General features: G+C 43.1%; 4 protein-coding genes, 1 long non-coding RNA gene and 1 pseudogene across 10 annotated transcripts; 5 read left to right on the top strand and 1 right to left on the bottom strand.

The window, feature by feature from the left end:
- Positions 1-413: 413 nt before the first annotated feature.
- Positions 414-27,077, top strand: ppp1r2 (protein phosphatase 1, regulatory (inhibitor) subunit 2). Its single transcript, XM_041181055.1, has 6 exons — positions 414-636; positions 5,631-5,738; positions 8,416-8,502; positions 11,144-11,235; positions 20,809-20,958; positions 25,691-27,077. The coding sequence occupies exons 1-6, from the start codon at positions 533-535 to the stop codon at positions 25,732-25,734; spliced, it is 585 nt and encodes a 194-aa protein (XP_041036989.1). The 5' UTR covers positions 414-532; the 3' UTR covers positions 25,735-27,077.
- On the top strand, positions 11,398-13,581 carry LOC121273938. Its single transcript, XR_005942131.1, has 2 exons — positions 11,398-11,505; positions 13,412-13,581. It is a non-coding gene; the product is annotated as an uncharacterized LOC121273938 (long non-coding RNA).
- A 23,607-nt stretch (positions 27,078-50,684) lies between the features above and the next one.
- Positions 50,685-280,592, top strand: LOC121271722 (arf-GAP with coiled-coil, ANK repeat and PH domain-containing protein 2-like). 4 transcript variants are annotated; one of them, XM_041177912.1, is made up of 23 exons: positions 50,685-50,851; positions 95,412-95,469; positions 105,516-105,635; positions 108,920-108,973; positions 131,861-131,919; positions 139,408-139,591; positions 166,835-166,879; positions 174,474-174,569; positions 191,091-191,165; positions 211,568-211,680; positions 246,956-247,007; positions 247,356-247,456; positions 248,632-248,743; positions 252,486-252,694; positions 253,001-253,070; positions 253,531-253,625; positions 254,530-254,711; positions 259,615-259,710; positions 260,033-260,244; positions 261,195-261,304; positions 266,490-266,600; positions 272,978-273,036; positions 279,158-280,592. In XM_041177912.1, exons 1-23 carry the CDS (start codon positions 50,799-50,801, stop codon positions 279,256-279,258), a joined length of 2,367 nt encoding a protein of 788 aa, XP_041033846.1. In that variant the 5' UTR covers positions 50,685-50,798; the 3' UTR covers positions 279,259-280,592. The 4 variants fall into 4 exon arrangements, with proteins under 4 accessions (XP_041033846.1, XP_041033856.1, XP_041033874.1 ...); XM_041177940.1 differs by lacking the exon at positions 50,685-50,851 and adding an exon at positions 83,012-83,063; XM_041177931.1 differs by lacking the exon at positions 50,685-50,851 and adding an exon at positions 91,766-91,772.
- Positions 52,671-52,771, bottom strand: LOC121275517 (annotated as a pseudogene).
- Positions 74,906-75,250, top strand: LOC121269209 (60S ribosomal protein L37a-like). Its single transcript, XM_041173750.1, has one exon. The coding sequence runs from the start codon at positions 74,906-74,908 to the stop codon at positions 75,248-75,250; it is 345 nt and encodes a 114-aa protein (XP_041029684.1).
- Positions 280,593-300,249: 19,657 nt separating the features above from the next.
- On the top strand, positions 300,250-453,940 carry xxylt1 (xyloside xylosyltransferase 1). 3 transcript variants are annotated; one of them, XM_041205315.1, is made up of 4 exons: positions 300,250-300,837; positions 331,143-331,290; positions 391,007-391,139; positions 452,896-453,940. In XM_041205315.1, the coding sequence occupies exons 1-4, from the start codon at positions 300,331-300,333 to the stop codon at positions 453,290-453,292; spliced, it is 1,185 nt and encodes a 394-aa protein (XP_041061249.1). In that variant the 5' UTR covers positions 300,250-300,330; the 3' UTR covers positions 453,293-453,940. The 3 variants fall into 3 exon arrangements, with proteins under 3 accessions (XP_041061249.1, XP_041061258.1, XP_041061266.1); XM_041205324.1 differs by having other exon boundaries at positions 300,250-300,498; XM_041205332.1 differs by lacking the exon at positions 300,250-300,837 and adding an exon at positions 320,573-320,641.
- Positions 453,941-576,716: the final 122,776 nt, after the last annotated feature.

Consider the following 576,716-nt stretch of genomic DNA (forward strand, 5'->3'; position numbering starts at 1 on the left):
TGCTCCTTCCAGTTTCTAACACATGCCCCAGTTCCTCCGAACCATATCCCCAGCACCTTCAGGCCGTCAGCCCTGACGGTGAAGGGGACACAGGATCGGTCAGCCCAGTTCCCAAAGAACATAGCCTCGCTCTTCCCACGATTTACCTTGGCTCCCAAGGCCAGTTCAAACTGGTCACAGATGTGGATCAGTCTGCGCACCAACAGGGGATCCGAGCAGAAGATGGAATGAACCTTGGGAAATAGAGAACTCAGTTGTTCAGCGGGAAATAGAATGCCGGCCCTGTACCTTGATCAGCTTCCAGCTACCACCTCGCTCTGACCACGTGCTTGATCTCAGGTCCGGTGACTCACAATGCACGTGATCACCTTCCCGTGAGAACCTGCTCTGTCACTGGGCGGGGCCAGCTCTCCCCAGCGCTCTCGCGAGACTTGGTGCCGCCGGAGGATGAGCTCCACTTGAGCAACCTCCCTGAGCCGAGTCCGCACCCAAACAGTCAGAGGCCGTGTCCCTACATCAACACAGCTCCGCCATGGCAGCCCCCGCACCTATCAAAGGGATTTTAAAAAACAGAAACACGGCGCCGTCTCAGCAAAACTCGGCGCTAGATCTTTGTACCGAGGAGGAGGAGTACAAGTGAGCTACTGCGTGATCGCGGTGGGGGCAGGGGAGAGTGATCTGGCGGCTGGGGGTTGGGGGAGTCATTCGGGGGCTGGGGGTTGGGGGAGTGATCCGGGGGCTGGGAGTTGGGAGAGTGAGCCGGGGGCTGGGGGAGTGATCCGTGGGCTGGGGGTTGGGAGAGTGATCCGGGGGCTGGGGGTTGGGAGAGTGATCCGGGGGCTGGGGGTTGGGAGAGTGATTCGGGGGCCGGGGGTTGGGGGAGTGATCCGGGGGCTGGGGGTTGGGAGAGTGATCCGGGGGCCGGGGGTTGGGGAGTGATCCGGGGGCCGGGGGCTGGGGGAGTGATCCGGGGGCTGGGGGTTGGGAGAGTGATCCGGGGGCCGGGGGTTGGGGGAGTGATCCGGGGGCTGGGGGTTGGGGGAGTGATCCGGGGGCTGGGGGTTGGGAGAGTGAGCTGGGGGCTGGGGGTTGGGAGAGTGAGCTGGGGGCTGGGGGTTGGGAGAGTGATCCGGGGGCTGGGGGTTGGGAGAGTGATTCAGGGGCTGGGGGTTGGGAGAGTGAGCCGGTGGCTGGGGATTGGGGGAGTGATCCAGGGGCTAGGGGTTGGGAGAGTGATCCGGGGGCTGGGGGTTGGGGGTGTGAGCTGGGGGTTGGGGGAGTGATCCGGGGGTTGGGGGAGTAATTCGGGGGCTGGGGGAGTGGTCTGGGGGTTGGGGGAGTGATTCGGGGACTGGGGGTTGGGGGAGTGATTCGGGGGCTGGAGGTTGGGGGAGTGATTCGGGGGCTGGGGGTTGGGGGAGTGATTTGGGGGCTGGGGGTTGGGGGAGTGATTCCGGGGTTGGGGGAGTGATTCGGGGTTTGGGGGAGTGATTCGGGGGCTGGGGGTTGGGGGTGTGATTCGGGGGCTGGGGGTTGGGGAAGTGATTCGGGGGCTGGGGGTTAGGGGAGTGATTCGGGGGCTGGGGGTTGAGGGAGTGATTCTGGAGCTGGGGGTTGGGGGAGTGATTCGGGGGTTGGGGGAGTGACTGGGGGTTGGGGGTTGGGGGAGTGAATCGGGGGCTGGGGTTGGGGGAGTGACTGGGGGGCTGGGGTTGGGGGAGTGAATCAGGGGCTGGGGGTTGGGGGAGTGATTCGGGGGCTGGGGGTTGAGGGAGTGATTCTGGAGCTGGGGGTTGGGGGAGTGATTCGGGGGTTGGGGGAGTGACTGGGGCCTGGGGGTTGGGGGAGTGAATCGGGGGCTGGGGGTTGGGGGAGTGACTGGGGCCTGGGGGTGGGGGAGTGATTCGGGGGCTGGGGGTTGAGGGAGTGATTCTGGAGCTGGGGGTTGGGGGAGTGATTCGGGGGTTGGGGGAGTGACTGGGGGTTGGGGGAGTGATTCGGGGGCTGGGGGTTGGGGGAGTGATCTGGGGGTTGGGGAAGTGATTCGGGGGCTGGGGGTTAGGGGAGTGATTCGGGGGCTGGGGGTTGAGGGAGTGATTCTGGAGCTGGGGGTTGGGGGAGTGATTCGGGGGTTGGGGGAGTGACTGGGGCCTGGGGATTGGGGGAGTGAGTCGGGGGTTGGGGGAGTGACTGGGGGGCTGGGGTTGGGGGAGTGAATCAGGGGCTGGGGGTTGGGGGAGTGATTCGGGGGCTGGGGGTTGGGGGAGTGATCTGGGTGTTGGGGGAGTGATTCGGGGGCTGGGGGTTAGGGGAGTGATTCGGGGGCTGGGGGTTGAGGGATTGATTCTGGAGCTGAGGGTTGAGGGAGTGATTCGGGGGTTGGTGGAGTGACTTGGGGGCTGGGGGTTGGGGGAGTGATTTGGGGATTGGGGGAGTGATTCGGGGGTTTGGGGAGTGATCCGAGGGCTGGGGTTGGGGGAGGCATCCGGGGGCTGGGGGTTGGGAGAGTGATCCGGGGGCTGGGGGTTGGGGGAGTGATCCGGGGGCTGGGGGTTGGGGGAGTGATCTGGGGGTTGGGGGAGTGATCCGGGGGCTGGGGGTTGGGGGAGTGATTTGGGAGTTGGGGGAGTGATTTGGGGGTTTGGGGAGTGATCCGGGGGCTGGGGATTGGGGGAGTGATTCGGGGGTTGGGGGAGTGACTGGGGCCTGGGGGTTGGGGGAGTGAATCGGGGGCTGGGGGTTGGGGGAGTGACTGGGGGGCTGGGGTTGGGGGAGTGAATCAGGGGCTGGGGGTTTGGGGAGTGATTCGGGGGCTGGGGTTGGGGAAGTGATTCGAGGGCTGGGGCAGTGATTCGGGGGCTGGGGGAGTGATTCGGGTGCTGGGGGTTGGGGAAGTGATTCGGGAGCTGGGGACTGAGGGAGTGATTCGGGTGCTGGGGGTTGGGGCAGTGATTCGGGGGTTGGGGGAGGATTCAGGGGTTGGAGGAGTGATCTGTGGGTTGGGGGAGTGATTCGGGGGCTGGGGGAGTGATTCAGGAGCTGGGGGTTGGGAGAGTGATTCGGGGTTTGGGGGAGTGATCTGGGGGTTGGAGGAGTGATTTGGGGGCTGGGGGACTCATTCGGGGGCTGGCGGAGTGATCTGGGGGCTGGGGGAGTGATTTCGTGGGTTGGGGTTTGGGGGAGTGATTCAGGGTTTGAGAGGGGTATTATTTGGTTGGTGTTTTAGGAGTGGGGGGTGGGGGGCAGTGTTCCCAGGGGGCTGTTCAGGCAATGGGGGTTTGGGTGAGTAATTTGGGGGTGGTGCTGGGGGAATCATTCGGGTTGGGGGGCATTTCAGGCAATGGGGGCTGGGGACTGATAGGGGTTGCCACGGGAGTGAAAGCAGTTGCCAGAGGAATGATTGAGTGGGGTGTCTCAGGGACGGATGCTGGGGATGTAGTGTTTCTGCGATGGGGGCTGGGGGGGAGTAATTCGGCAGAGTGGGTATGGTAGGAGTGATTGGGGGCGGGCGTCGATTTGGGGTTGGATCCTGGAGGAGTGATTTGACTGGTCGATGCCAATCAATGCCACCAGCCTGGAGATGGAGTTACTGAAGAGAGCTGATTCAGTGGTAACTGTATCCCCGGGCTGTTTCACTCGGAAGCTAGGGGCTTCTGATAAACAACCTGTCACATCAGCCCTTATCTGAACTCTGGGCTTACTTCCTGACCTTGCACACGGTTTCTGTGATTTTCTATCACCTTCTGAGCAGTGCAGTGGTGCATGTCCCTTACTGACTTGTTGCTTTCTTCTCTTCCCAGCACTCTGTTATTGCTCCACAGGCAACTGGTGCTGGTCATTTTCAGTGTTGGCCACATGGTCCTGTAGCACAGAATGTTACCTAGAAGCATCTGCAAAAGTTGAAACTGTTCCAAATCCTCTTCGTATCATTGCAATTCACTTTTGGTATAGTTTAGTCATGCATCTATATTGGTTTCTGGCAGCTAACTGCAATTTCCTTTTGACTGGTTTGTATGATAATATCACAGCAAATCTTTGTGTGGCCTTCAGTTGCAGTGTCAATTTAGGCTCCTTGGTTGCATGCTCACCTCTGAATCACAAGGTCATGGGTCCAAGCCCCACTCCAGAGTCTTGAGAATAGGTTGGCATTTCATATAAAGTGATGTTAGATTGCTGCTTTGCATGTCTGTGTACAGGGAGGTGGTGGTGTAGTGGTATTGTCACTGGAATGGTAATCCCGTTACCCAGGTTAATGGCCTGGCGATCTGGGTTTTAGTCCCACCACGGCAGATGGTGGAATTTGAATTCAATAAAATTCTGGAATTAGAAGTTTAATAATGACCATGAAATCATTGTTGATTATTGTAAAAACCCGTCTGACGTCCTTACCTGGTCTGGTCTTCATGTGACATCAGACCCACAGCAATGTGGTTGACTCTTAAATGCCCTCTAAGCAAGGGCAATTAGGGATGGGCAATAAATGCTGGCCTAGCCCCACATCTTTAACGGCCACACCCATGAATGAATAAAAAATTTACTTTCTTATGGCTTGAAATGAAATGAAGTTTAGCACTGTAATAGCAACATCTGTTGCAGAGACCTGTTTGTTTTCAGATTGAACAGCTATCTCTGCTGCCATTTGATGCTTTAACTTGTCATTGCTCCCAGGCCTCTTGTGTGACTTGTGTAGTAGACTTTTTTCCAATTTCTTTGTTTCGCTTTGCATGTGTACAATCCAGCACAGTCATGTTCTGTTCACCAGACCGATTCTTGAGATGTTTGGATTGCCGTATGAGGAGAGATTGGATCGACTGGGCCTGTATTCACTGGAGTTTAGAAGAATGAGGGGATCTAATTGAAATATATAAAATTCTGACTGGGTGGAAAGACTGGATGTAAGGATGATATTTCCTCTGGCTGGGGGGTCTAGAACAAGGGGTCACAGTCTCAGGATATGGGGTGGGCCATTTAGGACTGAGCTGAGGAGAAACTTCTTCACAGAGGGTGGTGAACCTGTGGAATTCTATCCCGCAGAAGGCTGTGGAGGCCTCGTCACTGAATATGTTTAAGAAGACAGTCGATAGATTTCTAGACTCTTAAGATATATGGGGAAGTGTGAGAGTGTGGCATTGAGATAGAGAACCACCCATGACCAAATTGAACGGCGGAGCAGGCTTGAAGGGTCGAATAACCTCCTCCTATTTTCTATGTTTTTGTTGTTAGTATGGACTTTATTCTGTATTAGATGCACTGAAATGCTGGGATCAGTTTGTTGATTCGGAACAAATGCATTGGCATTGTGTGAAGAAGTCCTAGTAGATTTTTTCCAATTTCTTTATGACCCCTTAATGCCTAAATGACATCGCATAACATCAGCTGATCTTAACTGCAAAGTGCTTATTCAAAATCCATATTACATTTGAAAATAGTGTTTTTTGAAGGTGGATAGGCTTTTGGAAAAGACACACTTCCTCCAATAGCAAAATAGGAGTATTTAAAAAGTGGTTGAATAACTGAATGGAACATGGAAAGGAGCCTTTGCCTGTGACTATTTTCTTGACTTAAGATTTGAGGTGTATAGCAGTGATCCTGGTGGATTTTAATTACAATTCAACATGCATGCTTTGCAGTAAAAAGTCGCAGAAATGGGATGAAATGAACATTCTTGCCACTTATCATCCAGAAGGGAAGGACTATGGACTAATGAAAATCGATGAGCCCAGTACACCATACAACAGGTAAGCACGTTATTTATCTTAAGTGTCCCATGAAGTTACAAAATATCTCCAAGCTCACCCAAGTGATTCAGAAGTTAGAAAACTTGCCTTTTTACATTCTTGTCCTATGAAGTGCTGGATTACTGGAAGAATGCTGTAAACCTAAAAGCACTCTTTTGTCCAGTATTAAATTGCAGTGATTAAAATTAGTGAGAAAAATCTGAGTATTTTTGCTCGCGTTTTCTTTTAATTTTTCCATTAGAGCCATGGGTCAGTGCTGGGGCCGCAATTATTTACAATATATATATTAATGACTTGGATGAGGGTAATGAATGTACTATTGCCAAGTTTGTGGATGACACAAAAATAGGTGGGAAGGCAAGTGGTGAGGATGACACACAGAGTCTACAAAGGGATATAGACGGGTTGAGTGGGCAAAAATTTGGCAGTGGAATATAATGTGGCAAAATGTGAGGTTATGCACTTTGGCAGGAAGAATAGAGGAGCTGAATATTACTTAAATGGAAAAAGATTGCAGAAAGCTGCAGCACAGAGGGATTTGGGAATCCTCATGCATGAATCACAAAAAGCTAGCATACAAGTTCAGGTAATAGGGAAGGCAAATGGAATGTTGGCCTTTATTTCAAAGGGAATAGAGTATGAAAATAGGGAAGTCTTGCCAAAACTATACAAGGCACTAGTTAGAACAGTTTTGGTCCCCTCATCTAAGGAAATATGTACTAGCATTAGAGGCAGTTCAGAGAAGGTTCACTCATTTGAGCCTGCGTATTGAGGGATTTTCCCATGAGGAGAGGTTGAATAGGTTTGGCCTGTACTCATTGGAGTTTAGAAGAATGAGAGGTGACCTATTGAAACACATAAGATTCTTAGGCGGCTTGTCAGGGTATTTGCTGAGAGGCTGTTTCCCATTGTGGAAGAGTCTAGGACTAGAGAGCATAATCTCAGAGTAAGGGGTTGTCTGTTTAAGATGGAGATAAAGAGGAATTTCTTCTCTCAGAGGGTAGTAAATCTGTGGAATTTTTTACCACAGAGGGCTGTAGAGGCTGAGCTGTTAAGTATATTCAATACTAAGAGAGAGATTTTTAATTAGTAAGGGACTCGAGGGTTATGGGGAAAAGGCAGGAAAGTGGAGTTAAGGATTATCAGATCAGCCATGATCTCATTGAATAGTGGAGCAGACTGGATGGGCTGAATGGCCTACTTCTGCTCCTAAGTCTTATGGTCTTTCTGTTGGAACCTCTTTGTAACTTTGATTTTTAAATATAAAGCATTATGCTTCAACTCCTGAATAAAAGTAGCCGATTCATATTGTGCTGGTGAAAGATCAAATAAGTACACTGTGCCTTAAACAATTTAGTGCTGTGCATGTGCGAGATGAGCCAAACCCTTGAGTATACATAAAATCTTTGATCTTACTGGGATAGCTCTTAATGCTATTTCTTGTGGTGACAACAGATCTCTGCCTTCCACAGCAGAGAAAAAAAATCATGTCCAAGTGATACCTGTGGAAGTACATGAAGTAATCACACAGCACACATACTCTAATAGCGGGAATTGGTGGTGGTGTAATGGTATTGTCACTGTACTAGTAATCCAGAGACCTAGGGTATTACTCTGGGGATAAAAACAAAATACTGTGAATGCTGGAAGTCTGAAATAAAAACAGAGAATGATTGAAAAACTCAGCAGGTCTGACAGCATCTGTGGAGAGACAAACAGAATTAATGTTTCAAGTCTCTATGACGCTTCTTCAGCTCTGAAGAAGTTACATGGACTTGAAATGTTAACTTTGTTTCTCTGCCCACAGATGCTGCCAGACCTGCTGAGCTTTTCCAGCATTTTCTGTTTTTATTTTAATATTTTGGGGTCCCGGGTTTGAATCCCACCGCAGATGGTGAAGTTTGAATCCAATAAAAAGAATCTTAAATTAAATGTCTACTGATGAACATTTTTGTAAAAATCCATCTGGTTCTCTAATGTCCTTTAGGGAAAGAAATCTGGCCTCTATGTAACTCTGGACCCACAGCAATGTGGTTGACTCTTAAAATGCTCTCTGAGATAGCCTAGCAAGCCACTCAGTTATTTCAAACTGCTACAAAGTCGCCCTCCCTACCACTGCAGCGGTTCAAGAAGGAAGCTCACCACCACCTTCTCAAGGGCAATTAGGGATGGGCTGGTGTAGCCAGTGATGCCAACATCCCATGAATGAATAAATCTAATAGTTTATTTGATACCAAAACACTCCTGCTTTTGGGTTCCGTGTTAAATTGAATTTGTGTACCACATTCATTAAATTAGATATCTGCTGTGTAAACGGCATACTTCAATTCTTACTCCTAAATTGTACGATGGTCTAAGATCTGTCAAACCAGGTGACGTGCCATTTGATTTATTTTACAGGTGGTGGGCTGGTGCACACGCTAACCATTAATGGATTTTGGTTCTTTATTTATCTCCATTAGCACAGAATCAGAGGATATAAGGGAACTAATGTATTGTACTTTAAATTTGAATGGGCTGCAGAAAAGATGTGCATGTAACAGAATGAAATGGAGTGTTTTAATATTATAAGTTTTAAGTATAATCTAACTTGCCTAATTGTTAATCTAGTAGTTATGCTCAGTCATCTGTGGGAACAAAATCTAATGTTTAGTTTTCATTGTTTCCCTTTGCACAGGATGATAGAAGGAGATGATGATGATGAAGCTGCAATGAGTGACTCCGAATCAAATGTAAATATTACTGCAGAAATACTAGCAAAAAAGTAAGTACATATCTGCTCAAACTCTGAACTTCCTTGCCATTAAATTGGTGACAGCAATGTTTTCTACGATTTTGAAAATTGCACTCTTTGATTTCAGTAAAGTTTGTAGGCCTCCTGTAGGTTTTTTTATTTCAGATTTGAGATGTGCCAAACGTTGGAGAAGATAGGTTGAAATGTTTGAGATGAATTTTCAGATGAAAGATTCATGAGAAAGATATTACATAGGAATTCCTCTGACCTTGTGGAGTTTGATACCATGTTGACTAATGGGATGGAATTTATGTAAACTCAATTTGCATTTTTCACATTTTCTTGTAATTATTTTATGGCAATTTTATACTGTACAGAACTAGATCAGGTCAAAGTGATAGTATGTGCCTGCTTTTGGTGCTCTAGAATTTACCTTGTTTACATTCCACGCCGTATTCCAGAGCACTGAAGGCGACACAAAAAATTGCAGCTTTTAAAAGATGTAATGGGAGCTTTTAATTTTTAGTTTTTGGACTTTCCCCCGACTTTGGGAAATTTGAACAAAAGGAACAAGAGGCTGATGGCAGGGTTGGAAGAGGAAGCCTATGAAAACTTAGAAAAAGAACATCCGATCAAAAAAACTACAATAAATTCAAAAATGCTTGAAAAGGTAGATTAATGTTGTAGGATGTAGATTCATTGTCAGATGTTGTTTATTTCAGATTTCCAGTGTTTACAGATTTTTTTGAAGGTGTAAAGCAAATTCTGCAATGCTGGCCTGTTTCAAGTGGGTTGGACATTTAGCTATGATATCCTGTTTTCAGCACAAGTAGCGCTGTGCAGAGAGATAAAAATGTCTCAGCCTCTAATATAAATGAGCAATGTTGTTGGACTAGCACGTGGACTGTTAAATAAATGTAACGTTGCTCTCGTCCATACTAACTGCTCTAGCCCAGTATTTAGCCAGGATATTAAATCTATTAGTCGTCCTGAATATTTATTGATTTCACTACATGTTGCTTTCTCATGTAAGCAGCATCTAATGCAAACTTGTTCCTCCTTTCAATGCTTTCAAGATCATTACTGATCTTGGGGTGTACATGACTGACACTGCAAAATAGTTTATAACTTGATTGCTGCTACTCTTTTCTTTGCATTTGGCAGTATTGGGGGGAAAAAACAAAGAGCCAGCATGGGTCATCACTACTACCCCTGATAATCTAGTCCCTCCTTCAGACTTAATTTACTTTCCTTAAGATGGGTTGTCTGGGCAATGGTCAGGATATGGGTCTTCATTGAAAGGCACTGTTGTGTGAACTTTTGCAAATCTAGGTGTTGAATTGTTGAATTATATATCCTACACCCACAATACTATTAATTTCTTTTTGAAGGCCTGGTTGTTGAAGGGTACTATTTACTATGCAAACACATAATGCCAGTGATAATGGACAGGCTTCTGGCTTCCAAAAAATTATCTACCTTCAGGCATATAATTTAAAATGGATTAAATTTTTAGAAAGTGGAGTGTTGTTTCTCTCTGCTATTGTCTACAATTTATTCTGTAGTATATAAGAGCTCTAGCTAAAACGCAGCTCTGTACTTTTCCATGTGTACTTTTCTGATCATTTACATCAGCTTTGTGAGAATACCTTCTCATCTCAAGGTTTATGAAAGTGAATGGAAACTGAATAGACCAGATATACCAGCTTTTGTGCCAAAATTATCTTTGTGACCTAAACATTGGTGTTTGTTTCTTCTGAATTTTGTCAAATTTGTGACTTGAAATTTTGGTTGTGGAAGAATGTGCAGTAGGAAGGCTTTGATTTCCACTCTTGGGGTTACGAGATCTAGGCACTGATCCGGGATTAGCCTTGCAAATATGGCATGCTGATGTGGTATTTTGAACACATCTGCCAAGTTTGTGCTCCATTTCCACCTGGCGGTTATATCTTCTTTTATCAGCCTCTTTAAATGTGAGCAAATGCCCATAAGGCTTGTGTATTAAATTTTAGTGTCAAATACCTGTCAGGCCTTTGCAGTCATGAGATTCCATTAATGAACTTACCTCATTCTTGTTGCTTCACTGCAAGAAATCCTTTTGCTGTGCACTGCTCTTGATGGTTATACAATAAACAGGTGTCTATTGGTAGCATCTACAAAAGCAATTAGAGTAATTCAGACAATGCTGTTTGGATTTTGCAGCTGTAATCTATCTTTCTGTGCAGGAGCATCCCTCCTTATTCCAACATGCTAATTGAGCAGGCCTTGTGGGGATTTCATTTAATAATATCCCTTTGTACTTCAGTTAAAATGAATTGACATTATGGGCAGAGCCTGTCTTTTTACACTGCAGAAGTAGGTTGATCTCACACAGATGCATCAGACTATTGCAGTTTCAACCTGTTTCACGTTGGATTCAATTTGGATCTTGGCAGAAAGTTTATGCTCCAAGTTTAACATAAGGCTTTAGATTCCACTTCAGAATAACATTACACTTCAGTTGCAGACTCGTCAACAGAAGGGAAAAGAGACCCTTGCAAAATTGCTTATAAGTTCACCTAAACATCAGTGTACGTTTTGGTAATCATAAAGCATATGTACAGGTCTTCCTTCAGAGTAATAGACATTGAATTACATGATACTTGAAAACTTGTTTTTTTCACTATATCAGACTTACAGCAGCTGAAGGAATTAATCCTAAAATCTTTGAGCCAAAGGAAGAAAGTAGTGAAGAAGAGGAAGAATTAACTCCAGAAGAACAAGGCAAGCCAATTATATTTACTGTATTTAGACCATATAATTGTGATTTATTGTTTTAAAATTTCTAATGTCTGTTCATTATTGGATTTCTAAGTCTACTTCCATTCGACTTTTGCAGTTACATAATTGAAGCCCATTTGCCTTACTAAAACTTTGCGTGTTTTTCATACTTGCAGTATAGTAAATCAAAACGTGGGGATTGAAAATCCCCAGTCTCGACATCCCAGCATCAATCCCTATGACCTCCAGAGCTGACTCCATCAAAGTGTGCGGGTAAGGGGAGGTTACTATTTAAATATATTCAGCAGGCACTTGTGCCACCAGGGACACATCTCAAGTGCCTGCCAGAAAGGGGCGCCATTTAACCCAGAGAGCTCTGGAGACGGTCTGGTGTTCTGGACAACTCCATCTCTGGGGGGGGCGGGGGGAAAAATCCCACTGCATTTTTAGTATCTTTGAGGGTTTGGGTCGCAAGTCAGGTCATCATTGACTGGTTCCAATTGTACTAGCTGGCAGACTGATACAACTACTTTTGATGGATGTACTGACCTATCAATTCCCAAATTGGGAGTGGGAAAACTCCTGGCCTACGAACTCCCACCACCCCAGCCTCCCAGATCTCCTATCCCTACTACTCTATGTGGGAGACCATGCTTGAGGTTATGCACCATGTAAGTGAAAGGGCAGGCTGCCAACTGTTGCCAGATGCTACTTTAGGGCTAGCCCCTCCATTCACACAAGGGGCTGATTCCCTGCTGCTTCCAGTTTCCTTCTTATGGAGTCATAATGGCATAGGAGGCAGCCTTTTGGTCCATCAAGTCCATCATGGCTCTGCAGAACAATCCAATCAGTCCCATGTGCCCACTCTATCCCTGTAGCCCTGCAAGTTTATTTCCCTTAAATGTCCAATTTGTTCTTGAGATCATTGATTGTCTTTGGTTCCATCGCCCTTGAAGACAGTGTGTTCCAGTTCATTACCACTTGCTGTGTGTAAAAAAAAAAAATTCTTCCTTGCTCCCCCACCCCCCCCCGCCGCCGTGTCATTTGCCCAAGACCTTAAATCTGTGTTCCCTAGTCCTTGTACCATCAGCTAATGAGACAGCTTTCTTGCATCATCTTTTAAGGTGATAGATAAAATTGGAATGAGGAATTGGGGTGTGAAAAAATACATTTTTCCAACTAATGAATATATCAGATATAAATAATGAAATGTTAAGTTTGGAGTGGAATAAACACCTTTCTTTGGTGATTGTTGACTGACCCAATTTTGACTTAAGCCTGCATTCGAACAAGCTGATGGATATGGTTGTAAAGGTTTCCCAGTATTCTCTTAGAGTTGTTTCTTTAAAGGTTCATTGAAAATGAAGGTTATTTTCGGTGGGCTTGTAGTGAATATTTGTGGACAGTCTATCACCAGAAATTGATACAGAGAGGTCAAGGAAGGGAAGGGAAGTGTCAGAGATGGATCATGTGAAGGTGAAGGAGTGGAAATTGGAAGCAAAATTGATCAATTTTTCCAAGTGCAGACGAGAGCATGAAGCAGCACCGAAACAGTCATCAGTGTACCAAAAAAAGAGTTGTGGGAGAGGGCCTGAGTAGGACTGGAACGAGGAATGTTCTACATACCCCATAAAGAGACCAGCATAACTGGGGCCCATGCGGGTTACCATAGCCACATCTTTCATTTGGAGGAAGTGAGACAAATTAAAGGAGAAATTATTCAGTGAGAGAACTAGTTCAGCCAGGCAGAGGAGAGTGGTGGTGGATGGGGATTGTTCGGGCTTCTGTTCTAGGAAGAAGTGGAGAGCCTTCAGACCATCCTGGTGGAGGCATAGAGGGATTGGACATCCATGGTGAAGAGATGGCAGTTAGAGCCAGGAAATTGTTGATATGGCTTAGGGCATCAGAGGAATTGCAGATGTAGGTGGGAAGAGACTGGACCAGGGGAGAGAAAACGGAGTCAAGATAGGAAGAAATTAGCTCCATGGGGCAGGAACAGGCTGGCACGATCAGTCTACTGGGACAGTCCTGTTTATGGATATTGGGCAGGAGGTAGAAGCGGGCTGCCTGGGGCTAGGAGGCTGAGGTTGGAAGCTATGATGGGAAGATCTCCAGAGGAGCTCTGAAGAAGAGCCATAAGGACTCGAAACGTTAACTCTTGTTTTTTTTCTCTCCACAGATGCTGTTAGATCTGCTGAGTTTTTCCAGCATTTTCTGTTTTTGTTTCAAAATAGCCAAGGCTGCTTTCAATGGGACAAAACAATGGCTTACAATTTTTGGATAGTAAATGAACTTCACTTGCACTGTTATGCATTCCATTGGAGGAAAGTAAAACCTTGTTTGTGGTGATTAGGCTTTGTGCCTTTGTTAACCGTATGCTAAATCATTTTGGCTCTCATATCTTCAATCACTCGGATGAGTCTCAGTGCTGAATTTTCGTATTGGGCTCAGGAAATGAGAGTTGGGCCATTTCTGACATCAGAAGCCTGAGCCTGTTACCTCTGCCATACCTGCCATTTTGCCTGCTGGAAATGTGGGTGAGCATGGTTTGGGCTTCCCTCATTCCCCATGCCCCCTCATATCCCCCATGGCCCTTCTGAGCCCCCTTTGCGACCCCATTTAATGCTTGAAAATTGGTGTGACCCGGAGTGAGGAGGTGGGAGCAAGAGTTGAGTGGGGAAAATGTTTTTGTCCTCAATATTTTTGAAGACTCCGATGGGGCCTCAGAGCTTGTATGTAACGGAACCTTGGTAACAATCTCGAGACTGTCCTGTTATTCACCACAGCATGCATTTAAAGTACCATTACGCACATGTTTAAGGAATTCCAGATTAGCCAATTGGAGACCTGAACTGAATGGCCAACCGGGACCGTGGAAATCTGTCCCATTGACGAACTGTTTGGGGGAAAATCTCACGTCCTGGTTCCCCTCAACAGTCACCAGCTGTCTCTCAGACTAGTCAAGCAACAGCCTGACATAGTCATCCTTACGGGATCATACCTTACAGATAATGTCCCGGACACCACCACCACCATCCCTGGGTGTGTCCTGTTTCACCGGCAGGACAGACCCAGCAGAGGTCGCGGCGCAGTCGTATACAGTTGGCAGGGAGTTGCCCTGGGAGTCCTCAACATCACTATGGAACACTTGAAGTCTCATGGCATCAGTCAAACATGGGCAAGGAAACCTCCTGCTGATTACCACGTACCGCCCTCCCTCTGCTGACGAATCAGTGCTCTTCCATATTGAACACCACCTCGAGGAAGCACTGAGGGTGGCAAGGGCACAGAATGTAACCTGGGTGAGGAACTTCAATGTTGACTACTAAGAGTGGCTTGGTAGCACCAATATTGACCGAGCTGGTAGAGTCCGAAAGTACATAGCTGCTAGACTGGGTCTGTGGCAGGTGGTGAGGGAACCAACAAGAGGGAAAAACACACTTGACCTCATCCTCACCAACCTACCTCCCGCAGATGCATCTGCCAATGACTGTGCGGTGGTCAATCCCACTGATACCGGCATTGGGGAGATGAAGTCTCAGCTTCACGTTGAGGATACCCTCCATCGTGTCGTGTGGCACTACCACTGTGCCAAGTGAGATAGATTTTGAACAGATCTAGCAACTCAAGACTGGGCATCCATGAGACGCTTGGGCCATAAGCAGCAGCACAATTGTACTCGAACCCAATTTGTACCCTCATTGCCTGGCATATCCTCCACTCTATCATTACCATCAAGCCAGGGGATCGACTCTGGTTCAATAAAAAGTGCAGGAGGGCATGCTAGGTGCAGCACCAGGCACACCTAAAAATTAAATGTCAACCTGGTGAAGGTGTAACACAGAACTACTTGCATGCCAAACAGCATTAGCAGCAAGTGATAGGCAGGGCTAAGAGATCCCACAATCAACGGATCAGATATAAGCTGTGCAGTCCTGCCACATCCAGTCATGAATGGTGGTGTATAATTAAACAACTCACTGGAGGAGGAGACTCCACAGATATTTCCACTCTCAATGATGGAGGAGCCCAGCACATCAGTGCAAAAGATAAGGCTGAAGTATTTGCTACAATCTTCAACCAGAAGTGCCGAGTGGATGATCCATCTCTGCCTTCTCCAGAGGTCCCAGCATCACAGGTGCCAGTCTTCAGCCAATTCGATTCACTCCACGTGATGTCAAGAAACGGTTGAAGGCACTGGATACTCCAAAGGCTGTGGTCCCTGACAATAATCTAGCAATAGTACTGAAGACTTGTGCTCAAGAACTTGCCACGACCCTAGCCAAGCTATTCTAGCTATAACACTGACATCTACCCGGCTATGTGGAAAATTGCCCAGTTATGTCCTGTACACAAAAAACAGAACAAATGCAATCCGGCCAATTACTGCCCCGTTCAGGCTACTCTCCATCATCAGTAAAGTAGTGGAAGGGGTCATCCACAGTGCTATCAAGCAGCACTTGCTTAGCAATAACCTGCTCACTGATGCCCAGTTTGGGTTCCACCAGGGCCACTCAGCTCCTGACCTCATTACAGCCTTGGTTCTAACATGGACAAAAGAGCTGAACCCCTGAGGTGAGAGTGACTGCCCTTGACATCAAGGCCACATTTGACGGAGTGTGGCATCCAGTGAGTCCTAGCAAAACTGGAGTCAATGGGAATTGGGGAAACCTCTCCGCTGGTTGGAGTCATTCCTATGACAAAGGAAGATGGTTGTGGTTGTTGGAGGTCGGTCATCTCAACTCTGGAATATCACTGCACTAGTTCCTCGGAGTAGTGCCCTCTACCCAACCATCTTCAACTGCTTCATCAATGACCTTCCTTCCGTCTTAAGGTCAGAAGTAGGGATGTTCGCTGACGATTGCACAATATTCAGCACCATTCGCAACTCCTCAGATACTGAAGCAATCCATGTTCAAATGCAGCAAGACCTGGACAATATCCAGGCTTGGGCTGACAAGTGGCAAGTTAACAATTGCACCACACAAGTGCCAGGCAATGGCCATCTCCAGTAAGAGAGAATCCAACCATCACCCCTTGATGTTCAATGGCATTACCATCACTGAATCCTCCACTATCAACATCCTGGGGGTTGCCATTGACCAGAAACTGAACTGGACTAGCCATCTAAATACTGCGGCTACAAAAGGAGGTCAGAGGCTAGGAATAGTGCAATGTGTAACCCACCTCCTGACTCCCCAAAGCCTGTCCTGTGCCATCTACAAGGCACAATACAGGACTGTGATGTAATACTCCCCACTTGCCTGGATGAATGCAGCTCCCACAACACTCAAGAAGCTTGACACCATCCAGGACAAAGAAGTCCGCTTGATTGGCACTACATCCACAAACGTTCACTCCCTCCACCACCGATGCACAGTAGCAGCAGTGTGTGCCATCTACAAGATGTACTTCACGAATTCACCAAAGCTCCTTCTTCCAAACCCACGACCACTACTATCTGGAAAGACAAGGGCAGCAGACACATGGGAATACCACCACCTAGAAGTTCTCCAAGTCATTCACTATCCTGACTTGGAAATATATTGCCATTGTTTCACTATTGCTGGGTCAAAATCCTGGAACTCCCTAACAACACTGTGGGTGTACCCACACCACACGGACTGCATAGGTTCAAGCAGCTCACCATCACCTTCTCGAGGGCAACTAGGGATGGGCAATAAATGCTGGCCCAGCCAGCGAAGCCCACATCCCATCAATGAATAAAAAAAAAAATTGCAGCCTTGGAACTCATGACCCAAATAATTGGCCTGTGACCCCAACAGTGATTCGCAACCCAATGTTTGGGGACCCTGCATTTGAGTTCCAAAGCAATGTTTTCTTCAGTTTTGAATGCATAATAGCACTTTTCCCAATAGCAAAAGTACTCATGCATCTCAACACTTACACGATGCTGATCAGTGTAAGGGTCAACTTAGCTTTGCTAAGGACAGAGGCTATCACTGTAGTAAAAACACATCTAACTTATGCACCACCTAACAATGATAATTGAAGTTTTCAAAAATCCAGCACTTAGCAGGCTTCCACCAAGGTTCTCAAGCTCTCAAACAAGGTGGGTTTTCAGAAGCCTTCCAAACCTCTCTGACCCGGCTAAAATGCTAGGCGACATGAAAACCAAATTTCTTGTTGGGCTGTCATTAGGGGCCCAGACCTCAGAAGATGGCTTGCAGGGTCGCAACCCAATCCTAACCCAAACCTCTTCCTGACTGTGGAAAAATTGCATGGGCCCAAATTTAGGTGCAAAATTTTAATTTACCACAGAAAGTAAGTTTTGGTGATTCTCAACCCCTGGAGGACATGAAAATCCAGCCCTCAATCTACCATATCTTCCAGTATCTGCCTTTGCCATGAGAAGTAATATGTTCAATAGGGGCAGAGGATTATAGACCCGATTTAAAATTAGAAAGTTGTATTATGCAAATAAATAAAATCTAGCTGTGATGTGTATAGTAATATATTTACAGTGGAATGTATTTTATCTAACTCATTGACAAAATAAAAATATTGTTACTTTTAAGCCCTAAACTAATCCTTTGCTTGACTTTTGATGTACACATTCCTGCTGTCGTTTATCACTTTCAAACTGTTAGTTCTCTCAAACTCTGTGGTTGCTTTTCCATTGCCTCCTATCCTCGAGTTGTTCCATTCTTATGTCACAGAAAAGGGTGACCAGGACTTTATGGTTTTTGAGTAGCTGGTATAAATATATTCCATATGTGAATTTATATTCCATATGTTAATTTATATCCCAAGAGGATTTGAGTACAGGAGTGGTGAAGTCTTGCTTCAATTATATAGAACCTTGGTTAGACCACACCTGGAGTACTGTGTGCAGTTTTGGTCCCCTTACCTTAGGGAGGATATTATTGCCATAGAGGTAGTGCAATGAAGACTTGTTCCCAGGATGGCAGGACTGTCCTGTGAAGAGTGATTGGGGAAACTGGGCCTGTGTTCTCTAGAGTTTTGAAGAATGAGAGGTGATCTCATCGAAACCTGCAAAATACTTAAAGGGATGTAAGTTGTTTCCCTTGATTCAGGAGTCCAGAACCAGGGGGCTCATTTTCAAATTAAAGGGGAAGCCACTTAGGACCAAGACAATAAGCTTTTTGACTGTGAGGTTTGTGAATCTTTGGAATTCTCTACCCCAGAGGGCTGTGGAAGCTCAATCATTGAATATGTTTAAAGTAGAGATTGGTCTTTTGAAATCTGTCAATGTCATAAAGGGATATAGGGATAGAGTCGGAAAAAGGCATTGTAGTGAGTGATCGGTCATGATTGTATTGAATGGCAGATTAAGCTTGATGGGCTGAATGGTTTAATCTTGTTCCTATGTTCATACATTCCAGATATGTTTACCACTGCATGAAATAGTTTTGTAGTAACTTCATTGTCAACTGTCTGTGACCTTGTAAATGTCATGATTGTATTATTTATAACTGATTTGCTGGCCAAGGCAGATTATTTTCCTTTATTCTTGCTGTTCTCAAAAACTTCAAACAATTTTTAATTATGTGTCTTTTTGTGGAACTTGCTTTGTTGCATTCTGATGGCTCCTTTTGGTTCATTTGACAGGAAATTCACTATTAGGAATAAATCTTGCAAAATGCTATAGGAGCCTGTAAACAAATTTCAGGGCTCCATATTTATTACAATTTGACTCAAACTGTGATTCTGAAATGTAGGTATTTTTCTTAAAATTATAAGAAACATAAGAAATACAAACAGGACTAGACCATTCAGCTACTTGAGCCTGCTCCATCATTCAATAAGATCATGGCTAATCTGCTTGTGTTTCGAATTCCACTTTCCCATCTACCGACCTACCCCACCCCCCCCCACAACCTTTGATTCTATTACCTAACATGAATCTATCTACCTCTGCCTTAAAAATATTCAATGACCCCCGCCTCTACTGTCTTCTGAGGCAGAGTTCCAAAGCCGCACAACGCTCAGAAAGTGAAGGAATTTCTCCTCGTTTCTGTCCTAAAAGGGCAACCCCTAATTTTAAAACAATGCCCCCTTAGCCCTGCACTCACCCATAAGAGGAAACATCCTTTCAACGTCCACCTTGTCAAGGTTCTTCAGGATCTCGTACACTTCGATCAAATCACCCCTCACTCTTCTAAATTCCAGTTGAAATTAGCCCAGTATGTCCAACCTTTCCTCATAAGCTTTCGTCATAAGACAACCCACTCATTCTTGGTATCAATCTCGTAAACCACCTCTGAACTGCCTCCAACGCATTTACATCCTTCCTTAAATAAGGGTCAAAAACTGCATGCATGCCCTGTATAACCGAAGCATAACACACTTAATTTTATAAAGGCAAAATACTATAGATGCTGGAAATCTGAAACAAAATCAAAAAATTCTGGAAAAACTCAACAGGTCTGACAGCATCTGTGGAGAGAAAGAGTTAAAGTTTTGAGTCTGTATGACTCTTCAGATCTGAAGAAGTCATACGGACTTGAAACGTTAACACATACTTTTATGTTCAAAATCTCTCGTAATAAAGGATAGCATTCCATTAGTTTTAATTACTTGCTGTACCTGCATACTAACTTTTTCTGACTCGTACTAGAACACCTCAGAATTATGCAGCCGTTCTCCATTTAAGTAATACTCTGCTTTTTTGTTCTTCCTTCCAAAGTGAAAACTTCACATTTCCCACATTAAACTCCAATTGCCAGACCTATGCCTACTCAGTCTATATTCATCTGCCAGCTCCTCATGCTCTCTTCACAACATACTTTCTTACCTATCTTTGTGTCATCTGCAAATTTAGCTACCGTGCCTTCACTCCCCTCATCCAAGTCATTGATGTAAATTGTAAAAAGTTGAGGCTCCAGTACATACCCCTGTGGGACTCCACTCGTCACATCCTGCCAATTATCTTAAGAGTTTACTTACAAAGTGTTCTAATAAAGGATATGTATGATTTAACCTGTCACTCCTCTTTACAGATGCTAACCTGTGTATTTAGCAACATCTTAATATTTTAAGATTTCAGTCATTCAGCTTTTCTATTTTATTATAGTGTTGTAAGTTGTGATAAAGTGAAATGTGACAAATGGCAATCAGTTTATGTCTAGGACAAATGCAGAATCAGTGAATAAGTGCAGGTTTGACATGTGTATCCTTGGTTTATAGAGAAGCTGCTGTGAAGTTGTTCTTATATTGAAAGATTGAAACTTCCTGGTAACTGCAGTGTTTATCCAAATGTTTGCAAAATTTATGCTGTATTCAGCTTGAGAAATTTATTGTATTTGTTATAAAATCTTTAAGGCCAGTAATAGAGCTAATAAGATTGCTTTTCTGTAGGCATGAGCTTCATTTGATAAAAGTCCTTTAATGTTTGAACTCCTATTCTTGGTTCCATGATGCACCATTCAATGGCTATGGGGTCAGAAAATGTCTCTTTAGTTTCCGATTTTTTTTAAGCTAATTTTTCTACAACAGGTCTGATGGACTCCCTTTCTCTGGGAAAGGGCAGTAATCCTTGCTTAAAAAAGCAGAACTTCACATTATGATTTTTCTAATTTTTTTTATTTGAAGAAAACAAAAAGCAGTTTGAGATGAAGAGAAAAATGCATTACAATGAAGGCATGAATATCAAATTAGCAAGACAGTTAATTGCCAAGGAACTCGAAGATGATGAAGATGACATGAAAGGAGCTCGAGATCTAGAAGAGGACTTTGAAGATGGTAAACAATAAAACACTGCATTTTTATATGAAATATGTGGTTTGTAATGGATTTGGAACTCAAGTAATTTGGGGCAAATCTGATTATACCTTAGTTTTAAAATTCACAATAATTTCACATCAGAAACTGAAAATTTACTCTCAACTATTCAAATATTGAAACCTATGCTAAGTGTAGGTTGTTGAAATTGTAAACCGATGTAAAGTCATTACGTTTTGACATTTAAGAAACACCTAATATTTAACACATCTAAGGACTTGTTCAGCAATACTTCTGCATTCACCTGTACAAAAAAACACTGAGCATGTAAAGCATCCTGGTCTTCCTCTCTGATATTCTGTCCTGGTTCCCATACCCCTGCCAACAGCGCTAGCAAAATGCCCCGCAAGGAACTCAAGTCAGATGCAACCCATCGGCTTGTACTGGTACCATCTTCTCCAGAGCGAGTTACTCACTGGCACATTGGCACTGGGAGTAATCCAGAGATGATTACATTTGAGGTCCTGCTTGCTAATTTTCTACCAGCTTCCTAAATTCTGATTGCAGGACCACATCCCACTTCCTACCTAAGTCATTGGTACCAATTTGGACCATGACCTCTGGCTGTTCACCATCCCCCAGAAGAATGTCCTGCAGGTGCTCTGTGACATCCTTGACCCTGGCATCAGGGAGGCAACATACCATCCTGGAGTCACATCTACGGCCACAGAAATGCCTGTCTGTTCCCCTAACCAATGATTCCCCTATCACTATAGCTCTACTATAGCTCTTTCTTCTTCCTTCCCTCCTGTACAGCTGAGCCGCTTGTGGTGCCTCAAACTTGGCTCGGACCGCACTTCTCTGAAAAACCAGCGCCCTCACCAGCCTCTAAAATGGAAAACCGATTGGTGAGCGGGACCCTAGGGGACTCCAGCACTATCTGCCCACTTCTCTTTGTCTGCCTGGTGATCACCCATTCCTTCTCTGTCTCTAGGCCCTTAAGCTGCAGTGTAACCATCTCTCTGCGCATGCCATCCAGGTAGCTCTCAGTTTTGTGGACACTCCACAGTGATTCCAGCCACTGCTTGAGCTCAAACCCAGAGCTCAAGTTTCTGCAGCTGGCAGCACTTCCTGCACATGTGGTAGTCTAGGACACCAGTAGCGTCTATGACTTTGCACATATTACAGGACATGAATTCCACTCGACTGAGCTGCCCTGCCATGTCTTCATTCTACTTCCTTTACATTAACTTTATTCTACTTTGGATGATTTATATTACTTTATTATATTTTCCCTAAATTTACCTTATTCCTGGGACTTCTCAGTTAAATCCAAGTATAGCTACTTGTTTAAAAATATTACACTTTCTAATTACTTACCAAGGCTGCTGCTCCTCTTTCTGAGGAAAGTGAAAAAGGAAAAGAGCACCTCCTCACCAAACTCCCTCAGTCACCGAATTACCTGGAAAAACTCAGCAGGTCTGGCAGCATCGGCGGACAAGAGCAAAGTTGACATTTCGAGTCCTCATGACCCTTCAACAGAACTGAGTAAAATTAGGAGAGGGGTGAAATATAATCTGGTTTAAGGTGGGAAGTGGGGGGATGGGGGAGAAAAGTGGGGCGGGTGGGGGTGGTTGTAGGGATAAGCAAGCAGTGATAGGAGCAGATAATCAAAAGATGTCACAGACAAAAGAACAAAGAGGTGTTGAAGGTGGTGATATTATCTAAGAGAATGTGCTAATGGATGGAGTGTTAAAATGGCATGATGCCACCACCAAACACATCTTCCCTTCAGCCCCCCTGGCAGCATTCCATAGGGATCATTCCCTCCGGGACACCCTGGTCCACTCCTCCATCACCCCGTACTCCTCAACCCCCACCTACGGCACCTCCCCATGCCCATGCAAAAGATGCAACACCTGCCCCTTCACTTCCTCTCTCCTCACCGTCCAAGGGCCCAAACACTCCTTTCAAGTGAAGCAGCATTTCACTTGCATTTACCCCAACTTAGTCTACTGCATTCGTTGTTCCCAATGCGGTCTCCTCTACATTGGAGAGACCAAACGCAAACTGGGCGACCGCTTTGCAGAACACCTGCGGTCTGTCCGCAAGAATGACCCAAACCTCCCTGTCACTTGCCATTTTAACACTGCACCTGCTGTCTTGCCCACATGTCTGTCCTTGGCTTGCTGCATTGTTCCAGTGAAGCCCAATGCAAACTGGAGGAACAGCATCTCATCTTCCGACTAGGCACTTTACAGCCTTCCGGACTGAATATTGAATTCAACAACTTTAGATTTTGAACTCCCTCCTCCATCCCCACCCCCTTCTGTTTCTTCCCCCTCCCTTTTGTTTTTTCCAATAATTGTTGTAGATTTTTCTTTTCCCACCTATTTCCGTTATTTTTAAATTTATACCTCTTATGCCCTGTTAATCTCATTTCACCCCACCCCCACTAGAGCTGTACCTTGTGTGTCCTGCCATCCATTCTTAATTAGCACATTCTCTTAGATATCACCACCTTCAACACCTCATTGTTCTTTTGTCTGTGACATCTTTTGATTATCTGCTCTTTTCACTGCTTGCTTATCCTTACAACCACCTCCCCCCTTCTTTCTCTCTCTCTCTCCCCACCCCCACCCCCCCAACCTTAAACGAGCTTATATTTCACCCCTCTCCTAATTTTACTCAGTTCTGTTGAAGGGTCATGAGGACCCAAAACATCAACTTTGCTCTTCTCCGCCAATGCTGCCAGACCTGCTGAGTTTTTCCAGGTAATTCTGTTTTTGTTTTGGATTTCCAGCATCCGCAGTTTTTTGTTTTTATCCCTCAGTCACCTCTGCTCTTGAACTCATGCCACTTGTCGTGCTGTTTTTATAGCTCCTCTGCTCTCCTCTCGGTGCTACTGACTGCCTGGCACGGAGTGGGGTGGGAGTCCTCTCACATTCTCCTCTAGGTGCAGCTGGCTGCCTGACTCAGGGTCCTCTTCTCACACTCTCCATTCTTTGAAACTTTTGATTTCTTGTTTGATCCTGGATCATAACCCCATATTCAATCCATCAACAAGACCACATCTATCACTCTCTCAAAATTCATTACTTTTTTTTCTTTTAACTCAGCGGCTGTGTTTTAATCCCAATCACCTTTCTTAGCTCCAGGCTCACCTTCTCCATTGCTGTCCCCAGTTGGGGTTTGCTTATAGTCCAGCTTGTCTGAATTGCTGTTGCCTGCATCCTGTCATTTAAGTTCTGCTGCACTTTTGGCACCAACCTTAATTGGTTCTCTGTTAAGTTTACATGTCTTATCCTTATTTACAGTCTTACTCCCGCGTACTTCTGCAACAGACTCGATCAGGTGTATTCCCTCCAAACTGTTGACTGCCTTCCTGTGCATATTCCTTTCCTTATACTCCTTCAGCCGTCTTGGGCCTACCCTGCAACTTCATTTCTAAATCACTGTCTTGCATCTTTGCTCTCTGCTGCTGCTTACTGTCTCTTTTGCTTTTGTTGGGCATCTTGGAATATATGATGTTGATAATGATCTGGCGCAAGATGTAGGTTGTTGCAAAGCCTTGAATAAAAATAGTATGTTCTCAATGGGACCATAAAGGAGTTAGGACCAGGTTAATGAAATGATACACCTTTGCACTTTCTGATCAGGTCTTTTGTCTTTGCATCATTGATACCAACTATGTAATTACAAATCGTAAACTAAATGACATACAGCATCCAAGCCAGTTAAAATGAGCATTAGCGGATGATTACTTTTAACTGACGTACCAACTCATGAAACGCTAGCACAAGCTGTTATTTGTCTACAGTCCATTTGTTACCTTTATCCACCTGTTTAAAACCAACAAACACTAACAGCCTATATATCCTGGCGGGTATTGCTCCTCCTGATATAAGAACGGTAGCCAGCAAGAAAAAGCGACTCCGTCAAACATCAGCTGAGAGGCACCCTCTACGTGGTCATACACCTATACCCAGCCACCCAACGTCAAGGAAGAGCTTCATGAACAGTGTTGTTCCATTACAATCAACCCCATCTGAAGCCCACGTCACCTTGTGGAAAGACCGGCTTGCCAGTCTCGAACAACCTCCAGCAATGGAAATTCTACTGGATGAAAGCCTTCCCCCAGGAGTTAATTGCAACGGGGCAACCTGGAAGTGCCTTAATAGACTTAGGACAGGTGTAGGTCATTCAAAGGTGTCACTAAGCGAATGGGGATGTACAACCAGCCTGACAACTTGTGAATGTGGAACTGAGCCACAGACTATGCAACATCTCCTGCAATGCCTATCGCTAGAGGAACCCTGCACTGTTGCAGATCTTGCCGAATTCAACAACAAGGTGCAAAAATGTGTCCAGTTCTGGCTGGGCCATGTATAGACTGTCCGTGGACACGATAAGAAGAAGATCCACCTGTCAGTCTCTTAGTCCAAACTGTGAAATCTAACTTTAAAAATGTAAAACTGGCTGATGTTAGCTGAAGCCCATAATGGATAGTTCTTAAACGAACAGCCCCACATAGCAATTACCAACAATAAATAAGAAGTGATAAATGTGGATAAACAAACAACATGTAGTTACCTAATAACGAGGACCAAGCAAGGTTTCTAGAATAAATTGCCTAACTTAATCTATTAATGGCTTCATCATGGGTTAGGAGTAATCACTAAAATAGAAATATGCTCAATGCTATTTTTCAAAAATATTCATTTTCTGACTTTTGTGTTTTCTTTCCCACCAGATACGGATGAGGACCTTTCTGAAAATGAGGACCTTGATTCATAGAACAGAGCAATTTTTTAATTCTGGCACAAAAATATCCCAGCTAACAGCATTTGCCATCAATAGGTTTTAACTTATTGAAGCACTGAGGTGCTTCAATGACAATCCAACTTGCATTCAGATAAGTGTAGTTCCATCTGTGCACTCAGAATTTTGCAGTCGGTGTATTTCTACAGTAATGTAAATAAAATCCTCGAGAGGTGGGCAGGAGGTGCCTGTCTGCCTGTTTTTTTTTGTGCTTACACTGGGGTTGAATCACAAAGCACTTGTTTCCTGGAAACCGCAGTAGCAAAGAATTAATTGACTAGAACATAGCACAGAACACCGCAGCCTCTCTTGTCTATTAAACGACTTGTGGTACTTCAGTATCTGTGTGATGCTGTGTGCACAGTGCTTAGTTCACATTGATACACTTATCCAGTTTATTTTTTTGCTGAATACTTTTTCATATGATATTTGCAACAGGTAACCAGTTTTAGTTAATATTTTTGTATTTGAGGAGTTTTTGATTTCTGCAGCACTTACATTTGGAAAGTGCTCAAAATGAAAGTCCTGATAAGTGCTTCGCTAGCACTTAATGCAATCTTTTGTCTTTGAAATAATTTCAGTGCTGCTGATGGTATAAGTTAACACAATTTATACTTGTGTTGATGTTAACAAGTGTCACTTAAGGATACTGCAGCCCTGTTTTTAAGGAATGCTAAAAATCTAATCAAATACATGTGAAAAGATATTTACTAAGTGCCACCATTGTCAAGAACTTACCTATAGTTTACTTTAGGTAAGGGGATAAAATCCCAATTAATTGCATGAATTGGTATTTGGTGTAATATACAGCTTTACATAGGGCAATGAAAGGGATAATGTCTTCTCATATTTTTATTTACACGTAATTTTGTTCTCTGAAAATGTGTCTCCTCACAAATTTGGATTTAAGAAATTCATTGTAACTAATGGATTTGAAAAGCACATCATTATAAAGCCCATCACAACCGGGATGAGAGGCAAGCCATTTTTATAATTCAAACAAGATTGTATAATTCCACTCTCCAAAGCCTATTTTCTCTGGAATATTTTGTCTATGGTTCTAGATGGAACATATCATTGAAGTGAATTTATTTTACAGATATGCACATCCTTGATCATTAGTAAATGTCTCAATGTTTAACAGATCACAATTGTCTTGCAATGTTTCATCTAATTATCATATCTGTATTCACTATATCTAATTCCAGCCATGGCAGAATTGGCTCCTTTTGGCCTTCACACAATATTGTGTTAACTTCAATTTAAGAAAACTATACCCATTGTGTGAATGGAGAGATAAAATAAAAGGTATGCAGCCACTTTGTATAGATTCACTGAAAGTTTTATTGTCTGGTTTACTTGAGAATGAAGGGGCTATTATCCCTTTCACATTGCACTCCATATAGTTTAGTTTATATGATTATAAAAATATTTTTTAATATGAAGTAGTAAAGTACTTTTGAATATGTTTATAATCGGATAAAACAAATTTTATGTAAAGCTTAATTCTGAATTTATTATTGGGTCAACAGTAATAAATAACTTGTTAATTAAATGGTAGGGTTACTAAGTTGAGAAGTGCATCTAACTTTAATATAAATCCTCAAATCAAACTGGTGTGCAAAAATGTCAACAATGCTTAGGAAACTAGTTTGAGGGTATGATTTGTTCAGATAGTTTGCAAAAGGCCCCAAATTTTATCCCTCATACTGATTTTTTTCTCCCCTATTTAGGAATAGCTCTATGGCTTATATGGTTTAATTGTAAAACTATTTATGTAAATGACTTGGATGAAAGGCACAAAGGAATAGTTGCTAAATTTGTTGACCGCACAGGTAGGAAATTACATTATGAAGAGGATGTAAGGAGGCTACAAAGTGGCATAGGTTAAGTGAGTGGGCAAAGATCTGGCAAATGGACTATAATGTGGGCAAATGTGAAATTGTTCATTTTGGCAGGAAGAACAAAAAAGATTATTATCTAAATGGTGAGAGATTGCAGAGCTCTAAGATTGAGGGATCTATGTGTCCCAGTGCATGAATCACAAAAGTTCGTATGCAGGCACAGCAGGTAATTAGGAAAGCTAATAGAATGTTGTCATTTATTGTGAGGGGAATTGATTACAAAAGTAGGGAGGTTATGCTTCAGTTGTACAGGGTATTGGTGAGACCACATCTGGATTATTCCGTACAGTACTGGTCTCCTTACTTAACGAAAGATGTAAATGTGTTAGAGTTGTAGTTCAGAGAAGGTTTACTAGACTAATACCAGGAATAGGCAAGTTGTCTTAAGAGGAAAGGCTGGACAGGTTAGGCTTGTATCCACTGGAATTCAGAAGAGTAAGCGGTGTCTTAATTGAAACTTTTAAGATCCTGAGGGGTCTTGACAGGGTGGACGTGGAGAGGATGTTTCCTTTTGTAGGAAAATCTAGATCTAGGGGTTTAAAAATAAGGGCTCGCTCATTTAAGACAGAGATGAGGAAAAAAAAATTTCTCTCTGAAGGTTGAGTGTTTTTGGAACTCTATTCTTCAAAAGGCAGTGGAAGCAGAGTCTTTGAATGTTTTTAAGGCAGAGTTAGATTCTTAATTAGCAAGGAGGTGAAAGGTTATTGAGAGTGGGCAGGAATGTGGGGTTTAGGTTACATTTAGATCAGCCATGATCTTATTGAATGACAGAGCAGGCTTGAGGGGCCGAGTGGCCGATGACTCCTAATTCTTATGTTTGTATGTAAAAGGTGACAATATCATCAGCTGTAACACTTTGTACATAGTTTTTTAACTGTATTTAGTTTTCACAAATTATTTTTATAGGAGACCTTAAGTTCAAGATCCTTCAGATTTGATTTTGATAAGGCAGTAAACAAGAAAAAAGTGCGATTGACAGTGAACATAAATTATAGATTTATTTTGGTCTTAGATATTTTAATGCATTATTTACACTTTTTATATATAATTGTTCCATTCAAAGAAATAATCATAGAAATATCTATTTAACACATTGGGGTAGATTTTAACTTTGTGTGATAGTTTAAAATGAGTGATAATGACAACCCATTAGTAAATGGAAATAAAAAAAGAGGTTGCCAATTTGCTATTACCTGCATTATGCTATCACCTGGTCAAAATCTAGCCTCACTTGTCTGAAAATGGATATATATTGACATTTACGATTGAAAAACTGTATATAAAGTGTCTTGTTAAACTTTTGCTTGTTTAATAGAAGCATATATATGATTTACGTTTCAAAAATTCTTGATACTTCCTTCCCTTTAGCCTCTTCCTTTCTTTCTGCTTCTAAAGTACACTGATTCCTACTCTATCCATTACTCCATTTGTATTAAAATCTGTTCAAGACCATGGATCTTTCTTTATATTGTCGGCAAAGTGGAATTCAATACATCCAAACTCCTGGTATGAAATGGCCTTATGAAAACAAATCACTGTAAAATGGAACTAGAGTAAAAATAGCTGAAGAAATGATTTAAATGTTGGACAAAGAAAGCAAACTCGATATTAAGTCATAAATGAAATACATTGTCCAAAATTGATTTGGATTTTGTACAGCAACCAAATAATGCAAATGGATTTCAGGCTTGATGTTCTTGGGATCTATTGTTTTTAAGAGGTAACTGATAGTTATTGCATAGGGACATCATTGATGATAGCTTCTTAGTGTTACTTAATGAAATTTAATCATACATTTGCAACAAAAGAGGCAATATTGCTGTGTAATCCTCCACAAGTACAACCTTTACAAATGTATTTGTGTTTGAATTGAATGTATTGAAATAAAGTCGCTGCTAATTCTATTAAACTCTTACCTTTCACTACTCAAACATGGTTGAGCATGCAACAATGAGCAATAAACTATTTTCTTCACGAAAGAGTTTAAAATGAGATCAAATCCACATTTACATCAGACAGATTTATTTTCCTGGGCTTTGGTCAAAGCTATACTTATTACCTGTTCCTATTTGCCCTGATGGTATCAAAAGTGTGTAGCGTATCCAAAGATCGATGTGATGTGTGCCGTGTTTGGGTGAAGAGAGTTAGCATGCTTTGTGCTTTTGCTTGCTAGTTTGCTTCTTATTTTCAGCTTACACTGCTGGCTAGCAACAATGTTGAAAAAAGAGTCAAATGTCTAATTCTCTCCCTGTCAGTACTCTCCATCAGCAAGTTCTCAACTGTGCCTCCTTGTGGTGACGCAAGAAAACTGGGTTCCTCACAGTCCTAGGCTAAAGCTTTGAGGAACCTGAGGAGGTTTGGCCCCCAGACATGCAGTGCCTGCCAGCACGTACACATGCCTTGGCACTCACAAACCAAACTCCCAGCTATGGGCGAAGAGCTCACAGTCTCGTAGATACCTCGGCAGAGTTAAAGGCTAAGGGAGTAAGCCCTTAGCATGGAGAATGAGTGCTACAGTAAGGAGGTTACAGCTGAAGCATAATCTCCCTACTTTTGTAATCAGTTCCCCCTCAGGATAAATGATAACATTCTATTAGCTTTGCTAATTACATGTTGTACCTGCATACTAACCTTTTGTGAGGTTAGTATGCAGATACAGCAGGAATTGATTACAAAAGGAGGGAGGTTATGCTTCAGTTGTAAAGGGCATTGGTGAGACTGCATCTGCAGTAATGTGTACAGTACTGGCCTCCTTATTTAAAGAAAGATGTAAATGTGTTAGACGCTGTTCAGAGAAGGTTCACTAGACTAATACCAGGAATGGACGGGTTTTCTTTGAGGAAAGGTTGCACAGATTAAGCTTGTATCCGCTGGAGTTTAGAAGAGTAAGAGGTGACTTAATTGAAACCTTTAAGATTCTGAAATGGTGGATGTGGAAAGTATGTTTCCTCTTATGGGAGAATCTAGAACTAGGGGTCACTCATTTAAGACGGAGATGAGGAGAAATTTTTTTCTCAGGGCTTTGAGTCTTTGGAACTCTCTCTCAAAAGGCAGTGGAAGCTGGGTCTTTGAATATTTTTAAGGCTCGATAGATTCTTGATTAACAAGGTGGTGAAAGGTTATTGGGGGTAAGCTGGAATGAGAAGTTTAGGTTACATTCAGATCAGCCATGATCTTATTGAATGGTGGAGCAGGCTCAACAGGTCAAGTGGCCTACTCCTAATTTGTATGTTCATATGTATCCGACGGTGGAAGGGACCATTGTGACCTACTGGTCAGTCACCACAGCTGGGAAGCCTCTGGCCACCAAAGGGAGGCAGTTGCCACATAAGTGCCAGGCAATGATCATGCCCAACAAGAGAGAAGCTAACATCTTGCCTTGACATTCAGTGGCATTACCATCACTGAATTCCCCACTATCGACATCCTGGGGGTTACCATTGACCAGAAACTGAACTGGACCAGCCATATAAATACTGTGGCAACGAGCAGTTCAGAGACTGGGAATTCTGTAGTGAGTAACTTATCTCCTGACTCTCCAAAGCCTGTCCACCATCTAAAGGGCACAAATCAGAAGTGTGGTGGAATATTCTCCACTTGCCTGGATGAGAGTGCAGCTCCAACAATACTCAAGAAGCTTGATTGACACCCCATCCACCACCTTAAACATTTGTTCCCTCCACCACCGATGCATAGTGGCAGCAGTGTGTACTGTCTAGAAGATGCACTGCAGCAACTCACCACGGCTCCTTTGACCACACGTTCCAAACTCATGACATCTACCACCTCAAAGGACAAGGGAACACCACCAGCTGCAAGTGCCCCTCCAAGTCACACAGCACCAGGCAAACAGCAGAAAGAAAGAAGATGCCAACTCGTCAATTGCCAAGCTGGAACGTCAGGACCATATGCCTGGGATTAACAGACGACTTGGAGCTGGTTGATAACACACACAAGACAGCTGTGGAACTTCATAGGCTGGTGGTGTGTAGCATTTCAGGAAAAAATCTACAATATTCACTGAGGGACTATTATGGGCAATAAATACAGCCTTGCCACTGGTGCAGATATCCTGAGAAGAAATGCCTTTTAAAAGGATATTCAAATATGCTTCTGCTGGCTGTTTGCTCTCTCCAAGTTGAATTGGTCCCTGTTTCAATACTTCTGTGGCAATACATTCCATGAAAAATATTCAAAGACCCAGCTTCCACTGCCTTTTGAGAGAGAGTTCCAAAGACTTAGAACTATATTGCTGTTCTTTCACTGTTGGGTCAAACTCTTGGAACTCCCTCCGTTGTGGGTCCACCTACACTCCTTTTCCTGCAGAGGTTCAAGGCAGCGGGTCACCACCAGCCTCTAAAGGGCTGTTAAGGATGCGCAACAAATGCTGGCCTGGCCAGCGATGCCCACACCCTGTGAAAAAAAATACATTTTTGAAAAGGTGCTGACCCGCAATGATCCATTTGCTTCACTGGATGTTTGGAGCTTAAGAGTCTCCACTCAACAAACAGACGTAAGCCATTGCACCAGGCAAACAGCAGAAAGAAAGAAGATGCCAACTCGTCAATTGCCAAGCTGGAACGTCAGGACCATATGCCTGGGATTAACAGACGACTTGGAGCTGGTTGATAACACACACAAGACAGCTGTGGAACTTCATAGGCTGGTGGTGTGTAGCATTTCAGGAAAAAATCTACAATATTCACTGAGGGACTATTATGGGCAATAAATACAGCCTTGCCACTGGTGCGGATATCCTGAGAAGAAATGCCTTTTAAAAGGATATTCAAATATGCTTCTGCTGGCTGTTTGCTCTCTCCAAGTTGAATTGGTCCCTGTTTCAATACTTCTGTGGCAATACATTCCATACTCTTTGCATAAAGAATTTTTCCTAACCTCAGCTTGGTAATTTTAAATTGACTACCCCTCAACTAAAACTCTATTTTCCAATTCACCCAATCCTTCATAATTTTAAACACCTCTTAAATTTGCTGAATCTACAAGATCTCTGGATTTAATGTTTTGTTTAATGTGGCACTTGAAAGTATACATGGTATTTCCAACTGTGACCTAACTATTTTTGGGTACAAATTTATCATATTTTTCCTTTCTACTCTTTTTCCCCTATTTATAGAACCTAGAATGCACATGAACATTTTATGGCTTTATCTACCTGCAATTGCATTTTCAAGCAGTTTATTTGCATCCTAGGTCTCTTTGTGCTTACACATTCTTCAGTATCTTTTCTTTGAGTATGTACTTTCATTCTTGAATTTCCTCCATAAATGCATCAGCTTACATTTCGTATTAAATTAAATTGTCAACTGCCTTCCCAATCTGCAAATATGTCTGTCCCCTTTTACAGCTCACTTTCCCCTCACTGTTTTTTAAACCCCTTGTACAATGAAAAATTACTGGTAATACTAAAGAAAATAAGGAAAGGAAAAGCAAAGTTCAGGAGGGATATGTAATTAAAGGATGATGTTTACTTTTAACAGTTTCCATGATAACTGTCAGGAATTTTAATAGAAATTCATGACTTTAAAATGGGGATTGAATTGTGTATCCCTGATGGTCTAATCGACATTTAGTCTCATTCTGTTTTATCTGATGAGGACATCTGTTTTGACTCCTTCTGTGCTACATCATGGGAGGTCAGTTAGTAATAAAGAATATTTTGTGTGGTGCACAATTCCTGTCCACAAACTGTATTCCTTCTTATCACAATTTTGTAAACATTGTATCAGGAAAAGGGTGGCACGGTGGTGCAGTGGTTCGCGCTGCTGCCTCACAGCTCCAGGGACCCAGGTTTGATCCTGACTTTGGGTGTCTGTGTGGAGTTTGCATGTTCTCCCCGTGTTTGCGTGGGTTTCCACCAGGTGCTCCCATTTCCGCCCACCATCTAAAGACGTACTGGTTAGGTGCGTTGTCTATCGTAAATTGTCCCCCAGATTTTCTTTTCTCATTCATGGGATGTGGGCTTCACTGGCTGGGCCAGCATTTATTGCCCGTCCCTAGTTGCCCTTGAGAAGGTGGTAGTGAGCTGCCTTCTTGAACTGCTGTAGTCCATGTGGTGTGGGTACCACCAAAGGGTTGTTAGGGAGGGAGTTCCAGGGTTTTGACCCAGCGACGTTGAAGGAATGGCGATATATTTCCAAGTCTGGATGGTGAGTGACTTGGAGGGGAACTTACAGGTGGTGGTATTCCCATCCATCTGCTGCCCTTGGTCTTCTAGATGGTAGTGGTCGTGAGTTTGGAAGGCGTTGCCAAAGGATCCTTAGTGAATTCCTGAAGTGCATCTTGTAGATGGTACACACTGCTGCTACTGTGCGTTGGTGGTGGAGGGAGTGAATGTTTGTGGATATGGTGCCAATCAAGTGGGCTGCTTTGTCCTGGATGGTGATCAGCTACTTGAGTATTGTGGAAGCTACACTCATCTAGGCAAGTGGGGAGTATTTCACCATATTCCTGACATGAGCCTTGTAGATGGTGGACAGGCTTTGGGGAGTCAGGAGGTGGCTTACTTGTTGCACCATTCTTGCCGCATTTGGACATTGATTGCTTCATTATCTGAGGAGTCACAAATGGTGCTGAACATTATGCAATCATCAGTGAACATCCCCACTTCTGACCTTATGATGGAAGGAAGGTCAGTGATGAAGCACTGAAGATGGTTGGGCCGAGGACACTACCCTGAGGAACTCCTGCAGTGATGTCCTGAAGCTGAGCTGAGATGACTGACCTCCAACAACCACAAACATCTTCCTTTGTGCTAGGTATGACTCCAACCAGCAGAGAGCTTTCCCCTGATTCCCATTGACTCCAGTTTTGCTAGGGTTCATGGATGCCACACTCCGTCAAATGCTGCCTTGATGTCAAGGGCAGTCACTTTTGCCTCACCTCACCAGTGTGTGTGTCTGGGTGAGAGTGTGTGCCCTGTGATGGACTGGCGTCACGTCCTGGGTGTACTCCTTCTAGCACCCTTTGACTGTCGGGATAGGCTCCGACAACCCGTGACTCTGAATTGGATGAAGCAGTTCTGGAAAAGTGAGTGAGTGTATTAGGAAAATTCTATTTAAAGATTTAAATGTTTCCAAACTATCATCAGATATATACAACTTGGTGGCACTAGAGTTAATTTCAGGAACATCTTTCAAATTCACCTGCCTTGCACCCAGGTAGGTTTTAGGGTTGGATTTTCCTCAGACAAATTCAGTAATACCAATCCTCTGTCTCAAATCAAGAGACAAAAAAGATTTGGTATATAAAACATAAGTTGCAACAATTTTAATCAAACGTAAAACATTGGGGGAAAACTGAAAAAAACACAAAATTATCAAAATGGCAAACATCTCTTTGTAATGTCCTATCAAATATTAACGGCATAGGAACTAATTTACCCTCTTGAGGGGAAAAAGTGCCATAGTAATATGTTAATCTGGGCAATACTTAACCAAATTAAAATGTTCTACAAGGAAATATTAACAAATCCCTGGCTTCAGTGTTCTAGTGGAGATTACACTGAACTGGGAGAAAAAAACAAGTCAACGTTGCTGGAAAGCTTGTTGAATGCAAAATGGTTATTTGCAGAAATTGCTTGTGCGGCCTGGTTCTGAGTCAAATACAATATAACGTGTTTGCACTTTACTAAATAATCTTGGAAATATTCAAAATAGGGCCCTTAGCAATCTTTCACTAACCTTTCACTTTAAAATATAAACAATTCAGAGAAAATGAATAAAAACTGCATGAAGATTAACAATATTTAAAATCCATGCAGATCTGATCACTCAGTGTGGTAAAGTAGCACCATCCACAAGTTGCTGGAAACAGCATAATCTAAGTGACCAGTCTCTGTTTGTCTTTGTGCCATGACTGAGTCAGAGCAGGGTGCCAATCTTGTATCCTGCGAGGAAGTCTCCTTTGAAGGGGAAATTCGGCCCACTGTAATCCCTGACATAGAGCTTACCAGTAAGCTGCTATCAGGAACAACCACTACAAGTTGCCTGCCCCACAACTGTTGGAGCTTCTGTTTCAGTAAACTTTGGGAAAATCCTTAGGCTAGGATTTTTAGGATGGCAGGGTTTCTCTTGCTGTCATCTGAAGAGTCAGCACAAAATACACCCCCCACCTTGCAGCAATTTCGCACTCTAATGAGCGTTATTTGACTTGACTTTGACTCCATCTCTCACTCGGGAGCAAGCCCTGCCTTAGAGAGCTGCCAGTCAATCTGATTGGCCAGCAGCTCTCTATCCATGCAACGCCAGAAGCTGCAGTGTCCAGGACTGGGACTGCAAGCAGTCCCCAGATCCCAAGTCTTGGGAGTCCAGGGGATCTCAGGGCGGGGGAGGGTGTCGGTGGAGAGATGTGCTGCGGTTAGCAGACCTTAAGTAGGGGGTGGAGGGTGCCTGAGGTTAAAAGGGGACTGTTGATGGAGGTGCCCCACTCCCCCACCCCAACTGAGGCCTGAGCGCGATTTATTTTTGAGTTTTCCCCCATACCTTGGAACTCTTCCCATCAGCCTGAAAATTGAGGCTGGGTGGGAGATGGCCTTTAAGTGGTCAATAATTTGGACACTTAAGGCCTCAGTTCAGGTAAAATTGCGGAGAGGTCAGAGCGGGCGGGAACTTATTGGGAAGGCCCTCCAACAAACCTTACGCTCATCTTCCCCCACCCACAAACTCACTGGTGAAGGAATGTAAAATGCTGCCGTTGGTCTCTTTCACCAGGCACTTGGGTGTTTAAAAAAAATTGGAAGATTTGTAGGTTCTATCATAAGAATCATGCGCGAGGCTCAGAAATCATATAGTTCCAAATGAATTTGTGAAAGTTGGTAGGCGGGTGGGTTGGAGAACTGGTGGAAAAACAATGTTGCTTCAGTGATGGAGACCTGACTGAGTTAAGTGTCTGTCAGGCACTCAACTTGCCAGTGTCAGGCCTTCCCCAGGATTCAGCATCCTGGGGGCAGAAATCCTGCCTGCCAAAAGCTGTTGGCCAATCAGAGGTTGGCAGCTCTTTATTGCTGGGAGTGCCACCGGGAGCAGTGGCTGCTACAACACTGGCATCTAACTGACAATGTGGAAAAGTTCTCAAGTATGTCCTGTCTATAACAAGCAGGACAAATCCAATCTGACCAGTTACTGCTCCACCAGTCTACTCTCGATTATCAGCAATGGGATGGAAAATACCGTTGACAGTCCCACCAAGTGGCACTTAGAAAGCAATAACCTATTCCCTGTTGCTGAGTTTGGGTTCCACCAGGAGCACTTAGCTCCAGACCTCATTAATAGCCTTGGTCCAAACATGAATAAAAGAGCTGAATTCCAGAAGTGAGGTGAGAGTGACTGCCCTTGACATCAAGGCAGCTTTTGACCGAGTGTGGAATCGAATAGCCCTAGAAAAAAATAGGTCAATGGGAATCAAGGGAAAACACTGCATTGTTTGGTATCATACTTAGAACAATCTTCAATTGCTTCTACAAAACCTATCCGCCCCCACCCCCCACTGCCAACATAAAATCAAATGTGGAGATGTTTGCTGATGATTGCATAGCGTTCAATACCATTTGCAACACCTCAGATACTGAAGCAGTCCACTTCCATATACAGCAAGAGCTGAAACCGATGGGGGCCTTGCCCAGCAGCTGGAAAGCTGGTAGGAGCCCTGCGTTGCCTCTTTTAGGGTGGGCCAACTGTATTGAGTACCACGCAGGCACTTAACTGGACATTGGTAGGTCTTTGACAGAATTAAGGACCATGGGGACAGAAATCCCACCTACCAAGAATTGCTGGCCAATCAGAGGCCAGCAGCTCCATTGAATGGCAGCACAACAGGGACTCTTTCAAGTCCAAACCAAATAAACTAAATCAACAAATCAGGGGACAAATTAAAAGGCAGCCCCTTAAAGGGAAGCTGTAAAAACAAAAGACAACGTTTAAAGGAAACTTACCAGCATTATATCAAAATGCGATTAAGGGAGGTCAATTAAACACCCCAGTCTCTGCGGTGCCCACCACAGTGCCACTGGAGAGGCAGTGGCTTCTGCCATAACTACACACCTAGCATTGTCACTGGGCCTCAGGCCACAGGTGACCAATAACTGCAAGGGGGCCACAGGGTGTGGGTTTGAAGCAAGGAGTGTGGCTCTGAGCAGGCCTCCCCTTCCTGATGCTGCTTCCCTTGATCAGGTACTGAGTTTCTTACTACAAAGAAACCGCCCCCAGCCCCCCCATCTCCTGGGAGCCCACAAGCAACGCCCGCCCCCCACAATGGCCCCCATGTCTTTGCTTGTCATGCTCACCACATGGTGAGCCACCCACCCAGTGGCAGTAGGATGAGGTCTTTAGGTGGGCATTAATTGCCCATTTAAGATCTTCAATTTGCAGTGGGGCAGGAAAGCTGTCCATGAGCTTCCTGCCATGGATTTAATTTGGGTCCCCATCCACCCTCCTCCCACCTGATTAAATGCCCCCCACCACCAAACACACCAAATGAAGGGCATTAAATTCCACCTTTTTTCTCATTTATTTTAATTTCTCAATCACTTGGAAGACAGTTTGTTGGCCTTTGTCAAAAGGTACACTCTCTGAAGCTTACTTTCAAATTTATTGTGCTCCCCAGAAAAGCCAAACATTTAATTTCAAATATAGCAACTTAGGAAGCTTTTTGTTTTCAATATACACTGATCATTAGAAATTCAAAAAGATATCTTGGGAAAATTAGTCAATTTTTAATGAAAAGAACCTTAATCAAATGAACTGTGGGGAAGAAATGAATGCATCAGGAGAGGAACACAGTAAACAATGTAACACCAGAACACATTTGTTTCTACCAAAACTTTAACCAATTATTTCTAACAACGTGTTAGGTTCTTTCCATTTGAAAGTAAATTCCTGTTTTTCTTCCTGATACATCAAATAATGAAACAGCGGTAATACATAGAATATTTTTGCTTTGGACCTTTGTACAGTTTAATTTTAATCACTGTAATGTTTCTTTAACATCCATTATACAGAGTGATATCTGAGCATTTTCCAACAAATGGAGTATAATGTGGGAAAATCTGAAATTGTCCATTTTGGCAGGAAGAGTAAAAGATAAGCATATTATCTAAATGATGAGAGATTGCAGAGCTCTGAGATGTGGAGGGATCTGGGGATCTTACTGCATGATTTGCAAAAGGCTAGTATGCAGGTACAGCAAGTAATTAGGGAAGCTAATAGAATGTTATAGTTTATTGTGAGTGGAATTGAATACAAAAGGAAGGAGGTTATGCTTCTGTTGTACAGGGCATTGAAAGACTACATTTGGAGTACTATTGGTCACCTTATTTAAGGAAGGATGTAAATGCATTGGAAGCACTTTGAGAAGGTTTACCAGACTAATACCTGGAATGGGTGGGTTGTCTTATGAGGAAAGGTTGGACAGATTAGGCTTGTATCCACTGGAGTTTAGAAGATTAAGAGGTGACTTGATTGAAACACATAAGAAATGAGGGGCCTTGACAGGGTGCATGTGGAGAGGTTGTTTCCTCTTGTAGGAAAATCTAGAACTCGGGGTCACTGTTTAAAAATGAGGCGCATTTTTTTCTCTCAGAACGTCGTGAGTCTCTGGAACTCTCAGATAGGTGGTGAAAGCAGAATCTTTGAAAATTTTTAAGGCAGAGGTGGATAGGTTCTTGGTAAGCAAGGGGGTGATAAGTTATCGGGGGGTAGGCGGGGTGCAGATTTGAGGTTACTATCAGATCACTCATGATCTTATTAAATGGCGGAGTAGGTTCAAGAGGCCGAATGGCCTACTCCTGCACCTTGTTCATATGTTCATACAACAGGAGGTAAAAAGGGGAAATTAGAAAGCTCAAGTAGATAAAGGCAGGATCAGAGGTGGGGGAGGGTGAAAGCAGATGGCAAGACAGTAGGATATTGGGTGGACATTGGAGTGGGCTGAAGTTCCAGATGTCAGAACATGGATGCTAAAAGAAAAAGCAATGCTGTGGCAAGGAGTAGATTTCAAGAAATGTGTGCGCGCACACAGGAATGTAAATCTAGAAATCATTGAAACAAGCCCTGCAGGGAGTTGAAAGTAAAATTAAGGAGCTTGAAGTCCACTTAAAGGGGCAAAGAGAGTCAGTAGAATCTGGTAAAGATAGTGATTACAAGAGTTTGGAACTTTGCACAAGTAAAGACTTGCACAATTGTGTTCTTAGTTGAAAGCAAAATACTGCAGATGCTGGAAATCTGAAACAAAAACAGAAATAGCTGGAAAAGCTCAGCAGGTCTGACAGCATTTGAGGAGAGAAAAAAACAAAGTTAACATTTCAAGTCCGTATGAAGAAGGGAATACAGACTTGGAACGTTAACTTTGTTTTTCTCTCTCCACAAATGCTGTCAGACCTGCTGAGCTTTTCCAGCATTTTCTGTTTTTGTGTTCTTAGTTGGTTGTATTTGTGAAGGGTGGAGGCAGGAAGACTTATTAGGAGAGTATTAATGAAATTAACCCTTAGTTAATCAAAACATATCTGAGAATTTAATCGGCATGGGAGAAAGTTAGGGACAGGAGAAAATGATGCTATGGACATGGAGTAAAAACATACTTAATAATGGAATGAATATGGAGAAGAAAGCTCCACTCACTGTTGAGCAGTAAGCCAAAATTCTGCACTGCAGGCCTAGATTAGGGCATCAGTTGGGAAGACTGGTGGATTTGATGCTAAACCCATGTGGATTTGATGCTAAACACATGTAGATTCTGGCAGAAGCTGAACAGGACAGCTTAAATTTTGGAAACATAAAACTTATTCACTATGATATGACTTAATGTGAGAAAATTTAATCAAAGATTATAAAATCTGCTTCTTGTTAGAAAACACAGATAGTAGTCTGGTGTGATAGAAATAGTTAGAATTATAAAATGATGGTTCAGGGTATATGAAGGCAGACAGTTTCCAGGGTTTAAGGGGTCAGGAACAAGAAATCAGATTAAACGTATGAGATTCAGTACCATTTTCAGGTAAAACATCTTTGTAAAGAGAATATAAAACTATGGAATTCACTTCCTGGGATTGAGGCACAAATTATGTCATCATCCATAATTAGATTGGATAGGTGAGTGAAGAAAAAGAGGTTGACATAAACAGGATGGATAAATGTGATTAAAACTATTTGATTGCGTGGAGATTAAATGTTGTGCCAAATGGTCTGTTTGTCTTTCTCCTGGCCAGCCTCCCATCTTCCACTCTTTGTGAATCTGAGCTCATCCAAGACAATGCTGCCACATCCTAACTGACACCAAGTCCCGTTCACTCATCACCCTTGTGCCCACTGACCCACATTGATCCAGCAAAACTTCACCTTTTAAAAAATTGTCACACTTCTGTTCAAATCCTTCCATGGTGCCTCACTATTTCTGCAACCACCTCCAGCCTCTAAGATGTCTGTGGTCCTCCAATTTTAGCCTCTTATCCCCAATTTCATTTTCTCCTCCATTGACAGCTACATTTTCAGCTCCATGGCCTTTAGCTCTAAATTTCCCTCCTTGAACCTCTCTGCCTTCTGCAAAATAATTATCTCTTTGGCCAAACTTTTGGTTACCTGGCCTAATCTCATGTGGCCCTTTTCAATTTTATCTGGTAATGCACCTGTGAAGCAGTGCCTTGGAACATTTTACTGCTGTTATGATCTCTGTAGAGACTGCTAACTTTTTGAAAAGAAAGGAATTGACACAATGCCAACAGAAGGAAAACTGCTGAACAAGATTTCACCTTTTAGAACTTTTAATGTTACAAACCAACTAAAGTCAACATTAACTAAAATTGACATAATTCAAGCATTAATTAGCAAGCGAAGGATATTTCAAACAATGAAGTAAATTTCACTTTAAACAGTCAATACAACAAAGATATGCCTCATATAGTTACAGGTACTCGCATTACTTCCCGCACAAACGTGGTGCCACTTGTAATCTTGCAGTCTTTCCAACTTAGCCTCTGCAATGTAGGATCTCTCACTTCTCACTCAATCATTTCGGCCCTTGAGTCGCATTCACCTGTAGCCGAATTCCATCTGAGGTTTCTGGACATGGTTACCACCAACAAGGGTCACAATAGTTCTCATGGCACAGAATCCCCAAAGGCTCCCTTCTCCAAACTCTTTAAATGGCCTCTTTTCTATTTTTACTTAGTTCTGTTGAAGGGTCATTCGGACACGAAACTTTAACTGTGCTCCTCTCCGCATAGTCTGCCAGACCTGCTGAGTTTTTCCAGGTATTTTTGTTTTTGTTTTAGATTTCCAGCATCCGCAGTTTTTTGCTTTTATCTTTAATGGGCTCTGGCAACACTGAAACAGCAGCAATGCGTTTTGTCCAATCCACAATCCTTTGCCTTTCCATACAGCTCCTTGTCACTTTCAACTATATACTATGCACGGTAAGTGTCTGCTTTGTTCTGCTTTAACACCAGGATCTGTTCAAAAAACTGCCAAATGGAAAAACAGGCTGAAACTCAACCTTACTGCAATTAACTTTCCATTTACCCTTTTTTCTTAGCTTGTCATTCCCATCCCAACCCCAGGTACATGGCATTTCTTGGAATCTAATGATATCATAATCAGGAAACTAATGAACATTTTCAGAATGCTCCCCATTTCATTGCACAAAAGAAATACATCTTTTCCCAGCAGAAATGGGTTATCACAATATGTTAAATAATGCTTAATGCAAGTTTTGTTTGTAACTACTATGTATTTCTATGTATGTTTATAACATAGCTAAGAGGATGGAAAACCTAAATCTAGAATAATACTTTAACTAGTAAAAGGTAAATTTAACTGAGGGCAGGAAATCCTTCTTTACACCAAAAGTGATCTTGATGGGCACTTCGAGAAACTCAAGGTAATCAGGAAGAGTCAGCATGGTTTTGTGAAAGGGAAATCATGTTTAACCAAGTTATTGGAATTCTTTGAAGGAGTAACACGCACTGCGGATAAAGGGGAGCCTGGAGACGTGCTGTACTTGGATTTCCAGAAGGCATTTGATAAGGTGCCACATCAAAGGTTATTGCAGAAAATAAAAGCTCATGGTGTAGGAGGTAACATGGATGCAAGACTGGCTGGCTGGCTGGCATAAAACACAGAGTATGCTTAAATGGATCTTTTTCTGATTGGCAGGATATGAAGAGTGGAGTCCCGCAGGGATCTGAGCTTGGGCCTCAACTTTTTACAATTTACATCAATGACTTAGATGAGGGGAGTGAGGCACGGTAGCTAAATTTGCAGATGACACAAAGTTAGGAAGGGAAGTATGTTGTGAAGAGGACATAAGGAATTCATATCCAAATGCAGCAAGACCTGGACAATACCCAAGCTTGGGCTGACAAGTGGCAAGTAACATTCATGCCACACAAGAGCCAGACAATGACCATCTCCAACAAGACAGAATTTAACCATCACCCCTTGATATTTAATGGCATTACCATGGCTGAATCCCCCACTCTCAACATCCTAAGGGTTACCATTGACCAGAAACTGAACTGGACTAGCCCTATAAATACTGTGGCTACAAGAGCAGATCAGAGGCTAGGAATCCTGCAGTGAGTAACTCACCTCCTGACTCCCCAAAGCCTGTCCATCATAAGGCACAAGTCAGGGGTGTGATGGAATATTCTCGACTTGCTTGGATGAGTGCAGCTCCAACAACACTCAAGAAGTTTGACACCATCCAGGACAAAGCAGCCCATTTGATTAGCACCCCGTCCACAAACATTCACTCCCTCCACCACCAATGCACAGTGTGTACCATCTACAAGATGCATTGCGGAAACTCACCAAGGCTCCTTAGGCAGCATCTTCCAAATCCACAACTACTACCGTCAAGAAGGACAAGGGCAGCAGATACATGGGAACACCACCACCTGGAAGTTCCCCTCCAAGCCACTCGCCACTCTCACTTGGAAATATATCGCTGTTCCTTCGCTGTTGCTGGGTCAAAATTCTGGAACTCCCTTTCTAACAGCACTGTGGGTATACCTGCACCACAGAGACTGCAGCATTTCAAGAAGGCAACTCACCACCACCTTCTCAGGGGCAATTAGAAATAGGCAATAAATGCTGGCCTAGCCAGTGAAGCCCACATTCTGCAAATGAATAAAGAAAAAGTTGCAGATGGGTATAGATAGGTTGAGTCGGCAAAAAACTGGAAGACAGAGTATAGCGTAAGAAAATGTGAAGCTGTTCATTTTGGTAGGATGAATAAAGAAAGAGTATTACTTAAACAGAGAATGGCTACAGAGTTCTGAGGGGCAGGTGTTCTAGTGCATGAGTCACAAAAAAGTTAGTATGCAGGTAAAGCAAGTAATTAAGACTAAGAATTGAATGCTAATTTTATTACGTGAGGAATTGAACATAGAAGTAAGGATATTATACTTCAGTTATATGCAGTATTGATGAGACCACATCTTGACTATTGTGTGCAGTTTTGGTCTCCATATTTAAGGAAGGATGTAAATGTGTAGGAGGCAGTTCAGAGGAGGTTTGCTAAATTGATATCTCGAATGAGTGGGTTGTCCTATGAGGAAACGTTAAAAAGACTGGCTTTCCACTGGAGTTTAGAAGAGTGAGGGGTGAGTTCACAGAATCACAGAATTGTTATGGTACAGAAGGAGACCATTCGGCCCATTATGTCTGAACTGGCTCTCTGAGCATTTTAACTTAGTGCAAATCTCCTTCCTTTTCCCTATAACCTTGCACATTGTTTCTATTTAAATAATCATCCAATGCCTCCTTGAATGCCTCACTTGAACCTGCCTCCATCACACTTTCAGACAGTGTGTTCTAAATCCTAACTACTGGCTATGTGAAAAAGTGTTTTCTCACTTCGCATTTGCTTCTTTTGCAAAACACATTAAAACTGAGCCCTTTGGTTCTTGATCAGTTTATGAGTGGGAACAGTTTCTCCCTATTTACTCTGATTTTGAAAATGATTTTGAAAACTTCTATCAAGGCTCCTCTTAGCCTTCTCCTCTCCAAGGAAAACAGTCCCAACTTCTCCAATCTTTCCTTATAACTGAAGTGTCTCATCCCTGGAACCATTCTCGTAAACCTCTTCTGCACTCTCTCCAATGTGTTCACATCCTTCCTATGCGTGGTGCCCAAAACTGAGGTGTAACCAGTTTCTTATATAAGTTCATCAAAACCTCCCTGCTGTTGTACTCTAGGCCCCTATTAATGAAGCCTAGAAAACTGTATGCTTTAGAAGCAGTTCTCTCTACTTGTCCTGTCACTTTTAATGACTTATGTACATATACACCCCAGTCTCTCTGCTCCTGTACACCCTTTAGAATAGTATCCTTTATTTTATACTGTCTCTCCATGTTCTTTGTACCAAAGTGTATCACCTCACATTTCTCCGCATTGAACTTCATCTGCCACTTATCTGCCCACTCCACCAATGTGTCAATGTCCTTTTGAAGTTCTACACTGTCCTCCCCACAGTTTACAATTCTCCCAAGTTTTGAGACATCCGCAAACTTTGAAATTGTCCCCTGTACAGCAAGATCTAGATCATTTATATATACCAGGAAAAGGAAGGGTCCCAATACCGATCCCTGGGGAACTGCACTACAAGCCTTCTTCCAGCCCAAAAAAATTACCCATAACCATTACTCTCTGTTTCCTATCCCTCCTGTCCCTTTTATTCCACAACCTATCACTTTCCTCACAGGTCTGTTGTGTGGCACTGTATCGAATGTCCTTTGGAAGTCCATATACACCACATCAATAGCCTTGCCCTCATCAACCATGTCTGTTACCGCTTCAAAAAACTCCAGCAAGTTAGTTAGACACGATTTCCCTTTAACAAACCCATGCTGACTCGAATGAAGTATATAAGACCCTGAACAGTATTGACAAGGTGGACGTGGAAAGGATATTTCCTCTTGTGTGTGAGTCCAGACTAGGGGGCACTGTTTTATAATTAGGGCCTGTCCTTTTAGGACAGAGATGAGGAGAAATTTTATCTCACAGAGGGTCGTGGGTGCTCCTTTGGAACTCTTTGCCTCCGAAGGCGGAGGAGGCGGGGTCATTGAATATTTTTAAGGCAGAGGTAGATAGGTTCTCAGTAAAAATAGAAAAGAGGTGAAATATAAACTGGTTTGGGGGGGTGCTGGGACAAGTAGAGCTGTCCCACCGCACCCCACCCCCCCAAACCAGCTTATATTTCATCTCTTTTCTATTTTTACTTAGTTCTGTTGAAGAGTCATACGGACTTGAAACGTTAACTATGTTAAAAACAAAAAAACTGCGGATGCTGGAAATCCAAAACAAAAACAGAATTACCTGGAAAAACTCAGCAGGTCTGGCAGCATCGGCGGAGAAGAGCAAAGTTGATGTTTCGAGTCCTCATGACCCTTCAACAGAACTTCAGTTCATGGATGTCCAATCCCTCTACACCTCCATCCCCCACCAGGATGGTCTGAGGGCCCTTAGCTTCTTCCTCGAACAGAGGCCCAAACAATCCCCATTCACCACTACTCTCCTCCGTCTGACTGAACTTGTTTTCACACTGAACAATTTCTCCTTCAACTCCTCTCACTTCCTCCAAATAAAAGGTGTGGCTATGGGTACCCGCATGGGCCCCAGCTATGCCTGTCTCTTTATGGGGTATGTGGAACATTCCTTGTTCCAGTTCTACTCCGGCCTCCTTCCACAACTCTTTCTCCGGTACATCGATGATTACTTCAGTGCTGCTTCATGCTCTCATTGGGACTTGGAAAAATGTATTAATTTTGCTTCCAATTTCCACCCCTCCATCATTTTCACATGGTCCATCTCTGACACTTTCCTTCCCCTCCTTGACTTCTCTGTCTCAATCTCTGGTGATAGACTGTCCACCAATATCCATTACAAGCCTACCTACTATCACAGCTACCTCGACTACAGCTCCTCACACCCCGCTTCCTGTAAGGACTCCATTCCATTCTCTCAGTTCCTTCGCCTCCGTCGCATCTGTTTTGATGATGCTACCTTCAAAAACAGTTCTTCTGACATGTCCTCCTTCTTCCTTAACCGAGGTTTTCCACCCACGGTCGTTGAAAGGGCCCTCAACCATGTCCTGCCCATCTCCCGCGCATCCACCCTCACGCCTTCTCCTCCCTCCCAGAAACATGATAGGGTCCCCCTTGTCCTCACTTATCACCCCACCAGCCTCCGCATTCAAAGGATCATCCTCCGCCATTTCCGCCAACTCCAGCATGATGCCACCACCAAACACATCTTCCCTTCACCCCCCCGGCGGCATTCCATCGGGATCATTCCCTCCGGGACACCCTGGTCCACTCCTCCATCACCCCTACTCCTCATCCCCCACCTATGGCACCTCCCCATGCCCACGCAAAAGATGCAACACCTGCCCCTTCACTTCCTCTATCCTCACCGTCCAAGGACCCAAACACTCCTTTCAAGTGAAGCAGCGTTTCACTTGCATTTCCCCCAAATTAGTCTACTGCATTCGTTGCTCCCAATGCGGTCTCCTCTAAATTGGAGAGACCAAACGTAAACTGGGCGACCGCTTTGCAGAACACCTGCAGTCTGTCCGCAAGAATGACCCAAACCTCCCTGTCACTTGCCATTTTAACACTCCACCCTGCTCTCTTGCCCACATGTTTGTCCTTGGCTTGCTGCATTGTTCCAGTGAAGCCCAACGTAAACTGGAGGAACAGCACCTCATCTTCTGACTAGGCACTTTACAGCATTCCGGTCTGAATATTGAATTCAACAACTTTAGATTTTGAACTCCCTCCTCCATCCCCACCCCCTTTCTGTTTCTTCCCCCTTCCTTTTGTTTTTTCCAATAATTTATATAGATTTTTCTTTCCCCACCTATTTCCATTATTTTTAAATCTTTTATGCCCTGCCCACCACCACTAGAGCTGTACCTTGAGTGCCCTATCATCCATTCTTAATTAGCACATTCGTTTAGATATCACCACCTTCAACGCCTCTGTGTTCTTTTGTCTGTGACATCTTTTGATTATCTGCTCCTATCACTGCTTGCTTGTCCCTACAACCACACCAACCACCCCGCGCCCCCCAACTTCTCCCCTCCCCCCTTAAACCAGCTTATATTTCACCCCTTTCCTAAGATTCACTCAGTTCTGTTGAAGGGTCATGAGGACTCGAAACGTCAACTCTTTTCTTCTCCGCCGATGCTGCCAGACCTGCTGAGTTTTTCCAGGTAATTCTGTTTTTGCAAAGCGAAGAAGACTTCGGTGCCCTCGTTATGCATCAAACAAGAAAAAGCAATAGAATCGCTTGTTAATAAAGATGGAAATGAAAAATAAATAGAGACACAACTGATACTTATAGCTATAAAAACAAAAAAACTGCGGATGCTGGAAATCCAAAACAAAAACAAAAACAGAATTACCTGGAAAAACTCAGCAGGTCTGGCAGCATCGGCGGAGAAGAAAAGAGTTGATGTTTCGAGTCCTCATGACCCTTCGACAGAACTTGAGTTCGAGTCCAAGAAAGAGTTGAAATATAAGCTGGTTTAAGGTGTGTGTGTGGGGGGTGGAGAGAGAGAGAGAGGTGGGGGGGGGGTGTGGTTGTAGGGACAAACAAGCAGTGATAGAAGCAGATCATCAAAAGATGTCAACAACAATAATGCAAAAGAACACATAGGTGTTAAAGTTAAAGTTGGTGATATTATCTAAACGAATGTGCTAATTAAGAATGGATGTTAGGGCACTCAAGGTATAGCTCTAGTGGGGGTGGGGAGAGCATAAAAGATGTTAAAAAAAATAAATATATATTTTTTTCTTCTTATAATGGAAATAGGTGGGAAAAGGAAAATCTAAATAATTTATTGGAAAAAAAGAAAAGGAAGGGGGAAACAGAAAGGGGGTGGGGATGGGGGAGGGAGCTCACGACCTAAAGTTGTTGAATTCAATATTCAGTCCGGATGGCTGTAAAGTGCCTAGACGGAAGATGAGGTGTTGTTCCTCCAGTTTGCGCTGGGCTTCACTGGAACAATGCAGCAAGCCAAGGACAAACATGTGGGCAAGAGAGCAGGGTGGAGTGTTAAAATGGCAAGTGACAGGGAGGTTTGGGTCATTCTTGCGGACAGACTGCAGGTGTTCTGCAAAGCGGTCGCCCAGTTTACGTTTGGTCTCTCCAATGTAGAGGAGACCGCATTGGGAGCAACGAATGCAGTAGACTAATTTGGGGGAAATGCAAGTGAAATGCTGCTTCACTTGAAAGGAGTGTTTGGGTCCTTGGACGGTGAGGAGAGAGGAAGTGAAGGGGCAGGTATTGCATCTTTTGCATGGGCATGGGGTTGTGCCATAGGAGGGGGTTGAGGAGTAGGGGGTGATGGAGGCATGGACCAGGGTGTCCCGGAGGGAGTGATCCCTACGGAATGCCGATAGGGGGGGTGAAGGGAAGATGTGTTTGGTGGTGGCATCATGCTGGAGTTGGCGGAAATGGCGGAGGACGATCCTTTGAATGCGGAGGCTGGTGGGGTGATAAGTGAGGACAAGGGGGACCCTATCATGTTTCTGGGAGGGAGGAGAAGGCGTGAGGGCGGATGCGCGGGAGATGGGCTGGACACGGTTGAGGGCCCTTTCAACGACCGTGGGTGGAAAACCTCGGTTAAGGAAGAAGGAGGACATGTCAGAGGAACTGTTTTTGAAGGTAGCATCATCGGAACAGATGCGACGGAGGCGAAGGAACTGAGAGAATGGGATGGAGTCCTTACAGGAATAGCTACCTTCCAGCAGATGGCAACCTGATCGCCTTTTATATAATGTTGCTGATGTCATGATTCTTGCATTGACTTTTCTGTAAATATCTTGCTACTTTTACCCTTCTCGCTACGCTGTTTTTGAGAAGAGATGAGGTGGTTCTTGACGTATAAATCAAAGTCGTTTGTATCTGAAACTTTAGTCCTTCATAAAAATAATTCAGAATAAGACCCCGGGGCTCAATCCCGAACTGGACCCGGACCCCGGGGCTCAATCCCGAACTGGACCCGGACCCCGGGGCTCAATCCCGAACTGGACCCGGACCCCGGGCTCAATCCCGGACCTGGACCTGGGCTCAATCCCGAATTGGGGTCAGAATCAATAACTGGACTCGGACCCCGGCCTCAAATCCGAATTGGGATCTGAATCACTAATTGGACCCGGACCCGAGGCTCAATCCCGAAGTGGACCCGGGCTCAAACCCGAACTGGAAACGGGCCCCGGGCTCAATCCCGAACTGGACCCGGGCTCAATTCCGAACTGGAAAAGGGCCCCGGGCTCAATCTCGGACTGGACCAGGACCCCGGGCTCAAACCCAAAATGGATTCGGACTTGGACCCCGGGCTCAATCCCGAACTAGACCGGGACTTGGACCCCGGGCTCAATCCCGAACTAGACCGGGACTTGGACCCCGGGCTCAATCCCGAACTAGACCGGGACTTGGACCCCGGGCTCAATCCCGAACTAGACCAGGACTTGGACCCCGGGCTCAATCCCGAACTAGACCGGGACTTGGACCCCGGGCTCAATCCCGAACTAGACCGGGACTTGGACCCCGGGCTCAATCCCGAACTAGACCGGGACTCGGACCCCGGGCTCAATCCCGAACTAGACCGGGACTTGGACACGAACTAGACCGGGACTTGGACCCCGGGCTCAATCCCGAACTAGACCGGGACTTGAACCCCGGGCTCAATCCCGAACTAGACCGGGACTTGGACCCCGGGCTCAATCCCGAACTAGACCGGGACTCGGACCCCGGGCTCAATCCCGAACTAGACAGGGACTCGGACCCCGGGCTCAATCCCGAACTAGACAGGGACTTGGACCCCGGGCTCAATCCCGAACTGGACCCAGACCCCAGGCTCCAGCTGGCCGGCCGCCCTGGCCAACCGAGCTTCACATCGTTACGAGACCCGCCTCCCTCCAGCCCATTGGTCCCCATGGCTTGAGGAGCGGCGCTGAATGGTTAGGCATTTGTCAATCACAGCGCTGTGTTAGGGTGCAGGGAGGCGCGAGGCACGGGCGGCGCCTCCGAGCGACGAGAGAGCGCGAGGGAACCGCACCTTAAACATACGACAGTCACTGAGGGACGGGCAACAGCGGAGAGCCGGGAGAGAGGCGCCATGAAGTTGGCTGTGGATTTTGAGGAGTGTTTGAAGGACTCCCCGCGCTTCAGGTAGGCCGTTGTCGCGGGAATGATCTCCGGTCTCTGCGGGCTGGAGCTTCCAATCACTTGACTGCTCCTTCCTCTTGCCCTCTCTAACCGCTCACCCCCCCCCCCCCCTAACCACTCTCCTGCTGCCCTCTCTAACTGCTCAACCCCCCTAACCACTCTCCTGCTGCCCTCTCTAACTGCTCAACCCCCCTAACCACTCTCCTGCTGCCCTCTCTAACTGCTCAACCCCCCTAACCACTCTCCTGCTGCCCTCTCTAACTGCTCAACCCCCCTAACCACTCTCCTGCTGCCCTCTCTAACTGCTCAACCCCCCTAACCACTCTCCTGCTGCCCTCTCTAACTGCTCAACCCCCCTAACCACTCTCCTGCTGCCCTCTCTAACTGCTCACCCCCCCTAACCACTCTCCTGCTGCCCTCTCCAACCGCTCACCCCCCCAACCACTCTCCTGCTGCCCTCCCTCACCACTCACCCACTGCCACCACTCACCCACTGCCACCCCCCACCCACCCACCCACTCACTCACCCACTGCCCTCCTACCACCCACCCACTCACCCACTGCCCTCCTACCACCCACCCACTCACCCACTGCCCTCCTCCCACCCACCCACTCACCCACTGCCCTCCTCCCACCCACAGCCTTCCTCCCACCCACCCACACCTACTACCCTCCTCCCACTCACCCACTGCCCTCTTCCCACCCACAGCCCTCCTCCCACCCACTCACCCACTACCCTCCTCCCATCCACCCACTCACTCACCCACTCCCCTCCTCCCATCCACCCACTCACTCACCCCCTGCCCTCCTCCCACCCACCCACTCTGCTGCTGCCCTCCTCCCACCCACTCTCCTGCTGCCCCCCCCCCCCCCCCCCCCCGTTCACCTCCCTCTTTTCAGATACTTTTTATGCAGCTGGAATGGAGGAAGAATGCTTTATTTTGACTTTATTTTCATCTTGCTTATCATTTATTTATTAGCTTCAATTATCTGCTTTTTATATTGTAACCTAATATTTTATTGTAAACTTTTATTGTAAACAATTTTTTTTATTGTAAACTAATTTTTAAAAAAGTTAGCACTCATTTTTGGTCATGTTTGGGCCAAGTGTTTGTAGTGTACAGTAAATGCCACTTGTTCCATTCATCTGCCTTTTTAAAGGGGGGATTGACCTCATGCTGCCAACCTTATCCTTGATTTTAATTTTTATGCTAAACAGCTCTAATCTGGGATGAGTATCAGCCTGTACACGTGTCTATAATACATTAATCGTGAGGAACCGCACGTGGTAGAAATTATAAATTAAAATGATTGAAGTTTTGAAAGCTCTGAGCAGTACTTTTGGTGTCATTGGCATTCGTATTAAATTCCATTTAAGATTTTCCTTGGGAGTAATATTGTTTGAGTTTTACTGCAATCTAAAACAAATTAGAGTGTTTTATATATGTTAAATGAATGTAAAACTTTATTTAATTCTCTGAAAAATTTGAAATCTCTTAATATTCAGTATGAAGGTCATATTTGTCATGTGATGTCCCTGTTCAGGTATGCATTTTGCCTGCTTTTTCACATCTGTGTACATGATGCTTGACTCTGACTTAAATAAAAAGAACCAATGGGAGTTTACAGTAGCGAATCTGACTCCTCATGAAAGTGAAGAAAGAAAGGCTTGCATTAAATAAATTATTATTTCAATATGTAAACATGCATTCAGCTTAACCAATCTGTCATTGTTTTCCCCTCTTACCCTTAAGCAAATGGTCTAATTACACCTACCCATCCTCTTGCTATATCCCTTAAACTATTTTTCTTTCATTCATATAAAGATATGGAACGCTTCACGAATTTGCATGTCATCCTTGTGCAGGGGCCATGCTAATCTTCTCTGTATCCTTCCAATTTAGTATATGTGCTGCCGAAAACTAATTTTAACTTGTTGACGTGAGCAGCAGTTATGTAGGCAATTTGGCAAGCATTATGTGCACAGCAAGATCTCATTAAAATAACATGATGGATGAGCACTGAATCTTTTTTGGCAGTGTGGATAATTATTGGCTAGAACATTGATAATAACACACAATTGTTAGCCTATATTTTGTATACAACTTCTGAAGTGAAATTTGAGCCTGTAATCTTCTGATTCTGAATGCCAGCCTTGCTCAGTTGATGGTCCACCTTTTGTCAATCAGTGTCGACATTGGGTTCCTGCAGCCCAGATGTACATTGTTTAGGTACCTTAACCCTAGCCTTTGAAAAACCTTGCAATTCTCCTAGTGGCAGTATACATGTTGCATGTCTGACATCAGTCATCCTTTATCACAAGATGGTCAGTTTGACATACAAAGCTAAGTGCAGTAGGAGCTGAAAAAGTGTAAATGTTCTCAGTTTATGTTGGATTTACACTCTGGTCCTGGAGACGAAAGGGCACTTAATTTTTGAGCCATTGAGTGTGCACCCCTTGACCCAGAACTCTGCAATTAAGTCTTAGACTGTTTTCATATTTGAAACAACAGTTTGGAAATGTTTTTTTTTACAGGGGAATAGGTCATCAAAGATTTCAGATGACATTGCTCGTTGTCATTTGAACCCCATGAAAGATTGCTGCTTTTTAATGGTCTGTCCGCCTGCTAGATTTTGTTTTGTTGGATGCTGGCTGCTTTGGCAATTGTCAGCTTGTTGCATTGGAGAAAAGTTAAGAATATGGAAATATTTTTTGTCTCAGGCACTGGTTATAATGAAGTATGATTGGGCAAAAGAAGTAGCCACGGAGTATCACTTCTGTTCTGCATTACTTTCAAAGCTAATGGAGAAGATAAATTCCTTATTTTGACAGTTTGAGTTAACATATTTTATGACTGAAGAACTAAAGTATATCCTGTTTGGTAGTGAAATGAGTGTAAAATTATTTATCTTCAAGTGAGTGTGACCTGTTAAATTGCAAACAACTACATTGAACAAGTTATGGAGAATGTCACTTTTTGAGATTTCAGGTTTAATTGCTAGTTGTAATACATTTCTAATTGTCTTAACCCAGCATCATCAGAGAAAATTACTATGTGGTTCGAGGGTAATAGAATTAAGGCATCTTTTAAACTGGTTACTTTATCTAAATGCTCTGTTGCTACTTACTGACCATGAATTACTTGAGGCAATAAGACTATGTCATTATCTCCAAAAGAAGAGGCACCAAATAACGTGAGGAAATTTTTCTGTGTCATGGTGGGCAATAATCTGTTCCATTTTTAAACTTTTGGAATAGTTTTCAATTGGAGAAGACAAATCAAGGAATGCCTTTGTAGTTTTGTTTTTGCACTGGCACTTCTTTGTAATGTATCATTGGATGTTCTTTTATTTATGTCTAATGATCTGAAATAAGAAAATTCAGAATTTCAGGCTCTTCCCACGGAACACCACACATTAACAATGAAGTGAAATCATTTTGTCTAGTTGTAATGTTGTTGTTTCCACCTTTTTATGATGGTCTCAAAAATGTAGCAAGGAAAATATAAACCAAGGATTATGACAACATTTTGCTAAATCTGTCAGAGCTCCATTTAAATAAATACCTTAAAGTCTTGAGACAGGGTACATTATAAGATGCACTGTCACATAATCTGTGATAAATTCCAGATGTTTTTGAAGAAAAGTACTTACTGAAATCCTTGCATAAACATTTTTTATGAATCTTACAATTCTCTCAATTTCTTTGTTTTGTTGCATGTGCTAATATGCCTGTAAATTATCATGGGTGTGATCTTACTATATTGCAATAGATGTTATTAATTACCTAGTTGTGACACAGTTACTTGATTGGAAGATATGTGCATTTACATACTAAGCTTTCTTACCAAAAAAAAATCTTGGTCTGTTTCTCTGAAATTCCCAAGTTTAACTTTTTTGCAAAAAAGCCCAAATTATTTGATTTAAGTAACCTTTGGAGCAATTCAAACATTGCGTATCTGTTTGTGATATGCTAGCTGTCGGAAGCGTTACATAATATGAATCCTAATTTGGTGTTAAAACTAGATGCAAATATTAAATTTATTCAAAGGCCACTACAATTGTAAGAAAAATACATGTTTCAATTAGCTATTTGACTTGTTACACTTTTTTGTGAAAAGCTTTTTCACTGTCCTGAACAAATATACTTAAAGGTGTTTTGCAGGGTGAAATGGTATTTGTTATAACTTGCAAGCTTAGTTAGATTTGTTAAAATCAAAATTAGAAGCACAGGAACAAACTAGGGTATTAATATTTTGTTTAAACTGTGACTCCAGAATTTGGCTGAAAATTACTATTAAATGTCAGATATAGTCAAACTTGGACTTTTAATTAGACTTTTAATATTTAGACTATTAGACTTTTAATATTTTACTCATGGCTGAAGATCAAAAATATTTAGCTTATTTTTAAGATTGCTTGTTTTCTCAGACATTTGATATCACCTACATAAATCATAGAGAAAAAAGAGCTGGAACTTATTGCACCTGTTCTTATGGAGCATGATTTTTCTTTTATTCAGAGTTTAGAGTTCTGATGAAAGGTCATCGATCTGAAGCGCTAACTTCTGTTCCTTCTCTGCAGATGCTATCTGACCTGCTGAGTAATTTCAGCAAATTCTGTTTTTATTTTTAAATTGGATTAGTTTGGATTTTCTCTGGGCACTACAGTACTATAATGTTATGGTTGACTGAAGTATGAGAAGTACCACTAAAATATAACTTTTGAAATTCATCTCGAATGTTTTATGTTTAGTAAGTTTGGAATGTATTTCTCTTTTTAGTGCTATTGGTTCTTCAGACCACAATCATTGTGGGACTATGTGGCTTCAAAGCTCCAGATTTAAAAATTAGATTGCATATCATGATGATATTTATTGTTGAGCGATTAATGGCTCATTGATGGACATTAACGGAGAAATGAAAACAATATTTTCTTCCTACTGTGCATCTTTCCCCTATTTGCTGGTGTAACTTGACTTGGTTGCTGGGATATGTAAAGGATCATACCTATTTTTTCTTCCTGCTGAGTAAAAGTTCATGACCTCCCGTGATAGGATGGGATGCCCAAGATCAGCAACACTGTGAGAAGTTGCAATTGTGCCTTGCTTCTTTGGTCAATTACTTTGGAGCACAGTTTGACAAATAACAGTTCTGTTTTGCAGAAAAAAAGCAGCTTTTATAATTTTATCTCCAGTGGTGTAAATAGTTTTCTAAAAGTATTTAATAAAAACATATTGAAAATTAAGAGGCCTTCATTCCTCACAAATTTTGGTTGATCCCCTCCCACAAGTGATTATTATTTTTATAACTGTTAAACATTGAATCTTATTCTCAAATAATCAAGATTTATGTGGGGTAATGAATATTGAATAGAATAGTTGCTTGGTAGCACAGAATGAGAGTATTGTTGAAAAATGCTGCTGAAGTTTTTCATCTTGCACTCATCAGGACAAACGAAAAAATACCAATTTCAAAGGAAGCAACAATTTATACTACATGAGAAAAGGGCGCTGATTGGTTGGCCCTGTTGCCATGGAGAATGTATCAAGAAGCTATTGTTCCCCATGCTTTTGTTTAATTAAAAGGACGCAATGCCTGGACATGCTCTTTCTGCTCACAGTGGACAAGTCCCTGCATATAAATATATGTAGCTTCTAGTAAGCATAAGTGAGCTACATTGGAAGCCGACTCGCTTTTCAGCAATTTAATAGAGTCTTCATATTGCGTTGTTAACTAAATCAGTAGATGCAGCATTATAATGGCTTTGTTCAGTTCTGAACTTAACTTTATAGCTTCTTGGCAGAATCAGATGGAAATTTAAGTAAGTTATCTGAACATTTAATAGTTTGGAAAAGAGTTCTGAACATCTGAAAGTAGTTTTACATCTTTATAGTGCTGGCTGTAGTCACCGGATATCTGTAATGGAATTGCATAGTTCTCTGCAGTCGATTGCTATTTGATCAATTTAGACCTGCCAGATGTTCACCATTTTTGCCTTGCATATTGACAGTTGTATTTCCACTTGCGGGATTAATTGCTACATTTCCAGACCACTTTTTGCCCCCAACAAAATCTTTAAATCCCTGGTATAGCCTCTATCTTCACTACTTGAGTGCAGGTGGTGAATGTATCTGAAGTACAACTGGTTTAGACATCCAGCATCAGGTTTACTGGATGAAATTGAGCACAATTGCAACCTGATCTCCTTGCCAAAACTGCACCATACTCATTCTGGAGCGGAAAGATAATTTCCAGCTTTTTAACCGCAATCAATCTTCTTAGACTGTTTTGCCCTGCTTGCTCCGTCTATACCTCAAACAACATGTGCAAGAAGTTCAGGGACTTCTATATCACCAAGTTTGTGACCATTTATTCAGCTGCTTCTGCTGTTCCCTTCCTTCCCCTTGCCCGAAAAAGTTAAATTCTCTAGGCTCCCTCCTACCCTTGGACCCAGAGCTTTCTCTAATTTCTTGTTCAACTCTCCTTATCCTCTGAGTTCATCTTATTTGAGACCCATCTCCCCCCTTGACTTAATTTATGCACAGCTGTCCACCATCTATCTTTCCTTCATGTCCCTGTGCTAGCTGACATGGTAAATCCATTATTACCACCCCATGTCAATAAAACTGCCCTTGACTTCACCATTTCCAATCTTCTATTTTTGAAGTCTTTGACTATGTTGTCACTTCCCAAATCTGTGGCTATCTTTGTTGTAACTCCTTATTGAATCTCTTCAATTGGATTCCTCTACCTGCCACAGCACTGAAGCAGGCTTAGCAGTTATTACAAATGACACCATTTATGTCAATAGTGCATTATCTTGACTTTGCAACCTTTGTAGTGGTTGTTCCCATCATCCTTCTCCAAAGCCCAATTTCTATTATCAAGTTTTTAGCGGGATTGCCCTCACTTTGTTTTATGCTTGCCCTACCTGTTTACAACTTCAACATGTCTACCACTGATATCTCTTTTTCTGCACTGTTGTCTTTGGAATACCAAAGGATTTGTCCTTGGCCATCTCCTTTTCCTCACGTAGATGCTGTCCTTAACCAAAATCATCCCAACGCAAGGGCAGCTTACACATAGGCACTGACACTGCACTCCATTCTATCCTCCATTGGGCTGGACTTTATGGGGGTGGTGGTTTTCCCCCGCCCTCAACTAAAAAGTCAGTAGGGAGCCTGCCAACGGGAAGAATGCTTGCCCTGCTGTCATTCAGTAGGCTGGAGGTGGTATTTCCATCCCTTAGGGACAGGAAATCCTGTCTCTGAGAGCTACCAGTTGACCAGATGGCTGGCAGCTCTGTGGTCCCAGAAGCACTAGCTGGAGACAGTGGCCATTCCTGGAACTACATGCAGTCCTCAGTGGAGGTTCTTGCTGGTGCCAGGCACCAAGGTAAGTGTGGGGGTGGGGGGAGGGATTGTGAGGAGGAAGGAATTTGGTTGGGGTCAGCCTGATGGACTTGGCAGGGTGGGTGAGAGATGAGAGTAAACGGGGAAGTGTGAACTTGGAGGGGGTGAGAGGTGTCCCAAGGCCCAGTGAACCCCCTAAGAATGTTTTGCCCCTCCCAAATTCCCAACAGCAGCTAAAGCTGCCAGGCTACCTACTTAGTGTGGGCCTCTCTCCTGCCATGGGTAAAATAGCGGTGGGGTCCCTAAGTGGCCATTAATTGGCCCTTAAGGACCTCAATAGACCCACAGGTGGATGGGCCACTTGAACCTTCCACTGCACCCCGCCTGTAAAATTTCATACAGGTTGGGGGCAGGTGGGTAGACAGCAGGAAGGCCACATGCTAGATTTTACACCCTACACCCCCTCCCTGGCCTTTTTGGTGGGGCATCACAAAATCCAGCCCATTGTCTCTGACCACTCTGCTACCTCTGTGTTGTTAGTCCGGCACCCACTTTTGGATGAACTGCAATTTGCTTTAGTTGAACGTTGGGAAGACCAAGAAACTCCTCCCAGAAACTCCAGCAACTTACCACTGTCCCTCTCACTGGTCATTGCATCAGGTTGAATCACATTGTTTGCAACCTCGGTGTCCTATTTGAATCCAAGCTGTACATCAGAACCCTTGTCCGCACGAGTGTCTATATCCATTTTTTTACTGGAGTTTCATCTGTTGCTAAGTCTTGGTCATAAGTAGGAGGAGGGGTAGGCCATTTGGCCCATTGAGCCTGCTCTACCATTCAATAATGTCATGGCCGATCTGATTGTGGCCTCAACTCCACACACTAGCCTGTGCCCCCACTGTAATCCTTGACTCCCTTGTAGATCAAAAACCTGTCTAACTCCACCTTTACTTATCTCTGTGGAAGAGAATTCCAAAGAACAAAGTCCAAAAGTTCCTTTCAGAGAAGAAATTCCTCCTCACCTCCATCTTAAATGCGAGACCCTTTATTTTGAAACAATGTGCCCTAGATCCAGGTTCTCATATGAGGGATATCCCCCTCTCAGCATCTACCCTGTCAACTTCCCTTAGTATCTTATGTTTCAATAAGATCATCTCTCATTGTTCTAAAATCCAGTCAGTATTGCTCAATCTTCTCTCTTAAGTCAACCACTTCATCCCAGGAATGAGTCTAGTGAACGTTCTCTGAACTGCTTTCAATGCAGGTATACCCCTCAAGTAAAGAAGGTTGAGAGGAGATTTGATAGAGGTACTCAAAATTATGAGCAATCTGGACAGAGTAGATAGGGAGAAACTGTTCCCACTTGTGAAGGATTGAGAATGAGAGGGCACAGACTTAAAAGTAATTAGTAAAGGAAGCATAAGTGGTGTGAGGAGAAACCTTTTTACGCAGCAAGTGGTTAAGGTCTGGAATTCACTGCCTGAGTGTGTGATGGAAGCAGGTTCAATTGAAGCATTTAAAAGGTTATCTGAAAAGGAAGAATATGAAGCGTTATGGGGAGAAGACGGGGCAAATGGTACTAGGTGAGTTGCTCATTTGGAGAGCTGGCGCAGACACACTGGACTAAATGGCCTCCTCCTGCACTGTAACAATTTTGTGATTCTGAGACCAAAACTATACACAGTACTCTAGGTGCAGTCTTACCAATGCCCTGTACAGTTGTAGCAAGACTTCCCTGCTTTTATTGCTTCATCTAAAATTTTCCTATCCACCTTGCAATAAAGGCTCACATTCCGTTTGCCACCTTAATTACTAGCTGAACCCGCATGCTAACTTTTTGTGATTCATATACAAAAGCACCCACATTCCTTGGTATGGCAGCATTCTGCAGCCTCTCTTAAATTAAATAATATTCTGTTTTTCCCAACAAAATGGACGATCTCATATTTTCCCACATTATACTCCATTTGCTAATTTTTGGCCATTCACTTAGCCTGCTTATATCGCTTCGCAAGCTTTTTGTATCCTCCTCACAACTTGCATTCCTACCAATCTTTGTATCATCATCAAATTTGCCTACAATACTGTCAGTCCCTTCATCCAAGCCATTATATAGATCATAAATAGTTGAGGCCTGAGCACTGACCCTTTTGGTACTCCACTAGAGTTTGGCAACCTCGAAATGACCCATTTATCCTGGTTCACTGTTTCCTGTTAGTTAGCCAATCTTCTATCCATGCTAATATATCATTCCCAATGCCATGAGCTCTTACCTTGTGTCATAACCTTTTATGTGACACCCTATTGAATGCCTTTTGGAAATCCAAATGCACTACATCTACTTGTACCCCTTTATCCACCCTGCTGTTATGAAATATTACATTTCAGAGATCTTTAATAAATCTTGCAATATAATTTCCCCTTCACAAAACCACGTTGACCCTCCCTGACAGTATTTTGCTTTTCTAAATGCCCTGCTCTTACATCCTTAACCATGTATTCCAGCAAGTTCCCAAATGACAGACGTTGGCCTAACTGGCCTATATTTCCTGCTTTCTGTCTCCTGTTTTCTGTTCTCCTCCTGCGCCCGCCCCCCGCCCTTTCTTGAACAGGGGAATTATGTTTGCGGTTTTCCAATACACTAGGACCTTTCCAGAATCATAGAGAATTTTGGAAGATTACAGCCAATACATCCACTTTCTCAGCAGCCACTTCTTTTTAGACCCTAGGATGCAGGCCATCAGTTTGTTTTGTATGTCTTTTCTTTCAATTTGATACCTTCCTTGACTTCTTTAGTTAGCCACGGATTGTGCATTCTTCTCGTAGAATCTTGTTTTCTCAGTATCTTTGTTGAACATTGGTTTACAAATACAGCCTCAGTTTCTCAGTACAATGTTATATTCTTGTCTTTAGAAGTTAAAATTGACAGTGAGCTGTCAACTGTCTGTCCACAGCAAACTCATGCAGGCAAGAATCAATGTTAAATATTGCGATTCCCATGGAAACCGATAACTTCTAAAAAGAGATTTGAATTCCCAATGACTAACTGACTCAAAGGGTCATGACGGAAGTGCATATTTTAATACTTTTACTATAACAAAATAAAATTAAATAGACTAATTATTCGGGCAACTAAACTACAGAAATGATACCCCCCTTAACCTCCTAACACGAGCAAAAGCTGCACCCTCAACAGAATTGTGGTCTTTACAGGAACCAGTTCAAAGTTAACCCGTTTCCAGTAGGCTCATTTCTGCCCGTTTTGTTGATTCGTAACATCCACTGTTTGTCAAAAGTTGTTTCCTTCAGTCTTTTGAGAAGCCCCCCAAACTACTTGCAGCAGCAAGGTGACTCCTCCTCCCTGCCATACCAGGGTGAATCTTTCAGTGCCCTTAAACCTCCATTGATCCTGTCACCTCAACTAGAGAATGAGCCACCTCCAGCATGCTGCCTGGTGGCTAACAGAAAACAGCCTTCTTGGTCATGCTCTTGCTCTTGCTGTCCAGGGTCTCTGAGTCAGTATGCCTGGCAGCACGAAGGCCTTTTGCTTTGTCTCCAGGTGTTTAAAAATTAGCACATTTTTTTTTATCCTGATCTGGGCCCCTTGTCCCCATGGCAACTAGGTCACATGGGCCAATCACCAGGCGGAAATAGTAGGAGTTCGCATGCCTGTCCCCAATACTCCATTTTAACATGAATTAAAGAAGGTAGTTTAAAACACAACCACCTTATGTTAGAAATGCAAAGTTTTATAAGTCTAAAACAAAAGTTTATTAATAATCCCACATCCTAAGATTATTTTTTCAATTGTTGGAGCAAGAATCAATTATTTTGAACTAATTTAAGTGTTGCTAAAATTCAGTAGATAGATATGATGATCCATCAAATAGGAGTTCTGCAATTTCAGCTAGGGTGTGATTTAGAAAAAAAAATGGGATTCATGTATGGATATAATTAAAGGGGTAGATTAAGGGACAAATAAGAACCTCAAAGCAGGGTACCTCTGAGGTAATATGGCCCATGAGGAGCAGCTGAGTTGTATGCCACCACAATTTGTAACCTTATGGCCTTAAATGTTCTGGAGGTGCGTACACAAGTCAGTAAAGGAGAACCAACCCTTCCTCTCAGAACAGGGTGACATATGTATGGATTTTTAAACCTGTTTGCCATCACAGTGCTCAATTTTGACAATTCAAAAATTTGGAGTTGTTTAGAATGGCTCAACATTCAAATTTGGCACCTCGAGTTATAAAGACTTCAATTTGTTCTCAAAATAAACAAGGAATTGTGTGAGGGAGGGAGGAAATGGGAATAGCGTTGCCTAATTTGTCCCATTATAAACAACTTACAATAGAAAATCATAGCACAGTATTAGAAAGTCATTGACAAGGCCAGGGAGCTTCCACGTGGATAGGTTCAACTATTCTTACCAACTTCTGGCAGGCAAGCTGCTTTTACTCAGCTGAATTCCAGAGGTGACTGTCCTTAACGTTAAGGCAGCATATGACCAAGTGTGGCATCAAGAAACCCTAGCAAAACTGAAGTCAATGGGATTCAGGGGCCAAACTCTGATGGTTCAAGTCATACCTGGCACAAAGGATGATTGTTGGAGGCCAATCATTTCTGCCCCAGGGCATCACTCTGGGTAGTATCCTAGACCTAACCATCTTCAGCTGCTTTACCAATGACCTTCCAACATTATAAGGTCAGAAGTGGGGATGTTTGCTGATGAATGCAGAGTGTTCAGCTCTATTTGCGACTCAGATGTGAAAAAAGTCGTTTTTGCATGCAGTAGTACCTGGACAATATTCAGGCTTGGGCTACAAAGTAGCAAGTAACATTCACACCACACAACTGCCAGGCAATGACCATCTGCAATAAGAGAGAATTTAACCCATCTCCCCATGACGTTCAACAGCATTACCATCAGTGAAGCCCCCACTGTCAGCATTCTGAAGGTAAAACTAAAGTCAATGGAAATCAAGAGGGGTGACTCTCCAGTGGCTAGAGTCATACCTGGCACAACTAAATATGTTCATGAAATAAAAACAAAGTGCTGGAAAAGCTCCAGACTGGCAGCATCTGTAGAGAGAGAAACAGAGTTAACATTAACTCTGTTTCTCGCTCCACAGATTCTGTCAGATCTTGCTTTTCTTTCAGATCCCCACCACCTGCAGTGTTTTGCTTTTATTAAATATGTTTATGGTTGCTGGAGGTCAATCATTTCAGTGTCAGGACTTCACTGTAGGAGTGCCTCAAGGCAGGGTCAGGTCAACTACTTTCAGTTGTTTCATCACTGACCTTCCCTCCATCATATGGTCAGAAATGAAACTCTTTATTGGTTATTGGATGGTATTCCACTTCATTGTCAATTTCCTCAGATAATAAAGCAACCCCTCCCACATTTAGCAATACCCCTAGATAGTCAAGCAGGTTTAGACTATTAAATGGCTACACATAAAATTCATGCCTTAGAAGGACCAGGCATTGACCATATGCAACAAGAGTGAGTCTAAACCTCTCCCCATCTCATTCAATGTAATTACAATTGTCAAATCATTTACTATTAACCTTCTGGGAGTTACTATTACACCATCAACAACAACAAAAACTTATATAGACCTTTAACATAATGAAACATCCCAAGGCACCTCTCAGAAGCACTATAAAATATGACACTAAGCCACATAAGGAGACATTAAGTCAGATGACCAGAAGCTTGGTCAAAGATGTAGGGTTCAAGTAGTGTCTCAAAGGTGGAAAATTAGTTAGAGAGATGTAGGGATGGTATTCCACTGCTTTGAACATAGGCAACTGAAGGCTTTGCGACCAGTGGTGATGCTCATGAGTTTCAAGTTGGAGTGTGATATCTTGGAGGGTTGTGGAGCTGGAGGAGATTACAGAGATAGGGAGGGGTGAGGCCATGGAGAGATTGAAACCGAGGATGAAAATACTTGAAATCAAAGTGTTGCTTGACCAGGAGCTAATGGATGCCAGCAAACTTGGGTGATAAGGGAATGGGACTTGGTGAGATTTAAGATGAAGGCAACAGTTTTGGATGACCTCAGATTTACAGAGGGTAGAATGTGCTGAGACTAGCCAGGCATGTGTTGGAAAAGTCGAGACGAGAGGTAGCAAAGGCAGCAATGAGGGCTTCGGCAGCAGATGAGCTGAGATCGGCAAAGTTGGGCGATGTTAGAGGCTAAAATGAGCGGTATTTGTGCTGGCATGAAAGTGAGGTTGGAAGCTCATTTCGGGGTTAAATGTGACACCAAGGTTGCAAATACACTGGCTTAATCTCAGACAGTTGCCAGGGCGAGGGATGGAGTCAGCAGCCAGGGAACGGAGTTTGGAATGGGAACTGCAAGCAATGGCTTCAGTCTTCCCAATATTTAGTTGGCGGAAATTTTTACTCATCCTTTACTGGATGCCTGATAAGCAACAGTGGAGGAGCCAACACAGGTGGTGGCGAGATAGAGCTGGGTGTCATAAGTGTAAACTAATGCTGTGCTGTTGGATGATGTTGCCGAGGAGCAGCAAGTAGATGAGAAATAGGTGGGGACCAATGTTAAGTCCTGGGGCGGGGTTGGGGGATGGCACCAGAGATAGCAGTGCGGGCACGGGAAAAGAAGCCATTGTATGTAATTTTCTGACTAGATACACAAACTCAGCCCTGTCGACCTGCTGCGTCCCCCTTACCAACATCTGGGGGCCTGTGCCAAAATTGGGAGAGCTGTCTCACAGACTAGTCAAGCAACAGCCTGAAATTGTCATACCTATGGAATCATATCTTACAGATAATGTCCCAGACAACGCCATCATCATCCCTGGGTATATACTGTTCCACTGGCAGGACAAACCCAGCAGTGGTGTTGGCACAGTGGTATACAGTCAGTGGGAAATTGCCATGGAAATCCTCAATATCGACTCAGACCCCACAAAGTCTCATGGCATCATGTCTGTTATGAACAAGGAAACCTACTGCTGATTACCATGTACCATGCCCTGAATCAGTACTCCTCTATGTTTAACACCACTTGAAGGAAGCACTGATGGTGGCAAGGATGAAGAATGAAGTCCCCCACAGAGTACAATATCCATCACCCAGAGTGGCTCGGTAGCACGAACGCAGACCGAGCTGCTGAGTCCTAAAGGACATACCTGCTAGACTGGCTCTGTGATAGGACATGAGAATGACTGCCTTTGACTTGAAGGCAGCATTTGACCTGGTATGGCATCATGAACCCCTAGAAAAACTGCAGTCAGTGGCAATTGGGGAAAACTCGCCACTGGTTGGAGTCATACCTAGCACAAAGGAAAGTGCTAGGTTGTGGTTGTTGGAGGTTAATCATCTCAGTTCCAGGACATCACTGCAGTTGCTCCTCAGGGTAGTGTCTAGGCCCAACCATTTTCAGCTACTTCAATGACCTTCCTTCCAAGTCAGAAGTGGGGATGTTCACTGATGATCGTATAATGTTCACCATTTGCAACTCCTCAGATACTGAAGCTGTCTATGTCCAAATGCAGCAAGACAATATCCAGGCTTGGGCTGACAAGCGTCAAGTAACATTCATACCACACAAGTGCTAGGCAATGACCATCTCCAACAAGAGAGAATCTAACTATCGCTTCTTGACATTCAGTGGTATTACCATCGATGAATTCCCTGCTACCAACACCCTGGGGGATACCATTGACCGGAAACTGAACTGGACTAGCCATAGAAATACTCTGTCTGCAAGAGCAGGTCAGAGGTTAAGAATCCTGCAATGAGTAACTCACCTCCCGACTTCCCAAAACCTGTCCACTATCTACAAGTCAGGAGCGTGATGGAATACTCTCCGCTTGCCTGGATGTGTGCAGCACCAACAACACTGAAAAAGCTTGACACCGTCCAGGGTAAAGCAGCCCGCTTGATTGGCACCCCATGCACAAACATTCACTCCCTCCACCACCAATGCACAGTGGCAGCAGTGTGCACCATCTACAAGGTGCACTGCAGGAACTCACCAAGGCTCCTTAAGCAGCACCTTCCAAACCCAGAACCACTACTACCTAGAAGGACAAGAGCAGTGGACACATGAGAACACCACCACCTGGCAGTTCCCCTCCAAGCCACTTATCATCCAGACTTGGAAATATATCACCGTTCCTTCACTTTCACTGGGTCAAAATCCTGGAACTCCCCCTAACACTCCTGTGGGTGTACCTACACTACATGGACTGCAGCAGTTCAAGAAGGCAGCTCACCACCATCTTCTCAAGGGCAAATAGGGATTGACAATAATGCCCACATCCCATAAATGAATAATAGAGAAAAAAAAATCCCACTTTCCATCATGGCCCAAAGTCTTGTAGGTTATGTCACTTCAGGCACATATTTAAGTACTTTCTAAATGTGACTTAAATGAAGGCTTTTGTCTCCAGTACCATTTAGATAGTGAGTTCCAGATTCCATCATAGTCTGGGTGAAAAATAATTCTCCTGAACTCCACTCTAAGCCTTCTGTCATTACTTTAAATCTGTGAACCCTAGCTGTTGATCTCTTTGCTAAGGGAAATAAGTCCCTCCTAACCAGCTGCCTAGGCCATTCCATTGTATACGCTTCAATTAAATCTACTAACAGCCTCTTCTGTTCCAAAATATGGAACCCCAGCCTATCCAATTTCTTTCATAGCTAAAGTTCTCTATTCTTGGCAACATCCTCGTAAATCTCCTGTGTACCTTCTCTAGTTTGATTGAATTTTTTGAGGAGGTGACTAGATATGTAGATGAAGGTAGTGTAGTTTATATGGATTTCAGTGAAGCCTTTGACAAGGTCCCACATGGGAGTCTTATAAAGAAGGCAAAGGCACATGGGATGCAGGGTAATTTGATAGGGTGGATTCAAAATTGGCTTAGTCCTAGGAGGCAGAGGGTGATGACAGAAGGTTGCTTTAGTGACTGGAAGCCAGTGTCCAGTGACATACCACAGGGATCTGTGTTTGGTCCCCTATTATTTGTCATTTATATAAACGATATAGATGACTATGTGGGGGGTAGGATTAATAAGTTTGCAGATGACACAAAGATTGGCTGGGTGGTTAACAGTGAGGTTGAGTGTCTTGGACTACAGGAAGATATAGACGGGATGGTCAAATGGGCAAATAAGTGGCAGATGGAATTTAATCCTGAAAAGTGTGAGGTGATACACTTTGGAAGGAGTAATTTGACAAGGAAGTATTCAATGAATGGCAAGGCACTAGGAAGTTCGGAGGAACAGAGGGACCTTGGCGTGTGTGTCCATAGATCTCTGAAGGCGGAGGGGCATGTTAGTGGGGTGGTGAAAAATGTATATGGGACACTTGCCTTTATCAATCGAGGCATAGATTACAAAAGTAGGGAGGTCATGTTGGAGTTGTATAGAACCTTGGTGAGGCCACAGCTGGAGTGCTGTGTGCAGTTCTGGTCGCCATATTATAGGAAGGATGTGGTTGCACTGGAGGGGATGCAGAGGAGATTCACCAGGATGTTGCCTGGGATGAAACGTTTAAGTTATGAAGAGAGGTTGGATAGACTTGGGTTGTTTCCGTTGGAGCAGAAAAGACTGAGGGGTGACCTGATCGAGGTGTACAAGATTATGAGGGGCATGGACAAGATGGATAGGGAGCAGCTGTTCCCCTTAGTTGAAGGGTCAGTCACAAGGGGCATAAGTTCAAAGTGAGGGGCAGGAGGTTTAGCGGGGATGTGAGGAAAAACCTCTTTACCCAGAGGGTGGTGATGGTCTGGAATGCACTGCCTGGGAGGCGGGTTGCTTCACATCCTTTAAAAAGTACCTGGATGAGCATTTGGCACATTCAATGCTATGGGCCAAGTGCTGGTAAATGGGTTAAAAGCAAAAGCAGTCAATTAAATACGAAGCTAAAAGCAAAAAACTGCGGATGCTGGAAATCCAAAACAAAAATAAAAATACCTGGAAAAACTCAGCGGGCCTGGCAGCATCTGTGGAGAGGAACACAGTTAACGTTTCGAATGACTCTTCAACAGAACGAAGTTAAACTAGAAAAGAGGTGAAATATAGGCTGGTTTAGGGAGGGGGTGGTGGGACAGATAGAGCTGGATAGAGGGCCAGTGATAGATGTAGATAGCCAAAAGATGTCATAGACAAAAGGACAAAGAGATGTTGAAGATGGTGATATTATCTAAGGAATGTGCTAATTAAGGGTAGAAAGGACAAGCAAGGTACAGATAGCCCTAGTGGGGGTGGGGTGTAGGGAAGGGATCGAAATAGGCTAAAAGGTAGAGATAAAATAATGGATGGAAATGCGTTTAAAAATAATGGAAATAGGCGGGAAAAGAAAAATCTATATAAATTATTGGGGAAAAAAGGGGGATCGGAAAGGGGGTGGGGATGGAGGAGAGAGTTCATGATTTAAAGTAGTTGAACTCAATATTCATTCCGGAAGGCTGTAAAGTGCCTAATCGGAAGATGAGGTGCTGTTCCTCCAACTTGCGTTGAGTTTCACAGCAGCAGGCCAAGGACGGACATGTGGGCATGAGAGCAGGCTGGTGTGTTGAAATGGCAAGCGACAGGGAGGTTTGGGTCATGCTTGCGGACAGACCGAAGGTGTTCTGCAAAGCGGTCACCCAGTCTGCGTTTGGTGTCTCCAATCTAGAGGAAGCCGCATTGGGAGCAACGAATGCAGTAGACCAAAGTGAGGGAAGTGCAAGTGAAATGCTGCTTCACTTGAAAGGAGTGTTTGGGCCCTTGAACGGTGAGGAGAGGGGAAGTAAAGGGGCAGATGTTGCACCTTCGGTTGGATGGGAAGGTGCCCTGGGAGGGGCTTGAGGTGTAGGAGATGATGGAAGAGTGGACCAGGGTGTCCCCGAGGGAACGATCCCTGCGGAATGCCACTGGGGGGTGAAGGGAACATGTGTTTAGTGGTGGCATCATGCTGGAGTTGGCGGGAATGACAGAAGATGATCCTTTGAATGCAGAGGCTGGTGGGGTGATAAGTGAGGACAAAGGGTACCCTATCATGGTTCTGGGATGGAGAGGAAGGTGTGAGGGCGGATGCGCGGGAGATGGGCCAGACGCGGTTGAGGGCCCTGTCAACCACCGTGGGTGGAAAACCTCGGTTAAGGAAGAAGGAAGACATGTCAGAGGAACTGTTTTGGAAAGTGGCATCATCAGACCGGAGGCGAAGGAACTGAGCATGTGATGGAGTCCTTACAGGAAGTGGGGTGCGAGGAGCTGTAGTTGAGGTAGCTGTGGGAGTCGGTAGGCTTGTAATGAATATTGCTGGACAGTCTATCACCAGAAATTGTGAGAGAGAGGTCAAGGAAGGGAAGTGTTAGAGATGGAGCATGTGGAAATTGGAAGCAAAATTAATAAATTTTTCCAGATCCAGACGAGAGCATGAAGCAGCACTGAAGCAATCGTCGATGTACCGGAGAAAGAGTTGTGGGAGGGGTCCAGAGTAGGACTAGAACAAGGAATGTTCTACATACCCCATAAAGAGACAGGCATAACTGGGGCCCGTGCGGGTACCCATAGCCACACCTTTTATTAGGAGGAAGTGAGAGGAGTTTAAGGAGATGTTGTTCAGTGTGAGAACAAGTTCAGCCAGACGGAGGAGAGTAGTGGTGGATGGGGATTGTTCGGGTCTCTGTTCGAGGAAGAAGCGGAGAGCCATCAGACCATCCCAGTGAGGGATGGAGGTGTAGAGGGATTGGGCGTCCATGGTAAAGAGGAGGCAGTTGGGGCCAGGGAACTGGAAATTGTTGATATGATGTAGGGTGTCAGAGGAATTGCGGATGTAGGTGGGAAGGGACTGGACAAGGGCAGAGAGAATGGAGTCAAGATAGCAAGAAATGAGTTCCGTGGGGCAGGAACAAGCTGCCATGATCAGTCTGCCGGGACAGTCCTGTTTGTGGATTTTGGGTAGGAGGTAGAAGCGGGCTGTCCGAGGTAGGGAGACTGAGGTTGGAAGCTGTGGAAGGAAGATCTCCAGAGGAGATAAGGTCAGTAACAGTCCTGGAAACAATGGCTTGACGTTCAGTGGTGGGGTCATGGTCCAGGGAGAGGTAGGAGGAAGTGTCTGCGAGTTGACACTCGGCCTCTGTGAGGTAGAGGTCAGTGCGCCAGACAGCAACAACACTACCGTTGTCAGCAGGTTTGATGACAATGTCAGGGTTGGACCTGAGAGAACGGAGTGCAGCAAGTTCAGAGAGAGACAGGTTAGAGTGGGTGAGAGGAGCAAAGAAATTGAGACGACTAATGTCATACCGACAGTTTTCAATGAAAAGATCAAGAGAAGGTAAGAATCCAGAAGGAGGGGTTAGGTAGGTAGGTCAGGTGTTTCTCACGTGTCGGTGCAGACTGGATGGGCCAAAGCGCCTCTTCTGCACTGTGATTCTAGTACGATTGTATCCTTTCTGTAATGCAGTGATCAGATGTAGTCTTAGCTGCAGCCTAACTAGTGCTTTCTCCAGCTCCCCTGCTGTTCTGTTCTATGCCTCTCCATAATGGGAAGTATCCTGTATGCTGTCTTAACCACCTTATCTACCTGTCCTTCTACCTTTTAGGGATCAGTGAACATGTACTCCAAGGCCACTCTGTTCTATGCTTCTCAATGACCTGTCATTTAATGTGTATTCCTTTGTCTTGTTTGTCATCCTCATGTGTTACTTCACACTTCTCCAGATTATGGAACCACAATAGCTACAGTACAGAAGGAGGTCATTTGGCCTGACGTGTCTGTGTTGGCTCTCTGAAGGAGCAGTTCACCTAGTGCCACTCCTGCTTCCCCTTCTACCTGTAGCCCTGTACATTCTACCTTTTCAGATAATAACCCAATTCCCTCTTGAATGCCATGATTGAACCTCAGGCAAAGCATTCCAGGTCCTAACCACTTACTGTGTGAAAAGATTTTTTTCCTTGTGTCACCATTGCTTCTATGTCAATTGCCTTAAATCTGTGCTCTCTTGTTCTCAATCCTTCTATGAATAGAAACAGTTTTCCCAATCTACTCATGATTTTGAATACCTGTACTTCAATCAAATCTCTTCTCGACCTTCTCTTCTACAAGGAAATAGCCCCAAATTCTCCAAACCAACTCTGTAACTGAAGTTCCTCAACCCTGGAACCAATTTCATGAATCTTTTCTGCACCTTCCCTAATGCCTTCACATCCTTTCTAAAATGTGGCACCCAGAAATGGATGCCATACTCCAACTGAGGCCAAACCAGTGTTCTATACAAGTATAACATAACGTCCTCGTTTTTATACTAACAAATAAAGCCTGGAATGTTGTATGCTTTATTAACTACTGCCTCAACCTGTTTTTCTACCTTTTGCACATATATGCTTGACTCCCTCTACTCCTGTGCCTCCCTTAGAATTGTACCCTTTATTTTATATTGTCTCCCCAGATTCTTCTGACCAGAATGAATCACTTCACAATTCTTGTGAAATTTCATCTGCCACTTGTCTGCCCATTCCATCAACCCATCTATGCCCTTTTGAAGTTCTACATTATCTTCCTCACAGTTTACAAAACTTCCAAGTTTTGCATCATCTTCAAATTTTGAAATTGTGCCTTGTACCCCAGGGAGTGGGTTATTTGTAAATATATCAAGAAGAGCAGAAGCCCCAACACTGACGCTGGGGAACTCCACGACACACTTAGATAAAAGCTAAATACTGCGGATGCTGGAAATCTAGAACAAAAACAAAAATACCTGGAAAAACTCAGGTCTGACAGCATCTGTGGAGAGGGATACAGTTAACATTTCGAGTCCATATGACCCTTCATCAGAACTAAGACATATAGAAATGAGATAAAATATAAGCTGGTAGAAGGGGGTGGGACAGGAGAGCTCAATAGGAGTGGGGGGGGTGGGGGGGGCAGTGATAGATGGAGGCCAAGAAGAGACTGCCAAAGATATCATAGACAAAAAGATAAAGGGGTGTTGACGGTGATGATATTATTTAAAGGATGTGCTAATGGGGACATTAAGGGAAGCAAGCAGGACAAGCTAGTGGCGGATGGCCCTAGTATGGAGGGGTGGGGAGAAGGGATTCAAATGGGCTAAAAGTTGGAGATGAAACAATAGATTGAAATAAATTTAAAAGGGAAAAGAAAAAAATATAGTTGTAAAATAAATTATACATTATTGGAAAAAGGGGGATCGGAAAGGGCGTGGGGATGGAGGAGAGAATTCATGATCTGACATTGTTGAACTCAGTATTAAGTCCGGAAGACTGTAAAGTGCCTAGTCGGAAGATGATGTGCTGTTCCTCCAGTTTGCGTTGAGCTTCACTGGAACATTGCAGCAGGCCAAGGACGGACATGTGGGCATGAGAGCAGGGTGGTGTGTTGAAATGGCAAGTGACAGGGAGATCTGGGTCGTGCTTGCGGACAGACCGAAGGTGTTCTGCAAAGCGGTCACCCAGTCTGCGTTTGGTCTCTCCAATGTAGAGGAGACCGCATTGGGAGCAGCGAATGCAGTAGCCTGTTCCTGCTCCACGGAACTCGTTTCTTGCTATCTTGACTCCGTTCTTTCTCCCCTTGTCTAGTCTCTTCCCACCTACATCCGCAATTCCTCTCACGCCCTACATCATATCAACAATTTCCAGTTCCCTGGCCCCAAACGCTTCCTCTTCACCATGGACGTCCAATTCCTCTACACCTCCATCCCGTACTGGGATGGTCTGAGGGCTCTCCGCTTCTTCCTCAGAGGCCCGAACAATCCCCATCCACCATTACCCTCCGTCTGGCTGAACTTGTTCTTACACCGAACAATTTCTCCTTAAGCTCCTCTCACTTCCTCCAAATAAAAGGTGTGACTATGGGTACCCGCATGGGGCCCCAGTTGTGCCTGTCCCTTTATGGGGTATGTGGAATATTCCTTGTTCTAGTCCTACTTGTGCCCCCTCCCACAACTCTTTCTCCGGTACGTCGATGACTGCTTCGGTGCCGCTTCATGCTCTCGTCTGGATCTGGAAAAATTTATTAATTTTGCTTCCAATTTCCACCCCTCCATCATTTTCACGTGGTCCATCACTGACATTTCCCTTCCCTTCCTTGACCCCTCAGTCTCAATTTCTGTTGATAGACTGTCCACCAATATCCATTACAAGCCTACCGACTCCCATAGCTACCTCGACTACAGCTCCTCATGCCCCGCCTCCTGCAAGGACTCCATCTCATTCTCTCAATTCCTTCACCTCCATTGCATCTGTTCTGATGATGCCACTTTCCAAAACAGTTCCTCTGACATGTCTTCCTTCTTCCTTAACCGAAGTTTTCCACCCACGGTCGTTGACAGGGCCCTTGACTGCGTCCGGCCCATTTCCCGAGCATCCGCCCTCACATCTTCTTCTCCCTCCCAGAACCATGATAGGATCCCCCTTGTCCTCACTTATCACCCCACCAGCCTCTGCGTTCAAAGGACTGTTCTCCGCCATTTCCACCAACTCCAGCATGATGCCACTACCAAACACATCTTCCCTTCATTTCCTCCCCCCCCCCCCCCCAACCCCGGCGGCTTTCCACAGGGATTGTTCCCTCCGTGACACCTTGGTCCACTTCTCCATCAGCCCCTGCACCCTCCCACAGCCCCTTCCCATGCAACCGCAGAAGGTGCAACATCTGCCCCTTTACTTCCCCCCTCCTCACCGTCCAAGGACCCAAACACTCCTTGCAAGTGAAGCAGCATTTCACTTGCACTTCCCTCAATTTAGTCTACTGCATTCACTGCTCCCAGTGTGGTTTCCTCTACATTGGAGAGACCAAACGCAGACTGGGTGACCGCTTCATGGAACACCTTCGGTCTGTCCACCAGCACACCCAGACCTCCCTGTCGCTTGCCATTTTAACACACCACCCTGCTGTCATGCCCACATCTCTGTACTTGGCCTGCTGTAATGTTCCCATGAAGCTCAACGCAAACTGGAGGAACAGCACCTCGTCTTCCGACTAGGCACTTTATAGTCTTCCAGACTTAATATTGAGTTCAACAATTTCAGATTGTGAACTCTCTCCTCCATCCCCACCCCCTTTCTGATTTCCCCCCCCCCCGCCTTTCCAATAATTTATAATTTTTTTTACAACTATATTTTTTTCTTTTCCCTCCTATTTTAAAATTTATTTTGATCTATTGTTTCATCTCCACCTTTTAGCCCATTTCGATCCCTTCCCCCCCCCCACCCCACCCGCACTAGGGCTATCTGCCACTAGCTTGTCCTGCTTGCTTCCCTTAATGTCCCTATTAGCACATCCTTTAAATAATATCATCACCGTCAACACCCCTTTGTCCTTTGGTGTGTGACATCTTTGGCAGTTTCTTCTGGGCCTTCACCTATCGCTGGCCCTTATCGAGCTCTCCGGTCCCACCCCCTTCTAACAGCTTATATTTCATCTCATTTCTATATGTCTTAGTTCTGATGAAACGTCAACTGTGTACCCCTCCACAGATGCCGTTAGAGCTGCTGAGTTTTTCCAGGTATTTTTGTTTTTGTTCCACAATACACCTGTGTGAAAAACATCCATTAACCACTAAAATAAAAACAAAATACTGTGGATGCTGGAAATCTGAAATAAAAACAAAGTGCTGGAAACACTCCGCAGGCCTGACAGCATCTGTGGAGACAGAAATAGTTCATGTTTAGAGTCCAACGTTAATCATCTTCGGTAGCCATCTCTGCTTCAACCAGGAAGATGGCGAAGCGCACCAAGAAGGTGGGGATTATGGGGACATATGGAACCCATTATGGAGCCTCACTCTTTAAGATGTTGAAAAAGATTGAGATCAGCCAACACGCCAAATACACCTGCACCTTCTGTGGGAAAACAAAGATGAAGCGGAGGGCAGTCGATATCTGGCATTGTGGATCTCGCATGAAAACAGTGTCTGGAGGAGCTTGGGCCTACACCACCACTTCTGCCATTACAATAAAGTCTGCAATTCGCTATCTGCAGGAGCTGAAGGATCAGCTTGCTCTGGCTGTGGAGACTGACCTCTTCCAGAAGTTTGTGTTCTCAAACTTGTTAATAAAACGTTAAATGAAAAAAAAGACTCCTCTTCAGAACTCCGTTAACCATTACTCTGTTTCCTGTCACTCAGCCAATTTTGTATCCATGTTTCTATTGTTTTTAGTCTATGAGCTCTAACTTTGCTCACAAATCTGTTGCGTGGCGCTTTATCAAATGCCTTTAGGAAAACCACGTACACCACATCAACAGCATTACCATCATCAAACTTCTCTGTTACTTCATCAAAAAAGCTCCCAAGTTAGTTAAACACTATTTGCCCTTAACAAATCTGTGACGGTTTTCCTTAATTTTGTCCAGAATTATCATTCCCCACTACCAAATGGTGATTACAGATTGAATTCCATTTGATACTTTTCTGCCCAAACCAGTCATGCAGCCTAAAGGTTTGTTCCTCACTATTAATGGTATGACCAATTTTTGTATCATACTATATAATTCTTTGGTATGTTTCAATGATTGTTATTTGTGTTATAGTATATTTACAAAAAGATGGTAATGAGAATAAGTACCAAGAGAAACCACAAAGGCTGAGGCAAGCAGTTGCAAAAAATGGGAGAATCATCAGAAAAGAGAGATGAAAATTGAGCTAAAGCTTTTGCTTGTGGAGCATTTTGCCTCTCTTATCCTGAAGGTAGTTTTATTTTATATTGATCAATTTCAAATCCATTTTCTTTTGCAAATGTTTGTATATCTAAACTTGAGGAGCCATTGAATAGCTGTCTGATATTAGTCCACAGATGCAAAGTCCATTTGAACTCTGCCGACCAGGGGCCAACCTGGGAGTTCTGGTGCATATGTTCTGTCTTAGGCAGTGCACTTAATTACTGAAACATTGGGAGAGCCATTTGAGTATTCCAGTTTTTAACAAAATGAGCTATGTTGTTTGAAGAGCAGTTGTATGAAACTTATTGTTTGTAAAATTGCATACCTTAGAACTTATTTCCTCTTTCTAATTGGTCTCTACTGGTGCCTTGTCAACTTTAAGTACTGACCTGCTGACGTGTTCTTGTCCATGCCTTGTAGGGCTTCTTTGACCTTTTTATCAATGGGGTCTTCCAAAGAGTCGTACCATGTTGTTCCCGTGTATGGAGCAAACTTCTGCAGGTTTGCTTTATTATTGGGTATGGAGAGTTTCCATTTAAAACTCTCCTGCAGTTCAGCTTTGCTGAGTGGGCATAACTGGGTGGACGGTGCACCCATGAGTGGTCGCGCAACTTTCCTCCTGTCTGTTTTGTATGCTAGTTGCGTGGTTTTGAATTGAGCCTTTTTTGCTGCCCATTTTTTCATGGCTTTCCTGTTCTTACTGCCATCTTTTGGGCGAGCTACTGGGTTCCTGGACCCAGTTAACTGGTTAACTTGTTAACTGGTTAACTTGTTAACTGGTTAACTTGTTAACTGGTTAACTTGTTAACTGGTTAACTTGTTCTCACGCTGAACAATTTCTCCTTCAACTCCTCTCACTTCCTCCAAATAAAAGGTGTGGCTATGGATACCCGCATGGGCCCCAGCTATGCTTGTCTCTTTATGGGGTATGTGGAACATTTCTTGTTCCAGTCGTACTCCGGCCCCCTTCCACAACTCTTTCTCCGGTACGTCGATGATTACTTCGGTGCTGCTTCATGCTCTCGTCGGGACTTAGAAAAATTTATTAATTTTGCTTCCAATCTCCACCCCTCCATCATTTTCACGTGGTCCATCTCTGACACTTCCCTTCCCTTCCTTGACCTCTCTGTCTCAATCTCTGGTGATAGACTGTCCACCAATATCCATTACAAACCCACCGACTCCCACAGCTACCTCGACTACAGCTCCTCACACCCCGCTTCCCTGTAAGGACTCCATCCCATTTTCTCAGTTCCTTCGCCTCCGTCACATCTGTTCCGATGATGCTACCTTCAAAAACAGTTCCTCTGATATGTCCTCCTTCTTCCTTAACCGAGGTTTTCCACCCACGGTCGTTGACAGGGCCCTCAACCGTGTCTGGCCCATCTCCCGCGCATCCGCCCTCACGCCTTCTCCTCCCTCCCAGAAACATGATAGGGTCCCCCTTGTCCTCACTTATCACCCCACCAGCCTCCGCATTCAAAGGATCATCCTCCGCCATTTCCGCCAACTCCAGCATGATGCCACCACCAAACACATCTTCCCTTCACCCCCCCTATCGGCATTCCGTAGGGATCGCTCCCTCCGGGACACCCTGGTCCACTCCTCCATCACCCCCTACTCCTCAACCCCCTCCTGTGGCACCTCCCCATGCCCACGCAAAAGATGCAACACCTGCCCCTTCACTTCCTCTCTCCTCACCGTCCAAGGGCCCAAACACTCCTTTCAAGTGAAGCAGCATTTCACTTGCATTTCCCCCAACTTAGTCTACTGCATTCGTTGCTCCCAATGTGGTCTCCTCTACATTGGAGAGACCAAACGTAAACTGGGCGACCGCTTTGCAGAACACCTACGGTCTGTCCGCAAGAATGACCCAAACCTCCCTGTCGCTTGCCATTTTAACACTCCACCCTGCTCTCTTGCCCACATGTCTGTCCTTGGCTTGCTGCATTGTTCCAGTGAAGCCCAACGCAAACTGGAGGAACAACACCTCATCTTCCGACTAGGCACTTTACAACCTTCCGGACTGAATATTGAATTCAACAACTTTAGGTCTTGAGCTCCCTCCTCCATCCCCACCCCCTTTCTGTTTCCCCCTTCCTTTTTTTTCCAATAAATTATATAGATTTTTCTTTTCCCACCTATTTCCATTATTTTTAAATATTTTAAAATCTTTTATGCTCCCTCCACCCCCACTAGAGCTATACCTTGAGTGCCCTACCATCCATTCTTAATTAGCACATTCGTTTAGATAATATCACCAACTTTAACACCTATGTGTTCTTTTGTTCTATTGTTGTTGACATCTTTTGATGATCTGCTTCTATCACTGCTTGTTTGTCCCTACAACCACAAACCCCCCTCCACTTCTCTCTCTCTCTCTCTCTCTCTCTCTCTCTCTTCCCCCCCCCCCACACACACACACACACACACACACACACACACACACCCCCTAAACCAGCTTATATTTCAACTCTTTCTTGGACTCGAACTCAAGTTCTGTCGAAGGGTCATGAGGACTCGAAACGTCAACTCTTCTCCGCCGATGCTGCCAGACCTGCTGAGTTTTTCCAGGTAATTCTGTTTTTGTTAAGTACTGACAGTCTATTCAACTCTTCCTCCTTAACAATTTTGAACCCTTCTAGAGACAAAGTTTCCTCGTCTGTTACCATCTACCTCCTTGGTAAAAACGGATGCAAAATATTCTTTTATTACCTCAGCCATGGCCCTTTGTCCATGTGTAAACTCCCTTTTTGGTTCCTAATCTGCCCTACTCCTTTAATACCCTTTTACTATTTATATGCCCTATAGAAGACTTTGGGATTCCCCTTTATGTTGGCTGGCAGTCTTTTCTCATAATCCCTCTTCACCTCTCCTTTGGCTTTTTCACCTCCCCTCTGAACCTCCTGTATTCCTCTTGGTTCTCAATTGTATTTTCTACCTGACACTTGCAATAAGTGCACTTTTTTCTTTTTTATCTTAATTTCTAGCCCCTTTTTCATCCAGGGAGCTCTGAATTTGTTTGCCCAACCTTTCTCTTTCGATGGAATATACCTTGACTGTGCCTGAACCAATTCTTTTTTGAAGGTAGCCAATTGTTCAGTAACAGTTTTTCTCACCAATCTTTCATACCAGTCTATCTGACCCAGCTGTGTTCTTGCCTCATCAAAGTTGGCTCTCATCCAGTTAATTATTCCTACTCTGGATTGCCTATTGCCCTTTTCTATCATCATCCTAAAATGTGCAATACAACGATCACTGTCTCCTAAATAAAAACAGAATTACCTGGAAAAACTCAGCAGGTCTGGCAGTATTGGCGGAGAAGAAAAGAGTTGACGTTTCGAGTCCTCATGACCCTTCAACAGCTTTTTGGGATATTTTTAAGTGCTGGCCATTTTCAGGGCTCACTCGAAAACGGCAAGGACAATATAGTCTCAAATGTCTTGTCTCTAGAACATAGGGGAGCTGTCGATACTGATTATGCACAAAGAATGCTAAGGACTCTAAGAACTCTATCTCCATTATATGTTGCTGGTTTTGACCATGGGAGGTGCACTATAGAATGCAGGCAGTACATAATTGCAGAAACCTGGCTACTAACATCTAACCTTTTTTTTTACCAAGCCACAAGGCATAAAGTTTAAAGCCTCCTCGAAACCTGTTGTTTGAAATATTCTAAATTCACCTGAAAAAGCAAACCGGCTTTCTGACTGCAAGTATTATCAAGGCTTCTTTTCTCAACTTGCTGCACATCTCTTATTCTGAAGAAACCTCCATAAGATCCTCCCTTCAGCTACCGGGACTCATTTGGATTAACTCCTGAGTAGAAGAACCCCTCTCACTGGACTCTGTTATTCACATGAATTGTTAGCTACTCTATTTGGTTTTAATATTCATAGAAGTGAAACTACTTTTTGTAGCTGCATTCTTTCTTGTGTGTATGGTATATGTATGTAGTAGCGACAAACCTTTTCTGGGATAGTGTGCATAAATAAATAATGCCCCTGGTTTAAAAATCCAAGGAAGTCTGATGCTGGTGACTTTCTAAAACAACTGATTCCACTTAAATGGGTTTTGGGAAACACATCCCAGCCGTACCAAAATCAAACCACTGATTATGGACAGAAGGTTAGAAGAATCTCTGTCTGTAACATAATACAATTGCAGTATTATTGTGAAGTAGTTCCTCTTTGTACCAAACCTAAGAAAATGTAAACATTCAAGCCCCTGATCTGAATGCCCAGTGAAGTTGATTGAGATGCTGTCCTCTACATTGCTCAGTCCTGAGTGGATATTTGACAATCTTACTGACTGTGATGAGAAACTGTTTTCACTGACATTGGTTGTGTAAATGCAGATGGCAAGAAACCAAACAAGTGAACTTCGTTTTATTCATTCTTGGGATGTTGGCATTGCTAGCAAGGCTGGAATTTATCACCCATCCATAATTAATAAGATGGTGTGAGCCCCTGCCTTAAATCATTATAGTCTGTGTAGTGAAGGAAAGGTGCTCCCACAATCTTGGGAAGGGGTTCCAGGATTTTAACTCTGCAGCGATGAGAGGACGATGACACATTCCTAAGTTGGGATGATGTGTGACTTGGATGTGAATTTGGAAGTGATGGTGTGCCCATGAACTGCTGTTTTTTTTGTGCTTCTAGGTGGAAGTTGCTGTATGGGAGGTGTTGTTGAAGAAGCCTTAGCGAATTACTACAATGCATCTGTTAAATAGCATACGCTGCAGCCATAGTATGCCACTGGTGGGGGGAGTAGATGCTTACGCTATCGTTATACTTTGTTCTAGATGGGGCCAATGTTGTTACAGGTGCACCCATCCAGGTAAGTGAAGAGGAGTCCATCACACAGCTGATTTGTGCCTTTTGAAGGTGATTTTAAAGGTTTTGGGGAGTTGATGCTTTATCTGAGGAATTGAGTGAAGTTGAACACTGTAGTCATTAATGAATAACCTCACTTTAGGCTGTATGATGGGGGATGGTCATTTCAGAATTGGCTGAAGATATTTGGGCAAGGATACTGCCTAAGGAATTCCTGTGGTGCTGTTCTGGGACTGAGATGACTGACATCCAGCAACTGCAACAGCCTTTCCTTGGGAAGTATGATTCAGCTGCTGGAATGTTTTTCTCCCCCTGCTACACCAAACACAATCCCTATTAACCAGTTTTCCTCAGAACTGCACTTGGTTGAACCTTCATGTTAAAAGTACTCATTCTTGCCTTGGGTCAGCTCTGGAATTTGGTTCCAGATGACTAATGCAGACTGAAAACAGTGGGCACGTTTTCGGTGAGTAAGTGTTGCTTGTTGGAACTGTTGCTGATGACTGAGAGTAAACTGATGGGGCAGCAGTTGGACATGTCCTCTCAGTTATACTTTATTAATAAAATTTGCATTATGTGAAGTGTAATATAGTTCAATTTCTTTCAGTACAGTATGTGGTCCTCCAACGTGTTTGACTACACTTACAATTACTGGTTGTAGTAAAAATATACATTTACGTTTCATGTCAAGCATTCTCTGATGCATGCAGCCTGAGGAGTTTTCTGTGGGTTCCAGCCCCTTTGTGCACTATGGTCGGAGGGCCTAATTGGGCCCTTTCCCCTTGAACCTTTGAGAGAACTCACCCAACTTTTACTGTGTCCCTCAGCATGTGGTCCTGACCTTGGCATGTGCTGGCCTACAACACCCGGTTGTGGACAATTCTTGGCATTGGAAGACCAGCAAGTTTCGGCGCAGCAAAGAGCGACTTTCACCAAGTTGGCCCTCCAACAGCAGTTAATCTTTATCTCGGTGTCTGTCCCTGGCAACAGCCCATGGAGGTTCTTGTCCTCTGTTGCAGAGCTGCTTGGAATGAACCTTGACAAAAGCTATTGCATCTCTTTCTAGATCTGCTTTGCAAAGGCATATTCCTGAAGGAGTTGGGCAAGGTTCTCTTCTAAAGAACATGGCCTCACTGCTCTCATTTACTTTGGCTCCCAAGACCATTTCGATTTGGTTGCAGATGCTCACTAGCATGTGAATCAAAAGCAGATCCCAGCAGATAACAATGCTGTTCATGTACAGGGAGGCTTTGGCCTGAGTGCTTCTGCTGCCCTGGGGTGGTCACCCCTCTTAGGCTTGCATCCTTCCTGATGGATTTGGCAAAAAGTTTGGTAGGTGAATAAGACAGTGGAGAGAAGACAGCCTTGCCTGACTCCAGATTTGATCAGAAAGCTTTCCCATCCCCACCCATTGATTGAAACTGCACTACCAATGTTTGTGTGGAGTAGTTAGACCCAATTGTGGATTTTCTCCCCGGATCCCATTTTGGAGAGCATGCCCATCATGTTGGTCTGAGATACTCTGTCACAAAACCCTTTATGGCCATGCTGATGAGGCAGGTTTCTACTTCCCCGTCCTGTAGGGTGTCCCTGTGTAGCACAAGGCTATGAGAGAACTTCTTGCCAGTACAGTGCAGGCCTGATCAGGGTGGATCACCATCTCCAGGGTAAGCTTGACCCAATTGGTACTGACCTTGGACAGAATTTTTGTAGTTTACCTTAAGCAATGAAATAGGCCATCAATTTCTGAATTCTTCCCTTTTGGTTGTAGATGAGGGTGATGATTTTCAGAAGCTGAGAGTTCACTTCCTGCCTGTTCCTAAATCTAATTTGTATTTTTGTGGTGACATGAGATCTCCCCTGCTCCCTATTGTCCTTGCCAACTGATAGCATAGAACAACAAATATTCTGCCGTTTTATCTGAGGGTGGAGTTGCAGCTTGCTTTCAAGTTTAAATGCCACTGTGTATCAAACTACAAAGAGTTGTATTTCAGTAACCCAGGCCAACTCATATCCTCATGTGATTTGACAAAATCGGAAACAATTGGTGATTTATAGTACATTTCTATTTGTAATTCCCCTTTTTAATTTAACCTAATTAATAGCTTTAGAATTTAATACTATTTCCTCTGAAGAAAAATATTATATCCCGGGAGCAGCTCACTTATTTCTGAGTCAAATTAACTGTAATGCAAATCAATCCTAAGGTTTTGCATTTTAAAATGTTAAACCAGCAAGTGCATAAAAAGTTGAAATGCTGCTTTTCTTTCATAGATAGCTCTGTGGCCAGGAACATCCGATTGTCGGCGTATAGAATGTTGCATGAGTTCAGGCCGGCAAAGAGATTGAACTAAATCAGTGCATCGGTGATAGCCATGTGCAAAGTGAGCTTCTATTTCAAGAATCAGTCTAATGCTGAGATTTAGTGCAGGAGAAGCATGATTTTTGACAATTTGAGAAGTGACAATTATAAGTATTGTGAACATGCCAATTGTGCTGAGTGCTACAAATTTACATTTATAATGTTATATTTACCTGTTTATATCCTCACTCTTGGTCTGCTGGAAAGTATATTTGTATGCTTCCAAAGACTAGGTCACCATATGATATATTAATGTCACCCTGAATACATAGGTCACCTATTCAGCCCCCAGCTCTTGTCTTACTCAATTCACCTAGATAATGGACGGATATTTTGGGCTCTAGGGATATGCATATTAGCTTTCTACCCTTAATTAGCACATTCCTCAGATAATATCACCATCTTCAACACCTCTTTGCTCTTTTGTCTGTGACATCTTTTGGTTATCTCCACCTATCACTGGCCCTCTATCCAGCTGTACCCCCCCCAACCAGCTTATATTTCACCTCTTTTCTATCTTTACTTAGTTCTGTTGAAGGGTCATTCGGACTCGAAATGTTAACTGTGCTCCTCTCCGCAGATGCTGCCAGACCAGCTGAGTTTTTCCAGGTATTTTTGTTTTTGTTTTGGATTTCCAGCATCCGCAGTTTTTTGCTTTTATTTTGCATATTAACTTTGATCACTGACATGGAACTCAATTAATACAGCTAGATATGAAAACCCAAACAATTACCTGGCTCTTTGTCGGCAGTCTTTTTAATATTTCTCATGATGCATCTCTCATGATATGGGAAGACTTAGCTGAAATTTTTAAAATCAAACTGTTTCTGGAATTTCATGTGGAGTTGCTCATTGTCCATTGGGCTGACTCAAATTCTAATAATATACCTGTCTCCCACCAAGTCTATTTGTGAATTTGAAAATCTATTCTAATATATTTTTGAGTTTGCAGTGTTATAGAGGAGTCATTCCATCTAGCAATAGTCTTGGGACCAGCATTGAATTGTGTATCTCAATAGGAAATCCCAAACAAATAGTTCAGTTAATTTTTTTCTGAAACACCTTGGCATTGATGCTTGATAATATGCTAATGCTATTTGCCCTGTGTCTCACTTGACCAAAATGGCCCACTTATATAAGGTGTTGTGTGCACGTATCCTGGCTTCATAAAGATAGTGTGAATACTGTATTTGGTATTCTGAAATGAAGTTGCGTTCTAAATTTTAATACTGTTTGCATTTTATAGTGTCATATCACGTGGAAACAACTCAAAGCTCTTTGCATAATTAATTACTTTGAAGTGCATTGACTGCAAAATGTTGCAACCTTTTGCTTTACCAAAAATCCACAAAATGGCAACATGATTACAATTAATGGGCTGTTGGTTGTAGAAGGAGCATTAGCAAAGGTGAGATGGGAGCAAACTAATCTTTATTGCCCAGATGAACATTATAGAACTAACCTTGGCTCATATATCATCTGAAGGATGGCACCTTTGAAGGTAGTGTTTCCTTTTAAAAATTCTTCTTTGCTTTGGGCTTTTGTGTTTTAGCTCAGTTTTTTGTTTAATTTTCAAAATGATTTCATCCTCGTGCATAGTGATGCAATAGGAAAACTAAATTTTATACTGTCAAATGATCACTATTCATTTTTGTAAATGTGCTGGTAGCAAAAGGGATGTACAAAAATATTGCCAACTAGAAAGTTTTTCACATGTGAACTTTTGTTCTGAATTATGTTTAAGAGAATGATTTTCTTTTATAGCCATGATAATTATACATATGATAATGATGGGGCTAATGAGCGAATACATTGTTGAGTTTTCAAATACTTAGTTACATTTTATTGCTTGATATTTCTGCCATTGCTGAATATTTGCTTTGCTTTATATGTCAGACTTGTTTGGTTGTATGATCTTGAAAGCAGGGTGATAATGTTTTACTTATTTAGGAGGAAAAAGATTGGGACTTATGTTTGTCTTTTGAATTGTGCAACCCTCTACATCAGTGATATGGCCTCAGTTAGGGTTGTGAAATGTATTTTGGATCTAATAACGCTTGCATTGATGAAATAGGACCCAAGAGCTATAACAATGATAATTGAATAACCTCAACTAAAATGGATAAGATCTCGAAGATTTGTTGCAAAATACAAAAACAATGTATTGTGGATGCTGGTAATTTGAAATAAAAATGGAAAATACTGGAAATACTCAGATTTAGCTTACCCATGGAGAGAGAAACAGATGGTTTTGGCTTGATGACCTTTCATCACAGCTTTAATATTTGGCATGTATAACCGACTGTGGTAAATATCCAAAGTTCCGAATATGAGAGCAGACCATTTTTTTTTATTAAGGAAAGCTTTGTGTTGGCATTAGCCAGCTGTAGTAAGGGCTCTGGGGTTCTTTTGATTTTTATTTTAGTGGTAAGTGTATTTATTACCCAAGGAGTAGATATATATTTAATTTGTTATACATAATGTTCTATCCAGTGCATGGCATTTTTGTTGGTTGCTATTTATGACTTTCTATTTAGAAGCTCATCAATACTGCTATTTTATCCCAGCTCTGACAAATGTAGTATTTGTTTTTGGAAGACATTAAGTCATCAGCCAATGGCTGACGTTACCATCAGTTAGTACTAGTCACGGTCATCCCATTATAGGAAAGTTCTCTGTGGTTTGGTATTTGCTTTAATTAGTATTCCAGTTACAATTGAGAAAGAAAAAATAAATACCATCTGTCTCATGAAAGAGATTTATAGGAGCCAAAATAGCATTTCAGCATTTTCTAACTGTCCCTATAGCAACATAAATATTCCTAACCAGGGATTTTTAACTGCTTGATGACCTCTGCCTTGTGTTGATTTAACAGTAGTACATAACGGAACAAGATTTTGTTAAGGTTGGAGATAAGATTTTTGTAAAAGTTCCTTGTGTTACTGTGTTTCGATAGCTATGTAAACATTCTTTAAATTTTACTTGATACAGTTAAATGTATATTAACTTCTTTCCAACTGATATACAAGGTCTATTCACATGTTTAGTATGACAAATATCAAACTACATGCTAAATATTGGAAACAGCATAATATAAAGACAACTTAAGTGATCTCACAAGCAGCACATCAGATCAAAGTTCTACAGTCCTGCCACATCCAGTAATGAAAGTTGGAAACCAAAACAGAATTACCTGGAAAAACTCAGCAGGTCTGGCAGCATCGGCGGAGAAGAAAAGAGTTGACGTTTCGAGTCCTCATGACCCTTCGACAGAACTTGAGTTCGAGTCCAGGAAAGAGCTGAAATATAAGCTGGTTTAAGGTGTGTGTGTGGGGGGCGGAGAGATAGAGAGACAGAGAGGTGGAGGGGGTTGGTGTGGTTGTAGCGACAAACAAGCAGTGATAGAAGCAGATCATCAAAAGATGTCAACAACAATAGTACAATAGAACACATAGGTGTTAAAGTTAAAGTTGGTGATATTATCTAAACGAATGTGCTAATTAAGAATGGATGGTAGGGCACTCAAGGTATAGCTCTAGTGGGTTTTTTTTTATTTTATATAATGGAAATAGGTGGGAAAAGGAAAATCTTTATAATTTATTGGGGAAAAAAAAAAGAAGGGGGAAACAGAAAGGGGGTGGGGATGGGGGAGGGGACTCACGACCTAAAGTTGTTGAATTCAATATTCAGTCCGGAAGGCTGTAAAGTCCCTAGTCGGAAGATGAGGTGTTGTTCCTCCAGTTTGCGTTGGGCTTCACTGGAACAATGCAGCAAGCCAAGGACAGACATGTGGGCAAGAGAGCAGGGTGGAGTGTTAAAATGGCAAGCGACAGGGAGGTTTGGGTCATTCTTGCGGACAGACCGCAGGTGTTCTGCAAAGCGGTCGCCCAGTTTACGTTTGGTCTCTCCAATGTAGAGGAGACCACATTGGGAGCAACGAATGCAGTAGACTAAGTTGGGGGAAATGCAAGTGAAATGCTGCTTCACTTGAAAGGAGTGTTTGGGTCCTTGGACGGTGAGGAGAGAGGAAGTGAAGGGGCAGGTGTTGCATCTTTTGCGTGGGCAAGGGGTTGTGCCATAGGAGGGGGTTGAGGAGTAGGGGGTGATGGAGGAGTGGACCAGGGTGTCCCGGAGGGAGCGATCCCTACGGAATGCCGATAAGGGGGGTGAAGGGAAGATGTGTTTGGTAGTGGCATCATGCTGGAGTTGGCGGAAATGGCGGAGGATGATCCTTTGAATGCGGAGGCTGGTGGGGTGATAAGTGAGGACAAGGGGGACCCTATCATGTTTCTGGGAGGGAGGAGAAGGAGTGAGGGCGGATGCGCGGGAGATGGGCCGGACACGGTTGAGGGCCCTGTCAACGACCGTGGGTGGAAAACCTCGGTTAAGGAAGAAGGAGGACATGTCAGAGGAACTGTTTTTGAATGTAGCATCATCGGAACAGATGCGACGGAGGCGAAGGAACTGAGAGAATGGGATGGAGTCCTTACAGGAAGTGGGGTGTGAGGAGCTGTAGTCGAGATAGCTGTGGGTGTCGGTGGGTTTGTAATGGATATTGGTGGACAGTCTATCACCAGAGATTGAGACAGAGAGGTCAAGGAAGGGAAGGGAAGTGTCAGAGATGGACCACGTGAAAATGATGGAGGGGTGGAGATTGGAAGCAAAATTAATAAATTTTTCCAAGTCCTGACGAGAGCATGAAGCAGCACCGAAATAATCATCGATGTACCGGAGAAAGAGTTGTGGAAGGGGGCCGGAGTACGACTGGAACAAGGAATGTTCCACATACCCCATAAAGAGACAGGCATAGCTGGGGCCCATGCGGGTACCCATAGCCACACCTTTTATTTGGAGGAAGTGAGAGGAGTTGAAGGAGAAATTGTTCAGCGTGAGAACAAGTTCAGCCAGACGGAGGAGAGTAGTGGTGGATGGGGATTGTTCGGGCCTCTGTTCGAGGAAGAAGCTAAGGGCCCTCAGACCATCCTGGTGGGGGATGGAGGTGTAGAGGGATTGGACGTCCATGGTGAAGAGGAAGCGGTAGGGGCCAGGGAACTGGAAATTGTTGATGTGACGTAAGGTGTCAGAGGAATCACGGATGTAGGTGGGAAGGGACTGGACAAGGGGAGAGAGAAGGGAGTCAAGATAACGAGAAATGAGTTCTGTGGGGCAGGAGCAAGCTGAGACGATCGGTCTACCGGGGCAGTTCTGTTTGTGGATTTTGGGTAGGAGATAGAAGCGGGCCGTCCGAGGTTGGGCAACTATCAGGTTGGAAGCTGTGGGAAGCTGCTTGTTTGTCGCTACAACCACACCAACCCCCTCCACCTCTCTGTCTCTCTATCTCTCCGCCCCCCACACACACACCTTAAACCAGCTTATATTTCAGCTCTTTCCTGGACTCGAACTCAAGTTCTGTCGAAGGGTCATGAGGACTCGAAACGTCAACTCTTTTCTTCTCCGCCGATGCTGCCAGACCTGCTGAGTTTTTCCAGGTAATTCTGTTTTTGTTTTGGATTTCCAGCATCCGCAGTTTTTTTGTTTTTATTAATGAAAGTTGGAATACAGTTAAAGCAACTGACTGAGGAGAAGGCTTCATAAACATTTTCAATGATTGAGGAGCTTAGAATCTTAAGTGTAAAATATCAGGTTGAAGAATTAACAGTCATCTTCAGCTAGGAGTGCCAGGTACTGATTCTTCTTGATCTCCTCTTGAAGTCCCCAACGCAACGATTGATGAAGACAAATGTGGGTCCCTTACAGTCAGAAAAAGGGGAATTTATAATGGGGAACAAAGAAATGGCTGACCAACTAAATACATACTTTGGTTTTGTCTTCACAGAGGAGGACACAAATAACATACCTGAAATGTTGGGGAACTCAGGGTTTAATGAGAGGGAGAAACTGAAAGAAATCAGTATTAGTAGGGGAAATGATGTTGGGGAAAGTGATGGGATTGAAGGCCAATAAATCCTCAGGGCCTGATGATTTTCATCCCAGAGTACTTAAGGAAGTGGCCCTAGAAATAGTGGATATCTTGGTGGTCATCTTCTGAGATTCTATATACTCTGGAACAGTTCCTGCAGATTGGAGGGTAGCTAATGTAACTCCATTATCTAAAGAGGGAGGTAGAGAGAAAACAGGGAAATATAGACCAGACAGCCTGGTATCGATAGTAGGGAAAATTCTAGAGTCCATTATAAAAGACTTAATAGCTGAGCACTTGGAAAACAGTGGCAGAATTGGACAGAATCAGCATGGATTTACAAAAGGGAAATCATGCTTGATAAATCTACTGGAATTTTTCGAGGATGTAACTAGTAGAGTTGATGAGGGGGCACCAGTGGATGTGGTTTATTTGGACTTACAGAAGGCTTTCGACAAAGTCCCACATAAGAGATTAGCGTGTAAAATTAAAGCGCATGGGATTGGGAGTAGTGTATTGAGATGGATAGAAAATTGGTTGGCAGACAGGAAACAAAGAGTGGGAATAAATGGGTCTTTTTCCGAACAGCAGGCAGTGACTAGTGGGGTACCGCAGGGATCGGTGCTGGGACTCCAGCTATTTACAATATATATTAATGATTTAGATGAGGGAACTAAATGTAATATCTCCAAATTTGCAGATGACACAAAGCTGGGTGGGAGGGTGAGCTATGAGGAGGATGCAGAGATGCTTCAGTGTGATTTGGACAAGCTGAGTGAGTGGGCAGATGCAGTATAGTGTGGATAGATGTGAGGTTATCCACTTTGGTAGCAAAAACAGGAAGGCAGATTATTATTTGAATGGCTGTAAATTGAAAGAGGGGAATGTGGAACGAGACCTGGATGTCTTCGTACACCAGTCTCTGAAGGTAAGCATACAGGTGCAACAGGCGGTAAAGAAGGCAAATGGTATGTTGGCTTTCATAGCCAGAGGATTTGCGTACAGGAGCAGAGATGTCTTGCTGCAATTATAGAGGGCCTTGATGAGACCACACCTGGAATATTGTGTACAGTTTTGGTCTCCTTGTCTGAGGAAGGATGTTCTTGCTATTGAGGGAATGTTATGACAGTTTACCAGACTGATTCCTGGGCTGCTGGGACTGACATGTGAGGAGAGATTGAGTCGGTTAGGATTATATTCGCTAGAGTTCAGAAGAATGAGTGGAAATCTCATAAAAACCTACAAAATTCTAACAGGACTAGATAGGGTAGATGCAGGAAGGATGTTCCCGATGGTGGGGGGCGTCCAGAACCAGGGGTCACAGTCTGAGGATACAGGGTAGACCATTTAGAACTGAGATGAAGAGAAATTTCTTCACCCAGAGCGTGGTGAGGCTGTAGAATTCGCTCCCACAGAAAGTAGTTGAGGCCAAAACATTGTATGTTTTCAAGAAGGAGTTAGATATAACTCTTGTGGCGAAAGGGATGAAAGGATATGGGGAGAAAGTGGGAGGCCATTGAGTTGGCTGATCAGCCAAGATCATAATGAATGGAAGAGCAAGCTCGAAGTGCCGAGTGGTCTACTCCTATTTTTTATGTTTCTGTGCCACAGATGTTGATCTCCAGCTAATTTGATTCTCTTTACATGATAATCAAAAGTGGCAGATTGCACTGGAACAGCAAAGGCTACAGGACCAGACAACATCTTGACATTAGTGCAGAATACCTGGCCTCCAGAACTGGACTTGCCTGTAGCCAAGTGTTCTAGCACTGGCATCTACCCAGCAATGTCGAAAATTGCCCCAGTATGTATTGTCTGCAACAATCAGGACAAAACCAATTACTGTCCTATTAGCCTACTGTCAATCATTAGCAAAGTGATGAAAGGAGTTGACAACCATGCTATCAAGTGGAATTTACTCACCAATAACCTGCTTATCAATGCTTTGTTTAAGTTTCACCAGGACCACTCAGCTCAAACCTCATTGTGGTCATAGTCCAAAGGTGGACAAAAATGCTGAATTCCATAGTTGAGGCGATTGCTCTTGACATTAAAGCCACATTTGATCAAGGAGCCCCTGTAAAAATGAAATCACTGAGGACCAGTTTTGACGACATATTTAATACAAAATCAGCTGGTTAATGGTCAGGAGATCCTTAGTACAGTATACTTAGCCTGACTGTCTTCAGCTGCTTTGTCAATAACCTTTCCTTCATAAGGTCAGAAGTAGGACTGGGTACTGCTTTTTCATTCAGCTCCAGTTGGAATTCCTCAGATAATAAAGCTGCCCTTGCGTGAATGCAAAATATCCAGGCCTTGGCTTATAAGTTATGTAACATTTGTACTACTCTTAAGTGCCAGGCAATTAACAGCTCCAACAAGAGAGTCTGACCACTTCCCCATGATATTTAATACATTACCATTGCCAAATCCCCCACCATCAACACCCTAGGAGCTGCCATTAATCAGAAATTCAACTAGGCCACAGTAAATACTGTGGTAACTAGAGCAGATCAGAAACTGGGTATTCTTCAGTGAGTGATCCACCTCTTCTTGTCTTCCTAAAGGCTCTCCATCTACAAGGCACAAGACAAGAATAGGATGAAATTCTCTCTACTTGCTTGAATGGGAGCAGCTGTAAGAAACTTAATTCCATCCAGGGCATCTTGATAGGCAGCCCGGAAGCTTCCTTAAACATCCAATTCCTTCACCTCCAGTGCACAAGTGATGGAAATGTGATGGATGCCTTGTAACAATCCACAAAGGTTTCTTCAACAACACTTCCCAAACCCGTGACAACCACCACCTAGGGTAAGGGCAGCAGGTGCAATGGAACATCATCACTTTCAAGTCACATTCTGACTTGGAAATATATCGCCACTCATTCACCATTGTTGGGTCAAGATCCTGGAATTCCTTACCTAACAGCACTGTTGGAATAACTTCAGCTCATGGACTGCATTGGTTCCAGAAGTCATCTCAGCGCCACCTAAGAGCAACTAGGGATGGATAATAAATGCTGGCCTGCCTAGCGATGACCATATCCTGGGAATGAATTTTTTAAAAATACTACTTAAGTAACAATAGAATCCAAGGATGGCTGGAATATAATCCAGTTCTCAATGAGCTTCTACAAAGAAAGTCAGCAAGCATAGCAAAAAAACACAATATTACAATGGAGGGGATGTAGAAGCAAGAAATTCTGGAAATATTTTTGCAGCAATTGTGGAGATAATGTCAATGACATTTCAGAACCAGAAAAGTGAGAGATGCAACAGGTTTTAAACACGAGACATGGAAAGGGATGGGGAGAGAAGGTCTGGGTAAAAGAGGCCAGCTGAAATCCCAAAACAAAAGAACAGAACTTCAAGGTGGATATTCCTGGAAGAGAAGTGGCAATGAATTAAACACAAAAGTAAAATAACTGCATCTGCTGAATTCTGTTTCCACCACCCTTCCCCTTTTCCTGTCTCTACCTGCTTAAAACCTGTTAGATCTCGTAACTTCTGCCAGTTCTGACAAAAGATTATCAACCTGCAACATTAGCGCTCTGTGTCGCTCTCTACAAATGCTGGCTGACCTGAGTATTTCCAGTGTTTTCTGTTTATATTTAGGTATACAGTACAATCTGAGAAACTAAAATATTGTTCAAATACGTCTGTCTGCACAAATGCATATTGGTAGCAAGATGCCATTATGTAAGCTGAATTTTTACTGAATATTTGCAGTCTTTACCTGGTTTCTGCCTGGTAAGACATTTCCATTACTTTTTTTGTGGGTTTATGAATTCTTCAATTGCTGCAGCTGGAGGTGTAATATACATATATAAAGGAAGAAACAAAGTAGCACTTTTAAGCAAAAAGACTCCACACCCTTGTTTGTACATAAAACATGTGTGCATGACTTATATATTTTACACACCTATTTAGCCTCTGGCTGCCTTTGACTTTGTATTTGCTTCATGTAGCTTTAGTTCATGACATTCTTAACAAAATAGTAGCCTTAATATTAACAAAGGGGGCTCTCTTTTATATTTCTTGTTGTAAAAAGCACAATCATAATCAAGATACTCCAAATTATGTTCTGTGTAATCCATTTGTTCATTTATCATGATTATTGTAATGAGATCAAGGAAGGAAGAGGTGGAAAAAACTTTATGCGTTTTGAGGTTCCATATAGCGCGTTACAACAATGTGGCATCGATTTAATGAGATGCTTTGTGTGTGTTACAGGATGCATTTAGTTTTTGGACCTTTTAAGTTAGGTTCTTTGGAATGTTACCTCAACTGTGCATAGATTTATTGAGCACAGAGTACTTGCAACAGTACTTAAACATACAGGCCTGGCATCACTGCTTGATTGTGCTGATTCTTTAGGTGCAATTCACCTGATATTGGCACAACCAGCCCAAAAGATTGTGGCATTTTAAGAGCAAATTACTTTCAATGCAACTTCCGTGATCTTTTACACTAGTTTTAAAAACATCGCACTAGAAGCAAGCCCAACCCAAAAAACTTCCTACACCCCTAGGATGAATTACACTAATTGCGGTATTGTACTCATATGCAGGCCCTGGAGGAGGCTCAAAGTTAAGCTGCATCTTTTTGGGCACAAGAAGACTAAAACGCACGTTTTGAAAGCTTTTTGAATTTTTTTTTTAAACTAAGGAACTGACTATTGTACACTAATATAATTATAAGATAGTCTTCTATATATTTTTATTGTCATCAGTTGCTTAAGATAAGGTTACTCAAATGGTGAATTGGTGCTGATTTAAAATGCTTCTTTTTTTTGTGATATAGTCATTTTCAGCTATATTAGCAAACTTTACCGCATTATCATTAACCAAGGAATATTTTTAAAACTGTTATGATCCCTGTAGAGACCAATAACTCAGGGAGAAAAAAACATTTGAATTTCCAGTGACCAACTTAAAGGAATTGCACAGCAAGATATCAAGTTTTAGGACTTTTACTGTACCAAAGAAACTAAAAGCAATATTGGCTAAAAGTTACATAGTAAGCAACTAATACCCTAAACTGCAGAAAAGATAACTCTTATTAATGTCTTAACTCAACCGTTAACCCCACGCTGCACATATATACACTTTAGAGCATGCTCTCCCAAGGAGTGCAGTCTGTATAGAAAACAGTCCATAGTCACTCCCAACTTCCAATGGGTTCATGTCTCCCGTTTTCGCTGATTCGTCCTGTGACTGTTGAAGGTTCTCTCCCTCAGACTCCTGAAAATTCCTGAACCGACTTTCAGCAGTAAGGCCCACCTTGGGGAGTCCTTCTCCCAGCCTCATCAAGGCAAATCTTCCAGAGTCTTCAGATTGTCATGGGATGCATCTCCTTTGACCTGAGACACTCCCATATCCCATGGCCTGCCTTGTAGCTTGGGGAGGGCCAGCAGCTTTCTCTTTGCTGACTGCACCATCTACAGCCTTTGTCTCTGAGAGACGGCTCTCCTGATCCAAAAACTCAGTGACTGAAAGTTTGTCCACAGTCATCCCAGCTGCTCTGCCTATGTTTTCAGGCGTGAACGTTTTGCACTTTGCTCTCAGCAAAGCTCTACCTGCAGCACACCCCCCAAACCTGGTGCCACAGACTTGTTGTCGGGCAAAACTCATAGATCACATGACTCTCCATTATTCCGTTTTACCATAAGGTTTAAAACATAATCTTAAAACCTCTCATTCATAACAAAACATATTTGAAAAAAATCAGTTTCAAAACAATACCCGATTCTGCTGGTTCGTTGCAGATTCGGCTTCTGATAATATGCAAATGAGGTTGAGCGAAAATTTAGGGGAGGTGCTTCTCAAAGTGGATGTAATTTCAGATACAATTTTTTTTAGAGGCTCCAATTGTGCTCAGAGCAAAAATCTCAACCCTATCATTACCAATGACATGAACATATAGTGCTGTACTATGTATTCAGGTTGACCCAAATTCTCATTCCACTTGTTCTCTTACTCCTGCTATGTGAGAACTCCACATTAACAATGGTCAATAAGCTGAGTCCCACAAGCTGATTTCTAATAAGCTAACAAAATCAGATTACCTCCTTATTTTTACTATCATATATATTTTCATTTTTATGTTTATTTGCTGTTCAACCTTGTGAATCTGTGCACTGTAATCTTGTCTTTGATTCTGCATTCCTCAGCACTGGTCAGTATCATCTATTGAAGTATTTGAGAGTAGACAAAAAATATGCACTATCAGGTAGATGTTCTTATATCACCTATCGGATAGAACTTGAGGCCATATTTACAGATGCCTGTCACTTATTGGCTGATAGTGTTGTGCAATTTATGACGGGTGTGAGGAAGTTCATGCTCGAGATATCCAACTACTGCTTGGGAATATGGTAATGGATTGTGATAGCAAACAAAGAACAGCAGTGTAAAAATTCAACAATTTAATTATGTTGTTTTCTTAACAGAGCTGCAGTGGAAGAAGCTGAAGGAGATTTTGCTGAATTGGAGTTGAAACTTGAAAAGGTGTGTACCATCACATTTAAACAACAGCATTTCATGTTTTTATTTGAGTGATCTGTCACCTCCTTGGTACTTGGTCTTTGATTTATGATGCAAATGTTACAATGTAGAAGTACATGATTGAGGAGATATCAATGTCTCAGCAAAAACTGATGTTGCAGTTGCATGCAAATTCCCTCGCAGAATGGTGCTAGGACTTCTGCAACGGCTATGCCAAAAAGTTCCAGGAAATAATGTGCCAGGAACCCCTCGCTGTCTTAATTAAATATTTGTTAGTAAAAATATAACATGTTAAAATGTCAAGAGTCACAAAAATATTTTCTTGAAGACGTTAAAAAGTACAAATGCCAAATGTAAATAGGCCAGAAAATTTTGTAAGATGAAATACTCTATAATGATTATTAATTAAATAAATTAGCCCTATTAGTTGCCTCACGTTGACTACATACTTGCAGTAGTTGCTAATTAGACCCAGCCCTTTTCCTTTACTATTTTTGCCAACACAGCTTTCCTGGTAAGTCACTGACATCAAGGCAGCATTTGACCTAGTGTGGCATCAAGGAGCCCTAGGAAAACTGGAGTCAATGGGAATCAGGGGGGAAAACTCTCCACCTGTTGGAATCACACCTAGCACAAAGGAAGGTGGTTGTGGTTGTTGGAGGTCAATCATCGCCGTTCCAGGACATCACTGCAGGAGTTCCTCAGTCCCAGGCCCAACCATCTTCAGCTGCTTCATCAGTGACCTTCCTTCCATCATAAGGTCAGAAGCGGGGATGTTCTCTGAAGATTGCACAGCACAATGTTCACCATTCGTAACTTCTCAGATATTGAAGCAATCCATGTCCATATGCAGCAAGACCTGGACAATATCCAGGCTTGGGCTGACAAGTAGGAAGTAACATTTGTGCCACACAAGTGCCAGGCAATCTTCAACAAGAGAGAATCTAACCATCGCCATTGATGTTCAGCGGCATGACCATCGCTGACCACCCCCCCCCCCAAGGGATGTCGATAGTGGGGGGTTTAACCATTGACCATCAGGAACTGAACTGGACTAGCTATATAAATACTGTAGCAACAGGAGTAGGTCAGAGGCTAGGAATCCTGCAGTGAGTAGCGCACCTGACTCCCTAAAGCATGCCCACCATCTACAAGACACAAGTCAGGAGTGTGATGGAATACTCTCCTCTTGCCTGGATGAGTACAGCTCCAACAGCATTCAAAAAGCTTGACACTATCCAGGACAAAGCAGCCCACTTGATTGGCATCCCTTCCACAAACATTCACTCCCTCCACCACCGACAAACGGTGGCAGCAGTGTGTACCATTGACAAAATGCATCGCAGAAACTCTCCAAGATTTCTTAGGCATTGCCTTCCAAACCCCATGACCGATACTATCTAGAAGGACAAGGGCAGCAGATAGATGGGAACACCAGCACTTGGAAGTTCCCCTCCAAGCAACTCTCCATCCTGAGTTGGAAATATATCCCATTTCTTCACTGTTGCTGGGTCAAAATTCTGGAACTCTCTCCCTAACTGCTGCACTGTGGGTGTTCAAGAAGTCGGGTCACCACCACCTTTTTGAGGGGAATTAAGGATGGGCAATAAATGTTGGCCTAGCCAGTGAAGCCCACATCCCATAAATAAATTTAAAAAATTAATTGTACATAACCAAGCCAATGTAACTTAAGTTTTCCCCATATCCTTTTACTTGCACACTTTGTCTACTCCCTGAACCCGTCCATCATGTTTATTTCCATTTTAATATTTTTCTCCCTCTCTTTACTACTTTTCTCTCTACCTCTGCTAGACCCTACTCTCCTGTCATGTCTCCTTTCCTTTCTCCTCTCTCGAGCACTCTGCCTTATTAAATCCCTATCCCGACCCTTCAGTACTCCTTGACTTTCCTACTCCTGCTGTCTTGCCAGGCTTGACTCCCTCTTAAATAAGCCTACAGTTTCCTTCTGTACCTCTCTTGGCATTCTCCCATTGAGGCACTCTTTGCTATCTCCTCATGAGCAGCGACCATGCTACCCATCCTAATTCAAAAGCAAAAGCAAAATACTGCAGATGCTGGAAATCTGAAATAAAATAGTAAGTGCTGTAAATGCTTAGCAGTTCAGGCAACATTACGGGTTGGACTGCATCTTTGAAGAAAAACAGAGTTAACAGTCATCAGAACTGAAAGATAGAAATGTAAAAGTTTTTAAGCCAGTAGAAGTGGGGAGGGGGTAGAAAGAACAAAAGCAAAGGTATGTGATAGGGTGGAGGGCAGGAGAGATTAACTAAAAAAAAAATGTATGATGCAAAAGCCAAAGAGAATGGTTATGGGTATAGTTTTTTTTTAAAAAAGTTTGTATCCAGTTGAGGCTTGAATAGCTATATTAGCAGCCATCTGAATGCAACATGAAGGGATAAAGAAACAAGCCAACAAAAAAAATCATGTAGAACAAGGTGGAGGCAGAGGTTGTGATCTAATGTTGTTGAACTCAACATTAAGTCCCGAAAGCTATAGAATGCTGAGTCAAAAAAATTAGGTGCTGTTCCTTGAGTTTGTGTTGAGCTTTGTTGGAACACTGCAGCAGGCCATGGACTGAAAGGTCAGAGAAGGAGCAAGGTGGAGAATTAAAATAACAAGCGACAGGAAGCCCAGGGTCACACTTGCGGACTGAACAGAAGTGTTCTGCAAATCAGTCACCCAGTGTATGTTTGGCCTCCCCAATGCATACAATATCCTAAATTGAAAGAAGTACATGCAATTTACCAAAGTGGCCAACCTCACATTTTTCTCACATTATATTCCATCTGTCAAATTTTTTTTCTCACTCACTAAACTTAATTAGTTTATTATTTGTTCATGAGATGTGGGTATCGCTGGCTAAGCCAGCATTTATTGCCCATCCCTAATTGCCCTTGTTCAGAGGGCATTTAAGAGTCAACCACAAATAACTGTGTCCTCTTCAAAACTTTCTTTTCTACCTATTTTTGTATCATCACATTTGGCCACAATACACTCTGTTCTTTCATTCAAGTCATTAGTATAGATTGTAAATACTTGAGGCTCCAGCACTGATCCGTGGCACCCCACCGATTATAGTTTGCCAACCTGAACATGATCCATTCACCCCTACTCTATTTCCTGTTGTTTAGTCAATCCTCTATCTATGCTAATATATTACCCCCAACACCATGAGCTGTTATCTTGAGTACTAATCTTTTATGTGGTACCTTTTGCAAGTGCCCTTTGGAAATCCAAATACACTATATCTACTGGTTCCTCTTTATTCACCCTGCATGTTACACCCTCAAAAGAGTTCTAATAAATTTATCAAACACAATTTCCCTTTCATAAAACCATGCTGACTCTGCTTTATTGTATTATGTTTTCTAACTGTCCTGCTGCGACTTGCTTAATTATAGATTCCAGCACTTCCCAATGATAGGAGCTAGGCTAACTAGCCTATAGTTTTCTGCTTTCTGTCTCCTTCCTTTCTTCAGTAGAGGGTGTTACACCTGTAGTTTTCCAATCCACTGGGACTTTTCCAGAATCCAGGAAACTTTGGAAGATTACAACCAATGCATTCCCTATCTCTACAGCTACTTCTAAGTCCCAGGGGTGCAGAACATTAGGTCCAAGGAGCTTGATAGTTTTTAATCCCATTAGTTTTCATAGTACTTTTTTTGTCCAGTGATTGTTTTAAGTTCCTCCCTCTCTTTTGCCCCTTGATTTTCTTCCATTATTATTGGGGTGCTTTTTGTCTCTTCTGCTGTGAAGACATATAAAATACTTGTTCAAAGCCTCTGTTATTTCCTTGTTTCCCATTACTAATTTCCCAGTTTCATTCTCTAAGGGACCAGTGCTCACTTTAGTTGCTCTCTTCCTTTTTAATATACTTGTAGAAGCTCCTGTTTGTTTTTTATATTTCATGCTAGCTTACTTCTCCATCTTTATTAATTTTAGTCAGACTTTGCTGGTTTCTAACACTTTACCTGTCTTCTGGCCTACCATTAATCCTTGCAGCACTACACTTTTTATTTCAATATGATACCATCCTTAACTTAGTTAGCCACAGGTGGTGCAGCCTTTTTGTAGAGTTGTTCTTTCACAAGGGAATATATCTGAGTGTTATGAATACCATCTTGAATGCAGCCACTGCTTCTCTATCAAGTTTTAACCTATTTTTCCTGTCCACTGAAACAAACTCTGTCTTCATGCCTTTATATAATTACCTTTATCTTTGTTTAAGACCCTAGTTTCAAACCCAAGTTTCTCACCCTCAAACTGAGTATGAAAGTCTAGTCTATCATGCTATAATCACTCTTGCCCAGAGGATCCTTTCCCATGAGATCATGTATTATTGTGCATTACCTGGTCTAAAATAGCCTGTTCCTGTGTTGGTTCCAGAATGTATTGTTCTAAGAAACTGTCCTGAGTAGCCTGTGAAGCATCTTGGGACATTTCTGTTACATTAAAGGCACTATAGAAATGCAATTTATTTTTATTGTGTATTAAAGTCAACTGCATTATCCTTGTCTACCCCTTCTGTTACTTCAAAAGGATTCGTTAAGGTTGGTCAAGCATGACCTTCCCTTTTGGATCCATACTGACTTTCTAGATCTTGTTCTCTATTTAAGATCCCATTTTCTTTCCTATCACCAGTGACAAGCTAATTGATCTACAGTTGCTGGAAATTGCATGCATTTAAAATATCAACATAATGTTTTGCATCAGCAAGCTGATCACATATTCCATTCAGAACAAAAAAAGCTGCTGAGACCAATGGCTAGAGAATGATAAGTAAAATTAATAATTGACTTGATGGTAAATATGGAACACAAGATAGAAACAGGTAGAGAAAAATATGTATGCAAGGCTCAACATATCAAGGACTTGTTCAAGTTCAAAGGTCTCAGATGGCACAATCAGCTTGGAATAAGAGCTGTTTGCCTTGTAGCTCCCAATTGCTGAGTTGGGAACAGCATTTGCCAGAAGTGCAGAAATACTAACTGTGATTGAGATGTAGATGATTTTTTTTCATTTCTGCAAGCATTGATCTTTGGTTCTTGAAATGAAATGGATAGATGCTCCTTTTTGTGAAAATCATTCAGTGGTTCATCTTGTGTTGATTGTGGTATGTTACTTTTTATCATTCTGGAGACAGTAGAACTAATGAGATGTGAAAATATGACCTACTGGAATGCATGTTGATCAGGATTTATAAACATTACTTGCTGCTAATGCTGACAGTTAATTTGTAAATGGCAGGAAAGGGGTTTTAAGTTGCCATTATTCCTTTTGGAAACATAAGCTGCTTCATTTAGTGAAGAGTGCCTCCTTATGATGCATGATTATTAGACAAATCAACATGACTTCTGTTGCCTGCATTGGAGATTTTGAAATACACTCGTTGAGTCCATCTAAATGCTTTGGCTTCATCTGATGTTTCATTGGAATATGTCCAGAAACAATCAAGTGTCTTTCTCTAATAACTACCAAAGATGAGGTAAAGCCCATTTTATAGCTTCATAACAGTTACATGCCAAATTGTCCAAATTTGGAATTTGATGTGTGGAGATTAAAACTGACTCTGAATATAAGGGAGGTTGGGGTACAGGTTTGATAGAACCCATGCTTTCCATGCATGAGCTCCTGAATTTGATCCCTAGCATCTCCAAAATGACAAGGCACTAAGGTTTGAAGATTTTGAAAGTGTGGAGAACTTTGATGATCAGTAGAGGGCTGGACCTATTTCCACTCAGTGGATAGTCAGTGATTATAAGACATTCATTCAAAATTGCCACTGAGAGGAGTCATAAGGAGAAACCTGCTCTCTCAGCTTGTTGTCGGAACATTGAATGCTTTATCATAGGATGTGGTTGTGTTGAAGACTATTGTGCAAGGATAAATCTTCGATGCAAAAGAAGATGCGGCTCTTTGGGGGAAAGATTGGGGTAGTGGGATTAGTTTGGATTGCTTTAGCAAAGAGACAGTATAAGCCTGGTTGGTGATTGCCGCTTTCGTATTCTGTAAACTTATGGTTCTGTATCTTTTTTAATTTTCCAGTGAGTGGGAAAAATTGGTTTGGCCATGGTGCATATACCTAATATTTCATAAACTCCAAAAGTTGCATTGACAGCATATTTTGATATCTTTACAGTTCCACAATTCCTGACATTCCTAACCTTTCCAGATGCTAATAAATTTGAAATGAAGATTTGCATTTATATTTTGCATTATATGACCATTGGATGTTCCAAAGCATTTCACAGCCAATGAAGTGCTTTTGAAGTGTAGTAACTGTTGTCTTGTAGGAAACCTGGCAGCTAATTTGTGCACAGCAAGCACCCATAAACAACAATTTGTTAATGACCAGATAACCTGTTTTGCTTTTGTGATGCTGATTGTGGGATTGTGGTGCTCTTCTGCAAGATAGCGGCACAGGATATTTTGTATCCACCTGAGAGGCCAGGTGAGACCTGTTTATTGTCTCATCTGAAAGATAATACTTCTGACAGTACTGCACTGGTGTCAGCCTAGATTGATGTGCTCAGGTCCTGGACTGGGGCGTGAAGCCAGAACTGTCTGACTCAAAGGTGAGTGCTGACAATTTGAGCCATGACATGCTTTTGGAAGAGCAATTCACCATGTTCTTGTTCCCTTGCTTCAGGTCACTTACCACCTGCTTTGTGTTTAAGTAAATAGTTCATGAAATTTCTGAATGTTCATTTCTGTGAGAAATTGGTTCTGCAAGAGATTTCTGCCAGTCAATTTTGCCACTAACTTGAGAAACAATAAACTGCTCCAAATGGACAGAAACAGTATAATCGTGACATTACTTATGTGGAAGGTAACCTGTACGTTTTTTAACACTTGGAAAATGTGACACTCTTGATTCCTTACATGAATAGTAGACCATTCAGTCCCTGAGCCTGTACAATTTAGTAATGTCTGGCCCGTTCCTTAACTCTTATCTACCTCTCTTGGTGTTGTACTCTTTAATACTGTCTCTTATCATCTCAATTCTGAAATTTTCAATTGGCCTAGCCTAGCCTTAGCAGCTTTTGAGCAAGAGTTTTCCAGATTTCCACTATCCTTTGTGTGATGAAATATGTCCTGATATCACGTCTAAGTTGCCCAGCTCCAATTTTAAGGTTGTGCTCCCCTTTTGTTATAGATTGTTCCACCAGAGGGAATAGTTTCTATCTACACCAGCAAATTCTAACTCATCATAAACATTCCTTAACCTTCCATACATGAGGGAGTATAAACCTAGTCTGTTCAACCTGTCCTCATAAATTAATCCTGATATCATTCTAGTAATCTCTGATCGCTAACTGGTATACCCACAATAAAAAACATGTCCTGAAGCAAGCTGAATATTTCAAGGAACTAGTGTACACAGCTGAAACGTTAACCTGTCTTTCCTCTTTACAGCTGTTAATAGATCTGCAGTTTTGGTCTCCTTATTTACGATGGGATATACTTGCATTGGAGGCAGTTCAGTGATGGCTCACTAGGCTGATTCCTGGAATGAAGGGCTTGAGGAAATTTTGAGCAGGTTGGGCCTATGCTTATTGGTTTTTAGTAGAATGAGAGGTGATCTTATTGATACATAAAATTGAGGGGGCTTGACGGAGTAGATTCTGAGAGATGTCCCCCCTTGTGGGGGAATCTAGAACCAGGGGCAAAGTTTTAAAATTTAAAACTGAGATGAGGAGGAATTTCATCTCTGAAGGTCATAAATCTTTGGAATTCACTACTCCAGAGAACTGTGGAAGCTGAGTTATTGAATCCATTCAAGGTTGAGATACTTTTCTTTTACTCTTATGTAGAATATAGGTATCACTGGCAAGGTAAGCATTTTTTGCCCATTCCTAATTGCCCTTGAGAAGGTGTGGTGAGCAGCCTTTTGAACTGTCACAGTCCATTTGGTATGGGTACACCTAGAGTGCTGCTTGGCAGAGAATTCCAGGATTTTGATCCAGTGACAGTGAAGGAACCGCGATAAAGTTCCAGGTCAGGGTGGTGTGTGGCTTGGAGGGGAACTTCCCCATGGTGGTGTTCCCAAGCACCTGCTGTCTTTGTCCTTCAAGGTGGTTGAAGTTGGGTGTGATTTGGAAGATGGCTTTCAAAGGAAAGTTGAAGGGCTTGGCCTGTTGCTTGAACTGTAGGGAAGTCAAAGATTATGGGAAACAGGCAAGAAAGTGGAGCTAAGGCTGATGTCAGATCAGCCATGATCTTATTGAATGGTGAAGCAGGCTTGCGGGGTCGTATGGCCTACTTCTATTTCATACGTTCCTATGTATTTGTAGCATTTCTTGTTTTTAATTGAATTGTTTGTAATTGGGTTCGGCATGTCCTGTTGTCACTGCAAAACATTATTTCAATTTTCTGTTCAGTTTTTTTTGTGTCAGTTACCTCTGGTGTGCCCCAAGGAGCTATCCTTGGCCCTGTCCTATTTTTCATCCACATACTGCCTCTTGTGTGATATCACCTGAATGTTAGTTTTCACTTGCACGCTGACGACACCTGGGTTTGCCTCACCGCCACTTCTCTCGACTTCTCCACTGTTGCCAAATTATCATATTGCTTATCTGACATTCAGTACTGGATGAGCAGAACTTTCCTCCCATTAAATATTGGCAAGATTTGAAGCCATTGTTTTCCATCCTTGCTCCAAATTCTGTTCCTTGGCTAAGATTAAGCCAGTCTGTTCACATCCTTGGTATCACATTTGACCCCAAGGTGAGCTTCTGACCTCACTTGTGCTATCGCTAAGAGCACTTATTTCCACCTCTGTGAGATTGCCTGACTGCACCCATCTCAGCTCATCTGCTGTTGCAACCATGCCTTTGTCACCTCTAGGCTTGAGTATTCCTTGCACTCCTGGCTGGTCTCCTACATTCTGCCCTCCATAAACTTGAGGACATCTAAAACTCTGTCTGCATCTTAGATCAGCAAGACTTGGTCAGTTTTATCACCCCTGTGCTTGTTGACATATGTCAGCACCTGGTCAAGCAGCGCCTTGATTTTAAAACACTCATCTTTTTCACATCTTTCCATGGATATGCACCCCCCCCACATCTCTTGATCTCTTCCACCCACAACCGTCCAAGATATCTGCACTCATCTGATTCTGGCCTCTTGAGCATTGAGCACCCTAGATTTTAATTGCTCTTCCATCGGTGGCCATGCCTTCAGTTCCCTATACCCTAAATTCTGAAATATCGTTCCCACACCCCTCTGTGTCTCTACCTTGCTTTCCTCCTGTAAGACACTCCTTAAAGTCTGAGGTAGTCCAATCTTTTGCTCATCTGACCAAATATCTCCTATCTCACTTGGTCTCATGTTTTGTTTTATGACGCTCTTGTGAAACACCTTGGGGCATTTTGTTACACTTAAGGCACTATAAAATTATAAGTTGTTTTCAGTGCTCAATATAATTAATGTATGAATGATCTTTATTGGAGACTTACAACATAACATTTTTATCATAAAGATTATCTAAACACTTGCAAATTTAGCACCTTCAGTCTGTTCGCAAGCATGACCCAGACCTTCCTGTCACTTGCCATTTCAACACACCACCCTGCTTTCATGCCCAAATGTCCGTCCTTGGCCTCCTGCAATGTACCAGTAAAGCTTAATGCAAACTGGAGGAACAGTACCTCATCTTCCAATTAGGCACTTTACAGCCTTTTGGACTCAACATTGAGTTCAACTTCAGATTATGAACTCTCTCCTCCATCCTCACCCCTTTTTGACCCCCTTTTTTCAAATATTTTTTAATTTTTATATATAATTTTCCCCCACCTATTTCTATTATTTAAAAAATTTATTTCCATTCATTGTTTTATCCCCACCTTTCGGTCTATTTTGATCTTTTCTCCCACACCATCCCCCCCCCCCCCCAAACACACACACAATATATATTGCACCACATTTTTACTTCTCTTTAGTTCTGAAGAAGAGTCATACGGACTCGAAACATTAACTCTGCATCTGCAGTATTTTGCTTTTAACTTTGCAAATTTTTCCTGTTTTAGGTTGTGAAACTATGTGCTGGAATGATAGATGCTGGGAAGAACTTCTGTAACGCTAACAAACAGTTTGTAAATGGAATTCGTGAGCTTGCCCAGCAGTCCACCAAGGATGAAGTTATTGAGGTAAGAACCCTGCTTTGGATAAATTATAATATTTTCAGAACAGTAGATGAATTTCTTTTGTAAAGTGGTTATAGGCTGATGGTGTTTCGATACCTAATTGAATTATAGTTTAGAAGTGCTGTTATATAGGAAATAATCACACAATAACTCCTCCGTTGCTCTGTTGTATTGGTTTTGCTTGGTTTCCCTTTTTACTTATCCAAGTGTAGCCAGAGTATTTCTAGCAATGACTTCTCTCCAGTCTGCACTGTCATCTCTGGAGTTCTCCCAAGGGTCGATCCTTGGCTCCTTTTCTGTTTCTCATCTGTTCCTTGACAGTATCTGCAGATAGTTCTATTGCTCTACCACCTCATTCGCCCCTTCCTTGTCAGTCTGCTGTCGGATTGCTTGCATACGTTTTGAGTCTTGGACAAGGTGAAATTTTCCTCTGCAAACATTGGTTAGATTTAAGCCATCATCTTTGTCCTCTGTGATGTTTCTCTATCTAATTGAATTGTAGCTGAGAAGCGTTGTAACGGTAGAGTCTACCATTCTGAGTGCGTGATTTTAAAATCCAAAACCACCCTGTTCTCTCTCTCTCTCTCTCTCTCTCTCTCTCTGCCATATAGTTATGGTCACATTAACTTTAGTGGATCACAAGCTGAATAATTTGACCTACAGTAAACATTTAGAATTTCCCTGGGTTATCGTAAGAGTTTGATTCACCAGAAATGAAAATTTCTGATAAAAGTATAACGAATATTGAATTTTATTTGAACCCCATTATAATCTTAGTACCCTTGTCATTGACTCTATCTCCAACCCCCTCCCTGACTAGTGTTGGAGGGAGATTTGGACCAACTTCAACATCTTACTCAACCCTAAGGCCAGAATTTTCTGGCCCCATTGGCATCGGGCGTCATGGTGTGTGTGGTGTGTGTGTTGCTGTACTGGGGAAGGGTGTATCCCAGGGTGTGTGTGGGGACATATGTTGATCTGTGGAAGTGGCCTTGAGGATGAGGGCTGAGTCTCCGGAGGGGATAAGGCCAGATGGAGATGTGAGGGTGTGAGAGAGAGGGAATGGTGATATCCTTTGAGCTGGCAGTGAGTGAGATGCCAGTGAATGTTGATGGCCTTGAGCGCGTGAATTTAGAGTGAGGAGATGGCCGCCTTACTCTGGCGGCACGAATGAGATCATTCATCTGTTTTCTGCACTGGATGGCTGGCCTCTTGTTTGCAGCATTGGCATTGACCACCTTTGCTACCGCCTTCCAAGCTGGAGTGGTGAGACTGAAGGTCCTCCTGCGGCCAGAGTGGAGTTAGAGGACATCATGGTGACTTCATGGCGTCCAGAAGGTGTCCCAGGGATGTGTCACTGCATCAGGGGCTGCACTCTTCTTGGCTTTTAGGGCCTTGTCTTCACCGGAGCAGTCTTGGGCTGCAAGCATTGAGAGGTGTGCGCACAGCTGCAGTTTAAATATGGTGCACTTCATGAGGAAGCATCACGGTAACGGCATGGTAGGCAGACTAGAGGCTGCCTGCCAGCGAGATGGCATGTTTCCTGTGGCTACATAATTAATGAGGTGGGAATGGGACCATACCGTGTGAAAACCCACTTGCGGCCAGCGGGTAAAACGACTTTCTTCGCGCCTGCTATCACACTTTGTGCAAATCTGGGATGATTGCCCCCTGAGTCTTTGTCACTTGCAGATTAGACAATTCTAAAACAAAAACAGAATTACCTGGAAAAACTCAGCAGGTCTGGCAGCATCGGCAGAGAAGAAAAAGAATAGAAAAAGTGTTCTTATCCATGCCCTGTAGCGCTTGTTTAACCTCATTTTAATTTATGGGCTCTTCCAAAGAGTCCTACTATCTTGCTCCCTTGTATGGTGCAAACTTCTTCTCCGCCGATGCTGCCAGACCTGCTGAGTTTTTCCAGGTAATTCTGCTTTTGTTTTGGATTTCCAGCATCCGCAGTTTTTTGTTTTTATCTCTGTAGACAATTCTAATGTTGTCCTGGCCAGCCTATCTTCCACTTCTGTAAAATATAGCTCACCCAAAATCTGTTGACCCTATCCTATCTCACACCAAATTTCCACTCTGTCCTTATTGAACTACATTGACACCTGACCACCCAATTATTTTCCTCATATTTAAACCCTCCTTGTCTCTGTACATATATAACAGCTTGCAGTGCGCTTTCTCCCATACACTCTGAACTCTCCATGTTGTGCCTCCTGCCTTAAGTTCCCTCTATAAACCCCTGTGCCTCTCCTTAAAACTCTCAACTTTGACCAGCTTTTTGGTTACCCCCTCCCCAACCAATCCTTTGGCTCAGTTTTAATTTTTGTTTCCTCTTGGGCTGACAAGTGGCAAGTAGTGTTCACGCCACGCAAGTGCCAGGCAATGATCATCTCCATTGAGAGAAAATTTAACCACACCCGCCACCACCCGCCATAAAATTCAGTGGCATTATCATTGCTGAATCCCCCAATATCAACATCCTGAGGGTTACCATTGACCAGAAACTGAACTGGACTAGCCATGTAAATACTGTGTCTACAAGAACAGGTCAGAGGCGAGGCATCCTGCAGTGAGTAACTCAGTCCTGACTCCCCAAAGCCTGCCCACCATCTATAATGTACAAATAATGAGCATGATGGAATACTGTCCACTTGCCTGGATGAGTGCAACCCCAACAGCACTCAAGAAGCTTGACACCATCCAGGACAAAGCAGCCCACTTGATTGACACCCCTTCCACAAACATTTGCTCCCTCTGCCACCGACAAACAGTAGCAGCAATGTGCACCATCTACAAGGTGCACTGCAGAAACTCACCAAGGCTTCTTAGACACCACTTTCCAAATCCATGACCGCTACGATTTAAAAGGACAAGGGCAGCAGATAGATGGGAAGACTACCACCTGGAAGTTCCCCTCCAAGCCACTTACCATCCTGACATGGAAATATATCACTGTTGCTGGGTCAATATTCTGGAACTCCCTCTCTAACAACAGTGTGTGTGTATCTACACCTCAGGGACTGCAGCGGTCATGAAGGCAGGTCACCACTACCTTCTCAAGGGCAATTAGGGATGGGCAATAAATGCTGGCCTAGCCAGCGACGCCCACATCCTGTAATTTAATTTTAAAAAACCTCTCTGTGAGCATTTTGGGATGTGTTTCAAAGTTAAAGGCACTATTTAAATACAACTAGTTACATTTTTACATACAGAATTATGAGTTGCTTATATGATGACTATTCAAAATTCATCCTTTTTGGTTTTATGTTTGCTTCCAATAGAACAGCCTGATGAGGTTTTCAGAGAGCCTTCAGGAGATGGTTAACTTTCACACGGTAAGTCATAAATTTTGGCATTGATGTCGTGTAAATGTATTCCAATTGACATGCATTTGTGTCAACCACATTTAAGAAACATATTGTCATTAGTTAGACTTTTGTTAGCATCCCCTTCAAACTTTACTGTTTTCTAATCAAGTAAAATAGTGTAATGCTTGCTTCATATTAGGGTGGGGGTAGGGGCAATATTTGTCACCTTGAATTGTCCAACAGCACATTTGCAAAACTATGTCACCTAGTTGCCAAAGTCGTGAACTGCTGGGTCTAATACAAATAGTTGAGATTAATTTTCTTACCCTTTTGTGTTTTGAATACTCAGTTACATGATAATGACATAACTGGAACACCATGCTTGGTCACAAGCATTCTGACTGATACCTAGCCCATTGTTTTTGATTTTTGCATCAAGGCCATTGATCTTAACTGGAGTGTAATCTGCTGTCATTTGCCAATGCTTTTCTGCAGTTAACCTTTGTAGAGTGTTCAAGAGCAACCCATGTGACCTGCCTTATGTTCTTATCTGTATGAGGAAGCCTCAACTAGTTGTTTCTGCATTTTTCTTAATATAGACCAGCAATTTATTGTGATGGGAATGGTATAATTACCTACCACTTTAAGAAACCTCTGCAACAGACCAAGCTTGCAGATTTTAAGTTTATTTTTCCTTTGTGGGGGTTGGGATAGCACACAGGCCAGGATTTTTACATTTGCAGTAACTAAAAGCAAGTCATATGACTGGCCAATGGTTGTAAGTTACCTCTATGATTTTTTTTGTTTCCTCTTAACTGTGTTCGCTTTTGTGATTGTTTCACTATTGTAAGGATAGTAGAAGTTAGCCTTTTGTCATAATTGAAAAAAGATCTGTCAACAGTGTATCTGTGATATGATTTCATCTATGTACTTATTGTAGGAGGCTTTTTTAAAAAAAGAGTAAAGTGAATACAAAGTTGCCACGGTTAGTTTGGTATATACTAGAATATTTTTATATTCTTGCCTTTGAAAGGGGAATTAAATTTTCAGTTGATCATTGAAAACGAGCAATGATAGTTTATCACCCAATTGTGTGTAAACCCTATCTGATAAACTTGCACTGCTAGAGATATCTCTGTATAATTAGCTATTTGAAATTTTTTTCTACTTTTAGTTTGTTTTTAACAGTCGGTTTATGTTTAGAATAGTTAAGGTTTAGCACATATATTTGCAAAATTGTGCACATTTTAAACATACAAAAATATGAATTGTGATGCGTTTTATTCATACCATTCAACATATATTGGTCATGTGCACCCGCCTTTGCTGCATAAAGTAATTACATATCAAATGTATCACCTTTTCCAAATATTTTTTGAGTTTTATGAAAAAGAAACATAGAGACAATTGCAGTTGAGCCAAATGTAATCAAACACAACATCTGACATCTAGCAGTGGAAAAATAAACTAGCAGTGGAAAAATACACCATACAGTAATAACATTTCTCCCTATAATTTTCATTGTTTCCTACATTTTTAGTTTTGCAATTCAAATTGGATCTTGTAGCAGAGTATTTTATATTGGCCAGCCCAGTACTTGACATGCCTGGGAATCTGTAACAACTTAAGTGTCTGAAAGTCAAGGTACTAAGAAACTAAACTGCAGCTTGCCTCATGTGAAGAGTGTCTAAGAAACAGATGTCACCTACTTCTGAACTTCCCTCGGCATATCGTCTTGGAGCAACTTAGCCCCAAAGAAACCCAATATCAGGATCCTTGTAGCTTTGTGAACAGCATTATAAAAGGTGAGAGTATGTTACCAGCATTTTGATTAATGCATGGGCACCTACCGTAAACTAAATAGTGGTTTCATGAAGATCTGAAACTTCAGTAGTTGCTTGCCTCTTTGCTACCTAACTTGTTGACATTAAGTATGGAGGCAGGTTCTCATATTCAGCATTCAGATAATGGCAACAGCAGTCATTCCAGATATGAGTTTATTCATTTACTCATATCTGCCTTCAATATGGACCTTGTGCTATGCCAATTGATGTTCCAGGCTTCCCAAGTTTGAGTGCACCTGCTATGTATAACTCATGCAAATCGTTTAATCCAAGCCTTCATATGAGGACTTATCGGAAAGGATTTCCCTCCATGAGGCTGGTTCCTTGTAGGGTGTGCAGTGGCAGTTGTTGAGGCTGGAATACTCCCTACACTGCTGTACGACCTGTTAGCCATTTCAAAGATGTGATTGCAAGATTACAAAGGGTGCTATCTAAATGTTCAAGGGTATTTGACACTTTGGAAGAACAGGAAGCTAGGAAAAGGTGGTGGGGTAGCTCTGTTAATTAAAGATGACATAAGTACAGTAGTGAGAGGTGACCTTAGTTCAGAAGTTAAAGATGTAGAATCAGTTTGATTAGAGATGAGAAATAGCAAAGGTTGCAAAGCACTTGTAGGAGTAGTTTATAGGCCCCCTAACAGTAGCTACACTCTAGGACAAAGTATACATAAAGATATAATAGGCGCTTGTGAGAAAGATATTGTAATAAACATGGATGATTTTAATCTTCACATAGATTGGACAATCAGATTGGCAAAGATGATGAGTTCATAGTGTATTTAGGACAATTACTTAGAGCATATGTTCTAGTGCTAACCAGGATGCAAGCCATTTTAGACCTGGTAATGTGCAGTGAAACAGGATTAATTAATATCCTAGTAAAGGATCCTCCAGGCAACGGTGATCATAACATGAAAGAAGTTCACATTCAGTTCAAGGGTGAGAAGTGTGGTCTAAGATTAGTGTCTTAAATAAAAGCAATTACAAGGGCATGAAAAATGTTGGTTAGAGCGAACTGGGAAAATAGGTTAAAAGGTTGGACAGTAGAGGATCAGTGGCAGACATTTAAGGAGATATTTCATAACTCTGAGATGTATTCCATTAAGAAAGAAAGACTTTGAGAAGGAAACGTCACCCATGGCTAAGTAAGTTAAAGACAGCATCACATAGAAAGAAAAAGTGTAGAGTACAGTGAAGGTTAGTGGTAGGTGAGAAGATTGGACAGATTTTAGAAACCAACAAAATGACTAAAAAAGAATGAGGGAGAACTAGAGTTTGAGGGAAAGCTAGCTAGAAATATAAAAACAGATAGTAAGAGTTTCTACAAGTACATAAAAGGAAAAGAGTAACTAGAGTGTTGGCCCTTTAGAGGGTGAGACTGGAATGGGAAGCAAGGAGATGGCAGAAGCATTGAGCAGGTATTTTGTGTCTCTTCACTGTAGAAGACAAAATCTCAAGACCATTTGAAATTCAAGAGATAAAAGGGAGAGAGGAACTTAAAACAATTGCTAGGGAAAAGGTACTGGGAAAACTATTAGAACTAAAGGCTGACAAGTCCCCAGACCCTTTATTCCTCAGGTAGTATCCTCAGGCCTTAGAAGGAGTGGCTGTAGAGAAAGTAGATGCATTGGTTGTAATCTTCTAAAATTCCCTAGATTCCGAAAATGCCCCAGCAGATTAGAAAATCGGAAATGTGGCACCTCTATTCAAGAAAGGAGGGAGACAGAAAGCAGGAAACTATAGACCAGTTAGCCTAATACCTGTTATAGGAATATGCTAGAATCCATTATTCAGGAGTTAATAGCAGGGCACTTAGAAAATTATAATATAATCAGGCAGAGTAAACATGGTTTTATGAAATTATGCTTGGCTAATTTTTTTGTGTTTTTTGAAGAAACGACAAGCAAGGTGGATAAATGGGAACCTGTAGATGTGGTGTACTTGGATTTCCAAAAGGCATCAGTAAGGTGCCACACCAAATGTTACTTCACAAAGTAAGAACTTATGGTACAGGGGATAACACATTGTCATGGATAGAGGATGAGTTCGCTGTAGGAAGCAGAGGGACGAGCGGGTAGACCGAGAGGACACGAGGCGATGGCTGACGGTTAAGTGGGTAAAGACTCCGGCAAGGTGAAGACAGAAGCCGGGCTGCAACTTCCAGTTGGTCGGATCCATTGGCATCTGAAGTCCAGGACCACCAGCCACGGCCAGGTGGGTGCCACAGAGGCAGTTTACAGCATGGCCATTCTGGAGTATCTGACTGCCGAGGTACTGGAGCTTGTAGGAAATGTATCCATGGGCTTGAAGGTGAAACTCATTGCCCCTCGCCACTTGCAGCTTGCCATTCAAGGAGGTGAAGCGTTGGACTCCTTAATCAAAGCTATCAGTGATGGTGGTGTTCCTCACATTCATAAACCCCTGATTGGCAAAAAGGGACAACAGAAGGCTGTTTGAGGATGGAAGCTCCTTTCTTTCTTTTAGGTTTGTTGTCTCAGGACTCCCATCTGCAATTAATCAGCTGTAGAATGTTTGGAGGATGTGGCTGGAAGACACTGGACTTTTGAAAATGTGATTGCATAGAAAAATGTTTTTTTATCTAAACAGTATTGAGGGGAAGTGGGGGTCTTTTAAAAGTAAATTCAATAATCACACTTCCATGTGCACTGGCCCGGGAGTGCCAAATCTGGGACCATATCTTCTATGGTTGAATTGTATCTTAGTGGCCTGGAGACATTTTCCTGGTTACTGCCTTTTTAATGGAGCCCTATTGCAATGTTTTAAATGCAGGAAGAACTCATTGCTTGTATAACTTTATTTTTGGAGTGGATTTAAATCTAGATGGTTTGTTCTGACAGTCTGCTGGTGGATGAAAGTTTCAATAAAATGTGTATTAAAATTTTTTTAAAAAGGATAAATATGTCATTTTCAGATTGGCAAACTGTAACTAGTGGAGTGCCACAGGGATCAGTGCTGGGGCCTCAACTACTTACAATCTATATCAGTAGCTTGCATGAAGGAGCTGAATGTATGGAAGCTAAATTTGCTGATGACACAAAGATAAGTAGGAATGTCAGTTGTCAAGAGGACATACAGTCTACGAAGGGATTAAATGAGTGGGCAAAAAATGGGCAGATGGAGTATAGTTTTCTTTATTCATTCATGAGATGTGAGTGTTGCTGGCTAGGCCTGCATTTATTGCCATTCCCCAATTGCCCTTGTTCAGAGAGCATTTAAGAGTCATCCACATTGCTGTGGGTCTGGAGTCACATGTAGGCCAGCCCAGGAAAGGACAGCAGATTTCCTTCTCTAAAGGACATTAGTGAACCAGATGGATTTTTACAACAATTGACTATGGTTTCATGGTCATCATCAGACTTTTAATTCCAGATTTTTACTGAATTCAAATTTCACAATCTGCCATGATGGGATTCAAACCTGGGTCCCTCGGGCATTAGCTTGGGTCTCTGGAGTACAAGTCCAGTGGCAACACCACTATGCCATCGCCTCCCTCTACTGTGGGAAAATGCAAACTTGTCCATTTTAGTGGAAAGAATAGAAAAGCAGCATTATTTAAATAGAGGGATACAGTGCAGAGGGATCTGGGTGTCCTGGTACATGAATCTCTCACACAGTTGGTATGCAGGTACAGCAAGTGATTAGGAGGGAAAATGGAATGCTCGTGTTTATTGCAAGGGGAATCGAGCATTTAAGTAGGGAAATGTTGCTGCAGCTGTACAGGTCCTTCGTTAGACTGCACCTGGAGCACTGTGTGCAGTTTTGGTGGTCGGTCTTAAAGAAGGATATAATCACATTAGAAGCCGTTCAGAGAAGAAGGTTCACTCACCTGATTCCTCAGATGAAGGGATTAACTTGAGAAATCGTTGAGCAGGTTGGGCCTGTACTCATTGGAGTTTAGAAGAAAAAATCATATTGAAACTTATTAGATCCTGAGGGGACTTGACAGGGTGGATGCTGAGAGGATGTTTCCCCTTGTGGGAGAGTCTAGAACTGAGGAACATCATCTAAAACTTAGGGATCTTCCATTAATACTGAGATTGGGAGTTTTTTTCTTCTCAGAGTCATTGGTCTGTGGAATTCTCTTCCCCAGAGAGCAGTGGAGGCTGGATCATTGATTAAATTCAAGGCTGAGTTAGATAAATATTTTATCGACAAGGGAGTCTAGAGTTATGGGGACAGATGGGAAGGTGGAGCTGAGGCCACAATCAGATCAGCCATGATCTTATAGACTGGCAGAACAGGCTCAAGGGGCCAAATGTTGTTGTCATCTCGTCATCCCCCTCCCCCTCTCGCTCGCCCTCCCTGCCGCTCGCCCTCCCTGCCGCTCGCCCTCCCTGCCGCTCGCCCTCCCTGCCGCTCGCCCTCCCTGCCGCTCGCCCTCCCTGCCGCTCGCCCTCCCTGCCGCTCGCCCTCCCTGCCGCTCGCCCTCCCTGCCGCTCGCCCTCCCTGCCGCTCGCCCTCCCTGCCGCTCGCCCTCCCTGCCGCTCGCCCTCCCTGCCGCTCGCCCTCCCTGCCGCTCGCCCTCCCTGCCGCTCGCCCTCCCTGCCGCTCGCCCTCCCTGCCGCTCGCCCTCCCTGCCGCTCGCCCTCCCTGCCGCTCGCCCTCCCTGCCGCTCGCCCTCCCTGCCGCTCGCCCTCCCTGCCGCTCGCCCTCCCTGCCGCTCGCCCTCCCTGCCGCTCGCCCTCCCTGCCGCTCGCCCTCCCTGCCGCTCGCCCTCCCTGCCGCTCGCCCTCCCTGCCGCTCGCCCTCCCTGCCGCTCGCCCTCCCTGCCGCTCGCCCTCCCTGCCGCTCGCCCTCCCTGCCGCTCGCCCTCCCTGCCGCTCGCCCTCCCTGCCGCTCGCCCTCCCTGCCGCTCGCCCTCCCTGCCGCTCGCCCTCCCTGCCGCTCGCCCTCCCTGCCGCTCGCCCTCCCTGCCGCTCGCCCTCCCTGCCGCTCGCCCTCCCTGCCGCTCGCCCTCCCTGCCGCTCGCCCTCCCTGCCGCTCGCCCTCCCTGCCGCTCGCCCTCCCTGCCGCTCGCCCTCCCTGCCGCTCGCCCTCCCTGCCGCTCGCCCTCCCTGCCGCTCGCCCTCCCTGCCGCTCGCCCTCCCTGCCGCTCGCCCTCCCTGCCGCTCGCCCTCCCTGCCGCTCGCCCTCCCTGCCGCTCGCCCTCCCTGCCGCTCGCCCTCCCTGCCGCTCGCCCTCCCTGCCGCTCGCCCTCCCTGCCGCTCGCCCTCCCTGCCGCTCGCCCTCCCTGCCGCTCGCCCTCCCTGCCGCTCGCCCTCCCTGCCGCTCGCCCTCCCTGCCGCTCGCCCTCCCTGCCGCTCGCCCTCCCTGCCGCTCGCCCTCCCTGCCGCTCGCCCTCCCTGCCGCTCGCCCTCCCTGCCGCTCGCCCTCCCTGCCGCTCGCCCTCCCTGCCGCTCGCCCTCCCTGCCGCTCGCCCTCCCTGCCGCTCGCCCTCCCTGCCGCTCGCCCTCCCTGCCGCTCGCCCTCCCTGCCGCTCGCCCTCCCTGCCGCTCGCCCTCCCTGCCGCTCGCCCTCCCTGCCGCTCGCCCTCCCTGCCGCTCGCCCTCCCTGCCGCTCGCCCTCCCTGCCGCTCGCCCTCCCTGCCGCTCGCCCTCCCTGCCGCTCGCCCTCCCTGCCGCTCGCCCTCCCTGCCGCTCGCCCTCCCTGCCGCTCGCCCTCCCTGCCGCTCGCCCTCCCTGCCGCTCGCCCTCCCTGCCGCTCGCCCTCCCTGCCGCTCGCCCTCCCTGCCGCTCGCCCTCCCTGCCGCTCGCCCTCCCTGCCGCTCGCCCTCCCTGCCGCTCGCCCTCCCTGCCGCTCGCCCTCCCTGCCGCTCGCCCTCCCTGCCGCTCGCCCTCCCTGCCGCTCGCCCTCCCTGCCGCTCGCCCTCCCTGCCGCTCGCCCTCCCTGCCGCTCGCCCTCCCTGCCGCTCGCCCTCCCTGCCGCTCGCCCTCCCTGCCGCTCGCCCTCCCTGCCGCTCGCCCTCCCTGCCGCTCGCCCTCCCTGCCGCTCGCCCTCCCTGCCGCTCGCCCTCCCTGCCGCTCGCCCTCCCTGCCGCTCGCCCTCCCTGCCGCTCGCCCTCCCTGCCGCTCGCCCTCCCTGCCGCTCGCCCTCCCTGCCGCTCGCCCTCCCTGCCGCTCGCCCTCCCTGCCGCTCGCCCTCCCTGCCGCTCGCCCTCCCTGCCGCTCGCCCTCCCTGCCGCTCGCCCTCCCTGCCGCTCGCCCTCCCTGCCGCTCGCCCTCCCTGCCGCTCGCCCTCCCTGCCGCTCGCCCTCCCTGCCGCTCGCCCTCCCTGCCGCTCGCCCTCCCTGCCGCTCGCCCTCCCTGCCGCTCGCCCTCCCTGCCGCTCGCCCTCCCTGCCGCTCGCCCTCCCTGCCGCTCGCCCTCCCTGCCGCTCGCCCTCCCTGCCGCTCGCCCTCCCTGCCGCTCGCCCTCCCTGCCGCTCGCCCTCCCTGCCGCTCGCCCTCCCTGCCGCTCGCCCTCCCTGCCGCTCGCCCTCCCTGCCGCTCGCCCTCCCTGCCGCTCGCCCTCCCTGCCGCTCGCCCTCCCTGCCGCTCGCCCTCCCTGCCGCTCGCCCTCCCTGCCGCTCGCCCTCCCTGCCGCTCGCCCTCCCTGCCGCTCGCCCTCCCTGCCGCTCGCCCTCCCTGCCGCTCGCCCTCCCTGCCGCTCGCCCTCCCTGCCGCTCGCCCTCCCTGCCGCTCGCCCTCCCTGCCGCTCGCCCTCCCTGCCGCTCGCCCTCCCTGCCGCTCGCCCTCCCTGCCGCTCGCCCTCCCTGCCGCTCGCCCTCCCTGCCGCTCGCCCTCCCTGCCGCTCGCCCTCCCTGCCGCTCGCCCTCCCTGCCGCTCGCCCTCCCTGCCGCTCGCCCTCCCTGCCGCTCGCCCTCCCTGCCGCTCGCCCTCCCTGCCGCTCGCCCTCCCTGCCGCTCGCCCTCCCTGCCGCTCGCCCTCCCTGCCGCTCGCCCTCCCTGCCGCTCGCCCTCCCTGCCGCTCGCCCTCCCTGCCGCTCGCCCTCCCTGCCGCTCGCCCTCCCTGCCGCTCGCCCTCCCTGCCGCTCGCCCTCCCTGCCGCTCGCCCTCCCTGCCGCTCGCCCTCCCTGCCGCTCGCCCTCCCTGCCGCTCGCCCTCCCTGCCGCTCGCCCTCCCTGCCGCTCGCCCTCCCTGCCGCTCGCCCTCCCTGCCGCTCGCCCTCCCTGCCGCTCGCCCTCCCTGCCGCTCGCCCTCCCTGCCGCTCGCCCTCCCTGCCGCTCGCCCTCCCTGCCGCTCGCCCTCCCTGCCGCTCGCCCTCCCTGCCGCTCGCCCTCCCTGCCGCTCGCCCTCCCTGCCGCTCGCCCTCCCTGCCGCTCGCCCTCCCTGCCGCTCGCCCTCCCTGCCGCTCGCCCTCCCTGCCGCTCGCCCTCCCTGCCGCTCGCCCTCCCTGCCGCTCGCCCTCCCTGCCGCTCGCCCTCCCTGCCGCTCGCCCTCCCTGCCGCTCGCCCTCCCTGCCGCTCGCCCTCCCTGCCGCTCGCCCTCCCTGCCGCTCGCCCTCCCTGCCGCTCGCCCTCCCTGCCGCTCGCCCTCCCTGCCGCTCGCCCTCCCTGCCGCTCGCCCTCCCTGCCGCTCGCCCTCCCTGCCGCTCGCCCTCCCTGCCGCTCGCCCTCCCTGCCGCTCGCCCTCCCTGCCGCTCGCCCTCCCTGCCGCTCGCCCTCCCTGCCGCTCGCCCTCCCCGCCGCTCGCCCTCCCGCCGCTCGCCCTCCCCGCCGCTCGCCCTCCCCGCCGCTCGCCCTCCCCGCCCTCGCCCTCCCCGCCCCTCGCCCTCCCCGCCCCTCGCCCTCCCCGCCCCTCGCCCTCCCCGCCCCTCGCCCTCCCCGCCCCTCGCCCTCCCGCCCCTCGCCCTCCCCGCCCCTCGCCCTCCCCGCCCCTCGCCCTCCCCGCCCCTCGCCCTCCCCGCCCCTCGCCCTCCCCGCCCCTCGCCCTCCCCGCCCCTCGCCCTCCCCGCCCCTCGCCCTCCCCGCCCCTCGCCCTCCCCGCCCCTCGCCCTCCCCGCCCCTCGCCCTCCCCGCCCCTCGCCCTCCCCGCCCCTCGCCCTCCCCGCCCCTCGCCCTCCCCGCCCCTCGCCCTCCCCGCCCCTCGCCCTCCCCGCCCCTCGCCCTCCCCGCCCCTCGCCCTCCCCGCCCCTCGCCCTCCCCGCCCCTCGCCCTCCCCGCCCCTCGCCCGCCCCGCCCCTCGCCCGCCCCGCCCCTCGCCCGCCCCGCCCCTCGCCCGCCCCGCCCCTCGCCCGCCCCGCCCCTCGCTCCTCCTCGCCGCTCGCTCCTCCTCGCCGCTCGCCCTCCCTCCCTCCCTCCTCCTCGCCGCTCTCGTATTTTCTCTTCAGACATTCATCTCACTTTTTTAGTCTTAGTTCTTACACATGGCTGCGTGATGCCCTTTGGTACATGGCTGGGAGTTCTAAAACATGTATTGGGATTTTTGTAATGGCAATAGTGCTTAAGGTTTAACATCTGCCAGCTTGATAGGAGAAGACCTAATTTTGTTTTTCAGTTCATTAGACACTTGCCATTCTGGTTCACCAATTGCATTGAGGTGCTAATCAGTAAGTTACAAGTGTAACAGATATGGCTCTTGCTCATAATCAGATTGATAGCAGTTGTTCCTGCTGCTATGTATTGATGTCTGTTCAGCCTATTGTGCTTTTCCCCCCTTCAGAATGGCAATTGACAATCCCAGGATTATATGTGGATCTGTTTCATGATACGGCTGCACGTAATATCAGTAAAGCAACCTCCCATTATGAATGGAATTGTGTAATGAGATTTTTTTCCTCCGAGGTTGCAACTTAATGGATTGGATTTTAAGGTCCGCGGCGAAGCAAGGTTGCTCATGGCTGATCGTGAGTAAGTCATGCTGAGGGATCTAGCGATCTCTGGTGAGATTTCAGCTGTATCAATATGCAGTGATACTGCCACTTATTGCAACGTTCTTCATTGGGCATTCACAGTGTCAAACAACAGTGATGCCATCATGTCCATAGACACTCAAAAAGTAAACTAAAAGAACTAAAATAAAAATCACTTTTAACCTGTCTTATGTGGAATAAATTAAAGATTGAGACATTGGTGAAGATAGAAACTAAAATATTCTAAACAACTTTAAGCTAATTTTGTTTAATTTTTAAAAGAAGTTTACTGGTTAATTTAATAACACTCCACAATTATAAATTTACTTTTCAAGACAAGTTCAGTTCATTAAATTTTATTAACCACATCACTGTTAAAAACTTAGCTATGCTTGAGGTGTAACTTTTTATGGGATTACAAGGTGTAACTTTTTATGGAGTTTCTAACAGCGATGCAGGAGCAGCAAAGTTGAAATTCTCATTAATTTCAGTGATCGCCGTTTCAGGGAGGAGCCACAGCATGGTCCCTGTCGGAACCCTGAGTGACAGCAACTTCAGGATTGGCTCCCTAATGTGTTCATGCCTGATGTTCCGAAGCTGCGATCAGTTTCAAAGGAGTAATGACAACAAATACGAACGGTCGGCTGTCAGCCACCACACCTTGCCCCCGGTGCCCCAAGAACAGACAGTTCTTCCTCCATCTACCTCCTACCAGTATTTCTGTCTATAGTTGTATATTAGCTGCATGATGGACTATATGACCGCTTCCTGTGCTGTCATTTTAAGATTCGTTAACTGGTCAGATTATTAAAATTTTAAATCTAAGACATGGTAAGTGAGATCAAAAATGCTGCAAGTGAGATCTGTTGGGTCCATATCACTGTTGTTGTGCACTGTACAGTACTATTTTAAAATAGGCATTCTTCATTCAACATGAAAATAAATCCTGTCGTCTAGGCATCCACCTGAGTGCAGTAATGAGTGGTGTGGGCTTGTTTTATTTAATATGAGGAATATGCAGAAAGGTGACCTATCTATTTATATTAATGATATATGTATGATATTCTTTACAAGCATCATGTAAGTGTTATTACATTATGTCCATGTCACAGTTATTCATTACACCATACTGAACTGCTTTGTTACCATAGAAGCCTGTTTTATTTATTCCAAGGCTCATCAAGGAAATCTTGTATAATGAGAATTGAGTCATGGTCAGCTAAGTAGCTTACTTTATGAAAAACAAATCAAATATAATATGAAAGGATTATAAAAATGATGTAACTTCCTGCAGTCCTATTGACCAGATCAATAAAAGGTCTTAATAGTTTGCGATGTTACTTTAGATGTGACTTGTTTAGCAGAATGGATTATCATATATTCATAGGAATAAAACAGGGATTACTTGCAGGAAACAAAATTGTGTTTTTAGCACCCTGATTTAGATATTTGGGTTTCCAGTCTTGAAGTCCTTTTAAAAAAAAACACTGCTTTAAATATGCACTATTCCAGTCTTTCTACTTCTGAATATCATTGAGCCTATTGTATCTTGTAGAGAAATTATGATTTTGCTACCTTCTACATTTACAATTGTAAACCCTGATATGTTGAAAGACTGTCAAATTTCTTTTTCTTTCATGGGATGTAGGCATCGCTGGCTAGACCAGCATTTATTGCCCATGCCTAATTGCTCTTGAGAAGGTGATGATGGGTGAGCCGCCGCCTTGAACCACTCCGTGTGGTGTAGGTACACCCACAGTGCTGTTAAGGAGGGAGTTTCAGAATTTTGATCCAGCGACCGTGAAGGAACAGTGACATAGTTCCAAGTCATGATGGCGTGTGGCTTGGAAGGGAACTTGAAGTGGTGGTGTACCCATACATCTGCTGCCCTTGTCCTTCTAGGTGGTAGAGGTTGCGGGTTTGGAATGTGCTGTAGAAGGAGTCTTAGCGAGGTGCTGCAGTGCATCTTGTAGATGGTATACACTGCTGCCACTGTACATTGGTGGTGGAAGGACAGGACTGGTTGTTGGAAGATGATGAATGTGGTGCCAAGCAAGCAGACTGCTTTGTCCTGGATTATGTCAAGCTTCTTGAGCATTGTTGGCGCTGCACTCATTCATCACTCTCCTGACTTGTGCCTTGTAGATAGTCAACAGGCTTTGGGGAGTCAGAAGGTGGGTTATTCCCCCCCAGAATTCTGAGCCCTTTCCCTGCTCCTGTTGCCACAGTATTTATATAACTGGTTCCTGGTCAATGGTAATGCCCACCAAGATGTTGATAGTGGGGGATGCAGTGATGGTAATGTCATTGAATGTCAAGGGGAGATGGTTGAATTTTCTCTTGTTGGAGATGGTCACTTCCTGGCACTTATTTAGCATAAATGTTTATTTCCACTTATCAGCCCAAGCATGAATGTTGTCCAAGTCTTGCTGGACACAGACTGCTTCAATATCTGAGGAGTCGCAAATGGTGCTGAACATTGTGCAATCATCAGCAAACATTCCCACTCCTTTATGATGGAAGGAAGATCGTTGATAAAGCAGCTGAAGATGTTTGGGCCTAAGACACTACCCTGAGGAACGCCTGCAATGATGTCCTGGGACTGAGATGATTGACCTTCAACAGCTATAACCACCTTCCTTTGTGATCGGTATGATTCCAACCAGTGGAGAGTTTTACCCGATTCTCATTTTGCTAGGGCCAATTGATGCTACACTTGGTCAAATGCTACCTTGATGTCAAAGGCAGTCACTCTCACCTCACCTCTTGAAATCAGCTCTTTTGTCTATGTTTGGTCTAAGGCTGTAATGGGGTCAGAAGCTGAGTGGTCCTGGTAGAACCCAAACTGAGCATCAGTGCGCACTTGATAGCACTGTTGATGACCCCTTCCATCACTTTACTGATGATCAAGATGTGGCGGCAATTGGCTGGGTTGGATTTGTCCTGTTTTTTTGTGTACAGGACATACCTGGGCAGGTTTCCACATTGTCAAGTAGATGCCTGTGTTGTAGCTAGAACAGCTTGTTGAAAGGCGCAGCTAGTTCTGGAGCACAGGTCTGCTCCAATAGTACTGAAAGGTGTTAGGTGCTAATTCAATTCCCCTCCACCTGTCAGCCATGTAAAGTTAGGTAGTGCAGCCTGGCCCAAGCGTTTGGCCAATTTTCAGCATGTTGTAATAGCTTCATGAAAACAACACCTTGCCCTTAACTGCTCCATGATTTTTTTTGAAAGATTGCTGCATTTGCACATTAATTAACCATTCAACTTACCCTAGAAAGTTAGTCTAGGAATTAATACTGTAATTAACCTGTTAATGTCTTAAAAACTTTTAACTGTAATTTTTAATGACTGCCTTTCAACCCCTATTGCCCATAAAAGTGTGGAGACTCACCCCTTCTGGTAGTGACTTAGTGCAAAGTTAAGATGTCAAATTTTAAGATTTTATTTTGCCTTCTCTTTTTCTTTCTCTGTATTGAATCTTACCTCTCTTTCTGTACCTGGTTTGACATTCTGTTCATCTGCTCTAATTCTCCCTCATTCTCAGTGCTTCCTTTATTTCTCAATGCTCAAATATAATTGGTTAAGGAGCCGGATGCCTTGTTGTCCTCACCATGCCGCTATCATTTTGCAATTCCAGAAACTTTGAGATGAGGGTACTCTCTGTGGCTCAATGTCAAAATTTTGTTTGATAATATTGCTATCAAGCACCTTGGGATGTTTGACATTAAAGGTGCTAGATAATTGTAGGTTGTTCTTGCAAGTTCTTGCATGTTCTTATCATGTTGTGATATGCCCTGCTTCAGCAATTTTTGATTCACTAAACAGATAAACATCACTGAATGTATAGTAGCACAAGTTATTTATTTTGATAGTTCATGTCAGCTTTTATCTTGCTTTGTGAATTTGTGATAAACTGAATATAGTGCATAGTATTATTCTGCACAGCAATGTCTAAATTTATTACATGTCACATATCCAATCATTATCAGAAACTGTTGAAACTTGCAGCAATTTAAAACTCTCTTGCCTATAACGTCTTTCAGTTTAAACTTAATAGTTACCCAGCAATGCCATGATTACTACTACCAAATACATAGTGAATACGGGATGTTAAAAATGTAGCTTATCTATCTAACATAAATGCTATACCAAAAGAAAGGGATAATAAAGGACATCAGTATTGAATTTGATGAATGAAATGCGGAATACAAGCGAATAAGGTTGTAATGAAAACAGAAAATGCTGGAAAAGCTCAGCAGATCTGACATCATCTGTGGAGAGCGAAACAGAGTTAACGCTTTGAGCCTGTATGACCCTTCTTCAGAGCTTAGGACAGTCTATCGCTAGAAATAGCGACAGAGGTCAAGGAAGGGAAGGGTAGTGTTGGAGATGGACCATGTGAAGGTGATAGAGAGGTGGAAATTGGAAGCAAAATTGATAAATTTTCCCAGTCCCAGATAAGAGCATGAAGCGGCAGCGAAACAGTCGTTAATGTACTGAATAAAGAGATGTGGGAGGGAGCCTGAGTAGCACTGGAACTGGGAATTTTCCCCACACCCCATTAAGAGACCGGCATAACTGGGATCCAAGTGGGTACCCATAGCCACACCTTTTGGAGGAAGTGAGACAAGTTTAAGGAGAAATTGTTCAGTGAGAGAACAAGTTCAGCCAAACGGAGGAGATTGGTGGTGGATACAGATTGTTCGGGGCTCTGTTCAAGGAAGAAGTGACGCCTTCAGATCATCCTGGTGGGGGATGGAGGTGTAGAGGGATTGGACATCCCTGGTAAAGAGGGGACAATTAGGCCCAGGAAACTGGAAATCGTTGATATCATATAGGGCATCAGAGGAATCGCAGATGTAGTTGAGAAGAGACTGGATAAGGAGAGAGAACGAAGTCAAGATAGGAAGAAATGAGTTCCGTGGAGCAGGAACAGGCTGACACGATGGGCCTACTGGGACAGTCCTGTTTGTGGATTTTGGGGAGGAGGTAGAAGCGGGCTGTGTGGGGTTAGGAGACTGAGGTTGGAAGCGTTGGAGGGAAGATCTTCAGAGGAGATGAGGTCAGTGACAGTCTTGGAAACAATGGCTTGATGTTCAGCATGGGGGTCATTGTCCAGAGGAAGTAGGAAGAAGTGTCTGAGAGTTGTCGCTCAGCCTCTGCGAGGTGGAGGTTAGTACACCAGACAACAACATCACCACCCTTGTCAGCATATTTGATAACAAAGTCAGGATTGGACCTAAGAATGGAATGCAGCAAATTCAGAAGGAGACAGGTTAGAGTGGCTGAGAGGAGCAGAGAAATTGAGACGACTGATGTCACGCCAATAATTCTTGGTGAAAAGATCAAGAGCAGGTAAGAGGCCAGAGGGAGAATACAGGAGGCAGGTGAAAGGATCCTTTGAACTGGAGGAGACCTCCTGCCCAAAGAAGTGAGCGTGGAGGCGAAGGTGTCGGAAGAAGAGTTCAGCATTGTGCTGAGCCTGAAATTCATTGAGGTGAGGGTGTAAGGGTTTGAAACTGAGTCTTTTGCTGAGTACAGAACATTCAGCATCAGCAAGGGGAAATTCAGAGGGTATGGTGAATACACGGCAAGAGCTGGGGTTAGAAGAAGGGATGGTGTCGGAGGGATGGGAATGTGTGGAAGGTCCTGGATGGGCGTTGCTATTAATAAGTTGTTGGAGCTTGCATTCCTTAATACTTGAAAGGAAGAGAAATTTCTTGTTAAGATGTCGGATGAGGCGAAGAATAAAATGAAACTGGGGACAAGGACAGCTTTGAGATAGGATGAGTCATTGCTGCTGGAGGAAGAGGTATTATGTGTTCATATGGCGGCGTATGGCACTGAGAGTGAATCTCAGGATGTGGCGAGGGCAGCAGTCCGAGGAATGTTGTATGTCCCGGAGATACCTGTAATCCTGGGTGGATTCAAAACATGAGGGATAGAATTTCAGTTGGAATCCACTTGGGGTAAATCAGAGACAGAGCCAGTCGCTGAGGAAGGAAATGTGGCTGTGAAAGCGAGTTTTGGTAAACACCTTGTCAAACACCAGGAGGGAAATGGAAAGCAATGAACATGAACAGAGCGAAAAAGACAAACGGAAATCCTGTCAGAGAGAAAAGCAGTACTTCTTCAAGATAGGCATTTCTGGAAGAGAAGTGGCAGTGAATTGAACACTAAGATAAAAGCAAAATACTGCAGATGCTGGAAATCTGAAATGAAAACACAGAGTGCTGAAAAAACTCAGCAGGTCTGACAGTATCTGTGGAGAGAGAAACAGTGTTAATGTTTTGAGTCTGTATGACCCTTCTTCAGAGCAAGTTGTAATGGGTGTAATCAGTGTAGAGGTTGAAACCAGTGTAGGTCTTGTAACAGAGTAAGAACTATGTCAGATTTAATTAATTTCAGCTAATTGTTAGGTGTGGTTGATTACAAATCTGAAGCTTCAACTGAGGTTGCATAGTGCAAATAACCCTGGAAAAATTGAGTATGATGCAAAATTTTTCTGTGCTCATTTATAGTCTTAGAAATTTGATATATTTGTCATTGTTTTTCAAACACAAATCAAATTATTGATCGTAAGGTGAAATATCCAGAACGTCATCCAGTAGTCTTAACAGAACAAGCATTATAACCAAGATCCAATGAATCGGGTGTGGTAGCTGGGTGAATGTGTTTTATACTCCTAGCGTTTGAGCATTTGTGTTTATATTTGCTTAGAACAGTTGTATTGAACTTACTTTAGGAGACTGAATATGATGCCAAAATCAGATTTGTTTGCATGGAGACCTCTGAATGAAATATGTACATTTTTTCCCCCCAAAAACCGTTAATTCAACTATTCCAAAAAAAGAATGTTACTCCATACCTTTCCTTGTTTTCAAATCCATCCAGGGCCTAAGTCCCTCTATTTCCAACCTCCTGCAGTCTCAGATATCTTTGGTAGTCTAATTCTGGCCTCTTGAGCATCCTCAATTTTACTTGCTGCACCATTGGTGGCTGTGCTTTCAGGTGCCAAAACCCTAATTTCTGGAATTCCCTCCCTAAGTCTCTGGCTCTCTTTCCTCCTCTAAGATGATTATTAAGACCTTGGCCAAGCTTTTGGTCATCTGCCTTAATACCTTCTTTTTCTTTCACAGAATCTAGGCTTTGCTAGCTTGGCCAGCAGTTTAATTGCCCATTCTTAATTGCTCTTGAGAAGGTGGTGGTGAGCTATCTTCTTGAACTGCTGCAGTCCATGTGCTGTAGGTACACCCACAGTGCTGTTAGGGAGGGAGTTCCAGGATTTTCACCCAGCGACAGTGAAGGAATGGTGATGTAGTTCTAAGTCAGAAAGGTGTGTGGCTTGGAGGGGAGCTTCCAGGTGGTGATGTTCCCGTGCAACTACTGCCCTTGTCCTTCTAGGTGGGTGAGATCGTGGGTTTGCAAGGTGCTGTCAAAGGAGCTTTGGTGAGTTGCTGCAGTGCATCTTGTTGGTGGTACACACTGTCACTGTGGATTGGTTGTGGAGGGAATGAATGTTGAAGATGGTGGATGGTTTGCCAATCAAGCAGGCTGCTTTGTCCTAGATTGTGTTAAGCTTCTCATGTGGTGTTGGAGCTGTACTCAGCCAGGCAAGTGACCATCAGACTCCTGACTTGTGTTTGGTGGATAGTGGATAGGCTTTGAGGAGTGAGGAGGTGAGTTACCCTCTGCAGAATTCATAGTCTCTGACCTGTTGTAGCCACAGTATTTATATAGCTGGTCCAGTTCAGTTTGTGTCTCAGTATCAAATTTTGCTTTGTAACACACCGGTGAAGTGCCTTGGGATGATTTATTATGTTACAGGTGTCATACAAGTTGTTGTAGTTCTTGTAAAAATAAGAGATTGAGAAGAAAAGTCCAACGTGAAAGCCTTGATTGTCTATAACCTCTATCAGTAGCCATTCCACAAGTCCCTCCTAACTTTGTATTAATGAAAAGTCTATATGGCCAATGAATTTGTGAAGATGAGACGAGTGTATCAGAACCACCATAAGGACCTGTGGATGCTGTTAACCAGCAGATCAACCTGGGGCTCTCTTCTTCCTATGTTTATCTTTCCATGTCCTCTTAGTTTGACCAGGATCATGTTGCCCTACGTCATTTTGCTGAATTCTTCAAGGAACAGTCATGTGAGGAGAGGGAACATGCTGAAAAACTGATAAAATTCCAGAATAAATGTCGATGGCGAATAATCTTAGAGGACATTTAGAAACCAGGACATGATGAGTGGAGCAATGGTCTGGAGGCAATGCAAAAAGCCCTGCACATGGTGAATAATGTGAAACAGAGTCTGCTGGATCTGTACAAACGGTAAACTGAGAGGACAGACCCCCATCTTTTGTGATTTCCTGGAATCAAGAATGATTTATTATGTGACTAGAAAATTGGTTGCCAATTAACAGGTTGTGAATTTCAGTGGTATAGTGCATAATGCATGTGATCATGGAGCAGGAGATGGCCTAAGGAAGTCATAATCATAACTCAAAAAAAATTATTGATCTTTGATAAAATATTTTTAGGGACAGAAGTTTATTGAGGGTGTGACATTAGTTCTGTCTGCAGAATAAACCAGGGGTATGTCAGGCAAGTATTTAGAACTACAACCAGTTGGGTCTGGTAACTACAAAACAAGAAATCACAACCCTTTAACAGCTGTGGTCTGGAATCATCCAAGGATCTAACCAATTCTCATCCAAATGCTGCCCCGATATCCTCTGACATCTTGTTCCACATGTATGACACCCAGTTCCACCTGACCACCACCTCTCTCCACCCCTTCACTGTCTCTGATTTTTCACACTGCTTCTTTGAATGAGCAGAAATTTCCTGCAATTAAATATTGGGAAGACTGAAGTCATTGTCTTCAGTTCCTGCCACAAGTTCTGTTCCCTAGCCACTGACTCCATTCCTCTCGCTGACCAGTGTCTAAGGCTGAACCAGATCATTTGCAAACTGCGTCCTATTTGATCCCAAGCTAATCTTCTAACCCCATATCCCCTCCATTAGCAAAACCACCTGCTTCCACCTCCAAAACATTTCAAGCACCGCCCTTTCCTCCATCAGCTGAAATCCTCATCCATACATTTGTAACTTTGAAACTGAACTATTCCAATGCTCTTTTGCCCGGCCTCCCACCTTACACCCTCTGTAAACTCGAGCTCCTCCAAACCTTTACTGCCCATATGCTAACTCACGCTGAGACCCATTCACCCATAACTCCCAGGCTTGCTGACCTACATTGTCTCCCTACAGCAACGCCTTGATTTTAAAATTCTCATTGTTTTCTGATCCTTCCATGGCCTTGCCCCTCCCTACCTGTGTAACCTCCTACAAACATCCAAGATCTCTGCATTACCCTTTGTCTCTTGTGCATCCCTGATTTTCTTTGCAGCGCTATTGAAAATTGCGCCTACAGTTGCCTGGACCCAAAGCTTTAGAGCTCCCTCTCTAATCCTTTCCACTTCTCTACCTTTTTCTCCACTTTTAAGATGTTTCTGAAAACTGAGGCCTCAACATCTCTCTACATGGCTCTGTCCCAAATTTTGTTTGATATTCCTGTGCAGCGCTTTTGTATGTTTTGCTATGTTAAAGACATGGTATAGATGCAAGTTGTCAAAAAGGCAAATGCGTTGTACTACAGCATCTGGAACAGGAATTCCTGATATGTGTACGCTTTGTCTGATCTGAGTTAGCAGAGCAGTCAATATGCCTCTGTCCCTGGAATACATAAAGAAAAACTATCCTGGGTTTTCTCCTCCTGATCCAATTTTTTGCTGATTAAGTACTGATTCAGGTTCAACTGATTACCTTATGATTGATTAGCATGTTGATGATTACCCTCTAGGGTTTGTATGGAGAATGGCCTTATCAATGTAGTAAGACAGGACCCTGCCATTAGTGAAATTGCACCTGAGCATGATGGGGAATAGCGAGAGAAGATTAAAGTTAGGGATCTAAGCTTTTTGAGGGAGGTGAGATAGATACCCCAATTTTTTGGTTGGTAAAGCTAGGTTGTAACTGATCCACGCACCTCAAATGTCCCAGATTTGAATCTCTATCTAGTAGCTGCTCTTAACTGCCACAAAGCCCCAGCACTAGGGAACAAAATAGTCAAGTCCCCTTTCCGATTGCTGGCCAATAACCTTTTTTGGAAAGTCTGTGTGTGAATGTTAGATGAAGGCAGAATCAAGTTTGCTCTCAAAGATGATAAATTAGCTATCCAGGCTGTTGCAATCATGAAGTTTATAAGATTGTTGTTTTGGAATGGCCTTTAATTTAAGATAAAACGGAAGGGGTCATGTGACCTGCTCTGAAGGCCTGGGGCAGTTAAATATCAGAGGGAGATCCAGATTGTGTTACAGGGCCAACAGTGTAAAGTGTTCACATTGGAGACAATGGCAGTAATCTCAGAGTTCACAAAATGGGTAGATTCTGAGTCTCCCAAAGGCCCAGAAAGGTGTTGAAAGTATTGGGTTGTAAACAATTGTACTTTATGTTGTTCATTTACTTCAAAGATGAAAGACTGAGTTGGGGTCAAGAATAGCTAACCAACATTTCTATCTGGATGCATCTTTAGAGATGGGCAATAAATGCTGGCCTGGCTAGTGATGCCTTTATCTCATGGATGAATAAATAAAAAAAGTTGTAAGGCTAATGTGTTTCATGTTGCCAAGGGGAAGAGTGCAGAGGAAGCCATTTTTGAGATCAGGTTACAAGCTTCCCAACAAATCAGTGAATTACGGACAGCAGTTTTGCATGGCCAGCAAAGAGAAACGACTGCCTGGCTTTCCAAGCTACCACGGCCAGAGGTGGGAGGGTGATGGTCTGTAGTTGAAGGCACGTATTCCGCAGCCATTCAAGGACTTCAGGAGATGCGCACCGGTGTGGCCAGATGGGAAGACTCATCGGGACAAATTTTTTGTTGCTGGTAGTAAACTCTCCAAAAACTAAGGGACGTGCCTGGAGGCAGTCAGTTGAAGTTACCAATTGGTGAAATGGGGATACAGGAGCCCCTTGGAAGCTGAGAGCAACTGTAATTCCATGGAGAGTGTTATGTCTCCTAAGTAGGAAAGGGGAACTTTTTTATCTGCAGATTAAAGTACAAGTTAACCAAAGGAAAACAGTGATTAGTCATTAGGGCTCTTAGTATTTTGTTAGGGCAAACATCTTAAAATGTGAAATCTTGTGTCATTCTTTCAGCTGTTAACTGGAAGTTCAAATTTCTCTTTAAAAATTATTCGTCTCCACGGGGATAGTAATAAGGCTTTAATGTGAAGAATGACCACTTAGATGAGGTGCCCGGAAGATAACTCTATCCTAGCAAACTGCAGTACTAGGAAAGGAAGAATAAATGTTGAAGGTGTTGGGTGGCAAGAGTGGAGGATAAATCATGGAATTCCTGAGTTGTAATAATACTTGGTGACTTACTGTTGAATAACATTCCCTCAATAAGCATTTAAAAATGTATGGCTTTTGGTATAATTTCCAGTTCCTTTGTAACCTATAGGGTGATCAGCTATTCGTGATGCATAGTTTGTAAGCTACATTGCAGAACTTGGAATAAGCCAATTTCTCCTGAAAACAAAGTGGAAACTTTGGCTTTTGTGTGTCTATGGCAAAAAAAATGTACTTTTGTGAGCAATCAACAGAACCTTACTGTTTATAGATGTAATATTCAGTTTGATAAACTGTTTGATTTTAATCAACTTATTGCAAAATAAGGAATTCAGGATTTTAAATTTGGTACAATAAGCATTATTACGATAACAGGGGTATGAATTATACTTGATGCAAGCCTTAAGAGATATACGGAAAAAATCATTTATGATGGAGTGTTCTTGAACCATACAGGAATTGATAATGGATAGATTTTTTTAAGAAGAACAACAAAACAATGGATGGAGATTAAGTAATCAAATGGGGCTGCAGAAAATTCAATTACAATTGTAAAGATCATGAGTTACACTTAATGTATGAGAGCAAACATTACATGCACTCCCTCTTCAGAGCATCATATCTTTAGTAGCTGGAGAATAAAACATTGTTGGAAGTGAAATTGCAGGCCATGAATAGAAAATTGTACTGGAGCAGGCACCATGAATGTTTCCATTGATGAAACAATTAAGGTATAGTAACCCTTGTCTCTATTTATTGTAAATTATTTTATTTTGTATTTCAGATTCTGTTTGACCAAGCCCAAAGATCCATCAAGTTGCAACTTCAGACATTTGTTAAAGAGTAGGCACCTTTTTTTGTTATCTTCTTGATCATTTAAGTAAGACCAAATGGTTAGACACAGCAGAAAAGATGAAAAATGTTAAGTCTAAAATATCTAATTGAAACTCGGAATGTTATACTACTTCTACATGAATGATGTGTCAGTAGGGAAAAACCAGGCTAAATTTATTCTCGAGGAATGTGTATCTCATAATAATCACTAACTAGACATTGATATATGCACAAGAGTTGTTGCTGTGAACAGTGGTTTAGGTGAACATACTTACTCTAAGACACTACACTAAAATTAGATGTACAAGTATTGGAACATATTGGTATATTGAACAAAGTGGTGCCACATCATCTCATTTTTGGTGCCTTAGTGTACATAAATCATGCAGAATTTGGAAACAGTTTTCACTGGCACTATTACAATGTTTCTTAGTAACAAGTATAAAATTCTTTATGATCATACCCGTGACCTTTGGCTGCTGGCTTGAGAGGGCCCTGCTGTAGATGTTTTTGAAAAGTAGAAAGATTAATGAGACGTGCATTGTGAAGTTGTCTAAGAGACAAGTAGTGAGCTGAACAATGCTCCTTCCTTTGCTACTTGAACCTCAGTTTGCTGCTCAGATGGCCTGACTGGTCTTTTTAAAGGTATTGTCATGACCAAGTAAAAGGCCTTTCCTCAAAGTGGTCAGTGAGCTATGAATTTGTGTGTATACATAGCCCCCTTTTAATTAATGAGGTGATTCAATTTTAAAAATAACCCAGCAGACAAGCTTTAGTCTTGAACCAGATAAAAGTAAGTTTATGACCCTTTGAGTCAACAGGTTGTCAATGGCCTCTTTCTGTGCCAACAACTCGTAACTGCTTTGGTCAAAGTCTCTTTTTGCTGATACAAGAATGTATTTAAGATGCTTTTTATGTTCTAGCAAGAATGTTTGATATTCTTGTCTGGTTTGACCTTGGAACAGTTTAAAAAAATCTGTTTTTCCTCATTTCACACAGATTGGATCTCGTTTAATTCTTTTTGGACCAGGACAACAGCTTCTGCGTTTTGAGATTTAGCTTTTTTTTCCCTCTAAAACCTTAAATCTGCCCTTAATTCACAAATCGATTTGACAGAATCAAGGTTTGAACTGAGTTCAGTGTCTCCTCGTTTTGCAGCTGCATTCTGTGATTCTATCCTGATGACATGGCTACTCCTTGTCCTGCTTCAGCACAGGCAGAGCTATTGAATTTAGTGCTAGCTGCTATTTACCCTTTCTCAATAATTTCTTTGGTGCAATTTGATTTGTGAATGCAGTAAGTCCCTTTTCTGCCTCTTTCCACTATTACGACGCAGCTGAATTGTTCAAATCCCAGAGGGTAACTGTCATAACTCATATTTGCAATTTGTATGTTTTGAGATGCAGGCTTTGAATTCAGTATTAATAAGACCACTGAGTCTCGAGGTTGTTTATAAAACTAAATTAAACATTTATTAATACAAGAAAGATTGTAAACACATACATAGCTCTACATAATTACTACTACAGTAACTACTTGTTGGATCTTAAAATGCCTCTGCCTTACAGACAATCTCCTTTATACATATCTTTCTCTTTGAATGTAAATTTTCCATTGTATCACTTGGCTTTTAACTTTACCTCTTCTAACAATAACATCCTTTTATCCCACCAATCTTATTAGTCAGCTGAAAAAAATAAACACATTGCTTGGCGTCTTCTAGCTAGGTGTAAGATTTCACCCACAGTCTTGAATGGTTTCTTTTAACAAATGTAAATATACACTTTTTACCTTCTACCTTCGTTACGTTTATCTAATTAACATTTCAAAACTACTATACATCAAAGCACCCAGACTAGCTAGCTTTAATCCAATTAAGACTAACACACACACCCGACACACACACACACACACACACACACACCTGCACACCCCCCCTCCCCCTCCCCCCAATTAGAACTATTTAAAAATAATTTTCAATAGCATTATAATATCTTCCTGACTCCACTTACTGTGCTTGGCTTCAGCCCTTTTAACGCAAGTCCTAGGCCCAATCATCTTCAGCTGCTCCATGAATGACCTTCCTTTCAACATAAGGCCAGAAGCGGGGATGTTTACTGATGATTGCACAATGTTCAGCACCATTCGCAACTCTTCAGATACTGAAGCAGTCCATGTCCAAATGCAGCAAGACCTGGATGATATCCAGGCTTGGGCTGACAAGTGGCAAGTGAACAAGAGAGAATCTAACCATCCCCCCTTGACATTCAATGGCATTACCATTGCTGAGCCGCTGATTATCAACTTCCTAGGCGGGGTTACCATTGACCAGGAACTGAACTGGATTAGCCAAATAAATATTGTGGCTGCAAGAGCAGGTCAGAGGCACGGAACCCTATGGTGAGTAACTCAACTCGTCACTCCCCAAACCTGTCCACCATCTACAAGGCACAAGTCAAGAGTGTGATGGAATACCCTCCACTTACCTGGATGAGTGCAGCTCCAACAACACTCAAAGCTTGATACTATCCAGGACAAGCCTGTTTGATTAGCATCCCATCCACAAACATTCACACCCTCCACCACCAACGCACATTACAAGATAGACTGCAGGATCTCACTAAAGCTCCTTAGGCAGTACCTTCCAAACCAACATCCACTACCATCTAGAAGGACAAGGACAGCAGACACATGGGAACACTGTCACATGTATGTTCCCTTCCGTGCCACTCACCATCCTGACTTGGAACTATATTGCTGTTCTTTCACTGCTGGGTCAAAATCCTGGAATTTCCTCCAAAGCAGCACTATGGGTGTACCTACACCACATGGACTGCAGCGTTTCAAGGCTGCAGCTCACTACCATCTTCTTGAGGGCAATTAGGGATGGGCAGTAAATTCTGACCTAGCCAGCAACACCCACATCCCCAGGAACGAATAAAAAAAAATGACTTCTCTACAGTTCTTGACCAAGTGGGGCATCTTGCTCAGTCTTTTGACCTGTTAGTAGGTTAACTTGGTCCCTGCTTAATTCTGCGGGCTCCTGCTTAACCACTTCAACTTCTATGGGTTGTGTTACCCCATGTAGGGCTTCTGAAACCTGTTCAGCTGTCTGTAACTTCACAGATTCCTGTTGCTGAAAGTGTTTAGTTCACTGAGCTTTTCTGCTGGTTTTTTGAATTTTGAGGAGTACCGTCTGCAAAGTCATTCCCTAGCAGAAGGTTGGCCTCTTGATGGGCAAGCTTGAGACTACACCATCGCCATTAGCCCAGTAGCAAGTTCACCCTTTAATTAAATTTTCATCATTGGTACCGCAACACTGTCTCCAGTTAGTCCTTTGACTGTCACTCTGGAATTTGTCCTGCTTCTGCTTGGGAAACCTTCAATTCTCCCTGCTAGCAATGTCTGTAAACACCCAGTATTCATAATCCTTGGCCTTTATGGCAGCTGCCCTTGCTGAGGGTAACCTTTCATTCCTCAGGGTACATTTTAATATCATAAGGGAGACAATTTTTGAACTTCTCTAACAATGCCAATTATCTTATTCCATTGTATCTTTAAAGCATGCACCCAATCTGTTTGAATCTTTCAGATTCTAGATATGCTGGTGTGAGTATTTTATGGGAATTTCAGAATTGCTGATGATACGCCTCCGGCATGAGTTCATAAGCATTCAGGATTGCATCCTTAGTCTGTTTGTAATCAGCAGTCACTTCAGGGGCCAATGTGGAGAAGATCTCTTGGACTTTTCCTGTTAGCTGACCCTGGATCACCATTGTCTACACTTCTGGGCTAAATGTAGCTGATCTGCTACTTTTTTGAAAACAGTATTCTTCATCTCCCTCTTTGAGTTTGGGAACAAACTTGGAGAATTTTAGAGTCTTGAGGCCTGTTTTGGGGTTACGGGCTATCATTAGGCAGAGTGAGATTTCCCCTAGCAGCTTCAAGCTGCTTTTGGTCTTTATCTCTCTGCACTTTAAGCTCCAATTCCAACTTCTGTAGCTGGAAATTACATTCTGCCCTTTCCTTCTGGGCTTGTCTTCCATTTCTGTCTGAGCTTGTCTTTCTAACTGAAGTTTACTTGGATAAAAGTAATAAACTTAATAACTAAAATACAGATACAAAGATTAAAAGCAGATTAAGATTTAAAAAAAAATTGATGAGATTTCAAATCAGCCTCTGACATTTTGTTGCTGGCCTGTTGCTTGAGGTCCTTCATTCCAAAGTGAAGGAGTTGAAACCTGAGGTTTGTTTTAGCAGCTGTGATGTCTTCTGCAGTTGATTATTAGGAGGTTTGCTTTTTCTGGTGGATTCAGCAGGTCAGCAGGTTTTTTGAAGATAGAGAAGGTTTCCTATTCCTCATTAATTCAGCGGCTCTGGCACTTGCAGATTACCTGGATTATTTTGGAAAGACAGCAGTTAATTTCTTTATACCTCCTTCCTTGTCCTCCCTTGGCCAAGAACCCCCTTATAATGTTGCTTGAGTTATCCTGAGGGTTCTGCACCCAAAATGGCTGTTCTCAACCTGTCTTTATGACAACAGAACCAAATGGCTACTACATTAATTTCGATGAAGCATTGTTCCACCAGGCAAAGAAGTTAATTATGTTTTTTGTTTATTCATTCAAGGGATGTGGGCGTCGCTGGCTATGCCAGCATTTATTGCCCATCCCTAATTGCCCTTGTTCAGAGGGCATTCAAGAGTCAAACACATTGCTATGGGATCTGGAATCACATATAGGCCAGACCAAGTAAGAACAGCAGATTTCCTTCCCTGAAGGACTTGAGTGAATGAGATGGGTTTTTACAACAATTGACAATGGTTTCATGGTCATCATTAGACTTTTAATTCCAGATTTTTATTGGATTCAAATTCCACCATCTGCCATGGTGGGATTTGAACCAGGGCATTACCCAGAGTCTCTGGATTACTAGTCCAGCAACATAACCACTATCTGGCACTATCTCCCCCATTGCCATTGCCTCCCCCACTGTTGAGGTTCTTTGAAGCCCCTTACTGTCTCCTGTTCCCTCAGAAGTAAAAGGGTTTTTCACACCTGTTAGAATTTAATGGACATCCTTGGAGGGGTCTTTGCATTTTTAATAACGACTGGCCAGCTGTTGAGTTACGAGCCTGAGGAGGTTTGAATAAATCCTGGAATGTGCCATGTTGTTTGTCCAGACTTGCATTTTGTTAGATTGATTCTTTTAAACTCAATTAAAGGTTTGAAAACAGGTGCCTTTAAAACAGTTGTCCTTAAAATCTGTTATATCATAGTTACTTGTTTGAAACAGTATTAATTTTCATGCACTTCAGCCTGTTTACACAGGATTTACTCCACTGAGCATGTAAATATGCTGACACAGGCAACCCTTTTGTAAGCATCTCTCTTGACTACTAGTGTCTTTTCCAATTGGCATAATAGTGACGCAACTCACAAGAAGGAAATTAAAATAGTTGATTTCAAAAGCTTTCAGTGAATTTTATCGACAGAAACATTGAAGTTTACAACATGGTGGTGCATGCAGCTTATTGACTCTGTTTACTCTTTGCTAGAGTAATCTGAAACTACTAGTCAAGTTTCCCTGCTTTTTCACTGTAGTCATGTATTTTGTCTTCAAATATTTGTCTACTGTACCATTAAAAATTGTAATTTCTTCCTCAACCACTCCTAGCAAAGCATTCATTGCTCTAGCACCTCCTAAGCTTTTGATAATGATTTTAAATTGATGATTCTCCCTCACTGACTCCTCAACAAGAGGGAATGCAGTGAAAAATGTACAAATGGACATCTGCAAAAAAATTTGACACTACTTATGGTCCTAAATATCTTGCACTGTTATATAGTTATTGGCTGCTTCTTGAAATCATGAAAAAACATAAATTGTGAACAATGGATAGCCTGTAATGCGTCAAATCTATTTACAAATTAAACCACATGGCGTGCAATTAAGTGCGAAGCAGTAGACGAAAAATTGTTTTTTGAGTAAGTTTTCTGGAAAGGAAGCTTCTCTATCTCTGTAATTGGCAACTTTCACAGCTATTTCTTGGGGGATTGATGGGATTCTCTGCACTGAGGATGCTGGTTGAAGATTACATAAAAGCTGGGAACTGCCAGGAAATGTGGGGGAGGAATCATAGAGGTAGCCTGAAATCGCCTGGGGCTTAAATTGGGGAAAGACGGGCAATGAGGTTTGCGGACAGATAAGAAATGGAGACTTGGAGGGAAAGATTGGAACTGGAGACTAGGGGGTGGGGGGGAGTGGAGGGAGAGATGGGAATGGGGGTTTGGTGGGCAGGGGGTGGATATGCAGTGAGAGGTAGAAAGAATAATTTTCCCTTCTTTGTCTGTGCACAAGTGGCCTGCTGGTTTTTGGAACTTCTCTCTCAAAATTACAAGTAACAATTCTCAACTACAGGGGATCAAAATTTTATCTGGCAAATCCAGTGACATTTGTAGAAGTTAAATAATCTGAAGTCATGTTAGATGTCATGCAGCCATTCCTCCAAGAATGTCTCCAACCAGGGTTGGTAGCTCTACATCAAGTACTGATGAGTTGCTAACAGCTAACCCACCTCCCAACACTTCAGGTGTTAGCGGTTGCAGTAGACAGAAAGAATGGTCCCAGAGGGCAAAAAGGAATGAACATTGCAGGAGATGTAACCTATCCTGGAATATTGGCTTATCTGATTTACTGTACATCACTGGCCATTTTGAAAATAAGGACGCCTGCAAATAAAGGATACACAATGCAAGTTCCTTAGTTGTCCCTAATGTATAGGTTTCACTGTAGTCTTTCCCGTATTCATTCTTTTGAAACTCTTCATTGTTTTTAAAGAGGTGTGTGAAATTCCACCTGGCCTCTCTTCTCCAGTGGAAATAAGTCCCAGCAGCTCAAGTTTATATGCATAATATAATTTCTAATTCTTGGTATGCACCAGGTGAATGAACATTGTGTACTGTCAATAGTTTTAATGTATTTTCCATGATGGTTCTCCAAAATTGGTCAGAGTATCCTGATCAATGTCGTGTTCAAGTTTACCATTATCTCGCACGAGGTATGTTCTTCCCATTTGGTTTTTTTAAATTTAATTTACCTATGCTTGTATTCTTTTTCTTAAAAGGTATTTTCTTCCATACTGTTTCATAGAGTTTATATTCACATTTCTTGTTTTTCCTCTCGCAGTCTATTAGCTTATTTTGCATTAAGTTGATTTTAAAAAATTAATTACTATCTTTAAAGTGGTAATTGAAAATTGCATTTTTAATTCAGGACTTAATTCCTTAATGTATTTGAAGCCCCTTTTGATTCTAGCGAGAATTTGTGAAGAAATTACATCTGAAAGGTCCTATATTTGTTTAAGTAGATAGGTGGATTGTATGTGTTCCAGTTGCAGTGAAAAATATTTTAACACAACAGATGATGAGGTGATCATTTATCCCATTGCTGTTTGTGGTACATTGTGTGCATATTCTTTCTATTTATCTTTTTCAGCGATCTTAGAAAATTTAAAGATGCGAAAAAACAGTTTGACAAAGTCAGTGAAGAGAAAGAAAATGCATTAGTCAAAAATGCTCAAGTTCAAAGAAATAAGCAGCATGAAATGGAAGAGGCTACAAACATCCTAACAGCAACACGCAAATGCTTTCGCCATATAGCACTGGACTATGTTCTGCAGGTATAATTTCTTACCTAATATTGAGGCTTTGACTTATTGAAGTATCTAATTTATTTACATTTATTCAAAACTAAGATACTTTTTTTTTCTTCATTGCAATCTTATTAAGATAACAAAAAATATGCAATGCACTGAAACTTAGAAAAATTACACCACAGAATCACAGAATTTTAATGGCACAGAAGGAGGCCATTTGGCCCATCGTGTCTGCACCGGCTCTCCAAATGAGCATTCTGACCTAGTGCCATTGCCCTGTCTTTTCCTCATACCCCTGCACATTGTTTCTATTCAAATAATCATCTAATGCCCTCTTGAATGCCTTGATTGAACCTGCCTCCGCCACACTTCCAGGCAGTGCATTCTAGACCGAATCATTCGTGTAAAAAAAAAACAAACAAACATTACACCCTTGTTCAAAAAAATGTTGTAGAGATAAGCCCAGCAATTACAGACAAGTCAGTTTAACTTCATTGGTGGGCAGGATTCTAGAAACAATTATTCAGGATAGAATTAGTAGTCACATGGAAAAAAACGGGTTGATAAGGAAGAGCCAGCATGGATTTCTAAAGGGGAAATCGTTTTTATCTAACTTGCTGGAGCTTTTTGAAGAGGTAATAGAAAAGGTCGATGAGGGTAATTCGTTTGATGTGGTGTATATGGACTTTCAAAAGGCATTTGATACAGAGCCACTCAACTGACTTGTGAGAAAAGTTATTGCTCATGGAATAAAAGGAACAATAGCAATGTAGATACAAAATTGTGTGGAAAATAGGAAGCAGAGAGTAATGGTCATTGGATATTTTTCGGGCGGAGGAAGGTTTGTAGTGGAGTTTCCCAGGGGTTGGTTTTGGGACCCTTGCTTTTCTGGATATAAATGATCTAGATCTTAGTGTGCAGGGGACGATTTCAAAGTTTGCAGGTGATACGAAGCTTGGGAGTGTTGTAAATTGCAAGGAAGACAGTGTAGAACTTCAAAAGGACAGACAAGTTGGTGAAGTGGACAGGTAGGTGGCAGATGAAGTTCAACGTGGAGAAGTGTGAGGTGATGCATTTTGGTAGGAAGAACATGGTTGATAATATTAAATAAGGCTGAAATTTTGGACGAGGTGCAGGAGTTGAAAAACCTGGGTGTATATGTGCATAGATCATTGAAGGTGGCAGGACAGGTGGAGAGAGCAGCTAATAAAGCATATAGTATCCTGGGCTTTATTTATAGGGGCATAGAGTACAAGAGCAAGGAGGTTACGCTGAATTTATATACCATTCGCAACATTTTGTTTGAATTAAAGATCAGTTGTGTTGCAAATATTGAAATGCAAATTGATCATTAACATCCCAACTGAATATGGTCTGCTGTCTACCTACGCATTTCTGTGTGCGCAATATGGAAAATGGAGAGGGGAGGGTCCTTCATCCACCAAAAAAATGCTGCTTTGTTTTGTGCATTCTGGTATTTCTATCAATTTCTTCAAATGGTGTCTTAAAATATTAGGTAGATTGCTAGAATCCACAATCTATAAACCCCCAAAAGACTTTTCTAATCTGAAATTGAATTGACCTATTTGGACCTTTAACTATATACAGGACAAGGCTTAGCTTCACACACAATCATTTGTCAGTATGCTCTGTTGTCATGTGATCTTATATCACTGATGATGTAGACTGTTTACACATTTAACATTAACCCTTTACATTATATCTCCCCCACAAGTTTCTAACTATGTTCAATACAATATTTACATTATCCTACATCTCCCCCAAAGCCTCTGCCTTCATCCCTGGTTTACAGAGATAACCGTTGTGGTGGCTTGACCAATCCCCCCGATGTTGAGAAAAGCAAAATACTGCGGATGCTGTAAATCTGAAGCAAAAACAAAAATACCTGGAAAAACTCAGCAGGTCTGACAGCATCTGTGGAGAGGAATACAGTTGACATTTCGAGTCCGTATGACTGTTCATCAGAACTAAAGAAATAGAGAAATGAGGTGAAATATAAGCTGATAGGGCAGGGTGGGACAGGTAGAGCTGGATAGGGAGCCAGTGATAGGTGGAGGCAAACCACAGTCAACATCCCTTTGTCCTTTTGTCTATGACATCTTTGGCAATCTTTTCTTTGCCTCCACCTATCACTGGCCCCCTATCCAGCTCTACCTGTCCCACCCCCTTCTACCAGCATTTCTCTATTTCCTTCATTCTGATGAAGAGTTATACGGACTCGAAACGTCAACTGTATTCCCCTCCGCAGATGCTGTCAGATCTGCTGAGTTTTTCCAGGTATTTTTGTTTTTGCCCAGATGTTGATCTCGGCTCTTTCGGAGGATGTATAGGATTCAAGTTCTGTGTTCTTGCACAAACTCTGTACAGTAGTATGTGAATCATCAGAGAATACTAGATTGCTGTCATCTTACTGATCATCTGGGTCCATTCTGGTCCATTCTATTAAAGGTTGTCTTGTAGGTATGAGTGCGCTTCTGTTTTTTCTCAATTCCGTTTTCAGTCTCCACAAGGTAAGATCGCAGATGTAGTGTTTTTGCCAAAGACCTGGCCTTTGTGATTTTGGTCAACAAATCCATACTGACCCCCTGCCTGGAATTCTAGTAAGTCATGTATGCTATGGCATTGATTAATGTTTCTGATTTGATTTGCACGATACTCATCCACCTCTTCCCTTATTCTCTCACACTGTGCCTTAAGGCAGCAGATGTAAAGTGTGTGTGGAAGAACTGGAAGCTGAGTCTGCAGCCGTCTTCCCATTAGAAATTCACTTGGAGCCAGACCATTCTGGAGTGGTGTGGAATGGTAGCTCAACAGTACCAAGTTGATAATTTTTCTTCAACAAAACCTTTACAATCTTTACCCCCTTTATAGCGTCTCCATTAGCTTGTCAGTGTCTGGGTGAGTTAGTCATGTGGATAAACCCGTAGGCTTCTGTAAACTGCTTAAAACATTCATTCACAAACTATGGATCTTTGCCTGAAATGACTAGGTCTGGAATGCTGTGCTTCGCAAACATTTTTAGTAATGTAATGACAGCTTCTGAGATGGGATGATGCAGACATTTGGCGTCAATCCATTTGGAGTAATAGCAGCTATGAGAAATGTCTTCCCTTTGAGCGCATAAAGATCTATTCTGAGTCATTCACAAGGTCTGGACAGAAATGAGGATACCGTCAGTGGTTCTTTTTGCTCCCAGCGATGGATTGCACAGGTCTTTTCTTCTAAAGATTTTGAGACCCCTGTCCACCAAACAGAATTTTGCACTCTAACATGACACTTTGTTACTCCCTGGTGCATTCCCTGAAGCATCTCGAGTCTGAGGACTCGAGCATGCTTAATCTTTCATCATAAACCAGCAAGTTATCCACGACACTGAAGTGCCTTCATTGCTTGGAGTATTGCTTCAGGATGAGATGATTTGGAATGTATTCTGGCTATCCTTTAATGTAGTACTCCCAAATTAGAGCACATTTCTTCTTCTGCTTTTTGTGCCTTTCAATTTTCTTTTAGCCTCTGTGTTGCTGCTGGTAGAAATTTTGTGGTCATGGAAGTATAGGACTCCACATTTGTTAAAATTTATGCTCTCTTGTTCAGGCTTTTCAACAGGAATATGTGGTAATGCATCTGCTGTAATTTGTTGTTTTGCTTGGATGTACTTGTAAATAAGTTTGGAAATTCTGTCCTGAATTCTTTCAGTTGGTGTTGGCTGCCCAATTCTTCTACTTTATAGTTGAGTTGCTGATCTGTGCAAGTCTTTCTGCTTAATAGTGAACACTCTTGGTTTTGGAACATGTACAAAGTTTTAGTGATTTCTCTTCTTTGTTACTGAAGTGTAGCAGTCAATTGTCCCTTGACCTCAAGTTGAATGCCTCCTGGAAGGTGGAGTAGTATGATCAATGGCGGAGGAAGCCTTGCTTTAGCCATTGTTCTGTGTCTGAAAGAACTGAAACTCCTGCTCCAGTGCCTGATTTGAAGTTTCTATTATGTCCATTGATTATAATGTCTGTGCTCCAATAGTTCCTATTAGATCTTATAATTTCTCCCAAGAATAACAGTTCATTGTCTTTTGCACCTTCAGTTCCTTGAATGCTGCATGCTTTAATTGGTTTCTCTTTAAATTTCTGAGTTGGGAACTTTTTGATGTGGCATACAGCTTTAAAAACTCCTCCTCTCTTATAGGAATGGCACTTCGCATTTTTGGGACATTCTTTATGCCGATGTAGCGTTTTCCTGCCGTAGCAAGAATGCTGAATAACACAGTGATGGTGTTTATCACTCTCCATATTTTTGACACACTGCGCTGCTATCTCTGTGCGCTGCCAGTTGTTTCTCTTCACGAAATCTCTAAGTCACCTCGAATAAAAACACGATTTTACTTTCTCCCTTCTGCCTGCCTTGTTAACTGCACAGCCTTTTGGTAATGTTAAATCTTCCGTCGACTAGAAAATTTGATAAAGTCTCCTCTAAGACTCCTAAAACTGTGTGATCCTGAATTAATTCTTCTTTCGGGGCTCTGTATTCCCAATTCTCAGCTAGTCGACCTAAATTGTCAATGAAGGAATCTACATTCTCTCCTCGTCTTTAGGTGCATTTATTGAACTTTGCCCTTTCTATTATTGTGTTCCTTCTAAGGCTGAAACATGTCTCAAAAGCTTTTGTAACATCCTTATATGTTCACCATTTCTTAATTTCTGACCAATCTGTCATCTGCACTCCTTATGGTGTAGAGAAGTATACGGACCTATTCCTTGCTGGGCTTTTCTGCTAGTTCTGAAGCAGTTCCGTACCTGGTAAACCCATGATGCCAGTTCTGCTTGATCCGGGCCTTCCGCATATTCAAAGCACTCTGCTAAGGGTAAGATTTTCTCCATTGATTTTTTTCACACTAGCCTTTCTTGAAGTTCTTTTGGTGTTTTTCCCATGCTATCCTTTTCTTGCAGTCATTTTGCTTGTTGCTTTTTCAGTTGCTGGGCTTTTTTCCTTTGTCTTCAGTCTTGGGATTTTTACTCAGTGCTTTTGTCTTTATTGCTGTCATCATCTGTTATCAATGTTTTGGGCTTTAGCTTATGTTGTCCTTGGTCAGGATCAATAGAGAATGCTGGAAGCAAGGCTATTGATAAACTTTACCTTTTATTTGCCATTCTTCTATCTGTATACAGGACAAAGCTTAACACAAGGCTACATACAGAACCATCCCTCAGTGCATTCTGTTGTCATCTGATCTTACATCACTGATGATATACTGTCTACTTACATATTTAACATTAACCCTTTTCACTACAGAACCCACTTAAACTTTCATGCAAGTTTGCCTTGACTGTTAAATTTGTCCTGAGATGCTTCAAAGGCACAAAATCACCCCTGAATTAATGTTGAAGGTTTATGTTTTGGCATTTGAGCATAAAAGCAGTTAATTAACACTGAATAAAAGTTGTTGTTTCCATGCAAAATCTTGTATTGTGTCTCTGATTTTTATATTCACCCTCCCTATAAAAAGTGGCAATTATTCCCACTTCAAATCCTTTCAGTAAACAAATATTCTGTTTCTAATTTCTGTGGTATTTTACAATAGAATCGCCAACAAAAATAAATCGAGGAAACCACCAGTCAACAGTTCTGCTCCCTTAATCACAGGAATTAGACAACAGTATAGTTGTGCTTCTTAGTTGTGGCCTTATGAATTTTTCACCCTAGAAAGATAAATTACGACACTGGATAGCAACGTGAGGAAGGGAAGGTGGTGTTGGGGTGATTGACGGTAGATGCGTTTGGTGGTGGAAATGGCGGAGGATGGTCCATTGAATCCATGGTCCATCGAGGCTAATAGGATGGAGGGTGAAGTCAAGGGGAACCTTATCATAGTTTTGCGAGTGTTATGGTATGGCTGATGGTGAATGCCGAGCTGTTCAAATCAGAGAAAAACTTGAAACAGCTGCCAGAATGGTTTGTGCAATTTGTATAATATGAGAGGTTTTGAAATCAGGAAATGATGACCTCGACTATTTGTGATGATTTTATAGTAGAGTAAACATTTATTAAAAGAATAAAGCAAAAAAACACAATTATACAGACACAAAAATGGTTTTACACAGTAATCAATACTTTAAAACAGTTCCACAAGGTGTGATCTTAACTACCCTCAGAGCTAACTTTCCTGTTTTCTTTTCAGCAACTATCCTTATAGATTCTAAAATCTATAGAATTCCAGTAATTTTTACCACAGTGCCTTTTTCCTTGGGTGTCCTCTGAGGCTGACCGCAACTGATTCTGCCAGCCTGGCCTTGTTCACACTGTCTCTTGGGAGTTCTGACCAGCTATCCTGCTGTCTTCTGGCAGATCTGACCAGCTACCCCCACCTGGGCATCAGTATTTCCTTAAATGCAATCCTTCCCTTTGATCTCTCTATTGCCTCAACCAGTCTCTTCAGAAATGCTTTCTTCCCAGAATTGATTAAACTCATTTCGTTACGCTAGCTCTTAGACTTGTAAAAACAAATTACCCTATCTTTTCCTTACTTTCACCTTTTACAACTTGCATATATCCCCCTCTGAACTAAAACAACTCAATTCAAAAACACTCCTGTTATTGCTTTATGTAAAACTCTGAAGCTCCTCTTGGTTTATTAGTGTATCAAAACCACTTCTCACTGTTGGTTTTAGATTTGTGCAGTGACTCTGGCTCTTACTCCAATTACCCCAACCGCCTGTCTTCCAGTACATAAGAAAAATGACAGTAATTTTAACAGATGAAAAAATTATAATTTCTTGTTTTATTGACATGACACCCCCACCGCCTTTTTTTAGAAAATGAACCATCACAATTCAAAATGGCAAGTTCATTTTCTCAACCTTTTCCTATGAATTACAACTTATCTCTATCCACTATTACATTATAATATGCAGGCATTAACATCATATATGCAAGGTTTCCGTAAAAATAGAGTTCATTTCAGTTCTTTTCCCAGGTATCACACGTCCAATCTTCTTTATGGCTTAAACCCTTGATAATGCACCCGCAATTAGGTTTTCTCGTCCAGCGACATGCATAAGTTGCAAGTTAAATGGCTGTAACAACAGACTCCATCTAAACAGTCGAGCCTTCCAGTTTCAAAACTTTTCCAAAAATCTTAATGGGTTATGGTCAGTTTATACAACTGTTTCCAATGAACTATTGGTAACATAAATTCAATATGCCAGTTCAATGCAAATTCAGTGTTTCCTTTCTCAGCAGTGGAGTATTTCTATTAATAGATATTTAACTTCTTTGAAAAATATCACACAGGCTTTTCAATACCTGTGTCTCCTTCCTGCAACAATAACCACATCACATGCATCAACAGCTAATTTAAACTGCTTGGCATAATTCGGTGTCGCTAAAACTTACCCTGTTGTCAACACAGTTTTCAGATTTTTGAATGCATTTTGGCACTCTGATGTCCAGTTAAACTTCTTGTTCTTTTTTAAAAGTTCAGGCAGTGGAGCAACCACGCTGCTAAAATTTGGCATGAAGTTCCTATAAAAACCCATCATGCCCAGAAATCATAAAATTTCCTTTTTTGTTAAAGGCACTGGGAACTCCTTAATCACCTTTATTTTTGCATCTTGTGGGCCAATCTTACCATGTCCAATAGTATGGCCTAAATATGTGTCCTGTGCTTTCACAACTTCACTCAGCCAAGTTCATCACCAAATTAGCTTCTTGCAGATGATCGAATAGTTCTCCCAGATGCTGTAAGGCTCCTCCCATGTTTGACTGAATACTACCAAATCATCAAAGTACACAGCACAGTGACTCAATCCAGCAATAACTTTATTTGTTAGTCTCTGAAAGGCTGCTGGTGCACCTTTCATACCAAACAGCATGACTTTGAACTAACAGAGCCCACCTGGTGTTACAAAAGCTGAAACCTCTTTCGCCCTTTCCAATAGAGGTACTTACCAATACCTTTCAGCAAGTCAATCTTTGTAATGAACTTTGTCCCATTTTCTCAATGCAGTTTTCCAAACGTGAAAGTATGGTATGAATCTACTTTCGTCACTGCATTCACCTTTTGATAAACCACACACAATCTGCGTGTTCCATCTGGCTTTGGTACCATCCATAATAGGTGAACTCCAATTGCTGCAACTGCACTCAATAATGTCATTCTTCAGCATAAATACAATTTATTTTTGCACTTCTGATAATTTTACTGGATTCAACCTATAAGGATGTTAGAATTCCCCACCTCTGCATTATGTACAGCTACCTTTATTTTTCCCAATTTATCCCCACAGATAGTTCTATGTGACTGCAATACCTCGCAAGTCAGTTTGATTCTTATCTGGAAGGTAACTCAGTGTTTCCTTCAAATTCTTAAGCACTTCCTCATAGCCAAATTGAATCCGAGGAAAATCAGTTTCAGAATCATTCATCCTTGTTTCCTTTTCCTGATTCACAGAATTTTAATGGCACAGAAGGAGGCCATTTGGCCCATCATGTCTGCATTGGCTCTCCAAATGAGCATTATGACCGAGTGCCATTGCCCTGCCTTTTCCCTGCACCCCCGTACATTGTTTCTATTCAAATAATCATCTAATGCCCTCTTGAATGAACTTACCTCTACCACACTTCCAGACAGTGCATTCCAGACGTGAACCACTTGTGTGAACAAGTTTTTTTCTCTCATCACACTTGCTTCTTTTACAAATCATTTTAAATCCATGTCTCCTCGTTCTTGATCCTTTTACGAGCGGGAACAGCTTCTCCCTATCTACTTTTGTCTACTTTGTCCCCTCATGATTTTGAACATCTCTATCAAGTCTCCTCTTAGCCTTCTCTGCAAGGAGAGCAGTCCCAACCTCTCCAATCTATCTTTGTAACTGAAGTTTCTCATCCCTGGAATCATTCTTGTAATCCACTTTCTCACATCCTTCCTATAATGTGGTGCCCAGAACTGTACACAGTACTCCAGCTGAGGTCCAACGAGTGTCTTATATAAATTCAGCATAACCTCCTTGCTCTTGTACTCTATGCCCCTATTAATAAAGCCCAGGATACTATATGCTTTATTAACTGCTCTCACCACCTGTCTTGCCCCCTTCAATAACTAATACTATCTATTGGCTATCCTCTTTATCAAAGTACTTTTTGAGCATATTTATATGACATACCTTTTTGGGTTTTTCTTCTATTTGGAGTTCTTGCCAAATAATTCACTTCACTTAATTTCTTATCAATTTGGTAAGGCCCACTAAATCTGGTTTTTGATGGTTTTCCTGATACTGGCAACAAAACTAACACTTTTTCCCCAGCTACAAAGCTACGAGCTGTTGCCTTTCTATCAGCTTCTGTGGTCTTCACCTGCTGTGATATATCCAGTACATAAGAAAAATGACTGCGATATTAGGAGATGAAAAATATTACAATTTCTTGTTTTCTTGACAAGAGACAAGGGAAGGAGTGAGTGTGGAAGTGCAAGCATTATCTCCAAATAAAAATACCAGTTAAGCTAATTTGAGTAATCAAGAAGACCATAATCTCAGTAATTTAAACTCCCAAGTTTTACTAAATTGGAGACTCATCCTTTTAAGTTCGTAGATTATAAAGTAGGAGTTCAAACTAGACATGGAGCATAAGTAAACTTGAAATAGGTATCTGGTACCAGTTCCAAGCAATTAACTCATTTAAATTACTGACTAATATCCAGTTGATTTTATTACCAATTGTAGTGTAGTCTTTGGCTCCTTTTAATTCTAGATTTGTTCCAGATCAACGTCCTCACCAACACTTGGCAAGAGGAGACCTCTCTCCTGATGATTGCCTCTCAGCTGGAATATATGACGATATAGGTCAGATCTTCATTCAGTGCCTTAAACAACAAAGGAAATGCTCAATCAATTAAATTCTCAGAATGGAGCATTGCTGTACAACATGTTTTTGTTTCTGCTTCTAACTTGACATAATTTTAAGAATTTAAGTATTTCAAAACAAAATTAGTTTTCCTGTTCCAAGCAGGTTCCCATGATTTGCATGTGCCATGACCGTTGTACCATGAGTGTTACACTAATAAAATTTTTAGTCCAGTGTATATGGTATTTACACTTAATACCTGATTACCTAGTATAATACATGGCAAAATTTGATCATGTGATATCAGGTTATCTAATACTGTTTTATATTACTTTCTTCATGTACTTGATCTCTGCTCTTTTTGAAATGCCCTAAATAACACTAATCCAACGTTATTAGTGTATTAATGAAGTTTCCTAAAAATAAATGAAAAAGTTTGCTGTGTATCTTTCCTAAATGTGTATTCCAAAAATGTAGTCAGATACATCCATATAATACAAAAGCAAAATGCTGCAGATGCTAGAAATATGAGAATATGAAAAGCAGAAAATGTTGAGAATACTCAGTTCAGACAGTGCATGTGGAGAGCGAAACAGAGTTAACATATCAGGCCATTGCTACCTTTTCCCGGTTCTAATGAAAGGTCAAAGTTATAGGTTTTAAGTAACTTAAAAGGCAGAAAAAGAACAACGGAAGGTCTGTGATAGGGAGGAAAATAAGAGAGATTAAACAAAAGATAAAAGCAAAATACTGCAGATGCTGGAAATCTGAAATAAAGACAGAAAATGCTGGAAAAACTCAGCAAGTCTGACAGCATCTGTGCAGGGAGAAACAGAGTTAATATTTTGAGTCTGTATAACTCTCTTATTTTAAACAACAAAAGGGTTTGTGATGCAAGGCCAAAAGGAATGATAATTTGCAGAGTAAAGAGGTAAAAGATGTGCCTGGAGGAGATGTGAATGACAGAATGATGAACAGCTGCTTTCCAAAAGCAAAAAGGAGAGTAAACTCGCTATCTGCAAAGAAATAAGGAAACAAGATGGGGACAGAGATTATAGTCTTGACATTCAATGGCATTACCATCACTGAATTCTCCCTCTAAACATGCTGTGCAGAAACTGAACTGGACCATCCATTTTTATTTTTTTAAATTCATTTATATATTTTTATTTTTTATATATATTCACATACACTGTGGTGAGTAGCTCACCTCCTGACTCCTTAAAGTCTGTCCACCATCTACAAGGCACATGTCAGGAGTGTGATGGAATACTCCCCCTTGCCTGGATGAGTGCAGCTTCAATAACACACAAGAAGGTTCACACCATCCAGGACAAAGCAGCCTGTTTGATCAGCACCCCATACACCACCTTCAAAGTTCACTCCCTCCATTACAGAAGCACAACGGCAGCAGTGTGTACCATCTACAATTTACATTGCAGCAACTCAGTAAGGCTCCTTTAACAGCAGCTTCCAAACCTGTGACCTCTACCACCAGAAAAGATGAGGGCAGGAGATGCATGGGAATGCTACCACCTGCAAGCTCTCTCAGCCACACGCCACCCTGACTTGGAACTATATCACAGTTCCTTCACTGTTGCTGGGTCAAAACCCTGGAACTGCCTTCCAAACAACACTGTGGGTGTACCCTACACCACATGGCCTGCAGCAGTTCAAGAAGGTAGCTCAGCACCACCTTCTCAAGGGGGATTAGGAATGGGCAATAAATGCTGGCCAGCCACTGATGCTATTGCCCTGTGAAAAAATAAATGGAATTGTTGAACCCTATATTGAATCCGAAAGGCTGCAAAGTGCCTAATTGAAAGATGGAACGTTGTTCCTGGTGCTTGCATTCAGCTTCATAGGAATGTTGCAGGAGTTCAAGGACAGAAGTCAGCATGAGAGCAAGGTGGAGAATTAAAATGACAGTTGACCCGAAGCTCAAGGTTGAACGGAGGTGTTCAGCAAAGCGGTCACCTGATCTAGGTTTAGTCTCCTTCCTGTTATGACCGATGCAGTTGGTAAAGCGGAGTTATTTAAAAATCCCAGAGGGAAACTTTAAGCAACTGTCATAACCTATAATTTTAAGTGTTATGTTTGAGATGTGACTCTAAGTTCAGGAATCAGACCACCAGTTCTCGAGGCTTTACATTAAACTAAAGGAAACATTTTATTAAGTTACACAGGTTAAAATAGATATGCACATGGCTACAATTACTGCTATCATAACTATTAACAAATTCCCAAACTAATCTCCATTAAGGCAACAGCAACCCATAGACTTAACCAAACATCAGGCAAAGCATTTTCACCGTTTGAATTCAAAATGATGTCCTTTCACTTGGTTCCTGTGGAGCCAGTTGGAGGCTTGCAGCTGCCTTTAGATCTCACATTGTCTCTGCTCTGCACACCCGAAAACTACTGAAGTTATACCTAGCAGCTCCATTGAATGTTGATTCTCATTGTATCAACAACCTCTGAACTAAACCTCTCTAACAATAAAACCCCTTTCACTTTATTAGTCATGTAAACATATTGCTTGGTAGCTGCTAGAAAGACGTCAGTTTTCACCCCATTCTTGAATGCTCCATTCAAAAAATGCAAATGCACGCTATCTCCCTTGTACATCAAAACCAATACCCATCAAAACATCCAGACTAGTTGACTTTAATCCAATTAAGACACAGCCGCAGACTAAACCTTATTTTAAAAGAAAAATATTTTCCAGGATATTATATAAATTAATAGCTTCGTGACACTCATGTAGACCAGATTACATTGTGAACAGCAAATGCAGTATACTAAATTGAAAAAAGTACACGTAAATTGCATTTTCCCCTGGAAAGAGTATTTGGGGTCTTGGACAATGAGCAGAGGAGGTAAAAGGGCATTGTTGTGTCTGCTGTGCTTAAATGGAAAGGTGCCTTGGGAAAAGGAGGGTGTTTTGGGTGTGGCTTGAAGAGCGGACACAGCTTTAGGGAGGGAATGGTTCCTTCAGAATGTTGAAAGAGATGGGGAAGAAGTGTTTGGTGGTGGCATGCTGGAAGTTGTGAAAATAGCAGAGGGTAACCTTTTGAATATGGAGGCTAGTGAGGTGGAAGGTGAGGACAAGGGGAACCCCAACATGGCTCTGAAAGGGAGGGGAAGGGGTGAGAACAGAAGTCGAACAAATTGGATGTACATGGCTGAGGGCCCTGTTAACTACAGTGGGTGGGGGAGTGGTGGCAGAATCCTCAGTTGAGATAAAGGGAGGGCATATCAGAAGTGCGTTATGGGCGGTTGCGCCAAGAGATGTGGGAGATGGAGAAACTGGGAGCATAAAATTGCGTCTTTACAGGAAGCAAGGCATGAGGAGAAAGTGTAGTCGAGGTAGCTGTGGGAGTGGGTGGGCTTACAGTGAATATTTATAATGTTATGATCCTGGACCAGACACCCCAAGCTTTTGGTACAACCTGGTTAGGGACCAATAACTTTTGTTTAAAGTAGACAAAGTTTGAGATTCAAGACACTTACTAAGAGAATAAAGTCGCAAGATTCCACAGTTTTTGAACAAACAAAATAAACTTTACTATACGTGGTCAGAAAGATAAAACAATTTACAATATCTTATACGCTAACATTCAGGGTTACTATAAGGTACATGTGAATTACCAGGCAAACTGGTCAAACATACCACACTGCATAATAAGTCATTCTGACTTGAATTGCCTCAACAATGGCTCACTTTGCGGGGTTCCAATCTAATCTTCCGAGGCACCATTCCGCTGAATTCCCGAGTCTGAACTCTAGCACCAATTCACAAGCCCAACTTCAGCTCTTTGGCTGCACAGAGCAGAACATTACTGCTCCAGAGGGGTACCTTTGCCCCAACGGCCCACAGCACGGAATCACAAACCGTCTGTTGCCTTCGATTTCTAGGGTTTGTCCCAAGCTCTCTCTACTTAAAATCTGCCAGCTGCAGTCCTTTTACTGCTTGGAGCCGTGTCTCTTGCTCCTCTTCCTGGTGGTTCCTACTAGTGGTCTCTTACTGCTGGTGGCTCCTCCCCTGGTTTTTTTCTGTTTAACTGGGACCTCTCCCTGTCCGTGACGCTTTGATTATGATGTCCTGTTCCTTGGCCACATGATCAAGGTTTTTGCGCTGTTTTCTTTTTACGCACATGTGCTGTTTTTGTGTCTTTGGCCAGAAGAACTATAAACGCTGGACTCCCCTGTGTCGCCTGCTGCTGGCCCATGCCTGTGCTGAAACTCTGGGCTTTCTGGGATTTGTAGTTCCTGGCCTCTGCTCCAGAATCAAGTCAGTCGAGATCTCTTGATACCATCACCCTGGAAGAAAGAAATCTTCACCAACACGAAGATATACCTGGCTTTATAGTTTCTTTACAAGAAGTGCTTACCATCATAAATTTATAATAAATAGCTTATTACTTACTGTACATGCACCCTTCCCATTTTTCATAATTACACACATTCTATTATAATTTTATAAAGGGTTAATCAAATCAAAATGCAGTGCATATAACAGGATTAGCAGGATTTAAGCATCATAGAATTATCATAACTCAGAACCTGCCTTTTCTCTTACACCCTTTGTTTAAACTCTGGACAGAGCACCAACAATTACATGTTTTATTTTCCATAATCATCTAAAGTTTTCTTTAGAAATATCTTGACCAGCTTGTAGTTCTATTTTGTACCATGGGTTTTCTACTTTGCTAGTGCAACTGCAAATCAATACTCTGGCAGTCTTCTCTTCACATATGGATGCATATTAGTTACGCTGTATGCTACAAATGACTTCCACATAGGTTTCTCAGCTTTAATACAGAAAAAAGGGTTTTTCTTACCCATCTCTGTTAACAGAAACATGTCTTCAATGAGTCCTTTTAAGTTGTTACGGAAACCATGTATGCCTGATTGACAATAGCTTCAAAATGATCTTATTCACTTCCTCCATAACTGTTTTTGTTGTTTCATTGTTTTGATCAGATGAATAAAGCTCCACAAAGGCAGTTTTTCTATACTCAGGTCATTTTCTAGAGTATACAAGAAATGTGTCACAGCCTTCTGCACGTCACGTTCTTCTGATGCTTGAAAAATGGAACCTTCATCTCCATTTCTTTCACAATTTCAATCAAATATTTGTTTACTCTATTATTTTCTATTTTTTTCCAAGGTTATTAATCTTCTCATTCAATTCAGCAGCTACTCTGGTGATTTCAGTTGTATTTATTTCAGAGTCATCCATGGAACCCTTATACAAGCTTAACAAATTCACGTGGACATTCAGTTCCTTCTGGAATTTTCCTTCCATGATTATTGGCTACTCCTTAGACTCTTTCAAATCACTTGTTAAATCCTCAATTTGTTTCTTAAAATTTTCCTTAGCTGCTTCTAAAGTCTGGATCTGCTCTTCCAAGCTGCGCATCTCATCTTTCTTGTTCCTCAGATTGCATTGGAGTTCAAGAATTTCATTGCTGTTTTCACAACATAAGTTGCCACAGTTCGTCAGTCTTAGTTTTTAATTCTGTATTACTTAATTCTCATGGGGAGACAATGGCGTAGTGGTAATGTCATGGCACTAGTAAGCCAGAGGCCCTGTAATGTAAAGCTAGTTTTAGTAATGGTGATCATGAAACTATCATTCATTGATGTCCTTTAGGTAAGGAAATCTGCCGTACATACTTGGTATGGCCTACATGTGACTCCAGATGCAGAATAACGTGGTTGAATCTTAACTGTCCCCTGAAATGGCCTAGCAAGCCACTAGATTCAAGGGCAATTAGGGATGGTCAACAATTGCTGGCCTTAAGAGAAATTGTCTATAATGTTATTGGAAATTATTTTTTAAATGGAATTGTAGTGGGGTTGTGCCTATGTGTTTGACTGTGTCTGCCTTAATTGGATTAAACCAATTAGTCTGGGTGGCTTTGATGTATAGTAGTTTTGAGATGTTAATTGGGTAAACAGGAGGATAAAAGGTAAAGTGTACATTTGCATTTGTTGAATAAAGGACTCGAGTGGGAGTAAAATCTTGCACCTAGCTGGGAGACGCCAAGCAATGTGTTTATTTTTCAGTGTACTAATAAAATTGGTGGAATGAAAGGATATTATTGTTAGGAGATGTAACATTAGCAGCCGAGTGATACAATGGAAAATTTACATTCAAAGGAAAAGCTAAATATAAACAGAAAGGAGTTTGTGTGTATAAGTTAGAGATATTTAAGATCTAACCAACCTGTAAGCCTACAACTGTGTCTGCAAAGGAACCAAATTGCAAGGAATCTTATTTTGAATTCATAAGGTCAAACGTGCTTTTCCTGGGGATTTGTTTAAAAGTTATTATGGTAGTAATTTGTAGATGTGTATGTGTTTAATTTGTTGTTACATTAATAAATGTTTAATTTGGCTTTATAAAAAAAAAACCTCTTGAGGTTCAGTGGTCTTATTCCTGAATTCAGAACTGCATCTGAAATATACCAATTGAAAATATAGGTTATGACAGTTGTTCAAGTTTCCTTCTGGGATTTAAACAACTCAGCCTTTACCAACTGCTGTGTCATAACAGAATAATTTTTTTAAAATTAACCAACTGTTCTGATTCATTAGCAATTCTTTTTCCTGTTCAATGTGTTTTTCATGATACTTAGAGGCTTCTGATAACTTGATATTTATCAAATTTTAATTGAAGATCTATCTTTGTAGAATTTGCTTCTACAAGTTCTTCATTGAGACATTGCAAGTTCTCATTCAAGTGTTATATTTTCTGTGACCGACATTCCAGTGTTTTCATTAGTCCTCATTTTTCATTAGCAAACTCATCTTGCGTGCGTGAAAGTTAGTTATCTTCACTGATCAGTTTTTCCTTATGAAGCCCAATTCTTCACATATTATTGTGTTTTTCATACTAACTTTTCTTGGTCCTGGGCTAGTGGTTCTTCCACTTCCCCCTGTCTAGCCTTGCAAGCTTGGGGTCTAACTACTGCGCAATCAGGAAAAAATCCAAGATGTTCCTCCTGCAAAATCTCTGTTTCTCTCGCCTCAACTGGCTGTGTCTCAACCATGGGGATGCTATGTTATGAAGCTATTAATGTGTATAATATTATTGAATTTTTTTTAAAAAATAGAGGGTTAGTCTGTGGGTGGGTATTAATTGGATTAAAGCCAGCTGGTCTGGGTGCTTTGATGTATACTAGCTCTGAGAAGTAAGAGAGGTAGAGTGCATTTGCATTTTGTTGAATAGAGCATTCAAGAAGGGGAGTGAAATCTGGATCCTAGCTAGCAGAGACCAAGCAATATTTATATTACTAATAAAATTGGTACGATGAAAGGGGTTTTATTGTTAGAAGAGGTGGAGTTCAAAGGGGCTGGTGATACAATGAGAACTTACATTCAATGAGATGTGCTAGGTATAACAGAGGGCAGTTTTGTGTGCAGAGCAGAGGCAATGTAACATCGAACCCTGTAAGCCTACCACTGTATCTACAAAGGATCCAAAGGGAAAGGAGCCTCATATTGAATTTGTAAGATGAAAATGCTGTGCCTGATGTCTGCTTGAAGCCTTTGGGTTGCTGTTGCCTTAGTGTAGATTCATTTGGGAATTTGTTAAAAGTTATGATAGTAGTAATTTGTAGCCATGTGTATATATTTAACTTGTGTAAATTAATAAATGTCTCGTAGTTTGATATAAAATCCTATCGAGAACTGGTGGTCTGATTGTTGAATTTAGAGCTGCATCACAACCATACTACTTGAAATATAGGTTATGACAGTTGTATAAAGTTTCCCTCTGGGATTTTTAAATAACTCAGCTTTGCCAACTGCTGGGTCATAATATGTTAAGAATTTCAAACCTGCCAAATCATTACCCATTATAAAATTTATTCCTTCCATTGGTAATCAATTCAGAACAAAGTCCCAGTCAATAGCAATGCTTTAGACATTTAAGTCAAAGGTCTCTGCATGATCTAGTTTATTTAAGCACTTTATTCATCTATTAGCCATATCGTGACTCTTCAATCAGTACCATCGACTTTTCTGTCTCAATTGCTACTCAGGCTCTCAATAACTATAATTGTAGTAACGATTCTATTACAGACTTATGGTAATCATATTCTTTGTCTATTGTGCACAAATCTAAACTGGTCATTCTGATATGATGATGTGAACTTCAAATTTTTTATCTGAGCTCAGATTACATTGATATGTGTAACAGGAATTGCTGTGTTCATTCATTTGGATAGACCTCCATTTTATTGCTAGTATAGTAAGATCTGGTATTATTACGTACGAGTATTTGTTACCTATATATGGGTTTTACTTCATCAGTTTGTTGGACAATGTTCTTGTGATAGACTTTGTTGTCACTTTATAGGATGATTTTATTATATTTAAGAACATTTTTTAGTTAGACACTGTTAGATAATGTTTATTTCTTTGTTTATTTATTTTATTTTTTATTCTTGTTTTTTCCATTTAGTAGAATTTTTATACTTGCTAATCTAGTTACCAGTTTTTTTTCAATCATTCTCATGATTTACTTCAATTTCTTTGGGCTGCTATATCGCAACTTTCAATTATTCCTATTTACTGGAACAGCTTCTCTTAAACCATGTAGACTAAGCTTTTCTTTAGTCAGTTCATACATTTTAATTTCTTTCTCTCTCTGGAATCCAACTCAAGGTTTTGCCTTTCCATTTCTTTCGCTCTATCGTTTTCCTTTTTTCTAGTTTGAGCTTTTTCATCTGTAACTGAATTTCAAGTTTGGTTGTACCTGTGTCAGACTTTCTCTCATCTAATTCCAAATGCTGTGCTATTACCTCAACTATGTCTGCTTTCTTAGCCCCTGCTTTTAATTTTAGCTCTAACTCCTCTGCTAGTGCCATTAACCTAGCCTTGGCTAATTGTTGCAAATCACTCAGGAATAAATCTTCCCTCTGCAGAAAGGTCATAGCAATTGACAAAGCCATTCTGCTTTTCAATGAGTGGTAAAATGGACCATGGACTAACCCTACCTAACCTCAGCAAGTACCAGCACTCATATTTGCCCATGGATTTGAAATCCCGCAGAAGTCCCAAATTTATGTTATATTCTTGATCAGACAGCACTCCCCCTCCAGGTTTTTGGTGTGGTCCAGTTAGGGGCCAGTAACTTTTTTTTAAAGTAGACAAAGTTTGAGATTCAAGACACTTGCTGAGAGAATAAAGGCAGAAGATTCCATGATTTTTGAACAACAGAATAAACTTTACTGTACAAAGTCAGACAGATAAAACAATTTACACTATATTTTTCTCTAACATTCAGGTATATTATGAGGTAAATGTGAATTAACAAGCAAACTGTGATCTAACATCCATACTGCACATTAAATGACAAATGCAATCACTGTTTTCTCAGCAGACGTCAGTAACTACCATGAGTCAACCAATTCAGTTGAAACTCTTTCTGTCTCACGAGGGATTCCAATCTTCCCCTTAGAAGACCTAGCCTTGGAATTCTCTCCAAAAGTCACTCAGACTTGATAAAAACAAAAAAACTGCGGATGCTGGAAATCCAAAACAAAAACAGAATTACCTGGAAAAACTCAGCAGGTCTGGCAGCATCGGCGGAGAAGAAAAGAGTTGACCTTTCAAGTCCTCATGACCCTTCGACAGAACTTGACTGAATCCAAGAAAGGGGTGAAATATATTTATATAAATAAATAAATATATTTCACCCCTTTCTTGGATTCACTCAAGTTCTGTCGAAGGGTCATGTGGAGTCGAAACGTCAACTCTTTTCTTCTCCGCCGATGCTGCCAGACCTACTGAGTTTTTCCAGATAATTTTGTTTTTGTTTTGTCACTCAGACTTGGACTGCCTCAATGATGGCTCATCTCGCAGGGTTTTATTCGTGTCTCCTGAGGCTCTGTTCCCCTGGATTCCAGAGTCTACACTCCAGCAGAAACTCTCAAGCACACCTTCAGTTCTTTGGCTGGGCCGAGCAGAACACTACTACTCCAAAGGGGTACTTTTGCCCCAACAGCCCACAGCATGGAATCAACAACCTTCTGCTGCCTTCTTGGATCTCCGGGGCTTCTCCCGAGCTCTTGCTACTTTGTCTGTCAACTGCAACCCTTTTATTACTTGGAACCTCATCCTTGCTCCTCTTACCAGTAGTCTCTTCCTACTGGTGGCTTCTCCCCCGATTCCTTCTGTTTAACTGGGACCTCGCCCTGTCCCCTCTCCAGGATTACTTTTGGGACCTCTTCCTGTCCTCTCTTGCCGTTCCCTGTTTGGGACTCTTTGACTATGTTGCCCAACTCCTTGGTCACATGATTGGGGTTTTGCGCACCATTTTCTTCTTACGCAGGTGCACTGGGCCCGTGCCCCCCCCCCCCCCCCCCCCCCCCCCCCCCCCCCCCCCCCCCCCCCCCCCGGAAGAATTGTAAACGCTGGGCTGTGCATGCGTTGCCTGCTCCAAATTGTTTCATGTGTGAAAACTCCTGGGGCATGCTATGACTTGTATTTCCCAGCCTCCGCTCCAGGATAAGGTAAATCCGGATTTTTTGACAATAGCCTGTTTTCAGAAATGGAATCAGAGAAGTTGAGGAAGGAAAGTGAAGATGAGGAAAGGAAGAATAGCAAATGGACCATATGAAGGTGAGAAGGGAACAGTAGGTGATGGATCATGTGAAGGTGAGAGAAGGGTGAAAACAGGAAGCAAAGTTGATGAAATCACATACATCCTTATTTTTTTCCCATTGCTCCAGTATACATCTTTTTTCATACTTCAAAATCATTTTGTTCACCAAAGTCTTTAAATTAGCATACTGAAAACACAAAGGAGTGTGGTCCCATCATTCAGTTTCTTTCCTGACATACTGCACCGTTTATACCTTTGCATCCTTTCAATTAGACTGTACAACCTCCCGAGGCTGTTTGCCATTTCCTTGCATAGCGTAGTCCAAAATGCCTTTATCATCTACAACTATTCAATGCAATTTGACATTTTTTTTTCTAAAAAGAAAGAAATCTCTGAACTCCTTCGGAATTTGTGCATGAGACTTTTATGCACGCGTCACTAGCTGCAAACTTTATTTATTTGAATACTGCCATAGAAAATTGATTTGTGGCATGTAGATGCTAATCCATTCTGTTAGATAACGTAACGTATTGGTTTTTGTCAGAAGGTACCTTGATTTAATATACGGGGTTTCTTTTTTAAACACTATTCTGTAATGGTCTTTCCTACTTAATTTTTGACATACGCATCGATCTTCTTACTTTAATAGAATGGTAAACCTTGCAGAAGCCACTGAAAATGATTCTATTTTACTACAGGAATACAAAGTAAAAAGTGAGAATATTTTGGGGAGCAGTCAGGACATTTATTGCTGGATTTTCAAGTTTTGGAAGATCTCACTGTTGTAGCATTATAAAGAAATTTTAGCATTTTTAAACAATTGTAGCTGTAGAAAATCAGTATACATTACCTGTTGGTGAGTTATCATTTAGAAATGCTGTTTTGCATCTAGCAGTTTCATCCAAAATTCCCGGGTGTGTGAAGTCATTTCCACCAACTGTATATCTTCTGATATCGAATTTTATGATGTTTTGTATCATCAGGTGCTACAACTTAATAATGCGGAAGTCTTAATTTTGAGGATCAGTAATTTTGACATGGATTTGTGATAATACCCCATGAAAATGATATTTATAAGAAATGGCATTTTCAACATTGAGGTGTTGCCAAAATAAAAGTTCTAGCTGATATTTGAAACTGATACCCACTATTGTTTAGGATGGTATTCTTATGTTGCAATGAGTTTATTAATGTATGTATGTGCTTTCTGAAAACTTTATAAGGAGAAATTGGATAGTCCTATGCCTGTTTTCAATCACTCAGCAGCCCAAAGTGCTGTCTCCTGCACCATATGGGCTCCTGAAGTACATCTGACCACTTGTTGGGTTAGCTGATTTTTCAGGTGCCCCTGGCACCTGCCTAAAATTGGCTTCATATGTACATAAGGGGTCTCATACTGATATATATGTAAATCCCTGTTTCCAGAATTATACCAGGCCTACTAAATTTAGCACCGTTAAGCTAAATTTAGGGCAAATCTTGTACCTCATGGCTCAGTTGCATTGTTGTTGGTAATAATGCCCAAAAAATGGGCCTTAACCATTTTTCCCCCATTCCCTTTTCTATTAATAAGTGGATTTTGATAATTATAGAATACCATTCCACTTTTAAATTTCGCTCTGATAACAGTATTGTTATCATACCTTGTATTTGACCACATTGTATCTGTGATACAATCAGCATAAACCTGCTATATGAAACAGACCTGATGAGAGGAGTGTTATTTCATAGAATGTTGTTTGAGCGATTAATTTAGTAATTATGCCTTTATTTTAAGCTGTTGATGAGAGCCATAGAGCTTTTTTTTTGTTACAGCTTCTATAATTTATGAAAGAAATGTGCCTTGTGACAAAAGTGGCACTTCTGAATTTTGCTGCTTTTGTGCTGGGTAAATATATTCTCAGACCTCGGTACTGTTTTCAGTTCAGTCAGCGGAAGGCACCCTAAGGATATTTTCCCACCCGTTCCATGTGGAAGTGATTGGCATCTGTTGCGTGTGGGAGTATGAATTTGGGCCAGAAAGTTGCAATGTGGGAGATCATGAATATGAGCTTTGCCTGAGCATTATGGCAGCCTTTTATCATGAAAAACAGTGCCAGAGTAGTTCAGTCACTTTTTCATACTGAACATGGAGGAGTTTCTATTTTCGAGTGAGAAGTTTCTATTTTCGAGTGACAGTCTTTGCCACAGGTGGTACAGGTATAAATTATAGAGCCAGATAATCGAGCCACTCAATATTGACTCTTGAAACCTGTTTCCTCTTGGCTCTCATCTCTTATCACTGAGCCACCACTCATCAGCTTCTGGCTCTCCGATGCAGCACAACCCTCAATGTGAGGCTGGAGTGGTGAGAAGAAAGACCAATTAATACAAAGTTAAAGTTGGACAGTTCTCTAATGTGCTGGACCACGTGGTCAAATGAGGGCTTGTTACCACCAATATACCACATTGCAAGTTTCTGATTTTGATTATGGTATTGAAGAGAAAAACATCTTGGTATATTACCCCAGCTATAGCACTTGTTATTGTGTTTATGAATTTCAAAAGGAATTTTCATCTTTTTCAGGCTAAAAACTCGCATAGTTATAAAAGTCATCTATATGAGGATTATTGGTTACTAAACCTCAGTTGTCAGAGTCTTGGGAGCAGGTTGTTTACCTACCTTCTGTGAGTGTAGTGCGGAAAGGTTTGAAGAGGGGAGGATGGTAAAGTTGTTTGAAATGTGTTTAGGGGTAACCAGCAGAAAAAGTTTATCACTGATCTTGCAGTGGATAACTGGAACAGGAAAGCATCTCTTGAAAGGAATTATCATCAACTACATATGCAACTATTTTAAATTATTTTGGCAAAACACTTATGCTTTGCAAGAAAAGTCTCTCCATTTGGAATAGATGATGTGTGTGGTAAGATTACTTGAGGTTGTTGCTTTTAAGAGCAGCTTTATTATTGCCACCTGGTGGTGGACCATACAAAATCAGAAACATTGATCATTACTGTTTGAGTCTCCATAATTAGTCATGAATTACTTTACAAATAGGGGAAAATATTTAGTAAAATGGAGGTAAGAACATGTAATTTACATCGAAAATGGATATATTAAGCACAGAACTGTTAGCTTAGTGAGATGAAATAACCAACAGTCTTAATCAAATAAGCAAGTCTATTGTACACCATAATCAAATTGAGGGAAAATGCCGGAATTTCTGCAGGGGTTCTTTCAATGTCAGCAGAAAATGAGTGCAAACCTTAGAGGAGCAGTATAAGCAATTGTTCATGCTGTTTTCTGTTGCAGTAATGATGGATGATTGACAGAATATTTGCAAAAGTTCTATGTTGAAGTTTCATTGATTGTAAAAGCAAAAGATTCTTGACTAATCAGTATATTCCAATCTCTTCAAATATGTCAGCTTTCCCATGATGTTGTTCATTGGTAGGCCAGGGCCTTCTGCTTGTTTTCTGATTTTTATCCCTTGATCTTGTACTTTTTGCTCTGAAGCAGCAGCCTTTTTCTAAAATAGTTGAGTACTCTGTAAGTTTACCCAATATTGTTTTTGAGAGTTTTAAGTAGTTAAACGGAAGAAACTGTAGTTAATCAAATTGCCCAAATGTACATATGCAATACAGCAGTCCTGGACTAAAATTATATTACTTCTGTTGCCAAGCCTCAGTGGGATGAGATGGTCTCCTGCAGTGAATCTAACATCTTAAGTGCTTTTTTGAATCAGATCATGACCTGATTCTAAAGTTATACACTTAGGCTTTGATATCAATGTGCATTTGAAATTGCTTTGCATTGGTACAAAAGTAGCAGTAAAAATGCAGTCTTGTATTCAAACTAATAGTTTATAATTTGTTATTCCTACTGTTCACAGCTTTTCGTTTTGTTTTCCTCTTTGCTCAGCATTTTCTTTTTCCTTTCGTCCTTAAATCTTGGCATTTGAGTTCTCAATTCTGTTTTCTTACTATAAACTCTATTCTTCCTCTCTGTTTGTTCTTTCTGTCTTCTGCTTTATTGTATTTTATTTTTGCTCTGTGACCTGATTTATCTTCACTTCCAAGCATACCACCAAAAATGCTGATCTCATCATCAATCAGCAAAAAACAGTGAAGAGTGCAGAGTAGTTCCTGTCTGAGGAAATAGTGCCTGCACAGTGGCTCTAAAGATAAGGAAAATGGAAGTCCAAAGTCTTCCTCCAATTTATTTTGCAAATGGGATTTTTTTTCAGCTAGTGAATTGTACTGAATTTCTTCAGCTCAAATTTCATGTTCACTAAAAAGCAACCTATCAGCACAGACACGGAACAGTTTACACTATCTTACAGACATGTTGAACAAAAACTTTTAAATCCATTCGATTAAATCTTTCTCACTCTCTGGGGGTCTCCCTCTCCAACCTGGCTTCGGCACAGAGAGCAACATCCATTGAGTGATGTTGCACTTCTTTTACCTGTCCCTTGCCCCTTCCCAAGACCCCATCACTCTCATCACTTCCCTTTGCTTGTTCTTGTGCTGCTTCCTATCCCTTCAGTCCACATATCCTATCTCTCCCCACCCCTACTCCAACACAGCTGGATCTGGGAAAATGGCTTATTCTGGTATAAATAGACTGTAATGTAATCAGTGCTGTTAAAAACAAAAGAGGAACTTATTGACCACAGAGTGGGTGAGGGAGTAGGACATGTGATATAGACTTAGGCTGTGCTTTGGCTGAGGCCCATTCAACGTAATAGGAACCAAGTTTGAGGAATGGGAGGGGCAAGATGGTGGACATATGCAGTGCTAACAACAGACAAGGGAGGACAGAAACCATGGTAGTGGTGATAGAAGTAAATATTTGAGGTTGTGTTAACAGGTACAAAATGAAGAATGGAATCAGCTGATTGTGATTGGTTGTTGAACTTAATTCAAATACTTTTTCCAGTTAAGGCCAAACCACTTGGGAAAAATAAAAACAGTTTCCATGAAAAAGGTAAACCATCTGCTATAGATGTTGAATTGACATGTTAATGATAGAGAAGGAGAATGAGATTAGTTGGCCCATCTTTGGTTCTAAGATCTCAGTCAACCCAACAAGCAGCAAAATAAGCACCTTCTGATCCTTGGACCTACTGATGCCAAGTCAGGCCCTTGTTGAGCTATTCTCAAGCTACTCTTTAACCTTTCATAAAAACAAAAAAACTGCGGATGCTAGAAATCCAAAACAAAAACAGAATTACCTGGAAAAACTCAGCAGGTCTGGCAGCATCGGCGGAGAAGCAAAGAGTTGACGTTTCGAGTCCTCATGACCCTTCGACAGAACTTGAGTTCGAGTCCAAGAAAGAGTTGAAATATAAGCTGGTTTGGGGGGGGGGGGAGAGAGAGAGAGAGAAGTGGAGGGGGTTGGTGTGGTTGTAGGGACAAACAAGCAGTGATAGAAACAGATCATCAAAAGATGTCACCAACAATAGAACAAGCCGGAGTAGGACTGGAACAAGGAAACCTTTAACCTTTCATAGTTGTTCCTGTCTAACTTTGAGAGACTGATCACTAGAACCAGAAATCTCAGATCTCGAAATGAAGTGAGAAATATTGAGCCCCCCAGAACAGATAATTCCTACTAAATAAAAATATAATGCTTTGATTTTACTGAGTTAATGTTCAAGTTATGTTCTTATGTGCCTGTAAAAGGGAGTTGGATTTGCATTTTTAATAACTTGTCCCTATCTATTCTGATAGCATTCTGAAGGGTTTTCTTCCAGTCAGTAGGGAGCTCAAGTACTGCCAAGTTTATTTCCAATCAAAAGTTATTCATTATTGTCTATTTCCTTATTGAACAATTTTCTCGTTGGGCACAGTTGTTTTTGTATTTGATGTGGTTATTTGTGCTTTTGTGGTGGTAAAAAACTGGGATAAGTCTTACTTTTCTTGGTTTGGTGATCCTTTCAGTTCAGGTGTTTAATTCAGTCGCACACATATATATGCTGTGGATTTAGTCCAGTGAATTTGAGCAGGTCCCAATCTGAAGATGTTGATGATGAACACTGGCACCTTTTGAAATTTCAAACAAAAAGAATGAGCACCAAAAGAGATTGACATTTTGTGCTTCACTTTCCTTCGTTTGTTTTTACAATCAGAACAGCAGCATCATGAGGCAGATCCTATTGCTTAAAAAATGGATAAGAGAAAAGAAGGAAGCAGGCATTCTGGATTGCCTTTAAACCAGGATAATGTTTTTCTACCATTTGTTAGTAGAACTGACTTGTCAACAATGATTGAGGGGGTCAGGAGGGAGCAAGGGGTTGAGAGAGGCTGCGAGCAAAATGATGGTATGTTTATTAAAAATCAGACTGAGCATGCCCAATACAGTGAGATTCTTGATGCATGTGCAGGGATTGCGCTATAACGAAAATGGAAGCAGCTTTATGTAGAAAAGTTCCATTATTTACAAATCACGCTATTAGAATTTGCTTTAAATATGTGTTGGGGGGGGTACACATATAGAGGGAGAAAAATCCTGAAATTCACTCCCGAGTTGTATTATACAATAATTATGATACAAGCTGGGATGAATTTCAGGATTTGACTGAAATGAAGATCAATTCACCTTTGTTTAGTTTAGTCTCAAATTGGGTAATGAAGGAATCTTTTATAATCTTGCATTCTATACTTAAGTAAAGCATTTCGAGCAACTAGTTTGAGCTTTTTTTCCCTGTTTGGGCTACTTTATGTTCATAGATCTACGCTAACAAAGATAGCATAAACAACTAATGCATCAAATGTTAATACAGTATTTGTACTTTTTTGTTCCATATCAGATCAATGTCCTTCAGTCCAAGAGAAGATCTGAGGTTTTAAAATCGGTAAGCTTTTGTCCTCTTAAAAGTCATTTGGCTGGTGATTTTTATTTTTATTATCCTTAAGCCTGTTTAGATAGCCTCATTGGATGCCATTTTTGCTCTTGTGCTGATTGTTTAATATGCATGTCATGTAGCCATGATGAATTTATGTTCAGTACAGTTTTTTGATTTGAATTGACACAGTTGCTTCAATGTCTTGACCATGTTTTAAAAAAAAATATAAACTTTTAAATTTGAACTCTGACCTTTTAAAGGAGTCATGTTCAAAATGTATGTATCGTAAGCAATCGTTCTTACACAACATTGAGACGAATGTTTGCAGTGGAATTTTAATCATTTATGTCAGCTGCTTTGTAAAATAACAATGCACTGGCATTTTAACCTATTTTGTTTAAGTAGACTTCCAATAAAGTAAACTTAATATTGAAGTTGTGTTATGAAAACTGCAGCTGCTTATAAAAGTTTGTTTTGTTTTGAAGACTTGCATTCTCCTAAAAACCGTGTTTGTTTCTATGGAACAGTCAGACTTCTCTCTATTATGGTATTGCAGGGTGTTCTAAAATGTTACTAACAGATAAATTTAAACCTGCTCTATTTACACTTGTTGCAATAACATTTGAATCAGGTGTACTTCCTAACTTCCATAAATATGAACATATGAATTAGGAGCAGGAGTAGGCCTCTCTGCCATTCAATAAGATCATGGCTGATCTGATTGTAACCTTAACTCCACATTCCCACCCACCCCTGATAACCTTTCACCCCCTTGCTTTTTGAGAACCTATCTACCTCTGTCTTAAAAATATTCAAAGACTCTCTCCCTCAAATACCCTGTATAACTGAAGCATAACTTCCCTACTTTTGTATTCAATTTCCCTCGCAATAAATGATAATTTTTTGTTTTGTGAATTGTTTGCTGTACCTGCACACTAACCTTTTGCGATTCATGCACTAGGATACCCAGATCCCTCTGCGTCTCAGAGCCCTGCAAACCCTCATCATTTAGATAATATGCTTCTCATTTATTCTTACTGCCAAAATTGACAATTTTACATTTTCCCACATTATACTCTATTTTCCAGATCTTTGCCCACGTAATTAACCTTCTATATCCCTTTGTAGCTTCCTTATGTCCTCTTTACAACTTACTTTCCTGCCTATCTTTGTGTCATCGGCAAATTTAACAACTATACCTTCTGTCCCTTCATCCAAGTCATTTAAATGAGTTGTAAAAAGTTGAGGCCCCAGCACACCATACAATACATCTTGCTAATCAGAAAAAACCCATTTATGCCTCCTGTTTCCTGTTAGCTAGCCGATCTTCTATCCATACCAATATGTTACCCCCATATTATAAGCTTTTATTTTTTGCAATAACCTTTGATGTGGCACCTTATCAAATGCAGTCTGGAAATCTAAGTACGGCACATCTACCGGTTCCTTTATCCACAGCACATGTGACTCCTTCAACTAACTCCAATAACTTGGTTAAACATGATTTCTCTTTCACAAACCTATATTGACTCTTCCTGATTGCCTTAAACTTTTCTAAGCACCTTGCAATAACATCTTTAATAATAATAACCTCTAACATTTTCCCTGTGACAGATGGTAAGCTAACTGGCCTACAGTTTCCTGCTTTCTGCCCCCCTCCTTTTTTGAATCGCGAAGTTACATTTGCTATTTTCCAACCTAATGGTACCTTCCCTGAATCTAGGGAATTTTGGAAGATTAAAACCAACACATCAACTATCTCACTCGCCATTTCTTTCAAGACCCCAGGATGAAGTCCATCAGGACCTAGGGACTTTTCAGCAATTTGCTCAGTACCCACTGCCCTGGTGATTGTAATTCCCTTGAGTTCCTCCCTCCCTCCCTTCCATTTCCTAACTTACAGCTATTTCTGGGATGATACTTGCATCAGTCTTCACTATAGAGGATACAAAATACCTGTTCAATTTATCTGTCATTTCCTCATTTTCCATTACTAATTCCCCAGACTCACTTTCTATAGGAGCAATGCACAATTTAACTCTTCTCCATTTTAAATATCTGTAGAAACTCTTACAGTCTGTCTTCATATTTCTAGCTACCTTTCTCTCGTACTCTTAATTTTTCCCTCCTTAACCTTTGTCATTCTCTGCTGTTTTTTATATTCTGTCCAATCTTCTGACCTGCCATCCAGCTTTGCACAATTATACGCTTTCTCTTTACGTTTGATACTATTTTTAACTTTTTTAGTGAACCACGGGTCCTCCCCTTGGAATTTTTCTTTTTTGTTGGTATGTAGCTATTCTGTGTATTCTGAAATCCCTTAAATGTCTACCACTGCACCTCTATGGACTTATCACTTAACCTAATTTGCCAGTTCACTTTAGCTAGCTCTGCTTTCATGCCCTCATAATTGCCCTTATTTAAGTTTAAAATACTAGTCTTGGAATCACTCCTCTCCCTCCAACTGAATATAAAACTCAATCATTCTATGACTGCTGCAACCTAGAGATGCCTTCACTATGAGGCTATTAATTAATCTTATCTTATTGCGCAATGCCGGGTTAAGTATAGCCTGCTCTCTTGTTGGCTCCAGAATGTGCTGTTTTAACAAACTATCCCGAAAACATTCTGTGAATTCCTCATCTACGGTACCTTTGCCCACCTGATTTTTCCAGGCTATATGCAGATTAAAATCCCCCATGATTATCACCATACCGTTCTGACAAGTTCCCCATATTTCTTCCTTTAGACGCTGTTCTATTGTGTTGTTACTCTTAAGGGGCCTGTATACAACTCCCACAAGTGATTTCCCTTGTGACTTATCATTTCCCATCTCTACCCAAATCGCTTCTATATCCTGGTTTCCTGAACTTAGGTCATTCCTCTCCATTGTGCTAATACCATCTTTAATTAATGGAGCTACCTCTCCACCTTTTCCTACCTTCATGTTCTTCCTAAATGTCATGTACCTTTGAATATTCAGACCTCAATCTATGTCATCCTGCAGCCGTGTCACTGTAATGGCTATCAGATCATACTTATTTATTTCAATTTGCTCTATCACTTCATCCGTTTTGTTTTGAATGCTGCGTGCATTCACATACAGAGCCTTTAGTTTAGTCCTTTCATTATTTTTGTAAGCTCCAGCCTTATCTATTGATTTAGTGTTAGGATTGTACTCTGTCCTTTACTGTCACGGTCTGTTGATCATTTCCCATATTAGTACCTTTCTCTCTTGCCTTGTCTCTACTCCTTGATTGACCACTTCTTCCCAAATTTGATCCCTTGCCCCGACTATTTAGTTTAAATCCCTCTCTACTTCCCTAGTTATGCGGCTCGCTACGACATTGGTCCAAGCATGGTTCGGGTGTAGACCATCCCAATGGTATAGCCCCTACTTCTGGTGCCAGTGCCCCCAAACCGGAACCCACTTCTCCCACACATCTCTCTAAATTTTATTTACCCTATGCAATCTGCATGTGGCTCAGGTAATAATCCAGAGATTGTTACCTTTAAGGTTCTGCTTTTAAATTTAGTGCCTAGCTCCTCATACTCTGTATGCAGGACTTCTTTCCGAGTTGTACCTATGTCATTGGCACCTACGTGGACCACGACAACTGAATCCTCTCCTTCCCACTGCAAGTTCCTCTCCAGCCCTGAGCAGATATCCTGAACCCTGGCACAGGGCAGACAGCACAGCCTTCTGGATTCTCGCTCTTGGCTGCAGAGAACAGTGGCTATCCCTCTGACTACACTCCTCTACTACCACTACATTCCTTTTTGCTCCCCCTACTTGAATGGCTTCCTGCATCATGGTGCCATGGGCAGTCTGCTCGTCCATCCTGCCTAACTTGCTATCATTCACACAGGTTGCCAGCACCTCAAACCTGTTTGATAGTTGCAAAGTCTGAGGCTCCTCCATTACAGACTGCACATTCCTTTGACTTGCCTCACTCATGCTCACACCCTCCTGTCCTTCACCACTGACCAAAACTGATGACCCTATTCTAAGAGGTATGACTATCTTCTGGTACAAGGTGTCCAGGTATTTCTCCCCCTCCCTGATGTTATGCAGTGTCTGCAGTTCAGCTTCCAGATCGGTAGTCCTGATCCAGAATTCCTCTCACTGCTTACATTTTGTGCAAACTTGTTTGTCCTGGATCGCGTTGACATCCAGGAATACCCACATTTCACAGCTGCAACTCAACACCTGTCCTGCCTTTGTTACTTATGGTATTTGCATTTTTGCCATCCACAGACTTGACTATTCCGATGTTCAAAGTCTGATCCCCTGTCCTCCACCAATGAACTTGAGCTCATCAGAGTTTATGCTATCTGTTATTTAACCTACTTCTAGAATCCTTTACCCTTTACCTCTGTGCTTGCTGACTTCAAATTTGCTTCAGGTCTTCTGATATCTTCAATTTAAAATTCTCATTCTTGCTTTGCTCCGTTAAAGGCGCTATGTTAATAAAATTTGTTGATAGTCTTCTCTTTCTTAATCTATCCAAGGGTGGCATGTAAAGCATTCTGGAGGTGACCATTAATTTCTTTTTCAATCTAGTGCCTCACTCCTTGAACACTTTCTGCAAGATTTTGTATATACTTCTATGGTTCCAACATGAACCATGACTTTATGCTGCGTGTCTTTCATTCCTATGGAATTTTGCCACTCCTCCCCGTGAGTTCCTTTACCCTGGGAATCGAATTCAAACATCACAAATGCAAAAAGTGGCATCTAGTCCCCTAACTATAGAATCTTTTTTAAAATTCATTTATGGGATGTGGGCATCCCTAGCTAGGCCAACATTTATTGCCCGTCCCTAATTGTCCTTGAGAAGTTGGTGGTGAGCTGCCGCCTTGAACTGCTGCAGTCCCTGTGGTGTGGGTACACCTACAGTGCTATTAGGGAGGGAGTTTCAGGATTTTGACCCAGTGACAGTGAAGGAACAGCAATATACTTTCAAGTCAGGATGGTGAGTGACTTGGAGGGAAACCTTGAGGTGATGGTGTTCCCATGTGTCTGCTGCTCTTATTCTTCTAGATGGTAATGGTTGTGGGTTTGTAAGATGCTGCCTAAGGAGCCTTGGTGAGTTCCTACAGTGCATCTTGTAGATTCGTGCACACTACAGCCATCGTTGGTCGGTGGTGGAGGCAGTGAATATTTGTGGACAGGGTGCCAATCAAGCGGGCTGCTTTCTCCTGAATGATGTTAAGCTTCTTGAGTGTTGTTGAAGCTGCACTCATCCAGGTAAGTTGAGTGTATCCCATCACATTCCTGATTTGTGCCTTGTAGTCTTTTTTTGGGATAACCAATGCAATGCTTTTTAATAAAATAGTTTTGAAGCATTACAGAATCTATTTTTCTAACACATGCTTTGGGGAGTCAGGAGGTGAGTTATTAGCCTCTGACCTGCTCTTGTAGCCACACTATTTGTATGGCTAGTCCAGTCCCGTTTCTAGTCAATGTTAACCCCATGATGTTGATAGTGGAGGATTCAGCAGTGGTAGTGCCACTGAATTCCAAGGGGTGATGGTTAGATTCTCTCTTTTTGGAGATGGTCATTACCTGGATGTTGTCCAGGCCTTGCTGCATTTCGACATGGACTGCTTCAGTATCTGAGAAATTGCGATTGGTGCTGAACATTGTGCAATCATCAGCAAATGTTCCTACTATTGACCTTATGATGGAAAGAAGACCATTGGTAAAGCAGCTGAAGGTGGTTGGGCCTAGGGCACTATCCAGAGGAACTCCTGCAGTCATGTCCTGGAACTGAGATGTTTGACCTCCAACCACCAGAATCATCATCCTTTGTGCTAGGTATGACTCCAACAGAGGAGAGTACCAACCCCCACCCACCTCCTCTCTCTCTCTCTCTCTATCTCTCTCTCTCTCTCTCTCTCTCTCTCTCTCTCTTCCCCCCCCCCCCATTCCCATTGACTCCAGTTTTGCTAGGGCTCTTTGCTGCCACACTCAAGTCAAATGCTGCCTTGATGTCAAGGGCAGTTATCCTCACCTCACCTAACCTGGGAGTTCAGCTCTTTTGTCCATTCTGCTGCTTGGTGCTTGAAGCGAGAACTGTGAAGGTGTTGGGCATGTAAAGGTTGCGGGCAGTGACATTCAAACAGCTGTGCCACAGCCCAACATGTGTTTCAGTATGCAAACGTGCAGCTAGGTTTTGTCAAAGAAAATCCCATGAAGCTCTTTTAACATTGCCACATGTATATCATTTCATTTGAAAGTTGCTGCCTGAAATTAGGCCCTACTGTGGAAGGCACATGATGCATATTAAACATTTAAATATCTGTACGATGCTTTCCCTTGAGCATTGGTCAATATGTAACAGGGTATGAGAAAACAATATGTCATACTTACTTTATCCATTGTACTTGGATTCAATTCTGAAGATATCTTTCAAATTTAGTGCCAGTGTCTTTGAGTGGTATAGACCACATTGATAGGTTGTGCCACATTCTGACACACTTTTGATTGTTGGATGGTTGCCCTGGAATGAAAGCAAAGTATCTTTCCATACTTACTACAGCGCAAGAATGCTGAAACTTTACTTTGCTGTTGTTCCATTATAAATTTGTAGAGTACAAAAAGTTAACAGTCATTTACCCAAAATTTGACCTTTTTAAAAGTAAAAAAATCAGCTGCTGCTACATTGAACATCCTTGTCCCTGAATTTATAACCTTCCTGTAACTGGCAAACCGCTTGTGACAAAATCTGAATAATTAGCTTTTGAACCTGGGTGAAGTAAGAATTGGATATTTAACGTGCAAAGTTCCAGAACTATCTACAACCATTGTGGTAAAATCTGTTTAGTCAACTCTGAATTATTAAAATAAGCATTTAAAATCAAATGTTACCTTGAATGAAAAATGTGCAAATATACACTTTTGCAAGTAACACACTTGGAGTGGAGGTTATGACTTGGTAAAGAATGTTAAAAATGTAATCTAGCATAAGATTTTAAAGGTGCACTTTGATTTGGGTTTTTTTTCATATGCTTGCAGGTTGTATTGTAAGTATTATTTTTGGAATGCAAAAGATCTGTTACTTAGTGCTCCTTACGTGACCCATTTGTGAAGATTTTGCACTGGACAGATCCAGGATGCACAGGACCAGAGGTGCATTCTGCTGTGTCCTTGTCTCTCCTCTTGTCATGTAACTGAGGGAAACCAGCCTTCACTCTTACTCCCATCATTTATGCTGTTCCAACACTGAATACCAGGACTGCTCACCTCCCCTTCTGATGGTGCAATGACCAAACAGAAGGCATACATCATTATCAGAATGGTGTTCTTTGTGTGGACACATGGCTCTAAGTAGATCTTTAAAATTGATGCTGTAGTGACATATGCTGCTGACATTTATAGTTCATTTGCTCATGAAACATTGGTGTATCTTTCTTAGTAATTGTCAAAATATCAGTTTGTGATCTTAAAATTGCCAGTCATTCATTTTGTTTAAAGATATTTAAAACTATGAAAATTTATGTCCATTTGATCTTCATTATATTCTATACAATGTTATTTTTGTTAGATGAAGTTAAACGTGTTGGCAGTTAAGTTTTTGTTTCTTCATTTCACTTCTAGATGTTGTCCTTTATGTATGCCCATCTTACATTCTTTCATCAAGGATATGACCTCTTTATGGAATTGGAGCCTTACATGAAGGAGTTGGGAGCGCAGGTAAGGCTTCAAAACCATTGCAATAAATTTAGGCATTCTTAGGTTGGAGTTTTTAAAATATAAATTCTTTGCACGGAGGGTAGAAAATATGTGCAATAGACTACCGAGGAGGCAGTGGAAACAAAAAGATTTTATCCGAGAAAGTGACATATTTTGGCAGTAGGATATTGGAAGTAAAGATATTAAGAAGTTTGATTTTTCGGACTGACCCAGTGGATGGTAATTTCCAGTTCTTTATAAAACTTTAATTCTCAATGTTTTTTCTGATCGTTGATACACATATTTGAATAAAAAGCTAAGTTAGTCTGTTTTAGTTTGCTGAAAGATTGGGACCCAGTTTGCTATAGGGTAAGTTTGTAATATGTTAGGATTTTGAAATGAAATCATTTGAAATTTGGAAATGCTGATATTTTCATTTTAAAATCCACTTTGAGGTGCAGGACAGCAATCCTGTGGTTCCATGCTTTTAGCTTGTGCTGAATTACCTGGATAGTTGTCAATATTTTATCTTGAAGTTACTTTCTTGTCAGAGACTTTGATACGTTTACTGCTTTGAATAAGCAACAGCTTGCTTTTATGTAATGTATTTAACGTGAAAAATGTGACAAATGCTGCGCAGTAAAGCAAGCTTGTGTCAAGTTAGGAAGTAATGATTAGAAAGGAGACTGAAGACTTCAGAGATCAGATTTGAGGAGGAGGAGCAGGGGGAGAATTTTAGTTCAAAACAAAATAGTGGACAGTTTATGTCAACGATGATCTTATTTTGAATAATAGTTTCCAAATAAAAATTATAACTACATTTTACCACCTACATTGAACAACAATTTAAAGTTTGAGTTTCAGAAATAGTATTGAATCACCTGAAAACTTAACAGTCAAATTTTATTTAGGGAAAGTAACTTTAGGAACATTCCAAAACCTAATTAAAATCATCTTTAATACCCTTTTTAAATCACTTGAAGTGCATTTCTGTTTGAATGTTCAACATGCAAATGTTAAGACACCAGATCAATTTGTATACAGCCTATCTATCCTTCATTGAATTATGAATTAGCCCTCAGGTTTTCAAGATTATTCAACTGTTCAGCCTCAGCTGGATGTGGGTAGATCATTGGATTGGTGAAGTGCATTATTTGTTCAGATTAAAGCTTTATAAATCTCTTGTTTTGCAAAAGCTAATAGCAAAAATACCTACTTAGGTACAGCTTTCTTCAAGTTATGATGACGTTACAGTCATATTATAAATATGGTAGAAACATGTAATAACTATAATTAGTTTCCTTTTTCTGTAGGTAATTCGGGAATGTTAACACTTCTTGAAACAATGTCTTTTTTTCCCCAATGTCCAGTCATTCTATTGTATTTAGAGTTTTTTTTTAACAGTGAGTGTTGTAATTCCATTGTGATATTGAGTAAAAAAGAAATAAATCTTTATGCATTGACTGGTATCATGTGACTGTTTCATTCAGCAGTGATGTCTCTGCTTGTAAATAAATACTGAATTGCAGTCCAATTTTTTTGTCAACTTTTTATTAATGGTGATAATGTATTTTATAACGTAATTCATAGATTCTCTTGCTGCATGTCAGACTGGGATTAAAAAGCTGAAGAGCAAGTATGTCCTGTAAACTGTGAATAGTATTTTGAAGCCAACTATAAATGATAAATTTGACTAAGTGCTGAAAAGATAATCTTATTTGGTATTCCCGTTATGTTAGGAATGCACAAATGGTGGATTAGGTCCAAATTATATAACTCGGGCATTAGTGAGGACTTTAAGCTTAATAGTGGGGACGAGGGATCAAGTTTGGGAAGATGTGATAAATAGAGAAGACAAGGCAATAGAGCAAGGTATTAATAATGGAAATGACAATCAGAGCATGGCAGGAAGGGACAGAGTGTACAAACCTAAGAGTGCGCCAGATAAGGCTAGAAGTCACAATAAAAGTAAAAAGGTGGAATTAAAGGCTCTGTATTTGAGTGCATATAGCATTTGTAACAAAACAGCTGAACTGATAGCATAAATAGAAATAAATGTATATGATCTGATAGCCATTACAGAGACATGGCTGTAGGATGACAAAGGCTGGGACCTGAATATTCAAGAGCACGTGACATTTGGGAAGGACAAAAAGCTAGGAAAAGGTGGAGGGCTAGTTCTGTTAATTAAGGGTGACATTGGTGCAATAAAGTTGACCTTAGTTCTGGAAATCAAGATGTAGAATCTTTTTGGGTAGAGATGAGAAATAGTAAAGAAGTCACTTGTGGGAGTGGTTACTCGGCCCTCGAACAATATCCGCACTATAGGACAAGGTATACAGGAAGAAAAAATGAGGGCTTTTAAGGAAGGTACGGCAATAATCATGGGTGATTTTAATATACACATAGATTCGACAAATCAGATTGGCAAAGGTAGCCTAGATGATGAGTTCAGAGTGTGTATTCAGGGCAGTTTCTTAGAGCAGCATGATTTAGTACCGACAAGACAACAGGTGATACTAGATCTGGTAATGTGCAATGAGACAGGGTTAATTAATGACCTCCTAGTGAAGGCGTGCCTAGGTAGCAGTGATTATAATATGATTGAATTTCACATTCAGTTTGAGGGAGAGAGGAGTGCACCTAAGACTAATTTAAATAAGGGTAATTATGATGGCTAAAATGAACTGGGAAATTAGGTTAAAGGAAAGATCAGTAGAGATGCACTGAGAAAGAAAGACTCCAAGGGAAGGACACAAAATCTGCGGCTAACTAAAGTTGAAGATAGCATCAAATTAAAAGATAAATGTTATAATTTCACAAAGATGAGTGGCAGGTCAGAAGATTGGACAGAATATAAAGATCTGCAGAGAATGACTAAAAGGTTAAATAAGGAGGGAGAAATTAGAATATGAGAGAAAGCTTGCTAGAAATATAAAAATATAAGAGTTTCTGCAAGTATTTAAAAAGGAAAAGAGTAAGTAAAGTAACTTTGGCCCTCTAGAGAGTGAGAATGGGGAATTAATGATGGAGAATAAGGAAATGGCACATAAACTGAATAGATACTTTACGTCTGTCTTCACTGTGTAGAGGATTCAAATAACATCCCAGAAATAATTGTGAATCAGGAGGTGAAAGGGAGGGAGGAACTTAAAACAATTACAATCAACAAGGAAGGGCTACTGAGAAAAGTATTAGAACTAAAAGCCGACAAGTCCCCAGGTCTTGATGAACTACATCCTAGGGTGTTAAAATAAGTGGTTGCTGAGATAGTAGATACATTGATTTTAATTTTCCAAAATTCCCTAGATTCTGGAAAAGTCCTGTCAGATTGTAAAATAGCAAATGTGGCTCCTCTATTCAAGAAAGGAAGGAAACAGAAAGCAGGAAACTATAGGCCAGCTAGTTTAACATCTGTCTTGGTAAACTTGCTTTAATCTATTATTAAGGAAGTTATAGCGGGGCACTTAGAAAATCTCCATGTGATCAAGCAGAGTCAACATGGTTTTGCAAAAGGGAAATCGTTGAATAATTTATTGGAGTTCTTTGAGGAAGGACCAATCAACACGGATAAAGGGGAACCTGTGTGTTGTACTTAGATTTCCAGAAGGCATTTGACGAGGTGCCACCTCAGAGGTCACTATGCAAAATAAGAGCTCATGGTGTAGGGTAACATATCAGCATGGATAAAGGATTGATTAACTGACAGGAAGCAGAGAGTAGGAATAAATGGATTTCTAATGGGTTGGCAAGATTTGATGAGTGGAATGCCACAGGGATCCGTGCTGGGGCCTCAACTGTTTACAATTTGTATAAATTATTTTGATGAATGTGTGGTTGCTAAATTTGCTGATGACTCAAAGATAGGTAGGAAAGTAAGTTGTAAAGAGTCTGGAGTCTACAAAGGGACTTAGGTTAAGGGAGTGGGCAAAAATTTGGCAGATGGAGCATAATGTGGGAAAATGTGATCTTGTCTATGTTGGCAGGAAGAATAGAAAAACAGATATTATTTAAATAGAGAGAGATTGTAGAGCTCTGAGGTACAGAGGGATCTGGGTGTCCTGGTACATGAATCACAAAAAGTTAGCTTGAGTTACATCAAGTTATTAGGAAGACAAATGGAATGTTGTTGTTGACCACAAGGGGAATGGAATATAAAAACAAGTGTGTTTTGCTACAGTTGTACAGGGTGGTGAGATCACATCTAGAGTACAGTGCACAGTTTTGGTCTCCTTATTTAAGAATGGATATAAATGCAGCTCAGAGAAGGTTCACTCAACTGATACATCGGATGGGGGGGGTGGTTATCCTACGAGGAAAGGTTGCACAGGCTGGGCCTACATCCATTGGAGTTTAGAAGATCGAGAAGTGATCTTACTGAAAGATAGAAGATCCTGAGGGGGGCTTGACAGGATAGATGCTGAAAGGATGCTTCCCTTTGTGGGATAGTCTAGAACTAGGGGACACAGTAAAAATAAGGAGTCTCCCATTTAAGATAGAGATGAGAAGAGATTTTTTTCTGAAATTTGCAAATCTTTGGAACTTTCTTCCCCAGAGGGCTGTGGAGGCAGGATCAGAGGAAGATAGATTCTTTACCAAGGGAGTCAAAGGTTATCGGGGGTAGGTGGAATGTGGAGTTGAGGCCACAATCAGATCATTTATGATGTTATTGAAGGGGAGAGCAGGCTTGACAGGTCAAAAGACCCACACCTGTTCCTAATTCATAAGTTCGTATGTAAATCGTGATTTCCAGGGGTTTAAAATAAATAATGTTTCTGTTTCCTTTCATGCGTAAAAATTTCAGATTTTATTTTGCTACTTGCACATTTACACCTCATGACTTCTGGGAAACTGGATTTAGTCTTGTGCTTTGTTACACAATAACTATTGACCATTTTAGCCTAGAGCATGGCCTAATTAAAAAATTATATATTCTGCTTGAGGTAGAGGGATAAACGTTTTGACTTGAGATTGTTGGTTAAATTTCTTTGTGGTTTCAAAGTGTGCTAAAACAACAAGGGGCATCAAACATTGAGAAGCATGCAGCATACAGTAATCATGGGTGACTTCAATAATGCCTGGTGGATGAGTTTCTGGATTGTGTTAGGGATGGTTTTCTAGAGCAGAATGTAGAAGAACTGACTAGAAATCAGGCTATTTTAGATCTAGTACTATGTAACGAGAAAGTGCTTAATAATAATCTTGTTGTAAAAGAACCTTTAGGGATGAGTGACCATAATATGGTAGAATTTTACATTCTGTTTGAAAGTGAGGGACTTCAGTCTGAAGCCAGGGTGTTAAATTTGAAGAAAAGAAATGACAAAATGAAGAGCAAATTGGCTGAGGTGGATTGGGAAAATACATTAAAAGGCATAACGGTACACAGGAAATAGGTAGTCTTTTTTTTTTAAAAATTACATAGTTTACAGCAATTATACATTCCTTCAAGGCCCAAAAACCCAGAAAAGTCAACCAACCGTGGCTAACAAAGGAAGTTAAGGATTGTAGAAGGTTAAAAGAAAAGACCTAAAAAATTGCCCGATATAGTAGTAAACCTGAGGATTGGGAGCATTTTAAAATACAACAAAATAGGACTAAGAACTGATAAAGGTAGAATAGAATATGAATGTTAACTAGCTAAAAACAGACTGTAAAAGCTTCTATAGGTACATAAAAGGAAACATTTTGCTGAAACAAATGTAGGTCCATTACAGGCAGAGTTAGGAGAATTTATAATGGGGAATAGAGAAACGGCAGAGAAGCTAAATTATCACTTTTTTGTCTGTCTTCACTGAGGAAGGTGCAAGAAATTTCCCAGAATTAGAGATCCAAGGGAGAATTAGGGATCCAGGGGAGAATTAGAGATCCAGGGGAGAATTAGAGATCCAGGGGAGAATTAGAGATCCAGGGGAGAATTAGAGATCCAGGGGAGAATTAGAGATCCAGGGGAGAATTAGAGATCCAGGGGAGAATTAGTACTGGTAAGAACGTTGCACTGCAGAAATTAATGGAGCTGATGGTTGATAAGCCCCTGGGACTTGATATTCTACATCCCAGAGTGTTGAAAGAGGTAGCTGTGGAGACTGAGTATGCATTGGTGATCATCTTTCAAAATTCTATATATTCTGGAACGGCTCCTGAAGATTGGAAGAGCAAGTCAGAGGCTCTGAACCCTGTGGCGAGTAACTAACCTCCTGACTCCCCAAAGCCTGTCCACCATCTACAAGGCACAAGTCAAGAGTGTGGTAGAATATTCTTCCCTTGCCTGGATGAGTGCAGCTCCAACAGCATTCAAGATGCTTGATACCATCCAGGTCAAAGCAGTCTGCTTGATTGGCACCCCATACACAAACAGTCACTCCCTCCATCACCGACGCACAGTAGCGGCAGTGTGTACCGTGCATTGCAGAAACTCTCCAAGGCACCTTAGACAGCACCTTCCAAATCCACAACCATTACCATCTAAAAGGACAAGGACAGCAGATACATGACAACACCACCACCTGGAAGTTCCCCTCCAAGTCACTCACCACCCTGACTTGGAAATATATTGCCATTCCTTCACTGTCACTGGGTTAAAATCCTGGAACTCCCTCCTGAACAGCACTGTGGGTGTAGCTACACCACATGGACTGCAGCGGTTCAAGAAAGCAGCTCACCATCATCTTCTCAAGGGCAGTTAAGGATGGGCAATAAATGCTGGCCTAGCCAGTGAGGCCCATATCCCTTGAATGAATGAATAAAAAAAGGGGGGGAGGGAGAGGGAAAACAGGGAACTACAGACCTGTTAGCCTTACATTAGTTGTAGGGAAGATGCTGCAATCCATCATAAAGGATGTGATAAATGTACACTTAAATAATGATGATCTGATTGGGCATAGTCAATATGGATTTGTGAATAGGAAATCATGTTTGATGAACCTGTTAGAGTTTTTTGAGGATGTTACTAACAGAACTGATAAAGGGGAGTCTGTGGACGTAGTTAACTTTGATTTTCAAAAGGCATTGAGGAGGTTGGTTAGCAAAATTTTTTAAAGGTTTAAAGACTTGCGTGTCCGCCTGTCAGAACCAAGATTGAGCAGCGGTTGGTCGCCTGCAGCATGCGAGAGAATAGGATAGGAGGTAATATACTGGCATGGATTAAGGATTGGCTAACGGGCAGAAAACAGAGTAGGAATAAATGGGTCCTTCTCGCATTGGCAGGCTTTGACTAGTGAGGTACCACAAGGCTCAGTACTCAGGCCTCACCTGTTCACAACATATTATCAATGATTTGGATGTGGGGACCAAAAGTAATATTTCCAAGTTCGTGGATGACACAAAGCTAGGTGGGAATGTGTGTTGTGAGGAAGATGCAGAGTGGCCTCAAGGGGAAATGGACAGATTTAGTGAGCAGGCAAGAACATGGCAGATGGAATATAATGTGGAAAAATTAGGTTATCCACTTTGGTCGGAGGAACAGATGTGCAGGGTATTTCTTCAATTGTGGGAGATTAGAAAGTGTAGATGTACAAAGGGACTTGGGTGTCCTCATCAATAAGTCACTGAAAGCTAACATGCAGGTGTAGCAAGCAATTAGGAAGGCTAATAGCTAGCCTTTATTGCAAGAGGATTTGAATACAGGAGTGGAGAAGTCTTGCTCCAATTGTATAGAATCTGATATTCTACATCCCACAGTGTTGAAAGAGGTAGCTGTGGAGATAGTGGATGCATTAGTGATCATCTGGAACAGATCCTACAGATTGAAAGGTAGCAAATGTCATCTCATATTTAAGAAGGGTCTAATCTTGGAGTACTGTGTGCAGTTTTGGTCCCTTTACCTTAGGAAGGATATTATTGCAACAGAGGGAGTGCAATGAAGGTTCACCAGATTTGTTCCTGGGATGGCAGGACTGTCTTATGAAGAGAGATTGGGCAAACTGGGCCTGTATTCTCTAGAGTTTCGAAGAATGAGAAGTGACCTCATTGAAACCTACAATATACTTAAAGGGATAGACAGGGTAGATGCAGGTAAGATGATTTCCCTGGTTGGGGAGTCCAGAACCAGGCGGACACAATTTTAAAAGTAAGGGGAAGCCACTAAAGACCGAAATTAGGAGAAATCTTTTTACTCAAGAGGGTTGTGAATCTTTGGAATTCTGTCCCCCAGAGGGCTGTGGAAGCTCAGTCATTAAGTATGTTTAAAGCTTAAACTTATGAATAAAGAATTTGACAGATCTAAATGCCAATGACGTAAAGGGATAGGGGAATAGTGTGGGGAAAAAGGCATTGAAGTGGATGATCAGCTATGGTCGTATTGACTGGTGGAGCAGGCTCGATGAGCTGAATAGCCCGCTATTTCTCTTCTGTTCCTATTTCCAATTCAGTTTCAGGTTTGACTTGCTGGGCATTGAATTGCAAATGTCCCTAACCGCTGCTACAGGCCATGCTCAGCATGCAGTTGAAAACTGCAAAATGTGCATTTGTGTTGTGCCTTCATGTACTCAGGTCATTCCAAAATGCATCATCCTTAGTAAAAACCTTCCTTTCAAAAGTAATTTATTATGTAAATAAAACATGACGACAAATTTATGCACAACAAGGCTGAAAAACAAGCCATTAAGTAAATGAAATAAAACCCAGAAGTGCTGCAAGCACTTGGTAGATCTGGCAACATTTGTAGAGAAAGAATTGGAGTTAACATTTTTGAGTCAAAAACGTTAACACTGTTTCTCTCTCCACACATGCTGCCAGACCTACTGAATATTTCCAGCACCCGCAGTATTTTGCCTTCAAGCAAATGGCTTGTTTTGATGGTATTGAAAGGTTAAATATTAACCAGGACACTATGGCATTGTTCATATTTATTGAATATTGTTTCTGGAATTGTATATCTCTGAAAAATCATGGCAACTTGCAGTATTATATTTCTCATTAAAATAGCCTCCTATTGCTACAGTCTTCTTCCTCTGCATATTCATGCAATTTCCAAGATCGACATCAAATGAGAATTACAATGCATGCAAGAAACAATTGATACAGTATATTTTAAATTGAAGGTTTAAATTGTATTTAAATAGCTGTGAAGAAGGGTCATACGGAGTTGAAACGTTAACTGTTTCTCTCTCCACAGATGCTGCCAGCATTTTCTGTTTTTGTTTCAGATTTCCAGCATCTGCAGTATTTTGCTTTTATATTTTAAATTGCACTGTGTTATCTGATTTACCACAATTCCCCATCTTATTCCAGATTTTATAGTTATTTTGTCCCTGCATAATTGGCAACAAAAAAAATCTCCCTCCATACTCATAGGGCAGAATTTTTCCCTTGTCGGGCAGGTGCACGCCTGACCCAAGCGGAACTAAAATAGTGCGCAATGACATCGGTGAACCTGCCAACAATTAAGAGGGCTGTTAAGCCTGTTAATTAATTAATTAAATTTAATTTTTCCCATAGGCCAAGTGGCCTTTGCATTTTTTGTGAAACCCCACCACGGGCAGGATGAGGTTTCGACCAGTGATTTTAAACAAAAACTTTTAAAACTCATTTTCAACATGTCCCTGCTCATGTGACAGAGTTGCATGAGGGGACATGATTTCCTTATTTTTCAATTCTTTATTTGTAATGTTAAAAATCTCCAGCTCCCTGAGGTAGCTCTGTGCCTTCAGGGAGCTTTCACTGAGCGCACCCCTGCGCGTGCGCACACTTCAGCTCTTGCGCTGCTCCCGCCCCCACCCCGGCAGCGCTGAGTCTCTGAGTGTGCCTTTCATGCTGGCTGGCTATTAATTGGGCCCAGTTGCAGCTGCTCCCGGACCTGCTAGCCTGCCACACCCGCCTAACGAGGTAAAAATTCTGTCCTTACTCTTTTTCCTCTGCCCTCGAAAGATACGCTACTAATTTCCTCAGTGATGTTTTCATGTGGTTTCATTTGCTCTATGAGTGACTTGGCGATGTTCAGTATTTAGTTTCTCTTGAAACTTTTTATTTAAAACTATTTATGTTGAAGATCTCATGGTAAGTACATTTTTCCCTGGACAAAGACTGTTCTGTGTCTACCTCCCACTTAACATGATGGTCATCAGAGCCTGATGTCATGTCATGTTAATCTTCATTAACATAATTGTCTAATTAATATAGCCATTAACCCATTACTCTACCTCTCCCCCCAAGTATAATTTCAAAAGTCATAAGTTATTTTGTTAAACTATTTACATTCCCACCATCTCCCCCAAAGTCATAACCTCACAAGTTGAATCTGTCTGGTGCTTTTATGACTCTCCCTGATCTCATCTTGAGTGTTTTTGGTTGAGGGTGCTTGTCTACGTTCAGTTCCTGCACTCGACCATAATTTCTTGAGGTGTTTGCAGTAGAGTCCGTCTCATCACTCCTATCATAGTAATACTGGACTGATTGTCTCCTTGGGCCTTCTAAGAGTATCAGAACCTTTATGTTTCTTTGGAGAATCCCAAGTGCTGTTTGTATGACGTATGATTGCAGTTGCTGAGTTTGCTCCATAACTGTACCTTTCACCTGACGATCTTTTATCCACACCTTTTGCCCAGGTATTAATGTGGTTAGTGACCACCCTCTATGCCGGTGACTATACCAGCTGGACTGTTTCTCTTTGTGTGTTTGCTCGTGGCACCTCACTTGGTCTTGATCTTATAAGATGACATTGGGCCTGAGTTCATGTTGCAATGAAGGAAATTGGATCGTTAGCCTTCACCCCATCAGTAGTTCTGGTGAAAATCCATTACTTAATGGCATTGCCTTGTAATTGAGTAAGGCTAGCTTTACGTCATTGTTCTTTTTCACCAACATTTTGATGGTTTTCACACATTTCTCCGCTTCTCCATTAACTTGCGGATGGTGTGGCGAACTGGTCATATGGTGAAATCTGTATTCCACTGCAAATCGCTGGAAATGTTCACTCGTAAACTGTGGACCGTTGTCCTAGACTACCTCATGTGGAATACCATGGGTAGAGTAAATGTATTTCAAAGCCTTTACCACAACTTCTGCGGTGTCTGCTGATTTCCAACCAGCAAGAGTAATAGTCAATGACTATCTGGTAGATTTTTCCTCTGAAGTCAGACAGATCCATTGTTAGCTTTTGCCACAGTCTGGGTGGAAATGTTGATGGTAGTGTTGGTTCCGTTGGTTCTTGGCTGTTGGCACAAGTATGGCATGTCAAAATAAGTTCTTCAGTGAATTTTGAAACACCTGGTCACCATACCAATTGTTGTGCCCTGCTCTGCATTTGGTAATGTCCAAATGACCACTCTGAAATTTTTGAAGAATGTCTTCTCTCATCGCTGTTGGGATTATTAGCCTGTCATTGAAAACTAGAAGATCATCAACCAGCATCAGATGTTTTTGCTGTTCATAGTATTGTATTAACACCTGATCGCTTGGGATAGACTCGGGCCAACTGTCTTGGCAGTATGTTCTGACCTGACTGCGTTCTGTGTCTTTTAGCCAGGCATCCCTTATCTCCCTGAATTTCTTTAGTTTCTTTGCAGAGGCTGGTAGGGTACTTGATATTGATGAAGAATATGCTCCTACCTCAGATGAGTGTTAAGTGATGTTCGGTAACCTGGTCAACTGTAGCCTTTGACAGTGTGTTGGCAGTGGTCTGACTTTTCCCTGGTATGTACTCTGTTGTAGAGTCATAGCGCATGAGTCTTAGTTGGAACTGCTGTATCCCTGGTGGCACCTTCGCAATTTCCTGGAGAGTGAGCAGAGATTTATAGTCTATATCAATCCTGAATTGTAAGCCCATTAGGTAATTTGAAAATTTTTTTCAGGTCTATGTTGCTGCTAGTGCTTTCTTTTCAATCATTGCGTAACGTTTTTCAATGACAGAGGCATAATAAACTTTTTTTTTCCTGCCATCCTCCTGGATCTGTAGAAGAACAGCTCCAAGCCCCATTGCTGATGGATCAGCTGCCAATATTGTTGACAGTTGGGGTCATGATGAGAAAGCACACTGAAGAGATGAGCAGCTCTTTATCCTGCATTCTTCTGCTGAACTCCCTAATACCACGGTTGACATTTTCTCAGCAGGTCTTGTAAAGGCTCATTGATGGTGGACGAATGTGGGATAAAGTTCCCCACCTGGGAAACCATGACCATGTCTAAAAATATTTGTATGTCAACAACACTCCTGGGCTGTGGAAATTCATTATTTGCCTTGGCTTTTTGGGGGGTCTACTCTTATCCTTTTTGGTGGATAATATGGCCTAAAAATCTGGTAGTGGTTTTCCCAAACTCTCACTTTCATTCAGAGAGGCCTGCTTGTTTAAGCACTTTTAAAACCTCCAGGACTCAATGATCATGCTCTTCTTTGGTAGCACCATGGATGAACAGATTGATGTGCAAATAATTCCTTCTCTGTCTGAGAGGATGTTGGACATAGTGTGTTGAAAAATCTCTGGTGCAAAGAATATGTCAAAGGGAAGTCGATTGAAACAAAAGTAACTGAAGGGAGTGGCAAACATTATCAGCAACCTTGATTCTTGGTTAAGGGTGATCTGCCAGAAACCGCAGTTGACATCCAGTTTTGTGAAAAGAACACTTTTGGACAACTTTGCCAGACTGTCATCTACAGAAGACATTGGGTGTATCTCTCTTTGAAATGCTTTAATTAGCTGTGTTAGATCAATACACCTGACTTCGCCATTTGGTTTAGGGATTGTCTGAGCACCATTTTGTAGGCACTGCAACAGGAGACATCACTCCTTGATGCAGCATCCTGTCAGTTTGCTCTTTTGACATTCCTGATCAACTAGTGTGGTACCCTGTTAGGGGTAAATAAGCAGAGGGGTTTGGAGTAGAGTGATGTGATTCTCAGTTTTTAGCTTTCCCAGTCCCCCGAAACAACCTAGGAATTTCATTCCTAAATATGGCTCAACTCTCTTTCTGTAGAAGACCAAGCCCTGATCACGCTGCCTTGCTGAGATAGGAAGTTGCTGATCCTGTAGGATATAGAGATTCATTAGTTTCATTATCTTTATGTCTAGGGTTGTGGTGACCTGACCCTTCACTTTGAGGCCTGTGCCTCCTGGCCATTGCAGCTTTATTTTGATGGCTGGATCTCAACAATATTAAGTTGGTCCAGTTTGTTAGATAAGACTGTAGCCCCCAGCCCCAGTGTCCAGTTTAAATTCAGTTATATATCCTTTGACTTCCAGCTCTACTGACCCGAACTGCTAATTGAGACCTTTAATTTGTCCTAGGAGATCATCAGGATGAAATGTTGTAATTCCCTGGACTTCAAAAATGGTTGGAAGTTTATTTTAGCTTTCTTCCCTTAAATTGTGCTTTAGATCTGCAGAATTGCTTAAAGTGTCCGGTCTTGCCACAGAGAAAATATTCGACTCCTGTTGCTGGGAAGTCTTTGGATGATGTGGCATCAAAAAGCAGCATCAGGGACAATTTAAAACAGGCGGAAGGATTCTTCCCACCCCTTCAGCAGTTTTGATGGACTCTGGGCTTTTTGGTGAGTGGAGCTTCCGACTTTGGGCCTAAATACTGGATTAATGCCTCCAGAGCCTCAACGTCTCCCAAATTATACCCCAATTCTGCTGTTGCAGCTCTGCCTGCCTTCTAAACTGTTCAGCCTTCTCTAACATTAAATCCTCCTTGATTTGCAAAAATTCCAACAGCACATTGTTGAGTATGCTGACTACAATACTGGACAGATGATACAAGGTATAATAAATGGATCAATGGATTCACCTGGCCTTTGGCTAATTTGGCTCGTTCAATGACAAGGTTCTTAGGGCTGAATTAATTATCAAAGGCCCTCAAAACCTCCTTGTAGGACGTTGAGGCCTGCTTGGCTTCTTGTCTCACCAGGACATCATCAGCCATGGCCCTAGTCACATATAAAATGGTACTAACATGGCGTTCTTGTGCCTTGTAAGCCTGAAGTTTTTTGGCAACTTTCAAACTGCCACCTCCAGAGCTCCCGTCGTTGTCCTTGTTGTGGATGTTCTTGTGTTGGAAGAGCTGTGGAAGGGGTAGTGGCTATTCAATGACTGCAAACATCGTGCTTGGTTCACTCTTCCCTGCCAAGGTAAGTTTTATTCTTCTACATTGCAAAGCCAAGCTGCACCAATGTAGTCTGTAGGTTACGAATCTGTGGTCTCAGTTTCTTAAACTGAGGTTTAGACGAGGTTTTACATGTTCAGTGAGTGACATGGAGATGATCAGCATTTAGTTTTTTCTTGAAACTATTTATTTAGAACTATTTACATCCAAGACCTCAAGGCAGGTACGTTGTTCTCGGGACAGAAACTATTCTGTGTCTTGTTCCCACTGAGCTTCTTGGTCATCTGAACATGATGTAATGCTTACTTCTGTCACATTAACATAACCATTAACCCTTTACTCTATAAATGACAGGGTAAAGAGAAAACTCTTTCACTGATTTCTACTGGTACTGCTCTGTTAACTGGTGCAGTGTGTTCAATTTTCTCATGTTCCTTCTCTTCAGGTTTAATACTTTATCACTGGCATTCCATACAATTAAAGTTGGCTATGTTGAGATCAGAGGAAAATGAGGACCGCAGGGGATTTCTCGCTTGATAGCAATATAATTTCTTAGGCAAGAGACTGGAGTGATTTTAAGTTGAAACACTTATTTTTGTAGGTTAAATTCCCACATATAAGTATATACTTCAATGAAAACCAGACTTAAACTTGATGGAGAGAAGGGGGCCAGGAACTCTGAGTTCCAACAGCCCTCTGGCGCTTCCATGCATGTGCGGACCTGGAGCAGGCTGCATGTGTTTGGTACAACATATGGAGTTCTTTGGGCTGAGGATATGGGTCCAATGCGCCTGCACAAAAAGAAACTGTCATAACAATCCCAATTGTGTGATCGGAAGCAGAGCATCATAATAAAGAGAAGAACCCCAGGTAGGAGAAAGGGATAGAGGACAGGAAGAGGTTCCCAAAGGAATTTGCAGACGGGGCAGGGAGAGCTCACATTTAAGAAGGGAGACGAACAGAAAAAGGGCTGTTGGCAGACTTTAAATGGAAAGGGCTGAGGCAAATCCCTGGTGATCAAAGGTGGCTCAGGAGATGCCCTGGTGATTGAAGAGGGCTCAGGAGATGTCCTGGTGATCAAAAAAGGCAGCAGAAGGTTGGTGATTCTGTGTTGTGGGCCATTGGAGGGCAGGTAACCATCTAGAGCAGTTCTGTTCTGCTTGGCACGGCGGAAGAGCTGAAGTTGTACATGTGAGTTGATGCTTGAGTGTTGACTTGGGCATCCAGGGGAACAGAATCTCAGGAGACGAGATTGAAACCCTTCAAGGTGGGCCATCATTGGAGGGAATTCCTCGGTGAGATCTTCGAAGGTGAAGACTGGAATCTCTCGTGAAAAAGACAGGGTTTCAACGAGATTGATTGACTTGGTGTTTCCTGACATCTGAGTGGGTTGTTGAGAAATCTGTGGAATCTGTCTTGGTTGCGTCTGCCATTTGTTGTGCAGTGTGATGTGTTCGCCAATAGTTTGCCTGTTATTCACATGTTCCTCATTAACCCTAAATGTTAGAGTATAAGATAGATGTTGCAAATTGTTTAACTTCCTGACCTCATATAGTAAAGTTAATTTTGTTTGTTCAAAACCCATGGAATCTTGTGGCTTTATTCTCTTAGCAAGTATCTTGAATCTCTGACTTTATCTAATCTCAACAAAATGTTACTGGTCCCCAACCGGATCTCACCAAAAACTTGTGGGTCTTGTCTGGGATCATAACAATACACACGTATACACACTTTCTGGAAAATGTATTTGTTTTTGATTGCTTATTAGTTGAAAAATAATCCATGCGCAAAATGTTTGACTGGTTAGCAAAGCCTTTTTCCTTCATTACTGCCTTTAGATAAGAAATACGGTAGCAAAATCTTATTTTATTTGAGCACTTGTGCTTCTACTGCTTCTGCCTAATTGATGCAGCACTACTAGGAATCAGCATCTCTGCCACTGGTTTGCCCTATCAGGCATTCATAGCTGCTAATGCAGACAACAATGATTGAGCATTGCAACCTTCGTCAGTGTGTAGATTATATGTACAATGATTCCTACTGGTCTGATGCCGCAGTCAGATATTCATTTGGAACTATATAATTATTCTGAATTTAAGGCACCATATGGATCAGTGCAGGCTGTCTGTTCTCATAACTACCAACAGGACTTCAGCAAAAGCTATCAGAATGAATCGCTGAAAATTTCCAGCCTAGGTGTGATGCTTCTTTAACGTTAGAGGGCAAATTGTAAAAGAGAGATATTTACTTGCATTATGATTGGATGATGCTAAGTCTATTTTTAAAAGCATACGTAGAACTGAACATATTGAATTGCTAGGATTTTTAGTTTCACCATTGTAAAAATAGTCTGAGACATCATGACAAACTTGCTTTATATTTCTCCAGAAATCTGTCATTCATTATTTTGTTTCTAGAATAAGAGGGAATATTTATAGGTAACAAATTAAAATTCACAGCTTAGAAAGTTAAACAAAAATGAGCTGATTTACTGTTCTGTTTCAACAGCTGGATCAGTTAGTTGTGGATGCAGCTAAAGAGAAGAGAGATATGGAACAAAAGCACTCCACTATTCAACAAAAGGTATGTGGACAGATGTGAAATCTTGCATAATACAAACATCCCATGACATCTGGAAATTTATAAACAGTTCAAATGTTTTGTATTATTCAGATGTTTGATTTTATTTATGTATGTTAACTTTACCCATAAATACTAATTCTTAATCAGTATTTTAGAATATTTGTGGCCTACTGCATGGAAACCAGTGTTACAATGATCAATTCATAGTTATCTTCAGTGTGGACACTAACTACAATGACTGTTACTGTCCTAAAAAGAAATCCTAAACTAAATAAAACCATTAGCAGAACTGTTACTTTTAAATTACTGGATTTTTTTTCTTCTTGTCTTACACTTGTGAAGTTAACCTTTTGAAATGGACAATGTCACTAAAAATTGATTACAGTTTACTTAATTGAAGCGTTTTTTCATTTTACAAAAATTTTTGGCTAGATGTGTATCTCTCTTTTTTGAAAACAACTGTAGGAAAGTACAGAATTTTACAGTATTAAAAATGTGTATTGGAAAGGTGATACTCGACTTAAATAGATCAATTGCTGGAATTTATAACTAAAATGACAAAGATATAAAATGCTGACCATAAATAAAACAGGACAATATTCAAGATTTTACAATTGTAGCAATAGTGGGGTTAAGCCTCTCACCATCATGATATTTCAGAGGCTGAAAATTCCACTAAGTTGGTTTGAAACCAAGAAGTTTCTACATGACATGATGGCCATCTTTATTTTGCTGCTGTACCCTGTTTTTCCCACTATGATGTGCTGCAATCCACTTGTATATACTGAAATCAATTCTTTCTGTAGCCTTGAATTCTACACTTGTGGTATCATTTGTCTAACCAGGCAAACCCTGAAGTCAAAATAAAAATGGAAAATGCTGGAAAAATTCAGCAGATCTGGTGGCATCTGTGGAGGGAGGAACAGAGTTCATCTTTCAGGTTGATGACCTTTCATCAGAACTGAGGTCAATTTGGAAAGATTTAGGACTGACTTGTGTGGGGCTCCAGGATGTTCAGAACTTAGTTATAAGGGAATATTACTTTGGCTGGTAGGAGCTTAACTTAGCTATGTAGAAGCAGGATGATTTTCTACTAAGAATGTTGATTTCAGCCAAACCAAGCCCCTGGAGTATAGTTTTCTTAAATTCGCATCTTTGTATTTGTCTGAAAATAAATTGATTATAAGTCAAAGTTTTCTTCTCAAACTCAGCTGAACTGGCTTGACATCAGTTAAAAAAATAGACATATTAGAGATGGTTATGTGATGCAAACCTAAAATATTCCTGTCATATTAAAAAAACATATTCATTCTAGTCACACAATACATGTATAGGACTTTATGCAAGAGTGTTTCAGTGTGTTTTATAACTAACTGACTGTTAGAAATGATTATTTGGAACACATTATAGAATAATTATCTCCAGACTCCCCTTCCTATCAGTTACTACCTTTTTCGAGTTCAGCAGTTTGAATGATATGGTTAGACAAATGCCACTTTATCAGTTTATCTTTAGAATTTAGATTTAAATTTAACCCTAATTGAATGTTTCCTTTCCTTGTAAGAGCTACCTGAAAAGAATTTCACCATGTTTCTGGTTGATATATGTCCATAGCGCACAACTTCTCTTAATTTGGTGCATTAGTATCAAATTAACTGTTCCAGTGATAGAGAATATAAAGGTGGTTCATATGCTTAATATTGATGACATAGGTAGTGTTGTTGGGAGGCTAAAGCATATTGTTGGACAGAGTAAAGGGAGCTAGCTGTGTTGTACTTCACATTGGAATGCTAGTTGCTGACATTGAGTACCCTTGGAGGAACATTTTTCCATCCCAGCGCAAAAGTCTCATCATGATGAGCGTGAAATTTATTAACCTTCAGCCGAAAGGTACTAATTTTTAACTTCCTCTTCTGTGGATAGCAAATGAATTTAGGCTTCTTTCCCAGCCATTACTTTTAGATTGTTTGTGAAAAATGTTCTTTGTAGGTGTTTGTACCTCTGTAATGCAGAAATTGATGAGCTTGTTATCTTGTTCAAAAAGATTGTGAAAGCTCTAAATGTACATTTGTTGCACCTTCTAAGTTTTAGATGTGCAAGAATACTGAGTTTTAAAAGAAACACAGTAAAGTAGTCAAAAACAGAACTAAATCCTTTCGATGAGGTTTTCACTTGTGATGATGCAAGCACAGTGTGACTTGTGGCAGAGCAAAAATAGATTTAAAGATTGGCAATGTTATATCAATGTAAAAAGATGATGTCCAGTTTGTCAAAGAGGGACTTAATGGGGCAGTGCTCTTTAGTTTTTAGTACTTCCAATCCCTGCATTTGTCCAAGCAACACATCCATATTATAATGAATTTACTGAATGAGAGGTGAGTAAAAATCTATTGTTCTGATGCCCTGGAAAAAACGGATTACCTCTTGAGTTGCCTACATGCCTCGCCAAATTTGAATTTGCAGCTTTAAGTTATTTTTGTTTACATCTTAAATTTTCTTATTCCACCCTCCCCTTTAAGAGTTCTGACTTATGTGGGATATGGGAATCGGCAACCCTGTGGTTAGTGTCCTTTTTATTCATTCAGGGACGTGGGTGTCACTGGCAAGGTGAGCATTTATTGCCCATCCCTAATTGTCCTTGAGAAGATGGTGAGGTACCATCTTTCTGAACTGCTGCAGTCTAAGATGTGACGGGACTACCACTGTTACATAGAGAGTTTCAGGATTTTAACCAAACAATGACGAAGGAAGAACAATGTATTTACAAGTCACGATGGTGTGTGACTTGGAGGGAAAACTTGGGAGATGTTGGTGCCTGCTGCCTTTGACCTTTTAAGCAGTAGAAGTTAAAGGCTTGGGAGGTTATGCTTGGCGGGTTGCTCCAGTGCATCCTCTAGATAGTGTACACACTAACAACAGTGTGCCAGTGGTGGTGGGAGTCAGTGTTAAAGATGACGAAGGATTGGGGCTAATCAACAGGGCTGCTTTGTCTTGGATGGTATTGAATTTCTTGGGCGTTGTTAGAACTATACTCATCCAGTCAAGTAAAGAGTATTTCACCACACTCCTAACTGCCCTGTTTATGGTGTTAAAGCTTTGAGGAGTTGGTAGGTAGATCACTCACCACAGAAAACCCAGCTTCTGACTGCTCTTGTAGCCACAGTATATTTGTGGCTAGCCCAGTTAATTTCTGGTCAATGGTGACTCCCAGGTTGTTGATGGTAGGGAATTTAATCATGGTAAGACCGCTGAATGTCATGGGAAGGTGGTGAGGCTCTTGTTGGAGATGGTAATTGCCTGGCACCGGTGTGGTGCAGATGTTGCCTATCAACCCAAGCCTAAATGCTGCCTTGATTTTGCTGCATGCAGGTATAGACTGTTTTGTCATCTGAGGATTTGCGAATGGTGCTGAACATTGTGCAACCCCCACTTCTGACCTTATGGTGGAAAGAAAGTAATTGATGAAACAGCTGAAGATGGGTGAGCTTAGGACACTACCATGGGGCATTCCTGCAGCAGTGCCCTGGGCCTGAGAGGATTGGACTCCAGCAACCACATTTCCTTGTGCTAGATATGACTTCAGCTGGTGGAGAGGTTTCTTTACCCTTGATTCTTAGTAACTCTTACTTCATTAGGGCTCCTCAGTTCCATACATTGTGCTGCCTTAATGCCTAGCGTAGTCATTCACACCTCACATCTGGAATTCAGCTCTATTGTCCATGTTTGGTGCAAGATTGTAATGAGGCCTGGAGCCAAGTGATATTGGGGGAATCCAAACTGAGTATTGATGTACAGTTTATTGGTAAGTGCTGCTTGAAAGCACTGTCGATGACCTCTTCCATCACTTTGCTGATGATTGAGAGTAGGCTGATTAGGCAGTAATAGGCAGGATTGGATTAGACCTGCTTTTTGTGGAAAGGATATATCTGAGCACTGTTGCACTTTGTTGAGTAGATAGTTAGTGTTGTAATTGTACTGGGAGAACTTGGATAGAATTGTGGCTAATTCTGGAGCACAAATCTTCAATATCACAGCCAGGCTGTGTTGGGGCCTTTGCTATATGTCTTGACATGTATAACCATTCTTTATGATTGAGCTTGGTCAGTGACTATCAGCAGCCTGTGCAATTTTTTGGGAGAAATATAAGGCTTCACAGCCCTGATCCCACCTACCATTTTCACGCAGGTGGAAATGAGCCCGGGTCAGGATTTGCTCATGCACACTTCACAGAGGCAGGTGTCCATAGCAATCAGCAGCTGCCTTCACTCATGTCATTTTGGTTAAAGAGGTGTCTGAAACCCTGTGCATATCAGACCTGGTAGGTGCAGGCCTGAACTTTGTGGATTTGTTTAGATAGCCAGTGTACCCTTATGGAGAGCTATGGTACCCCTTTGGATATAGTCCTGGGACACCTTTTGGTGTGGTCAGGTGCTGTTTGGGATTGCTGAAAGGAGGCATGGAACTGTGAAGCTCATTGGAACTGTCTAAAACAACTGTGAAAAGCTTCAAGATGAGCTATCAGAGGGAGCTGTCAAGGCATTTAAAACTCCTACCTTTTAAACTTGTAAAAAAGTGTCCAGAGAGCTTTTAAAAAAAATGATTATATGCTATTTCACTCTGTTGACATAAACCTCAGGATTACCATTACCGGGTTAGTACTGCATGACTGATTTCACAACAGTTCATTATCGTAGTAGTGCCTGCCATCTCTCAGTTTGATTGACAGTTCCAAGTGGTTATGAACTCTTTGAAGTAGGACTGTGAATTCCAACGCTTGATTTATAAGGGATTATGTAGTTGGATGAAATACTTGTTGTTACAAGGGATAATGTAGTTGATGTTAATGTACACTAAACCCTTGCGTTAAGTCACCCCACTTGACGTTTATTTTAAAGTTGTTTCTATTTCAGGGTTTGTTTCTCTGAATTACTTTGTAATTTCCATTTTTTGTCATTATGTTCATCCCAGTCGGTGTTGACGTTGCGTGTCGGCATCCTCGTTGCATGTCATCGTGCATCAGTATTGTTACGACTGGTCCCCCCAATTTGTTAGGATCTCAGACGAGATACCCCAAATTGTTAACTTCCCAAACAGGACCTCAATTCTGTTATGATACTGGATAAGGAGGAATGAGCTGGGTCCCCTTCTTTATTCAGCTCCCTTGGTTGGTCGCAACAAGGTTAATTTGAAAAGGATCCCTTCTCTCTGAATACCTTTACCCAGTCCAAATGTATTTAAGTTTTACAATGAGACAATTTAACCAGGCTTCCTTGAGTCAGAGAAAAAGTAAGTTTATTAGTTACTAAAACCTGAAGGAAAAAATAATAAAAACACAACAAACATACACACAGATTAGAAATGAGAAGTTGAGTCCAAATATAAAAGTTAAAAAGATATATGAATCAGTCTTTGGCTTGTCCGTAAGAAGTGGATGGTGAAATGTTGTGGCCGTTCAGTTGGTTAATTCCAGTATAGCTGACTTTGGTAGTTGAGCAGGTTGGTTTGGAGACACATGGTTCTGCAGGTTAGCTGAAGGAGTTGACCTGTTTCCATTTTGACTGTGGCTTTGTTGAATTGCCTCTAGTCACAGAGAGAGAGAGAGAGAAGAATTTTATCTGCAAGCTGCATGGATGCCTAGTTGCTGTTCTGCTGTGACATTCATAACACACACTTGCACTGAAGAACTAGAACATACCAATCAGGTTTACAGCTGGATTTGTAACTCCTTTTCTTGTGTATTCCTGGAAGGGAAAAAGCCAAACATGTCTTTCGCCCAGAATCTGCTTGCTTTCAACTCAGATCATGTCCACATTCTGGGACGTAACTCAAAAGGAGACAGTTTCTGCTGAGATGGTACTCAGCTTCCATTGTCTCTAAAACCACAAGATTACAGTTCAGTCTTTTGTTGCACTCTCCCTTTGAAGTGTCTTTGTCTGAAGTGGGCCTTGATACCTTTTTAGATGCGAAATTCCAGGGCCTCCCTGGACTAGTTGCTCAAGGATAATCCACATAGGAATTTTCCAGAAAGTGGTTACTTTACAGTCTCAGCCAGCTTTTGCTTTTATGTCCTTTTTTAAAAAATCATGGGTCTTCCTCAAAAAGGTTCAATATGTCCGTAATTCAGGCTGTGATCCGCTGTCATGACAGTGTCCTCATTTCGCGAGTTGCTTGTCATCGCATGTTGGCATCCTCCTTGCATGTTGCGCATCATTGCTCGCCGGCTCGTTCATCTAATGTCTGGTCCCCTGATCCGATCGGCGCCATTGTGAAAAAAGGTTTTTGCACTCGAGGAAACTTTTGTTTTTAAAGAAACCCCGGAGGCAAAGTTCTGCAGAAAGAATTTTAATGCACGCAATAAGTTGAAGCCTGGGCTACTCATCTCTGTGAATGAAGGCCCATTTCTTGACTCTGCAAGTTAATTTCAATTTTGGAACCTCAGGTGTGCTGTGAGTGACGCACAGAAACCATTGAAGCTTCTGAGAGGTATCAGCTACTGTATACAAATACAGTAAAATTGCTTTCCTTGTCTCAGGGCTTGTTTGGATGAAAAATATAGGGTGTATCCATCAGCAGGCTGACCCTGCAATCGTCTGATTAATTCTGGAGCTCCTCCAAGTCTGGCCCTTGTTCAAGTGTGCAGCAGGTGGGGCAAAAGTCCTGTTAAAACCAGTGAGAGCGCCATTTACAGCAGATGGGACAGAGGAGCCATTTGCAGCAAGTGAGGATCAGCATTGAGTAAATCACTCAAATCTACTCCACTGAAACGCTTTAGGGATTTCCTCAAAGCATCCCTGAAGAGGTTAAACTTCTCCACCAACTTGTGACTGACCAAAATGGGAAAAGGTTCATTTGGGAAAGCACCAACCTCAGTGAGATTTCAGGAACAAGTCAAGACTAAGTCAAGGCAGTGGAAAGAGTGCAAAACCCTCCAAGCAAATCTTCTGACTGACCTTCAAGCAACACCTGCCCCCATGTGGCAGAGTCTGGAGATTGCATATAGGACTTATAAGCCATCTCAGAAGACATTGAAGCGGAATGGAAGCAAGTAACCCCTGAACCCAAGGGATTGCCTAAGAAGGAAGAGAGACTGGTGAGTATTGTCTAATTTAAATTTATATAGTATTTCTTTTATGTTTAGTGATTTATTTCTGCAAGTTATTTCAGCTAGGAACACAGTGCTGTACACACATGGTACAGTATTTCAACTTGTATATTCATTTTTCTGGATGAGGAATGTCCAAAGGAACTTAGCTCTAGCATTAACATTGATTCATATAGGGATGCATGGTTTACTTAAAGTTGTTTCACCTAAAGTCATAATTTTCAGGAATGCAGCAACAACTGTAAATGAGGACTTAATTGTAGTAAATGGATTTGTTATGAATCAGAGTTTTTAAAAAATAAAGTCTGCAATAGGTGCTTGGAACTTTAATGTCAACATGGGTCTGAGGCCTGCCCATAGTGGATACTGGGTGAGTTGACATGATAGGGGATTGGTATGAATTTGCATAGGGGCTATAAAGGGCCATGGGGGTTGGATGGGAGGCATGGTTGGGCAGAGGGGCATAGGTTGGAATGGAGGAGCCATGGGGCAGGTGGGGCATGAGGTGGCATGGGTTGGTGTGGATGGGGCATGGGGAGTGTGAGGAGGTTGAGGGCTGGAGGGCGGTTTGTATTTTTCTGTTTTTTTAAAACTTTGTTACATGCTGATGCACAGAGACATGCCTCCCGCCCAGCTTGCCTCAACATTGCTTGCAGCCAGCATCGTCCGCACTCGGCCTGACTCCAGGAACCCCGCCACCCTGGTCAAAAATCCCAACTTCCGGTTACTTTCTCGTGGGTTTGCGGAGCTGGGAGGTGTCCCAACAAGAGCGAAAACCCAGGCCTTAGACTTGTTTATTCTTTTTATGTTGTCTTTTACGAAAAATATTTACATTTTTTCCCTCTGATGCATAATATTTTTTCATATTTTGCACCTCCTCTGCATTTCATTTTACGACCACCCTGTCTCCACGTTCCTTCCAATGGATTTAATACATGTATGAAATTATGTGCAATTTATGCAGCCCTCAACTAATATTCCGTTCAATCCAACATGCCCATGTCCTGTAAACCTTTACTTGCAAAATAGTCAACTATGGTTTTTCTTTTTTTCCTTTTTCTTAAATGCTGGTCATAGACTGCCCTTCAGGTAAGTTTCTGTACAATATGTATTTTAACATTGGTAGATCATGTAGGGATAACTGGAGAAGTAATAGTGATGCTATTTGTTCTACAAAGATGTTTCAGTACCTTTAGGTTTTTGCTAAACTCTTTCTGCCCTCTCACTTGAGCCTGATCTAATCCACATGACTATTTGTAATCATGACTTTGTCTTTTATTCACTCTTGTCGTCCTGCAATAAATGTTGTTGGTCCTGGACCTTGATTTCCCAGTAACCATGTATAAAAATATTTATCATTGGAAGCAGATATTTTTGTATGCAACTAGCCATATGCGGAAGTTGGACAGTTTTGAAAGCATCAGTTTTGGATTAAGCTGGGTAAAAAAAACTGTTCTTTAAGATCATCCAAAATCATGGGAATCTTCCCTGATATGCAGCAGAATTTTACTGGAGATTTTTAAAGCATCTTTAAGCACAACTATGTACATTTTTGAAAGATAATCCTGCCAGTAGCTAATTCTTTTGGTATATGGATATAAATCATCTGTTTACTTTCTTTGAATAACAAATGACATAAGCACAGTTAATTCAAGTAAAGGTTTGGATAAGCAGTATATAATAAACAAGAATACACTTCGGGTAGATGCTGTAGATCTTTGAGAATTTTGAATTATGGGCATGAGATTGGGCAATCTTATTTCAATGCCTAAAATAGAAATTTACCCCTAATTGTTGTTTTAGTCCTGAATCTCATTTGGAAGAGCAACACTAGTCTCTTCCACCCTCACCTCTAGTAAAGAGTGTGAGGAGCTCATGGGTTGTTTTGTTATTAACATAGAGACCATCTCATCAGTGGCCCCTCCCTGGCAGCCTTTAGTTTTCCTCTAACTCCCCTCCCGGGCAGCCCCTGGTTCCCTTCATCCCCCGGCAGCCTCTAGTTCACCACACAAGGGCCGCTAATTTACCCCTCTCTCTCCCTCCTCCTGTGGTGGTCTCTACTTCCCAGCCTCACTGCTGCCCCGAGTTTGCCTGCACCCCTTGTATTGTTCTTTAGTTTCTCCCAAACCTATCTCAAGCCCGCTCAGAGATCAGCTTGTCTGAAATCTGCCTCCTGCATCCTCAACCCTATTCCCACAAACAGTTGGTCACCCAATTTCCCTTCCTGGTCCATATATCCGATATTTTAATGGTTCTTTCTCTTCATGTACCCCTTCAAATCATCACTGCTCTGCTTAAAAAAAAAATCCTTGACCACAGCATTCCTACAACTACCTTCCTTTAGTCTCAAATTCCTTGAACATGTTGTTGCCTTCTGAACCAGTGTCCACCTTCCTTGAAATTCCATGGACTGGATTCTATGGGGCGCTGCAGTCCCTGCCCCCAACTCACCCCTTGGGCAATAAAGTCGGTGGAGAGCCTACCCACAATCCCAACAGCTGCCCCACAGCAATTTAACGCTGAAAGCAGCATTAAGACAGATCTGTTGCCCCTATTTCAGGAGGAAGTCCTGCCTGAGAGACCTGCCGGCCAATAGAATGGCTGGGAGCTCTTTAGTCCCAGCAGGTCACTGCTGAAATTGCAGGCAGTTCCACCACTCTTAAGAGCCCATATAAGTGTGGGTTTGGGAGCCTTGAGGAGGGGTGGGGTGAGGAAACTGGGTTCAAGAGGCTGGGTGGAAAGTTAAAGGGGCATGACTTTAAATTGTGGGGTGCCTCCATTTAGCCAAGGGGACCCACAAGGAGGCTCTTCTGCCCTCCCCCCGCCCCCTGACATAGCGCATTTTTATGACACAGCGAATGGTAAGGGCTGAACTGTTCAAATCCCGGAGAGAAGCTTGAAACAACTGTCACAGTCCATTCTTGCAATTTGTATGTTTCGAGATGCTGGCTTTGAATTCAGTAGTGATAAGACCACTAAACCTCAAAAGGTTTTTTATACAACTAAATTAAATGTTTGTTAATACAAAAAAAATTGTAAGCACGTACATATGTCTGCAAAATTACTACTATTATAACTACAAAAATCCTCTAATTAACCTGACTCTCGGTTACATCCCCATTAAGGCAACAGTAAAACTCATAGATTTAAAAAGACTCCAGGCAAAGCATGTTTGACCGTATGAATTTAAAATGAGGTTTCAAGCAGACTCATTTGGAGGCGTGCAAGCTGGTTAGATCCTTTTGCTTTTATCTTAGATCTTGAATGCCTCTGCCTTACACAAATTCCTTTCTGTTTATAACTAGCTTTTCCTTTGAATGTAAATTTTCCCTTGTATTACTAGGTTTTTAATTTAACCTCTTCTAACAATAACGTTTTCATCTCACTAATTTTATTAGTAATATAAACACATTGCTTGGCATCTTGTAGCTAGGTGCAAGATTTCACCCATTCTTTTGATTTATATAAAAATACAAGTTTCCCCCCTTGACACCTATGTTTCTAAACTTCCCCATGCTCATCTAATTATCATTTCAAACCTACTTCTTCCTATACATCAAAGCACCCAGTCTAGCTGGTTTTAATCCAATTAACACACACAAGCACACACACACACTAAACGATATTTTAAGAAGTAATTTCCAATAACATTATAGACATTAATCCCCTCATGACATGCATGCAGCTAAAGCTGCCAGGCTTCTCACATGGCATGGGTCTTTGTCTCAGGTAAAATACCACCAGGGACAGGAGGAGGCCCTTAAGTGGCCATTAATTGGCAACTTAACTGCCTCAATAGGTCCTACGGTGGGAAGGCTGCCCAACACCTCCCCGACCCCCATAAAATTTCAGAGTTTGGGGGAAGGCAGTGGGAAGACCACATGCTGGATTTTGTGCTTCCCGATCTCCCCCCACCACCGCCTTCAAACCCATCAACAATGGGGTATGAAATCCAGCCCCATGTTTGTGTCTTACCAGTCAGATTTTAGCTTCTCCGGTTCCAAAACAGTTCTTATCCAAATCACAAGTGATATCCTATGTGAGTGGGTAAAGATAAATTATCACTCCATATGCTTCTCGACTTTTCTGAAGCCCTTGACATGATTGACTACACTCTTCTCTTCCGTTGCCTCTCCACTGTTCCTGCTTGTTAGGATGGCAGTTGCCTGGTTCCATTCTTATCTAGGTTCACCCTCAATGACATCTCTTACCACTCCTGCAACGTTACATGCTGACCTCTGCTATATCATTTGGAAAGGCAGTCAATTTTCACATGCATACTCATGACACCCAGCTCTACCTCACTGCCACCCCTCTCCCTCCGCTACTTCAAAATTACCTGGACTGCTTGTCTGACACCCAGCAATGAATGAGCAGATATTTCCTCCAATTATATTGAAAAGACAGAAGCTATTATCCTTGATCCTTGCCACAAATGCTGTTCTTTACTACCAACTTACCAACTCCATCCCTCTCCCTGGCAACTGTATGAGACTGGACTAGACTATTTGCAACCTTAGTGTCATATTTGATCCGTGATGAGCATCTAACCGCTCATCTGTGCTATTGCTAAGACTGCCTATTTCCACATCTGTCACATTGCCCAACACCACCCATGTGTTGGCTTACTGCTGCCGAAACCCTCACCCATACCTTTGTTACTGTTAGACTTGGCTATTCCAATGCACTCCTCACTGGCCTTCTACGTTCCACCCTCCATGAACATGAGGTCATCCAAAACTCTGCTGCCTGTGTTCTTATTTGCACCAAATTCCGTTCACCCATCACCCCTGTACTTGTTCACTTACATTGGCTCCTGAGTAAGCAAAGTTGCAATTTTGAAAAAAAAACCTCATCCCTCCCTACCTCTAATTTCCTGCAGCCCCATAACACTCTTAAGATCTACACTCAACTAAGTCTGGCCTCTTGAGCATCCTCGATTTTACTTGCTCTATGACTGGTAACTATACCTTCAGCCCCTAAGGCCCTTAGCTGTGGAATTCCACTCCTAAGGATCCCATTTCTCTAATATAAAATAAAAACAGAAACAAAATGCTGGAAAAACTCAGCAGGTCTGACAGCATCTATGGAGAGAGAAACAGAGTTAATGTTTCAAGTCCATATGACTCTTCTTCAGAGCCCACTTCTCTACCAAAGAGGTAAATCCTACCTCTTTGACCAAGCTTCTGGCTATCTGTCTTAATATCCCCTTATGTGGTATAGTGTCAAGTTTTGCTTTATATTGCTCCTGTGAAGCACCTTGGGCATTTCCTTACTTTAAAGGCACTATATAAATACAAGCTGTTGTTTACTGCTATATATTATTAAAGTTTTCCTGGCAACATCAATGTAACATGAGAGATTGATTATACCATTTCTATTCAATTTATCTGAATGCTTTAAATATTTGATGTGACTATTACATCTCGCATATGACAAATATAATTTAGTTAACTTAAGCATTCTAACTTATGCATTTCTTTTTGAGACATTTTGATAGCCAATGAGAGCCTCCAACGTTTTCATAACAAATGAAAAGGCTTTATAATGCATTAGTTCATTTACAACTTGCAGTTGGTTCACGATCACATCAGCAGGCTGAAATCAGCTGATTGCTTTCCTTGTGAAGTTAGAGTTGAAGATCTAGATCCTCTGGTAAATGCACTGAGTTAACCGTCATAGACAGAAGAATCTTTCTCCATGATAAATAACTGGATATTTGTGCCATGAGTCAAAGGAAAGTATATTGCCCAAGTTTCAAAGGAAGTGACTGGTTTTAATGAACGTGGTGATAGTCAATATGAAGTACTTATTCTGAGCTATGGACTGACAGTTTGTATTGCCTGTTGAATTATTAACCCTGGTGCAAGAAAAATTGCTGTGTTTCACTGGAATATAGTTCTTTGACATTTATAAGGGACAGTTGCAATGAGATTCTTCAGATTTCGTTATGTATTATATATGGTAAGTTTTCTTTATAAAATGTGTTTTTATATGAATGGATATTTTAAGTAAAATATTTCAAGACTACAGAATTTCAGATACTGCAATCAGTAGCTTCTGGACTTGCTTTAGTGAATGCAGCTCCTTATAATGTTATTAAGTTTGACTCTAATTATTTATGTGCTGTAACATTTTTTAGCTTAATGTGTTTTATCCCTCAAAGACTATTGCAAACTGTTATTTTTTTTGGTATCTTAAATGGAATATTTACCCAAGGTCTTGGGAACCACTGCCTAGCTAACGGTTGTACATCAGGGCTGTCACCAGGTGCTTCGAAGTTTTCGCAATTGAATGGGAAGATGGCATGGTTATACCAAAACTGCATGTACTCTAATCTGCTTCAATTTACATTAATAGACTGTACAATGAGTAATACTGCAATGATGTGTGAAATTAACTCTCAAGTTTAAAAAAAATAAAATTTTTAAAAAAATTATAAGCAATAACAAAATATCATTTAATTTTTGGTTTATTGTTTTTGGGAATGTTGCCCTCAGCAGTAATTATTTAATGTATGAGCATATAAACCTCAAGTTAGTAAGCACCTTCTTTTCGGTCAGCTTTTGTCACTGAAAGGGTAATTCACAAGTTTTAAAGGATTGTATGCTTCTTAAGTGCATTTTCAGCCTTGGATTACAGCAAATCATTTTACATAGCCATAGTCCCAAATCTTTTAAAGTAAAGGCAGAAAAATGCTGGAAATGCTCAGCAGGTCAGAAGCAGAACCTTTGAAGAAAGAAACAAAGTTAATGCTTAATGTTAACCTTTCATTATACCAGATCTTATTCTATCACTTGTATACTTTGACATTGATACTGTCTAATCTGTAAATTCTGCTCAGAACCCATAAAGGATTGTAGTCTGCCTCAATCCTTAATATGCAGGCCTAACTGTGTTGCAAATTATACCTACCAAATGCAATTGTATACTTTTACTCTATGGTTTTTCCTTAATTTTCTTTTTCTAGGAAATGGAGACTAATTAGTCCAAGGGCTATAAAATCATTACCAACTGTTCTTGCTTGACCTTGCCTGCTTTCTGGAGGAAATACTATATTACTTAGAACAGAGTACGATAGCATGTTGGGCTAATAGTATTACTAACATGCCTAAAAGTTCTTAATGATTGATGAAATGCATTATGTTTCAAGAGCACCAAAGGACCTTGTGAAATAGTAATGAAGCCATAGTTAGGATTAAATGGGGCAATAATATGGGTTTTTGACTCACTGATCCTTGTGGAAATGACAAAAACTGGCAACAGTTTTAATTTTGTCTATTTTTTCCAGACAGTGTGGCTAACCTGATGTTCCATGTGAGATCAGTAAATACTACAATATTTATGGCAGAAATTATGTCCCCTGCATTATTAAATTCTTTTTCAGCATTATCTAAAGACTATTATTATGTGGAAATGAACTGTCAGTCCTTATTATACTTGAACCATGCATCCATCCCAGCTCCTAATCCATAAAGCTTCCATTCCTCAGCCTTGTGCTTGTTGACATACACAATCTATCTCTTTGTCAATGTGTGCACTGCCCAACTCCCTCATCCCCTTCGCATAAGAAACACCATTGTTGGGATGTTCTCTGTCTTCAACTTAAGTGAATCTTTTTTGCTTCACAACTAATCTCCCACTGCTCCTTGCTTAGATCTTACAAATGATTTTTGTGATATTGTGGCTGCACTAAAGTTACAAAGGACATCTGAATGAGTGACTGTAGTTTGTTGGACCTTTTCATCTTTCTCAACTTCCCTGCTGCCTCTTGCAAAAGAATTCTGTATCTTCCTCTATTGTCTCCTGTGCAGATCACCATCTCCATGACATACTCTCACCTGATTACAGTCTTGACCTTTTTGCAATGAAGATATCACATCTCCTGCAACAATTTCTCCCCTTTCCTTGCACTGCTGCGGTTCCTTCCAGGTCTTTCTCATGTGCTGTTCTTTGGCAATATGCAAAAGCATTTGGTCAGTTTTCAAATGTGTTAGTAACAACTAGATTTGTTTCTTAGCCATGGGATTGATGGGAAAGGTTATTAACACACTGTCCACTATCTGAATTAAAACCCGGAAAAGCAAAGCTTTCCCTCAAGTTATTTGGCAAAACTGAAATTGTTTTCTTTGTCTCCCACTGCTTGTAGGCTTGACTCCCATCAAACCCACCAGATACTCCCTTGGGCTCAGTCTGAAGATGTGCAACAATTGTGTAATGCTTGATGTGATCTCGGCTTCCCTTTTTCTCTGTTCTATTACCAGTGTTGCTTTCATCCATCGTTGCATCTTTAGCCATTTCTACTCTCTGCTGAAAGGCTAATAGATACCTTCAGATCATATTCTTTAATATTCATCTAATTGACACCCATTCTTCATGAGCTACAACTTGTTCACAATGCACCTCTGGCACAAAGCCCTGCAGTGCCATCATCCTCACCCTTGCAATACATCAAATTGATTTCGAGGTCCACACTTCGAAATCTGTCCATGTTATCGCCCCGCCATACTTAAGCATTCTCTTCCACCTACATGTACCAAAAAATATAAATTGTGTTTTCATGCTATTACATTTATATAGAATATAAATTCCAAGAACTGTAATTTCATGATCATGTGATTTCAAACATTTCAAAAAATTTTGTAGGATTCTGAATTACTTGGCCTATTTTCATACGCAACACAAATGTCTGGTAGTCTTGTGAGGCCTCAAGGCCAACCCAGGCATACATATCTATAAACCCAGCAAAGGGACTGGAATAGTCACCCTTAACAAGCGCGACTATATCAACAAAATGCATGCCATTCTTAATGATGGGTCCAAATTCTTATCCATTGGACCTGCCCCTCAGTATGACCGGACAACCTTGCTCGAAAGCAAACTAAATAAACGCTTGTTGGACTTGTGTAAGTGCGACGAGCCAGGTGCTTTATATGATAGGATTCGTCCTCATGGCTCACTGTGCCCATGTATGTGTGGGTTGCCCAATACACACAAAAGTGATTCCCCTTCATGCCCTATCTTGTCTACGACTGGTTCTGCACAACATGAATTGGCCAAATGGTTAGCCGACTTACTGTAACCAGTTTTGGGCAAAGTTTCCACATGAGCAGTGAAGGATTTCTTTACATTTATGATAACCATACAAGACTTGAGTACCAATATCAATGCTGTGTCTATGTGCTCATTTGACACTACTAGGCTGTTCACCAAATACCACTCAAGGAAGCCAGAGACATTTGCACTGCAGCACTATATCATGGTGATCTAGACCCACTGCCATTGTGTGATTCAGTATTCATTGAACTTATGAACTCAACTTGCATAGTTGAGTTCAGTTTTAATAACAGCATCTATGCCCAAATGGATGGGTGTTGCCATGAGATTCCCTCAGACCCAGCTCTCACAAATATCTTTGTTGGGTTCCACGAAAAACTCATCTTCAATGGAATGACACCTAACCACCTACCCCTTGTATATTTCCGATATGTAGATGATACATTTGCCAAATTTGAATCTGCAGCTGCATGTAAGAATTTTCTTACATGGGTTAATGGGCTTCATCCTGTTCTCAAACTCACCTTTGAAATGGAGCAGTCAAATGAGCTCCCTTTCCTTGATGTGCTAGTTGAGAATCTGCCAAGGGGTTCTCTACTACCATCTACCACAAACCTACCTTCACTGGCCAATGTACACCTTGTGATTCTTCCAGTTCCATGTGCTATAAGATTGGCCTTATTGGCAATCTCATAAATAGGGGCCAAGCCATTTGCTCACGTTACAAGCTTGATGCTGAAATAGGGTGCATCAATTCCATTCTGTGAGATAATGGCACATCAAATCCATCCTGTGAGATAATGGATAAATGATCGCTGTGTATCACACAGGCTCATGAATGGTCCTAAGGCTGCCAATTTTGGTCTTGAAAAGTGCCCAGTCTACCTCAGATTATCCTAGATGGGTAAGGTATCTCAAAAATTTGAACAATAAGTGAAGCTAAGCTGTTTCATGTTGCTACTATGCAGCAGCAACATGAGAGGTGTTCATCAGTAATAGGATGTTGTCATCAAGCCAAAAAGACATTCTGCCTGTCACTCAAATGAGTAATGTGCTACATTAATTTCAGTGCCAGTGTGATGCTAGGTATGTAGGTCAAAGGTCCCAAAGACTGGCATACCATATCAGACTGTGGCTGTTCGCAGCAGGCAAGGTGCAGACCATACCCAACCAGCTTATGCTTACAAAACTCAAAACACAGTGTCCAACATTAGATGTGATTCCACGATTGAACAACATTTGCTAAATAATCCTGAGTGTGCTAAGAAGTACACTGACAACTAGTTTAAGATTATCAATCAGGCTTGCAGTGTGGCACACTTACGTATGCTAGAAGCTACATATATTAATACTCAAGAGCCCTGTTCTTTGCAGACAGGAAGAACATTTACACACATTACACCTGTTCCAACTGAACAAAATAGGCGACAGCCATTCTCTGGTTCATTCCTCAGGGCAATGCCTTGGTCAGTCAGAATCAACCTGCCTGGTCTGAATTTAAACAAAGCTTGGCAGTTAACTTGTGCATCCTCCATGGCAATGCCTCTACCAATCGTAGAGTCCACTTGCCAATCAATCAGCACTTTCTCCTCATAAAGTATAAATTGTAGTTCCCTTTGCATTTGATATTCTTGCAAATATCCTGATAAGTGCAAGACGAAAGCTTTGACATGTCTTTTTCAGCAGTACTCAAGTTCTGTACTACCAAATAACTATTTCAAGAAGCGTTAGATTTAAATGTAACTTGCAATAAATCCTTGTGTCTGAAAGAACACAAATAAAAATTCCCATGCTACATGTCGACACACCATAGTCCAATTCATAGATTTCATCATAAATCAGATTTAGGATGCACACTTGAAATCCACAGCCCATCTTTTCTCTTTGCAGATACAAATTGGCTGCTGTGTGTTTCCAGCACTTGTGTTTTTTTCAGATTTCCAGCAATTTTGCAATTTTTCATATTCATTATTCTGTTCTGTGCATATCTTTCTGTGACACATCTTTCACACACAGTAGTCCTCCACCTTTTATGCATTCTGTCTTTCCGCCCCCTCTCACTTATCATTTTTCCCCTCTTTAGCACAGTTTCTTAGATTTAAGTATATCGTGTGAATGCATGTTTCAATTATTTAAAAATTGGAATGCCTTTTAATTTTCTTAACACCAGCTTCAAAAAGCGATTCTGGTTGCCTTAGTTCCTGGTACTTTTAACTCCACTGCATTTATAAGTTTGAATATACAGTCAATAATACAAAATTGGTGATTTGGCTAACTATACACATTCATTGATGCTCAGCTTGAATGCATACAACCAAAAAATAGTATAAAGCAATAACAACAATATGCCTTCAGTGGCCTAGGGGGAAAAAAATACATATTGAGCTTATGTTGGTGTCCTGTTGGGATATGCACTGCCTTATTTCTTGACAACTTTAGTGTAGTAAAAATGTAGCACTGCTATTGATAAAGCTAGTGGGCAGTTTGTGATCTAAATTAATCCCCATTTGGCAGGCAAAAGGAAGGATTGCTAAAGTAATTCAGGAGATTTATACAGAGAACCAAAAAAATGTGCCAGAAAAGAGAATTTAAAAGAGAGATTTTGTAATATTCCATTGTAGCTACATGCTGCATAGAAATAAAAAACTGAATACAGGGTTCTGTTTCTTAAGTTAAAAAAAATCATTGTCCACAAGTGTGTTAATAGGGAATCTTCAAATAGAATGATTTGGTATTGTGCAAAACAACAAATTCAACTATAAAATTCTGATACTGAAACCAATTTTCCTTTGACTAAAAAATTACTTTATAAATGCTGAATCTAATTAAAATACTTCATGATAGCATAATGCTTATGGGAATTTTTTTTTTTAAAGTTTCAAAAAGTAGCAAAAATGAACTAAATTTGGATTGTTTCCCAGTAAAGTGTTGTCATTAAAATGTCTTATCTTGTGAGGTCACATCACATTTGTAGCACACCATTTCCTCCTCCATTCCTGTGCTTATTATTATACAGTATGTGTTGTTTCACCTCTGCTACACTTTGCCTGTTTGCACAGGGTAGTAAGAGACAACAAAATATGTGATGTTATACTCTGCACGCGCTGAACTGGAGTATTGCATCCAGTTCTGGGTGGCACACTACAGAAAAGATGTGAAGGCATTTGAGAGAGTGGAGAAAAGATTCACAAGAATGATCCGTAACTGAAGAGGAACTTCAGTTACGTTGATAAATTGGAGAAATGGCTGTTTTTCTTGGAGCAGAGAAGTTTGAGAGGGAATTTGATAGAGGTATTCAAAATCTAGACAGAGTAGATAGGGAAAAATGTTCCCATTGGTGGAAGGATCAAGAACAAGAGGGCACAGATATAAGGTAATTGGCAAAAGAAGCAATATTGACATGAGGAAAAACCTTTTCATGCAGCAAGTGATTATGATGGGGAATGCACTGGCTGAGTGTGTGGTGGAGGCAGGTTGAATTGAGACATTTAAATTGGAATTGGATTGCTATCTGAAAAGGAAGAATGCGCAGGGCTTTGGGGAGAAGGCAGTGGGATGGCACGAGGTAAAATGCTCCTATGGGGAGCTGGAACGGATGCAATGGGCCAAATGCCGCCCTCCTGTCCTGTAACATTTCTGTGATTCTATAACAATTCTCTAACTCTAGCTAGGGGGCTATAACTTAGATGGTGGAAAAACCTCAAAAGGAGAGTGACAAGAAGAAGATATTGAGTTATTTTTCATCAATGTTAGAATGACTGACTTAAAAAATCATGTGAGTGGGAGGCCGACTGTACCAAGTTCAATTGGTAAAGTGTAATCTGTCAGTTAGTTTATACTCTGCCTCGTATAGGTAATGCTGACCGTCATAAGGAAGGAAAAGTAAAAAATTAAATGAAGCTAAACAAAGCAAGTACTTCATTTACAACACTGCAGTGCCCCATTGCGCTTCACAGAAAACTATTATGCTTCTGTAATAATTTGTTTTGAAAAAAATAGAAGCCAGTGTAATTATAATTAAGCTAGCATTGTTTCTTATGAAGATGGCAATCCTTTAGGAACTAAGGCAAAATTTAAACTGATTATTGTAGTAATATTCACTCTGCATGTTTTCCAGACACAGTTTTACAGGTTTATAGGATGACCATGCTACAAACATTAAGTTAAACTATCTTTTGTAAATCATTCTTGTCATGTCAAGTAATTGTTGCTTTTGTATTCGGTTTAAAATCACCTGCTTTAGGACTTTTCCAGCGATGATCCCAAGATAGAATTTAACATCGATGCTGCTAATGGCATAGTCATGGAAGGATATTTATATAAACGAGCCAGCAATGCCTTTAAAACATGGAACCGGTAAGATTAAACTTTGGCTTCAGAATGAAACACTTTCCTGTAATTACTGGCAATCACAGTAAAGAGAAGGACATATGATTGGTATAAAATCATTGATGCAGCATACATTTGCCAGTAGAAACAGGAATCCATTGCATTAACTGATTAAAAACATAAGAATTAAGTTTCATAACCCAATAAAATTATACAGTTACAAGATTTGTTCATATTGAATGTAATTACAGTGTACAGTACAAAATTGTCAAGCATTAGTTTTTTGGCTAAAATTATACTTGACCTTACATTTCATATGAAATTATATGATTTGAAAATTTAAACAAAAGCACTTTATCAAACAGTCTAAGACTGATTTGAAGCTGGGAAATTCTGCATAGCCATCTAGAATCAAAGTGGTACACTCCAGTTGACCTAGCTTGGTTACATACTAATTTGGTTGGAAAATTTGCCAAATAAGAGGAAGTAAACTTCTCCTATTTGGCTTGAATTTGCTTGCATGCAGAGTTTGGCACTGTTGCATTAAAATGGAGTAACTCCCTAAGCATTCAGACTTTCAGTACATAAGGAGCTTCCAAAGATCTTCAGTGAGTGGTAGATTCAAGTTTTCTAGGGCCTGGTTGAGTTTTTCAATTATTGATTCTTTTCTAAGAAGGGCAGCACGGTACATACAAGAACAGAGAGATGGACTGTGTTGGTTTCAGTACTTTTTTGATGATTTTCATAGCGTCAAGTTGCACATCATCAAGATTTACACATGCATTTCTCGTCCATGCTGGTGCACAATAATTCAGTTAATGTAAAAGCAAGATCCAAGGTGTCTCTCTAAAGTAGGTAAGCATCTGTCCCCTATCTGGCCCCAGCTAATTTGTAGATTAAGTTAATACTAGTTTTTATCTTGGCAGCAGTTTTTGTCAGATGTTGACATGAACCTGTTATCCAGAGACACTCCAAAGTAATTTGGAAAGACCTTGTAGCTGAGTTCACTGTGACAGGTGGGACCATTCAAATGCTGCTTCATATGCTGGTGGCTCAATTGAAATGCAGATGTAAGCACTTGGAAGATTTGGGCAAAGTTGCCAGAATTATAACAGTCACCAAGTATTTTTTAAGTCTTCTGTTAATGTGTATTACGCTTGGGCAGAGTTCTCATGTGGATAATAACACAAGATCATCTGTGTATCCAAATTTCCTCAACTGAGTCAGAAGGATATCACTGATGTAAATATTAAAAAGTGATGGTGCCAAGACAGCTCTCGGAAGCCTGTTGTTTAGTGGCTGAAATCTGCTAGTTGTGAGATATACATTGAGTTTGCGGTTGGTGAGCACAACTGTTCGTGGGCCAATGTTTGCAGAATTGTATTCCAGATATTTCCAGCATAGACTGTTCCTCCAAACCATATCAGATGCTTTAAGCAAACCCACAGAAACCACTGCTGTTTTGTGCCCACTATTCAGGCCTAAATCCACATTGCTCCTTTGGGTCATAATCCTCCAAGAGCAACACGAGCCTTTGAAGCTACATCCTTTCCAGGGGTTTGTACAAAACCCCAGTAATGATGCCAGCTGGTATATTTTTGGAGCATCAGCTGATTGAAGGTGGGTGGTAGGGAAACGCTGCTGCTTCTCCTACCCCACAAGCACTGCTATCCCCACTTTGCTTTGATTGTTGAGTTTCCTGAGACCTGGAAAACCCAGCCGCCTCCTGTAAAATTGGCAAACCAGAGGCCATATGCCTCTTCAATATATTTAGTCCAACTCCTGGTGGGTGACCTGGCTACCCACCCCTTGTTCTGCCTCTGGAAAACCTGGAAATGGGTGGGTTGGGTTCAAGGTTTTAAAATTTTCACTTTTGTTTTTGTATACAAAAGAATACTATGAAGAGCTTTGCAAGGTAATTCTGGTTTCTGGAGATCCTGTGACAGACAATATTCTTCAGCACTTAATTTTAAAAAATGTACATGCAAAGCGCATAAACATTACTAATTCTGACTTTATGCCAAGATTTGCTGTTTGTAAGCCTCGCCTCTTCCCCTGTCCCTGTGTAGTGATGTAGTAACAAAGTCCCCCAGATTAATCAATAAAGGAGCCGATTGAAAGGTGACCTGATAGAGGCATACAAGATTGCTAAGGGTATAGAAAGGAATCTGGAATATTACTTCACATTAAACCACAGGACTAACCAGTGGCCACGAATACAAAATAGAGTAAGGTGCCCTTTGGACAAATGACAGGAAATTTTTAAAATGGTATTATCAACATGTCAGGTGAATTTTTTGATAGGGTAGTGGAGCAAAACCTCTTGACTCATCAAAGAAACAACTTGTGCTACAATGGGGGTACATTGTCATCCATGTTTTTCAAATCCTCTTTGGTTTATCTCTGTTACCTACTCCAGCTCGACAGCCCTTCAAGATATCTGTGCTCCTCCATTCCTGGCCTTATACACAAACTTGATTTTCATTGCTTCAGATTCCTTGGCCCTAAGCTGCGGAATTCCCTCCGCAAACCTCTGCACCTCTCTTCTCTTTTAAAAGGCTTCATAAAACCTACCTCTTCAACCAAGCCAACCTTAATGTCTCTTTAATTAGACTAGTGTAAAGTTCTATTTGATAATGGTCCAGTGAAATTCCTTGGGATATTCTACTATGTTAAGGCGCTTTATGTTGTTGTAGCAGCTTCCTGGATAGATGTATTCTAATGAGCCAAATAGTCTTCCTCATCTGTAATTATCATGTGATCTTGTTGCACAATCATTCCTATATTTGTGCATCTCACAAACTCCCAATATCTATACCTACTGAAGCACTGAGGAAAATTTACTTTGTTTTGAATTTCCATGTGTAGTACCATGAGAGATCCACTAGCATGGGGTACATTTGTAGTGGCTGATATTTAGTTTGGAAATGTATATAAGATCAAGTCTTTACATATCTTTATCCAATGGGTTTCTGTTTCCTGTAATACAGTGAAGTCCCGCCGTTTGCAGGGGTTACCTTCCCACAAATTCTTGCAAAAAACTAAATCGCTAACATACTTTATAATGGGAATGAATAGATAGGTTCTATCTAAAATTTGAATGTTAATCGGGTTTTTTCTCTCTCACTGAGAGACTTTCCTGTACTGAAGGCACCAGCTGATCCATTTACCATTACACTCTGTTCTCTCTTCTCTTTCTCCTTATTTATTTTCCTGGTTTTCTTTGCTTTAACATGGCAGAAAACAGAAAGGAAAAAGCATAGTCTGAGACCTGAGCCGATTCCTTTCACTCCACCATTACAGGAAGACGGATGAGAAAGTGGTATTTAAAGGACTAGGCCCCTTTCTCTCCCTCCAATGACCAAGTTATTGACAGCATCAAATTATTGTCCAGTGTGGAGGTAGCTCTTCACCGCCTGTAATCCCGATATTTAACTCCCTTACTCCTCCACTCCCCAACATTTAACTATGGCCAAATCCTGGGGTCCAGTTTATCCGGTGGCCCTTTTTACAGCGCCCCTTTTACTCACTCTCACTCACATTCACACCCTCTCACACACTCCCCCACATCACACTCACACTCATCTCTCTCACTCTCTCACTCTCTCTCTCTCACTGTCTCACTCTCTCTCACACATTACCCCACATCTCTCTCACACTCACTCTCTCTCCCCCTCACTCTCTCTCCCTCAGTCTCTGCCTCATTCTCTCGCACACTCTCTCGCTCTCTCTCTCATACCCCCTCATTCTCTCCCCCACATCTCTCTCGCACACTCTTTCACTCTCACTTTCTTTCACTCTCACTCTCTTTCACTCTCACTCTCTTTCACACTCACACTCTCTGTCCCTCACACTCTCTGTCCCTCACACTCTCTGTCCCTCACACTCTCTGTCCCTCACACTCTCTGTCCCTCACACTCTCTGTCCCTCACACTCTCTGTCCCTCACACTCTGTCACTCACTCTCTGTCACTCACTCTCTGTCACTCACTCTCTGTCACTCACTCTCTGTCACTCACTCTCTGTCCCTCACACTCTCTCACACACTTTCTCACACACTCTCTCACACTGTCCCACTCTGTCTCTCTCTTTCTTACTCTCCCTCACACTTCTTCTTTCTCTCTCTCTCCCTCACACTCTGTTCTTCTGTCTGGCACTCTGTCTGGCACTCTGTCTGGCACTCTGTCTGGCACTCTGTCTCGCTCTCTGTCTCGCTCTCTGTCTCGCTCTCTGTCTCGCTCTCTCTCTCGCACTCTGTCTCTCTCTCGCGCTCTGTCTCTCTCTCGCGCTCTGTCTCTCTCTCGCGCTCTGTCTCTCGCACTCTCTCGCTCTCTCTCGCACTCTCTCGCACTCTCTCGCACTCTCTCGCACTCTCTCGCACTCTCTCGCACTCTCTCGCACTCTCTCGCACTCTCTCGCTCTCTCGCACACTCGCGCTCTCTCACACACTCGTGCTCTCTCACACACTCGCGCCCTCTCACTCTCTCTCGCGCTCTCTCACACTCGCGCTCTCTCACACACTCGCGCTCTCTCACACACTCGCGCTCTCTCACTCTCTCGCGCACTCTCACTCTCTCGCGCACTCTCACACACTCGCGCTCTCTCACACACTCGCGCTCTCTCACACACTCGCGCTCTCTCACACACTCGCGCTCTCTCACACACTCGCGCTCTCTCACACACTCGCGCTCTCTCACACACTCGCGCACTCTCACACTCGCGCACTCTCACACTCGCGCACTCACACACTCGCGCTCTCACACACTCGCGCTCTCTCACTCTCTCTCGCACTCTCTCACTCTCTCTCGCACTCTCTCACTCTCTCGCACTCTCTCACTCTCTCTCGCACTCTCACTCGCGCTCTCTCACACACTCGCGCTCTCTCACACACTCGCGCTCTCTCACACACTCGCGCTCTCTCACACACTCGCGCTCTCTCACACACTCGCGCTCTCTCACACACTCGCGCTCTCTCACACACTCGCGCTCTCTCACACACTCGCACTCACACTCGCACTCTCACACACTCGCACTCTCACACACTCGCACTCTCACGCACTCGCACTCTCTCTCGCACTCGCACTCTCTCTCGCACTCGCACTCTCTCTCGCACTCGCACTCTCTCTCGCACTCTCTCACTCTCTCTCGCACTCTCTCACTCTCTCTCGCACTCTCTCACTCTCTCTCGCACTCTCTCACACACTCGCACTCTCTCACACACTCGCACTCTCTCTCACACTCGCACTCTCTCTCACACTCGCACTCTCGCAATCGCACTCTCACACACTCGCACTCTCACACACTCGCACTCTCACACACTCGCACTCTCACACACTCGCACTCTCACACACTCGCACTCTCACACTCACTCTCTCTCACACTCTCTCTCTCTCACACTCTCTCTCTCTCTCTCTCTCTCTCACACTCTCTCTCGCACTCTCTCTCGCACTCTCTCGCGCTCTCTCGCACTCTCTCGCGCTCTCTCGCACTCTCTCGCACTCTCTCGCACTCTCTCGCACTCTCTCTCACACTCGCACTCTCTCACACACTCGCACTCTCTCACTCGCGCTCTCACACACTCGCGCTCTCACACACTCGCGCTCTCACACACTCGCGCTCTCACACACTCGCGCTCTCACACTCGCACTCTCACACACTCGCACTCTCTCTCACACTCGCACTCTCACACTCGCACTCTCTCACACTCACTCTCACACTCACTCTCTCTCACACTCACTCTCTCTCACACTCTCTCTCTCTCGCACTCTCTCTCGCACTCTCTCTCGCACTCTCTCGCACTCTCTCACACACTCGCACTCTCTCACACACTCGCACTCTCTCACACACTCGCACTCTCTCACACACTCGCACTCTCTCTCACACTCGCACTCTCTCTCACACTCGCACTCTCACACACTCGCACTCTCACACACTCGCACTCTCACACACTCGCACTCTCACACACTCGCACTCACACACTCGCACTCACACACTCGCACTCGCACTCACACACTCGCACTCACACACTCGCACTCACACTCACACACTCGCATTCACACACTCGCACTCACACACTCGCACTCACACTCGCACTCACACACTCGCACTCACACACTCGCACTCACACACTTGCACACACACTCGCACTCACACACTCGCACTCACACACTCGCACTCTCTCTCACACTTGCACTCTCTCACACACTTGCACTCTCACACACTCGCACTCTTTCTCACACTCGCACTCTCTCTCACACTTGCACTCTCTCACACACTCACACTCTCTCACACACTCGCACTCTCTCTCACACTCGCACTCTCTCTCATACTCGCACTCTCTCTCACACTCGCACTCACACACTCGCACTCACACACTCGCACTCTCACACACTCGCACTCTCACACACTCGCACTCTCACACACTCGCACTCTCACACACTCGCACTCTCACACACTCGCACTCTCTCACACACTCGCACTCTCTCACACTCACTCTCTCTCTCACTCTCTCGCACTCTCTCTCGCACTCTCTCTCGCACTCTCTCTCGCACTCTCTCTCGCACTCTCTCTCGCAGTCTCTCACACTCTCTCGCACTCTCTCGCACTCTCTCTCGCACTCTCTCTCACACTCGCACTCTCTCTCACACTCGCACTCTCTCACACACTCGCACTCTCTCACACACTCGCACTCTCACACACTCGCGCTCTCACACACTCGCGCTCTCACACACTCGCGCTCACACACTCGTGCTCTCACACACTCGCGCTCTCTCACACTCGCGCTCTCTCACACTCGCGCTCTCTCACACTCGCGCTCACACACACTCGCGCTCACACACACTCGCGCTCACACACACTCGCGCTCACACACACTCGCGCTCACACACACTCGCACTCACACACACTCGCACTCTCACACTCGCACTCTCTCACACTCGCACTCTCTCTCACTCTCTCTCTCTCACACTCTCTCTCACTCTCTCACACTCACTCACTCTCTCTCGCACTCTCTCACTCTCTCTCGCACTCTCTCACTCTCTCTCGCACTCACTCTCTCTCGCACTCTCTCACTCTCTCTCGCACTCTCACACTCGCACTAACACACTCGCACTCACACACTCGCACTCACACACTCGCACTCACACACTCGCACTCACACACACTCGCTCTCTCACACACTCGCTCTCTCACACACTCGCTCTCTCACACACTCGCACTCTCACACACTCGCACTCTCTCACACACTCGCACTCTCTCACACACTCGCACTCTCTCACACACTCGCACTCTCTCACACACTCGCACTCTCTCACACTCGCGCTCTCTCTCTCACACTCGCGCTCTCTCTCTCACACTCGCGCTCTCTCTCTCACACTCGCGCTCTCTCTCTCACACTCGCGCTCTCTCTCTCACACTCGCGCTCTCTCTCTCACACTCGCGCTCTCTCTCTCACACTCGCGCTCTCTCTCTCACACTCGCGCTCTCTCTCTCACTTGCACGCTCTCTCACTCGCACTCGCACTCTCTCTCACTCGCACTCGCACTCGCACTCGCACTCACACTCTCTCTCTCTCTCACACACTCGCACTCTCTCACACACTCGCACTCTCTCTCACACTCGCACTCTCTCTCACACTCGCACTCTCTCACACACTCGCACTCTCACACACTCGCACTCTCTCACACTCGCACTCTCTCTCACACTCGCACTCTCTCTCACACTCGCACTCACACACTCGCACTCACACACTCGCACTCACACACTCGCACTCACACACTCGCACTCTCACACACTCGCACTCTCACACACTCGCACTCTCACACACTCGCACTCTCACACACTCGCACTCTCACACACTCGCACTCTCACACACTCGCACTCTCACACACTCGCACTCTCTCACACTCACTCTCTCTCACACTCACTCTCTCTCACACTCACTCTCTCTCTCACTCTCTCACACTCGCACTCGCACTCTCTCTCTCTCTCTCACACACAGTCTCTCTCTCTCTCACACTCACACTCTCTCTCTCTCACACTCGCACTCTCTCGCACTCTCTCACACACTCGCACTCTCTCACACACTCGCACTCTCTCACATACTCGCACTCTCTCACACACTCGCACTCTCTCTCACACTCGCACTCTCTCTCACACTCGCACTCTCTCTCACACTCGCACTCTCTCTCACACTCGCACTCGCTCTCACACTCGCACTCTCTCTCACACTCGCACTCTCTCACACACTCGCACTCACACTCGCACTCTCACACACTCGCACTCTCACACACTCGCACTCACACACTCGCACTCTCACACACTCGCACTCTCACACAATCGCACTCTCACACACTCGCACTCTCACACACTCGCACTCTCACACACTCGCACTCTCGCACTCTCTCGCACTCTCGCACTCTCTCTCGCACTCTCGCACTCTCTCTCGCACTCTCTCTCGCACTCTCGCACTCTCTCTCGCACTCTCTCTCGCACTCTCGCACTCTCTCACTCTCTCTCGCACTCTCTCACTCTCTCTCGCACTCTCTCACTCTCTCTCGCACTCTGTCACTCTCGCACTCTCTCACACACTCGCACTCTCTCACACACTCGCACTCTCTCACACACTCGCACTCTCTCTCACACTCGCACTCTCTCACACACTCGCACTCTCTCTCACACTCGCACTCTCTCTCACACTCGCACTCTCTCTCACACTCGCACTCTCACACACTCGCACTCACACACTCACACTCTCACACACTCGCACTCTCACACACTCGCACTCTCACACACTCGCACTCTCACACACTCACATTCTCTCACACACTCGCACTCTCTCACACACTCGCACTCTCTCACACACTCGCACTCTCTCACACACTCGCACTCTCTCACACACTCGCACTCTCTCTCACACTCGCACTCTCTCTTACACACTCACGTCTCTCACTCTCTCTCACACTCTCTGTCCCTCACACTCTCTCTGTCCCTCACACTCTCTCTCTCTCTCACACTCGCGCTCTCTCTCTCACACTCGCGCTCTCTCTCTCACACTCGCGCTCTCTCTCTCACACTCGCGCTCTCTCTCTCACACTCGCGCTCTCTCTCTCACACTCGTGCTCTCTCTCTCACACTCGCGCTCTCTCTCTCACTCGCGCTCTCTCTCTCACACTCGCGCTCTCTCTCTCACACTCGCGCTCTCTCTCTCACACTCGCGCTCTCTCTCTCACACTCGCGCTCTCTCACACACTCGCGCTCTCTCACACACTCGCACTCTCTCACACACTCGCACTCTCTCACACACTCGCACTCTCTCTCACACTCGCACTCTCTCACACTCGCACTCTCTCACACACGCACTCACACACTCGCACTCACACACTCGCACTCACACACTCACTCTCTCTCACACACTCGCACTCTCACACACTCGCACTCTCACACACTCGCACTCTCTCTCACACTCGCACTCTCTCACGCACTCGAACTCTCTCACACACTCGAACTCTCTCACACACTCGCACTCTCTCTCACACTCGCACTCTCTCTCACACTCGCACTCTCTCTCACACTTGCACTCTCGTCTCACACTTGCACTCTCTCTCACACTCGCACTCTCTCTCACACTCGCACTCTCTCTCACACTCGCACTCACACTCGCGCTCTCACACACTCGCGCTCTCACACCCTCGCGCTCTCACACACTCGTGCTCTCACACACTCGCGCTCTAACACACTCGCGCTCTAACACACTCGCGCTCTCACACACTCGCGCTCTCACACACTCGCGCTCTCACACACTCGCGCTCTCACACACTCGCGCTCTCTCACACTCGCACTCACACACACTCGCACTCACACACACTCGCACTCACACACTCGCACTCTCTCACACTCGCACTCTCTCACACTGGCACTCTCTCTCACTCTCTCTCTCACTCTCACTCTCTCTCACACTCTCTCTCGCACTCTCTCACTCTCTCTCGCACTCTCTCACTCTCTCTCGCACTCTCTCACTCTCTCTCGCACTCTCTCACTCTCTCTCGCACTCTCACACACGCACTCTCTCACACACTCGCACTCGCACTCACACACTCGCACTCACACTCGCACTCACACACTCGCACTCACACTCGCACTCACACTCGCACTCACAGTCGCACTCACACTCGCACTCACACACTCGCACTCTCACACACTCGCACTCTCACACACTCGCACTCTCACACACTCGCACTCTCACACACTCGCACTCTTTCTCACACTCGCACTCTTTCTCACACTCGCACTCTCTCTCACACTTGCACTCTCTCACACACTCACACTCTCTCACACACTCGCACTCTCTCTCACACTCGCACTCTCTCTCACACTCGCACTCACACACTCGCACTCACACACTCGCACTCACACACTCGCACTCTCACACACTCGCACTCTCACACACTCGCACTCTCACACACTCGCACTCTCACACACTCGCACTCTCTCACACACTCGCACTCTCTCACACACTCACACTCTCTCTCACACTCACTCTCTCGCACTCTCTCTCTCACACTCACTCTCTCACTCTCTCTCGCACTCTCTCGCACTCTCTCTCGCACTCTCTCGCACTCTCTCTCGCACTCTCTCTCGCACTCTCTCTCGCACTCTCGCACTCTCTCTCGCACTCTCTCTCGCACTCTCTCTCACACTCGCACTCTCTCTCACACTCGCACTCTCTCACACACTCGCACTCTCTCACACACTCGCGCTCTCACACACTCGCGCTCTCACACACTCGCGCTCTCACACACTCGCGCTCTCACACACTCGCGCTCTCACACACTCGCGCTCTCACACACTCGCGCTCTCTCACACTCGCGCTCTCTCACACTCGCGCTCACACACACTCGCGCTCACACACACTCGCACTCACACACACTCGCACTCACACACTCGCACTCTCTCACACCCGCACTCTCTCTCACTCGCACTCTCTCTCTCACACTCTCTCTCACTCTCTCACACTCACTCACTCTCTCTCGCACTCTCTCACTCTCTCTCGCACTCTCTCACTCTCTCTCGCACTCTCTCACTCTCTCTCGCACTCTCACTCTCTCTCGCACTCTCTCACTCTCTCTCGCACTCTCACACTCGCACTCTCACACTCGCACTCACACACTCGCACTCACACACTCGCACTCACACACTCGCACTCACACACACTCGCTCTCTCACACACTCGCACTCACACACTCGCGCTCACACACTCGCGCTCTCACACACTCGCGCTCTCTCACACTCGCGCTCACACACACTCGCGCTCACACACACTCGCACTCACACACACTCGCACTCACACACACTCGCACTCACACACACTCGCACTCACACACACTCGCACTCTCTCACACTCGCACTCTCTCACACTCGCACTCTCTCTCACTCACTCTCTCTCTCACACTCTCTCTCACACTCACTCACTCTCTCGCACTCTCTCACTCTCTCTCGCACTCTCTCACTCTCTCTCGCACTCTCACTCTCTCACTCTCTCTCGCACTCACACACTCGCACTCACACACTCGCACTCACACACTCGCACTCACACACTCGCACTCACACACTCGCACTCACACACTCGCACTCACACACTCGCACTCACACACACTCGCTCTCTCACACACTCGCTCTCACACACTCGCACTCTCACACACTCGCACTCTCTCACACACTCGCACTCTCTCACACACTCGCACTCTCTCACACACTCGCACTCTCTCTCACACTCGCACTCTCTCTCACACTCTCTCTCACACTCACACTCTCTCTCACACTCTCTCACTCTGTCCCACACTCTCTGTCCCTCACACTCTCTCTCTCTCTCTCACACTCGCGCTCTCTCACACTCGCGCTCTCTCTCTCACACTCGCGCTCTCACACTCGCGCTCTCTCTCTCACTCGCACTCTCTCTCACTCGCACTCGCACTCTCTCTCACTCGCACTCACACTCTCTCTCACACACTCGCACTCTCTCACACACTCGCACTCTCTCTCTCTCACACACTCGCACTCTCTCACACTCGCACTCGCACTCTTTCTCTCTCTCTCACTCTCTCTCTCACACTCGCACTCTCTCTCTCTCTCTCTCTCTCTCACACACACTCTCTCTCTCTCACACTCACACTCTCTCTCTCTCACACTCGCACTCTCACACACTCGCACTCTCTCACACACTCGCACTCTCACACACACTCGCACTCTCTCACACACTCGCACTCTCTCACACACTCGCACTCTCTCACACACTCGCACTCTCTCTCACACTCGCACTCTCTCACACACTCGCACTCTCTCACACACTCGCACTCTCACACTCGCACTCTCTCTCACACTCGCACTCTCTCACACTCGCACTCTCTCACACTCGCACTCTCTCACACTCGCACTCTCTCACACTCGCACTCTCACTCTCTCTCACACACTCGCACTCTCACACACTCGCACTCACACACTCGCACTCTCACACACTCGCACTCTCTCTCACACTCGCACTCTCTCACACTTGCACTCTCTCACACACTCGCACTCTCTCACACACTCGCACTCTCTCTCACACTCGCACTCTCTCACACTCGCACTCTCTCTCACACTCGCACTCTCTCTCACACTCGCACTCTCTCTCACACTCGCGCTCTCACACACTCGCGCTCTCACACACTCGCGCTCTCACACACTCGCGCTCTCTCACACTCGCGCTCTCACACACTCGCGCTCTCACACACTCGCGCTCTCACACACTCGCGCTCTCACACACTCGCGCTCACACACTCGCGCTCTCACACACTCGCGCTCTCACACACTCGCGCTCTCACACACTCGCGCTCTCACACACTCGCGCTCTCACTCGCGCTCACACACACTCGCGCTCACACACTCGCACTCTCTCACACTCGCACTCTCTCTCACACTCGCACTCTCACTCACTCTCTCTCTCACTCTCTCTCACTCTCACTCTCTCTCACTCTCTCTCACACTCACTCACTCTCTCTCGCACTCTCTCTCGCACTCTCTCACTCTCTCTCGCACTCTCTCACTCTCTCTCGCACTCTCTCACTCTCTCTCGCACTCTCTCTCTCTCGCACTCTCTCTCTCTCGCACTCTCTCTCGCACTCTCACACACGCACTCTCACACACTCGCACTCGCACTCACACTCGCACTCACACACTCGCACTCACACACTCGCACTCACACTCACACACTCGCACTCACACACTCGCACTCACACACTCGCACTCACACACTCGCACTCACACACTCGCACTCACACTCGCACTCACACTCGCACTCACACTCGCACTCACACACTCGCACTCACACTCGCACTCACACACTCGCACTCACACACTCGCACTCACACACTCGCACTCACACACTCGCACTCACACACTCGCACTCACACACTCGCACTCACACACTCGCACTCACACTCGCACTCACACACTCGCACTCACACACTCGCACTCACACACGCACTCACACACTCGCACTCACACACGCACTCTCACACTCGCACTCACACACGCACTCTCTCACACACTCGCACTCTCTCACACACTCGCACTCTCTCTCACACTCGCACTCTCTCTCACACTCGCACTCTCTCTCACACTTGCGCTCTCTCTCACACTCGCACTCTCTCTCACACTCTCTCTCACACTCACTCTCTCTCACACTCACTCTCTCTCACACTCACTCTCTCTCACACTCACTCTCTCTCACACACTCTCTCTCACTCTCTCTCACTCTCTCTCTCGCACTCTCTCGCACTCTCTCTCGCACTCTCTCGCACTCTCTCTCGCACTCTCTCTCGCACTCTCTCTCGCACTCTCTCTCGCACTCTCTCGCACTCTCTCGCACTCTCTCGCACTCTCTCTCGCATTCTCTCTCACACTCGCATTCTCTCTCACACACTCGCACTCTCTCACACACTCGCGCTCTCACACACTCGCGCTCTCACACACTCGTGCTCTCACACACTCGCGCTCTCACACACTCGCACTCACACACTCGCACTCACACTCACACACTCGCACTCACACACTCACACTCACACACTCGCACTCACACACTAGCACTCACACACTAGCACTCACACACTAGCACTCACACACTAGCACTCACACACTAGCACTCACACACTCGCACTCACACACTCGCACTCACACACTCGCACTCACACACTCGCACTCACACACTCGCACTCACACACTCGCACTCACACACTCGCACTCTCACACTTGCACTCGCACTCTCTCACACACTCGCACTCTCTCACACACTCGCACTCACACACTCGCACTCACACTCGCACTCTCTCTCACACTCACTCTCTCTCACACTCACTCTCTCTCACACTCACTCTCTCTCACACTCACTCTCTCTCACACTCACTCTCTCTCACACTCACTCTCTCACACTCACTCTCTCTCTCACTCTCTCACACTCGCACTCGCACTCTCTCTCTCTCTCTCACACACAGTCTCTCTCTCTCTCACACTCACACTCTCTCTCACACTCGCACTCTCTCGCACTCTCTCACACACTCGCACTCTCTCACACACTCGCACTCTCTCACATACTCGCACTCTCTCACACACTCGCACTCTCTCTCACACTCGCACTCTCTCTCACACTCGCACTCTCTCTCACACTCGCACTCTCTCTCACACTCGCACTCTCTCTCACACTCGCACTCTCTCTCACACTCACACTCGCACTCACACACTCGCACTCTCACACACTCGCACTCACACACTCGCGCTCACACACACTCGCGCTCTCACACACTCGCACTCTCTCACACACTCGTACTCTCTCTCACACTCGTACTCTCTCTCACACTCGCACTCTCTCTCACACTCTCTCACACTCTCACTCTCTCGCACTCTCTCGCACTCTCTCGCACTCTCTCTCGCACTCTCTCGCACTCTCTCTCGCACTCTCTCTCTCGCACTCTCTCTCTCGCACTCTCTCTTGCACTCTCTCTCGCACTCTCTCGCACTCTCTTGCACTCTCTCGCACTCTCTTGCACTCTCTCGCACTCTCTTGCATTCTCTCTCACACTCGCACTCTCTCTCACACTCGCACTCTCTCTCACACTCGCACTCTCTCACACACTCGTACTCTCTCTCACACTCGCACTCACACACTCGCACTCTCACACACTCGCACTCTCTCTCACACACTCTCTCTCTCACACTCACTCTCTCTCTCACTCTCTCTCACACTCACTCACTCTCTCTCGCACTCTCTCACTCTCTCTCGCACTCTCTCACTCTCTCTCGCACTCTCACACACGCACTCTCTCACACACGCACTCTCTCACACTCGCACTCACACACGCACTCACACACTCGCACTCACACTCGCACTCACACACTCACACTCTCACACACTCGCACTCTCACACACTCGCACTCTCACACACTCGCACTCTCACACACTCGCACTCTCACACACTCGCATTCTCTCACACACTCGCACTCTCTCACACACTCGCACTCTCTCACACACTCGCACTCTCTCACACACTCGCACTCTCTCACACACTCGCACTCTCTCTCACACTCGCACTCTCTCTTACACACTCACTCTCTCTCACTCTCTCTCACACTCTCTGTCCCTCACACTCTCTCTGTCCCTCACACTCTCTCTGTCCCTCACACTCTCTCTCTCTCTCACACTCGCGCTCTCTCTCTCACACTCGCGCTCTCTCTCTCACACTCGCGCTCTCTCTCTCACACTCGCGCTCTCTCTCTCACACTCGCGCTCTCTCTCTCACACTCGCGCTCTCTCTCTCACACTCGCGCTCTCTCTCTCACACTCGCGCTCTCTCTCTCACACTCGCGCTCTCTCTCTCACTCGCACGCTCTCTCACTCGCACTCGCACTCGCACTCGCACTCGCACTCGCACTCGCACTCTCTCTCACTCGCACTCGCACTCTCTCTCTCTCTCACACACTCGCACTCTCTCACACACTCGCACTCTCTCACACACTCGCACTCTCTCACACACTCGCACTCTCTCTCACACTCGCACTCTCTCTCACACTCGCACTCTCTCACACACTCGCACTCTCTCTCACACTCGCACTCTCTCACACTTGCACTCACACACTCGCACTCACACACTCGCACTCACACACTCGCACTCACACACTCGCACTCTCACACACTCGCACTCTCACACACTCGCACTCACACACTCGCACTCACACACTCGCACTCACACACTCGCACTCTCACACACTCGCACTCTCACACACTCGCACTCTCACACACTCGCACTCTCACACACTCGCACTCTCACACACTCGCACTCTCTCACACTCGCACTCTCTCACACTCACTCTCTCTCACACTCACTCTCTCTCTCACTCTCTCACACTCGCACTCGCACTCTCTCTCTCTCTCTCACACACAGTCTCTCTCTCTCTCACACTCACACTCTCTCTCACACTCGCACTCTCTCGCACTCTCTCACACACTCGCACTCTCTCTCACACTCGCACTCTCTCTCACACTCGCACTCTCTCTCACACTCGCACTCTCTCTCACACTCGCACTCGCTCTCACACTCGCACTCTCTCTCACACTCGCACTCTCTCACACACTCGCACTCACACTCGCACTCTCACACACTCGCACTCTCACACACTCGCACTCTCACACACTCGCACTCTCACACACTCGCACTCTCACACACTCGCACTCTCACACACTCGCACTCTCACACACTCGCACTCTCACACACTCGCACTCTCACACACTCGCACTCTCACACACTCGCACTCTCGCACTCTCTCGCACTCTCGCACTCTCTCTCGCACTCTCTCTCGCACTCTCGCACTCTCTCTCGCACTCTCGCACTCTCTCTCGCACTCTCTCTCGCACTCTCTCTCGCACTCTCTCTCGCACTCTCTCTCGCACTCTCGCACTCTCTCTCGCACTCTCGCACTCTCTCTCGCACTCTCGCACTCTCGCACTCTCTCTCGCACTCTCTCACTCTCTCTCGCACTCTCTCACTCTCTCTCGCACTCTGTCACTCTCGCACTCTCTCACACACTCGCACTCTCTCACACACTCGCACTCTCTCTCACACTCGCACTCTCTCTCACACTCGCACTCTCTCACACACTCGCACTCTCTCACACTCGCACTCTCTCTCACACTCGCACTCTCTCTCACACTCGCACTCTCACACACTCGCACTCACACACTCACACTCTCACACACTCGCACTCTCACACACTCGCACTCTCACACACTCGCATTCTCTCACACACTCGCACTCTCTCACACACTCGCACTCTCTCACACACTCGCACTCTCTCACACACTCGCACTCTCTCACACACTCGCACTCTCTCACACACTCGCACTCTCTCACACTCGCACTCTCTCTTACACACTCACGTCTCTCACTCTCTCTCACACTCTCTGTCCCTCACACTCTCTCTGTCCCTCACACTCTCTCTCTCTCTCACACTCGCGCTCTCTCTCACACTCGCGCTCTCTCTCTCACACTCGCGCTCTCTCTCTCACACTCGCGCTCTCTCTCTCACACTCGCGCTCTCTCTCTCACACTCGCGCTCTCTCTCTCACACTCGCGCTCTCTCTCTCACACTCGCGCTCTCTCTCTCACACTCGCGCTCTCTCTCTCACACTCGCGCTCTCTCTCACACTCGCGCTCTCTCTCTCTCACTCGCGCTCTCTCTCTCACACTCGCGCTCTCTCTCTCACACTCGCGCTCTCTCTCTCACACTCGCGCTCTCTCTCTCACTCGCACGCTCTCTCACTCGCATTCGCACTCACACTCTCTCTCTCTCACACACTCGCACTCTCTCACACACTCGCACTCTCTCTCACACTCGCACTCTCTCTCACACTCGCACTCTCTCACACACTCGCACTCTCACACACTCGCACTCTCTCACACTCGCACTTTCTCTCACACTCGCACTCTCACACTCGCACTCTCACACACTCGCACTCTCACACACTCGCACTCACACACTCGCACTCACACACTCGCACTCTCACACACTCGCACTCTCACACACTCGCACTCACACACTCGCACTCACACACTCGCACTCACACACTCGCACTCTCACACACTCGCACTCTCACACACTCGCACTCTCTCACACACTCGCACTCTCTCACACACTCGCACTCTCTCACACACTCGCACTCTCTCACACACTCGCACTCTCTCACACACTCGCACTCTCTCACACACTCGCACTCTCTCTCACACTCTCTCACACTCACTCTCTCTCACACTCACTCTCTCTCACACTCACTCTCTCTCACACTCACTCTCTCTCTCACTCTCACACTCGCACTCTCTCTCTCTCTCTCACACACAGTCTCTCTCTCTCTCACACTCACACTCTCTCTCACACACTCGCACTCTCACACACTCGCACTCTCTCACATACTCGCACTCTCTCACACACTCGCACTCTCTCTCACACTCGCACTCTCTCTCACACTCGCACTCTCTCTCACACTCGCACTCTCTCTCACACTCGCACTCGCTCTCACACTCGCACTCTCTCTCACACTCACACTCTCTCACACACTCGCACTCTCTCACACACTCGCACTCTCTCTCACACTCGCACTCTCTCTTACACACTCACTCTCTCTCACTCTCTCTCACACTCTCTGTCCCTCACACTCTCTCTGTCCCTCACACTCTCTCTCTCTCTCACACTCGCGCTCTCTCTCTCACACACGCGCTCTCTCTCTCACACTCGCGCTCTCTCTCTCACACTCGCGCTCTCTCTCTCACACTCGCGCTCTCTCTCTCACACTCGCGCTCTCTCTCTCACACTCGCGCTCTCTCTCTCACACTCGCGCTCTCTCTCTCACACTCGCGCTCTCTCTCTCACTCGCACGCTCTCTCACTCGCACTCGCACTCTCTCACACTCGCACTCACACTCTCTCACACACTCGCACTCTCACACACTCGCACTCTCACACACTCGCACTCTCTCACACACTCGCACTCTCTCTCGCACTCGCACTCTCTCTCGCACTCTCGCACTCTCTCTCGCACTCTCTCTCGCACTCTCTCTCGCACTCTCGCACTCTCTCTCGCACTCTCGCACTCTCTCTCGCACTCTCGCACTCTCTCTCGCACTCTCTCACTCTCTCTCGCACTCTCTCACTCTCGCACTCTGTCACTCTCGCACTCTCTCACTCTCTCTCGCACTCTCTCACTCTCTCTCGCACTCTCTCACACACTCGCACTCTCTCACACACTCGCACTCTCTCACACACTCGCACTCTCTCTCACACTCGCACTCTCTCTCACACTCGCACTCTCTCACACACTCGCACTCTCTCACACTCGCACTCTCTCACACTCGCACTCTCTCTCACACTCGCACTCTCACACACTCGCACTCACACACTCACACTCTCACACACTCGCACTCTCACACACTCGCACTCTCACACACTCGCACTCTCACACACTCGCACTCTCACACACTCGCACTCTCACACACTCGCACTCTCTCACACACTCGCACTCTCTCACACACTCGCACTCTCTCACACACTCGCACTCTCTCACACACTCGCACTCTCTCTCACACTCGCACTCTCTCTCACACTCGCACTCTCTCTCACACTCGCACTCTCTCTCACACTCGCACTCTCTCTCACACTCGCACTCGCTCTCACACTCGCACTCTCTCTCACACTCGCACTCTCTCACACTCGCACTCTCTCACACACGCACTCTCACACACTCGCACTCTCACACACTCGCACTCTCACACACTCGCACTCTCACACACTCGCACTCTCACACACTCGCACTCTCTCACACACTCGCACTCTCTCTCGCACTCTCGCACTCTCTCTCGCACTCTCTCTCGCACTCTCGCACTCTCTCTCGCACTCTCTCTCGCACTCTCGCACTCTCTCACTCTCTCACTCTCTCTCGCACTCTCTCACTCTCTCTCGCACTCTCTCACTCTCTCTCGCACTCTGTCACTCTCTCTCGCACTCTGTCACTCTCGCACTCTCTCACTCTCTCTCGCACTCTCTCACTCTCTCTCGCACTCTCTCACACACTCGCACTCTCTCACACACTCGCACTCTCTCTCACACTCGCACTCTCTCACACTCGCACTCTCTCACACACTCGCACTCTCTCACACTCGCACTCTCTCACACACTCGCACTCTCTCACACACTCGCACTCTCTCTCACACTCGCACTCTCTCACACTCGCACTCTCTCACACACTCGCACTCTCTCACACTCGCACTCTCTCTCACACTCGCACTCTCTCTCACACTCGCACTCTCACACACTCGCACTCACACACTCGCACTCACACACTCGCACTCTCACACACTCGCACTCTCACACACTCGCACTCTCACACACTCGCACTCTCACACACTCGCACTCTCACACACTCGCACTCTCTCACACACTCGCACTCTCTCACACACTCGCACTCTCTCACACACTCGCACTCTCTCACACACTCGCACTCTCTCACACACTCGCACTCTCTCACACACTCGCACTCTCTCTCACACTCGCACTCTCTCTTACACACTCACTCTCTCTCACTCTCTCTCACTCTCTCTCACACTCTCTGTCCCTCACACTCTCTCTGTCCCTCACACTCGCGCTCTCTCTCTCACACTCGCGCTCTCTCTCTCACACTCGCGCTCTCTCTCTCACACTCGCGCTCTCTCTCTCACACTCGCGCTCTCTCTCTCACACTCGCGCTCTCTCTCTCACACTCGCGCTCTCTCTCTCACACTCGCGCTCTCTCTCTCACACTCGCGCTCTCTCTCTCACACTCGCGCTCTCTCTCTCACACTCGCGCTCTCTCTCTCACACTCGCGCTCTCTCTCTCACACTCGCGCTCTCTCTCTCACACTCGCGCTCTCTCTCTCACACTCGCGCTCTCTCTCTCACACTCGTGCTCTCTCTCTCACTCGCACGCTCTCTCACTCGCACTCGCACTCTCTCTCACTCGAACTCGCACTCGCACTCGCACTCTCTCTCACTCGCACTCACACTCTCTCTCACACACTCGCACTCTCTCACACACTCGCACTCTCTCTCACACTCGCACTCTCTCTCACACTCGCACTCTCTCACACACTCGCACTCTCACACACTCGCACTCTCTCACACTCGCACTCTCTCACACTCGCACTCTCACACTCGCACTCTCACACACTCGCACTCACACACTCGCACTCACACACTCGCACTCTCACACACTCGCACTCACACACTCGCACTCTCACACACTCGCACTCTCACACACTCGCACTCTCACACACTCGCACTCTCACACACTCGCACTCTCACACACTCGCACTCTCTCACACTCGCACTCTCTCACACACTCGCACTCTCTCACACACTCGCACTCTCTCACACACTCGCACTCTCTCACACACTCGCACTCTCTCACACACTCGCACTCTCTCACACACTCGCACTCTCTCTCACACTCTCTCACACTCACACTCTCTCACACTCACTCTCTCTCACACTCTCTCTCACACTCACTCTCTCTCTCACTCTCTCACACTCGCACTCTCTCTCTCTCTCACACACAGTCTCTCTCTCACACTCACACTCTCTCTCTCACACTCGCACTCTCTCGCACTCTCTCACACACTCGCACTCTCTCACATACTCGCACTCTCTCACACACTCGCACTCTCTCTCACACTCGCACTCTCTCTCACACTCGCACTCTCTCTCACACTCGCACTCTCTCTCACACTCGCACTCTCTCTCACACTCGCACTCTCTCTCACACTCGCACTCTCTCTCACACTCGCACTCTCACACTCGCACTCTCACACACTCGCACTCTCACACACTCGCACTCTCACACACTCGCACTCTCACACACTCGCACTCTCACACACTCGCGCTCTCACACACTCGCACTCTCTCACACACTCGCACTCTCTCTCGCACTCTCGCACTCTCTCTCGCACTCTCGCACTCTCTCTCGCACTCCCTCTCGCACTCCCTCTCGCACTCCCTCTCGCACTCCCTCTCGCACTCCCTCTCGCACTCTCTCTCGCACTCCCTCTCGCACTTCCTCTCGCACTCTCTCTCGCACTCTCACACTCTCTCTCGCACTCTCTCACTCTCTCTCGCACTCTGTCACTCTCGCACTCTCTCACTCTCTCTCGCACTCTCTCACTCTCTCGCACTCTCTCACACACTCGCACTCTCTCACACACTCGCACTCTCTCTCACACTCGCACTCTCTCACACTCGCACTCTCTCACACACTCGCACTCTCTCAACACTCGCACTCTCTCTCACACTCGCACTCTCTCTCACACTCGCACTCTCACACACTCGCACTCACACACTCGCACTCACACACTCGCACTCTCACACACTCGCACTCTCACACACTCGCACTCTCACACACTCGCACTCTCACACACTCGCACTCTCACACACTCGCACTCTCTCACACACTCGCACTCTCTCACACACTCGCACTCTCTCTCACACTCGCACTCTCTCTCACACTCGCACTCTCTCACACTCGCACTCTCTCACACTCGCACTCTCTCACACACTCGCACTCTCTCTCACACTCGCACTCTCTCTCACACTCGCACTCTCTCACACTCGCACTCTCTCTCACTCGCACTCTCTCTCTCACTCGCACTCTCTCTCTCACACTCGCACTCTCTCTCACACTCGCACTCTCACACTCGCACTCTCTCACACACTCGCACTCCGCACTCTCACACACTCGCACTCTCACACACTCGCACTCTCACACACTCGCACTCTCACACACTCGCACTCTCACACACTCGCACTCTCACACACTCACTCTCTCTCTCTCGCACTCTCTCTCGCACTCTCTCGCACTCTCACACTCGCACTCACACACTCGCACTCTCACACACTCGCACTCTCTCACACACTCGCACTCTCTCACACACTCGCACTCTCTCACACACTCGCACTCTCTCACACTCGCGCTCTCACACACTCGCGCTCTCACACACTCGCGCTCTCACACTCGCGCTCTCACACTCGCGCTCTCACACTCGCGCTCTCACACTCGCGCTCTCACACACTCGCGCTCTCACACACTCGCGCTCTCACACACTCGCGCTCTCTCACACTCGCGCTCTCTCACACTCGCACTCTCTCTCACACTCGCACTCTCTCTCACACTCGCACTCTCTCTCACACTCGCTCTCTCTCACACTCACTCTCTCTCTCACTCTCGCACTCTCTCACTCTCTCGCACTCTCTCACTCTCTCTCGCACTCTCACACACTCTCACACACTCGCACTCACACACTCGCACTCACACACTCGCACTCACACACTCGCACTCGCACACTCGCACTCGCACACTCGCACTCGCACACTCGCACACTCGCACTCGCACACTCGCACTCGCACACTCGCACTCGCACACTCGCACTCACACACTCGCACTCGCACTCACACTCGCACTCACACACTCGCACTCACACACTCGCACTCTCACACACTCGCACTCTCACACACTCGCACTCTCACACACTCGCACTCACACACTCGCACTCTCACACACTCGCACTCTCACACACTCGCACTCTCACACACTCGCACTCTCACACACTCGCACTCTCACACACTCGCACTCTCACACACTCGCACTCTCACACACTCGCACTCTCTCACACTCACTCTCACACTCACTCTCTCTCACACTCACTCTCTCTCACACTCACTCTCTCTCTCACTCTCTCACACTCGCACTCGCACTCTCTCTCTCTCTCACACACAGTCTCTCTCTCTCTCACACACAGTCTCTCTCTCTCTCACACTCGCACTCTCTCGCACTCTCTCACATACTCGCACTCTCTCACACACTCGCAATCTCTCTCACACTCGCACTCTCTCTCACACTCGCACTCTCTCTCACACTCGCACTCTCTCTCACACTCGCACTCGCTCTCACACTCGCACTCTCTCTCACACTCGCACTCTCTCACACACTCGCACTCACACTCGCACTCTCACACACTCGCACTCTCACACACTCGCACTCTCACACACTCGCACTCTCACACACTCGCACTCTCACACACTCGCACTCTCACACACTCGCACTCTCACACACTCGCACTCTCACACACTCGCACTCTCGCACTCTCGCACTCTCTCTCGCACTCTCGCACTCTCTCTCGCACTCTCTCTCGCACTCTCTCTCGCACTCTCGCACTCTCTCTCGCACTCTCGCACTCTCTCTCGCACTCTCGCACTCTCTCTCGCACTCTCGCACTCTCGCACTCTCGCACTCTCTCTCGCACTCTCTCACTCTCTCTCGCACTCTCTCACTCTCTCTCGCACTCTGTCACTCTCGCACTCTCTCACACACTCGCACTCTCTCACACACTCGCACTCTCTCTCACACTCGCACTCTCTCTCACACTCGCACTCTCTCACACTCGCACTCTCTCACACTCGCACTCTCTCTCACACTCGCACTCTCTCTCACACTCGCACTCTCTCTCACACTCGCACTCTCACACACTCGCACTCACACACTCGCACTCTCACACACTCGCACTCTCACACACTCGCACTCTCACACACTCGCACTCTCTCACACACTCGCACTCTCTCACACACTCGCACTCTCTCACACACTCGCACTCTCTCACACACTCGCACTCTCTCACACACTCGCACTCTCTCTTACACACTCACGTCTCTCACTCTCTCTCACACTCTCTGTCCCTCACACTCTCTCTGTCCCTCACACTCTCTCTCTCTCTCACACTCGCGCTCTCTCTCTCACACTCGCGCTCTCTCTCTCACACTCGCGCTCTCTCTCTCACACTCGCGCTCTCTCTCTCACACTCGCGCTCTCTCTCTCACACTCGCGCTCTCTCTCTCACACTCGCGCTCTCTCTCTCACACTCGCGCTCTCTCTCTCACACTCGCGCTCTCTCTCTCACACTCGCACTCTCTCTCTCACACTCGCGCTCTCTCTCTCACACTCGCGCTCTCTCTCTCTCACACTCGCGCTCTCTCTCTCACACTCGCGCTCTCTCTCTCACACTCGCGCTCTCTCTCTCACTCGCACGCTCTCTCACTCGCATTCGCACTCACACTCTCTCTCTCTCACACACTCGCACTCTCTCACACACTCGCACTCTCTCTCACACTCGCACTCTCTCACACACTCGCACTCTCACACACTCGCACTTTCTCTCACACTCGCACTCTCACACTCGCACTCTCACACACTCGCACTCACACACTCGCACTCACACACTCGCACTCTCACACACTCGCACTCTCACACACTCGCACTCTCACACACTCGCACTCACACACTCGCACTCACACACTCGCACTCTCACACACTCGCACTCTCACACACTCGCACTCTCTCACACACTCGCACTCTCTCACACACTCGCACTCTCTCACACACTCGCACTCTCTCACACACTCGCACTCTCTCACACACTCGCACTCTCTCACACTCGCACTCTCTCACACTCACTCTCTCTCACACTCACTCTCTCTCACACTCTCTCACACTCACTCTCTCTCACACTCACTCTCTCTCACACTCACTCTCTCTCACACTCACTCTCTCTCACACTCACTCTCTCTCTCACTCTCACACTCGCACTCTCTCTCTCTCTCTCACACACAGTCTCTCTCTCTCTCACACTCACACTCTCTCTCACACACTCGCACTCTCACACACTCGCACTCTCTCACATACTCGCACTCTCTCACACACTCGCACTCTCTCTCACACTCGCACTCTCTCTCACACTCGCACTCTCTCTCACACTCGCACTCTCTCTCACACTCGCACTCTCTCTCACACTCGCACTCGCTCTCACACTCGCACTCTCTCTCACACTCACACTCTCTCACACACTCGCACTCTCTCACACACTCGCACTCTCTCTCACACTCGCACTCTCTCTTACATACTCACTCTCTCTCACTCTCTCTCACACTCTCTGTCCCTCACACTCTCTCTGTCCCTCACACTCTCTCTCTCTCACACTCGCGCTCTCTCTCTCACACTCGCGCTCTCTCTCTCACACTCACACTCTCTCACACACTCGCACTCTCTCACACACTCGCACTCTCTCTCACACTCGCACTCTCTCTTACATACTCACTCTCTCTCACTCTCTCTCACACTCTCTGTCCCTCACACTCTCTCTGTCCCTCACACTCTCTCTCTCTCACACTCGCGCTCTCTCTCTCACACTCGCGCTCTCTCTCTCACACTCGCGCTCTCTCTCTCACACTCGCGCTCTCTCTCTCACACTCGCGCTCTCTCTCTCACACTCGCGCTCTCTCTCTCACACTCGCGCTCTCTCTCTCACACTCGCGCTCTCTCTCTCACTCGCACGCTCTCTCACTCGCACTCGCACTCTCTCTCACTCGCACTCACACTCTCTCACACACTCGCACTCTCACACACTCGCACTCTCACACACTCGCACTCTCACACACTCGCACTCTCTCACACACTCGCACTCTCTCTCGCACTCGCACTCTCTCTCGCACTCGCACTCTCTCTCGCACTCTCGCACTCTCTCTCGCACTCTCTCTCGCACTCTCTCTCGCACTCTCTCTCGCACTCTCGCACTCTCTCTCGCACTCTCGCACTCTCTCTCGCACTCTCTCACTCTCTCTCGCACTCTCTCACTCTCTCTCGCACTCTCTCACTCTCGCACTCTGTCACTCTCGCACTCTCTCACTCTCTCTCGCACTCTCTCACTCTCTCTCGCACTCTCTCACACACTCGCACTCTCTCACACACTCGCACTCTCTCACACACTCGCACTCTCTCTCACACTCGCACTCTCTCTCACACTCGCACTCTCTCTCACACTCGCACTCTCTCACACACTCGCACTCTCTCACACTCGCACTCTCTCTCACACTCGCACTCTCTCTCACACTCGCACTCTCACACACTCGCACTCACACACTCACACTCTCACACACTCGCACTCTCGCACTCTCACACACTCGCACTCTCACACACTCGCACTCTCTCACACACTCGCACTCTCTCACACACTCGCACTCTCTCACACACTCGCACTCTCTAACACACTCGCACTCTCTCACACACTCGCACTCTCTCTCACACTCGCACTCTCTCTCACACTCGCACTCTCTCTCACACTCGCACTCTCTCTCACACTCGCACTCTCTCTCACACTCGCACTCTCTCTCACACTCGCACTCGCTCTCACACTCGCACTCTCTCTCACACTCGCACTCTCTCACACACGCACTCACACTCGCACTCTCACACACTCGCACTCTCACACACTCGCACTCTCACACACTCGCACTCTCACACACTCGCACTCTCACACACTCGCACTCTCACACACTCGCACTCTCACACACTCGCACTCTCACACACTCGCACTCTCACACACTCGCACTCTCACACACTCGCACTCTCACACACTCGCACTCTCACACACTCGCACTCTCACACACTCGCACTCTCTCTCGCACTCTCGCACTCTCTCTCGCACTCTCGCACTCTCTCTCGCACTCTCGCACTCTCGCACTCTCTCTCGCACTCTCGCACTCTCGCACTCTCTCACTCTCTCTCGCACTCTCTCACTCTCTCTCGCACTCTCTCACTCTCTCTCGCACTCTCTCACTCTCTCTCGCACTCTCTCACTCTCTCTCGCACTCTCTCACACACTCGCACTCTCTCTCGCACTCGCACTCTCTCACACTCGCACTCTCTCACACACTCGCACTCTCTCACACACTCGCACTCTCTCACACTCGCACTCTCTCACACACTCGCACTCTCTCACACACTCGCACTCTCTCTCACACTCGCACTCTCTCACACTCGCACTCTCTCACACACTCGCACTCTCTCACACTCGCACTCTCTCTCACACTCGCACTCTCTCTCACACTCGCACTCTCACACACTCGCACTCACACACTCGCACTCACACACTCGCACTCTCACACACTCGCACTCTCACACACTCGCACTCTCACACACTCGCACTCTCACACACTCGCACTCTCACACACTCGCACTCTCACACACTCGCACTCTCACACACTCGCACTCTCTCACACACTCGCACTCTCTCACACACTCGCACTCTCTCACACACTCGCACTCTCTCACACACTCGCACTCTCTCACACACTCGCACTCTCTCTCACACTCGCACTCTCTCTTACACACTCACTCTCTCTCACTCTCTCTCACTCTCTCTCACACTCTCTGTCCCTCACACTCTCTCTGTCCCTCACATTCGCGCTCTCTCTCTCACACTCGCGCTCTCTCTCTCACACTCGCGCTCTCTCTCTCACACTCGCGCTCTCTCTCTCACACTCGCGCTCTCTCTCTCACACTCGCGCTCTCTCTCTCACACTCGCGCTCTCTCTCTCACACTCGCGCTCTCTCTCTCACACTCGCGCTCTCTCTCTCACACTCGCGCTCTCTCTCTCACACTCGCGCTCTCTCTCTCACACTCGCGCTCTCTCTCTCACACTCGCGCTCTCTCTCTCACACTCGTGCTCTCTCTCTCACTCGCACGCTCTCTCACTCGCACTCGCACTCTCTCTCACTCGCACTCGCACTCGCACTCTCTCTCACTCGCACTCGCACTCTCTCTCACACACTCGCACTCTCTCACACACTCGCACTCTCTCTCACACTCGCACTCTCTCTCACACTCGCACTCTCTCACACACTCGCACTCTCACACACTCGCACTCTCTCACACTCGCACTCTCTCTCACACTCGCACTCTCACACTCGCACTCTCACACACTCGCACTCACACACTCTCGCACTCACACACTCGCACTCACACACTCGCACTCTCACACACTCGCACTCACACACTCGCACTCTCACACACTCGCACTCTCACACACTCGCACTCTCACACACTCGCACTCTCACACACTCGCACTCTCTCACACACTCGCACTCTCTCACACACTCGCACTCTCTCACACACTCGCACTCTCTCACACACTCGCACTCTCTCTCACACTCTCTCACACTCACACTCTCTCACACTCACACTCTCTCACACTCACTCTCTCTCACACTCTCTCTCACACTCACTCTCTCTCTCACTCTCTCACACTCGCACTCTCTCTCTCTCTCTCACACACAGTCTCTCTCTCACACTCACACTCTCTCTCTCACACTCGCACTCTCTCGCACTCTCTCACACACTCGCACTCTCTCACACACTCGCACTCTCTCACATACTCGCACTCTCTCACACACTCGCACTCTCTCTCACACTCGCACTCTCTCTCACACTCGCACTCTCTCTCACACTCGCACTCTCTCTCACACTCGCACTCTCTCTCACACTCGCACTCGCTCTCACACTCGCACTCTCTCTCACACTCGCACTCTCTCACACACTCGCACTCACACTCGCACTCTCACACACTCGCACTCTCACACACTCGCACTCTCACACACTCGCACTCTCACACACTCGCACTCTCACACACTCGCACTCTCTCACACACTCGCACTCTCTCTCGCACTCTCGCACTCTCTCTCGCACTCTCGCACTCTCTCTCGCACTCTCGCACTCTCTCTCGCACTCTCGCACTCTCTCTCGCACTCTCGCACTCTCGCACTCTCTCACTCTCTCTCGCACTCTCTCACTCTCTCTCGCACTCTCTCACTCTCTCTCGCACTCTGTCACTCTCGCACTCTCTCACTCTCTCTCGCACTCTCTCACTCTCTCGCACTCTCTCACACACTCGCACTCTCTCACACACTCGCACTCTCTCTCACACTCGCACTCTCTCACACTCGCACTCTCTCACACTCGCACTCTCTCACACACTCGCACTCTCTCACACTCGCACTCTCTCTCACACTCGCACTCTCTCTCACACTCGCACTCTCACACACTCGCACTCACACACTCGCACTCACACACTCGCACTCACACACTCGCACTCTCACACACTCGCACTCTCACACACTCGCACTCTCACACACTCGCACTCTCACACACTCGCACTCACACACTCGCACTCTCACACACTCGCACTCTCTCACACACTCGCACTCTCTCACACACTCGCACTCTCTCACACACTCGCACTCTCTCACACACTCGCACTCTCTCTCACACTCGCACTCTCTCTCACACTCGCACTCTCTCTCACACTCGCACTCTCTCACACTCGCACTCTCTCACACTCGCACTCTCTCACACACTCGCACTCTCTCACACACTCGCACTCTCTCTCACACTCGCACTCTCTCTCACACTCGCACTCTCTCTCACACTCGCACTCTCTCTCACACTCGCACTCTCTCACACTCGCACTCTCTCACACACTCGCACTCTCTCACACACTCGCACTCTCTCACACACTCGCACTCTCTCACACACTCGCACTCTCTCACACTCGCGCTCTCACACACTCGCGCTCTCACACACTCGCGCTCTCACACTCGCGCTCTCACACACTCGCGCTCTCACACACTCGCGCTCTCACACACTCGCGCTCTCTCACACTCGCGCTCTCTCACACTCGCACTCTCTCTCACACTCGCACTCTCTCTCACACTCGCTCTCTCTCACACTCACTCTCTCTCTCACTCTCGCACTCTCTCACTCTCTCGCACTCTCTCACTCTCTCTCGCACTCTCACACACTCTCACACACTCGCACTCACACACTCGCACTCACACACTCGCACTCGCACACTCGCACTCGCACACTCGCACTCGCACACTCGCACTCGCACACTCGCACACTCGCACTCGCACACTCGCACTCACACACTCGCACTCGCACTCGCACACTCGCACTCACACTCGCACTCACACTCGCACTCACACTCGCACTCTCACACACTCGCACTCTCACACACTCGCACTCTCTCACACACTCGCACTCTCTCACACACTCGCACTCTCTCACACACTCGCACTCTCTCACACACTCGCACTCTCTCTCACACTCGCACTCTCTCACACTCGCACTCTCTCTCACACTCACACTCTCTCTCACACTCGCACTCTCTCTCACACTCGCACTCTCTCACACTCGCACTCTCTCACACTCGCACTCTCTCACACTCGCACTCTCTCACACACTCGCACTCTCTCTCACACTCGCACTCTCTCTCACACTCGCACTCTCTCTCACACTCGCACTCTCTCTCACACTCGCACTCTCTCACTCTCGCACTCTCTCTCACACTCGCACTCTCACACACTCGCACTCTCTCACACTCGCACTCTCTCACACTCGCACTCTCTCACACTCGCACTCTCTCACACTCGCACTCTCTCTCACACTCGCACTCTCTCTCACACTCGCACTCTCTCTCACACTCGCACTCTCTCTCACACTCGCACTCTCACACTCGCACTCTCACACACTCACTCTCTCACACTCACTCACTCACTGTCTTACACACTCACTCTCTCTGACTCTCTCTCACACTCTCTCACTCTCTCACTCTGTCCCACACTCTCTGTCCCTCACACTCTCTCTCTCTCTCACACACTCTCACACTGTCCCACTCTCTGTCTCTCTCTTTCTTACTCTCCCTCACACTTCTTTTTCTCTCTCTCCCTCACACTTCTCTCTCCCTCTCGCGCTCTGTCTCGCGCTCTGTCTCGCGCTCTGTCTCGCGCTCTGTCTCGCGCTCTGTCTCGCGCGCTCTCTCGCGCTCTGTCTCGCGCGCTCTCTCGCGCTCTCTCTCGCGCTCTCTCTCTCTCACACTCGCGCTCTCTCTCTCACACTCGCGCACTCTCTCTCACACTCGCGCTCTCTCTCTCACACTCGCGCTCTCTCTCTCACACTCGCGCTCTCTCACACTCGCGCTCTCTCTCTCACACTCGCGCTCTCTCTCTCACACTCGCGCTCTCTCTCTCACACTCGCGCTCTCTCTCACACTCGCGCTCTCTCTCACACTCGCGCTCTCTCTCTCACACTCGCGCTCTCTCTCTCACACTCGCGCTCTCTCTCTCACACTCGCGCTCTCTCTCTCACACTCGCGCTCTCTCTCTCACACTCGCGCTCTCTCTCACACACTCGCGCTCTCTCTCACACTCGCACGCTCTCTCTCACACTCGCGCGCTCTCTCTCACACTCGCGCGCTCTCTCTCACACTCGCGCTCTCTCTCTCACACTCGCGCTCTCTCTCTCACACTCGCGCTCTCTCTCTCACACTCGCGCTCCCTCTCTCACACTCGCGCTCCCTCTCTCACACTCGCGCTCTCTCTCTCACACTCGCGCTCTCTCTCTCACACTCGCGCTCTCTCTCTCTCACACTCGCGCTCTCTCTCTCACACTCGCGCTCTCTCTCTCACACTCGCGCTCTCTCTCTCACACTCGCGCTCTCTCTCTCACACTCGCGCACTCGCACTCTCTCGCACTCGCGCACTCGCACTCTCTCTCTCTCACGCACTCGCACTCTCTCTCTCTCACGCACTCGCACTCTCTCTCTCTCTCACACACTCGCACTCTCTCTCTCTCACACACTCGCACTCTCTCTCTCTCTCTCACACTCGCACTCTCTCTCTCTCTCTCTCACACTCGCACTCTCTCTCTCTCTCACACTCGCACTCTCTCTCTCTCACACTCGCACTCTCTCTCTCTCTCACACTCGCACTCTCTCTCTCTCTCACACTCGCACTCTCTCTCTCTCACACTCGCACTCTCTCTCTCTCGCACTCGCTCTCTCTCTCTCTCGCACTCGCACTCTCTCTCTCTCACACTCGCATTCTCTCTCTCTCACACTCGCATTCTCTCTCTCTCACACTCGCACTCTCTCTCTCACACTCGCACTCTCTCTCTCACACTCACTCTCTCACTCTCTCTCTCCCTCTCACTCCTGTTTGAACAAAGTGAGAAGCTGCCACTACAGTAGGGACCCTCATTGGTTGCCAGGCCCGAACAAGAGCAACCAAAGAGACAGACTGTAAAAAGTGGGAGAAACTTGCACTGTTTAACTAACCTTCTCTCGCTTATAAAAACATCTCTGAAAAATGTGTGCGCATACACAGCTAATCTACATCTCTTTTTTTGCCCTATGTTGGGGTGTCTCACGCATACACATGCAGAAAGAACTGGCTTGTTACAAGAACTCTGTTGTTTTTAGTTTGCATAAATCACTGGCAGGCAAATATTTGGGGCCACAATGCGTGATTGTGCATACGAGGACTTTTGTATGGGTAAACAAAATCACAAAAGAAGCCCTCATGAACTTCGGGACTTTACTATTTTGTCCATGGTTATTGATCAGTTAAATTAAATGCATGTTTCTATAATTTCACAGCCACATTTTGAAAATGTAAAACTTTTGATTTGTATCAAACAGTACAAGAATGTTTAATCTCCTCTGTTTCATTGGTACATTGCAAAAAGGCAGCTTATACCACTTTACCTTTAGTATGCGTTTAATCTTCCTGTGTTTTCAAATCCTAGTTAGTGTTTCATTTTACTATTTTCATTTTTTCTGTTTTCTTTCTATGTCTTGATCCCACCCTATTTTGTCATGTGACAGGAAAAAGACACCCCACATCAGGTACCAACCAGTCAGCTGGACATCTTATCTCCCCATTCCTATCTCTGCATATTAGCTCTCACCTGTCTGCAAGTGTCCAAAGAACTTCGGGTAAACCTGGTTTAATCCATGGCATTTAAACTGGTCACTGTGCTGTCCATTTTACAGCATGGGCACTGTTAGTTGCAAACCAGTGGCAGCATTGTTTGCTTGTTTTGCCTTTTGCAATATTAACACAACTAATTATCCTTTCTACTAACCTATTGGACTTCAAGTTCTGACTGTGTGGTAAACTGATGGTTTTAATAATGAAGAAAATGTTCAAGTTTTAAGATTCCATGTTACGACAAAGTGTTCAACTAACGAGCTTAGTTTATTTTTTAAAAAATCAGTTACTCACATTTGTTTAAAAGATGATTTTAATATCAGTTGTGAAAACTACTTTTTTTCAATTCTGTTTTTGAAGTGTGGAACATGGTTCTGTTTTAGTTCTTAAAACTGAAAATATCTATGTTAAAGTCACCACATTTCATTATAAAATGAAAACATGTTTTCTAGTGGCTAACCAATTTATAGTGCAATGGAGTGATAGTATAGTGATTTGCTGAGATATATGGTATTGGACTGGCAACCTAGCTTTTGAGGGTCCAAATCCCACCATGATAGTTTGGGAGATTGAAATAAATATATCCAATAACTTCTGGGCTTGCATCAGAAAAAATTGCCTTCATAGTTGGTAGGTTTCTAAATATTCTCCTGCTTCTGCCTATATGGCTGATCTGTGACTTCAGATCATACCATGTGGTTGACAATAATTCTAGAAAACAATTATGGATGGGCAATTGTGAGTCCTTGCCAGGATCACCTGCATCCCTTTAAAAAAAAAATACCTTCATTGGATTCTAGTTCCGACCTGTCAAGGCACCCCTCTAGAGGAAGAAAAAGTGGAGGGGTAATCACCCTAAATAATGTGTGTTACTTGACCTTCAACATGACTGCAATTATTGGAATTGTGGGCACATGTCTTTGGTCTATTGCTTAGGCGGGAGAATAGTATGTCAGGGAAGAAATAAAACGGGGTGGGGATAAAGGTCAGGTGAGGAGGAGAAGGGTGGTGGGATGGGCAGAAGAGAAAAAGGATTTCTCCTAGTAACTCAGTTGTGAAAGTTTGTGTGTAGCTGACAGACGTTGACTAAAATTCCTTGTTTGCGTTAAGCCTGCGATCTCAGCTGGTGTGTTATTTAGGTATTACAATTGGCCTTGGCATCCCAAGCTCAAGAAAGGAGAAAATTAGTTAAGTTTCTGCTCCCGATCACTATTCACTGAACCATGTTGAGAAGTACATGGACTGAGAACAGATTGGTTTGCCTGTGGTGTGCCCTTTATGGTAAAATAGCACGAACAGGACTGTGAAGGCTCACCACAGCCACGTGAGTTAAATGTTGGTGAGAATGAAGTATTTGCCTGCAGAAAAGGAAGATGTAAAAGGGGAAGAAAATGGATCTAAAAGAAGCATCAGAGCAGGACTGTTTGTAAAGCTGGTCCAAATATTGCAGTCTTTAAATATATATTCCTTTTGTAATACACCCAAATATATATTGCTTTTTTTTTTATAATACACCTATCTACAATCTATAAGTTCTTCTCTCTCAACAGGCGTTGGTTTTCAATTCAGAACAACCAGCTTGTTTACCAAAAAAAATTTAAGGTAAGCAAAAAGTGTATTGAGCATAAAATTTTGAACTAACACCTGACAATTATTTAGTAGTAAATTTTAAGTTAACCATACCAAGGTTCAGAAACAGTGAAATTTATACCATTCTCTTAAATTTTTATCCAAATATTATCATATTTGTAAAGTGTACGACTGCAAAGTTTAATATGTTTCAATGACTCTCGCTGGCAGGGGGCTGTAAAAGTCACCCCCTTACAGTTTTTATGATGGTACCAGATACCATAATTAGATTTATTTATATTAATTTCCTTGTAGCTATAGTTCCATGATAATGATAATCAATTTTGTTCAAATATTTAACTTCTAAACATTTTCTCACAGGATAATCTCACAGTAGTAGTTGATGATTTACGACTTTGTACAGTCAAGCCATGTGAGGATATTGAAAGACGTTTCTGTTTTGAAGTAGTCTCTCCTACAAAGTAAGTCCTCCACATTTTGTCTTACCTTTGAAGGGCTGCAATTATGATTCAGAATGTATTTTGTGTAAGTACCTATGCATGTGAATTTATTTTGCAAGTTAAGTTAATTTTAGGATCTGAAAAGAGCCCTCTGGTGGGAATAACTGGAAATCATACAGGGGGTGACTTTTACAGCCCCCTGCCAGCATATTTGAAGGTGTGGTGGGGAGGGAGCACATAAGATAAAGTGGTGGCCAACCCACCTACTTCCCACCTAACTCCAATCTGTCCCCCATATGATGGGCGCGGGTAAGCCAACCTGCCCTGAGGCCTATTGAGGCCCTTAAGTAGACAATTGCTTGCCTCATTCTGCTTTTGCCATAGTTTTTTGACCTGCAGGGGAAGGCGGAGGGGAGGTAGCAATAGCAGCTTTCACAGCGCAGGCTATTATTCGGAAGGAAGTAGTGTTGGTTACCTCCGGGGGTTTCCCTCTGCCCAGCACCCCCCTCCAAAAATGGTACTCCCGTTGTGTCTCCACCTGGCCTCTAAAACCCGACCACTCCTCTTCTCCCCCCCCCCCCCCGCCACATTTCCCCTCAGCGGGGTCTCCAAGCTCTGCCAACCCAAAATACTCGGACTTTCCCTCAAATCTAGGAGACATCATCTTCCTTCGTGAGAACAGCTGGTAGTTCCAGCATTGGCCACTACTGTCTTTGGATGCTGCTGGGACTAGAGAGCTGCCAGCCGAGTTGGCAAGGCATTCCATCCCCTGGTGTTTTCAGGTTGCATGTGGACTTGCCACATGGTTAGAAAGTTTATTTATGTTCAGTACCAGATTTTGCATAATGTTTTTTTGCACTTTGTTTAACCTGTGGTCATCAGAACTATGCCAAGTTGTCCATCATCGTCAAACATGCAGACTTAGTGTTGACATGGCAGAATAAAATAGTTGCTTTTCCTTTTTCTGTACTTACTAATGTTTGACTTGTAAAATGGATGAAATATGAAATATATAGTTGTACTTGTGATTATTATAGTTATCAATTGCTTCTAAGTTCAATTTGAAGAATTTTAAAATTATCCATATTTGATGTAACTTCAGTAATGGTACTACTCAGACAATAGCTAAGACATATAATTTGCTGAGTGATTCTAATTGCTCCATAAAAGTTAAATCTCTGCATGTTTTCACACAGGAGTTGTATGCTACAAGCAGACTCTGAAAAAATCCGACAGGTCTGGATCAAGGCTGTTCAAGCTAGCATAGCTACAGCATACAAAGAGAAAGGAGAAGAGAGCTATGCAGAAGTACGTATATTTTCACTCCTTAAACTTCACGGACTGTAGCAATTCAAGGAAAAAGCCAGCCACCACTTTGGTACTAGGGACGGGCACTAAATGCATCCTTGACAGCATCGTTCACATCCCAAGAACAAATTTTTAGATTTGACAGTTGGCCCTGTTAATACTTTGAGATTCCCAGGCTTGAGCCATGCCAGGTATCACACATCTACTGCTGATATTCCAGTGTATTGTTAGAGGATGCTGTGCAGTTAAAGGCACCGGTTTGAATATTTCTGGATCTATTGAGCAACAAGGAGCCATTCAGCTTATTGTGCTTGTGGCAGTGCAAGTTTTCAACTAGAGCTATACACTAGTCATATTTTCCTGACCTTGCTCTATATTCTTTTATAACTGCACCTGGAATGATTCAGTTATGAAGGAATATTGGTCCTCATAAATGACAGGAATTAAAAACATTAACAAAAATCTTGCCTTTATCTGTTTCATGATAGCAAGTGATTCCTCCTTCATCTATTGATAATCCCAAGTTTATACCCCATTGTGTCAATTGCAAAGAGCTGAAGAGAATAGAGCCACAATTTCTCCGGTGTTCTTGCCTATACATCTGCCTCGTGTTGAAAGATACGATTGTCTTTACGATCAAAATTCAATGGCAATATAGATCTGTGGCCACATTGGCATACTTTTGTCACTAGCTACATTGTTGTGGTTTATGTTGCAATTAAACTATATCTATATTGTTACTTGAGACTTAAGTCCATCAAATTTTAGAATTTTCCAATAACTATTTAAATTTGCTGATGGAAGAAGTTTTGCATCTATCAATGTATTTAATTTGATTCAGTGCTTCTGTCTTACTAAAAAGTTAGTTGCAGTCGATATGAAGGATAAGTTCAATTTTTTGCTATGCTGTCATAAAATGTGCATTAATTGTTACACTATTTACAGTTCAACTCTTGAGTTAGGAATTTGAAGATTTGAGTATTGCTGAAAAGAGACATGCTGTCATTCTCTTCATCTTGTACTCATTTATAAATTGTTGTTCCCTTTAGATTTGGCATTCTTACGAATCTGTCCTAATGAGTGCAAGATGAAAAGCTTTGACAGCATGTCTCTTTTTTTTCAGCAATATTCAAGTTCTATGCTACCAAGTGACAATTTGAAGATTACTAACTTGCGCATGTCAATATTATATTGTTCACAGATGTCTCAAATTTGAATCCAAATTATAGTGGATTAAAAGTCATTTGTTATCATGAAAGAGATAGAGAGTATGACCTTTAATGTATTTAGTTCCTGTCATTTTATGAAGACAAATGCTTCTTCATATCTGAAACATTTCAGGAACAGTTATCTTTAGTTTGTTTTGGCAGATATGGTCTTCCAGTTACTACTACAATAACTTCTGTACCCTGTTCCACCATTTAATTACAATCATGGCTGACCTGTACCTCAGTTGTATTTACCTGCCTTTGTTCCACATTCCTTAATATATTTGCCTAATAAATATATGTTAATCTCAATCTTAAAAATTTAAGTTGAGCCACTATCCACAACCTAATGAGGGAGTTCCAGATTTCAATGATCCTTCTTGTGAAAAAAGTTTTTGCTGCTTTCACTCATTAATGGTTAACTCTTATCTTATTTTCATGGGGAAATTGTTAGAATTCTTGTCCAACATTCAGTCCTTGATGAGTAGAAATTTTCTCCAACTAAATATTGGGAAACTGAAGTCATTGTCTTCAGACCAAGCCAAAAATTCTATTTACCAGCCACTGACTCAATCCCTATTCTCTGGCCACCATCTGAGACTGAAGCAAACTGCTTGCAACCTTAGTGTCATATTTGATCCTGAGATAATCTTCCAGCTACATCCATGCCACCATGTGGACCACCTTTTTCCACCTCTGTAACGTTGATTGACTCTGTCCTTGCCTTAGCTCATCTGCTGCTGAAACCCTTGTTAATTCTAGACTTGAATTTTCTCAACACACTCCTGGTCAGCCTCCCAGTTTCTACCCTCTAAACTTGAGTTAATCCAAAACTCTGTCACCCATGCCCTTACTGGCATTGTCTCATTCACCCATCACCTCTCTGCTTATTGGTCTATCTTGGCTCCTGGTTAAGCAAAACCTCGCTTTTTAAATTTTTCATCCTTGTTTTCAAATCTCTCCATCACCTCACCCACCCTCTCTCTGTAGCCTCCTCCAGCCTCGCAAGGTTTCTCTGGAGAAACTTGACCAGTCCTGGCATATTGAGAATCCCCAGTTTTAATTGCTTCACTATTGGTGGCTGTGCCTTCAGCTGCCAATGCCTAGGCGCTGGAATTTCCTCTGTAAACCTCTCTGCCACTCTTTCTCCATCTAAATGCTCCTTAAAACCTAGCTCTTTCACCAAGCTTTTGTTCATCTGTTCTATTATCTCCATATTGAGAAATTTTATGTTGTAACGACCCTGTGAAACAACTTGGGATATTTTACTACCTTAAAAGCGCTATATAAGTACAAGGTGCTGTTGTGACATGATGACCAAAAGCTCTTGTCACTCACTGGGTATAGTGTGCTGTAATATCAAGCCCCACTGTTCCCTGAGCTGCGATAAATGTGAAAAGCTTGACCAAACCACCAGATTGCGCCAATTCTACCTAACTGTTTAATTTTGGTTAACAGAATACGAGCACCAGGTTTGTAAACTTAATAAGTAAATAACTGTTCATTGAACAAACTGTTGTTAGCCAGTAATAAAATAAATATGAACTGCTAATTTCTAACTCTATAACCTAAACTACCCCTTCTAAATCCCTATGTGCACACATACAAGATGCATAAGACCCAAAAAAAACATGGATTTTAAGGGTGGGATAAAATAGTTCAATAGCACCAATTCCAGAGTACAGGATTCGATGGGATGATTTTGATTGATGTCTTCCAAATTCCTTTTAGATGTTGATGACATGAGGTGGTCTTCCAGTAGTTTCAGTATCTAGTTCACTGGTTGAGCACTTGCCTTTCAATGTCTCTAATAGTGATTTTTCCCTTTGCTTCTTGACAGGGGTTTTCACAGATAGAGCAGGTTATAGAGAAATGAGGAGAAAAAGCAAGCTAGCTACTATTGTGGAATTACTAGAATATTCCACACACGGGCAAGAGGTTTTAGGCGCTTTTCCTTTCAGGCTAGGATGCATGGCCCTCACAGAAAACCTGGTCAGGAGCCAATTAAAACATTGTTGCCAGGCAGCTCCCATGGTCCAGGACTCCTTTCCGGCATTATCCTGTCTTCAGTGGCGCACTCTATTCCAGGACTGCAACATTGTTTACATCTCTCATCCTGTTCCAGTGGACATGTCTTTCAAACTGCAGCCATTGTAATTTTAATCCACAGTCCAACAGAAAATAAAAAGATATGTTCTTTACAACAGTCCAACAGAAATAAAAAGATATGTTCCTTACACTCTGCTATTGATGGAGTGGAGGGATGACAGTATTCAAAAAGCCAGTCATGTGAGACAATTGAAAGGAAGATGGTGGAAGAGCAACTGAGTCCTGTGGAGCAGTGGAGGCAGATATAGCAAGAATGGACTGAGAAGCTGTTATGGTTTAAAAATAAGTGTTTCTATTTGATACCACTTCCAACACATTGGGTTAGATGAATGACAATTGTAGCTTAAAATCCATACTCTTATGCATTTAAATGGAACGCCTTTTGAAAGCAACAAAAAGTGGTAAACTTATCATTGCTTTCCCAGAAATTAGATAGAAGATCCTCCCCTTCTACCAGCAGTCTGGATTCTGGGAGTGAATTGAGAGAGCGACCAGTGAAAGGAGAAAGTGCACTTCAGCGTGTGGAATGCATTGCTGGCAATACAAATTGCTGTGACTGTGGCAAGTCAGACCCGCGTTGGGCAAGCATCAATCTTGGAATCACACTATGCATTGAATGTTCAGGAATTCATAGGTATTAAGATGATAAAAGATTAAACATTGTAATAGATTGGAAAAGATGTGTATGTATTCACTTATTTGGCACCAATTGGGCTCAGTTTCAATATAATGGCTGCTTTCCACTAGATGTAAAGTTTCCAAGTAACTTTAAATAGTAAAAAAAATTACAAGAACAAAAGGATTAGCTTGATTATTGTTGATTGACTGCAAATATATATTATTGCTGCATTGTTCAACTTTAGTACCTTGCAGAAGTTGATCAAGTGATGAATATCTGCATTATTTGTGTTGTATTGGTTTATTTTCTTTTTGTGTTTAGAAGTTTAGGTGTCCATTTTTCTAAGGTGCGTTCCCTTACTCTGGATTCATGGGAACCTGAGCTCTTAAAAGTGAGTTTTTATACATTTTTCAAAAGCACTTGTATGATGGTATTTGATTAAATTTCATATAAAAGATTAGTTTGGGCTGTGAACACATAAGTTTAATATTAAGATCAACATAAAAACATTTGTTAGAAGTAATGTAAGCATATAGTATTGTACAGCAAAACACCTTAAAAATAAATTTTCCATAATTTCTTCCCTTGCAACATCCAAAATACTTAAATTAGACCTCCCCAGTTTACACCAGTTATAGTTGAGGTGATGAAGTCTGATTATAACAGCATAGTGATAATTTTAACAGTGGAATTTACAGTATGCAAATGCATTTTCAAGCATTCACAATTCCTTTGGCATGTTGAAAGATTTAAATCAGCAAATAAGAATTTAACACTGATGTTAGAACAACATTTTGTATTCTTTACTAGTAATCTTTAAACTGAAATCTGAATTCACATTTTGTTTGAAGCTTATGTGTGCACTGGGAAATAACGTTATAAATGGAATATATGAGGCACAAGTGGATGAAATGCATTTTAAAAAGCCAAATGCAGGAGATTCAAGGTAAATAATGTAACTTTTTTGTAATTCAGATTGTATTAGACAAAATTTTCGATGAGGTTCAAATGAGTCAGCTTGGCTCAATAGGTTTTTAAATCGTGGTCTCCTTAATCTGTTTGTTGTGATTGATGTTAAAGATCTTTAATGACACCATTGCAAAAGAGTGCAACTTGTCAACATTTATTTCTCAACAAATAGATCCTAAAGCATTTAAAGTCATTTATTTCACTTCAAGCAATTTCACACACAGCATAGTCATCCCATTCAACGTACAAAAACAAAAAAATGCTGGAAAAGCTCAGCAGGTCTGACTGCATCTGTCGAGAGAAAGAGTTAACATTTCGAGTCCATATGACTTCTTCACAGCTCTGAAGAAGAGTCATATGGACTCGAAACGTTAATTCTATCTTTCTCTCCACAGATGCTATCAGACCTGTTGAGTTTTTTCAGCATTTTTTGTTTTTGTTTCAGACTTCTAGCATCCGCAGTATTTTGCCCTCATTCCATTCAAGATAACTGGTTTATATGCAGCTCTGTGATGTATTTCTAAGAAATGTGATAAGATACTGAATATAAATGCAAGTTTTTCTTCTAATGGTCTAGATAATTGTTCAAAAATAATTTATCTGCCCCTTAGAATATATAATTTAATAAGATGATGGTAGCCTCAGTTATAAATTAAACATATTGTATGATTTCTATAATTCGAATGTAAAATATAAATTTTCGATGCAAGGCTTGTAAAATATCAAATAGAAGCTAGCATCTGATAAGGTATAAATAAATGACCAGCTTGTGCCTTGCTTTCCAATGAGCATATAATCTCAGTCTAACTTGTGCTTCTTTTAAAAGTAAAATGTATGAGCTTTTTAACTTTCAAGTGTATTTCATGCACTACAATTGTTAGGCTTGAGAAGGAATCTTGGATCAAAGCTAAGTATGTTGAGAAGAAGTTTGTACAGAAACTCTATAGAATTTCTCCATCAAAAGAAAGACCACAGGCATTACCACTGTCCAGTCAGCTTGAAGGCACACGTGAAAAATCATCCAAATTTCTTTCAATACCAGGGGGCACTTCCAAAATTTCAGGTAATAGCCTATCAATAATGTAACATGCGGAAATAGATTAAGAACTACCAATGAGTAATGAAAAAAAATCATTGTTGAATTGAATTATGTATAAAATGAAGGTATAAAACATATTTCTGCCATCTGTTTTTATGCGAATAACTAACAACTATGGCCTAGATTTTGTGGTTAACAGTGACAGCACTCGCCGCTGACCTCGAAGAAAGCCACCAACAAAGATCTTGCAATCTTTGTAGTACAGAATGAGTATTGCTGCAAAAAGAGACTTGCTATCGAAGCTTTTAGTCTTGTACTCAGCAGGATAGACTCAAGAATGCCAAATTTTAAAGGGCGCAACAGTTTATACTGCATGCAAAAAGGGTTCTGATTGTTTGGCAAGCCAACACTGATCGAGGCATTGCCATGGAGAATGCACGAGGGAACTATTGTCCCCCCTGCTTTTGTTTAATTCAGAAAGGTGCAGTGCCTGGGCATGTTCTTTTTGCTTGCAGAGGGCAGGTCCCTGCATATCTATATATGTAGCTTCTAGTAAGCGTAAGTAAGCCACATTGTGAGTCCAACTGATAATCTTAAATTACTTGTTAGTGTAATTGTTATGAATTTCAGTGCTAGTGCTATGCCAAGTATGTAGGTCGTAAGCCCCAATGCCCAGTGGATTGTATGAAACAGCCTGTTCCTTCGGCTGTTCATAATAGGCAGAAGTTGACCATACTCGAGCAGATCGTGTTTGCAGAAACTCAGAACATAATGTCTAATGTTAGATGTGATTCTGCGATTGGGCAACACTTGTTAAACAATCCCGATTGTGCTAAGAATTACACCGATAAACAATTGAAGGTTATCACTCGGGCTCACAACGTGGCTCACTTATGCTTGCTAGAAGCTACGTATATTCATACGCAGGGACCTGTCCTCTGCGAACAGGAAGAACATGTCAAGGTGTTGCGCCTTTTTTGAATTAAACAAAAGCATGGGGAATAATGATCCCCTTGTACACTCTTCATGGCAACCCCTTGACCAATCAGTTGATGTGCCAACTAATCAGCATCCTTTTCTCATGCAGAATAAATTGTTGCTTCCTTTGAAATTTGGCAGCCTTGTATCCGCCCTGATGAATGCATGACGAAAAGCTTTGACAGCATGTATTTTTTTTTTCAGCAATAATCCAGTGAGCTCTGGGATGTGGATTTTTCCTTTCCCGATGTTCGCTTAAATCTGGAGCCATGTCATGTGAATCTCCAGTCGTCCAGCAGCAGTGATGTCAGTAAGTAGGGTAAGCAGCCAATCACATTGTAGTATTCTCACCAGAATCAAAATTTTTTTGTTCAAGGACTCTTCTTGAGATTTTCTTGAAGACTACTTTTTTGATTTTTTCCATTCTCACTAATCCCTTTATTAGGTGATGCAGTCATATAATAAGATTACTTTCTATAATTATGTTGACATATGGGGTATTAGGGCTTGCACAAAAGCAGAATTAGAATGATTCATCAATATGTTCAATAATCATCACCCTTCCATTGAACTTAAAGCCACAACACACAAGAAAAGTATTCATTTCCTAGACACCACTGTATTTAAATTGGCACAAGACAACAGGCATATGTTTTTCAAAATAACTGTCACACACATGTATGCACAAAAAGTCATCACCCTAAACATGGCTTCTGTGGACAGGTGAGGCCACAGCTAATGGTTTTGTGCACACGTGCATCTAGCATCAATTGCTGTTTGCTGAACAGAGCTCCAAATTTCTACCACTTCATCCTGAAAGACCTGGTTCAACTTTTAGATTATGCTCCCTAGTCCTAAATGCTGCTAAATTAATTGATCATTTACCTCATTACATTTCCTTCATTACAACAGAGACTACATTTCCAAAGTATTTCATTGACTGTAAAACATTTTGTGATGTCCTCAGGTCAAAAAAAGCACTATAAAAATGTAAGTCATTCATGACTCAGGCACAAAAATATAAGTGATCCATGGAATCACTTGAAAGATTTCTTCAGAAGTTGTTTGGCTGCTTTACATAATACAATAGTTGCCCTTGTCCAGTTACCAGATTCAACAGACCCCTGAAAGATGTGACCCACAAAACCTTTACCTGCCACTACCTGAATAGTGCTCAGCTCCAGTCCAAGTTGACAGATTGAAGCTGTAAGCTTCACTTGCTTTCTTAAACAGAGATGTGAAAAGGTGTAAATTCTCAGCAGTGCTGTGACCTGCTTACTGCTTCTGCCGAGGGAGAAGTTGGGGAAAAGGTCTCCTGTGACCACACTCCCCCACCCCGGCAGGCTCACTCCATCCATCCCACTGCACTTTCCCAGCCCCACATCCCAGCAGGCAGCTGCTCCCTCTCAGCCTCTCTCCAACCCACCCTTCCTGGCAGCTGCCTCTCCACCCTGCTGCAGCTTTGTTGCGCCACCATTCACCTTCCCATTGCATACTGCTCCTCCAGTCACAGACTGTTTCTCTCCTATGTTTGCTGCTGATAGGCTCGCTAGCTGATCAATCAGCTCACAACTTTTCTCTGTTGACCCCATGATTGAATTTTCCTTGGCGTTTTTGGGGCTTTGGAGGTTAAATTTGCCCATTACCCCTGTGTATTTTGAAACTGATTCTACAGCAACCCAGGAAATAAACTGCACTGACTATCCTTCACATTTAATTAAGTTTTACAGATAGCAAAATTAATGATTGGGACGTACATATGAGATTAAGATAGAGGTTAAAACATAAACAAATTTCAAAAGAAGTTCTAAAAATGTTTTTTATTATAATGTCTGACATGTCACAAATATAAAATTAACCTTTCAGGACCAGAGAGACACTTAGCTGTAAGTATGAACTTGTAACTGTGGTTTTAACAATGTACTACCTCATTCAGTAAGTTGTAATTTTTTCAAGGATTTTAACAGCAAGACTAATAGTACAAAAAGGCAAGTTCTTATCAATTAAGTGATTTTTATTTGATTGTAATCTCCAGCAACATAAAAAACTCACTCTGTGGAGAAGCATACAATCATTGAAGCAACTCCTGAATCACTGCACACGTGCAGACTCCACAAGTTACTGTAAGCTTCAGAGGAGTAATGATGACAGGCGCTGAAAGTTTCACTGTCATTATTACATAATCTGGGCCCATGTCTTTTTCACCTGCAGTAAAGTAAATAAATACAATGGCCCAATTTTGTGGTCAGCGGCGAAGTGACAGTGTTGGCTGCTAACCTTGAAGAAAACTTCCCACAAAGATCTAGCAATTTTTGTGGCGTGGATTTCACCTTTCCCAATACAAATTTGAATCTGGTGCCTGGTCAGTGGGATCTCCAGGTGTCCAACAAAGGTGATATTATCAAAGCAGGACAGCAGGCAGTCACAGTGAAGAATCCTCATACAGTAAACTAAGAAGTAAAATGCCCTGATTATCCTGGGCATGCTAGTTAGAAGCTGAAATAAAATATGCAAACTTTAAAAAAATTTATTGAAAGACTATGGAATTTTATCATCAAAAAATTTGACATTATACAAACATGAGGTTAGTTTTCCAGGGCCAGAGGTTCTTCATCAGTAGTTCTGACTTAGTATGCTGTTAAAAACCTAGTTACACTCCATTAACAAGGCGAAACTTTCCCAGCGGGATTTACAATATTAAGGGGAACATTCTATTCAGTTCAGTGATTTCTAATTGATCTCCATCTATGGAGATTTCAACAGTGCATCCCAATGGAGAGGTGTGGAATCACTGACAGTGACATCTGGATTTCCGTGTTTAACTCCAAATGTGTGGACTCCAGAAGTTGCTGTCAGTTTCAGAGAAATAATAACGGCGATTGTGATGGCTTTGCCATTGTCACTACCACAAAATCCTGACCGTTAAGTCTGCCAAACTGAGTAAAGTCACTTTAGACTATTACTAACGAACAATCTATCTTATGGTTTTCTTCCTTGTATTTTTCTTTGAATATCTTAAAAACTATTTCCTCTGTTTTCCTCTGTTTCAATGGCTGCTTTGCTTTGCTAACATGCATGTAACCAGCTGCTGTTAGTAACACTGAGCCACGTCGGGAGTCTCTCTTCTGTCCAGATGAGCTGGACTCGCTATTCTCCTACTTTGACACCTCTTCAAAATCTAGTAGCAGTAAGTACTGCACATATGGAGCTTCTCAGTGCCTGTGCTACTAAATCATTCAATGCTTGATTCCACTTTACAGTTGCATATGTGAGTTTTTATTTGTGATTTTGACCTCCCTGAGTGTATTTTAAAGTATTATTTGTTCAAGTGGCATTTTCCATCCTGCATTTGATTTTTCCCTTGTATTTGTAGTTGGCGTATTTCATTGTTAACTAGATTGAATATTGCAAAAAAAGTAACATGAACTGATTTTGTGAATGTTGGGATGATTCATTTTGAATCATGGTGTTTTCTCGTTTGTGATTTGTTTTTCATCAGTGTAAACTTTATCTCAATATGATAAGCATCCTATGTTTGTTATTCATTTGTACGTTAGTAAAATATTGTAGCAGCAAAAAGATAAAGTCTGTTTCTTTAAGGCTTATAGATCCTCATGCATTACTGGAATGTAAAGTAAAATAAGCTTCAGTTTATTTAATGGCAGTCAGAATACAAGATCTGTGTTGTTCTATTCTGATTCTAAGTAACAATTTGGTTTAAGATTTAAAGCGTCTTTTCTGTAGGTTGGATAAAATAATTCCTTTTTTATAATAAACAAGGGTTTTCATACAAATATCACTTATAACTTGATGCAAAACATTCCACCAGCTTTCTGTTCAGATGATGTATTAATCACATTCACAGAAACCTTGTTATATCAAGTAAAACTGGAAGATTTATAATGGGTTTGACAAAGTCCATCTTATTTAACTTGTCTGTTTCTTTAAGGAGTAAAAAATTCAGACACTGTTGTGCCAAATAGCTCTGAGGGCAGCAAGGATGTGGTAATGTCTGTCATTTCCAATAACAACTTACCTGAACCAGGTTGGTAAAATTGGCCAAGGTGTATATTAGTTGCATAAATTAATAACGTTACATTTAGATGCATATCCATCTTGTGTTCTCCTACACTTCACATATATACTCAGCTAACTTCTATGTAGTTAGAGTTCAATTCATTCTAACCTGAACTTTGGTCATTAAAAGTACAGTTTGTCTCTAAATTGAGTATTTTGAGTTGAATCAGAAATGTGTTGAATATTAAATATATTTAGAATACAATGTCAGTAGCAAGAAGACTTAAGTATCTGCAACTTTATAACCTCTGATCACAGTATACTGAAGATATTTTTTCTCGTTTCTTTAGAAATTTTGGAAGCATCTATTAGAGAGGAAGGTGGAAGGAACGCGCCCATTTTTGATGAAGAGAAAATTATTTCACCTGGATTACAGCTGTATAGAGCTGCGCATGTTCGAAGTCTTCCTGATATGGCAGAAGCTTTAGCCCATGGAGCTGATGTGAACTGGGTTAATGCTGAAGATAATAAAGCAACTCCTCTTATTCAGGCTGTGTTGGGGGTAGGTTGGCTCTTAGCTTCCTCCAACCCCCACCTGTCCTGCCAAACCTGTATTAAGAGAACAGAAGATAGTGTGGTTTAGTTAGAATCTAATGAAATCAGAGGATCAAGTGCAAATCAAAATAAAAGAATATTACAGGTCAAGCTCATCAATCCATCCATCTCGGTCTACCTTTCATCTTGGTTTTTTGACGGAATAACTCACTTCCAAATAATTTACTACAGCTAGGGAATATTGATATTTCCTTTATTCCAATTTAAAAATACTCTTAACCAGTTGGCCATAGAAAAGTATTGATGGAAACACCTGCAGCCTTGAATGTTTTCCTTTCCTAAATTCAGATGAGTTGGCAGTGGCAAGAAAATTGTGAAGAGAAAAAGAATGAATTGACCAAATAGGAGGGGGCAAAAATTCTAGGAAGATTACAGAGAACTTGTGTATTATTATCCTTAACTTAGTCTGCAAAATATTACACGGGTTAGAAACGATGTACTGAGTCCTAAAATTGAAAATTGGTTATCGGCATCTTCTGGTGCCTTAGATTTATTAAAGCCTGGTTATAGGCGCTTGTGTTCCTCTTCATAAAGTATACTAATTAGTTTTTTAAAATAATTTCTAAATATGCAGAGATATACTTTTAAGTATCTGGATTGGCACCAATGGCACAAGTCAATGGCTTGCCCTCATGATTGTACCATTTGATTCAAAATAGTCCTATTTCAAGGCATGCTACAGGGAAATTGTATTTGTCCCTGTCGTAATAAAATTAACCCCAAGACTGTAATATAGTGTTTCAGCAAACACTTGTTCGTCCCCTCGCTTTTATGCTTTTTTTCCCTTGTTCTGTTTTTTTCCCTTCCTCCTTTTCTCTCTACTGTTTATTGATTAATGTTTCAATTCACTTTTATCTATGCTAAATTTGGATCTTGAAGTTATCTCTCTTATCACAGGGCTCTTTGGTTGCTTGTGAATTTCTGCTGCAGAATGGAGCAGATGTGAACCACAGAGACTGTCATGGCAGAGGACCATTACATCATGCCACCATCTTGGGGCATACTGGGTAACAAGCTTGTTTACCTTCGCTTGTGTGAAACATGTTTGCTTCTTTCTTTATGCCTAATATAATGCAATAAGCTGATTGATGCTTTAAGGCCAGATGATATTTTGTTTCCGTGCAAAAACATGCTTCAAAATTGTTGTGTACTTTGGAAAAGCCTTCAAAAAGTACATAGTTCATAGTCAATTCTAGATAAATCTTAGTGGGCAAATCTATAAATATATGTATATTCTAAAATAACTTTTATCATTATTGGAAGTTTAATGGATAAACCTCCTTTTCTATTTTCAAAAGGACGTTATTACTGAACTTGGGAGGGGAATGATACAAGACTTGGTTATTACAAAATTGTTACGGTATAGCAGGAGGCCATTTGGCCCATTGTGTCTGCACTGGCTCTCTGAGCATTTTAACTTAGTGCCAAACTCCTTTTTCCCCGTAACCTTGCATGTTGTTTCTTCTTAAATAATCATCCAATGCCCTCTTGAATGCCTCAGTTAAACATGCCTCCACCACACTTCCAGGCAGTGCATTCCAAACCCTAACTACTCTTTTGTGTGAAGAAGTTTTTCTCACCTCACACTTGCTTCTCTTCCAAAACACACAAAGCTGAGCCCTATGGTTCTCGATCCATTTACGAGCAGGAACAGTTTCTCCCTATTTACTCTGTCCAGACCCCTCATGATTTTGAAAACTTCTATCAAGTCTCCTTTTAGCCTTCTCCTCTCCAAGGAAGACAGTCCCAACTTCTCCAATCTTACCTTATAACTGAAGTGTCTTATCCCTGGAACCATTCTCATAAACCTCTTCTGCACTTTCCAGTGCATTCACATTCTGTTGTGTGGCGTGGCAGATGATATGTGCCAGGTGGATCAAATACACGAGGGAAACTTGATCACATGGTCAGAACGATTTTGCAATTTGTATTTTATTTTGAGAGACATGCCCTAAATTCAGTAGTAATAAGTCTACCAAGACTGTGGAGATTTTTTAGAAAACTAAGTTAAACATTTAGTAACAAAAGAAAAGATTTCAAACACATACATAGGTCTACAGATTACCACTATAATAACTCCTAAAACTCCTAATTAATCTGGCTTCCAGTAACACCCTCCATCAAGGCAACGGTAAAAAACAGATTTAAACAGATCCAGGTATGTCAAACACAACACCCTGGACAGTAGAACTCAGTGACTTTTCCCAGCTTTGGTTCCTGTAGACAGCAGCTTAATGGAGGGTTTTCACACTTCTGGTAGATCTTGCAATGCCTTCCTCTCTATGTCACACAGCCTCTTCTCCTTTATACATGCTTTTCCCTTTTAATGCAAATTCCATTGTTCCCATATGTTTTTGGAACTCTACTTTTCTCATAATATATTTTCCTGGTGCCAATACTATCAGTAACCTTTGGGAAAAATAAACACACTGACCTAGCTTCTCTGGCTAGGTGTAACATCCTACCATCTCTTTGAAATTCAAACCGCCCTGATTTATCTAAAAATGCAAATTCTCCTCACTTCACCTTCTAAAACTTCAGCCATGTTTACGTATTTAGCATTTCAAACCTAGCTTCCTTTTGATAAGTCAAAGCCTCCAGGCCAACTATCTCCAATTCAATTAAACCCCATACATACAGACACACACAGTGAAACTATCCAAAACCCACTATTAACCTACTTTTACAATAAATCACAATAATATTATGAGAATTATTATGATTTCATGATACATCCCTCCTACATTGTGACGCCCAGAACTGTACACAATACTGCAGCTGAGGTCTAACCAGTGTCTTATATAAATTCATCATAACCTCCCTGCTTTTGTACTCTATGTCCTGATTAATGAAGCCTAGAATACTGTATGCTTTAGAAACAGCTTTCTCTACTTATCCTGCCTCCTTTAACGACTTATGTACAGATACGCCCAGGTCTCTCTGCTCCTGCACACCTTTTACAATAGCACCCTTTATTTTATACTGTCTCTCCATTTTTTTTGTACCAAAGTGTATCACCTCACACTTCTCCGCATTTAACTTCATCTGCCACCTATTTGCCCGCTCCACCAGTGTGTCAATGCCCTTTTAAGTTCTATGCTGTCCTCCTCCCAGTTTACAATTCTCCCAATTTTTGTGTCGTCCATAAACTTTGAAATTGTCCCCTGCACACCAAGATCAGATCATTTATATGTATATATTAGAAAAAGCAAGGTTCCCAATACCGACCTCTGGGGAACTCCACTACAAACCTTCTTTCAACCCGAAAAATACCCATAACCATTTCTCTCTGTTTCCTATCCCCCAGCCAATTTTGTCTTCATGTTGCTACTGTCCCTTTTATTCCATGACCTATAACTTTCCTCACAAGTTTGTTGTGGGGCTGTATGGAAAGCCTTTTGGAAGTCCATATACACCACATCAACAGCCTTGCAATAAAAGTTATTTCGGAAAGTTCACACTCTTGATAAGCAATAGGAAGGCTGGAACTTGTGCAATATTAAAATCTTCTGAAGGTACAAAAAAAATCTCAAAATAAATGGGATCAATTAAGCGCATAAGTTTAAGAATTGTTGTACGATTGGGTGAATGGGAGATAATGCATACAGTGCTAAGCAATGATGAAGAGATTTTTTTTAAATGGCCCTCATCAAATGTCTCATTACAGGATGGGGTTGCTAATTTAGAAGGAGATTCACCAAACCCAACTGGTATCTGACTGGTAACTAAAGCTATAAAGTCAAATAAAATTATACAAAAGGTACAATACATCTATGTCTGAATTTCACAGAGGAGCCTATTGCTTGCGCCATGCCCTGTTGCAGAAGTCGGATGCCAGGTAACCAGTTAAAACAAAGCTAACCCCGCAGCAATAATATGCTGCCAGCAGGTTAAACAAGTGGGATTCCTGCCCCTGAATGGGAGGAAATTGCACCCATGAGAGCAACTCTAGCAGTCCCAACAGTGCCAGAACTGAGTAGTGGGTCTGCTGGGACTGTAAGTAGGCCCACAGATGAAGATAGCCATGGCACCCAGACCTGGACCCTGGTAAGTCCTGGGTTTTGGGTGGGAGGGATTGAGGATCCGAGGAGTCTGGGGGTGTGGGTTTTGGAGTCCATGTGTGGAAGAACAAAGTGGGCTAGCATCTTGGGAGGAGGGGTGCCCCTGAATGAAGTACTCACCCACTTTTTCCACAAAGATAAGGGGGGATAAAGGCCATCTGAATCCTGCCCGCTTGCATATACCAACTGCCCTGTGGCATGGACAGCATAATATTTGGGTTAATTAGCTTGGTAACAAACTCAATTGCCCATTAATTATTTATTTAAAAATGGCAGGCAAACTGCCGATTTTGATGCTCACCTACCCTTTTGTGGGGACCAGGCTGGGGTTGGGTGGGAAGTCAGTGGGCTAGCCACCTGTCATATTTTGCGTGCCCTACTGCAAAAAACACATCGAGTGGGGGTGGGGAGGTGGTGTGGCCATAAAGTCCAGCCCTATGCTTAACGAGCTCTCAATGTGCTAAATATTAGTGTAATTTGTAGTGTGGAGATTAATTTGAGAGGGGGCTAAGCTTTGAGGTGTTGCTGGATAAGAATTTTTTTTACAATAGTAATCATCTGAAGCAAATACAAAGAATTCTGATTTTTGAGAGATGTAATGAGTTCAGACTAACACTATCTGTAAATTTGACAAATGGGGTGGCAGTGGAAGAAACCCTTGTGATGTTTATGAATTGTGATATAGACCATTTTGGGTTTTCAGTGTATCCAGGGTAGCATGTTTTCACACTCAAAAAATTGATTCTTTAACGCAAATCACTGTTCTTGAGTATCTTGTGGCTCTCGTCCTTCTTAGTGGTAGAGGTTGTGATGCTGAAAGGTGCTGTGCAAGTTAACGTAATGAATTATCGCAATTACATTAAGCTTCTGGTCAGTGGTGGGCTCACCCATTCCCCAGAATGTTCATGGTGGCTGAGTTGACAAATGTAATTCTGTGGAAGATCAGTTGATTAAACCTTCTCTTGTTGGAGATGGTCATTACCTGAAGCTTATGTTGTGTCAATGTTACCTGATATTTGTCAGCCCCATTTAAATGTTGTTCAGGTCCTTCTGTAGGGTGACTTGGGCTACTTGAGAGCAGAAGAATTGTGAATGGAGCTGAACAGTGTAAAATCAACTGCCACCACCCCCAACTCCGTAGGCGGTTGGGTCATGGACCATGAGAAATTTTTGTAGTGATGTTCTGGGACTGCAATAATTACCTTTCAACTCAACCACAACCACCTTCCTTTGTGTTCAGTATGGCAGCAGCCATTGGAAGATTTTTCCTTTGACCCCTATTGACCTCAGTTTTTCTAGGGCTCCTCGGTGCTGTTTCAGTCAAAAACTATGAGGATGTCTTATAGTTATGGAGAATGAAAGGTCCTTAGTGTTCCCTTGGGCATGCCACTGGCTATGCTTTGTTAAGCTGAAACATGTTCATTTATTCCTACTCAGCTTTTTAATCCTTCAGCCATCTACTATCAAGCTGAGTAATTTGCTTTAAAAATTGATTAATTACCTGGGCTGTGCTGGCTTCCCCATGTTAAAGTGTTTAATAATGTTATCCCTTATGGTTGCTAGCAATTTATAGGTTACCTGGCTTATTACTTTCCCTTTTCTTAATAGGAATGTACCATTCATCCTCTCCAATACTTGATAAATTATTTTCAAAACGTTTTTAGAAAACCATAACATAAATGTTTTATACAATGTGACAATACCTGAGTTGGTAGGACCATAGAAATATGTTAAGAAAAACAACCAATAAAGAGTGAACAAAGTAAAATATAAGGTTGTGTAAATGCTTTGGAACTGTGCGGGGTGTGCAGAAAGAAACCCTGCAGAACATTTTCTCTTTGTTGAAAGGTTTTGGTGGTGTTGATAATTCAGAGCCTCCCAATATTCTCTACCCCATGAAAAGGCACCTGCCCTGTATCATGTGCCTCCCCAAAATGGTACTGATAAAACAAGAGGCATAGAGATCACATCTGTACTTTACCATTGTGTTTCTGTGCTGTGTCCTTGAGCTGCTTTGAATTGGAAAAATTTGAATAATAAATTAAAATATGCATTCCAGTATTCAATTGTTTGGAAAATTGAGTGCATTTAATTTGCATCAAAACAATTATATTTTGTGTCTTTACCTTAGGCAAGTTTGTTTATTTCTGAAGCGAGGAGCTGATCAAGGTGCATTAGATGAAGGCATGAAGGACCCACTCACCATTGCTATAGAAGCCGCAAATGCTGATATAGTTACATTGTATGTATCATATTAATGGTGTTTATACATGGTTTTCATTATACTTATGTTGGCATTAGGAACATAGGAGCAGGAGGTAGACTATTCAATCTCTTGAGCCTGTTCCATCATTCATTAAGATCATGGCTTACCTGTGGCCTAATTCTATTTACCTGCCTTGGCTCAATATCCCTTAATATCCTCAGTTAGCAAAAAATTATCAATCTCCGATTTAAACTTAATAACTGAGGTAGCCTGTACGGCTTCTTTGTGGGAAAGTTTTTAAAATTCGTTCATGGGATCTGGCCATCGCTGGCTAGGCCAGCACTTATTGCCAATCCTTAATTGCCCTTGAGAAAGTGGTGGTGAGCTGCTGCCTTGAACTGCTGCTGTCCACATGTTGCAGGTACACCTACAGTGCTGTTAGGGAGGAAGTTCCAGGATTTTGACCCAGCGACAGTGAAAGAACAACGATATATTTCCAAGTCAAGATGGTGTGTGGCTTGGAGGGGATCTTCCAAGTGATGGTGTTCCCATGTATCTGTTGCCTTTGCCTTTCTAGACGGGTAGTGGTCGTGGGTTTGGAAGGTGCTGTTTAAGGAGCCTTGTTGAGGTCCTGCAGTGCATCTTGTAGATGGTAGGGTAAAATGTTTCTCTCTCTCTCGCTGTCTCTTTCGTGCGCTCGCGCTCTCTCTCCTCTCCCACGTGCTTTCTCTCTCCCCCTTTATCTGTATCTCTATAACCCTGTGAATTCTTCAAAACCCTAGTCTTAATCAAATTGTGCCCTAACCTTCGACATTCCAGGCCACTTTGTGTAACCTCTCCTCATTAGCAAAGTCAAAGGGTGTACTTTTCATTCAAATTATTCATGTTTCATATGTAGAGTAAAATAATAAATTCATCTGAATCTTGTTTGATGTTTTAGCAGTTTAAACAGCGAGACCTCGGGACGGTTTAAACAGCGAGACCTCGGGACGGTTTAAACAGCGAGACCTCGGGACGGTTTAAACAGCGAGACCTCGGGACGGTTTAAACAGCGAGACCTCGGGACGGTTTAAACAGCGAGACCTCGGGACGGTTTAAACAGCGAGACCTCGGGACGGTTTAAACAGCGAGACCTCGGGACGGTTTAAACAGCGAGACCTCGGGACGGTTTAAACAGCGAGACCTCGGGACGGTTTAAACAGCGAGACCTCGGGACGGTTTAAACAGCGAGACCTCGGGACGGTTTAAACAGCGAGACCTCGGGACGGTTTAAACAGCGAGGCCTCGGGACGGTTTAAACAGCGAGGCCTCGGGACGGTTTAAACAGCGAGGCCTCGGGACGGTTTAAACAGCGAGGCCTCGGGACGGTTTAAACAGCGAGGCCTCGGGACGGTTTAAACAGCGAGGCCTCGGGACGGTTTAAACAGCGGGACCTCGAGACGGTTTAAACAGCGAGATCCTGTGACGCTTTAATCAGCGGGACCTCAGGACGGTTTAAACAGCGGGACCTCGAGACAGTTTAAACAGCGGGACCTCGAGACAGTTTAAACAGCGGGACCTCGAGACAGTTTAAACAGCGGGACCTCGTGACGGTTTAAACAGCGGGACCTCAGGACGGTTTAAACAGCGGGACTTTGGGGCAGTTTTTTTTTAAAAAAGGTTAAATAACTTTCTACTTGGCTTAAATTTAGGGTAAGAGTATTTTAACTAAAGGTGTGGCAGGGGAGCTCAGTCCTGTGTGTTGCACAGCCTGCAGAATATGGTAAGTCTTAAATGATCCTGGCAGTCTGGTTGACCACACTTGCAGGCAGTGCCACTGGTTTGACCAGCTTGAGGGTCGGCTGGAGGCAGAGCAGTGCTTTTGTGAGGCTGAGAGTTCTGTGGATAGCATGTTTTTCGATGTGGTCATTTAAGGAGGTGCAGTCAGAGACAGAATGGGTGACCACTAGTCAGAAGAAGGAAGGCAGGCAGGTAGACAGGAAAGCCCCAGAGCGCATCTTACTCAAGAACAGGTTTTCTGTATTGGAAAATGGTGAGAGTGACAGTTCCTCTGAAGAGTGCAGCCAGAGCTCAGCTGCACAAGGACCGGGGAGAAAGAGGGGAATGGTGGTAGGAGACTCAATAGTGAGGGGTGCAGGCAGGCATTTCTGCGGCCACAGACATGACTCCAGGAATGTGTGTTTCCTCCCTGGGGCCAGGGAGGCTGCAGGACATTCTGAAGGGGGAGGGTGAACAGTGAGAGATCGTGGTTCATGTTGGTACCAACGACATAGATAGAAAGAGAGATGAGATCCTTCAAGAAGAATTTAGGGAGCTAGCTAGCAGATTGAAAAGCAGGACCTCAAAGGTTGTAATCTCTGGATTACTCCAGATACCATGTGCTAATGAGTATAGGAATAAGTGGATAGAGCAGATGAATGCGTGGCTGAAGAGTTGGTGCAGGAGGGAGGACTTTGGTCTCCTGGATCACTGGGCCCGTTTCTGGAGGAGGTGGGACCTGTACAAGTCTGACAGGTTGCACCTGAACCAAAATGGGACCAACATCCTTGCAAGTGCTGTTGGTGGGGGGGGTTTAAACTAATTTGGCAGAGGGATGGGATACGGAGTAGAGGTATAGTAGGGGGTGATGCACAGACAAGCATAGAAGAAAAATCGCATCAGTCTGGAAGGCAGAGTGTATATTGTCAAGTTAAAATTCAAGGGAGCATGGCAAGGCTGGATTGCATTTATTTTAATGCAAGGAGTCTTGCATGTAAGGCAGATGAGTTGAATGTGTTGATTAATACATGAGGATATGATATCATTGCTATGACGGAGACATGGTTGAGGGGGGTCTAGGACTGGCAGCTCAATATCCTGAGCGATAGAATCTTCAGATGAGACGGGAGGAGGGGGTGTAAAAGAGGAGATGGTGTTGCAATATTGATCAAGGAGTCAATTACTGCAATAAAGAGGGATGATATCTTACAAGGCTCCTCAAATGAGGCCATATGGGTAGAACTCAAACACAAAAAGGGGGAAATCACACTACTGGGAGTATACTATAGACGCCCAAACAATCAGGGAGAGATAGGTGGGCAGATATGTAGGCAAATCTCAGAGAAGTGTAAAAATAAGAGTAATGATAGTAGGGGATTTCAACTTCCCCAACATTAACTGGGATAGTCTTAGTGTAAAAGGCTTAGAGGGGGTGGAATTCTTAAAAGGTATCCAGGAGAGCTTTTTAAGCCAGCATGTAGAAAGTCCTACAAGACTATTTCTTGTCTTTGGTGCTGGAGCTAATTTTAGGGAATGAAGCCAGGCAAGTGGTAGAAGTGTCAGCGGGGGAACATTTTGCTGATAGTGACCATAACTCAGTAATGTTTAAGCTAGTTATGGAGAAAGACAAAGATGGACCGGAAATAAAGGTTCTGAATTGGGGGAAGGCCAATTTTAAAATGAAAAGATAGGATCTGGCCAAATTGGACTCGGAGCAGCTACTTGTAGGAAAATCTACATCAGAGCAGTGGAAGTTATTCAAAAAGGAAATAGTGAGAGTTCAGGACCAACATGTTCCCATAAAGATGAAGGGTGGAACAACAAGTCCAGAGAACCCTGGATGTTGAGGAATGTACAGGATTGGATAAGGGAAAAAAGGGAAGCTTAAGGTAGATACCAAGGGCTCAAAACAGCGGAAGCCCTAGAGGAGTATAGAAAGTGCAAGGGTTACTTAAAAAAGAAATTGAGAGTGAAGAGGGGGCATGAAAAAATACTGGCAGGTAAAATAAAGGAAAATCCAAAGGCGTTTTATAAGTATATTAGGGGCAAGAGGGTAGCCAGGGAAGGAGTAGGGCCCATTAGGGACCAAATTGGCAATCTGTGTGGGGAGCTGGAAGACGTAGGTGATGTTTTAAAAGAATACTTTGCATCTGTGTTCAGTATAGAGACAGACGATGTAGGTATAGAAATCAGGGAGGGGGGTTGTGATATACTTGAACAAATTAGCATTGAAAGGAAGGAAGTTTTAACAGGCTTAAAAGTGGATAAATCCCCAGACCCAGATGAGATGTATCCCATGCTGCTGAGATACATTGCAGGGGCACTGATGTTAATTTTCAAAACCTCTCTGGCCACAGGAGAGGTGCCAGAGGCCTGGAGGACAGCTAATGTGATACTATTATTCAAGAAGGATGGTAGGGATAAACCGGGGAACTATAGGACAGTGAGTCTAACATCAGTGATAGGGAAACTTGTCTGAGGGACAGAATTAATTTCTACCTGGAGAGGCAAGGAATAATCAAGGATAGTCAGCATGGCTTTGTCAAGAGAAGATCGTGTCCAACAAATTTGATTGAATTTTTGGAGGAGATGACTAGATGTGTAGATGAGGGCACTGCAGTTCATATCGTCTGCATGGAGTTCAGTAAGGCTTTTGACAAGGTCTTGCATGGGAGACGGTCCATGGGGTCCAGGGTAATTTGGCAAAATGGATCCAAAATTAGCTTAGTGGCAGGAGGCCGTGGGTGATGGTTGAAGGCTGTTTTTGTGACTGGAAGCCTGTGTCCAGTGGGTTTGGTGCTGGGTCCTTTGCTGTTTATAGTGTACATTAATAACCTAGGCACGAGTGTAGGAGGTATGATCAGTAAGTTTGCAGATGACATGAAAATTGGTGATGTGGTAAATAGCGAGGAGGAAAGCCTTAGCCAACAGGACGATATAGACGAGCTGGTCAGGTGGGCAGAACAGTGGCCAATGGAATTTTTCCTGAAAATTGTGAGGTGATGCATGTTGGGAGGACTAACAAGGCAAGGTAGTACACAATGAATGGTAAGACCCTAGGAAGTACAGAGGATCAGAGGGACCTTGGTTTGCGTCTTCATAGATCTTTGAAGACAGCAGGACAGGTGGATATAGTGGTTATAATGGCATATGGGATACCTGCCTTTATTAGTTGAGGCACTGAACAAAAGAGCAGGGAGGTTATGATGGAATTGTACAAAACATTAGTTAGGCCACATCTGGAGTACTGTGTGCAGTTCTGGTCGTCACACTATAGGAAGGATGTGATTGCACTGGAGGGGGTGCAGAGGAGATTCACCAAGATGTTACCCGGGCTGGAGCGTTTCACCTCTGAATAGAGATTGGATAGGCTGGTGTTGTTTTTCTTGAAGCAGAGAGGCTGAGGGGGAACCTGACTGAGGTGTACAAAATTATGAGGGGAATAGATAGGGTAGGTGGGAAGATACTTTTCCCTTTAGTGGAGGGGTCAAAAACCAAGAGGCATAGATTTAAGGTGAGGGGGCAGGAGGTTTGGAGAGGATCAGAGGATAAGTTTTGTCACCCAGAGGGTGGGGGGTATCTGGACCTCGCTGCCTGGAAGGGTGGTAGAGGTGGGAACCCTCACAACATTTAAGAAGCATTTAGATGAATATTTGAAATGCCATAGCATATAAGGTTACGGGCCATGTGTTGGAAATTGGGTTTAGAATAGATAGGGACTTGATGACTGGCATGGACACAATGGACTGAAGGGACTCTTTCTGTGCTGTAAACTTGATGACACTATGACATTCTAAAATGGGTCAGCAAATCTTCATCTTTTTGAGCACATTCAGCTGTCACTTTTTGAGATTCTTATACGGGTGCTCCATTTTGTTTTTGGTTACTTCCGTTATTGTCAGTCAAAGTTCTGTTGTCCTTCAAATAAGGAATACATTTGTCTGCTATTCCCCTGTATAAACTGCTCTAGAGTTTATTAATTTCCTCAAAACGACTTCAGTTCCCCAATTATTGGCTCCCATGCTACTAATTGCCCTAGAGTGTTGTTTGCCCATTGCAGAGATTTATTTGTAAATCAGGCCCTTAAAAGTACTGATCTTTCCAAGTGGAATTTCCTGCTTTTTTCTCTTTGAAGCACTCTGGCTGTGTCAGAATTGAAATTGTGTCAGAAAATTTTTCTAGGCAGCTCTTACTTATTTTGAAATAAGTTTGAGGTTCATGTTCCAAGTCTGCCCTACTCTTGAACTGCCCTGCTTTCTAACGTCCTATTGTTCGGTTTGTTAGATGAATTTTTATAGGTAAGTATTGCTCATCAGTTGCAGTGTCAGCAGCTTTCCCTGGTAAACGAAGTGAAGATAAAATCCAGAATGAAGTCTTCCATATAATAGTATTGAAGAAGTCACCTGACCAAAATGGAAGGTCATAAAATTAAAATGACCATACCAACAGTCGATTGTTTTTTGTTATAGTAGTCATTCTAAAATTGGTTTAATTTCATCCAGTTTGGGTGGGGGTGTGTGTGCGCGCGTCTGTGTGTATAAACAATTGGAAAAGGTACATTTTTTGTCACCAAACAAATATTATCTAGGTGCAATTAATTGGTTCTATCACAGTTTATTATATGCCTTTGCAAATAACTACTTTTGTTTTCATAGGTTACGTCTAGCAAAGATGAATGACGAGATGCGAGAATCTGAAGGCCTTGGACAGTCAGGTCAATATTCCAATAATAGTCATACAGAGATGCAATATAAAAAATGCATGCAGGAATTTATTAGCTTGCAGCTACAAGATTCATGAGTCTTGTCAAATAAAGGGTTATCTAAGCACCCACTGTCAGGGGCTGGGGGAAGTGATGGGAGCCTCATTACCTTGTCATTTGGCAGGTGATGCCATACTTAAAGAATGTATCTCACCTAATTGGAGGACCAGTATGGTAACCAGGGAAATTCCAAGAAAGAGAGTATTTCTTACAATCAGAAAAAAGCAGATACCAAAGTTATTTGGCAAACATAAGCAATGCACCTCAAAAAACATTCAGCATTTAATTACATTTTCTGTATATTTTGATCTTCTATATCACAGAATCTGCAGAGCTTGAAGTTTTGTAAAAGTTAAATTATACTTGAAGTACTGAAATTAAGATTGTGACTTTTATTGGAGTGACTAGAGGTTTCTCCTTAGTTTTTTCTTTCCCCACTCCGATTCAAAGGCTCCGATGCTTGCATAGTGTGGTAAGGTGGGCACCGACAGCCCCCTGTTACCTCACCATTCTTTGTTTTGGTCCAGCCGAAAGTTAAGCAAACATGGAGTGCCTCGCAGCCAATTCCAAGTCTCTCCTTGCCCGATGCCCATAAACTTGCACCTTCCAGGAGGAGTCACTAGATAACAATCAGGAGTAGAAACTCTGCTGACTTTTTTTAAGCCCAGGTTCTTGGAAGGCAATATTAGCACTCCGCTTACTCAACATGGATTGAGATTCAAAGCTGCAATCATCTAATTTGAATGTTTTATACCACATTAGATGGTGCATTTATCCAGTTGGCCATCAGAGGTGCAACAGTTTCTAGAGGTTTTTCCTGTTATATGCAAGATTTTTTTCTTGCACTTTACTCCCAATAGGTCCTTGATGAAAAAATGTTTTTTTAAATTTGTTATGCCTTTGAATTTCTTGGCTGAGGTTTGAATCTTGTGTGAAGTCACTGGGAAGAATTCATGATCTATCAATAAGCCACGATGCACAAACAGAACACCTTATGGCTCTTGGCTGCCTGGTTTAGATATAATATAATTATCAGAAAAGTCTAAGAAAATCTTGCTATTGAATGAGTTTTGAAATATACACGTGTTTTTATTTTTAATTATGTTCCTATAAAGAAATGCAGTGTAAATGGAAAATATTGTAATTTTACCCAGTTTCTTCTTTTTCTACTATGCTGTTACTTTCATTTGTCAGGAAAGGATAGTAAGTTGTGAACATTTTAAGTATTATTTAAGGTGTTTTGATTTCTTTGGATTTTTTTAAATTCGAGTTAATTCAGATACTTCAAAAATAAAGCCATATTTTTCTCTGAGTATTAGCAAGCTTTATGAACCCATCTCATTTTTGCATTTGTTTTTGTTTTGTTTTCCTTTTGGCAGTTTAACATTTGTAAAATATTCCCGGGATTGAAATTTAACCCGGTCATACAAAATTAGATATGGTTGTGACATTTTTAAATTTGTTTTGAGATGTCAATAAAAGGGAAATTATGAATTGGGAAATAATTGCTTAAATATGAAAGGTATTCATAATAGATGAGCAGTAATGTTAGGAAGTTATCAGAAAACATTGCATTGTTACTTAAGATTCTGTAAGTTGCTGTAACAATTCTATAGCTGTGGACCATATCTTGTTGATAGTTATAAACTTTAGTATGATAAATACTGAGTTCTGTAGTTTACTAATAAGAGCCAAGATAAAAAGTTATGCACTGCTGAAAGAAAGCCATATGAAACACACTGTTTAGCTTTTATACTTAGCTTTTAGTTGTCAATCACGAAAGACAAATTGGTGCTCGCAAGTACATCTGTTTGTTTCTTGTTATTGATTTTATTCTTGTCTGCACTGAATGTGTCTTTTTGTACATTGTGTGCCTTTCTGAGTTCCTAATGTGGATGGTAATGGCAGCATTACTGTATGTATGTACTTTCTGCATTTTAAATGCAGCATTATTGTAAAAAAAAATGCAGTTACTGATGTAGGCATTTATTTTTTCTTGAGGTAAAGACTGTAAGTTTGTTGCCACTAAATGTTAAAAGTTAGCTTTTTAAAAAAAAAACAAGTTTAGCCTGCATTAATATTCCAAAGTTTATGCTACTTCAGACATCTGTAAAACGTTATGCATATCTTAAGATGAGTTAATTCGGACTCTTGCAGTTGTATTGGTATTTTCAGAAACTAAGTGTTCTCTCCAAACTCTTCCTATTACTTCTAATATGACTATATTACCTTCACAAAAGATTTCCAATTATTTACGTTGATTGCAAACTCACTAAATGCATTTAAATTGCCCTTTCATATTGTGCCATATTTTTGGTTTACAGGCTGATTCTCTTAAAACAAGTTTTAACTTCAGATACTATTTGAAATATCTTATCTAACATATGCAAGTCATCTTTGGGGATTGATTAACCTGTTCCTTATACTGAATGGCATAAGGTTTCAGTACTCGCCTGAAAATTACCTAAACTGCAGTGTGCTCTGGGAAGTTTAAGATCAAGTTGTCAGACATTTAAATGAGTAATATGCAATTTTTTTTTCAAATTTTAATGTATGGCGAAATCTACGTGTGGGGGAGCATAGTTTTATGCCATAAGTGCAAATGGACAAAAATTAATTGTATTCAAACTTGCAGGTAGTTTTGATTGTATTTAAACATAAGCAACAAATTACAACTTGCAATTAGTTATGATTTTGCTTCTATCAGGATTATATATGGATCTAAAAAAGCAAAACTCCCAATTTGTTCTCAACTTAACTATTGCTAATGGCCATTATTCTGGTTACAAGTAGTTCTTGTTTTCACAAACCTTAGTACTCACCATATCTACTAATTTATATCACTGCTTTTAAGATACTGATTTCTGATTCACTGCAAAAGATAGTTGTTTGGTTCAAAAACAAATGAAATGAACCCTAATAATCGTCCTGTTTTTCAGATGGTAGAATTAATAGAAATACTTGCATAATTGGAAACAAAATGAAACATGGAACTTTACATTACTCTGTAGAGTGCAAGTGCTCCCAAGTCCTTATTTGTGAATATCATTGATTTTACTCTAAATATCCAACATACTTCAATAAGATTTTAATTATTTGAATTCTAAAAAATTATTTCTTTTAAAAAATTAACATCAGATAGCTTTATATTAGACTAGTACAATAGAAACATGAGATTTTAATTGAATTATATCAATATATGTCAGCGATGTCACATTAAGCCCAATTTAATTGATTAGTAACTGCATTATAATAATGCATACCATCAACTTGAACATGCACTTGGTCTGATAAATGCTCTTATAATTTCATTTAGGCTTGCTAGAAATGGGGATGGTCTTTGTTTATTAAAGGCATCTTATTTATTCACTTTTGCCAATTGGCTCTCTTCCCATTTTTCCTGACTTTTCCAATCCAACACACACCATCTGTGATCAAGGGGACAAGATGTTTCCAACCACCTCTCAGTGCCTCTTAGGACATGTCCCTTGCCTGATGTGTTGTAATAGTATCAAGCCGAGTCACTTTTCCTTTTCTTCTCTATGTGGGTTGCAATAGTCTCCACCTGATACTTATCCAAAACAATGCAGATAAGGTTAGAATTTGGTAGTTTAGCAAATTTTTCAGTATTGTAAGCTACTTACTGATCATGCCAGAAATTTTTGTATGTCATTTTTCTATATCACTATTTTACATTTGGACTGGTTATATGCTGCACACACAAAAAGTACCATAAAGTGATGAGACTAAACTTTGACGCTCTGCTGAGCTTTTGCGTGTCAATGAATAACTTCTCCTCACAGGAAGAAAAAATGAAAGGGAGAGTTTTTCTTGGGCTGCTGTTTGTGTAACTTGATGAATGATTCAGAGCCATGTTGGTTGAGTCCTGGCAGCAGGTTAACCATAGGTGGTGCAAGGGCTACAAAGCCCAGGAAGAAAACGTTTTTGGAGTTGAGGTTAAATTAGAGGGTAAATAATCTCCCCAAAATGCAAGGATAGACACAGATCTTAATGTGGAATTAGCGGTCAAATAAAGAATTTGAAAGTTTTGAAGCAAGTATTCAAAAGTTGAAGCTATCATCACAATCTTTCATACAAGCTGTGTCTTGATTCTTGCACTCTTGATTTCTATTTTTGCTGCTCTGAGGCTCATACAGGTATAGTAGTTATTACCTTGTGTGGTGTCTACATTTCTTTTTCAGTATTGTAAGCTACTTACTGATCATGCCAGAAATTTTTGTATGTCATTTTTCTATATCACTATTTTACATTTGGACTGGTTATATGCTGCTCACAAGCATTTTTATCTAAATCGGTTGACACCTTGCATCATTTTTGAATTTCCTGCAAATTAATTATTGTGAATTCCTGCGAGACGGCAAATTATGCTCAATAAACATTGTTACAGTATGTTGTAATGAAAATCCCATAGCCCTTTAAGATATATCAGGCTTTTCGGCATCGTGTATGATTCTATATTTCTTCTCTGTTGATATGTGTGGTATTCTATGGAGGGTGATGAATTACTGTGTAATTGCTATGAAGAGCCATGTCGTGGCTGTAATTCAAACAAAATGGTGTAGATTAAAAAACCTTTAAATACAAAAAGTATTGGCAATCTGGCGCAGGATTGCAGTACACAAATTTGGACTCAAAATTCAGTTTGGAAGCAAGTAATTGAGGTTAATTGTTGTGGTTTGGTTTGATGCCATCTGAGCTTGTAGATTTGATTTTTGTCCTTTAATTCACTCCCAGCTATCCATTGTCCTCTGTAGAGTGGGTCAAAATATACTGCTATACTCAAAGAGTTGGCCTCCTTTTACCTCAGATTTTATTAAAGCTGTTTGACATACCTTGCCAATACCTTGCAAAATACTTAACAAGAAAATACCAACAGTAACATTGTTGCACCTCTAATGTTTTTTAAAAAAGTTCCAAAATGCATCAAATGGGCTTTGATGCTAGAAGAATTGAGAGAAAACAAAAGGATGATTTAGAGATGACTTTTAGAAAAAGTATGAAAACAAAGTGTGTTTAGAAAATAGGGCGAATTTAATTTTATGTTTGGGAAAGTACGAGGGAAATTACATGAGGTTAGTTCCAACAAGGTAGATTACATAGGAGCAGTGATGTCATAAAATGGAGTGTTTGACAATGTTGAATATTGTGGAAAAGTCAAGAAGGATTAATCTATCAAAACCACAATCACAGATGGCCCTGGTGGAAACAAATAGTGCCCTCTTAGTCTTATGGACAGTGTAGGAGTCAAACTAAAGGAAATAGAACAGAGACTGTTATGTGGAAGGATTGGAGAAGCTGGGGTTGTTCTTAAACCAAAGAGGGCTAAAGAAAGCTTTTAGAGGTGCTCAAAATTATTAGCAATTTTGATGAAGTTAATAAGGAAACTGTTACCGATGGTTGGCGTGTCAGTAACCAGAGAATTCAGATTTGAGATAATGGGCAAGTGAATCACAGGGGCACTGAGCTTTTGTTTTAAGCAGGGAGTTGCTACGATCTGAATGCTTTACATGAATGGATGGTGCAAACATAGCTTTCAAAAGGGAATTGGATACATACTTGAAAAGGAAACATTTGCAGGGCTATGGGGTAAGGGCTGGTGAGTGGGACTAACAAGCTGTTTCAAAGATCCAGCATAGGCACAATGAGTTTAATGGCCTCCTCCTGTGCTGTGAGGTTTTTTTTCGCTTAGGAATACTGGTTAACACTTTAAAACACCGTCACATTCAGTAGATGTTCAATATAAATCAACATAATTATATAATGAACTGCAAGCTATATGAGAAATGAAAAAGCAGCACCTATAATTTGGTTAATGCTTTAAAACACAAAAACATACGGTAGATATTAGGTCTAAATTGACAATTATATAATGTACTGCAAATTATGCTAGAAGTAAAGCAGATGTTATAATTCTATGAAGCACAATTTATTCTGGCTTTAATTTTGTGCATTTTACAAAAGTATTGTGTCGATTAAAATTTTTTAAAAATTATAATTTATTGTATCAAACTATTTGCTTCAGTAACTCAAAACTTTATCTTTTTTATTGCAGGTGATGCAACCTACCAGGATATTTTCAGAGACTTTTCCCACATGGCCTCTCATAACCCAGAAATATTGAATCGTTTCCAGCGGAAATCAGAGACTGATTAAATTTTCTCTTGAAATCTGCAATCATTCTTTCAGTGCAATCATCTTGAAACAGATTCATCAGTTCATTTCATTATCCAAACCAAAAATAAATTGAAGATTTGAGTTTTAAAGAAAATAATTATATATGAAGGAGCTTTTACTTAGATACCCACAAGCAGCTGCAGTGATTTATTCTACTCGGGAGTACGGTGTCTATGCAAATAATCAACCGTTGCACTTTCTATTTTTTGTCACGCTTGAGTTGAAACTAAAATCTTCTAAGGTGTTTCACCAGTGGGAGATGTGCAGATAGAATGGGTGTTCAAGTTGAACAGTAGTTTTGAAATTTTTATGTGTACCCAAATTATAGGAATAATAATTCCACTTCTTTGCTCACCAGCCTGTTTTTACCCCATTTTAAATCTTTTAAAATCGCTCTAGAACTCAGATACTGCGATGGTTCAACTGCAGTGCAGTTGTGTACACCTCTGAAAAGGAGCTTACTGGTAACACAAGTGCATTTGGGAGCAATAAATTCATATTAGGACAGCACCCCTTTTTAAATTTATTTCCTTTTGCAGAATAGTAAATGCCATTATCTGTTTTAGGAAATAAATTTCACATTTTCAAAACTTTGTATATACTTTATCTCCAATAAATTTTAATTGTAGTTTTTAATATATCCTGTTTTTAAACACTTTGCCTCCTACCTACAGTTGGTGACAATATGTAGCTACTGATTTGGTGTACTATCTACATAACTTAAATCTATAATTGTATTTACACCTAAAAATAAAATCCAGTGTATTAAGATAAATTGCTGATGGGAATTGGGATTACTGGATGACTAGCTACATATTGCACCATTAAATCAATTGACGTATTAAACAGTATATCATCAGCAACATGCTCACTTTTTAAGTTCAGTATCTTCAAATGGAAAACAAATCGGTTGTCTAAGTTGCTATACAATCTGTACAACTCCAGATAAACATAAATGTTCCCTACTCATTTGCCAGTCATCAAACCATTTTCAGTAAATGAAAATGCAGGTAAATTAATATGCTTGGTTGATTTTATTTACCAAAGTTTAAAGAACTAGGTGGCAGCAGCTTTTCAAATAAATTGCTATTTAGTGATGCTGCTACAGAAGTGACACCTGGTTTATTCCATGTTCTTGTGTGTAAAAGGCTAATAAAAGCTAGAACTTGAAATTAAAATGAAACATTCAGCATAAAGCTTGCTGGAAAACAAGATTTTTAATCCTCATGTAATCCTCCATCTCTCTTCCCCACAACACCCCCTCAGCCCAACCACCACCACCCCACCCCCACACCCCCAGCGTTGAAGTACAATATATAAATAGACATTCCCATGAAATTACAAATATGTTTAGAGATGGATAAAACTTTTTTTTTCAGTGATGTAGTTTCCTGTTTTGTTTTGGTGCTTGTTTTAGTACATTTGTATTATTTATATTATTAAAACTTAAATGAAAATGTATTGAAAACACATGAACTAGGCTTCAAAGCAGTTGAACATGGTAACATGTACATTACTTGTATTTCAGTTTAATGTTTGATATGACCTTTTGATAGGCCAATGAGCATTTGAAAACTGCTTTTTGGTCAGTAAGCATTAGTGCATGGCGCTATTGTGGATTTGGCACATAATCAATCAATTACACCCAAAACTGAACAACATTTCCCCATAGTTTGAAACTGAAATAAATGTATTCATTCTCCTTAGTTATGGAATTGCATCTTATAGTATATTTATTGTATATATCAACTTTTCTGTATTGGGCAGTTTTGTTCACATTGTAGAATAATTATATAAAAAGTTCCTGAAAAGCTTGTACTATACATTCCATGAACAGTAAATATGCATTTAATATTTAACACTGTACTAAGTCTTTTATATTACAGTGGCTACATTATTTTTTTGAGGATTAACTCTTAATTTTCCAGAGAACATAGGAATATAAATTCAATTCACTGCTGCCTGTTTTATGCCTGAAAAGCAGGTGGCCAGCAGCTGAAAATCGAGGGTGGGGTGGGTAAGGTGGTGAATATTGCCACCCGATTGTAACCATATTTAGGCAGGCCAGTAAATGGGTGAAACGTGTAACACTTTGGTATGCAAATTGGGTTCTTATGCCAGTTGTAACTAATTGGATAGCTCTTTCAGACAGCCAGCACATGCACAATAAGCTTATTGGCCCCTGTGGTATCTGATTGTAGGATTCAGGTACGAGTGAGATGAGCACGCACTGTGCACACCTAGCTGGTTGTATCAGGCTTTGAGCAACTTAACAAGTGGGTTTTAAAGAAACCTTGGGAGAAGACTTTTTTTAAAAAAAAGCCCATGTGGAACACGGGTGTTCGAGACCTGTTCAAGGCCTTTCCAGTGATCACCTAATTTTCTGCCCTTCTGTCAGTTGTAGCTTGTGCTCGCTATGAGACCCAAAAGCAGACTTGTTTCAGGCTTAAGACAGGCAGGGAGCTGTTGCTGCATTGACTTTGTCCATTGTGAGAGCAAGCCAAACTTCACCCTCATCAATAAGAGAGAGAGAGAGACAAGGAGTGCCTTTTCATCTTCATTTAAGCTCTTTTTAAAAAAACACAAAGCAGTTGAATTTTAAGACTCCCAATTATCACGTCTTTTGTTGATAGCAATATTCATGTTTGCGTACAGTTGTGAGATAGAGGCACATCGAGAAACTGAACAGAAAATAGATTCATTCTTTCCACAAATCATTTTGAATGTTATAAATAAGTGCTGCCAGACATGAGATCGGCTTCCCCAAGTAGAAAGTCCCCCATCCTATCTCCTTCATTGCTGACATACATCGGAAATCATCAGTTAACCAAACTCACATTTAGGTTGAAATTACATCACACTTCTGGTTTACCTTCCACAGTTGTGCCAAATCCAAGTTTCCGATTCACAGTGCTACCAGATCAAATGGTACCCACCAGCCCCACATCACCAAGACAGTAAATGAATGAGGTTACGGAAATTAATTCCCAAAGCACTAATGAAAAATCCCAAATAGTATTTTGTAAAAACATTACCTATTTTATACATTGTAAATGAGTGGCCCTGAAGTTATTCTTACAAGACATAAAGATCTATAAACACCATTCATTTTTAGACCATGGAGATGTATCAAGTATCTTATAGCTGGGTCCATCTGGCTTCAAAATGTTACTTTTGTCATTTTTTTGGTCACATTTTACCTACTTTAAAATGGAACTGGCTCCAGTTAATTTAATTACAGACTCTGATCACTAGATGGTGCTGCACTATTGGTCAGAATGCTTCCTGAAAATTTTGTATCATTAACTAGAATTCTAATGTCCAATATAAGGATTTAAATATATTTTTTAAAATATTTGTATCACCATAACATTGGATTTCTTGTATGTCTGCACTAAAGTTTTACTTGAAGGCCTCAATCTCTTCTGGAAAGCTTGGGCTTGCTCTTGATAGTTTTGCTCCTTATTGGAACACCATTAGCTAAATATAGGTCTTGCTGCCTGAGTGTCTGCTGTATGTACTCGTTCCCTGATATATCAAAGGTATGCGTTAGTCAAATTTGGTAGTTTCTAACAAAATCCATTTGGTTGAAGGCCTCCCAACCCCAGTGCAATGAAAGCCAAAAGACCTCTTCCTAACTGCTTCTAAATTCTAAACAAGACCTTCCCTACTGACTTCTGCCAAATCGCATTTGAGATTCTGACTCCTTTCAGGTAATTTTGCAGATTTCTGTGACGCTTCCCCGTCAATTACCTACCAATGCATCAAGCACAGGATATGGTTTTTATTGTATAGCTGGTTTATCATCCACTCTGGATCAAAGTATTAATTTCAATTGATGGTGTTCCCCATAGTTCAAATCAATGTTGGAACCCATACCGGCTCCCACTTCTATTTGCAGAGTATCCTTTATCGAAAGAGAAAGGTTTCATTCCATCATTGTATAGTTTGTATGTGTGATCCTACATGCGAATGCCATTTTCTGTGAAGCTGGCATGATAGCTTTGTATTAAGACAGTCCACAGTGTCTTTACGGAAAGAGCAAAGGCAAATGATCTGATGGATCCATGAAGATAAAGGCTATTCTCTTTAATCTTGACTAATGATGATCTCCAGGACTCCAGCAGTGCACAGGTCCCATTATGCCACACAAGTGCACATCACTGGAATGTTTTGTGTGTCTCAGTAGGTCTGGTGGACATTTCTGTAAGGTTGTGTGGGAAAGTGGTGCATTTTGGTGCATGCTGCTGCTGTGCGACATGAGTAAAAAGGGTTCCAATATAACAACCTGTATATTGTGCCTGAATGTAATAAAATGCCCTGAGGCATTTCATGGGCTTTATAAAACAAAATATGAGACTGACCCAGAAAAAGAAATATTGGGGCAAATGATCTGAAGCTTGGTCAAGGAGGTTGGTTTTTAAGGAGAGTCTTAAAAGAAAAAAGTGAGGTGGAGAGATTTAGTGAGGGAATTTGAGAACTTAAGACCCAAGCAGCTTAAAGCAATGGAAAAGAAGCCATTGCAGATGATTCTCTTACTATGATTAGACAGGTAAGAATGAAACCAGGTGAGAGCAGAGCCAGCCAGCAGGATGACAACAGAAAGGCATTGGAGGAGGATAGTGTGGTTAACTCATCACAGCTGCAGGCAGGTCAAGAAGGACAAGAAAGGATATCTTGCGTCATAGAGCATCTCATTTGTGCCTTTGATAAGACATATTTCTATATTGTAGCAGGGGGAAAAAACCTGATTGGCTGAATTCAAATGTGAAGTTCTGAGAATGTTGGGTCCTAATTTAGGAGGTGATAATACATTCAAGGATTTTTGAGAGGAAGGGGAGATTGAAGATAAGGTGGTTGCTTACAAAGATTTTTTTTTCATTCATGGAATGTGGGTTTCACTGACTAGGTCAGCACTTATTGCCCATCCCCAGTTGCCCTTGAGAAGGTGGTGGTGAGCTGTCTTCTTGAACTACTGCAATCCGTGTGGTGTAGGTACACCTGCAGCGCTGTTAGGAAGGGCGTTCCAAGATTTTGACCCAGTGGCAGTGAAGGAATGGCGATATATTTCCAAGACAGGATGGCAAGAGGCTTGGAAGTGAACTTCCGGATGGTGGTGTTCCTGTGTGTTTGCTGCTCTTGTCCTTCCAGATGGTGATGGTCCTGGGTTTGGAAGGTGTTGTCTAAGGAGCCTTGTTGAGTTCCTGCAGTGCATCTTGTACATGGTACATACTGTTGCCACTGTGCATCGGTGGTGATGGACTGAATGTTTGTGAACAGGGTGCCAGTGAAGTGGTCAGCTTCATTCTGGATGGTGTCAAGCTTGAGTGTTGTTGGAGCTGCATTCATTTAGGCAAATGGATAGTATTCCATCATAGTCCTGACTTGTGCCTTGTAGATCTTGGACAGGCTTTGGGGAGTCAGGAGGTGAGTTATTCACCACAGGATTCCAAGCCTCTGACCCGCTCTTGTAGCCACAGTATTTATATGGCTAGTTCAGTTCAGTTTCTGGTCAATGGTGAACCCCAAGATGTTGGTAGTGGGGGATTCAGCGATGGTAATGCCATTGAATGTCAAGGGGTGAAGGTTAGATTCTCTCTTTCCAGAGATGTTCATTGCCTGGCACTTGTGTGGTGCAAATGTTACTTGCCACTTGTCAGCCCAAGCCTGGATATTGTCCAGGTCTTGCTGCTTTTGGGCATGGAATGCTTCAGTATCTGAGCAGCCATGAATGATGCTGAACAATGTGCAATCATCAGCGAAATCCCCACTTCTGACCTTATAATGGAAGGAAGGTCACTGAGGAAACAGCTGAAGATGGTTGGGCCTAGGAGACTACCCTGAGGAACTCCTGCAGTGATGCCCTGGAACTGAGATGATTGACCTCCAACAACCACAACTATCTTCCTTTGTGGTAGGTATGACTCCAATCAGCAGAGAACTTTCCCCCTGATTCCCATTGACTCCAGTGTCTACTGTATTCACTGCTCTCAATGTGGCTTCCCCTTCACTGGGGAGACTAAATGCAGACTGGGTGACCGCTTTACGGAACACCTTCACCAGTCTGCAAGCATGACCTTGACCTTCCTGTTGCTTGCCATTTCAACACACCATCTTGCTCTTATGCCCACATGTCTGTCCTTGGCCTGCTGCAATGTTCCAGTGAAGCCTAACGCAAACTGGAGGAACAGCACCTCATCTTCTGATTAGGCACTTTACAGTCTTCCGGACTAAACATTGAGTTCAACAACTTCAGACCATGAATTCTCACCTCTATCTTTACCCCCTTTTTAATCCACTGTTTAATTTTTATTTATTCATTTACTTTATTTATTTTTTAATTTTTTTTTATCCTTTTCCCCCAACATACCCCTCCCCTGCCAAACAGGGGCATCTGTGCTTTCATAGAGTGCTGACCCTTGTTCCGTTATTAACACATTCTGCTATCTCACCTTTATGCCACTATCAGCACCTTCTTTAGTCTTTACCACTACCATTAACATTTCATTTGTCTTGTGTTCATGATATCTTTGTCAATCTCTCCTGAGCTCCTACCTATCTCTGACCTTCTATTTTGCTCCACCTGCTCCTGCCCTCTTAAACAGTATAACATCCTTCACATTTCTGCTTTTCTTCAGCTTTGAAGAAGAGCCAGACAGACTCAACAAGTTAACTCTTGTTTCTCTCTCCACAAATGCACCGTTGTTAATCCCTTTACTTGTTGTTAATCATCACTTTACTGATGATTGAGAGTAGACTGATGGGGCGGTAATTGGCTGGTTTGGATTTACCCTACTTTTTATGTATAGGACATACCTGGGCAATTTTCCACAATGCTGGGTAGATGCCAGTGTTGTAGCTGTACTGGAACAGCTTGGCTAGGGGTGCAGCAAGTTCTGGAGCACTGGTCTTCAGTACTATTGCTGGAATATTGTCATGGCCCAAAGCCTTTGCAGTATCCAGTGCCTTCAGCCGTTTCTTGATATATGGAGTGAATCGATTTGGCTAAAGACTGGCATCTGTGATGTGGGGGATCTCTGGAGGAGGCTGAGATGTATCATCCACTGGGGAGCCCAGCCTTATCTTTTGCACTGCTGTGCTGGGCTCCCCCATCATTGAGGATGGGGGATATTTGTGGAGCCGCCTCCTCCAGTGAGTTGTTTAATTGTCCACCACCATTCACGACTGGATGTGGCAGGACTGCAGAGTTTAGATCTGATCGGTTGGTTGTGGAATTGCTGAGCTCTATCTATCACTTACAAAAAAATAAAAAAATATCTGGAAAAACTCAGATCTGGCAGCATCAGCGGAGAAGAGTACAGTTGATGTTTTGAGTCCTCATGACCCTTCAACAGAACTAAGTAAAAATAGGAGAGGGGTGAAATATAAGCTGGTTTAATTGGGGGGGGGGGGGGGGGGGGCGCGGGTGGGGGGGAGCAAGCAGTGATAGAAGGAGATAACCAAAAGATGTCACAGACAAAAGAACAAAGAGGTGTTGAAGGTGGTGATATCTAAAAGAATGTGCTAATTAAGAATGGATCGCAGGACAAGCAAGGTAGCTCTAGTGGGGGTGAAGTGAAATAAGACTAAAAGGGCATAAAAGGTGTAGATAAATGATCGGTGGAATACATTAAAAATATTGGAAATAGGTGGGAAAAGAAAAATCTATATAAATTATTGGAAAAAACAAGGAGGAGGGGAGAAGAAACGGAAAGGGGGTGGGGATGGAGGAGTGAGTTTAAGATCTAAAATTGTTGAACTCAATATTCAGTCCGGAAGGCTGTAAAGTGCCTAGTGGGAAGATGAGGTGCTGTTCCTCCAGTTTGCGTTGAGCTTCACTGGAGCAATGCAGCTAGTCAAGAACAGACATGTGGGCAAGAGAACAGGGTGGAATATTAAAATGGCAAGCCACAGGGAGGTCTGGGTGATGCTTGCGGACAGACCGAAGGTGTTCTGCAAAGCGGTCGCCCAGTCTGCATTTGGTCTCTCCAATGTAGAGGAAACCGCATTGGAAGCAACGAATGCAGTAGACTAAGTTGAAGGAAATGCAAGTGAAATGCTGCTTCTTAATTAGCACATTCTTTTAGATAATATCACCACCTTCAACACCTCTTTGTTCTTTTGTCTGTGACATCTTTTGGTTATCTCCTTCTATCACTGCTTGCTTGTCCCAACAACCGTTCCCCCCTCTCTCTCCCTCCCCTCCCCCCCACCCCTTAAACCAGCTTATATTTCACCCCCCTCCTATTTTTACTTAGTTCTGTTGAAGGGTCATGAGGACTCGAAACGTCAACTGTACTCTTCTCTGCTGATGCTGCCAGACCTGCTGAGTTTTTCCAGGTATTTTTTATTTTTTGTTTTGGATTTCCAGCATCCGCAGTTTTTTTGTTTTTGTTTCTATCTATCACTTGCTGCTTATGCTGTTTGGCGCACAAATCATCCTGTGTTATAGCTTCACCAGGTTGACACCTCATTTTTAGGTGTGCCTGGTGCTGCTCCTGGCATGCCCTCCTGCACTCTTCATTGAACCAGGGTTGATCCCCTGGCTTGGTGATAATGGCAGAGTGGGGGTAGGCCGAGCCATGAGGTTAGACATTGCGATTGGGTGCAATTCTGCTGCTGTTGATGGCCCACAGCCTCATTCTTGTCCAAACATGAGTTGCTAGACCCGTTCGAAGTTTATCCCACTTAGTACAGTGGTAATGCCATACAACATGATGGAGGGTATCCTCATTATGAAGACGGGACTTCATTTCCACAATGATTGTGTGATGGTCACTCTTACCAATACTCTAATGGACAGATGCATCTGTGGCAGGCAGGTTGGTGAGGATGAGGTCAAGTATGTTTTTCCCTTTTGTTGGTTCCCTCACCACTTGCTACAGACCCAGTCTAGCAGCTATGTCCTTTCGGACTTGACCAGCTCAGTCAGTAGAGATGCTACTGAGTCACTCTTGGTGATGGATATTGAAGTCCCCCACCGAGAGTACATTCTGTACCCTTGCCACCCTCAGTGCTTCCTCCAAGTGGTGTTCACCATGCAGGAGTACTGATTCATCAGCTGAGGGGTTGGAGGTTGCAGTACGTGGTAATCAGCAGGAGGTTTCCTTGCCCATGTTTGACTTGATGCCTTGAGAGGTTCTGGAGTCGATGTTGAGGACTCCCAGGACAACTCCTTCCCGACTGCGTACCTCTGTGCCGCCACATTTTCTGGGTCTGTCCTGCTGACTGTGGATGACGGCAGATTGCAACGAGTGAGGAACAGTCCTGGATGAGAGAGAACCATAAACCCTATCAGCTAACACAGGAATCGGGAAGGGAAGTTAGTTGGTTAGCAGTTTAGTGGGATTAAGGTCAAGAGACCAGCAGGTGGGAATGAGGCAAGTGAAATTGGAGAAAGATACATGTTCAGAGCAACAGAAGGTGGGCGGGCGATCACGGGTGTCAATAGAGGATGTTTGATCAAGTGGGTTAGGGAAAGAGAGGGAAATGGCAGAGGCAGCTAATGGAATGGTCTCAATCTCAGTGACAAAGAAGTTCATGAGCTCCGCACACTTCTTATTGGAGGTGAGGGTAAAGGACACATGGAGGAAGGGTGATTTAAGGAAACAGTTTGTAACAGAGAAAAGAATTTGGGGCCTCTGTATTCCAGGATGATCCTGAAACAGTGAATGCTTTTGATAAATGAATGCAGGACCCAATTGTGCTTCACGCAGTCTAGCCAGATCCGGTGAACAGTTAAGCCAGCTATCCACCATATCGGTTCAAGTCTTTGTCCCTAGGAGTGGAGATGGGGGCTGTATCAAGGCAAAGGTGGGAGTGAAAGAGAGTAATGATTTTAGTAGGAACTAGGGCATTGAATGTGGAGATGAGGATGTAGTTGAGCAGATTGATCACTGCAGAAATGTCATGGTGAACGGAAGGCCAAAGACTAGATGTTTGGGATTTTGGATGTGCAGTGTAGAATGCCAATTCCAGTAAAATAGCACACAAATGCAGACAGAAGATTCAATTCTCTGTCTTAATCATTCTTGAAAGGCAAATTTCACCTGAATTCTCTGAACCTGGAAAATACGTAGAATGTACTGCCTGTTGTTAGCTCATGAAAACTTTCTTAAACATTGGTAAGTGAATCCCTAAAAAGGAAATAAAAAGAAACATATTTTTGGAAGCAGGAGAGTAAATAATGATTGAAGACTGAGGTAGCTTCACTCATACCGAAAGGACCATTAAGTCATGGACATCATAGCTATAAATATAAAGTAGCACACGAAATATGTATGATCAGGTTATGCTGAGCATACCTGTGAGCAATTAATGCATATAACATATATAACTCTGTGTATCATGTCAGGTATATGGATTTGAGCTGGGAAGACTGCGCTCAAGAATTTCAATTTGGAAGACATTGTTTCACCAGCTAAGTTTGTTAGGTTGGAAAAATTTAAATTTATTTCAGGAGTTATACAATCAATAAATGAACTTTGCTTGTGAGTATTGTCTTGCCATTTTTGATCAATCTTGCCTAATTTAGCAGCTTATCCCATCTCATTTTGTGCTGCATAATTCTGAACTGCAAAAAATGGTACCTCTGCTGATGCAGAAGAGGGAGCAAATGGAAGGCAACTGGAAGAAAGTGAACAACAGGAACAAAAGCAGGAAATGGATGCAAAGAATTGAAGCATTACTTAGAAATAGTCACAGCAGTTAATAACTTCACCTTAAAACTAATGATCCTGCAGAAACGCTCCATCCAATGCTGTCTCCTGGAATTCCTGACCATCCACCATGCTCACTGTCATTTGAGTAAACAGCATGTTCCTTGTCACAATATACCAATGACTAGCCTGTTTGAAAATCTAAAGAAGCAACAGTCTGGCCATAAATTATTTTTACTTCTTTCAGTGACTTATTTAACCAGGTGGTGTGAGCTGTCTGATTGGCTTCTGACATCTGTTGGAAGTATGATGGCTTTCCTCTCCTGCTGCCTACCTTCAGAGGACAACTAGCCACAAGCTACATTTCTAATCTTGTCACTTGGGCAGTCTGGCCCTCCTGTCTTACTGATAGATGCAGACACTTGGGGACTGACTGGAAGTCTTTCTTGACTTATGAATATGAGAGGTGGTAGGATCATGTGAGCATATTTTTTTTAATTAATTCACAGGATGTGGGCTTTGCTGGCTGGGCCAGCATTTATTGCCCAACCTAGTTGCCCTTGAGAAGGTGGTGGTGAGCTGCTTTCTTGAACCTCTGCAGTCCATGTGGTGCAGGTACACCAACAGTGCTGTTAGGAAGGGAGTTCCAGGATTTTGACCCAGCGACAGTGAAGGAATGGTGATATATTTCCAAGTCAAGATGGTGAGTGACTTGGAGGGGAACTTCCATTTAGTGGTGTTCCCATCTATCTGCTGCCCTTGTCCTTCTAAATAGTAGTGGTCGTGGGTTTGGAAGGTGCTGTCTAAGGAGCCTTGTTGAATTCCTGCAGTGCATCTTGTAGATGGGACACACTGCTGCCACTGTGCATCGGTGGTGGAGGGAGTGAATGGCACCACATCCACAAACAAAGCGGGCTGCTTTGTCCTGGATGGTGTCCAGCTTCTTCAGTGTTGTAGGAGCTGCACTCATCCAGGCAAGTGGAGAATATTCTATCACACTGACTTGTGCCTTGTAGATGGTGGACAGGCTTTGGGGAGTCAGGAGGTGAGTTACTTGTCACATGATTCCTAGCCTGTGACCTGCTCTTGTAGCCACAGTATTTGTATGGTTAGTCCAGTTCAGTTTCTGGTCAATGGTAATCCCCAGGATGTTGATAGTGGGGGATTCAGTGATGGTAATGCCATTAAACGTCAAGAGTGATGGTTGGATTCTCTCTTGTTGGAGATGGTCATTGCCTGACATTTGTGTGGCATGAATGTTACTTGCCACTTGTCAGCCCAAACTTGGATATTGTCCAGGTCTTGCTGCATTTGGACATGGACTGCTTCAGTATCTGAGGAATCGCGAATGGTGCTGAACATCGTGCAATCATCAGCGAACATCCCTACTTCTGACCTTATGATGGAAGGAAGGTCATTGATGAAGCAGCTGATGATGGGCCTAGGACCAATTTTCCAGGTGATTGGGCAGTGGGAATAAACTGAACAATGGACACAAGAGGAGCGCAATCCTGCATGATATCGCCAAGAAAAGTCACTCAGGGACCTGGAGCCTCAAATTTTAAAGCAGTTACAAGTGTCCTCCAGGTAACTTTTAAAAGTAGGTGAATTTGTCTAGATTTCCCTATTTAGACAATGGCCTTAGGCAACAGGACTAGCAGCTCAACCATGGTGCAGACCTCAGAAGCAAGGTGATGGAAAAGGTGCCAATCTATGCAAGTTTCTGTTGAGCAGGTGATGCCAACAAGAGGGCTGTGGAGTGCCAGAAGGAAGAGGATGTACTGTTCCTGAAGCTGGAATTGAGCTTTGGTGGAAGAAGCCACTACAAAGTGGTCAGAATGTGAATGGGAGATTAGTTAAAGTGGTGAGGCACAGGGAGACTTGTATATTTGAAAATTAATCTTGTGTATTTGTCCTTTAGGGTTTCATATACTTTTATCACCCCACCCCCCTGTCCATAATATTGTTGGCCTCCTTGTGCTAACACAGAATATTTACAGAGTTTGGTAAGGTAAGGAAAATGTTCACTTTATTGAGAAACATCTTATAGTGACTTCATCTTGCCATGCAGGCTACAAGAGAGAGCAAGATCATGAAACATTGCATTCGTCATAAAGCGCGCAACCTTTATGTATACTGTGTCTCAATAAAATATCTCACAGTTAGAATTGACCCCTTATACTATAGCTTCCCCCAAGTTTCTATAATCCCCTTGATACTACATCTCTCCAAAGTCTCTGACTTCAATTTCTTTTTTACAGGGACAACCGCTGTGGCGGTGTCATTAGTCTACCTGACCAGGTCCTTTGTTCCTTTGGAGTAGATTCGGTATTTCAGTTCTGCTTGTGATCTCTCAGGCTCTGCTGGCAGAAGGAGAATTTTTAGATGACTCGGGTTCACAAGTCTAGTAGTCATCTGGATCTCTCGTTGCACGCAACATCTCTGGGCTGTTTTATTGTATTGATGACTACTTTGACTGTGTAGGAGGTTGCTTCTGTATGACAACTAGTACACATCTGCTTTGTCTCATTGTACCATTATCTGTTTGTATGAGGTAATGGATGTGGGGTCTGTTCAACCACTTGTCCATAGTGAGCTTGCTCTTGGATCTAAATTGGCTCTCCTGGTCGGAGGTCTGGTAGCTTGCGTGCTTTATGATGTTTGTCATAGTTACACATCTGGTTGGAATGATACTCATCCTCTTTCTCTCTCACCTTGTCCAAGTCATCATTGTACATACAACATGAGCATGTGTGGGAGAGTAGCGAATTGTTCTCAGTCTCCTTCCCATTAGGAGTTGACATAATGCTAAACCATTTTGGAGTGGAGTTGAACGATAGCTCAGAAGTGCAAGTTGGATGTTATCATTCTTCAGCAATGCTTTCACTGTACACACTCTTCTTTCAGCTTTGCTATTAATCTGGAGGTATCTTGGTGCACTGGTAGCATGGACAAATCCATATGATGTTGTGAACTCTTTAAAGTACTCATTGGAAAATTGCAGTCCATTGTCTGAGATTACAAGGTCTGGGGTTCCATGTGTTGTAAATATCTCCTTCAGCAATGTAATCACTGCTTCAGAAGTGTGACCCTGTAGTTGTTGAAGTTCTATCCATCTGGAATAGTGGTCTACTATGATCAAGAATTTCTTACTTCTGTGTTCAAAGAGGTCCATCCCAAGACATTCCTGTCGCCTTGATGGAAAGGAAGATGCCATCAATGGTTCTTGTCTCCTGATGATGAATAGCACAAGTAACACAGTTTGATATCATCTCTTCCAATGTCTTTGAGAGACTGGGCCACCAAACAGAATACATTGCTCTGGTTCAATGTTTTTTGATGCCCAAATATCCATGGTGCAGTTGTTGCAGTATATCGAGACTCAGAATGACCATTCTCTCCTAAAGGTGAGGAAATCATCAACTACACTAAGATGTCCTTTCTGTTCATGGTATTGTCTGAGAATGGAATTGTGTGGCATGTATGCTGGCCATCATTTGATGCATTACTCTCTGACCTGAGCACGTCCTTCATCAGATTTTTGTGCACCACTCAGTTGCTGAGTTGTTACTGGTAGAGTTGTTGTTGTTGTCAATGCAAAGGTTTCTACTGCTTCAAGGGCTACATCACCCTGTTTAGGTCTTGCCACTGAGGTACAGGTCAAAGTATCTGCTGTGGTCTGTTGTTTTCCCAGAACAGACTGTCTTTGCATCAAACCTCATCACCCTCAATTTGAATTGTTGTACTCATGGAGCCATTTTTGCTAACTCCTTAGAATTTAAAAGTGTCACTAATGGGTTTATGGTCTGTCTCTATCCTGGAGATCAAGAATTAATCTGCAAAATTTTCACAAACCCATGTGAGCAGCTAATGATCCTTTCACTGCATATTTCTGTTCATTCTGTAAGTAAACAGGATTTGTCGTAAACTGGTCTACATTTTCTTCCGTCTTAATCTGAAAGAGCACAGCTGCCAATCCTGATGCATCTGTAGCAATGATAGTGAATAGCTCTGGGTCATAGTGAGCTAAAATCAGGTGATATCAGCAGCTCTTTTATTTTTTCAAAAGAACTCTGTTGTGCTTCCTCCCAGCACCATGTATTGTCTTGTGGTAACAGCTGATGTGGTGGCTCATTGATGTCAGCTAGGTTGAGCAAGAACTTTCCGATTTGGTTTAACATACCCAGGAATCTCTGGAGCTCAGTCACATTCCGAGGAGCTTAAAACTCGTTGATTGTTCTTGCCTTCTGTGGATCAGCCCTGACACCGGATGCATCCACAATACGCTGAAGGATCTAGACAGTTGGCTGCAAGAATTTGTATTTGTTGTTGAGTGTAAGTCCTGTCCCCTCTAGCAAGGCATGTAGCACAGCTCACACTCCAGTGTCATGTTCTGTCTGAGAGGATCCATGGATCAGGGCATCAGCCATGTGACATACAACTCTATCCAGTCCTTTTATGATACTTGATGTTATCCTCTGAAAGATTTCTGGCGCTGAAGTGATGCTGCAGGTTAATCTGTTGAAACAAAATCTCCCAAATGGTGTAATGGAGGCTGAGAGCAACTTAAGACTCTTCATTGAGGGGTAGTTGCCAAAAACCAGTCTTTGCATCTGGCTTTGTGAAGATTCAACTCTTTCCCAATTTTGCTGGGCTCTCGTCCACAGACGACACAAGAAGAACTTTGCGTTCAACTGCTTTGTTCAACTGGGTAGGATCTACTCATTTTCTGATAAATCCAACAGATCTAGGCACAGGGACCATCCCCGAGCATCAACATGTTGGTTCTGTCACAAGTGAAATTATCCCTTGCTTCAACATTGACTCAATTTCCTTCTTTACCTTTGGCAAGAGTGGATAAGGAGCTTCTCTGGATGTAAACAGACACACTGGCTTCATTTCAGGATGTAGAGCAGTACGATGTGCTGTCTTCAGTTTTCCTAGACCAGTGAAGAGTTGTGGAAATTTAGCTCTGAAGCTTTTAGTTGACCTTCTTGGCTTTCCAGTTCCTCTACTCAGCAAGTCAGGTGTAAGTCAGTACAAGCTTTCCTTCCTAAGAGTGAAAACTCTGGTTTAGGATCACATATAAGGTATCAGTGATTTTACTCTCTCTATATGGAAGGGTTGCATTCAGTTGTCCTATGACCTTGAGTTCTATACCTCCTGGTACATGTGTTTTTTTTGCATGATTGCTGAAGAGAACTTGTCTCTAACCAGAGTTCAACATCTGAAAGGATCAAAACTGCTGCACCTGTGTCTAACTTAATGAGTGTCTTGTTTCATTCCACTAGGGTATCAGCACTCCAGTAGCTTCCGCTTGGTTCCTGAGTCTCCCCAAGACATTTCAGTATCATTGATATTTTCTCTTTGGCGGGACAATTTTCACATCTGTATTTTTTCCCACTGCACCGATTACAGTCAGCTGGGGTAGTTTATGAATGATCTTCTGCCGCCCCTGCTTTTATACAGCTACCACTCCACTTTCAAATTTAACATAGTCAGTAGTTTTTGAGATATGGTTCTCCCTAGCACCCCGAATCACTGATTGATTTTGCTTCCTGACCTCAGCTTGTCTGATCTGTTGAATTGTCTTTGTTAAGGTTAAATCATCCCAAATGGTCAGACGATGCTTCATCCAAGACTCTGACAACAATTCTGTCCCTGACTAATTAAATGTTTAATCTGTAATATTCACTGTTTTCAGCAAATCTATACAGATCGTTGATATATGTATCAATACTTTCCCCTTGTTGTGGGTATGCTTGTTAAATTAGGTCCACTCGACAATGGTAGTCTTTCACAGATTGAAGTAGGCATCAAGTGTTTTTATTCCTTCATCAGATGTTGGTTTTTCTTTGTCGATCACTCGCTTGACTAGGATACTGTCTGCACAGCCACCTATCGCATATAACAGCATACTGACCTGCTTGCTGCTTGGCTTCACTGTGAGGCTTGATGCAGTGTGATACCTGGTACATCTCAGCACCAGTTCAGCCATGCTTCTGCCTGGTTGAGACCTGCGACCTGCTTGAAGCTTTCTGGTAATAGAGATTTTTCCATGCTTGTTCTTTCACTTGCTACCACCATATAATATTCTTGGTCTTGTTGTGCTAACACAGAATATTTAAGAGTCTGCTGAGGTAAGGAAAATGTTAGCTTTATTGAGAAACATCTATGAGTGACTTCATCTTGCTATGAAGTCTACAAGAGAGAGCAAGATCATGAGACCTTGTATCAATTCCTGTGATGACGTATACTGTATCTCATTCACACCATTAAAATTAACTCCTTCTGCTATACCCCTAACAGAATGAAGGAATGTTGATTGCACTACATTACACTACATTTTTAGAGCAATTACGGTGTTATATTTTGGGCAGTTTTTGAATTGTGGCCTTTTCTGAAACTTTTGCTATTTATCCTCAGGTTGGCACGTTTCAGGGTGACTAACCGTTGTATATTTCATTTGAAGTGATTGTTCTGTGTACCGGGCTTTGCGGCCAACACGGCGTTTGTCCCATATTTTAAATCTTTGATTCTCGCACATATGCAGTGTGCTCCCACAGCCTGGACAACAACACCCCCACCCCCACCCCAAACAATCTGGATAGTACTTGCCCCCCTGACACAGTCTGGATAGTACCCCACCCCCATGACACAGCCTAGATAGTACCCCACCCAATCAGTATCCCCCCACTAACAGAGTCAGGATACTAACCCACCCACATTACACAATCAGCATTGCCCACCAACCTCCCCCCAAAACAGTCAGGAAAGCACCCCACACCTCCACCTCCACCCCCACCCCCACCCCGACACGGTCTGGATAGTACCCAGATCTCCCCCACCAGTCTGGATAATCCTCCACCCCACCCCACCTATGAATAATCCCTCCCCTTCTCACCCTCTCCCATCCACCTCTCCCCCCTCACCCCCCCCACTCCCTGTCCCCCGTCCACCCCCGAACCTCTCCATTCCGTCTCCCCTATCTTCCTCTCCTTCCCCCTCTCTTACTCCCCCTTCATCCCCTCTCCCTCCCCTCATCTCCTCTCCCTCCCCCCTCGTCTCCTCTCCCCCCTCGTCCCCTCTCCCCCCCCTCGTCCCCTCTCCCCCCCCGTCCCCTCTCCCCCCCCTCGTCCCCTCTCCCCCCCCGTCCCCTCTCCCCCACCTCGTCCCCTTCTCCCCCCCCATCCCCTCTCTCCCCCCCATTCTCTCTCTCACCCCCCTCGTCCTCTCTCTCACTCCCCTCGTCCTCTCTCCCCCCCCTCGTCCCCTCTCCTCCCCTCGTCCCCTCTCCTCCCCCGTCCACTCTCTCTCTCCCCCCTCATGCCCTCTCTCTCTCTCTTCCCCTCCCCTCTCCCCCCTCTCTCCCCCCTCCCCCCTCATCCCCTCTCTGTCCCCACCCCATCTCCCCTATCTTCCCCTCACTCCTCCTCTCCCTCCCCCCTCATCCCCTCTCTCTCCTCTCTCTCCGCCCCCCCTTCCCTCTCTGAAAAATGTATCAATTTTGCTTCCTATTTCCACCCCTCTATAACTTTCACATGGTCCATCTCTGACATTTCTCTTCCCTTCCTTGTCCTCTCTGTCTCCTGTTTTTAGTGCTAGACTGTCCATCAATATTCATTACAAGCCTACTGACTCCCACAGCTACCTCGACTACAGCTCCTCACACCCTGCTTCCTGTAAGGACTCCATCCCATTTTCTCATTCCCTTCACCTTCGTCGCATCTGTTCTGATGACACCACTTTCCAAAACTAGGCTTCTGAGACATCTTCCTTAAGTGAGGTTTCCTCCCGCACTGTGGTTAACAGGACCCTCAACCATGTCCGACCCATCTCCTGTGCCTCTGCCCTTACCTCTTCCCCTCCCTCCCAGGACCAAATCCTCACTTTTCACCCCACCAGCCTCTGCATCCAAAGGATCATCCTCCGCCATTTCTGCCTATTCCAGCATGATGCCACCACCAAACACATCATCCCCTCACCAAACATCCACTCCCGCCCCCGCCCCCGTCTGCATTCCATAGGGACCATTCCCTCCATGATACCCTGGTCCACTCTTCCATCACCCCAAACATCTCATCTCCCTCCCACGGAACCTTGTCGTGCATTTGCAGAAGGTGCAACACCTGCTCCTTTACCTCCTCCCTCCTCACCGTCCAAGGGCTCAAACACTCCTTTCTGGTGAAGCAGTGCTTCACTTGCACCTCCTTCAATTTGGTCTACTGCTTTCGCTGCTCCCAATGCAGTCACCTCTGCATTGGAGACCAAATGCAGACTGGGTTACCGCTTTGCAGAACACCTTCGGTCTGTCCTCAAACATGATCCAGACCTTCCTGTCGTTTGCCATTTCAACACACCACCCTGCTCTCATGCCCACATGTCCATCCTTGGCCTGCTGCAACGTTCCAATGGAGTCCAACGCAACTGGAGGAACATACGTCGTCTTCTGATTAGGCACTTTACAGCCTTCTGGACTTAACATTCAGTTCAACAACTTCAGACTGTGAATTCTCTCCTCTATCTTCACCCTTTTTATTTATTTATTTTTGTTCACTTATTTTTATTCATTTATTAATTGTTTTATCCCTTTTTTATCCCTTTTCTATCCTTTTTTCCCCAACCACCACCCCCCTCACTCCACCCCAAAAAGGCCTTCTGTCACTTGTTCCATATTGTTCTTTCACAGAGTGCTGACCCTTGTTCTGCTATAAGCACATTCTGCTTTCCCACCTTTATGCCACTATCAGCACCGTCTTTAGCCCTTACCATTATCATTAACATCCCCTTTGTCGTGTCCTTGATTTTTGTCAATCTCTCCTCAGTCCCCACCTATTGCTGACCTTCTATCCTGCTTTACCTGCTCCAACCCGCTTCAACAGTACAAATTCCATCACATTTCTACTTCTCTTTAGCTCTGAAGAAGTCAGATGGACTCTAATGTTAACTCTGTTTCTCTCTCCACAGATGCTGCCAGACCTGTTGAGTTTTTTCAGCATTTTCTGTTTTTATTTTAAATTAAAATCTATACTATTTCCTTTAAGTTTGTCCAATATTGTAACATCAACTTCTGGATATTAAACATACCAGGGTGGAACTACTGACCAGCATGCATGTATGCTTATATTAAAAACTTGTAGAGCCAATTCTTCCACTAAATCACATACTCTTTTCCCCAAATCTTTCCCCTTATTTGCGATCTGTTCTCCCAACTATCTTGAAGAACACTTTTAATTAAATGTTTGTCTTTCTGCACTACCATGTTCACCCAATATTTCAAATCCATCCACGTTCTCCTCAATTCAAGAGGCATTTCTCCATTCTCCACCTGTAGAGCTATTACTGAAGAAGAAATAAAAGCACCAGAACAAATTCTCAATGATTGAGACTGAATTGCGTCCAATTTATACAATAAGGCTTTTGCTGCTGATCCACATGCCTGGCATCCATAGTCAATGTGGTTGACTCTTAACTGCCCACTGAACAAGGGCAATTAGGGATTGGCAATAAATGCCAGCCTCGCCAGTGACGCCCACATCCCATAAAACAAATTTTAAAAATCACTGATCATATCACTGCTTGATACATTCTTAATAAAGTTCCCTTATTCACTCCCCAATCATATCCAGCAATACATCTCATTAAATTAATCACTTTTTATACTTAATGCTATTGTTTCAATAAGTATTTTCCATGTGAGTGCAATCAAACCACATCCCTAAAAATGTAAACACCTTTACCACCTCGATTGGTTTATGGTATTGATACAAAACATTGCCTTCCAGATTTCCTTTCTTGTAAAGAAAACTGCCTGAGTTTTTGATTTAGAAATTTTAAACCCCTAGAGCTTAGACCAGTACCCCACTTGAAATTTATTCAGTACATACTTAATATTTGTGCCTCTTTTGCAAATTGCACTATCACCTGCATACAACGACAATCCCATGTTTTTGAGGCATTCAAGAGGGTATTGGATGATTATTTAAATAGGAACAACGTGCAGGGTTACGGGGAAAAGGCAGGAGATTGGCACTAAATTAAAATGTTCAGAGAGCCGGTACAGACACGAATGGCCTCCTTCTGCACCGTAACGATTCTGTGATGTCTTTATCTACATTATCATATATACCATTAATCCTAATCCCTCGTCGGCACTTTAAACTCCTTGGGCAGTTCCTGAAAGGTGTCTTTTCATTGGCTGCTGCACATCTCATTGAAGGCGCGTCACACGCAGCACGGCACTTGATTGGTTAGTACTGGTGGTTAACCCTGCCTCCGATTGGCTTGTCTTTTCACCTATCAGCTTCGCCATGGCTCTTTCCTGTGGGAGAAGCTGGAAGTGGATCTAAAGTTGCCCCGAGGCTCCAACTGCTCTGGGCACTGTCACTGAACAATGGGATTGTGGAGGAAGATTGTCCAGAGTAAGGCCAAGTTCACCTTTTGCCGCTCCTACCAGTTTGCGCTGCTCTTTGCTGCTGCACTCGCGGTGTTTGCCTTTTACTACTTTGGATCCAACCATGAAAATTTTTCCAGCGCTACCAGGCGAATGAAAGAAAACCAGGTAGGAAAGAGTGTACAGGGCGATGCTCAGCTGACGGTGAATCTCAGCGGGAAAAAAGCGGCGGAGCCTCCCGGAAGCGCCCCGTTTGTTAACAGCGAGCCGGGGAAGACCGCCGGGAAAGAGACGGCGCAGTTTCATGCTCTCATGATGTTCACCAAGGTTGACAAAAACTACGGTTTTCAAGAAAAAATTATGGTTGCCATTAAGTCGATGGTGAAACACGCGATGTTTAAGGATAACGAGGTGCTCCATCTACATTTTGTTGCTGACATGCCTAGCAAGAAAATAGGAGAACCCCTTCTGCAAGAACTGCTGCAAGGCGCTGCCTTCAAGTACCAGGTATCTCTTCCGAGTACAAACCCGTTTCCATCTGTTTCAGATGAAGTTACATTGTTTCATAGTTTGCCACTGTGAGATTTGAACTCTTGATCTTGGGGTTACAAACACAGTACCATAGCCACTTGGCTATTTAGGCCAAGCCCTCAAGTACCAGGTACCTTCCCAAGTTGGTCTGCGGTCTATATGGGCCGGCTCTCCTGCTCTGTCCAGTGACCTCGGCACTAACAGTCTTCTACGCTGTCTTTGTGTATATTGTTTTGAATGGATTTTGGTTAGATTGAACGGACGGATAAACCCCTGAGAGACACTACCCGAGTTTGAACATTTGATTCGGTTTCCTCATTGACAGTGATGTGTAAAATTGTGTTTGACGTAATTTATAAGGCAATGTTGAACTTGAAAGCACCGACGTTACAACGTTTCATCTTTGTCAAGGAAGTTTCAGTTGATGCGTATCCACAAAGCTATGTTATGTTTGGTTTGAATATATGGCTTGTAGGACCAGAAATGGCTTGCCTTCCTGGGTTTTAAAGGAAGTTGGTGAGAACTTAACTATGATCTTCCGGACTTAACATTGAGTTCAACAACTTCAGATCATGAACTCTCTCCTCCAACCCCACCCCCTTTCCGGTCCCCCTTTTTTCTTAGAATTTATATATTTTTTAAAAATATATTTTTCTTTCCCCACCTATTTCTATTAATTTATTTCCATCCATTGTTTTATCGCCACCATTTAGCCTATTTTGATCCCTACCTCACCCCCACTAGGGCTATCTGTCACTTGCTCATCCTGCTTTCCACCCTTAATGTCACCATTAGCACATCCTTTAGCTAATATCAACACCCCTTTGTCCTTTTGTCTATGTCATCTTTGGCAATCTCTTCTTTGCTTCCACTTATCACTGGCCCTCTATCCAGTTCCACTTGTCCCACCCCCCTCTAACAGCTTATATTTCACCTCATTTCTATTGTTCTTTAATTCTGATGAAGAGTCATAGGGATTCGAAACGTTAACTCTGTCTTCCTCTCCACGGATACTGTCGGACCTGCTGAGTTTTTCCAGCTGTTTTTATTTCAAGATTTCCAGCATCTGCAGTATTTTGCTTTTATGATCTTCCAAAGTTCTTAGTTCAGGAACCATTCCATCAGAGTGGAAAATGGCGCACATCTCTCAGCTACTTAAGATAGATGAGAGCGGAAATCAGGGAATTATAGAGCAGTTAGACTAACATCTGTCAGGACATTACTAAAGTTTATAATTAAGGATGGAGTAACTTAATTTGTCAGCTGATTAGAGAGAACTAGCATGGATTTGTAAATGGTTCGGCAGCAATGATTTACCCATTGAATTTTTTTTAAGAGGCGGTTAAAGTAGTGAACAGGGAATGTCTATGGCTGTTGAGATGGATGTCCATAAAGCATTTGATGAAGTCCCTCAAAAGATCGTTAACTAAAATTGAAGCTCATGGAATTGAAGGAAAATGTAATTAGCTGTTTGAGAGTTGGGATAATGGGCAGATACTGTCATTGGTAGGGTGTGAATGGTGGTGACCCTCAGTGATCTGCATTTATTAATGACTTTGAGATTAAAAAGCCACATATATCCAAATTTAGGTTTTATTTTAAACAGTGTAGATGAAAGCATACAATTAGAGATCGTGATAGATTAATTAGGCAAAACTGTGACAGATTTTATTGTAGGCAAGTGTGAGGTCACTACTTTGGGCCTAAAAAGGAGAAAACAGTGTGCTTTCTAAATGGTGAAAGGCTAAAACAGTAGAGGCCTTGGATCTATGTACATAGATCATTAAATGTCATAGCAGAAAAAAAGATTTGTAGAATGTTGGCCTTTCTATCCAGAAGGTGGTTGGAACCCCCAAGGGTGGTTGGAATCTGGAACACACTGTCTGAGGGGGTGGTAGAGGCAGGAACCCTCGACATTTTAAGTAGTAATTAGATGAGCACTTGAAATGACAAGGCATATAGGGCTATGGGCCAAGCGCTGGAAAATGGGATTAGAATATTTACGTGCCTGATGGCCGGCATAGACACGATGGGCCGAAGGGCTTGTTTCTATGACACTAGAATACAAGGAGATAGAAGCAATGCTCCCTTTTAAATCTTAACTGTTGCATTCAGCTAGTTTTATCAGTGTGTTACTTTTAACTTTTATTTGTGTGGCTGTACACCTGTTCAACGTAGAATAAGGCCTATGCTGTACCTGCTGAGTAATGGCCCTTTGCTTTCTATCCTTCCCTGCATGTGTGTGCAGGCTGCAATTTGGAGCTAATGCAGGTGCTAGCAAAGTGGTACAATTGAACAGACTGCCTGCTTTGAGGGGCCCCTCACCACATGCCACCCTGAATTAAAGAGCCTCTCCCAACTTCTCTGTGTGAAGATTCTAAAGATGAGGCCATTGAATGAGCAATGCTTTGGGCACTCTTCACTCCTATTGGATGATGTGAAGTTAAGAGATCAACCACTGACTAACTTTGCCACACAGCAGGACGCTGTTCCATGCTGGCCTGTACATATTGATAGAGGCAACCTAGCCTAAACATGAGGCATGTATCATTGGCCTGTAACCGCGAGCTCACTAGCTGTTCGCATTTCTGGAGTGTTTCCTAGCTGATGATATACCTAGGATGAAGCAAACGCACAATTGAACTCTAACACCTCCACTCCACTTCCAGAATGTCGCAGTGATCACTCACCCAGGAGTGCCAGGACAGGACTTCCTCCAAGGATTTTGGATGTCGCTCTCCAATCGCTCATCAGTGTGGTGAAGGAGAGGCAGAACATCATCTTTGTGGAGGAGTGAAGACTGCCCCTTACTGCAACAGCTGGTCCAGCTGGGAATTGCAAAGCTTTGTAAGTGACCAGAGCATATTGGCAAGCATTGATTCACTGCATCTTTCTTTGGCCTGGAAAGGTGAGTGAAACCCTCACCAAATGGGCCTAGACCCTATAACACTCAGAGGAGACACAGGACACATGCTGCTCCTTAACTTTGAAGGAGTCTGTGCCCAGCAGCTTGCTGAGCCCTTGGAGAAGCTTCTGGAAACAGGTGACAATGGTAGATTTCAGCCTCTAACCATCTGGAGAAACTGCCCTTCTGCATGCAGGACTGCAGTTGTTTATCCACTCCTTTTTTCCTTGCAGGAAAAATTGTCAAATAATGCCTGTGAGATGGTGAAAACTGGGGGAGGGATTCCCCTTGTGCTGCCTGTCAGGCCAGTCAAGGAGATAGTCAGTAGAAATCGCAAGTATGTTGCTGCTGGAGGAGTTTGGTGATAGCGAGACTGACATTTCAGGTGCCCATGCACACATGGTTTGGTGGGGAGGGGTGCTGGTGGTGGAAGGCAATGGTAGCCTCGTGTGACACCTTGTCCGGAAGCACAGTGGTGTGGAAAGCCTCAACACAGTGGAGCCTTCAGGCTCTCCAAAGCTGACTCTCATGAGCTCCTCCTGTCACAAACAGGACCCAGCAGTATCCAGCAACCCCAGGCAATGCAAACATCCCTTGGACAGGCACAGGAGGAATACATGTTCGAGGATGCATTCTCAGACTTGTGCACCATCCATCAGTGCAGATACTACCACCTCTGCTGAGTCCTTCTGTATGCTTAAAGATGGTGGCACTGGGTGAGGAACAGAACTAGTATGCAGGAGGAAGTGGCAGAGTAATGGGCATCTGTGGGTAAGTTCCCCTTTTGAGGAGGGAGAGTGGGCAGTGATGGGGAGGGACATAGAAATCACAGTTTGGCACTTGGTACCCAGAGTGGTAGGAGCACATGTGTTTCCACCTGTCAAGAGTTCCCTGCAGCTGTGCGGGCAGACTCTGACTCTGCAAATGCAAGAGTCCATGGAGCAGATGAGCTTGACCATCTGTCGAAGCTTTGAATGCATCAGCTCATCCAGTGAGCAACTGGCCAACCTCATGGAGAGCCATTTGCAGAAGCACCTCCAGGGTATGCAGGAGCAGTGCTCTGTCATGCACAGATTGTAGGGCACTCTAGCCTGGGCCAGTTGGTTCAGAACCTGTGCACTGAAGTGCTTTGCAGGCTGGACAGGCCAGTTGTGCAGGTGGCTTGAGGGGATGCCAGCTATAGCTTCCTTCAAGCCAGCTGAGTTGCCAGTGAAGGGCTGAGGATGTGCTAGAAGAGGATGAGGGTCTCTCATCCTCATTCTCTGCTTCCTCTGACAGAGGTGATATCTGTGGTGGCATCTGCCCCTGCAGAGATGCAGGCAGAGCAGGTCCCAATGAATTCCTCCAAGACCAGGATGACCATCACAATAATCAGAGTTGCAAAGCCAGAGAAATGAGTAGGCTGCTTCCACCTTCTCTGGGGCAGCAAGAGGGGCATTATGTACATGTGTCTGAGAACAGAGGGCCAAACGTCAGTCTGAGCACTTTGGGTCATTGTATGGTTTTGTGTAGATGTGACCTGTTTTTAGTTGGTTAGGATCACTCTGTAAATAAACTCACTTTTCGCTAATAGAAGATTATTATTTTAGGAACTTTGTGCTATAGAGTAATAACAGTAGTTCCTCACCAGCAACAGTTAAGATTCCAGGCAGTGATCCAGCTCTTGGTGACAGTAGGATCGTGTAGACAGGCTTGAAGCTTTCATACCCATAGGTAAATCCCTCAGGCTTTAGAGTTGATCAGGTGAGCCACAATGCATTCCAATGATTGGCAGATCATATCAAACCGCACTCCCCTGCAGCTGTTCGCAACAGGCAAAGCACTGCCCATACTCAACCAGCCCTACTTGCGTTGTATCCAACGTTAGTTGTTGTCCAATCACAGAATCACATCTAAACAATCCTGATTGCGCTAAGACTTACACTGAAAACCAATATAAGATTGTCAGTCGGGTTTGCAGCATGGCTCACTTATGTGGTTTCTAGCATGCATATGTTCACACACACGACCCTGCCCTTTGCACATCCACACTGCACACCTTTTTCAACTATAAACAAAAGCTCAGGGAAACAGTCATTCCGTGGCTCATTCCCAGAGCAATATCTTGACCAATCAGTCGACCTGCCTGGTTTGAATTTGAACAAAGCTGGGCCGTTAACTGTCCCGTGTAGCATTCTTCATGGCAACGTGTCCACCAATCAGAGTCGGCTTGCTAACCAATCTGCACTCTCTACTCATGCAGTATGACTGTTTTCCCCCGTTGCAGTTGTTAATTTCTTGTGAACTATCCTGATGAGTGCAAGACGAAAAGCTTTGATAGCATATCCCTTTTTTAACAAAGTTTACTTTTTTAATTGCCCAGTTGGAAGTGCATTTTGTACTTTTTCTACAAAAACTTGTGGTATTATTCATGGAAGTATCACTAAAAATTCATTTTAATGAATCAGCAGAGTTTTCAGAGGAGGAGAAAAACAGTGTTCCGTCACAGGCCAAAGAAGGTTAAATAATATTTGCTTTCTTGTATTTACTTTGAGTAGATATTTGTGTGGAAACTTTTGGTTTCCAACAACTTTGCAATACAGATCTGAGAGCATGGGAAGGGTGTTTGCTCACAAATGTATTGTGTGATGCATGCTATAATGTTCCAGTCATTGCCATATTCTGTGACTCGCAATGAAATATCACTGAAAATCCACAATTGCATTAAAAAGATATGCTTACTGAATTTTACTGTATAAATCAAAAAAGCAAGGGTGGATCCTGTGTCTTTCTGTATTTTAATTTCTCATACTTTCAGGCTTGCTGTTGACAGCATTGAGTCCGACTCCAACTATCCATTATAATTCAGTCCTTTTCCTTGTAATGTTTTATGCAGGTTAGTACCTATCTCTGATCAGTAATGCAGTATTTGCATTTACGTAATGCCTTATCTCATCATAGTACACAATGACTGAATGACTATGATGTCATAGTGCAGCAACCACGATAGCAATGAAATGAATAACTAGAAAAATCTGTTTGTGGTAGTCTTGGTTGAGTGAGGAATGTTGACCAGGAATATAAATAAACCTAAAAGAAAATATGGGTACCCTCGTGTAGTTGCTTTGCTGCTGACAGTGACTCACTGTTCCTTGTGGTAGTATGCACATGGTTTTGGTGACAGCAAATCTTTGAGTCTCTTAATGGAGTGTTATGTAATGAAGTGTCTGAACCCTGAGGAGCCCCATATGAATGTCTGGAAACCCTTGTAAATCTTCATTCATAGGATGTGGGTATTGCCAGCATTTATTGCTCTTCCTTAATTGCCCTTAACTGAGTGGCTTGCTAGGTCATTTTCAGAGGGCAGTTAAGAGTCAAATAAATTGCTGTGGGTTTGAAGTAGATCAGACCAATGTAAGTTTTGGGGGTTGTGAGGTATAAAGCACTTATTTAAATATCTAGGTCTCAAATTCTTAATTTATAACAGTGGAGTCCTTGGTTGTGCCTGAGCTAACAAGGTACGAGCCACCAGTGTTAACAAATTCTACTTTATTCATAAAGCAAGATGTTATATATACTTAACAAAAGCAGTGAAGACAGTGTGGAAGTTTCTTATCCCTTGGGGCTTAGGATACCTTGAATGCTGCCCGCACGGGTGATGTATTTCTTCTTCTGTCTCTGAAGTTTCATTACATTCGAACTGTGTCACAGAAGAATTACACCACAGAAGTCACGGTGAAACTGTGCTAATGAAGACTATGTTTCCAACTTTTATCCCTAATTCTGACTGTTCCACATCCTTTATAAGGAAATAGTCTGAGTTACTTCTGTTCATTATCTTAGGGTGAAGTTCATCTGGTGTCACCCCATCTCTAACACTGGAGTCATGTAACCTGAGACAAATGTCCATTTCTTATTTCCTTTAGGCCCCAGGAGTTACATTCCATTGTGAACAAATTACATATCCTTCTGGATACAGAACAGTTGTGAAAACAATGTTAGTTTCTTATCATTTTTATGAACTGTTGTGGACAAGTCACATAAAACATATTGACCTATTCCCACGGATGCTAAGGTAGTTAAGAACTGATGTTAGTGATAATTCCTATCGTAATGTCAGGAAAGGAATGTCTTTTTAAAATATAGGTGTACTGTCCTACAAATACGGTTAATTGATCAAGGCATTTGTAAACCTAAGTCTAATTAGAAGACATAATGTTTCTTGCTTAAAGGTAAGGTGTCATATTAAGTTCAAGTTGCGGAGTTCAAACCTTTTGCTTATTTCTTTAAAGCTGACAAAGGAGCCTTGAATTGCATATAGTGTAATTAAAACAAACATGGCTGTTTTGAACCAGAAACTGACACCTAGACAGCTGTAGTGACTGTTCTCAGACTGTTTTTAACTATTTAATTGTCTTACTCAGCAGACAGAAATTTAAACTGGACCATTTAAGGCTAAGCCAAAATTCTAAAATAGAACCCTAAAAAATAAAAGTATCGAAATCTTACATCACGCAAGGATGGTAGGTTTCCTTCCCTGAAGGATGCTGTCGAACCTGATGGCTTTTTATGACCATATCTCTCTACGCCACCTTGAAGCCAAATGTGCGGATATGCACTCATCCTGTATTACATCCATTCGCTGCCTCCCAGTGGCTGGGCTGTTCCCACTCAATGCCACTGGCTGCAGGGATCACTGGGACCAGGAAATTGTCTAGTGCTGAAGCTGTCTGGTGCTGAAGCTGGGCTGCTGATTCCGCAGCGAGATCTTTAGTGCCAACTCGATGCAGGGACCAGGAAGCCAGGGATTCAGAGCCTGGGGTGAGGCGGTCTGGCTGTCATTTCCTCCCTTGGCTTGTCTGGTAGCAGTGGCCCTGGGTTCAGTTTGGATGGCCCTGGGGTGAGGATGGCTGAGTTTCCCGTTACTGTGTCCCAGGCCTGGATCTTCTGTGGTCAGAATCACAGCTGCTGCTTTTCAGCCTGTTTGCATTGAGGTTCCAAATATTATTTAAAGGCTGTATTTGGGGATTAAACAGTATTTCACCATCACATCGCATACTATCTACTACAGATATGCTTAATCTCCAGTAATAGTAAATATAGTTGATTTAGATATGTGGGCTACATCATTAACACAGGTCCTGTAATTGCACATGGGAGAGAAGTATGCCCTCTGTGGTCCCAATGTCACCACATACAGCCTTTTATGACGATCTGCTGATTACATGGTCACTGTTACTAGTTTTTTACTCCAGGTTTGTTTATGAAGCGAATTTTAAATTTCTCAACTAGTGGTGTAGAATTTGAACATTTGTCTCTTGATCACTAATATGGGCCTCTGGGTTATTAAATCAGTAACATAATCACTATGCTACCATTCCCTTTAGTGGTCTAAAAGTAACCACATGGTAGGGTGGAGCATGAAGAAATAATGGGAGCTTGTCAGAAAGGCACGACGATAATCATGGGAGATTTTAATCTACGCAGACTGGAAAAGTCAGATGGGCAAAGGTAGCTCAGATGAGGAGTTCATAGAATGTTTCTGGGATAGTTTCTTAGAACAGCATGTTCTGGAGCCAACCAGAGAGCAGGCTATACAAGACCTGGCATTTGTACAATGAGATGAGATTATTTAATCTCATAGTGAAGGCACCCCTAGGTAGCAACCATAATATGATTGAATTTTACGTTCAGTTTGAGGGAGAGAAGAGTGGGTCCGAGACTCATTTTTTAAACTCTTAAGAGCAATTATGAAAGCAGAGCTGGCTAAAGTGAATTGGCAAATGAGGTTAAGAATAGGTCAATAGAGATGCAGTGGCAAACATGTAAGGGGATATTTCAGAATGCACAGAATAGATACATTCCAACGAGTAAGACACACTATCCGTGGTTAACTAGAAAGGTTCAAGATGGTCTCAAACTTAAAGAAATAGCATATAATTGTGGAAAGTCAGAAGATTGGATAGAGTATAAGGAACAGCAAAGGATGACTAAAAGATTTAAAGAGGGAAAAATTAGAGTACGAGAGAAAGTTAGCCAGAAATATAAAAACAGTAAGAGGTTCTATAAATATTTTAAAAAGAAACCATTTAACAAAGTGAGCGTTGGTCCTAAACAAAGTCAGGCTGGAGAATTGATAATGGAAAACAAGGAAATGGCAGATGAATTCAACAGGTATTTTGCATCAGGCTTCACTATAGAGGATACAAGTAACACCTCCGCAGCAGCTATAAATCAGGAAATGGAAGGGAGGGCGGGTAATTATAATCACCAGAGAAGTGGTACTGAGTAAATTTTTGCAGCTGTGGGCTGACCAAGTGCTTGTGTCCTGATGGACTTCATCCTAGGGTCTTAAAAGAAGTGACTAGTGAGATAGTTGATGCATTGGTGTTAATTTCGGGAAGGTTCCATTAGATTGGAAGGTAGCAAATGTAACTCCATTATTCAAAAAGGTCGGGGGAGACAAAGCAGGAAACTATAGGCCAGTTACCTTTCATCTGTTGTAGGGAAAATGTTAAAAAGCTATTATTAAAGAAGCTACAGCAGGGCACTAGGATAAGCTGAAGATAATCAGGCAAAATCAACATGGTTTTGTAAAAAGGAATTCATGTTTAACCAACTTGTTACTTCCTCAAAGAACTCCAGTATATACTGTGGGTAAAGGGGGACTGGTGGATGTACTGTACTTAGATTTCTAGAAGGCAACTTAATAAAATGCCACATCAAAGGTTATTGTGGAAAATAAAGGCTCATGGTATAGGGGGTAACATATTGGCATGGATAGAAAATTGGCTGGCTAACAGGAAGCAAAGAGTAGGCATAAATGGGTCTTTTTCAGGTTGGCAAGATGTAACGTGTGGTGTGCCACAGGGTCAGTGCTGGGACCGTGACTGTTTACAATTTATATAAATGACTTGGATGAAGGGATGGATGTGATGGTGACCATGTTTACTGATGACACAAAAGTAGGAAAGTAAGTTATGAAGAGGACATGAGGCTACAAAAAGTTAGGTTAAGTGAGTGGGCTAAGGCCTGGCAAATGGACTATAATGAGGGAAAATGTGAAATTGTCCATTTTGGAAGGAAGAATAAAAGAGAAGCATATTATCTAAATTGTGAGAGATTGCAGAGCTCTGATATGCTAAGGGATCTGGGTGTTTTGGTGCATAAATCGCAAAAGACTAGTGTGCAATTACAGCAAGTAATTAGGAAAGCTGTTAGAATGTTATCATTTGTTGCAAGGGGAATTGAATACAAGTAGGGAGGTTACGCTTCAGTTATACAGAGCAGTGGTGAGAACACATGTGGAGTACTGTGTACAGTAGGAAGGATGTAAGTGCGTTGGGAGCAGTTCAGACTAATACCTGGAATGGGCGGGTTGTCTTATGAGGAAAGGTTGGACAGGCTAGACTTGTATCTGGTGGAGTTTAGAAGAGTAAGAGATTGAGTCGTGTGTCTTTGGAACTCTCTTCTTGAAAAGGCATTGGAAGCAGAGTCTTTGAATATTTTTAAGATGGAGGTGGATAGATTCTTAGTAAGCAAGGTGGTGATAGGTTATTGGGGGTAGGTGGGATGCAGATTTGAGGTTACTATCAGATCAGCCATGATCTTAAATGGTGGAGCTGGCTCAAGAGGCTGAATGGCGTACTCCTGCCCCTTGTTCATGATCTTCGGTACTGGGGTGTCGATGTTAGGCTCTTCCTGCAAGCCTTCATAAACCTGTGTTGTTATGGCGCAGCGGATGGTAAATGCTGAGCTGCTCAAATCCCAGAGGGAAATCTGAAACAAGTTTTTTGCAATTTGTATTTTATTTTGCGATGCATGCCTTGAATTCAGTAGTAATAAGTCCACTGAGACATGGAGGTTTTTTACAACACCAAAATAAACATTTATTAATAGAAAAGATTTTAAGTGCGCACATAGGTCAACAAATCACTGCTATAATAACTCCTAAACCCCCTAATTAATCAGGCTCCCAGTTACACCTCCCATTAAGGCAACCATAAAAACAAATTTTGACAGATCCAAGCGAAGCAGGCAATACCCTGGACAGTGATATACAAAGTTAATTTTCTTAGTTTCAGTTCCTGTAGACAGCATCTTGATGCATCAAGACTGGAGGCTTTTCACACTTGTGTTAGATCTTAGAATTCTTTCCCCCTTACACAGCCTCATCTCCTTCTCCCTTTTTAATGTAAATTCCATTGTTCCAATATGTCTTTGCAATTTCACTTTTCTCACATAAATCTTTCATAGTACTCATCATAGCCTTTGGGAAAAATAAACACACTGTTTGGCTTAGCTTCTTCTGGCTAGCTATACCATCTTCCCATCTCTTTGAAATTCAAACTACTCTAATTTATCTAAAAATGCTAATTTTCCTCACACCTCACATTCTAAAGCTTCAGTATTTAGTATTTCAAACCTAGCTTCCCTTTTGGTAACTCAGCTCCAGCTTCAGACTAACTGTCTCCAATTCAATTAAATCCACCACACACACACACACACACACACACACACACACACACACACACACACACACACACACACACACACAGGAACTAATCCAAACCCCACTATTAACCTATTTTTATAATATATCACAATTATTATATTTTCATGAGAGTACACAATCACTGCCTCACATATTGCTACTTTGCTGATTCCAGGTGGTCAACTGCCTCTGCATGCCTGAACTACCTCTGATGTTGAACTCAGTTGGTGTAGACATGTTGGTGAAATTGTGTACTTTTATCCCCTCCACACTTCCAAGCTTATTCTCCTGCTCCATTGTGATAGCCCTTCCAAAGGCTGCCACCCAAAGCTTTTGGACTGACAACTTGTTCACTTTTCTCACTGCTCTGGTGATATTTTGAAATGTTGTCTTCACTGAGCCCATCCAAGTCACCTATGAATTGGAATAAAATAATCATTCTTTGATGTCATTCTGTAACAGCAAGATGCTGTGTGAGCTCTTCATCGATGACCCTTCACAAGTTAAATTGACTTCTCCTGATCAGAATATTCATCAATAAACATGGAGAGTACATCTCTGCACTAAAGGATGATTCCATCATCCTTTGTCTACTTTCTCAGTGAGCAAGTGAGGGAAAGCTGATGCCTTAGTCACTGTGTAGATGATCTTGAGTCAATTTATTATATCACTTAAAGTGAAATATTAAGATGTGAAAGGAACCAAAATATTGCTTGTTGCCTTGATGCAAGCACACAATTGAACAATATTGGTCATCAATGTAAATTTGTTTGTCCTATCACTGTTTTGTTTTATACCCATGTATATTTCATTGAAGTACTGGAAGAATCAGCAGTGCCAGCAAATCCTGTAAGGTGAGTGTTTACTCAATAGATTGATGTGCTGAGCAGATTCAAATAGCCACTCTTTTTGGTTCAAGAAATGTTTAAGGTGTTAAAATGTACAATGTATCATGATTCTTTTCCAATCTCCTTAGTTACAACAGAAACCTGTGACTATTGCCATGGTTTATTAATTCATGGGATGTGGACAGCATTTACAATATTGTCCTTGGGTAGGTAGTGGTGAGCCACTTTCATAAACCGTATGGCGATGGTACATCCACAGTGTTAGAGGGAGTTTGAGTTTTTGACCCAGTGATGATAAGGGAACAGCAATATAATTTCAAATAAGGAGGGCATGTGTCCTGCCGGAGAACTTGAAGGTGTTTCCATCTGCTTTCCTTGTCCTTCTAGGTGGTAGAGATTGTGGGTTTGGGAGGTACTGCCAAAGAAGTCTTGGTGAGTTGCTGCATTCCATCTTGCAGTTGGTGCACACTGTAGCTATTGTGTGCTGGTGTTAGAGGGAGTGAATGTTAAAGTTGGTGGATGAGGTGCTAATGAAGTGGGATGCTTTGTTTTGGATGGTGTTGAGCTGTTTGAGTGTTGTTGAATCTGGACTCATGCAGGCAAGTGGGAATTATTCCACCATGCTCCTAGACAGGCTTTGGGGAGTTGAGAGGTGAGTCACTCACTGCAGAATTCCCAGCCTCTGGCCTGCTCTTGTAGCCACAGCACTTATGTGGCTCATTCTGTTAAGTTTCTAGTCAGTGGTGATCCCTAGGATGTTGATAGTGAGGATTGATGATGCTGTTGAATGTTAAAGGAAAGTAATTAAATTCTCTCTTGTTGAAGGTAGTCCTATGTGACACAAATGTTACTTGTCACTTATCAGCCCAGGCCTGAGTGTTCTTCAGGTCTTGCTGCATGTAGGTAAGGGCTGCTTATTATCTAAGGAGATCTGAATGAAACTGAACACAGTGCAATCATTAGCAAACATACACATCCATGTTTTTGACTTTATGTTGCAGGGGAAAGATGAAGCAGCCGAAGATGGTTGGGCCTAGGGCTCTACCCTGAGGAATTCCTGCAGGATGTTCTGGGGCTGAAGTGCTTGGCCTCGAACAACCACGACGTCTTCCCTTATGCTAGATATCACTCCAACCAATGGCGACTTTTCCCCAAATTCTCATTGTCTTCGACTTTTACTAGGGCTCCTAGATGCCCCACACAACCAAATGGTGTCTTGATGTCAAGCACAGACACACCTCTCCTCTGGAATTCAGATCTTTTTGTACGTGTTTGGATCAAAGCTATAGTGAGATTTGGAACATATTCATCCTGTCAAAATCCCAACTGAGTATTGGTAGGCAGGTTATTATTTGTGAGTCAATTCCATTCGACAGCACCATCAGTGATATCTGTTATCACTTTGCTGATGATTGAGAGATGCTGATCAGGAGCAATTGGATTTGTTCTACTGTTAATGGACAGGTCATAGTTGGGGAATTTTTCATGTTGCCAGGTAGATACCAGTGTTGTAGCTTTCTGTACCTGGATGGCTTGGCTAGAGGCACAGCTGATTTTGAAGCGGAAGTGTTCAGCATTACCGTCAGGATCTTGCTGGGGCCCATAGCCTTTGCTGTATCCACTATGCTCAGTCATTTCTTAATATGCATGTGGAGCCAATCAAGTTGGCTGAAGAATGGCATTTTATGATGGTGGTGACCTTGAGAGGAGGCCGTAATGAATCATCCACTTGACTTTGCTGGCTGAAGATAATTTCTTAAGCCTTGTCTTTTACAGTCACATGCTGGGTCTGTCAACATCATCCCATTAGTTTTATTTGTCCATTTGTAACTGTCCATTTGTCACTGGATGTGGCCAGATTGCAGGTCTTTTATCTGATCCGTTGCTTGTGGGATCACTTAGGCCTGTCTATTGCATGCTAAACAGCAGGAGCAGTATGCATGTATTCCTGTGCTGTAGCTGCACCATGTTGGCGTTTCATTTTTAGGTATGCCTGGCAATGTTCTGGACATGCTGTCCTACACTCCTTATTGAACCAGTGTTGGACCCCTGGCTTGATGGTAAAGGTAGAATGGAGGCTATGCTGTACCATGACATTATAGATCATGATTAAATCTAAATCTGCAGCTGATGACCCACAGCACCTCAGATGCCCAGTTTTGAGTTGCTAGATCTGTTGTGACTCTATGCCATTTAGCACAGTGCTAATGCCACACATGATGGACAGTATCGTCTGTGTGATGACAAGACTTTGTCTCCACGAGGACTGCAAGGTCACTGCTATGAATACAGTCATGGATAGATCCATCTCCGACAGGGAGATGGATGAGAGAGAGTAGATTGTTCTCTTGCCATCTGCTGCAGACCCAGTCTGGCAGATATGTCCTTCAGGACTCAGCCAGCTTGGTCTGTGGTGGTGCTATTGAGCTAATCTTGGTGATGAACACAAGGTCTCCACCCAGAGTTTACACTCTGTCCTTACTACCCTCTGTTCTTCTAGCATTACTAAAGTACAAATTTGAGTATTGTTGACAAAAGAGACATACTATCAAATCTTTTCATATTGCACTTATCAGGACAGACGCAAGAATACCAATTTTCAAAAGGAACAACTTATACTGCATGAAAGAGTGCTGATTGGTTAGCAAGTAGATTCTGATTGGTCAAGGTGTTGCCAAGGAAAACACAGCAGGGAACAGTTACCCCAAAGCTTTTGTTTAAATTTTTAAAAAAAAGCAAGTCTACTCTAATTGGTTGAGTTGTGCCATGGGGAAGGTACCATGGAACAGTATCACCCAAGCTTTTGTTTAATTGAAAAGGAGCAATGCCTAGACAATTCATTTTGCTTGCAGAGGACCAGGTGCTGCATACAAATATATGTAGCTTCTAGCAAGTGTTAGTGAGCCGTATTGCAAGTTCAACTGAATCATAAAGTGGTTGTTAGTATAATTCTTGACACACTTGGGATTGTTCAGTAAGTGGTCCATGGCAACATCTCTGCCATTTCCTCATTCCCCATGATAATTTCTCCCATCTCTGCTTTTAAGGGACCAATGTTTACTTCAGCCAGTCTCTTCCTTTTTATAATACTTGTAAATGCTCTTACAATCTGTTTTTATTCTTGGCTAGTTCACTCATGTATTCTATGTTTTTTCCACTTTTTTTTCAACGTTTTGATGGCCCTCTGGGTTTAAAACACGTCCAATCCTCAGGCTTATTATTATTATTTTTTGTAACATTATGAACATCCTTTTACTCTAATGCTACCTTAACCTGATTAGTAAGCCACATATGGATCTTTGTTTTTGTTTTTCAATGAAATGAATATTTGAACATTTTGGGTGTGATTTTTCATGCTCCTGACGGTGGGACCTTCTGGTCCCGCTGCAAGTCAACGGACTTCTGGCTGGGGCACCACATCACCCAAGGCGGGTCCTGTCCCTGACAGGGCCGGAAAATCCCGGCCTTTGAATTGTTTCTTTAAATGTTTCCCACTGCTTGATTTACCGTCATACCTTTGTGGTCTATTTATCCAATCAACCATAACCAGCTCTCCCCTCATATATCTATGTTTGGCTCTGTTTAAGTTTAAGATTCTTGTTTGTGATTATGGAGGGTTATGGTGTTGCAGAAGATTATAGAGAGCAGGGCAAGGCCATGGTGGGATTTCAAAACAAGGATGAGAATTTCAAACTCAGCAACATTGTTAAGCAATGTCTTATGCTGATGATTTAGATGTAATTTATGCTTCCTGGTTTGTAGTCTACAAGTTTGAGAATATTTCACACTACTGGCTGGAGAGCTGCACTGTTGCTGTTTTGCTCACAGAACAGATCCCTGAAGAGGGTGCCAGATGAAAGGAAAATCTGATCATCATAATTGTGCTTGTGGATTCATAATTCTCTCTCTTCAAAAATTCACTTCCTCAGCTCTATCTATTCTAAATTATGCCTGTCGGTTCCCCAGCATAACATGTTATACGTTTATCTCATTACCGTGGTATAGCAGCTGAGAAGCCTGGAGAAACTTGGGTGTTCAACCTTAAGGAGGTGACTGAGGGTGAACCTCACGGATGTACCTTAGGAGATAGTAAGTGACATGAACATACATCTGGAACAGTGTTTCATTCAAGCTAAGCTGGTTAGTGGAGCAAGGGGACATCTGCTCAATAGGCAAAATCAGGGATGATATCAGAATATCCTTCAGAAAGGATGTTACCCATTGAGAATGGGTCTCCAGTTGAGGTAGTGAATACTTGAAACTTTTAAGTAATTAATTAACCTTCTGGATTCTGTGAAAGGGGCCCATTTCAAGTTAAAACAAACAAATATCATGTTGCATTTGAATCTGTCTCCCATTCATAAATAGTTGTCTACAACTTATCAGACAAAAGGGAAATTCTGTCTCCAAGCCTCGAACATTGTTACTGGCTGGCCTAACTTTGTAGGATCATGGCTGAAGTACAGCATATCTACAAACCCATGCATGAGTATGGATGTTAATACTTCCTGACAATGCCTCGTGCACTTCGGGATTCCTCGGAAGAAGAGGGCTGCAATTTTGATAAAACATGAATCATTCTTTAATTAACTTTGGACTTTTTTTCCTGTAGAAATAAGGAAGAAGCTATAACATTGCTTATCATTATTAAAGAGTAAATTAGATAGCAATTCCAGTGACCCCACATCCAGTTAACTATTGGAGTTGGGTGGAGCTGCTCTACTTAACATGTTCACTATGCACTAAACGTGCTCGAAGAGGGTAAGACTTGTTCATTCCAGTACAAGTAAATTTCTAAAGCACCAACTTGCATTTGTAAAAACGTCTAGTATGGTAAAATATCCAAAGACACTTCAAAGCAATCAAACAAAATTTGACACTGAACCACATGAGATATTAGGACGGATGGCCAAAAGCTTGGCTAAAGAGAGCGGTTTTAAGGGATGTCTCAAAGGAGGAGAGAGGGGTAGAAAAGCCAAGAGGTTTAGTAAGAGAATTTCAGAGCTTAGGGCCAAGGCAGCTTAAGGCATGGTTGCCAACGATGGAGCAATTTAAAATTGAGGATGTGCAAGGGGGCAGCATTGAAGGTGTGTTGGAAAGCCTTAATTATTGCCAAACAACCCCTCTGCCACTGAAAGTCAACTTTTGTAAGTGTGGAGTCTAATTCCTACAGATATGTACGATTACTATTCAATTTTTTTTGATTTTTCTTTTACAATTCCAGCTTATAATACTGTTCAAGTCAGATCCCAAAGTGAAACCTGGCTTGATTGATCCTAACATTTCTGTTTTTAGAAATTGTGGAGGAAAGTTACTGAACAAATTTGTAGGAGTCTACTGATGAACTTTAAACACACGTTATTTATTAAATAAGAAAAATGAACTATGTTACACCAGACAAAAAGGTTGGAAAGATCTCAGTACAAACACAGAGGATGATTCAATTTCCCAACATACCTTTACCCAGCAATATCTTTACAGACACGTTTGAACCAGCAAAGAGTTACCGCTAACATGACACAGGTTTCCTGCTTGGGACTGGCATGTGTGCAAACTCTCTCTTCTTCCAGTGAATTCTTGAGCATTCACTTGGTGCTTCTCAGCCAACTCCCCTCTCTCTCCCTGAGACACCCAACAATAACTGCACTTTAACTTCACTGTTTCAGTAGCAACACCACTAAACTGATCACATTACTGAATCTTATGACTGACTATCCGGTTAAACTACTGTCCCATGAGCCTTGTAATTTTTCTGCGCAGTGAGCTGAGAAACCCTGGCTGGGATTTTCTGGCCCTGGTGCGGTGGGTTATATAGATACCTCTTCTGGTTTAGCCCCTGTGCTCCTAATGAACAACCCTTCGATCTGATTTGTTAAGGAGTGACAGTTAATTGCTCTGTTCACACAGGTGAACGGATCTCCTGTCGAGGGGCCTTTAGTGAATTAGCCCCCTATTTACCATGAATTCCTGTACAAAATCCCATTGAAAGTCTTTGATCAAGTTGAAGTGTAATGAACGACTGTTGGTGTCTTTGAATTACTGCTGAGTGCAAAATCTGGCCTAGTGTTCAGAATGAATATCTACCTGGGCTAAATTTCATAGTTTTATGTATATTGGCCCATTACTTACTTGGAATGTAGTTTAATGGACCTGCCTCATTAATCATTTGAGGTTTAGCACATAAGGTAGCTTCACAAATTGATGGCAGCTCCTTGTATTGGGTATTACTAAATATTTCTAGTTATTACAGTTTAATTGGGGCATTTACTTGCTATTTCAATGTGTGTCCAATGGATAAGTAACACTTTTTTTCTTTATACACTCTGCAATGTATACACTCTGCAATGCATTTATCAGGCGGATTGTGGTTCATGCAAGATTTGATGCTTCCTTTTAGTTGGCTGTTTATCTGCTCTTTTTCCTGGCAGTCATTTTTACTGTATTTTGGATTTGTTATGCGAGAAAATTGTGTTTTCCTAAGGAAGGTTAAAATGCCTCACCTGACTCCAACCCTTATGTAGATTTTCTAGCTTTGATTCTTCTAATGTACATAACATCACAGAAAATCTGTTCTCCACTTTACTAGTTCTTTTAGCGATATTTTTTGTTTTTTGTGCATTTGGCCTGTGTACAAATAATGGAAAAGGTTCAAAGTCCAAAACACCAACTCACAGAACAATTAGAGACTATGTACTGTACAAGGGTACAATGAAGAAAATGGCAAATTAATCACTCTTATTCCACAACCCACATACAATTGAAATTTGTATGTACACGGTTGCTGCAATCTGCTTATTGTATGTGGGTAAGAAATTCTTCATTACCTTTCTTATTTATATGTAGAAACATAATATAATAAACGACTCAGTTTATCATGGAATAAAGCTTCTATGCAACGGATCTTCATGGCTCAGTTCCTGAAGGTGCACGCCATAGTTTTGCTGTAAATGAGCTGCCATTTTCAAACAGTAATTGTTGATCTGTAATTCTACTTTAAGACTGTCATTTGAATAAGAGTTATTGGTTTGTATAACAGCAAGGATGCTGGGGAAAGAATTTTGGCTTCCTTCATTTTGTATGTAAACTTAATTTTTATTTATTTATCAAAAGCATAATTCCATAGCAAAAATGATTGTGGTTGAGTTGGAAGTAGATAACCGGCAGATTAGAACTTGTAAAGAAATTGCACCATGACTTCAACTCTTAAGATATTTTAAAGATTTTGTTCAAGTTCTATTTAGCTCCGTTTCAGTTTGTTGGAGCAAATGGACTTAAGGGGAAATGTCTGTAACCTAGTTTCAGAAGAGAATAATTGGAAAAGTCATTGGCCTGTCCATTTACAGAATGCTTCTGATAATTTTCAGATTCTGTGATGGTTTAGTTTGGGCTTCTCAATCATAAATGGGTGTGTAGTCCTGTTGTTGACCTGAACACTTGATGGTGCTGTTGTACAAAGGATTCATATGCTGTATATGCAATATCAAAGCAGATTGATTTTGAAAGCCTGCTGAATAATAGTGACAAATGGAGATGGATCACAAGGTAAAAATTATGGTATGTTGTAATTGGTGTTTAATCTCTTCAGTTGTTCAGACAAAATAAAACCCCTTTTATTTGGGATTTTGTTTGAGTTGTTAATCAGTGTTGGCGGTTTGAAACAAGTTTAACCTCTCATTCTTTCTTCACATCTGTCTCTTCTCCCCCACTTCCCACCGCCTTTCAAAGCGGACAGCTCCTCTTGCACTGACTACGTTAAGTTGTGTTCGAAATAAAAATAAATATTGTTTTAAAAGTATTTTTTTATTTTGGGAATTCATCTGCTGGAAATGTCAGTCAATCATTATCAGTAAAGAATAGCCTTTGAGCTTAGCACTTGTCTCTGTTTTTTGTTCCATTTATGCAACCTGAGTTTCAGAATGTTGACTTATTGTGTCTAAATGTTGGAGACTGGATCATTTCACAATGCCCAGTGCCGTTGCTGTCATTTTTTGATCTTTCTTTGAAAATTGGAGGATCTTTCTAATGCCTTTATTTGTCACTTGGAGTCAAATTCATAAGGACAAAGAACATGAGAACAAGAATTTAAAAAGATCAGCTTTCAGATCCTCTGCAATGAGCATTGTTCAGCTTCTCTCCTAACACAATGCTATCTGTTTTCTCTACTCGCTAATGGAGTGATTCAATTAAATTGAGTTTTATTTTGTGCAGAATTCAGAATACAATAAATAACTTTGAATACAACAATAATACTTGATAAAATTTAAACATGTCAAGCTGCAAAATCTCAAATACAAGTATGACACTTAATTATAAAATCCTGGTTCCAGGATTAAAAAGTTCCTTGTTATTAATCACTTATGCAGTAAATGTGGTCTATTCCAAGTGAGAATTTACAGTTAAAATAGGACATTCCTGAAATCTAATTCAAATGTGTGAAAATGTTTTTTTGTTTAAATGGAGGCAAAAGTTGGCAAATAAGACTGTAGATCAGCAATGGAAAATATTTAAACTGTTGATGGAAAAAGTACAGACCAAATATATATGCCAGTAAAGAATAAAAAGCAATGTGAAGGGTCTGTGAGATCATTAAATCAGAGGTAGATGTGAAATTCAATGCGAATTAATATTGAAGAACTTGCTCAAACAAAAGGTAGATGAATAGCTAAGATCTAATGGTTTACACCTATAGGTCATGAGAGAAGGTGGAAAGAACTAATGTAAGGCCTGGCTGTAATTTTCTAATTTTATGTCAGAAGCCTGAAGGATGCCAACTGTGACAACCCATTTCAAAAAAAAGGCTGGGGTACACCAGGAAATTATAGGCCCTTTTGCCTATCTCCAGTTGTTGGCAAGGAGAAATAGGAGTCAGCATGGATTTCTAAACCATTCACAGAATTGTTGCAGTGCAGGTGGCGGCCATTTGGCCCATGGTGTCCCTCCGAATACTTTTAAGAAATAACTGAGGGGATGGATAACATATAGTTAATATGGTTTATATGAATTTCCAAAAAAAACTTCATAAGATGCCACATATAAGAGATAAGACATTGTAGAACCAAAGGGAATAAAGCCATATGGATTGAGATGGTTGGTGGGTAATAACCAAAGTAAAAAGTTTCTTTGGCATTTAAAAGTATTGCGAGTAGTGTTTCATAAATGTCTAAAATTGATGGAACAACATTGAAATGTACTTTTGGGGGTTAATGTCAAACTGTGGTTGTGAAAGTCTGCAGGATGGCATAATTAAGTCAGTGGTTGGGCACTTAAGTGATGAATGCAGCTTGTTCTCATTTGTCTTATAGCCTGGCAGCAAAAGTCAGGGCCAAATGCACCACTAAAGTACACTTTCTGCCCACTGCTGGAGCACTCCTTATTCCTTCAAATCTCCTGAGGTGCAGAGACTAACTTGAATAGATTGTACTTCCCTGCCAATTCAGGAAGCTGCTGGGACATTGCTTTTAGTGGTGCCAGTTGCTACTGTTAATGACCACAGGTAGACTGAGCACTGAACCCACCAATACAGGCCCATGATTTCCTGATTGCTGGCATACACAGATGACTCTCTGAGAGCCAGTTCCAGTGAGTTGTTGTTTTCTATAGCCTGGAAATCCCTGGCTCTACTTTGCCAGCATAAGTCATGGAAGGGTGGAACTTTCTCCTCCAGAGCCAAAGAGTTCACCCCAATCCCAGGACTGGGGCATTCGCAGAGCCAAGGCTTTGAAAACATCAACGGTAGAGACCTCAGCCCTAACTGATCTCCCTTAGAAAATGGGCTGGAGTCCCCTCGAGGGCCCAAATGGGCTCATCCATGATCACATTGTCTCTAATGGACTGAATGGGATCGATGTGTAATTTCTTGGCTGCACCTGTAATAGTTTTAAAATAGCAGTTGATTTGTCACCTAGCATTTTATATTCTTTGCACAATCTCCTTGATTTAAGGAATGTCATTTTCCCTTTCTTTTGTGTTTATTTTCGAGATGTGGGTGTTGCTGGCATGGGCAAGTATTTACTGCCCATCCCTAAACTATATTTCAGCAGAGTCAATGGTGTGTCCCTCCCCTAGAACATTTTTTTTACACTATACTTGGTGCATTTTGGAGCCTGCTGTAAATCTGCTTTTCAAACCTAAAATAATTTCTCTTAGCATGGGAACAGATATTAAATGGAATAAGAACAAAAATGCAGAAAATTCTCAGGTCAGACAGTATCTTTGGAGAGAAAGAGTTAACAGTTCAGGTTCAGATCCTTTCTTCAGTTCTGATGAAGCGTCATCTTGACCTGAAATGTTAACTTTGTTTCTCTCTGCAGATGTCTCTAAACCTGATAATTTCCAGCATTGTTTTGCTTTTATTTTGGATTTCCAGCAATGGCAGTATTTTGCGTTTGTGTTGATATTAAATGGAAGTAGTTTTACAAAATCCACTTTCTTTCAATGGGAATCTAACTCGAAATATGTCCAGCATTATTGACCATATAAAGAGTCTGTCAAAAGATTAGATGTCTTTGTGGGGTCTAAATAGAAGTTTTCCTTTTCACAAGAGACTAAACACTTGAGATTTAAAAGCTTTAAATGTGTTTTGAGTGGCAGTTTTTTCTGTAGCAAGCGCGTAGGATGAGAGCTATATTAGATTGTTAGAAATTTTTTTTTCTATCTCCATATGGCTCTTGAGGTCTGCCCATGGTGGACACTAGGTGTGTGGCTATGGAGGTCATGAAGGACCATGGGAGGGGGCGGGGGGGGGGCGGTGGTGGCCGGCCATGAGTTGGCACAGAAGATGTCAGGGATGGTGGGGAGTTGGGAGGGGGAGTTTGAAGGGTGAGGGAGGCTGAGATGGCCTAACAACTGAGGTGGACCTTTTAACCAACTCACCTTGGCAATTTCCTGTTCCCTGCTGTGGTCACCTACACTCTGCTTCCAGGGTCAGTGGGGCCTGGCTCTATCCCGCACCCATTACCCCAGTGTAAAAAATTGCGTGTATCTGGGTACGTTTTACTGAAGTGGGTCTGAGAGTCAGGGAATTTCCCGACTCGAACTACCTGCCTCCTTCGTGAAATCTGGCTCCCTTTATCTATTTCTGAACCTAGATTTACTGTTGGTGCTGTCAGCGGGTGAATGTTTCATGTACTCGCATGACATTCATTGCTCTATTTTAGCAGAGGTGTTTACCTATTGAAAATGAATGCCTACCTTTAAATGGCAGACAAGATACTGCCACACGAATACGTTGCACATTCATGTGCCAATATTGCCAGCAGTAATTTTGAAACTCTGGTTTCTCCTGACCCTTTTCAGGGCTAGACTCCATTGCAATTATCAGAATCTACCTCCAAAGTAGCTTCTTTCCCCCTAAACATGCTCATTTCCCTCTATTGAGCATAAATATATCACACGTTTAGATAAAAGCTAAATGAAACAGGTTAATGTCCTCCATTATAATATCGGGAACAGGAATGTCAAGCAAACATTTAACTGTGCGTCTGAGTTTTTCTTTTTGGCCTATTTGCTCTATTTTTGAATCAAAGTCCTTCAATTGGATGAATTTGTAGTGCATATTGTAATATTAAATATCAGATAGACATCATAGCATTTATAACATTACACTAGTAGTCTTGAAATAAAGTTTTAATATTAGCTCAAAGTTTCATTCGGATTCAGATTTTAAAAAGCCAAGCATAAAAAATTTAATTATCAAGCTACATCTATTAATCTAAAATTTTATACTAACGATGAAAAAATATGTCTCTTAAATTGTGAAGGGGTCCAGAATGCTTCTGTGCTGTGGGGATTATTCCCATGCTTTTAGACTCTATCATCTCCCTATCTACTGCCATCTGCATTGCAGGTATAATGAACAATTCTGTGTTGTAAATCACCAGCTGTACTTCAGTTTGCACAGTGCTATTGCACTTTTTAAAAAATAGCTTAAATTGCATTTTTGACATCCTGTAATCTACATTTCACCTCACTCATTAGAAGTAATAGCCTTTCAAAAGGGAATGAAGCACCACAAGTATATTGACACATCAATTTTCTAAAAGTTCTGCTGTGAATATGAATTGCTTCTTTACACTTTACAATTGTCATCTTATTACTTTTTGTAGTTATTAATACACATGACATTAATACATAAAGCCACCAGAGTAATCCTTTAATGAATGTTAGGATTTGCATGCACTCGGCTATTAAGCATTAACTGTATACTGTATCATTTCACTCATTGGTAGTCCAACAAACTATATTGCAAAATAAATAGTTTCCCATAATATTTAGAGCTGGCTTACTTTTATACTAAATTCAAAATAGGTGAACAGTAATTATATTTACAGGGATGGGCAGTAAATGTTGGCCCAGCCAGCGACACCCACGTCCCATGAACGAATATAAAAAAAAGTGATCTACATACATTGGGGCATTACAGTCCACTGGTTGTTACTGTCACTTCCTTCCTCCGATCATTTTGTGTTTTATATTTAGTTCTGCAGGCAGTTTAGTCAACATTGAATTCAAGAAATATTCTTAAAATACACTTTCAGATAAGCCTTTTTATATATTATAATAGCAAAGATGCATTTAAGGAGAAGGTGAGTAATCAACATGAAAAAGAAAGGAATAGGAAGCTGATAGGGTTAAATAACTTAGATGGAAGGAGACTCGTGGAGCGTAAACACTGACATAGTCTAGCTGAGCTGACTGGTCTGTAAATTCTATGTAATCCTATTATTAAATGTATTCTTTAGCCTATAATGCTCTTTTGCAATCATTAAAGTAAAACTGAAGGATTCAAAAGCCTGATTTACAGGATGATTCAGAGGGAACTCAATATTATCCCCTTTAGTTTTTGCAGTTGATTATATTTTTATTGATTATTCATGTTATCCTTCAAATTCCCTATTGTACTCATCCACCTAAAACAAGAAATCAAAATGTATGATTAGCTAAGGGTTAATTAATTTAGATCATATCTATGTTAAATGGAAAGCATTTTGTGATGAATTCCCCCCCAAATTAATCAGTGTTGTAAAAGCTTTGAGGTCAGTGGTATTCATGCCAGAGTATTTACTGGTAATTAAGTCTGACCATTTTGTTAAAAGGGCTAGACTAGAGTGGACAAGCTCTAATGTTTTCTGCCAACTTTAGTGTGTATCTATCACGTAAGTACAGCAACTTCTTGTTGTTCCATGTGTTTCAGTCACAGTATGTTGGTGAGATACCATTTTCATGCAGTTTCTGGAGGAGCAAGGCAACTTGGACAGCAACTTCCTGATTTATGGATTTAACTACTCGCGTTTGTCACTGTTTAATTTACATATTACTAACGGTGAGCGCTGTTAGCCTCAGCATTATCTTTGATGCAAATTCCAGCCTAGTTGACTATTTTTCAGCTGTTCCTTGGTGTAGGATTGCTGATTTCAGAAGGCTGTAATTCCAATGGCCTTTCCTTAAATTTACCTTTCCGTCCCCTTAGATTAACTAGCTTAAATTTGACCAGTGGTAAGGGACAGGAGGGTGTGACTGAGTGAGGCAGCTAGAGGGATCCAAGGAGTAGCACTGCAGGAACCTCAGCTCTTGCCCTTATCCAACAGGTTCGAGATTCTTCGTCCCTGTGTGGACGAGAGCTGGGACTGTAGGGAGGATGAGCAAAGTGACCATAGCATCATGGTACAGGGAGCCATTCAAGTTGGGGGAGTAAAGAGAAATGTAGTTGTAATCGGGGGTAGTATAGTTAGGGGAATAGATACTGTAGCCAGGTTCGAGAGTCCCGGAGGCTGTGTTGCCTACCTGGTCAGGGTTAAGGATATCTCACCTGGGCTGCAGAGGAACTTGGAGTGGGAGTGGAAAGATCCAGTTGTCATGGTCCACGTAGGTACCAGTGATATAGATAGAATGAGGAAAGGTTCTGCTGAGGGAATACAAGCAGCTAGGGGCTAAATTAAAAAGAACCAAACAGATGGTAATTTCCTATTACTACTTAAGCCACGAGCTAATTGGCACAGGGTCAATAAGATTCAAGAGGTAAATGTGTGGCTCAAAGATTGGTGTGGGAGAAATGGATTCGAATTCATGGGACATTGGCACCAGTACTGGGGAAAGAGGGAGCTAGCCTTTTCGGACGGGCTCCACTTGAATCATGCTGGGACCAGTGTCCTGGTGAATAGCATAACTAGGGTTCTAGATAGGGCTTTAAACTAAATAGTAGGGAGGAAGGTTCAGTTGCATGGAAATATAAAAAATCAAAGTTTAAGGGTAGGGTAAGAGTGCAGATTAGTGATGAGGTTGATTGTTACCAAAAAGTGAAAGGAAGGGACAGTGTGTGTGAGCGCCATATTGCATCAAAGAATCATATAAGAGTAGAGAAAATTGACAAGGCAAACTTAAAGGCTTTGTATCTTCGTGTAGCATTCGGAATAAAACTAATGAGTTAACAGTGCAAATAGAGATAAATAATTATGATTTGGTGACAGTTACTGAGTTACAGGGAGAACAAGTTTGGGAGTTGAATATCCAAGGATACCCAGTGTTTCGGAAGGGTAGGTAGGAAGGAAAAGGAGATGGTGTAGCTTTGTTAGTAAAGGAACAGATCAGTGCTATAGTGAGGAATGATATCGGCACTGGAGAGCAAGATGTAGTCAGTCTGGGTAAAAATAAGAAATAGCAAGGGAAAGCAGCCCCTGGTGGGAGTAATCTGTAGGTCCCCAAACAGTAGTTCAGCAGTAGGGCACAGTATAAACCAGGAAATACTGGGAGCATGTAAGAAAGGCACGGCAACAGTCACGGGTGATTTATTGTGCATATAGATTGGACTAATCAAATTGTCAAAGTTAGGCTCGAAGGAGAGTTCATAGCGTATTAGAGATTGTTTCTTGGAGCAATATGTTGTGGAACCAACCAGGCAGCAGGCTATTCTGGATTTTGTTTTGTGTAATGAGAAGGGTTTAATTAGTGATCTCATAGTAAAGGATCCTCTAGGGAAGAGTGATCATAGCATGAAAGAATTTCAAGTTCAGTTTGAGAGTGAGAAACTTGAGTCCCATGCTAGTGTTCTGGAGTTAAACAAAGGTAACTACATAGGCATGAGGGCAGATTTGGCCCTAATGGACTGGGCAGGAAGACTACAAGGTAGGACAGTTGATGAACAGTGGCAGATATTTAAGGAGATATTCAATTCCTCTGAAGTAAAATATATTCCAGAGGAAGAAAGATGGTAAGAGAGGGGAAAAGCATCCATGGCTAAGCAAGGAAATTAACAATAACCCAAAGGCAAAAACTAAGACATATCAAATTGCAAAGGTCAGTGGCAGGCTGGAAGATTGGGAAACTTTTAAAGATCAACAAAGGGTTACTAAAAAATTAATAAAAAGAGCAAAGGTAAATTCATGAAAGAAAACTAGTGCAAAATATAAAAACTGATAGCAAAAGCTTCTACAAGTGTATAAAAGGAAAGAGAGTAGCTAAAGTGAATGTTGGACCCTTGGATGACATTGGGGAGTTAATAGTGAGGAACACAGAAATGGCAGAGATGCTTAATCAATATTTTGCCTCAGTTTTCACGGAGGACCACCCCATTAGTAACAGGTAGTGCAGAGGGTATAGAGAAGGAAGAACTTAGAACAATCACCATCACTAGAGAAAAAGTACTGAGCAAACTATTGGGATTAAAGGGTGACAAGTCCCCAGGACCTGATGGCCTACGTCTTAAAGGAAGTGGCAGCGGAGATAGTGGATGCATTGGCTATAATATTATAAAATTTTCTGGATTTTGGAAAGGTTTCAGTGAATTGGAAAATGCTAATATAACACCCTTATTCAAAAAGGGGGTGGGGGGGGGGTTGCGGTTGGGGTGGGGGAAGGTAGGAAACTATAGACCAGTTAGTTTAACGTCTGTCATTAGGAAATTGTTGGAATCCATTATTAAGGAAGTAGTAATGGGGCATTTGGGAAGTCAAAATGCAATCCGGCAGAGTCAGCATGGTTTTATGAAGAGTAAATCGTGTTTGGCTAATTTGCTAGAGTTCTTTTGAAGATGTGACAAGCAAAGTAAATAATGGGGATCCCGTAGATGCAGTATATCTGGACTTCCAGAAGGTCTTTGATAAGGCGCTGCACAAAAGATTAATACACAAGATAAGATCACACGGAATTAGGGGTAGTATATTAACTTGGATAGAGGATTGGCTAACCAACAGGAAGCAGAGAGTCGGGATAAATGGGTCTTTTTCTGGATGGCAAGCTGTAACTAGTTGGGTGCCACAGGGTTCGGCCCTTGAGGCCCCAACTATTTATAATCTATATTAATGACTTGGATTGAGGGATGGAAGATACTATGGCTACATTTGCAGATGACAAAATAGGTGGGAAATAAGTTGCAAGGAAGAAATAAGAAACTTACCAATGTATATGCACAGGTTTGGTGAATGGACCAAAATTTGGCAGATGGAGTTTATTGTGGATAAGTGAGAGGTTATGCGTTTTGGTCGGAAGAATAAAAAGGCGACTTATTATTTAAATGGAGAGAAACTTCAGAACGCTTCAGCGCAGAGGGATCTGGGTGTCCTCGTGCATGAATCGCTGAAAGCTAGTATGCAGGTACCGCAGGTAATGAGAGGCAAATGGAATTTTGACGTTTATTGCTGAAGGAATAGAGTATAAAAATAGGAAAGTGTTGTTGCAACTGTACAAGGTATTGGTGAGACCGCACCCGGAGTACTGTGCACAATTTTGGTCCCCTTACTTGAAGGATGTAGTTGCATTGGAGGTGGTTCAGAGGAGGTTCACTAGATTGATTCCAGAAATGCGGGGCTTGACTTATGTGGAGAGATTGAGCAGTTTAGGCCTATACTTGCTAGAGCTTAGAAGGATGAGGAGAGATCTAATTGAGGTATATAAGATGCCAAAGGGGATAGATGTGGAGTGGACGTTTCCCCCTGTGGGGCATTCTAGAATGAGAGGCCATAGTTTTCGGCTTAAGGGGTGGTAAATTTAAATCAGAGAGATGAGGAGGAATTACTTTTCTTAAAGGGTTGTGAATCTGTGGAATTCACTACCTCAGAGTGCAGTGGATGCGGGGACGCTGAATAAATTTGAGGAAGAGATGGAAAGATTTTTAATTAGTAATGGGTTGAAAGGTTATGGGAAGAGGACGGGAAATTGGAGTTGAGGCCGAAATGAGATCAGTCATGATCGTTTTGAATGGCGGGGCAGGCTCGAGGGGCTGAATTGCCTACTCCTGCTTCTAGTTCTTATGTTCTTCAAGCATTGCTTTCCTTAATTCACATTTGTTATTGATGTCTTAGGGGTGGAATATTTCATTGTTATAAAATGTTGTGCTGGACCATGTCTATCTCTTGGCTAAACAAGTAATGAGTACATGAAAGAAGACAGTGAGTGCACAGATATTTCCCTATAATAAGCTATAAAGTAGTTTGGCAGGTTAGACTTTTTCTTGATGCTTAATTTTAAATATATGAACTGAGCTCCTGTCCTTCAGTAATGCCTGTGCAGCCTTGGGTGAGTGTATGGGACAACAAAATGCTTTCTACTAATTCAGATTTTGCTGGTTGAAGATTGCTAGGTAAAGAAGGATCTTTTATTCTCCATCTAAAAAATATTACAGCAAACTCAAATGTTTATATTGCCTGGCTCATGCTGCTCTAGTTGCTTTTCTACTTGTATGGAGAAGAGATCTCTACAGCAGTTGCCATTGTCTTAAGACTGATACTCATCCTGGTGGCAAGCAGAGCTTATGCAAGGGTATGGGTTGGCAGCAAATGCACTTGACCTCCGAAGGGAGCAGCACCACCTTCTTACATTGATCAGTTGTTGCCAACAGTAGAGGGCAAACCAACAACATAAACACATTAATAACATGATGGAGTGTTGCAGGAGACTAAAAGTAGGTGAAGTTTGCAAATTGCTGATCCTCACAGTGCATTCAGTGAAATGAACATATTTTTTCAACTATGTTGAAGGTGGCAGTTACTCAGGCATTGCTCTTTAATAATGTGCAAACGGAAAGGTGGGCTCTTTGTAACCAGTTGTGTGCTCTCCTTGCCAGGTTATATTCCATGATGTGGATGTGCTGACTCAAAAGTTGTTCCCTGTTGTTGAAGGAATGCAGAAACACTTTAGTGCTGGATCTGGTGCCTACTACAGTGACTCCATTTTCTTCTTGTCAGTTGCCATGCACAGAATCATGCCTACAGGTAAACTTTGTATACTAAATATGCTGGAGGAACTTGTTATATTGGAATATTAAGTGTGTTTGCTCCTGTGAAAAAATCTCTGCAAAATATCTCTGGTCTAGAATTTGAATTTGGTCAGTAAATATTCTAAAAAGCTTCTGTCTGTGCAAGTCATATTGAAAGTGGAGTGAGTTGTCATTCATACAGAATCGCTGTTTGTAAAACCTATTTCAAACTGTCCATCTAAACAAACCAATCCTTTATTTCTTATTTGCAATTTTGAAAATTCCAAATTCATAGAGCATCAGTGTGCAAATTAGTGCTGTAGCATTAGACTCAGCTTGCTGATCCCCAGATTGTAAGTTTGTTAGCTTGACTGAGGCCAAACTAGCTGAAGAGAAATTCTTTGCTAAGCTTTTAATTTTGGCAGGGTCTCCTAGGCTTCCAATGTTTTGTGAATAGTTGATAGATTGCAATTGAGGGCTACATTTTCATAGAATCATCAGGCCATATAGCACAGAAACCATTTGACCAATTAGTCCCTCTTACCCTGCTCTTTTGGCATAGCCTTGCAGATTTCTCCTTTCCAAGCATAAAACAAATTCAAAAAGTCAAATTATTCACGATAATCATGGGGGATAGGCTGGAAAACTCAGATGAGCAAAGTTAGCTAGATGAGAAGTTCAAAGAATATTTTTGGGATAGTTTCTTGGAACAGCATGTTCTGGAGCCAGCCAAAGGGCAGGCTATACTAGACCTGGTACTGTGAAATGAGATGTAAAGGTGCTCCTAGGTAGCAGTGCTCATATGATTTGAATTTTACATTCAGTTTCAGGGAGAGAAGAGTGGGTCCAGGACTAGTATTTTAAACTTAATTAAGGGAAATTATGAATGCATGAAAGCAGAGCTAGCTAGAGTGAACTGGCAAATAAGGTTAAGGGATAGGTACATAGAGATGCAGTGGCAGTCTTTTAAAGAGATATTTCAGAATACACAATAGGTATACTCCAATAAGAAGAAACTTCCAAGGGGAGAACCCACCATCTGTGGTTAACTTAAAAAAAAAGTTTAAAGACAGTATTGAACTTAAAAAAAAAAAGCATATAATTGCACAAAGATGGACGGCAGGTCAGAAGATTGAACATAAAGAACAGCAGAGAATAACAAAAAGATTGAGGGAAAAATTAGAGAATGAGAGAAAGCTAGCTGAAGATGGATATTATGAGTTTCTATAGATATTTAAATAAGAAAAGAGTTAACGAAGTGAATGTTGGTCCTATAGAAAGTGAATCTGGGGAATTAACAATGGAAAGTAAGGAGATGGCAGATGAACTGAACAGGTATTTTGCGTAAGTTTTCCCCATTGAGAATATGAGTAACATCTCAGAAATAGCTGTAAATCAGGAAGTGGAAGGGTGGGAGGAACTCAGCAAAGCTACAATCACCAGAGAAGTGGTATTGACCAAAATGTTAGAGCTGCAAGCTGACAAGTCCTTGGGTCCTGATGGACTTCATCCTAGGGTCTTGAAAAAAGTGGCTAGTGAGATGGTTGATGTGCTGGTTTTGATTTTCCAAAATTCCCTAGATTCGGGAAGGTTCAATTTGATTGGGAAATAGCAAATGCAACTCATTTATTCGAAAAGAGAGGGAGGCAGGAAGCTCCAGGCCTGTTAGCTTAACATCTGTCAGAGGGAAATTGTTAGTTATTATTAAAGACGTTATAGCAGGGCACTTAAAAGCTTAAGGCAATCAGGCAGAGTCAACATAGTTTTGTGAACGAGAAATCATGTTTAACCAATTTATTGGAGTTCTTTGAAGGAGTCATGTGCTGTGGATAAAGGGGAACCGGTGGATGTGCTGTACTTAGATTTCCAGAAGGTATTTGATAAAGTGCCACTTCGAAGGTTATTGCAGAAAATAAAAGATCATGGTGTAAGGGGTAATATATTGGCATGAAAGAAGATTGGTTAGCTAACAGGAAATAGAGGGTAGCCATTAATGGGTCATTTTTTTTGGTTAGTGGTATGTAACGCATGTGCCACAGAGATCAGTGCTGGGGTCTCAACGTTTTGCTATTTATGTACATGACTTTGAAGGGACAGATGGTATGGTAGCTAAATTTGCTGATGACATAAAGATGGGTAGAAAAGTAAGTTGAGTGACAAAGACCTGGCAAATGGAGTATAATGTGAGAAAATATGAAATTGTTCATTTTGGCAGGTAGAATAAAAAAGATGCATATTATCTAAATGGTGAGAGATTGCAGAGCTCTGGGATTTGGGGGTGCACTAGTGCATGAATCACAAGGTTTGTATGTAGGTACAGCAAGTAATTAAGAAAGCTAATAGAATGTTATCATTTATTGAGAGATAAATTGAATACAAAAATAGGAAAGTTATGCTTCAGTTATACAGAGCAGTGGTGAGACCACAGTAGAGTACTGTGTACAGTATTGGTCTCCTTATCTAATGAAAAATGGAAATATGTTAGCAGTTCAGAGAATTTTTACTAGACTAATACCAGGAATGGGCAGGTTGTCTTATGAGGAAAAGTTGCACAGATTAAGCTTGTATCTACTGGAGTTCAGAAGAGTAAGAGATGACTTGATCGAAACCTTGGTAAGAATCTGAGGGGCCTTGACAGAGTGGATGTGGAGAGGATGGTTCTTCTTGTAGGAGACTCTGGAAGTAGAGGTCACCATTTAAAAATAAGGGGTCACTCACTTAAGACAGATGAGAAATTTTTTTGAGGGTCGTTAGTCTTTGGACCACCTCTACCTGCAAAAGGTAGTGAAAGCAGGGTCTTTCAATATTTTTAAGGCAGAGCTAGATAGATCCTTGATTGATTTAAGGGGGGTGAAAGGTTATTGGGGGTAGATGGGAGGTTACAATCAGATCAACCATGATATATGGCTGAGCAGGCTTAAAGTGCCGAGTGGCTTACTCCTGCTCCTAGTTCATATGTTTTAATATGCCATTTACAAGTTATTGTTGGATCTGCTTTCACTACCCTTTCTACTATTGCAGTCCAAATCATAAAAAAATTTACAGCACTTAAATTCCCCTTTAGATTTTATTTTATTTTTTTGCAAATTCTCTTAAATCTGTAATTATCAAACCCCCCGCCAGTGGAAACGGCTTCTCTCAATCTACGTTATCAAAATCACTTGTAGTTTTGAACAACTCTATTAAATCCGCCCCCCCCCTCCTTCTTTACTTTAAGGAGAACAATCTGTTTTTCTAGTATTTCCACATTACTGAGTCTGTCATCCTTGTTTCTGTACCTCCAAGGCCTGGATATGCTTCCCGTAGGACTGGACAAAATATACTAGCTAAAGCTTAACCAGTGATTTATAAAGGTTCAACATAACTTTACTTTAAGCTTTATGTCCCTATTTATAAAACCAATACTTTTTTTAAGCAGACTTTTAATCTTCTGCTCTAATTTTTAACAATTTATTAGCATGATTTACTCCCTTTTCAAATAAGTACCCAACAGATTTGATTAGAAAGCAACTCAGTATTCATATTTTAATTTTATTTACAATTGCTCTTCACTCAACGGTGCAGATTTGACATTGTCGCTCTTGATAATCAGTGAATTCTCTTTACAAGATTCAAGGACTAAGGGCTGAGTGTGCAAATTGCATTGCACAGTGTGGCAAGGTGTTGTCTGTCAGGAATTAGCTAATCTCAACCAGACAGCAGTGGGAGACTCTGCTATTTTAGCATCCCTTCCTCAGTCAAGGCTCATCTTTGTGGTGGTCATCCTGTGCTCAATGCTGAATGCAGTGTGAGGAGAGAAGTGGATCCCTTCCTGTCAAACAGCCTAAGAACCTATTGCCTTCATTGACTATGCTCACTCATGAAAATTAACTGCATTGGTAGATGCACCAAGGAGGATGCGGTGGAGGAAAGTAAATTTTAAAAACAAATTAAAGAATTGCACTTGAAGTTGACTAAACTTGGAATTCTGAGAATTTATAGTGACTTGGATAATGACCCTGTGACTTTTTGCATGCCTGTATAATTGGGTTAACCAAAGAAAGACACTGGCGTGTTGTCCATTCTTAGGGTGGAGTTTTATGGATCCTCCATTCACTTCAAAACCGGAAGTTTGAATGGCCCACCGTATCCTTGGCGGGGTGGGGGGCAGAAAATTCCAGCCTTTGATTCTGGGATCACTCTGTTTTCTCCCTAGTAGATTTATTGAAGAGAAGAAAGAGTTTACTTTGTGGCAGTTTTGTAGCAAAGTTGCTGCAACTGCCTGAGTACATTCAATTGGAATTTGTTTCCTGCCCAGCTAGACAATAAATAACACGTTCTATAATTGTGATAGATCACTTCTGTTATAAACAAACCAATTAATTGTTTATCTGGGAAGGTAAGTCTTTTTCATCTCCCTTCCCAGGGTTGCTGTAGATCGTATCCCTCTACATGTTTATAATTGATTTTGTCTCTGGGTGATTTATCATGCTTGCTTTAGGATATTTCAGTGTGTTTATCATGACAGCATCAGCCACCTTTTGATTCAGCTCCTGCGGATTCTTTTTTTAGGTTTCAAATCTATATTTTAAAAATTGTTTTAACCTCTGCTTTGATTAAAAAGTTCCTCCCCTCACTTTGTTTTTCCAAAGTCTCAATGTTGGATTTCACAATAGAAAAACAGTTTTGTCGATGCAAATGGCACAGTCTCATTGTTTGACGTAACGATTGACAATGCTCATAGTCCTGGAAATCCATTTTGATCGTGTTTTGAAAAGTTCAGAGGTGGCTGTGTCCAGGATGTTTAGTAGCAGAGCAGCTCTTTCATTTGGTAGATGTTTTGTGTTGTTGCAGCATGTCCTGTCACTGTTGAAAATTAAGAATTTATCTCAATGGAAAGGAAGTGATCTTTCCTTTCCTACCAAACCACACCCCTCCTACCCCCTCTCCCCTAGCCCATTGCCTTTTCAAACTGCCATTACCAGCACTGCAATTGTTTTAGAAAAAGATTGAATGCAGCTTCTGTGATTCGATAAAACAATATTGAACAGATTCAACGGATGTCCCATTAACTCTCCTTCGAAAGCAGGCGTACTTCCCTCCAAATCTTCCAACAATATTTTTGTACATTTGTTTGAAGCCTGTTCCTCTCCTGGAGTGTTGTATAGAGCATTTCTGGGTTGTACTTTTGCTAGAGGGGGAGGCTGGTTTCTCTGGGGCCATGCTGAGGAGCTGATCCAATGCGTTACCCTCACATGCCAATTTTCTTTGATTTGACCAACTGCCCCAGTTTGGGAGCTCACCCAGAGCAGCAGCAAAACTCATACAGATCCTAGATGTAATGTACTTGACCTGGGATAGGCTACGCTACCTGTCCCAGGCAGGAAGCATCTAACTCATGTTGGTGAGCCCTACCTATCACTGGCTAGGGTGCATCACCTGGGTCAGGGAGCCCAAAACTCCCAGTTTGAAGTCTGTGTCCATGGAGGTAGCTCCAGTTCCACCTCAATGGGCTCACCATTGACATGCTTTGGTCCAGTGTTGATCTGGGACATTTCAAGCCAAAGACACCAGATCCTTGATTGTTGCCTTCTGAATTCATGACTACTTTAATCAGCCAGGCTGCAAAGTAGGTTGACAATTTATTATCACCATTTTGTGCTACCACTAGGCACTTTGTGTACCTTTTAGTGAATTCAGATCTTAAACTCCATTCCTATTCTCTCAGGCATAGTTGCTAGCAATAGGACGTGGGGTGCCAGCATTTTCAGGGATGGGGAAGGGAGTGGGTTGATGGGGACCCCTGCCAGAACATTCCTGGTGGGGGGAGAATCTGCATCACTGTTGTGGACCTGCTTTTTTTCTTCCATTAGAATCTGGAGCTACTGTCATGTACTCTGCCATGCTGGTTCCCTTGCTAGCTATCTCTTGATGCTATTCATGCATTCTGTGTTTTGTATCTGTCCTTTATTTCATTTGGTTTCTATCATTATGCCTCCTTATTGTTCCTGCTAATATCACATCACATGTGCCATTTAACCATATCATATTGTCCATCCAAGCACATCACAGGCCATTTCTTTTCCTTTTTTTTCTCTCCCTTGTTCTGCTCCTTCATTGTTGCTCATCTGTAATATCTTTTTTTGAAGCCTGTTTTGAGGCCTGAAATGCCAATGGTCTGACATCTATTTTTCACATACTACATGGCCTGCTGAGTAATTCAAGGTTAATAGTGTTTTCCACAAAGACAACTCGATCTTTGTCTTGGCTGGACAATGGTATAATTGAAACATAATGTAAACCATTGTGTTTACTACTGAATGTAGTATCAGATGACCTCAGATCATTGCATCTAGCACTGAAAGAAAGGGATGAAATAAAGACATGATCGAAACAAATAAATAACTGAAGATGCACACTCCTGCAATATTTAAGAAAACATCCAAGTAGATTTTTTTTTGTTTAAAAGTATTTGAATTAAACAATGCTTCCATTATTTTTTAAAAGAACTCTATTTTATTGGACATTCAGCCAAAATTGTGTTTTGACTAAAAGTTTTAATTGGAAGGCACAACTTATTTTCTTCAGAAATTCTGGCATGAGCCAACACAGCCAGGCAGTGTTTGTAATGGAATTTTTTAAAATGAAAGTTGTTGCTTTAGAATAATTTCTTGATATATTTGAGTGAGAACTTGGAGCGGTTTGAATACAACTGAAAATAGGTTTTTCATAAGCATTTTTAATCAGTTCACCACCTGTGACTTCCTGATTCTAAATAATTAAAAATGGCTTTCAAATCTAATGCAGATCCATTTCCTAGTTATATTGGTGTGCAGGAGTCAGTAACTTAAAATTAAGCCAGTTCTTTTTCTTTAAAGTTTATTGGGAGTTTCCTGACAGGTCTGCAAATGGGCGGACTTAATGGAAACTTGCAATGGTGATTAATGTGACCTGTGGCTGTAGTAAGTTTTGTATGTATGGCCATCTTAGAGTCATAGAGGTCTACAGCACAGAAAAAGGCCCTTCGGACCATCGAGTCTGATTGGTCAGGTACCTAACTATTCTAATCCCATTTCCCAGCACTAGGCCCACAGCCTTGTATGCCATGGCGTCGCAGGTGCACATCCAAATACTTCTTAAATGTTATGAGGGTTTCTGCCTCTACCACCCTTTCAGGCAGTGAGTTCCAGATTCCCACTGTCCTCTGGGGGTGAAAATTCTTCCCCACATCCCCTCTAAATCTCCTGCCCCTTACCTTAAATCTATGCCTCCTGGTCATTGATCCCTCCACCAAGGGGAAAAGTTCCTTCCTGTGTACCCTATCTTTGCCCCTCATAATTTTATACACCTCAATCATGTCCCCCCTCAATCTCCTCTGCTCCAAATAACTCCAGTCTTATAGTGCAATGCTTTTTAATCTAATGCACAAGTTTGCACAAAGTCGATTGCGCTGAATGGAATTTGCGCTTGAAATTCCTCCTATCTTTTACAGTGTCTAGTGATGAAATAATATTTTTAAAATGTCATTTAGATTTTATTTTATAATGAGAGATATTTCTGCCAAATACATCTGTCATAGTCTCCGTTTTGTTCTCTGAAATATTCCCCGAGGATTTGTTCAACAACGTATATGTCCCTTTTGTCACTACCAGTTTTTTCAGTTCCTTCTCCCACACTGCTGTTTCTGATGAAACAAACTGGCTATTCTATTGGCTTTTATTCTGTAAGTATAATATCATTAAATCGAAATCATCTCAAAATACTTTACAAAATTTGCACTTCAATTCATAGTCTGCAATGTGGGTAAAACAGCCACTTTATACAAGATCCTTTAAACGAACAACAGGTTGAATGGCCCATTTGTAATGGATTAAAATTGAATAGAATGACCTACTGGTCAGAGATGGATTGTTATAAAAGCACCAGGTACTCATGTGGAGGCAGTTAAATAGATTGAAACAAGCTGCAGTTTCCTGCGTTTTGTTGCTCAAATAGCATATAGACCTTTATGTAACGGTGAATGTTATTCCCCCCCCCCCCCCCCCCCCCCCCCCCCCCCCGACTCCCCCTGACATATTTAAAGGCAGGGGAGACATGTAAATTAAAGTAGGTTGCCCCCACCTCTGACCTCTGACCTATTACGGGCAGCAGGGAGTGGGTGGTGATAAGGTGCCAGGCAGCCCACCCGCCATTAGACATATTTCAGCTGTTAAGTAGACAGTTACCTGCCCCTTAAGGACCTTATTCCACTTCCACTGCAATCTTCCTCTGTGAGGAAAGGCAGAAGTAAGGTGAGCAGCGCGGTGGTGTGGACTGCTTCTTTGGAGGGGTTATCCCCTGTGCCCACCCAAAATCCCTGGATTTACCTGAAGTCAGGGAGACATCTTCACTTCTTTGTGGGGGCTCGTTATAGTCCCAGCAGTGGCCACTACTGTCTTCTGGTGGTGCTGGGACTACAGAACTGTTGGTCAATCATATTGCTTGTAGCTCTCTAGGATGGGACTTTGTGTTTGAAGGGTGGAAATCTGCTCCCAGCATATTATTGCTGTGGGGCAGCCAGATATCATGTCATGAGGTCATTGGGTAATTCAGTCCTTCAGACCAATTCCACCCCTTTTTCCCCACTCTCCACTCCTGTAAAATCCACCCCATTGGGTCAGAACTGGGACAGAAATGGAAGGTTTAAAACTTCTGGGTCAGAAGAATTTGAAAGGCAATCAGTAGAAGTACAGAGAAAATCAAAAGAAAATTTGATTTGGATATACAACGACCTGAATAGAGAGAAGAAGTTTGTATGGTCAGAAGGAAATATATTGGAATTTAAATTAATGGACACGTTTGCGTTATATTTCATTCTTCAGATGAATACTGCACAGCCTTTTAAATGTTACATACGGAAGAATTTTTAACACCAAATTGCAAGTTTTAAGGAAAGCTTTGATTATTATGTAAAAGATTTGTTTAAAAAAAATCACATCTCGAGTATGGATCCTTCGCAGGCAATCTCCTTAAAGGCAGGATTATAGTTATTCCTGTCCAGTCTTCCACCCTGCAGAATTAAGCTCAAATGAAACTGCTTGTCTCTTTTTTTAACTTGTACCAAGCCCCTTTCATCCATTACTCCTGTGCTTGCTGACCTACAGTGGTTCCCGCTGCATGTCTTGATTTTAAAATTTTCATCCTCGTGTCCAAATCTCCCTCCTCTGCCTCTGTATCCTCCTCCAGCTCCATAACCCTCTGAGCTCTCTGCACTCATTCAATTCTGCTGTTCTCCAGTTTCTTCCATCAGTAATTTTGATATTAGGTAGATATTTGGCGTTGAAATTGGTGGCAGAGAGTTGGTTATCGTGTGAATGTGGAATTTGGCCCTATGTTTAAGTGCCTTTTGTTACTGTGGAGCAACTAGGAGAGTGATGGTACCAATCATGTTCACGTGTGAGGAACTTGTGTGGGGAAATGTGAGAAGTGACAATCAATAAAAGTATAATGGATTACAAACCCCAGATAAAAAAAAATAGGGCAGACCAAAGAGAACACAAAATTCAGCTCCTGTGTCTGTATTGCACATCCATGCATTTGCACTCTTAATTTTATTTTAATAATTGTAGTTTGTAATGATTCTATTTCCAGTATGAAAAAATAAGTCCCTCTGTCTGGTTCAGAAAGTTGGATACTGGAGATATTACTGATGGTGGTAATTTCAAATAAGCTTGTAATGCATTTGACAGTCCTGGATCCACTATTTTATTAGTGGGCATTTACCCATTGAATTTAACTTTGCCATGTAAAATTGCTTAAGACCCTAGCATTCTTATTTCCATATTTAAAATATTTGTAATGCTTCAGAGAAGTATTTTTCTCATGAAAGGCACAATTGCCAGGAAATTCATCAAATAAAAGGTTTATAAAATTGAGATGGAGTTTGAGCTTGTCTCTAGATAACTTAAATCCTGTGGTTTGCACTCTCGCTCTCTCGCGCTCTCTTTTCCCCCTCCTCCTCTATTTTTGCTACAAATTGTATTCCTGCATTAAAATGTTAGGCATACTAGCAGCTTAAATGACAACTGATCTGTTTTCCAGCTGCCACCTTGTGTTTATAAAGCATATATTCAGGCCTGCTTTTGTGTAATCAGTGTTTTGGAGCTGTATCAGGTATTTTTGAATTGAGTCAGTTTTTCCTAGATTTCTAGGTTGACATGTATGTTATTTGGCCTTCATGTATATTCTACATAAACATAGAAAACTTAGTAGCAGAACAAAGATGCAATGATGTCATTGTACATTTTTCTGTATAATCTGCAAATAATGTGTTTTCGTGTTTTAACTTCTTTATTCAGGCAATGGTGGAAATGTGGAACTTGCTACCACATGGAGTTGTTGAGGCAAATAACATAGTGACACAGTGGCCAGCGCTGCTGCCTCACAGCTCCAAGGACCAGGATTCAATCCTGACCTCCAGTGTCTGTCTGTGTGAAGTTTGCATGTTCTTCCCTTGTCTGTGTGGGCTTCCTCCAGGTCCTCCGATTTCCTCCCACCATCCAAAAACTTGCTGGTTAGATGAATTGGCTATGGTAATTGTCCCCCTGTATGTCTGTGTGTGCGTGCCCTATGATAGACTGGTGTACCCCGCCTAGTGCCCATTGTCTGTCAGGATAGGCGCTGACTCCCTGCGACCCTGGATTGGATGAAGCGATTCTAGAAGAGTGAAATAAGTGAACATAGAGGAGTACCTGAGGGAGAAAGGAATATATTGATGGGATTAGATGAAGTTAAATGAGCTGAGGCTTTTGCAGAGCATAAACAGGCTTGTTGAGCAAATAGAATTCTGTGTAATGTTCTAAGAGTGAAAAATGAATTGCTCTTGTAACTGAATATTTAAATTATTCACCTTGGCAGTTCTCAAGTTGTGCAGCTTTGTGTCATTTGGCTTTTTTTTTACTGATTTATTGCTCGTAGTTCTGTACATTTTAAAGAAAGACAAACACTTCTTTGTTGGCAGGTAATATACCATATGTAAGGCACTATTTGTTACCATGTTTAGAGCATATTCCTGCACCTTGACTGACAGTAATTTGCAGTGTCCCTTAGTTGAACTGGAAGATCAATTTTAAACGTTTAACCTCTAGTTGCATTTGTACATCATTGAAATGTTTTTTTTCCCTCCCCTCTGGCTGATTGATTTGGAGAATGCACAGCTGTTTTCATTGGTGATGCTTAACATTTTTGTTAAGAGGAACAAAGACTGATCGTGAGATAATGCGTAAGGTTTTGTTGGGAGCTTTCATGTTAACTGGGTCACCTGTCAATAATAACCAAGTGAGGAACATTCCCAAAACTTAATGATGTGTGGCTGATATCACTGTGTACAAAAGACAGACAGAATGCTAGGTATGTATGGCCATTGATCATCTCCTGAATTTTTGTTTGCCTTAAGGGGTTGGGTTTTCTGTATTGGTAAAGTGCTTTGAAAAAGGTTTTGCCCCTCTCAGGAGAATACATGTCTATTTGTTGGGGGGTGGGCTGGGGTTGAGAGGTGTGGGGGTATGGTTGTAATGTTCAGTTGCATCATGTCTGTTAGGAAGAGGTTTGATAAATGAGGCCTTTTCCTGAATGCCACTATTAAATATTGGAAGATTTGAAAATACAGCCAGCTATAATAGTATTCAAATTTCCAGGATAATTTATTGCTTATTACACTGCAGGTAGTTATAGCAGTGGTTTATGAATGGCTACTAGAAATTGCCTTGATGCTTATCACAGCGGAGAGCTGATATTGCCTGAGGATTCAATGACACAACTACATTCTCAACCAAAATTAATCTCTGCCCCAACTAATCTTCATGGAAATTAATGAAAACAAAAGAGAAACAATGATAAATGGGCTACAGAATGTTGCCTTGATGGATAATAAAAATTGAAGTACTCTTGTAACAATGTTTAAATTATTCACCCAGGCAGTCCTCTAAGTTATATATCTTTGTGTCATTTGGCTTTTTTCCTGATTTATTTCTCACTGGTCTTTGTTTTTTTCTGAGTTGCATCCTAATATTTTTGTCAGTCAAGCACAGGATCACACAGTATGCCAGTGTGAAAAGATCCCCTGATAAGTAAATCAGTGGTTATTTCACCTCCCTTTTGTCTTGCATAATGAAGTATCTTTGAAACTCAATCTGGTGTTTCTTTTCTATCATCTACACTGTTCCTTTACTCAGAAGACAGCTTGATGGCCTATTGCTAAGAGTTATAGAAATCACAGCAGATTGATTATACATCATCTTTGTCACGGACGATGTTTATGTATTTGATTGCTGTCATTGATCGAAATGTGCTAGGTTAGTGTGTTTTCTTACCCTCAGAGCGATTTGTCTCAAGGTAAATGATTTCCAGCAGCAAGCTTTTGTGAATGTAAAACTAAAGATTATTTGTTAGTACACATTTGATCTGGAGGTTTAACCATGATGTCTTCCAGATCATCTCAAACACACAGATTAGATGCAGGTGAAGAAGAAAAATATGATAACCATTTGGAATTATTTCAGTCTCTTTCATAGCAGGCCTGTAGTTTCTTGGATGAATTAATCCTTTAGATGGAGTGGAGGTCTTGTAAAACCAGAGGATTCTCAGTAAGCTGCAAGGTTTCTTGTAGTTGAATTGCCAGGAGATCAGCTCTCAGGTGAAAGTTGGAACAGGTTGCAGGGAGAGTCCTTCTCCCACTTTCAAGGTATAGCTGTATATTCTTTTGGCAGTGTGGTTGTCTTGCAGCTGCTTAAATGATGTTTCTAATGGTATCTGTTTCAGAACAGCTTCTGCTGTTATCTTTTAAAAAGCGGGTAGCAAATATAGCTGCCTTACCCATGTGACCTGTGACAAGTCCAAAGTCTCTTTCCAGATAAGGTGGTGTGTTAGACTGGTAAGCATCCTGTGTTTGTGGCTTTTCACACCCTCCATTTCAGACAGCCAAGGTCTTTGTATTTAGGATGAGGAGCCATCTCAATAAAACAACTCAATGGATCTCATTGACCTTTTCAATGTCTTCCTTTCTGTTGATGGTGTTTCTTTAACAAAGGGATCTGTGAATTTCACAAGTGGCTGTGATTATCCATATGTAATTAAGTATTTTCTTGAATGTCTGGAGCTGCTAACTATCAAGCCACATGACATGCTGTTGCCATGGTAAACAGCTTTTGGTATCCACTTCTTAAAGGTCTAGCTTTAAATATTGTAATGTCTTCATTCCTGTACTGGGCATGACACCTTACTTCGTTCTTTCTTCTCAGGACTCCTTTTTTTGCTTTTGGCAGATATTAGAAATATGCTATGTGAAGAGCTGAGACAGGAAGAAGGGTTTAGTGAGGCTACAACTATAACTGGAATAATAATTTCTCTGCAAATTTCCTTTTGATAATTCATAGAATCCACAACTTTTAAAGAATTTTTCCTCCAGTTACTTTTCCATTTCCCTTTCTCTCTTTATAATGATGACCTTTTTTAGCTTTGATATTATTCCACTGGGTTTGCAGTTCTCTGCTACCTCAGCCAACATGCCATTTTTCATTTATAAGCCTATGATATAAATGCTTTCAGTGACAGGTTAAGTCTAGGAATTCATCACCACCTCACTGGACATTTAAAAAAATTAAATGCATGGCATGGTTTTTGCCGTCAGTGTCAAGTGCCATTGCTTCATTCCTGACCTCGATGAAAGCTGCCCACAAAGATCTACAGATGGGCACACAGATCTTTGTGGGCGTGAATTCTCTTTTTTCCTGATGTCAGCTTAAAGCTGCTGTCGTCAATGGAATCTCCAGCAAGCAGGGTAATCTGCCAAAGACACTGAGATATCCTCAATCAGGAAGTTTAAAGCACTTCATCCTTAACTTTTAATTAAAATTTTCAAATAGCAAAATAAATGACTAATTAATTGGATTACGATAGCAGCTAAAATAGAGAAGCAAACAATTTTAACAATGATTAAAAGTGAGTGGAATTTTTTTTCAGTGCAGAAATTTTACATTCCACAAATGTAAAATTAGCTTCTATCTTAAAAAAAACATGCAATTGCACTTCAATCAATAATGTTAAACTTTTTAAAGGGCATTACAGTGAGATGAATAACATGAAATTAGAAGTTCTCATCAATTCATAGATTTCCCATTGATTGCAGCATTTATGAATCAATACAAACTGGAGATGACAGAGGCAACCTTGATTCATTGAGACACCTGATAAACAGAAACTGGATGAGGATTAGTGATTTACCATACCAACAAGTACCAGTTAAAGAGGAAGGTAAATATAGGGACATGGAAGTATATTGAATGTAAACATCAGGGAAACATTCATGCTATTATTTTGGGTAGTTGTTTGAAGCTGGTATAGTACCAAATGCAGTTGGCAGACTATTTTGTACCATTGGTTGTGGCTCACAAAGCTGTGTGCTGCAATCAAGGAACTAATTCCTAGTCTAAGTAGGTGCATTTCTTCTTGTAACAAAGATTCTGGGCTGAGTTTAGCTGCATCAAGTACATGGAAAGTTCTGAGGGCACATCTTGGGGAAAGGGGCTAGGATTTTTTTATTGTGTTGTGCCCTGCATAACTTTACCGTGACTGAAGATGTAGACTTTGATACATTGGGAAAGGAACCAATGAAACCAGAAGATCCTGTAGTGTGGGAGGCACGTGCATGAGAGATATGTACCTACCAGGGCAAGGCTGTCCAAACACAACTTGTGGGGCAACTTTTTCATCCAAGGAGACTGCTCCCTTCCCCATCACCACCACCCCTCAGATAACAAGTAGAAGAGGAGTCATCTCTTCAAATTCAAATACACTTCCTTGCAACAATTTTAACAAATAGCAAAAAGGATATAATGAAGTTAATCCTCTATTTTAAAAGCTGTAAATATCAAGGCATAACAAACATCTTTACCAAAATCAAACATTCAAATTTAAAACAGTTTTCAAAAAATAGAAAATATCAATGAAAAATTTTATTAAAAGAATTGTGTAAAAAAAAAAAAAAGAAAAAGTCCAAAAATTAACATTTCTCAACTTCTGCAATTTTTTACAACATTATAAAAATGTAATAAACAATAATCTCTGAAATTCTCCCCCTAAATCATAAGAAATAAAAACATGAGTATGCCATTTGGCCCTTCGAGCCTGCTCCATCACTCAATAAGATCATGAATCCTTCTACTTCGCCACTTATTGCCCCTCCCTTAAAACCGATCTTTTCAGCCAGGCTTCTAGTCACCTGCCCCACCCTCTTGTACTACTTCCTAATCTCTTCCTCTACTATATGGGATCTTTTTCCACTATCAATTTTCACATGTAAAATGTTAGTTTTTTTTTAACATTAAAGGCGCTATATAATGTAAGTAGTCATTTAATATAATGCAAGTAGCATCTATGCTGAATGATTTTAGAATTCACGTCGACATAGTTGTTCTTTTATTACTAACTAAAGGAAATAATTGATCTGACTGGCCTGTTCAATGTTCCAGACTGACTTCTGATTTGAGTAGTTCAGGCCAAATAAAAGCCTCATAAATAATTGGCTGAATCCAAGTAACTCAGCTGCATCTAGTAGGAAACCCCAGTAGTGTATGCAACTGAACACATTTTATGATGTGTTTTCATTTGAATTGAGACTTCTCTCCTCCCTCAAGTCAACAACCATGGAGTTAATGAAACAGATTTTCCAATCTTCAGTAAATTTGGAGACGTGATTCTGAAGTTGTGCAGCTCATTTTCTAACACCTGGTGTTGAAGGCATTGCTACCAACTTAAAATGAGACCAGCATATTTAATTTTTGTCAACATTTTGATTAACTGGGCCTGTTAACTCTCTTCCTGCCTGAGAAGAGCTCCTTTACTGTGCCAGGCCCTATGTTAGGGCAAAACTGAAAATTTGTCCATCGAGGAGATCTCGACTTAGGAAGGCCAAGATGAGGCTTTGCACAAGCCCTGTGAATAAGAGCTCACTCTGAACTACTAAAGCTGTTAGGTGAAATAAATAGTTTTTCAAAATCAAGCAATAGGTTCTTCATAATCTGCATTAATGTACAATTAACTTGATATGGAAATGAAATGGGAATGTAACCCATGACAGCCTGCAGCTAATGTCATGTCCTGTTATTTCCAGTCATTGAGTGGATGCCTACTGTGGACATAAAGATGTTATTTGACCCAAATCTGTCAACCCAGTACAGAGAAGTTTCATTTTCAGATGCAGTGAGTCAGTCATTTTGATTATTGCATATCTACTCTGCATTTAAAACTATATATAAGTAATTGAAACAAAATAGCTTTTACTATTTCATGTACAAACAAATGTTAAAACTATCAATCTACTGTAATCATCAATTTTAGAAAAGAGATCTTCTAGAAGACATCCATTTACTCAGCTGATATTGGAGAAATTTGTACATTTCCAGATAACCAATCACTGATGAACTCTTCAGTTAAAAATGTGAGCAAACTTAGCTACTTCTGAAAAGTTCTCTAATTGAATAGAATTAGTTTCATTCAATGCATAGATAATTTGAGAATTTTGTGCTTAAGCTGATGTAGGACAATAATATTTTACATTTTGGTATTTAGATTATTTTAATCCAATCCACCTAGCTGACTTTTATATTTGGCCTTGCAATGTGAGCATTGCTAGCAAAGCCAGCTTTTATTGCCCAGACATTATTAGGTGGGTAGGCAGGTAAAATCAAGTTGTTTACCTGACAGCCATCAGCTCACATTTTGAATTTGAACATACTGTACTGAACAGGCAGCAAAACCTGCCCAAAATGGTTGGGGTCCTTTTGTAGATATCATCATGACCCAACATGCATGTTATTGGGACCAGACTGCAATTTTAATTGGGTCTGAGTGATAAAGCTCTGGTAGTTTATCGCTGTCTGAGGCCAGTGGGAGGAGGGGTTGAGTCAGAAGAGGTGGCTACTCGACTGATACTCACTACACTTCCCCTCGCTGTTGAATTAACCATATTGAAACACTTCCCCAATCTGATGCCTGATCCAGTACATATCGGCTGCCACTTTGCAGAAGACAGACATAGGTCCTGATATTTATGGGGTCAGGCCAAAAACAGCTGAAGAAACCTGGTAAGGCTGGGGCACTGATGTCCTGCCAGACTTAACATCGTGATCTCATTCAGTTTGTATCTCATTCAGCAGCTGGCCAAATGGATGGCTTGCCTGGTGGGTGGGAGGGAACACCAGTTGCAGGAGGCCACAGTCGAAGATCTTTGAGGAAGATCGCTGGAAATCAGAAGTGTGGAGATGCTTAGAATCTGGAGGACTGGGGGAGGTTGGCAATAGGGTAGGGGTGAAGGAGGAAAGTTGGGGTTGAGGCTGGCAAATGGGTCTTGGAGAGGCTAAATACTTTCTTCAGGGATCCAGTGGATGAGTGGGTGCCTTGTAGAGGGGTGGTGTAGGGAGAGATCGAGCTCCTGCTGTGGGCCCACAAGGAGTGCGGAGACAGGCAGTTGCCTTGTGGACTCCCCAGCTCCTATCCCACTTTCTCACCCCTGGGAAGCTTGTGCAGTAGAACTTAATTTGGGTACCCAGCTGCACTGTGGGAGCCTGATTTAAATATGACTATTAAGCATCCTACCTCTCCACCATGGGAGACTCATACACCCTGATATCTGCTGTAAAAATTGTGGCATGTGCAACTGGCTGGGGCCCTTTGGGGGCATTAAACTTTTTAGCTTCCCCTCTGACCCCCTCCCACCCATGGTAGGTGGGTGGGTCAATAAAAATTGCATACATCATTTTAAGGAAAATATGAGTACATCAGAGATTTGGGGAGAATTTTAGAATAGTTGTGCGGAGTAGGTCAGACCCTTTGTGAAATGGGGCGTGATGATGTCAGGAGGGCGCCCTAACACCATTGCACCACCTTGTGATATTTCAGTTGGCAGTTGTGTGTGGAAATTGGAAGCATAACTGTTGACAGTGAAAGGGCCAATTAAGCCCATTTAAAAGACCAATTGACAGCAATTTTGAGTGGCCCGTTCACTTTGGCATTTTACATCTCAGTTGGGATAAAAAGCCCAGAAGATGTTGGTACCGTGAGGAGTTAGGAGTTTTGTTGTGAGTTGTTTTGAATTTGGATTAAGTTTCTTTTTGGATTAAGTTTCTTTTTGGTTGATTTTGGATAATTCTCAGATTGCTAAACATTTGCAGAGGCTTCCTGCAGAAAGGCACCTTCGGTGCAGAAAGCTACCATCTGGACAAACATGGGAATTGTATATTCAGCTGGAGGAGGGCCAGAACGGAGAAGAGGCCAGTTGCCCGCAGGCATTGTCCCAGAGTCTGCCTTCTGGACTGAGGCACAACCAGAAGTTGTGGTGGGCCAGCAGGATTTGGAAGGCAGAAGGGCCTGGAGAAGGTACCATTACCCATCAGCTGGAGTGTACAGGCAGTGATCATGCTACCTGGACACGACAGACATACACAAGGAGGCTCCGCCTCTCCAGGGACACTCCCTTCAATCTGTGACACGATCGGCCCCAAACTAACCTCCAACCGTGTAGGTGGCCACCTGTGACAGTGGCTCTGAACTTTTATGCCTTGGGCTTGTTGCAGTGGGAGATTCCTGTGGAATCTCGCAATTCGCTGCCCATGGCTGCATCAAGTTGGTCACAGGTGCACTCTTCCAAAGGGTCAACACCTTCTTTCACTTCGGGACAGACCAGGCCAGCCAGGCAGACGAGCCAGAGAACTCGCTGCAATTGCAAAATTTCCAAGAATTCTGAGAGCCGTTGACTGCACATGTACCGATTAAAGATGCCAGTGGGGGAGCCAGGTGCTTCCACACTCTAACAGCCAGATTGTGTGAGAACACCAGATTGTGTGAGAACACGAGTGAGATACTGCAGGTTTGTATCCAGGAAGCTGCCATGATGTCTACATCCTGCATCATACTCGGGTGTCAGGGCTGTTCTATGCTCCATTGGGTGGCTGGCTACTGGGGAACAAAGGCTATCTGCTGAAAAGGTGGTGATGATGCTGCTGAAACACCCAAGGTCTATAGCTGAGGACAGCTACAACCGTAGACATAGTGCTGTCTTACCAGGGCCAAGTGCTGGTCATAAACCAGCTGATTGCTGCCATGTTGTGGTACCGGCTGGTCACTTTGACCCCTTCCCTGGATTTTGTCTCTCAAATCTAGAGAATGCTCATTGATTTCCTTTGAGAACAAATGACTGCGCTGGGTTGCTGCTGAGGTTCTGAGTCTCCTGCTTAGGAAGGGTGGTTAGGTGCTGGTGTGCCTATGCACCCAGGTGGTGAATTTCTGCCTTCAGGCTCTGTAGCAATACCTTTACATCGAGCCCCCTCAGAGATGGCGTGACCTGGCGATTGTATTTCTTCCACCAGATGCACGGCCTGAATTATGACATGCAGCTCCTGTTCGTAGACCTGAGGCCTTCATGGCTCCTTGCAGGCATTGCTTGTCTTTTACCAGGACTTGATCAAAGTCTGGAACATGGTCACCTCGCAGTGCAGCTCTCGGCCATCAGGATTAGCGACTATTGTCAGAGGGCTGCTGCTCAAGAATCCACACCACCTCCACTTTTGGTGGCTGCCGGGGTGACCAGGATCAGGGATGTGCTGGGTGGTGGAGGAGTGGGCTGGATGCTTCCACAGGAGTTGGCACATGGTGCATCAATGGACGTCTGGTTCATAGCTGGTGCCATTCAAGACCTTGGGACAGTCGTGCTCAGCCCTGACATCATTCTGGGTCTCAAGGTGGTGCAGGTGTGAGGCAGTCTTCTGTATGACCCCACCCTTGTTCAGAAGGAATTCCACATTGGCCCCAAGCTCTGAACCCTCCCTTGGGAGCTGGAGCCCTGTAACCTGAGTTGCCTCACAGAAATATCCTCCATGACCTTTAGCGCAGTGCAGAGGGGTTCCCTGTATGGGCTGCTGCATACCCTTCACTTCCTTGACCACTGCCCAGACACGCCCTGGTGTGCCTTGTTGCTGTCTGGGGGTGGAGGACCCCAGTGGGGTGTCTCTCTGCACTGGAGTTCTCCCCCTTTCCATCATGGACCTGGGGTGGAGGGCGTTGCACACAAGTCCCATACAACCATAGGATATGTTAATTCATGGACTCCAAAGATGCCTGTGTCTTTTGCGGCTTTGTGGTACGTGTGCACATGTCTGCACTCCCTTTTCACTTATTTGACAAACCTTTTCACTGTTGTTTTCCACTTCAGTCCCACGCTCCTGATCTACGGGCACCCGGTGTGGAGGGGGACAGGGAGGGAGGAGAACCTCCTCATGAACTTGCTCCTGGGCCTGGCCAAGTTGCCCATTAACAGGTCCAGGTAGTGGGCGATAGAGGAGGGTCATCCAACCCAACTGTCTGCCCTTCTTCTGCAGCTATGTTCACGGCTGGGTCTCCTTAGAAAGGTAGCACGTGGTGTCTGTTGGCACCGTTGAGGCCTTCCATGCTCAGTGGGCACCGCGTGGACTGGGGTGCGTTATAGATACTTTTGATCATTTTTTGATTGTGTTGGTAAGTTTCCTTTTTAAATTTTGTCTCTGGTTTGCAGTTCCCCTTTTAAGGGGCTGCCTTTTACTTTAACCCTGATTTTGTTAATTTAGTTTATTTGGCTTTGACTCGAGTTACAACTGCAGTCACGCCTTCACAAGGGCAATAATTGTGAGGACAATAGGCCTGTTCAAGATGAGGTTTAACTGCCCGGACTGCTCGGGGATCATTGCAATATCCTCTGGAATGCGTCGCCCTTATTGTAGTAGTCTGCTGTACCTTGCACAATCTGGCTCTCGAGGGATGACCCATTTGAGGATGAAGACAGCGATGCTGTTCCACAGGCCACAGGATGATTCCAGTGCTGAGTCTGAGGGGGAGCCTGAACAGACCCAGGGTGAGCAGCAAGATCCCAAATTGTGGGTCCTTATGGGAGGTAGGGAGGCCTTGATTCAGGAGACTTTCAGTTAGGACTCCAAAGCAAAGAGTGCTGACGTGGCACTCCTGTGACCCTCCACTCAAGTCCTGACCTCTGAAATAAACTTTGCAGCCCATAATATGTGACACATGACTCCTGGACCTCTTTCCTAACAATTGCATGAAGCACACGCTTCAAGGCCACTGCAGGTGATCTCATATTTTAAGATAAAAGCAAAAAAACTGCAGATGCTGGAAATCCAAAACAAAAATAAAAATACCTGGAAAAACTCAGCAGGTTTGGCAGCATCTGCAGGGAGGAACACAGTTAACGTTTTGAGTCCGTATGACTCTTCAACAGAACTAAGTAAAATTAGAAAAGAGGTGAAATATAAGCTGGTTTAAGGGGGAGGTGGGATAGGTAGAACTGGCTAGAGGGCCAGTGATAGGTGGAGATAGCCAAAAGATATTATAGACAAAAGGACAAAGAGGTGTTGAAGGTGGTGATATCTAAGGAATGTGCTAATTAAGGGTAGAAAGGTGTTCTGCAAAGGCGTCACCCAGTCTGTGTTTGGTCTCTCCAATATAGAGGAAACCGCATTGGGAGCAATGAATGCAGTAGACTAAATTGAGGGAAGTGCAAATGAAATGCTGCTTCACTTGAAAGGAGTGTTTGGGCCCTTGGACGGTGAGGAGAGGGGAAGTAAAGGGGCAGGTGTTGCACCTTCTGCAATTGCATGGGAAGGTGCCGTGGGAGGGGGTTGAGGTGTAGGAGGTGATGGAGGAGTGGACCAGGGTGTTCCGGAGGGAACGATCCATACGGAATGCCGCCGGGAGGGTGAAGATGTGTTTGGTGGTGGCATCATGTTGGAGTTGGCGGAAATGGCGGAGGATGATCCTTTGAATGCGGAGACTGGTGGGGTGATAAGTGAGGACAAGGGGGACGCTACCATGGTTCTGGGAGGGAGAGGAAGGTGTGAGGGCGGATGCGCAGGAGATGGGCCGGACATGGTTGAGGGCCCTGTCAACCACCGTGGGTGGAAAACCTCGGTTAAGGAAGGAGGAAGACATGTCAGAGGAACTGTTTTTGAAAGTGGCATCATCAGAACAGATGCGAAGGAACTAAGAGAATGGGCTGGAGTCCTTACAGAAAGCGGGGTGTGAGGAGCTGTTGTCGAGGTAGCTGTGGGAGTCGGTAAGCTTGTAATGAATATTGGTGGATGGTCTATCACCAGAAATTGAGATAGAGAGGTCAAGGAAGGGAAGTGTCAGAGATGGACCATGTGACTGATAGAGGGGTGGAAATTAGAAGCAAAATTAATAAATTTTTCCAGGTCCAGATGAGAGCATGAAGCAGCACCGAAGCAATCATCGATGTACCGGAGAAAGAGTTGTGGGAGGGGGCCGGAGTAGGACTGGAACAAGGAACGTTCCACATACCCCATAAAGAGACAGGCACAACTGGGGCACATGTGGGTACCCATAGCCACACCTTTTTATTTGGAGGAAGTGAGAGGAGTTGAAGGAGAAATTGTTCAGTGTGAGAACAAGTTCAGCAATATGGAGGAGAGTAGTGGTGGATGGGGATTGTTCAGGCCTCAGGAAGATGCGGAGAGCCATCAAACCATGTAGAGGGATTGGACGTCCATGGTGAAGAGGTGGCGGTTGGGGCCAGGGAACTGGAAATTGTTGATATAATGTAGGGTGTCAGAGGAATCAGGGATGTAAGTGAGAAGGGACTGGACAAGGGGAGAGAGAATGGAGTCAAGATAGCCAGAAATGAGTTCCATGGGGCAGAAACAGGCTGACATGATCAGTCTGCCGGAACAGTCCTGTTTGTGGATTTTGGGTAGGAGGTAGAAGCGGGCTGTCCGGGGTTGTGAGACTGAGGTTGGAAGCTGTGGAAGGAAGATCTCCAGAGGAGGTGAGGTCAGTAACAGTCCTGAAAACAATGGCTTGTTCAGTGGTGGGGTCATGGTCCCGGGGGAGATTGGAGGAAATGTCTGCGAGTTGACGCTCAGCCTCTGTGAGGTAGAGGTCAGTGCTCCAGACAACAACAGCACCACCCTTGACAGCAGGTTTGATGACAATGTCAGGGTTGGACCTGAGAGAATGGAGTGCAGCAAGTTCAGAGAGAGACAGTTTAGAGTGGATGAGAGGAGCAGAGAAATTGAGACGACTAATGTCAAGCAGACAGTTCCCAATGAAAAGATCAAGAGAAGGTAAGAATCCAGAGGGAGGGGTCCAGGTGGAAGGAGAATATTGGAGATGGGTAAAAGGATCCGTTGAACGGGGAGAGGACTCCTGCCCAAAGAAGTGAGCATGGAGACGAAGACAGTGGAAGAAGAGTTCAGCATCGTGCTGAGCCCAAAATTCATTGAGATGAGGGCGCAAGGGTATGAAACTAAGTCCTTTGCTGAGCACTGAATGTTCCACGTCGGAGAGGGGAAGGTCAGGGGTTATGGTGAATACACGACCGGGGCTGGGATTGGAAGACGGGATGGGGACAGAGGGACAGGCAGGGGTGGAGGGTCCTGGATGGGTGTTGGTGTCGATGAGTTGTTGGAGCTTGCACCTGAAAGAAAGAGACAGTTTCTTGTTGAGGCGTCGGATGGGACGAAGAATAAAATGAAACTGGGGGCATGCGCAGCTTAGAAATAGGGTGTGGCGGTGCTGCTGGAGGGAGAGGTTGAGTGTGTTCATGTGGCAGCGCATGGCACTGAGTGTGGATCTCAGAATGCAATGAAAACAGCAGTCCGAGAAACGTTTTATGTCCTGGAGATACCTGTAATCCTGGATGGGTTCGAAACACGAGGGATGGCACTTCATTTGAAATCCACTTGGGGTAAGTCGGAGATTGAGACGGTCACTGAGGAAGGAAATATGGCTGTGAAAGTGGGTTTTAGTAAACACCTTGTCAAACACCAGGAGAGAAATGGAAAACAATGAAGGTGAACAAGGCAAAAGAGAGATACAGAAATCCTGTCGGAGAGAAGAGCAATACTTCAATGTAGGCATTCCTTGAAGAGAAGTGGCAGTCAATTAAACACTAAGATAAAAGCAAAAAACTGCAGATGCTGGAAATCCAAAACAAAAATAAAAATACCTGGAAAAACTCAGCAGGTCTGGCAGCATCTGGCAGGAATACAGTTAATGTTTCGAGTCCGTATGACACTTCAACGGAATTAAGTAAAAATAGAAAAGAGGTGAAATATAAGCTGGTTTAAGCAGGGGGGGCGGGTGGGGTGGGACAGGTAGAGCTGGATAGAGGGACAGTGATAGGTGGAGATAACCAAAAGATGTCACAGACAAAAGGACAAAGAGGTGTTGAAGGTGGTGATATTATCTAAGGAATGTGCTAATTAAGGGTAGAAAGCAGGACAAGCAAGGTACAGATAGCCCTAGTGGGGGTGCGGTGAAGGGAAGGGATTGAAATAGGCTAAAAGGTAGAGATAAAACAATGGATGGAAATACATTTAAAAATAATGGAAATAGGTGAGAAAAGAAAAATCTATATAAATTATTGGAATAAAAGGGGGGGAGGGAAAGGGGGGTGGGGATGGAGGAGACAGTTCATGATCTAAAATTGTTGAACTCAGTATTCAGTCCGGAAGGCTGTAAAGTGCCTATTCGGAAGATGAGGTGCTGTTCTTCCAGTTTGCGTTGAGCTTCACTGGAACAATGCAGCAGGCCAAGGACAGACATGTGGGCATGAGAGCAGGGTGGGGTGTTGAAATGGCAAGTGACAGGGAGGTCTGGGTCATGCTTGCGGACAGACTGAAGGTGTTCTGCAAAGCGGTCACCCAGTCTGCATTTGGTCTCTCCAATGTAGAGGAAACTGCAAGAATATAGTAGACTAAATTGAGGAAGTGCAAGTGAAATGCTGCTTCACTTGAAAGGAGTGTTTGGGCCCTTGGACGGTGAGGAGAGGGGAAGTAAAGGAGCAGGTGTTGCACCTTCTGCGGTTGCATGGGAAGGTGCCGTGGGAGGGGGTTGAGGTGTAGGGTGTGGTGGAGGAGTGGACCAGGGTGTCATGGAGGGAACGATCCCTACGGAATGTCACCAGGGGGTTGAAGGGAAGATGTGTTTGGTGGTGGCATCATGCTGGAAATGGCGGAGGATGATCCTTTGCACGGAGGGAACGATCCCTGCAGAATGCTGCTGGGGGTGGGGGGGTGTGAAGCATATTTTAATATTGACGTGAGTTATACATGCACCTTGCACGTGTCAATGTAAAACCCCTTATGTGATCATAGTGACTTAAATTTCTGTTTACGAGTGTTACATTTTGGTGCTTCCCCCATGCTGGCAGCTACATTGGAGGCAGGTCGCTGTGGCCTGTGTGGGCCCCAACTGACTGGGACAATCCTCTGCTATGGCTGGGCACTTCTCCGCCATCATATATAAAAACTGCGGATGCTGGAAATCCAAAACAAAGACAGAATTACCTGGAAAAACTCAGCAGGTCTGGCAGAATCGGCGGAAAAGAAAAGAGTTGATGTTTCGAGTCCTCATGACCCTTCAACAGAACATCATGGTGTCCTCAGATGTGACGTCACTGATAGAGGGGCAGAAAAGCTGCTGCCACCACCCAGAGATTTGAGCTTCAGGTTGTCTGCCAAAATGAGGTTTGTTTGAACCTCCCAGCTCACCAAAGGTGGATGGGTTGCCAGCAGGGCTACCAACCTCATCCATCTCTCACATTGGCACAGACCTGCTGAGGTCACTGCCAGTGTGTGGGCTTGCAGGTTTGAATACAACCCTGGAAACCCCTGATTGAGTTCCTGGTGTTGCCTCTCCATGAGAGTCTTCACTCTTGCTATTGAGGAAGCTGTTCATTCAGAGCTCTGGGTCAACACAGTACTCACGCTCTGCGTGGACTCCTCCAATATAGACCATGGCACACAGGCCCTCATGGATCTCTGCCAGATCTTCACATGCATCCTGCTGGACATCCAGCACCTGCCACCTGATAGGTGACTCCAGAGGCTTGTCATCGGCCTTGGCCTCAGCATCACCCTGGTCTCCAGCAGCCCTCTGACTGCTGGCATTCTAGGGGCTCTCTGCCTCTTCCAGCTCCTCAGATGAGTGTGATGTGCCTTCACCACTGTGTACTACCATCTGAGCGAAAACACATAAGCCATCTGACGCACCTGTTGGTGTGTGGGGAGGATGTGACATGGGTGTATCTGGCTGCAGGTCTTCCTCTGATGTTGAGGGTCCTCGGGCTCTTTCTGGGGTCTAGAGGATTTTCCATTTGAGGGAGGAAGAAAAAATGTCAGTCTCAAACAGCATAACAAACTGCATGCAGTCTGGTTCTTTCTTAGAATGGATATCTGGCTGAGCAAAGACTTCTGGGCAAGCAACGTAGATTTCACATGCCAGACTTACAACCATCACCCTACCCCTCTCATACCCTCCCCCAATCTCTTCCCTGTCCACTGGACTCTTGCCCTCCTCTCAAACCCCTGCCTCTCTGCGACCAGTGGACCTGAATTCACGTTCACATGTGAAGTATTCCTCCGTCGGATTTAATATCAGAAGATTTGGGACACCACCACACATCTGTCCTCACTTCTGTGTATTGAGACTTCTGTTCTCCTGTAAGGACAAAAGTGCTTTCACTAGTTCCCCCCTCTACATGCCAGAACATACCAGCACCACCCCCCCCCCCCCCCCCCCCAAAAGACGCAGGTTCAGGTGACCCATCACGTTGCTCACCATTACAAACATGCCAGCCACCCAATCTAATCAAGTCTTTTAAAGTGCAGGATTATGTGCCAGTTTACACCCATGGCATTTCACATCCGTGAGCACCAACAAGTGCCTCCACCCACAAACGCATCTCCATGGTTACAGCTGGATTCCGTACTCGCCCTGGAAGAGCGCAGAAGCTCATAGGACTTGGATCCAGTGCAGGAAAAAGTTCAATGCACTGTATCATGTCTGCTGACCTGCCACCTCTGTCCAGGCCTCTAAGTGTGGTGTCTTCCTTCTGACTTGTGGCACTAATATGTCCTGTTGGGTACTGACTGCCTCCAGCAGAATCCGCAGGCGCTCATCAGAAAAGCGGGGGCAGACTGGCTCTGGCCATTCCTGTTCTGCCTGGCATGGACTCTGGATGTGGATGATGTATTGCAGACATAGTGGACAGCACAAGAACTGAGAAAAGTAGTCAGACCCTGAAAATTCAAAGCCACTCCCTGAAGCTGCTGAACAACAATTGCCAGCCTTCAGGGAGCTCCATTTAAACCCCCCACACCCGCACCCTCTTCCCACCACTCTGGCAGCAGAGCCCATCTAAGCACATGTTTCATGCTGGCCAGCAGTAAACTGGTCAGCCAGTGTGAAACTGCTTTCGGGAACAAATCGTGGGCGGGAGTTATTCGCATCCACTTCTGGTCCCACTGATCACCATCCCCACCAGGCCTAAAATTCAGGTCATAGAACATAAAGATGTAGAACAGAGAGAAGACAGTGCGGAGGAGAAGCTTAGAAAAAATAAAACAAACAGATATCGAGTTGGACAGAGTTAACAGAAATCACATAAAATATGTCATATTTCGCATGGAATGGCCTGAGTGCATTCTTAGTTGATGCCATATTATGGGGTGCAACCTGACAGCCAGAAAGACGTGCTAGAGAAAATATAATATCTGCCCACTTTCAAATAAACTACCACTGAGGTTTGAAGGTGAATTTTCTTTACAGGTAGTAAATGGTTATTGGGTAGTACAGAACTCGAGTATTGCTGAAAAAAGACACATCGAAGCTTTTCGTCCTGCACTCATCAGGACATTTCGCGAGAATACCAATGGGGGGGGATGGGGGGAAGGAACAATTTTACTATATGTAAAGATTGCTGATTGGTTGGACTCTGGTAGAGGTGTTGCCATAGAAATTGCACCAAGCATTGTTTGAAATTTAAACCAGGCAGCTTGACCCTGATTGGTCAAGGCATTGCCCTGAGGAATGAGTCAGCAAATGGCTGTCACTTATTTTGTTTGGCTGAAACAGGTGGAATGTGTGTAATAAAAGCAAAATAATGCAGATTCTAGAAATCTGAAACAAAAACAAAATGCTGGGAAAACTCAGGTCTAGCAGTATCTGTGGAGAGAGAAACAGTTAATGTTTCAAGTCCATATGACCTTTCAGAGCTGGAGAGAAGTGGAAATGTGATGAAATTTATACTGTTTAAGGGGGTGGAGCAGGTGAAGCTGGATAGAAGGCCAGCGATAGGTGGGGAGAAAGAGATTGACACAAATGTCATGAACTAAAAGACAAAGGGAGTGTTAATGGCAGTGGTAAGGGCTTAAAAAAAGGTGCTGACAGTAGCGTAACGGTAAGAAAGCAGAATGTGATAATAGCAGAACAAGGATAGCACTGTCTGAAAGAACAACGTGGAACAAGTAACAGATGGGGTGGGGGCAAAAAGGATAGAAATTGGGATGGGGGGGATAAAAAGGGGATAAAACCATTGATAAATGAATAAAAATAAATGGATAAAAAAGTGAATGTAGAAAAAAGGGATTAAGAAAGAGATAGATGGATAGGATAAAATGTGTGTGCATGTTCTTTCTGTCTGCAAAGAACAGGGCCCTAGTTATTAATATATGTAGCTTCCAGCATATGCAAATGCACCACACTGCGAGCCCAACTGACAATCTTAAATTGGTTGCCAGCATTATTCTTAGCACACTGAGGATTCTTTAGCAAATGTTGTCCAATCGTGAATTTGCGACTAATGTTGGACATTGTTTTGAGTTTTGCAAGCGTGGGCTGGTTGGGTACAGTCTGCACCTTGCCCATTGCAAACAGCAGGTGGGCCATGCTGTTTGTTAATAATCTGCCAGTCTTAGGGATGTATGGCCTACATACCTAGCATCGCACTGGCACTGAAATTCATATACCACATTAATCATTTGTATGGAAGGCAGAACATCTTTTTGGCTTGAAGGCAGCATCCCATTAGTGGTAAATATCCCTCATGTTGCTCCTGCATGGTAGCAGCATGAAACAGCTAACTTCTCCTGTTGCTCAAATTTTATGATACCTTGCCCTTCCAGGGTATTCTGAGGTAGACTGGGCACTTTTCAGGGCCAAGAGTGACTGCCTTAGGCCCGTTCATGAATTTGTCTCATATATCGTGCGAAATGATCTGATCGGGGTAGCCATTATCCTGCAGGATGCCTTTGTGCCCTATTTCAGTATCAGGCTTCCATGGTGAGATAATGGCTTGAGCCCTGTTTACAAGGTTGCCAATAAGACCAATCTTAGTGTGTGGAACTGTAAGAATCCCAATGCACACATTGACCAGTGAAGGTAGGCTTGTGGTAGACTGGTAGAGAACCCCCTGGCAGATTTCTCAACTAGTATGTCAAGGGTGGGGAGTTAATTTGACTGCTCCATTTCATAGGTGAATCTGAGTACAGGGTGGAGCCCATTAAGGCATGTAAGCAAATTTAGATTCCGCTGCAGATGTTCTTGTGCAGAGTTTCAATTTCAGTGTGCCTTCATGCCAAATCAAACAGGAAGATGTATTTGTGAGTTTGAACTCCTGTACTCCCAACTATCCTGCCACAAACCAGTGTCCACTGAAGACACTGAATCTTTGAAAGTACTCCTAGCTGATCTAGCGCATGCATATTGCGGAATTCCGAACGACCCCTCTGACTTTCACATGCAATGCGAATGTCTTACAGCGTTGCATGGGCTTGAGACCAATCCGGACATACACATCAGTAAACCTGACAAAGGGATGGGAATCGTCATCCTCGAGCATGACTAGCATCAAATGCATGCCATTCTTGATGTCGGTTCCAAGTTTGTATCCATTGGACTGGCTGCTCAACATGACAGCCTTGCTTGAAAGTAAGCTTTAAAAAAATACGCTGATGTATATGACAGGGTTTGTCTGCATGGTTTGCTATGCCCATGTAAATATGGGCTGCCCAAGACGCACACAAGTGATAGCTCTTTATGCCCTATCTTATCTATGACCAGTTGAGTGCAACATAAACTATCGAAGTGATTGGGCGAATTGTTACAATCAGTTTTGAACAAGTTTTCCACATACCCAGTGAAGGACTCACCATTTAAAATGGCGAGAGGAGAGTTAGGATTTTCACTGTTTTTAAAACAGCGAGAGGAGAACTGGGAGCACACGGAGAGTGGACCTGCAAGAGAAGGGCAGTGGGAGGTGGAAACCAATGGCAGAGAGCCCTTGCAACCTGTTTCTACCTGTCAGGACTGAAGTGTTTTGTCACAGGAAAACAAATGATTGGTGGGTATCTCTTCTGTGTCTCTTGATTGACCAATGGATTAAACCAGGCGATGTTGTTACAGCTGAAGAATAGAAATTCACTTAAAATATTTAACATAATTAATTAAATAGAATACAGATGGCTGGGCAGGAGATGTGTTGCAGCTGTAGTATGTGGGAACTAGTGGACGCCGGTGTGACCCACGGTGACCACATTTACAGCAAGTGTTGGCTACTCAGAACTTCGGCTCAGAGTTGATGAACCGGAGTCCGAGTTGCAGACACTGCGACACACCAGGGAGGAGGAAAGAGTTATCTGGACACTGTTTCAGGAGAGAGTCACACCCCTTGGACCAAATTTGATGTAATTAATCTGTGGTCAGGGACAGGAGGATGTGATTATGAGTGAGTTAGGTATGGGGATCCAGAATTTAGCTTTGGAGGAGCCTTAGCCAGTGCCCTTGTCCAATAGGTCTAAGGTTCCTGCTCCCAGCGTGGATAAGGGCACAGACTGCAGGGAGGAGGAACAAACTGACCAGAGCACTCTGGTACAGAACACCATTCAAGTGGGGGGAGAAAAGAGAAATTTAGTAGTAATAGGGGATAGCGTAGTTAGGGGAATAGATACTGTTCTCTGCAACAAAGACAGAGTCCCGAAGGCAGTGTTGCCTACCTGGTGTCAAGGTTTAAGGACATATCTTCTGGGCTGGAGAGAACTTGCAGTGGGAGGGCAATAGTCCAGTTGTTATGGTCCACGTAGGTCCCAATGACATGGGTAGGACTAGGAAAGAGGTTCTGCTGAGTGACTATGAGCAGCTTGGGGCTAAATTAAAAAGCAGAACCACAAAGGATCTCCAATTACCACGAGCAAATTGATGTGGGGTAAATAAGATTAGAGAGGTAAATGCCTGGCTGAAAGATTGGTGTGGAAGAAATGGGTTCAGATTCACAGGGCACTGGCATCGGTACTGGGGAAGGAGAGAGCTGTTCTATTGGGCTTCATTTGAACCATGCTGGGACCAGCGCCCTGATGAATCGTAAAACTAGGGTTGTAGATAGGGCTTTAAACTAATTTGTGGTGTGGGGAGGGTTCAATTGAAGGGAAGCTTAGAAAATCAAACAATTGAGAGAGCAGAGGTGCAGGGTAGTGAAGAGGGGAACGATAATCAGTGTGATAGGAAGGGGCAGAAAATACAAGCAGAAGAGTGCAGCAGAAATTAGAATCAGAATGAATAATAATGGTAAAAAGTCAAAGCTTAAGGCTTTTTATCTGAATGCACACAGTATTTGTAACAAGATAGATGAGTTGACAGCACAAATAGAAATAAATGGAGATGAGTTGATAGCTATTGCAGAGATCTGGTTTCAGGGTGACCAAGACTCAATATTCAAGGGTATTCGATGTTCTGGAAAAATAGGCAAAGAGGAAAAGAAGGTGGGGTAGCTTTGTTAATACTGGAAGATATCAGTGTGGTGGAGAGTAGTGATATAGGTGCAATAGATCATGATATGGAATCAGTTTGGGTGGAAAGAAGTCATGGGTGGGAATTGTCTATAGGCCCTTGAAGAGTTGCCTCACTGTAGGAGAAAGTATAAATCTGGAAATAATGGAGATGTGTAAGAAAGGCACTATCTTGTCATGGGTGATTTTAATTTGCATATTGGCTAGACAAATCAGATTGGCAGGGGTAACTTGGAAGACGAATTTTGTAGAGTGCATCAGGCATTGTTCCTTAGAGCAATACATTGTAGAACCTACCCGGGAACAGGGTATTTTAGATCTAATGTGTAATGAGGTGGGACTAATAAGAGATCTCTTAGTTAAGGATCCTCCAGGGGCTAGCAATCACAACATGGTAGAATTTCAAGTTCAGTTTGAGGGTGAGCAACTCTGATTTCAAACCAGCGTCTTCAACTTAAATAAGAGCAATTACAGAGGTATGAAGAAAGAGTTGTCTAAAGTGGGCTAGGAAAATAGGCTAAGGGGATGGTCAGTGGCAGACATTTAAGCAGATTTTTCATAACGCTCAGCAAAAAGTTCTCGGTCAAAAAGAAGGACTTGATGAGAAGGATGAACCAACTGCGGTTAACAAAGGCGATCAAAGAGAGTAACCAATCAAAAACTAAAGCATACAAAGCGGTGAAAATTAGTGGTAGGCCAGGGGATTGGGAATTTTAAGAACCAGCAGTGGATGACTAAAAAGCTAATAAAGGGAGAAAATTGATTATGAAAGTAAATGGGAAAGAAATATAAAAACAAACAGCAAGAGCTTCTACAGGTATATAAAAAGAAAGAAACTAAAGTGAGCATGGGACCCTTGGAGGATGCGACTTGAGAATTGATATTGGGGAGCAGGGAAATGACGGATAATTTAAACCAATATTTTGCATCAATCTTCACAGTGGAGGACGCTATAAACATTCCAAAGATATCAGATAAGCAAGGAGCTAATGGGAGGAAAGATCTTGTAACAATCTCTATCATGAGGGACAAAGTATTTGAGAAACTAATGGGACTAAAAGGCAGACAATTTGCCAGGACCTGATGGCCTTTTCCAGGGGATTTAAAAGAAGTGGCTACAGGTACAGTGGAGGCATCGTTTGAAGTATTTCAGAACTCACTGGATTCCAGCAGGGTCCCAATGGATTGGAAAACCGCTCATGGTGACTCCCCTGTGCAAGAAGGGAGGGAGACAAAAAAGCCGGAAATTATAGGCCAGTTGGCCTAACATCTGTCGTTGGGAAAATACTACAGTCCATTATTAAGGAAGAAATAGGACATTTAGAAAAGCTTAACGCAATCAGTCAACATTGTTTTGTGAAAGGGAAATCGTTTGACAAATTTTCTAGAGTTCTTTGAGGATATAACAAGCAGAGTTGATAAAGGGGAACTGGTAGATGTAGTGTATTTAGATTTCCAGAAGGCATTTATTAAGGTGCTACACAAGGCTGTTGCACAAGATAAGAGCTCACGGTATGGAGGTAATGTATTAGCATAGATTGAGGATTGGTTAATGCACAGAAGACAGGGATTAGTGGGTCTTTTTCAGGTTGGAAAGACTTAACTCAGACTGCCACAAAGATCAGTCTTAGAGCCTCAATTATTTACTATCTATATTAATGACTTGGAGGGGGCAGAATGTAATGTGTCCAAATTTGCTGACAGTACAAAAATAGGTGGGAAGGCATGTTGTAATGACATAAGGAATCTGCAAGGGGATATAGGTTGAGTGAGTGGGCAAAAACTTGGCAAATGGAGTTTAATGTAGGAAAGTGTGAGGTCATGCACTTTGGTAGGAAAAATCAAAAGGCAGACTATTATTAAATGGAGAGACACTCCAAAAAGGTGCAGCTTAGAGGGACCTGGGTGGTGTTGTGCATGAAACAAAACATTAGCATGCAGGTGCAGCAAGTAATTAAGAAGGCAAATGGAATTTTGGTGTGTATTGCTAGGGGGTTGGAGATTATAAAAAAATAAGGAACTCTTATTAAACTGTACAGGGTGTTGGTGAGGCCGCACCTGGAGTACTGTGCACAATTTTGGTCCCCGCATTTAAGAAAGAATATACTGACATTGGAGACAGTTCAAAAGGGATTCACTAGGCTGATTCCTGGGATGAAAGGGGTTCCCTTATCGAGAATGGCTAAACAGGTTAGGCCTTTTTTCTATAGAGTTTAGAAGAATGAGGAGTGACCTTATTGAAACTTACAATATTCTGATGGGGCTTGACAGGGTAGATGTTGAGAAGATGTTTCCACTAGTGGGGGAATCTCAAACTGGGGAACATTGTAACAGAATATGGGGACACTCATTTAAAACTGAGATGTGAAGGGATTTCTTCTGAGGGTAGTGAATGTCTGGAATTCTCTACCCCAGAGAATTGTGGAGGCTAGAGCACAAAGTATTTTAAGAGGAGGTATAGATGTTTGAAATACTGGGGAGTTGAGGGCTATGAGGAGCTGGCATGAAAGACCAGTTGAGGCCTGGGCCGATCAGCCATGATCTGATTGAATGGCAGGACAGGCTTGAAGGGGCTGAATGGCCTACTCCTATTTCTTTTGTTCACATTTGCGAAGGCCATACAGGACTTGCATACCAATAGTAATACTATGTCCAGGTGCTTATTTGACTTTGCTAGCCTATTTAACAATGTTCCCCTTAAGGAAGCCATAGATATTTACGCTGCAGTGCTATATCATGGTGATCTACACCCACCACCACCATTGTGTGAATCGTTATTCATTGAGTTTATGAACTTGGCAACTTGCACAGTTGAGTTCAATTTTAATGATACCATATATGCCCAAATAGATCGTGTTGCCATGGGATCCCCTTTAGGATCAGTGCTCTCAAACACCTATGCTGGGTTCCACGTGCCTTCAGTGGAAGGGCACCTATCCTCCTACCGCTCGCATAACTTCCGATATGCGGATGATATTTTTAAATCCACAGCTGCACGTAACAATTTCCTTACATGTCTTAATGGGCTCCATCCTGTGCTCAAATTCACCTTTGAAATGGAGCAGTCAAATGAACTCCTCTTCCTTGTACTAGTTGAGAAATCTGCCAGGGGGTTCTCTACCATGGCAAGCCTACCTTCATTGGTCAACATATGCGTTGGGATTCTTACAGCGCCACATGCTATAAGACCAATCTTATCGATAACCATGTAAATGAGGCCAGAGCCATTTGCTCACCATGCAGGCTTGATGCTGAAATAGGTCACATCACAGGCATCCTGCAGGATAATGGCTATCCTGATCAGACCATTTTGCACTGTATATCATGCAAACTCTTAAATGGGCTTAAGGCCATCACTTTTGGCCCTGAAGTTGCCCAGTCTACCTCTAGCTACCCTGGAAGGGCAAGGTATCTCAAAAATGTAAGCAACAAGTAAAGCTGGCTGTTTCATGCTGCTACTATGCAGCAGCAACACGAGTGGTATTCATCAGTAACGGGATGCTGCTGTCAAGCCAAAAAGATGTTCTGCCTACCACACAAATGAGTAATGTGGTATATGAATTTCAGTGCCTGTGTGATGCTAGGTACGTAGGCCATATGCTCCAAAAACTGGTGGAACAGCATGTCCCAGCCGCTGTTTGCAATAGGCAAGGTACAGACCCTACCCAACCAGCATGTGCTTGGAAGATTCAACAGTGTCTAACATTAGCTGTGATTCTGTGATTGAACAACATTTGCTAAATAATCCTCATTGTGCTAAGAATTATGCTCATAACCAAATTAAGATCATCAGTCAGGCTTGGAGTGTGGCAAATGTGCGTGTACTGGAAGCTACATATTAATACACAGGGCCTTGTTCTTTGCAGAGAGACAGAACATGTACATTGTGCCTGTTTCAGCTAAACAAAATAAGTGGCGGCCATTCACTGGCTCGTTGGTCAAGGCTGATGAATCAGTCTTAAACTGCCTGGTTTAAATTTCAAACAACACTTGGCAGTGAACTGTCAGTCACCATCATTGGTGCATTCTCCATGGCAACACCTCTACTAATCAGACTCCACTTGCCAACCAATCAGCACGCTCTTCACAGTGTAAGTTGTTGTTTTCCCTCATTAGTGTTCTTGCAAAGTGTCCGGATGAATGCCAGACAAAAAGCTGGTCTCTTTTTTTTCCACATTACAAGTTGTATTTATATCTTTTAAGTATTGGTAGCTGTCAATGTGGTTTAAATGTTGACTTTCTCTCCGGAGAGATGTTGCCTACAATATATAGAGGTGTGGGACTCCAGGCCAGCAATGCTGGGAGTGTGCCAACTGGAATAGCGGAATCTGTGCATTGTAATTTGTTACTGGACTCGGTGGGGGTTGGTGTTGGGGGAAGAGGGACTGAGAGGAACTCTGGGACATTGCTTTGTGCCCATAAGTGCTGGCATTGAAATAAAAATACAAAATGTTGGAAATATTCAGCAGGTCTGGCAGTATTTGTAGAGAGAGAAACAGTTAATTGTTTCAGTAAAAGTAACTGACCTGAAACAGAGAACTCTTTTTCTCCACAGATGCTGCCTGACCTGTTGAGTATTTCCGGCATTTTTGGTTTTTATTGCAGATTTCCAGCATCCACACAATTTTTGCTTGTGTGTGAGTGCTAGCATTGACTCAGTGTGAAATGTTGACATTTGGTACTGTGACAACAGTTCAACCATGGATGATTATCCATTATCCTAATTAGGATCATTCAGCTTAATGTGTCTTGTTGGCTCCAAAATTGATCATACTACCTTGTTGTCAGTCCTCGGTTGCTTTTATTTGTAACAGGAATATTACAACTATCAAGAGAAAAATATTCCACCAATATCCATTACAAGCCTACCGACTCCCACAGCTACCTTGACTACAGCTCCTCACACCCCGCTTCCTGTAAGGACTCCATCCCATTCTCTCAGTTACTTCGCCTCCGTCGCATCTGTTGCGATGATGCTACTTTCAAAAACAGTTCCTCTGACATGTTCTCCTCCTTCCTTAACCGAGGTTTTCCACCCACGGTCGTTGACAGGGCCCTCAACCGTGTCCGGCCCATCTCCTGCGCATCTGCCCTCACGCCTTGTCCTCCCTCCCAGAAACATGATAGGGTCCCCCTTGTCCTCACTTATCACCCCACCAGCCTCCGCATTCAAAGGATCATCCTCCGCCATTTCCGCCAACTCCAGCATGATGCCACCACCAAACACATCTACCCTTCACCCCCCCCCCTCCCCCCCGCCGGCATTCCGTAGGGATTGTTCCCTCCGGGACACCCTGGTCCACTCCTCCATCACCCGCTCCTCCCCAACCCCCACCTATGGCACCACCCCATGCCCACGCAAAAGATGTAACATCTGCCCCTTCACTTCCTCTCTTCTCACCGTCCAAGGGCCCAAACACTCCTTTCAAGTGAAGCAGCATTTCACTTGCATTTCCCCCAACTTAGTCTACTGCATTCGTTGCTCCCAATGCGGTCTCCTCTACATTGGAGAGACCAAACGTAAACTGGGCGACCGCTTTGCAGAACACCTGCAATCTGTCCGCAAGAATGACCCAAACCTCCCTGTCACTTGCCATTTTAACACTCCACCCTGCTCTCTCGCCCACATGTCTGTCCTTGGCTTGCTGCATTGTTCCAGTGAAGCCCAACGCAAACTGGAGGAACAACACCTCATCTTCCGACTAGGCACTTTACAGCCTTCCGGACTGAATATTGAATTCAACAACTTTAGATCTTGAACTCCCTCCTCCATCCCCACCCCCTTTCTGTTTCTTCCCCCTTTTGTTTTTTCCAATAAATTATATAGATTTTTCTTTTCCCACCTATTTCCATTATTTTTAAATATTTTTAAATCTTTTATGTTCCCCCCACCCCCACTAGAGCTATACCTTGAGCGCCCTACCATCCATTCTTAATTAGCACATTCATTTAGATAATATCACCAACTTCATCACCTGTGTTCTTTTGTTCTTTTGTCTGTGACATCTTTTGATGATCTGCTTCTATCACTGCTTGCTTGTCCCTACAACCACACCACCCCCCTCCACTTCTCCTCCCCCCCCCCCCCCCCCCCCCCCCCCCCCCCCCCCCCCCCCCCCCCCACCAACACACACACACACACACACACACACCTTAAACCAGCTTTTATTTCACCCCTTCCTTGGATTCACCCAATTCTGTTGAAGGGTCAAGAGGACTCGAAACGTCAACTCTTTTCTTCTCCGCCGATGCTGCCAGACCTGCTGAGTTTTTCCAGGTAATTCTGTTTTTGTTGTGAAGAGAAAAATATTGCTGGGTGGAATGAAGATGTTAATTTTCTGCCAGTATGATGTCTTTTCATATTTACAAGCTCGGCTAGTTTCCTGGTGTAATCAAATGCAAGGACCAGAGGTCGCCTGAGCTGATGCAAGTTTTTAATTTGTGCCAGTGGCCAAAATCTCCTTTTTTTTTCCTATTTGTGTCAAGCTAATATTTAGCCTTTTTATCTTTTAACTCCTACATTTGCATGTTAATTAAGTCCCTGCAGTGCTCTTATATATCCAGTCTGGTGGAATAGAGCTCGCGGCAGATTTGGTCTGATTACAATTTTTGAAATCCAGTTGGATTGCATTCAACCATATTAGTTACTTCTAACAAGGGATGAACTAAAAGTGTTAGCTGCTTTTTAGGCAGTGTTATTGTATGTAATATATAAAAAGTGAGTAAATTCTATAGCAGTGCAAACGAAATGTTATAGTCAATTTGTAATGCAGTATAAACCAGATAAGCTGTCCTGAGAAATGACCCTATCTGAAACATAAAGGCCCAGATTTCCCCCCCCACCCCCCTTCCCTCGCTGCCTCCTTCTTTGTCACGCTCGCTATTACTGGAACTGCTTGGAAATGTATGCCCCATCCCGAACACAGCAATTCCAATTTTTTGGGGGATGTTTTGTATAGGTCCATTTTATGGAGACAGCTGCACATTTAAATCAGCAGCTTCCTCTACTCCAATCTGGTTTTGATAGCCTAGGAGTATGGAACCTCAAGTGTACAAATAGACTTGGTAAGAGCAGATCTGAACTTGGTGTATTTCTTGGGATAGCCAAGGGATCGTTTTGGAGAAGGAGGCTAACTCTGTGAAATTTGCATTCATTGCCCTGGATGTGGCACAAAACAATTTCTATTGTCTTCCCTTATCCCAAGGGAGTAGGATGGTGGGGTTCTTGCAATGCAATTGTTGCCCCTGCTGACCTTTGTGCCAGAGAAGGATGTATAGCACTTCGTGTTAAGGAAGATAGAAGATGGACATGGTACACACACACACACACACACACACACACACACACACACACACACACACACACACACACACACACACACACAGTGAGGTGGTGGACAAACGTATGTCATGTGGCCCAGCAGCAACTCAAGCCAGAATCCATCGGCCCCCATACCCTGGCAGTGTCTGTGAAGGTAGCTGTGTCTCTCAACCTCTGTGCCTCAGGATCTTTCCAGAGATAATCAGGAGGCCTGTCTGGTATATTCCAGTCAGAAGCAGCACAACTGCATTAAGGCAGTAACTAATGGCCTGTTTGCTTGTGTTGGGGATCACGTTAATTTCTCCATAGATTTGGCGTCTTGGACACAGAAGCTTGGCCTTTGCCCAATTAGCAGGCTTACCTCAGGTGCAGGGCTTTAGTGATTGCACCCATGTTGTCATCAAGGCCCCAGCCCAACATGTTAACTGGAAGCCCTTCCATTCACTTGGTATACAGTTGCTTTGTGACCACCACAAGGTCTTCCTTCCAAGTGTGTAAAATATTCCCTGGCAGCTGCCACAATTCCTTCATAATGTCATTTGGTAGTACAGAACTTCAGTATTGCTAACGAAGATTTTTTTTTTGTTGAAGGACAATTTGTAAGAAAATACAATGTCAGGAGAAAGAACAAATTTATACTGTATGAGAACAGAGTGCTGATTGGTTGGCAGGCAGACTCTGATAGAGGCATTACAGCTAACAGTTGGACAACATTTACAGCTTGCACACTCACCTGAAAAGATAATGATAATTCCTCGAAGGCACAGGGACTTCACCATTAATGATCTACCTCTCAAATGGGCCTTTCTGAAGATGTTTTTAGCTGCAATTGAGTCACCTGACCCACACCAGCTCATTTATGACCACTTATGGGGTTGCCTGCCCTGACTCCTATTCTGTCCTGCCACATTCAGGCTGAAAATTGGAAGTTCAAGCGGCTGTTTTTTTTTTGAGATCGTGTACATGGCGCTGGGAATCCTCCCGTCTCTGCGTACCCGACCCGGGAGAGAGAATCTGGGCCCAACTCGTGTTGTCTGCAGAAACTAGCTGACCTGCTGAGTATTACCAGTATTTTCTGTTTTTGTTTCAGATTTCCAGCATCTGCAGTATTTTGCTTTCTTTAAGCAAATAAATTGGTTGTGATAATGAGAGCAGAATTCTTCAGCGGAGCATGTTGTATATTCTGCCATGCAAGTTAGAGAATGTTGCCTTTGCATATTTGAATAAAACACTATTGTGGTTCAACAAATTCTATTTCCAATGTTTCTTATCTTTCTTATCTATCTGTCTCAATCATATGTTGCATTACTACATACATTGGGTGAAGCTTGATAGCTCAACCAGATGATAGTCGCAGGACTGTCTGATATCCTCATCTCCTTATTGTGTAAGGAACCTATCTTTATTTTCTGTTGCACTGTGGATTAAAATTACAATGGCTGTAGGTTGAAGGACATGTCCACTGGAACAGAGAGATATGAACACATACATATACACACACATACACACCCCACCCCTCCTCTGTATGGAAGATTCCAGTAATTCCACAATAATAGCTAGTTGGTTTTTTCTTCTCATATCTTTATAACCTGTTCTCGTTAGGTGGCAAAAAGGGAAAATCACTGTTAGATACATTGGAAGACAAGTGCTCAATCAGTGAACTAAATACTGAAAGTGCTGGAAGACCACATCGTGTCATCAGCAAAGAACTGAAAGGAATTTGGAAGACATCAATCAAATCAGCCCATCTAATCCTGTACTCTAGAATTGGTGCTATTGAACTGTGTGTGTGTGTGTGTGTGTGTGTGTGTGTGTGTGTGTGTTTAAGAAGGGGTAGAGTTCAGGTTATACAGTTAGAAATTAGCAGTTCACGTTTCTTTCTTTTGCCACTGGTTAATGACAGTTTAAACAGTTATTTACTTAGTAAGTTTACAACCTGGTGCTCGTATTCTGTTAACCTAAATTAAACAGTTAAGTAGAATTGGGGCAATCTGGTGGTTTAGTTAAACTTTTCACTTTTTGTTGAACCTCTGGGAACAGTGGATCTTGACATTACAGCGCACTATTCCCAGTGAGTCATAACAATTGAGTGAGTTTTTGTGGCCTGTCTTAAGTGGACATAAACAATCCATGTCACTATTTGAAGAAGAGCAAGGGAGGTGTACCTGGTGCCCTGACCAATATTTATTCCACAGCCAACATCACTCAAAAGTTATGGTGATTATATCATTGTAGGAGCTCATTGTGTGGATATTGGCTGCCACATTTTCTACTTTTGACAACAGTTTTAAAGTACTTTGGGACTCTTTTGGAGAAATATGCTATAGAAATGTAAGTGCTTTCTTGCTTCCTTCCCATCATGTGACATACTTCCCAAGCTTAAGACTTCTGACCGAATCATAAAATCCACCAGCCCAAACTGTCATAACTTTCTGATAGGTAGAAAATTGAGGAGAGGCTTTGGCAGAAGGTGATCTGGTTGACTGTGAAGAGAGGTGGGGAAGAAAAATGCACCATCATTGTTATGGCCATTTCAGGAAATCTGACAGAAGAGATTCAAGAAAAAACTCAGGAAATATGTGCATGGATTTGGGAGGTGACAAAACATTTAATGACTTTGGATCAGAAGCAGAGGTTGGAAATAGGGCAGTAGTTTGCAAGGTCAAAAGTGGGGACTTTTTTTTTGATGAGTGACAATAGCAATTTTAACAGTATGGAGAACAGTACCTAAGGAGCAGTAACCATTTACAATGTGAACTAGGTTGGGGGCCAGGAAGGGATTTTACTTGGTCAGCAGAATAGTGGGAATGGGATTAAAAGATCTCATGGACAAGATGAGTTAATAGATGGTGTGAGGGGGAGAAGGAGCAAAGTTAGAAAAAAATCTGGGTTCAGGGGTAGGGCAAGGGAACATTGGAAGGTTTGGCTTGCTGACTAAAGGGGGAGGGACAGTGAAGAGGCAGCAGGAGCTGAATGGATGGTTTCAATGTTAGTGTGAAAGAAGTCCATGAGTTTCTTACATTTAGTGGTAGGTGGAGGAGGGGCAAGAGAGTTTAAATGAGTGTTTTCTTTAGTGGAGAGTAGAAGCTTGCTATTATTTTTACATTCTAGGATGATTCTGGAACACTCAGTCATTTTGGTAGAGGAGAGAAACATCTGATAGTACTTGATGTGATCCAGCCAGAACTGGTGACAGATAGTTAAACCACTTGTACAATTACTACCCTACAGTGGATGGCTCTTGTCTTGAGGGATCAAAGGTAGGGATAGACTGGGGAAATGACCAAAGTGAGAGAAAATGTTGACCTTTGACCAATGCTGTCTGTCCCTCTGGTCAACTAGTCCTTGGGCTGTCCTGTCCCACTGCCTTTGCTTGTACACTTGTACTTAGGTAAATCTCCCAGTGCAAACCCCTCTAAACTATAGGGGCTGCCAATTTCTAAGCTGATCCCTACAAGATTCATGCTGCACCTTTAGAATGTCTGTCATCCTCCTTCCTTTCCTGTAACTGGTTCCAATGTTTGTGTTTGGCTTAGAAAGAGAAGAGTGGAGAAGTTAATGGCAAAAGTTAGCAGAGATAGGTGGGGAACAGCTCAAAGCAGCCCTACTTTTGTCATGCAGAATGTGAGGGACAGAGTTCAGTCAGATAAGGAGGGTATGGTGGCCAAATATTCTGTGATCCGTGTACTCCAGCTATGCTAATTCCTGATGTCCCCACTGCACACTAATTCCAGTGCAGTTTCTTTCAGTAGGCACAGGACTTGTAGATATGGTGGCTTTGTCCCCTCCCTGGTAATGTCAACCTGTCCTGCAATAAAAACAGCGTTTTAGTGCGTAGCCTGTTGAATGGTTGTGAGGATATACATGTCAGGTTTTGATTAGTGTGGATGGTGCATGAAAGACTCCATTGACGTGGGTAAGTGAGGAGAGTAATCGTGGGGACAATAGCGGGTGCAGTGTGCACAAGTAGTGGCATAAGGTAATTCAGTCAAATATGCTACTGTGATTGGAGGAGAATGATTGGAAGTAGGGTGGGAGGGAAGGCTTGCAAGTGTTGGGGCTACAGATGGTGCAGGGAAAAAGAGCAAGATTGAGTAGGAGTCATACATTTGAAGGTTGCAGGTCCTGGGCACATTGGTCCTTGCACTAACTTGCTCTTCCACTTCAGACCACTGCTGCTAGGTTGTTTGGTTTTGCATGCTTCTCCCGTGGGTTGAAAATGCCCCTTCTCTTGGGGAAATTCAGGGCATCCTTGTAGGATTGAACTAGCTGCCTCTTCACTTAACAGCAGTAACTGAAAACAGCCAAAGTCCACCTCCCATTTAAGAGGGGCAGGCTACCTTTTTAAATGTTGTTGCTCAATATCCTGCACACACAATTGGCACATTGCAATAAATTGCATAACTACTGCCAGCAGCTCACCAGTCATCATCGAATGAGGCATAAGCATCAATTTGGCTTGTGCATTGTGCTGAAGTCATTGGGCATGCATACCTATTGTTAGCCTCAAATTTGTGGCCACTTTTGACACAAGTTGAATTTCTCCTGTGCTGTCACCATTTGTCTCTGCTGTGCCTTCTTTATAGCAGGTGGATTGGAATCACAATACAATTCCTTTTTAATATTGACCTTAAATATATCTTTCCCCATCCCATTTATTAGGGATGGGCAATAAAAGTGCTGGCCTAGCCAGCGACACCCATGTCCCATGAAAGAATAAAAAAAATCACAATACAGTATTGGGGATTTAAAAAATTGATAAATGTGAAATTCTGTAGCATGAAACAGGTAAATGTTCTTCTGTCTGCTTATTCTAAAGTGAGTTATGACTTCATTGGATTTGACTTGATTGCTTCAGCATTTTGCATCCTGCCTGAAAGTTTTCTTGATTAAGGCCAGTTTGAGGCTTTCCCACTAGGGCATTGAGCATCCTGAAACCACTGGCCAGATCAAACAATCCCAACAAAAGGCTAGCTTTGCATGCATGATGACTACTTAAGATTTTAAGCTTGCCCATTTGTTGATATTTTAATTTAAGCACTATTTTTTGTTTATCAATTATCTAATCATTTAGGATCAACTGCAACCAACATGGCAGCTAGGTTGAGTTTAAGATGGGAAATAACACACTAATTATACAGAAAAACATATGACTGTGGCAAGTAGCAAGTACCTGTTTAGGTCAGACAATGGAGTAGGTCTTTTTGATGCCGCACGCCTCCACAACTTCTTAAACTACCCAAGGATTTTAGCACAGATCTACCCTAAGGACTTCCTCTCCACCACCTACTACCTGAGGCCTCTCAAAATCTGACTCTATACCCTTTTTCAAGGGTGAACCTGGATGGATTATTGACATTTCCTTTATGCCCACTAAAATATTGATTTCTTTGTCTAGATCATGGGGTAAAACCCCACCCTAATGTTATCCACTTGCCTTTAGCTTCTTGTGCCTTGTACTTTCTGTCCTTGATCAGCCAGACCTTTACACCATCTTTTCCTAGCTCACCCTAGGCTGTTCCCCAAGTCTAGTTTAAAACCTTCCTTCCATTTCGCCTCTGGGCTAATTTTCAGCAGCTCCATTCTTTTGGGTTATCAGTTATTTATGCCCAAAGTTGTACATGATGACCTGTTAATGAGCTGTTCATAATAGCTATCCAGTCTAAGTGGTCTAATTCCCTATCAGGTTATTGAACCGTAGGATTGGTCACTGAAGTAACTTGAGTTTTACTTCTCCACACTTTAACTTTTGCATTTTATCAAGATACTAACACAGCTTTATGGTTATTGGTTTTAAATATCTATCCAATTGCTCTCCCACTATTGCAGAGATCTTGTCTGACCATGGCCCAGTTTTGGGCTAGCACCTGCTATCGTCACCTAAGAATAATCATTCCGCTAATCTGTTTTGAGAAAAAAGAAACTTTAAACAATCTTCCGTGAAACAAAATTTATAGCTTACAATTTATAACGCTTTTTACCTATTTCAGGCTGACTATTAAATCTGTTTATTCTAAACATATTTCAAATTTCTAACAAGGCTTATATTAAGTTTTCAGCTATAATGTGCACCATTTGCAACTGGAAAATAGATCTGAAATTTGCATGTGTTATATGGGTCCTATCTGAGGCCTATATACTTTGAGCGTTGTTGCCCCACTGGGAATGTGGATTGTTGAGTTGGTCATTATAGCTTTTTAACAGAGATTGAGAAATGTGCCGATTACAATTAAAGCTTCATTGGGTGGCATGTGCAAAAAAAGGAACTTCCAAATAGTTTTATTGAGAATTTAGTTTTGTAGGAAGGTGTTTTTTTTTTAAATTTAATTGATCTTGTTGGACTTCAAAAATAAATAGCTGGAAGAAGCAAAAATCACTAGTTGAAGTTGCAAAGCATTACACCTGTTATTGCGGAGAAGTTGCCTGTCATAAAATGACATTTTTATGCCAACGTTGCACAGTGAATACTCAGTCCAAGGAAGTAAGCAAATTAATTATATGCTGTTATAGTTGCAGCATCTGAGCAGGTGATTGATTTGCTTTATTCTGTCTTTGAATGTGTACTGCATCTTGCCCTGTTTTTAAAAAAAAACTAGTGTAGCCCATAGTAATACAAAGCAGGTTTCCTGCTGAAATATTTCCAACATGGTGAGATAGGATGTATGGGCAGGGGGCTGGCTAGGACGTATGGGCATTAGAGGACAGTGGGAGAGAAAATAGCTGCAAATACCTAAAACTAATTGAAGTGAATGCAGATGGCAATGATTAGCAGTTGATTATATTAAAAAAAAAATATGACCTTGGTTGAATTTATACTCAAATAGAGCACGGAGTTTCTACTTGTCATTTGCAATTCCAGATGCGTGCTTAATGAAACGATTGAATTGTTTCCAATAAACATCACAGTGAGAGTCCCTCGAGGTGAAATACAATGTAGTTATGCACTTCACACACTTAATTCAGCATTCACTTTCAACACGCAATATTTTGTACAAGATATCTTAGACATTGCATTCTTAATTGATTTCTAATGCATTCTACTAATTTATCCCCTATAGATTGCGTGTTTTGAATTCATAGCATGTTACCTAAGAAAAATTGATAACTTTTCATTTTTTCTGCAGTTTGACATTTACAAAACACGTTATTGCTACTGTATTTTATTGCATTACAAGCCAGAATATTTTAAAATAACGTTAAATGAAAACAAATGTTGGTTGGGTGCATGCGTGTCTCATGCTTAATGTTTCAAGGTTTTCAAGTATGTTCCCATTGATGTAGCATTTTGTAAAATGAATCTAAAATGGATGTCTCAGTGCTGTGATGTGTGGAAGCAAGTTGGAATCAACTCTAAAGATCAAAGATGTAGTTAGTCATTAATTAGAGGTCATTCCAATCTTTTTACTTAATTTCCACTTCAATCAATCAAAGGCAATAAAAGTAGATTAGATTTTAATGGAATAAAGTATTCTTATTCTGCCACTTTTATGTTTACTAATAATCTTTATTGAAGCCTTTTAAAAGATGAGTCCATCTCACTATCTATACAACTATCTATATATTCTGCTAAAATTTAGTGTACACCACGCACATTATTGAAACTTGCTATGTAAACATTGGAAATTGGGATGTTAAAATTCTGAAATTTACCTGTAACTATTACCTGAGACTGTATGATAACTTTAAATTATGTAGGACTATTTCTGTGCTGTGCCCTCTTAGTCCTACTGGACCATGCCAGTGTTTCTACTCTATATAAGCCTCCTCCCTCTCTAATGACATCATCTCACCCTGACCTTGTATCCATTTGGATCCTTCTGCCTCTTGTATGTATCAATCCTCTGATTAAATGTATTAAATAACCACTCTGTAACAATGAGTTCTGATTTTCAATACTCTATAAAGCAATTTGTGCTAAATTCCTTTTTGATCTGTTACTGGTTATCTCCACAAATGGAAACAAATCCTCCAGATCCACCCTATCAGTTCCTTCATAATTTTAAAGATGCCATCAACTCTCATCTTAATCTCTTTTTCCAGAGGAAAGGGCCTCAGTCTGCTCACTCTTTCCTGATAGTAGTACCCTCTCAATTTTGGTAACATCCATGTCAATCTTTTCTGCACGTTGTTTCCCCATTACTGTTGGGAAATTCTTGCGAGCTACTTGAATACAAGACAAAAAGCTTTGATGGCATGTCTCTTTTACAGCAACAGGTCAGATGACCAAAAGCTTGGTCAAAGAAATGGGTTTTAAGGAGTGAGGTAGAGAGGCAGAGGGGAATAGGGGAGGGTATTCCAGGGCATAAAAACTAAGCAACTGGAGGCTCAGCCACCAGTGCTGGAGCAATTAAAATCTGGGATGCACAAAAGGCCAGAATTAGAGGAGTGAAGATACCTGAGGGTTGTGGGACTGGAGGAGATTAATGATGTGGAGTGGTGAGGCCATGGAGGGATTTGAAAACCAGGATAAACAAGAATGCAAGATAGCAGGCGAGGATGACCATATGACCCATTCAGCCTGTTCCATCATTCAATGCAATCATGGCTGACCTTGGACTTCAGCTCCACTCCTGCCTGCTCCCCACACCCTTTGACTCCCTGAGAAACCAGAAATCTGTCTATTCCAGTGTTGAATATATTCAATGGTGGAGAATCCATAGCCTTTGAGGATAGAGAATTCCAAATATTCACAATGCCTTTGGGTGAAGAAATTTCTCCTCACCACAATTTTAAATGATCGCCTCTTATCCTGAAACTGTGCTCCTGTGTTTTAGATTCCCCAACCAGTGGAAACCACTGTGTCCACCCTGTTGAGCCCTGGCAGAATTTTATATGTTTCAGTGAGATCACCTTTCATCCTTCTAAACTCCAGAGAATATAGTCCAATTTACTCAGCCTCTCATCATTGGGCAACCCTCTCATCACAGGGACCAATCCAGTGAGCCTTTGCTGTACTGCCTCCAATGCAAGTTTATTCTTCCTTTAAATATGGAGACCAAAACACCACACACTACTCCAGGGGCAGAACCTTCTGTTTGGCATCTGGGGGCAGGCCCCGCACGCTGACACAAAATGATGTGTGGTGACGTTGGGCGTGCGTCCTGACCCCACTGCGCGTCATTCTGATCTTCCATTCAGCGGGCGTGCACCGGAGTTGGCTGCACGCCTGCCGAACTGTCAAAGGCCTGTTGAGGCCATTAATCAAACAATTAAGACAATTGAGAAAGCTGCCCATCCAACCTTAAGTTTGGCAGGCAGGCGAAGAGCCCAAGTGGCCCTCACGTTTTTCATGAAACCTCATCCACCTCATAAAGGGTTTATAACAATAAATATTTCTGGAACATTTGAAATATATGTCCTAGCTCATGTGATGCTGTCACGTGAGGGGACATGTGTAACTGATTTTGTAGGTTCTTTATTTAAAGTTCATATGAAATTAATCTCCTTAAGGCAGCTCCATGCCTCAGGGATCTGTGTTCTTTCGTGCGCATGTGCCACAGAGCGCAGGCCCCAAATCTCCCTCTTTCTCTCTCTTCTTCCCCCCCCCCCCCCCCCCCCCCCCCCCCCTGCACAGGTAGTGCTGAGCACCACCAGGTGTGCATCAAGCTAGGCGGACCTTAATTGGCCCGCCCATGCAAAATGGCGGGGCGCAGCCGATCGCAGGCGGTGATCAGCCCTGTGTCTGCTCCTGACCGCCCTGCATGACGGGGAGAAAATTCTCCACCAGATGTGGCTTCACCAGGGCCTGTACACTTGTAGCAAGCCACTTTATTTGTATGCTCCAGTCCCCTTGCAATAAAGGCTGACATGCTATTTTCCTTCCTAAATGCTTGCTGCACCTGCATGCTAAATTTCTCTTCCTTGTATGCGCGCACCCATTTCTCTCTGAACATCAGCATTTACAAGTTTCACACTTTTTAAAAAGATATTCTGCTTTTCTTATGATCAGAGTGAACGACATCACACTTCCCCACATTATACTCTCTCTGCCATCTTGTTGTCTCCTCACTTAACCTGTCGGTATCTCTTTGCAAAAGCAAAATGCTGTGCATGCTGGAAATCTGAAACAAAAACAAAATTCTGGAGAAACTCAGCAGGTCTAACAGCATCTGTGGAGAGAAAAACAGAGTTAACGTTTTGAGTCCTCATGATGACTCTTCAGAGCTCTGAAGAGTCATACTAATTAGAAATGTTAACTCTCTTTTCTTTCCATAGATGCTGTAAGACCTGCTGAGTTTTTCCAGAATTTTCTGTTTGTATGTTTCTTTGCTGCCTATGAGTCCTCCTTACAGCTTACACTTACACCAACAGCTTTGTATCATCAACAGACTTGGACAAAGAGACAGAGTAATATATCTAAGTCATTAATATAGATTGTAAATAGCTGAGGCCCCAGACCTGATCCTTGCGGCACTCTACTAGTCGCAGCCTGTCAACTTGAAAATGCTTCATTTATACCTAGCCTGTGCTTCCTGTCTGTTAACCAATCCTCTATCCATGCTACTATATCAGCCCCAACTCCATGAGCCCTTATCTTGTGCATTAACCTTTTGTGTAGGGCCTTTTTGAATGTCTTCTGAAAATCCAGGTATACTACATCTATTGGATCCCCTTTGTCTACTAGTTATACACTCAAAAACACTAATAAATTTGTCAAACAGAGTTTCACTTTCATAAAACCATGTTGACTTTGCAGTTAGGAAATCTTAGTATAATCAGATAACGTTAAGACTTCCTTAATAGATTCCAGCAATCTCCTGACAACTGATGTCAGGCTAACTGGCCTGTAGTTCCCTGTATTCTCTCTTCCCTCCTTTAAATAATGGTGTTACATTTGTTAATTTCCAATTTTCTGAGCCACTCCAGAATCTAGGGAATTTTGGAAAATTTAGAGCAGCGCATCACTATCCCTGCAGCTATCTCATTTAGAACCATTGGATGTAGGCCACCAGGTCCTGGGGATTTGTTGGATTTTAGTCCTTTGAGTTTCTCCAGTACTTTTTTCTTATAGTAATTACCTTAAGTTCCTCACTCTTTTTAGCACCTCGGTTACCCTCTCTTTCTGGTATGCAACTTGTGTCTTCTACTGTGAAGACAGACAAAAATGTCAATGTCTCTGCCATTTCCTTATTCCCCATAATCATTTCTCCTGTCTCTGCTTCTAAGGGACTGACATTTACTTTAGCTACTCTCTTCCTTTTTATATACTTGTAAAAGCTCTTACAATTTGTCTTTATATTTCTGGCTAGTTTACTCTTGTATTCTATTTCTTTCCCTTTCGTTATCAACTTTGTGATCCTTTGCTTGTTTCTAATTTACTCCCAATCTTCAGACTTGCTACTGTTCTTTGCAACATTATAAACGCCTCCTTTTAATCTAATGCTATCCTTAACTTCCTAAGTAAGCCAGGAATGTATCTTTCTTGCTGAATTTTTGATTTTCAATGGAATGTATTTTGTTTAACATTACTTTTTATTTTTTACTCTGTTTATTTACCGCCGTACCTTTAGTCTATTTATTTAACCAATCTTAGCTGGTTCTCCCCACACACCTGCATACTGGGAGCAGCTACTTTTAGGTAAATCTGTGTCAGAGCAGTGGAACTCATTCAAGAAGGAAATAGAGAGAGTACAGGGCCAACGTATTCCAGTAAAGATAAAGGGTGGGACCAACAAATCCAGGGAACCTTGAATGTCGAAGGGTATACAGGATTGGATAAAGGGAAAAAGGGAGGCTTATGGTAGATACCGAGGGCTCAAAACAGCGGAAGCCTTAGAGGAGTATAGAATGTGTAGGGGGATCTTAAAAAGGAAATTAGGAGAGCAAAAAGGGGGCATGAGAAAACATTGGCCGGTAAAATAAAGGAAAATCCAAAGTTATTTTACAAGTACATTAAGAGTAAGAGGATAACTAGGGAAAGAGTAGGAAAGAGTTAAGGACCATAGTGGTAATTTGTGTGTGGAGCCGGAAGACATAGGGCTCTAAATGAATACTTTGTGTCAGTGTTCACAAATGAGAGAGACGACGTGGGTATGGAAATCAGGCAGAAGGACTGTGGTATAATTAAAGAAATTAGAATAGAAAGGGAGGAGGTTCTAAGTGATAAATCTCCAGGCCCAGATGAAATGTATCCCAGGCTGTTGAGTGAGGCAAGGAAGGAGATAGTAGGGGCGCTGGCAATAATTTTCAATACCTCTCTAGACACAGGAGAGGTGCCAGAGGACTGGAGGACAGCCAATGTGGTACTGTTATTCAAGAAGGGAAGAAAGGATAAACCAATCAGCTACAAGCCAGTCAGTCGAACCTCAGTGATGGAGAAACTTTTGGAAGCAATTCTGAGGGACAGAATTAATCTACACTTGGAGAGGCAGGGATTAATCAAGGACAAGCAGCATGGCTTTGTTAAGGGGAGGTCAGGTCTGACCAATTTAACTTGATTGAATTTTTCGAAGAGGTGACCAGATGTGTAGATGAGGGCAATGCATTTGACGTAGTCTACTTGGATTTCAGCAAGGTTTTTGATAAGGGGCCGAATGGGAGGCTGATAACAAAGGTAAAAGCCCATGAGATCCAAGGCAATTTGGCAAATTGGATCCAGAATTGGCTGAGAGGCAGGAAGCAGAGGGTGATGGTTGAGGGGTGTTTTAGTGACTGGATGCCTGTGTCCAGTAGGGTTCCACAGGGATCGGTGTTGGGTCCCTTGCTGTTTGTGGCATATATAAACAATTTAGACTTGAATGTAGGAGGGTTGATCAGTAAGTTTGTGGACGACACAAAAATTGGTGGGATGGTAAATCTGGAGGAGGATAGCCTTAGATTAAAGGAAGATATAGATGGGCTGATCAGTGGCAAATGGAATTTAATCTGGATAAGTGTGAGGTGATGCACTTGGGCATGACAAACAAGGCACAGGAATACACAATGAATGGTAGGACCCTGGGAAGTACCGAGGATCGGAGGGACCTTGGTGTGAATGTCCACCGGTCCCTTAAGGTAGCGGGACAGGTAGATAAGGTGGTTAAGAAGGCATATGGGACACTTGCCTTTATTAGCCGAGGCTTGGAATATAAGAGCAGGCAGGTTATGCTTGAAATGTATAAAACGCTGGTTAGGCCACAAGTAGAGTATTGCTTTCAGTTCTGGAATCCGCATTATAGGAAGGATGTGATTGCACTAGAGAGAGTGCAGAAGAGATTTACCAGGATGTCGCCTGGGCTGGAGAGTATTAGTTATGAGGAGAGATTGGATAGACTGGGGTTATTTTCCTTGGAGCAGAGGAGATTGAGGTGTATAAAATTGAGGGGCATATATAGGTTAGACGGGGAGGAACTTTTCCTCTTGGTGGAGGGAACCAAAACCAGGGGGCATAGATTTAAGGTAAGGGGCAGGAGGTTTAGAGGGGACGTGAGGAAGAATTTTTTCACCCAAAGGGTGGGAAGAATCTGGAAATCACTGCCTGAAAGAGTGGTAGAGGCAGAAACCCTCATTAAATTTAGGTATTTAGATGTGCACTTGTGATGCCATAGCATACAATGCTTTGAGCCTAGTGCTGGAAAATGGGATTAGAATAGTTGGGTACTTGTTTGACTGGCGCAGACTTGATGGGCCGAAGAGCCTTTTTCTGTGCTGTAAACCTCTATGACGAGCTTTGTTTAAGTTTCAGATTCTTGTTTGTGCTTGGAGCATGTTGCTTCCAGACTTGGCACAGAATTCAATTGTATTATGATCACCAGTTCGCAGCGGATCTTTTACAATGAGATTAATAATTAACGCTGCCTCATTACACAACACTAGATCTAAAATAGCTTTATTCCTAGTTGGTTCCATAACGTATTACTCCAGGAAACTCTGAAAAACATTCTACAAACTTATCTTTTGCTCTTATTACATTGCCTTTGTTACATGTGCCAATAATGTCTTGTTTAATGCTCTGTTCAACAGAACTACAGTAAGGGGCCTATAAACTACTTCAGTGTCTTCTGACTCTTTTGCTATTCCTAATCTCCACCCGTATTGATTTCATGATCTTTTGAGCCAAGAACCTCCCTTGTTAATGTCCTTGTGGCATCCTTTACTATCAGGCTATCCTCCTCCTTCACCATCCTGTGTATTTGAGATATTGGGCCATAACCTCTGAGCTCCCCAGCATTGGATTTGGGGGTTTTCCCAAAGATATGCTGGGGAACTCCTCTCGCAACTTCAAAGATAAGGGTTTGCATGGCAATTGCCCAGAAGTGCAAACTTTTTCTGGGCAATTGTCTTGCTCTGGGAATGATCTGAAGATGTGATTTTTAAATCACAACCTTTGGATGGTTCTGGCTGTGTTGCACAAATAGCCATCCTCAAAGTTAAAACAATTGAAACCTCTTCTAACTTCTGGGTAACTATATTGTAAAGACAAACCAGCTCCCCCATGGTTCTCCCCCATACCCTTGATCCCCAGGGGGCTCTCCCAACACCCCCGACTCCCCATGGGATCCCTTGACTCAACCAGACTGGACTGACCCCAATCCAATTCCTACACCCTTGGCTTCCCATGGGATCCCCTGACCCAACCAGACTGGACCGACCCCAACCCGACTTCCCCAATCTGGACCACGATAACTGGATCCTTCCCCTGCCACTCCAAATTTGTGTCCAGCTGCAAGGACATCCTCTTTATCCTGGCACTGGGAAGGTAACACAGATTTTTAAATTCTAGAAGTTGCTTGACTGGGAGCCCATGTAGGTTGGCGAATGCCATGGTGATAGGGGAATGGAACTTGGGGTGTAAGTTCGCTGCTTTGGGATTTGAGAAAAAATTTTAACAGAAAAGGCACAGCCTTTTAATTGTAGCTGCAAAGATCGTTTATGGTCGAGATAGCAGTAAAGAAAGCAACAGAAGCAAAGAATATTGCATAACCTGTGGCACGAAGGAACTAAAAATATATCGTATGACATTGTTGCCTGTGAAGTACAATTATACTGATCAAAGATGTAAAATTTAAATATTTCACCCAAACTCGTGATCTTATTACAGCTACTGTTGTTGTCTTCCACTGATGAGCTAAGATGGAGTAAACACAAAGGTCTTTCAATTTTGAATATGGAAGTTTGCCTTGCCCTGACCCCAAAAAGATGTTTGTGTGGGATGTGCAAATGTTTCTGGTCTGGAAAATAGAGCAACGAAAAACAACACCAGTGTGAGCAAATGACAGTGACAGTCTCGGACCGCAGAGCTCCAATGCACCCCCAACCTGCCCCCCAGTCCTCAGATGAAGGAAGAGAAAGAGGCAGTCAAGACAGGAATTAAGCCCTCACCTGCACCCAGCCCCACACTACCTTGAAGCAATCCACTTGGCCTCAGTACCATGATGAATCTATTGGCCTGCTTCCCACAACCTTGCTCCACCTCACCGCCACACTCCCTCCCCCACAACCGGCCCATGTTTCAGTAAATTTTGTACCAGAAAGTTGGGGTGATGAGTTTTGGGCTTGTTTTCAGACAGCTCAATGCCCCAGGAACAGGGTTGCTCTTGACTCTGTCCCAGGGAGGGAGATCCTGAGCTGTCTCATGTAACCTGTTGTGTACATTGGATGCTGTTGTTGGAGGCAGGGAGCCTGAGCTCATTTTTACATTCTGGCATAGACTAACGAGGTTGCCAGGAAACTTTGACGTAACTTAAAATCAGCAAAATTGGGTGGAATTTCAGATGCAAACACTGGGCTGCACTGCCACAGGAAATGCGACCCTGCAACGTGTTTACTTCCTGTTTAAGTTACAAAGCCTGTTTTCATGTCAAGGCTATTGTTCAGGTGTTAATTTTCCTGAAGCTGTTAGCCAGCTTTTGCTGGTTTTGTAGATTGATTTACAAGGTTATGAAATCAGTATCATGTGATAATTCTGTGCAGAATGGAGGGAGTAGTTATCTTCCAAGAATTTGGGTTAATATGGCATAAAAATGTTCAGAAATAAGATGGGTATTGTCTTAATGAATTCCTCATATACAAGTATCCTTTTTTAAGTACTGAAATTGGCTTTGGTCTTTACAATATGCAGATCTTTTGTTTCATTAGGTAAAGGAGAATTATTGTGGGGATAAATGCACTAATTAGTAAGAATTATCATAGAAATGTCCAAAAAGGCTCTGCTTGAATCAGGGCTTAGGTTTTTTGTGAGAAATAGGCAGCATTGTTCTGGTTCCATTCTTATCCATCTAATGGGGACCTTCCATTGTCTCTAAATTGTCAGATAACTTGCCTGACATTGAGTACTGGATGGGCAGACGTTTTTTCCAGTGAATCATTGGGAATACTGAAACAATTGTTTTTGGCCCCTACCACAAACTCTGTTCCCTTGCCACTTACTCTATCCCTCATCCTGGCATTTGTCTGATACTGAACCCAGAAGCTTCATTACTTTGGTGTCATATTGAGATGAGCTTTCAATCACTAGCCTGTGCTGTTACCGAGGCTTCCTACATTGCCCAACTTCGCCCATCTCTGCTCTTCTGCTGCTGAAACCTTCATCATCTATGCTTTTGCTACCTCCAGATTTGACCATTCCATCTCCCCGTCCGGCCTCCCATGTTCTACCTCACTAAACTTGAGGTCACCGAAAGCTCTGTTGCCTTTGACTTAACTTGCAACAAATTACTTTCACCCATCACCCCTGTGCTCGCTGACCTACAGTCTCCTGTTGAGCATTCCGCACTTTTAAAATTCTCAACCTTGCTTTCAAATCCCTCCAGGGCCTGGCCCCTCCCTATCTCTAATCTCCTCCAGCCCTACAACCCTCTGAGATATCTTCACTCTTTATAATTCTGGTCTCTTACACATCCCTGATTTTAATTGCTCCACTATTGTGGTCGGACTTTCAGCTGCCAAGGCACTAAGCTCGGGAATTCTCATCATTAATCTCTCCTTCTCTTAGCCTCAAGATCCCCCTTTAAGATACTCAGTGAAACCCATGTCCTTGACTAAGCTTTTGGTCATTTCCTGAATATGTTGCCTCATGTTGTATTTTGTTTTATAACACTCCTGTGAAGCGCCTCTATTAAGATAGAGGTGCCATACAAATGCAAGTTGCTTTTATAAAATATTCCTACCTAGAAACTTTCACAGCATCCTAGAAGCGCATGGATTGGAAGGAAGCCAGTTGGCTCGTTATGAAGAGCTGGCTCTTTGAAAAAGCAGTCATGCTTGATCTGCGTTCCTGCTATTCCTTTTTAACCCTGTAAATTCTTCATCTTCAAATACTTGTCTAATTCCCTTTAAAAATTATTTATGGAATCAGCTTTTATCACTTTTTCAGATAGAGCATTCCAGATAACTGAGTGAAAAAAAATTCTCTTCAATTCCCCTCTAGATCTTTTGCCAATTTTTGCCACTCATCAGAAGGAACAATAATATTTCTCTAACAAAAGCCCCTATGATCTTGATTACCTCTTGACCTTCTCTGTTGTAATGAAATTACTCCTAATGTTTTTAACCTCTCCTCATAACTGAAGTCCCTAATATTTGGTAACATGTTGGTAAAACTCCTGTAAACCTCACTAAGGCCTTTGCATCTTTCCTGAAATGTGGTGTCCAGCATTGTCCACAATATTCTAGCTGAGGCCTAATCAGTGATTATAAAATTCTAGACTCTTTTACCTGAATCTTGTACCCAGAGGGCATCTATCACAGGTAGAAAAGTATAGGAGTCGGAGGTTTTCAATGCTTGCGGCAAAGGGGGCAGAGATGTACCCAGTTCCTGTATCCATTTCCTGTTATTATGGGTCCAGAGGGCACTCAGAGGCAATTAACTATTATTGGGCCTTATGATAGGACCTGGGAGCCTGAAGGAGCTGGATGACAAAGTCACAAATGTAAATTTTGGTATTTCTTTCTCTCCTTAGCAAAATAGAAACCTTGTGGTCTCCAGGTCAGCAGTCAGGCCTGAAGCTGTGATCATCTTTTGCCCTGCATTTTCTTCCTTCTAATTCATTCATGGGATGTGAGTGTTGCTGGCAAGGCAACTTCCTGATTTTCACATTTTACTACACATGTGCAGATGCCATAAGTTGCTACAAAATTTAGTCCATAATCACACTGTGCTGATAGACTCCCCATTATTCTCAACACAAAATCAAGGCCATTGAATTAATCACTGAAAAATGGCTGAATGGCCAGGAATGGCTGCAACATTATCTTTAACTAACAAGAATATGGTTTCATGACATAAGGCCATATTTCCTTGGGAACTGCATGAGCAAATTGAAGATTTTTTTCTGGACAAGAACTCATTTCAAAAAAGATAATGGGGCCAAATTTCCTCCCCACCCCCTCCCCTAGTATCTGTTACTGGCTGACGTGGTTCACAAGAATGGTTCCAGGGATGGGAAACTTAAGCTATGAGGATAAATTGGAGAGGTTGGGACTCTTCTCCTTGGAGAGAAGGCGGCTAAAAAGAGATTTGATAGAGCTGCTCAAAATCATGAGTCTGGACAGAGTAGATGGGGATTAGCTGTTCCTGCTCGTAAAAGGATCAAGAATGAAATGGCATGGATTTAAAGTGATTTACAAAAGAAACAAATGTGATGTGAGAATAAAACTTTATTACACAACGAGTGGTTCGGGTCTGGAATGCACAGCCTGGAAGTGTCATGGAGGCATGTTCGATTGAGGCATTCAAGAGGGCATTAGATAATTATTTGAACAGAAACAATGTGCAAGGGTATGGGGTAAAGGCATGGCAATGGCATTAGGTCATAATGCTCATTTGGTGAGCCGGAGCAGACACGATGGGCCAAATGGCCTCCTGTGCCATTAAAATTCTGATTCTGTGATCCACAGTGCGATAGCCGACCAGGTCAAGTTACAAAGTGGTAAACCGGGCATTAATAAACCTGGCAGAGTTGTGTGAGGAACACCTCAGATGCTGAAGCAGCTCCTGTCTAAATGCAGCAAGCCTCGGACAACATTCAGTTTTGGGCTGATAAGTGGCATATATCAGCCACACCATACAAGTGCCAGGTAATGTTCTCCAACAAGAGTGCATCTAATCATTTCCCTTTGACATTCAATGACATTACCATCACTGATATTCCCATCGTCAATATCCTGGGTTTTACCATTGACCAGAAACTTAACTGGATCAGCCATATAAATACTGCAGCTACAAGAGCAGGTCAGAAGCTAGGAATTCTGTGGCAATTAACTCACCTCCAGACTCCATAAGGTCTCCATCATCTACAAGCACAAGTCAGGAGAGTGATGGAATGCCTGGTTGAGTACAGCTCCAACAACACTCGAAGCTCATTGCCATCTAGGACAAAACAGTCAGCTTGATCAGTGCCCATCTCTTGCTGTCCGATTTGTCCTGCTCTTCCACACCGTGTTCTATACTGGCATCTCATTGATTTACTTGGCATTCAAATAAATTTTACACTGTTGTGAGTTGATAGTACTTAGCCACTAGATACCTACTAAACACATCAGTTGAAGTTCCAGCTTGTCCGTTCAAGTGTAAATGAATTTTTAATGGTATGATAAGTCCTCCTTGATACTGAAGTTTGGCTTTTTATGTGCGGAGCCTTATTCCTTCAGATTTTAATTATTGTCGGAGGTTTAAATCATTAAAATACAAAAAATTGTATTTTTACTTATTTGTCTCTTTTTTTTCCCTCTCCATCTCTATCCCCCTCTCTCTTTTGCTTTGTGTACACGATTTTACATTAAATATTCCTACCTACACTTTCCTGGTTTAAACTATGCTTGTTTTGTCCATCACCCTGATTGGTGAGGAGCTGTTGTTTGCCATGTTTTCACAGACCCCAGCTCCCCTGCAGAAGATGTCATACCCCATTTTGGGGACCTAATCACTAAATTACCTCTAAAAAGCTGAGGAGAAACCTGGACAGGTGTAATGAACGTGAGCACCTGTTTGTTACTAACTGTAAAATCCCAGCCATTGTTGTAATAATCATTAGCAGTAAACCTAGAATGAGGTCTAACATGAAAGTACAAAATATTCGTATGCATTATACCAGTGCTTCTCAAATGTTTTCTCACTGTGACCCCATTTTAATGCTTGAAAATTGGTACAACCGCAAAATGAGAGCAGGATAGCGGGGGGGGGGGGAGAGAGAGAAAGAGTGGTTGTTCAGGATGGGTATGTTGAGGCTGGGTGCAATGGTTATGTCCACAACTGTTTTGAAGACTCTGATGGGGCCTCGGAGCTGGAATCGTGTGCATCTGTGCAGTGGAGGCTTGACTCCAACCCCAGGACTATCCCTGCCAAAGTCTCCACTTGACAGTTGCTATTGCTGCCTCAGCTCACAACCCCAAATGATCATCCCGTGACCCCAATGGGGGCCACAACCAATGGTTTGGGAACTCCTGCCTTTTATTGTGTTAAAGCTATGTGATTTTTGAGTTTTATTGAGGATTTGTAAAACGTGGGAATTGGGCACATCTTCTGACTGGCTCTAAGATTTGAGCTGAACTCTGTAACAGGAAGATTTTATCTTTGGTCAGATAAATATTTAATGGTTCACTCATTAAAAACTGATGAAGAAAATAAACGTCACATTGTAAAATGTGGTACTGTAAAGCTTACTAATTCTTGCTAAGTCCCCTGTTTTTCTTCCATCACTGTTTAGTTTTATGGCTGTATATGTAATTGACTAATTTGAACTTTTCTTTTCAAGAGACCTTCTGGTGCCTTCGAATGAACATAGGATATAATACATCCTGTCTATTCCCATTGACCTATGTGTGACCTGATTTTTCCTCCTTTTGTTTTGCAGAAATGACTCGTATTGTACAGTTGGACCTGGATTTGAAATACATGTCTAACATCAGGAGCCTGTTTGGGGAGTTTGAGAAATTCCAGCCAGGAGCTGTAATAGGGATCGCCAGAGAAATGCAGCCTGTTTACAGGTATTGAAATTGCTGCAATGTCCTTAAAAGCCGGCTAGAAATTAAAATGAAGGTTTCAGACCCAAGAACGGATTGCTATGTATGATCTGTGGCATGGCTCTGACTGCCATTTTCAGTTTCATCTCTAACAATAAGCTTAGTTCTAAATATGCCTCAAATGCTTTATGACTTGGGAGATGTGATTTCGCCACAAGGAGCCATGATTAGGATTGTCATTTTTGATATTTCTTTCCAAACTAGGTTTGGCAACAATTTTATTATACTGACATTTGCTCACTATCATTTTAATAGCTCAATATATTTTTATATATAATCGCACAAAGAATGAGCCAATTAGAAAGCAAAATTATAGCTTGAAAATGGTTATTAAAAATTATAGTTATTCAGTCACCAGTAATGAGTTATTGGAAACACCTCTGAACAAGGGCAATTAGGGATGGGTAATAAATGCTGACCTAGCCAGCATTGCCCACATCCCGTAAATTTTAAAAAAACCTAAAGTTGTTTACCTTTTATTTGGTGTAATGTCTAGAAAAAAATGGATTAATGATTTAAGAATTAAATTAAGATATCAGCTGTACTTAAATATACTGTGTGTGCATCTCAGTACTTTGGCACCCAGTTTTTCAGCTCCGAATGTTGTTTGCTTCCAAAATGGGGCCCCCAGTGCACACCCACACTCTGGTGCTGGCTGCCCCAGGTGTCATTTTGCTGAGAGCATTGGTGAGCACAGAGGGAGCATCCACTAGAAGTATGCAGAGAAGGCAGATCATGACCTCAATCAGCATGTGATACTAATTTGACACCGAGAGCTCAGCACACCAACTGTGCCCTCACTTAACTGTGCAAAGCTGATCAGGAAGGAACAGGAAGCACCAGAAAGGACCCCACCCGACCAATGCTAAATTTAAAGGGATTATTAACTGGTTACAGGTTGGTTGCTGATTGATATCTGTTGGCTCTTGCTGCAATTGTAGAAGAGTTTGGCAGTTTCTAGAGTTCTTAAGCTCCTAAAGTACAGGGAATGGTGTGGCATGTATTAAAGGACTTTGAACAGAATCCTTAGAAGTCAGACAAACTGCTTGGCCCCAAACATGACTTTGCATCCCCCTTGGATAGAAGCATGATGGGGAGAAGCAGGGTAAGCTGCTGGAAGAGGGAGAGGAGGGAAAAGAAGGGCCCTCAGCAAGAGGTTGTATCTGTTCATGCTGTTCAGGGAATAATTCTACTTCAACTCTGAGGAACTGTGTCAGACATCTCTCCTTCACTGAGGACATCCTCATTAAATTCTGCAACCTGCTAAAGGCACAACTATAGCCTTAGAGCAGGTTGAGAATGGCATTGCCAATGGCTGTGAAGGTGACCATGGCCATGAACTTTTACATGTCTATTTCTCTCCAGGCTAGAGCAGACATTATTTGCAACATTTCAACTAATTGCCATCCACTTTTGCATAAGGGAGGCCACTGAGACTCCTTATTCAAGAGAGCTAAATACATTTCATTCTGTTGCAGAGAGAAACAGGCAGAGTGAGCACACGGCTTTGCAAGGATTGCAGATTTTCCCATGGGGCAGTGTATCATTGACTGCACGCAGGTCATTTTCTGAGTGCTGCATGTCAATGCTAAGATAACAACTGATGACACTAAATATGCCACAGATGTGTGACATACAAACTAGGAGCAGGAGCAGGCTACTCAACCCATCGAGCCTGCTCCGCCATTCAATAAGATAATGAATAATCTGTTTGCTTTGAATTCAATGTTCCCATCTACCCCAATAACCTCAGATTCTTGATAGGTAAGGGAATCAAGCTACCTCCACCTTAAAAATATTCAATGACCCCAGCTCCACACCCTTCTGAGTCAGTGTTCAAAAGTTGCACAACCCTCAGAGAAAAAATTTCTCCTCATTTCTGTCCTAAAAGGGAAACCCCTAATTTTAAAACAGTGCCCCCCCCCACCGAACCAGTTCTGAACTCGTGCACAAGAACAAACACCCTTTCCATGTCCACCTTGTCAAGACCATTCTGGATCTTGTATACTTGTATACTCACTCTTTTAAACTCCAGTGAAACAAGCCAAGTCTGTCTAACCTTTCTTCATAAGACAGCACGCTCTTTCCAGGTATCAATCTAAGAAACCTCCTCTGAACCACTTCCAATGCATTTACATCTTTCCTTAAATAAGGAGAACAAAACTCTGCACACTATTCGAGATGAGGTCTCACCAATGCCCAGTATAACTGAACCTTAACATCCTTACTTTTATATTCAATTCCTCTCATAATAAAAGATAGCATTCCATTAGCCTGCTTAATTACTTGCTGCACCTGCATACTAACTTTTTGTTACTCATGTACTGGAATACATAGATCCCTCTGCACCTCAGAATTATGCAACCGTCCTCCACTTAAGTAATACTCTGCTTTTTTATTCTTCCTGCCAAAGTGAACACTTCACATTTTCCCACATTATATTCCATCTGCCAGATTTTTGCCCACTCATTCAACCTATCTATATCCTTCTGCAACCTCCTTGTGTCCTCTTCACAACCTACTTTACTACCTATCTTTGTGTCATCTGCAAATTTAGCTACAATGTCTTCACTCCCCTCATCTAAGTCATTGATATAAATTGTAAAAAGTTGAGGCCCCAACACAGACCCCTGCGGGACTCCACTTGTCACATCCTGCCAATCAGAAAAAGACCCATTTATGCACACTCCGTTTTCTACCAGCCAGCCAATCTTCTATCCATGCTAATATGCTACCCCTACACTATGAGCTTTTATTTTCTGCCATAACCTTTGATGTGGTGCCTTATCAAATGCCTTCTGGAAACCCAAGTACAGCATGTTTACAGGCTCCCTTTTATCTGCAGCACATGTTACTCCTTCAAGTAACTCTTAAATTGGTTAAACATTTTTTTATTCATTCATAGGATGTAGGTGTCATTGGCAGGGCCAGCATTTATTGTCCATCCCTAATTGCCCTTTACAAGGTGGTGGTGTGCTGCCGCCTTGAACCGCTGCAGTCCATATGGTATAGGTCCACCCACAGAGCTGTTAGGGAGGGGGTTCCAGGATTTTGACCCTGCAACAATGAAGGAATGGCGATATACTTCCAAGTCAGGATGGTGACTGGCTTGGAGGGGTGCTGTTGTTCCCACATGTCTGCTGCCCTTGTTCTTCTGGATGGTAGTGGTAGTGGGTTTGGAAGGTGCTGTTTTAGGAGGGTGGTGAATTCCTGGCAGTGCATCTTGTAGATGGTACAAACTGCTGCTACTGTGCATCGGTGGTGAAGGGAGTGATGTTTGTGGATGGAGTGCCAATCAAGCGGGCTGTTTGTCCTGGATGCTATCAAGTCCGTGGGTGTTGTTGGAGCTGCACTCATCCAGGCACGATGATTTCCCTTTCACAATCATGCTGACTCTTCCCGATTTGCCTTGAGTTTCTCTAAGTGCCCAGCCATAACCATCTTGATGATCAATTCTAACATCTTCCCCACAGACATCAGTTTAACCAGCCTATAGTTTTCTGTTTTCTGCCTGCCTCCCTTGTATTTGCTACTTTCCAGTCTGATGGAACTGTTTCAGAATCTAGGGAACTTTGGAAAATGAACACCAATGCATCTACTACCTCCATTAGCCACTTCTTTTCAGACCCTAGGATGAAGTCCATCTTGACCTGGAGACTTGTCAGCCTGCAGCTCTATTGGTTTGCTCAGTGCTGCTTCTCTAGTGATTGTGACCACGACAATTGGACCCTCTCCCTCCCACTGCAAATCCCTCTCCAGCCCTGAGCTGATGTCCCGAACGCTGTCACTGGGCAGGCAACTGAGCCATCTGGACTCTCGGCTCTTTGCTCCAGAGAACGGTGTCAATACCCGTCACTATACTATCCCCTACTACCACTACATTCCTGCTTGCTCCGCCCATTTGAACGGCTTCCTATACCATGGTGCCATGGCCAGCCTGCTCATCCACCTTTCAGATCTTGCTTTCCCCCACACAGGTTGAGAGAACCTCAAACCTGTTGGACAATTGCAAAATCTGAGGTTCCTTCACTACTGTCTGCTCAGTCCCTTTACCTGCCTCAATAATGGTTATATCCTCCTGTCCCTCACTGTTTACCAAAACAGATGACCCCATTCTAAGAGGGATGACCACCTTCTGGAACAAAGTGTCCAACTATTTCTCCCCCTCCCTGATGTTGCGCAGTGTCTGCAGTTCGGCTTCCAGATCAATAAACCTGATCCAAAATTCAATTAATGCTGAAACAGGCACAATGCGTGTAGGTGTTCTTTCTGTCTGTAAAGAACAGGGACCTGTGTATTAATATATGTAGCTTCCAGTACACGGAAATGTGTCACACTGTGAGCCTGACTGGCAATCTTATATTGGTTGTCAGCGTAATTCTTAGCACATTGTGGATTATTTGGCAAATGTTGTCCAATCGTGGAATCACATCTAATGTTGGACACTTTTGAGTATTGTAAGAACCGGCTGGTTGGTTATGGACTGTATCTTGCCTGTTGCGAACAACATAAGGGACATGCTGTTTGATATGATCCGTTGTGGCTGTTTCAGCTAAACAAAATAAGTGACAACTATTTGCTGGTTCATTCCCCAGGGGAATGTTTTGATCAATTAGTCAAGTTGCCTTGTTTAAATTTAAAACAATACTGGGCAGTTAACTGTCAGTCACCATCAACTGGTGCATTCTCCATGGCAACCCCTCTACCAATCAGAGTCCACTTGCCAACCAATCAGCACACTCTTCTCATGCAGTATAAATTTGTTGTTTTCCAGGAAAATAATCTTGCACAATGTCTAAGTATAGTTGGAATTGAAAACCAAGTTCTATATTCGATTTGACTATTAAAATAGCTGCTTTCAAATTTAAATCAGAAAATAAAGTATCAGCTTCTCTGAAAAGGAGTGGTATCTGTGTGATAATGTGCCCATGATGAAGGAACAAGGACATACAAGCAACTACTTTGCATTCAGGTGTTTAGATTAAATTTCAATCATACAGATATGGATTAAGTTGGAAGTTTCAGTCGTGTGTATATATAAAGAAAGACTTACATTTATATAACATATTTTATAACATCAGAAAGTCCCAAAATGCTTTATGGCCAATGAAGTACTTTTCAACTGTTAATCGCAGCTCCATGGTAAAAAAAAATACAACAGCCAATTTGTGCACAAAGTTCTCACAAACAACTGATAATGACCAAGTATTCTGTTTTGTGACATTGGTTGAGGGATAACTCCCCTTTTCTTCTCTGAAATAGTGCCGTGAGACCTGGAAGGACAGAAGGGGTCTCCGTTTAACACTTCATCTGAAATACAGCGCCTCTGACAGTGCAGCATTCCCTCAGTACTACATTAGCCTGTTAGTGTTGTAGGGTGGCCGAGTTGTACTATTAATGATAGAGTCGATCTGCAGACACTTCTTGGGTGGTAAGTTCATTTACAATATGCTCAGCAGCAACTATACATGTGCTTTCAATTCCAACTCTATCTCTACACAGACTTCTGAGGTAGCCCACTGTATTCTCCTATTTGTTACTATAGATCAGATTAAGTATTATTCTTAAAGGTACATTGCACACTAAATAAAACCATAATTACTACCTGTTAAGATTCTTTCAGAACTATTATTGAATTAGGTTCCACAATATAGAGCTCAATATTTAAAAGCTGGAATATTCCAGCAGTGCAAGTAACATAATCAATGTGTGATGATGGACTGGCAGTAGACTAATCTAACTTTATTGGGTGACTTGAAGCCAAAAACAAAATATTTTGCCTAAAGCAGGAAAAGTAATTTATTTTCCAACATGCAAATTAGGACTGAGAATTGTTCAAAATGTGACTGATTTATTGGCCTTGATATTTTCTCCCTTACGATGGGCAGGAGCTGAGTTGGAGAGACCGGGGGAGGTTAATAAGTGAGATCCATGAAACTTGCTCCCAACATGCTGAACATGTGGCCACAGCCGTTTTTACATGGCAGAAATCGAAGCATCTGAGTGTCCCATCAGCGAACATTTATGAACATTTAAATCAGGCTCCAACAGTGCAATTGGAGGCTTGATTTGAAATTAGTCAATGCTGCAAGTATTTTCGAGGTGGTCTGGAAACTCGCCAGTGAAAGGGAAGTGAGGTTGCCAAATCCCCAAAGTAAGGCACTATTGTGGTCCAGGAGAAGCAGGAATATTCTCTCACGGACCTGCAAGGAAACCTTCAGCCTCCCCTAACCCCCATCTCCAATCACCCCACTCATTTCCTCCAGATTTCTTCCTCATTACCTTTCTTACAGCACCATCCTTCCCCTTGGCCTCAGGATTATCAACCATCTCCCCCTGCGATTGCTGATCCTATCACCCACGTCCCCCTGCCCCCGGCACAAATGCTGAGGGCTATGTTCATGGGCCTCCAGCTGCGACCTCCTCCCACTAGTGTTTCCTCACACCCGCCAGCCAGGGTCTCCATTTGTCTGAGGCCTGTGAGGAAGTCTGAGCTACAATATCTTAATCTTCACATCTCTGGCTGTTTTCGACCCCACCCCGGAATTTTAATTAATTCCACTCCACTGCTCTTTCTCCGTTGCTCCGCACAATTTTCCTCTTCGAGTATGCATCTAATTCCCTTTCGAAAGTTATGATTGAACCTGTTTTCACTGCCCTTTCAGGCAGTGCATTCCAGATTATGACAACTGACTATGTAAAGATAATTCTTCTCATCTGCCTTCATCTTGATGTTGATAATGATGGTGGTAGGAGGGAGGGAAAGGGAAGATAAAAGAAACTAAAGTGAATCTTTGGGCTAAAAGCCAGCGCTTTTTTTGGATAAGTGAGGGGGTGTTCTCGGAAAAGGTTTCTTGTATGAGTATAAAATATTGCGTTTTCATATATGTTAAAATTTAGAAATGCCATTACTTAATGTCATAATTTATATAACCAGCCTTTCACAAGTCCACAGCAAATGTGGCAGAAATTGCCAAAAACGTAGTATCAGCTATTCTGTAGGAAAGGTGACTTTGTAATACTGGGCATATGATGAAATATAAAGTTCAAAAGCTGCAGTGTAGTGTATAAAGGAGCACTAAAAAGGTGTCCTGAATAAATTGTACATGTTGACATGGTGTGTGACTGAGTCAGATGAAAGAAAACTGAAATACAGAGAATAGAAAGTAATGAGCAGTAATGCAGAATTCTGCAAAATGAATGAAAAGTAAGATGATTACTGGAGTGAAACATTAGCTGCTGAGCTAACAAATTGCTTAGTCACCTTGATTAACATAACATCTTCCTTTACTTTCTCACTGTCTCACTTTAATTACCTGCATTGCTTTAAACATACTATTTTATCAAGCTTAGTATCATTGGCACCTGCTTCAATCGTTAAGAAAATAATTGTCTGTGAAGCACCTATAAAAGTTGGCAAGTGTTCTAAGTATGAATTATTTGAAGAAAGATGGTATCAAATATACTGGTAGATTTTGGCTACAGTTAAATGTAAATGAACTTCATGGACTTTGTTTTGCTGGTTTTAATTTAATACACTACTTTAACTTTAAAGACTTCCCACACCTAGGGACACATGAGGCAGACAAAGCACTTGCTTATGTCCATTTTCCGTAGTTTATTTTGCTGGAACAAATTGCTAGCCTGAAGCCAAGGGTTATAGCTTGAGTGGTGCCACTCTGCATCAAGCATAGTTGACCAGGAGTCTCTCCCACTCTTATTGTATGCCATTGGCGTGTGTTGGAAGGATTTGCAGCTGTGACATAGGGTCATAGAGGTCCACAGCACAGAAAAAGACCCTGCGGCCCATTGAGCCTGTCCCAGTCAAACAAGTACCTAACTATTCTAAACAAAAACAAAAATATCTGGAAAAATTCAGCAGGTCTGGCAGCATATGTGGAGAGGAGCACAGTTAACGTTTCAAGTCCGAATGACTCTTCAACAGAACTAAGTAAAAATAGAAGAGAGGTGAAATATAAACTGATTTAAGTGGGGGGGGGTGGGTGGGTGGGACAAGTAGAGCTGGATATAGGGCCATTGATAGGTGGAGATAACCAAAAGATGTCACAGACAAAAGGACAAAGAGGTGTTGAAGATGGTGATATTATCTATTCTAATTTCATTTTCCAGCACTAGGCCCATAGCCTTGTATGCCATGGCATCGCAAGTGCACATACAAACACTTAAATGTTATGAGGGTTTCTGCCTCCACCATCCTTTCAGGCAGTATGTTCCAGATTCCCACCACTCTCTGGGTGAAAAAATTCTTCCTCACATCCCCCCTAAACCTTCTGCCCCTTACCTTAAATCTATGCCCCCTGGTTATTGATCCCTCCACCAAGGGGAAAAGTTCCTTCCTGTCTGCACTATCTATGCCCCTCATAAAGTTATACGCCTCAATCATGTCCCCCCCTCAATCTTCTCTGCTCCAGGGAAAATAACCCCAGTCTATCCAATCTCTCCTCATAACTAAAACTCTCCAGCCCAGGCAACATCCTGTAAATCTCCTCTGCACTCTCTCTAGTGCAATCATATCCTTCCTATAATGCAGAACTGCACGCAATACTGTACTTGTGGCTTAACCAGCATTTTATATAGTTCCTGCTCTTATATCCTATGCCTCGGCTAATAGAGGCAAGTATCCCATATGCCTTCTTAACCACCTTATCTACCTGTCCCGCTGCCTTAAGAGACCAGTGGTCATGCACACTAAGGTCCCTCTGATTCTCGGTACTTCCCAGGGTCCTGCCATTCATCGTGTATTCCCATGCCTTGCTTGTCCTGACCAAGTGCATCACCTCACTTTTCCAGATTAAATTACATTTTCTACTGATCAGCCCATCTGAACAGCCCATCTATATCTTCCTTTAATCTAAGGCTATCCTTAGATCCCACCAATTTTTGTGTCATCCACAAACTTACTGATCAACCCTCCTACATTCAAGTCTAAATTGTTTATATATACTACAAACAGCAAGGGACCCAACACCGATCCCTGTGGAACCCCACTGGACACAGGCATCCAGTCGCAAAAACACCCCTCGACCATCACCCTCTGCTTCCTGCCTCTCAACCAATTCTGGATCCAATTTGCCAAATTGCCTTGGATCCCATGGGCTTTTACCTTTGATATCAGTCTCCCATGCGGGACCTTATCAAAAGCCTTGCTGAAGTCCAAGTAGACTATGTCAAATGCATTGACCTCATCTATACATCTGGTCACCTCTTCGAAAAATTCAATCAAATTGGTCAGACATGACTCCCCTTAACAAAACCATGCTGACTGTCCTTGATTAATCCCTGCCTCTCCAAGTGTAGATTAATTCTGTCCCTCAGAATTGCATCCAATCGTTTCCCCATCACTGAGGTTAGATTGACTGGCCTGTAGTTCCCTGGTTTATCCCTTCTTCCCTTCTTGAATAACAAAACCACACTGGCTGTCCTCCAGTCCTCTGGCACCTTTCCTGTGGCCAGAGAGGTATTGAAAATTATTGCCAGTGACCCTGCTATCTCCTCCCTTGCCCCACTCAACAGCCTGGGATACCTTTCATCCGGGCCTGGAGATTTCTCTACTTTTAAGCCTGCCAGACCACTTAGAAGTGGTCTCTTTCCTTTCTCCTCCCTTTCTATGCTAATTTCTTTAATTATATCACAGTCCTTCTTCCTGATTTCCATACCCACGTCGTCCCTCTCACTTGTGAATACTGACACAAAGTATTCATTTAGAACCCTACCTACGTCTTCCAGCTCCACACACAAATTACTACTTTGGTCCTCAACGGGCCCTACTCTTTCCGTAGTTATCCTCTTACTCTTACTCTTAATGTACTTGTAAAATAACTTTAGATTTTCCTTTATTCCATCTGCCAATGTGTTTTCGTGTCCCCTTTTTGCTCTGTTAACTTCCTTTTCATTCTATACTCCTCTAAGGCATCCACTGTTTTGAGCCCTCGGTATCTGCCATAAGCCTCCCTTTTTCTCTTTACCCAATGCTGTATATCCCTCGACATCCAGGGTTCCCTGGATTTGTTGGTCCCACCCTTTGTCTTTACTAGAACATGTTGGCCCTGTACTCTCTCTATTTTCTTCTTGAATAAGTCCCACTGCTCTGACGCAAATTTACCTAAAAGTAGCAGCTCCCAGCCCTCTCTGGCCAAATCATATCTGATCTTATTAAAATCGGCCTTCCCCCAATTTAGAACTCTGATTTCTGGCCCACTCTTGTCCTTTTCCAAAGCAACCTTGAATCTAACAGAGTTATGATCACTATCTGCAAAATGCTCCCCCAACTCTACCACTTCATTCCCTAAAATTAAGTCTAGGACTGCCCCCTCTCTTGTAGGACCTTCTACGTACTGGCTTAAAAAGCTCTCCTGGATGCATTTTCACAATTTTGCTCCTTCTAAACGTATCACACTATGACTAACCCAGTTAATGTTGGGGAAGTTGAAATCCCCCATTATTACTACCCTATTGTTCTTACACTTCTCTGAAATTTGCCTACATATCTGCTCTTCTATTTCTCTCTGACTGTTTGGGGGCCTATATTACACTCCCAGCAATGTGATTGCTCCTTTTTTATTTTTAGGGTCTACACATATGGCTTCATTTGAGGAGCCTTCTAAGACGTCATCCCTCTTTACTGCTGTAATTGATCCCTTGATCGGTATTGCAATACCCACTCCTCTTTTACCACCTTCCCTGTCCCACCTGAAGACCCTATGTCCTGGAATATTGAGCTGCCAATCCTGCCCCTCTCTCAAACATGGGAAGAATTTTGCTCTCTCCGGGGGGGGAGAGGAGAGAGAGAGAGAGAGAGAGAGTGTGTGCAGGAGCGGGCGCAGGCAGGCATGCCTCTGATTGCCACCATTTTACGTGGGCGTGCCAATTAAGGCCTGCCCAGCGTGACATCCGCCAGGAAGTGCTATGTGCTCCCTGTGCGGGCTTGGGGGGGGGGGGGGGGTGCGGGTGGTGGATTCCCTCAGCCGAGAGTGCGCGAAAGAGCACAGTCACCTTCCTGAGGCTAGGTGCTGCCTCATGGAGATCGGTGCCAAATTTAAAAATGAAGGGGCAAAAATAAAATTTCCCTGACATGTCCCCTCATGTCACACTGTCACATGAGTTGGGACATGACCATCACTTTAAAGCATACACTTATTAAAATTTTTAAAAACCATCATGAAACCTCATCCCGCCCGTGGATGAGGTTTCATGCTTTATCTGAAGCCCGCCAGTTCTCCCGGCCTGCTCGCCATCCTTAAGGCTGGACGGGCTGGTCCATTAAGTTATCTCAATTACATTTTAAATGGCCTCAATAGGCCGTTGACAGGTCGGCGGGCACACAGCTGATTCAGCTGCGTGCCCGCTGACCTGAAAATTGAAATGATGTGGGGTGACGTCGGGATTTGCGCCCAAAGTCATTCCACGTCGGTGAGCGGGCCCCGGCCCCTGCTCGCTGGCCCAAAGATCCTGGCCCATGTCATTGTTGTCACAGAGACATACTTCCATGTGTTAATTTGTGCCCTTAACTCATCTGCCTTATTTGTCAGACTCCTTGCATTAAAATAAATACCATCCAACCTTGCCAAACTCCCTTGTGCCTTAACTGGCCTATAATTTCTATGCCTTCCAGACTCACTTGCCCTCCCTTCTAATTTTGGCTGTGCATCTCCCCCTGCTGAACCTCATCTCAGGATCCCATCCCCCTGCCACGTTCGTTTAAACTCTCCCCAACAGCACCAGCAAACCTTCCCGCAAGGATGTTGGTTCCATTCCAGTTCCGGTGCAACCCTTCCACCTTGTACAGGTCCCACCGCCCCCAGAAATGGTCCCAATGTCCCAGAAATCTAAAGCCCTCCCTCCTGCACCATCTCTCTAGCCGCGCATTCATCTTGGACTAATCTCCTATTTCTGTACTCACTAGCGTGTGGCATCGGAAGTAATCCAGAGATTACTACCTTTTGAGGTTCTGTTTTTTAATCTGTTTCCAATCTCCCTACTGTGCCCTGCTTGGCCATGTTATGAACGCATCATCTGCGGCCATCAAATCCTGGAGAGGGTCTTGATCCCTGAGTTTCTGGTTCGGGGACAAAGACGCTTCCCACTGCACCACAAGACCTTCTCTATACTACTTCGCTTGGTAGATAAATGTTTTAAAGCTTCCTTTTGCTCTGTGCATAAAGTCTCTGCTAATTTCAGCATGTAAATTATATAAAACACAAGACTTATCTTTCCGCTTTGTGACTCTTGGCCTCCTAATTGCCTCCAGGCCACTGAAATTTTTCTACATTTTAGTTTAATTGCATTAAGTTCTTTATTCAATACTTTAGGAACTCTTCTGCTTCATTACAATGAAGGCTTGTGTTGTCTCATTCAGCATCTGCATACTATTGTTCAACTAATTTCATTCATGTTAATTTTTTGGTAGATTGTCAAATGCTGTTTCTCAAAGGTATAGTTACAAACTGGCTTGACAGCCTTCATGAAGTTGTTAGCAAACCCCCCTCTCTTTCCACTACTCAACTGTAATCAGTGGAAGGTTGAGTAGAAAAGAGTTAATTCAGAAATGATTACTTCAGAAGTAGCTGTTCACCAAATTTGAATCTTGGTATCACATTTTCTGATCATTCAATACAAGTATACAAATACTAAAAGTAGTGTTTCTACAAGATGCCACCTTATGCCAGTCTTAAGAGGTGTAAACTGACGTTAGCCTCTATAAAAGGCCCAAAATCGAATATCCTCTAACTCGTATTGTCTTTATACTTTTCCTGTGAAAAGTGAGGGGGAGTGCTTGTATTACATAGTCCTATCCATGTATATTTAACAACAAAAAAAATCTCTCCATAAAAAGGGATATTTTTAATCCAATGAATTGTTTTTCCTGACATGGAGGCCACATTCCACACTCAGTTGGTGTCACTACAGCAGGGCAAACTACATCTTTTTTAAAAATTTATTCATTCATGGGATGTAGACTTCGCTGGCTAGGCCAGCATTTATTTGCCCATCCCTAATTGCCTTTGAGAAGGTAGTAGTGAGCCGCTGCCTTGAACTGCTGCAGTCCATGTGGTGTATGTGCACCCACAGTGCTGTTAGGAAAGGAGTTCCAGGATTTTAACCCAGTCACAGTGAACAACAATCTAGTTCCAAGTCAGGATGGTGTGTGGCTTGGAAAAGAACTTCAGGTGGTGATGTTCCCATGCATCTGCTGTCCTTGTCTTTCTAGGTGGTAAAAGTTGCAGGTTTGGAAGGTGCTGTCCCAAGGAACCTTGGTGAGTTGCTGAAGTGCATCCTGTAGATGATACATACTGCTGCTACTGTGCGACGGTGGTGGATGGGGCATCAGTCAAATGGGTTGCTTTATCTTGGATGGTGTTGAGGTTCTTGTGTTGTTGGAGCTGCACTCATCCAGGCATGTGGAGGGTATTCCATCACACTTCTGACTTGTGCCTTGTAGTGGTCAGGAACTGAATTACTCATCACAGAGTTCCTAGTCTCTGACTACTACCAACCCCCCCTCCACCTGCCAGATGTTAGGAAGGAGGATGTTGAAGGGTCAACAGCACTGAGTGTGCCATTGCCATTTCCAGTGCCTAGGTCAATGCCAGGTGGTCTATCTGGTTTGATTTCTTTGCGACTTTGTAGTGGATACAATTGAGTCACATTTAAGTCAGCCCAGGTAATCTGTCAGGACAGCAGTGACATTAATGAGCCAGTGGATTTTTATGATGATTGATAGCTTCACAGTCAACATTACTGAGACTAGCTTTTTTTTAAAATTCCATATTTTATTAATTGAATTTAAGTTCCACCAGCTGCTGTGGTGGGATTTGAGTCCCAGTCCCCAGAACATCATCTCTAGATTATTAATCTAGTGATATTACCACTACACCAGTGCTTCCTTCTGGATCTATCCTTGATTATCTCTATGGCTGGATATAAAGCGGCTGTTTCACTTCAAATCAAATTAGGAAACGTTATTTTGGGGTAGTATGTTCAAATGGTACTAACATATCCCAAACCAAGATAAAAATATTTTTAATTTTATTTTTGATTTGGATTTCCAGCATCTGCAGTTTTTTCCTTTTAACTAACATATCCCACCTAGGCTGCCTCCGAGCCAGCCTCCAAGTCATGTGAAGTATGGACTTCCACACTGGTGCCTGGAGCTGCTCAAAGACAAGGGGACTGTGCCTGTAATTCACTTCTTCTCACCCTAACCCACTGAGATGGAATGATCCAAAATGTGGGTTCCCACCTGAAAAAGGATGATTGATTAAACTGAAGAAGCTTCTCCTTTAAACATACTTTTTCAGCAACAAAATTGATGAATCGCTTCTCTTCTTTCCCTCCACACCCCCTCCCCCCACCCTAATTCAGCTTTCCCTTCTTCACTGACCCCAGCAGTATGGTTCAGTCTTATTGACCACACACACTCTGTAGTACTTGAGCCATCCTTGATCTACAAGGAACAGTGATTAATATCGGCAGGTTGTTCAACTGTGGAGAGCTTTCATGTGCAGTTTACAATATTAGTCAGCAGCTAAAGATCAGGAGCCTGAGCCTCTGCAATCCCGCCCTTCCCCTCTTCCCTTACATTGAGATATTGAGGCCCTGCCTCCCTCCCCTTCCCAAGTGCCATGAATTGCTGCTCTGCCTATCATTGCATAATCCGTGGAGACTAAGTTTATGGTCTTCCTGGTATGATTGCATAGTAATGGTAGCACTCTTACCAAATGGAGTGTCATTTCTGTTGAAGGGTCATGAGGACTCGAAACGTCAACTCTTTTCTTCTCTGCCGATGCTGCCAGACCTGCTGAGTTTTCTCCAGGTAATTCTGTTTTTGTTTTGGATTTCCAGCATCCACAGTTTTTTGTTTTTATGTCATTTGGGGAGCTGTTTTCTCGTGATCATTGTTCCTAAAGCATTCAACAGAGGGAGCAGTTACATTGCAGAATGCATATTACATTTCCACTGTAATTACTGTTTCAAACTGCTCTGTTAGATTTTCTAAAGTATATGATCCAATTTTTCATCCTGAACTTCCAACTTGCTGGCTGTCTACAGAAATTCAAATTCCTTTTTGAAAATGCTTTATATCATTAAGAACATTAATCCAAAATTACTTTTTGCAGTATTACACAAGCTATTGCTCCATCACAGAAACTATTATCTTGTTTATCTCCAAGCTTTTCTTAATTGAATACTGCCTAGAGGGTTGCTTCTCCATGAAAAGTTTGCCAATGTCTATTTTGGGTCATTGTGACTGCAATGAAGTGGCCTTCTGTTTTTGTGGATTATTTGGCCTCATGCTGTTAATGGTTCACTCTCCAACCTAAGCCTTCAATCTGCCTGTGTGCTGTGTACTGCAGCCGTTTCCTTGTGTGCTGGAACCTTAGTTTTCGTTTGACTGTATTTTCTTCTTTGTGGAAAATATAATTGCAACATTTATAACAGTTGTGCTTACCGTAACTATATAAACATAACCTGTGCCATGCTGCGTGGAGAACCTACATTCATGCAGCATGTTCAATAAAAACAGGATTTTATATTCTGCCCCTCCTGAAGGTGCTGGCTCTTTTTGGAGTACGATTCCACGGTTCTGGCAACTTTCCAGTATGTGCTATTAGTGAGCCGAGGCAGTGTGTCAGGAGGCTAGTTGACAGTGGAAGGCATCTCAGCCACAGAGCAAAACAGAGCTGACGGAACAGGTGGAAAGAGAAACTTGGTGTCATATGGAGTGGGCAGGGGATTTGAACAAACAGAAATTTGGAATCATCAGAGACGCAGGTTCAAAAAGGGATGATGAATCTAGACTCGTTGTACCTTGAGATATTTGAATACAAGGATAGATTAGCTGAAGAAGAATAAAATGGGGAACAATAGACATGTGAGAAAGTCAAAAAGAAAAGAAATAAAACTGTTCAACCCATCAATCTCAATCTTTTCACAATGTGCAAAGTATTCCATCATGCATTTTGTTCAACTCACTGATTGAGGAACAGTTCTGAGCTTCTTTCCACACCCCCACCCCCCCCACCCCCCCCACTCCAAAGTGAAACAGAAAAATTCCAGAACATCGATCCAACGACATTTCCCACATTGTGCATCCCTGATTGTTCACTTTTCTTGCAATAATAGTTTCAAGCTTCCTGGAGTGGAGGAACCCCAATATTCTGGAGAGGTTATAATCATCTCTCCTTGGTTTTTTTTTTGAAAAATATACTTTATTTCTAAAATATCTGGAAGAACATTACAAAACATTTTTAAATCGCCATCACAAAAAGTGCAATCAAATTCAAATTTTACACATGGATCACGAGGTGCTTCAATACAATCACTGAATATTACAATTGTTTCAATATGGTCATTACAGACAATCAGACAATGGTATTGGAGTTATCTATATACATCATGTTGCACTCTGAGGTGCTTCAATACAATTATAATACAATTAGTATTCAATGCATACGTTGATTGTGAGCCGTACAGCCCACGGGGTCTATATCTTTCCCAGCCGCTCGGTGCCCTATGGCAGAAAGGTCTCAGACAGCGACCAATCTTCTCTCCTTGTAGTTCTTTCTTTTGAAAAATATACTTTATTCATAAAATATCTGGAGGAACATTCCAAACCATTTCAAAATCACCATCACAAACGTACAATCAGGTTCAACTTTTACAACATATATCATGAGGTGCATCAATACAATAAATGAATATTACAATCATTTGCAGACATTCATTTTGAGCTGTACAGCCCAAGGGGCTCTCAACAGTTCCCAGACCCTTGGTGCACTCTGGCAGAAAGGTCGTAGACAGCGACCCTTCCCCATTGCGCCTTTGCGGTGGCTGCCCCAAGCTTTACTTAGTCCCTCAGCACGTAGTCCTGGACTTTGGAATGTGTCAGTCTGCAACACTCGGTCGGGGACAACTCTTTGCCATGGAAGACCAACAAGTTTCGGGCAGACCAAAGAGCGTCATTCACCGAGTTGATGATCCTCCAGCTGCAGTTGATGTTTGTCTTGGTGTGCGTCCCTGGGAACAGCCCGTAGAGCACAGAGTCCTGTGTCACAGAACTGCTCGGGATGAACCTCAACAGAAACCACTGCATCTCTCTCCAGACCTTCTTTGCAAAGGCACAATCCACAAGGAGGTGGACAACAGTCTCGACCCCACCACAGCCACCTCGAGGACAACGTGCAGAGGGGGTGAGACTCCTGGCGTGTTGGAAGGATCTGACAGGGGGGGGCCTTTCTCACCACCAGCCAAGCTAAGTCTTGGTGCTTGTTGGAAAGTTTTGGCGATGAGGCATTCTGCCAAATGACTTTGACAGTCTGCTCGGGGAACCATCTGACAGGATCCACCCTCTCCTTTCCCCACAGGGTCTCTAAGACGTTACATGTCAACCACTGCCTGATGGACTTGTGGTCCAAAGTGTTTCTCTGCATAGATTTTTCCACGAGGGGCAGGTGGTATGGCACTGTCCAACTACTTGGAGTGTTCCGTGGCAGCGTGACCAGACCCATCCTTCGCAACACCAGGGACAGGTAGAACCTCAGCACATAGTGACACTTGGTGTTTACGTACCGAGGGTCTACGCACAGCTTGATGCAGCTGCACACAAAGGTGGCCATCAGTATGAGGGTGATGTTGGGCACGTTTTTTTCCCCCTTTATCTAGAGGCTTGTACATTATGTCCCTGCGGACACGATCCATTTTCGACCCCCAGATAAAGCGAAAAATGGCTTGGGTGATCACCATCGCGCAGGAGTCTGGAATGGGCCAGACCTGCGCCACGTACAGCAACAGCGAGAGTGCCTCACACCTGATGACCAGGTTCTTAACCGCAATGGAGAGTTCTTACCCGCTCCCACATGCCCAGTTTTCTCTCCACCATAGACACTCGCTCCTTCCAATTTCTAACACATGCCCTGGTCCCTCCGAACCATACCCCCAGCACCTTCAGGCTGTCAGCCCTGATGGTGAAGGAGACACAGGATCGGTCAGCCCAGTTCCCAAAGAACATGGCCTCACTCTTCCCACGATTTACCTTGGCCCCCAAGGCCAGTTCGAACTGGTCGCAGATGTGGATCAGTCTGTGCACCAACAGGGGATCCGAGCAGAAGACGGCGACATCGACCATGTACAGGGAGGCTTTGACCTGAGTGCCTCCACCACCTGGGATCGTCACTCCTCTTATGCCCGGATCCTTCCTGATGGACTCAGCAAAGGGTTCTATGCAACACACAAACAGGACAGGGGAGAGAGGGCAGCCCTGCCTGACTCCAGATTTAATCGGAAAGCTATCTGATTCCCAGCCATTGATTGAAACTGCGCTACTGATGTTAGGATAGAGCAGTTAGATCCAATTGCGAATCCTCTCCCCAAACCCCATTTTGGAGAGCACATCCATTCTGTCCTTGTAGTTCATCCATTATCACCTTCAATTTCCTTTCCAGCCAAATGCATATCCAGCTCTTTTTAACTATCATGCCTGAGAACACACTCCACATATTTGTTGTGGTGAAAAATAATTTTTCTAATCTTGTATAAAGTTTGAAGCATAGGAAAAAGTAAGGCCTTTTGTATTAAATTTTTTTTTGATACTTCAAAATATCTTTACATTTGATTCGGGATCCACAAGTGAATTTGCTTGCTAATTACTTTGGTGACATCCAGTGACTGTCCCTTTGCCTCAGATCAGCTCCATTGTATACGGTGGTGTGTGCTGCTTTAAATCTAAAGACCTGTTGGACTTGTCTCACTCTGCAAAAACCCAACATAATATGCTGGGAAATTTTCATTCCCAAGCTGTAGCTTTCTGAGGTCGGCTGGTAGGAAGTCAGACTCCCCACCATTTGCGATAGAATTAATCGGGAATATTTGCAGATGCAAAAATAGGAGGGACAATGGAAATGGATGAACTAGTTTAGAAATCATAAAATTAGTTGGATTTAATGTGGATAAGTGTAAAATGCTGTTTTTCACTTTGTGGCTCTGAGTGTTTGTGCACTCTATGAATCGTGTTGAAATAGTTAATGATTACGTTGAGAGAAACATGGAATTCTTAGATGTCCAACTAAAGCAGAGCAGTAATCTAATGAGGATTGTTGTATACATTGAGCCAGTTTTTTGGAATATAAAAGCAAAATACTGCGGACGTTGGAAATCTAGACTAAAAATAGAAAATGCTGGAAATACTCAGCAGGTTAGGCAACCTCTGTGCAGAGAGAAAGTGAGTTAATATTTCAGTTTGACTGTCAGAATTGGTTAAGTTAGAAATGTGACAGGTTTTAAGCAAGTACTGAGGCAGAGAGAGGGGGAAGGGAGGAAAGAACAACGGAAAATGTTTGTGATAGGATGAAAGGCGGGAGAGATTAAATGACAAAAGGGATGATGGTGCAAGGCAGACTACCCTTCCATCTCCCAAGGCCCCTTCCCACGAAAGGGTAGGAGATACAACCTGCATGTTTTCTGTTTTTAGGTTTGAATTCCTTGGTTCTGCACAAAATGCACTGCTGCTTGAGCTACCATGAAACCATTACACAGACTCAATGGAATGCTTCAATAAAGTGACAGGGAGTCAGCCCAGAATCATTAATAATTCTTTATAGATTAAGAATGTCTAACTTGATTCGCTTAATTCCTTTGTACAAAGTAGGAATCCTTTCAAATCAACTGCCTCAGTGTAAGTGAAGCTTTCATTATCACGGCAGGGCACCTTACCATAAGAGCACTCAAAACATCTGTGGTCGAGTAATCAATGTGCCAAGAGTGTCTGTACTTGACATCTGGCCAAATTGTGCTCTGTAGAAAAAAAACATTATTTAAGCTTCAGAATTTGAACCTCATGGGGATATTTCTGTATTCTCTACATTGTTTTTGTGTGCGACATATCTACAGCTGTAATTATGTTTTATTACTATTGTTCCCAGTGCTTAGCAAACATAAACTCAGAATTCTGAGCTATAACAATCATACTAATATTCATGCTAACATTTCGGCTCATTTCAGTCCATATGGAAAGGCATTTTTTGGCAAAAATAATCTGTTTTCAATAAAAAAAAACTGTTCTGCACTGAATTGTGCTTTCTACCTCCAGAACAGGTGTCTTTATACCACTTCTCAATAAACACATCCTTGACCCCATTATCCTTGCAAATATATCCAACCTCCAGCCTCCCTGTTTTCCCCAAATTCTCTGAACAAGATATCACCTCTCAAATCTGTGGCCAACGTTCCTGCAACTCCATGTTTCAATCTCTCTAATCAGATTTACTATGCTGCCACAGAACTGAAATGGTCCTAATCAAAATTACAAATGGCGCTTCTTGACTGTGACCATGGTCCACTATTCTCCCTCCACCCCCCCAACCTTTAATGCCTTTGCAGCATTGCATGTAACCAATGTTTCTCCTCCATTGTCCACCTGAGTGGAACTCCACTGCCTTGGTTAACAATCCGAGGTGAGAAAAAATATTCTGACAACATTTCATCTGGTTTTAGCTGTCAGGTCAAATGTGCCTTTCCAAGTAGCTTGAGTGTTCTTTGAATTTACTGCTTTGTGAGCTGAATTTAACTTAATGGCCCCATCTTAATATAAACTTAGCTGAAATTCCTTCTAACCAAATCATTAAAGATCCAAAACAAGACTGTGCTATTTATCAAAATCCTTTACAAGCTCCCTATTGGGATTCAGTAATTGGCCTGAGGGCTGGGATATAATAGCTAGTAAATGAAGGGAAGGACTTTACAAACAAGCATCTTCTTGTTCACATAGAAATTGATGGATTTTGTCAAATGGCTCTGAAACACTTGCTGAACTTATCCTGCAACAACACCGACAGCAATGACCCAAGATAAGATAAAGAAACAAAAACAGTATCAAGCCCAGCCCGAAATTCATTGAGTGCCATGCGCCGCCATATGAACACACTCGACCTCTCCCTCCAGCAGCACCGCCGTACCCTTTTTCAAAGCTGCGCGTACCCCCAGTTTCATTTTATTCTTCAGCTCATCCGACGTCTCAACAAGAAACTTTTCCTCTTTCTCTCAAGTGATAAGGAACGCAAGCTCCAACAACTCATCGACACCAACACCCATCTAGGACCCTCCACCCCTGCCTGTCCCTCCCTCCCCACCCCATCTTCCAATCCCAGCCCCAGCCGTGTATTTACTATACCCCCTGACCTTCCCCTCTCCGATGCTGAACGTTCAGTGCTCAGCAAAGGACTTAGTTTCATACCTTTACGCCCTCACCTCAATGAATTTCGGGCTCGGCATGATGCTGAACTCTTCTTCCGCCGTCTCCGTCTCCGGGCTCACTTCTTTGGGTAGGAGTCCTCTCCCCATTCAACGGATCCTTTCACCCACCTCCAATATTCTCCCTCCACCTGGACCCCTCCCTCTGGATTCTTACCTTCTCTTGATCTTTTCATTGAGAACTGTCGGCACGACATTAGTCGTCTCAATTTCTCTGCTCCTCTCACCCATTCTAACCTGTCTCTCTCTGAACTTACTGAACTCCATTCTCTCAGGTCCAACCCTGACATTGTCATCAAACCCGCTGACAAGGGTGGTGCTGTTGTCTGGCGCACTGACCTCTACCTCACGGAGGCTGAGCATCAACTCGCAGACACTTCTTCCTACCTCTCCCTGGACCATGACCCCACCACTGACCATCAAGCCATTGTTTCCAGGACTGTCACTGACCTCATCTCCTCTGGGGATCTTCCTCCCACAGCTTCCAACCTGATAGTCGCCCAACCTCGGACGGCCCGCTTCTATCTCCTACCCAAAATCCACAAACAGAACTGCCCCGGTAGACCGATCGTCTCAGCTTGCTCCTGCCCCACAGAACTCATTTCTCGTTATCTTGACTCCCTTCTCTCTCCCCTTGTCCAGTCCCTTCCCACCTACATCCGTGATTCCTCTGACACCTTACGTCACATCAACAATTTCCAGTTCCCTGGCCCCTACCGCTTCCTCTTCACCATGGACGTCCAATCCCTCTACACCTCCATCCCCCACCAGGATGGTCTGAGGGCCCTTAGTTTCTTCCTCGAACAGAGGCCCGAACAATCCCCATCTACTCTCCTCCGTCTGGCTGAACTTGTTCTCACGCTGAACAATTTCTCCTTCAACTCCTCTCACTTCCTCCAAATAAAAGGTGTGGCTATGGGTACCCGCATGGGCCCCAGCTATGCCTGTCTCTTTATGGGGTATGTGGAACATTCCTTGTTGCAGTCCTACTCCGGCCCCCTTCCACAACTCTTTCTCCGGTACATCGATGATTACTTCAGTGCCGCTTCATGCTCTCGTCGGGACTTGGAAAAATTGATTAATTTTGCTTCCAATCTCCACCCCTCCATCATTTTCACGTGGTCCATCTCTGATACTTCCCTTCCCTTCCTTGACCTCTCTGTCTCAATCTCTGGTGATAGACTGTCCACCAATATCCATTACAAACCCACCGACTCCCACAGCTACCTCGACTACAGCTCCTCACACCCCGCTTCCTGTAACGACTCCATCCCATTCTCTCAGTTCCTTCGCCTCCGTCGCATCTGTTCCGATGATGCTACCTTCGAAAACAGTTCCTCCGACATGTCCTCCTTCTTCCTTAACCGAGGTTTTCCACCCACGGTCGTTGACAGGGCCCTCAACCGTGTCCGGTCCATCTCCCGCGCATCCGCCCTCACGCCTTCTCCTCCCTCCCAGAAACATGATAGGGTCCCCCTTGTCCTCACTTATCACCCCACCAGCCTCCGCATTCAAAGGATCATCCTCTGCCATTTCCGCCAACTCCAGCATGATGCCACCACCAAACACATCTTCCCTTCAGCCCCCCTATCGGCCCTCCGGGACACCCTGGTCCACTCCTCCATCACCCCCTACTCCTCAACCCCCTCCTATGGCACCACCCCATGCCCACGCAAAAGATGCAACACCTGCCCCTTCACTTCCTCTCTCCTCACCGTCCAAGGACCCAAACACTCCTTTCAAGTGAAGCAGCATTTCACTTGCATTTCCCCCAACTTAGTCTACTGCATTCGTTGCTCCCAATGTGGTCTCCTCTACATTGGAGAGACCAAACGTAAACTAGGCGACCGCTTTGCAGAACACCTGCGGTCTGTCCGCAAGAATGACCCAGACCTTCCTGTCGCTTGCCATTTTAACACTCCACCCTGCTCTCTTGCCCACATGTCTGTCCTTGGCTTGCTGCATTGTTCCAGTGAAGCCCAACGCAAACTGGAGGAACAACACTTCATCTTCCGACTAGGCACTTTACAGCCTTCCGGACTGAATATTGAATTCAACAACTTTAGGTCTTGAGCTCCCTCCCCCATCCTCACCCCCTTTCTGCTTCCCCCTTCCTTTTGTTTTTTTTCCAATAAATTACATAGATTTTTCTTTTCCCACCTATTTCCATTATTTTTAAATATTTTAAAATCTTTTATGCTCTCCCCACCCCCACTAGAGCTATACCTTGAGTGCCCTACCATCTATTCTTAATTAGCACATTCGTTTAGATAATATCACCAACTTTAACACCTATGTGTTCTTTTGTTCTATTGTTGGTGACATCTTTTGATGATCTGCTTCTATCACTGCTTGTTTGTCCCTACAACCACACCAACCCCCTCCACTTCTCTCTCTCTCTCTCTCCGCCCCCTCCACACACCTTAAACCAGCTTATATTTCAACTCTTTCTTGGACTCGAACTCAAGTTCTGTCGAAGGGTCATGAGGACTCGAAACGTCAACTCTTTTCTTCTCCGCCGATGCTGCCAGACCTGCTGAGTTTTTCCAGGTAATTCTGTTTTTGTTTTGGATTTCCAGCATCCGCAGTTTTTTTGTTTTTATAAGATAAAGAAAACTTATTAAAACTTCAGATGGCCACCTACTGTTTTCAGCTACTGACTTTTTCTCTAATTCCCAAATGACCCATTCCTTGTAGCACCTTTGAGTGAAATTTCTGTTGCATAAAGTTTATCCATTTTTGTGGGGGGGAAAAACCCATCAGAAGCTAATTATGGTATTTTGGAACTTCTGAATAAGGTTATTTATATTTGGACTACAGAAAAGGGGTGGTGTCTTTTAAGAAATGATGAAATAGCTGCAGAAAATACTTGAAGTTTGTGAAGCGTTGTATTTGTAATTCTGATATTACAATTGCAAAATTAAAAGAAAAGAAAGACTTGAATTTATATCGCGCTTTTCATGACCACTAATGGCCTCAAAGTGCTTTATAGCCATGGAGTACATAGAATATAGCACTGCTCAATCATTATCATTCTTGTAAATTACCCTTCAGGTGAATTATTTTCGGCATGCCCATTTCCTCCATCACTGCTGCTGATGGTGTGGATATGCAACCTATTTCCAGAAAGCCGCCCATTTTGTCTCACGTTGGTCACCTAAGATTGTCAGGCAAGGTTTTCTTCACATTTTCTCATTTGCTCTACATGGAATTGTTGCTGCCTGCATTCAGAATCGCTCAGATTGGCAAATGGGTGGGATGGAATTGAAGCTGCGCTTGCTTTTTCACTCTGTGGCTCAGTGTGTTTGGTCCTTAATGTTGATTGTGTCAGGGAATTTGATTGTATCAACTAAAAACTTGCACACGAGTATGTTTGAAGGTATAATTTGTACAAGGATGACAGGACAGTCTCTGGCAGTAGTGTTAAGGAATTGATGGATCCTGAAGGTAGCTTCTTCAGTCTTTCCTACTTGTCCATAATTATTATGTCTGTCCCTCAAAGTCAAATGATTTGAACAGGTTTCTTTACACCTCCAAGTTGTGCACACTTTCTTCAAAAAAGCAAATGACTTCAGAGCAAGTGACAGCTTGCTGTGCCTAAGTTCTCATCTCCAATCTAGTTTTGCATCAAAAAAGGCACATTGGGGCATATCATCATCTCTGGCAGCCAATCATAGGCTGATAAATATCTAAAAGGGGAAAGTCACCTGGACCTGATGATTTTAAAATTGAAATGTTTTCAAAGTCTTATACAGATTTTGCCAATTTTAAAGATTAATTTAGACAATTATTTATATTTATAGCTGTCTAATTAGTGGGCAATGGAAGTCTTGTGAACTGCATATAAAAGTTTTGATTTTCGCATTTCAACAAAATCTTTTACTAATTTCCCCCCCTCTCTGTGAGCTATTGACTCCAGTCATCATTGGGTACTGTATCTAAGTAGCCATTATTCATGAAACTTGACAGCAGGCTACCAGCTATCCTGCAGCTCAGCCTGTGTATGCCGGACCTGCTGGGTTTTTCTGGGTTTTTCCAGGTAATTCTGTTTTTGTTTTGGATTTCCAGCATCCGCAGTTTTTTTGTTTTTATCTCTGTGTATGGTTCTCTGCTAACACTTGTACAGATGCACTTTCTGGAAGAGGCCAGTTTGAAGTGGAGGGGGGAGGTGGTCACAAGATAGCATTGGAGCACTGTTCACAGGCACTGGGGCTTGTCATAAGGTTTCCGCTACTGTCCAGTTCCAATCAGCTAGCTCAGAACAGACCAGGAGTCAAGCCTGGGATCGTCTTGCCTGTGTTTCAAGCTTCTTTTTGGTTTGTTCCCTCCTCTGTATTTCTGCCCCCTGCAACTTCTACCTCATCTTCAGTGGCAGGATATTCAGCATTGCACTATGGAAATGCCCCCCTAAACACTCCTGCCTTGCTACTTCTCTCCCTACTTTAGCACAGCTACAATTGCTCAATATCCATTTCTTTTCTGAAAATCACGTTGGGAAGGTTTTGTTGCTATAGATATTGTTATAACCATGAGTTGTTGTTGGCATTGCAGCACCTATTGTTTGCTGGAGTGTGTTGGGATAGGGAAAATACTTTTTTTGAAGAAGTAACATGCATTTTCAATTATCCTAGTAGAGTTATTGTTCAGTGGTACTCAATTCAATATTGTAAAACAAAAACAAAATACTATGGATGCTGGAAATCTGAAATATTTCTGTGGGAGGTGTAACAGAACTAACGTTTCAGGTCGACAGCCTTTCAACAGAATTGGGAGAAGTTAGAAATGTCAAGGGTTTTAAGGAAGTGAAAGCAGGGGAGGGTGGGTAAAGGAACAAAAGGGAAGGCATATGATGAGGTGTAAAGTATACCCTGTTGCCATTTGATAAGAAATATTCTTATTCAGTGCTTAGTATTTCCTCAGACTCCATAATTATCTAGTTTGTCCAGTAGCTTCACATTTTGTACATGATTGAATGCCTTGGAAAAATCTGAAATAGCTAGATATGTGGTGATGCAATTTTCAAGGTTATAGGTCAGATTGTGGATGGTGAGGTCGAGTTGTGATTCTGTTGAACTGCTTTTAGGAAAGGCATGCTTTTCATCAATAAGGATATTCTGCCCTTCAGGATGTCCCATTAGCTGACTATCAATGATGTGTTCTAGTCATTTACAGCAAAAACCAGTAAGCAAAATAGGCTGGTAGTTGTTGGATCATTTGGGGCCCTTTCTTGTAGGTTGGAGAGTCATTGGCTCATAGCCAGTCGACAGGCAGTTCTCCTGTGTTTATGGATTGTTGAAAGATATATTGTAACATGGGTGCAAATGCACTCACTGCAGTTTTAAGGGCATGGTTTGGGATATCATCAGGACCACAAGCTTTAAATGGATCAGTGTTATGGGAGAGTTTCTCAACACCATTTATTGTAATTATGACATTCAGCATGTTTTTGTAAGGCTGCCCTTGTGCTACAGATTTGTGCTCTGATGCTTTAATTCCTTCCTTGACGACACTCTGAAACTGCGAGTGTAGAGATTCAGTTCTTTCCTTGTCATCCAATAGTAACTTATCCCCTATGCGCAGAATTGGTATTTCAGTATTATCCTTTCTTTTTGATTTAATACGCCTTCAAGATTTCTTGGGGCTTTCTGTCCTGGCCAATTCCAAATCATATTTATGCTTGGCACATCAAATCTCCCTGTTCACCAGTTTGTTACTGTTCAAGACTTCCCCTTTCTTCAAAGGATCGTTGTTCTACCAAGAATGTTTAGCACATGTATATAGTTTCTCCTTGTGGACTTTCGTTTTGAGGGAGTTTGTAAACCATGTGTACTCTCCAGAGTAGAATTTGTGAGGAACATGTAGATTTTACCAAATGTGTAAATCATCTTGTAACATTTTTCAGTTCTTGTCCGCTGAGTTGGTCTCGAGAGTTATTGAAAAACTTTGTTATCTGCACAACTTTCCTCTTAAAAGCTTCAATATTGATATCCTGCCACTGTGGCACTTTCCTTGATGATTTTCGGTGCAGTGACCTTTACACAATACATGCCCAATACTGCTGAGTGGTCACTTATCACAGTATGTGGCCTGACAGATCTCATCAAAGCAGGATGTGTAATGAAAAGAATATCCAATATGTTCTCAGTTCTGTTGGTGTGCCTTCTAGTAATAAAGTTTACCATCTATGTTAACAAGTGATCACTTACTGTATTTATTAACTTTTCTGGAAGTGGGTTTGTTGCACATTGAGGCCATCTTGTTTTCAAGGAAGATCAAGAACTTTAAAATCTCCACTTAATATAGAGAAGGGGATGATGTTGTATTATGAAGTGTTGTCAGGCTAGCATCTAGGTTATTTAGTGAATCCTTGGGGCTGTTGGGTTTCCGATAATCAGCTCCATAAAAATCATCTTCCCCTTGGAGTAGCAGTTGGCACCATATTAACTCCTCGTCTGTTGAGGATAAATCAAGTCTTGCGAGCCTGGAATTAAATTCTTGACTGCAATAAAATTTCTTCTGCTTTTGGTAGATCTATCTTTACAATATACTGTGAAATCTTTCTGCAATCTGAATATTTTCATCAAGTTTGGATTCAGTTCCCATAATAACATCAAGCTTCTCTTGGCTGATGAGTAACTCCAATTGAACTACTCAAATACCATCACAATTCATATTTACAATCTTGATGGAGCTTAGGTAGAATGATTTTGAAGAGTAATTTTGGTTTTTGCCTTGGTTGGTATTGGAAGATTGTTGGCCTTGGGCAGTCTAATTACATATGGCCATCGATCTTTTGATCCTGTCCATTTGAGTCGTGGTGGAGTAACTTGTTTTTTCTGCTCTCTCTATTGCTTCACTTTGGATCAGAGGTGACGGTAAGCTGGTATGGTCCGGTACAGTGTACCGGTAAGAAATTTAAGTTATTTTCACCCCTGCTTTGCCCTCCCGTTGCAGCATTTCTCACTCTGCTGGCAAAGCATGAGCAACGGAAGAGGTGATTTCAAACCATATTTAAAGGAACGCCTTCAAAGGGACTTTAATGCCATTTCTTGTTAGTATAGTATGAGTTTTGTATGTGCAATATAAAGAGCAAGTCAAGACTTCTCAATGTGGGTGCTTTCTTGGCCTTCCAATTTGACATACTGGGGGAAGAGGGGAAGAAGAAGAGGGGAAGAACAAACATGCAACTAAAGGTCAGCATGTAGGAGAAGCCCAATTTGTGGACGCTCCCAACTTAAAGTACAAGTCAAGCTAAAAACATAAGTACAGTTCCAGCAGTTGCCTCTTTCCAGTGCAATTACTGAATGGATGAATCCACATTGACAAGTCTCTCTGCTATCCACTGCCTTCTCATTTAACAAAAAATCAAGAAATGTGCAGTGAGAGAGAGAGTGAAACAGAGCCAATGTTTCAGGTCCTATATGACTCTTTATTAAGAACTTCAGTTCCAAAGTGTCATATTGGACTCTAAACACAGGGGTTGCGATATGACCGTACCAGTAAGAAATTCAAGTTACTTTCACTCCTGCCTTGGATGGACTTGCATTCACCCTCCATCTTCTGTTAATTTTAACTTCACTAACTTTCCATGTATGCATCTTGGCTGGTGGTACATTTGGCATGTAGGATGGTGCAATCAAATCTATTCTTGGTATCTGGTTGAGTCTGACAATCCTTCAAACTACCATAAGCATTTACATACTGCATCTATGTGGGGAATATGATGTGACAATGTTTCATCCGAGCTCCAGAACAACAGCTACGATATCAACTTGAGCAACTGGAGCACATGATACAGCCTGTTTCACAGGCATAATTAGAGTCCACAGGGCCACTCAGCTTTATGAACTCATCACTTAATGCATCTACATGCAATTTCAAAGGATCTGGGATTAACATTTAATGTCTCCAGGGTGGCGTAAGGCAAAGGGAGTGGTAATGGGGCAAATAAAGGAAAAAAAGGAGGATGGCAGAATGATGAACAGCTGTCATCCTAAAGCCAAAAAAAGGAGAAAAACAAGGGAGTAAAACCAAAACAAGCAAAGTAAAAGGAAACAAAATTGGGGAAGAGGTTAAGGCCTGGTATTGTTGAGTCCAGAAGGCGATAGTGTCTAACTGAAAGATGAGGTGCCATTCCTCAAACTTGCACTGAGCTTCATTAGAACCCTGCAGAAAATGGGAGGACAGAGGGGTTAGAGTGGGAGGAAGGGACCAACTAAGATAACATGTGACCAATAGCTCAGGGTCCTGCTTACGGACTGAACTGAGGTGTTCTATAATGCGGTGACCCAATCTGTATTTGGTCCCCCCGATGTAGAACAGACTGTATCACAAGCAACGGATACAGTACATTAAAGCAGAAGAAATACGTATAAATTTTTGTTTCACCTGAAAGGAGAGTTTATGGCCTTGGATAGGGAGAAGGAAGGATGTAAAAGGGCAGGTGTTGCATCTGCTGTGCTTGCATGTAAAGGTGCCACAGAAAATGGAGGGGCTGTTGGGGGTGATTGAGGAGTGTAGCAGGGTTTTGTGGAGGGAACAGGCAAGCGGGGAAAGGGGAAGATATGTTTGATGGTGGTGTCACGCTGGAGGTGGTGAAAATGGCAGAGTATGATCCATTGAATATGGAGGCTGGTGGGTGGAAATTGAGAACGAGGGGAACCTATCATGGTTCTGGGAGGGAGGGCAAATTGTGAGAGCAAAAGTGAGGGAATTGGATGGATATGTTTGAGGGCCTAGCCACAGTTGAGGAAAAAAGATGTATCAGCACTGGCTTGGAAAGTTGCATTGTCAGAAGAGGTGCAACGGAGGTGGAGAAGCTGGGAGAATGGAATGGAGTCCTTACAGGAAGCGGGGTGTGAGGAAATGTAGTTAATGTAGCCATGGGAGCCAGTGGACTTATAGTGAATGTAGTAAAGAGTAAATATTGGCTTATTTGTTGCACCAACATTCAAATGGTTAACACCAAATGAATTCTCATAAATAAATGATAATAGAGAGTACATGACAGTTAAGTGGCAGGATTAGTTAGCAGAGTGCACACAAACCCCTTACATGGGTATTTGTTGTTGATTTTTTGGCAGTCATTTAAGAATTTATCTTAATTGGCACAACAATTTTCCCTACCTTTTAGAGGCAATGTTTATCATAAATGTAATAAGAAAATTACGTCAGAACAGTTACTTACTGTAACCCCGACTGGATCCTGTCATTAATGATAAGATAAAGCTTCCTGTCTGCTGTTTGCCTTCAGTCTGTTTTCAGCAAATAAGAACAATGGAAAATTTTCACAAACATTTCAGTGGGCCCGGTGATGACTTCAGAAAACATGTTCAAATACTGCTGTGAATAGTTTCAGTTATAAATACACGATTGCTGCAAAAGAGAAATTCACAGATGTGTAAACATATGCCTAAGGCAGTTTGTGGAAGCCCTTGTGGATTATTTACTGAAACTTTTTTTTCTTTATTTTTATCCCTGTTGAATGCATGGAAGTGCAGACAGCCAGATGTTTCCTAGGTTTCTAGGCCTGTTTATCAGTAATGTTCCATTTTATGACTCACCTGCTCTTTGTATCACGGTAAAGATTAACATTAGAGAACATTTTGGCTAACTAGGGAATGATGTATGAACTACTTGTAACTCATCCCGATCCAACCAGCAATTATAACTCCTAAAACAAAAACAGAATTACCTGGAAAAACTCAGCAGGTCTGGCAGCATCGGCGGAGAAGAAAAGAGTTGACGTTTCGGGTCCTCATGACCCTTCAACAGAACTAGGTGAATCCAAGGAGAGGGGTGAAATATAAGCTCCTTACTATTTGAGTGCATCCCCTGGTTGGGTAGCCTTCTATCATTTGTTATCTCATTGTGGGGGGGGGGGGGGGGGGGGGTGGCGGCGGTGGTGCAGGGGTTAGTGAATTTTTAAATTGTTTTACTAGTCTTTAGATGACTTTTTAAAGAAAAATGTGCAATCAGAATTCTATTTTTGCCCTCTTGTAAAAAGACAACTTCACATTCTTTTGTGCGAGGGAATAAAAAATCAGTACTAGTGTTGTTTCAACCGTTTACTAAAATTCATGTCAAGTATGTTCTGAACAATGAAGTGTTAAATACGAGTGTGTTTTTGGATAAAAAGCAGGTGGAAAATCTTTCATTGCAATAAACTTGTGTAGCTTCAGGACAGCTATGCTGCACTGACTGTAAACTCGAAAGCCAAGAAGTTAATCACTGTTCCAATTTTATTTTCTACATCATGAAAATCATAATGATCGCATTATCAGTTGAAGGGTCAGTGTGTGACCTTCTGCAGAAGTCCAAGGCCACTACATAGAAGCTGCAAAAGACTTAAAAAAAACTACACAACAAAACAATTTGAATCTTAGCTCATAGGACCCTTGGCCACAAACATAAAAAGATGCTCTCCAACACTGAAGCATTTGTTTCTTGGTCTGTTGAGGTCACTGACCTGTAAATTACATTATTTTATTAAACATTTTAAAATTGCTTCACTGTCAGGTTAGTGACCTTCTGCAGCGGATTGCCTGTGGTAAGGTGGCCATGTTGATTCACTATGATGTGTGACCAACCTCCAGCATTACTGCAAGGTTTCTGTGATTGAGCAGGTCACAGAAAATGTCATTACATGAGCTCTTAATGATATAGTAAGCTTGATTTGATTTTTATAATTATAGGTGTTAAATATCTTTGTTCCTCATAAGGATGCAATTTTCCTATACATAATTATTCCACATTGTCTGATGATCACCAAAGGCTTTGCTTGTGATTTAAGTCACATTGTGAGGTTTAGTTAGTAATCTGATTAGAGTCAATGTTCCAAGTGCCCTCTGTGGAGATCTAGGTATCTGATTGAAATTTAATTGACCAGAACAATTTACAATGTCGCTTCTAAAGTTTAGGTTCAGGTTCAGTAGCTCTTATTTTTAAAAATATTAGTTTGCTTCAGTAGCAAAATGTAATGACTAATCATTATTTCTGGTGTACAATTTCTGCTCTGATTGTTAAGCTGTAGACAGTTAATGTAAGTGTACCAGCAAGACATGTCAATCAGAAGCTGTATTATTGTTGGGCTGGGCAAGCGCTCATATTTCGAGTGGGGAAATTTAAAAAAATTGGATAAGGTTTACTTGGAGATTTCCTGAGTGAAATAAATGTTTTTAATTAGTTCCTGGAAAAATGAATAACGTTTTCCTCATCTACAATGTAACAGTAACAAATCTTTGCATGTTAAATGAGGGAGCAACTCCTTTAAATTCATCAGTTTTTTTACGTAGAATGTGCAACAGAGCAATAGGCCATTTGGCCCATCTGGTCCATGCTAGTTTTTATGCTGTACAGGAGCCGCCTCCTGCCCCCTTTTCTATGGGCTGAATACTCTGGGGCAGGTTTCCTGCCCCCACCCCCCCCCTGCCCGTAACTGGCCTCTGCTTGGTCAGCTTGCCCCTCCATTCCACCCTCAGCCATTTAAAGGCTGTTGGGCCTTCAATTATCTTGAGGTGAGATTTCTACCCCCATCAGAAAGGAAGCCCTGCCATGGAGACCTGCTAACCAATCAAATAGCTGGTAGCTTGCTTGCCTCAGCAGTGGTGGCTACTTGCTGGAACTGCTGCAAATCCCCGAAGAAGGGGAGTGCGGACCTGAACTTTAGGTTAAGTCCAGGATCTTGCTGAGGTCAGTATAAAAGGCCCAGTGATTGGGGGGGGGGTGGAGCATGAGAAGAAACTTGGAGAGGTTGATGGGGCCGGGGGGGTGGGGGGGAACCATGAAGGGCAAAGAAACTACAACTCCCATCATCAGGCATTGCCATGTGGTGACATCACATCCAGTGCAGCGGTGCCCAATCAAATTTCAAACCTTAAACTGAAAAGAAACAAGAAGAGAAGGAAAGAGGACTTTGTTGGCTGGAATTTTGGTGGACTGCGATGGGATTGGTGGGGTTTAAATTTCATTGAGGGATTGGGCGCAAGCAGCGAGCGTCAGTCCAAGTGGGATGTGCACGAGCGGGGATTTGGATCGCATTATTTCATTAAAAGCACAGGGGTGAAGAGAGGGAGTAAAAAGTATTTCCTTCTCAGTTTTAGCAACTTTTAATATCCTTATTTGAAGCCATGGCATCGGATCTTACATCAAGCCCTTAAGAGTGAATAAACATTTTTTCCCTCTAAACGTTAATTTTTATTTAACCATGTTGCAAATTTGTTCCATTTTCCTAATTAAAGTTGGTTTGTTTTCCTCTCTTGTGCTCCCTTAGAACCTATTTTGCCATATCACCAGCTTTCCATGACATCACTTCCACCGACATCTCCTGGAATTTGTCCAGCCAGAGTTGGCAGCCCTATTTCTCCCTAGTTTCTAGTTTCCCCTTAAATTCATCTATTCATCTCAACTGCTCCTTATGGTAGCGGGTTCCACATTCTACCTACACTCTGCTGAATTCCCTACTGGACTTATTTGTGACTAGTATGGCCCCTTATTTTGGTTTCCCCCACAAGTGGAAATACTTTCTGAATCCATCCTATCAAATTTTTCATAATCTTAAAGACCTCTCAGGTCACCCCATAGAATTCTCTCTTCCAGAGTGAAAGGACCCAGCCTGGTCAATCATTCCTTATAGGCATAACCTTTTCATTCTGGTAACACTCTTTTGTACCTTCCCTACAGCCTTTTTTTTTTAATATGCTGACAAGAGCTGTGTACAGTAGTCTAATGTGGTTTAACTAATGTTCCTTGGAAGTTCAGCATAATTGGCTGCAGTTCTCACTACACTGCCACCATCTCACCCCTCCCCATTCCGCCAACCAGCTAAAGAGTCAATGGGAGTCTGCCTATGATCCTGACGGCTGCCCCACAGCAATTTAAAGCTGGAAGCAGGACTAATTGCTTTAAGGTGAGACTTCTGCCCCTATCTTGGGAGGAAGTCCTGCCTTAGAGAACTGGTGGCCAATTAGATGGCTGACAGCTTTGTAGTCTCAGGAACAGAAGCCACTGCTGGGGTTATGGGCAGTCCCACCCCCATGCTGAGAAGCATGTCATGTATGTCAGGGATCCTGGCAAGGAGGGCGGGGCTGGGATTACGAGGCCAGGAGGAAAGTTAAAGGGGGGTGGGATGAACTTGGGGAGGGGGTGTCTCTGGTGAGCTAAGGGACCCTGCAAAGAAGGTGCCCTTGCCCAGCACCAGCCTACACAGTTAAAGCTGCCAGGCTTCCTGCATGGCATGGACCTATTCCCTCCCCCGCCATGGGTAAAGTACCATTGGCAGGCCAAAACCTTGGGTGGTCCACACCGATTAAAATTTCAGTTAGGTCAGGGGTGGCTGGGTAAGCAACAGGAAGACTACTGCTGGATTTTTGTCTGTCTCCCAGCTTCAAACCAGCTGACAGAAACATAAAATCCAGCCCACTGACTCTGCTTTTCAATCCTGTCACTCTAGAAATGAAGCCCAGTGCTGAAAGCACTCAACACTCAAAGTATTTGTTTTTTAATAGCAAAGACTAGCGCTTCAGTTTTACTTCAACTATTTCAAATTTTCTTCTTTAACAAATATCCTCTAAGTGCACTTGGTATGTTTAAGCAGAACCAGTGAGGCATTTTAAATTCAGGTCTTGGTTATAACCCTTTCTGTCCTTGTGTTGCTATTGGTTTATATCAGCAATCCTTTTTTTGAGCTTTCAGTATAAAATAATAAAAGACAGTTGCTGTAACCTTTTGGAATGTGGCATATAAGGATGCCACTTAGAAGTTTGGCACTGCTTAAGCTGAAAAACTCTCAAAATTTCAGACAATGAAGGCAGACTGTCTTCTACATCAATTCTGAAACCTATGGATGTAAACTAGGAAATTCTGCAACCTGCATTTGGTCAATGAGTAGATTGCATGCTGGGAAATTCTATAAATTGAACCACGCTCAGATGTGCTTGGAAAATCACAATTGTTTTGTCCAGAAATATCTAATCAAGGCCCAGTGGGAAGTGCCACTGGGATATTTTCCATGTTGAAGGTACTATATAAATTCCTTCCCCTAATCATATCCTTGTAATTAAAAGGGTCATTCCTGCCACCAGCCAACTTCCTTCAATTTATAATTTCTCTCTTTATGGACTCTAGCAATTCAGGAAAAAGGTTTGCTATCACCTGTTCAGGGCAACTATTTGGTGGGTAATAAATACTGGCCTTGTCAGTGTTTCTCACATCCTGGGGAAAAAATCCCAGGACCTTGAGATTTCCACTGTTCACAGACCACCTGCAGGGTTGACACCATCAATGATGAGTTTCTGCAGTCATAAACACTGTAACTCTGTTTAGAATAATAAACAAAATGTCAAACTCCATTCATAGAAGCAAATGTTTATGCTTTTCATCTGGAATTGCACAATCGCCAGAAAATGGTATCAGTGTCTAATTAAAGCGTTAGTGACGCCTTGCCTAGTCATTGTTTGAGAATAAAACCCTGTTAAACAGTTCGCTATGCTTCAGTGTGCTTTGATAGGAGTGATCTTTAGGATAACAGTGTTTACATTCCTCTGACAGGAAGTGGGCATCTAAGAGATGGGGTTGGTTTTGAATGTATATGTTATTGTGGATTTCTGCAGATTCTGCACAAGTTTGTTTTTACTTTACTTAAAATTGAATCCATTAATTTATATAATGTTCTCACAGTATTTCTGAAAACAGAATGTATGCCTACACTTAGATAGAAGCAAAAAACTGCGGATGCTGGAAATCCAAAACGAAAATAAAAATACCTGGAAAAACTCAGCTGGTCTGGCAGCATCTGCTGAGAGGAACACAGTTAGTGTTTCGAGTCTGAATGACCCTTCAGCAGAACCAAGTAAAAATAGATGAGAGGTGAAATATTAACTGGTTTGGGGGGGTGGGGGGGTGTGGGTGGGACAGGTAGAGCTGGATAGAGGGCCAGTGATAGGTGGAGATAACCAAAAGTTGTTATAGACAAAAGGACAAAGAGGTGTTGAAGGAGATGATATTATCTAAGGAATGTGCTAATTAAGGGTAGAAAGCAGGACAGCAAGGTACAGATATCCCTAGTTGGGGTGGGGTGAAGGAATCAAAATAGGCTAAAAGGCAGAGATAAAACAATGCATGGAAATACATTTAAAAATAATGGAAATAGGTGGGTAAAGAAAAATCTATATAAATTATTGGGGAAAAAAGGGGGGATCGGAAAGGGGGTGGGGATGGAGGAGAGTGTTCATGATCTAAAATTATTGAACTCAATATTCAGTCCAGAAGGCTGTAAAGTGCCTAGTCGGAAGATGAGGTGCTGTTCCTCCAGTTTGCATTGAGCTTCACTGGAACAATGCAGCAGACCAAGGACGGACATGTGGGCATAAGAGCAGGGTGGAGTGTTGAAATGGCAAGTCACAGGGAGGTCTGGGTCATGCTTGCGGACAGACTGAAGGTGTTCTACAAAGCGGTCACCCAGTCTGTGTTTGGTCTCTCCAATATAGCAGTTTGCATTGGGAGCAACGAATGCCTTAAATTAAGGGAAGTGCAAGTGTAATGCTGCTTCACTTGAAAGGAGTGTCTGGACGATGAGGAGAGGGGAAGTAAAGGGGCAGGTGTTACATCTTCTGCAGTTGCATGGGAAGATGCCGTGGGAGGGGGTTGAGGTGTAGGGGGTGATGGAGGAGTGGACCAGGGTGTCCCAGAGGGAACGATCCCTGCGGAATGCTGCCGGGGGTTGAAGGAAAGATGTGTTTGGTGGTGGTATCATGCTGGAGTTGACGGAAATGTCGGAGGATGATCCTTTGAATGCAGAGGCTGGTAGGGTGGTAAGTGAGGACAAGGGGGACTCTATCATGTTTCTGGGATCGTGTCAGCCTGTTCCTGCCCCACATAACTCATTTCTTGCTATCTTGACTCCATTCTCTCTCCCCTTGTCCAGTCCCTTCCCACCTACATCGTTGATTCCTCTAACACCCTACATCATATCAACAATTTCCAGTTCCCTGGCCCCAACCACTTCCTCCCAGCCATGGACGTCCAATCCCTCTACACCTCCGTCCCCCACCGGGATGGTCTGATGGCTCTCCGCTTCTTCCTTAAACAGAAGCCCAAACAATCCCCATCCACCACTACTCTCCTCCGTCTAGCTGAACTTGTTCTCACACTGAACAATTTCTCCGTAAACTCCTCTCACTTCCTCCAAATAAAAGGTGTGGCTATGGGGACCCGCATGGGCCCCAGTTATGCCTGTCTCTTTATGGGGTATGTGGAACATTCCTTGTTCCAGTCCTACTCCGGACCCCTCCCACAACTCTTTCTCCGGTACATCGATGATTGCTTCGGTGCTGCTTCATGCTCTTGTCTGGATCTGGAAAACTTTATTAATTTTGCTTCCAATTTCCACCTCTCCAATATTTTCACATGGTCCATCTCTGACACTTCCCTTCCCTTCCTTGACCTCTCTGTCTCAATTTCTGGTGATAGACTGTCCACCAATATTCATTACAAGCATACCGACTCCCACAGCTACCTCGACTACAGCTTCTCGCACCCCGCTTTCTGTAGGGACTTCATCCCATTCTCTCAGTTCCTTCACATCTGTTCTGATGATGCCACTTTCAAAAACAGTTCCTCTGACATGTCTTCCTTCTTCCTTAACTGAGGTTTTCCACCCACGTTGTTGACAGGGCCCTCAACCGTGTCTGGCCCATCTCCCGCGCATCCGCCCTCACACCTTCCTCTCCCTCCCAGAACCATGATAGTGTCCCCCTTGTCCTCACTTATCACCCCACCAGCCTCCGCGTTCAAAGGATCATCCTCCGCCATTTTCGGCAACTCCAGCATGATGCCACCACCAAACACATCTTCCCTTCACCCCCCCCACCCCCGGCGACATTCCGCAGGGATCATTCCCTCCGTGACACCCTGGTCCACTCCTCCATCACCCCCTACACCTCAACCCCCTCCCATGGCACCTTCCCATGCAACCGCAGAAGGTGCAACACCTGCACCTTTACTTCCCCTCTCCTCACCGTCCACGGGCCCAAACACTCCTTTCAAGTGAAGCAGCATTTCTCTTGCACTTCCCTCAATTTAGTTTACTGCATTCGCTGCTCCCAATGTGGTCTCCTCTACATTGGAGAGACCAAACGCAGACTGGGTGACCGCTTTACAGAACACGTTCGGTCTGTCCGCAAGCACGACTCAGACCTCCCTGTCGCTTGTCATTTTAACACTCCACCCTGCTCTCATGCCCACATGTCCGTCCTTGGCCTGCTGCATTGTTCCAGTGAAGCTCAACGCAAACTGGAGGATCAGCACCTCATCTTCCGATTAGGCACTTTACAGCCTTCCGGACTGAATATTGAGTTCAACAATTTTAGATCATGAACTCCCTCCTCCATCCCCACCCCCTTTCCAATCCCCACCCCCCCCCCCACCTTTTTTCCCAATAATTTATATAGATTTTTCTTCTCCCACCTATTTCCATTATTTTTAAATGTATTTCCATCCATTGTTTTATCTCTGCCTTTTAGCCTATTTCGATTCCTTCACCCCACCCACCCCCACTAGGGCTATCTGTACCTTGCTTGTCCTGCTTTCTACCCTTAAGTAGCACATTCCTTAGATAATATCATCACCTTCAACACCTCTTTGTCCTTTTGTCTGTGACATCTTTTGGCTACCTCCGCCTATCACTGGCCCTCTATCCAGCTCTACCTGTCCTAGCAACCCCCCCCCCCCCCACCCCTAAACTAGCTTATATTTCACCTCTCTTCTATTTTTACTTAGTTCTGTTGAAGAGTTATACGGACTTGAAACGTTAACTGTTCCTCTCCGCAGATGCTGCCAGACCTGCTGAGTTTTTCCAGGTATTTTTTTTTTTGTATGCTTACACTTGTTGGATTACTATGCTGAATTTAGGTGTGTGCAGCTGCTAAGCTTAAATTGTACAAGCACACTTCGGCAACCTATCAATCATTTATAATGGTGTTGGGTGAATGCTTTTAGTACAAAATATAACAAACAGCAAACCAGTGAAAAGCAACCTTTTAAAGCCTGAAATTTCTTAAGTAAGTAATTCTTCATTTCGTACTTGTCACTTGGAAATATTTATCGATGATTGAATTTGTGGCTGAAAAGCTGCATTTATGTTTAATTTCCGGATACCTCTGGGTTCGCTCGTTGTGTCTCTGCTATCTTCCAAGCTGAAGAGTGCATGGCAGCAGGAAGATTATCTAGTGGAGATACTTTCATTGCTGGTTAACTGGAGAGTGGAGAAAATGTTTCTGTAAGAAAGAAATAAAGGTTAGGATTCATCTGCCAATTTGTTATCAAACTAGAGTTTTGATTATTTAGCAGTCCAGGTGAGTAACTTTGCCCATTAAGGTTAGTTGAATAGAAACAACAAAGCAATCTTTGGAAGAAGCCCAGGGAATATTACTATTGAGTTACCAGCTGGTCTAGCGGTACTTTTTCAATAATGACAGGACTGCTCATACTTGGGGGATGTAAGATAGATGGGAACAGCACCACCTAGAAGTTCCCCTCCAAGCCACTCACTATCCTGACTTGGAAATATATCGCTGTTCCTTCACTGTCACTGGATCAAAATCCTGGAACTCCCTTCCTAACAGCACTGTGGGTGTATCTACACCACATGGACTGCAGCGGTTCAAGAAGGCTGCTCACCACCACCTTAAGGGCAACTAAGGATGGGCAATAAATGCTGGCCCAGCCAGCGAAGTCCACATCCTGTGAGTGAATAAAAAAAAAAGACATTTTGGGATTTGGAGAGGTGATGATGTGCGTAGAGATAAACCATGCTAAAGGAAAGTGGAGGGAACGTGATCCTCCCACCTATCTCAGTGGTTGTGCGCACATCAGTTCCAGATTTTGGGAGAGATCCAGTTTGTTACTCTAAGGTTTGGAATTACAAGAGAAGTGCTTGAGCAACTCTTTTAAACAAAAATACTTTAGTCTCCTACATCGTTAACTGTAGATTTTCTAAAATCATACAAGCTTTTTTTTAATGTGTAACCATCTGTCTGGATAGAATGATATTTAGATTATTTTTGTGAACATTGTTCTTGTTGCAGTGAGGCACGTTTGTTCCTGAAATTTCCCATCTTGTCAGTATAAAGCACTCTATAGCATCAAGTAAAACATTGATTCATGTGTAATCACCAGGAAGAACATTGCGTATGCTTTGGTCAGGTGATGATTAAACACCACATTCAATGTGATGTCTCTTTTTTTCTCCCCGAATCAAACGTTTCCACATTCTTATCCACTTTCATGCCTCAATTTCTGAATGCAATATCTGGGCTTCATATTTGCAACAGAACATTTTTCCATCCATTGGAGAATCATTTCTTGCACAAGACTTTCAGTTAGATCTCCGAGGGAAATCTGGCCTTGCCTCTGCTTTGCCAGGCCCATTAATCCTGAAGCTAGATTTGTCATGGATGACCAGAGAGTGTTTTGCAGATGTTGTAGAGAACCACAGATGTTTACAGCACAGAAAGCGATTACTTAGCTATTTTTTATCTGTGCTGGCTTTTTTGTGAGTGATCTAGCTTAAAATAAGTATTTATTCTTTCCATAAAAGATACAATGGTCTAAGCTTGTGGCAAAGCATTCCACAGCTGTCCCTGCCTAAAAAATGTTTCCTAACCCTTCACCTCATCAAATTACATTAATGACCCTTCATCACAGACTCCAGAACCAGATGAAAGCGTTTTCATATTCATCGTGCTAAAACTCTTAATTTTGAAAATCTCTAATAAATCTCTGCTTAGCCTCTCTGTTGCAGTGAAAATATTCTCAAGTTTCCCTTCCTAACTATGGTTTCTCAGCCTTGTGAATTTATACTTTATACTTTCTTTGACTTTAATGTCCTTCCTATAATAAGATGCCCGAAGTGCATAGTGCACTCAAATTGTCACTTAACCAGTATGTTGTAGAAATTTCTCATTACCCCTTTGTCCTTATATTCTATGCCTCTATATAATATTCTGGTTCTAAATTATTTAAGAAGCAATTGGCTTTTTTTTATGATTTTTATCTTCCTGCTCTTCTACTCAAGTAAGGATGTATTTTTATTCACTTCCTCCACACCATTCAACGTTTTACCCTGGTCTCATTATTAAAGCTTTTGTTAATAGCAAAATAGTATCATTCAAAAACCCAGTGTCTTTTCAGCCAATTGCTTTGCAACATTCTTTGACATTTCCACGCTTAGCTAAATTGTGTTGCGTGATAAATTGATGTAAAGATAAGGACCATTTCAACAGTGACCCCCCCTCGTACTAATTCACAATAGCACTACCTGAAGCCTTTATGATCAAGTTGGCTAGAAGAAAGATAGATAAAGCAATACACTCATGTAACTCTTTATACTCTTTGCGGGGGGTGGGGAAGCACTGCAGTATTTTCTCCCAAATCATGCCCTGTATTTTAGTCTCTTGGTGTCATAAAATTTATATTCTTTGACCAATAAAGACCTTGTCTGTCTGTTGGATCTATCTTTTTCTTGGAATCCCTGTTCACTATTTCAGCTGTGGTAGTGGTCTTCCTAAAGGCAGCTCCTCTGCTTATTTCTCCACTTATGTTCTTGCACTTCCCTTTACCGTTGCTTGTAGGAGCCTCCCATTTTCAATTTCAATGAGCAACATGATTAGGGAAAGAATACATGAGGTGATTTCCCATTGTGTGTTCATGTGCACTTAAAGGAACACAAGCCCTCTTCTCGAAGGATCCTCTCTGCCTGTAAGCAGCCATTGCCCCTCAAGGTTTTTAGCTCCTCTACCATCACCACTGAAAATTTGCTGATTCCACCATTGCCCATGCCTCTTAATCCTGAGCGTGGGACTCTTACTGAGGCTGCAGTAATTTGCAAAAGGGCAGAAACACGCATGTCCTGTGATCTCAGTTGACCCTGTCACTCTATATTTCAACTGTAAAGATTGATAAGAAGGGACAATATTCAGCTTTAGTGATGTGAAAACATGCTGCTCTTAGTCATTGTTGAGAAATTTAGCAATGAACAGTGAAAAACATGGCATGCAAACTTTTTACTTTGAAATACTCAGTTGCTGCAATGAACTGTTCTTGACTCCGTGTTGTCAACACATGCTATCATGTGTGCAACCTCTAATTTTGGGGCTTTTGTATTAACACAATTCACGTGAGACAATTAAATGTAGAAAACTGTTCCAATTTTTCTGTGTGACTCACAAGCAGTTTAAAAAGAACCTTATGAAAATCCTAAGTCGTGAATCTTGGAAAGATCATGTTTACTGTTAAGACACCAATTCAAGACACCCACAGAAAAATTAGCTAGCTGGCTGCCTTTTGTTATCTGTTTAATCAACAAAATCAAAAAGTTCATCAGTTTAAAAAACTCTTGTATTTACATGGTGCTATTAAATGAAGCAACTGATTTTGTTGCACTGATTTGTCTGCAGTGTTTTGCCTTGACACTGATGCTGGCGGTCTACAACCGATGTACTGAACTTTTTTTAAAAAAAATTGACACATAAGCTAGTTGTCAAAACATCAGCGCCATGTACAATATTGGGTTTTCTTCCTCTTTAAAATGACCAGGTTAACGATTTACTTGTACTGGACAATCCAGTCTTTGGAGCTGGTGAATATTTCCTTTGTGTTTGAAAAAGAAGTTGCAGAACCTTCGAATTAAAGGGTATGTTGAGTTCTTGAGTTGATTCTTATGCTATCCTTTAACAACTTGGATGCAGCTAGGTTTTTGTGAAACGTAAGGCACAATATAACCATTGTGAAAGTCAAGGTTTCCCTCCGGTTAAAGCTGCTTGAAAAAGAAATCTATACAATAATAGCAACTTATATTTGTAACACAGCTCACAGCACTTCATGAGATCAGGAATGTGTGGGGAGAGGGAAAAATTAATCATTAAACAGAAATCAGTAAGAGCTAAGGGCGCCCTTAGATATTATAAAAGAAATATAATTGATTTGTACAGTAGAAGAGAGATGTGTTTCTATTTAGCACCTTATCATGCTATCAAGTGATTTCAAAGCAATTCACCTTCAGTGAATTTCTTTTAAAGTATAATTGCTGCTTTTATGTGGGTAGAAGACAAGGATGCATTTTTGAAATGATTCAGTATTTGAAGATAATTATTCAGTTTTCATTACTGACTTTTAAAGATGTCATAAAAAATCAATCACCAAGAAAATTACCAGGAGTTACTACACCAGGAATAGAAAATGGTTTTAAATATTCCATTTTTGTTTGCTTAAGAAAATGACTCCCTCTGGTTTTCATGGATAAACATAGAGGGAGGAGTGTTCTACTGGGACACGATTTAGTGTGGGACCTGGCTCCACACAGCCTCCACCTCTTTCTTCTCACAATGAGAAATGCTAAAGGACGATTAGCTGTTTTTTGTGCCCCCACACTCCTCCCATCCTGACATCAGAAAAGGGGACCAGACTGGCAGTAAGGCATTGGTTTGTGGGATGTGGGTCTTGCTGGCAAGATTAGCATATATTGCCCATTCCAATTTACCCTTGAGAAGGTGTTGGTGAGTTGCCGCCTTGAACCGCTTGGGTTTGTTCTGTGAAGATGCTCCCAAAGTGCTGTTAGGTGGGGCGTTTCAGCTTAAGACCTATACCTGTTTTTAAACATTCCATGGCAGGAATGGTCATCACTATTCTGATGTTCTTGGACCCTGTGGAGCAGTTGGTGTAGATATTGGCTTCCTTTATACCCTGTGCTGGGATTCAGAACTGAATGAAGGCTGGGGCAAACAGCATCCGCAAATCCTGGTTCCAGCTGTGAGGCGGGCTTCAGAAATTTCAGCCCTAATTCTTTGCTTTCTTCCCCTTTTAATTATTTTTCCCCTCATACCACTCCTATATGATGCACACAGACACATGCAAGCACACACAGGCATTATGCAATTTACTTGACTGATAGGGCAAATGGGCAATCTCCTTAAGACTTTTCCAGTTTTGCTAGCTGTCAAGCTATGTGAGAGCTGCTTTTGCGATTCAATCTGATTTTCCTCTCATAAGAAAATGATCACATGGCATTAACTTGTCCCATACTCATGATGGCTGGAGCATCATGACTGCACAGTTCCTACCTCCTACCCTACTACCGTGGCCTCCTCTACCCCCAGTCCCACTGCCAACCCCAGCCATATAATCTCCTGGGCGATTGGGAAAAAAATCTAGAAAAATCCTAAAACCAATAAGAGAAAACTCCTCCCTATCCCCCTCAGGCAATCGAATCCAGCTCGGGAAATCACATTGACTACATCATCCCTTCCTGTGGGGGCCAGTGCTCAGTTTGGCAGTCATATCAACAACCCTTAATACATACCTCACATCCAGATGACGTCGGGATCTTGCTAGGTTGGGAATTGAACTAGCATTCGATTAATGATTGGAAGTCACATATTAAACTTAAATAGGAGTATCCTGAGAAGTTGGTAGGCAACAAGGCTGACATTACCAGTGATGACAGCTGCAGTGCTGATTCACTGAGCTACACTTGCTGTACCAAGCTTCTTTCCAAAATTATTTTCTTCAAAGGTTGGACACAAATGAAGGCCCACATAGAGTTTGAAAATTTGAGCAGCTTCTTGATTATGTTTTATCAGCTACCTATTACCTTTTCTTCAACCAGTCATTTAATTATAAAAAGGGATGACAACCTGATACATGAATGCAGTAAAAAAAAAAAACTCTTAGAATTTCGAAGATTACCTCCCAATGACCCAAACCAATAAAGTGAAGAATATGTTAGAAGCTTAATGAAGGAAATCTATTACACAAGATGCTGTAAAATGGAACACATTTTCGCTTCGGGCATCAATAGTTTTATTTTAGCTAAAAAGTGTAAACGGGTGCTACTGTCCTGTGCCAAGAAGAAATGTCTGTTTGAAAGTCTGGATTTAACACACAATTTTTGGGCTATTCAATGATTATGATTTAAGCATGCCCGCAGCCACTGAAAATGGCAGCAGCAGGTTTAGCACTTTCTGATTAGACGCAATTTTCCTGGAGTTCTACACGTCTCCTGCACTCACCCACTTCACTGAAGGTGTGGAAAGCAGCCTGGGAGTGGAATTTTATCTCGAGGAGCTAGAGGAAGGGCTCCCAGGTTCACTGATGTGGCACTAGATGTTCTGGTGGAGGAGATAGAGGGGATAAAGGATGTCCCCTACTGCAAAGGGGAAGGAGGTCATAGAGACAAAAATAGGGTGCCTGTAGGAGGAGTTCCCCCTACGCATGCATGTACATATGTGCACACCCGCGCACACACACATATATTATATATATATATGTGTGTGTACACACACTTGGCAATACACTCATTCACAGTCATCAACTTGTTCACTTCTAGGAAAAGATAGCACATAAAATAGCAGCAGGACGTGACCAGCAGAGCCAACCACATCTACGAGTTCCCTCCCCTTGAGGGGGCAGTGCTGGCCGTGATTGGCAGAGGAGTGGTAGATGTTGAGGCCAGAAACAGAGCATAGGGCATTTCTCATAGAGGATTGTGGCCACTCCAGCTTCCTTACATATTCATAACTATTTCTGAATGCTTATCACTCAAAACTATCCTCATTCCAAATCTCCATATGGTATCACCATACACATCCTCTTATTTGTGGCCTCATTTGCTGCATCTCAACTCTAAATCCTCCTAGCTTCATCAAGTCCCAGGAGCAGGACCCACCTTGCTCCTTGGAACAAGTTCAAGATGAGCAACAGCCACAACACCCTCAAGAGGAGGGGGAGAGTGAGATAGAAGGAATTGTGTCAATCACTACCACTGCTACAGGCAACAGGTCTCAGAGACTGACACCATGAGTAACTTGGAGGCTAGGTTAGAAGTGGGATCCTCTCAGTACGATGCTCCTGGCATTGGCAGCAGCTGCCATGCAAGGTGAAAGACACCACAAAAACAAATACTTATTTATACAGTGCCTTTTAGATAATAAAACATCCCAAGGTACATAACAGGAGCTTTGTAAAGCAAAATTTCCACTGAGCCACATAAGGAGATATTAGGGCAGATGATCGAAAGCTTATTCAGAGGCTTAAGAAGTGCCTTAAAAGAGGGGAAAAAAGAGACTTGCGATCATATTGCACCTTTCCCAACCTCGGGAATCCCCAAAGTGCTTTACAGTCAGAGTACGTTTTGAACAAACTGTGGTCATTGTTGCGAGTGTAGGAAAAGTGGCTACCAATTTATTGGCTGCAAGTGCCCATAAACAGCAATGAGATAATGACCAAATAATGTTTTTGTGATGGTGATTGAAGGACAAATATTGACCAGGATACTGGGAATAATTCCCCTGCTCTTCTCCGAAATACTGCCATGGGAGCTTTTACATCCACCTGAGGGCAGACGTTGGTTTAACATTTCATCTGAAAGACAACACCTCTGACAGTCCAGCACTCCCACAGTAGTGTACTGAAATGTGAGCTTAGCTAATTGTGCTTAAATCCTGGAGTGGAGCTTGAACCCACAACCATCTAACTCAGAGGTAAGAGTGCTAATGACTGACACCAAAAAAGATTTTGGAAACAAATTCCAGAGCTTAGGGTCTTGGTGGCTGAATTGGAGATGCTCAAGAGGCCAGAATTAGAGGGACCCTAGTAACTTGGGTTTGTGGGCCTAGAGGAGGCTATCTCTAGAGTTATAGAGGGACTAGGCCATGGTGCAATTTGAAAAAACAGGTGAAAATTTTAAAATCAAGGCATTGCTTAATCAGGATGATGAGTGAACAGAACAGAAAACATGGTGTGCCCAAGGACACAGGCAGCAGTGTTTTGATTACTTCAGGTTTATGGAGGATATAATGTGGGATCCCATCAAGGTGTACATTAGAATAGCCAAGTGCACAGGGAGCAAAGACATAGATGAGAGTTTCAAAGGCAGATAAGCTGAGATGGGTAGAGTCGTGCAATGTTACAGGGTTCAAAATAGGTGTAGATATGTGTTTGGAAGCTCAACTAAGGCTCAGATATGACAACGAGGTTGTGAACCTTCTAATTCAGCCTCTGGCAATTGCCAAGGAGAGGGATGGAGTCGGTGGCTCAGGAATGGAATTTGCAGCAGGGACCAAAGACAATAGTTTTGGTTTTCCCAATGTTTAATTGGAGGAAATTTCTTCTCATACAGTACTGGATGTTGGACAAGCAGTCTGACAATTTAGAGGTAGTGAAGGGGTTGGGGCAGGGTTGGCGAGGTGGAGCTGAGGGTCATCAACATACGTGTAAAAACCTACTGGATTTTCATGATGTCCACACAAATGAGAAATAGAAGCTTGGAGGACAGCTGGGGTAATGGTACGGGAGCAGGAAGAGAAGTGATTCTATGACTGATTAGACAGATAAAATTGGAACCAGGTGAGAGCAGTCCCACCCTGCTGGACAACAATGTAGAGGCGTCGGAGGAGAATGTGTGGTCAATAGTGTCAAAAAGCTGCGGACAGATTGGGAAGGATGAGGAGGGGCAGTTTACCTTTGTTACAATTGCATAGGATGTCACTTGATGTCATTAAGAGTTGTTTTGGTATTGTGATGGGTTAGAAACCTGATTGGAGGGATTCAGATGTGGAATTCTGGGAAAGATAGGCATGAATTTTGAAGGTGACAACATTTTCAAGGAGTTTAGAGAGGAAAGGGAAGTTGGAAATGGGGTGATCATTTGTAAGAATGCTGGAGTCATGGTTTTTTTTTAAAAGCAGTGATGAACGCACATTTGAGGGGTCAATTCTGATAAGGATCAATCCAGTGGGCTGATTCCACCAAGTGGCTGCCAATGCCTGAGGAGAGGGAGTCTCAGCCCTGGTTTTGAGGAGGGTTGGGCGGTTAGGGCTGATGGTGATGGGGTGAATCCGGGACCTGATTGGAGGATGGGGAGCCTGGAGACCTAGTGGCGAGATGGGAATTGGGAGCTCATGGTGGGAGGGGAGCAGGGGCCTGTGGATGGTGGGACTGGAAGTCTCGAGTAGAAGGTTGGCAGAAGAGGGAGGTGTACCCAATTGTGGAGGCTCCTTAGGCAGGGACCTGGATCTAGGAGGTAGGTTTAAAGACACTCACCTCCTGCATCCATGGTCCTTACCTCGATGAAGCTGTCAGGACCCCCATTACTCGGGAAACCTGATCAACAAGAGTTAAGGTTGAAAAGGTGCTCAGACTCATTATCATTTAAAATTACAGCCCCCCACCTTGGAGTGGGTTGGTCACCTGCTCACCTTCCAACATCAGTTAAAGCTACAAATGAGTGGACTGGAGGCAGGTCGGAACTGGCAATCAGATTTTTCAGGCTTTAATCCCTGACCCAACCTAGACTCACCCATTTTGAAGAATCTGATTTTGGTGTAACTGAAATGCACACTGTTTGACCTCGTGGTATTGCAATAGCATAAGGACAAATAATCTCATTAAGCTATTAAACTGAACATGTTCCAGAAACTGAGTGGCCCATAATGAGGTTGAGGAGCCAGTTTCTGCAGGCAGTGGATACATTTTGCAATTTAAGAACAAAAGTCAACTTTGTGGTCAGGACTGGGCTGCACCACATTTTATTTAAATAGTTCCTTTGCTGGATCTTGTAGCCTTTCTGCTGTATTCTAGCCAACAATGATGCTTTCCCATTTGATGTTGGCTTGGTAGTACAGATTTTGAGTTTTGCTGAAAAAAGAGACATGCTTTTGAAGCTTTCCGTCTTGCATTCATAAAGACAGATGCAGGAGCCAAATTTCAAAGGGAACAACAATTTGTACTGCATGAGAAAAGGGGTGCTGATTGGTTAGCAAATTGGCCCTGATTGTTTGGGACGTTGCCATGGCGAGTGCAAATCTATTGTTCCCCCATGCTTTTGTTTATTCAAAAAAGTGTAATGTCTGGACATATTCTTTTTGCCTGCAGAGGACAGGCCCCTTTATATGAATATGTGTAGCTTTTAGCAAGTGTAAGTGAGCCCAAGTGATGATCTTAAATCAGTGTGATTCTTAGTACGTCGGGATTGGGCAGCATTTGCTGAACAATCACGGAATCACATCTAACATCAGACATAATATTCTCAGTTCTGCAAGCACTGGTTGGTTGAGTACAGACAGTACGCTGCCCACATTGCGAACAGCCAAAAGAGCATGCTGCTTGATGTGATCCGCCAGTCACTGGGGCGTACAGACTATGTACTTTCTATTGCACCAGCACTGAAATTTGTATACCACATTACTCATTTGTCTGGTAGGCAGAATGTCTATTTGGCTTGATGGCAGCATTGTGTTAGTGGAGAACACATGTATTGCCACTGATGAGTGCAAAACAAAAAGCTTCAATAAAATGTCTTTTTTTCAGCAATTTCCCATTTGAAGTGAATGCAGTAGAGTGTGAAAACACTGGCTGATGAGAGTAGGCTTTATAATGATTGCCATTTTACATGGAATTGAAATCTGACTAATGTATCTATAGTTGCTTATGTGTTTTGGGCATTGCATTAGCTTGTTTCTCAGATGGTGGTACTTCCTCAATGTCCATTAACTCCTTCATAAAGATTGTCAGTGCCTCACAAATCTCCTCCCTAAACTATGTCTGCTCTGGGATAATTACCACTTAACACTGGGGACGTGTTTGTTTTGATCCCTTTTAGAATTTCCATATAATTTCTATCAAAGTCGTTAATTAAATTTTGGTTAACTCTGGTTAGGCAAGGCATGTTGCTCAAGTCCTCTATCATGAATACTTGGATGAAGTAATAATTCAGAGAATTTATTATATTGTAAAACAAAAATAGAATTACCTGGAAAAACTCAGCAGGTCTGGCAGCATCGGTGGAGAAGAAAAGAGTTGACATTTCGAGTCCTCATGACCCTTCGACAGAACTCAACTGAGTTCTGTCGAAGGGTCATGAGGACTCGAAATGTCAACTCTTTTCTTCTCCACCGATGCTGCCAGACCTGCTGAGTTTTTCCAGGTAATTCTGTTTTTGTTTTGGATTTCCAGCATCCGCAGTTTTTTTGTTTTTATTATTATATTGTATTTGTCTCAATTTTGAGTCATTACATCATTTATCATTTTACCCCATCCCTGCCTACTATTGTGATGTGGAAAGAATTTATTTTACTTTCTCTGCAGCTATACATTTCTCTGTGTTTCTCTTTGCTTTGGTGATAACCCTTTCATCTTGTCTACTGGATGTTTTGATATTCATCCCTGTGGAGAACCCCTGCAGGATAAGTAATGGGAAATTTCTTTCTCTTTTTTCCTTTGTTGACAATCCATGTTATGTTACATTTTTTTGCCTGATTATACCTCCATGAAGCACCTTGATGTTTTTCTACCTTAAAGATGCTGTATGTTAGTAGCTACTCTGAACCAATGTTCCTCTAAGCTGCACAGGTGCACCAGTCTAGAACTTACAGGGGGTAAATAAGCCATGCAGAAGTAGTGGTCTCTTTAAGATGTTTGCGTGTGTGGTTGCGTTGCAATCTTAAAGGGACCACGCAGTGCTGCAGACAGGCCGAGCACACCAAAGGAAAATTAGAGGTAACATTGCTCTGAACTGCTTGGGATTTTCCAGTTTATATTTGGTTGGTTGAAGTATCACATTAAAATAACTTTCCTGTACTTGCATACACTTTATGTCACCTCATCGAGCAAATTGCCCTCCTTATGCCAATTTGATGATCTTTAGTACACTTATGATATGAACTTGATATTTTTCTCTCATTTGAAATGTCTAACCAGAACATTTCATTCTGTAGTTTTCGCCCTCCAAAAGGATGAACAAGGTGTCTTTGACATAAAGGACACTTTTTTTCTTGTTTCACTTTTCCTTTTCTCCCCACTCTTGTCTTTTTGAACAGTCTGCGCCCTCAAAAGCACATTCATTTCCATCTTTTAGCCATGTTTCCCACAAATTCCTATCATATTATAGTTGTCCACAACTCCCAGTTCCAGTATCTTGCCACTTTCTGGCATCATCTTCCTAAACTTTTTTTGAATCTCTGAGACCTGTCCTTCCTTCCTTTGTTTCTAAAGGAACTGCAGGATCGCTATGCTGACCTGGTGGGAGCAGCTTTTCAACATGAGTATGCATGACTGAATCCTAAGCCATCACTAGTAACATATACCAAAGCAGTCAATTGGCTGTCTGTTTATTTATCATGTAGGTGATAATGACCTTGTTTGCAGGGGCTGAATTACTATAACTGTGAAAAGAATCAACTCAACAGGACATAAAATGTTACTTTGTTATTTGGTTTCCAAGAGTAGATGGCATTATCCATGGCATCCATGTATTGCAGCGATCAATTAATGTCGCCCTGCTCTGGACTAATAATTTCAATTATTGCAATAATTATTCTAATTTTGCACTAATTAAGCCTATAAAGCTGTGCATAATCATTTCAGTGTGCTATGGGTTAATTTGGACCAGCCAACTAGCCAATCCCAGCATAGATTTTCCCAGTTTCACATAATTGGGGCTTGTATATAAAACTGTTTGTTTGATTTGGGGCAACAATTTATTATAGCTGCTAGTAATAAGTTTCCAAATTCTCATATCTGGCAGTTTCCTGTTACATTGCTATTTCTGTACATGTACCAGTATTGTGAGAATTCCTGCCATGACATACAGGAAGTTGCACTGTCTGTAGGGACCATTTTGTTCATAGACTTAGGGAATTAACATTCATCTGTTTATGTTATGTGATTGGACTGACAATCAGGCTTTATTGCTTCCCATTAGCACCTGTGTCTTGCACAGATTTCAGCTAGGAATGTTAATGTTCTTTAATGAAGAAACAGCCCTAAACGTTTTAAGTCAAATGTAAAACATGATATGGTCTGTGTTTCGTTCATTAAGGGTGCAGACCGGGAATCAGACACAATCGAATTCTATGATAATTTGCATTCCTGTTGAGTGAGGCTCCGCACAAAGTTCAACCACACAATATTTTCCTGTTTTGTGCAGCCGCTTCAGCCACGGTCAACAAAAGAGGTGAGATAACATAGAACGAGAGGAAAAAGCATACAAAATTGTGAGGACTAGTGTAGATCCAGGAGACTGGTTAATAAGGAACAGAAAAGAAATACAAAAAGATGGTTAGAGCTGCAAAATATGCGTAGTAAGCTTACGAACATATGAACTAGGAGCAGGAGTAGGCCACTCGGCCCTTCAAGCCTGCTCTATTATTCAGCAGGACCTTGGCAGCTCTGATTGTAACCTCCTGCCTACCCTCAATAACCTTTCACCCCCTTGTTAATCAAGAATCTACCTTAAAAAATTTCTAAGGCCCTGCTTCCACTGCCTTTTGAGGAAGAGATTTCCAAAGACACACGACCCCCTGAAGGGAGAAAATTTCTCCTCATCTGTCTTAAATGAACGACCCCTTATTTTTGAACTGTGGCTCCTAGCTCTAGATTCTCCCACAAGAGGAAATGTCCTCTCCACATTCACTCTGTCAGGATCCCTCAGGATCTTAAAGGTTTTGACCAAGTCACCTCTTAATCTTCTAAACTCCAGTGGATACAAGCCTAACCTGACCAACGTTTCCTCATAAGACAATCCACCCATAACTGGTATTAGTCCAGTAAACCTTATCTGAACTGCTTCCAATACATTTACGCCTTTCCTTAAATAAGGAGACCAATGCGCTATATACAGTACTCCAGATGTGGTCTCACAGTGGAAGCTCAGGCTCTTTGATCTTTGCTGCCAATTTCACAATGTTTATTTACACAACATTAAGTGGTTTCAAGGGTTTGCGGGTTTTGGTTGGTACTTTAAAGGGTCTGGATAATTGTCACTTTGTTGCCTTCTAAATGAAATAACTTTTTTAACATAGAAAATAATGAATGAAGTACTTTTTAAAGTATTTTTTAAACGTGTCCTATTGTCACTATAGGGTTCATTGACCCACTGTATATTGTATAGAACCAGTGGAATGGAAGTGCCATAGCTTGGCATGGGGGGTTGGGGGCTGGCGGGAGATGAGCCATAGGCAGTGGATGGAAGGGCATAGCTTCTTATAGGGGGCATGAAGGGCCATGGAGTGCATGTGGAAGGGCAGGGCTTAGCATAGGGGGCATGAGGGTACCATGGTGGGTGGAGGGGCAGAGCTTGGCATAGGGGCATGAGGGTACCATAGGGCATTGGTGGAAGGACAGAACTTGGCATAGGGACATGAGGGGGCTATAGGGGGTGGGTGGAAGGGCATGGCGTGGGGGCAAGAGAGGCCATAGGGGGTGTGTGGAAGGGAATAGCATGGCATGGGGGAATGAAGAGGAGCCTTTGAACTTGCATTTTAAAAGGTCCCCTGATGCTTCATGCAGGCTAGGGTTCACAGCTCCTCTGAGAGGCTGTGAACCACAACTCATTAAAAAATCTGGCTCGTCCATGAAAATTGCGGAGGAGTCAGACATGCCTATCTCTGCAATTAAGCCGGCCATGTCGAGAGTGCTGGGTGCAGGCTTTTGACAGGAAACAGTCCCCACACTTTAAAGGCACTCACGAAAAATCAGACAGCCCAAGAATGGAGTTGAGAACCTTGACATCAGCACCCACCCGCCAACCTTAAAGGGCTCTTGAGCCGTCCTGACTTGGCGAAAATCCAGGCAAATATTTCAGGTTGTGACCTTTTGTCAGACCTGCTCAGTGTTTCCAGAATTTTCTGTTTTACTCCAAAGATTAGATTTTGAGAAAAACTAGATTTGTTTTCCCTGGAATATATATGGATAATTAAGTTTGTATTCCCTGGAACATAAATGGTTAAGGGATGATTTTTGATTGAGATTTTTAGGAGTCTAAAAGGAATTGATAGTCTAAGCAGAGAGAAAAATGCTAAATTAAACCTATGATCTATTTATTCTCTTTGTTACATTTGTTTTCAATGAGTATTAAGAAATAATAATTAAAGTTGCTAAGTGGCAGTATAATTTATTCTAACCACACCATTGCCACTAAATCCTGATGCTAAGTTGGAAGTGCACACTCATGAATTCTGACAGGTATGTTTGGCAGAATGATTTTGTAGCTTGCTGTATGTCAGATAACTTGATTTGAAGATTAAAAATGTAATATTATAAATTTCCATGGCAATTGCAACGTTAAAGAATGATCAAGTTGTTTATTTTCCAAGAAGGACTTTACATCATTTGCGTCCATTTTAATCAAAGAATTTCAACATGATTTGTAAAAATGTTCTCATTGTATAATGTGTGCAGACAACAATACACCAAATGGTCCTGTAAATGAAAATGTCAAGTATTATGATACATAATTATATTCAGTTATTTCAAGTAATTCAGTTTCTTCACAACTTATTATTTACCTCCTACTGTCCCCTGACTGCAATTAGGTATCATTGACATTTATTTGAGATTTCAGTACCAAAGCTGCCGATCAGATCAGCAACACATGAGCAGAAACGATTTCTGTATTCACTTATTTATCGTCACATGTCTTCATTTAAAATTGATCGACTTGTTCTTCATGGCCTCTATTCCTTTTTACAATGACCCACAACTGCTCCAGCCCTGCTGACTGGAACTGTGGAGAATACCACCACGTGCATTGACAATTGAACAACATTACCTAATGGAGCATCTGCACAGAGCACACAACCCCAGCTTTGCACTGAGTTTTAAGGCCCTCTGTCCATCAAATGCAAAGTGAGCACAGCGCCCAAACTTAGAGGCTGGCATGTATATCCCCACTTCCCAGTTAGTCTTACTTGAACTCAATGCCACCTTATGCCCTTCACCCAGAAATATATTTTCAAACATGGCCTCATCCTCAGTCCAAGTGCAACACCATTAGAAATCCACTATTCCAAAATAAAAGTGTGTTAAGGTTTCTGTAAGTTGTAATCTATTCACAAATTAACATTACTTAATATAATATCTGGTATCATTGATTATGTTGTAACCTTTTTATTTGTTGGGATGTGCATGATGACATACATGTCAGCTCTTGTGAATTGATCGTTGAGAGATGTGATTTCTCAGTTAAGTTCAGCCTCTTTCAAGACCTTGCAAGAGGTCTCTGAAAACTTGGGATTATTAATTGTTCTTCTTTGCATGCACAGCCAATTGATTGCACCCACACATATGTCTAGATTCCAGAGGAGCGGATGGAGAGGAAACTCAAAGTGGGGCCTTCTGAAACACATTGCTTCTCTGATGGAATCCATGGTTGCCAAGCTTGTGTTTCTTGAGACAGCCCCTTAATAAAAATGGAAACCAAGAGCAGAATTTTTAGCTCCATGGGCAGAAGGGCGTGCGCTTGACCCGCTCGAGCGTTAAAGCACATTGACGTTGGCCGAGCGTACTGTGCTGATGTCAACGTGCACTCTTGCAATATTCCGCTAGGAGACAGAGGCACACCTGCCATTAATTAAGTGGCCAGTTAAGGCTCTTGGGACGCCAATTGTCTCTAACTTTATGTAGCCCGTTCGATTTTTAGGCCATTGCACGGGAAAAACGGGCAGGCGGGCAGGCCACAATTTGCAAAACCTCATCCATGGGCGGGATAAGAGGGTTCAGTGGCCTTATGAAAGTGATTAGTGAGGAGTGCAGGATATCACCTGCTGGTTTCTCCTGTGAACAGGACAGCTTCATTTCGGTTCAGAGCTGTGTTCAGAGATTTTAGACACTTCAGTTCAGGGCTCAGTTGTTTTCCAGGCCCCCTGAGGCTTCACACTGTGTGGGGCTTTCCAGGTATCAGATAGCCTTCCCTTACCCTGGTAATGGGATTGTGATCTCCACTGGAGGCACCTCCTCTGAGGAGGAAGAGAGGGCCAGAAGGGGGAAGAGGCCAGGTGTCCCTATTCAGCTTCCAGGGGAGTAACCTGTAGGAGGAGAGGCGCAGGCAAAGGGGGCGCAGGGTGAACAGGAAGTCCAAGGCAGAAGGGCCGCAGAAGATGCCACTATCCTGCTGCCAGGGTTTACAGACAGCAATGCAGCTACCTCAATATGTCTGAGGTGCAACGTCAAAGGAGGATCTGCCTCTCAAGGGAGACGGTGACCTCCATCTGTCAGATGATTGGGCCTGAGATCAGCCTGACTGTGTGGGTGGACACCCCATGCCAGTGGCTTTGAAGGTCACAGTGGCCCTTAACTTCTATGCCTCCAGCTCTTTCCAGGGGTCAGTGGGGGATCTTTGTGGAGTCTCCCAATCAGCTGTTCACAGTTGCGTCAAACTGGTGACAGAAGCTCTGTTCAGGTGTGCATTGATTTTCATTCATTATCGTACGGATGAGGCCAGCCAGGCTGAGCGAGCCAGAGGCTTCGCAGCCATTGCTGGGTTCCCCTGTGTCCAGGGTGCCATACACTGCACAGATGGCCATCTAGGCGCCAGCAGGTGAGCCCGGTGCCTTCGTCAACAGGAAGGGCTTCATGAACGTGCAGATATTGTGTGATCACAGGATGTAGATTCTGCAAGTCTTTGCAAGGCAGCTCCTATGACGCTTAACATCTGGAGGCACTCCCAGGTGTCGAGGCTCTTCAGTGCTCCAGCCTGACTGGATGGTTGGCTGCTGGGTGACAAGTGCTATCCTCTCAAGAGGTGGCTCATGATGTCTCTCCATCACCCAAGAACAGAGGCCGAGCAGCGGTACAACAGGAACCACGCCTCCACAAGGGGGATGGTAGAGAGAGCCATAAGTCTTCTCAACATGCTCTTCCAATGCCTCGACCATTCATGGTGCCCACTCCAATACCTCCTAGATTGTGTGTCATTGACAGTGGTTGCATGCTGCCCTCTCCACAATCTGGCACTGGCAAGAGGGGACGCAGTGGAGGAAGATGATCTTGACGCAGCTGCACAGGCAACAGATGACCAGTCCAGTAGTGAATCTGAGGACGAGGACGAACCCGGTAAGGAGAACACTGAAGGCATAGATGCTGACCTGGGTAACCTCCAGGGAGGCAGGGGCAGCCGGGATGCTTTGATCCAACGCTCCTTCAGCTAGACTACCAAATTAGAACCACCACCACATGCCAGGGCTGCAGGCTCCATACTCTAGCCCTGACAGGACCAGTTCTTTGGTCAACAACATACTCTATGTGCCTTTGCAATAAAGTTTCAAGAGAGACACGTCCATCATAACATCATGGCCTACCCTGTGCCTACAGAACAGATGAAGCATATAGAGGACTGTTGCATAAAATAACATCTCATTTACTTGTGAATGTGAAGCATTGCAGAAATTAACATTAACCGGTGTTTTCCATCACTCCATTTTTCTTTTCTTTTTCTGAGTGTGAACCGATTATCACCCGTGATAAGGCCGTATTGTGATTAAGGCGCTTTAAGTTTTTGCTTGCGGGTGCTATGTCTAGGTGCTCCCCCCTCTTTGGAACCGGCATTGGAGTCAGCCTGCTCACTCAGCTGTCTTGTTGGCCTTGATGACCTTGCTGGGCATCCTCTGGCCCATGGAGCCTGTGCTGGCCCTGCCTGGGAGGGAGTGGCCAGTGCCATGGCTGGCATCTCCCTAGTCACCACAGCTTCATCAGATGCCACAGTCACTGGCAGAGGAGCGGGGGAACTGCTGCTGTCATCCAGAGTCCGCAGAGCCGACGGGCAGCTTGAGCACCAATATTGGACCTCCCTGCTCACCGTTGATGGATGGGCACCTAGCTAGGACACTAGGTGCCCAATCCATCTCCCACACTGACACTAACCAGATGAGGTCATTGCTGGTATGAGGGCTTGCAGGTCCGAGCGCATCCCCAGGAACTCCTGATTGAGTCCCTGGAGGAGCCTCTCCGTGAGAGTCGCCACTCTCTCCATGGAGGAGGCATTGCGCTCAGCCATGAGGGTCAACGCAGCGCTTATGCTCCACAAGGACTCCTCCGTAATGGATGCCATGACACAGACACACATTCCCTCATGTATCTCTGCTAGATCCTTCCATACATCCTGCTGGACTTCCAGCATCTGCTACCTCATGGACAACTCTAGAGGCATATAATCAGCCATCGACTGAGCATTGCCCTGGCCCCCAGCAGTACTCCAACTGACGGCGCCCTGGGCACTTTCTGCTCCACCTGCACCTCAAGTGAGTATGAAGTGCCCTCACCAATGTGCACCGATAGACTATATGATGATGTTTTACCCACTGAGTTGCTTGTATCTACGCTGGTGTCTGCTTGACAGAAAGGGTGTGACACAGGTGTGTGGTGAGCATGGTGGTCCTCAGGTCAGGGGTGGGCCTTCAGGCTCCTCAAGATGAACGGCTGCTGGTGAGTCTGAAAGGGAGAAGGAGGACATGTCATCAGTTTAAGGCATGACACTGTCACTGTGCAAGCCAGACACCATGATGAGACAGAGATTTGCATCACAGTACCCTCATCTTTCAATTATCAATGGGGAATCCAGGTTCGAGGCTCATATCAATATAGAGACAACACTGGAATGGTTGCAATAACTGACATTCTCACCTCCAGTGCACTGCACTCTTACCTTCTTCTGGCACCCCCAACCTCACCGTGGCCGCTTAACCATGGTGCATGGTGCCTGTCCAGCTCCAGGGCCTCCTGTTTGTATTGCAGGAGGTGTGTGGGGGTCCCCTGCCTGTGTGTGACCTGGGAGGGCAAAGGAGCATTGATTAGTCCACTCTCTACCTGCAGCACAATTGCAGCCTGGCCAATCCCACCTGAGCACAGGGCTCAGCCTATTCGTGACCCTGGAGCCGCTAGGCACTCAATCCAAACAGCCAGGGCTCACCCACTTGGCTAGCTCCTCCCTCAGTGACATTTGGCACTCTCATTCTAACGCCTTTTGAGGTTTATGGAGGGGATGGGCAGCTCTTAATTGTTCTGCAAAGTGACCCATGTCAACATGGGTACTCACTCTTCCCGATTGCAGGAGATTGTTGAAGCGCTTCTGGAACTGCACCCATGTGTGCCTCACCATGTCATGGCTGCTGACCCTGGATGCTGCCTCCTCCTAGACCTTCCTGGTAATGTGGGGGGGCATCCTCCTCCCGTCCCTGGGGACAAGAGTTTCTCTCCTTGCTGCCACCTCCTCCAGGAGGGCTGTGAGGCACTCACCTGAGAAACGCGGGGCCAACTGCTCCACTAGCCTGCCCTCCCACCTGTCGTGTCCACCCTCAACGGTTTCCATTGACAAGATTTCTACGTCCTTCGGTGGCAACCATCCAGGGGCTGCTGAAGCTGCATTTGAATTGGCCACCTGGTCGCCATTGGACCTTGCGAACATCATGCCCCTGCCCCCACCCGCTCATTCCCAAGCTGTGTATCATGCTGGGTGGGCCTTAATTGGCCCGCCGGTGTAAAATCGAAAAATTGAAACCAAATATTCTGGGCAGACTGAAACTGGTTGAGGCTATATGAAGGGACACGACCATCCAAGCTAAGGAGTAGCAATTGATGAGTCCAGAGGTGCAGCACGTACAAGCTGAAGAAGAGGCCAGATCCAGATAACAACATCGGTGGATCTATGCCATCCAGACTGAATTGAGGAGGTTCTGCAGATGCGTGCAATTTGTGAAGACCTTGTTTGTGGAACTAGAATTGCTTGTGCGCTTGTCGGCTGGGGATCAGACTAGCTCCTAGATGGTTAGGACCTGAAATCCCTCATGAGGAAGACAGAATTATGAGGGACTTTATGACTGAGTTTGATGATCTATATACTATGTGGGTTGCTGAACCAATTTGTAGCGTACAGGAGGTTTGCTTTGTTTGATTCTTTTATAATAAAAAATCTTCTGTTTTAAATCGTGGAATCTTGTGGCTTCATTCTTTTAATAAATAACTGGGATTTTGGATTTTTTGTAAAAAAAAAAAAGCTACTGGTCTCTACCAAGGTCATAACAGATATTCAAATTAGTTTGATTTTTTTCCCCCAAAAATATACTTAAAATCTGTATAAGTATATTATATGACAATTTAAATTTAACAGAACTGTAGTTTCTTGCAATACAGTACTTGACGTGCCTTACTACACTTGCCATTGCAGATTATATTTGCAATGTACATTTACATTTCATGTCAAACATTCCTTGGTACATATTGCCCAGGGGTTTTATATGGTTTCCAAGCCCTTGGTATACTCTGGGGGGAGGGCCTTAACCAGTGGCCTTTCCTCATTGAGCCTTTGTGGTGGCTGCCCCAAGGTACCAGCCTGCGGCATTCAGCCATGGACAGTTCCTTGCACCGGAAGACCAAGTTTCAGGCACAGCGTCTTTCACTGAGTTGATAGGATGGTGTGCCAAATGAAGGGAACTTAGTGGTGATGTTGTTCCCATCAAATTTCTGATCTCGGTGAAGGTCATTGGAGGGCCAGACCTGCTGAGTTTTTCCAGGTAATTCTGTTTGTGTCATTGGAGGGAAGTTGCTCTTGAAGTAAGTGTGCTGAATTGCTGCAGTGCATCCTATAGATCATAGGCAGGAAATTAATTATGCTATTCCACGTTTTTCTGGGACTTGTGCATGGCTTCACCATTGCCCTTTTCAACAGCAGTTAGAATGTAATTATTTTAACTCCGCCCTTTTTTAAAATCAATGGTGATCATGATGTTCCTGACTTCAAGCCTGTTTTTCCTTTGCAACTTACACTGAAGAATTATGGCATTGTGGACACCTAGCAATGGTGTGATTTATGAACATAAGTGATTTCTTTGATTGTATTTAAATGACGTACTAATGTATTTCCTCATTATGACAAGTTGAAAGAGAGGTTCATAAACCATTGCATTGTCAAGTCAATAAAAAACATTAACAATTCTTTTTTTTAAACTATATTTCTTTTTAAGCATTGTTACCGTGAATAGAAAAAATTATTTTGAAATAACTGCGGAGACATTTGCACAAATTAACTTTGCTGAAGAATGCAGCAAATGCTGTTACGAAGAATATCATTCCCTAAAATCAAGCAGTAGAAGGACTCTTAGACGACAATTGCCCCAGCTCTTCTCCCCAATTTAGATCAAAATATTCTGTATTGGTATGAAATGTCAGTGTAATAGAGCTGTTCATCTAATAAAATTTGCTTCAATTTTATTGAATATTAAAGAATTAATTTGAACTCTTTGAAATTAATTTGAATCCTCATCCTTCAGTCCAAGACTTTTTTTCTCATTCGTTAATTGTGACAATGAAGATGGCCGGAAAATTCCAATCACTATTTCTAGCAACCGACCCTTGCACTCATAAAAGCTCTGGAGAAAAATGGCCATGTCACATCTGATTTGGTGGTTTGCTTGCTGCAACTAATTAGAAATGCAGAAAATAAGGAATAACTTTTCAATGCTGAAACCAGTGGCCAGAGGGAGGGCAATTTATGGTGTACCTTGCCAGTCTCATCATTGCAGAAAAACTGGGCCCATGTTAATAAGAGAGGTTGTGCTTGATTTTATGCTTAGCTCTCACATTAACATGAGATACATCGATGCTACGCCTAATTTGTCTTGTTTCTTTTTTGAAAAAGGCACACCTTCTGGCAGTACCGCAGAGAAAATCCCAAAACCAAAGTTGGCGACCCTCCACCAGACGGCCTTCCCGGCTTCAATAGTGGAGTCATGCTGCTAAATTTAGAAGCTATGCGTCAGTCAGAACTCTATAACCAACTCCTGAACATGGAGAATGTACGGAAACTTGCAGAAAAGTATCATTTTAAGGGCCATCTCGGTGACCAAGATTTCTTCACATTGATTGGAATGGAGCACATGGGCCTCTTTCATGTTCTGGACTGTACAAACAACAAGCAGCTCTGTACCTGGTGGCGGGATCACGGATATGCTGAAATCTTTGATCTGTACTTTAAATGTGATGGGCAAGTAAAAATTTACCATGGCAACTGTAACACACCAATCCCGGATGACTAAGTATTAGAAACGTTTGAAAGTGTTTGCCGATGCCTTACAATGCACAATATTTTCTATTGTTGGAAAAATCTGTTCATATGACTTGAAACACTTTTCATTTTACCCATTTTAAAATTTCTATTTTATCCATTCCATTTGTTCTACCTCCTTTCTGATCAAATTGCAGGCTCTCATTTTGTGTGAATGATGATCACTGAAATAAAAAACCTATGAAATTAAGACAGTAAAATCTAATAAATCCTAGAAAGCTGGAATGATCAAAAAGTGTCATATTAAACTTATTGGTATTTTCCACTTGCACATACTTGCTCTTTATACAAATTGAAATTTTCTTTATTTGATTGCCTGATGTTTATATTTTCCCAATCTCTTGTGAGGACACTGTTTGGTGCTTCTCTGTGATGGTCCAGTTTGCTGCGGGAGGAATTACTGGTGTAGATCCACTTTTCCCCCATTCTTTATGCAGCACTGTACAAATATATTTTAAACACTTGTGTACTGATGACTGATTTGTATCAAATTGTATCTGTTCTTTAAATCATTGCATGTCCTGCACAGAGCAATTTTCTTTCACTTGGTTGCTTCTTATGAAACTTGCACCATGTTAAATTAATTCTAAATAAAGCACCTGAAAGCCTCTACCCTTCACATTGTAGAAAAGTGGATTCTATCCAAAGTTTTCTCTGAATTCATCTGAACTGCAGTATTATGGTGAAAAGGCTAGAACAAGGAAGGGCAGAGTCATCACAAAGTCAAGTGTTATCTCTTCCTTTATGACATTGAAGATTATATGTTAATTCACACAAATACCTTTTCTGTGTAATGTATGTATGTTCATCTTTTTTACTTTTAAAATTTCATTTGCAATTTTATAATGGACTTATCATTTGAATGAAAAAACAAAAACAGGATTGCCTGGAAAAACTCAGCAAGTCTGGCGGCATCGGTGGAGAAGAACAAACCCAGTTCTGTTGAAGGGTCATGAGGACTCAAGACGTCAACTTTGTTCTTCTCTGCCGATGCTGCTAGACCTGCTGAGATTTTCCAGGCATTTCTGTTTTTGTTTTGGATTTCCAGCATCTGCAGGTTTTTGTTTTTGTCTTATCATTTGAATTACTTTGAAAGTTTGGGTTCTAGATCAATAATATATTTGTCTTGTTACTCTCTCATTAAACTTAAACTTTATTGGGGATGTATTATACATCCATAGTACGTGGCATCCGTTTCTTATTATTTTGTGCCTTATATGTTGTACTAAGCAATTTATGAATTAAATAGTTTGATCATGATAACTGTACATACTAATGAAAAATGTCTCATTTTCTTTAGAAATTGTTTTTATCCACCTCTATCTGCAATCTCCATGTAACTTTATTGTTATTAACTGATTATTTAAAACACTATTTCCCAAACAGTTTTGCCTTTCAAAAAGGATTAGAAAAAAATGATGGAAAATTACCTTTATGCGTAGTTTGTGATTGGGTGAATTGATCAACAGCTGATGCTGCTTAATGAAGCAGAACTCTGAGTGGTGTTGGTACTGATTTATTGTATAACTTGTAGGTTGGATTGTTTAATTAGAGCATGTTTGAGTACGTTACTGATGGAGGTGAATGCTGTTCTGTTACTTTCTACCTAAAACTGGCGGAAGTAAATGTTGAGACACATAACTATGTTGTAGCATTTTTTCATATTCCTACATTTACAACATTTTCCTTTTTCCAAGCAGCTAGTGACATTGATGGTTCTGCACAGCTTACAGACAGTAACTTTCAACATGGAGTAAAATGGGTGATATTGGATTGGTCACTCTTTGTACACTATGCAGAATTGTCCTTTCCACCACCTTTCAATTAGACAATCATATGGATCTGTCTGTTTGGCAGACTGCAAAAGCTCCCTAAAGTGGTGATGTTGAGCCAGTAAAATGCATTTGAAGGAAGTCATGAGGTCTGAATTTGTGTGCTGTGCAATTAAAAGAGGCCTCAAACTGGCCTGTGGATCATCAGTTTGAATCTCCTGCAGCTCCATGTCTCTTTGCTATTTCTCTATCAGGCTCTGCCCTCTGCACAGGAGTTGCTATATCTTTTGATGGTGCTTATCACTGTTAGCAGCAGATGATGCAGTGTGCTATGAGGCTTGTATATTGGACTCAGCCACCACTTCCTCCTGCGCATCAGGATTAACTAAAGAATGAGAATCATGCAGGAGACTATTGAAGATGATTGTGTGCTATGATATTGGAGGGGTAGTAGTGAATTGACTTAAAAATTGGGTTGGAGGGAGGAAAGAAAGAGTAAGAGTTAAGGGCAGTTTATAAGGAATGGTTTGGAGTGGGCTATAGTACCTCACAGGGTTCTGTTCTGGCACTTCTATTTATTGTGTACATTAATGATTTGGATACATGGCTAGAGGGAGGTGTGTCCAAATTTGAAATTGAAAATAAGAGATACAGTAAATAATTCCAAGGATGCAAGGAAACATTAAAATAGTGAATGGGCAAAAAAATGGCAGGTGGCATTCATTGTCAGCAACTGAGGTGGTAGATTTTCATTAAAAATAAAAGTAATACCTTCCTTGAAATGTGGGAAGCTGGCTGATGTAAAAGAAGAAAAGGTTCAAAAGACAATAAAAGCAGCAAGACAGGTGAAAAGACCATGAAGAAATCCAATAAAAAACATGGTTTTATGGCAAGAGGAATTGAATATAAAAAGTCAAGTTATAACAGTAAATCTATATAGAACTGTAGTAAGACTGCAATTGTGGGGAGTATTATGTGCAGATTTGATCTCCATAATATGTGAAGGATATTGAAGAATTTGGAATTCTCTACCCCAGAAATCTGTGGAGGCTGGGTCATTGAATATATTCAAGAATGAGTGAGACAGATTTTTGATCTACAAGGAAGTTGAGGGTTAGGGGGTCAGGTAGGAAACTGGAGTTAAGGCCACAACCAGATCAGCCATGATCTTATTGAATGACAGAGCAGGTTTGATGGGCTGAATGAACTACTCATTTCTTATGTTCTTGAGGCAATAGACAAACTGGTGCTCTCGTTTGCCTCTCTCATTCTTACATTTGCTATTGCACAATAACCTTTTACCATTAGCCCTTTTAATCTAGGACCTTCAGAGCTCAGGATCTGCAACCATACAGGCATCAAGGAATGGCCCTCATGAAGGTGTACCCTTCCTTTCTTAGCTCAAGCTTAGCAACCAGGACCCTGGGTGCTACAAATGGGGAGTTAGAAGCAAGCAAAGAGTGTAAATGAACAGAAGCAGCTTCAAGTCAAAAGGACAGCCCAGGAAACAACTCACAAGAGGGCAAGCTTGGATCCTACCTCTTGTTGAGACTGCTACTCTGCAATCAACTATGGAGTATGTGGTGACCACAGTGGATGCTGCACCTGGATCCTCTTTGCAGGAGTTTGTGGCACCAGTCGTCGCAACTTTCAGGGATCTCCTCTGCCTTTGACAGGCTGGAAGACTGAATGTCAAGAAGTTTGAATTAGATCATGGATAACCTACAGCCTGTTCTCCCATAGATCACTGCTGAGCTGCTGATTGGTAGAAGGGGCAGTTGTGCAATAGGAATGAAACATGCTGTCATCCTGACAGAGGGAATCATCTCTACCGTCACTGCCTTCTCAACTAATGCTGACTCTGTGAGAAAGAGAATCTGGCCCCACAGCTGCTGAGTTGCTGTAGTTTGCACCCCCACTTTTTCAGCCTCTGATTCCTAGAGGTTGCTGGTCATGTTTAACTCAAAGAGTCGCACTTGTGTCACAAGAATTTTCCAATTCTTGTGCTGAAGCCACTGGGGGAGTACTCTAGCAGGTAAGAGGTGCACTTCAGACAAGCATTGTGGTTCCGCATTTATATACTGTACGCATTTTTATCAGTTATCAGCTCTGCAGGAGCATGATCTGACAACGTTGGCTGGTATGGATATCGGTGTTGATATCTTTGAAAGATGTTGGGTTAAAGAATGTTCAGCTAAAATTCTCTTGAATGAGCTCCAGCTGCATTCCTGCTTCTCCTGAACCCCAAAAAATCATCCAGTCTTGAATAAACTTCAAGATTGATTCTGGAGCCACCTCCAACCATTGCTTTCAGGGCAGCTGGTTAGGTCACTCACCACCTAATACAATTGAATGGAGATGCACCTCACATTCTGCACCTGCTTGTTCCTGAAAATTATAAACCGGGTCTTGGAACCACCAAAACACCAACACAAACTTGCATTAATGTAGTGCTGTTAACATAGTAAAACAACCCAGAGTCATTGTCAAACTATATTTGACGCCACACCACCTAAAGAGATATTAGGCCTGGTAAAGAAGTAGATTTTAAAGATTATCTTGAAGGAAGAGAGAAAGCTAAGTGTTCAGGGAGGGAATTCCAGTGCTTAAGGTTTGGGCAGCTGAAGGCACAACCCAGAATGGTGAAGCAATTAGAATCAGGGATGCACAAGGGATCAGAATTGGAGCAGTGCAGAGATGTTGGAGGGTTGTAGAGCTGGAGAAGATTACAGAGATGAGGAGAGGCAAGACTATGAAGAAATTTTAACACTGAGAATTTTAACATCAAGGACACGAGCAGCTTGGGTCTGCAATGGATGGGTGCTGTGGAAACCATTTACAGGCCTTCCCGAAAATTGGTTGGCCCAGTTACCCTCCCGCCTGCTTTTCTGCTGTGCGTGTGTGCGTATTGGGAGGTTGTAGGAAGCAATTGAAAATCGGATCTATTTATTTCGAGAACTGGGCTAGAGTGCTGAAAGATTTAGGGAGCTGCCATTAGATTACTGGGTGCATTCTTTAGCCCACCAGCTAGTGGGAAAGACATAGAGGAGAACATTTGCAGGGAAATTACAGAGGTGCAAGAACTATAATGTAGTAATAATGCAGGATTTTAATTATCCTAGTGTAAACTTGGATAGTAATGGTGTCCAGGGCAGAGAGGTAGAAGAGTTTTTGCAGTGTGTACAGGAGAACTTTCTAGATCAGTATGTTTCTGGCCCAATGAGTAAGGATCCATTGCTGGATCTGGTTCTGGGAATGAGGTGGGTCAAGTGGATCAAGTATCAGTGGTGGAACATTTGGGGAACAGTAATCATAGTATCGAGGCTTTTAGGTTAGATATGGAAAAGGTGAGGAGCAATCTACAGTTTGAAAAAAAATTAATAGGAGAGGCCAATTTCAGTGGGTAGAGAATGGGCCTGTCTTGGGTAAATTGGAATGAAAGCATGTTCCATTATAGTTTTGCCTTTCAATGGGCTGCCTTTAAAGAGGAAATGTTTTGGGGACATAGTTGAGGTACATTGCCATGAGGGCAAAAGGTAGGGCAATCAAAACCAGAGCACCCTTGATCCTGAAAGAGATCAAGTAAGATGAGCAGAAAAAGGATGCATATGACAGATGTCAGGTTGACAATACAAGGCTAACTAGAGAAAGCTTTTTCTGGCTCCTCTCTTCTCAAAATCTCTCTGCATTTTCTAGCTCCTCTTTCATCGAATCCTCATGGCTTGATCTGGCTCCTCTCTCCCTGAAGTTTTGCGGTTTTTTTCTGACTGACTGTGTGTGGCCAGCTGCTCTGCCTCTGAGCAGAAGTGTCGCACGCTTATGGTCCCGCTGATGGAAGAAGTGGGCCATAAATGTTGGTGACGCAAGAAGATAATGCTCCCTGATAATTCACTAGGATTAGATGGGATGTGTCAGAGGATTCTGGCATGAGTAACGCCAGAAATTGCGGAGGTATTGTCTGTAATCTTCCAATGCTTCTTAGATACAGGGGGCAGTCAGAAAACTGGAGAATTGGAAACACAACACCCTTGTTCAAAAAGGGTGTAAGGATAAACCCAGCAACTACAGTTCAGTCAGTTGAACCTCAGTGGTGGGAAAGCTTTTAGAAATAATAATCTGGAACAAAATTAACAGTCAGGTGCCATACTCAACCATTAGTCAGCCAACACGTCCATCCTTGTGATGCACTGCTTGTAAAAGCAAAACTACTCAGACTGTCAGCTACCCTTTTTTGCTACTTTGAACATTTCTCTTTACCAGATATAAAAATATTCAAAGTAAATTGAAGAAAACATTTTTTTTTAATGTCCTCATGGCATTTCTCGGGGGTTGCAAATAGCAGTACCCTGCAGATTAATCTTCAATCCCTGGAGATTCTAGGTCAATCTTGGAGGATTGGCAGCCCTAGACTGGCAGACAGCGCACAGCTGGAATATGCTCTGCAATGACATGAGCCTGACCGTACTTCTGAATTCAAGTTATTACCTTACTCCGGACGGAGGCTTGGCCCCAGATGACCTTGTGCCCAAAAAGTGGGCCATAAATGTTGGTGCTGCTGAAGTTCCATGAGGCCTACAAGCTACAGGCTTTCTGCTGTCCAAAAACTTAGCCCATCCACACCCCAAGCTTCATGGGAAGGTTATATTTATCTTTTTAGCTTCCCTTGGCCCCTGCTTCCTCAAATTCTCTGATCCAAAGGAGGTCAACATCTGGTGGTATGACCATACCTGGAGGCCCTTCAGGCAAACTGTGATGCAGGAGAGCTGGAAACGTCCTTTCCAGCATAATAACCATTGGTGGCCTATTGATCCATAGGCACACTTGACAGGAAACTAAGCCTTATAATTTATAAGGCTTCTGGTGTGATCATGCCAGTGTGCCTTGGAAAAGATTTCAGGAAGGAGAAGATCTCTAGTTAAACTAGCCTGTCCAACCAATTAACCTCTTTCTTTCCTGTGAAGTATGTTTCGCAAATCAAGAACTCCATTCAGATGCCAAGAACTTACCTATACTAACATCATAATTTATTTCAGGTAGTGGAAGACTGCTTGCAACAGATGAGGATATTTGGGCAGCTGATCTGATTGCCACCCTAACACTGGCATGCTACTTTGCTCTCTTTGTAAAGTAGGAGCACTGCTGCCAAAAATGAATTATTGAATAAAATGGTACCTCTAATCAATTATCCAGGGTAGGAATAAATACAGAGCTTAAAGGAGTCTGTTTTCCTCTTCACCACAGTGGCATTAGCTTGGATGGACAGAAGCCTATGTTGGAAAATTGGGCACACGCTATTCATGATTTTATTATCCATTACAAATTCAATGATAAATTGAGTAGTTTTAGAACAATTTTACAAATAGTGATTCAGACCCGTCAAACTTTTTAATCCCCACAGTAGTGTTCCAATAGACATCCTTGTAATTGACAACACTAAATAGCATTTCGCTATTATTATAGCCAGATTATATACTTGGTTATATTTCTGGAATAATTTGCAAAACTTTATTAGGGGGCCAGATTTTGCATAGGATGTAAGGGACTGAACCAGTTAACAACTTCTGGAGTACATACATATGCAGTTAAATTAGGAATTCAGAAGTTACTGTAACAATCCTCGCCAGAAGATTCAGCACTGAAATTAATGCAGTGTTATGAATTTGGGTTCTAGCCCACCAGTTCCCCACTAAGCACACCAGAAAAAGTGCTGGTGCATTCAGGAATTTTTAGCAACATTCTCATAATGATTAAAGTACACATTTTTGGGGTGTAATTTATCATCTACAGAGGCACGAACCATGGCCTGGCCTGTTATGCACGCTGTCTGATCTTTCTTTCTATGAAGTTCAAAATGAAGTTCGTGCTTAATTTTTGGATCATTATCACAATATCATAATGAAAGCACTGTATCTTTACAATGCAGAAGGAGACCATTCAGCCTATCAAGTCTGCACTGGCTCCCTGAAAGAGCATTTCCACCAAGTCCCACTCCCCTGCCTTATCCCCATAACCTTGCACATTCTCTTTTTTCAGGTAGCAATCCAATTCCCTTTTGAATACCTTGATTGAACCTATTTCCACCACCCTTCCAGGAAATTTGTTCCAGATTCCAACTACCCTCTGGGCGAAAACATTTTTCTTCACATCACATTTACTCCTTTTGCCAACTATTTTGAATCGATGCCCTCTAGTTCTTGATGTTCTCTTGAGTAGGGACAGTTTTTCACCGTTTACCCTGTCCATACCCCTCAGGATCTTGAATACCTCTATCAAGCCTCCTCTTAGCCTTCTTTTCTCCAAGGAAAACAGTACCAACCTCTCCAATCTATCCTCATAGCTGCAGTTCTTCATCCCAAGAATCATTCTTGTGAATCTCCTCTGTACTCTCTCCAATGCCTTCAGATCCTGCTTCAAGCATAGCGCCCAGAACTGGATACAGTACTCCAGATGAGGCCTAACTAGTGTCATTTACAAGTTCAACACAACCTCCTTCCTCTTGTACTTAATGCCCCTGTTAATAAAGCTTAAGATACTATATGCTTTATTAACTGCTCTCTGAACATGCCGTGCCATCTTCAATGACATATGGATGTATACACAGAGGTCCCTCTGTTCCTGCACCTTCTTTAGAGGCATTCCCTTTATTTTATACAGTCTCAACATATCTTTCCTGCCAAAGGAATCAACCTCATACTTCTCTGCATTGAACTTCATCTGCCACTCGTCTGTCTAATCCACCAACATGTTAATGTCCTTTTGAAGTTCAAGACTATACACATCACAGTTGACAACATTTCTAACTTTGTCTCATCTGCAAGTTTTGAAATCATGCCCTGCACACCACAGTCTAGGTCATTAATATATATCAGGAAGAGCAAGGGTTCCAACATTGACCCCTGAGGAACTCCACTGCAAACCTTCCTTCAATCTGAAAAACAACCATTAATCACTACTCTCTGTTTCCTGTCACTCAGCCAATTTCTTATCCAAGTGCCTACTTTCCCTTTTATTCTATGACCTAGAATTTTGCTCACAAGTCTGTTGTGTAGCACTGTATCAAATGCAAAGTATTCATTCAACACCTCTGCTATTTCTCCAGCCTTTTTAAAAACTCATTCATGGGATGTGGGCATCGCTGGCTAGGCCAGCATTTATTGCCCATCCCTAATTGCCCTGGTTCAGAAGGCATTTAAGAGTCAACCACATTGCTGTGGGTCTGGAGTCACATGTAGGCCAGACCAGTTAAGGATGGCAGACTTCATTCTTTAAAGGACATTAGTGAACCAGATGGGTTTTTACAACAATCAACAATGGTTACATGGTCATCATTAGACTTTTAATTCCAGATTTTTTTTTTAATCATGCCTCCACATGCAAGTCCCCTTTTTTGCCCTAATCAACCCTACTCTTCCTTTTACCACCCTTTTTTTGTTTAAATGCTTATAGAAGGCCTTGGGATTCCCTTTAATGTTAGCTGCCAGTTTCTCTTCATGCTCTCTCCTTGCTTTTCTTATTAGTTTCTTCACTTCCCCTCTAGTACTTCTATATATCTTAAACTTCATTGTATTTTCTACCTGATATCTGTTGTACGAGCACTTCTTCCTTTTCATCTTCACCTCTATCTCTCTTGTCATCCAGGGCACTCTGGATTTATTTATCCTACTTTTTCCCTTCAAGGGAATATACCTTGACATTGCCTGCAATACTTTTTCTTTTAAGGTGGCCCATTGTTCAACTACTGTCTTTTCTGCCAACATTTGATTCCAACTCACTCGACTCAGATGCATTCTCATCCCAACGAAGTTAGCTTTCCGCCAATTAATTATCCCTGCTCTGGATTGTTCTCTGTCCTTTTCCATGATTAACTTGAACCTTATGATACAATGGTCACTGTCCCCTAGAGGCTCTCCCACTGACGTTTGATTCACTTGGGCCAACTCATTCCCCAGAATCAGGTCCAACAGTGCATATCCTCTCACTGGACTGGAAACATACTGCTGTAGAAAATTATCTTGAATGCATTCCAGGAACACTCATCCCCTCTTGTCCCTTTGCACTATTTCTAACCCAGCCTATATTTGGATAATTGAAGTCCCCCATTATGATTACTCTGTAACTCGCACACCTTTCTGTAATTTATGTGCAAATTCACATTCCTTCCACTAGTTGGAGGTCTATATACTACACCAATCAATGTTATTGCACCTTTCCCATTCCTTACCTCTAGCCAGAGAGATTCTAACCTTGACCCCTCTGGAACATCCTCTTTCCAGTACTGCAATGCCATCTTTAACCAATATTGCCACCACACCCCCTCCCTCCACCCAACTTTTTTTCTTTCTTTCCTGTCTCTCTCTGCCTTGTACCTAGGAATATTTAACACCCAGTTCTGCCCTCCTTTGAGCCAGGTCTCTGTTATAGCAATAATATAATTCCATTTGCCAACCTATGGCTGCAGTTCACCAATCTTATTAATCACATTCTGTGCATTCACATTCATGCACATTAGCCCTGATTTAGGTTTTTTTTATACTTTTCTGCTTATTCTGACCTCAACTAGTGACTTATTGTTGCCATGCTCTAATTATATCAAACTCTCCAGGTATTCTATTTACCTTGATGCAATTTTCTGATATATCCTTGTTATCAGTTAATACTTCACTACTTCCCACTGCTAGTTTTTCTCCCATGCACTCTGAATTTTCCCCCAGGTTCCCATCACCCTGGCAATCTAGTTTAAACCCTCCCCAACAGCACTAGCAAACCTTCCCGCAAGGACGCTATTCCCGGTCCTGTTGAGCTGGACCTATCCTCCTTGTACAGGTCCCACCTGCCCCAGAATCGATCCCAATGCCTCAGAAATCTAAAGCCCTCTCTCCTACTCCATTTCTTCAGCCACGCGTTGAACTGCTCAATCTGCCTACTCTTATGTTCGCTAGTACATGGCACTGTGAGTAATCCTGAGATTAACGCTCTTGAGGTCCTGCTTTTTAATTCTTTTCCTAACTCCCTAAAATCTGTTTTCAAGACATCTTCCCTTTTCCTACCTATGTCAATGGTCCCAATGTGCACCACAACATCTGGCTATTCACCCTCCCCCAAAAGAATGTCCTGCAGCCGCTCTGACATCCTTGACCATGGCACCATGGTGGCAACATACCATCCGGAAGTCATGTCTACAGCCGCAGAAACACCTGTCTGCTCCCCGAACTATGGAATCCCCTACTACTATAGCACTTTTACTCTTCCTCCTCCCCTCTTGTGCAGCTGAGCCATCTGTGGTGCCACGAACTTGGCTCTTGCTACAGTCCTCTGAGAAACCATCTTGCTCACCAGTATCCAAAATGGAAAAGCAGTTAGAGAGCAAGATAGCCTCAGGGGATTCCTGCACTGCCTGCCTGTTTTTCTTAGGCACTCTAGCGGTCACCCATTCCCTCTCTGCCTGTGTACTTCTTAGCTGTGGTGTGACCTCCTCTCTAAATATGCTATCCACATAATCCTCAGCCTTGTGGATGCACCACAGTGCCTCCAGCCATCGCTCAAGCTCCGTAACTTGACATTTCCTGCAGATGTAGTCATCAAGGGCACTTTGTACCTGTACGACTTCCCACATCCCGCAAGATGCACATTCCACATGGCTGAGCTGCACTGACATACCTTTATAAAGAATTTACTACAGTATTTATTAATTCATTTTAATTACCATAATTTAGAATAATTCCTATGTATACTACAATTTACTGTGTTTATCTCAGTCTCACCCCTTCTCACATCCTTTTAACTCTCCAGCTCTATCAGTCTCGCCCCTTCTCGCACTCTTTTAACAGTTTTGTTAAGCAATAGACAGCTGTTGCAAACATTTTACAGACCTATTCAAACTACCAGTCCCATAAGACACTTAAAGCATTCCATCATTTACAGTTACGTTCTACAAATACACAAGTAGATCAATGTGCTTCATAGTATTTTTTCCTAAAGAGTCATCAACTAAATCTGAAGGCTTTATCCTCCATTGCTCAATATTCAACACCATAATCTATCATCTCAAGTATTCAGGTCACAGGTAACGAGTAAAAAGTAACCATGCTTGGAAATCAGTTAATTGTCAAATACAGGTAGAACAACATTATTGACATTCCATGCTACGTGTGAATTCAGAGTAGAATGTTTTCCAGTCAACACCTTGTGGCACTTTCAGAAACCAATAACAATTCAAGCAATTGCTTTCTTTCCAGTTCCTGAATCCCTAGCTCCATATGGACTGATGTATAATTCTGAGCAATCCCTCTGCAATTTGTTGTGTACATTATAATATGATTGACTAAGTTAGAAAAATGCCTACTGTCAACTTTTAAGCTTGTTTGTTTCCTGCTCCTGCTGACTCCACAAAAATACATTTTGGGATATTTAATTGCTTTCAGAACTCTCCAGCTGACCTATAATATAACAGATTTCACTTCCTGTAAAGCACTTCGAAGGGCCCAGTGGATGTGAAAAGTGCTATATCAATGCAAGTCTTTCTTATAAAGGGCTGCAATGTGAGACAGCTCAGGACCTTTAGGTATTGGTTGGTGCTTGCAAAGCACAAACTCTGTGACTAGTCTAAACAAATTTAGGCATCTGGGTTGGAAATGGACACGGAAATGAGGACTGTGCTTGTTTCAGGCAGCTACCAATCACCTTCCAGTTCAATAAACACCGTTCCTATGCAACAGTCACCATTACTGTATTAGCATGAATAGTGGTGGACAATTAGACAACTCATTGGAGGAGGAGGATCCACAAATATCTCTATCCTCAATGAAGGGGGAGCCAAGCAGGTCAGTGCAAAACTTGAGGCTGAAGTATTTGCTGCAATCATCAGCCAGAAGTGCTGAGTGGATGACCCATCTCTGCCTCCTCCAGAAGTCCCAAGCGTCACAGGTGCCAGTCCTCAGCCAATTCGATTCACTCCATGTGATATCAAGAAATGGTTGAAGGCACTATTTACTGCAAAGGCAATGGGCATTGACAATATTCCAGCAATAGTACTAAAGACTGGTGCTCCAGAACTTGCCACACTCCCTAGCCAAGCTGTTCCAGTACAGCTACAATACCGGCATCTACCCAGCAATGTGGAAAATTGCCCAGGTACGCTCTGTGTACACAAAGCAGGACAGATCCAACCTGGCCAATTACCATCCCATCAGACAACCCATCAGTAAATTGATGGAAGGGGTCATCAACAGTGCTAACAAGCGGCACTTGCTTGGCAATAACCTGCTTACTGACACTCGGTTTGGGTTCTGCCAGGGCCACTCAGCTCCTGACCTCATTACAGCCTTGGTTCAAACATGGACAAAGGAGCTGAAGTCAAGAGGTGAGGAGAGAGTGACTACCCTTAACATCAAGGCCACATTTGGCTGAGTACGGCATCAAGGAGCCCTAGAAAAACTGGAGTCAATGGGAATCAGGGGGAAAGCTCTGCGCTGGTTGGAGTCATACCTGGTACAAAGGAAGATGGTTGTGGTTGTTGGAGGTCAATCATCTCAGTTACAGGACATCACTGCAAGTGTTCCTCAGGTTAGTGTCCTCAGCCCAACCATCTTCAGCTGCTTCATCAATGATCTTCCTTCCATCGTAAGGTCAGAAGTGAGGATGATCGCTGATGATTGCATCATGTTCAGCACCATTCACAGCTCTTCAGATACTGAAGCAGTCCATGTCAAGTATTGCTGCATTTGGAAAATATCCTGGCATGGACAGACAAGTGGCAAGTAACATTCGCACCATACAAGTGCCAGGCAATGACCATCTCCAACAAGAGAGAATCTAACCATCTCCCCTTGACATTCAATGGCATTACCATCACTGAACCCACCACTATCAACATCCTGGGGGTTACCTTTGACCAGAGACTGAACTGGATTAGCCATATAAATACTGTGTCTACAAGAGCAGGTCAGACGCTAGGAATCCTGCAGCGAGTAACTCACATTCTGACTTCCCAAAGCCTGCCCACAATCTACAAATGTAATGAAAATATAATAATTCTCAATACTAATGTGATTTATTGTAAAGGTAGGTTAATAGTGGGGTTTGGATAGTTTCTGTGCGTGTGTGTGTGTGTGTGTGTGATGTAATTGAATTGGAGACAGTTGGTCTAAAGGTTTTGAGTCATCAACAAGGAGCCAGGTTTGAAATGCTAAATATGTAAACAGGGCTGAAGTTTTAGAATGTGATGTGAAGGAAAATTTGCATTTTTAGATAAATTAGAGTAGTTTGAATTTCAAAGAGATGGTAAGATGTTACACTTGGCCAGAAGAAGCTAAGCCAAACAGTGTGTTTATTTTTCCCAAAGGTTAATGATAATATAAACAATTTGAAAATATTTATATTATGAGAAAGGTAAAGTTCCAAAGATATATCAGAACAATGGAATTTGCATTAAAAATGGAGAAACATGCTTAAAGGATGAGGCTATGTGTCAGAAGAGAAGGCATTCTAAGATCCAACACAAGTGTGAAAAGCCTCCCACAACGGTACATCAAGTTGCTGTCTACAGGAAATGAAGCTGAGAAAACTCATTTTGAATATCGTTGTCCAGGATACCATGTTGCTTTGCCTGGGTCTGTTTACTTTTTTGTTTTTTTACTGTTGCCTTAACAGAGGTGTAACTGGGAGCCAGGCTAATTAGGGGCAGAATTTTCCCCCCAATTAAGGCCCGCCCAGCGTGATGTCCGCCAGGAAGTGCTGTGCGCTCTCTATGTGGGCGGGGGGGCGGGGGGGTGGATTCCCTAAGCCAAGAGTGTGCTCTTTCACGCTTGCGTGTGAAAGAGTGCACTCATCTCCCTGAGGATAAGTGCTGCTTCAGGGAGATCAACGCCAAATTCAAAAATATTAAATGTAGAAAAATAAAATTTCCCTGACATGGCCCCTCATGTGACACAGTCACATGAGTTGGGAGATGCCCTTCACTTTTAATTAAATTTTTGTTAACTTTTTAAAAACCTACATCAAACCTCATCCCACCCATGGATGAGGTTTCACATTTTTTCTGAAGCCCGCCAGGGCTCCCGGCCTGCCCGCCAACCTTAAAGTTGGACGGGCAGGTCCTTTAACTAGTCCAATTAGTTTTTAAATGGCCTCAATTTGCTGTTGACTGGTCAACGGGTGCACAGCTGATTCGGCTGCACCCCTGCCGACCTGAAAATTGAAATGACGCGGAGTGACATAGGGAGTTCTGCCCGACATCATCCTGGGTCATATTATGTGTCAGTGAGCAGGCCCCCCCACCCCGCTCGCCGACCTCAATATCCTGCCCTAGGGGTTTTAGGAGTTATATAGTAATAATTTGTAGACCTATATTTGTGCTTGAAATCTTTTCTTTTGTTAATGGATGTTTAATTTAGTTTTCTAAAACCTCTGAAGCCATAGTAGTCTTATTACTTCTGAATTCAGGGCATGCATCTCAAAATAAAATACAAATTGCAAAACAGTTGTGACTGTGTGATCAAGTTTCTCTCGTGGATTTGATCTGCCTAGCACATATCATCTACTACGTCATAACAACAAGGCACAAGTCAGAAGTATAATGAAATACTCTCCCTCTTGCCCTGGGTGAGTGCAGCTCCAACAACACTCAAGAAGCTTGACATCATCTAGGGCAAAGCAGCCCGCTTGATTGGCACCCAATCTGCAAACATTCACTCCCTCCACCACCGACGCACAGTTGCAGCAGTGTTACCATCTACTCGATGCACAGCAGAAACACACCAAGGTTCCTTGGACAGCACCTTCCAAAGTCATGACCGCTGCCACCTAGAAGGACGAGGGCAGCAGATACATGGGAATACCACCACGTGGAAGTTCCCCTCCAAGCCACTTACCACTCTGACTTGGAAATATATCGCTGTTTCTTTACTGTCACTGGGTCAAAATCCTGGAACTCCCTCTTTAAAAGCGCTATGGGTGTAGCTACACCACATGGACTGCAGTGGCAGCTCACCATCATCTTCTCAAGGGCAATTAGGGATGGGAAATAAATGCTGGCCTAGCCAGTGAAGTTCATACCCCTTGAATGATTAAAACAAAAATACCATTGCAAGTCACCATTACTGTATAATAAACACCATTCAAATGCAATAAATGCCATTCCATTCACTCCCATGTTCTGGGATTCCTGATTCAAAATGTTTATTTAATTTGAAGATGTGTAAATAACATGTAATAGAAGCACTGGTCAGCATCATCTCATAGAACTTTTTTGAAGTACAATTTTGCTGAATAAATTATTTAATGAGCTCTAGTAGTGGTAGAAATTTTGTCAATGATTTATTGAAATTATTATTTCTGTCTCACCCTGATTCAAGCACTGCCCTTTTTACTAAGCAAATAATGTGTTTATCAATGGGTTAACCAGGATTTTGACACCTACAGGTTTTTCTAACACGAGAATAAGCAATTACTTCAAACTGTTTTCTGTCATCCTACGCTCTGGAAGGATTTGCTAATTCCATTTTACATAATGAGTGAGCAGTGGGTGTTCTTAATGTTGTGGTTGTCTAAGGAAGAGATTCTGAGGCATAGTCTCTGAACAGTAACTATTTACCGTAGAACATAACTAAGTAGCTAAGAACATAACTAATAATAGCTAATAACTAAGAGCGTACAAGACAGTAGGCTGCTTCATTCCAAGCCATTCAGGCTACTACCACACTAGACTTGTGACAGGCTTTACAACATCATGTGAATGATACTGTTTCCCCAGTCCCACATTAACCTTTTCAGTGCTTAAACACCCTGTGACTTTTAATAGTTTTCCTGACAGTATGAAACAATTAAATATCTTGTGGCACTACTGTCAGAAGAGACAATGACAAATAAGCCTTTGCTGTGAATTTGCAGAGGCTTTTATTTCTCCGAGGAAGCATCTATAGTATAGCTGATCAGAAGTATTGTGAAAAGTAGTTCACTTCTTACTGTTAATCATGAATTGCAGTATGTATTCAAAAATAACTTGCATTCATATAGAAAAATATTCAATAGTACTTTACAGAGACTGAATCAAAATAAATACAAATTGAGCCAAAGAAGGAACAAATAGGAGGGGTGACCACAGAGATAGGCAAAGAGATGGGTTTTAACAAGGGTTTTCGTCATTCCTTCATCACTTTTGGGTCAAAATCCTGGAACTCCCCACCTAATAGACCATGGGTGTATCTTCACCACATGGACTGCAGTGGTTCAAGAAGGCGGCTCACCATCACCTTCTCAAGGGTAATTAGGGATGAGCAAAAATCACTGGCCTTGCCAGCAATGTCCACATCTTATGAAAGAATGAAAAAAAAGAGGGAGGTAACGCTCCACAGGGATTCCAGATGTTTTTCTATAATGCTGACAAACTCCTGTAAATTAAATGAAGATACTGAAACCAAAACAGGCAGGATTTGGATTGTATGTACATGTTCAACAAGAACTACTTAAATATAATTTAGTATGGATAAGCTTTGACTGTCTCATGAGAACCAACTCACCCACATGCAGTCAGGTTGGTACAAGCTATTCTTTCCAATATATTAGTCTTTTGCTTCATGTACCTGAGTTGTTAAATGACATCACAGGCCTGTGGAGCACAGTTATTCTTCTTGCTGAGGAGTAACCCTCCAAGTACTGGAAGCTGTCTTTTTCTCCCTCTAGTAACAGTTGCCAAAATCAATTTTGTGTGCCTTCCATTGATCACTATTTTGTATTTAAATTCTCAAATTACAAAAGCAGAGCACATTTTGTCTCAAGTTGTTGTGCATGCTAAAAAAAATTGCCTTTTGGTTAGGTTTGATTTTGGTCTGGAAGTATTATTGCTTTTATCACAGTGTTTAGAAAAAAGGCGACCAAGCGACTGATCTTGTACATCATCAAATCCTTAGAGCTACCCGAGTCTGTAAACTTTCACAAACCTACTGTGTACCGCAGCATCTGTTAACTATTTGTAAGCTATTTATTTTAGAAATTATCTTCTCTGCAATTTGATACAAACAAGTTTTATTGTCACATAACCTAAAGACATTAAGAGTAATTGGCAGTTGAACTGGATAACCCCCAAAATGGGAACTGGAATGACAATGTGTGATTAACTCACGCCTGTTCATTGCACAATTGATGTCAACTTTGTGGTGCCTTCTCATTTCCATGATTTTTGTGTGCAGATTGTGCTCCCAGGGCTCTTCATAGGCTGGACACATCAGCAAGAGTCCCAATATCATGAGAGCAGTACTTAAAATTAGTTTACACCTCTGAAAGGAGAGGTGCATTGTGGTTGCTGCTGAGATTATTCTGAATATTGTTCTTTGGAAGAATCAATGATCATGACCATGGCTGACCATGGGAGGGAGCGAGCACCAAGGTTTTCGGATGCTGCATTATGGTGTCACTTGATGAGGTGAAAAAAAAGGAGCAATGTCCTGTAACCTCAGGAGCCAGACCAGACACATGCTTAGCAGTGGCAAGAGAAAGTGGTAGAGGCTACTGGCAGGAGTGTAGTCCCAAGGACCGGGTTACTGTACAGGAAGAAGTTTAATGATCTCGCACGAGTTAAGACCGATGAGTGCATTTCGAAATGCCATTTCTTACCACCTGAACAATTAGACTCAGCTACTCTTCCCATCACTCACCTGCCAGCAATGTCTTTCAACCAGGTCTTACACCAAACGTTTATATGCTTCACTGCACCCTGACACACGTAAGCCTTGTATGCTTCACTGCACTCTGACACTCATCACTGCTGCAAATCCCTCACCTACATCTCACAGTTTGCACACACAACTGGCTATTCAACCATGACAGCCACATCACTCAAACCGATTTCACAAAACTCACTGATATATTTCCAGCATACTGCAGGAGAAGATGGTGGACAACGAGAGGCAGCAGGAATTTAATGGAAGGGAAAGACATTTCCCTGCTTGGACCTAATTTTAATTCGGTGCAGGTGGGTGGGTTTTGAATTTTTAAAAATCTGGTCTCATGTTTTGTTATAGTGCTGGTCATGATTCAAAGGGGCTATTGCTGAAGCCTTAGCCACCACAAGGACCCTAGCCATTGTTGATGAGGGTTTCCAGGTACCTACTCTTCACTCATTCCACTTCTCCCTCATCCCTCAATCTATTCTGACTTACAAGTTGCAGATAACAGAAGCACGCAGTTCTGACTTTCCCCCCTCCTCTCACTTCAACTTAACTCTTGTCCCTTTTTCATTTCAGATGCTCAAGAATTGGAATCCAGGCAATGGAGGAAGAGCAAAAAGAAAATGGCCAAGAGGTGGTGTTTACCATGGCATAATTTAATTTAATTTAATTTGGACTGGAATGTGTACTTTGTGTTGGCTTTTACTTTTGCATTGTGACCAAGAGGACGATATAATGGTCAGTAACAGAGGGAAGATAAGGAACGTTGAGGATTGAGGTTGAGGTTGCTAGCATCGTTCATGAATTTTTGAGTCGTGTAGAGCCTGGGCAGAATGGAGCTGTATAGGTTTTAGCCTCCTTTCATCTTCCACTTCCTCCTTCTCCTTCTTCTCCACAAGGCCCATGCTGATGAACTACCCAAATATCTGTTGAATATCTGTTGTGGCCCATACCAAAATGTGCTCATGCATCCTGGTGGTTGCCACTTTGGACCCAAAACAGCACACAAATCACTAAACATTCTACTGAATTTTGCAGCAATGGTACATATGCATAATGGATTGATCATGTCGCTTGTTGGCTCTTAGCTCTCATGTCGATTTTCCACCAATGATAATAATGTAGTGTTTGGTCAATGTAATAAATATTTTAAATCTCCAACTCAGATCTGTTATGCTGCAAATATCCATAGCTTGGTTCCACAGTTTGGCATTAAACATGCAAGTCCTCAATAATAGCTACAGAAGATACATTGAATGTTGAAAGAAAATCAAGTCACAAGGCCAGATGCAATAATGCATTTCTTGGGCATGCTTCCGATCGGCCCCCGGTTGGGGATGTGGCGCCATTTTACGTAGGTGGGCCAATTAAGGCCCGCCCAGCGTGACGTCCGCACAGAAGCGCATGTGCAGGAAAGAGCGCACTCATCTCCCTGAGGCTAAGTGCAGCCTCAGGAAGATCAGCTGTAAATGTAAAAAATCTAAAAATAGAAAAAAAAAATTTCCCTAACATGTCCCCTCATGTGACAATGTCACACAAGTTGGGACATGTCCATAATTTTCACAAAAATCTTATTAAAATTTTTTAAAACCTACGTGAAACCTCATCCTGCCCCTGGATGAGGTTTCATGCTTTTTTCTAGTTTGCGCTGGGGCTCCTGGCCTGCCCGCCAACCTTAAGGTTGGATGGGCAGGTCCTTTAATTAGTTAATTGCCTCTGTCAATTGTCTCAATTGGCCATTGACAGCTGATTTCGCTGCACTCCCGCCTTCTTGAAAATTTAAATGGGGCGCGGTGACATTGGGAGTTCCCCCTGACGTCATCACGCGTCATTTTGTGTGTCGGCGATCGGGCTCCGGCCCCGCTTGCTGACACATAAAATCCTGCCCATAGTGTTCTTCCATAAGATTGTCTCAAGATGCTTTACACAATGATTTACTTTCAGTGGTTGTTGTGATAAAGCCATTCTCCAATGCAAAATCTCAAAAACAGGAATTCACATGTATGATCAGATAAACTTTACTTCTTGGTGCTGATTGGAGAAAGAATGTTGACCACTGGAAGAATTTATTTTCTTTTGAATAAGCCTCTGGGATCTGTAATATCCACTGAATAAGGCAGACAGGATTTTAGCTTAAATGGTTCATTAGTGCTTGCCATATATCATGGCCTGACATATTCCCACTCTAGCATTACTATCAAGGCAAGGGATCAACTTGGTTCAGTGAAGAATGCAGGAGGACATGCCAGGAGCCGTATCAAGCACACCTAAAAATGAGGTTAAAACAAAAAACTGCGGATGCTGGAAATCCAAACCAAAAACAGAATTACCTGGAAAAACTCAGCAGGTCTGGCAGCATCGGCGAAGAAAAGAGTTGACGTTTCAAGTCCTCATGACCCTTCAACAGAACTGGAGTCTAGCACATCAATGCAAAATATAAGGCTGAAGCATTTGCACCCATCTTCAGCCAGAGGTGCTGTGTGGATGATCTCAGCCTCCTTCTGAAGTCTCCAGCTTCGCTAATGCCAACCTTCAGCTAATTGGATTCATTCTGTGAAATCAAGGAACGGCTGAAGACACTGGATACTGCAAAGGCTATGGGCCCTACCAACATTCCGGCAATAGTACTGAAGACGTGCTCCAGAACTAGCTGCACCCCTTGCCAAGCTGTTCCAGTACAGCTACAACACTGGCAACTACCCGATATTATGGGAAATTGCCTTGATATGTCCTAACCACAAAAAGCAGGACAAATTCGACCCAGCCAATTACTGCCCCATCAGTCTACTTTTGATCATCAGCAAAGTGAAGGAAGGTGTCAGTCAACAGTGCTATCAAGTGTCGCTGACTCAACAATAACCTGCTCACCTACGCACAGTTTGGGTTCCGCCAGGGCCACTCAGCTGCTGACCTCATTGCAGCCTTGGTCCAAACATGGACAAAAGAGATGATTGCATAATGATCAGTGCCACTCGCAACCCTTCAAATACTGAAATAGTCCATGTAATTTTGCAGCCAAACCTGGACAACATGCAGGCTCGGGGTGATAAGTGGCAAATAACATTCATGCCACACAAATGCCAGGCAATGACTATCTCCAAGAAGAGAATCTAATCATCGCCCCTTGTCGTTCAATGACATTACCATTGCCCCACCATCAATAACCCAATATCAACATCCTGGGGATTACCATTGACCAGAAGCTGAACTGAACCTACCATATAGATATTTTGTCTACAAGAGCAGGTCAGAGGGAGGGAATTCTGTGACAAGCATCTCACCTCCTGACTCTCTGAAGAATCTCCACCATCCACAATGCACATGTCAGGAATATAATGGAATTGTCTCCGCTTGCCTGGATGATTGTGGCTCCAACAATATTCAGGAAGTTCAACACTATTCAGGATAAAGCCTCCCACATGATTGGCACTCCATCCCCACTTAAACACCCATTCCTTCCACTAGTGATTCACAGTGGCAGCAGTTTGTACCATCTACAATTTGCACTGTAACAACTCATCAAGGAGCTTTTGACAGCACCTTCCAAAACCATAACCTCTGCCACTAGAAGGACGGGTAGAAGATGCATGGCATCACCACCATCTGCAAGTTTCCCTCCAAGTCATACAACCTGACTTGGAAGAAAATCACTGTTCCTTCACTGTTGCTGGATCAAATCCTGCACCTCCCTTCCCAGCAGCACTGTGGATGTTCCTGCACCAGATGGACTGCAAGAGTTCAAGAAGGTGGCTCATCACCATCTTCTCAAGGGAAATTAGAGATAGACAATGAATGTTGGCCTTGCTAGTGATGCCCATAGCTGGCAATATGGAAAATTGCTCAGGTGTGTCCTGTTCACAAAAAGCAAAACAAATTCAACCATGTCAATTACCTCCCAACCAGTCTATTCTTGATCATCAGCAAAGTGATGGAAAATGTCATCGACAGTGCTATCAACATCAGCACTTACTCAGCAACAACCTGCTCTTGATGCTCATTTCAGGTTACGCAAGGGCCACTCAGCTCCTGACTTCAATCCAAACGTGGTCCAAACATGAACAAAACAGCTGAACTCCAGAGGTGAGGTGAGAGTGACTGCCCTTGACATCAAGGCAGCATTTGACCAAGTGTGGCATCAAGAAGCCCTGGCAAAACCGGAGTCAATGGGAATCAGGGAGCAAACTCTCTGCTGGTTAGAGTCATAGCTAGCACAAAGGAAGATGGTTGCGGTTGTTGGAGGTCAATCACCTCAGTCCCAGGATATTGCTGCATGAGTTCCTCAGGGTAGTGTCCTAGGCCCAACCATTTTCACCTGTTTCATCGATGACCTTTCCACCATCAAAAGGTTAGAAGTGGGGATGCTCATAGATGATTGCACAATGTTCAGCACTATTTGCAACTCCTCAGATACTGAAGTAGTCCATGTCCATATTGTTACAATATGTCAGATGGTAACTGCCAGGCTGACCAAATCCCAAAGAGAAACTTGGTCAAGCTATCACAACAGCTTTGCAATTTGTATTTATTACAAAAAGGTATGTACACTGAAGTCAGAAATAGAGTCCCATACCACCTTTGGAGATTTTAAAGATTAAATTAAAACATTTACTAACAAAATAAAGGAAAAAATTAAACACTCAAAATTATAGTTATACAGCTAGATTTAGTCTTGTAATCATTACCAAAAGATTTCTACTTAATGAGACTCCAATGACATACTCCTTTCAGGCAAAAGTCCAAATCAATTCTTAATCTATAAAACTCCAGCAATATTACCACTAGCACCCACTGTTGCTATAAGGGAGGTATTTCACAGCTTCTCTCTCCCTCTCACTCAACAATGGAACTCCAAGGCTTTTAACAAAACCTTGCATTCTGGACCAAACCAGCACTTGTCTGGGGTGGCTAGAGTCTGCCTTTTCACAGGTCAATTTCACCCAGTCCATCTCTCAAGATCTCACAGGGCCACTCACCATACAGCTTTCCATCTTTCTTTAAAAATATTTTCTCCCTTTTGACCTGTAAATCCCATTGTTTCACCCTTGCTTTGGAAGTTACTTTTTCCTGAATATAAAAATCTTTCATGTTGTCCTTACAGGAAAAATAAACTTAATAACTTTGCCTTATTTATCTTGCCAGTTGTAAAACATCTTATCATGTCCCTTTGAAAAATCAAATAACCTCTCAACTTATCGACAAATGCAAATATAGTACCTGCTGAGACTTCATCTTAGCTCATCCATCTCCATTTCAAAATGTCTGTTTTACACTTAACCCCTTTTAAGATTCAAATCTTGCAGTCTGACTGTCTTTAGTTTAATTAAATTAGTCACACATGCACAAACATATACACACAAGCCTGCTTCAGCATCCCACAGTAATATTAGGATATTTCCTTTACAATATGCACCGTGCCCATGTGTAGCAAGACCTGGACAATATTCAGACTTGGACTGATAAGTGGCAAGTAAAATTTGTGCCGCACAAGCGCTAAGCAATGACCACCTCCAACAAGAAAGAATCTATCCATTGCCTCCTGACATTCAATGGTATTACCATCATTGAATCCCCCACTATCAAAATCCAGGGGGTTACCATTGACCAGAAAATGAACTGGACCAACTATATAAATACTGTGGCTACAAGAGCATGTCAGAGACTGGAAATTCTATGGAGAGTAACTAATTTCCTGACTTCCCAAAACCTGTCCACCATCTACAAGGCACAAGTCAGGAATGTAATGGAATTGTCTCTGCTTGTCTGGATGCCTGCAGCTCTAACAACACTAAGAAGCACCATCCTGCATAAAGCAGCCCACTTGATTTTCATCCCATCCAACACCTTTAATATTCACTCCTTCCACCACTAACGCAGCAGTGTGTGCCATCTACAAGATGCACTGCAGCAACTCATCGAGGCTCCTTCGACAACACCTTCCAAACCCGCAACCTCTACCACATAAAAGGACAAGAGTAGCAGATGCATAGGAAGAGCACCACCTTCAAGTTCCCCTCCAAGCCACATACCATGCTGAGTTGGAACTGTATCACCGTTCCTTTACTGTCACTGGATGAAAATCCTGGAACTCCCTTCCTAACAGCACTGTAGGTGTTCTTAAAATACATGGACTGCAGCGGTTCAAGAAGGCAGCTCACCATCACCTTCTCAAAGGCAATTAGGGGTGGGAAATAAATGCTGACCTAGCCAGCAATGCCCATATCCTAAGAATGAATAGTAAGAAAATGATTCTCAAGGGCAATCAGGGGTGGGAAATAAATGCTGACCTAGCCAGCGATGCCCACATCCTATGAATGAATAGTAAGAAAATGATAATTTGGATGTACTTCAAAAAAATTTTGGGAAATGTTCTATGATGCTTGCTGTCAATTATATAAGGAAGATAAATGTTCAATTGAATTAGTTATAAGTGCTGTAAGGTTAAAACAAAGTTAATTCATGAACCTTACTGTGAAAAGGCAAAATTATAATAATCAGAGTATTTAATTAAAAAAAAACTTCACCTACTTATTTTTATTTAACTATCATACAATAACCTTTCTGTTTTTGAGGGCCAGGAAGGATTGGTCTCATTTATGCGTTTTTTTTACATTATATGAATTGTACATAATCAAATTAGATAAAGCTAAAAAGATCCTATGCAGACTAATTTGGTATGCTGAAACTTAAAAAATATTCAAATCAAATCAATCTGAGTTACAGAACAACATTTTTAGCCAGATCTAATCAGTTTGTGATGTGAATTTTTCTTTAACAATACAAGGAATGTCGAGATTGTATTTAGGCATTTTTAAATGCGTGGAGGAAACTGCTGTATGGCCCAACCATGCTGAACATTTTTGATCTCTGATTTTCACAGCTGCTGTGTGCATCAAGGCACGTCGTCTTATGCAACAACAATCAGGTCAAGCTTTTTACATTTTTATTTGCCGCTGATGTGCACTTTTCATGCTCAAAGAGGAAAACTGAATTTGGACACTGTTTAAATGTGCCAAATCTTTGACCTGGTTTAATCAGATTTTTTGCTCACTCACTCACAGGATGTAGGCATCACTGTTAAGGTCAGCATTGATTCCTCATCCCTAGTTACTTTCAAAAAGCTGGGAGCGAGCTGACTTTTTGACAATTGAGCAGCTTGCTAGGCCACAGAGGACTGGTAAGAGTCATTGCTATGGGCCTGGAATCACAAATAGCAGCTTTCCTTCCCTAAGAAGCATTAGTTTTATAACAACCCAGTTGTTGCATGGTCACTTTTACTGATGTTAACTTTTTATTCCAGAGCTATTTAATTAACTGAATTTAAATTCCTCAGCTGCCATTGTGGGATTTGAACTCATGTCCCTGAATCATTCTAGGCCTCTGGATTATTAGACCCATAACACAACCACGAGCCCAATTGTTTTGATCATGATTATGACTGCAGTTACGCAATTACATTGCACCTCAGTTCCAATAAATTAAGTAAGTCAAACCTGAAATTGTAGTTCTGAACTTCAGATCATAACCACTGCTCCCATTTTCTTGGACAACAGCTGCTTTTCATAGATGTTTCCCAGAAACACAGAAATCATATTGTTCCAATGCACATTTTACCTTTTCTATCTATTTGTACACTTCTTTGCACAATTCCACATTAATTGTATATTTATCTAGTTGATTGAAGTAGCATTACGTGTATTTGCTTGGAATTTGGTTTGCTACTGTTATCCACTACTGTTAACATGTGATGTTCCTGTATATGTAGGAATGGATTGACTTTGATTTGATTTATTTAATATCTGCCTTTCTTGGGTGCCATGTGATTAATATGCACTAATTTGGAAAGTAACCAACATTACAATCAAAGCGCACTGTGATGGTACGTTCCTAATTTTGTCTTCCTTCCTTTTAAGTCCATAAACTTAGACCAAATGGTTATTTATGAAGTCATCCTACTCTGCTTGAGTCTCTGGCTTGGTTGGTGGTGAACCAATCAATCAGTCTCTGGTTCCTTTATCTATTTTCATTTTCATCTGCCATTCTGTACTGTAATCTTTTGAAGAAGCTAATTAGAGTTGCCTGACAGACTAGACTGTGATTGTGTTTTGCATCATAGAGAGTCCAAGGAGACTAAAGCAGCTTGAGAGAAAGGCAGAAGAGCACTCTGATGTAACATCTATTACAACAGCAGCAACAACTTGCAGTTATATTGTACCTAAAGCACAGGGAAAATGTTCCAATGTGGAGGTGTAATTTGGAGAAAGCTCAGTCAATGATGTAGCATGGTACTGAAATTTTTCTCTAAGCTATTTGTCACATTCAGGTTTTTAAACCATATCATTTGTTACCTAAAAGATGTAACAGAGGCTTGAATTTCACGCTTGACGTGCACGCAAAGTTGACCAGCCCTGAAGTGGATGTAGAATCCACTCCCGGGCGAGATCACGTTCTCAGCGTGATTTCATACTGGGTGGCCAATTAAGGCCTGCCCAGTGTGAAATGTGTCTTCCGGTTGGCTTGACAGTGCGGATGGGGTGGGAATGAGTTGGGTGCCGGGTCCAATGGTATCCCCCACGACTTTGGTAACTTCAATTAAACTTCCTGTGGAAAAACAAATAGGTCCTACAACATGGAAACAAATTTGGTGTTAATATTGGGGCTTTTTGGTTATGTACTGGCCCTGGCTAAAACCTTCACTGACTCAATGTGTTTGTATACAATAGCTCTGAAACATGCCTTGAAAGCCTACAGATTATGCCCAGCCTCTGCCACTGATCTGACTAAACTTTGTTAAAAACAAAAAAACTGCGGATGCTGGAAATCCAAAACAAAAACAGAATTACCTGGAAAAACTCAGCAGGTCTGGCAGCATCGGCGGAGAAGAAAAGAGTTGACGTTTCGAGTCCTCATGACCCTTCGACAGAACTTTGTGTCAGCAGTGAGGAAGCTGTGGGTGGGGGAAGGGGGGGGCGGGGCAAAGATTTGGGAAGGGGGTTCCCTTCATTTGCTTACATGAGTGAAGGAAGAAGAAATAATGAATAAGCATTTCTCCAGCACCTTTCATGACATCCCTCACTGCTTTTTAGAGTGTGGTCACTGCGATAATGTGGAGAATGTGCCAGCCAGCCAACTTGCACACAGCAAGCTCCCTTAGACAGCAATGTTGGATCTTATACATTCATCTGAGAGGGTCAACATGGTCTCAGATTCACATCTCACCTGAATACTGGCACCACAGAAAATGCAGCACTCTCTCAGGATTGCTCTGGCACTGTAAGTCCACGTGCTCAACTATCTGGAATGGGGCTTGAACCCATAACCTACTGAACTCCAGCTCCAATTGGCGTACCTGCTATTGCAGCATTCCTGGACTGCCTGGCTGAGGTTGTGCAGCTCGGGCTAGTGGTGGTGGGGGTGGCGGGGGGCCAAAGTGAGGGAGGGGCTGCTGGGGGCTGCAAATGAAGTGTGGTTGTTCTCTTTTGTAGAGGGATCTTTGAATCCTTTTTTAAAAAACTCTTCTTAATGATGTAGGGATCTGGTCATATTTCGCAGTATAATTACTATGGCCTTATGCCAAATGGCCATAGATTTTAAAGGCCAATATTGTAAATGACAATGTTCCCCATGGTTTGTATAGTCAGATCTATTTTGGCACAGATTTTTGGGTGAACCAGCTTAGGAGGCTAGGGCAATCAAAAGGAAATCTGGAAAAAAGCTGAAATATGAAAGCAGCAAAGTCACAAATAAAATAAAAATGCTTGTGCTTTGGGCGCCTTCTATCTCACTTTTGGAATACAATCTGTGAAAGTGTGCTGCCCGCCTGCCAACTTTGCCTGTACAATGAGTGGAAAACTGCATGGGCAATGTAAAATCTTGGTTAGTAGGCTTTTTAATGGCCTTAATTGTCCCTTTAATTGTCAGCGGGTGCAGCTCTGACTCCCATGTGCGCCTGCCGACCTCAATATTGCACGTGGCGGAATGACATCGGGACGCATGCCCGACGTCCTTTTGTGCAATTTTACATGCGTTCAGGTCGGACACGTGCCTGACCTCGGAACATGAAGTTCAGGCCAGAGTTTCAATTTTTATTTCTCCATCCCACTCACCCATGCATTCAGTCATTCTGTCACCTAAAAGACAAATGGAAACAATATACACAAAGGATTACACACAATTAATGTACCAATCGCCAACCAGACATTTTCTGTATTTATTAATGCTAATTCCAGTTTAAAGGGTAGATTTTTTGGTGGTGGGGCTTGATGGGTGCAAACACTGTTCACAATTCTGTTGTGCTGAGCGAAATCTTATGATATTTGATCATATTATTTAGTTTTCAAGACTCTTTGTATAGATAGGATCCTGGGCCTGGAGATTGCTGGCATTGGGTGCAATATAACCATCACTGCAGCAGTTCTTAAAAAGGCTCTGCAGTTGCTTTTTAAAGTGAGACAGTATTGATTTTGGCACACTGCTGTATATTTTGCTGCCAATTCACTTGTGAATTCTTGAAATGGGTGAGACAAGGTCCATAAAAAGAAATAGAATGCCCTCATCCACCCCTCTCCCCTTCAGATTATGTTTTCAGAGGCAGAGAAGGGATGTATTCTTTCAGACAGATGTGGCCTGGACAGGAGCGGAGGTAGCTAACTGTGTTAATGCCATTGCACACATCCAGAGGTCTATTGCCCAGATAAAGAAAAACATTTCCCACCTTGAGGAAGTTTCCCAGGTTAAGAGTGACTCGTAGTTCCCTGGATCATGTGCATGGCATGCTTGGAATGAAGACTGATATTTCAACCATCTGCTCTTTGAATGTAGATGCATTCCTGCTATTGTGAACGTGTAAGCCCATTTCACACAATTGCATGTCAGCTCATATTGTTGTAAGCCTATTGCTGCTGCCAAGAAAAATCAAAACTGATGTTACCCAATCAGAAATGTTAAGTCCACTAAATTTTAGCCTCCAGCAGCTACAGCTCAATATTCCATGGCAAAGTCAGTGTTCTTCAGAGTTTATTAATTTACAGGAAAGGCAGCTCATAACAGAAGGATTAGTACAAAACCAATGAAAGACAAATGCTAAAAACTGAAGCGAGTTGGAATCTGGAGGTATTTGGACCCTGAGTGCTTAGAGGAACTCTGGTGGCTCCTACAAGAGAGCTTTGCCAAACTCCAGATTCAGTGCTGATTATACATCTGATACATTCAGTCACTCATAGACTAACATTTCATGCACTACAGTAGCACAATACACAATATATGGCTAAACAAGCTCCTTGCAGAATCTACAGAATGTTGAGGTAATCCAGTGGGTAATTTCCAGATATCACCCTCCCTTCAGGGGGCCTCACCTACTGGGAAGGTGGCTCTCCTCTGTTACTATAGAACTTTTCAATTGCTAAAGTAATGTACTGATATGCAAAATTGAGTCAGAGTTTTGCCACCTTGTGGCCAGAAAGAAATAACAGCTTGAAAGTAAGTAGAAGTTTGATCTAGAAGTGTCAATGTATGCAGTAAATAAAAGTTTGTGCAATAGTAAAAGCCTTGGCATTCAAAGCTGATTACATGTGTGTATGATTTGAAGTACCTCATTCAATTATCTCTGATAATATAATTTTGGCAAGCACAAAACATCTGGGAACTTGGTATTGCATAGTTTTGGACCATAGGCCACATTGAAAGTATTGCACATCTATGCTGAGGACACTTCCCTTCCCTTCCTTGACCTCTCTGTCTCAATTTCTGGTGATAGACTGTCCACCAATATCCATTACAAGCCTACCGACTCCCACAGCTACCTCGACTACAGCTCCTCACACTCCGCTTCCTATAAGGACTCCATCCCATTCTCTCAGTTCCTTCGCCTCCATCGCATCTGTTTTGTTGATGCCACTTTCAAAAACAGTTCCTCTGACATATCCTCCTTCTTCCTTAACCGAGGTTTTCCACCCACAGTGGTTGACAGGGCCCTCAACCGTGTCCGGCCCATCTCCCACGCATCCGCCCTCACACCTTCTTATCCCTCCCAGAAACATGATAGGGTCCCCCTTGCCCTCACTTATCACCCCACCAGCCTCCGCATTCAAAGGATCATCCTCCGCCATTTCCGCCAACTCCAGCATGACGCCACCACCAAACACATCTTCCCTTCACCCACCTTGGCGGCATTCCGTAGGGATTGTTCCCTCTGTGACACCCTGGTCCACTCCTCCATCACCCCCTACACCTCAACCCCCTCCCGCGGCACCTTCCCATGCAACTGCAGAAGATGCAACACCTGCCCCTTCACTTCCTCTCTCCTCACCGTCTAAGGGCCCAAACATTCCTTTCAAGTGAAGCAGCATTTCACTTGCATTTCCACCAACTTAGTCTACTGCATTCGTTGCTCCCAATGCGGTCTTCTCTACATTGGAGAGACCAAACGTAAACTGGGCGACCGCTTTGTAGAACACCTTTGGTCTGTCTGCAAGAATGACCCAGACCTCCCTGTCGCTTGCCATTTTAACACTGCACCCTGCTCTCTTGCCCACATGTCTGTCCTTGGCTTGCTGCATTGTTCCAGTGAAGCTCAACGCACACTGGAGGAACAGCACCTCATCTTCCGACTAGGCACTTTACAGCCTTCCAGACTGAATATTGAGTTCAACAATTTCAGATCATGAACTCTCCATCCCCACCCCCTTTCCAAATTTCCCCCTCCTTTTTGTTTTTTCCAATAATTTATATAGATTTTTCTTTTCCCACCTATTTCCATTATTTTTAAATGTGTTTCCATCCATTGTTTTATCTCTACCTTTTAGCCTTATTTGATTCCTTCACCCCACCCCACCCCCACTAGGGCTATCTGTACCTTGCTCGTCCTGCTTTCTACCCTTAATTAGCACATTCCTTAGATAATATCACCACCTTCAACACCTCTTTGTCCTTTTGTCTGTGACATCTTTTGGTTATCTCCACCTATCACTGGCCCTCAATGTAGCTCTTCTTGTTCAACCCCCCCCCCCCAAACCAGTTTATATTTCACCCCTTTTCTATTTTTACTTAGTTCTATTGAAGAGTCATTCGGACTCGAAACATTAACTGTGCTCCTCTCCGCAGATGCTGCCAGACCAGGTATTTTTGTTTTTGTGCTGAGGACAATGCAGGTGAAGAGGATTTGTTGTATTTGGAATGGCTAGGTAATTGGATGGTTGCAAATAATGTCAATGAGAGAGAGAGAGAATGTGAATGTTTTCCTATTGGTTATTGCGATCCTCCAGGATTTTGGCCAGTTTTTTTTAAAAACAAAGGTGACGTTTACCAGTAAAAAGAAACCTGTGGACAATTGCCTCAGGTATGATACAATGGAATGGTTTGGATTTTACAAATGTAGACAAATGTAGTAGATAACTGCTACTTATTGCAAGTTTTACACTTGTTGAGATGATTTTTGCTGGATTGTTTTTGTTTGTCAGCTGAAAAGCGCATTTATTCTAAAAAAGCTCCTGTCAGAAAAAAAATCTGACATTTTTGCGAAATTGCCCAAGCAAAGGAAGTAGCAAAAGACAATACACAGGATCAGGCAGGAAACGCATGTTCACCAACCGTTAGTAAAATAAGCTGTTACTCCAGGAAAGAAATAGTTCAATAATATCCTTGGATACAAATTCCATTAATGGTCATTTGGACTCGGCTAGTGTTTTCAAAGTTTCTTTAGAGTGTTGGAAGTGGGTATTGGTATCCCACAAGGTTCAATTCTCGGACTGATTCTATTCACTATGCACTCAATGCTATGGATACAGGGCTGGGGCCGTGGTGTCTAAATTTACAGAAGATACTAAAGTAAGAGACAAAGTAAATAACTCGGAGGACCAAAGGAAGCTGTAAGGGGCTATTGATAAAATGGGGAGAATTGACAAAAATAAATTGCAGATGGAATTTAATGTTAGTAAATGAGAGGTGGCATTTATTTTATAAAGATAAAAGTAATAATTATTCTTTGAAAGGTGAAAAGCTGGCCTCTCTGCATGAGGAACGGAGTTTGGAGGTTTCGCTTCATAAACAGCAGCTGAAGTGAAAAAGGCCATAAGGCAGCTATTAGAATACTGGCATTTATGGCAAGAGGCATAGAACAGGGGAAAAAAAGATGTAATGGTGAATCTATATAAAACTTTAGTAAGATCACAGTTGAAATATTGTGTGTGCCCCTAGTCTCCAGGCTATAGGAAGGATGTTGATGCAATAGAGTACACTGGGTTCACTAGGATGCTAGTATGATGAAATACAAACAAAAAGACAGCTGTGCAGACAGTGGAACTTTATGCCTGAGACTAAAGGAAGACTTGCAGTTATATGGCCCCTTTCACGGCCTCAGGACGTCCCAGCACACTTTTCAATTAAGTACTTTGAAGTAGAAGTTTACAGGAGATTATGGAGTGATTTGATTGAGGTAAAATATTATGAAGTGATGGGATAAACAGAAGGTGACAACTTCTGGTGATTGAAGGGCCTAGATTAAGGGAACATAGACGTAAGGTTAAATATAAGAGACTTAGGATGGATGACAGGAGAAATCTTTTTGAAGCAGAAGTTGCAAGTGGCTGGTATGCACTATTAGAGTCAGTGATTTAAGCAGGGACCATGTCAGCATTTAAGAGTAGGTTAGATAGGTAGTTGAATGAAAAGGGAATAAGTAAAGGATATAGGAACCAGAGCAGTCACATGAGATTCAGAGGATAAACACCAACAAAAGTGCTCAACCAAGTATCATGTTTCTTCTCTATGTATAATCGCTGTGTAATTCATGTAAAGAAAAATCCATACAGCAGGGAAAAGTTAATTGTCATTAAATTTTGTTTAAATATTGACTGGGCACATAACTTTTTTTTTGATGGAAATCCAGTTAATTCCCAGTGCCCCACTTGTTTGCCACACGACAGTTGATAAGGTGCCACATCAAAGGTTATTATAGAAAATAAAAGCTCATGGCATAAGAGGTAACAAATCAGCATGGATAGAAGATTGGCTGGCTGGCAGAAAACAGAGAGTATGCGTAAATGGGTATTTTTCTGATTGGTAGGATGTGACGAGTGGAGTCCTGCAGGGGTCTGTGCTGGGGCCTCAACTTTTTACAATTTATATCAATGACTTAGATGAGGAGAGTGAAGGCATGATAGCTAAATTTGTAGACAGCACAAAGATAGGTAGGAAAGTAGGTTGTGAAGAGGACATCAGGAGGTTGCAGACGGATATAGATAGGTTGAGTGAGTAGGCAAAAACCTGGCAGATGGAGTTTAATGTGGGAAAATGTGAAGTTCACTTTGGCAGGAAGAATATTATTTAAACAGAGAACAGCTGCAGGATTCTGTGGTGCAGAGGGATCTAGGTGTTCTCGTGCATGAGTCACAAAAAATAAGTATGCAGGTACAAGAAGTAATTAAGAAGGCTAATGGAATGCTATCCTTTATTACAAGAGGAATTGAACATAAAAGTAAGGATATTATGCTTCAGTTATACAGGATGTTGGTGAGACTGCATTTCGAAAACTGTGTGCAGTGTTGGTCTCCTTATTTACGGAAGGATGTAAATGAGGAGGTTTCTGAGGAGGTTTACTAGATTGATACCTGAAATGAGTGGGTTGTCTTTTGAGGAAAGGTTGAACAGGCTGGGCTTGTTTCCACTGGAGTTTAGAAGAGTGAGGGATGATTGAAGTATGTAAGATCCAGAACAGTATTGGCAAAGTGGACATGGATAAGATGCTTCCTCACATGGTTTTAAAATTAGGGGTTGCCCTTTTAGGACAGAGACAAGGAGAATTTTTTTTTTCTCAGAGGGTTTTGCGACTTTGGAATTCTCTGCCTCAGAAGGTGGTGGATGTGAGGTTATTGAATATTTTTAAGGCAGAGGTAGATATGTTCTTGTTAGGCAAGGGAATCAAAAGTTATTGGGGGTAAATGGGGATGTGGAATTCAAAACACAAACAGATCAGCCATGATCTTAACAAATGGTGGAATAGGCTCGAGGGGCCGAATGGCCTACTTCTGCTCCTATTTTGTATGTTTGCCTGACCTGTTGTTAGAGAAGATGTGAATTAAGATCTTGGAACTACTCAGCAGGTCAGACAGCACCTGTGAAGAGAGAAACGGAGTTAGTGGGTGGAATATCATGCCCTCCCCCAGGGCGAGTTTGGAGGCGGGTGTCATTTAATCCTGCTGCCTTCCTGTTCCCACCCAATTTACTCTAGGGTGGGAAGGCTTGTGAGCAGCCTTCCCACCAATTGAGGCCCTGAAGTGAAAAACTGATGCTCACTTAGGGGCCTCATTCTGCTGCGGCTGGTATTCAACTGGCAGCTGGGGCAGTCACCATGCGGGAAGCCCAAAAAGCAAACCCTCTCATGTTTTTTTGTGAGTTCTCAGGGAGCGTCCCTCATTTTCAGGCGGTCAGTCCCTGATCAAGGGAGCTGATATCAGGAATGAGAACCCCACTGAGAGCTAAGCCCCCTGTCCCAGCTGCTGACTCTCCCTCCTGCGAACACCCAACCAGTGACATCCATTCTGCCCTCACTCACCTGTGGCCTGGGGTCTCTTGCTGATCCTGGGCCTCTGGTGGGATGCATTACCAACAGCTGCCACCACTCCCACTAGCACTGCCTACAATGGACAGCTGCCCACATTGAAAACCACAAATGAATCTGCCTCCACCACACTGTCAGGCAATGTATTCTAGATCCTAACCACTCGCTGCATAAAAATGTTTTGCCTTATGGCAGCTTATCAACTTTAAGTACAGCCAACCACCCCCTCCTCTTAATAAATTTTTAGCCTATCCAGTGTCTTAACTACCTCCTCTTTCAGCCATATGCCTGCTGCCTCCATGAGTTAAATGCCTCCCTTTTTAGGTCGCTAGTCAGACCTATTGCTCCTTTTGCCACCATTTTATTATTTATGTACCTTTGGATTCCTTTGGAAGACTTTTGGATTCCTTATTCTGTTTTTATGTGCTAGTATATCTTCTTGCACCCATTTTACATGGATTTTACACTTATGACTGCAACATTGGGAATGCAAAGAATCAGAAGCCTGCATGTAACTCCCTCTGCAAGTCACTGGTGCATACAACTTTTTAAAAGGAGGTGCTAATAGTGTAATTTATTGTAAATAAATTCTAAGCCACAATTTTATAATTTTGTAATGGTGGAAGGTCAACTAACTTGTTTATCCGTTTAAAAGTTGTACATTGCATTTTCCGTGTCATACCTTTGCAGAACTCCATGTAACTCATGAACCTTTCTACATAACTTAATTGAGTAAAATTTGACCTTGGTAAAAATCAGACCAGGTTGGAAATGCAACAATCATAAAAGTAGAATTCAGCCACTTGGAAAAATCATATTTTCTGGAACAATTTTCTATTTGCACAAAAATATTTGTCTATGTTCATAATGATCAACATTTGTTCGTTATAAAGATCAAATTGGAGAGTTTTCCAAACCATTTCAAGGAATTTAACAGCTTTTGAACATACCAATGAGATTAGAGACAATTAAAACCAATTAGAATTAGTATTTAATGATAGGATCAACTGAATTACGTATAGAGATATTCCCCTCAGCAAGCTGTGTGCAGCATTCCTTTGACTTAAAATGTCTGGCAGAACACAGCTTCCTTTGTGGAGTTTTACAGTTCCAAATTAGTGATAACAGGAAAAGTGGGCTGAATTTAATGCTCTTCTCGAGGCATGTTTGGCGGCATTCAATTTGGCGGTAGTGGGCACCCTGTTGCCTTGCCACCTCTGGCCCGATGAAGTATTGGTAGCAGTCCTTGTGGAGATGAAGTCCCATCTTCACAGTGAGGATACCCTCCATTATGTTGTGTGGCACGTGTTGTGTGGCATTGTGTTAAATGGGATAGATTTCAAACAGATCTAGCAAATCATGAGGAGCTGTGGGTCAGCAGCAGAATTGTATACGACCACAATTTGTAACCTCATGGCCTGGCATATCACCCACTCTACCATTACATCAAGCCAGGAGATCAACCCTGGTTCAATGAAGAGTGTAGGACGGCATGCTAGGAGCAGCACCGAGCATCCCTAAAAATGAGGTGTCAACCTGGTGAAGCTACAACACAGGGCTACTTGCATGACAAGCAGCATGCAACAGGCAGAGCTAAGTGATCCCACAGCCAACAGATCAGATCTAAGCTCTGCAGCCCTGCCACATCCAGCCATGAATAGTGGTAAACAATTAAACAACTAATCGGAGGAGGAGGCTCCACAAATATCCCAATCCTCAATGATAGGGGAGCGTGACACATCAGTGCAGAAGACAAGACTGAAGCATTTGCAACAATCTTTATCCAGAAGTGCCGAGTGGATGATTCATCTTGGCCTCCTCCTGAGTTTCCCAGCATCACACATGCCAGTCTTCAGCCAATTCGATTCACTTCATGTGACATCAAGAAATGGCTGAAGGCACAGGATACTACAGTCTATGGACCCTGACAACATTCTGACAATAGTACAGAAGACTTGCACCCCAGAACTTTCCATGCCCCTAGCCAAGCTGTTCCTGTTCAGCTACAACACTGGCATTTATCTGGCAATGTGGAAGATTGCTCAGGTGTGCCATGCCCACAAAAGACAGGACAAATCCAACCTGGTCAAGCTGCTCACTGGTGCTCAGTTTGTGTAATGCCAGGGCCACTCAGCTCCTGACCTCACTACAGCCTTGCCCAAACATGGGCAAAATAGCTTAACTCATCAGGTGACTGCCCTTGACATCCAGGCAGCATTTGATCGAGTGTGGCATTAAGGAGCCCTAGCAAAACTGGAATCAATGGGACGCGGGTGGGGGTGGGGGGGTGGTGGGTGGGAAACTCTCCACTGGTACCTAGCACAAAGGAAGATGGTTGTGGTTGTTAGAGGTCAATCATCTCAGTCCCAGGACATCTGTACAGGAATTTCTCAGGGTAGTGTCCTAGACCCAACCATCTTCAGCTGCTCCATTTTACCATGTAAGGTCAGAATGGGGATGTTCGCTGATAATTGCACTAACTATCATTTAGTGGATTCTTTTTGTTGGTAATGCACACAACATGGCACTTTTTGGTACTAAATGCCATCTCCCTTGGCCTTGCCATTTTTGCAATTCCAGAAGATCATCTTGCAGTGAATTGATATGATGTTGAATTTTTCCTGTTGCGTAGACCACGCAGTCATCTGCAAATAGACACACCGTGTTTTTTAACTTGTTGGGAAGTATGTCAAGAAGAGTAAAGGTCCCAACACAGTTCCATGGGCACTCCAAAGAGGACATCTCTAGGAGAGGATGATTCCCCATCAGACACCAGTACCAGAACCAGTACTTATCCTCCTGCCTGCACTTCCTCCACCAAAATCCTCAGAAATTCATCAGGAGAGAATGATGCAGCCCTTTTGGCTCTTTTCTGCATCATCAAATCTTCCAGACTCACCATAAGAGCCAAAGAATGTACTGGAAATAGCACAGCTCATGTGGGTAGGGTGCCCTAACTTGCAGATGATTTGGAGGGCAGCCCTCAATGCAAATGTTAATGATATCTGGGAGTTGAAGTGCCAGGGTCTCAATGTCATTTGGGCTTGATGTCCACTCCATTGCTGCACACATGATACCCACCCCAAGTTAAAGCCAGCTCTCAATAAGCTGTTGTTTTAAAATAAAATTACACCTGAACATTGGAAATTATTTGCAAAGAGATTGATAACTTATCCAAAAAGGGATTCTTATCTACAATCATTTTGAAAAAGGAACACCTGTGAAAATATTTGTTTCTCCATCTGTTTCTGTTCAAATAACAGCAAATGCTGATCTGTTGGGAAAAGCTGAATTTGATGGGGGTTGTGCAATGTGAGTGAGTTGAAATAGCATGCACAAAGTGACCTGAGCCTTTCACCACATTTAATTGTGCCGATTGATATTGCAGTAGAATTTCTTTTATCCAGAATGTTCCTAGAATGTGAGATGTTGGTTAAGCAAAAATGCCAGTTAACTAAGATGTAAGATGAGTTCCGCGTTGTTATCCAATCAGAAGGCTCCTGATATCATCCAATCAGTGAGTGACTGGATGATCTTGGGGTGTTGCAGATGTTGAGGTCTCGTGAGAGGTGGGAAGAGTATGAATCGAGTGAGCGGCCCTGAGGAAACATGGGGCAGAATCTTCTGGCTGGCGTGCGGGTGGCGGAGTCTGCATGCCAGCGCTTAAAATGTCGCGCACTGACGTTGCAGGAGCGTCCCGACGTCAGCGCGCGGCATCACGATACTTTGGTCGGCAGGCAGGCTATGCAGCGGGATGCGCGCCCACCATTAATTAAAGGCCTTGTTGAGGCCATTAACTTTCCAATCAACCAGGATTTTGAGGGGCCCGTGTGAACTTTGGATTGGCCCATGGGCCCAACGGGCAGGCGGGTAAGTGATTTTTTTACAAACCTCATCCAGTGGCGGGATGAGGTTTGATATCGGAATTAAAAAATTGTTATAAAGTTTTTGTGTGTTGCATTAACATGTACCATCTTGTGTGACATTTTCACATGAGGGGGACATGTTAATGATTTTTTTATTTTTCTATTTTTAAAGCTTCACTGCCTTTCAGTGATCACCCTGAAGCAGCACCTAGTCTCAGGGAGATGTGCGCTCTTTCGTGCGCATGCGTGAAAGAGTGTACTCTGAGAGTTGGGGAATCCCCCCTCGCCCTTAATTGGCCTGCCCACCTAAAATGGCGGCGGGGCCCATTTCGGCGGCGGTGATCGGCTGCCCGCCCACTGCCATGTTGGTCGGGCCCGCCCGCCCATCAAGGGCAAAATTCTGCCCATGGTGTTGCGTAATAGTGGGAGGTTGAGACCAGTGCGAGGGCACGCCGCCAATAACAACCACCCATGAGTTTCACAATTATTAGGTTATGTGAGAGTAAGGCTGATGGGGAGCGGTGTACATAACTGCTCAGCAACAAGTGTTAGTGCCAGCTTCTGAGGGATGAGAGACATCTCCAATCAAAATACACACCCGACGCAGCAATTCCGGTCACTAGAGCATGCTGGTTGGTACAATGCCGGAAATGTTACTGTACTTCAAATATTTTTTATTGGCTCAGTAACTTCACCTATCCTGTTCCCTTATGATATTATCAGGATCAACTGGTCCAGATCATTCCCATCTTTTTTTCTCCAAGGATGTATCACAAATGTGAATGTAATACTCATTGAAAGAAGATACATCTAGGTGCTGTCTGCACGGTTTTGTTTTCCTGGTAAAAGTTTAGTAATTAACTTTCTCCATTGTCCTGGGCTTTCTCTGCAAAGACTGCTGCCTCATTACCCTTCCATTCTTTGCTGTTTCATTATTTATTATCATGTCTAATACTAACATTTTTACAAGTCATTCAGCATTCTCCATTTTCTTTGTCTACATTATTATAGTCCTAATCTTTGCATTATTCCTTCAGTTCATTTCTCCCTGCACTCCTTTATTATAAATCTGATTTAACAACAGCTACTTACTCTTCATTACAAGTGTTTGGAATAATCCATTACAAATATTGCAATATTTGCATTATTTGAACATCCATGTTAGTCTCTGCACTGGCACCTTCTTTCTGCAGCTAGACTCCAATGATTCTTATTACCCACATGACCTCTTGCACATTGCAACTATATCTAGGTCACAACACACATACTCATTAGTTTACTTATTAATGAAGACATCTTGGCCAACTCCTGAATATTAATGCTGAGTATTAGCTTTCATGGTATCCTGTCGACCAAAACTGTTCAGCCAAAGGCATTTTCTTTTAACTCTGACAGCATAAGTAAGTTTAAATAGCAGGAGATTTAACAAACTTCAGAGCATGATACTTATACAGACTGTATCACTCTTCAAGAGCGTTTATGTTTACCCCATCAACTCATGATTGCCACACGTGGGCTAAGGCCCTTGGAACAGCCAAAACTGGATCTATTTGAACTCAGCACTCAATTCAAATGGCTTTGCTGAGCTTGGGTTTCCTGCCTGTGTGAATCATGCCACTCCCCTTCCCCCAGTCGCAAAAATTGGATGTTTGATGACTTCTGAACTCCACGAAAATTGGCCCCATCTATCACCGTTTTCACGAAAACGGTAAACCTGCAGCTGTGATGCTAACAGCAACACTGCAATCTTCATAACACAAGAAAAATGGGAAACTACCAACCCACATTCATGGAGCCATTTACGAAAAGGAACTGCAATGTTGAAGTCAAAATTCAGGTTAGTTCAAACTCCAGACTTTATAGGAACAACTCTTGGTCCAGATTTTAGCTCTGTATATTTCAGCAGGCACAAGATTATATAATAATAACTGTTTCAGCAAGTTACTGATATTACAGATAGGGCAGGTTAGTATTAAGCTATGTGTTTACTATGCACTGGGCAGGCCATGTTAAAAAAGTTTTAGTCACCAATCCATAAAAATGCTAAGTTTTATTCAGAGAAGTGCAATTGTACCCAAGTGTAAAGGGGATTATCTTCAAAGAAAAAGAGGTATAAACTTTTCAAATTGGAAGGAAACTAGCTAATTGAAAGTGTAAAATAGCAAAATTTAGATAAGATAAACCCACATTGTTACTTCAAAGAATGCCAAGGATGTAGGATGAGAGAACAGAGGGGAAAGTGATGATAAGTAAATTTAGAGCAGGAATATATGTTGTCTCAGTAAACAGAAAGAAGCAACTTGCATCTATACAGCAACTTTCACAAGTTCAGGATGTGCTAATATGCCCCACATCCTTTGAAGCAAATTTGAAGTGTAGTCACTCTTGTAACAGGAAACACAGCAGCCAATTTACACACAGCAACACTCTTCTAACAACAATGGGATAAATGACTAAATAATCTACTTGATAGTGTTAGTTGAGGGATCACTGAAGCCGAGGGTGCCAGGAGAACAACAGCATGCTTTTTGAGTAGTACCATGAGACCTCCTATGTCTGCCTGAAAGGGACTTCAATTTTACATACTATTTGAAAGATGCCATCTCTGACAGCACAGCTTTGAAGAAGAGTCATCGGACTCGAAACATTAGCTTTGTTTCTCTCTCCACAGATGCTGTCAGACCAGCTGAGTTTTTCCAACATTTTCTGTTGTTATTTCAGATTTCCAGCATCCACAGTATTTTGCTTTTATCTGACAGCACAATCCTGATTATTACCATGTCAACCTGTATTTTGTGCTCAAGTCCTGGGGGAGAATTTTCTCCCCATTGGGGGTGGGCGCGGAGCCGATCGGTGCCCCCGATTGGCTGGGTGCCACCATTTTATGTAGTTGGGCCAATTAAGGCCTGCCCAATGTGACGTGCGCCTGGAAGCCCTGTGCGGTCCCTGTGTGGGTGGAGTGGGGAGTCATTCGTGCGCACAAAAGAGCGCAGAAATCTCCCTGGGGCACGGAGGTGCCTCAGGTAGATTAGATTTAAGTTTAAACAGTTCAATAAAGTGGTGAAAAAAGTTTTGACATGTTCCCTCATGTGAAACTGTCACATGAGCTGGAACACGTGCATTAATTTTAATAAAAAAATTTCTGAAAATTTTAAATCATTCATGAAACTTCATCCCGCCCGTGGATGAGGCTCCACGAAAAATGTGAAGGTCGCCGGGGTTCTTTGCCTGCCCGCCATCCTTAAGGTTAGATGGGCAACTCAGCTGATTGCCTTAATTGCTTTTTAACAGGCCTTAATAGGCCTTTGACAGTTCGGTGGCGTGCCCGCAGAACTGAAAATCTAAATGACACGTGGTGATGTCAGGATGCCCGCCCGATGTCACCCCACGTCATCTTACGCCTTGGTGAGAGGGCCCCGCCCCCACTTGCTGAGTCGAAGATTCTGCCACTGGAGTGGATTTTGAACCCAGATCTTCTTACTTGGAGGCGAGAAGGCCTATCACTGGGGTAGAAATATGCTATCAATTTTTTTTATTCATTCATGGGATGTGGGCTTTGCTGGCTGGGCCAGCATTTATTGCCCATCCCTAGTTGCCCTTGAGAAGGTGGTGGTGAGCTGCCTTCTTGAATCGCTGCAGTCTATGTGATGTAGTTGCACCCATAGTGTGGTTAGGAAGGTAGTTCCAGGATTTTGACCCAGCGACAGTGAAGGAATGGCGATATATTTCAAAGTCAGGATGGTGAGTGACTTGGAGGGGAACTTCCAGGTGATGGTGTTCCCATCTATCTGCTGTCCTTGTCCTTCCAGATGGTACTGGTTGTGGGTTTGGAAGGTGATGTTGAAGGAGCCTTGGTGAATTCCTGCAATGCATCCTGTAGCTGGTACACACTACTGCCACTGTGCATCGGTGGTGGAGGGAGTGAATGTTTTTGGATGTGGTGCCAATCAAGTGGGCTGCTTTGTCCTGGACAGTGTCAAGCTTCTTGAGTGTTGTGGGAGCCACACTTATTCAGGCAAATGCGGAGTATTCCATCACACTCCTGATTTGAACCTTGTAGATGGCGGACAGGCTTTGGGGAGTCAGGAGGTGAGTTACTCATCACGCTATTCCTAGCCTCTGACCTGTTCTTGTAGCCACAGAATTTATATGGCTAGTTCAATTCAGTTTATGGTCAATAGTAACCCCCAAGATGTTTATATTGGGGGATACAGTGATGGTGATGCCATTGAACATCAAGGGGCGATGGTTGGCTTCTCTATCATTGGAGATGGCCATTGCCTGACACTTGTATGGGGCGAATGTTACTTGCCACTTGTCAGCCCAAGCCTGGATATTGTCCAGGGCTTGCTGCATTTGGACATGGATTGCTTCAGTATCTGAGGAGTCATGAATGGTGCTGAACATTGTGCAAACATCTGCGAACATCCCCACTTCTGACCTTATGATGGAAGGAAGGTTGTTGATGGAGCAGCTGAAGATGGTTGGGCCGAGGACACTACCCTGAGGAACTCCTACAGTGATGTTCTGGAGCTGAGATGACTGACGTCCAACAACTACAACCATCTTCCTTTGTGCTAGGTATGACTCCAACCAGCAGAATAGAAGCATAAATTTGAGCTTACTCTAAATATTATTAGATTGGAAAGAGAGAAAAGCCTTTTTGCATTCCTGACTTCTCTTATGTTTATAAAGCCATAGGGACAACAAAAGAAAATCCAAAGAGATAATGCTGGAAATACACAGCAGGTCAGTCAGAGGTGAAAAGAGAAAAGGCAGGTTTAGTATCGCTGGTAGACTCTGTTAACCTAACACTTCATACATTAACAATGATGATGTGCATTTCCAGAATTTTCTGGTTTCATTCCAGATTTCCAGCTTTTGTATATTTTCACCTTTTTAATGCCTTACTACATATAAATATATTAAGTTGAGATGTTTTGAGACCAGGGTGCAGCTACATTTAATACCATTGCACAATATACAGCCTGATTTAGTATTTGGGTTAATAAGTTATGAACTTGGCTGCTCCACAAGTTGAGCATAGATTCAATACCAAAAAGCTCTCAAAAAATGAACTAATTATTCAACTTATTTGTGGTAGCTGCCATGTGCAAATTGATTGTTGTCTTCCTTCCTTCCTTCCTTCCTCCCTTCTTTCCTTCCTTCCCCTCTTCCCCTCTCTCTTTCCTTCCTTCCCACCCTTACAACCTGTGCATGCTATTTCTGCTGAGGGCCTCGATAGTCTGTCTGGAAGTTACAGCATGCAACTGGGAGAAAGTCTGTGGAAATTCAGATTTCTTATTCCCAATTAGATATTTCCCTCATTTTTTTCATGTATCTTTCTAAAAAACACACAGAAAAGGATGTATTTCATAATAATTTAAGGTAAGTATCATCCCTACTGTTTAAATGTAATTTATGTTGGAATTGTGATCCAGTCACAGAAACTGCCTGCTGATTATGACACTGAGCTGGTAACCTGAAATAACAATAGGCCTGTAGTCAGTATTTCCTGCATTTGGCATCACCAGTCACTCCTGTACATGTAGACCTCATGTTGATTTGCAGTGCACCTTTACTGCCAACATCTAGTTACTTGATATTGTGACCTGATGATTATGACAAAGTTCCCTACCTTACATGTATTGGATACTATACTCTTGCCATCATAATTTCTTGTTTTTATGGGAGCCAGACTGAGATGCACTGTAGTGAGGTGAGGAACAAGTATAAATCAGTAAAATGATTTACGTTACTTGCATGAACAGATTACAGTTTTCCAGTGAGATGCATCCATTTCCTACCACTCTTGATTCCCTAAAATCAAGAAAAGTACATAACTCGGTTACCATTCTGCTCACCATTGTTATTTTACTGGCCTTGTAGCACATTTTGGTCTGTGTGTTCCTTTGTTACCCTGGAATTCTCTGCAGGCTGTGTGCTTTCCTATATTCAACATAAAAAAGCAATAGTCACAACAAATGACAACCAGAACACCATATGTAAAAAAGAATGTCTGAAGAATTACAATTGGCAGGAGAATGAATTAGATGAATAACATTTGCTGCTTCAATTGGCTTTACTGTTGAAAAGTAGGGCACCATCTTAAAGGTTTCTAGATCTACAGTAATTAAAATCTTGTCAAGTAACTCCCATCAAGCTATGTGCTAGCTTATATTTCTTTCTATTGATTTTAGACTGCTCTGAGCACATTAAACAAAATGATTAATACTACTTAGCTTCTATCTCTTCGAGCATTATGGTTTGATGTCTTATTTTAATTCTCCTTGTGTTATATACTCATTTTACACAACTCAGTTTAAATTCTCTGGAGGAGCTACTTCTAACACCTCTCCACTGCACTTTCTTCTGGGTTGAAGGCTATTAAATCTTTTTGAACTCACTGAACTGATGGAGGGTGCATTTTATTATGCATACCGATGTGCTTGAACAGAATAATTTTTTTAACCCGATGGATATTAAAGAGGATTTTTAATAGCTGATTATGTATTGTAGCAAGATCTCATTTTTGTTTTAGAGAATGCTGTGCTTTTATCAATATTATTGGTTTGCTAAAAAAAACAATTCTGACTGTATTATTTTAACAGTGCAGGAAAAGCTCAATGATGTCCCACAATGGAGGGACCCATAGAAATTGGTAAGTAGATGAGAGTACCCAACTGGCATTCGGTTCCTCATTGTTTTGCTATTCCTTACCCACTGCCTAAGTACCCTCAAACAGCAGCTACTTCCATTGCAGCTGCTGTAAAATTGGATGTTGCACATTGGATAAATCATCCAATGTGCAATGTCCCCAGTGTGAACCAAAGGCCTAGCTACTACTTGAAAGAATGCACTCATCTCCAGCATACCCTGATCTCAGCAGAATTACCAACTGCAGACTCAATAAAGCCTCCCTGTTTCACTTTGTTTCTCACCAGTTGTGATCAGCGCTGTGGAGAATGTCATTGCAATCACTGGATTTGAAATGTAGCTGACTGTCCTTAGGGATGTGTCTAACTCATGCCTGATTTGGTGAATAGATCGCAAGTAACTGTGAGTGAGAGCTGAGGGATCAGCTGATTGATCGGCTGTGCTGCACCAACGTTGCTTGCTGGCAGGAGCACTGAGTAACAAAATGGTGGACTGGTGGCGCTCATTGACCTCACAGTTTAAAAAAAAGTAAGAAAAAATTCCTTTAATTTGTAAATGTCTTCTGATAGGAAATGTGAATGTGAATTGAAAACTATTAGTGAAATTCCCTGACCATTCTAGTATAGATTTAAAGACACTTTACCCCTCCTCTACTGAAGGTAATGCTGTTGTGCTAATGTGCAACTGCATGGTTATTGGATGCTTTTGAGTACTTAACCCAATGACCATTTTTCATATATGATGAACATTGGCATTGAATGTCAGCAGAATATTGGAGTACAAAAAGCATCAGGGCTGAGCTCATTGCTACTCTCATCCAATGTCCCAGGCTCTTTCAGCAGAATTGCTGGAGACCAATCAGAACTGGATGATATCATCTATGATAAATTCTATCATCTTCTTTCGAGGAACCATCAGTCTAAGGTTGGAAGTGCAGTTCATAAGGAGAACTGCTGGAGATCCAGATCCTCCTGCAGATATCCAGTCACTAAAATGTATAAACCCAGAAAACCTTTCCTTAACACGTCCAGGGAGTTATGTGTCAGAGGCCTCTGTGTTCTGTTGGCTGCAAGCAGAGGATCTTTACAAGATGTTCTGCATTGTTAAGAGTCATTCTGATACTGACACACAGAATGGCATTGACCCCTGTTGCCCATTCCTGCAGTGCCAAATGTTTTCCAAGAGGTTTTGCAGCACCTGCATGAGAGTTTTTGCTTTGCTGATTTTTGTGTTTTCATGGTCGGACCGCTGCAGGTTGTTTGAATGATGTTTATCGGGAGCTGGCATTTCCTTAACCTTCACTCAAGAACAGTATTGCCTACTTCCACTGACTTCCCTTGAATATTACACAGCTCCAAAGTTAACACCTCATATAAACTATTTATATCATCTCAATTCAGATCTATGTGGGCTGGTGAGTGCAAATGAGAGTGTGAATTAATGCGTGGGTGAATATCTACTGGCTGTCACTGTTATTGAAGCTCTTGCTATTGGGCCACTTTCTCTCTGCATCTTATTTCTTGCTTTCAGCTGCTGTAGGGACAAAAAGAAAGATGAATTAATGTCCCTGGTTTTCATTTCTCCTTACATTTCTGCTCGTGGAAGGGTCTCTCACAGAATGAACCTCATAAAACCAATATATTTTTCCTATCATTGAAGTTTAGCACTTGCTGTACACAAACCAACTGCATTTGTATACTCTTGCACATCACCTTCCTCTATTAATTCTGCTGAGTGGGTTCCCAATATCTCTATTGCCTTCTTTTCCTTCTGGTCTGATAGATGGACATTTGTTGTTCTTCCTTCCGTGACTTGTCACTCATAAGAATTATGTACAAATTTTTCTTACATGAGAACAGGAAGTTCGTTACTTTCAGACACAAACTGGTTTATACGACTGCTACTGGAGAGTTTCTATTTTCTCTTTTAGAGTTCATAATACAAATTGATATTTTAAAGGTTATGATTGCATCTTAAGATTCTACAGCCATATAATTTACTTATTCCATTTGAAATGTCTCAAGAGTGCCTTCAGTTAGCTAGGTGATGCTCTTACTTGTGATACTGTATTTTTAAGCTCAATATCAGACTATATTCTGTAAAGGGTCAATAAATAGATGAATGGCAACTTGCCTACCTTTGCTGGCTTTGTAAAGCCATTAAACCTCTTCCTGCATTAGAAAAGGTCCTAGGGTAGGGAATTGTTAATCACAGCCAGTGCCACTATTTCCATATGGTTCTGGCTGCTGTATTCCGACATCTCTTCCCATCCACACCCACAATTGCATCTGTGTCTTATTTCAGGAAGAAGTTAGTTAATATTACTCTCTGAGAAGCTAGCAACTATCCTTTTAGCACTTCTCACCTTGTTGCTGTTGGTTCTAAATTAAATGGGCTACAGCTTTAAATCCTGCACATGGGCCCTTTCAAATTACTTCCAATAAGATTTCTGGGCCCCCAGGCTCAGATCATCAATTGTTGGCAGATATTATGCCTTTGTTCTGTTCAGCTACAACACCAGCTGCAAATTCCCCTCCAAGTCACATGTCATCCTGACTTGGAACTTTATCACCATTCCTCCACTGTCACTGGGCCAAAATCCTGGACTTTTCTCCATAACAGCAGCTTCAATGTTACCTACTCTACAAGGACTGCAGCAGTTCACGAAGGCAGCTCACCACCATCTCCTCAAGGGCATTGGGAATGGGCAATAAATGCTGGCCTTGCCAGTGGTGCCCATGTCCCATGGACAAATAATAAAAAATAAAATTAGCTGATCCCATGATTTCTATTGAGTTCAGGGTCGGGGGCATTTAGTGGGTGTCAGGTCAGTTGACTTGCAATTCCGGGGCCTTGGAGTGTTCGTACTAGACAGAGAAAATGAGCTCTTCCGTACACGTATTAACAGCCTTATATTACCACATTCTCTTGCCTTACGAATCCTTCACTATGGCACTAAGCAGGTTGAGATATTATGCCCCTAACCAATGTTCCCTTCATACCTTGCTATAGAAATGATCTGAGTTCAATTACTAAAGGCATGGAGAGAACATGGGCATATGGATATTGACATAGGGTGATAGTGATGGGGAGCTTCTGAATGTTTTTCATAAATCTCTAACCCCTTTGAAAGTGGAATACAGTTTAATGGAATGTGTTTTGATCTGAATTTTTCAATGTCAACATGTATGTGCAGGTGGCAGATAATACTGAGTTTCTTTGTATCGGAGCCTCCTGTGAAGACTATACATTTATATAATTATTGGGCAGTTGAGTGTGGGTAGAACAATGCTCGCTAAACACTATATAAAAACAAATCCTCAGAAGAATGTGGGTATTAGGATATAGATAATCTGATTAAATTTTTTATGCCATTTAGGAATGTATATTCTAAACTCAAGTCATTTTGTAAATTCTCCATACAAAGAAAGGGACTGCCAAGGTCAGTTGAGAGGTTCAAGCATACAAGTTCTTAACTGTTTGTTGGCTGTCACTGTGGTATGTACTAACTGAAGTCAGAGACTGATTGCGAGTTATCCTGTGTGAAAGATCCAGAGCTTTAAGCTTGTCTTGCTGAAGGGCTGAGAAAATTGATGAATGAAGCCAAGGCTCAGGCAAAGGGAGTAAGACGTTTTGAAAAACAATGGGTGGAATACACATAGGCACTTGTCATCAATTACCTGTACAATATTCTGAATCTCCTTAATACCTGCAGAAAAAAGTGCTTCAGCACTGATTTAAACCAAGTTTGATGAAGGAATTGCAAACTGACAAGGAATGGCAAGAGGAGGGAATCTGGTTACAGCAAAAAATCAGGTCTTGTGATGTGGGCTGAACTTGCCAAGAATGTCAGGTTTAATTTTTTAAAACAAAAATAGTGCAACAGGACACAGCATGGAACAGCAATGCAATTAGGTGCACTCTTCCGCGCCTGTTATCTTTAGGAATTGTGCTGTGCTTTTTTTAAATAATTCATAGAATTTTTGAAGACTCACTAAAGAAATATTCTACCCACAAGTCCTGATAACCCATAGCACTAACAGTACAGGGAGATGAAATAAGGGTTGGGATCTTTAGTTCATGCTGCTTTTGGTATCCGGTCAAAATGTCCTTTAATGTAAACAGGCATTAGCAGGAAAGAAAAGCCACAAATTTAACGACTTGCTGCCAAAAACATATTCTAAGTTAGTTCTTTCAGTCCTTGTTCAACACAGAATAATTACATGAGGCTTGCTTTCTACAGATGGCAGCTCACGTTATTATTCAATCTTACGTGGCCCACTTATTGGGTGGAATTTTCTGCTCCGGAGACTAAGTGCGGTGCTGAGCGGGATTAGTGGTGAGTTTTCTGCTGATCGGCGGGTCGGGAAATTGTGCCTGATGTTACACTTGAAGCTCATTAGCTATACATTGGTGAGTAGCTCTCCGAATCACGTGGTGAGGTGGCCAATGATTCATCAGACCCTCCGTAACCTAATGGGGTTGAAGGTTCTGGCTCCATTTATAAATGCCAGCTGAGCACACACGTTACAGTCTGCATAAATAAAAACAAAAAAACTGCGGATGCTGGAAATCCAAAACAAAAACAGAATTACCTGGAAAAACTCAGCAGGTCTGGCAGCATCGGCGGAGAAGAAAAGAGTTGACGTTTCGAGTCCTCATGACCCTTCGACAGAACTTGAGTTCGAGTCCAGGAAAGAGCTGAAATATAAGCTGGTTTAAGGTGTGTGTGTGGGGGGCGGAGAGATAGAGAGACAGGGGGGGGGGGGGGGTGGGGGTGGTTGTAGGGACAAACAAGCAGTGATAGAAGCAGATCATCAAGAGATGTCAATGACAATAGTACAATAGAACACATAGGTGTTAAAGTTGGTGATATTATCTAAACGAATGTGCTAATTAAGAATGGATGGTAGGGCACTCAAGGTATAGCTCTAGTGGGGTTTTTTTATAATGGAAATAGGTGGGAAAAGGAAAATCTTTATAATTTATTGGAGAGAAAAAAAAAGGAAGGGGGAAACAGAAAGGGGGTGGGGATGGGGGAGGGAGCTCAAGACCTAAAGTTGTTGAATTCAATATTCAGTCCGGAAGGCTGTAAAGTCCCTAGTCGGAAGATGAGGTGTTGTTCCTCCAGTTTGCGTTGGGCTTCACTGGAACAATGCAGCAAGCCAAGGACAGACATGTGGGCAAGAGAGCAGGGTGGAGTGTTAAAATGGCAAGCGACAGGGAGGTTTGGGTCATTCTTGCGGACAGACCGCAGGTGTTCTGCAAAGCGGTCGCCCAGTTTACGTTTGGTCTCTCCAATGTAGAGGAGACCACATTGGGAGCAACGAATGCAGTAGACTAAGTTGGGGGAAATGCAAGTGAAATGCTGCTTCACTTGAAAGGAGTGTTTGGGTCCTTGGACGGTGAGGAGAGAGGAAGTGAAGGGGCAGATGTTGCATCTTTTGCGTGGGCATGGGGTTGTGCCATAGGAGGGGGTTGAGGAGTAGGGGGTGATGGAGGAGTGGACCAGGGTGTCCCAGAGGGAGCGATCCCTACGGAATGCCGATAAGGGGGGTGAAGGGAAGATGCGTTTGGTGGTGGCATCATGCTGGAGTTGGCGGAAATGGCGGAGGATGATCCTTTGAATGCGGAGGCTGGTGGGGTGATAAGTGAGGACAAGGGGGACCCTATCATGTTTCTGGGAGGGAGGAGAAGGCGTGAGGGCGGATGCGCGGGAGATGGGCCGGACACGGTTGAGGGCCCTGTCAACGACTGTGGGTGGAAAACCTCGGTTAAGGAAGAAGGAGGACATGTCAAGAGGAACTGTTTTTGAATGTAGCATCATCGGAACAGATGGAGGCGAAGGAACTGAGAGAATGGGATGGAGTCCTTACAGGAAGCGGGGTGTGAGGAGCTGTAGTCGAGATAGCTGTGGGAGTCGGTGGGTTTGTAATGGATATTGGTGGACAGTCTATCACCAGAGATTGAGACAGAGAGGTCAAGGAAGGGAAGGGAAGTGTCAGAGATGGACCACGTGAAAATGATGGAGGGGTGGAGATTGGAAGCAAAATTAATAAATTTTTCCAAGTCCTGACGAGAGCATGAAGCGGCACCGAAGTAATCATCGATGTACCGGAGAAAGAGTTGTGGAAGGGGGCCGGAGTAGGACTGCAACAAGGAATGTTCCACATACCCCATAAAGAGACAGGCATAGCTGGGGCCCATGCGGGTACCCATAGCCACACCTTTTATTTGGAGGAAGTGAGAGGAGTTGAAGGAGAAATTGTTCAGCGTGAGAACAAGTTCAGCCAGACGGAGGAGAGTAGTGGTGGATGGGGATTGTTTGGGCCTCTGTTCGAGGAAGAAGCTAAGGGCTCTCAGACCATCCTGGTGGGGGATGGAGGTGTAGAGGGATTGGACGTCCATGGTGAAGAGGAAGCGGTAGGGGCCTGGGAACTGGAAATTGTTGATGTGACGTAAGGTGTCAGAGGAATCACGGATGTAGGTGGGAAGGGACTGGACAAGGGGAGAGAGAAGGGAGTCAAGATAACGAGAAATGAGTTCTGTGGGCAGGAGCAAGCTGAGACGATCGGTCTACCGGGGCAGTTCTGTTTGTGGATTTTGGGTAGGAGATAGAAGTGGGCCGTCCGAGGTTGGGTGACTATCAGGTTGGAAGCTGTGGGAGGGAGATCCCCAGAGGAGATGAGGTCAGCGACAGTCCTGGAAACAGTGGCTTGATGTTCAGTGGTGGGGTCATGGTCCAGGGAGAGGTAGGAGTAAGTGTCTGCGAGTTGACGCTCAGCATCCGCGAGGTAGAGGTCAGTGCGCCAGACAACAACAGCACCACCCTTGTCAGCGGGTTTGATGACAATGTCAGGGTTGGACCTGAGAGAATGGAGTGCAGTAAGTTCAGAGAGAGACAGGTTAGAATGGGTGAGAGGAGCAGAGAAATTGAGACGACTAATGTCGCGCCGACAGTTCTCAATGAAAAGATCGAGAGAAGGTAAGAATCCAGAGGGAGGGGTCCAGGTGGAGGGAGAATATTGGAGATGGGTAAAAGGATCCGTTGAACTGGGAGAGGACTACTGCCCAAAGAAGTGAGCCCGGAGACGAAGACAGCTGAAGAAGAGTTCAGTATCATGCCGAGCCCGAAATTCATTGAGGTGAGGGCATAAGGGTATGAAACTAAGTCCTTTGCTGAGCACTGAACGTTCAGCATCGGAGAGGGGAAGGTCAGGGGGTATAGTGAATACACGGCTGGGGTTGGGACTGGAAGAAAGGGTGGGGACGGAGGGACAGGCAGGGGTGGAGGGTCCTAGATGGGTGTTGGTGTCGATGAGTTGTTGGAGCTTGCGTTCCTTAGCACTTGAGAGAAAGAGAACCTTACGTCACATCAACAATTTCCAGTTCCCTGGCCCCTACCGCTTCCTCTTCACCATGGACGTCCAATCCCTCTACACCTCCATCCCCCACCAGGATGGTCTGAGGGCCCTTAGCTTCTTCCTCGAACAGGGGCCCGAACAATCCCCATCCACCACTACTCTCCTCCGTCTGGCTGAACTTGTTCTCACGCTGAACAATTTCTCCTTCAACTCCTCTCACTTCCTCCAAATAAAAGGTGTGGCTATGGGTACCCGCATGGGCCCCAGCTATGCCTGTCTCTTTATGGGGTATGTGGAACATTCCTTGTTGCAGCCCTACTCCGGCCCCCTTCCACAACTCTTTCTCCGGTACATCGATGATTACTTCGGTGCCGCTTCATGCTCTCGTCAGGACTTGGAAAAATTTATTAATTTTGCTTCCAATCTCCACCCCTCCATCATTTTCACGTGGTCCATCTCTGACACTTCCCTTCCCTTCCTTGACCTCTCTGTCTCAATCTCTGGTGATAGACTGTCCACCAATATCCATTACAAACTCACCGACTCCCACAGCTATCTCGACTACAGCTCCTCACACCCCGCTTCCTGTAAGGACTCCATCCCATTCTCTCAGTTCCTTCGCCTCCGTCGCATCTGTTCCGATGATGCTACATTCAAAAACAGTTCCTCTTGACATGTCCTCCTTCTTCCTTAACCGAGGTTTTCCACCCACAGTCGTTGACAGGGCCCTCAACCGTGTCCGGCCCATCTCCCGCGCATCCGCCCTCACGCCTTCTCCTCCCTCCCAGAAACATGATAGGGTCCCCCTTGTCCTCACTTATCACCCCACCAGCCTCCGCATTCAAAGGATCATCCTCCGCCATTTCCGCCAACTCCAGCATGATGCCACCACCAAACGCATCTTCCCTTCACCCCCCTTATCGGCATTCCGTAGGGATCGCTCCCTCCGGGACACCCTGGTCCACTCCTCCATCACCCCCTACTCCTCAACCCCCTCCTATGGCACAACCCCATGCCCACGCAAAAGATGCAACACCTGCCCCTTCACTTCCTCTCTCCTCACCGTCCAAGGACCCAAACACTCCTTTCAAGTGAAGCAGCATTTCACTTGCATTTCCCCCAACTTAGTCTACTGCATTCGTTGCTCCCAATGTGGTCTCCTCTACATTGGAGAGACCAAACGTAAACTGGGTGACCGCTTTGCAGAACACCTGCGGTCTGTCCGCAAGAATGACCCAAACCTCCCTGTCGCTTGCCATTTTAACACTCCACCCTGCTCTCTTGCCCACATGTCTGTCCTTGGCTTGCTGCATTGTTCCAGTGAAGCCCAACGCAAACTGGAGGAACAACACCTCATCTTCCGACTAGGGACTTTACAGCCTTCCGGACTGAATATTGAATTCAACAACTTTAGGTCTTGAGCTCCCTCCCCCATCCCCACCCCCTTTCTGTTTCCCCCTTCCTTTTTTTTCTCTCCAATAAATTATAAAGATTTTCCTTTTCCCACCTATTTCCATTATAAAAAAAACCCCACTAGAGCTATACCTTGAGTGCCCTACCATCCATTCTTAATTAGCACATTCGTTTAGATAATATCACCAACTTTAACTTTAACACCTATGTGTTCTATTGTACTATTGTCGTTGACATCTCTTGATGATCTGCTTCTATCACTGCTTGTTTGTCCCTACAACCACACCACCCCCCTCCACCTCTCTGTCTCTCTATCTCTCCGCCCCCCACACACACACCTTAAACCAGCTTATATTTCAGCTCTTTCCTGGACTCGAACTCAAGTTCTGTCGAAGGGTCATGAGGACTCGAAACGTCAACTCTTTTCTTCTCCGCCGATGCTGCCAGACCTGCTGAGTTTTTCCAGGTCATTCCAGGTAATTTTTGTTTTTCATTACAGTCTGCAGCCCAGCTGTTTGGGCGACAAAAGCTGGAATAGCTCCAAGGAAAAAGAAGGGAGCGCCAAGGTATAGCAATGACTCCCTTAGGGCTCTTATTCGTCATGTGCACCAGCACTGGGATGTCCTCCACCAGAGGGATGATTCCAGGAGGTTCAACAACCTCACTGCGTCAGACTACGCACCTGCCTGAGAAATGCCATCCAGTGCAGGAGGAGGATGAAATAATTCAGTTCACTCTAAACGTACACTCTTACAATGGCATTATGTACTCAGAACCTCACTCAGCTCAGCATACCATAAAATATTTGTGGCGGAGATTTTCTTTTAATTCATTTATGGTTTTGGGCATCATGGCTAGGCCTAATTGCCCTTGAGAAGGTGGTGGTGAGCTGCCTTCTTGAAATGCTGCAGCCCATGTGCTATAGTTATACCCACAGTGCTGTCAGGGAGGGAGTTCCAGGATTTTGACCCAGTGACAGGGAAGGAACGTCAATATATTTCCAAGTCAGAATGGTGAGTGGCTTGGAGAGGAACTCCCAGGTAGTGTTGTTCCCATACATCTGCTGTCCTTGTCCTTCTAGATGGTAGTGGTCATGGATTTGGAAGGTGCTGTCTAAGGAGTCTTGGTGAGTTCCTGCAGTGCATCTTGTAGATGGTACACATGGCTGCCATTAGGCTTCAGTAGTGGAGGGTGTGACTATTTGTGGATGGGGTGCCAATCAAGCAGGCTGCTTTGTCCTGAATAGCGTTGAGCTTCTTGAGTGTTTTTGGAGTTGCACTCATCTAGGCAAGTGGAGAGTATTCCACTGCACTCCTGACTTGTACCTTGTAGATTGTGGACAAGCTTTGGGAGTCAGGAGGTGAGTTACTCACTAATGGATTCCTAGACTCTGAGCTGCTCTTGTAGCCACAGTATTTATATGGCTATTCCAGTTCAGTTTCTGGCCAGTGGTAACCCCTAGGATGTTGATAGTGGGGGATTCAGTGATGGTAATACCATTGAATGCCATGGGGCAATGGTTAGATTCTCTCTTGTTGGAGATGGCCATGGCCTGGCATTTGTGTGGCGTAAATGTTACTTGCCATTTGTCAGCCCAAGCCTGGATATTGTCCAAGAGCATGATTTTTCGCTGAGTGGGTGGGTGTGTGCCAGACCTGCTTGAACGTAAAATGACGCGTGATGACGTTGGGTGAGCTTCGTGATGTCATCATGCACTCGCGTGATATTTCTCTCGGCAGGCACGCACGGGTCTCGAGCAGCACCCGCCATTAATTGAGCAGCCACATAAGGCCCTTAAGAGTCCAATTGACAGCAGTTTTAACTTACCATGCAATTTCTAGCTTGTCGCATGGGCAAAACGGCAGGTGGCTAGCTGACATTTTCACAAAACTCATCCACGGGCGGGATAAAAAGGGTCAGCAGCATTGCCAACGTGAGTAGTGAGGAGTTTAGGAAATAGTTTGCTGCTGGTTGCTTATTGGTACTTTACAGCCTCATCTCATGTTTGGGGCTTCATTCTTAGCATTTCCAGGCTTGATTTCAGGACTGACCATTGTCTGCAAAGCCTTTGGGAGATTCAGACTGTGTGGACCCTTCCAGACATCAGACAGCCTTCCCTTACCCTGGTAATAGGGATTGTGGTCTCCTTGGAGGCAACTCCTCTGAGGAAGAAGAGAGGGGCAGAAGGGAGAGGAGGCCACGTGTCCCTGTGCGGCTTCCAGGGGATGGACCTGTGGGAGGAGAGGTGCAGGCACAAGGGGAGCAGGCCCAGCAGGTAGTCCAAGGCAGAAGGGGCTGCAGAAGATGCCACTATCCTGCTGTCAGTGTTTACAGGTGGTGATGCAGCTACCTCAATATATCCGACGTGCAATGTCGAAGGAGGCTCCGCCTCTCAAGGGAAACCGTTGCCTCCATTTGTCAGATGATTGGGCCTGGGATCAACTCCAACTGTCTGGGTGGACACCCCATGCCAGTGGCTCTGAAGGTCACAGTGGCCCTTAACTTCTATGGGGTCTTTCCAGTAGGGGATCTGTGTGGAGTGTCCCAATCAGCTGTCCACAGTTGCATCAAGCTGGTGACAGATGCTCTGTTCAGGCCTTTATTCTTTACCATGCGGATGAGGCCAGCCAGGCTGAGCGAACCAGAGGCTTTGCTGCGGTTGTTGGCTTCCCCTGTGTCCAGGGTGCAATAGACTGTACAAATGTGGGCATCAAGGCGCCAGCAGGTGAACCCGGTGCCTTGGTCAACAGGAAGGGCTTCCACTCCATGAATGTGGAGATAGCGTGTGATCACAGGATGCTGATTCTGCAATTCTGTGCAAGGTATCCTGGCAGCTCCCATGGCGCCTACATCCTCAGATACTCCCAGATGCCGAGGCTCTTCAGTGTTCCAGCCCGACTGGATGGATGGCTGCTGGGTGACAAGGGCTATCCACTGAAGAGGTGGCTCATGATGCCTCTTCGCCATCCAAGAACAGAGATAGAGAAGCGTCACAATACAAGTCATGCCTCCATTAGTGCAGTGATAGAGAGGACCATAGGTCTTCTGAAGATGGGCTTCCGATGCCTGGACCCTTCAGGGGGAGCACTGAGCAGGTGTCACTGATAGTGGTTGAATGCTGCGCTCTCCACAATCTGGCACTGGCAAGGAGGGACCCAATGGAGGAAGAGGAGCTTGATCAGCTCCACAGGCAACAGATGATGTCCAGTAATGAGTCAAGAGGAGCACACTGAGGAGAATGCTGAAGGTGTGGAGCCAGACCTCGGTAACCTCCAAGGAGGCCGGGACACCAGGGCTGCCTTGATCCAATGCTCCTTCAGCTAGGCTGTCAAAGATCTGCTTCCACCTCATGCCAGGGCTGCTGCCTCCATCCCGGATGTCTGAAATGACCCTTTCATTTGAACACGAAGATCACTCAGTGCCTGTGCAATAAAGTTCAGAGCCACTTGCAGCCAGCATTACATACTGGCGTACTCTGCACCAATAAAATAAAAAGGTGAAGCATACTAAGGCCATGACAACAAAAGCAAAATCTCATCTTGACAATTCCAAACTACTTACATAAACTTATCTGGTCTCCGTCTGCAGACCAGTATAGATAAAGTAAACATAAATGAACATAAACTCACCCATGACCTGTTCCTCTTGTGCTCATGGTGCCTTTAACTTATGCTTGCGGGTGCTACGTCTGGGTTCTTCCCCCTCGCTGGCAGCAGCTGGATGCACCTTGCTGACTCTGCTGTCTTGTTGGCCTTGATTACCTTGGTGGTCACCCTCTGGCCCTTGGAGACTGAGCTGGCCCCGCCAGAGAGGGAGCGGCCATTCCACAGCTGGCATCCCTCAGTCGCACCAGCCTCATCAGATGCCATGGTCATGGGCAGAGGGGCGGAGGAGTTGCTGCCACCCTCCAGAGTGCCCTGAGAGAAGCCCGCAGAGATGACAGGCAGCTCATGTGCCAATGTGAGGTCATTCTGGACCTCCCTACACACCATTGATGGATGCACACCTAGCTGGGATATTGGGTGCCTCATCCATCTCCCATACTGACATTGGTCACCTGAGGTCAGTGCCTGTGTGAAGAGAGCATCGGCATCCTGAAGATGCACTGCTGATGCTTGGATCGCTCAGGTGGGGCTCTGCAGTACTCTCCTCAGAGAGTGTCCCGCATAATCATGGTGTGTTGCGCCCTGCACAACCTGGCACTTCAAGTGGAGCTCTCAAAGCAATGTGTGTAATCAATTGCACCCTGTACTCTAGGGAAGCCTGAGATAGCCATGAAGCCTCAGGAATCCAGCAGCCTGGCTAGCTTCGTCCAGTGTGAAGCTCACATAATGATCAGACTTAGTATAGAGGGCATCTGTTACCTACGTGATCCATTTATAGGTTGAGGACTGAGAGATGCCACATTAGGTCCCCTGTGGATCCCTGGAACGAGCTGCTGGCAAAAAAAAATTGAATGCGGTGGTGACCTTCAGGAGCAGAGGATGTCCCCCCAGTCCATATGGCGTTAGCTACTCCCACAGAATGTGGCAGATATGAACCACCACATCTCTTGACAAGTGTAGATGTACCTGGCATTGTCTCTTGCTCATTTCCAGATAGGAACGGCACCTTCAGTGGACCCTTGGTCACGCGAGTTGCCTTTGTGGGATAGTTTTGACTACCTCATCCTCCGGGTCTTGCTGGGGCTCCCTTGGAACAAAGACCTCAGGCCGGACCTCTTCTCAAAGCTGTGTTAGACAACACTGGGCAAGGTGCTCCTCCTCAATCGGATCACTGCCATCAAGATGGCAGCGTTGAACACAGGCTCCATTATTCAATCCTCCTCCTCCCTCTGGACAGATAGATCCAACAGATTAAAGAGTAATGGGCAGCTATTATAGAACTTCCAATCGCTACCAGAAAGCCACTATCTTGCCCTAGAGCTGCACCTGAGCTGCTCGCCTCTCCCTGATCTAACATTCCAGCTGAGGCGCTACCTCACAAATCCAGGTGACCAAGATGCCACCCCAGCTACTTGAAATCCTAATCCCAAAGAGGTTGGAAGAGGCTTGAGTGCATCCAGGATATGTTCAACATTACCTAATGCACTCCATCTATGTCTAATCTGGTAAACTGATTATGCCTAACATACACTTTTGGAATGACTGGATGCCCTTTGGCCTGTTAGCCATACCAATTGGAGAAAGCATTTTAGAAGCTTTCATTGATCACCTTGCAGATATCCAGCAGCTGTGTTCCCTCTGAGTTGGCTGCATCTTCCATTCTCGCATTCCTCTCTGTTAATGCTCAAATTAATCTGCTTCATTGTGAACCCTATGACTTCTGCAGTCTCACATTAAGCACTTCAAATGTCAGTGGCTCCAATTGCTCCTTCTCAATATCTTCTTCCTGAGTTCTTTAAGCTCAGGCTCCATTTTCATGTTGTCAATAAAAGCGGTGTGAGGGTGCCCCCGTTAGGGCCCCTCTTTTCCAGTTTCAATTTTAAACTGTGACATAAATTCATGGTCTCAAGATGGTGGTGCTGCATTTCTACTTTGAGATCAGCTTCAACCCTTCCCCTGTCAGAGTTTGGGTCCCCCCGATCTTCCTGGAATCTCACGATTTGCAGGTAGAACTTCCTCTGGTGATTCTCCAGCCTCACCCAGTAACCCTGAATCCCACTGTAGTGGACATTCCTGCCCTCCCCCTGAACCCATCACTCCCTGCCCATGCCTCATGTAGACCTCACCCCCCCCCTCCCCACCTTGAGTCTGTGCATGCGCACAGTCTCATACAGAGGTGACCCCCGAGCCCACCCCAGCAGAGCTTTGAGTATCCAGCACCCCCCCACCCTCCGCTTTATTATGTTTTTCCCATTTATAGGCAGCAGATGCCTCCCCTGACCATGACCATCCCATCTGCAGCCCAGTACCGAGCCAGACACCCCCCTCACCACCGAGCATGAGACTATGACCACATCCTGCACACCAAGCTGTACCTGATCCCCATTGAGCACACAGGCCTTGTACCTCCCTGGAGCGGGAACACAATTTGTGTGCCATGTACAGTCCGGTATCATGGTCCACAGAACATCAGGACTGCCTTTAATATTTCATCCCAACTACAAGGTCCATGGCGCCCCAGGACTGCCCTTAATCTCTCAACCTGAGCTCTTGGCCCCAGTCCCTGTCTTTCACTCAGCTCTCCTGCTCCTTGATGAATGACCACAAGGCTGCTTCTTTTCCCCCCACCGTGAGTCTCTTTGCAACCCATTCCTCTTGTGCTACACTAACACCTCCTGCCTTTCATACTCTGGAGTCCACATCCCCTCCCATTCATACAAATCGAATCCCATCCACTCCCTTCTATGTGTGCATTCAACTGTTCCACGTCAGTTTCCAGCTTCTCCCCCCAAAATCTCCCCTCTGCCTGCCATTGATCCCCCCCGCCCCCAGCCCTACCAAATGCCCTTCACCCTCATGTCTCTGCTGTCTCCTCCCCTGGCCGCCATGCTGGTCTCTGTTTTAACATGCAAACCTGCCTGAGACTCAATCTCAGCTGAAGGAGCACGGCAGTCACCATGAGCAGCCTAGCTCAACGGCTAAGGCAGCCACGGTGAGCAGCCCTACCATAAACCACCAGCGGTGTGGGCTAACACTGACATCACTGAGGAACAGCAGCAGTGCTGTTGCAGGCCAGCTTTGAATGTTGCCCTCACTTCGAAGTCACAAGTGAAGTGAGGGTGGACAGCTGTACGCCACTTATATCCGGCCGTGATTTAGACCCGTCTAATTTCCTGCTGACATGGCACATAATTGGGAGGGGGAAACGTGATTCCAGTGTGTTGTGGTTTTAATGAGTATTCTTGACATGCTATTGCTTGCAAATAGGGTCCTGGACATGGATCAGCAGGAAAGACTGATCATCCCGCCATGAAGTGGCAAGGGGAAAATTCCAACTTGTTTTCCCTATGGCGGGAATCTGACTTTGGCCTCTCTCCAAATTTTCCGTTCCTGCCAGCTATGAATCACACCTCTGGAGGGACTGGAAAATTCCGCCCATTGTTTTTGATTGTCCTAGATCTTTGCAGCACACAAGGAAACCATTCAGCACACCTGTCTGTGCTGAAGCAATCCGGAGCAAATCTGATTGTCCCGCCCTCTCTCTCTCTGTTATTTCCTCAGTTTCAAATGTCAATTCAGTTTTCCCTTAAAACATACAATGGTCTCTGCCTTAAGTGCTCCACGTGACAAAACATTCCATGCTTTAGCAACCTGCCACATGAAGAGATTTCTCCTAACCTCTTTCCTCATTCTCAGGGGGACAGTTTATATTGATAAACCTCACCATTGACAACAAAACCAGAGAAAATAGCCTTTCCATATTCACTCAATTAAAACGCATCATAATTTTAAAATCCTCAATAAATATCCGTAATCCTGTATATCCTTGCTTCCCAAGTCTCACCTTGTTAACTATAGGTTCCCTTCCCTGGTATAATCCTGATGTATTTTTGCTGTATATGCTCCATGGTTTCAGTGAGTTGGACTTCGCAGTTAGCAGCGAAGCCGTGGTGCTAGCTGTTGACCTTGAAGAAAGCTGCTTACAAAATTCTAGCGACCACTGTGGCTCCGATTTCCCTCCCATGACGCTAGTTTATTTCTAGCACCAAGTCAAGGGGATCTCTCAATGTCCACAGCAGCAGTGTTATCATCAAGCAGGGTAAACATACGATCAGTTAGGAGTATTTTCACAGACAGGAACTAAAAACCACTGAATCCCTTCATTTTAAATGTCTACAAATAGTGAAATAAGTGATTGGGTTATATGCATGGGATTAAGGTAAAAGATAAAATATCATTAAAATAATATCTTATTAAAAATTGTTTAAAATATGTGGAATTTCTTATCTTAATGAAGAAATTTGACACTCAACATGAATAAAATTATACTTTTAAGGCCAGTAATGGTGTTTAGCAGTAATTATAAACTTAGTACACCATTTAAAACCCTCATTCACAATGTGTAACATTTTTAGGAGTTTTTACAGCCACACTAACAGCATTAAAGCGGAAGTTCTTGTTAACTTAAAGATGTCCAATTGACTGCTGTCTGGGGAGACCTTAACAGCACATCCTCAGAGTGTAGAATCACTGACAGCAACTTTTAGATTTTCATTTAATAGCACATGTGTGGACTCCAGAACTTTATAATATCTTATTCGTACTGTACCTTTAAGACAAGCATTGTAATGTAAGGTCACATTATCTTATTGTCCAATAGCAGAGTAGTGTGGGCTGCCTCTATGTGGAGAGTCTTGGGCTAGTCACTGAGGAGTGAAGACAGAGTTTTTATGTTGTGAACACATAAATATAGTTGTAGAGTTAGATTGTGAGTAAACAGCATGTGTTTATTCTAACAATGACCTCCTGATGTTCTCTGTATCCATACCAACGCAGTCACCCTGAACAAAGCGTGCAGCCCAGATTCTTTAGCTCCAGCAAACCGAGGGCTGGATCCACCAAACTAGCAACAAGGGAAAAAGCACGAAAAATCACGGAAGAAACAAGGTCAAAAGTGGGAGAGACAAACGAGAAAACCAGAAGAACCAAAATCAGGCCATACCTTGCACGGTAGTCGTAAGTTAAAGAAAATTTCCTTCTGAGTGTCAAATTAATTCCCTAAGAGATGCTACAATTTGGAAGAGTAGAGCAACTCGATCCAACCTCAGACGACTGGTTTCACTATGTTGAACACCTTGGGCGAATTTTCTGGATGCCGGTGGGGGGAGGGAGCAGGAGCAGGCGCGGACCCGATCGCTGCTCATGAAGGTCCGTGCCACCATTTTACGCGGGCAGGCCAATTAAGGCCCGCCCAGTGTACTTCACCACCCCCGTGCATAGCGGGAGTGGGCGGGCAGCGGCGGGTGCACTCAGGCCACCAGGTCCAATGGCAACCTTGGCCCTGGCAATCTCAGAAAGTCTGCTCGCAATGGCTGGGTGAAGGGCTGTGCAGAGGGACAATGAAGTTCATGCAAGTCCGGAGTGTAGGCCATTGGGGCAGGCCAGGCCAGAGGGTAGACCTTTGGGGCAGGCCAAGCCGGAGGGTAGACCTTCGGGGCCAGGCTGGAGGGTAGGCCTGTGTGCCCCTCGTTTTTCGGATAACTGCCTTGTTGCTCCCCCACCTTGAGGAGGTGGCAGCACAGCAGGAGGTTCCCCAGGATGGGAGGATGTCACCCCTGGACAAGACAAAACGTGCCTGGGAGGAGGTGGCGGAGGTGGTGAGCTCCCGCGAAGTGGTGCGGTGCACCTGGATCCAGTGTCACAAGCACTTCAATAACTTGTTGCACTCTGGCAGGGTGAGTAACATGTTGGCATTGGGCATTTAACCCAGCAGGTCAGCTTACCCCATTGATGCCACCCCCCCACCAGTCCCAAGTGTAGTGACTGTATTGAATCATTGACGGCATGTGTCCTTTGCTGGGTGGGCAAGTAGATATTGCCCATGCTGAGGTCAGCCTGAGAGGGTGATGAGGAGATGTGTTTTGCTCCTGCGGCATGTGTTACACTGAGTCCTACATGACTGGTGTGGGGGTAACCTGGAGGAGCTGCACCTGGGCGCAGTGTTAGAACTCCAGGACATGTCCGAGTCAGAGTGATGACATGCTGGGAGGGGAGCTTCAAGGTGGCAATGAACCATCTGCTGCCCTCTGCACTCCATGTGCTTGCGCCTCCTTGCTATGGAAGGATATACCATGTGGTGCCTAATGTGATGTAGGCAGCATGTGGCCAAGGGGGCCGTGGGGAACAGTCCTAACACCTTTTGTGAGTGTTCGGGGTGAGGAGGCACTGGAGCCCTGATATGACCCACCCTGGTTGAGGTCGGCCATGCGCGAAGAGAGTCCAGGTGCAATTTGCACTAATCAACGCTCATCTCATTTTCAGGAGAAGAATGCTCATAACCCGGCAGAGCGGGTGAGGACTGGTGGCGGCCAGGCACAGATTGCCACTCTTAGCCACTTTGAGCAGGAGGCCCTGGATTTGGAGAGGCGCCATGCACCCAGGTCCACTGGTGTCAGTGAGGCTGGGGTGTCACGGGCAGGTATGTTTGCCCAGCAGTGAGGTCAGCATTATTCTCCCAACAGCCATGGTAGTGTTGAATGATCAGGGATTGAAGTTTGCAACATGGCTTGCCCATTGCTTATGGAAGGATGAGCGCATAATGATCCAGGAGACAGAGATGCACATTGACATTGTTTCCACATTAACTGATCCAATGTCCTTGTTCTTCCTTTCAGTATCATCGGAGCAGGGCCTGAAGGAGGAGCAGCAGGGGCCCCCTCTGACACCTGAGGGGTCTGAAGTCTAACCGGTGTCACCCCATTTCTGCAAGGCAGGCACCAGCACAGGTACTAGCACCTCAGTGGGAATTAGAACATCGGCTAGTGTCCCGGGGCACAGTGGTGAGGGCACTTCACAGTCATTGGAGGAGCTGGCAGAGACAGAGTGCCCATGACACCAGCAGTCGGAGGACTGCAGGGGACCAGGCACGTGCTTAGTCGGTGCCTGATGATGTGCCTCTGGAGTTGTCCGCGATGCAGCAGGGGCAGGAAATGTGGCCGGCTGTGGGGGAGCATCTGGAGGAGATACATTAGGCTATGCTCGGCTTGGTCTCTGTGGTGAAAGAGTCTACACGGACAATCACCGAAGCAATGAGCCACATGTCTGAGTGCCATGCATCCTCCATGGAGAGAATGGCGACTCTCGTGGAGAGGCTCCTTCAGGAGACCCATCAGGGCTTCCTGGGGATGCGCACTGACCAGCAAGCCCTCACATCGGTATTGACCTCAGATGATCATTGCCAGTGTGGGAGATGGTCTGTGCATCAAGTTTCCCAGATTGGTGCCCATCCATCCACGGTAAGCAGGGAGGTCCGAAGCCACACGCAGCGCAGCAGCTGCCTGTCGTCTCTGTGGACATCTCTCAGGGCACTCCGGATGAGGGTGGCAGCTTCTCCACCCCTCTGCTAGTGACTGTGGCATCCGGTAAGGCTGCGACGACTAGGGAAATGCCAGCCGTGGAATTGGCTGCTCCCTCCCAGGCAGGGCTAGCACAGGCTCCACAGGCCAGAGGACGACCGCCAAGGTCATCGAGGCCAACAGGACAGCAGAGTGAGCAAAAACAAAAACAGAATTACCTGGAAAAACTCAGCAGGTCTGGCAGCATCGGCGGAGAAGAAAAGAGTTGACGTTTCGAGTCCTCATGACCCTTCGACAGAACTTGAGTTCGAGTCCAAGAAAGAGTTGAAATATAAGCTGGTTTAAGATGTGTGTGTGTGGGGGGCGGAGAGAGAGAGTGAGAGAGAGGTGGAGTGGGGGTGTGGTTGTAGGGACAAACAAGCAGTGATAGAAGCAGATCATCAAAAGATGTCAACAACAATAGTACAAAAGAACACATAGGTGTTAAAGTTAAAGTTGGTGATATTATCTAAACGAATGTGCTAATTAAGAATGGATGGTAGGGCACTCAAGGTATAGCTCTAGTGGGGGTGGGGAGAGCATAAAAGATGTAAAAAAAAAATAATTTTTTTTTTATAATGGAAATAGGTGGGAAAAGGAAAATCTATATAATTTATTGGAAAAAAAAAGAAAAGGAAGGGGGAAACAGAAAGGGGGTGGGGATGGGGGAGGGAGCTCACGACCTAAAGTTGTTGAATTCAATATTCAGTCCGGATGGCTGTAAAATGCCTAGTCGGAAGATGAGGTGTTGTTCCTCCAGTTTGCGTTGGGCTTCACTGGAACAATGCAGCAAGCCAAGGACAGACATGTGGGCAAGAGAGCAGGGTGGAGTGTTAAAATGGCAAGTGACAGGGAGATTTGGGTCATTCTTGCGGACAGACCGCAGGTGTTCTGCAAAGCGGTCGCCCAGTTTACGTTTGGTCTCTCCAATGTAGAGGAGACCACATTGGGAGCAACGAATGCAGTAGACTAAGTTGGGGGAAATGCAAGTGAAATGCTGCTTCACTTGAAAGGAGTGTTTGGGTCCTTGGACGGTGAGGAGAGAGGAAGTGAAGGGGCAGGTGTTGCATCTTTTGCGTGGGCATGGGGTGGTGCCATAGGAGAGGGTTGAGGAGTAGGGGGTGATGGAGGAGTGGACCAGGGTGTCCCGGAGGGAGCGATCCCTATTCCTGCACGAAGTTAGATTTGAGTCATGCCTATCAGCAATTGGAATTAGAGCAAGCAGCCCGAAAGTTCGTCACTATAAATACAGTTAGGGGATTGTATCAATACACACATTTACCATTTGGCATATCTTCTGTTTGTGCCATATTCCAAAGAGCCAAGGAAAGCTTGTTACAGGGATTTATAGTTTATCTTGATGCCGTTCTTATGACTGGACTCACAGATAAAGAACGTTTGATGAACCTGGAGGATGTTCTGAAATGTCTTTCGCAGGTTGGGGTGAGATTGAGAAAGGAAAAGTGCACATTCCAGGCAAAAGAGACAAATTACCTAGGTCACAAGGTCGATTCACAAGGCCTACATCCACTTGAAGAAAAAGTGAAAGCCATTGAAAAAACCCCAGAACCAAAGAATACATCTGAATTGAGATCATTTTTGGAGATGATGGATGCTTCTTGCCTAACCTAGTGACAGAACTGGCACCATTATATTGTTTGCTTAAGAAAAATCAGACATAGTCATTGGCAAACAACACAAGAAGAAGCTTTTGCAAAAGTTAAAAAGTTGTTACAATTCCCTACACTTCCAGTATATTTTGATCCAAAGAAAGAGTTGATATTAACTTGTGATGCATCAGCTTATGGAGTAGGAGTAGTGCTTTCTCATCGAATGCATGGTGGATCAGAACGATCTATAGGTTATGTGTTGAGGACACTTAGTACTGTAGAGAAAAAGTACTCACAAATTGAAAAAGAAAGCCTAGCAATCATTTTCGGTGTTAAAACGTTTCACCAATACGTGCAAGGTTGTCACTTTACTATCATAGCAGACCACAAGCCATTATTAGGACTATTCGGTGAAGGCAAGGCTATACCCCTATAGTCTCAGCAAGTGTACAAAGATGGGCATTGATCCTGACAGCGTATGAGTGTCCTTTCATTCATAGACCCGGAAGTCAAATTGCAAATGCAGATGCACTCAGTCGTTTACCCTTGCAGGTGAAAGATGAGGACATTGCAATTCCTCAGGAAATTGTCTTGTTATTAAACTTCCTGGACCCATCACCGATATGTGCTAAACAAATTAAAGATTGGATGAACTGAGCCCCAGTCTTTCCAAAGTGAGAAATCAAGTTCTTTTTGGTTGGTCTAAAACACAAGAATCCGATGAAATGAAACAGTATTTCCGGGGAAAATACGAGATAACCATCCAGGAAGGTATTTTATTGTTGGAAGCTGATGTAATTGTTCCTCCAAAAGGACAAAAACCACTATTATCTAAGCTTTACAGTTTACATCCTGGAATTTCTAAAATGAAGGCAATAGCATGTAGCTACATGTGGTGGCTGGGAATGTTTGGAGAAATAGAAAACCTTGTAAAAAGTTGTATGCAGTGTCAACAAGTACAAAAGTTACCAGCAACAGCCCCATTACACCCCTGGGAATGGCCAAAAAGACCATGGATATGTGTATACACCGATTATGTGGGACCTTTTATGGGACAATGTTTCTCCATGTAATGTTCCCGGGACCTCTTCTCTGCAGGCAAAAGGAATCTGTCTAGACATTGCACCTTTTTAAATAAACAAAACCATGGAGGACAACGGCTTCCTGTTGCGTTCAACATGGTAACATCTTAACCAATCAGAGCCAACTTGCCAATCCATCAGCACCCTTTTTGTCATGCAGTATAAATTGTTGTTTCCTTTGAAATTTGGCATTCTTGCATCTGTCATGATGTGTGCAAGATGAAAAGCTTCAACAGCATGTCTTTTATTTCAGGAAAACTAAACGCTAGTGAAATTCCATGGAAGAATAAATATTATTAGGGAATAATAGAGGCTTAGGGAAGAGGCATGCATTAAGTACATAGATAGTAGATAAGTGCATGAAGAGATTAGGAGAGAAGTCAAAAAATGGGAAAGCAAAGAGGAACTATGAAATTAAATTATCAAGGAACATAAGAGAATAGTAAAATATGTTACAGGCTCATAAGTAAAAAAGGAAGGCTGTGATGGGAATAAGACTTCAGGGATAGACGGGATAATACCATAGGTAATGATAGAGAAATGGCAGAAATATTAAATAATTATTTTAATTTGGTATTTACTAAGAAGTTGGACATAATATTGAATGATGAGCTGAGCAATGAGCTAAGTGCATTTAAAATAAAAAAGGAATGTATTGAATAAACTAAACAAACTCAAAGAAGATAAAGCCCCTGGTCCGATTAATTGTATCCATGCATTTTAAAAGAACTTAGGAAAGAGATAGACATTGCTGCACATATTTACTTTGTTAGGAAAAGGCTTATGCCAGAGCTAATGTAATTCCTATGTTTAAGAAGGGGACAGAAAATGTGTAGGGGATTGTAGACCAGTCAGCTTAAAATTGGTAGTAGGAAAAACAATGGAATCCCTACCAAAGGGGAGAGTAGAAGAACATCTAGATATGCAAAATACAGTAAAGAATAATGAATTTTAAAAGGGAAAATCTTGCTTGACCAATTTTATTGAAATTTTTAGGAGGTAACAAAGAGAATAGACAGTGACAATGCAGTGGATGTCATTTATCTGGATTTTCAAAAGGACTTTGATAAGGTGCCCCATAACAGACAAATGAATAAGGCCAGAGAATGTGGAATCAAGGGACAAGTGACAGAATGGGTTGCTAGCTGGCTTCAAGACAGAAAGCCGAGAGTGGGAGGAAAGGGTAGTTACTTGGAGTGGCAGAAGGTGGGAAGTGGTGTTCCACAAGAATATGTGCTGGAACCACTGCTGTTCACAATTTACATGAATGATTTGGACTTTGGAATCAAAAGTACAATTTCTAAATTTGTGAATGACACCAAATCGGAGTGGGGGTGAGGTAGTCAATACTCAGGGGGACTGCAACAAATTACAGGAAGACATTAATAAACTTGCAGAATAGGCAGATAATTGGCAAATGAAGTTCAACACAGATAAATGAGAAGTTAGCACACTTTTGTACAAAGAATAGGAAGGTCACTTATTACTTGGAAGGTGCAAAACTAAGTGTGGTGGAGGAACAAAGGGATCTCACAGTACAAATGAACCAACCACTAAAAGTGGCACCATTGGCAAGCAAGACTATATAAAAAATAAAAGCCAAATGCTAGTCTTCATTTCCTGAGGGATAGAATTGAAAAGTAGGGAAATTATCCAAAACCTGTATCGCACCTTGAGTAGACACACACAGTCTTGCGTGTAGTTCTGGTCACATATTATAGAAAGGATATAAAGGCAGCAGAGAGAATGCAGAGAAGATTTACAATGATGATATCAGAAACACGTGGATATACATATCAGGAAAGGATTAACAAGATGAATCTCTTTTCTCTTAAAATGAAGAATAAGAGGTGAAAAGTTTTGACAAAGTGGTCAGAGGGAGAATTTCCTCTTGTGGGGAAGAGCATAACTAGAATCTAAGATAGTCATCAAGAAATCCAATAGGGAATTCAAATGAATCTTCTTCACACAAAGAATGATGAGAATGTGGAACTCACTATCATAGGGTGAACAGTATAGATGCACTTAAGGAGAAATTAGACAAGCATATGAGGGAGAAGGGGATAGAGGGTTACAATGGTAGATTTTGATGAGAAAAATTGGATGGCATCTCGAGTGGAGCATAAACACCAGCATGGACTAGTTAGACTGAATGGCCTGTTTCTGTGCCTTATATCCTATGTAATCCATGTGATGATTATCATCGTGTCAAGATTTTCAGATCCCTGTCCTAAATTTTCTTTATTTCAGGTTGAATCTATGGATCCTGTCCTAATATCAAGGATTGCCTTGTTCCAGATTCACTTACTTCATACATGTGAATTATTTGTATGCCTCTATCAAGTCCCTTCTCAGTTGTTTCTTCTATGGCTGAAAAGCCAGCATGTTTTTTCATAACTCAGTTGTCTGTCACTTGCAGTTCTTTTCTGAACTGCCTCTAGGGCTGGAACATTCCTTTGTGTCCTGATGATTAAAACTGGAATATTTAAGGTGTCCTCTGATTAGACCACTGCACAAATGCAGCATGACATTCATTGATTTATCGTTTCAGTAATTTATTTTGGTATTCTCTCCACATTGAGTTCAGCCTTCAACTTGTGTATAGTGCAACATTCTACTTTCAATTCTGTTATTTTTACCATCTACTCAACTGAAAGAAAGCCTTTCTCTTTTTTTCTACTCAACTGCAATAAGTTTACATTTTGAAAAATTCAAAATAATAAGTTTTCTAGAAATTTTGCAACAGGCAACTCCCACTGTGATAAGGAATAATCTAGGTGGAAATTGTTTAGAAGCACTGTGCTGTCACATTCAGTCAGACCACCTTTAGAATGGTTGTAGGTAATTTCTTGGCAATGTTTCCACATGGTGACATTCGTCTGGCACGTTTTCATTTGATTTGGAAATCAGTGCAGAATATTGCCTCTACCAGTTGACTTATATGGATATGATTTTTTGAACATTGTTCATGTCAGAAATCTGTGTTTAATCACCAGTGGAAGCTAATATTTATTACACTGGAATGATTTATTTAGCCAATACAGAGCAAAGCACTAACATTGCTATAGCAAGACCTGATTTCTTGATTGCCCCTCTGAGTAACAGGATTTCCATTATTCACAATACAGAAAACATTGGGGAACTCATGTGGATGTTTTTACACAGTGCATGGTGTGAAGTGATACATCAAAGACTTTGTGAGATCCTTCATGAAATTACTTAAGATAGCTGACATATTTACTTCAATGAAAGAAATAAATTCATTTCTGAACATATCCAATATTAGAAAATTCAAATAATCTGCATCTCTCTTAATCATGGGTTGTTGCTACTTATCTGATAATTCCTAACCTTGGCTGACCTTGTTTTGTGATAAATCACTTAACTAAGTGAATTGTGGGAATAATCTCCACAAACTATTTAAAAGGATTTCATAAACTGCCACATAGCTTAATTTAAGGTAATCTAAATCCACCTGTGATGCTTAAATAATAAGCTCCACCTATCTTGGGGGTAATGGAAGTTTGTAAAAGCCACCAGTGATATGCCCATAGAAGAAATGGTCCCACTTGTATGAGTACGAATTGAGCCAAGCGCAGAACTTGGAATATATTGAGTCAATGCTCGTGCTGTAGAGGGACCAGGAGTTATGGTGAAGCAGGAAATAGTCCTGTTTAATAAAATTTCCTGATCCCTAGTGATCAGTCCTTCTATTGGGTAGGGAGTACACTAATTAGAAGTTGCCCCTCTTCACAGAGATGCATTTCTGCTGTGATGTAAAGGAACTAGCTGATGCGAATAGAGTCAGCCTGTTAGTGAGGCTCTGGATCAGACTGATAGAAAAATATAAAAAAATTATGCCCCCCTCCCATCCAACTCCCAAAATTAACTTTCGCAAAATAAATACAGTGCATTAGTATGAATAAAAATTTGCATTTGTAATAAGATTTATTTTACATGAAAAAGGAGAATACTATGATACTGATTGTACATTCTCATTGTCTACAGTTTTAACAGGATATGCACTAGAAGAAATGCACAGCATAATGTGGAACGTGGCTCATGTGATGTCATGCTATGTGTTCCTGCAACAGTTACTAGATGACCTTATGTGTAATTTACACGATCAATAATCAATACAATAGAGCGGATGAGATTAAATTAGATTATTTGATATTATTTACTAGTTTGCAGTTTTGGAATGGTCATGTAGATGTACAAATTTGTAAAATGGAGGAATGAGGAATATAATATGAAATTTTTCAAAAGATTGTAATGTAAATACATGGAAATCTATATGTATGTCAGTATATGTGGATGTATATCAGTAGATCTAGACCTGTCATTCCCACTGCTGAAGCCTGTTTAGTAATTTCATGAATAGCTCATTCAGTTTCTTGCCATCCCTCCAAATTTTTGCCACTCTAGGTGATCGCCTCATTTATCTAGTGGTTGCACCAGACATGGTCCTGGAAACCCTGCTTCTGCTAGGCAACAAGAGTGCACTGTAAAAAAAAAATCCTGCGGGCATGCACTCTGTGGAATCCGATGATTATTGGTACTAGCCTTCTGCTGACTGGACACATAGGTAAACTGGATCAAAGCTGAGCAATCTGATTGTAGCTGCCCTTGAGAAGCACCTCATTGTGGGCAGTATTATGAACTTCATCATTTGTGCCATCATTCAGCACCAGGACTTTGGAAGATTGAGTTAGAGGTATGAGTTGAGAGGGATGGAAACTCAGATGTGCTCACATCCTATTAGAGAGTCTCCATGCTGGCAAGAAAGAAAAGGTTCAGTTGGATTTATGACTTTCTTCTGTTTAAAGAGGAAAACATTCTAAGAAAAGTAATCCTCCAGACTTTCTATAACCTTTAAAGATTATTTTTGAGTGTTTTTCCTTCCTCGATGGTAAAGATATGTGAGAGAACTACAAATGTATGTTACAATCCCATCAGCATTACAAAAATTTGGAATTCAGCTGAACTTGTTTGAAGTGATATAAAGTGACATAGCAGAATGTTCTAAACGGTCTAAACTGAGGTCAGATGTATAGACTGTTTGAAATCATGTGGATAATGATTTTTTTTTATTGATAACTTAGAAGTAAAAATGTTACTTCTGTTGATTTAGTTTTGCTTCATTTTGATAGTTTTTAAAATAAATTCCATATTTCTTGATTGAAAATGGTACAGGTGTGCAAGACTTTCTACATGAGGTCTGTTAAAACCTTAAAAAATTGAACTTAGTTGATATGTATTGTAGCACCATTCCATACTGTCGGGCCAGACATTTCTGTAGAAGTAACAGTGAGGTTAACTGATGTTATCAAAATGTAAATTGTTCAGCAACTTCCAGAGAACATATATGTGCAATTAAATAGGGAAATCTGGAAGTTATGTTCCGAGTTGCCCTGCTCCTCCAGAGGCTTTACTATGCTGAAATTTCACTTTGAGCTACATTGACATTGAGCTACAGGAATATAGCATGAAGTTTCTATACTTGCATGATAACGTACACTAGTGTTGCCAGAAAAAGTAAGGCCTGTCCACTCCAATATAAGTAAATTTGTAAAAATATAGTAAGGCTTGATTACAGCCACTAAAAAATAACTTGTACAAATTTGAAGTCTCATTCCTTTAGATTTTAATCATTGTTGGAGATTTAACATTGTTTTTACATTTTCTTTCTGTCTGTTTTATCTCTCTCAATCCCACCTTTCCTTCCTCCCTTTATTTTGCTTCCTGTACCTAATTTGACATTCAATTCTAATATACACTTCTTGGTTCAGACTCTGTGCTCCTCAATAATGCTTAAGGAGGTAGACAGTTTTATTCACACTGGTCCCAGATTTCCCACAGAGGGCGCTGCATTGTTTTGGCTCTCCAATTACAGGAAAATACAATGCAAAATCCCATATAGTCTATGGGCAAGTGTAAGTGTAATTAATGGCCTTTGGTATGGCCTGATAGCCATTACAGAGACATGGTTACAGGGAGATCAAAGCTAGGAACTAAATATTCAGGGGTATGTGAACTTTTGAAAAGACAGGCAGGAAGGAAAGGGTGGTGGGGTAGCCTTGTTAGTACAAGATGGAATAAGTACAATAGCAAGAAATGATCTTGGATCAGAAGATGTAGAATCTATATGGGTAAAGTTAGAAATAAAAAGGGGAAGATGACATTGGTGGGATTAGTCTTTAGGCCACCTAACAGTAGCTAATCTGTAGGACAGAGAATAAATCAGGAGATAATAAAGGCATGTAAAAAAGGCAGTACATTAATCATGGGTGACTTTAATCTTATTGTAGATTTGGAAAATCAAATTGGCAAAGGCAGCCATGAGCAAGAGTTCATAGAGTGTATTTGGGACAGTTTCCTAGAACAATGGGCAGAATGTTTCTGTTGGTGAGCTGGGGTTGGGACCCGCTCACCGACGTGGGATGACGTCAGGGGGAACCCCCAATGTTATCCCGCCTCATTAAATATTCAGGAAGGCAGGCGGACATCGCGATCAGCTGTCCGCCCGCCGACCTGTCAATAGCCAACTGAGGCCATTGACAGGATCATTAAGCCAATTAAAGGCCCTGCCCGTCCAACCTTGAGGCTGGCGGGTAGGCCAGGAGCCCCAGAGGGCTTCTGAAAAAAACATGAAACCTCATCCACTGGCGGGATGAGGTTTCATGTCTGTTTGAAAAAAGTTTAATAAAGTTTTTGTAATATTTATTAACATGTCCCATCTCGTGTGACACTGTCACATGAGGGGGGCATGATAATTTTTTTATGATTCTAATTTTGAAGTTTGAAACACTGTCAGTGATCTCCCTGAGGCAGCACTTAGCCTCAGGGAGCTGTGCACTCTTTCGTGCACATGCGTGAAAGAGCATACTCTGACAGTTGGGGAATCCCTCCCTCCCCCCACCCTGCACAAGAAGCGCATAGCGCTTCCCTTTGGGCGGCCTGTTGGGCAGGCCAAACTTAAAATGGCGACGGGGCCCATTTTGGCAGCGGCGATTGGCTGCCCGCCCACCGCTGAGCTGGCGGGTCCTGCCCGCCATGTAAGGGCAAAATTCTGCCCAATATGTTGTGGATCCAACCAGGGATCAGGCTTTTTTGTATCTGGTAATGTGTAATGAGGCAGGTTTAATAAATGATCTCAGAGTAAAAGATCCCCTAGAAAAAAGTTACCATGACATGGTAAAATTTAGCATTCAGTTTGAGAGTGAGAAACTTGGGTCGGAAACAACTGTGCTAAACTTAAATAAGGGTAATTACAAAAGAATGAGGGCAGAGTTAGCTGGAGTGACTGGGAAAGGAGTTTAGCAGAAAAGGCGGGTAATGAACAATGGCAGATGTTTAAGAAGATAGTTCATGACTCGCAACATAGATATGTCCCAGTGAGGAAGAAGAATTCTAGGAAGGGGATAAACCAACCATGGTTAACCAAGGAAGTTAAGGAGTGTGTCAAATTGAAAGAAAAACATACCGTATGGCAAGAAATAGTGGTAAACCAAAGGATTGGGAAAGTTTTAAAACCCAACAGAAGATGACCAAAAAAAAATAAACAGGGAGAAAGTAAACTTTGAGGGGAAATTGGTAAATAGTATAAAAACAGACAGCAAGAGCTTCTTTAAATATATAAAAAGGAAGAGAGAGGCCAAAGTGAACATAGGTTCCTTAGAGAATGAGGCTGGGCAAATAATAAGGGGGAACCAGGAAATGACGGAGGAGTTGAATAAATACTTTGCATCAGTCTTCACTGTAGAAGACACTAATAGCGTTCCAAAAATATTAAATTATCAATGGGCAAAAACGGGGCATGGGTAGAAAATAAATACAAAAACTATCAGTAGAGAAAATGTACTAGGGAAACTAATGGGGCTAAAGGCCGATAAATCCCCTGGATCTGATGGGTTGCATCCTAGGATATTAAAGGAAGTAGCTGCAGAGATAATGGATGCACTGGTAGTAATCTTCCAAGAATCCTTAGATTCTGGAAAAGCCCCAGAGAATTGGGAAACTGCCAATCTAACACCCTTATTTAAAAGGGAGGGAGACAAAAAACAAATAACTATAGGTCAGTTAGCTTAACATCCATCATTGGGAAAATGTTAGAGCCTATTATAAAGGATGTAATAGCAGAGCATTTGGAAATGCATAATATAATCAAGCAGAGTCAACATGGCTTCATGAAGGGGAAATCATGACTGACAAGCTTATTAGAATTCTTTGAGGAGGTAACAAGCAGGATAGATAAAGGGGAACCAGTAGATGTAATATAATTGGATTTCCAAAAGGCGTTCGATGAGATATGACAAATAAGGCTACTTGATAAGATAAGAGCTCATGGTGTTAGGAGTAGAATGTTAGAATGGATAGAGGATTGGCTAACTAATAGAAGATGGAGAGTTGGGATAAGGGGCACATTTTTAGGATGGCAACATGGAACTAGTGGAGTGCCACAGGGATCAGTGCTGGAGCCACAATTATTAACAATATATATTAATGACTTGGATGAGGGAAGTGAATGTACTATTGCCAAGTTTACGGATGACACAAAAATAGGTGGGAAGGCAAGTGGTGAGGATGACACAAAGAGTCTACAGAGGGATATAGACAGGTTAAGTGAATGGGCAAAAACTTGGTAGATGGAACATAATGTGGGAAAATGTGAGGTAAAATTTGACAGTAAGAATAGAGGAGCTGAATACTACTTAAAATAAAAAGACTGCAGAAAGCTGCCACACGGAAGGATTTGGGGGTCCTCGTGCATGAATTCCAAAATGCTAGCATACAAGTTCAGCAGGTAATAGGGAAGGCAAATGGAATGTTGGCCTTTATTTCAAAGGGAGTAGAGTATAAAAATAGGGAGGTCTTGCTAAATCTATACAAGGCACTAGTTAGACCACACCGAGAATACTGTGATAAGTTTTGGTTCCCTTATCTAAGCAAAAGATGTATTGGCATTGGAGGCAATCAAGAGGAGGTTCACTAGGTAGATCCCGGCTGTGGAGGGATCTTCCTATGACGAGAGGCTGAGTAGGTTGGGCCTGTACGCATTGGAGTTTAGAAGATGAGAGGCGACCTTTTTGAAACATGTAAGATTCATAGGGGGTAGATGCTGAGAGGTTGTTTTCCCTTATGGGAGAGTCCAGGACCAGAGGGCATAATCTCAGAGTAAGGGGTCACCTATTTAAAACAGAGCTGAGGAGGAATTTCTTCTCTCAGATGGTAGTGAATCTGTGGAATTTCTTTTCTTCAGAGGGCTGTAGAGGCTGGGTTGTTAAGTATATTCAAGGCTGAGAGAGACAGATTTTTAATCAGTAAGGTAATCGAGGGTTATGGGGAATAGGCAGGAAAGTGGAGTTGAGGATTATCAGATCAGTCATTATCTCATCTGATAATCCTCTGCTCCACTTTCCTGCCATAATCTCATTAACTGGTGGAGCAAACTCAATGGGCCAAATGGCCTACTTCTGCTCCTACGTTTTATGATCTTATGGTCTTATGGGGCAGGATTTTGCCCTTGATGGGGGTGCTCTGCAGGGGTGGGGGGTTGGCAGGGGGTGGTCGGAAAGCCGACCGCCGCCCACAATCGGCTCCGCACAGTGATTTCACGCGGGCAGGCCAATTAAGGCCCGCCCTGCATGGATTGCAAGCGATAGTGCTCAGTGTTGCCTGTGAGGGGGGGTGGGGAGGAGGGAGAGCCAGGCCTAGTGCGCAGTTCGCGCATGGTGCTGCCTCAGGGAGATTGAAGCGCTGTGTAAAAAAATGAAGAGAATAAAAATTTAATAAAACATGTCCCCTCATGTGACTCTGTCTGGGATGTGTTTTTAATGCAGAAATAAAGTTTTTATTTAATGTTTATTTGTTTTAGAAAACCTCATTCTGCTTGTGGATCGCGCGTCATTTTACGCTCGGGCGTGTCGTGCATACACCCATACACCAAGCGTAATATTCTGCCCATAGTGTTTGTTTGCCACTGAGAGCAAGTGCACATCAAAAGCTATCAGTGTCATTTAAAATGCCACAAGCTCAATCTTGGTCTAAAAATTATACAAATTAAACCAACGTACCCCAGAAAGTACATGGATATTACTTTGGATTCCACCCAATAAAAGCGATAAATATTCTCAGTAATTTTTGATTTGTGGAATTAAATGAATTAATATTCTAGTCGATTACATTTTAATTTTCCAGTAAATACCATGTAATATCACAATGTCCATGTATCAATTAATGGACTCAAGCTCCCTGATTGTCATTAAAGATACCACACTGTGTCCTGTACTAAGTCATCAGGATCAGAATTCCTGACTTTGATTCGCAGTCTGAGGTCCTTGATATTTACCATTACTCTACCATGACATTAGTTATGGTGCTTTCTCTCAGGTGGGGTGGCTAGGTTTATTGCCCTAGACCTCTATTCAATCACTCCAATTCAAAACTGTGTCCATGTGGATGATGACCATGGACATAAGCATATGGGCTGTTCTGACCTTCATAATGAAATAGCCTGATTAGCCTGATAATGTTCATTGTCTGTACTCACATGAAAAATGGCCATTCAGATGAGATAAAGAAATGACATTGACAATTTTATTTGAAACGGGGCAAAAAATTGTCCAAGGTTTAGCATATTATTGGTTTCTTTAATTCTGTGGGATGAAGGTAAGTCCAGCTTCAGCCAGAAATTGTCTCAGCTTAATTTGACAATTGTTAGAGATTTTATTCAGTTTGTCTGTGCCTGGTGTCTGAGAAAGAAGGCTAGATCAGTCAATTCAAACACAACATTAACAAGAATTTGCCTATCTACAACACCTTTAACATAAAAAAAATCTTCCCAAGGCACTTCAGAGTGTAATCAAATAAAAAAAAAACAATACCAAGCCAAAGAAGAAGATATTAGTGTAATACATATATGAAATTAGGTCACAGGTCACCCATGATCCCTTTGAATAGTGGAACATTTTTGAGGGGCTAAGTGATCTACTCCTGTTCCTATGTTCCTACAGAAGGGGTGACTAAGAGATTGGTTTTAAGAAGACACTTAAAGGAAAAAAGAAAGGTGGAGAGTTTTAGGAAGGGAAATCCAGAACTTAGTGCATCATTTATGGGAGAAAATGGGAAGAAAAATGCAAAGATCAGGAAGATTAATATCTGCCCATGAAAGCAAGGGGATGACTGTACAATACATGAATGAAGCATAAACAGGAAATTTGACACTGGCAAATCATGGTACTTTTTGAGGAACTTATTTGCTCACGTCAAGGGGAGAAAAAGAAGATTAAAAACTTACTAAACATTCACCTGGTCGGGGGCATTTAAGAGTCAACCACATTGCTGTGGGTCTGGAGTCACACATAGGCCAGACCATGTAAGGACAGCACAATCAGCAATGGTTTCATGGTCATCATCACATCTTTAAATACAGATTTTTTTTACTGAACTTGAATTCCACCAATTGCCATGGGGCATTTGAACCCAGGTCCCCAGAGCATTACACTGGCCTCTTGATTACTAGGCTAGTGAATACCACTATGCCATCACCTCCCCCAACTAGTAGGGGAGGAAACATTGATGCAGGAATACCTGTGTGAAGTAGCTTGATGTAGGAAATCGGAACTCTCTCATTTGATTGTTGGTATGATTATGACATCCCTGGTCCCTGGAATAGCTTTTGAGCAGAGGTCCTTGAGTTGAAAGACTGTTCTAATCTGATGCATCACCTAACTTCCTAGATTATATGGCAAATTAGAACAAACTGTAAGGCTTTGGTCATTGAAGCATATATGACTTTGTTTCCCAGAATAATATAGACTGAATCAAATAAACTCAACCAGATGCATCAAAACAGAAAGATACTCTTTGTTTCACAAAGCAATTTGGCTTTTTTAAAAATAACAAGATGTGAACAGCTGACAGGTAAATCAACTTTCAACATAGCCTGTGCACAGATTTATTTTAATGCTGATTGCTGAATCTTTTAAATTTTGAGTATTTGGTATTCAGGGATCTTCACATTATACTTTAACATCTTGTGCAAAATACAACTGCTCTTCTATCACTGTATGTATTGCATTGTCCTTTGCTATAATATTGATAACCTTTTGGCCTGAACACAATAATTTTTCATAGATTGTAATTTATTGCAAATGTATGATAATTTCTACATATTGAAAACGTCAAGAGATATGGGCATAGTGCAGGAAAATGGTGTTAAAGGAAAAGATCAGCCATAATCTCATTGAATGGCTCAAAGGGCTCCTGTTCCTTATGTTCTTATTTGTGCATTGCTTAGTAACTCAGTAATTAATTATGGTATAATTTCTGTTCTTGAACACAATGCATTTGCATGTTCGGTACATTTGACTATTGGAAATAACAGATTAGTCAGTCACTCATTAGGAGACTGATGGTCTTTATTAGCTTTCCTCCAGCATCACTGAGAGATGTTGACATTCAGAAATCACAGTATGACTGAAGGGTGATGGCATTCAGTAGGCCAAGTGCATGACTAAAGGATAATAACATTCAGTTGGCACAATATGAGTGAGGGATGGTGACATAAGTAAACACAGTATGACACAAGGATGATAGTGTTCAGTATACACAGTATCCCTCAATTTCTGTTGGTGTTCCTACAATCTCCTTGTATAATTTTGAAAGGAGGTTGTTGGAACCCACAGGGAGATGGTGTAAACATCTGTGTAATTTCTCTCAGGATTCTGTCAAGTCTCCCATCAATGACACAGCTAGAGACTGGGAAAATCACCACAGTATTCATGTCCAGTATCTCAGAAAGTTGATGCCATTCTGTAGGCGTAGTATGAATGGAGAATTATAAAATTCAGTGGAAACACTAGAGGGTTAAAAGTGCTCAGAGCACGGGCACATCAGGAAGCCAGCAGCAACCTACCAACTTCCTTTTTTAACCTCAGTACAATCTGCAGCATGTGGGAAACCTCCATTGAACAGGTGGCTCGGTAATTATAATATACAAAGTGCTCAGTTAGAGCTGTTTTAACTCAGGATTTGAACTTTAACACAGGTTTCCCAGGCTTCATGCAAATTGCCAGGAAAATAAAGGTGAGAGGATAGTAATATTTGAAGGGTTGACAAGTGGTAGGCAAGAAATCCTTTAAATGTTGAGATCTCACAGCTGCTTTCTTATCTAAGTGAAAAGCTTTTGCTCACAGGACTTGTTCTGAGACTGCTTTTACTGCTTTGGCAGTGGTTTCCAACACCTTGGAGGTTGTTATTCCACTACTTTGGAGTTTTTTGCCTTTGATTTATACTTCGCAGCTGTCAACCTTCAGGTCAGCATGGTAGCAGCTTTACTTTGGACCTCTCTGATGAGAAACAAGGTAGGTAGCAGCAAAAGCAACACAAACAGGGGCAACAACAACCTTCCTCTCTACCACTTGCCCCTCCACAGGACAGAAAGGATGAGCACAGAATCTCAGCTCACAGGAGGGGATACATGTTGGTGGATAAGCTTCCTGAACGTGGCTGAGCACCATTGCCTTAGGAGGTTCTGGGTCTTGTGTGAGATGGTCATGGGTATTAAGAGCTTCCTGGAAGAAGATCCCCTGCCAAGTGGACCGGGTGGCACACATGGACAGTGGGGTGTTAAAGTTATCACAACCTTTCATTTCTTTGGCCCTAACAAAAGGATCTGCAGATTATGGAGCTATCTGTGCATTTCTCAACCAACGCGGTCAGCCAGATGAGTGGGCATTCAGCTTTGCCTCTCTGATTGGCTTCACATAGGTCCAGAGAGTCATTGAGGGCACATGTAGCAATCAAGTCAGCTCCTGATCATGCTTCAGTCTTTGTCAATGGAAAGGGATTCCACTCCATTAATGTTCAGTTCGTCTGCAACCACAAAAAGATCATCCTGCCCAAGATTCCTAGGGAACTGCCACGATGTGTTGGTCCTGTCACAGTTAAGCCTCCTTGTTGGAGGAGAGGAATTGGAAAGCTCCTTGGAGATGAGGGATGTCCTCTGAAAACATGGCTAATGGCACCAGCAAGGAGCCAGACAATGATGCCCAGGAGGGGTAGAACAGAAACCACACAAGCACCAGAGCTGTGATAGAGCAAGTAATCAGGATGATGAAGAACCACTTTATGGGCCTTGATAGATCTTGGGGGAGGTATTTCAGTATGCACCAGGTCAGGTATCCAGAATGGTAGTGGTCTGCTGCACTTTGCACAACATAGTGCAGCAAAGAGGACTGGAACTCCATGAGAGGAAGGTGCTGAGCGCTTGACATCTTCGGAATTGGAGGATGAGGAACAACATGAGACACAACAGGAAGAGAAGGAACATGATGTGGCAAGGACACCAGCAGCCACACCTATGCTGTCAGAAATGCCTGGGAAGGCCTAATTCAGGCACAGTTCACTTAGACTGAGGCGGTGCACCATCTAGTAGCCAAATTCTGAACCCACTAAATCTCCTCAATTTCCAGCACAAAGCAGTCCCATAATCAACAATTCATCCCTCTCATAGACACCCATTTCTCATTTTTAACTTATAGCTTGCCAGTCTTCCCAATACAGAAGACAGCTTGCTGAGTAACAGGCAAAAATGTGCAATATAGGAAAATGGAGTAAATAAGATTTGATTGAATGGTAATAGAACAGAAAATTAACAATCTTGTTGGCGTCCATCCATCTCAGGACACAATGGACTGTGCTTGGAGTGTATGTCACTTCTGGATCAGCCGTTGTGGCTGCAGATCTTGATTCACGAGTGACAGTCCCCTCTGTAGCTGGCACAAATGAATAGCTTTGGACTGAGGTTGATTGATTGTTAAAAATTCTGGCAGGCTCTCTTTTCTGCCATCTGGTTATTGCTTTTGTCCTCTACTTTTTCTAAGCCCTTCCTGTCTGCTTGTTTCTGGGTACTCCCAGTAAGCAGCAAGGACTTCCCATGCATCAACTCCAATCCCAGTCAACTTGAAGTCTCACTTACAGGCATCACTGTCTCACAGGCATGAGTGACCTGTTGGTCTCATGATAGTAGGTTTGCCAAAGAGCATGCCTTTAGGAACGCGGCCATCATGCATTCAGCTTACATGACCCAACCAACCGAGCCACCGCTGACTCAAGAGAGCAAACAAGCTGGGGATCCATGCACACTGGAGTACTTCCATATTTGGCACTGTACCTTGCCAGGAGATGTCAAATATTCAACTGAGGCAGTGGAGGTGGAAGCTGTTCAGCTGCTTTCCTTGGCTGTATAAGTTCTCCATATTTAGCTACTGTAAAGGAAGGTGCTGAGAACATGAAGCTTGGTTAGTTTGCTGTTGGTCCACATGACTGCTCAACTTTGACACGACAGTTGTGGCCTTGGCAATCCTGGTGCTGATTTCGGCATCAAGAGTTAAGTTGCAGGTAATTATTGATCCAAAGTATGTGAAATTGTGGCCAACCTCCAGAGTGAGGTTGTTGAAACTGATGGAAGGTGGAGTCTCTACGCCCTGGTCCATAAATTTGAACTTTCTGATGCTGATTGTCAGTCCAGACCCCTTGCAGGCCCAGGAGAACTGATCTGCAAGCTGCTGCCAGTGAACTTGCATATGAGATGCCAGAATGGTGTCATCAGCAAACAGCAGCTCATGGACTTGGACATTACTCACTTTGGTCTTGGCGCACAGTCTTGCCAAGTTGAGCAGCTTGCTGTCAGCTCCAGCATGCAGGGAAACACCCTCATTTGAGTCACCAAAAGCATACAATAGCAGCAAGGATAAAAATATTCCAAAGTGATTGGAGCCTGCGTTACCCCGCTGCTGATTTTGAAAGCGTCTGATGTTGTTCCATTTTAGCTGACAGAACTGTCCATGTTCACGTGGAATGAAGAAATAATGCCCAGGGCAGCCTATTTTCTGCAGCAATTTCAAGAGTCCGCCTCTGCTAATGGGATGGAAGGCCTTGGTGAGGTCTATGAAGGCAATATAGAATAGGCTGCACTGTTCGCAGCTCTTCTCCTGTAAGTGCCGAAGTGAGAAAATCATGTCAACTGTCAATCTGCCAGCTCTGAAGCTACACTGAGACTCAAGGTAGATGCGTGATGCTAGGGTCTGTAACCTGGTCAGAGTAACACGAGCAATGACCTTCCCCACAATACTTAACAAGGAGCTGCTTCGGTAATTGTTGAAGTCACTGTGATCCCCAAGGTGTTTATTTTTGCAACACACATGTCCTGAGACACAGATCTTTCCTTCCACCAGAGACACAAAAGTTCACGGACATGCTGCTGGTTTTCCACTTCTGATAATTTCAGGTGGAATGCCATTGTTCTCTGGGGCTTTACCACCGATAAGGCAGTCATAGAACAGAAAATGAACAATTTCACATTGTGCAACTTGTTATGACCAGTCCCTGGGCGAGGTCCCCCAATTTGTTAACTTCCCGAACGGGACCCCAATTTTGTTATGCTCCTGGGTGAGGAGGAATGAGCTGGCTCTCTCTCTTTATTCAAACCCTTCGGTTGGTCACAACAGGGTTAATTTAAAAGGGATCCCTTCCCCCATGGATACATTTTCCAAGTCCAAATGTATTATTTTTTAGAAGGAACTAATTTAACCGGGTTTTCTTGAGTCAAACTCCAACCTAGATCGCAAACTTCAGAAGGTTCTGACTGCCTTACAGTAATAGTTACCCAGAAAAAGTTATAAGAATTAATAACACTTCTAACTACTAGGTAACCGTGGTACTGACACACCCCAAACCCCCATGGGACTCCCTCCACCCCCCAAGCCTCCATGAGGCCTCCCCCCTACCCGGCCACTCCCTACACACCCGACTAGCCTGCAACCTCCCATGGGACCCCTCAATTCCTTCCACCTTTCGACTACCTCCCCACCTCACTAACTACAACAGCAAACCCTGACTGCCCTCCCCATCCCTCAACTCCTCCCATCTCTGACTACAATCCCCACCCCCATTTCCCCCTCCCCGACTGCCCTTCCCATCCCCTGACCCCACCCCCGACCCTCCCGACTACCCCTGCATCCCCCAACTGTCTGCCCCCCGACTAACCTCTCCCCTCAACTGCCCTCCCCACCCCCGACTACCATTCCATCCCCTGCACATACCACCTGACTGACCGCATCACCCCCCCCACACCTGCCACGTCCCCAAACACAAACCCTCCAACCAACTGACCCCCCCACTGACCACACTGCACTGACCACCTAACCACACCCCCCCCCCCCGCATCACTGACCACACAACCACTGACCAGCTGGTGCTGTAAAAAAGGGGGCTTTGCCGTCCTTACATCTGACTCAGCTGCCCTCGGCACAAGACCTCAGGAACCCGCTGCACTACACTGTTCTCACCCGACCTGAGTTGGAAAGTTGGGTAAGAAAGGTGCGGCTTCATTTCAGGGTAATTAGGAGCACAGTGATCGTCAGCTGTGATTGCCACCCCACAGGAGTTATGGCCCATTAACTCTGTTTCGCCCTCCACAGACCTGGTTAGTATTTCCAACAAGGTAAATTGGTATGAGGAGCGTTATGCAGGCTTGGCTTGGGAAGGCAGAGTGAAGGCCTGGGGATAAAATTGAATGGACCAAGCCACTCCTTTCCTGTCCTGATAGGGCCATTAAGTCCTTTGCAGCATTATATCCACGAGTGTGATAATACACCTTTGATGCTGACCTCTTCAGCGACAACCAACCATGCCTTCTTGTTCATTGCAGCAGGCTTCTTCTCCCTATTGATGGGGAACATAATTTCCCTAAAGCTTGCATGTGGGGAATCATCTCTAGGGAGACACCCATGAAATGTACCTACTGTCTTGCAATGTTGCAAGTTCATTGCTCCACGTTCAGGTTCTGTTTCACCAATGCCACTATGCTTCAAGTCTCATCGTAGCAGGGTTCTTTAAGTAGTTGAGCTGAAGTAGACGGATGTGCGTTGTCACCACATTCACTCCTGCTAATCAGTCAGGAACCCAAGAAATCAGATGCAAATCCAATGTCTGGGTTACAAAACCAATTACAAGCGTGCTTCTGAAACTTGTGGGTTCCTCACACTATCGGGTTTGTCAGCTGGTTGAAAAGCTGAAATCCAGCCCACTACGATTAAAGGATGAAGGCATTCAGTAGCCACAGTAATTTGTTAAGAAACATGTGGTGAACACCTATCAGTTAAAACGTAGCAAAAACTGACATGCATGCCCAGCATTGTCCAAGTCTTGGATTCATTCTTTCCTGCAATATGCATCCAAGGAGAACATTTACCTCCAATATAAAGGTGATTTAATACCAGAATGACAACTTTATGAAGGATAATTTGGTTGCAATCCAAGCAAATATTCTGGGACAAGCTGCCAAGGTGCCATTCAGACATGCTTTATTGAAAAGAAAGGTTTTGCATAAGCATTCCAATTATTTTATCATTCACAATATCACAGAAAAAACAAAGAATCATTTATATTCAAACATCAGACCATTACTATGAAATAAAAAATGAGAAAATATTAGTTAGTCTTGTGAAGGTAAAAAAATAAAGAAGCACAAGATAATTGTTTTGAATGACTACCATAGGTTATGTCTTTGCATAGATCTAATGAGTGTAAAACCTGTTAAAGTGTATTGTTGAAGCTCCTGTATGACAATTTTCAAATGAAAGAGTTATTTAAGAACACAATAGCTATACAATAAATAAAACTACTTTAAAAAAAAATCAGTGGATGAGAGATAGAAGCAGATAAGCTAATACAGAAACTATCTGAAGAGTCTTGTTTCATTGGCAAAAATTTCCAATTTCAATTAATGCAGTTAAAGTACATTAGTACTTTTCATAGAATTACTTGGAATCAATGCCACAGAAACAGACTGTTCAGCACAACTGGTCAATCTTGCCATTTATGCTCTATGCAAATGTCATCGCACCCTCTCACCTAATTCTGTCAGCATATTCTTCAAAGCACGAATTTCCTTTTGAAGTAACCTTCATCGCCGACAATGGTCTGAGGAAACAGCCTCAACCAAATGTTTTTAATTGATACGATCATCATGTGTGAATGTACACATTGTACTTGATTAAATTTAGGAAGAGCTTCGTTCGTGTAAACCCGTTTAATATAATGGTACAAAACCCAAGTTCAGGGAAGATGAATGCTCGGACCAAGGAGATATTCAAGATGATAAGATTGTAAGAAAATATGGAGTGGAAAATAGATAGTTAATGCATTCAAGTTAACTCCTTACAATAGACCATGTGCAATTTGTACTATCAATTGAGGGAGGGGAATAACCACAGATAAAACTAAGATGATAAATTTCTCAATGAACCCTCAAAATAATCAATTGAAAACTCCAGGATACCAATGTAACATTGTAATCTACATTATTCAAACCATACCAGTTACATTGCACAGATGACATTCCCAGAATGTTCCATAAGGTATTTCATCATCTATGTCTGTACTTATCCTTATAAGGCTATAACCATCAGTTGTGTTTTGAACCAAATATTTCCTCCCACTTTCTAATGCATCAATCAAAGCATTGTTAGTTATACTCTAACAGTACACATTTCCACAGATCTACTTCTTAACAGGCAGAACGTTCTCAACTGCTTGATAAGTGCCTTGGTTGAAATTCCATTGACAGTCGATGCTTATCATCCTGTTAATGAACAAATATTCCAATCACATTTACCCATGCTGTCTCCATATTCCTTCAGCTCCTTTGCCTTCTTCCATCAAGCAATCTAATCTTGAACATTTGCAATGTTTTTGCCTCAACCACTAATCCTGAAAGAAATTGAACAGCCTCACAATTCTCTGTATATATGTAGATCTCTTGTTCTTGGTTTGAAATCTCACATTTAGTCTTGAATCTACAGACTTGTATACTAAAAACTTCAACTATTGGAAACATCCTGTTTCTATATAACCCAGGGTGTCAAACTCATTATGCATTGGGCAGGATCCAATATACTGGCACTTGGCATGGGTTGAATTCAGCAAGTTATTGAAATATAAATGGATGAAGACAAGTGATCTGGTACTTGTTTATTTCCAGATTATATTTACTGCTAATGCTGCTCCCAACACTTCATGCACGTTGAAAGAAAATGGTGTGGTTAAAATTGCAAATTTTCTTTATGGTTCCTGAAGTGAGAGATTTGTTCTTGAAATTTCTTTCTCAATTCAGCAATTTTGGTAATTTGTGTCACCATTGCAATGAGTCTGAATAGTGTCATGTAATGATTTCCAGGCAAGGCTATATGCCAAGTTACTGTGGGAAAATTACACAGCTGAAACTTAATCTCAAAAACAGAATTACCTGGAAAAACTCAGCAGGTCGAAGCTTAGTCTCATTGGTGTTTATGCTGTAGTAGTCTGTCACCGTGCATTTTCATCTGATATTCTTCAGTTGAGTGAGTTCAGATTCTTTGCAACTATGACAAAAGTATAATAATTTTCATAATTTTTTTGGTTTATTGTGAAGTAGGTTTATGGGAGTTAGTATAGTTGGGTATGCATGTGACTTAATTACAATTGGAGTCAAGTAGACTGCAAGTTTGAAATCATCAAAAGAAGCTAGGTGCTTGACATGCTAGGAAGTAAAAATGGATGCTGGTTTCGCATGTCAGTTGTGAAGGGAATTTACATTTTTAGATAAATGAAGGGATTATTTGGATTTCAAAAGGATCTTAGTCCGTTTACAACTAGCTGGGAAATTCTTGCCTAATAGCCAGTGTTGATTCAGAAACGGCAGAGGTACTATTGACATGGTTTTTACTGACAGAGAACTTCAGGAACAGTGTAGTGAATTTTATGAGGGGTGTATTGCTTGTCCACTGTTAGAAAAGTGGGTTACAAACTGACCAATTTTAAAAAAGGCTGTCCTGCAGCAATAACACACCACAGGTGGCCCTAACAAGCTCAGCAGAGGACTCTCGCTCCTCAGTGGAAGGAAGACCCACCCTCAAGCTTTTTAATGCATGTTTAATGAAGCAATCAAATTCAGTAAGAATGGCAAACAGTTTTAAAACACAGAATTGCTGCAGCGCAGAAGGAAGCCATTTGATCTTCCCCCCTCACCCCCTGCCCCCTCCCCCTTCCCCCCTACCCCTTCCTCTCTACCCCCTCACTGGGTATTTAGCATTCGTCAACAGGTAGGTGTATACAGTGGTTAAGAAGGCATATGGGATACTTACCTTTAGTAACTGAGGCATAGAATACAAGAGCAAGGAGGTTATGCTGGAACTGTATAAAACGCTGGTTAGGCCACAACTGGAGTACTGCATGCAGTTCTGGTTACCACATTATAGGAAGGATGTGACTTAACCGGAGAGAGTGCAGAGGAGATTTACCAGGATGCTGCCTGGGCTGGAGGGTCTGAGCTATGAGGAAAGATTGGATAGGCTAGGGTTGTTTTCCTTGGCGCAGCGAAGGTTGAGAGGGGACCTGATAGAGGTGTATAAGTTCATGAGGGGCATAGATATGGTGGATAGGAAGGAACTTTTTCCATTAGTAGAGGGGTCAATAACCAGGAGGCATAGATTTAAGGTAAGAGGTATTAAGAGGTGAGTTGAGGAGAAATTTCTTTACCCAGAGGGTGGTGGGAGTCTGGAACTCACTGCCTGAAAGGGTGGTTGAGTCAGAAACTCTCGCAACATTTAAGAAGTATTTAGATATTCACTTGCATTGCCATAGCCTCCAGGGCTATGGACCAAGCGCTGGAAAATGGGAGTAGCATAGTCATATCTTTGTTGACTGGCACGGACACGATAGGCCAAGTGGCCTCCTTCTGTGCTGTAACTGTTTATGCCCTATGGGTAGAATCTTCGGCTCGGCTAGCGGGGCGGGGCCCACTCACCGAGGTGTAAAATGACATGTGGTGGCATCAGGCGTGTGTCCCAATGTCACTGCACGTCATTCAGGTTTTCAGCTTGGCGGGCACGCAGCCGACTCAGCTGTGTGCCCGCCGAACTGTCAAAGGCCTATTAAGGCCAGTTAACTATCAATTAAAACAATAAATTGAGCTGCCCTTCCAACCTTAAGGTTGGCGGTCAGGCAAAGAGCCAAGGCAGCCTTCAGAAAAAACATGAAACCCCATCCACGGGCGGGATGAGGGTTCAAGAGGGTTATAAAGGTTTGAAAACATGAAAGACATATCCCAGCTTATGTGACAGTTTCACATGAGGCGACGTGTCGCAAAATTTTTTTTTTCATTTATTAAAATTTTTTAAAAACTTAAACTAACCTCCCTGAGGCAGCTCTGTGCCCAGCTGATTACGGGCGGCGATCGGCTGCGCGCATGCCCGCTCCTGCACAAGCCCTCCCGAAAGGGAGAAAGTTCTCCCCTATGAATCTAACCTTTTCAATACAAACATTCCATAGGCAACAGTTTAACATTACTGTTTTTCACAATTTACATTCATGACTTGGGGAGATGTCCTTAATTTAAAGGAAGAATGTGACAAAATCTGGAATAATTTATGAAAGCTTGCAGAATGGGCATGTAATGAGCAGATGAACTTTAATATTTATAAGTGTGAGGTGGTGCATTTTGGTGGAAAGAATAAGGAGCCAAATACTATTTGGATAAATAAGGGCTAGATTTTATGCTACCCTGCTCGTTGATTTGAAGGTGCGGGGATGGGACCTCATAAAACCCAGCGAGTGGCCTTCCCACCACCTACCGGCCTGCCCACTCCTGACCTGTCTGCAAGTTTACGGGGGTATGGGGAGGCATTGGGTGGCCCACCCGCCTTTGGCCACTTAAAGGTCTCATCCTGGCCTGGCTGATATTTTACCTGCGGCATGAGGAGGTCCATACCATGTGGGAAGGTCAGCAGCTTTAGTTGTGCAGGCTGGTGTCAGACAAGGGGAGGGGGTAGAACCTCCCTGGCTGATTCCCTGGGTGATTCGGAGGCTCCCCCTTCAAGCTCACTCACCACTTTAAGCCACTACTTGGCCTCTTGAACACGGTCCCTGCACCTCCACCCCCACCCACCCCCCCCCCCCCCCCCCCCCAACCCCCCCACCTCCTTGAGACCCCAAACCCGGACTTACCTGGGATCCTCAGCATGGTGGAACTGCCTGTAGTCCCAGTAGTGGCCACCATTCCCGGCTGGTGCTGCTGGGACCACAGAGCTGCCGACCATCCGATTGGTTGGCAACTTACTAAGGCAGGACTTCTTCCCGAGATAGAGGTGTTTGTCTCACCTTACAGCAATTAACACTGCTCCCAGCATTAAACTGCTGTGGGGAAACCTTTAGGATCCTAGGTGGGCACCTCCTGACTTTTTAGCCGGGAGGGTGGGCATCACGGCATGCCATAAAATTCAGCCTTATGAGTCTGAATGAGGTAGAGGAGCAAACGGATCTCGCGGCGAGATATACAAGTTACTAAAAGCAGCAACACAGATTAATAAGGCCATACAAAAATAAACCAACCACTGGGTTTCATTTCTAGGGGGATAGAATTGAAAAACAGAGAGTTACTTTAAACTTGTATCAGATCTTGGGTTAAGCCATATTTGCAGTTCCCATCTCCATATTATAAACACATTGGAGATGGCGCAAAAAAGATTCACAAAGATAATACCAGAACTGAAAGGATCTATTTATCAAGGAAGGCTGAACAGGCTGAGGCTCTTTTCTCTAGAAAAGGGAAGGCTCAGGGGTGACTCTTTTAGCCGTCTTTAAGTTAATAAAAATGTTTGATATGATGTTTTGAAATTTTTTCCATTTGTGGGGGTTGCCCAAAAACTATAGGCCATTGATATAAGATAGTCAAGGATGTAAATGTGTTGGAAGGAGTTCAGAGAAGGTTTACCAGACTAATACCTGGAATGGGTAGGTTGTCTTATGAGAAAAGGTTGGACAGACTAGGCTTGTATTCACTGGAGTTTATAAGAGGAAGAGGCAACTTGATTGAAACATATAAGATCCTGAGGGGTCTTGACAGGGTGGATGTGGAGAAGATGTTTCTCTTGTGGGGGAATCTAGAACTAGGGGATCACTGTTTAAAAATAAGGGGTCGCCCATTTAAAGCAGAGGTGAAGCAAAATTTTTTCACTCAGAGGGTCGTAAGTCTTTGGAACTCTATTCCTGAAAAGATGGTGGAAGCAGAGTCTTTGAATATTTTTAAGGCAGAGGTGGATAGATTCTTGGTAAGCAAGGGGGTGAAAGGTTATCGAGGGTAGGAGGGATGCAGATTTCAGGTTACTATCAGAACAGCCATGATCTTATTAAATGGCGGAGCCAGCTCGAGGGGCTGAATGGCCTACTCCTGCCCCTTGTCCGTATGTATGTTCATGAATAAATCTGATTGGAAATTCAGGAGAAACCTCCTTAACCAAAGAGTGATGAGAATGTCGAACACGCTACCACAATGAGTAGCTGAGGCAAATAAATTAGATATATTTAAGGGGAAGCTAGACAAACAGATGGGAAATAGGGATGGAAGAATATGCTATTAGGGTTAGAGGAAGATGGGTAGTGGAAAGCTCTTGTGGAGCAAAAAATTGGAATAGACCAGTTGGGCTGAATGGCCTGTTTCCGTGCTGTAGAGTCGATGCACCAGCTCCTTGACAGCCAGTCATGTGAGATGGTGAACTGTCCAAACCCTTCACTGTTTCTAATCCAGTCAAATAGGGTTATGTTCTAGATCCCACTTAGTTTAATATCTTGTTTGCTTGTATATTCACTTATACCTTCAGGAACTTGGATAAAGTAGTGTGTTTGTATAAAGTGGCAAAACATGAGTCATGATGGCATTACAAAGTTTGAAGCAAATCGTATCCAGCGAGCTGAGGAAAAGAAGTCCTAAAGGAAACAAAGGAAAGATAAGCCTTTAAATCAATCTGACATTCAATGCATTGTGTGTGAAAAGACATTCCTCATAAAAATAAGTCTTTCCAGTCATTTGAAAACCCACATCCTCTAATAATTGGAAATGAATCACAGGCTTTCATCAGCAGCAATGATGGACAAACCATCATGATCATGCATCATGGAACACCAATGGATTTTTTTATGGAATGGATCCCTTTACAGTTGTGACTGAAAGAAGATTTACAGACCTAATTTAAGAGTGCGGTACTGCAGAATGCTTGCGTATGATGAGCATTAAATTGACTGTAAAATATAGTGAGGGGAGGATGCACTTTGTGCTCTACACAATTTGCATATCTATTTTAAATCAAGATAATGATGGGTTGTCTTCCTTGGACTAATCTGGTGAGGTCTCAACATCTTCCTCACTTTCAGGCAACCTTTTGGATATTTCTGTCTGCATCGATGTGCCTGATCTTTCCACAACATTCCAAGTAATCCGTTGTTTTCCTATGTGGATTCTGGCAGTGAGGCCAAAGTGGACCATCATCCATGGTCACGCAACGTCGCTCTCTTCCATTTGTGTGACTGGAGGTGGGGGCAGGGGAATCATTTTAAATAATTAAAGCATTTAGGCATTGATAATGCAGCTCTCCTTGAAGATATTACTGCAGGATATTCCCGTAATAAATACAAAATCCCATTTCACAACCAGCAAATGCCCAGTAGCAGACATTGCATGGAATAATCCCAGATTTGCGCAAAGTGCAGTAGCGGGTGGGTAAAACGATGTTTTACCCGTTAGCTGCAATGGCCACTTCTCACACCGTATCGTCTCAAAGCCACCACATTAATTATGCATTCCCAGGAAACACACTGTTTCCATGCCCAAGGGAAGCTCAGAAGAGGAATCCGCTGAAACCCTCCCTGAAGACCCGTCACAGCACTCACCCACACCCTCCACCAGCGCAGAGATATGCACCTCGGTTGGACCTAGTTCTAGGGTAGCCTCAGGATCACAATCTGGTGAGCACATTATGCACTTTCTGATCCACAACAGGTGGCAGCAGGGACTTCTCAGGTGTCTGGCATTGGAGGGCTCCTGGAGGCCAGAAATTTGCTGAGTCTGAGTCAGATGATGAGCCTTTGGACTCGGTCATGTCACAGTTGCTGGAGCTGCAAAGGGAAGCTCGGGAACATCAGGAAGGGATGTCTGCTGCACTCCTCAGATTGCAAGACATGATGGAGGAGTCAGTCTGCGTTCAGTCTGAGGTGATTTCACCGGCATGCCAATGCACCGAGGTCAACACTGGTAGGATGGCAGCCACCACGGAGACCTTGGTCCAGTATGTCACTTCTGCACCGCTGCGTGGGCTGAATTCTATCGCTAATGCCATAGTTGGCCTCGAACAGTGTGTACGCGCGAGAGGTGCGGGCTGCCTGATCCCACTGCAGCTACCCCTTCTCCTCTAGAAGCCAGCCAGGGGTCCTTGGCCACCCATATAGAAGAGGATCAGCAGTTTTACACCTCGGGGCCATCCATCCATGTGACTCTGGGAGTGTCTGGCCCATCTGAATCCCCTCTTCCTGTGACCGCAGCAGATCCAGCTCCACAGGCCAAAGTAAGTGCCACTGCCACACAGCAGGACCCTGAAAGCAGGCCAGGGCCCTCTGGGTCTTGGGCCTCCAGAGAATGCCCACCAAGGTCATCACAGTCAGGGTGTAGCAGTCAGCAGGCCGCCTCCACCTCCTTAGTGGATGTCCAGGGAGCACCAAGGCATAGCAAACAGGGTTAGGAAGGTTAAAAAGATGTAACTCTTTTGCGTCCAAAACAAATAAACTAAACTAACAAATAAGCGGAGGTTAAGAATATGTAGTTACACAGCCTAGTAATGGTTGCTAATCAGTTGTACATAATGTTCACTATTGTAAATAAACTCCCAAGAAGGTCTCCCTGCCTTTGGCCCCTTCTTCTGATATGCAATGTTCTTGTCGCACAGATGTGAAACCTTTCTGCATAAGGTAAGGGCAGGCGTCTCAGTCCAGGGCCTCTTCCCTGTGCTTTGTGCAGTCTTCAGACCAAAGTGATGGTCTGGCCTCATGCTCCCTTGACTTATTAGTGATACCTGCACCTCAATGGTGCTTGTCGTTGCTGTCAAAATGTTGTGGGCAGGTGTCACAGAGTTGTCTCATTCCCTCTGTGTGCTCTCAGCACCTTTAAGGTGAGGCTGGCCCTCATCTCTTCTGCATCTGTGACCAGTGACGCTGTGCTCCTGAAGGGTTCAGGTGCTGAAGGCGGACAAAGGATCAGGTGCTTTTAAAGTTTCATGGTTGCATCTCTTTGATATGACTCTGATCACAGAGCTCCAGCGAGCTGCACTCAGCCAGACAGGAGTCAGACATTCTCAGAGACTATGAGATGATCAATGGAGTGTCTTCACTGCATGTCATCATCATCCTCCTGCAATTAGGCGACTATTAGAGCCTCCGCTGTGCCTCCATGACAGAAGTCTAAACACAGAGGGTATGTGCACTGCCATAAGCGTTCATAGATGCAATGTGCAGATCTATGGTGTATCCTCACTGATGATGTCATCACCATCCTCCACAAATCTAGCAGCTATGTGGGCTTCCTGAGCACCTGCCTTGTCTGGCCAGTGTGAGGGCCTCATCCCCTTCGTCATTGCCTTTGAGGACCTCCTCACCTCATCACTGTAGACGTCCTCCTCATTGGAGGAGACCTCCAGCTCGCAGCCTGCAGACGACGACAATGCATGACACCCTTTGTGGACTATATTGCAGGTCTCCACCAGACTGGTCCAGGCACCGGAATGTAATTTTCAGCTTCCCGATGGATTGCTCCCCGAGCTGCGAGTTGCAGCATGAGCCTCGTTGTACCTTCACCCTGCTGCAGCCTGAGGCCACCGCATGGGTGTCATCAGCCATGTCCTCTGCAGGTAGCCCTTGTCCCTGAAGAGCCAACCCTACAGCCTCTGTGGACCCTGGAAAGCATAAGGGATCTGTGACCGACTGAGAATGCAGGAATTATGGATGGTCCCTGGAATCCGTGCACAGACCTGCAGGATGCATTCATGCTGGTCACACACCAGCTGCACATTCAGCAAATGGAAGTCCTTGTGATTGGCATAGTTGACCCCTTGTTGCGACCATGATCTGAGCACCACGTGAGTCAATTGCACCCTGCGCTTGGGGGAAACCCGAGGTCTGGGCAAATGCAATCGCTCTTGCATCTTGGCTCTCTTGGTCCCGGGTGAAATGAACAAAGTTATGTGCCCTCGCGAAGATGACATCCATGACCTCATTGGTGCATTTGTGTGTGGAGGCTTGTGATATCCCACACAGGTCACCTGTGGAGGCCTGAATGGAACCACTGGTGTAGAAATTGAACACTGCAGTCACTTTCATGACCATGGGCAGTGGATGCCCTCGATGTCCCTGTGGCGCCAAATCCTGTAGTAGCTGGCAGATGTGACTGACCAGTTACCTAGACATGTACAGTCTTCAGCGACACTGGTTCTCAGTCATCTGCAGGAATGAAAGATGGCATCTATAGACTCTGGGTCCAGCTAGGTGCTGACCAACGATGGTTCACTGTGGCTATTCAGCAGCTTGTGCAGGAGCCCCAGCTGCTCCTTCTTCTGCGCACCCAGCTGCCTCTGTCACTCTCTTCTCCATCACCTCTGCTCTCTGTAAGCCATGAAGCATACAGCTAGTTCACCGGGTTCCATGCTTCTGATGTACTCCTCCTGCAGGATGAAAGAGAGAGATATGTGGGTTAGCATGGGTGTATTAAGAACCTCTCCTGGTTAAGTCTGAAGGCCCCTTAACACCTCCAGTGAGTGCTGGCTGCACTTGGATGGCCAGAGTTTAGTGTGCTGCATGGCTGCCCAAAACCCCAACCACCTCCACCCCACTCCATCTGACCGATTGGTGACAGCCTTGTCCATTGGACTGCATGGTGTGCCCTCAGCTCTGGTGCAGTCATTCTCCTAACCTGCATTGCAAGGTTGCACTGTTAGCTTGAACCATGGGGGAGACTAGTCCAGACATGGATTATGACATTGCAAGGGGCTGTGAGCGCCTCCACCAGTGACTGCTCTGCAGCCAGCTTTAGCAAGGAGATTGTAACATGTGCCTAGTTGTCCAACTGTTCTGCAGTTCACTTAAATGCTCATTAGTTTGCAGTCTGTGCCTGGGGGGTAAAAAGCTCTGGGGCACTTGGTGGCCCTTTCATGCCTCTGCGTTGCTTGAGTGGGCAGATAAGCTAGAGGCCCAACTCCACGCATGTCAATGTGGTTGTATCTGAACTATCTCAGCTGCAGAGGAATGGTCACTTTATACAAGGTTTCTCTAATGCTTGGCCACTTCCCTCCCTCCAATCCTGCATGTAATTGTGCACAAGCTTCAACCACAGGACAGCCACCCCACCATCACCCCCCCCACCCACCAATAACGCGCCTCAATCTTGAAGTCCAACAGGCTTCCCTTTTGAGCACTGCATAATGTTACTGGGCACTCACCTCCAAGTTCCCCTCAAAGTGCAACTTGCCAAGTACACGCCTTATATATGCTGTTGTGAAACACATCGGTGTGGCGAATGATCCAGCAAGTGGCGGGGAGGGCAGGGTGTGATTCCGGTGGACTGGCCTTATATTGATATGCAGATGTATTACAATGACGTTCCCGACGTCCGATAGTGGGAAACACGACCCACCACCGACAGGCTGAGCGGGCGATCACAAACTGGTTTCACGACATCGTGAAACCGATTTTTGGCCTTCTCGCCATATTGGCCGCTCACACTGCCGAGCATGCCCGATGCCAGCGGGCACAGACCATTCTACCCTTTGTTTACATCAAGATTTTGCTGATAAAATTAGAATGTGGCTGATTCGAGAAGTTCCAGTGGTGCCAGCAGTTTGTCAATGCTACGGGGCAATTATTTTTGATGCCTATTGTTCACGTTACCCTGTGTTCAGACCAGAAAATCATTGCTTTTGTTAGCAGTTTTGGGCTTCTAGTGGGTGTATATGTTTTTCATAATCCATTATTAATACTGTTCAGTAATTCTAGGGTTAGAAATACATTAGAGCTTGGATCCAATAATTCATTCAGAACTCTACTAGTTGTAATGAGAAGAAAAGTTTATGTCCTCACAGGACACCAGTAGTTATTGCAAGAAACATTTCTCTTTCTGTAATTGTATTTATGAAATTACTTTGTATAAATTCTGTAGTACAGAAAGATAATACATTGGTACCAAATGTGGAAACCTGCCTCGTAAGTACATTCCTGTGCTCTGTCAGCAAACCAGCAGAGCTCAGAGAAACATAATTGTAAGTTCTGCTCTTTCAAATGACAAATGGCAGAAGTTTCATTCAGCATATTTTGTCTAAAGTTTCAGTGTCTGAGGGACACGCACGTGTAATTATGATAGTACAGATTTTAAAGACAACAGTTTTAAAGGTACATTTCTGTTTTTAAACCTTTACATTGACTTTAAAGCCTTTTTCAAAATGGAAGTATGGACAGACAACATGGCACCTTTCTGCATTAGCTCAAATCTTGTCAGACCCATACCTCTAGAGTTGGCCAAGGAGAGTCAATAAAATGCGAAAGACTCTTCCAGGGATGCCTATTAAATCTCCTAAAAGGTGTAGAAAAATCCCTTATACTTTTGAGGGAACAGGAGACAGGAAGGGATTTCAAAGGACCACAATGTAATTAACTTCTTTGTCTGGTGAAACAATTACTCTATGAAAATTGACATAGCTGCCATTTTGTGTTTTTTGAACTGTATAAAGGAGGCAGTATGAAGCCATCTTGAGAGGCACAGTGCAGAACCCCATGAAGAGCTCTGAGAGACAACCGGAGAGAGGCTTCTTGGTCAAGAGAAGATAAAGGAGAAGCTATTAAGAAAGCAACTGCAGCTTTCGCCAAAAGAGTCCAGGCAATCTGCAAGTGCCATAACCGCAGAATAAGGAATTGAAAGCTTCTCTCTCTTGCACAAAGCATGCTGACCTGCTGAGTCCATCTGAAAAGGCAAACCTTCAAATAGTCCACTACAGAAGCCATTGCATCTGCTAAACTGAACCTCAAGTTTCAACCCTTCACTTTGGAAAGAAGGAATTCAAGCAACAAGCTCATAGTAATATCTCTCAGAGACTGGATTGAAATCTCTCTTTAAGTATTTTTTTCTTCTATATTTACTTTATGATCCTAGACCAGACCCCCCAAGTTTTGGGTAAGATATGATTAGGGACCAGTAGATGAAGTTTGAGATTCAAGAAAGTTACCAATAGAATAAAACCTCAAGATTCCATAGATTTTGAACAAACAAAAATAAACGTTACCATACAAAGTCAGAAAGATAAAATAACCTTCAGGGTTAATATAAGTTGCATGCGAATTAACAAGCAAACTGTGATTGAACACAAAACACTGTACACTAAATAGCAAATGTGACCAAGACAGAGTCCCTGGATTTCTCAATAACCCACCCAGATATCCGTAAACAATGTGAGTCAACCAATCTCACTGAAACCCTGTCTATCAGAGGGGGATTCCTGTCTTCACCTTCAAAGATCTAACCTGGGAATTCTCCCCAAAAGTCACTCCAACTCGGAAGGCATCAACGTTGGCCCACCTTGCAAGGTTTCAATGCTATCTCTTGACATCCCGTTCCCCTGGATTCCAGATATGCGCTCAAGCACTAACTCACAAGCACAACTTCAGCTCTTTGGCCATGCCAAGCAGAACATTACTGCTCCAAAGGGGTACCTTCACACTAATGGCACTTAGCACAGGGTCACCACCCTTCTGTTGCCTCTTCAGTTGCCAAGGCTTCCCCTAAGCCCACTTGACTTAAAGTCTGCCAACTTCAGCCTTTTCTCTGATTGGAGTCTCTTTCTCTCCTCTTCCCTTTTAAACTTAATTAGGACCTGTTCCTGTCCCTGGCCCCAGTCTGGGATTCTTCTTTTGGGACTTCTCCCTGCCCCCTCTCCCTGTTCTCTGCCTGGGACACATACCTAGAATGGTGCTCTGCTCCCAGTCACATGTCCCATGTTTTCGTACTGTTTTCCCCTTTTGCACAGGTGTGCTGGGTCTGTCCTTGGCCCAAAGAACTTAAAAATGTAAAACTGTGCATGTGCAGCCCGCTCCCGGCCTGTGCATGTGTGGAAACTCCAAGGTCTGCCCGGACTTGGAGGTCTCGACCTCTGCTCTTAATGAGAAGGTAAATTGCTTTCACACACACACACACACACACACACACACACACACACACATCCTTAGCTCATGGACTACTTTAAGAAATGCCTTTTATGTGGTCATGATACTGAGATTTGTTTAAGTTTTTGTATTCCTACTGACCAGCAGGTAGGAGCTAAATAAGATGACAAATATAAATGTTTTATCCTAGGGACATATTAAAAAGTTATTGAGATTTCTGAAGCTGGACTTTTCAGGATTTTAAATTTCCAATTAACCTGACATCTGTCGTTGGGAAATTGCTGGAATCTACAATTAAGGGTAGGGTAACTAAACACCTTGAAAAATTCTAGCTGATTAGAGAGAGCTGATATGGATTTGCAAAGGGTAGGTCATGCCTGACAAACCTTATTTAGTTTTTTGAAGAGATAACTAAAGGGTACTTTCTAAATGGTGAAAAGCTAGAAACAGTCGAGGTCCCAAGAGACTTGGGGTCCAGGGTCCAGATACATAGATCATTAAAATATCATGATACGGAAAATAATCAAGAAGGCTAATGGAATGGTGGCCTTTATGTCTAGAGGGCTATAATACAAGAAGGATAGAAGTTATGCTTTAGCTATACAAAGCCCTAGTTAGACCAAACCTGGAGTACTGTGAGCAGACCTGATCACCACACCTCAGGAGGGAAAGATTGGCCTTGGAGTCTTTTCATTAAGAACTGCTGGTGTGACATTGGCCACCTCAATTTCTGTGCACTCCTCACTCACTCCAGCCTATCTTCTTCTGAATTTGTAGTACTGTGCTCTCTCAGGTCCAACCCTAACATTGTCACCAAACCCCCAAACATCAACCCTCTGTCACTTCCTCCTACTTCCGCTGGATCACAGTTCCACCATGGAACATCAAGCCACCCAGGACTGTCACCATATCCTCTGGAGATCTTTCCTCCACGGACTCTAACATCATAGCCCCGATCCTGAAAAGCTCTCTTTTACCTTCTTCCCAAAGTCCACTTCAATGGACAACCCATCGTTTCAGCCCATTCCTCCCCCACTGACCTTATTTCTTCCTTCCTCAACTCTTACTTTTGCTCCCCTTGTCCATTCTCTTCTTGCCAACATCCATGACTCTTCAGATGCCCTATATCACTTCAATAGTTTCTAGTTTCCTGGCCCCAACCGTTTCCTCTTCACCATGGACACCCAATTCCTCTAAACCTCTATTTCCCACTGGAACAGTCTCAGAGTTCTCCACTTCTTCCTTGAATGGAGGCCCAACCAATCCCTATCCACCATGACCCTCCTCTGCCGGGCTGAACATGTTCTCACATTAAACAACTTCTCCTTCAGTTCTACTCACTTCCTCCAGATAAAAGGTATTGCTATGGGTACCTGCATAGGTCCTAGCTATGCCTTCCTTTTTTGTGGGACATGTGGAACATTATTTATCCCAGTCCTACTCAGGGGGCCCCACCCTCACCTCTTTTCACAGCACATTGATGGCTGCAATGGTGCTGCTTTCTGCTCTCATCATGAATGGGAAAATTTCATTGGCTTTGTTTCCAATTTCTACCCTTCTCAACTTCACATGGCCCATCTTCAACTCTTCCCTTCCTCGAATTCTTTGCCCTCATTTCTGGGTATAGGGCATCACCTAATATTTAGTACAAACCCACAGACTTCCACAGCTACCGTGACCACACTTTCTCACACCTTATTTCCTATAAAGACTCTATTCCATTCTCCTCATTTCTCCATCACCATCACATCTGTTCAGACCTTCTACACTAGCACTTCGAATGTGTCATCCCTTTTCCTCAACCAATGATACCCATCCCCAGCGTTGTTGACAGGGTCTACTGTGTCCAATCTATTTCATCCATTTCTGCTCTCATCCCTTCCCATCTCTTCCAGAACCACAACCACATTGTCCTCATCTTCTACCCCACCAGTCTCCTGGTTGGGCTTATGTTCTGCCATTTCCACCACCTCCAGCACGCTGCCACCACAAAACACACCTCCCCCTGCCCTCCCCTTTCAGCATTCTGAAGGGACCATTCCCTCCATGACATACGGCCCACTCCTCAAGCACTCATAACCCCTCCCTTTCTTGCTGCACCTTTCATTCAACCACAGGAGGTGCAGTACCTGTACTTTACCTCCTCTCTTCTCACCATCCAAGGTTCCAAACACTCCTTCCAAATGAAACAGCAATTATTGTACTCCTTTCAATGTAGTATATTGTATTTGCTGTTCACAATGTGGTCTCCTCTATACTGGGCAGACCAAACATAGACTGTGTGATCGTTTTGTGGAACACCCCCATTCAGCCTGCCAGCATGACCATGAGCTTCCTGTTGCTTATCATTTTAATTCTCCACCTTTCTGCTATTCTGACTTTTCTGTCCATGAGCCAGTGCAGGCATGATGGACTGAATGGCTCCTTCTGCACTGTAACAATTCTGTGATTGTGTGATGACCTGTTACAGTGTTCCAGTGAAGCTCAGCACAAGCTTGAGGAACATCACCTCATCTTTCAACTTGGCACTCCACAGCCTTCTGGACTCAACACTGAGTTTAACAATTACAGGTCATATCCTCTGCCTCCATCTTGTTCTGTGAGCTGTATTTTGCTCAGTCGGTCTTGTTTCATTTCTTTTTATATCCCTTCATGTTTCATTTATACGGCTGCTATGCAACTATTCAGGCCCCACATGGACACATCTTTTGTTTCTTTACTATACTCATTACCACTTCCTTTGGCTTTTGTACTATAAAATCTTTTTGCTGTTAAATCTCCCCTTCCCTCATCCTATCACAGGCTTTCCCTTTTATTCTTCCTGTCCCCTCCCCTCTCCACTGGCTTAAAACCTATTACATTTCTGTCTTTCTTCAGTTCCGATGAAAGGTCATTGACCTGAAATATTAACTCTGTTTCTCTCTGCAGATGCTGCTTGATCTGCTGAGTATTTCCAGCATTTTCGGTTTTTATATCAGATTTCCGTCATCCGCAGTATTTTGCTTTTGTTTTACCAGAGTGATATTTGGGTTCCAATAGTTAAATTATGAGAAGTGATTACACAAAGCAGGCTTGTATACCCGGAATTTAGAAAGTTAAAGGGTAATTTGATCAAAATGTTCAAGGTATTAAGGGAAACAGTTGGCATTAGATAGAAATTATTTCCACTGGTTGGGGAGGCTAGGACTAGGAGGCATTGTCTAAAATTTAGAACCAGACTTTTCAGGAGTGAAGTTAGGAAATACTTTCACACACAATGAGTAGTAGAATTTTGGAACTCTCTTCCACAAGTTGTTAGATCAATTGTACATTTTAAACCTGAGGTTAATAGATTTTTGTTATCCAAAGGCATTAGGGATTATGGGGCAAAAGTGGATGTGTGAAGTTAGGTCACAGATCAGTCATGATCTCACTGGGCGTAATTTTGTGTGGCCAAAGTGGGACTGGTGTAGTCTCGCAGGAGTGTTAAATCCAGTGTGATGATGTCGATTGCGCACCTGATATCATTATGTATGTCCACAGTAATATGGTAGGCGGGTGGGCTCTGAAATCAACAGCCCACCTGCCATTTTGAATTTAATTCTTAAACCCCAATTAAGGTACTATGGCCCAATTGACTGCCATGTAACATTGCCCAAGCAACAATAAGGTGGGTGCAGGGGAAACACGGCCAGTGGAAATCACGTTTTCATTTACAGGGACTGATGGAAGGGTGGATATAAAAGCTGGTCTATGCCTGACTTTAGCAGGAGAGGCTGCTGAGAGTTAGTTATTTGGAAAAGCTTTGTTGTACATACAACTCTGGTGAGATTCAGGGATGTTCCTCAGGGGAGGGTTCAAAAAGTTGCTGCTGCGGTCATCTTTGAGCACTGCACCATTTGTTGTGTGAAACGGCGTCCGCTATGGGCATTGTATATCTTGTGGGAAGCACTTTATCCAGTGAGGAGGAGGAGATGGAGAAAGAGGAAGTCAGCTGGCTAGAGGCAGAAGCAACATGAGTTGCAGGAAGGCGGACAAGCTGCTGAGGAGTGAGGGTCTGCAGAGGGAAGGCAGCAGCAGGCGTGCAGATTTAGGTGAAGGCTGTACCCTGCCAACCGAGTTTAGAGCGTGTGAATGTCCTATCTGTGGATGACGGAGTGACAGTGTTTCCAGGGACTTTGCCTTTCATGGAGATTGTCACATCCCCACAAGATCATCCACAATTGTGTGGGTGGCCACCTGATGCCTATGGCCTTAAAAGTGACATGAATGTCTTCACCTCCAGTTCATTCCAGGTTGTCTGTGAAGACCTCAGTGGGATCACCCAGCCTGCAGCACATGACTGTACGAAGGCATTCACTGATGACTGTTTAGGCATGCACATCAATATATTTCCTTTATAGCAGACAATTACAGTAAAGTGGAAAGATCCAAAGGCTTTGCAGCCATGGCTGGTTTCCCATGGGTACAAGGGATTATTGATTGTACCCATGTAGCTATTAAAGCACCTGCAGGGCAGCCAAAGGCTTTCATTAACCTCAAGGGATACCACTTTATAAGTGTATAGATTGTGTGCGACCACAATCAAAGAATCATGCAGGAGCAGGAAGCAGCCATGATGCATACATCCTCAGACAATCCCAGGTGCCAGGGATGTTTACCAGCCCGGACATTTTGGATAGATGGCTGCTTGGAGGCAAAGGATACCCCCTGAAGGAATGGGTGATGACTCCAGCACAAAATCCAAGGACAGAGCTTGAAATGAAAGCCATGCAACAACTAGGTCCATCATTAAGCAGACAATTGGTCTGCTCAAGGTGAGATCCTGATGCTTGGGTAGATCAGGGGGTTGCTCCAATATGCACCAGCCACATATTGCTCATGGTAGTAGTCTGCTGTGCAAAACCTGGCCCCCCAGAGAGGGGGAATCTGTTAGAGGAGGAACTGGGGGAGACAGGCCAGTCCTCTGATGAGGAGTCAGAGGAAGATGAGGGTAAGCCACAGAAGGCAACAGGCTAAGCCCGTCCAGGTCTGGATGCCCGTGAGACACAGGAAGCCCTGATCATCAGAAGATTCAATTAACTCAATTTCTCCAGCTCAATATGACCTTCATGGCCATTGGCATCTTCACACAGCACAATGACATGAACACCAGTGCCACATATGGCCAATGTTACTCAGCTCATTACATTCTGAAGAACGCACATAATCACAGAATCAAATAAAAGCACCGAATAAACCGATATCCATACCTTCACAGACAGATAATGAATGAATGCAGCCAGATAATAATTTGAAAATAATAGTCATTTATGTACATAATAACTTACATCAAAGCTCAAATCTCACAAATAAGAAAGATACCCAGGTGCATCCAAGTTTGACGAATGTGGGGTTTTCTTGATTCTTTGATTCTTTGGGTGCTGTGGAGTGATGCTCCCCCACTTCACTGCTAACTGACAGGCTGCTTACCCTTATGCGTCCTTTGCCTGGGATGACTTTGGGGTTTACCTCTGGTCTCCTGGTATGGTGGGAGTCTCCTGCGAGTCACAAGTGGCTCATCAATCACTGTGGCACTCAGAGGCATCTGTGCCAATGACAGAGGTGCAAAGGAGAGGCCATGGCCATTTGAATTGCCCTGAGAGGTGCCCCCAATGGAAACGGCAGCAGCTTCTTCACCGCCATGAGGTCCATTTGGCCCTCCCTGCTTTCCTGAGAGGGACTAGGGGCTGGATGTGACTCCAGGCTCCTTGTTTCACCCCTTGCCCTGGATCTGGGGCCCAGAGCTCAGAGACAAGGTGATGGAGGTCAGAACACATACCCAGTATTGCATACGTGTTCTGCTGGGTTTAGCCCTCCATGACAGTTGCCATGGCTCTGTCATTGGAAATAATCAGGTGCTGTAGTGAAGGGCCATAATTTGAATACACAACCAATCTTTCTTGCAATTCACTTCCACCTTGGAAACATATATATCATCCTAATCAAGGACACAAGAAAGGGCACTAGAAGACTATACTTTGATAACTCAACATTACAAGTTTATGGAAAATCACGTTTGATATCATATTAAGGTGTCAGCTTCATAGTCCAGTAGAGGCTGAGCAAAATACAAAAAGTATAGGGCAGGACTGAAAAGGGAAATAGGAGGAGCACAGAGAATGTATGAGAATTGATTGCATATGAACATACATACAAACATACAAACTAGGAGCAGGAGAAGGCCACTCTGCCCTTCAAGCCTGCTCTGCCATTCAATAAGATCATATCTGATTGTAACCTCCCGCCTATCCCCAATAACCTTTCACCCCCTTGTTAGTCAATAATCTATCTAGCTCTGCCTTAAAAATATTCTAAGACCCTGCTTCTACTGTCTTTTGAGGAAGAGTGCTAAAGATTCACAACCCTCTGAGAGAAAAAATTTCTTTTCATCTGTCTTAAATGGGTGACCCCTTATTCTTAAACCATGACCCCTAGTTCTAGCTTCTCCCACAAGAGCAGCCATCTTCCCCACATCCACTATATCAAGGTTCCTCAAGATCTTAAAGGTTTCGAGCAAGTCACCTCTTACTCTTCTAAACTCCAGAGGATACAAGCCTAACCTGTCCAATCTTTCCTGATAAGACAATCCACCCATTTCTGGTATTAGTCGAGTAAACCTTCTCTGAACTTGTTCTAATGTATTTACATATTTTCTTGAAAAAGGGGACTAATAATGTACACAATATGGATAACATAAAAGGAAACCCAAAAGTCTTTTATCAACAAAACTTAGGGGTCGAAAGGAAATCTTTACGTAGAGGCAGAGAGCATGGCTGAGGTACAAAATCAGTGCTTTGCATCCGCCTTCTCTAAAAAACAGGATACTGACAATGTCACAGTAAAGGAGGAGGTGGTAGAGAAATTGGATAGCATACAAATAGATAAAAAGGAGGTGCTTAATAGGTGGCAGTGCTCATTGTACAAAAGTCACCTAATCCTGATGGGATGCATTTTATGATGCTAAGGAAAGTAAGGGTTGGAAATTGCAGAACTCTGGCCACAATACTTCAATCATCATTAGATATTGTAATGAAAGGGTTAACAGGCTGGCTACAAGTCCAGAGCAGTGTTTATTATGTGGTAACTGGATGGGTGCTATACTTGCTGATTACTTTGATATTTGTTAATTGCAGTGATATTGTTGAATTGAACAATTCGAATTGAAAAGAACTGTTAATATGAAAAACTGGTTGAAATCAGCAGAGGCTGATTGAAACCATCAGGAAATCACAGCAGGATGGGAAAGAATTCCTTATATGGCTAAGCCAATGGAAGACAAATTGGGAATATGCTAACCAACCAACTATGTTGATCATGCACCCAACTAACCAATTTGTATCCAGAAGAGGATTGTGCATGAACTCTTTCAAAAACTGTATTCTTAATGTAAACCCCTAAAGAACAGAGATCCACGGGGTCTATCAGGGTGGCAGGACAAGTTGAGAAGGCTGTGAAAAAGGTATATGTGATCCTCAGCTTTATAAATAGTAGTACAAGCGCAAGGAAGTTATGCTAAATCTTTATAAAACACCAGTGAGGCCCCAGCTGGAGAACTGTGTCCAATTTTGGGCACTGCAATTTAGGAAGGATGGCAATGCCTTAGAGAGCAAAGGGGATTTCCTAGAATGCTAATGGAAGAAGGACTTCAGTAACGAGGAGTGACTAGAGAAGAGGAGTTTATTCTCCTTGGAGCAGAGAAGGCTAATGGGAAATGTAATAGAAGTATTCAAAATCTTGAAGGGCTTGATGGAGTAAATAAGGAGAAACTGTTTCCAGTTACAGTAGGGCCAATAACCAGAGGACACAGTTGTAAGGTAATTGGCAAAAGAATCAGAGACGTCATTCCAAAATATTTTGACACAGTAAGTTGTTGTGATCTGGAATGCGCTGCCTGAAAGGGTAATGGAAACAGATTCATTAGTAACATTAGAAAGGAAATTGGATGAATAATAAAAAGAGGGGAAAAAGGACAATGGGGGAAGAGCAGGAGGGGTATTACTAACTGGATAGCTCTTTCAAAGAACCACCATTGGCATGATGGGCCGAATGGCCTTTGTCTGTGTTGTATGATTCCACATGCATTTGCTTGTCTCCTTTACAGTGTTAAATTGTGTTTTGGTTGCATTACCATTTTTTGTTACTTGAAGCACTAGTGAAGAAAAATGTACAAGACTAAAGGAGTGTCCTACAAATATAATCAGAAATTCATAATGTACTGGAATTGGAGAAACTGTTGCAGTTCAACCTTAGTTTAAAACAAAAGTAAACTGCCTCAAGCACTGTTTCTTGAATGGAAAAGCCTCTTCCAATTGCTCACATTTACAGCCTCCATCATGTGTTCCATATATTCACTGTGCAAAGTATGGTAACCATACTCAATCTGAAATAGCTTTATTTAAATATTAAAAAATATTTTTGTCAATTTATTCATCTTGGCTTTTGAAAATGTTCAAAGACTTTTGAAATAAGAATTGCAGTTAAACCTAATTTGACCTCGTATGATCCTGGATGTGACTCTTCAATGCCTCTTTATATAAAAATAGAAGTTCTTTGCACAGCAAGATGACATACTTCCATTTTAGTGTTATAAATAGGTTTAAGCAAAAATAACCTTGGTTTGCAAATAGTCATGCTGATCCTTTTAATTAATAAATGTAATTTTCCTCTGCCCAAATCTTGTTAAATTATTTGCATGTATTCCAAGCATGTGACTAATATTTTCAATTAAAATGAGCATATTTTAGTTATACAAATATTGATAAAATACCAAAGATATTAATATCTGAAAACTAAAGTCAAAGAAGACCACTGTTGAACAGATTAAGGGGAACATTAAAGATACAGTCCCCATCGTTTATAGTAGGAATACTGGTGTTAACATGATTTGCTTGTTCTGGTGAGCAGTATGACCAGTAGTAAAGAGGCAGAGGGCAATGTGTGACTAAGTACTCCAACTATAAATCACATTAATGATGTTCAGATTAATGTCATAACCCTTCCTAATTGTACAGTAAAAAGGAACAGGAATTTTAATAAGATTGCTGATGACTTCAGCATCATTTGCAAGGTGTTTGTTAGTTTGTACTTTTTAAAAATGTCACTCTAAATTAGAGGAGCTATAAATGCACTAATCACATATTTTGCTTTTAAGCACTTTTGCTGACTTACTACCATAAATATGCCCGCTCCTGACTTTTAATTGTGTAACTGTAAGAGCTATAAGACTAAAGGTCATGTTAAAGACCATCTTTAAAAGTCCATGCTACTTTCACTGAATGGAAGCTCATGGAAGTGACATTTTGTGCAACCAAATGGGAGAGGACCAAAGAGGCAGAACAAGAAAGGAAAGCAGCGTAACAAAATAAGTCTGAAATAGGTGCGCATGTAATGAGCTGGAGTTTCAGCTCAGTTGTGTGGCCTTATTGGTGCAATTGACTAAAAACGGCGTAAGTTGTGCAAAAGATCACAGAATTTTAAGTGCAAATCAAGTTTCCATGATTTTTTTGTGCTAGTTTAAAGAGCTAACGCTAGAAGTCAGTCCTGCCTACAGAACTGGCTGCACCCACAAGTGTATTAGTCATCATAGGGAGTTTCCACTAACTGTTGTTTTCAGTCCTTCAAATTAGCCCTAGTAAACTAAGTAAGCTCGTCCTTTTAGGCATAAAGGCAATAATAAGTGCTGTTTAAAAACTTTGTGAATGTAGTTATTTCTAATTTACTAAGAAACTGCCTACTGTACACCAATATAATTAGAAAATGGTTTCATGTACTTTTGGGCTGGATTTAGTCGATTCAATGGGGCTCTCACTCACTGGTCGAAGAACCGGTGCAGAAGTCCAGTTTGTCTAATGGGCACTTAAGTGACCACTGTTCGGCCTTCCCACATGATGAGAGTTGCCAAACAATCAGAGGTCAGAAGTTCTCCATTGTTCATCAGTGCCACCTGGAGCAGGGGCTGTTGCTGGCAATGCATCCACTAAAAGCCCAGTTAATTGCCGCTTAAGCATCCACCACTGCCAGAGTCAAGTATCCACTGGCAACCTTCATGCTAGGCTTGGGGTGGGGGCAGATGCCTCCTGTTCAGGCACCCTGTGCCTAACCGAGCCCCTCCGAGCCCCACCCCCCCCAAAATTATTCCCTCAACCTGGGATTATCCCACTTGCCCTGGTGAACTCAGACCCCACCTCCCTCACTGGGACCTGCCAACCAGGCCTTGGCAAAAACCCAGACTTACTTTTATGCCCAGGTCCATGACATCTCTTCAAAGACTGCCTGGAGTCAAAGCAGGGGTCATCGCTCCTGATAGCGCTGCTGGGATCAGAGATCTGCAGCCATTTGATTGGCTGGCAACTCGTGGAGGCGGAACTTCCTCAGTGGTGGCGTAGTGGTATTGTCACTGGTAATCCAGAGACTCTGGGGACGCTAGTTTGAATCCTGGATGGCAGATGGTGGAATTTTAATTCAGTAAAAATCTGCATTAAAAATGATGACCATGAAACCATTGTCGATTGTAGTAAAAACCCGCCTGGTTCACTAATGTCCTTTAGGGAAGGAAATCTGCCGTCCTTATCTGTTCTGGCCTACATGTGACTCCAGACCTACAACAATGTGGTTGACTCTTAAATGCCCTCTAAACAAGGGCAATTAGGGATGGGCAATAAATGCTGGCCCAGCCAGCGATGCCCACATCCCATGAATGAATAAAAGAAAAAAATCACCGCAGGGTGACCTGACCAAGCAGAGGCAGGCTTGCCTGCAACTTTTCAGCCTGCATGGGTGGTGGGAGGTGTAGGGGGTGGAGCAGGGGTGGGTGCACTGCCATGGCCTCCAAATAAAATTCTGGTGCACAATTATTCAGTGCAGTTTTTTTACTCTTTACCAATTTTCAACCCGATTATACATGCTCCAAGGTTCAAGGACCATCCATAATAAAACAAACAGAGTTTCACCAGAGACCTTGCATTCCAATTGAAGGAATGCTTTAACCTACTATCACCTTGGAGATTCCCATGTGTATTGTTTTAAGGAAGGATTTCTACAATCCATAATATAGGGGAGGATTTTTCCCTCGTCGGGCAGGCTCGGTGGGCAGTTCCAGGAAAGGCCGCAAGACCGACTGCCGCCCACGATCGGGCTCCGACCACGAATTCATGCTGGTTGGCCGATTAACTGCCAGCCAGCGTGAAAGGTACGCTAAAACGCTCAGCGCTGCCGGGGTGGGGGGGGTGGTGGGAGTAGCACGAGCGCTGAATTGTGTGCATGCGTGGGGGAGCACACACTGACAGCTCCCTGAAGACACAGGGCTGCCTCAGGGAGCTGAAGGATTTTGAAAACAAAAATAAACTTTTTACATATGAGATAAACATGTCCCCACATGTGACTCAATCACATGAAGAGGGACATGTGAAAAAGGGTGTTAAAAATTTTTATTTTTCTTTAGTAAGTGTTGGAACCCTCACTGCCCGTGGATGAGGTTTTGTTCAAAATGCAAATCGCCCGCCTGCCTACCGAACAGCTGAGCAGGCAGCAAAAAAATGCAGCTTAATTAATTACTCAAGGGCCTTAATAGGCCTCTTAGTTGTCGGCAGGTGTGCTGCCGCTGACCAAAAGATGGCGAGAGTGCACGATGACGTCGGGAAGCTGGCCTGACGTCAACGCACACTATCTCACTCCTGTTCGGTTCGGCTGGCGTGCACCCGCGGGACAAAAATTCTGCCCATTGAATATTAATAAAATTTAAGAAATGTGTAGAATTTTTTACAAATTAAGTTCTTCCCCCAATCTTCCCCCTCCTTGCCCAGCCGTATTGATTTTCTGTTGTAGGAATATCACGTTGGCACCAATAGGCCAAGTGGCAACTCTTTATGTTAGCCAGATAGTGAAAGGTGGATTTTTCACTCATCTTTGCCAGATCTTTTGCTGTGTGAGTGGTTGATAGGGAGATTCAATATGCTAGATACCCACATACATTAGCTTCTATTTTATTTTCCATGGTCATTCCAGCAACAGGCCGATGTACCAGCCTCAGAGAGAGTCAATGAAATGTAGGAATACATTGAGGGTGGGTACTGAATTGTTTTGTAAAAGAAAACAAGAGCAGTGAAAGTTGTTAAAAAGACAGGTGAGTAAAAATCTAAAAGAAAAACATTACTAGTGGAATTGTGGAATAAACAGGCAACATTCCCTCTGTGCCGCTGAATTCGTTTGCTGCCCATCTCCACTGTAGAAATACTCAGCAGGTGCAGCAGCACCTGTGGAGAGAGGAACAGAGTTAATGTTTCGAGTCCGTATGACTCGAAACGTTGGGCAGAATCTTCTGTTCGGCATGCGGGGATGGGCCCCACACGCCGACGTCTAAAATGACCTGCAGTGATGTCGGGCGTGCGTCCTGACATCACCGCGGGTCATTCCGATCTTCAGATCGGTGGGCACACACCAGAGTCAGCTGCACGCCCACTGAACTGTCAAAGGCCTATTAAAGCCATCAATAAACTAGTTAAAGTAACTATCAGGATTGTCAACCTTAAGGTTGGCGGGCAGGCGAAGAGCCCAGGCGGCCTTCGCATTTTTCATGAAACCTCATCCACAAGCGGGATAAGGTTTCACGAAGTGTTTATTAATTAAATAAAATTTTTCATGAAAATTCAAAAACATGTCCCAGCTCATGTGACAATGTCACATCAGGGGACATGTCTGAATAAATTTTTTTTTTTTTTTGCAATCTTTATGACTGAACTTAATCTCCCTGAGGCAGCTCCGTGCCTTAGGGAGATTTCTGCACTCTTTCGCACCCATACGCAAAACAGCGCAGACCCCGACACTCCCTCCTCTCCCTGCCCGCACAGGTAGCGCTGAGCACTTTGGGGCACGCATCACACTGGGCAGGCCCATGCAAAATGGCGGCGCACAGCCAATCGCGGGCAGTGATCGGTTCTGCGTCCACCCGCACCCGCTCCTGACTGGCCCACCTGAAGGGGAGAAAATCCTCCCTGTTAACTCTGTTTCTCTCTCCACAGATGCTGCCAGACCTGCTGAGATTTTTCAGCATTTCCTGATGATGTTTCAGATTTCCAGCATCCACAGTATTTTACTTTTATCCACTTTGCCTCTCCCCTACATCTCCCCATTTGAAAAAGTGTCTGCCCCCACCAAGGCAGTTTCTTGATGCCCATCCAACTTCGCCCCTTCCTCCTTCTCCATCCTCCTTTTCCCAATCTCTTCTTTTCAGCCTCCCTTTCTGTGCTGTGTGTCCTACTCCTGCCTGCTCCCTACCTTCCCCTTCTCCCTTCCACTTTCTCGCACTCTGAATTGATCCAATTATCCTCCATCTTTTAACCTGATATCCTATCAAGCTCTACTCACATGTGCACGATATATTGACTTGCTATAGGAAATCATTTGGTTTGTTTCTATGGTTACTGTGGTTACTGTGTTCTGGACAGACCTAACAGCTCTTTCATTTTGGTTTTAAAATATCAACAATTGTCTTAAAAGTACTCACACTTCCTTATTTCGAAATGCATTTACAATCTGTTTCACTCTTTGATCATAAATCCCATGTTTGCCCAGTGTTGACAGCTCTGCTACTAGTCCTGCTCATGTGATTTAGGGAAGAGATAGAAGTGACTACGAACAGGAGATCTGTTGAATCACAGAATTATTACAGTGCAGAAGGAGGCCATTTGGCCCCCATTGTGTCTGCACCGGCTCTCCAAATGAGCAACACACCGAGTACCATTTCCCCCGCCTTTTCCCTGTAACCCTGCACATTCTTCCTTTTCAGATAACCTTTTGAATGCTTCCCTTGAACCTGCTTCCACCACAGTCTCAGGAAGTGCATTCCAGGCCTTAACCACTTGCTGTATAAAGAAAAAAGCAAAAAACTGCGGATGCTAAAAATCCAAAACAAAAACAAAAATACCTGGAAAAACGCAGCAGGTCTGACAGCATCTGCAGAGAGGAACACAGTTAACGTTTCAAGTCTGAATGACCCTTCAACAGAACTAAGTAAAAATAGAAGAGAAGTGAAATATAAGCTGGTTTACGGGGGTGCGTGGGACAAGTAGAGCTGGATAAAGGGCCAGTGATAGGTGGAGATAACCAAAAGATGTCATAGACAAAAGGACAAAGAGGTGTTGAAGGTGGTGATATTATCTAAGGAATGTGCTAATTAAGGGTAGAAAGCAGGACAAGCAAGGTACAGATAGCCCTAGTGGGGGTGGGGTGGGGTGAAGGAATCTAAATAGGCTAAAAGGTAGAGATAAAACAATGGATGGAAATACATTTAAAAATAAAAGAAGTAGGTGGGAAAAGAAAAATCTATATAAATTATTGGAAAAAGTGGGGGGGACTAGGAAAGGGGGTGGGGATGGAGGAGAGAGTTCATGATCTAAAATTGTTGAGCTCAATATTCAGTCCAGAAGGCTGTAAAGTGCCTAGTCAGAAGATGAGGTGCTGTTCCTGTAGTTTGCGTTGAGCTTCACTGGGACAATGCAGACATGTGGGCATGAGAGCAGAGTGGAGTGTTGAAATAGCAAGCAACAGGGAGGTCTGGGTAATGCAGACAGACCGAAGGTGTTCTGCAAAGCAGTCACCCAGTCTGTGTTTGGTCTTTCCGATGTAGAGGAAACCACATTGGGAACAACGAATGCAGTAGACTAAATTGAGGGAAGTGCAAGTGCAACTGCTTCACTTCAAAGGAGTGTTTGGGCCCTTGGAGGGTGAGGACAAGGGAAGTAAAGGGGCAGGTGTTGCACCTTCTGCAGTTGCATGGGAAAGTGCCGTGGGAGGGGCTTGAGATGTAGGGGGTGATGGAGGAGTGGACCAGGGTGTCCCGGAGGGAATGATCCCTGTGGAATGCCGCCAGTGGGGATGAAGGGCAGATGTGTTTGGTGGTGGCATCATGTTGGAGTGGGTGGAAATGGCGGAGGATGTTCCTTTGAATGCTGGTGGGGTGATAAGTGAGGACAAGGAGGACCCTTTCATGTTTCTGGGAGGGAGAAGAAGGTGTGAGGGCGGATGATGGGCCGGACACGGTTGAGGGCCCTGTCGACCACCGTGGGTAGAAAACCTTGGTTAAGGAAGAAGGAGGACATGTCAGAGGAACTGTTTTTTTAAAATGGCATCATCAGAACAGATGCAACGGAGGCGAAGGAACTGGGAGAATGGGATGGAGTCCTTGCAGGAAGCGGGGTGTGAAGAGCTGTAGGCGAGGTAGCTGTGGGAGTCGGTAGGCTTGTAATGGATATTAGTGGACAATCTATCACCAGAAATTGAGACAGAGAGATCAAGGAAGGGAAGGGAAGTGTCAGAAATGGACCACGTGAAAATGATGGAGGGGTGGAAATTGGAAGCAAAATTAATTCATTTTTCCAGGTTCAGACGAGAGCATGAAGCAGCACCGAAGTAATCATCGATGTACCGGAGGAAGGGTTGTGGGAGGGGGCCGGAGTAGGACTGGAACAAGGAATGTTCCACATATCCCATTAAGAGACAGGCATAACTGGGGCCCATGCGGGTACCCATAGCCACACCTTTTATCTGGAGGAAATGAGAGGAGTTTAAGGAGAAATTGTTCAGTGTGAGAACAAGTTCAGCCAGACGGACGAGAGTAGTGGTGGATGGGGATTGTTCGGGCCTCTGTTCGAGGAAGAAGCAGAGAGCCATCAGACCATCCTGGTGGGGGATGGAGTTGTAGAGGTGTTGATTGTCCATGGTTGTGAGGAGGCGGTTGGGGCCAGGGAACTGGAAATTGTTGATATGATGTAGGGTGTCAGAGGAATCACGGATGCTGTTTAAAGAAGTTGCTCCTCATATCACTTTTGCTTCTTTTGCTATTAAAAGGAGTTGAGTTAAGCTGACAATAAGTAAAAAGAGAACTAGGATCTGCACGTTGAATTCAGACCTTTGGTGGATGATCTCTGAAGTTGGCCTCAGCGTTTGCATGGCGTTTAGCTTTGGAAGAGGACTTGAGGAAAAAGTAGCTTAAAATATAGGGCGGAATTGTCCCAGATTTGCACTAAGTGCGGTAGCGGGCATAAAAAAAGACGTTTCCCTTTTTGGTTGCAATGGCGGGTTTTTGCGCCACATTATCTGCTTCCCATCTCCTTAATTACGCAGCCACAGGAAACATGCCGTCTCACTGGCGGTTGGTTCCGATTTGCCCGCCATGCCGTTACCTTGCCTTTTCCGCACACTGGGCACCATATTTAAACTGCAGCTGCAAGCATACCTCTCAATGTTTGCAGCCCAAGAGTGCGCCAGTGAAGACAAGGCCCCAAAAGCCATGAAGAATGCAGACCCCAGATTCAGTGATGCATCCCTGGGGTGCCTTCTGGATGCTGTGGAGGCAACCTGTGATGTCCTCTACGCACGCTTTGGCCGCAGGAGGCCCATCAGTCTCACCACTCTGGCTTGGGAGGCAGTGACAGAGTGGCAGTGCCAACATTGCACATAAGAGGTTGGCTATCCAGTGCAGAAAACTGATGAATGATCTCATCTGTGCTGTCAGGGTAAGGCAACCATCTCACCACTCTAAACTCACACTCTAAACTCACACTCACAAGGCCTTCACCTATTTGCTGGCATCTCACACACTGCCAGCTCAAGGGACATCACCACTCAATTTCTCACACACAACCTCACATCTCCATCTGGCCTCACCTCCTCTGGAGATTGCCTCCTCAGCCCTCACCACCTTGAGGCCACTTGCACAGATCAACATGTGTCCCCACACACACACCCTGGATACGCCCCTTCCCCAGTATAACCCTTGCCCTGCAGCCTCTTCCCTTGCCTGAGGCCACTTTTCCCCTTTCCCCAAGTGAGCCCTAGCCCTGCAGCCATTGAAAAAGTCACCCTCGCCTTACGGCTGGTCTGGTAGGTAGAGACCTGCCAGTGAGTCCTCCCAAAAGTGATGAGGTGCTGTCTGTGAAGCCTGGCGTTGATGACCATGAGTGCTTGCCGAAGCAAGGTAGGCAAACAAGCCTCGAAGTCCCGAACGAAGTGCAGGTCACCAGGTGCACGTTGCTTATGTACAGTTGTGGAACACGTTGGCATACAACTATGCCAATGTGCCTGGATGATCCGGAGTGGGGAATGATTCCAGCGAGCAGAGCTTATAATGAGATGCTAAAGTATTGAAATTAGGTTCCAGACATGTGGCCACGGGAAACGCAGCTCACCATTGACAGGCGATGCAGATGTTTGGAAACTAGTTTTATGATGGTGCAAAACCGATTTTTGGCCTTCTCACCAAGTGTCTGCTCACGCTCGCCATGACGCCCGCCGCCAATGGGAACCAGACGATTCTGCCCTTAGATTTTGGACCTTGCTTAACCAGAACTTATACCATTTCTCCCAAGCCGCTTTAATCTTTAAAATTGTGTGGACTCATATTTCTTTACTTTGCTTAAAGACCCAGTTCACATAGCAATATTTTAAAACATCTATGGAAATTTTATAGAAATTTAAGAATCAGTGGAAGCATAGAATTAATGAGGGCATAATGGAATGCTACAACTCTGTCATGATGGGAAAATACCAAGAGAAGGCCCCACCAAACATGAAAACATATGAATCAAATCATTTTGTTCTGTAGAGTCTTAGATAAAAAATGTTATCATGTTAACATTGTATATGATAATCTGCTGGCTATGGTACCTAATAACCGAGAAGCCGTGAAATTAAATTTAACCTGCCAATTTGTGAGCTGACACCAGAAAAAATGATGATGAGAACAGTTAGATTGACATCAGTTCACCAATATTCTTTAGGAAAACATACATCTGCCCAGTCTGGCCTACACACCGTGTCAGGTATATATGGAGATCATCAACAAAAACTCCATGGCAGCAAATTCCTAACTAATATTTCCTCCTCCTTACATCATGTTGACCTCTTTAAGTAGCTGCCAATTAAGTGTTAGAGTATGGCTAGTTTTATGCTGTGCACATGCAGTCACTGCTGTTGGGATTATAAATATCCATAATTGTTTCATTTATGATCCTTACACCTGTCAGATATAGAATTTTGTTTCACAATTCTAATCGATCTGAATGCACCCCTTTCAGTGTTATCTTAATGTAAATGACCTTAGGAGGACGCTAAGTTTTACTTAGGGCAGGATCTTCCGGCCAGCAAGCAGGACGCGTAAAATGACGTGGAACTCCCGATGTCACCCCGCGTCATTTCCATTTTCAGGTCGGTGGGGGTGCAGCCGAGTCAGCTGCACAGGCCGGGAGTCCTGGCAGGCTTCAGAAAAAGCGTGAAACCTCATCTACAGGCAGGATGAAGTTTCATGAGGATATTTAAATTTTTAATAAAGGTTTCTATCATTTGTATAACAATTTTTAATTTGCAGCCAATCTTCCTGAGGCAGCACTTAGCCTCAGGGAGATCAATGCGCTCTTTCATGCGCATGTGCGAAAGAGCACACTCCCGGCTGAGGGAATTCCCAACCCAGCCTGCACAAGGAGCGCATGGTGCTTCCTGGCAGATGTGACGCTGGGCGGGCCTTAATTGGCCCACCCACGTAAAATGGCGCATGCCCCAGATTGGGGGTGCTGATCGGAGGCACGCCCACTCCCGCACCTCCCCCCCCCCACCCCACAACGGGGGGAAAATTTTTCACTTAGTGTAAAATGTGCTTAATGCTAAATTTTCATTGTTCTTGTGTGGATGATGACATATTGGAACATGGGACCGGGTTTTACACTCTCCCCTGGGGGCAGGTTGGCAGGCGTAAAATTGAGCGCAATGCCATGGGCATCATTCTTCTGCCTACCACCTACAGCCCTGCCCTCACTGCAATTTTATATGTGGCAAGGAAGGCATTGGGCTGCCTGCCTAGAATTAGTGGCCATTTAAGTGCCTCTTCCTGTCTCCATGCAATTTTTCCCATGTCAGGTGGATGCCGGTGCCAAATGGAAAACCTGACAGCTTTCACTGCTCGGGGGGTGGTGAGTAAGGGTGGGGTACCTCCTTTATAGGTCCCCAGGGCACATTGGAGGCCCCCTCAATGTCTAACCCCTCCAACATATCCCCTTCTCCCTGGCCTGACCAGTTCAGCCCCCACCAACCTCAACCCCCTCACTGGGGTCTGCCAGCCTTGTCCTGATGATACCCTTCCCAACTTACCTTGGAGTCTGGCTCCAACGCTGATCTCTGTTGGGGACTGGATGCTGCCTCAGTAGTGGCCACACCTCTTGGAGGTGGGATCCCTTCCCAGATTGGGGGGCGCAAGTCTCACCCTGAGCCAGTTAACGGTCTGCCAAACCTTAAGTTGCTGTGGGGCAATCCCCCAGAGCAGGGGCAAGCTTGCCCCTCACTTCATTTATGCTGGTGATGGGTGGATGGCATGGACCTCAGGCAAATGTAAAAATCCAGCCCCTGTGTGCTTTTTTAAAAATTCTTTCATGGGACGTGGGCTTCGCTGGCTGGGCCAGCATTTATTGTCCACCCCTAGTTACCCTGGACAAGGTGGTGGTAAGCTGCCTTCTTGAACCACTGCAGTCCATGTGGTGTAGGTACACCCACAGTGCTGTTAGGAAAGGAGTTCCAGGATTTTGACCCAGCGACAGTGGAGGGAAGCGATATAGCTCCAAATCAGATGGTGAGTGACTTGGAGGGGAACTTCCAGGTGGTGGTGTTCCATCTATCTGCTGCCCTTATCCTTCTAGATGGTAGTGGTCGTGGGTTTGGGAGGTGCTGTATAAGGAGCCTTGGTGAATTCCTGCAGTGCATCTGTGCTCAGTTATCATTGTCCATATTTTCAAACCAAGAAAGGTTAAAATTAAGAGACTGTACTCTCTATCCACAATAGTGGAATATATATTGACAAACATGAATGCTTAAGAACACATCCTATTTCATTAGTGATATCTTTCCATTACGGGCACTTCCTTTCATTATCTCATCGAGTGGTAATGGTGTTTGTGTGCTTGTACTTGAAAGTAAGGACAATTGAAACTTCCTTTCCTTTGGATCTCTTTGCAAAGGAGAGAGAGAGAGAGCAGGGCTTTTATCCAAAATGTACCCATAAGGGTGGATTCAACTCCAGAGCTTTAAGATAGAAGAAAGGAGTTATTAAATGCACTTGTTCATATAAAAACGTGACTTTTTTTTGTTTCATCCATTTAAGTTATGCACTGGCTGAAGAGGCATTTACTGTTCTGCTTACTTCTGTTGTTGCACCCAATATCAGATGCAGCAGCTTTTCATTATCAGAATTTTGTGAGCATGATTGTGCATCACTCAATGATATAATCATCAGCTTTCATTGATTTGAAGTTGCAATAAACAAAAATTATGCCTTGGCCATTAAATTTTTAGTAAAACGCTAAGGAAGAAAGTAATGTTTAAAAAAGGAATGTGATATGGTTCAATAGAATCATGAATTCCCAATAGAGCTCAGGATAGGAGATAACTGTGCCAATCTCTTTGAAGTTATTGGTGCCGAATATGACCTTTCAGGTCACTGCCTCAATTACCTATTCTGTTGAATGTTGAAATAGAAATTTCAGATTCAAAGCATGAATGTTGATCACCATAGTGGGGGTCCTTAGACTCAGCTGTCTCTTCACAGAAGAGGTGCTTTACTCTGTGGTGTCAAACATTCCATAGAACTATGAAATAAAAAGAAGTTTGTAGAAGCATTCAAAATGTGATTTAAACCTCCCCTGATGGCTTACTGGGTAGAGGTACAGATGCTGTGGTATTGATCTACACAGAGTTGTAGGTCTTACTTTTGATCTGAGTTGAGTTATTAGTCCCAAGGGGAACACTATTAGGTCCTGCAAGTACCCTCAAAGACCATGAGCCAGGAACAGGAAACCATGGTTTCTGCTCTAGACTACTTTCCAGAGTCCCTTTACTTGCCATTAATATTTTGCAGGAACACTTTTGAATTGAAAATGTTTTTGCATATGTTTTGATTTCTCTGAAGACTGGAAATCCCAAATGCTTAATTAACTGTGCGATTAATACTTATTTATGTGTGGATTTTTTTGGAAAGTTGAAGTACAAAAATGTGTGTTTTGTCATTTTCTTTGTTTGCAAAACATTGGCCTGGATTTTATGGTAATAATAGTAATAACAACATTCACTGTTAGTATGGAATACATAACACAACAACTTTTGGCATCCATACATGTGTATTTAGGTGCAACCTAAAGGCATGACCTTGGAGTTCTGGCTTTATAAAAATATCATAAAAAGTTAGCGCTGGTGCATTCAGCACTATGTGAATTTCTAACTCATGATACTGCCACTCCCGCAGCCCCATTATCACTCCCTTTGGTCTTGGACCACCAATCCTTTTGTTACTTAAATTCTCCTGTCTCTCAGCAGATTACGGACCTTTCCTTTTGTTCTTTTTACAACCCTTTCCCCTTTCAATTGCTTAACGCGTACTGCTTTTCTAACTTATCCTAGTTCTGATGTGGGACATTGATTTGAAACATTAACTCTATTTTTCTCTCCACAGATGTTGACAGACCTGCTGAGTACTTCCAGAATTTCCTGTTTTTATTTCAGATTTCCAGCATCTGCAGTATTTTGCTTTTGCCACAGAAGACCTCAGTTTTGTTTGTATTCAGAAATATTTTGAAATAATTGTAATGAAAATACAGTAAATGCAAGATTATTAGATCAAATACGAATGGATCTCTAATTCAGGAGATATGGCCATGTGGGAGCAGGATCGCAGCTATGGAAAGTACAGTGACGTTTCCTATATTTTTCCTTTTATTTGCCCTATGTTTCTGGTTTTGTTTTGAATATACGATAAATTACAAGCCACATTATTGTGCTGTACAGCAATGAGTGGTAGCAAAATTTAAATAGATGATTGTACTAATGAACATGAATCCGTTATCTTTTTTTTATTACTCTGTTTATAATCTTTTTTGTTATTGGTTGGCAATTAAAAGCTGAATATGAGTTTCCAAACTGGTAATATTTAATTTTCAGCACCAGAGAGGTTGTTTGGCAGTAGTTAAGATTTATCATGTGTTTAAGAAGGTGACAAGACTGAAGTGAACAATCACTAACTTTTGGTGGCAAATTTAGTTCATATATACTATGTAAATACGGGAACTATACTTTATTTTAATGGTGAATTGGAGGCAAGATGCCATTTTTATGAAGCTAATGGCAGAACAGCGCATTTCGGACAACAACTTCCAAAGTTATACATTTAAACATGCATCTACCCTTGCCTGAAATTGTTGTATGATTAGCATATAAATAAATAGAGCACTATTAGCCTCATCACTCTTTTAACATACATTCTGGCTCAATATTTCTGTGAGAAAGATGAGGAAGAGGATTAAAGAAGATTGTGTATAAGCTATCTTCCCTTAGCACAGGGACAAAATTGTAACAGAGTCATAAGAATCACAGCTCAAAGGTTTTTGGTTTATGTTAGTGGTTAATCTTTTCAAAAGTAAAAGGCAGGAGATAAAGCAAATGGAATAATTTACTATAATTACCATACAAAAACCTTTTGACTAATCTGCAGCCACCTCCTCCATGATTGCCTTTCCCTCTTTTAATATTGCTCTTCTGTCTCAGCTCCTTGGAGAGGCCACTGGATCTCCTGCCAGCTCTCTATCCTGACAAATGAACAACCTGTGAGCACTGGTGGATATTTGTGGATTTACTATTGGCATGTATTTGTACATTAAAAAAAAATGAAAGACATGTGTTTGAATAACATCTTTCACAACCACTGGACACCCCAGGGCACTTTGCAGATAACGACGTACTTCTGCAGTGTAGTCACTGTTGTAATGTAGCAAACGCAGCAGCTTATTAGCAGACAGCGAGCTCCAAAATGTGATAATGCCCAGGTGATCTGATTTTGCAATGCTGATTGAGAGATAAGTATTGGTCAACGCATGGGGAAATAACTCTCTTGCTCTATGCCATAAGATCTTTTATGTCCACCTGAGAGGGCAGTTGAGGCCTAGTTATTTATTTACTATGAGGTAAAGAGAAATGAGTCACTGTCACTATTAAGAGATGGTTGACAGTTTACGTTTTGTAAGATTATTTTTGTCATCTTAAATTTTAATTAAAAGCATAAAGTTGCTTCTGTTTTCTTTTCAATTCATCCAAAAGAAGGCACCTCTGACCTTCAGTAATGCAATGGAGTTTCAGCCTAGATTGTTATGCTCAAAGTCTTTGAATGGGACTTAAACCCACAATGTTCTGACGTAGAAGTGAAAGCGCTACAAGCAGAACCACGACTGACAAACTGTATGAGAGGTTGAATGAGAGGTTGAATGAGAGGTCTTCAGTTCCATGATTTCAAGAGTTGTCTTGTTT

This window comes from Carcharodon carcharias, chromosome 2 (assembly GCF_017639515.1).
Source record: "Carcharodon carcharias isolate sCarCar2 chromosome 2, sCarCar2.pri, whole genome shotgun sequence".
NCBI classification, from domain to species: Eukaryota; Metazoa; Chordata; class Chondrichthyes; order Lamniformes; family Lamnidae; genus Carcharodon; species Carcharodon carcharias.

Bases quoted from the DNA above. Each gene is read 5' to 3' on its own strand.
- LOC121271722 (XM_041177912.1), top strand. From the start codon at position 50,799: ATGAAGTTGGCTGTGGATTTTGAGGAGTGTTTGAAGGACTCCCCGCGC. The intron at 50,852-95,411 runs GTAGGCCGTTGT...TTTTCTTAACAG, and splicing joins AAGGACTCCCCGCGCTTCAG to AGCTGCAGTGGAAGAAGCTG. The intron at 191,166-211,567 runs GTATGTGGACAG...CACCTGCTTTAG, and splicing joins ACTCCACTATTCAACAAAAG to GACTTTTCCAGCGATGATCC.
- LOC121269209 (XM_041173750.1), top strand. From the start codon at position 74,906: ATGGCGAAGCGCACCAAGAAGGTGGGGATTATGGGGACATATGGAACC.
- xxylt1 (XM_041205315.1), top strand. From the start codon at position 300,331: ATGGGATTGTGGAGGAAGATTGTCCAGAGTAAGGCCAAGTTCACCTTT. The intron at 331,291-391,006 runs GTAAACTTTGTA...TTTGTTTTGCAG, and splicing joins GCACAGAATCATGCCTACAG to AAATGACTCGTATTGTACAG. The intron at 391,140-452,895 runs GTATTGAAATTG...TTTTTGAAAAAG, and splicing joins GAAATGCAGCCTGTTTACAG to GCACACCTTCTGGCAGTACC.
- ppp1r2 (XM_041181055.1), top strand. From the start codon at position 533: ATGGCAGCCCCCGCACCTATCAAAGGGATTTTAAAAAACAGAAACACG. The intron at 8,503-11,143 runs GTAAGTACATAT...TCACTATATCAG, and splicing joins GCAGAAATACTAGCAAAAAA to ACTTACAGCAGCTGAAGGAA. The intron at 20,959-25,690 runs GTAAACAATAAA...CTTTCCCACCAG, and splicing joins AGAAGAGGACTTTGAAGATG to ATACGGATGAGGACCTTTCT.